At 41.8% G+C, this 567,013-nt stretch overlaps 7 protein-coding genes, 2 long non-coding RNA genes, 1 other non-coding gene and 5 pseudogenes across 38 annotated transcripts; 10 read left to right on the top strand and 5 right to left on the bottom strand.

Moving 5' to 3' along the window:
- The first annotated feature begins 25,059 nt into the window (after nucleotides 1-25,059).
- On the top strand, nucleotides 25,060-25,671 carry LOC118722755 (annotated as a pseudogene).
- A 12,744-nt stretch (nucleotides 25,672-38,415) lies between these two features.
- PLAC8 (placenta associated 8) lies at nucleotides 38,416-62,095 on the top strand. 2 transcript variants are annotated; one of them, XM_045571157.1, is made up of 6 exons: nucleotides 38,500-38,564; nucleotides 40,772-40,773; nucleotides 48,433-48,562; nucleotides 50,753-50,877; nucleotides 59,799-59,912; nucleotides 61,886-62,095. In XM_045571157.1, exons 3-5 carry the CDS (start codon nucleotides 48,463-48,465, stop codon nucleotides 59,901-59,903), a joined length of 330 nt encoding a protein of 109 aa, XP_045427113.1. In that variant the 5' UTR covers nucleotides 38,500-38,564; nucleotides 40,772-40,773; nucleotides 48,433-48,462; the 3' UTR covers nucleotides 59,904-59,912; nucleotides 61,886-62,095. The 2 variants fall into 2 exon arrangements, with proteins under 2 accessions (XP_036268332.1, XP_045427113.1); XM_036412439.2 differs by lacking the exon at nucleotides 40,772-40,773 and having other exon boundaries at nucleotides 38,416-38,564.
- Nucleotides 62,096-69,705: 7,610 nt separating this feature from the next.
- COPS4 (COP9 signalosome subunit 4) lies at nucleotides 69,706-102,774 on the bottom strand. 4 transcript variants are annotated; one of them, XR_006739655.1, is made up of 11 exons: nucleotides 102,519-102,774; nucleotides 91,633-91,712; nucleotides 89,547-89,698; nucleotides 88,650-88,753; nucleotides 83,083-83,236; nucleotides 82,777-82,927; nucleotides 76,762-76,932; nucleotides 75,952-76,067; nucleotides 73,947-74,031; nucleotides 73,630-73,761; nucleotides 70,165-70,225 (listed from the first exon to the last, which is right to left on the bottom strand). XR_006739655.1 is itself a non-coding variant. In XM_036412267.2 (10 exons), exons 1-10 carry the CDS (start codon nucleotides 102,590-102,592, stop codon nucleotides 70,092-70,094), a joined length of 1,221 nt encoding a protein of 406 aa, XP_036268160.1. In that variant the 5' UTR covers nucleotides 102,593-102,766; the 3' UTR covers nucleotides 69,706-70,091. The 4 variants fall into 4 exon arrangements, 3 of the variants coding, with proteins under 3 accessions (XP_036268160.1, XP_045427116.1, XP_036268179.1); XM_036412267.2 differs by lacking the exon at nucleotides 73,630-73,761 and having other exon boundaries at nucleotides 69,706-70,225; nucleotides 102,519-102,766; XM_045571160.1 differs by lacking the exons at nucleotides 73,630-73,761; nucleotides 76,762-76,932 and having other exon boundaries at nucleotides 69,706-70,225; nucleotides 102,519-102,771.
- Nucleotides 102,775-116,566: 13,792 nt separating this feature from the next.
- On the bottom strand, nucleotides 116,567-123,779 carry LOC118722790 (annotated as a pseudogene).
- On the top strand, nucleotides 123,592-180,714 carry LIN54 (lin-54 DREAM MuvB core complex component). 8 transcript variants are annotated; one of them, XM_036412042.2, is made up of 13 exons: nucleotides 123,592-123,750; nucleotides 138,444-139,159; nucleotides 143,144-143,267; nucleotides 150,588-150,730; nucleotides 159,753-159,969; nucleotides 164,345-164,409; nucleotides 165,202-165,399; nucleotides 167,198-167,289; nucleotides 169,264-169,335; nucleotides 170,137-170,239; nucleotides 170,392-170,529; nucleotides 177,301-177,503; nucleotides 179,913-180,714. In XM_036412042.2, exons 2-13 carry the CDS (start codon nucleotides 138,476-138,478, stop codon nucleotides 180,112-180,114), a joined length of 2,241 nt encoding a protein of 746 aa, XP_036267935.1. In that variant the 5' UTR covers nucleotides 123,592-123,750; nucleotides 138,444-138,475; the 3' UTR covers nucleotides 180,115-180,714. The 8 variants fall into 8 exon arrangements, with proteins under 8 accessions (XP_036267935.1, XP_036267960.1, XP_036267953.1 ...); XM_036412067.2 differs by having other exon boundaries at nucleotides 123,594-123,750; nucleotides 138,444-138,496; XM_045571215.1 differs by lacking the exon at nucleotides 123,592-123,750 and adding an exon at nucleotides 124,049-124,543 and having other exon boundaries at nucleotides 167,204-167,289.
- LOC118704632 lies at nucleotides 144,918-147,046 on the top strand. Its single transcript, XR_004983457.2, has 3 exons — nucleotides 144,918-145,770; nucleotides 145,803-145,806; nucleotides 146,179-147,046. It is a non-coding gene; the product is annotated as an uncharacterized LOC118704632 (long non-coding RNA).
- Nucleotides 180,715-185,267: 4,553 nt separating the features above from the next.
- THAP9 (THAP domain containing 9) lies at nucleotides 185,268-203,931 on the bottom strand. The gene is made up of 6 exons (XM_036412013.2): nucleotides 203,801-203,931; nucleotides 199,479-199,674; nucleotides 197,355-197,655; nucleotides 193,755-193,905; nucleotides 187,830-189,633; nucleotides 185,268-187,789 (listed from the first exon to the last, which is right to left on the bottom strand). The coding sequence occupies exons 1-6, from the start codon at nucleotides 203,878-203,880 to the stop codon at nucleotides 187,709-187,711; spliced, it is 2,613 nt and encodes an 870-aa protein (XP_036267906.1). The 5' UTR covers nucleotides 203,881-203,931; the 3' UTR covers nucleotides 185,268-187,708.
- Nucleotides 203,932-216,874: 12,943 nt separating this feature from the next.
- Nucleotides 216,875-216,975, bottom strand: LOC118710036 (annotated as a pseudogene).
- Nucleotides 216,976-218,015: 1,040 nt separating this feature from the next.
- SEC31A (SEC31 homolog A, COPII coat complex component) lies at nucleotides 218,016-292,613 on the top strand. 17 transcript variants are annotated; one of them, XM_036411770.2, is made up of 29 exons: nucleotides 218,016-218,043; nucleotides 229,027-229,109; nucleotides 229,749-229,872; nucleotides 231,720-231,918; nucleotides 234,632-234,727; nucleotides 236,737-236,877; nucleotides 238,713-238,855; nucleotides 244,577-244,676; nucleotides 247,652-247,813; nucleotides 248,008-248,160; nucleotides 251,184-251,411; nucleotides 252,102-252,176; nucleotides 253,907-253,945; nucleotides 254,540-254,617; nucleotides 257,416-257,491; nucleotides 257,930-258,108; nucleotides 259,630-259,756; nucleotides 261,320-261,465; nucleotides 262,686-262,859; nucleotides 269,120-269,293; nucleotides 271,879-271,971; nucleotides 272,688-272,814; nucleotides 275,518-275,856; nucleotides 279,987-280,025; nucleotides 281,752-281,810; nucleotides 283,426-283,689; nucleotides 286,170-286,289; nucleotides 290,858-290,929; nucleotides 292,046-292,613. In XM_036411770.2, exons 2-29 carry the CDS (start codon nucleotides 229,031-229,033, stop codon nucleotides 292,223-292,225), a joined length of 3,786 nt encoding a protein of 1,261 aa, XP_036267663.1. In that variant the 5' UTR covers nucleotides 218,016-218,043; nucleotides 229,027-229,030; the 3' UTR covers nucleotides 292,226-292,613. The 17 variants fall into 17 exon arrangements, with proteins under 17 accessions (XP_036267663.1, XP_045427142.1, XP_036267692.1 ...); XM_045571186.1 differs by lacking the exon at nucleotides 229,749-229,872 and having other exon boundaries at nucleotides 218,017-218,043; XM_036411799.2 differs by lacking the exon at nucleotides 218,016-218,043 and having other exon boundaries at nucleotides 229,031-229,109; nucleotides 275,518-275,811.
- On the bottom strand, nucleotides 266,651-266,758 carry LOC118709886. Its single transcript, XR_004985184.1, has one exon. It is a non-coding gene; the product is annotated as a U6 spliceosomal RNA (small nuclear RNA).
- Nucleotides 292,614-307,972: 15,359 nt separating the features above from the next.
- Nucleotides 307,973-435,993, top strand: SCD5 (stearoyl-CoA desaturase 5). Its single transcript, XM_036412381.2, has 5 exons — nucleotides 307,973-308,484; nucleotides 377,978-378,108; nucleotides 394,167-394,372; nucleotides 431,217-431,449; nucleotides 434,526-435,993. Exons 1-5 carry the CDS (start codon nucleotides 308,256-308,258, stop codon nucleotides 434,714-434,716), a joined length of 990 nt encoding a protein of 329 aa, XP_036268274.1. The 5' UTR covers nucleotides 307,973-308,255; the 3' UTR covers nucleotides 434,717-435,993.
- A 41,203-nt stretch (nucleotides 435,994-477,196) lies between these two features.
- LOC118704594 lies at nucleotides 477,197-477,904 on the top strand (annotated as a pseudogene).
- A 24,491-nt stretch (nucleotides 477,905-502,395) lies between these two features.
- LOC123652127 lies at nucleotides 502,396-518,719 on the top strand. The gene is made up of 3 exons (XR_006741249.1): nucleotides 502,396-502,407; nucleotides 507,840-507,850; nucleotides 518,602-518,719. It is a non-coding gene; the product is annotated as an uncharacterized LOC123652127 (long non-coding RNA).
- A 3,264-nt stretch (nucleotides 518,720-521,983) lies between these two features.
- On the top strand, nucleotides 521,984-523,060 carry LOC118704603 (annotated as a pseudogene).
- A 16,361-nt stretch (nucleotides 523,061-539,421) lies between these two features.
- On the top strand, nucleotides 539,422-559,606 carry TMEM150C (transmembrane protein 150C). 2 transcript variants are annotated; one of them, XM_036412410.2, is made up of 8 exons: nucleotides 539,422-539,544; nucleotides 541,473-541,526; nucleotides 541,641-541,673; nucleotides 542,096-542,163; nucleotides 551,251-551,378; nucleotides 554,310-554,487; nucleotides 557,421-557,650; nucleotides 557,932-559,606. In XM_036412410.2, exons 1-7 carry the CDS (start codon nucleotides 539,465-539,467, stop codon nucleotides 557,627-557,629), a joined length of 750 nt encoding a protein of 249 aa, XP_036268303.1. In that variant the 5' UTR covers nucleotides 539,422-539,464; the 3' UTR covers nucleotides 557,630-557,650; nucleotides 557,932-559,606. The 2 variants fall into 2 exon arrangements, with proteins under 2 accessions (XP_036268303.1, XP_036268295.1); XM_036412402.2 differs by having other exon boundaries at nucleotides 557,421-559,606.
- The last annotated feature ends 7,407 nt before the right edge of the window (nucleotides 559,607-567,013 follow it).

Here is a 567,013-nt window from a genome sequence, read left to right on the forward strand (position 1 = left end):
GGGGGAGGGGGTGTTGTAACTTAAGGTAGGAGGCACTACTCTTCTCTTGGGAGACTCGCTCAGTGAAGAAGCCCCAGTCCCATCTGCTGTGGCAGAGTCGTCCTGAGGTTGTGAACTGGACAGTTAGCCAGTGTAGGTTTATGGTGAGGGTAGAGGTAGGGTGGGAGCTGCTGGAGACCAAGATCAACAGTAATATAAATGTGAGGAGTCTGGCAGAAGGCTGACCTGGACTCCTTTTGATATTCATAGGGTGAATATTTACATTTTATTACCTACTGCTGACTCAGTGGCCTAAAGCAAACTCCCCCAAACCTGATAATCTTACTGCTTATTAAACATTACCATTGATATGTCTGTTTGCATTCCTATAAGTCAATTGTGTTTCTAATAAATAAAAGCAGCTGGGAAAGGAGACTCAGTGGAACTTGACTATTACAGTTAAGTTTTCCCTGGCTTCCCCCCATAATCAAATTAATGTTTGTCTTGTGTGTCAATTTGTGCGTCAACTCTTTCTCCAAGCCTTTGAACCCAAAAGCCACGCTGGCCATGGCTTTTCACAGGGAGCCACAGAAAACCTGGCTGGCGTCTGAAAATTGTGACACGTACTGCCTCTCCCTCTATCTGGCTTTCATCTGCCAAACTTGGGCTGTGTTGTGAAGATTAAACGAGTCTATCATATTAAATAAAAGCCTGTTATGGGCTGAATTGTATTGCCCCCAAATTCACATAGGAAGCCCTAATCCCCCAGTAACTCAGAATGTAACTACGTGGTGATAAGGTCTTTAAGGAGATCATTACGTTTAGATGTTATTAGAGTGAGCCCTAATCCATTATAACGGTGTCCTTAGGAAATCTGGACACACAAAGAGACACTACACAGTTGCACACACACAGAGAGAGAGAGAGAGAGAGAGAAAGAGAAAGGGGAGAGAGAGAGGACTGAATGCACAGGGAGAAGGCCATCTGAAGCCCAGGAGAGAGGCCACAAGAAACCAACCCTGCCAATACCTTGATCTCAGATTTCCGGCCTCAAGAACTGTGAGGAAATAAGCTTGGGTTGTTTAAGCCAGCGTTTTTCAACCGCTGTTCCGCGGCACACGAGATGTTGCCTGGTGTGCCGTAGGTGCAGACAAGACAAGAATTTTATAATTTTTCACTATTTTGTTTACTTAATATTTCATAATAAAGTAATTATAAAATACTTTCTTTGTGTTTATTTGATTCCTATTCAAGAGAATTACTTTATATATAGTCAATATAGGCACAGAGTTAAATTTTTTAACATTTTCTAATGGTGGTGTGCCTCGTGATTTTTTTCATGAAACAAGTGTGCCTTTGCCCAAAAAAGGTTGAAAAACACTGGTTTAAGCCACCCAGGCCATGGTGTTTTGTTACGGCAGCCCTCACAGGCTTAGTAAAATACAAAGACCTAGTATAGACCTGGCACACAAAAGACTACAAATGGAGTTCCCTAGGAAGTTCTCACTTTCCCACACCCATCCTACCTTTCTTTCCTAAAGTAACACGAGTCTCATCCCTTAAAGCAGACAGGCTGAACAAAACCCTCCTAAGATGTCCATGCCCTAATCCCCAGAACCAGTACCTACATCACCTTCTATGGTAAGAGCATTGCAGATGTGATTGAGAAGGATCTGAGGTAGGGACAGGAGTCTGCCTTATCCAGGGTGCAAAGGAATCACAGAGGTCTTTAAAAGAGGGAGGCAAGAAGATCAAAGTCACTGGGAGATGTGACAATGAAAGCAGGAAGTTAGAGTGATACAAGGAAGGGGTCATGAGCCAAGGAATGCAAGTCGCCTTTAGAAGCTGAGAAACTCGGCACATTTCCTCTCAGAGCCTCTAAGAGAACCAGTCCTGCTGACACCTTGACTTCAGCCCAGTGAAACTGAACTGGGACTTCTGACCTCCAGAATTTTATGGTCAGAAATGTCTTTTTTAAGTCACTAAATTTATGGCAATTTGTTATAGCAGAAACAAGTAAACTAACACAAAACTATTCAGGTTCTGATTGGCCTGTCCCCTGAACTGCCAGAGCGCTTGGCTGGTACCAGCTGAGGAGTTGCAAGTCCTGAAAACAGCTTGTTTGAATCTCTCCTTTACCACCTGTTACTTGGATGATCTTGGGCCAGTTACCTGGTTCAGTTTCTCAAATGAAGCTAAAAATAGTATCCTTCTCCTGGACTTAAAAATCATGTCTCCAGCTACTAGAATGAAGATTCTATAATAACTGGGACTTCATCTTATTCACTGAAATAACCCCAATACATCATACTGTAGGTACTCAATAAATATTTGTGATTTATCAGTGAGTTAACATTAAGTATTTTCCAGACTTGGTGTTAAGTTCAATAATCAGGAATTATTAATGTCATTCAACAACATATAAAGTTTCACAATGTGAGGTGCCATAATAAAAATATAGATGTTTTTTCATGTACATGTGATTAAAACCATGTAAAAATATGTATAATGAAGACCAAAGAAACAAAAATAGGAAGATAGGTCATGGGTACAAGGTTATTATAACATTGCTTTATAACAAAATGGGCAATGGTTCTAAATTTCATGTTTTAAGCTAATCTATGAATATAACCTTTACCTATTCCAGTGTTACTTTTACCTTTTAATATTTACATTTTAAAGAGACTTCAAGATAACTTTTTGTAGCCCCTATAAAAACAAAGGAAAGATGATTATTATTATTTAATAGGTTCTTTCCAAAATAAAGGAGTGAGTACTAAAGGAAGGCTTGTAGCTGCAGCTTCAGACTTCCATGTCTTCCTTTAAGTAACAATCCTTGCCCAATCCTTGTCTGAAAAAAATTACAGTCCTAAGAAAGAAAGCCAGCCCCAACAGAACACTGACATTGAGACATCCCTTTGGCTACCAGGAAGTCACACTATAAAACAGTCATATATCCATCTTCCTTTTAAACCAACAAATTTCTTAACCAATGATGTCCAAAAGCTTCTTGAAATGTTAGTTTCTTAACCAATGATGTCCAAAGCCCATCTGTAATATTGGGCAATGAGTTGCCACACCTTCTCATTATCAGAAATATAAGACCAGGAAGAGTAATGCCACCTTGTTTGTCCTCAGAAATAACTGATAAAGAGCATAAAATTAAAAGTTGCCCAGTTTTCTTTTCTTCTCTCTTTTAAAAGTAATACTAAATGCATTTTTTCTTAATGCAAAAGTGACATATGTACATTGTGGAAAGTCCAAAAATACAAAACACACACACACACACACACAGGGGAAAATAAAATTCATTTTAGCATCATTATCCAAAAAAGATATGCACTATTTGCGCACTGCTAATCATCTAGACTTTTTTAAAAATATATTTTATTGATTTTTTACAGAGAGGGAGAGAGAGAGAGAGTTAGAAACATCAATCAGCTGCCTCCTGCACAACTCTTACTGGGAATCTGCTCACAACCAAGGTACATGCCCTTGACCGGAATCAACCTGGGACCTTTGAGTCCACAGGCCAATGCTCTATCCACTGAGCCAAACCGGTTAGGGTGTCATCTAGACTTTTAATAGGCATATAAACATATCCTCCTATCTAATAAAGGAATAATATGCAAATTATTCCTTTATTAGATAGGAATAAAGGAATAATTTATTATTCCTTTATTCCACCACTCCATCACAAAGATGGTGGCTCCCATAGCCACAAGATGGCGATGCCTAGGTGCCACAGCCTCACTGGAGTCCCCTAGTCCTGGGAGGGGCTGCCGCTGAGACCAGGCAGCATGAGTGGCCTGGCGGGACACTTGCTTTGTTGCCATGGTGATGCCCCAGAGTCAGAGGGCCTCTCAGGGACAGGGGGCCCAGCCTGCAGCTGAGCACAGGCCCAGAGAGGAGCAGGCCCACCTCCCACAGAAGCAGTTTTACTCCCTTCTGACACCCACACTCACTTCTGCCTCCCGAGAAAGCAGCTTGACTACCATAGAAGCAGCGAGGCTCCCTGCAGCGTGCTGCAGTTCCTGGCCTACTACACACAATATCGTGGGATGGGCTACGAGCTTTTCTAAGCTCTAAATTCAGCCTTCATTATCTGCTCTGCAATAATAGCATTCCTTTGGCAATGACCATGATATTTGTTTGGCTAGTAGAGGGCACTGGAGGGAGCCTGCAGGAGCAAGGGGCTCCTCTTCCTGATTCATGAATGTTTCCCTTTGCTTCTTGCATCTACATGTGGCTGTTGGCAGCATTTGGTGGGGACATCCAGCCATGTTCCTCCCCAATTGCTGTAGGCCAAATTCACACATTGAAGTCCTAATCCTCAGTACCTTAGAATGTGAGTGTGTTTGGATATAGGGTCTTTAAATGGGTAATTAAAGTTAAAGGAGGCCATTAGGATAGGCTAATCAATCCAATATGACAGGTGTCCTTATAAGAAAAAAGAGATCACAGATGGGAAATCTTAAGAAGACACTAGAAGATGGTCATCTACAAGCCAAGGAGGAAGGTCTCAGAATAAATCAACCCTGACAACACCTTTTTTTTCTTAAATTCTAGCCTCAAGGACTATGAGGAAATACATATCTGTTGTTTAAGCTACCCAATCTATGGCACTTAGTTATGACAGCCCTAGGGAACGAATAAACCAGCTGTGCACATTATGGCAAGCTCACAGCCCCAGTGCAGCACAGTGAGCACCTTGCAGCAGCCTGGATGACCCCCGCCGTAAAACGGATTTTTGATGCCCAAAATCTCTTCACAGGCCATCACCAGCCTTCATTCTGCTCTCCAGAGGGGCTTGCCAGGCTTGCCCACATGTACTCCAGGGATGTTTCTTGCTAGCTCAGCGCCCGTCCCCAAGAAGGGTATTTCCTGCTTGTCTGGTAGCTATAGGCCAGCAACTTGGCCATCAACCGGCGGGCTATAACCATTCCTTCTCCGATAAGGTTTGAGTTCCAGCCTTATTGGAGAAGGAGTGGTTATAGCCCGCCGGGAGTCTCTCCCCTCTCCTTCCGAGTTTGTTTCTTTCTTGGGTACTTTTTTTCAGTCCTAAGTATTCTTTTTTTTTTTTTATTGCACCAGCATCATTTATTGAAGTCTCCCTCTCCCGCCCCCCCCCCCCTGAATTCCAGTGATGCTCTTATTATAAATCAAGAATGTATGTATTTGGATTTATTTTTGGACTTTCTATTGTGTACTATTGACTTGTTTATTTCTTGCTCCAGTGCCAAACTGATTTAATTACTCCTACTTAAAAAAAAAAAAATTTCAGGAGGAGGGAAGATGGCGGCGGAATAGACGGACGTGTCCTGAGCTTTGCCACGGGGCGGGTGAAGGGAGCAGCTGAAACGAGTGGAGTTCAGCCCAAATTTGGCGAGGAGACGCAGCTGGTGAGGTAGTTTGCACCCGGAAAGGGCAGAAGTCCCCGTGGCTGAGGTGTGGAAGAAGGTGGGGGCTTGTGGAATCGGGGAAGAGTGGGTGGTGATTGAGGGGAGGTGGTGGTGGGTCTGTTGTTGAGCCCTTCGTATTCTTTAGAGTTCTCTTTGCCCCTATTATACAGTTATATTTGACTATTCTTTATATTAAACTTTTCCTGTTCAAATTATGCTTGGACTCTCTCTGGTACAGTCAGACTGATGCAGAACTGGTTTGGGGAGCAACCCTAAGAGGTAGACTTGTAAAGATGAAATTTGGGGGTTGGTTTTGAATGCCCTTGGGTTTTTCGCACAGTGCTGTGCCCCTTGCCAATGAGAAAGGGGAGCTAGCAATCACCAGCACACTGGGACATCACCATCAGTCACCTGTGCTTGGCTGTAATGAGGTGTAAACTGAAGCAAATGTCTTAGGAGTCCAAGTGGTTTGTATTGACTTTATGGAAGTCAGTGATGACCATAAGGAATGTGGTGTGAGGCTGATTTTTCTGAGTGCCTTTGAGCACTTATAGAAAGAAAATGACAACCTCAAACCTTTTGACTCTCAGCTCAAGTCACAGCTGGAGAACCAAAGAATTCATGACAGCCCTAAGAGGATCTCCCCCCCCCCCCCAGAGGACTGATATTGCTGAAAATTAAACATAAAATTTGATTGAATGGGTTGCTGAATGAAAACAATGGCTGAATTTAGCTCCTGAGCCTCTCTTTCCTGAGGAAGCAGCCTGCAAACTAAATCAAGCAAACTAGCCTTCCTTTACGTCAAGCATGTCAAACTCAAAGTCTAACACAGACCAAATAAACGAGATTTAAGTTTATGTGGGCCACAAAAAAAAACAAACACTTCAATTTTCATAGAAACATAGGCTTATTTTGATAGAGACATCTATACCATTAAGAGGTAATATGCAAATTAGGCAGGGACTTCGTAATGGGTCATGGCCAGACAGGAGGAGGTTGCGTGCCCAGGAGAGGCCTGGAGATAGAGACTGAGGCAGGGGGGCCTGACTGAGCTTGTGTGGCCCTGGAGCAGACACCGGCAGGAGGGCTCGGGGGAACTCCAAGTCAGGAGCAGGTTGCAGCTCCCCACGGTGCCAGTTCGGACCCCTATGGCTCCGATGTTGGCCAATGCTGCACAAATCAGGCAGAGTCCTGGCCCACAGGGTGCCTCCTCACACAGTGGGAGGGGCTGTCTCCTTGCGTCATTTCAATCGCACACTGGGCCTCTCGTGCTGAATACAAAGGGCTGAAATAAATAAGTAATCATTAACATAAAATAATAGAACATTTTAATTAAAATTAATATTTTTCTTGAACATTAACTTATCAGACACTGAATAACTGTACAAATTAATAAGTGTAACACAAATACACCTATTTTTCTTGTTCTCCAAAAGTGAAATATTTCCTGTTGCGCACATCAAACAGGTCAGTACAAGACTAATGATGTGGCAATCAGCTGTTAAAATATTTGCTGCTAGTATTAGTGGAGAGAAGTAGTGTGCCTACACATAAGGTGAATAAAGGAAATTAATGCAACATGATTATAGTAATCAGTCGTTAGTGAACATTGTAGTTTGTTATTAATAACTAGTGGTCCAGTGCCCCTCAGCCCAGCCTGCACTCTCTCCAAAGTGGGATCCCTTGGGGGATGTCTGATTGCCGGTTTAGGCCCGATTCCTGTGGGACCGGGCCTAAACCTGCAGTCGGACATCCCTCTTGTAATCTGGGACCTGCTGGCTCCTAACCACTCACTTCCTGCCTGATCTCCCCTAACCACTCTGCCTGCCAGCCTGCTCACCCCCAACTGCCTCTTCACCATCCTTCTCACCTCCAACTGCCCCCCGCTTTGCTGGCCTGATTGCCCCCAACTGCCTTCCCCTGTCAGCCATCTTGTGGTGGCCGTCTTGTGTCCACATGGGGGCAGCCATCTTGAAAAGGGTCTTTTAGTTCTGGCCTGTTTGGTTCTGTGATTGGAGAGACAGTCCCCAGACTGAAGGGTCACAGGCTAGATTTTAGTGGAGGACACATGTCCAATTGAAGGCATGGTCCTTGGCCCAGTCAGCTGCATGTGGGAGGCAACCAATTGCTGTCTCTCTCACATCTATATTTCTCTCTCTGTCTCTCCCCCTCCCTTCCATGCTCTCTAAAAATCAATGGAAAAAATCCTCAGAAGAGGAGTAAGGAAAAAAGAAAGGGGTCTTTCATTCTGTTCAAGTCCTAATACAATCACCCCCTATATGACTAGACACATAACCAAGGATAAATCTCAGCACATTCCAACAGGTCAGGCACACACTGTGACCCAGGAAGACACAGTCTAAGAAAACTGCCACAATTTTCTAGTATGTGTCATCAGAAACCTGGGGTACATGTGCGACTTCATCCCTAAAGATATTAGAACACGAAGAGTGGAATGTAGCACTAGGTCAGACCAAATGCGTCGAGATGAGTGCTCTTCCTAGAGAGCTTTCTGGGCATCATGTGGAGGAGGAGATCCAAGGCTTAGAGAGAAAGGAACATTGGACTGGGCTGCTCATGGGTAACCTGTGTGTCCGCCTCCCAGCTAAATTCCAGGCAGAGGTCAGAAACCTCTCCTGTCCTGAAGATACCCGCCTTCCTGGAAAGCTGTGTTTTCTCTCTTTTACAGTATAAGTGTGACTGTGGGGGATGGGTCCATCAAGAGGAGCCTGCTGATTTCCGTGGGGATCATGGGACCCCAGAGTAGCAGAGGCTTCCTGGTGAGCTAAACTTGCCTCTAAAATATGATTGCATCCACCTGACTAACCCTTTTATGCACTTCCATTGACATTGTGCCAGGGGTGTAGACAACTGGTTGTCCACCAACAAATTCATTCTGTCCTTCCTAGGTGCCTGGGTCCACCACACAGACTCCCTAACAGAAAGGAGTGGTCACAGGGCAGTTTTGTCTGATGGAATGCAAGTAAAGGAATGTGTGCCTGGCCAGAGTGGAATATTCAGGTCTAGAAATCAGAAGAGGGAGATCTGCTTTGGAAACAAAGATTTGGGAACCATCCACTTATTGAGATAATCCTAGGAGAGAGTGTGGAGTAAGTACATTAAAAGGGCTAGGACAGAGCCTTAAAGAAAATGGCATTTATATATACAAAATAATATTGAGTGTAAACTGTCATTGAAAAAAAAACTTTTTTAAATTTTAAAGGAAAGAATTTATCTAGAAAAACAACAATTATCAATTAACTCAATTTAATATTAAATCAAGGTTTTAAGTTACATGAGGATGTTGGAAATTGTGTCCAAACTGACATACTGTAAAGCATAAATACTGCTGTGAAGGCATTTTCAGAAGCATCATAGCCTCTAATTTCATACTGCATCAACCAAGGACTCAGAACTTTACTTCTACAGTTTCTAGAAGAAAAAGAAAATTGGAGTAATCTAGGCATTTTATAATTTTTGTGGTATTTACTTAGAATTTGGAGGATCCAGCTCTAGCCAGTTTGGCTCAGTGGATAGAGCATCTGTGGACCGAAGATTCTGGGTTCGATTCCGGTCAAGAGCATGCACTTCAGTTGCAAGCTCCTCCCTGCCCAGACCTTGGTCAAGGGTCATGCAGAAGGCAATGAATCTATGTGTTTCTCTCACATTGATATTTCTCTCTGTCTTTCCCTCTTTCTTCTACTCTAAAAATCATTGTGGGGGGGTGGGGGGGGGGAATTCATAGGAAGGGGTGCATTGTGCAATGACCTGCACAATACCATCCTTGTATCTGCTTAATTAACCCAGACAGAAAAAGCAGCCTGTGCTTTAGAGGGTGGACACTGACCTACACCTGAATCAACCACACTCTTCAAATCAGGGCACAGTGAGGTAAGGACTCTCCTGACCTCAACACAGACTTGAAAAGATTAGGAAGATAGGAAGGACACTTCTGTGAATTCCTACTTGGTTCCTGTTTATTTTTCTTTTCCAGGAAAGTCCTCTCTTGCAAAATTCTAATGCTTTGGATAGATATTCAGAAATTCCCAGACCTCGTCCTTGAGAATATCTTTGACTTTCTCAACGGCAATTCGTATGGGAGGCTTGTGGTCTCACGGGGTGGAGTGAGGAGGCCTCCACACCACCACGCAGGACATTAGCCGTTATTCTTGCCATATCACACATTGCTTATCTTTGAAACTCGTTAAGTGAGGTCCCAGATCCTTTGCTACCTCAGCCATAATCCCCAGGGCAGGTTACACCTTATATTTCTCAACTCCAAGTGTCCTTGCACTCAGGGATCAGGATGGGAGATTTCTTCTAAATTTTTAGGAGACACTGTGGACAAAAGGGGCCACATGCTAACCTGACAAGCTCAGGGAAGGCCTGCATGGCAGACTTGCAAACTCAGAGACCTAAAGTAACCAAAAAGGATGGTCTGAGATTAAACTTTAACTAAAAGCACTTATGGTGGGTAGTCACCTCCTAAGCCAGTATCTTCCATGACAAGTTCAACCTTTACCTTACCTGAACCTATCTGTCTTTTTGCATCTATTAAAACATGCTTGCTGGGTGCCAGGACAGATACCACAAATTCCTTCACTGTTAATCATGTTGTTTCTAGGAATTTCCCCCTCCCGCTTTGCTTTCTCCACCCTCTCTAATCTCTAATCTATCATCAATGTATTTCATGTAACCCATCTATGATCTTTCCTTTGGTTGCAATGTATGAAAATAGATGAAAACTTGCCATTCTTTGGAGCATTCTCTCAATCCCTTAAGATTCTTCTTCCCTGCAATTATCGACAGTATGGCTCAAATAAACTCACAAAAATTTTTACAGGTTTGAATGTTTTTCACGTTAACAACACTCATAGCAAAACATGTCCACACTCAATTGTAACTGATTTAGTCAAGTAGTGTAAACAGATAGAACAAAGTGGGCTCTTCTTGAAATCTAGTAGATTTGAGGCAGCCGTCTTCCTTACACGATGTCTGTAGGCAAAGCTCTGAAATCACCCCTCAGCTGCTGGCTTTGGCACATCCACAGTTTTTTTTTTTTTAATAAATTACTGCCACTCCCTCCCCCTTATCAGTGGGGAAATGGTGACGGTTGTGGAATAGAAGCCATAGGCTGATGTCGTTCTATAGATGCTGAGCACATCAATTTTAAGGTCTATGGACTTTACACATCATGTTCCCAAAGGCCTCCTTCTTATCTCAGAGTGCTAGCCCAGCACTGAGGAATTCCACATTTACTCATTATTGATTGACTCAGGATCATTGGCTCTAACGGGCGAACTCTACTCCTTCCTTCTCTTAGTTATTTTCACATTATGCTGAGAAAACGAAGTGGGGTATGCAAACTGTATGATTCTATGTAATGAAGTTCTAGAATTGACAAAACTAGTCAAGAGATAGAAATCAAGTCTCCTGGGACTCACTGGGAGGACTGGCTGCAATGGGGCACAGGGAACTTTCAAGATTGTTGAATGTTCTGTATCTTGACAGGTAGAAACATTTTTCAAAGCTCATCAAACTGTTTTATTATATACCAGAAGCCTGGTGCATGAAATTTGTGCAGGGGGGTGGGGGGTTGTCCTTCAGCCCAGCCTGCACCCTCTCCAATCTGGGACCTCTCTCACAATCCAGGACTGCTGGCTCCCAACTGCTCACCTGCCTGCCTTCCTGATTGCCCCTAAGTGCTTCTGCCTGCCAGCCTGATCACTCCCTAACCACTGCCCTGCCAGCCTGATTGATGTCTAACTGCTCTCTTGCCAGCCTGTTTTCCCCCAACTTCCCTCCTCTGCTGGCCTGGTCACCTCTAACTGCCCTCCCCTGCAGGCTTTATTGGTCCCAACTGCCCTCCCTTGCAGGTCATCTTGTGTCCACATGGGGGCAGGATCTTTGACCACATGGGGGACAGCTATCTTGATCTTGTGTGTTGGAATGATGGTCAATCTGCATAATACTCTTTTATTAATAGGATAGAAGCTTGGTGCATGGGTGGGGGCCAGCTGATTTGCCCTGAAGGGTGTCCTGGATCAGGGTGGGGGTTCACTTGTATCTTCTACAATTGAAACTTTGTAGCCTGGAGCAAAGCCAAGCCCACTCACTCATTGGCAGCAGCCATTTCTGTTTGGATTTGTTTACCTTCTATAATTGAAACTTTGTAGCCTGGAGTGGAGGCCTAGGCTGGCCAGGGTATATAGAAAGCTTGGCTTCTTTCATTGCCAGGGAAACCCAAGCCTCCCTTTTGCTCTCTGTGGTGGCAGCCATCTTGGTTGGTATTAATTTGCATACTCGCTTTGATTGGCTGGTGGGCGTGGCTTGTGAGTGTAGCAGAATGATGGTTAATTTGCGTATTACTCTTTTATTAGGTAGGATAAACTAGAGGGCCATTACAAGAAATTTGTGCAAGGGGTTCCAAGCCCTCCTTGCCCATCAACCCCCAACCCCTCCATTCCACCCTACCTCTGCTTCATCTGGAGGATCATCTGGATGGTCATCTGGAAGGTCGTTTGGTCTAATTAGCATATTATGTTTTTATTATTATAGATTATATCTCAATAAATTTGATTTTGTTTTCTTAAATGCCTTTGAAATTTTTCATAAGTATCACATCATTCTAAGTATTAAACTTCCTGATAATCACCTTTCAAATCAGGGCCACACTTGAAATTTAATCCTCTTCCATCTTTTGTGCATGTCTTTGATATCTGAGTTTATTTGAATGTTTACTAGGCTGCCAAATGTGTCTCTTGAGATAGCTCCCTTTTACTCCTATCCAGCATCATCCTTGTCTGCAAGATCCAGAATTCATTTTGAAGCACTTTTTCCAAACACTTACCACTTTCTCTTTGGAGTCTCTGCCCAAGGAATCCTACCATTTATCAAAAATGCTACATCTGTCCTACCAAAGTCAAGGATATATACCTAATCACATCAAACTCTCCCTGGCTATCATGAACCCTAAGAAACTCATCATGTTTTCCCTACGAGCTCATGCCATGTTCACTTCTCTGACCAGTTCCTTCTTGTGTCCAGCACGTGGAGCTTACTTCCTCCACATTCTGAGAAAATGTCCACTTTTAAGAATTGCTGGGCCCTGCAGCATGGTATTTTTAGACAGAAATAAAAGTAGAGGTCAGTAATGGCCCCTTCACTTATTATATGAGACATCTAAAGTCTTAAAGGCTAAGGTGTTTGGAATCAATAGAAATACATATCTATATATAATCTATAATAAAAGGGTAATATGCTAGTTAGACCAGGTGTCATTCTGGACATCCTTCCTGATGAAGCTGGAGCAGAAGGAGAGAAACCAGCCCGGGTCCTGGGTGCCTTCCAGAAGCCGGAGGAGGGAAGCCTGGGTCCCGGGTGCTGAAGGGAAGCTGGTGCTGGCAGCCAGGGGAAGGAAGGCCTACTCTTGCACAAATTTTTGTGCATCAGGCCTCTAGTATGTATATATAATATTTATTTTATATTTATAGCATTTATAAAATATAAATATGTGTATTGTGGATGAAAAAGGCCATATGCTAACCTGACAAGCTCAGGGAAGACCTGCATGGTGGTCTTGCAAACTCAGAGACCTAAAGTAACCACAAAGGATGGTCTGAAATTAAAAGAAGTTATGGTGGGTAGTATGTCCTCACTGACAAGGTCAACCTTTACCTTAACTGTACTTATCTGTCTTTTTGCATCTATGAAAACATATCCTTGAAATGTCTGGGTAACTTGTAACTTCCCTTTTTCTGGACCCCTTGGGTTCCTTCATTGTTATAGTTATCAGGTTAATTGTTGACTGTTGGCTATCCTGCACCCACCTAAGTAGATATGTGCCTATCATTTTACTTCTTATCCAATCCCAGGAGTTTTCCCACTTTGCTTTCTCCCACCTCACTAGTCTATCACCAATGGATTTCATGTAACCCACCTATGTCCCTCCTTTGATTGCAATGTATAAAAAGAGGTGAAAACCTGCCATTCATTCTCTGGAGCACTATCCCGTTCCGCTGAGATACTGCTTCCCAGCAATTGTCAAAATTTTGGCCCAAATAAACTCACAAAAATCTTTTCAGATTTCAATGTTTTTATGTTAACAGTATATAATATAGACATATAGATAGATAATTCCTGGGAGATTTTTTTTTATTTTTTAATGTATAACAAAAAGATTTATTGAACTTGTATGCATGCATATAAACATAACCAATGGACACAAGACACTGTGGGGGTGGGGTGAGGTTATGTGCTGGGGGGTAGGAGAGACTGCTTCCATTTGTCTGCTTCTGTGAGTGTGAAGACCAGGAGATGGGATGTGGAAGAAACAGGCCCAACCTCTTGTGCCTTCTGACCTGGAGCCTGGACACAGGTAGAAAAGGCTAGTTCAGCCTCACCAGCTGGTGTTCCTTGTCTGGGGTAACCACGATTCCACGGCATGCATACGGGGCATGTTACAAAGGGAGGCAGCATCTGTCGCCAGCCACAGAGACGTAAGCACATGAGCATGTTGGTTTTATTTCCCAGATACTACAACAGGAACCCAACACCACTTTGTTCCTCTCTACTTCCCACACCTTCCCCAAATTCTCCATTCCCAGGTACACTCTTCAAAACCACAGCAGAAACTTTAACAAGTTATGTACTTGATTTTAAAAATGTGGTGTATTTCCTATTTTACTCTGCTAAGTTGTCTACAGATGTTTCAGTACTGGAATGGAAATTAAGCCACTCGGGCAACGGCGACATAAGACCTCTGTGTTATTTCTTACAACAACACATAAATCTGCAATGATCTCAAAAAAAAAAAGTGTAATTGAAAAAAATCAGGCTACTCAGAATGTACGGTGACTGGAAGAAAGAAATAACCCCCACTCCTCCACACAAAAAAAAGTCCCACCCTGAAAATCAACTTTTTGAGTTTGAGTTTGACCAACTTCCTCAGTCAAGCTCTACCTATATATAGATTCCATTTGGTGCCTCGAGGGAGGTCAAGCAACAGAAAACAAAACCTGTTTCTGCCTTCTCCTTCCCCTCACCAAAGTGACCGGTTCCTTAAAAGCATATGCATATGCCTGCAGTCCAAACAAAACTGCTGAGAACTGTTTGCTCCAGAGAGGGGAACAGGGCTGCACCCAGACAGAGAGGAAGATACACCCTTCACCACAGACCCTTTTGGAGTTCTGGGTTTTAAATTCCGTGTGCATATTACCTAGTCCAAGGATATCAGTCCCCAGATCTTACACATCCTTTGACGGTCTAGCCCAGTGGTTCTCAACCTTCCTAATGCCTCGACCCTTTAATACAGTTCCTCATGTTGTGGTGACCCCCAACCATAAAATTATTATCGTTGCCTCTTCATAACTGTAATTTTGCTACCGTTATGAATCGTAATGTTTTCCGATGGACTTAGGCAACCCACAGGTTGAGAACTGCTGCTGTGGAGCCTAAGACCATCGGAAAACACAGATATTTACATTATGATTCATTAACAGTAGCAAAATTACAGTTATGAAGTAGCAACAAAAATAATTTTATAGCTGGGGGTCACCACAACATGAGGAACTGCATTAAAGGGTCGAGGCATTAGGAAGGTTGAGAACCACTGGAACATCACCTTGACTGTGAGCATTTCCCAGTCAGAATTCACCCTCTCCTGTGTGTCCCACAGGCCAATGGTTCTCAGTTGAAAAACCTGAGAGCTTGTTTTAAAAATGCCCACGCTCAGGCCCTGGCCGGTGTTCTCAGTGGTTAGTGTCAGCCTCTGCACCTAAGGGTCCCAGGTTTGATTCCTGGCCAAGGCCACCCCATCTGTATGTCTCTCTCACGTGATGTTTCTCTCTCCCTCCCTGTCCCTCCCTCCCTTCCACTCTCTCTGAAAAACAATGGAAAAAATATCCTCTAGTGAGAATTAAAAAAAAAAAAAAAAAAACAAGCTCAGTCTTTCTCCCATTTCCTGACCAACAGATTGAAAATCTCAAAGGGAAGGGGGGTCAGGGTGGGGTGTTTGTTTGTTTGTTTGTTTAGAGTGGTTTAAAAAAAAAAACTTCTCAGGTAATGCTCAATTATACTCAGGATCCAAAACTTCTGCCCTGACACTTTACGGAGCCAATATTCAAGCACTTACCTTAAAAGTAAACACTGAATAATCTGTTACCAAAAAAAAATTTTTTTTTAAATACTTTCTCTCCTTTTATCTCATTTTGTCTTCAGAGCAATTCTGTGAGCTGGGCAGCGATGCCTGGAAGTGTTAGCTTGTACTTTTCAGTTCTGTATTTCTCAGTGTCTGACCATCTACCCTGAGAAGAAAACCAGATTTCACACCCACACCCATATCTCAGCACCACCCTTCACACACAGGTAGTGTTCCACTGCAGTTTATCAGCAAAGGGAACAGTGAGAAGTCCGGCAGGGAGTGTTTCTCAGAGGATGAATTCTGACTGGGAAATGCTCATAGACAAGGTGATGTTCCAGTGGTTCTCCAGAGCGTGTGGCAGCTCACCTTCCTGAAAGCGTCTTCAGATCATGAGGAGGAGTTTATCTCCCTATTTATAACTCTCAAAATCATCTCAGGTGCATGCTCACAATGCAGACTCCTGGGCCCTGGGATTACAGAACCAGGATTTCTCAGAATGACATTCAGGGATACCTCTTTTTGTATTTTTGAATGTGTATGTGGTAATAAAATGTACATAATATAAAAGTCACCTTCTTAACCATTAAAAAAATGTTTTTATTGATTTTAGAGAGGAAGAGAGAAAAAAATCATTGATTGGCTGCCCCCTGCACTCCCCACACTGGGGATTGAGCCAGCAACTGGGCATGTGCCCTGACTGGGAATCTAACTGTGACCTCCTGTTTCATAGATTGATGCTCAACCACTGAGCCACGCTGGCCAGGTGTCTTAGCCATTTTTAAGTGCTCAATTGAGTGTCATTAGTACATACACATTGTTCTGCACCCATCATCACCATTTCTTCAGAAGTTTTTAATCTTCTCAAACTAAAACTCTACCCATTAAGCAATAACTCCCCATTACCCTCTCCCAAGTCCCTGACAACCTGCATTTTACCTTCTTGTCTCTGGATTTGACCGCATGAGATACCTCACGTATATGGAATTATGCAGTGTTCATCTTTTTGTAACTGGCTTATGACACTTAGCACAATGTCTTTGAGGTTCATCCACACTGTATCATATGGCAGGATTTTCTTTTTAAGGTTGAATAATACTTCATTTTATGTATATGCCACATTTTGGTTATGCATTCATCCATTGAAGAACATCTAAGTTGCTGCCACTTCCTGACTATTGTGAATAATCTACATGGAAGTGCAAATAGCTTTTGAATCCCTCAATTTTTAAAAATATGTCTACCAAAAAGTAAGATTACTGGATCATTGGTAATTCTATTTTTTTTTTTTTTTTGAGAAACCTCCATAATCTTTTTCATGGTGGCAGAACCATTTGTCTTGCATTCACACCAACAATAAGTGGGGGTTCTGATTTCTCCATATCCTGTATCAGCACTTGGAATTTCCCTTTCTCTCTCTCTCACTCTCTCTCTTTCTTTCTTTCTCTTTTCCTTTCCTTTTGATAGTAGCCATCCTGGTAGATGTGAGATGATATCCCACTTGGCTTATATTTACATTTCCCTGATAATTAGTGATGTTGAGCATCTTTTTATATGCTTGTTGACTATTTTTATATCTTTGGAAAAATGTCTATTCAAATTCTTTGCCCATTTTTAATCAGGTAGTTTGGGGGGGGGGGTTGTTATTGAGTTGTAGGGGTTCCTTATACAATATACTCTAGATATTAGCCCCTTATCAGATTATGACCTGCAAATATTTTCTCTCAGTTTCATATGTATGTTTTCTTTCTTTTATGTTGGTTGATACATTTGCTGCACAGAAGTTTTAACCTTTGATATATTCACAACTATCTATTTTTACTTTTGTTGCCTATGCTTTTGACATTATAACAAGAAATCATTACCAAATACAATGTCATAGTGTTTGACATTATGTTTTCTTCTAAAAGTTTCAAATCTTACTTTAGGTCTTTAATCCATTTTGAATTAATTTTTGTATATGATGTAAGGTAAGGGTCTAACTTCATTTTTTTGCACGTGAATATCCAGTTTTCCAACATCATTTATTGAAGAGACTAACTTTTTCCCATTGTGGTGTCTTGGAACCCACATTGAAAATGATTTGACCGTATATGTTAGAGTTTATTATTGTGTTGTATACCCTATTCTATTGGTTTATATATCTGTCTCTATACTAATACCATATTGTTTTGATTACTATAGCTTTGTAATATGTTATTAAATCAGAAAGTGCAAGGCCTACAGCCTTGTTTTTCTTTTTCAAGATGGTTTTGGCTATTCAGGGTGCTTTGAGATTTCATATGAATTTTGGGATGAATTTTATATTTCTGAAAAACATGCCACTGGCATTTTGATAGTTTCTTGAGATGTAGTTAGTTTGTTGATTTGAGATCTTTCTTTGTTTTTAATATAGGTAATTTCCAATATAAAACTTCTGTCTGGGGTGTTTAGCTGCATCTCATAAGTGTTGCTATATTTAGATTTTGTTTTCCTTTGTCTCAAGGTATTTTCTTTTTTTTTTTAATATATATTTTATTGATCTTTGTACAGAGAGGAAGGGAGAGAGATAGTTAGAAACATCGATGAGAGAGAGAGTTATTGACCAGCTGCCTCTTGCACACCCCCAGCTGGGGATGTGCCTGCAACCAAGATACATGCCCTTGACCGGAATCGAACCCGGGACCTTTCAGTCCTCAAGCCGACGCTCTATCCATTGAGCCAAAACGGTTTTGGCTCTCAAGGTATTTTCTAATTTCCCTTGTGACTTACTCTTTGATCCATTGATTCAAGAGTTAACTTTCTAGGTTTTTGTTTTTGATTTTTTGTGGGTTTTTTTGGGAGGGGCGAGGTGGGGGGCAGATTCTATCTAACTGAGGCAAAAGACCAGATACAAAGCAGACAGGGCTCTCATGCACAGCACGGACTTTGAAGGCCCACATTATGAGATGCCCACAGTCTGGAGATGGATCATCAAAACACCAGCTGAGGAGACCAAGGGGCTTGTTGAGTGTTGCGATCACTATCTCTATTTGAGGCTCTGTGGGTATTTGTGATTCTGTCCAGGTATTTGTGGTTTTATCCACTGGTTTGTGGTGCAGTGACTATCCCCAGAACACAGTACAGCTATCTCTTATTCTCATGTTCAGAGAGAATAAGCCACAGGCAGAGAGACAGTCTGGAGAGAGGCCCACCAGACAATTCTCAAGCTTCAAATATTCTAATGGTGAGTGGTAAGTTGTCTATCTGGCCTCCATATTGCTTCCTCTACCTACTTCTTCTTTAGAAACCACTGCTCTCCATTCTCTTCCCTCATTAAAGGGAGAAGGAAAAGAGTGAACAATATACCATGTGCTTTATATGCATTATCCCATTGAATCCTCACTTAGTATTATGATCCTCATTTTATCGTTGACAGAACTGAGGCTCACAATGGCTAAGTAACTTGCTCAATAATTATTGAATAAGTAGACAGTAAGAGGAAGAGATTAGACTCAAAATAAATCTTTCTGGATCTAACACCCATTATAACTACTTCTCCCATTTATTCAACAAATACTATGTGCTCACATTATGGGAGGGGCTCAGGAAAAACAGCAACAACAAGATAGGGCTTCCTCACCCAGGGAAACCACTGCTAGTAGAGGAGATAGTTACCAAACTTGTAAACATAACAGATTTTTTTAAAGAAGTGCTACAGTGGTGTAAATACTATGAGAACACAAAGAAGCATGAATTCTAAGTTTAAGTAGGAAGACATCTCACATTTAAGGCAAAAAAAAAAAAAAAAAGGGAAGGACGTTTGGAAGTTGTGTGTCTGTGTGTGTGTGTGTGTGTGTGTGTGTGTGTGTTATTGATTTTAAGGAGAGAGGCAGGGAGAGGGAGAGACAGAGAGACAGAGATGTGAGAGAGAAACATCAATGAGTTGCCTTCCACACGTGCCTGAAGAGAGAAGCAGAGTCTGATCCATAGCTTCTGTGGCAGCTGTCAATCAGCACTTGCCTCTGTCTTTATTTTGGGGCCTGGTCAGCAGCCATGCCTTCATTTCTCCAGGCCTCCACTGGTGCTGCTGATCAGCTCCACCTTTCTGATCAGGCCCCATTGATAGACCTAGAGATGCTGACTGGCATAGAAAATGACCAATCAGTTCCGGGAGGAGAATCCAAGATGGCGGCATAGGTAACACCTAACTGCAGCCTCACACAACAATTTCAATAGAATACAACTAAAATACAAATTGGACATTACCCAGAACTACAGGAAAGTAGACTGACTGAAAATTCTACAATGAGAAGGAAAGAGAAAACCAGAAGGAAAGTCAGAGGAGCTGTAAAAGCCTAAGGTATGGAGACACGTTGCACACGTGGAGAGGATGGAACCAGAGAGGAGGGGGAGGCTGAGTGCCTGGCTGGCATTCCCTAGCGGGAAGGAGATAAAAGCTCCGGACTGTGCTGAACCCCAGATCCGACAGCACTGAACCTCAGTTCTAGGCCAGACACTGGGGACCCAGGCTCATACAGAGGGAGCCTGGGCTGTAAGGCAGAAACCCAGGGGAGCAGTGAAATGAAGTCCCGGAGGCACGCACATTACCGCTGGATTGCCCTGGCGGGAAGGAGACAAAAGCTCCAGACTGCTCTGAACCCCACTTCCAACTGAACTGAACCCCAGTTCTGGGCTCATTGGGTGAGAGCCTAGACTGTTTGGTAGCAGGCAAAACTCAAGGGCACCTTTCTCTCAGAGATGCTTGCAACGAGTACTGAAGGACCCTGAAGGACCCTGAGGAATACTGAGACTCAGGAGCCTCATAGGGTGGGGCTAACGGAAGCCAAGGCTGTAGGCTCCGCCTGAAACTCTGCCCCATCCAAGCTGAACACAGAGACTTTTAAGGCTACCAACTCAGGGAAGCTGCGAAAATGCCGAGACAAGGAAACAGATCACAAATGAAAGAAATGGAGGACAAAAAGCGACTGGATATAGAGTTCAAAACCACGCTTATAAGGTTTTTCAAGAATTTCCTAGAAAAGGCCGATAAGACCTATGAGGATATGAAAAGGGATCAACTAGAAATAATAAGGGATCAACAAGAAATAAGGAATCAACAAGAAATAAAGAATACATTGTCTGAAATAAAAAATATTATACAGAGTCCTAAAAACAGAATGGAAGATCACAAGAATCAAGTCAAAGATTTGGAACATAAAGAGCCAGAAAACACTCCTCTGCAGAAGCAAGAAGACAAGAGAATCCAGAAAGTTGAAGATAGTGTAAGAAACCTCTGGGACAACTTCAAGTGAACCATCAGAATTATGGGGGTCCCAGAAGATGAGAGAGAGCAAGATATCAAAAACATACTGAAAGAGCCGAAACCGGTTTGGCTCAGTGGTAGAGCATCCATCTGCGGACTGAAAGGTCCCAGGTTTGATTCCAGTCAAGGGCATGTACATTAATTGTGGGCACATCCCCAGTAGGGAGTGTGCAAGATGCAGCTGGTCGATGTTTCTCTCTCATCAACATTTCTAGCTCTCTATCCCTCTCTCCTCCTCTCTGTAAAAAATCAATAAAATATATATATTTTTTAAAATACTGAAAGAAATAGTGACAGAAAACTTCCCCCACCTGGTGAAAGAATTAGACTTACAAGTCCAGGAAGGGCACAGAACCCCAAACAAAAGGAATCCAAAGAGGACCACGCCAAGACACATCATAATTCAAATTCAAGAGCAAAAGACAAAGAGAGAATATTAAAAGCAGCAAGAGAAAAGCAGGTAGTTACCTATAAAGGAGCACTCATACGAATGTCAGCTGATTTCTCAACAGAAACCATGCAGGCCAGATGGGAATAGAAAAAATATTCAAGGTGATGAATAGCAAGAACCTACAGCCAAAAATACTCTACCCAGCAAAGCTATCACTCAGAATCGAAGGCCAGATAAAGAGCTTCACTAATAAAAAAAAGTTAAAGGAGTTCATCACCACCAAACCAGAATTATATGAATTGCTGAAGGAGGTTCTTTCGGAAGAGAAAGAAAATAAATATAAAAATTATGAACAACAAATACATAACTATCAACAAGTGACTCTAAAAACCAAGGGAATTAAAAAACCTGATGAACAATATTAACTGTTGAATATAATAGAATCAGAGGTATGGAAGGGGAGTGGACTGATGATTCTCAGGGAAAAGAGGAGTGGGGGGTGCGGGAAGAGACTGAACATAAACTGTGCACCTATGGATGAGGACATTAGAGGGTGGAGAAAGGGCAGAGGGTGGGGTAGGAACCTGGTAGAGGGGGAAAAAATGAGGAACTTTTGTAATAATATGAACAATAAAGGTTTAAAAAAAATGACCAATCAGAACCAAATTGGCTGGCAGAGGAGGGCAGTTGGGGGCCATTGGGCCAGGAGTGGGGGGCAGTTGGAGAAGGGCAGTTGGGGGTGATCAGGCCAGCTGGGGAACAGTTAGGTGTTTACCAGGCCAGCAGGGGAGCAGTTAGGGGGTGATCAGGCTGAGAGGCAGAAGCATTTAGGGGCAATCAGGCTGGCAGGTAGGCGAGCAGTTAGGAGCCAGCAGTCCCGGATTGTGAGAGGGATGTTTGACTGCAATGTTGTACATGGGATCAGGCCTAAATTGGCAATTGGACATCCCCCGAGAGGTCCCAAGCTGGGCTCAGGGACCCTCCCCTCCCAATGCACAAATTTTGTGCACCAGGCTTCTAGTACCATATATTTAACTTAATTTTCATCTATCTCCCCCACCAGGCCTTAAGCTCCATAAGGACAGGAATTTTTGCCTATTTTATTCACTTCTATATTCCCAGGAGCTATTACAGTGTATGGCACAGACTAGGCATTCAATAACTTTATGCAACACATCAATATATTAACAAAGGAATGAATGGTGATTCTTGTGGAAGAAACTGGTCCAAGATGCGACTGCTGTCCAACACAAGCTGGACCCTGGCCCAAAAGGTTGCTTACTGCAACCTCCCTCAGACTCTATCTGATCACTCTGCAGAATTCTTCAGCCCCTGCTGTAGAGCACAGAGATTCCTTTCATCTTGCAGCCCCCCAAGTCAAGCCTTGTGTGTACGTTTCCTTTAATATACTCTATTGGTCAACAGACTGGGAAGGTCAGCCTCTTTCGTTGGTCTCTCCCTGCCCTCTGCTTGCAGAGGGGGATCTTCAGTCCCAGGGCCTTTTCCCTAGGTCTGTGTGTACAAACAATGCTCCACGGACACTCTAACATCGCTGGCCCTATGAAATGTGCTTCAGAATTGTGGTGACAATGATTTCTGTATTGTCATACATATAATTAATAAGTCAACTATGTGCAATAAACAAACACTGCTGGGGACAGAAGACAGCACTATTTGAGACAAGTAGAGTCCCTTGTCTCCAAGGAGCTGTGGCTTGACCAGAAACGAAATTATCTGAAATTTGAACAACCCCAGAAAATCCAGTAAACATGGATTTGTGGTCTTAGACAATAATTTGCAGGAGAGTGACAAAAATGAAGTCTCGCTGCAACTCTTTAAAACCAAGGGACCAGCACAGTGATCTATTCAGTGTGTTGAGTCTGGCATATGCAAAAACTGAAGGACCTTGTTTCCTTTTTTTTTTTTTTTTTTTTCCTTTCTGCTTTAACAGAAGATAATTCTTTCAAGGGTCAGTGTTAACTTTTGCAATTGTGTCTTGTTAGCACTTTCCTGTCAACTTTTTCTGGTTGTGTCAATCTGGAGGAAGGGCCCAATGTAGAAGTCAGTTTTTCAAGAGTTGCATCAAGTCCAACAGCACTTTTTTCCTCACAAAGAGGCACTAACAGAACAGGAGATGGGTCAGGTGTGACTTCCTCTACCCAGGAGCTAATTCTAAATTTTACTCCAAATCGGGTGTATTTCTTTACAAGAGTGTGTTTTTCACAGGCTGTGAAACCACTGAAACTGGTTTAGCTAGTCTGGGCGGGGATGGGATTTTCTACCCACTATTCAATTAAACCCACCGGATAACTGAATCATCCCACAAAATGAAACAAGCCTGAATGTCTTTGGCCACAGCTAACAGCAATAAAGGGCAGGGCCCCAAAGCTTTATTTTCAGAAGGTAAATTCTTGTCTATGACACCATCACATCCATCTCCCCCCCTACCGGCCCCCTCCAACCCAACTCCAGTCTAGGCGGGGTTCCTTGTGTTTTGTTCTCCAAAAACAATCCTTTGCAATGCTTAGCATTTGTGGGTGTAATTAACTCTTTCGGCTCAGGAAGGGACAGGTCACATTCATTACAGTACCCCAGATGCCTGGCGCAGGTAAGTGACCCATAGATATATGTATTGATGACCAACTTGGGGGGGGGGGGGGGGGACGGGAAAGGGGGTCAAAAAGAGCATAGCATTTAACTGAGCCTTTATCTGAGCTCCATGCTGACTCTACCTCTTCTAGTTTTGTGACTCTGGAAAAGCCACCCAGACTTTCAGAGCTTCTATTTCCTCATCTGAAAAATAAGGATGATAATAATATTATCCTCCTCCTTCAGAGCATTTCCTAGGAGCAAATGTGATTATGGACTTGTAAGTGCTTAGTGAATAGTCAAAGCACATTAGCCAGAGTCAGTTACATGGTGAACATTTTTAAAGTGGATGCAATTAAAAAAAATTTTACGGTGGAAAATAAGATGAGTAACTTAAAAATGGAGAATATGATCACCTGTATCTTTGCCATCTGTACATCAATGATGACAGAGAATCATTAATCAGCTGCCTCCTGCATACCCCACTCTGGAGACGGAGCCCTCAACCCGAGCATGTGCCCTTATTGGAATCCAACTATGACTTCCTGGTTCATAGGTCTACTCTCAACCATTCAGCCACCCGGCCAGGGCTTGTCCAGACTATTTGACTGCAAGTTCCTTGAAATCCTGGGTCCTGGGTTATTCATTACTGAGTGCCAAACCCTAGGTCAGGGTTAGGCCTGGGCATATTCAAAATGTATTTACTGAGTGAATGACTACCTGACCACAATGATCTTCCCATTTCCTCCAGCTGCTGCACCCACTGTTTCCTCATGCGAAAGGCCTGTACTAATGCCTGGGAATCAAACTGCTTTACCTGAATCCAAACTCTGTCCCTCTTCCGGCGCTTGCTTATGAATCCACTCCTGAATTTTTTTCTTCTGGCATGGGGTCATATCTAATCACTAATTCTCTGGAGTAGCCAAATGACATCCTAATTTCTAAGGGTACTTATAGGTTCTGACTCTTCAGAGATGTATTAAGAACAATCGCCAGGGCAGAACTTCTAGGAAACTGACCCAATAAAAAAAGTTACCATCGCGTGGTGGCCAGAGCCTGAGAGGAGGGGAAATGGGGAGTTGTTGCTTAATGGGTATAAAGTTTTTGTTTTGCAAGATGAAAATGTAGTGGAGATTGGTTGCGTAAAATGTGAATATATTTAATACTTACTGTGCCCTTACAAATGGGTAACACAGCTTTTTCATCTCCTCAGTGCTGCTCTCTCTGTAGGGAGGGAGGAGAGCTCAGAGCTCAGAGCTCCTGCTCCTGTAAGCCAATGCCTCTATCACCTTCTTCTGCCACCACCAAGATCATCTACCGGGACCTCATCAGTCCTGATGGGACCTTCTCCGATATCTGCCAGACCTAGGTCATCAGAGACAAACTGTGCCTGGAGGTGGCCAAGAAGACGGTCAGTAGGACAGAGGGTAACATGGATGGCGTCATTGGTGGAAATGCCTCCACTGAAGGCCCCAAGGGTGAAGGTATCGAAAGCACAGTCGTCACTGGTGTTGACAGTGTCATGAACCATCATTTGCAGGAAACCAGCTTCACAAAAGAAGCCAACAGGCAGCACACCAAAGATGACACAAAATCAAAATGAAACATGAAGAACGGAGACAGCAAGAGCAAAGCTTCTCATGACAGGGGCTGCAAGACAAATCCAGCACCTCCTTGCTAATGTAGAAACCAGCAGTTCTGTTTTGGAGACCACATGAGTCCAGATGGCAGGGCCGCTCTGCTGGACCCCGTGAGGATGGTGTGATCCCGCAAATGATTCTCTTTAGGGATGGTTCAGAAATGGAAAAGTGTTAACAATCTCGCAATTTGACCTATCACCTGTCATTGTAACTGGCCGCTGTTTTTCATCCACACACCAGCTCAGGACAAATGGGACGATGGTATCTTGAACCCTTCGTTTATTTTTATCTTGATTTATTTGGAGCAGAGACATCGTTTTTAAGAAAAAACATGTCATGTAGGTTATCTAAAACTAAAGTGTATAAAAAATGGGTAAGACATTTTATGTGTATTTTACTACAAGTTAAAACCGTAATCATCAGACATCTCTACCATACACTGAAGAAAGAGGGCACATTCCTCACGGGATGAAGAAATTGCATTTTACTTTCTGACAGATTGATTGGAAGCTGAGAGGTGTTCTTATCACTTCCAGAATTCTTAAGCACTGATCTGTAGAAAACAGGAACTAAACACCAACCAAATATTTCACATTGCCAGACTGAAAAAGTGTGTGAAACCTATTGAATCCACAGAATACATGGACCAGAATAAACTCTGACATTTTCTACAGAAGCAAATCAAAGGACTTTTGGACTTCACTGCAGCACTTGGACTTTATTTTTTGTGGGTTTGTTTTGTTTTGTTTGTTTGCTTGTTTTCCAGTTTTATTTAGATATAACTGCCGTGTTTAAGGTACACAACCTGTTGATTTGATATGCTTACTATTGTAAAGTAGTTACCTCCTCCACCAACATTTCGTGAGAATATTTAGGATCCACTCTCTTAGCAACATCCTTGCTTGGCACAGTGCTTATTGGTTTACAACCACTTTCTTACACATCGAAACATGGTGATGCTCTGTAGTGGAAGGACAGGCATTAATAGCCCTTCATGTAATAAGGTTCAGAGGCAATCAATGGCCTACTCCCTGAACTGACCCCAGGCCTCTAAACCAAAGTCTTGGGAGCACCATTCTCTTTTCCTTGGTGACTCATTTCCTCACTTATAACCTCAATAGAAAGTTCTCAGACCCATCTCTCTGGGCCTACCTTCTCTTCAAATGCATGTTTCGCTTTAAAAAAAAAAATACATTTTTATTGTTTTCAGAGAGGAAGGGAGAGGGAGAGAGAGAGATAGAAACATCAATGATGAGAGAGAATCATTGATAGGCTGCCTCCTGCACGACCCCCACTAGGAATTGAGCCCAAAATCTGAGCATGTGCCTGGACCGGCAATCAAACCGTGACCTCCTGGTTCATAGGTCTACTCTCAACCACTAAGCCATGCCAGCCAGGCCTGCATGTCTCACTTTAGCTGCTGGATATTTCCACGTAGGCATCCCAATAATGTCACCTAAATAAAATAGCACTCTGCCCTAGCCGGTTGCTCGATGGTTAAAGCGTCAGCCTGTGGACTGAAGGGTATCAGGTTCAATTCCAGTCAAGGGCAAGTACCTCAAGTTGCAGTCTTGATCCCCAACTCAGTAGGGGCACATGCAGGAGGCAACCAATCCATGTGTCTCTGTCACATCAATGTTTCTCTCTTTCTGTCTCTCTCCCTCCCTTCCACTCTCTCTAAAAATCAACGGACAAAACATACCCAGGTGAGGATTAACAAAATGAAATAGCACTTTTTCAAACACTGGTTTTACTCTTAAAGTTTCTACATTAATCCTAATAATATTGTTCTGCCGAATCTTGGATTACGGTAACTTTAGGTCTGGGATTATCTGAGAAGGCAAATCTCCCCTCACTGTTTTTCTTTTTCATAGTTTTCTTAACCTAATACTGCACATTTATTTTTCCCAATGAACTGAATGATTATTTTGTCCAACTCCAAGGGAAAAAACACACAAAACATCTTGTTTTCATTCTAGTGGAAACTGCATAAAATCAATTTTAAGAGAATTAACTTTTTTGTGATTTAAATTTTCCTTCCAAAAATATGGAAAACATTTGCTATTGAAATTTTTTGTGTGTTTTAACAAGATAGCAAGAGATTTCTCCCTATATTTTATGCTATATTTAGTTAGACTTATTCTGAAGTAATTTATAGTTTTTATCACAATTGTACATGGAAAAATATGTTCTCACTTTTATTTTTAGTTGGCTTCTATTAGAACAGGAAAAAAGCTATTGGTTTCTGTATATTTATCTAGCATCTATCCACCTTATCACATTCTCTTAAGATAATATTTGCTATTGGTGTTTGGTAAATAGTCTTTTGCATATTTAAATAATTTGCTTCTATACTTAGAATTTTTATTAGGAATGAGTAACTGCTGAATTTTAGTACCATTTGGTGTATCAATGTATGGCTTATGTTAATGGATGTTGAACCACTCTTATAGTTTGGGAATAAACCTTGCTTATTTTTTTTAATTGTTTTGATATAATGAAGGTTTCTATAAGCTAATATTTTGTTTATAATTTTACTGTCTAAATCTTAAGTGAAATTAATCTACAATAATAATTGTAGTTAAAAAGTATGTATCATCTGAACAATTTTTTCTTTTTTTGCATTAAAATTACATTGGCTTAAAAACATGAATTTAAAAATTTTTTTCTATGGCTTGGAGTAGCTAACCCCACATTTCTAGCCAGCTCCAGATGTGGCTGATGCTGCTAGTCTGTGGACACACTGTGAGTAACCAGGCTTCAAATAACTTAGCATTGGGAATATCACCTTAGAGATAAACTAAAATTCAGCTCTGATCCATTAGGGTCTTCTCATTATTAACATCCAATCACCTTCATTGGTCTATTCATGTTTAATACCAATAGTTTGTAATTTGCCAGAAAATCATGCATGTCTTGTAGGTTTTCATATTCATTGCTGTAGGGTTGCCTTTAGTGATTCTTTTAAATCTTTTAATTTCTTATGTGCCTGGGGTTATGACTCTTTACTCATTCCTAATCTCTTATATTTTTTTCCCTCTTCAAACCCACAAATCGTTTATTTATTTTATATAAATATAGTTTATTAGTCTTTTCAGTAAACTTTTAGAGTTATTAGATTTTTATTTATTTATTCGTCTTACTATTTTTGTTCTTTCCGTTATTTTTTCTATATTATTACTTTCAACTTTTACCTTTATTGATTTCAATTTCCTAATTTCTTTTTTAAAGTGTTTTACAATGAGCGTTTAGTTCCTTTATTTTTTGGTTTTACTTTTAAAGTGTGAGTGTATTTTAGAGCTCTAAATATCCTTCTTAGTACTGCTTTCGAATCCTGTAGGTCTCAAAAGAAAGTGGTTTCCTTTTCATAGGTTTCTAGAGTGTTTTAAGTTCCCTTTTACAGCGTCTTTGATCCAAGATTAGAAATTGGTTTCTTAATTTGTAACTATTTGTGGGGTTTAAATCACCTTTAATCATGTATTTATAATTATTTATTTTCATGAAAAAATATTTTTATAGGTTATAAGAAGCCCTTATATGTAATACTATATCAATTATTGATAATTTCATTATGTTATTCAGTTCTCCTGAAGAATGTTTTGACTGGTATAACATTGTATTATTTTGTTGGTCTGAAAGATTTCCCCTCCAGTTTTATTGACATAGGGCAGCGTATCAGTTTAAGGCATACAGCACAATGAGTGACATTTTTGATTGGTAATTCTGGCTAATTGTGAGAAAGGTATTTTGAAATCTATCATTATAATTGATTATATATTGTTGTTGTTGTTGTTGTTAAACCTCACCCAAGGATATTTTTTTCATTGATTTTTAGAGAGTAAAAGGGAGGGAAGAAGGGAAGAGAGAAACATCGATGTGAGAGAGACCATGTTGATTGTTTGCCTCCCGCAAATGCTTGACCAGGGCTGGGACAAACCTGCAACCTGTGTATGTACCCTCACTGGGAATCAAACCTGAGACCTTTTGGTGCACAGGATGATACTCCAACCAACTGAGCCACACCGGCGAGGGCTAGGCTAGTAATTTAATCTGCCTCAGTTTTCCTACCTACCTTGTGAAAATCACAAGCGTCAAAAGTTAGAATAATAGTAAGCAAATATTGCCGAAACAGGTTTGGCTCAGTGGATAGAGCGTCGGCCTGCAGACTGGAAGGTACCCGGTTCGATTCCGGTCAAGGGCATGTACCTTGGTTGCGGGCACATCCCCAGTAGAGGGTGTGCAAGAGGCAGCTGATCAATGTCTCTCTCTCATCAATGTTTCTAACTCTCTATCCCTCTCTCGCTTCCTCTCTGTGAAAAATCAATAAAATATATTTAAAAACAAATAAAAAAATAGTAAGCAAATATGGGTGCTAACTACTGTTACTATTGGGTCGGCAACTAGGTTATTGCGGATTTTTAAAAGAAAATCAAAGACAATTTTTTCATGGAACTAAATAACTTTATTCTGTAATGTATTGCCCATTTTGATCAATGACCTTTTGCCATCTTTCAGGCAGCATCATAATCCCACGTTCAAAAAACTTCTGGTTTTTATTAGCAAAAAACTGAATCAGGTACGATTTGACATCATCATCATTATTGAAATTTTTACCATTCAAGGAGTTTTGTAAAGATCGAAACAAAAAGTAATCAGATGGTGCAAGGTCAGGACTATATGGTGGATGTGGCAAAACATCCCAACCAAGCTCCATTAATTTTTGCCGAGTGACCAAAGATGTGTGTGGCCTTGCATTGTCATGATGGAATATAACACCTTTTCGATTTGTCAATTCAAGCCGCTTTTCTTCAACTGCATTGTTTAATTTCGTTAGTTGTTCAATGTAGACATCAGAATTGATCGTTCGGTTTGGTGGTAAGAGTTCAAAGTGGACAATTCCTTTGTAATCCCACCAAACTGATAACAAAACCTTCTTTTGATGAATATCAGCTTTTGATGTTGTTTGTGTTGGTTCACCTGGCCTTCTCCATGATCTTTTCCGCTTGATATTGTTGTAAACAACCCATTTTTCATCGCCAGTTATCAGTCGTTTTAAAAATGGATCATTTTCATTACGTTTCTTTAGCAAATCGCAGCTGCTAATGCGTTGCGTTAACTGTGATTCTGTCAGTTCGTGAGGAACCCATGTATCGAGTTTTTGAACATAGCCAAGTTGTTTTAAGTGATTTTCAATGCATGTATGTGATACATGAAGCTTCTCTGCAATCTCACGTGTTGTACTGTGACAGTCCGAATTGATTATTGCTTTGATTAGGGCGTCATCAACTTCAACTGGACGACCAGAGCGTTTTTCATCTTTGAGTGAAAAATCACCAGAACGAAATTTGGCAAACCAATTTTGACACTGCCATTCTTTTAAGGCTTCGTCACCATAAACAGCACATAACTTTTTATGAGCTTGCGATGCGTTTTTCCCTTTGCGGAAATAAAAAAGCAAAATATGACGAAAATGTTCCTTTTGATTTTCCATTTTTCAACGAAAACCAAACGAAAACTAAAAAACAGATCAAAAAACTTTTTTTACTGATTAACAGCTGAATAGCCAACTATCAAATAACAAAATGTGTTTTACATTTGTACTACGTCTGCAAACCTAAAAATTCAACTGAAGCCATATATGTGTGAAACCCGCAATTACTTACTTGCCGACCCAATATTTTCTCTTGCCCCGGGATCTGGGAGGACAAGCCCGGGGCTGTTGGCAAACGCTGCAGGACAGGTGAAGACTGAGAAGGAACAACCTCCACCTGAAGGAGAGCGAAGCCAAAGGGAGACACCTGGGCCCGGATCAGAGGGCTGATCTCTGGAGCAAACTGGCCCTAACGCTGATTGCCCCCGGGATTTTTCAGACATTAGGCAATAAAACCCTTTTTTGCTTCATATTGACTTGAGTCAGAAAGAGTCTTAAATGATACGCAACGTTAAGCAATGTCCTGGGCTAGAACTTTGGGAGCCGTTTCAATTCTTCACTGTCAACAGCCTCTGTGGCAAGCTGCACATTCTGCTTCCTCAATTTCTTTTTACTTCTCTAACTCAGGGGAGAAAAAAGAAAATCAGCATTTGCTGAGTACTTGTCATGGACTGGTAGACTGTGTGAGGACCTGTTCACTTCTTGATCTTGACAACAATCCTGTGAGGAACCTGAAGTGACTTCTCAGGCCAAGGTCCCACAGTGAGTCAGTGGAAATGCCAATTCAAGAGGCCACGCTGTGTTGATAAACATTTGCTGAGTGTGGTGATAGATAGTGACGAGGCTCATTGGGGTGATCACTTGGTCATGTGTGTAAATGTCTCACCACTGTCCGGTACACCTGAAACAGGTGTAATATAGTATGTGAGCCACAATTAAAAATAAATAGATAAAGGTACACTTGATGAGTGACAAAAACAAAGCAACAAAAAAACATGTGTTAAGTGAATAACCTCAGGAAGGATTCCTACATAACTTGTTCCAGGAGGCACCCACTTGGCACAGGCTGGCGGCTACTTGGTCCTTTTTGAAAAGGGCAATGACCCTACCGCATTCTGGTCTGTGTCAAGAGTCACACATACCTGTCCTGGCTGCTCTTCTCTGGGAATTGGTCATCAACCACTGAATCTACCCATTTCTCAGTCCCAGAGCTTGCTGAGCCTGTTTGCAAAGAGAGGAGCAACACTAGGTAAGTTGTGCTGCTCCTTTAATCATAGAAAGACAAACAAATGACCTGGCGATTTCCTCAGCATGAATTCACACACATGAGCCTGCATGCCTGAGCACAGAATGCATCTGCCCATCTGTCTTCTAAAAAATGGAGTCCTTTCTGAACAGTCCTTAAAACAACTTCCATCACCATTGCTGGGGCCTCACATGGTCCATGAGGAAGCATATTGCTTGCCTTCCAGGTGTCCACTTTCTGTTCCTCAAGTCTGCTGAGCTCAGGTTAAGAAGCTGGCCTCCTTCTGGGAACTCCTCCCAGCCCTCCACTCACTGCCAGCACCTGCTTCTCCTCTGGGTCTCTGCTTTGAAGAGACCCTTCCTGCCCACCCTGTCTAAGGCCGGCACCTCTTACTCAGAATCTCCGGCCCTGGATGGTTTTCTTTGCAACCCTGAGAACAATGTGCAACTGTTTTATTCACTTGTATGTTAACTTGGGTTTTGCTTGTGTTTGTATGTTTTTTTCTTCTGTCTTTCTTCTTTATTAGAAGGAAACTGAACGGGCATTTTGACAGCAGGAAATCTGTTTGCTTCTGCTGTATCCCCAGGAGCTCACAGAAGCCTGATGTGTAGCAAGTGCTCAATGTGTATGGAATGTCTAAAAAAAATATGTATACACATACTGTGAATCATTATAAAGGTAATGTTTATTAAAATACATTTCAGGTGGAGAAATCAAGATGGTGGCATAGGTAAACACCTAACTGCTGCCTTGCACAACAGTATCAAAACTACAACTAAAAGACAAAACGGGAACCACAGGAACCACACGAAAGCTAGCTGAATGGAAATTTTACAACTAGAAGGAAAGAGGAAAGCACATTGAGACTCAGAGGGGCAGCAAAAGGCTGAGGTACAAAGATGTGCATGCGCAGAGAGGACAGGCGTCTCAGTGGCTGAGTACATGGCTGGCTTTCTAAAGAGGGAGGGAGATGGAAGCTCCTGACTGCATTGAACTCCAGTCCCAGGTGAGACTCTGGAAAACCAGACTCTTTGGGCAGGAATCTAGACTATCAGGTAAAGAGAAAGCACACTGAGACTCAGGGAAGCTGTGGAAGGCAGAGGTCCAGAGGCGAGCACACACTCAGAGAGGATTGGCTGCTGAGTGCATGGGCAGCTGAGTGCACAGCTGGCTTTCTAAACCGGGAGGGAGATGGAAGCTCCTGACTGTGCTGAACTCCAGTTCTGGGTGAGTTTCTGGGAAATCAGACTCATTCGGGGAGAAACTGGACTGTCTGGCAGCGGGTAAAACTAGAGGGCAGCTTTCTCTCAGAGGTGCTTGCAGCAATTATCGAGGAACACTGAGATCCAGGAGCCTCATAGGGCAGAGCTGACAGGAAGCCAAGGCTGTCTGCTCCATCCTGAGACTCCATCCCATTCAAAACGAGCACAGAGGCTTTTAAGAGTCTTCTCCCATAAGGGTGTCTCCAGCACCGAAGCTCTCCCAGCATAGATACAGCTGATTCTCACAGCCAATTGGCCTGGAGGTCAATTCCTCCCAGTGATACCAACAACAATCAAGACTTAACTACAAAAAAGCTATACACACAGTCCACAAAGGGGTGCACCAAAAGTGTCCACATCAGGTAATTGGGGGAGACTGGGACACTAAGCCATATAGGACACCTACCACACAAAGCTACTCTACCAACTCAGGGAAGCAGCAAAAATGCAGAGACAAAGAAACAGATCACAAATGGAAGAAATGGAGGAAAGCAAACTACTGGATACAAAATACAAAACCAATGTTATAAGGTTTTTCAAGAATTTCCTAGAAAAGGCCAATAAATTTAGCAAGACCCTGAGGATATTAAAAAGGACCAATAAGAAATTAAACATACACTGACTGAAATAAAAAATATTATAAACCTAATAGCAGATTAGAGGACCGCACAAATCAAGTCAAGGATTTGAAATACAAAGAAGCAAAAAATAATCAACTGGAAAAGAAAAAAGAATCAAAAAATTTGAAGATATTGTAAGGAGCCTCTGGGACAACCTCAAGAGTACCAACATCTGAATTATGGGGGTGCCAGAAGAAGAGAGAGAGCAAGATACTGAAAACCTATTTGAAGAAATAATGACAGAAAACTTCCCCCACCTTATGAAAGAAATAGACTTACAAGTCCAGGAAGCACACAGAACTTCAAACAAAAGGAGTCTAAAGAGGAACACTCCAAGACACATCATAATTAAATGCCAAGAGCAAAAGACAAAGAGAGAATCATAGAAGCCACAAAAGAAAAACAGTTAGTTACCTATAAGCGAGCACCCATAAGATTGTCAGCTGATTTATCAACAGAAACTATGCAGGACAGAAGGGAGTGGCAAGAAATTTTCTAAGTGATGCATAGCAAGAATCTACAACCAAGATTATTCTATACATTGATAGCAAAGCTATCATTCAGAATTGAAGGGCAGGTAAAGAACTTCACAGGCAAGAAAAAACTAAAGGAGTTCATCACCACCAAACCAGTATTATAGGAAATGCTGAAAGGTATTTTTTAAGAAGAGGAAGAAGAATAAAAAGGTAAAGATAAAAATTATGAACAACAAATACATGTCTATCAACAAGTGAATCTAAAAATCAAGTGAATAAAAAATCTGATGAACAGAATAAACTGGTGAATATAATAGAATCAGGGGCATAGAACAGGAGTGGACTAACAATTTTCAAGGGGAAAGAGGTGTGGGGGTGCTGGAAGAGACTGGACAAAAATCATACACCTATAGATGAGGACTGTAAGGACAGAGGGTGGGGTGGGAACTGGGTGGAGGGGAGCAATGGGGGGCAGGGGAAAGGAACAATTGTAATAATCTGAATAAAGATTTATTAAATTAAAAAAATACATTTCATTTTCAAAACTGAGTTACAGCTAGTAAAATCTGTATAAATTTTCTGGGACACCCTATGTTTGTTTAATGAATGAAAAAAGAAACAGACACTAGAACATAGGACCTGGAGGGCTGATTTTACCCCATCACAGATGACCAGGTGGGCCTTTTTTAAAACTACTTGATCGGTATAAATGCTTAAAAGCCCCAAACCCTGAATCCATCTCCTTTCCATACAATGCAATTGACCCCTGAATTACTTCTACATTCTTTTCCTGCTCTTGTGTGGCTGTCACAGACCATAATTCCAAAGACATTTCATGTTATCTCATGTGATCCTGAACTCTTATGCCTTTGTCTGGCTTGGCCCCAACTTTGAGGTCATGCTAGTGAAAAAGCCCTGCACTTCTTCCGAGGGCTCAGGGTCCCGCTGTGGAGCAAGGCGCCTGAGATGTATTATGGAGGAGAGGGAGACACAGGGGACTCTGGAAGGAAAAAAACCAGAGCCTTGTCCTGAGGAAGAGCAGGAATGCCAGGGGAGTATTGAAACACAGCTCTCCATTGAACATCTTCCGTGTATCCAGGCTCTCTCCCCTATTATCTCAATTAATGCTCACCACAGTCCGGTGGTGTTGATGACTTTATCACTATTTTGTTATTGAGAGTACAGTCAGGCACAGCATAATGATGTTTCAGCCAAGGACCCACCTGCATAAACCACAGTGATCCCATCTGTAATAATAAAAGTGTAATATGCTAATTAGACCAGACGACCTTCCCAAAGAAACCACTGAGGCTGGGTCTGAGGCAGAGGGGGCCGAGGGGGCAGCAGGGGACGAGCCTCTTGCACAAATGTCCTGCATCGAGCCTCTAGTAAGATAATAATAAAACTGAACACTTTCTCTATTTTTTTTAATTCTCACCATGGGTATTTTTCCCATTGATTTTTAGAGAGGGTGGAAGGGAAGGGTAGGGGGGAGAAGAGAAAGATAGATATTGATATGAAAGAGACACATGGATTGGTTGCTTTCTGCATGCATCCCAACTGGGGCCAGGGATCAAACCTGCAACCCAGGTTCATGACCTTGACTGGGAAGCGAATCTGTGATCGTTTGGTGCACAGGAAGATGCTCTATCCACTGAGGAACACCAGCCAGGACAGAACTGAACATTTTCTACAGCCTAGAGACATAGTAGCTGTCCTAAATTCACATTGCAATGCCTTACAATTGCCTACGGTATTCATGCAGTCACATGCTGTGCAGGTTTGTAGCCCAGGAACAATAGACTACCCCAGAGAGCCTAGATCTGCAGTGGGCTACACCACCTAGGTTTCTGTTTGTGCACTCTGTGATGTTTGCACAATGAAGAGATCACCTAATGGTGCATTTCTCAGAAGCTAGCCCCATTGTTAAGCAGCACATGAGTGTGATGGAAAACCATGAACTTCTGAGAAACATAGGCTTGGTGTCACATTATTAATTTCATTTAATGGCCAAATCTCAGCTGACGGACTGAGAAATGGGTAGAAGTAGTGGCTGGTGACCAATTCCCAGAGAAAAGTGTCCAGGACAGGTATGTGTGGCTCTTGACACAGACCAAATTATCTACATAGGGTCCTTGGGCAACTGGAGTTTCTATGAATATCAAGTGGTAAAGCTGTATCTTGATAGATTCACAAAATAAAATGATTTTGTGCTTGGCACATAATAGGCACTCAATAAGGCACAGCTTTTTTAAAGGAAGACATTTGCCCAAGATCCTTATAGTGTGGCCTAGAATTTGATGACCTCTTGCTCCGTAAGATCCCAAGCATATTCTATATATATATATATATATATATATATATATATATATATATATATATATAGATAGATAGATAGATAGATATAGATATTATTGATTTTTCACAGAGAGAGAAAGGGAAAGGGATAGAGTTAGAAACCGATCAGCTGCCTCCTATACAACCCCCACTGGTGATGTGCCCACAACCAACGTACATGCCCTTGACTGGAATCGAACCTGGGACCTTTCAGTCAGTAGGCCAACACTCTAGCCACTGAGCCAAACTGGTTTCTGCCCAAGCATATTTTCTATACAGGCTGCCCGTTCCACGTGTGAGCTCTTCAAAGATAGGGACCTTTGCTGCCTACCTCCTTGGTCTAGTGCCTAAACACATTAGTGAGTGGTTATTACTCACACACAGTCTCTTGAAATAAGACAGACAGCATTTATTATGCAGAAATAGAGAGTGTTCTGCTATGTGGTATGTGTGAATGTTAGTAGACTTTGAGATAAGCACCCAGGATCCCTTTCCACTACCTTCCACCTCCAGGAACAACACCCTCTGCACACAGGTCTGACCAGGGAGAAGATAAAACAAAGTTTCAGTCGATGTGAGTCATTCGGATCTTATGTTCAAACCCATGAAAGAAAACACAACTAGTAAGAATCACTCCAAGGAACGAAGGACATTTTAACCTCAGCTAAACTAACACATTGTTTTGTCCACACCAAAAACCATTAAGGTTTTTATATACAATAATACATGTCTATGTGCCTTCCTAATGATTCATTGAGTGATTCATTCCCTTTCCATCCCTCTGCCCAGTTCCTAAGAACTGCCGTTTCCTATTTCTCAGTTAAATCCATTCTCTCCTTTCCATCCCTGCCCCGCCCTCTTCACCCTGCCCTCTCTGTGGAGCTACCCCTGAGGGAGCTCCCTGATGTCAGTCTTGCCTTTGAGAATTCAGGCTCCACACTGGCACCAGACCGGCGGCTCCACCATGCTAGTGGCCATGTCCCTGTTCTGCCCCTAATCCTACAATGTCTTCCCTTGCTCATGCCATCAGCTTTGAACAAAAGTCCCAGTAACCTGGCAAGAGGAAGGTTGGATATCTCTTTAGCATTGTTGAGACCTAACTAAGACCAGCTGCCCAGTTCTTACTTTAAAATGTGTTTCAAGTCCTGGCCAGTGTGCTCAGTAGTTAGAGCATCAGCCCATGCACCAAAGGGTTGCAGGTTCAGTCCCTAGCCCCACTCTGGGTGCGTGCCGAAGGAAGGCAACCAATTGATGTGTCTCTCTCGCACTGATGTTTCTCTCTTGCTCTCTCTCCCTCTCCCTCCCTCTCTTTCACTCTCTCTAAAAATCAATGGGAAAAATATCCTCCAGTGAGGACTAACAAAAAACAAACAAACAAACAAAAAATGTTTCCAGAACCTTAAATACCTTAGGAAATAAATGAATTATAGAAATCCTAAGTAAATATACAAGCTTTGGGCCTTCACAAAATGTGTTTTTGCCCAATCCTGAATAAATCTTGCTGTCTTTGGGAGAGATGTTATCAAGCAAAGGTAACAAAAATAAATGCAATTAGACAAAATACAGTGTCAACATTCCTAAGTGCAGAAGCAATAGAGACTATTTTGGCAAGATTTCTTTCCTGCAGTCCCACCTCCTAACTGTCCCCACCCCTAACCCCACCCTTGGTGATTATAACTCCAGGCTGAAGCAGCAGAGCACTTAGTTCAGTGTTCCTGAGCCTCCCAGTGGTTGACCTGGCTGCTGCTCTCTACAGTTACCTTTGTGTGGTGAGTATTTTTGCAATACAGTGTGCCTTTTCCATTTTGCAAATCTTTTGTCTTTCTCTCCTATCCGCTTTCAAAATAAATACATATATATAATGTGTGTATGTGTGTGTGTGTGTGTGTGTGTGTGTGTGTGTATATATATATATATATATATATATATATATATATAAAAAATATAGAGCAAATAAAATATTACTATGTAACTATATTAAGCAAAAGGAGAATTGAATAGTAGGAGTTAACTCTAGGGTAACCTTAAAAACCCACATGTCTGCAGCATGAAATTGTCTTTTACATTCAGTTTGGCAGTAGTGATTCTTAAGTCTGTGAATATCGTGACCTCTTCTTTAAAATGTGCCATGAGCCGAAACCAGTTTGGCTCAGTGGATAGCATCAGCCTGGGGACTGAAAGGTCCCAGGTTCGATTCCAGTCAAGGGCATGTACCTTGGTTGCGGGCACATCCCCTGTGGGGGGTGTGCAAGAGGCAACTGATCAATGTTTCTCTCTCATCGATGTTTCTATCTTTCTATTTCTCTAACTCTCCCTTCTTCTCTGTAAAAAATCAATAAAATATATTTTAAAATGTGTCATGAGAAGACCCATTTTTTTAAGAAGAAAAAAAATGTTTTTAATCATTAAAGAAGAAATCATTGCATCACCATTAAGACTGAAGTGCTTAAAAGGAAGAAAAAAAAAGATTAAAAAAAAGATTAAAAAAAAAAAAAAGAAAGAAAAAAAAGACAGGAGTGCTTAAACACTATTATAAATTCATTCTAGGAAGTTTCTCTCTTTTTTCCCCACACTTCTGTTGTTGTTGTTTTTAATTTATCTTTATTGTTGAAAGTGTTACAGATGTCCCCTTTTCCCTCCCCGTGACCCCCTCTTCCCCACTCCTGTCCCATCCCCAGGCCTTCACCCCACTATTGTCTGTGTTCAATGTCATGCCTATATGCATGTAAGTTATTCAGTTGGTCTCTTCTCTTCCCCCACTCCCTTCCCTCGGAGAATCCTCAGTCTGTTCATGCTTCCTTGTCTCTGGATCTATTTTGTTTGTCAGATTATTTTTGTTCATTAAATTCCATATATAAGTGAGATCATGTGATTCTCGTCTTTCTCTGGCTTCTCTCTTATTTTATAACTAGAGGCCCAGTGCAAGGAATTTGTGCATAGGGCTGGAGGGTATCCCTTAGCCTCGCTTGTGCCCTCTCCAAACTGGGATCCCTCTCACAATCCAGGACTGCTGGCTCCTAATTGCTCACCTGCCTGCCTTCCTGATTGCCCCTATCCACTTCTGCCTGCCAATCTGATCATCCCCTAACCACTCTCCTGCCAGCCTGATTGATGCCTAATTGCTCCCCTGCCAGCCCGATTGCCCCTAACTGCCCTCCCTTGCCAGCCTGGTCGCCCCAACTGCCCTCCCTGCAGGTCTTGTCTCCCCCAACTGCTCTCCCCTGCTGGCCATCTTGTGGCAGCCATCTTGTGTCCACATGCGGACAGGATCTTGGACCACATGGGAGCAGCCATCTTGTGTGTTGGAGGGACAGCAATTTGCATATCACTCTTTTATTAGATAGGATAGGTTTCAAGATTTGCTGTTGAAATTGGTTTTGCTGAGGGTGGGGACGATTTCTGTTTCAGTCATTTTAAGGTTTATTATTGTTTTATTGTCAGAAGTTAATTCTAAATGTCTTTGTTTTTATATAACAAAAACAATGTTTTGAAATTGTCCTGATCTGGCCAAGTGTTATCTTTCCTGGAGTGTAGCCTGTTATTATCGGCAGTATTCCCAAGGCAGATATCATTGCTTTCACACATTGAGGGAATAATTAGCTTTTCTCACTTGCCTAGTTTAAAGAAAGGAGGGAGCCGAAACCGGTTTGGTTCAGTGGATAGAGCGTCGGCCTGCAAACGCAAGGGTCCCAGGTTCGATTCCGGTCAAGGGCATGTACCTTGGTTGCGGGTACATCCCCAGTAGGGGGTGTGCAAGAGGCAGCTAATCGATGTCTCTCATCGATGTTTCTAACTCTCTATCCCTCTCTCTTCCTCTCTGTAAAAAAAAATAATAATAAATAAATAAATAAATAAATAAATAAAAATAAAATAAAGAAAGGAGGGAAAGACGCTTCTTTTTTCTCCTTTTAACTTCCAGGTCCCTACGGCAAACACATTTGATAAAGACGGTATTTACCAGGGAGGTGAGGTTGAGTGGTGGTATCTCTAATATCTTGGATATCTAGTCTAGAGACTCCAAAATTATGTGTATGGGACTTACAGTTGCTTTATTCATACATTTGTTCATTTTTTCTTTGTGGTGGGTGTGTTTTTTTTAACACCTATTGAGCAGACACTGTGTTAGGATAGAATACTACCCTTTACCTCTGTGACACCATATGCCACAACTGCCTAACCCTCACAGCTTCCAACTACACAGTAACATTAGATCGGTGTTTCCCAAACTTCTCTCGTGATGAGAATCACCTGGTGGAGTTGTTAAAATACAGATTCCTGAATCCCAACTAAGAAGTGCTAAACTACAGTAGAATTTTGGGGATTCAGGAATCTGTAGTTTAACAACTCCACCAGGTGATTCTCATCACGAGAGAAGTTTGGGAAACACTGCAATAGATGAATGACCAGCACGCTTTGGAGCTCAGGTGAAAACAGCTGGCCTTTTACAATAACCAGGACCAGACTGGAATCTTTAGAGGCTTTACCTACATGTGGCTGCTACTGGTCCACATCTCTTCAGACATAAATAAGTCCAGTACCTCTATGCTTATTTCTCTCAAGGGTTACATTTATTTGGAGAGGGGAAGCTAAGTATTTGTCCAAATTTTTCTCTCTTTCATTTTACTTGATTGTGCCAGCTTCACAGTGCCCAAGGCTGTGCCTTATTTACCTCCTGAGAGATAACCAACCCTAAAAGCACTTGAATGTGTTAATGAAACGCAGAGGAAACCGGAGGCCTAGGCAGGCACTACATGGTTGGTCATCAGTTTTATTGAAAAATTAGCACTTCAACACTGCATTGAAACTCACTTGAGCTTTTACTTGGAGGAGTGAAAATGACACAAATGTGTATGAATTTACTGGCTGCCCCTCTTACTGCCAAGACCCTGATCTGGAAGAATACATCTGGAAGCTTTTAGGGAAAATAAATATTTTATAAGCAAGTGTCTTTAAAGGCTGCTGCCTGTTTCCTGAATTAAATTGGCCATTACTTAAGTGGTTTCTGGCCACCAGATAATTGTATTTTCATTGATGTTTTGAGATTCATCTATACCAACTAGAGCACTCACCAATGGTTTTGTTATCTTCTTATACAATATTGGATGGTATTTGTTCAAGTTATAGATCACAGTCAGTACTCAAATTCAATATTCTAGAAGTTTCAATCATTGATTTTATGGTTACAGACCAGACCTATCTTAACCCTCTTTACTCAATCATGAATACAATTTGGAGGACGTGAGTAGAGGAGATTCTTCCCCCCACACACAATAAAACAAACTTTAAAATCATTTAACAAACTTGACTGCTTATCAAAAATAATGATAATAAAAATCAAGCTCCTCTGAGATGTTTTGTACCAAAATAGAGGCAGCCATTAGCTGTATTGAATCACCAGGGAAGTGCTCATCCTGCATAATTCAAAGAATTGGCAATTCCATTCAAATTTGAGTTACAGATAATTTTAAATAACAGTGTTGTACTTCATAGGTCTTTGGGTTCATTTAGCCCAAATACTACATCTGAGACATCTGTAGGCCTGCTAGGCTGTTGATATGACCTGATATAAGCATGGGGTAAAACCAAGCCCGCTGCAAGTTCAGGAGTTGGTGATATGTTTTGGGGTTCTTCTCTGCTGAGCTCCTGGTGGAGACGAGTTTCAAGAAAGATAAGAAGAGAGAAACAGAATAAAGACAAGACTTGAGTCTGGGGAAATAATTGCTTAAATGAGGAATCTAATTTTAGGTGAGTGTTTTCAGGATACTTGCATATTAATTGGGACTTTTAAGGTAACTCAAAATATTCGTTCACTCAATCAATAGTATTTTAACTTAATTTTACAAATATAAATAAATTGTAGGAAGAATACAAATTAAACTTTCTTAGAAAGTAATACTCTCTCTCCTTTACACCAGCTCAAAGAGTCATGGTAGGGATAACAACTAATCAGATAATAATTCTGAGTTAAAGCACAAGGATTGGATACACTACTTTTTAAAAGAGATGAGTATTGTACTTGCATCCCAGTCTAACAAACAGCAAGAGAAGCAGCCTTCTCTGCACTGTAGGAGAAATGGTTTTACTGCCACATTTGGGAGTATCCTCATGAAAACTCTCACACCCAAAGTATTATTTTATTAGACTAAATGGAAGGATGTACATCACAAGTGTCAATAGTGGTTTGGTATGTATGTATGGTAGATTTAGTAGAGGTTTTTTTCTTCTGATATTTAGGGGGGAGGGAGAGGAATTTTAGATTGTCTTCATTAACCACGTTATTTTAACTAAATTTTTAAAATTATACATGTTTGGAGTGAAACTATCCTATATAATAAAAGCCTAATATGCTAAGTGTCCAGTCATTCAGTGACCAATTGTTCAAAACGATCAAAGCACAAAATGCTAATGATATGCTAAAGCTGCTCAAACACTCGCTTTGACGTGCACTGACCACCAAGGGGCAGACAGACAACCAGTTGGCCAGTCGCTATTATATACACTGGCCACCAGAGGGTAGATGCTCCGACTGGTAGGTTAGCTGGCTGCTGGGGTCTGGCTAATTGAGACTGGGTGAGACGGGGACAGACATGCCTTGGAGCCCTCGCACAGTCCCTCTCCAGCTCGATTGTGCATTGGTGAGGTCCCTTGGCCTGGCCTGCAACCTCTCACAATCCAGGACCCCTCATGGAATGTTGGAGAGCCAGTTTCAGCCCAATCCCGCAGGCCACTCCCCTCAGGAGGGCACCAGACATAGGGCTCATGGTTGGCAAGTGCTGGTGGTGCACAAGCCTCTCCTGATCGGGACTGATTGGGTGAAAGCTTGCGGCAGGCGCAGTTGGGCTGGGATAAGCGGGGGAGAGTCAGGTTGGAGCTGCAGGTGGCATTGGACTGCTGGTTTCTGCCCAGTCCCCACAGGCCACCCCGAGGAACCCCACCCATGCATGAATTCATGCACTGGGCCTCTAGTTTTTGTATAAAAGACTTAAACTCCAATACTCAAATCCTCACTTTGGTTAGATTTCCTTCAATACAGTGATTCTCTATCCTCCTTGCTCCTTGGCATCTCTGGGGGAACATTAAAAATACTAATTCCAAGGCCACTAATCCCCTCCAACCAGACCAATGGATCAGAATCCCAATGGAGCCAAGTGGTTGGTATTTTTAAAAGGTGAACTTATTATATTATCTAAGGTTTCATGTTGTAATTGTTTTATTTCTGCTAACCAGGAAGTTACATTTCTTAAAATTAGACTCCACTGGGTTTCACTGTATATTTTGTTATCATAGTGGGTGGGTTTGTCAACATCTGATATGAAAGGTTTTCAGGCTTTGTGATGTGGAACCTTGGGACTTTGATCCATCTCATGTAACTCATAAGTGCTGGCACAAATGTACTGCTTAAAAAACACTATCAGCTTGTTCTAAATGGATCACTTAATATCAATTGTAGCCTGTGTTTGGCTAATTTGTTTTTCTAAATGTTTCCACTGGTCCCCTGCTAATAAGGTTTCAGAGCTGGTTTTTGAGGACACAAAGGCTTTCCTACAGGCATGCCTTTAGCTGGTCTCCATGCTGAATTAGGACAGCCATTGATTCACTCACCTCCAGGCTATTAGGGTGGCCCTCTGTGTTGTCCTGGTTGCATCTTTTAATTTTTATAACAATGCACTTGCCTTATGTGCCTCTCCTTCTGCATACTTGCTCCTATGAATAATAAGCATCCCTAGTTGGGAATCTGAACTCAGGTTCTTGCCACAGACTTCTACTTCAGCTTCACGCTGTCCAATTCTGATCAAACCCCAGCTGGTGAAAACATTATTCATGGAGGGTTGTCAAAGATTATGCATCCATGTGTTTCTCGGAATAATCTAAATAATCTGATTTTAATTTCTAGTTGGTCCTTTTTCATATCCTAGAGGGTCTTGATAAATTTATCAACCTTTTCTAGAAAATTCTTGAAAACCTTATAACTGTGGTTTTGAACACTATTCAGTCATTTGCTTTCCTCTATTTCTTTCATTTGTGACCTGCCTCTTTTGTCTCCACATTTTGGCTGTTTCCCTGTGTTGATAGAGTGGCTTTGTGTGCTAGGTGTCCTATAGGGTCCAGTGGCTCAGCCTCCCCAATTACCTGAGGTAAACACTCTTGGTGCACCCCTTTGTGGGCTGTGTGCACAGTCTTATTGTAGTTAAGTCTTAATTGTTGTTGGTATCACTGGGAGGAATTGACCTTCAGGCCAATTGGCTTAAATAAGTTGGATATAACTTATTGGATTAAATAAGTTATAACACACATGTTAGTTTGCAAAATGACAGTGGTGTTCTAAGACAAAATGTCTGTAGACAGAAACCAGTAGAAAATATCTGCTATGTAGAGTATCCTATCTAATAAAAGAGTAATATGCAAATTGATTGTACCTCCACTACACCCAAAAGCCACGACCACCAGCCAATCAAGAGTGAGTATGCAAATTAGCCCAACCAAGATGGCTGCGGTCCCAGAGAGATCAGGAGACTTGGGTTTCCCTGGCAATGGAGTACACCAAGCTTTCCACCTGCCCTGGCCTGCCTTGACCTCCACTCAAGGCTACAAAGTTTCAATTATAGAAGATAAGTAAATCCCAGGTACCAGGGCCTCCGCTTGGGTCACTGGGGGACGTGCCAGCCTGCAAGCCATAGTAAGCCGCTCACCCAGGCCACTCCACACCCCTGGGGAACCTCCACCCTGATCCAGGACACCCTTCAGGGCAAACCAGCTGGACCCCACCCATGCACCAGGCCTCTATCTTATCTAATAAAAGAATAATATGCAAATTGAATGTCACTCCAACACACAAGATGGCTGACCTCATGTGGACATAAGATGGTCACCACAAGATGGCCATCAGGGGAGGGTAGTTGGGAGGGACCAGGCCTGCAAAGGAAGGCAGTTGGGGGTGATCAAGCCTGCAGAAGAGGACAGTTAGGGACAACCAAGTTGGCAGGAGAATGGTTAGGGGGTGATCAGGCTGGCAAGCAGAAGTGATTAAGGGCATTCAAGAAGGCAGGCAGGTGAGCGGTTGGGAGCCAGCAGTACTGGATTGTGAGATGTCGAATCTAAATGGGCAGTTGAACATCTCTCAGACAGTCCAAGATTGGAGAGGGTGCAAGCTGGGGTGAGGGACACCCCTCCTGTGCACGAATTTTATACTCTGGGCCTCTAGTTTTATTAATAAGACCCCATTACAACCAGAACTACAAAATACTACTATACAAACACTTAAAACTTTGTGCCTTACCCTGCAAAAGTTTAAATTCACTTGATTAGATAAGGCAATACTATCCATTCTCAGGACCTTTTTTAAAAAATATATTTTTATTGATTTTAGAGAGGAAAGAAGAGGGAGACAAATAGAGAAGCATCAATGATGAGAGAGAATCAGGAATAGGCTGCCTCCTACACATCCCACACTGGGGATCGAGCCTGCAAACTGGGCATGTGCCCTCAACCATAATCAAACCCAGGACCCTTCAGTCCACAGGCCAACACTCTCATCCACTGAGCCAAACTGGCGAGGGCCATTCTCAGGACTCTTAACCATCATCTCTCTGCTAATTCATTGTTTCCACAATACTGCCCGTGGACAGGAGTCCCTGGTCAGCCCTTTGCTGCTTTTTCCTGTTGGCTAATAGTCTCTGCTGTACCACCTAGCCATATGTTTTCCTGCATTATCAAAAAAGATATCAGCCGAGACCGGTTTGGCTCAATGGGTAGAGCGTCTGCTTGGGGACTGAAGGGTCCCGGGTTTGATTCCAGTCAAGGGCATGTACCTTGGTTGCGGGCATATCCCCAGTAGGGGGTGTGCAAGAGGCAGCTGATCGATGACTCTCTCCCATCGATGTTTCTAACTCTCTATCTCTCTCCCTTCCTCTCTGTACAAAATCAATAAAATAAAATAAAAACTGAATTAAAAAAAAAGATATCATTACCCTCCCAATTAAGCAAAGAGGAGAAAGATCTTTGGATTCTAGATAATTATCTATCTATACATTGCAGTTTCAAACATGATTTCTGGGGGCTTTGACTGTAATTATATAGCATTAAGCTGGCTAGTGTCCCCTTTGGGTCATAAAGCAAGTTCTTGATAGCAAGTATTAGAGACTTCTTTCTAGGGCAGTTCAAAGCCCTGGCTTTTGTTATTCGAGAGAAGTTTGGTCCCTTTTTTAAAGGACTCAGATTTGGTGGAGATCAGCTGATAACAGCCACAGATCTGAGTCGACAGAATCACCCTGGAAGAGGAGCAGGACATGGTGAAAAGCTAAGAAAATGCATTAGGAAGGGCCGAGAAAGAGTGAAATGACACATCATTGTAGCCCCCAGAGTGGCTGCATCAGAATAATCTCTTAAAAATTTTACACACCTAAGGTTCACCCCAGACTACTCAATCAGAAGCAAGAATCTGTCTTTTTAACCAAGCCCTAAGGATGAACCTAGTGTGCGGCCCGGATAGGGAAGTGTGTTGATAGAATTGTTGACTGGGGCTGTACCAGTGGAGGAAGACTGAAGGCAGCAAAGCCCAAGGACAATGGGGGACAATGGGGTTCCTTGCAACTAGTCAAGGGAAGTGTTGGAAGTGAGCAGGGACCAGGACTGCAGAGCACAGTACTGTGGTCAGATTTGACATGGTAAAGCAGCGACGTTGAACGTTGGTAATTGTGAAAACAAACACATGTTCTCTTTTGAGAGTACTGACTGAGCAGGAGCTTAGGAGACTTGCCCTGATCGCAGGGTGAAATATAAAAAGTATAAGCACCACTTTGTTTGAGAGACAGTGTTTCCTAGCGGTTTTGCAACCAGTGGGTTTTTCTTTCTTTCAGATTCCTACCTGACATCTTCACCAAAGGAAACTGAATGTTGTTTTTTTCTAAGTAACAGGGGTCTTCTATTAAAACTTAAGCTATCCGAAGATCACTAATAATCACACATGAAAGCTGACAATCGTTGGAAGCATCTGTTTTAATAACAACTTTATGGAAAAGCGAAGAACTCTATCTCAGAATCCTCTTAGGGAACAGCTGAGACCATGTAAAGACTGGTTATAATTGCTATTGAATAGAAACACTTCAGCCAAAGCCGGTGTGGCTCAGTGGATAGAGCGTCGGCCTGCAGACTGAAGGGTCCCGGGTTCAATTCCGGTCAAGGGCATGTACCTTGATTGCGGGCACATCCCCAGTAGGGGGCGTGAAAGAGGCAGCTGGTCGATGTATCTCCCTCATCGACGTTTCTAACTCTCTGTCCCTCTCAATTCCTCTCTGTGTAAAATCAATAAAATATATTAAAAAATAAAAAAAGATATACTTCAAATGTAAAATAGACATTGTTCAGGGTGGTTGCCTTGAAAAAAAGCAACAACAACAAAATAACCTTGCTGATCGGTGAAGGGCAAGGTGGGGGAGAAAACAACAGAAAACCTGAGGGAGAAGGAGCCTCCGTCCCCTTAACTTGATAGTTTTAACTTCTAGATAATCATAACAGCCTGCAAATGTCAGGCGCCGTCAGAAGGTGAGCCCCTTTCCACAGGGGAGATGTGATGAAAAGCCTTCTCGGCTGGTATCTATATTATATTGAACTAATACTTCTTTGGATTTGTTTTTACAGGCAGCGACCTTTTGAAGGGATCCTGAAAAAATGAACCCAGTTGTTACACAGCCAGGATACGGTGCGGGAGGTTCCACGGTCAGTGACTGGCAAACTGGCACCTTTGACTGCTGCAACGACATGGGGATTTGTAAGTGCACCCTGTCTTCGCTTTCCCCTGGACTGCCGGTAACAACGCAGGTTATTAGCATAACAAAGGAGTGGTTTGTTTATCCTATTGTTGAGTTCTATGTTTCACTCTCTAACTCAGATTTCGCCACCAGGTGTGTTGTGTTTGTCCCGTACATAATGAGCCTTCTTGATGTACTAATTTTAGGTGTTTAGCAAACACCTAAAAATCAGATTTCACACGAAAATCTAGCTTTTCGATCCAGATGTCCAGCTTCTCTTGAAAATTTGAAAAAATCTGGAAAGATGAGTTCCCATTCTCATGCGGCACAGTACTAGCCAAGCCCCTAAAAAAGGATTCTCACTCTGCAGTTCGCCATATTTATGCTCACTATCCACTGTTTTGGGGTTTTTCCAACCTATCTCACACATTTATTTTACCTGCCTCACCTTGAGTATGTGATCCTTGTTTAGATCAATCACCTTTTTTTAAATGTCTCACCTCTTTATGATCACCACGTTCTTTTTTAAAAATATATATTTTTATTGATTTCAGAGAGGAAGCGAGAGGGAGAGAGAGAATCATTGATTGACTGCCTCCTAAATGCCCCACACTGGGGATCGAACCTGCAACCTGGGCATTTGCCCTGACCGGGAATGGAACCGTGACCTCCTGGTTCATAGGTCGACACTCAGCTGCTGAGCCACATCGGCTGGGCTCACCATGTTCCTGACATGATTCTCCGGTTTTACTCTTCCTTTCCTGAGAAGCTGACTGGTTTCCGGCTTTCAGTGGTACTCTTGGGGCTGTCCCATTTCAGGAAGCAGTGCAGGTTTTTATTTTACTAACATAATTATTTTGCATTACTAACCACACTTTTGCATGAGAAAAAATTTCCTTATTTCAGAGTCTACCATCATATGAGCTGCAAATGCTTTGTGTGGAACATCTTTCCAGTGTCTTTGAGAAACAGCCTCCTTATTTTTAAATTATTTTTACTTTTATTTTTTGGTACATGCTGGAGGTACCAAGTTCATTAGAGATAGCCTTTTGTGTAAAACAATAAAAATAAATAAATAAATAAATAAATAAAGCAAGGACTTTCTTATCTCATTGGGGGTATAGCATTATCAAAACTCCACCTCAGACCTGGCTGGTTTGGCACAGTGGATAGAGCATAGGCCTTCGGACTGAAGGGTCTCGGGTTCAATTGTGGTCAAGGGCACATGCCCGGGTTGCAGGCTCAGTCCCCAGTGGGGGGTGTGCTGGAGGCAGTCGATCAATGATTCTCTCTCATCATTGATGTTTCTATTTCTCTCTCCTCTCCCTTCCTCTCTAAAACCAATAAAAATACACTGAGTGGTCAGATTATTATGACCTCTGAACGCATAATAATCTGGCCACTCAGTGTATATCCTATATAATAAAAGGCTAATATGCAAATTGTCCCCTCGACCAGGAGTTCAACCAGCAGATAGGCTGGCCAACTACCCATGTCCCCTCCCCCTGGCCAGGCTGGCCGGACCCCACCCATGCACGAATTCATATATATATACTGAATGGCCAGATTATTATGCTTTCAAAGATCATAATAATCTGGCCACTCAGTGTATATTAAAAAAAGAAGGGGGGGAAAAAGAAAACTCCACTTCAGAGCTTTCCAAAATAGACTTTTACTCAGAGTATGTTTGAGAACCGTGTCCTGTTTTTGCCATTCCCCTAGGCCCGCTTTTTGTCTTACACAGGTTCCTTAAAGTGACATTGCAGCCAGCTTTTTAAGCTTTCCGAGCTCCTATCCCTTAACTTCTGCTTGCTTCCGTCCTCATGTCGATACCAGGGCCCGGTTCTTTGCCCGCATGACCACCTAAAACCTAGTCCGTGTTGCTTTTCTCATTTTGGCACCAACAAACTTCCTACAAACAATCGTGGCCCGAACAACAACGAGGGCCGGGAAGAGAGATCCGTTTCACGCGCTCGGGTTGACAAGGCAGAAGCTTTTGCAATGAAACCTGGCCTGATGTTATGACATGCACATTTCCCCAACCCCCGGGCAGCCGGGCCCAGAGCAGTGCACACAGAGGCGGGAGGGACCGCACTGCTTGCTCGGAGGGTCAGAGGCCAGCTCCCCGGCGAGCACCCTTGGAGGGCAGTGTGCTTCCGTGGAGACCAGATGCCTTGGCCTCACTGCCTTGTGCCTTTCCTCCCACCCAGGCCTCTGCGGGACGTTCTTCCCGCTGTGCCTTTCGTGCCAGATTGCCTCGGACATGGACGAATGCTGCCTGTGCGGAGCGTCTGTGGCCATGAGGACCCTGTACCGAACGCGGTACGGCATCCCGGTGAGTGACCCTCCGTCCCCGAGAGGCGGGCAGCCCCCGCGCCCATGACCGCCCTCCTCACCTGCATGCCCGTTACCACCCTGCACGCTCAAGTGATATACGGGGACAGGGTGGCTATCTGTGCTTCGGGATATATCTATAATAAAATACTTTATTGATCCAATAGATGCTGGTGGTGAGTAGGTGAGGGCAGAGGCCGGCACGGGACCCTTAGCCTCTCCTGGCTGTGCCCAGAGTCACTCGAGCCCTGCAGCCTGCAGGGTGGGGGACAGTTTCCCACGGAGCCTTGGGTACAAATGAGAGTCCAGGGCATCCTCCCCATGCTGTCCCGCTGGCCTCATTGGTAACTCTGAAGCAATCATTCATTCATTAAAAAGGGACCATTGGCCCAGCCGGTTAGACCTTTGGACTGAAGGGTTCTATTCTGGTGAGGGTATGTACCTTGGTTGCAGGCACATCCCCAGTAGGAGGTGTGCAGGAGGCAGCTGATCAATGATTCTCTCTCATCGATGTTTCTAACTCTCTCTCTCCCTTCCTCTCTGTAAAAAATCAAATATATATATATATAATTTTTTTTTTAAGGAGCCACTGAGCACCTAGAATCTAGTAAAGTCATAGGCAGACGTTCATTATTCAATGGGAATTTACTGAATACATAGAACATGCCAATTACCATTGCAGATGCTAGAGACATGTCATTGAATAAAGGAAATCAAAATCCTTATCATCATGAAGTCTACATTCATTTATTTTTTTAAGCCCTTTCAACATAATTTTAGACTCAATGAAAAAGTTGCAAAAATGGTACAAAGACTTCCTGAATACCCTTTGCTCAGATCCCCCAAGTAGTAAAAATTTGCCACACTTGTTTTATTTTTCTCTTTACCTTATCTATTTTTTTCCCTGAATCATTTGAGGATATATTACAAACTTGTTGCACTATTACCTTTTTCAGCATATTTCTTAACAACAAGGACATTTTCTTATATAATCATAAAACAATTATCAAAATCAGGAATTTAACATTGATACAAGACTAGAAGCTAATCTGTGGATCTTATTTGAACTTTACCAATTATCCCAACACCATCCTTTAGACCAGTGGTTGGCAAATTCAGTATTCAACAGAGCCAAATATCAACAGTACAACGATTAAAATTTCTTTTGAGAGCCGAAAACCGACTTCTGCACGTGGGCCACGAAGTTTCAATCACACTGTCTGTGTGAGCCCCCACGTGGTATTTTGTGGAAGAGCCACACTCAAGGGGCCAAAGAGCCTCATGTGGCTGATGAGCCTCGGTTTGCCAACCACTGCTTTAGATGAAAATGAAAGCAATCTGGGATCACACATTGCATTCAGTTGTCACACCCCTCGTCTCATACAATAAGAAACAGTTTCTTAGTCTTTCTTTGTTCTTATTTGTTTATTTATTTATTTATTTTAAGGAACATACATCAATAGACTATCCCTCAGCTTGATTTGTCAAATGTTTCCAATGATTAGGTTGTACACTTTTGGCAGAAACTCCACAGAAGCTGTGCTGTGTTTGCCATACATTGTATCAGGAAGCACATGACATCCATTTACCCCATTATGTGTGATGTTAACTTTGATCACTTTGTTAAGATAGTGTCTTCCAGGAGCATCTACTATAAAGTTGCTATTTTCCTCTTTATAATGGATGGGGGGGCCCAGTGCATGAATTTGTGCACCTTGAAAGGAACTATGGGGGGAGAAACAAAGATGGCGTCATAGGTAAAAACCCTAAACTTGCTGCCTAGCACAACAATTTCAAAACTACAACTAAAAGACAAAACGGACATCATCCAGAACCACAGGAAGGCTGGCTGAGTGGAAATTCTACAACTAGAAGAAAAGAGAAAAGCACACTGAGACTTACAGGAGCTGCAGAAGGCAGAGGTACAGAGTTGTGTACATAGAGAGAGCTGGCAACTGAGTACGATGCTGGCTTTCTCAATTGGGAGGGAGACAAAAGCTCCTGACTGTTCTGAACTTCAGTTTCTGGCAAGACTCTGGGGACCCAGACTCATTGGGGAAGAAACTGGACTGTCTGGCAGCGGGCAAAACTTGAGGGCAGCTTTCTCTTAGAGGTGCTTGCAGCAATTGCCACAGAACACTGATACCTGGGGGCCTCTTAGGGCAGGGCAGAAGGGAAGCCATTGTGGTTTGCTGCACCCTGAGATCTGGCCCCATGAAGCCATTGTTGCTTGCTCCACCCTGAGACTCTGCCCCATTCAAACTGAGCACAGAGGCTTTTGCAAGTCTTGTCTCATAAGGGTATCTTCAACAGAAGTTCTTCCATCGTAGACACAGCTGATCCTCACAGCCAATTGGCTTGGAGGTCAATTCCTCCCAGTGATTCCAACAACAATTAAGGCTTAACTACAACAAGACTGTGCACACAGCCCACAAAAAGTGTCCACTTCAGGTAACAGGGGAGGCTGAGCCACTGAACCCTGTAGGACACCTATCACACAAAGCCACTCTATCAACACAGGGAAGCAGCCAAAATGCAGAGACAAAGAGGCAGGTCACAAATGAAGGAAATGGAGGGGAAAAAATGACTGCATAGAGTTCAAAACCACAGTTATAAGGTTTTCAAGAATTTTCTAGAAAAAGACCAATAAATTTAGCGAGACCCTCGAGGATATGAAAAAGGACCAACTAGAAATTAAGTATACACTAACTGAAATAAAAAATATTATACAGAGATCCAACAGCAGACTAGAGGATCGCAAGAATCAAGTCAAAGATTTGAAATACAAAGAAGCAAAAAACACCCAACTGGAAAAGAAAAAAGAAAAAAATTCAAAAATATGAAGAAAGCGTAAGGAGCCTCTGGGATAACTTCAAGCATACCAATATCCGAATTATGGTGGTGTCAGAAGAAGAAAGAGAGCAAGACACTGAAAACCTATTTGAAGAAATAATGACAGAAAACTTCCCCCACCTGGTGAAAGAAATAGACTTACAAGTCCAGGAAGCACACAGAACCCCAAACAAAAGGAATCCAAAGAGGACCACACCATAATTAAAATGCCAAGAGCAGCCAAGACCGGTTTGGCTTAATGGATAGAGCGTCGGCTTGGGGACTGAAGGGTCCCGGGTTCGATTCCAGTCAAGGGCATGTACCTTGGTTGTGGGCATAACCCCAGTAGGGGGTGTGCAAGAGGCAGCTGATCGATGACTCTCTCTCATCGATGTTTCTAACTCTCTATCTCTCTCCCTTCCTCTCTGTACAAAATCAATAAAATATTTTTTTTTTAAAAATAATTAAATAAATAAATAAATAAATAAATAAATAAATAAATAAATAAAATGCCAAGAGCAAAAGACAAAGAGAGAATCATAGAAGCCACAAAAGAAAAACAGTTACCTACAAGGGAGCACTCATACAATTGTCAGCTGATTTCTCAACAGAAACTATGCAGGCCAGACTGAAGTGGAAAGAAATATTCCAAGTGATGAATAGCAAGAACTTACAACCAAGATTTCTCTACCCAGCAAACCTATCATTCAGAATTGAAGGGCAGATACAGAGCTTCACAGACAAGAAAAACCTAAGGGGGTTCATCATCACCAAACCAGTATTATATGAAATGCTGAAAGGTATTCTTTAAGAAGAGGAAGAAGAAAAAGGAAAAGATAAAAAATATGAACAACTAATACATATCTATCAATAAGTGAAACTAAAAATCAAGTGAATAAAAAAATTGAGGAACAGAATAAACTGGTGAATATAGTAGAATCAGGGGCATAGAAAGGGAGTGGACTGAATTCTTGGGGGGAAAGAAGTGTGTGAGGTGTGGGAAGAGACTGGACAAAAATCATACACCTATGGATGAGGACAGTGGAGTAGGGGGCAGGTAAGGACAGAGGGTGGGGTGGGAACTGGATGGAGGGGAGCTATGGGGTGAAAAAAGATGAACAATTGTAATAATCTGAATAAAAATTTATTTAAAAAACAAAAAAGAAAAGAACTGTGGGCTGTGAGGCTGTGTTGGGCATAGGGGCAGATCTTAGCCCATCCTCTAAGCCCCACCCAGCCCCTCCTGCTGTGCCCTGGGTCTCCTCTCTGCCGGCAGCCTTGTTCCTGCTGCCGCTCCGATGCACTGATGGAGCCAGTTCCACTCGCACCCACTGATGGCACAAAGGATTGGGGCCAGCACCAGCAAGGGATTCAAGAGGCAGCTGCTGCCCCAATCACCCCTCAGGAGCAGGATGAGCTGGAGAAGCCATCAGGGGCAATTGGGGCTGGCAACTGCTTGTACCTGCTGACATACCAAGGGATCAGGACCAGCACCAGGTGCCGGCAGGGGGTGTGAATGCTGGGCAGGACCATGGCACATGGGAGCAAAGAATTTTCAGCAATCACCAGAGGCTCCCCCAATGACAGCAACTGGCATCCCACCTTGGTCTGGCGCCCCCACTCATCTGCTCCACTGTCCCACTGCAGCCAACACCCACCATAATCTGCACTCTGCCGCGTACTGCCGACACTCACCATGTTCTGTGAGTGGTCAGCGCACATCATAGAGACCATTATTTGGTTGTTCCGCTGTCTATTTGCATATTAAGGTTTGATAGATAGATAGATAGATAGATAGATAGATAGATAGATAGATAAGGATCTCATAGGGGAGATGTAAATATCCTGTTCTCCATCAAACTTTCACCCACTAGCTCTAACATGCATTGAAGTTTCTTGCCTGCATCAGTTATTACTGCGATGGCTGCCAATGGCAGATCTTGCACTCTAATGGGAAAAGACAGCTACAATATAACTCAGTAAAAGTAAAATATATAGAACGGTGATGTGTCACAGAGAAAAGTAAAGCAAGGAAGAGGAATGGAGTGTTGGGGTTTCTAATTTTAAATAGGGCTATCAGGAAAGACCTCAGTCAGAAAGGGAGGACCTAAAAGGTGATGCAGCTGAAAAGGGCCCAGGAAGAAAAGATAGATCCAAGCAAGGCCATGAAGTAGAATTTAGCTGGAATGTTCCATCCAGAAACAATTGGGGGGGGGGGGGGGGGGGAAGGAATTGAGTGTGTGGGGTGTGGCATAGAAGATGATGATGCCAGAGTATTAGCAAGGGCCTTGGAGGCTGTAAGAATGTTTACTCCGAGTGAACCGGGAACTCGCTGACGTGTTCTAAACAAAGATGGATATGATGGCTTCTTGTTCCTGGAAACTTATCATCTGCCCTCTCACTGCTCCCTTGTGAGGAGAGAAAGTTTTTAATCTCCCTAACCTTGGCTCCCTCACTGATAAAACAGCAAGAATGACGCCTCACTATGGTGGTATAGTAAAAGTTACCTAAGATAAGGCACGGAAAAGGCAGGTAATAGTGTTCAATAAATAACAGTTATCATTTCTGTTCTTATCTCAGAACATGACTCAGCTGATTTCCCAGGGCAGGGGTGGGTTCAGGCCTGGCTCCATTTCTCCTCTGTGCTTGCTCAGCACCTGACTCAGCACTCCCTGCAGCTCTCAGGTGTGCCACTCACAAAGCCGATAACACACAGGAGTCCTTACCTTTGTGACTGACCCGTGAACTTCCTGAAATTACGGGCAAAGTGTCATGAAATTGTAGTTATGTATATGGGCGTGAGCGGATTTCTCAAAGTGGTCCCTAACTCCAAAAGGTATGAGAGAAGGAGCACTTAGCTGGACTCTCTATGATAAAAGTTCTGGGTACAGCTCAGCAAATAGCTAATTTTTTGAGACTCTGGGGAATCATTTGGAGGCATCGGTTTTCTCATGTGTCATGAGGAAGTTGTGCAAGATGATTCTAAGGTCATTTTTAGGTCTAGGATTCTATGACAGAATTCTCGGCATACATTAAATAAATGTATTTATGGACTGTGTATTTTCCTCCTTGTAACAGACCTTTAAAATGGTAGTATGACCCGGCCAGCATGGCTCAGAAGTTGAGTAGTGATCTTTGAACCAGGAGGTCAGGGTTCACATTCCCAGTCAGGGCTCATGCTCTGTCAGGGCACAGACTCGGGTTGCAGGCGCGCTCCCCAGTAGGGGGTATGCAGGAGCAGCCAATCAATGATTCTTTCTCATCGTTGATGTTTCTATCTCTCTCTCCATTCCTCTCTGAAATCAATTTATATGTAGGTAATCGCAAGTAAATCCTAGGACTAATTTGTGTTTTCTGTTTTGTTTCCTTTTTACATCTATGCAAACTATCCTGGGGCTGCTACAGTGTAGCCTCTGACTGACTGGCCCCTCCCTTTATGGAGCAGCCAACACAGCATCCCTTAGGCCAGCGAGGGGCACAGCCTCTGCTGGCGAGAAGGAGAAAGGCCACAGCTGCCATCTGCTGGGATAGGATTTCGACATATAGTTGCTCATCTACTACTTAAAAGCTTTGTGTGGCACCAGGGCTAGGGTCTCCACTTTATAGATATGGAAACCAGGAGTGAGACAGGCTTAAGGTCACAGAACATGGAAATGCTGGTTGATTCTAACTCCAAATGTCTGGTTTCTCCCACTTGATCATCCTGCCTTCCTGCGTAAATGTGTGGTCAGCCATGTTCCACAAGCCATTCATTTATTCTCTCAGTCAGTGGATCTGTAAACAGTGCTGATAACAAGACCCTATTTAACCAGAGGAGTACTAGTCCCGATTAATCAAGCAGAGTGGTGAATGCAAAGTCTTTGTTTGTGGCACCCATTTCCCAAGAAGCTGTTCCCCTCCAGGCATTTGTATCCCTTATTAACTTCAACATGATGCCGATCTGTAGTTCATTTCCTCTTTCTTTGAAAAAGGAACATCTTTTCTTCTCTATAGACTCTATGTGTATATTATGAAACACACTTAGAATCAGGCTGTGTTTTCTCTAAGTTTCCCTAGGTATCTCAGCAAATAATAGTGGGATTTTTACTCCTAAAAACTACCTGAGCCTGACCAGTGTGGCTCTGTGGTTGAGCATTGACCCATGAACCAGGAGGTCATGGCTCGATTCCTGGTCAGGGCACATATCTGGGTTGCAGGCTCAATCCCCATTAGGTGGCATACAGGAAGTAGTCAATCAATGATCCTCTCTCATCGTTGATAATTCTTACTCTCTCTCCCTCTTCCTTACTCTCTCTGAAATCAATTGGAGGGATATATATATATATTTTTTTAACTATCTGAGGTAAATAGATAGAGCATATAGACACTGTCTCATTACTAAATGAGGATTTTTTTTTTTTTGCATAATGGTGGTTTAATGAATGTTTAAAAGATTTTTAAAAGTAAAAAGTAAACAATGAATTAAAGACTGAGAAGCACAAGTTCTATGAGGAAAGATTAAAGAAACTGTGGATTATTTATCAGAGAAAAAGAGAAGGCTACAAGTCTGAATTCTCTTCAGACTGAATATCCATTCCTCCCTCTGGCAAGGGGCACAACTTTAGATGAGTTTTAACTTTGCTACTCATTTGTCCCCTTTTCCCCCACATGCTTACTCTGGTAGATGAGAATCAAAATCACTGTAGCAATAGAAAATTTTTCATAAAAAATAGAGCACTTGCTCTGGCCAGTTTTTCTCAGTGGAGCATTGGCCTGAGGACCGAAGGGTCCTGGGTATGATTCCTGGTCCAGGGCACACACCTCAGTTGTGGGTACCATCCCCAGCCCTGGTCAGGGTGTGTGCAGGAGGCAACCAATGGATGTGTTTCTCTCACATCGACTGATGTGTTTTCTTCTCTTCCCCCGGCCCCCTTCCACTCTCTCTCTAAAAAAAAAATAAATAAATAAATAAAAATCATTGGAAAATATAGCCTTGGGTGAGGATTTTAAAAAAGAAGAAGAAGAAGAATAGAGCACTCATAATCTCAACATTTAGGAGCTCCTAACCCTTATAAACTCAATCTATCGATACCATAGCTCTCTCTTTCTTCCTCATATTCTCTCTTCTCACACTATAAATTGGGAATTGTATTCACTCAACACTTTTAAAAAAAAAAAAATTAGCGCTATCTGCCGAAGCCGGTTTGGCTCAGTGGTAGAGCGTCGGTCTGTGGACTGAAAGGTCCCGGGTTTGATTCCAGTTCAGGGGCATGTACGTTGGTTGTGGGCACATCCCCGGTGGGGGGTGTGCAAGAGGCAGCTGGTCGATGTTTCTCTCTCATCAATGTTTCTAGCTCTCTATCTCTCTCCCTTCCTCTCTGTAAAAAATCAATAAAATATATAAATAAAATAAAAAAGGCAGATGCCATTGCACAGCTGAGCACTTTTTAAAAAAAAAAAAATTAGCGCTATCAGAAAAGATGGAGCTCAGAATTATTTCAGTCCATCGAGTCACAGCAGCACAGAATCTGGTTGTCAGACTAGAGCCTCGTGGATCACCCGGTGCCTCCCGCACATATAATAGCAGCTTCCTCCAAGGGCTTCTCTGCCGGAGGGCCAGTGAGAGCCCACCGGACCCTTCCAGAGAGAGGGCTCTCAGAACTGTGAGCGTAGCCCATGCTGAGGCTTTTCCAGACATCACTGGTTCCCTTCTCTCTCCCCCACCCCCTATAACCATATGCCCCTCTCTCACTTCAGACTTTCTCCCTCACAGAACATGAGAGCAGCCAAGGAAAATGGCTGAGGGATGCAAGATGAGGCTGGGTCTGGCACTGCTCACCCGCTCTAGGAAAATTGGTGCATCACACCAACTTGCTTTAAAGGGAACCTTATTTCAGAAAGACCAAGCACTGCCACCAATTTGCTATGTGATCTTAGATGGTCTTCTAAGTTCTCTGGGTCATCAGAGACTTGGGGATAAGGTCACAGAATTCTGGTGACAAGGGACAAAAATATATGTTTTAAAGGGGTTGGGAAAGCTATGCAAATGCAGGAAATTGTGTGCCTGTGTTTGTGGACTCACGTGTCTGTTTTGTGTTTCCTTTAAAACAGGGATCCATTTGCAATGATTTCACGGTGCTGTTGTGCTTCCCTACTTGTGCCCTTTGCCAACTCAAGAGAGACATTGAAAAAAGAAAACATATGAATGCTTTCTAAAGAAGTTTGGTATGTTGGTGGGAATTCTTGGTTTATAAGTATCAACATAAAATTCCAAAGCCGTCTTTTATTTCCTTAGTACGGTCTCAGAGAGACATGAGATGCTCCTTAACCAATGGAGGGCCCATGGTCTTTAATTGCCAGCCCACGCCAATCAGCGGGCTATCCCTTTCCGGAGCCCGGATTGAGAGGACTCAGCCTAGCTGCGTAGGAGTTGTGTGACTTTAAAGCTGTCTGCCACCACAGGAGTGCCCATGAGATGGATCAAATAAACCCTAATCACCTTAGATACCCCATAACTTAAGGTAGCAGAGATATGTGCACAACCGGATAGTCACCTGTTTAAACCTGGATCTCAAATCCACGGCCACCAGCAGGAACCAACTGAGACGTGATGCTGTGTGACTGTGAAATGTGCCTACGTATGTGTTCCAGTCAGCACCAGTGTTAAAATAATAACTCATTCTTCAAAGCGGCGGGAAACCCTTTTAGTCTCTATAAAAGATGTGTGGACAATCCTCCGAGTTATCCAAAGTGCCTGATCGCATTTTTAGTCTTCCCACGTCTTCCTCTTCCTCTCAGGCATGGGGGCAATGGCCTATCCAGTCCTGTCTTTCGATTTCTTCCGCCAGTCCCCGTCACGTTTGCAATCAGAGTTTATCTTTCACCTGAAAATGGCTATTCTCTGTAAAAACCCTCCATCAGGGTGGCGCGTTCAGGTGTGTGATTGGCTGATGCTGACACCTACTTGTCTCTCTCTGAGCTCTTTTTGCCACCGCGGCACAAAGCAGTGCCTCTTCATGAGCCTTGCTTCGGTGTGTTTCATGTTTAGTGCCATTTGCCTTCTGATTGTTTTACGTGGCGTCCCTCAATGACCAAAATGCTCAACTCACTTTCAAGCAAAGTCAAGATGGAGAGTTTTCATATCATTATACCCTACCTACTCATAATTGACTGTTATCTCTCTTCCCAGGCAATGATGCTTTAAAAAAAAAAAAAAGTTTTTATTGATTTGCGAGAGATAGGAAGGTAGAGGGAAGAGAGAAACATCCATCTGCTGTCTCCTGCATGCCCCCTACTGGGGATGGAGTCCGAAACCCAGGCAGGTGCTCTGCCCAGGCATCCAAGCAGCGACCTCTCGGTGCATAGGATGATGCCCAACCCACTGAGCTACATCTGCCAGAGCAACAGTGATGCTTTTTTAAAGGCCTATGTTACCAACCTGACTCAGAATTTGATGCCAAAGAAGCCCTTGAGCCCTGACTGGTTTGGCTCAGTGGATGGAGCATCAGGCCATGGACTGAAAGGTCCCGGGTTCAATTCTGGTCAAGGGCATGTACCTTGGTTGCAGGCTCGATCCCCAGAAGGGGGCGTGCAGGAGGCAGCTGATTGATGTTTTCTCTCATTGATGTTTCTAACTCTCTATCCCTCTCCCTTCCTCTCTCTAAAAAAGCAATAAAAATATATTTTAAAAAAGAACACACACAAAAACACACACAAAGTAGCCTTTGAGGAATTAGAATGTGACAGTTGACTGGTCTAGTCATGATGAAAAAGATTGTTTTAGGTCTCTGCTCTTTAGATACTGTTACCTTCACATTGCTTGATGATTCATTGTCATTTGGTCACAGACTTTAACTGTGGCAGTCTACTCTCAACCACCTAGCAATAGTGCTTGACACATATTGTGAATGAAAAATGAACACAAGTTTCAGCCAAGAAAAAAAAAAAAAAAAAAAAATTGAAGCCCTAGCCTAGAAGGCTCATCTCAGTCTTAACTGCTGGCCATGATTCTTCCTAATAAACTGTATTGAACCAGGAGCCATTGTTTGATGTAGATTTTAAATATGTAGAAGTTTGGCAGTGCAGTAGGGTTGGAATAGAAGTTTTGATATTTGGAATAAAATTATCTAAAGAAAGATGGGACCAATAAACCCTAATTTTTCATTCATTTGTTCTCTCTCTCTCTCTCATTCATACAGGCAATATTTGCATTGTGGTGAAAGAAAATGCTAGAATGAAATGCTGCATTTATTAAGTGCTATCTAGCCTCAAATATTGGAAATTAATGCAATTAATCGTATGGTCTCAAATGACTTCAGAACATTTTTATTTCCAGTTAATTTTGAAAGATATATGTTTCCAGTGCTGTTCTATAAGATAACTGCCATTAAAAACATTGATTCCCTCAACAGTTCTTGTGTCTTTAAAAACGGCCTCATGGGTAATTACAATAAACTTTTTAAAAAATGAACCCAAGGTTGTCAAAGTTGAATGATAGGTAGGAGGGGATTCTTTATTCTACTTTTCTACCTTTAGATGTGTTTCCACACAAAGGTTTTTAAAATGTTGTCGAGTAAAAAGCTTTTATTATTTTGGATTTTCTCTCCCGTGGGGGCTGGGCGTTACCCTGTGTGGCCCTCTCCCTTTGGGAGCCTGAGCACTTCTTCGCGGTCTTTTAAAGTAAACCCACTCCAACAACGTGGAGTTTACTGTAGATTACATAAACAAAAGAGAGGATTTCTGTTTTAAATCACAAAACTCCTGACTGAAATTTCCATTGGGCATTTCTATCCTCCCGAAGTCATCTCCACACACCTCCTCCCCTCAGGCTAATGTGGCATCAGTAGCGATGATGGTCTACATATAAATCCCTAATATGCAAATAGACCAAAGTGGCGGAGGGGGGTGGGGGGGTGGGGGGGAACACAACCACAGAGATGTGCGCTGACCACCAGGGGGCGTGCGTGGAACATGACAGGCGTTGGCAGCAGGTGGCAGAGCACAGAACATGGTGGGCAGGATGGTGGAGAGGTGAGCAGGGGCACCAGGCCATGGTGGGGTGCCGGCTGCTGTTATCAGGGGAGCCTCTGGTGGTTACTCAAAATTATTTGCTCCTGCGGGCCGCAGTCATGCTGGGTGCTTGCACCTGCTGCCAGTGCCAGCCCTGCTCCCACCTGCTGCCAGTGCTGGAGCCGCAGCTCACACCAGCTGGCCCAGTGCTGGGTGGGGGTGGGTCTTGAGATCCCTAATCAAGCCCTGCCGAGTGAGGGGTGCAGCCTGAGGCCCCCTGTCAAGCCCCACAGGGTGGGAGTGCACGGCCTGAGGTCCCTCTCCCTGGCCAGGCACCATGCAGCCTCAGGTCCCTGCTGTTTGGTCCTGATGTGACGGTGATCTGGCTAATTTGCATATTCCTCTATTTATAGATATTAAAAACTGATTGCCATAATAAGTTTAGTTAGTATCTATCACTACATATAGTTACAATTTTTTTTTTCTTGTGATGAGAACTTATAAGATGTACTCTCTTGGCAATTTTTAAATATGCAATGCAATATTATTAACTACATTTACCATACTGTGTGTTTTATCCCCAGGAATTATTTATTTTATAACTGAAGGTGTTTATTTGTTTTTTACTGTCTTCACCCATTTCATGTACACACATCCCTCCCTCTGGCAACCACCAATCTGTTCTCTATCTATGAACGTGTGTGTGTGTGTGTGTGTGTGTGTGTGTGTGTGTATCCGTGTTTCTGTGTGGTTTTGTTTTTGTTTTAGATTTCATGAATAAGTGAGATCATTTGGTATTTGTCTTTCTCTGTTAGACTCATTTCACTTAGCATAATACCTTCCAGGTTCATCCATGTTGTTGCAAATGGCAGGATTTCCTTTTTTATGCCCGAATAATATTCCACTGTGTGTGTGTGTGTGTGTGTGTGTGTGTGTGTGTGTGTATATATATTTATATATATATATATATATATATATATATATATATATATATATATATATATTTATATATATATATATATATATAATGTTTTCTTCATCCATTCATCTATTGGTGGACACCTTGGTTGTTCACATAGTCTGACTATTGTACATAATGCAGCAATGAACACGGGGGTGGTTCACATACATTCCCAGTGCAGAGCAATTTAGTTTCACCTCAGATTTCTACACCCAAACCACAACCCCAAAGGCACAGGATGGCAGTGGAATTCGGTTATTAAACAAAATGTATTCTCCAGGTAGCTTATTAGGTGTCAGGGGAGGAGGGGAGAAGGGAGCTGGGTGAAAAAAGGTGAAGGGATTGAGAAAAAAAAAACAAAAAACAAAACAAAACACTTCATAGACAGACAACAGTATGGTAACTACCAGAGGGAAAGGAGATGGTGGGCAGGTAGGAGAGTGTAAAGGGGGGATGAATGGTGATGGAAGGAGGCTTGACTTGGGGTCGTGAACACACAGTACAATATACGGATGACACCACTTGGGTTCCAGGGTTTTAAACTCATAATTGTGGTGTTCCCTTCCTCTCAATAAATTTGGGCCATTTGATTAACACTTTTTAAAATAAAAAAATATATGTAAAGAGAGAGGACATATTTTATTTAATTGTACCCCTGAAACCTATATAATTTTATTAACCAATATCACCCCAGTAAATTTCTGTTAAAAAAATTACAACATACTTCATACATAAAAATTATGGTAAATAGGTGGTTTTTAAAACATCAGGCTGAGAACATCATTCTCCCACTATCCCCCCCTTCTTTGCCCCCCCCCCCCATATTTTAGAGTTACTCGTTTTCCTTTAACAAATATTTATGGGTATTCTCCACTCTTGATATCGTGCTTTATCTCGTGCATTCCAAATGCCTGTCTCCCTCACACCAGGCTGCTTCCCTCAGTGAAATCAAAACCCTCCTTAAATGCCCTGCACACCAGGGGGAAGTTAATAGAGCCGAGACACAGCAGCCCCTCTGGGAAGTTGGCTGCAGGAGAGGGGACACTGTGGGACAAGCATGTCAAACTCGTGGCCCACTGTAGAGGGCGCCTTGGAAGACATACTGTATTGAGTATTTAATTATTGTCAGCTGAGTCCAGTGGTGTTGTCAGAGCCATGTCTTGGAAATGCACCATGCCAGAGGCAGGCATGCGTCAGCCTGACCCTCAGCTCAGGAGCCAGGGGGTGGGTTTCATTATCAAAGTTCAGCCAGGTGCAAAGAACGGATGCAATTATCTGGGCTTAGCCAGGAGTGACTATTACAAAGAAGCCACAAGAATGAAAAATTACAGTTTGATCTTTAAGGATGACTATAGCTTGATCTTTATGATATCACATAGTTTCCTTTGTTTTAAACTCTAGTAAAACATTTGTTTTAAAATGGAATTATACTGTATAAAATAAACACGCTACACCGGCTCTGGGTCACTGTCTCTCCATCAGAGGGCTAGTTGTCCACCGGGTCCCAGCTTTCTCTCCTGTCTCTGTGTCCGTCTCTTCCATTTTCTCAATCTCCCGTCGCCCCTACTTAGGACTCCTGTCCGCTCTCTAGCTGCGCTGGACGCAGTAAAGAGAGAAATATTTATAGCAGGTTCTAAATCTGCTACTAGTATTTTATTCTATTTTTTTTATTGTGGTAAAATAAACATAGCATAAAAATAACCATTTTTAAGTGTACAATTCAGCGGGAATAAGTACATTCATATTGTGGTACAGTCATTGCCACCCTCCATCTCCAGGACTTTTCATCTTGTAAAACTGAAACTCTGAACTTATTAAACAGTAACTCCCATTCCCTGTCCCCCAGGCCCTGGCAACCCCTATTCTTTTTCTGTCTTTATGGCTTTGACTACTCTGAGTACTTCTTATAAGTGAAATCACACAGTAGTGTGTGTGTGTGTGTGTGTGTGTGTGTGTGTGTGTGATTGGCTTATTTCCCTTTCCATAAAGTCCTCAAGATTCATTTATGTTGTACATATATCAGAATTTTTCCTCTTAAAGGATAATATTCCCTGGTATGTGTGTGTGTGCAGCATATTTTGCTTATGCATTTGATGGACACTTGGTTGCTTCCACATTTCAGCTATTGTGAATAAAGCTGCTATGAATATGGGTGTCTAATATCTGTTTAAGACCCTGCTTTCAATTTTTTTTTTACTATCTATCCAAAAACAGAATTGCTGAACCATATAATAATTAATTCTGTGTTTAATTCTTTGAGGAAGTACCATGTTATTTTTGACAGAACCATGGCTGTACCATTTCAAAAACCCACCAACATATTCATAGAGTTCCAATTTCTTCACATATTCATCAACACTTAGTTTCTGTACTGTTTTGTATGGGGGTTTTGCATCTTAATGGGTGTGAGGGTGGGGGGAGCTGCAGGCCTATGATGGTGGGGCGGGCTGATCAGGGAGGGGAAGCAGGAGGTTGGCCGGCCAGCCCCACCCCCTGATCAGGCCAGTTTGCTGGCCACAGTGGGCATCATAGCGACCAGTCATTAGTCGTTCCAGTCGTTACGGATGCTGGCTTTTTTAATATATAGATTATTTATTTATTTGTTTAATTTAATTTAATTTTTTTGCCCAGGTCTCAGATAAGACTTTGGATTCCAGATTTGTGAGTTCTCATTGACAACTTTTTTGTTTTGTTTTGTTAATTATGTCTCTTGTATATATGTTTTAAATCCCACAGGATATTACTTAAAACTGTCGACATTTATTTAGTTTTATGTCTTTTACTTTGACACTCTTAGTCTTACTTTATTTACTTTCTTCATCTGGGATACTTTTCCCTTTGCCTGATGCACTTTTTCTTTTTGAGATTTTGTATAAATATATATTTTTAATTGAATTTTAACAGAGAGGACCTTGACTGGAATTGAATCTGCGACCATTCAGTCCGCAGGCCGATGCTCTATCCACTGAGCCAAACCGGTTAGGGTTGATGAACTTTTTTTTTTTAAAGACTTTCTTTTTCTTCTTTTTAATATATATATATATATATATATATATATATATATATATATATATATATTTTTTTTTTTTTTTTTTTTTTTTTTTTTTTTTACAGAGTGGAAGAGAGAGGGATAGAGAGTTATAAACATCGATGAGAGAGAAACATCAATCAGCTGCCTCTTGCACACAACCAATGCCTGCAACCAATGCACATGCCCTTGACCGGAATCGAACCTGCAACCTTTCAGTTCACAGGCCGATGCTCTATCCACTGAGCCAAACCGGTTTTGGCTGATGAACTTTTAATGTTTATTTTTGGTGTGGCGGGAGCTGGTGAGAAATCCTAATACCTCTTCGTGATCCAAAAACATCTCCGTTTTGTGTTCCCTTCAGAAGGGTCTCCTAGCCCAGTGCTTCTTGCTTCATTTGACGGTTATGTCTCCTACTGGCAACTTTTAAATTTTCCCCTTTAACGTCATTGTTCACCAGTTTGGCAGGGAAGCACCCAAGCCTGTGAATGGAAAGGATGTGCTGGGCTGGCTCCCAGTGGGCATAGGCTGGGTGGCAAGTTGACTCTTACTTTCTGCAGTAACAAGAACTGGCCAACAGACGGCAACAGCCTCTGCCACCTCCCAAGGCAGGCAGCTGGGCTGGGTGGAACCCACACCTGGTTCCCCTTCAGGAGGGTTAAGGGGGAGGCTGAAGGAGGGCTTTGGGGCCAGGTGGGCATCCAGCTGCCCGGGGAGGCCTGTTCTGCCTGCCACCCTGCAGACGGGTCCCCTCTGACGCCTGAGCCCTCCAGGAGCTGGAAGCCAGCACAGACTCTGTGCTCTCGGTACTTCCTCCTGGGAGAGGGAAGGGTGTGTTGGAGTGGAGGGGGAGGGAGGCGGGGCATGGGGGCGGAGTGCTCACATGGCTGCAGGCAGGTCCTGGGGAACTGGTGGCCGGCTGGGGCCCGGGCTCAGCAGGTCCCTGGGGCTGCAGCGGAGCTCTGAGGGTGCCTGTGCTGAATGAGGGCCCAGGGGGGTGAGAGATGCTGCCACGGAGGTGGGGTGGCATCGGGGACTTGGGCCCGGAGGCACCGGGCTGAGCCACGTCTCACGGAGCGAATGCAGGCAGGCTGCACGAATCCTTTTCATTTGGAGGGAAAGCAAAATCTGCCAGGAGAGGCAGGCGGCGGCGTAAGCCAGACGAGGGGCGGAAAATAATGGTCCTTTGTCATCTCCACCACAGACGCCAGGGGAGGCGGGATGTTCTGCACGCAAGGCCCTCGCCCCAATGCAGCGGAGCGCACATCGCCAAGGCTCCCAGCGGGGAGGGTCGCGGGGCGGAGAGAGCAGCTGTCCGGAGGCACTGGTGCCGCGACAGGACCCCTGGCTGCTGGGGGTGCAGGGGCGGGGTGAGGGGAAGGGTGAGGCCCATCAGAGCAAATGGCCACAGCGGGGAAGGGCTGCTTCCCCAGAGGTCGCAGGCCAAGGAGACAGAGGCGCTGGGCAGCCCACGCTTCCATTTTCAGCTCTGTCCTTTCACTGCTGTGTGCCCTCGCAGAAGCCCCTCGCCCCCTCTGTGCTGCAGTGGCTTCACCTGTGCAATGGGCACGGGGACAGCCGGAAGTGCCCACAGTGTGGGGTTCTGTGAGGGCGGAGGAAGGGGCACCTGCAGATGGAGGAGGAGTCACGTGAGGATGGAGAGGAGGCCATGTGAAGACGAGGGGAGACTGAAGGGATGGGGCCAGGAGCAAAGGAGCCACTAGAAGCTGCGGAGTCAGGAAAGACCCTGGCCTGGAGCCCTCCCAGGGAGCACAGCCCTAGACGCCCTCATTTCAGATTCTGGCCCCCAGATGGGGAGAGCACCTGTTCCTGCTGGTTTAGGCCAGTCTGTAGTCACCGGAGCAGCAGCCTCAGGAAACAGACCCCTCCTTTGGGGGCTCTGGGCGGGTTCTGGGAAGGGCTAAGCCCTGTGCTCCGTGGCAGAGGGGACAGCTCCCCCCACGCACACCCTCCCTAGACCTCTCACTGCAGCGCTCACAGGGAGATCCATCCCTGTGTCTCTGCCTCAGCCTGTCTCCTCTCCCTGGGGCTCCTCCGCAGACAGTGCAGTGCAGTGGGCACAGCAGGCGGGCTATTGGGTGGGAAGCTGCCTGGTGGGAAGCTGGAGGTCAGCACAGACTCTGTGCCCTCGGCATTTCCTCCTGGGAGAGGGACGGTGTGTTGGGATGTGTGTGTGGGAGGGGGGGGGGGGGTGGAGTGCCCACCTGGTGGCTGCACTCTTCTGCCTAAGGGGTCAACACCTGACACCTCCCAGACTGGTTTGAGGATGTCCAGTCACCAGAGGGGACCCGTCTGCAGGGTGGCAGGCAGAACAGGCCTCCCAGGGCAGCTGGAGGCCCACCTGGCCCCAAAGCCCTCCTTCAGCCTCCCCCTTACCCCTTCTGAAGGGGAACCAGGTATGGGTTCCACCCAGCCCAGCTGCCTGCCTTGGGAGGTGGCAGAGGCTGTCGCCCCCTGCTGGCCAGTTCCTGTTACTGCAGAAAGTAAGTCATCCCGGCTGGCCAGCCCGTGCCCACTGGGAGCCAGCCCAGCACATCCTTCCCATTCACAGGTCAGAACCAGGCCTAGGTGCTTCCCTCAGCTCTTCCCTGTGTGCTCCAGTATTTGATACAAAATACTGGATAATATTACACGTATTATCATAGGCTCTGTGACTGTGAATGGCTAGAGAACAAGCATTATGCATTTCTAGCATATGGTGTAATTGTCTGCCTAATTAAAAGGAAAAAGGAAGCCCTAGCCAGTGTTGCTCAGTGGTAAAGCATCGACCTACTGAAGGGTCTTAGGTTCGATTCCCAGTAAAGGGCACATTCCTGGATTGCAGGTTCATTCCCCAGCCCAGGTCAGGACTTATCCAGGAGGCAACTAATTGATGTGTCTCTCTCACATCAATGTTTCTCTCTCTTTCTTCCTCCCTCCCTCTCCCCAAAAATCGATGGAAAAATATCCCAGGTGAGAATTCACCAAACAAAAAATAAGAAAAAAAACACTGTTCACTCATTTAAAACAAAGTACTACCTTTATTTGGCTCACTTCTCCATTTATTAGAATAACCACATTTGGAGAGGCACAAAGCACTTGAGTTTTACATGACTACAAAGTTATCACAAATCCCAAACTTCTTAGCCACAGATATTTCACTTACTCTGTTTAAAGAAAACGCTTTCAAAACTTCTGAGTTAGCTTGATACACAGAAACCCTGAATATATGGGAACTACATATTTTTAAATGCTTGTACTTCCTGCTCTAATGTTTTCTTTAAATGGAATCCAGCATAAAAGGGATTGAAATACATAAGGTCATGATGCAAATGCTTTGAAGACAGTGAAATTAATCTGTGCAGCATGGGAAAAGGTATAGTGTGCACAGAAGTTCTGCAAGGAGTCACTGAGCCATCTGGGCTTCCATGGCTTGTGCTGTCCATTCCGGTGCTGTCTGGCTGATCTTCTCCAAAAGGTTATTCACTTGGAAACAAAGAGATTGGATCTGTTTGTCCCATGTTGGCAGGGCTTCTCGTGCTAAATAAAAAATAAATAATGTAAAAGTTGAAATTACTCTTTTGTATTCACAGCAAATGTAAGTTTTGAGAAATATAAAGAAGTATGAATTTTTAAAAGTTAACTCCAAAAGTCTTGTCTAATAAAATTAAGCTAATTAAGTAATAATTAAGAAAAGCACCTAAATCACTAGCACAAGGTATAAAATAAAACAAAAAGGCATGTACACACCGATTATTTGTGAAAATAAAAAATAAAACAATCAACCAAACAACCTCAACCACAACTACAATAAGACGGCTTCGCTGAAACGGTCTCATCTCCTTTGACTAACAAGACACTGCCATCTGCTGGGAAAAATACATCTATTTCAAGGTGACCCAAAAAATGTACACACACTTGAGCAGCTGACAGCTCAATTTTGAAAATGAAATGTATTTTAATAAACACTGTCTTTATAATTATTCAAAGTGTGTGTATACTATATATTCAAGGCTGTTTTTACTTGACTCTGATGAATAAATATTTCAATATTTAAACCCAAAATAAACATACTAACAAAAAAAAACAACAATTCATCAAGAATCCAGCAGGTTTTTTTCTATATGAGCAATATAAAGTTAGAAATGAAAAATAGGGGGAAGTGATACCATTTAAAGTAATACCAAACTTTACAAAAACTGAGCACAAAATTAATAAAGAAAAAAACTATAAATCTTCATAAAGAACATAAAATAGTGAGTTATCAGTCCTTTCCTATTAATATGTAAAAAAATTTTAATTACAAAGACAATCCCCATTTTCTTTGTTTTATTTTCTAAACAGCAAAATTAGAATTTTGAAAATAAAAAACAACTTGGTATACATTAATTTAAGTTGTCCTTTCACTTGGTGGCTGGTTGGAAGGACTGGATGCAACAGGAGTGATTATTTAAAAATGTTTAATGTCATTAGAAGACTGACTCCTCTAAAAAAAAAAAATGTTTAATGTAGGGGGGCGGGTATTTACAATACTGGGGGGAAAGCAACAAAAAGACCTTTATGATTGGGATTATAAAGAGAAAGCTAAAAAAAATCATGTAGGACTCTTTAGAGACTTTGTAGAACTTTGTTATATAAACAATGGGAAATCACTCATAAGCATGCCAAGGAAGAGACTAACATAATTTAATACTTTCTTTTGTTTGCATTTATTAATTGATTTTAGGGAAGGAGAGAGAGAAACATCGATCGGTTGCCTCCCAAACATCCTGACCAGAGACTAGGTATGTGGCCTAACCAGTAATCAAACCCGAGACCTTCCAGTGCACAGGACGACACTTCAACTAACGAAGTCACACTGGTCAGGACTGTTTGCATTTTTAAAAGATCACAATCACTTTGGCTATGTTAAGGCAGCTGGACTAGAAAGGAGCAATTATAGATATGAGAAAAATAAGTCAAAAGCTATTTCTCAAGGCCAGAAGAGGTTGTGGTGGTTCAGAATAAGCTGGTGACAATAAGAAATGAAGGAAAGCATGTGGATTCCAGATGTACCTAGGAGGTTAAATTGAAAGGATTCTGGACAGCAACGAAGAGGTAAGATCAAGAATAAAGGATGCTGGAGGCCCTGGCCAGGTAGCTTGGTTGGTTAAAGCATATATATAGTCTCAACACACCAAGGCTGTGGGTTTGATCCAAAGTCAGGACACATGTAAGTATCAACCAATAAATGCATAAGTAAGTAGAACAACAAATCAGTGTTTCCTTCTCTCTCTCTTCCTCTTTCTCTCCAAAAATCAATAAATTTAAATTTAAATTAAAAAAAGGAATGCTGGAGAAAGTGAACAATGTGGTTACTGGATGGCTTTAGGCAGAGAGGAGAGATAATGAATTCATTTTGGGATATGTTCATTTTGAGATGCCCATGATGAAATCCAGTGAGAAACACCTAATAATCAATTAGAACACTGCGTCTGGGACACAGAGATTTACCCCAGAAAAGTATATGCAAGTGTTGCCTGCATAGAAACGATAACGGTATCAATGCAAATAGATGAGATTGCCTAGGAAAACTTAGTAGGGTGAGAAGAAAAGGCCTAGACGTAAACCCACGCCATCCCAGTATTTAAATTTAAAGCACTAAATATTGAATCTACAAAGATGACTAGGAAGAATACCTGGAGAAGGAGAGAAAACAGAAGATGACAAAGTCAAGATGAAGGGGGTGGGGTAAGAGATAGAAAGAAGGAGTAAATGATCAATCCTATTCGATATTTTAAAAAGTCAAGAAGCTTGAGAAGTAATAGGATTTTTGTTAAAATGGAAGAGACCCAAGTATGCTTAAAGTTGATGGGAAGAAGCCAATAGAGAAAGGATGAAAGCAGAAAAAAACAATTGTGAAGCTCATGCTCCTAAAAATGCTGGGGAAGTGGGGGTAGTGGCAGAGGTCATGGAAGGGATCCAAAGCACAACTGGAAGAACTGGAGAGGGAGGTAGAAACCATCTCAGGTATAACATGGAAGAAGAAAAGAATTAGATCTCTATTTAATACTTACAAGTTTATGAATCTGATAAAGAAGATAATTTCACACAGATACCTTTTTTTTTCCCCTCTGTGAAATAGGAAACAAGGTTCTCTACTGAGATAGAAGGAGAAAAGCCAGAGATTTAAGAAAAATGAAATCTGAAATAATCACTGCAGAGTAGGAAAAAGAATAGACTAAAGAAATGTATCAAGAATCTCAGGTAGCCGAAACCGGTTTGGCTCAGTGGATAGAGCGTCGGTCTGCAGACTGAAGGGTCCCGGGTTCGATTTCCGGCATGTACATTGGTTGCGGGCACATCCTCGGTAGGGGGTGTGCAAGAGGCAGCTGGTCGATGTTTCTCTCTCATTGACGTTTCTAGCTATCTCTCTCCCTTCCTCTCTGTAAAAAATCAATAAAATATATATTTAAAAAAAAAAAATCTCAGGTAGTGTTGAGGACCCATGACCTTGAACTTGCAGTTGTGTTCAATCTGTCTGGAGCTCTGACTCTTCTCCAACATTAGTTAGCTACTCAAGTATAGGTATGAGAAAAATGGAATGGGTTCATTCAAGATGAAGTTTTGCTGGACAGCTGGAACAAAGGTTAACAGACAAGTGTTCTAGGGTATCTGTAAAAGAGTAACGGATGGGAAGAGCAGTAAAGACAAAAAAGGGCTGGGCTGACTGGAAAAGGAAGTCAACAGATGAGAGGCTTCAATGCAGGCAAGGAAGAGTTGAAATGAAATAACTGACACAGACCACGAGAAAGAGAGGAAAATTATTATGGTCTGAGTGGGATATTTCAAACTAAAATTTTACAAGTGAACTGGTTCTGGGCACAGCAAAGTCCACAGTGTAAATGGTGTAGGAACTGGGCTGAGGAGGTATAGAAAATGAGAAAGTCAAGAGATCTACTTACCTGCCTGCCTCCATTAGTCTAATGAATAGGAAATGCAGCTGTCATCTCTACATGCCTGCTACATGGTATGCATTCAATAAATGTTTGAAGAGTAAATGAACGAACTGATGACAATTCCAGTTTCAAATTTTTCTACAGCATAGAAAATGCTGCATTAATGTAAGTTCACAAAAAATATATCTTAAATTATTTCTCTGAGAAAGACTATTCCAGTAGTAAGTCTACATCAAAAGAAATTGCTCAACATGTTTTAATCATAAATATATAATACCTCACAGACATTTCATTATGACAGAAAAACCAACAAAATTTCTTACTTTCAAAATGAACTATTCCATCAATCTGATCAATAAATCCATTCATACGTCCTTCTGTTATCATTTGTGAGGCTATCTTTTCTGCCTGTTTAAACAAAAATAATTATCAGACACTTTAATTATATCTAACACATTCACATATGCTGAGACAATTGAAAACTCTTGGTTTAGCTACCCATCACTAAGCTTACAAATGTGTTTATCTGCCATTCATTACAAGAGTAAATCTGATAAAGCCTCCTATTATACCACACCAATTCCTTCTGGGTACATCCATTGTTTTAAGTTAACTGGGATCTATTTTGCTTGTGAGATTTTAGACAAGAATTTTTTATTTTGGGACAAAAATTTTTATCTCTGCTTAAGACAAACTAACTATTTTGTTTTTCCACTGAGATCCACACCTCAAAAAAAGCCATCTTAGCCCTACCTGGTTTGGCTCAGTGGATAGAGTGTTGGCCTACGAACTGACAGGTCCAGGGTTCAATTCCAGGAAAGTGCACATGCCCAGGTTGCAGGCTAGATGATCTCCAGTAGAGGGCTACCAGGAGGCAGCCGTTCAATGATTCTCATCATTGATGTTTCTTTCCTCTCTCTCTCTCTCCCTCTCTCCCTCTCCCCACCTTTCTCTGAAATAAATAAAAATGTTTTTAAAAACACATGACTTTTTCTCACTTTATTTCATTTCATTTTTCAGTGTTCACACCCCAAAAATTTCTAAGAACCTAATATTTTTGAAGAAAATTGAAAGGTTAAAAGGATGTTCAAATTTAAAAGAGAACTGAAAGGATTTAAAAACAATTACAGGGAACAAAAGTTCTCTACCTAGTGCCTGAAGACATGCTTCATATTTACTATGAGTGAGTAAATTGGGTTATAAATCTGACCACCTTCACAAACCAATCAATCTGTTTAGAAGTGACTGGCATTTATTATTAAAAATATATTCATTTTCCTTAGTCTGTTCATAAAGGGATCATAACTCAAAGCCTAAGAATAAACATCTGTTTTTTTTATTTTTATTGATTTCAGAGAGGAAGGGAGAAGGAAAGACAGAAACATCAATGATGAGAATCACTGATTGGCTTCCTCCTGTACACCCCCCACCGGGCATCGAGCCCGTAACTAGGGCATGTGTCCTGACTGGGAATCGAACTGTGACCTCCTGGCTCATAGGTCAATGTTCAACCACTGAGCACACTGGCCAGGCAAAAGAACTTTTTAATGGTAATTGAGCATTGGTTCCCACATTATTCCACTTCTTTTATTGCATATTGAATGTGAACATGTAAAGGAATTGTGTTAAAAATCCTAACTTAAAATTGCACTAACACAGAAAAGATGTGACATATAAGTACATGACTTTAAGTTTTATAAGTTAGATAAAGATAAGGTTAATTGTTTGCTTTTACTATTACTTAAAATTAAGAGAATGTTTGTAAATGATTCCTGAAATGTCCTCTAAATAGAATTGGTACTTTGTTGGGATTTATACATAGCCACTAAACCCTTATCATGACAAAGAATGAAATTAATTCCCTAATAACTCAGTTAACTTCTTAAGTTAAATGAAGCACAGAAATTATAATAGAATAGTCTGGTATACTCTCTCAAAGAGAATAAATATTTAACATTTGAGTCAATCCAGGGCAGAAAATAGAAGTAATAAGGCCTCTATCAAAATCTTAAGTTAGTCAGAAATCAGAAACCGCTATGAAATGGATGTTAACAGACTCTAATATTCCCATAAACCTGGAAACCCTTTAAGATTTTCATTCTAGGTCACTTTATCATAAAACACAAACAAAAACAAAAAAAAACAAAGACAATTCCATTACAGTACTATTCTAAAATTCAAATAATTTATTTCCAGTTATCTGAGGCTTTTTATGTGTATTTTTATCACAGTTGCCAATGTTTTTATCAATTATGTATTTTATTTTCTCATTACACCAATAGTCTAGTCTCCTAATTTCTCTTTTATGTATTAGAAACAAGAACATACCTTAGCTGCAGGGATCTCTAAAAGAGCTCCAAGTTCTTCAAAGGTAATATTATTATATAATTTGCTTGCAGACAACAAATTGTGTTCAATAACAGCTCTGTCCAAGATGCTAGAACCTTAAATATAAATAAGACAGTTATAAGTTTGAAACTGGTTTTTAAAAGATGTATCCTCGCCAAAACCAGTTTGGCTCAGTGGATAGAGCGTCGGCTTGCGGACTGAAAGGTCCCAGGTTCGATCCTGGTTAAGGGCATGTCCTTGGTTGCGGGCACATCCCCAGTACGGGGTGTGCAGGAGGCAGCTGATCGATGTTTCTCTCTCATCGATGTTTCTAACTCTCTATTTCTCTCCCTTCCTCTCTGTAAAAAAAATCAATAAATATATTAAAAAAAAAAAAAGATGTATCCTTTTTTCCTGAAAATGTATAAGCATGTAATAACTCATAATCATTGTCTTTATTCCCATCAAAACTTTAAAAGTATAAGGAGGCCATGTGCAAGCCAAGGAGAGAGGCCTCAGAAGAAACCAACCCTACTGACACCTTGGTTTCCAACCTCTAAATTCCATAACTGTGAGAAATAAACTTCTGTTGCTTAAGCAAAAAAAAAAAAAAACTTTAAAAGTAACCCAAATGCCTTATTTAATACAGCTTGAATATACAATACTAAACCAAAGTCAATGTTTTTTTTTTAATCAAGTGATATATAATAATGTTACAGGAAGATATCAAGATGCTTCAAATTCAATATACTTTCCACTAGCATGTACCTAAATATTCACTACCACATAGTTATAAAACATGATCATTACCATCAGCTGTAGTTGCTTTTTGGTGAGGCATTAGCATGGCAGCAAATTCTTGCAGTTGATTTCCTCTGATGATCCTGTCCAGGTACATTTTCTCTAGGATACCATAAGCAGCGAGTTGCTGGCACCTTTCATCCTTAAAGAGAGTAGCTAGCATTCGAGAACGCTGTTGTCCTGAGGAAAACAAATGTGCATCAAACATTCTCAAAACCTATTTCATCAATGAAAAACAATCTTTCTTATGGCCCCATTTTTGCCTACTAAAATTTTCAGTCAATTGTCATTATTTGCAATAGTTATCTATCTATCTATCTATCTATCTATCTATCTATCTATCTATCTATATAAAAGCCTAATATGTAAAGTACCCCCTCAGGAGTTCAACCGGGAGTTCGATCACTCGCTATAATGTGTGCTGACCACCAGATTCTTTCCAAAAATCGGGACTTTTTTAAAATGCCGAGGGATGCGGGACAAATTGTTAAAAATTGGGACTGTCCCACCACAAGCGGGACATCTGGTCACCTTACTAAGAAAGGCCCCAGCCAGCAGCTGGAAGCTGGGAAGGCAGCCACTAGGGATCCTACCTGTGTATGAATTTCGTGCACTGAGCCTCTAGTGTTTTATAAAGTTGATGCCAACAGTAAATTAGTGAATACTCAACTGCTGTTCCTAGGAGAAACACAGGAATGTTGTGAGCCTCTAGTCACAACATTTTTGTCAGCTAATCAATATGTAACCTTTGCTTTATGTATGTCTCTGTTTAAAGGCACCTAATCTATAATAATAAAAGTATAATATGCTAATTAGGCCACATAGCCGAACGACCTTCCGGAAAACCTTCTGGATGAAGCCAGAGCTGCGAGGGTCACAGCAAGCTGCTGCAGCTGCAAGGGCTGAGCCCCTTGCACAAATTTCATGCATCAGGCCTCTAATTTACTATACATTGTTGATTCATTAACACTGAAGTCACGGCCTACACTAAAACTCTTGCCTGAATAAAGCTTAGCTAATACACGTATTTTCTCTATCAGGCACATCACAGACTTCCTTCACTTAAGAACACAAGACAGTACTTCAGCACTAGCTTAGGGCCCATTTCAAACATTAAAAACACCATCAAAAGAACAAAAACGTGAAAAATATGATAGCAACAGGCCACAAAAAAAGAACTTGTTTACAGCATGAGAGCAGAAACAAAGCAGAGCACTGCCTTAGTTAACTCCATCTGGAAACTTATTTTGAGAGACTCAAATCATTTGCTGTTCTGCACAAGTCTGCAAATGACAGTGAAAGCACCAGGAGTATTGACTTTGGAGTGACAAATTTTAGCAAGTAGGCAAACGCACAAATATGGAATAACGAGAAATGGTATATTCATTTGTGAAGAGTAGGATATACACCAAAATGCAACAAGTGGTTCAAGTTATACCTTATTGTTATTTTCTTCTTGCTTATTTATATTTCTACAATGAACATGCATTCCTTTGGTAATAATAAATTTTATAAAAGATGAACAAATATTTCTCTGATGGGAAATTTATACTTTCAAGAATCTTTAAATGGTAAAAATTATACGACAACTGATATTAAAAATTGAACTAATGGAAAGGATAGTATGAACAAACTTTTTCTTTTTAAATGTATTTTTAGCTCTGTATACTAACGAGCCTACCCACAATGACACCCAGTAGCAAAAAGCATACCTAGCACCCTGAATTTGGTATCTCCATAAAAAGAAAGTAGGGAATCCTTGAAAAGTAGATGATTTCAAGTACGGAAAGGAAAAAGACAAGATAAGTCTAAGGCATCTTTTTATGCTGCAATGCAGACAAGTATTTTAAAGATTAATGGGGCCATGTCCAAAAGACATGATTTGGTTATACTTGGGATAACTGAACATCAACAAAATAACTATAATAATAACACACTAAATAAATAAAAAACAAAGTCAGAAACACAAGAATATTATAGCAGTACTATTCCTAATAGCCAATAAGAAACTACCGAAAGCCCCGACCAGTGTACTCAGTGGTTAGAGCACTGGCCTGAGAACACAAGGGACATCAGCTTGATTCCCGGGCAAAGGCACATATCTGGGCTGCAGGTTTGATCCCTGGGCCTATCAGGAGCATGTGGGAAGCAACCAATCAATGTGTTTCTCTCACATCCATGTTTTTCTCTCCCCTCCCCCCCCCTCCATTCCCTCACTTCCACTCTCTCTAACAAAATCAATGGGGAAAAAAATTCTCTGGTGAGGATTAACAACAAAACTCCCTAATAGGAGCCAAAACCAGTTTGGCTCAGTGGATAGAGCATCAGCCTGCAGATTGAAAGGTCCCAAGTTCAATTCCAGTCAAGGGCATGTACCTTGGTTGCGGGCACATCCCCGGTAGGGGGTGTGCAGGAGGCAGCTGGTCAATGTTTCTCTCTCATCAATGTTTCTAGCTCTCTATCCCTCTCTCTTCCTCTCTGTAAAAAATCAATAAAATATAGTTTTAAAAAATATAACTACCTAATAGGATAAAAAAAATTGTGGTAATCACATAATGGAATACTACATGAAAATGAAGAAACTATATGTAACAATATGGATAAATTTTATAAAGTTAAGCAAATGAAGCAGATAAAGCTAAAATATACTAATGATTACTCTTGGGGTTGGGGTGCAGCTAATAACTAGGAGAAAACATGACAGGCTTTTAGGATGATGGCAAAATTTTGCTTCTTGTTCTAGATATTGATTACATGATGATATTCATTTGGGACAATTCATCAGGCTGTACAATTTTTATATGTGCATTCTTCTGTGTGTATATTATACACACACAAAAATAAGCAGAAAAAAAGTCCATAGTGATACTAAAAATAAAAAGAAGGGAAATAAAGAGCAAAGTTTTTATATAGCAGTAGCTAATAAATGCAGAACAGAATTAGCAAAAATTACCATTTTCACTTTATATTATAAAATATAATGAATGGCTGGGACCGGTTTGACTCAGTGGATAGAGCGTCGGCCTGCAGACTGAAAGGTCCTGGGTTTGATTCCGGTCGAGGGCATGTACCTAGGTTGCGGGCACATCCCCAGTAGGGGGTGTGCAAGAGGCAGCTAATCGATGATTCTCTCTCATCGACGTTTCTAACTCTCTATCCCTCTCTCTTCCTCTCTGTGAAAAATCAATAAAATACATATATTAAAAATATATATATAATGAATGGTCCAGAAAAAATTATTAATAGATAATAAATTATCAAAAGTTAGGAAAGAGGATTTTTGTAGTGTCAAAGCAGCACTCAGAAATTATTTATAAAATACAAAAGGAACAAAATAACTTTAAAATGGAACTTCTACCTTAACCAAATGACCAAACCCAGCATCACTAACTGTGGGACAAGCTGTTGTTATATGTTCTCTGATGTGATACAACTGCAAGGACAAAGCTTCACTGAGGTATTCTTAATAGAAAATTTTTAACCTGAATCTAATCTGACCTTTGGCTAACTTCTACTTTACAGGAAATAATTGGGATTAAGGAATAAATAACCAAAATATACAAAAACAAATCTAGAGTGAAGAACATTCCACACAACTTCAAAGAGTCAGTGTTATTTTTAAGTGAGAAAATTATACAATGTTATATGTTAATTATATCTCAAGAAACTTCAGTTAGGGGCGAGGAATGTATTCTAAAGCGAAAATGTCTGAAGACTAAAAAGACAACCACCAAATGCCACACGTGAACTTGTTCCTTGTTCAGCGGAAAAAGGCAGATATAAAAGATATTCCTGCCGAAACCGGTTTTGCTCAGTGGATAGAGCGTCGTCCTGCAGACTGGAAGGTCCCAGGTTCGATTCCAGTCAAGGGCATGTACATTGGTTGCAGGCACATCCCTGATGGGGGATGTGCAGGAGGCAGCTGGTCGATGTTTCTCAACGTTTCTAGCTCTCTATCCCTCTCCCTTCCTCTCTGGAAAATCAATAAAATATTAAAAAAAAAAAAAAAAAAAAAAAAAAAAAAAAAGATATTCCTGAGACAACTTGGCCAAATGCTAAATTCTACAAGTGGACTCACTGTTAATTTTTTAAGGGATGATGTTGGTATTACAGTTATGTAGAAAAATGTTCTTATTCTTAGGTGATGCATGATGATATATATAAGGAGGTAGTGTCATGATGGCCTGTAAGTTACTTTGAAGAGAGAATATACTGCTAGATAATAAAACATGTTATGAAGCTATAATAATTCAAAGACCAGGGTACCAGTATATTCACAGACAGGCTAATTAATGAAACAATACTATATCCAGAAATCTACTATAATGTGCTTTAAATCAATAGGGTGAAAAAGATGAATTGTTTAATAAAGGCTGCTAGGTCAAACGACTAGTCATTTAAGAAAAAAACATTAATTTCTCTATCTCATTCCTTACATTAATAAAAATCAAATGAATTGGGACTTACAGGTAAATTTAAGTACAAAGTAGACTAAAGTAATCTACATTAGTAGTTACCATTTGAGAGGGGGAGTTGGAGGTAGTGACAGGAGAAGGCATGAAAGTCACAGCACAAATCAAGGCAGTGACATGGGTGCCAAACTGTATTGTCCCATGCACTCAACAGTCAAAATAAAAATATAGTTTTGCCGAAACTCAGTGGCAGAGTGTCAGTCTGCAGACTGAAAGGTCCCGGGTTCGATTCCGGTCAAGGGCATGTACCTTGCTTGCGGGCACATCCCCAGTGGGGGGTGTGCAAGAGGCAGCTGGTCGATGTTTCTCTCTCATTGATGTTTCTAGCTCTCTGTCCCTCTCAATTACTCTCTGTTTAAAATCAATAAAATACATTTTTTTAAATGTTCTTGCAACAGTAAAAAATTATTTTTACTAATTCTTGATACCTGAAACCACATCTTTTAAATATTTTATGTGATGAAATGGAAAATGCACCAAAGCACTTCTGCTGCAAAGCAGGTCCAATAGTTGTCCCCCAGGAAACACTGCATGCTGAACTAGCTTCTTGTTTCTTTTTTCATGAAACATCATTTACATAAAATAATGTCTGATAAGTTGCAGTTTTTCAGACGTGGGTATTTGGCAGGCATTTTCTTAAAAATGAACAAAGTGGCCTTGGCTGGTGGGGCTCAATTAGTTGAGCGTCCTTCTGTGCACCAAGGGGTAGCCGGTTCAATTCCCAGTTAGGACACATGCCCAGGTTGTGGACTCAATTCCCAGCAGCAGCCAATCAATGTTTCTCTCTCTTCCTCCCCCTACCCTTCTCTCTATAAAATCAATGAAAACATATATTTTTTAAAAAGAACAAAGTGAGCCTATCACTATCAATCAACAGTATTTTTGGCCCTTGATAAAATTCGAGTTTTCAACAACTAAAAAAAACCACAGGAATTTTGGAACACGTCCATCTGCCACAATAAGCTTGACAGCTTTCCAACAATTAAAGAATTTTCTGATGAGATCAGTGGTAATATATTTAATAAATATTCTAAAATTATTTAGAAAAGCCATGTCTTAGAGTTCTCAGCATTTCCTCTCAATGCCCTTTCTGCTTTATAAGTTGAGTGATTTATATGATAAAATTTAGTAAAAAGTAAAAAAATATTTATTTATATTTATTGAAAAAGATAAATGCCAAGTCTAAAACTGAGGCTTGATGGTTAAAAAAAATCCCTAAAGCAATACATTAATTATCATATCAACAATCTCTAGAATTTAATGTTTATCTCCTGTGTAATTCTCACTTAATTTTATATCCGTTTTTCGGTGATATTTTAGAAGAATTAAATTTCGTAACTATTCCTTATACCTGTGGGTAATAGACTGATACATCCATAATTTAAAACTTTTAAGTTCGAAATCCATTTTATTGCTGTTTCTGTTTAAATGTTTAAACTAAATATCCCATAACTGTATTAATAAGACATCCCTTTGCTAAATCCTTTAGTAGTAATGAACCTAAAATATTAAGCAAATTGACTGTTCATTAACACATAAATGACATGTTTACCTGCTGATGCTAAGATGGTACAATGCAAGGCATGTTTTAAGGCTTCTAGTCTTTCACTTTCGTGCACTATTGTCTTGTAGGAGAGCTCATTGTATCTTTGTGCAGCTTCAATGAATTTTCTTCTATAATCAAGAACACGTGCATAGCATACCTATAGGAGAGAAATGTTTCAATTAAGGGGGGATATTTTAAAAGCAAAAAATAAAAAGAGAGAGAATTTTTACTAAGTAATAATATTTATGGTGTTCTGGAAAAAAAATAACAGGATTCTCCAATATAAAATTCTAAACAAGCTCAACTGCTTACTTTGTAATGTATCTGTAACTGTTCATTGGTTGATTCATTCTGAAGCAACGATGCTCGATTTATGTAAGCCTCTGCCTGGACTGGATCATCATCCTCTAAGTACAGCCTCGCAATCTTCAGGTAGGTCTCCAATTTATAATCCACATTGTACTGTCTAGAATACAACAGAAAAACACGAATGACTATTTTATCAAAAAAATTATTAGAAGTGGTAGATAATGTTTTTCCTTTTTTATTGTGTTAATATGATGGAATCAAGCTTTTTGCTGCACTATATTATCGAAAAGCTAAGAAATATTTCCAAAATAAGTTTTAATGAATTTTTATTACTTTCATCATCGTTGTTCATATTACAGTTTAGCTTCTTCTAATTCTCAGATAATCTTATGTCAAAGACCTATCATACACTACTGGTAGGACTATAAATAAGTCCTGGAGAAAAAACTGGCAATATGCTCTCCAACCATCATTTGAATCCTTTAAATTGTGTATACTCCTTACTCATTATACAGGGTGGGGCAAAAGTAGGTTTATAGTTGTGAGTACATTAAACACAGTATATTCTTGTATTATTATTTATTAATTATTGTGTTACTTTTCCATATGAACTGTAAACCTCTTTTGCCACACCCTGTATTTTACCTCTAGGAAATAAATCCCAAGAAAATAATCATGGACATGCATATAAATCTATGTATAAAGATATTTATTTGTGACCTAGCTGGTTTGGCTCAGTGGATAGAGTGTCGACCTACAGACTGAAGGGTCCAGGGTTTGATTCTGGTCAAGGGCATTTACCTTGGTTGCGGGCACATCCCCAGTTAGGGGTTGTGCAGGAGGAAGCTGACTGATTTTTCTCTCTCATCAATGTTTCTAACTATCCCTCTCCCTTCCTCTCTGTAAAAAGTCAATTAAAAAAATATATATTAAAAAGATATTCATTTGTAAAATTATCCATAAATATCTGTAAGGGGGGGATGGAAATCACTAATAATATTTATGGTATTCAATTGAGTTGAATACTGGTAAAATACTATACAATTATTACAATAATTATGTGTTAATAGCCATCCTATATTTTAGCTAAGTTAAAAAAAAACTAGGTAAAACAAGATAATAATAGCAATTATCTCTAGGTGGTAAGATTACAAGTGGTTTTCCTTTCTTCTTTATCACAGTGGTCACATTTTATGCAGGAAATACATAACTTAAGACCCTGTATAATCCAAAAATCATGTAATTCAAGATTAATCCTCACAGAAAAATTAATCCTATTTACCAGCAAAAGTGATGCCTCTATATAGCAACAGAGTTTACAATTGACTTTGCCCCAGATTTGAAATTAATTCTTTACTTAATAAACAAATTCAACTGTTAATCACTTTTACTTTATTTTAACTTATTTAGAAAAGAATGAAATTTTAATTTCTTTGGTATCTTCTCAGTGTTATAGCACTATCAAAATGATAATTACCACCACTGCAAAGAATATCTAATTTAATATTTATTTCAATGACCAAAGAAAATAAATCAACTGCTCTATGCTAAGAAGAAAATGTTCAAGACAGAATAAGATCAGCCGGGACCGGTTTGGCTCAATGGATAGAGCGTCGGCTTGGGGACTGAAGGGCCCCGGGTTCAATTCCGGTCAACGGCATGTACCTTGGTTGCGGGCATATCCCCAGTAGGGGGTGTGCAAGAGGCAGCTGATCGATGACTCTCTCTCATTGATGTTTCGAACTCTCTATCTCTCTCCCTTCCACTCTGTACAAAAATCAATAAAATATATTTAAAAAAAAAAAAGACAGAATAAGATCAAAGCAATTAAGGCCCACCCTTTCAAAATATCAAAGAAAAAAAGAATTAACAAGAGGCGTTAGAAAGTAAAAGTAAAAGCCTCTTGTTATGAAAGCCTCTTGTTATGAAAGCCTACATATGAAAGCCTTTGCATGTATTAGCTGCTTTTTCAAAGAGCATCACTGCCTAATTTAATAAATGTACTAAAGGCAATAAGCCTAAAGTAGTATCTGCCTTATCCATCACAAATATTAATGAAGACAAAATACAGACTCCCTCATTCACTTGGCAAAAGAGAAGCAGCTAAATATATTTTTATATTTGCTTACTGAAAGGGGAAGTGTGTCTAATAATACAATCAAGAGTCTCACACCTTTCAATCTTTTTGGACAATATACTTTGGATGAATATTTCATGAATACACATAAAAAGGCAAGATTGGTTGAATAAGATTTATAAATGGTCTTAATTTTTTTCTCATTGTTTTTCCATCTCTAGTATCTTTCTCTAATATCCCAGACCCAACAATTCATTGAACCCATTATGACCTCCAAACCCGTGATCCTATTACACTGCTGTCTTCTTCCCCTAAAAGGTCTCATTTATCTCCTTACCTAGCTTAACTCTTTTAATCAATCATAATCATTGAATTACATTTGCACTCATCTCCCTTGTCTCTCTCATGCTGTCACACTTGTTGGACAAAATCAAACTCCAGTTAAACCTAATAGTTCGCCCACTCCTTTCCTGCAACTGCAAAACAGAACTCTAACGAAGAAAAGTATTTAACCAACCTGACTGATCTCATTTTGATCACTACAACCTTCAAATGAGCCCTTAATGCTGCCAAGTATTCTATACATTCTTAGTCCAGTCACTGCCCCTCTCCTAGAGAATATTTTTTTATATCCGTCTCTCCTCATCCTTACAACTCCCATCCCAAGCCACACTTCCAGCTGATGACTCTGATTCCAACTTCAATAAGAATACTGAAACAATCAGAATAGCTGCACAAACTTACCACTACTTCATTACTATCTGCACCACACACTGTGTTCCTGGCTATTACTATTCTGCACACCATGGAACCAATGGCAACATCTGCAGACATTTTTTATTGTCAAAACTGGGAGTAGTGGTGCTATTGGCATCTAGTGAATAGAGGCCCCTTATGCTGCTAAACATTTTGTAATACACAGGACAGCCTACCCAAGAGTCATCCTATCTAAAATGTCAACAGTGCCGCCCAACCGGTGTAGCTCAGGGGTTGAGCATCAACCTATGAACCAGAAGATGACGGTTCAATTCCTGGTCAGGGCACATGCCCAGGTTACAGGCTCGATCCTCAGTGGGGGACATGCAGGAGGCAGCCAACCGATGATTTTCTCTCATAGATTTTTCTATCTCTCTCTCCCTCTTCCTTCCTCTCTCTGAAATAAATTATATATACATATCTCAATGCACAAAATTCATGCAAGAGTAGGCCTTAGTTTCCCCCAGCTGCTGGCACCAGTTTCCCTCTGGCACCTGGGACCCGGCTTCATCCGGAAGGACATCCGGTCTAATTAGCATATTATGCTTTTATTATTATAGATATACAGTATATATGTGTGTGTGTGTGTGTGTGTATATATAATGCCAACAGTGCCAAGGATCAGAAACAGTGCCAAGATGAACTATTTATGCTCCTAAATATAGCCTATCCCTCCACTAGATTCCTTCCCCTCTTGTCTACTCCTGCAGGAATCCTCTCCACTACTCTCCTATATCAAACTTTTGCTTTCCATAGGATTATAAAAGCAAAAATAATCTCTTCTCTGTTATCATCTTCTACCCTATTTCTCTGCTCCCTTTGTGAAAACTTCCCCACATAGTTGCCCATGACAACTGCTCACCATCTCAAATTTCTCTCTTCCCATTCTCTCTCTCTCTCTCTCTCTCTCTCTCTCTCTCTCTCTCTCTCTTTCTCTCTCTCTCTCTCTCTCTTTTTCTCATATGTGTTTTCTTTTAAACAACTTCAGTCAGGCTTTCACACTCACCAATTCACCAAACAACTTTTGTCAGGATCACCAATGGCCTCCATGTTACCCACTCCTGTAGGTAACCCTCAGTCATCTTACTTGACCTATCAGGACCACAGCTGATCACTTGTTTCTTCTCAATACATTTTCCTCCTTTAACTTCTAGGACACTACACACCCCATTCGGGTTTTCTTTTTACCTCAACGGACAATCTTCATTTGCTGTATCTTCCTCCTACTCCTGACCTCTTAATGCTCCTGGCCTCAGTAACTCAGACCTCTTCTCTATCTATAGTCCCTCCCTTGGAAATCTCATCCAACCTAATGGCTTTAAATTCCATCTATCTATCAGTGATTCACAAATATATATCTCCAGTCCAGACCTCTCTTAAACTCCAAATCAATATTCTTTTTTTTTAAATATATATCTTATTGATTTACAGAGAGGAAGGGAGATAGAAAGCTAGAAACGTCGATGAGAGAGAAACATCGACCAGCTGCCTCTTGCATACACCCCACCGGGGATGTGCCCGCAACCAGTGTACATGCCCTTGACCGGAATCGAACCCGGGACCCTTCAGTCCGCAGACCAACGCTCTACCGCTGAGCCAAACCGGTTTCGGCTGATTCCTTCTCTTACACTCCATATCCAGCTCTACCTTAAAAACATACCCAGAATCCAACATTTGTCACAATCTCCATTTCATCTGCAGTAGTGCATAAGGTCTCCTAACTAATGGCCCTACTTCCCTCATTGCATGCCTACAGTTTATTCTCAACTCAGTAATCAGAATGAATCTTACAAAGTCAGATCATGTCAGTCTTCTGTGAAATATGTTCCAATGGTTCCCCCTCATTTCACTTAAAAATACAACCTTTTTCTTACAACGGCTTACAAGACCCCACATAATCTAGTCCTTAGTGCACTCTGATCTCATCCTCTTCCACTCTCCCTTTTGCTCACTCCATTCCACCCATAATGGTCTCCTTGCTCTTCTTCTTCTTCTTTTTAAAAAAAATATATTTTATTGATTTTTTTACAGAGAGGAAGGGAGAGGGATATAAAGTTAGAACATTGATGAGAGAGAAACATTGATCAGCCACAACCAAGGTACATTCCCTTGACCGGAATCGAATGTGGGACCCTTCAGCCCACAAGACCATGCTCTATCCACTGAGCCAAACCGGTCAGGGCTCCTTGCTCTTCTTAAAAAACTCCAAGCATGCTCCCATTTTAGGGCCTTTGCACTAGCCATCCTCTCTAAGAGGATCTACTAATGCTCTTCCCTCAGAGTGCTCATAGCCACGCACTTACCTCCTTCAGAAGTCTGAGAAGGTGGTATCAGGATCACCCTACCACTGCAATCACCCTACCATTCCAATCACCCTACTACTTCAATCAACCTATTTACTGATGATGTGCCTGCAACCAAGGTACATGTCCTTGACCGGAATCGAACCTGGGACCTTGCAGTCTGCAGGCTGACGCTCTATCCACTGAGCCAAACTGGTTCTGGCTCAATCAACCTATTTAATAATACAACCTTACTTTACTTTTCTCCATAGGCCTTATCACTTTCTAATATACTACAAAATTTGTTTATTAACTTGTTTATCATCTGCTTCCAACACTAGAATGTGAGGAAAAACATAAGCAAACAATTATACATATACTTCATATGTTATGTGTATGTGTATATATACATATATGGATACATATTTCCATCCAATATCTACTATTTATTATACTTTTGTCCTGTTTCCAAAGGAATTCCCACCAACACTTGGGCTGCATTTCTCCAATCTTCTTCTTTCTCATATATGGATGCAAGATGCTGTCTTATGGAAGCAACCTGAAATAGTAGGTACACATGTTATATCAATTATTATTATTTAACTAATTAAAATAAATAAATAACTGTATTGTCACAATTGTCTCATTCAACATAGCAAGCTGGCAAGTATAATTATTAAAAATTTACCTAAACCACCCAAATTTTTCTATGAATTTTGTATTGATAGAATAACAAAACAGTAAACTGAAATAGTACATTATTATAATGTGGATTATGGCAATAATGTAGTTTAAATATGAAATTTTGTTTTTATGTTACTGCACAGATAATGCTGGAATTTTCCTATATTTTCAGCATAATTAACAATTTAACTGATTTTTAAAAACTGCCTAAAGAGTAATATTTGGTGCATAAAATAAAATTGTAATAAATAAGCAAATGTCAGCTGGAGTTACAATGTCCTAATATTTATTTTATTATATATAGTAAAATGCTGTTTAGTGCAATTTTTAATTTTTTTATTATATTTTATTGATTTTGTACAGAGAGGAAGGGAGAGAGATAGAGAGTTAGAAACATCGATGAGAGAGAGTCATCGATCAGCTGCCTCTTGCACACCCCCTACTGGGGATATGCCCGCAACCAAGGTACATGCCCTTGACCGGAATCGAACCCGGGTCCCTTCAGTCCCCAAACCGACGCTCTATCCATTAAGCCAAACCGGTCTCGGCTGTTTAGTGCAATTTTAAAAAAATGAAAATGAATGATAATCTCCTTAAAAATGTAATAATATCTCTCAAAATAATTACTACTATCTCAAGTTCATATATCACTGCAATAAATTTTTTACCTGCTCCTCAAATGAAATGACTCTAGGCTGGATCTTTTCCAAGGTGAAATGATAGATTTCTTTGGCTGTGCTATCAGGCAAGTTAGGGAGATGTGTGCAGAAATCAGTCAGCAACTGCCGAGAGATCACAAGGCTGACATTCTCATTTACCACTTGTCAAAAAAATAAGAAATAAAAAAGCATGAGTAATTTATAAAATTTTTATTAAGCAATCTTTACCTAAAATTAATACTAAAAACTGTATGTATTAGTGCAACCTGCAATGCATTATTCCTATTTTTCACACCCCTATCATCCTATATTACAGATTAAACTTTCCTTATACTGAATTATTAGATTACATAATGACTTCAACAAAATAGTAAAACTACCATAACTTCTCTAAGAAATACAAATGGTTGACAAAAATTTTTAATAGCTGAGCATTTTATGTTATTCCTTTCTCTTCTTTATTTTTATACAAAGCAAAGGCACAGAAATACCCCTATTTTTATTTATGTCCTTATATCCCACCTCGCTACAAAAAGGAGTTAAAGAAGAAAACAGTGAAATAATTTTCATGAAATTTAATAAATAGTTACAGTGAATACCACTTATATTTTCCAATAAAAGCAACAAATAAGAACTTAGGTTAGCACAGGAAACAGGTCTAAGCCATCAATTGACATCCCCTGAGGGCTCCCAGACTGCACACAGGCCAGGCTGAGGGATCTCCACCACCACACCCCAAGTGCACAAATTTTGTGTACCAGGCCTCTAGTACATTACAATGTTAATCAGTTTATGATATATTATTTGGAATTCATTATTAAATACTGGTTGTAACTGAGAAAACAGTTTCATTACAAGTGCCATTAGACACAAAGCTGTTTAAAAGAAATTACTATACAAACTAGCACTTATCAGGGAAATACAAGTAAATAAGGACAATAAATCAGAAAAATTAGTTTCTAGTCTGGGCTCTACCACTAACTGAATGTGCCTGGGGGGTAAAAGTGACTTAATCTTGACTTTTTTTTTTTTTTTAACAATATATTATACAAGAATATATCTATACTCTACAGTCACAGTTATTAAAAGGAACTGGTGTGGTAGATATTATATGTGAAAACACACTGTAAACTGTAAAGTACTACCAAGCATTGCTGATATTGTTAATGCAGTATCAATCTGAGCCTGAATTCTGAGTAATTTTCAAGATAACTGAAGTCAGGGAGGTGGGGAGAGTGCCTTGAAATATGAAAATTTCTAGTTCCTATTCAAAAGGAATGATCTGACATTAATAACAGCTCATTCATACACAGCACTTTTTATATGCCAGGTATTATTCCAAGCACTTTATTATGTATAACTCACTTAATCTCCCAACAATTCTATAGGGTACATATCATATCCTTACTGTATAGACGAGGTAAAGAAGGCACAAAGAGGTTAAAGAAGAAGACACAACTAATAAAACAGTAGACTAGGATTTGAATGCAGTCTACTTTCTTTGTCACTATGCTACATTGTCTCTTATCAATTTCTATTAGCAACTATACAAAATTTTAATCGGGAATATAACTCTGGAGACAATTCATTTAAATAAATCAAGTTGCGCCGAAACCAGTTTGGCTCAGTGGTAGAGCGCCGGTCTGCGGACTGAAAGGTCCCAGGTTCAATTCCGGTCAAGGGCATGTACATTGGTTGCAGCACCTCCTCGGTGGGAGGTGTGCAAGAGGCAGCTGGTCGATGTTTCTATCTCATCAACATTTCTAGCTCTCTATCTCTCTCCCTTCCTCTCTGTAAAATATCAATAAAATATATTTTAAAAATAAGTAAATAAATCAAGTTGTAAGTAGTTTAAATTCTAAAATAAATCCATCAATTTCAATGTTGTGGGTATGCCAAACACAGTTTATTATTGCATTATTTATTAATTATTGTATTATTTTCCATATGAACTGTAAACTTACTTCGTCCCTCCCTGTATGTCATTTAATCTCATAAAAATTATAGTGATAATTTGATATGAGACAAGACTGAGGCAAACTTTAAAGTCCTACTCAGTAATACAAAGCAAATATGGAATTTTCATTACACTTACTTGCTTCCACAAAAGCTTTCAAAGCTTCTAGTTGTTCTGCCCCAGATAACTGAATGGCTTTTTCCAGGATCTGACGATACCTAAAATAATACCAAAAAAAAAAAAAAATGTTCAGAGGCCACTATATATTGGTGTCTTTCCTAGTGCTTTCTTTTCTGGTATTCTTTATAGTACACCACAGATGTATGTATGTGTGTGTGTGTGTGTGTGTGTGTATATATATATATATATATATATATTTTTTTTTTATAAATATATATAAATATATATATATATATTTAAATTTTTGTATATAAATATATTTTTTAATTGATTTTTTACAGAGAGGAAGAGAGAGGGATAGAGTGTTAGAAACATCAATGAGAGAGAATCATCAATCAGCTGCCTTCTGAACACTCCCTACTGGGGATGTGCCTGCAACCAAGGTACATGCCCTTGACCGGAATCGAATCTGGGGTCTTTCAGTTCACAGACCGTCGCTTTATCCACTGAGCCAAACCGGTTTCGGCAAGATGTCCTTTTTTAAAAAAGATTTTTAGTCCATCACAAGAAAGAGTGAATCTATAATAACAAGTTACTGGATCTAAGGTGCCACTTTTGCTTAAAAGTTGTAGTTTTGGATTTAAACCAAAAAGTCAAATTTCCTTTCAAATGCCTTCAATGATAAGCCATGATTTCCTTCAATTATATAATACACGAGAACATTATTCAAGGTGACCCAGACCCTTTCCTCTTGTGGACCTAATTAATCCAGGGTCACCAACACTAGAATAATATCGACTAGACAATTAAACCAAATATTAGAGGTTGAATGTCTTAGTGAGAGGCACCTGATTAATGTATCTCTCTCACATTGATATTTCTCCATCTCTCTCCCTTCTTCCCTAAGATCAAAATTTTTTTTTTTTTACATAATTCTTTAGCCCTGGCCAGTTTGGCACAGTGGATAGAGCATCGGCCTGCGGACTGAAGGGTCCCGGGTTCAATTCCAGTCAAGGGCAGATGCCTAGGTTTTGGATTCGATCTCCAGTGGAGGACCTGGAGGAGGCAGCTGATCAGTGATTCTCTCTCATGATTGATGTTTCTATCTTTCTCTCCCTCTCCCCTCCTCTCTGAAATCAATAAAAATATATATATATTTTTTTTAAAAAATAAATAATTCTTTGTTGTTGAAAGTATTTCATGTCCCTTTTTTCCCCCATTGAACCCCCTCTAGACACACACACCCTGCCCTGCCCCAGGCCTTCAGCACACTACTGTCTGTGTCCATGGGTTATGCATACAAGGTCTTTAGTTAATTACCTCCCACCCACCCTCCCCTGCCTTCCCTCTGAGATTCCTCACTCTGTTCCATGTTTCTATGTTTCTGGATCCACTCCATTCATCAGCTTATTTTATTATTACTTATATTCTGCATATGAGTGCGATTTAAGATCAATTTTAATAAAAAATATTTTAGGGAGAATCCAAGATGGCTGCACAGGTAAACACCTAGCCGCAGCCGCACACAACAATTTCAATAAAATACAACTAAAATATAAAATGGACATTACCCAGAACTACAGGAAAGTTGACTGACTAGAAATTCTACAACGAGAAGCAAGGAGAAAACCAGAAGGAAGTGCAGAGGAGCTGTAAAAGCCTGAGGTACGGGTCACGCGGCGCGCAGAGAGGACGGAGCTGGAGAGGAGGGAGGCCGAGTGCCTGGCTGGCGTTCCCTGGCGGGAAGGAGATAAAACTCCGACTGTGCTGGGCCCCAGTTCTGACTGCTCTGAACCCCAGTTCTAGGCCAGACCCCGGGGCCCCAGGCTTATCCATAGGGAGCTGGGCTATAAGGTGGAACCCCGGGGGAGTGGCGAAAGGAGGTCACGGCAGCGCGCACATTGCGCGCAGAGAAGGGACGGCCGGCTGTGCCGCGGGATTGCCCTGGCCAGAAGGAGACTGGGGCTCCAGTCTGCTCTGAACGCCACCTCCAACTCCACTTCCAACAGAACTGAACCCCAATACCGGGCTCATTGGGGGAGAGCATAGACTGTTAGGCAGCAGGCGAAAATCGAGGGCACCTATCTCTCAGAGGTGCTTTGCAGTGAGTACTGAAGGACCCTGAGAGGCAGGAGCCACATAGGGCGGGGCTGACAGAAGCCAAGGCTGTAGGCTCCACCCTGAAATCCCGTCCCATCTGTAACTGCGAAATGCGACAACGAAATAGATCACAAACGAAAGAAATGGAGGACAAAAAGCAACTGGATATAGAGTTCAAATCTACGCTTATAAGGTTTTTCAAGAATTTCCTAGAAAAGATTGATAAGACCTATGAGGATATGAAAAGAGATCAACTAGAATTAATAAGGAGTCAACAAGAAATGATAAGGGATCAACAAGAAATAAAGAATACATTGTCTGAAATAAAAAATATTATACAGAGTCCTAAAAACAGAATGGAAGATCGCAAGAATCAAGTCAAAGATTTAGAACATAATGAACCAGAAGACACTCCTCCACAGAAGCTAGAAGGCAAGAGAATCCAGAAAATTGAAGATAATGTAAGAAACCTCTGGGACAACTTCAAGTGAACCAACATCAGAATTATGGGGGTCCCAGAAGATGAGAGAGAGCAAGATATCAAAAACATACTGAAAGAAATAGTGACAGAAAACTTCCCCCACCTGGTGAAAGAATTAGACTTACAAGTCCAGGAAGTGCACAGAACTCCAAACAAAAGAAATCCAAAGAGGACCACACCAAGACACATCATAATTAAAATTCCAAGAGCAAAAGACAAAGAGAGAATATTAAAAGCAGCAAGAGCAAAGAAGGTAGTTACCTATAAAGGAACACCTATACGATTGTCAGCTGACTTCTCAACAAACCATGCAGGCCAGACGGGAATGGCAAGAAATATTCAAGGTGATGAATAGTAAGAACCTACAGCCAAATATAATCTATCCAGCAAAGCTATCACTCAGAATTGAAGGTCAGATAAAGAGCTTCACTAATAAAAAAAAGCTAAAGGAGTTCATTAACAGCAAACCAGAATTATATGAATTGCTGAAGGGGGTTCTTTCAGAAGAGAAAGTAAATAAAGATAAAAATTATGAACAACAAATATGTAACTATCAACAAGTGAATCTAAAAACCAAGGAAATTAAAAAAAATCTGATGAACAATATTAACTGTTGAATATAATAGAATCAGAGGTATGGAAGGGGAGTGAACTGACGATTCTTGGTGAAAAGGGGACAGGGGGATGTGGGAAGAGACTGAACATAAACTGTGCACCTATGGATGAGGACAATGGGGAGTGGGGAAAGGGCAGAGGGTGGGGTGGGAACCTGGTGGAGGAGAACAATGGTGGGGGGGGGAGGAACATTTGTAATAATATGAACAATAAAAACTTATTTAAAAAAATAAATAAAATAAAAAATAAAAAATATTTTAATATTATGGAGGAAGTATATTTCATTAAGGCATCTTGCATCTGTCCTATCAACAATTTTTACTGAGCATTTATTATTTTATAAATTATGTATATGAACTAAATAAAGATAAGTCAATTCATGATTTTTTGGCACTTGAATCTAAAAGTAAATAAAACATACACATGAAAATATACCACAGTCACTACTTAAGACCAAAATGAATGAAGTAGCCATGTATTAATAGATCTTTCATTTATAGTAATGGTGAACTAAATGATTAGACCAAACCTACCTCAAAAAATAAGAAGCTGAAAGAAATAAAAATTAACAGCATAAAATCCTAACAAAAAGAGAAAACAGGTAAGACTAGGAGCATAAAGAGATAAATAATAGCTTCTGCCTGAAAGCATTTGCAGTCTCTGGAAAGACAGCTGAGAGGTAGAGTGGCACTTCTGACGGGGAGGGGATGGGTTCTGCTTTGGGACATTATGCCATCTGCTGGAAAAACTGAGAAGCAGGATCTCAGTTCCTAGCCGGCCAAAGGAAGGGACACTAGCACTTTAGAAATAAAGGTACAAAATCTTTTCCAAGGATATCCAAGGAAAAGCAAAAAATTCTGAAGCTAAGGCTAGCACCCTCAAATGTCTGGAAGAAGGAAATGAAAATACTCTCTGAAAGGTAACTTCCTAGAACACCTGTTTTTAAAAAATACATTTAAAATCATTTACCCAATAAATGAATATTACAAGGCACATGACAATATGAGCTAGAATCAACAAAAGCAACAGACAATAACAACCAACAAGGGACTCTAGATACTGGAGTAATCAAAGACTATAATAAAACCATGTTTATGGAGATAAAGATAAGCTTTAAGTTTCAGCAAGAAACTAGGAATCATGAAAAGTGTTATTTGAAAAAAAAAAAACTACCAAAAACTATAGAACTACAAAAATACTATAACCAGCTCTGGCCAGGTAGGTTTGAACATTATCCCAATATTCCAAGTTGGGTTCCATCCTTGCTCAGGGCACATACAAGAATCAACAAATGGCCAAAACCGGTTTGGCTCAATGGATAGAGCGTCGGCTTGGGGACTGAAGGGTCCCAGGTTCGATTCCGGTCAAGGGCATGTACCTTGGTTGCAGGCATATCCCCAGTGGGGGGTGTGCAAGAGGCAGCTGATCGATGACTCTCTCTCATCGATGTTTCTAACTCTCTATCTCTCTCCCTTCCTCTCTGTACAAAATCAATAAAAAAATATATCGATATATTAAAAAAAAAAAAAAAAAAGAATCAACAAATGGCTGAAATCGGTTTGGCTCAGTGGATAGAGCATCGGTCTGTGGACTGAAAGGTCCCAGGTTCGATTCCGGTCAAAGTTGCACTGTAAGTAAAGTTGGATATGGAAATAACACTGGTTGCGGGCACATCCCCAGTAGGGGGTGTGCAGAAGGCAGCTGGTCGATGGTTCTCTCTCATCAATGTTTCTATCTCTCTGTCCCTCTCCCTTCCTCTCTGTAAAAAATCAATAAAATATATTTTAAAAAGAATCAATCAATGAATACATAAATAAGTGGAACAATAAATCGATGATCTCTCCTCCTCCTCTCTCTCAAGTCAGTCAATAAGCTAAAATATATATATTAAAAATATACTATAACCAAACTTAAAAACTCAATGGAGTTCTTAATGGCACATCTGAAGAACTGATAAACTTAGAGGCAGGTCAGAATAAAGCATTGAAATGGTAAGTACAGAAGTCAGGATAGGAGATACACAGAGGTCACAGTAACAGGACCTAAGAGGGGTTTCAGTGGCATCTTAGAGGGGAAAATAGAATGAAACAGAGGCAACATTTAAAGAGATATAGCTGAAATTTTCTCAGGACAATGAAAGAATACAATCTATTGATTCAAAAAATAAAACGAAGCTCCACAGGTTAATGTGGAAGAGCATTTACAGAAAGAGGCCACAGTTCTTTTACTGGCTATATCTATGTGACTTTATAGCTTTCACATCAAGAAGTGGTTTATTTCCCCACCCTTTGATCTGGGCTTCTTTTGACCAATAGAATGCAGTAGAAGCGAAGTGCCTGTTCTGAAACTAGACCTCAAGAGGCCTTATATGTTTTTCTCTCTTGGAACCCTGCTGCTGCAACGTGAACAAGGCCAGGCTAACCTATTGAATAATGAAATATGTAACTCAATCACCTCCACTTGCCCCAGCCAACACACAGAAGCAGAGCTGTCTGCCTCACCTGCAGCTGACACAGGCACGGGTGGGAGCCCGTGTGTAGCTGAGAACCACCACCCAGCTGGGCCCAGCCCAAACTGCCAACCAAAAGAATTATGAGCTAAATCAATGATTGTTGTTTTAAGCCACCAAGTTTTCCAGAGGTTTTATTTCACAGCAAAACCGAACTTGCACAGACATACAAAAACAAATCCACACACACGTCATAATGAAGCTATCGAAAATTAAAGATAAAAATCTTAAAAACAGATTAAGCGTTAATATATTTTTTTAGGATAGAGAATTTCCTAATAAGGTTGATCTTTAAGCCTTCTAAATATTTCAACTTTAGTGTAAGGGGGAAATAAATGGAGGAAAGACAGGCATTCTAGGCAAAAAAATAAATTTTTAAAAAATCACTATCTGAAATGTAGTCCAGCTTGGTGAAAACAGTACAGGGCCAAAAAAGGAAGCTGTGTTTAGAATTAAGGGTTATGAACCAAGCAGGCTATATTCTGGCTTTGCTACTAGCTACATGGCCTTGGAGCAAGGTATTTCACCTCTGTACTTCAGTTTTCTCATGTGTAATATAATATTATTTTTTAAGGATTATCGAAAATGTAAGTAAAGTTGCACTTGGCACAGAGTAGACATTAAATGCCAGGCAGGGAACTTCACTCTTGAGATGGGAACCACTAAACTGTTGGATATGGAAATAACAAAAGGCCAAGAATCTGGGTTACAAGGGGCCTTTAAGGTTATATAGCCTATGGGGGTTGAAGTAGGGGGTGGTGGTAGTGGGGGGGGGGGGGGTGGTGACCTCCATTGTTGGACAGTTCTAGTCCATTCTAATTCAAAGTTTACCTCTGTAAGGGAGGGCAGTTGTGGGCAATCAGGCTGGCAGAGGTGGACAGTTGGGGGGGACCAGGCCTGCAGGGGAAGGCAGTTGGGGGCGATCAGGCTGACAGAAGAGGGCAGTTTGAGGCGACCAGGATGGCAGGGGAGGGCAGTTAGGGGCAATCGGGACAGCAGGGGAGCAGTTAGATGTCAATCAGGCCAGCAGGGGAGCGGTTAGAGAGCGATCACGCTGACAGGCAGAAGCAGTTAGGGGCAATCAGGCAGGCAGGCAAGTGGTTAGGAGCCAGCATTCCTGAATTGTGAGAGAGATGTCCAACTGCCAGTTTAGGCCCAATCCCAGTCAGACATCCCCCAGGATCCCAGATCGGAGAGGGTACAGGTGGGTTGAAAGACCCGCCCACCGTGCACAAATTTCTTGCACCACGCCTCTAGTAATAAAAGAAAAATAAACAAAAGCAGTGCACAAAATTTGCAAAAATGTTTTTCATATGGCTAAATATGTCAATTTTACAACTGCTGTGTTCATTCATAGTTATAGAAAAGCATTTTAATTGAAGTTTTGACAACAAAAGAATAGGTTTAAAATGTGATTTTTAGAATAGGCAAACTTGGATTCAGGTTTAAGCTCTGCACCTTTCTAGCTTTTATTGAATCAATCACTATTATTGAATGACTACTTGGTTATAGATAGCCTTTTAATCAGTGAGAATACACAGTATCAATACTTTAGAGACATTTTCTCCATCATTCCTTAATATGAAATCCTTTTGTTACTAGCTCCTAATGTAAAACCCAAAACTACTGATATATTTCAAGAGTGTTTCTCTTATAAAGCATGTAGCTGGAGAAACTGTTTGTTTTTATTATGAAAACTAGAGGCCCAGTGCACGAAATTTGTAAGGGGACAGGGAGGTGTTCTTCAGCCCAGCCTGCACCCTCTCCAACCTGGGACCCCTCTCACAATCCAGGGCTGCAGGCTCCCAACTGCTCACATGCCTGCCTGTCTGATTGCCCCTAACCATTTCTGCCTGCCAGCCTGATCACCCCCTAACCAATCCCCTGCCAGCTGATAGACGCCTAACTGCTCCCCAGCCAGCCCGATTGCCCCTAAATGCCCTCCCCTGCTGGCCTGATCACCCACAACTACCCTTCCCTGCTGGCCATCTTGTATCTACATGGGGGTAGCCAACTTTGACCACATGGGGGGTGGCCATCTTGTGTGTTGGGAGTGATGATTAATTTGCATATTACCTCTTTATTGTATAGGATAAATAGCCTGACACATTCTTGCTTGGATAGGACCAGATATGTACTGCAGGCAAGGCCAACAATTTCTTCAAAAAGCCCTGGCTCTGCATACAGTGATAAGAATCAAGGGTATTGAGTGCCTCCTGCATATAGCAAGTAGGTATTAGCACCTACTCTTTATTGTGTGTATTGAAAGCCTCTTGTATAAAAGGGATGGTATAAGTGTCTGCTGTTTATGGGAAGCAAAAATTTAGAACCTCTATATAGTAGGTATGCACAATCTATATACAAACAGGTATCAAGCACCTATTGTGTGTAGCAAGTGAAGAGCACCTACTGTATACATAAAACAGGTATGAGACATGCATGTAAACTGCCAGCATATATGGAGCATTTCCTGTATGTAGAAATCATGTATTGAGCACCTGTAGTATACAGCAACTTACCCAGGATACCTGCTTGTTCACAGAGTGCCAACTGTATAACATATAATAGGCATGTGTAGAGTGCCTGTTGTATATAGCAACTAAGTCCAAGCACCTGTCACTCATAAATATGCTAAGTACCTACTAAAAAAAAAAAAGCACTGACTATAAGTTATCAAGCATATTATTTCAATTCTACTTCACAATGAACCATGGTCTGTTACAGTATTTGCCTCCAATGAATTATGCCTCCCTCTGACCATGCACCTTTGCAATGTAACTTGCCCACTCCTTCTATAAATCGGGGCTGGTCTTGAGACTTACTCTGATCAATACTTGAGAACTGTTGTTGTGAGACTTTCAAGAATAGCTGTAAGAGGTTTTTCAGCTTCCACTCTGACCCTCTTCGTCCTGTAAGGAAGCCTCGACTAAACCATTGAATGAGAGAGCATGTAGAGAAAGAGACCCAGCCAACAGCCAGAGATGTATGGGTGTCCATTTTAGTCCACCAGCCCCAGCTAAGCTGCTATCTAACTGCTATCTAACCCAGAGAATCCTGAATAATAATAGCTGTTTTACACCACTAAGTTTTGGTTTGTTACACAACAATAAATAACTGAAGCACACAATAATATAGGTACTATTGTTTATCTGCAATTCATAACTAGGAAAGTAAATGTTTGTTTCAGATACCTGCAAATACATGAAACTATATCTCTTCTGATAACTAATATACTTATTTTTATCAACAAAACATAAGGAAAATCAAGCATGGGGGGGAAATACAAAGTAGTTTACTTTCATCCAAACATATAAAAAAAATACATGCAAAAAAGCATTGAGCCATGAAGACATATTCAGCTTAGGTATTTCCAACTCACAGAATATATCAATATGGAATGAATAGCTTTAATAATAATAATAGTAACAAAATAATCGTACGGCAGTTTCTAAGTGTCAGGGATATACACACACACATACTCATTCTGACTCACTCAAGAATAAGTCCTCTAGCTCTAGCTGGTTCGGCTCAGTGGTTAGGCTCTAACCGTTAGAGCCTATGGACTGAAGGGCTTCAGGTATGATTCCAGTCTAGGGCATATACCTTGGTTGCGGGCACATCCCCAGTAGGGGGTGTGCAGGAGGCAGCTGATGGATGTTTCTCTCTCATCGATGTTTCTTTCTATCCCTCTTCCTTCCTGATTGTAAAATTCAATAAAATATATATATATATTTTTAAAAGTAATAAGTCCTCTAATCCAGCGTTTTTCAACCGCTGTTCCGCCGCGAGATGTTGCCTGGTGTGCCGTAGGTGCAGACAAGACAAGAATTTTATAATTTTTCACTATTTTGTTTACTTAATATTTCATAATAAAGTAATTATAAAATACTTTCTTTGTGTTTATTTGATTCCTATTCAAGAGAATTACTTTATATATAGTCAATATAGGCACAGAGTTAAATTTTTTAACATTTTCTAATGGTGGTGTGCCTCGTGATTTTTTTCATGAAACAAGTGTGCCTTTGCCCAAAAAAGGTTGAAGAACACTGCTCTAATCATTTCCATTTACCTGAGGGGAAAAATTGCCACTGGAAGTAAAGCCCAAGATACACAGCAAAATTTCTCAGTGATAAAAGTAGATTACATTTACCACCAAAGAAAAGGCAGCACAGCCTATCTAAAACAGGGTCTCAACGTCCAGGTAAAAGCAGGTGTATCCCATTAACATAGATCTACAGCTGTCAGAATGTAAATTTGGGAATCAATTTGAGAAGCATACTGTAAACAGAACGCATGTGAATTATAAAAGAACAGCCTGTGAAATGTACAGAGAGAAACGGACAAAAGATAGACCTACCCATGATCAGCAGTGCTGGCAGGCACAACGTGTCACAGTTTTAACTTGGAGTGAACCTGAGCCCTCTCCAATAGACATTAGGACAAAATTGCCAAACAATCCAGGCTCTTGAAAACATCACTAACTCTCTACCACATCCTGATCCATGTCATGAGGACATCATCATCGCTCCTCGGCCTTTGGGGTAAGATCAAACGTAGGCATGAGGACATCAGCCCCTGTGCCCTGCTTCAGAGCTAGTGGCAGACAGAGAGGACCCAAAGAGCATGGTCCAGGAGGTTTTGGGACGACACGATAGCGGCCATACCTCCTCAAGGGACCCACAGAGCATGGTCCAGGAGGTTTTGGGACGACACGATAGCGGCCATACCTCCTCAAGCCCCAACCACCTAAAGAAACCATCTCCCTGGGGGGGTGGGGGGGGACACGACTCTGCATCGAGGTCCCAAAATATAAATTCACCACAATTAAAAAAGAAAGAAAGAAAAGGTCCAAAGAGAGGTCAGAATTCGGTGTGAGGGACCAGCCAGCTATGGGACGAGGCACCAGGGAAGGCTGACAAGGCCGAGGGAGCAGTGGTCCCTCAGTCCGCCTTTCCAGAAAGTTGTGAGACAGGAAAGATGAAGGCTTAGCGAGTGGACAGTCACCCCAGGCCTCTGGCCCCACGGGCTCCCGGCTTCCCGCTGCCTGCAGCCTTTGCCTCCACAGCCTACCCCAGGCCCGCCCCCTGGATCCTCAGGCCGGCGGCTACCACACACACATCCGATAGCCGCCGTCGCCCCAAGGAGAACCAGTCTGTAGCCTCCCCTCCTTCTCCCCCCATGGCGCTCGGAAATACTCACTTGCCCGCCAGGTCTTTATGAGAGCCACTCGAGTTCATGAGCTGGGCCAAATCCTGTCGCACGGCCGCCGCCATCTTTCTCTCAGCTCAGCTGGGGCTGCGGGGCCTCACCACCAGAAAGGAAACGAGTAGAGTCCTCCAGAGCTCGGCCAGAGGGAACCCGAGATGCCATCGAGTGGCACCTGTGTGGGCCTAGAGGGCCGCACGCGCGAGCCTACGCTAGGCCCGCCCCCACGGGTGAATGACGGGAAGCTCCACTCCGCTAGTCTGAGGCCCGCCCTGGCCTCTCGCGGGGCTCAAAACTCGCAGCCTCCCACTTCGGATTGGTGGATGAACTCCGAGTGTGGTTTGTGCAACTCCAGTAAGTTCCGGGTAGCAAAACGATCGCCTTTTCATTAAGTTCCGTGTCTCATGCCTATGGTTGATCGTTGTTTTTTTTTTGTTAAGAGAGCTCTTAAACTACCTGTAGTAAAGCATCAGTTGTTTTTATTGCCAATTCACTGCAGACAGGTACTTTTGTAAAACGCAATTTAAAATGTCCACATTCCTCCTCGTACTCTGTACTCTTTTTGAAGGTTAATCATACATCCCAGTTTGTCCAGGTTATTGCCATTTTCCATCTGTTGTCCTGGAGTAATTATTAATTATAAGCCCTTTCACTCTAGAAACTGTACCATTTGGAAGACAAAGTATACAGTCATCCTACCTTTATATGTAATTGTATTTATTACTCATATAGCCTTACAGAATATATTAATGAACATAAATGTACATTTTTGCCAAAACCGGTTTGGCTCAATGGATAGAGCATCGGCTTGGGGACTGAAAGGTCCCGAGTTCGATTCCGGTCAAGGGCATGTACCTTGGTTGCGGGCATATCCCCAGTAAGGGGTGTGCAAGAGGCAGCTGATCGATGATTCTCTCTCTCATTGATGTTTCTAACTATCTCTCTCCCTTCCTCTCTGTACAAAAATCAATGAAATATATATTTTTTTAAAAAAAGAAATGTAGCCAAAATCGGTTTGGCTCAGTGGTAGAGCGTTGGTCTGCGGACTGAAAGGTCCCAGGTTCGATTCCGGTCAAGGGCATGTACATTGGTTGCGGGCACATCCCCAGTAGAGGGTGTGCAAGAGGCAGCTGGTTGATGTTTCTCTCTCATTAACGTTTCTAACTCTCTCTCCCTCTCCTTTCCTCTCTGTAAAAAATCAATAAAATATATGTTTTTAAAAAGAAATGTGCATTTTTATTATTTTTTAAAATATATTTTATTGATTTTTTACAGAGAGGAAGAGAGAGGGAGAGTTAGAAATATCGATGAGAGATTTGCTGCCTCTTGCACACCCCCTACTGGGCATGTGCCCGCAACCAAAGCATGCCCTTGACCGGAATTGAACCTGGGACCTTTCAGTTCACAGGCTGACGCTCTATCCACTGAGCCAAACCGGTTTCGGCAACATTTTTATTATTTCTTGCTTTCACAAGATAACAGCATATTATTTTTCTGCTCTTGATTTCTTTTTTCATTTTTTTCTGGAAATCTTTCCATGTAAGTTCAGTGAGCTCCTTCATTTTGTTTTAGATCTGGAGAGCATTACATAAAATGAGGGAATGCCATAGTTTATTTAATCCTTATAGCTAGACACTTAAGTTGTTTGTAATCAACCAATGCTGCAATGAATAACTTTGTACATACATCATTTGATATGTGTATAGGTAGGATACATTCCAAGAAGAATGTCAAAGCGGAGATTTACTTACAATTTTTATAGATATTGCCAAATTGAACTTTATATGGACGATTTTGCCTTTCTACCAGAAATATGTAGGAGTGGAATTTTCTACAGCTTTGCCTACAAAAGATGTCAGACTTTTGAATTTTTACATCTTGATATGTGAAAAATAGCACGTTCCCTCTCTTAACAAGGTGAAAGAAAAGAAGACCAGGATAAGGAAATCTTTAAGAAAGTGTTATGGAGATTGCCCACATCAATTTAGATCTCACTCCATTGGCAAGAATTTTGACAAACAATCATGCCTAGCAACAGTGAGACTGGAAATTTTGTTTTCTAATTGGGCAAATTTATGCCCAGGAAAAGGGAAAGTATGTTTTAGAGGGATCATCAGTAGTGTCTACCAGACTGTCCCTCTCACCTAACTGTGTGTGTGTGTGTGTGTGTGTGTGTGTGTGTTTGTACCCTTCTTCTTACAGAATACTTCCAACCCTAAAGAATAGAGTTTAATTTCCTATTTAATTTTTTAAAAATGTTTATTGATTGATGAAAGAGAGAGAGAGAGAGAGAGAGAAAAATCTATTTGTTGTTCCACTTACTTATGTATTCATTGGTTGATACATGTATCTACCCTGACTGGGGATGGAACCCATAACCATGGCATATTGAGATGATGCTCTAAGCTGAGATACCCAAACAGAGCTCCCATTTAGTTTCTGGGTCAATTCAAAATCCAGAATGTCTGATGATACACAATGTTCTCAGTCTGGTCAGATTGTGGATTTTCATGGTCCAAAGACACATAAACTATAAAACAAATTATCTGGCTTGTGCCCATACATGTAATACAAGACAGCAGTGGAGCCAAAACCAGTTTGGCTCAGTGGATAGAGCATCAGCCTTCGGATTGAGAGGTCCCAGGTTCGATTCTAGTCAAGGGCATGTACATTGGTTGCAGGCACATCCCTGATTGGGGGTGTGAAGGAGGCAGCTGGCCGATGTTCCTCTCTCATCGATGTTTCTAGCTCTCTATCCCTCTTCTTTCCTCTCTGTAAAAAATCAATAAAATATATGTAAAAAACAAACAAACAAACAGCAGTGGAGCAGGAAGAGGATAACCACAGTTAAACCTCTGAAAAAGAATGGGAAACACAACAATTACTTGTCCATAGTAATGGTGGAATCCTGGATAGGAATTATGAACACCCACCACCCTGTTAGTGGAGAAAGTTCCTTGATTAAACTCTAATTCTGTTCTTTCAGAGGCTCTCCATTGTGTATTACATTCTGTGGGCCAACTTTGTTCTCTGAATACAGATTAACTGGATGTTGGAGGATATTCCCTCATTGAGGGAATGCCTTAGGGCTTGAACAGTTGGAGGTCAGGTTTTTCAGTGTTTTTACTTTTTAAAATATAATTTCAGCCCTGGATGGCTAGCTCAGTTAGTTAGAGCATTGTCCCCATATGCTAAGGTTGCAGACTTGATCCCTACCCAGGGCACATACAAGACTCAACTAATGAATGCCTGAATAAATAGAACAGCAGCCCAGCCAGCATAGCTCAGTGGTTGAGCATCAACCCAGGAACCAAGAAGCCACTGGTTCAATTCCCTGTTAGGGTACATGCCCAGGTTGCAGGCTTGATCCCCTGTGGGTGATGTGCAATAGTGTGCAAGAGGCAGTCGATGATGTTTCTCTCTCATAATTTATCTCTCTCTATCCCCCCTCCATTCCTTTCTAAACAAATCCCCAGTTGGGCATGTGCAAGAGGCAGGCAATCAATGATTCTCATGATTGATGTTTTTATCTCTCTCTGAAATCAATAAAAATGTATTAAACATATATTTATATGTGTGTGTGTGTGTATATACACAATTTCACTGAATATCCAGTAATCACACCTAAAATTATTTCTAAAAGTAGTTGTGAAACCCGCTCTATTTCCTGCTTCTACTCTCAACTTTTTTTTTGTAGTTTTTAACCCATTCTTTACATCTTCTTTTTTAAATATATTTTATTGATTTTTTTTTTTTTACATAGAGGAAAGGAGAAGGATAGAGAGCTAGAAACATCAATGAGAGAAAAACATCAATCAGTTGCTTCCTGCACACCCCCTCCTGGGGATGTGCCCATAACCAAGGTACATGCCCTTGACTGGAATCGAACCTGGAACCTTTCAGTCCACAGGCCGACACTTTATCCATTAAGCCAAAACAGTTAGGGCTTAACACCTTCTTTTTAACAATGGTAGCTTTGAAATAACCTGAAACAATAGGCTTAAATAGATGATAAACTCTATTACTCTTATCTTTGTTTTCTGGTGTGTGTGTGTGTGTGTGTGTGTGTGTGTGTGTGTGTGTGTGTGTGTTCCAGAAAGTCTTAATGAGTATGAGGAGAGGAATCTCTTAACTAAGTCATTTCTTCTGATAGTTGGGTATACATAAGCAGTTGGCTTTTTCAACTTAATAAAGCCCCAGTATTTCTGCATATTCTACCCCTTATTACTGTGACTTCAAACTTGACTTGTAATACCTTGCTGGAAAAAAGGGGAGTAGCCACAAATTGGCTCTTTCCACATACCTCCACTAGAGCTGTAAGCTAGGGAGGGAGGATGTCTGCCTCCCTAGTTATTGTAGGCATCAATTTAACTTAATTTTTTTTTACATGACAAGGCCTCTGCTTTCCAGACTGCTCATTATCCCTGGAGAATGCTACCATTTTTAGGTTTTGCTTATAGGCGTGAAGAAAAATAAACGTGCATGGCACTGGAAACTTAGTCTCCTCTTCTCTTCAATTGCTTAGCAAGAAGTTAGCTAAGCACATCTGAATTAACTCAAGGGAAGTGCACAAATCCTACTTCTTTTTCACCATGCAAAACCTTGGGTCCCACCAAAACCAGTTTGACTCAGTGGATAAAGCGTGGGCCTGCAGACTATAAGGTCCCAGGTTAGATTCTGGTCAAGGGCATGTACCTTGGTTGCGGGCACATCCCCAGTAGGGGGTGTGCAAGAGGCAGCTGATTGATGTTTCTCTATCATTGATGTTTCTAACTCTCTATCCCTCTCTCTTCCTCTCTGTAAAAAATCAATAAAATATATTTAAAAAAAAAAAAAAAAAAACAACAACCTGGGGTCCCAGCCCTAACCTACTGAGTCAAAATTGTTAACAAAATCCCTCTAGTAATTCTTTCACATGAAAGTTTGAGTAGCCCTGCTGTAGCATATGTCAACACCACTGATACAGGAACTCTTCTCACTAAACTAGGGGTGTCAAACTCAATCAGAGAAGGGGCCAAAATCTAAAATCCAGCCTAAATCACGGGCCGAATGGTTTACTGAACAGTCATAAACTGTCATTGTGATGGAAACGCAGCAGAGTGCAGTGATGACAGCGCGGTGCGGGCCACATTGCAAGGCCTGGCGGGACGGATTTGGCCCGCGGGCCTTGTGTTTGACACATGTGCACTAAACTCTTGTCAAATAAGGCCATTTCCCCACCCGGGGCACCCTGTTTTTACATATTCAACTAATTGGTCTCTACGCCCTCAATTTCCCTACAAATATGCAAAGATATTCATCCTGGGGACCTTTTCCTGGTGCATCTTCCACTCTATGTCCCATGTGTCCAGCTCACATATGCCTCAATAGAAAAGGAAAATAAAAGAGCAAAGATTATTGTATATTTTCTGCTGTTTTCTGAATACTAATCCTTACTGTATATTTATTCCATATGCTGCTGGTGCTGTGTGACAAAATTGTTCTAAAGTGATCATGTATATTTCCTAGCCTAGACCCAGAATCAGCCACCTTTTAAAAAAAGTCCTTGTTCCTTTTAGGAATTGATATTTACAGATCATCTGAGTGCTAGGGATTCTCATGGCTACTGTATTGTTCATTTGGAGAACTCTCTTTTTTTTTAAATATGTTTTTATTGATTTCATAGAGGAAGGGAAAGGAAGAGAAACAGAAACATCAATAATGAGAGGGAATCATTGATGGGCTTCCTCCTGCACATCCCCCACTGGGGACCGAGCCCACAATCTGGGCATATATCCCCACCCCAGGCACCCCGTTCGATCCCTTGACCAGGATTGAACCCGGGACCCTTGAGTCCGCAGGCCAACACTATATCCACTGAGCCAAACCAGCCAGAGCTGGGGAACTCTTCATAGAACTGAACTAGGAAATATCTATATATTTGAAAGATAAAATAATTCATGAGTTCATACTAATACTTCTAAATCCAATGTAGGTGCTTTTACTTAACCTCTTCTTTTTTTTAAATATATATTTTATTGATTTTTTACAGAGAGGAGGAGGGAGCGATAGAGAGCTAGAAACGTCGATGAGAGAGAAACATTGATCAGCTGCCTCTTGCACACCCCCTACTGGGGATGTGCCCGCAACCAATGTACATACCCTTGACCGGAATGGAACCTGGGACTTTTCAGTCCACAGACCGACGCTCTACCACTGAGCCAAACCGGTTTTGGCTACTTAACCTCTTCTATATTAGCTCTGTCCACATCCAGAATTAGTATATTCCATAATTATTCATTTTATTCATCCCATGTTTATACACACAACAACCTCAGTATACAAAACTAATACTACCACCCCAATATTATGGCTGAGAAGAGTTCACTATTTTCCTGCTATTCTTCTCCCCATTTCCTCTCATTTTTCAATTGTACTGTATCTACATTATGAGCGCATATAGCCATTACAAGCAGTACTTTCTTCATTTTAATCCTCATTTAATCTTCTTAAAATGTATTTTTTTTTTTTATTTCAGAGAGAAAGGGAGGAGAGAGAGATACAAACATCAATGATGTCGGAGAATCACTGATCAGCTGCCTCCTGCACAAAAGCTAGGCATGTGTCTGGGAATAGAACTGTGATGTCCTGGTTCATAGGTCAACGCTAAACCACTGAGCCATGCCCAGCTGGCATTTAATTTTAGTTCTATGAGTATTACATATTTAATGCTCACCATCAGCCCTTATATTGATATCTCTCTAGCTACCTTTACTATCTGAAGCTAGTTCTTCAGTTTTTAATATTCACTATCCCATACTTTCTATACTAATATATGAGAACAGGTTTTCATGCATTTCCTCCTTTCTAGACACTTTAGTTTCTTATTGCCTTTTCTTTAAAAAATCACAGTTTGGCCAAAACCGGTTTGGCTCAGTGGTAGAGCGTCGGTCTATGTGGACTGAAAGGTCCCATGTTCGATTCCAGTCAAGGGCATGTACCTTGGTTGCGGGCACATCCCTGGTAGGGGTGTGCAAGAGGCAGCTGGTCGATGTTTCTCTCTCATCGACGTTTCTAGCTCTCCATCTCTCTCCCTTCCTCTCTGTAAAATATCAATAAAATATATATTTTTAAAAATCACAGTTTTTTTTTAATTTGTCACCATTAAATGTCTCAATTTTAAACAGATTATTGGACTGGGGTCTCATATCCATCAGCTCGTTCAACTTTAGTTCCTTTCTCATCTCTAGAAGCTTTTCCAGAACTTCTACCTTCAGCATGAAGCTTCATGAGTTTTCCCATTTCAAACTTGGGCTTCTTCATCATTTTGACTATTCTAAAAAAGACATTATGGAGCAAGAATTAGATTGGCAAGCTTTTCAATGTCTTTTCCAATACTACCTGGAATCAACTTACTGGAACTTCTGTCAAGGTATTTGTCTGAGGTTATGATTTCCATCATCTTCTTCCAGACTTGGCAGACCTGTTGGTGCTGAGCATAAGAGGTCTTTCGAATCTGATTGTCTCCATTTTTTGTTTGTTTGTTTTTAGTAAATCCAACACAAAGTAGATGAAGCAAATAACCATTGGTAGTCCTGACACCAACATGAGTTTCAATCGTGGTCTGTCGTATTTTGTTGTTGTTGATAATCCTCTCCTGAAGATATTTTTTTCCATTACTTTTTCAGGGAGGGAGGGAAGGAGGGGGGAGAAAAAGAAAGGCGGGGGGGAGAGAAACATCAGTGTGAGACACTTGGACTGGTTGCCTCCTCCTGAATATGCCCTGAACAGGGCAGGGAGCAAATCTGCATCTACATGCCCTTAACCAGAAATCAAACCCAGTACTTTTAGGTGTATGGGCTAATACTTTAACCACTGAGCTACACTGGCCAGGGCTAGCTTGAATTTTCTAAATGCAACTTTATCATTCTGCAGATCAGCTGGCTTACTTTGAAAACCCAGCCTTTGAGACCATCAAATATGATTTTGGTTCCTTGAGTTCTCATAATGAGTGTTTTTCCAATATTTGTTATATTTAACATAGCTGGTGCTTTCACATCATGAAAATCTTTCTTAGAAAATGGATCAACTGCTTTCTTCTTGGTTCTATTTTTTTCACTCGCCATGGCTGCTCAAAGAGCAAAAAGGCCCCCATTGCCTCTTTAATAAAATACTCGTAATATTTTTACTTCTATACCCTTCACTCCTAGTTGAGACTTTTGGAACATATTTAATTCTACTCCTTATATTCCACATAATTCCTAGGTTTTACTAAGAAAAGTTGGTACTTTTGTTCCATTTCAGCAAGTGTTTGGTTTTTCTAAATGTCCCTCCTACTGTCTGACCGGTTGCTATGGCCACGAGGGGGCAGATGCTCAACGCAGGAGCTGCCAGGCTGTAGTGACTTGACAGAGGCAGCGATTCTCGATTTGATTTTCAGGTGATGCTCCCAGAAACCAGAGAGGAGGGAGCCTGATTCCTCATGGGGCCGCATGATTCCACCTTTGGCTGTGAGTTATGTTGTTGCTGGGGCACTGTCGGTCCCGAACCTGGTTTACTACACACTTGCATTTGCATTCCACACCTTGTAAAACAGCAGATTTGCAGAATGCCCTCCCACACTCTGGGACCCTTCGGGGATATCTGAGAGCCAGTTTCAGACTGATCCCCACATGTCAGCGACCCAGCTCACTCTGCAAATGTTGGGGAGGAACTACTGGAGGTTGGCTCCAGGGCGTGTCTGGCCCATCTTGCCCAAACCCATCCTGCTGGCCACCTTTTAATTAATATATTTTCAATGTGCACAAATCCGTGCACTGGGTCACTAGAATTACTATATAATTACAAGAAATTACCACAAATTCCCCTTCTCTTCATTGTCTCTGCCTTTTTTTTTTTTAATATATTTTATTGATTTTTTTACAGAGAGGAAGGGAGAGAGATAGAGAGCTAGAAACATTGATGAGAGAGAAACATCGACCAGCTGCCTCTTGCACATCCCCTACCGGGGATGTACCTGCAACCAAGTTACATGCCCTTGACCAGAATCGAACCTGGGACCTTTCAGTCCACAGACCGACGCTCTACCACTGAGCCAAACCGGTTCTGGCTGTCTCTGCCTTTTTAAAAATATATATTTGTATTGATTTCAGAAAGGAAGGGAGAGGAGAGATAGAAACATCAATGATGAGAGAGGATCACTGATTGGCTGTCTCCTGCCCCCCCACCCCCACTACTGAGGATTGAGTCCACACCCAGGCATGTTCCTGACTGTGAATCAAACTGAGACCTCCTGGTTCCTGGGTCCACGCTCAACCACTGAGCCATGCCAGCTGGGCCACTGTCCCTGTCTTGACATGAGGTCTCTATTCTGGTTTGTTTGTTTGGTAGTGTTCACTTGTGATTCCTCAGATGCTGTGCATGGGTTACATATTTATGAACCTGTATATATTCACAGATATCTTTCTATTGTCCTGACATGAATGAGATTTTGGCTGAGCTGCTATCCTTTTCCCTCAGTGACCTGTAACTGTCTTCTAGCTTCTAGAATTTCAGAGGGAAAATCTAAACTCTAGTGATCTCTCCCCTCCCTCCTTCTTAACTTCTCTTTGAAAGACTGAATATGCAAAAACATACTTAAAAATAAAGCTCTGAGCCAAAACCGGTTTGGCTCAGTGTCTTCCTGCGGACTGAGAGGTCTCAGGTTCGATTCCGGTTAAGGGCACGTACCTTGGTTGCGGGTACATCCCCAGTAGTGGGTGTGCAAGAGACAGCTGATCGATGTTTCTCTCTCATCGATGTTTCTAACTCTTTATCCCTTTCTTTCCCTTCGTCTCTGTAAAAAAATCAATAAAATTTTTTTAAAAATAAAAATAAAGCTCTGATCCATAACATGCAGCAACCATCAGGAAGCCTAACAACAATTCCTGTAGCAATCAACTCCCAAAAGGCCACCAATTGATCTTGGCACATTCTTGAAATTTCCCTCCACTTTGAACTTACAATCAATCGGAGAAAGCCAAATATGCTCCCCTATCCAATCACATAGTTTACCCCATCTTAAGTTGGGCTGCGTGATAGCTTCCCCAGGCCAACAGCCCCTATCAGGGCAAACCTGAATTCCCTTTTCTATAAAAGATATGAAACTTTTCCAGTCCAGGCGTGCCTTTGGTGATGCTAGCCAAGTCTTTTGTTATAGAAAACTCATACAGCCCAGCTGGTGTGGCTCAGAGGTTGAGCATCAACCTATTAATCAGGAGATCACAGTTCCATTCCCTGGTTAGGACACATGCTGGGGTTGTGGGCTCCATCCCCAGTAGGGGTGTGCAGGAGGCAGTGTCTCTTTCACCATAGATGTTTCTCTCTCTCTCTCCCTCTCCCTCTTCCTCTTCCTCTCCTTTGCTCTCTCCCTCTCTCTCACTCTCTCCCTTTCCCTTAATCTCTGAAAGCAAGATATGTGTGTGTGTGTGTGTGTGTGTGTGTGTGTGTGTGTGTGTGTGTACTGTATTCCAAATAGCGGGACAACTGGTGGAACAACCAGTAGCTATGACATGTACTGACCACCAGGGGAGCAGACACTCAATGCAAGAGCTGCCCCCAGCCCACAGGTCCCAGGCCAAGTTGCCTCCAGTGGCAGTGGTGGCAGGGCAATGGGGGAGGGCCGGGGAGCAGTGGAGGGTGGAGCCAGTGAGCGGGCAGTGCCAGGTTGGCCAAGGTGAGTGCCAGCAACGGGCCCCCCAGATCACCTTGCCAGTCACCCCACAGATTGGCCTTGATTGCTAACCAGGCCTAGGGACCCTACCCATGCACAAATTTTGTGCACCAACCACGCCTCTAATTTTTAAAGAAATCTCTTACAAGTAGCCTTTCCTTAGCTGGTGTAGAAATGCTTATTTCTACACCTTTCCCTGCCCTTTTTCCTGTCCCTTCCCCTCGTCCTCCTTCTGCTTCCTGTCCTCCTTGTTCTTGTTTTTCTTCTTTTTGAAAGTTGTGTGTTCCCTTATCAAGTAACTTGTTTTTTCCACTTGGAAGTTTTCAATATCTTCTCTTTGTAGGAATTTTCCTCAGGTATGCTCAGGCATGTCTTTTCTCACTGATCTTCCCTGAGACTCAGTGACCCCTTTCATCTGTAATTACAAGTCTATCTTTAGGTCAGGAAAATTTTCCATTACTATTTGTTTAATTGTTACATCTCTTTAAACTATTTCTTTCTCTCCTTCTGGAACTCCAAATAGTCATATGTCAGGTTTCTTTATATTTTTTGCTCTGTGCTTTGACATACCTTTTACACTTCTCAGGCCACTTAGCAAGATTCAATCATTCTCCTTCAATATATCTTCAATGTTGTGTTTTCAAAACCATGGTTTTCATGCATTTACTTGTGTAAAAATGTTATAGCTGTCTTATTTATAACTAGAGGCCCGGTGCATGAAATTCTTGCAGGTGTGGGGGTGAAGTCCCTCCGCCTGGCCTACACCGTCTCCAATCTGGGACCTCTTGGGGGATGTCCACCTGCTGGTTGGGGCTATCTATACTAATAAAAGGGTAATATGCTAATTAGACCGGGTCAACTGGACATCTTCTGGACGTCTGACTTCCTTCCTGACAAAACCACGATGGCAGGGGCCAAGGCAGAGGCAGTTAGGGGCAATCAGGCCAGCAGGTGAACAGTTAGGGGGAGGCCAGGCCATCAGTGGGGCAGTTAGGGGGCAGCCAGGCCAGCAGGTGGTCAGTTAGGGGGCAACCAGGCCTACGGGATGGTGCCTAACTTGGCAGTCGGACATCCCTCTTGCAATCCAGGACTGCTGGCTCCTAACCGCTCTCTTGCCTGCCTGCCTGATCACCCCTAACCACTCTGACTGCTTACTTGATCGCCCCTAACTGCCCCCATGCTGCCCTGGCCTGGACCCCCACCACCTCGGCTTTGTCCAGAAGGAAGTCAAACATCCGGAAGATGTTTAGTTGACCCAGTCTAATTAGCATATTACCCTTTTATTATTGTAGTACAGAGTGAAAACAAGTCCCAAGTGAAAACAACCCAAATGTTCATTATCAGGAAAGTGGATAAACAAGGTGTGGTATATTCATTCAATAGAATACTACTTAGCATTTAAAACAAACAAACACAAACAAAAAACAACTACAGATACATGTGGTAAAGAACATAGTTCAGCTGAGTACACTTAAAGATCTAATTTGCTTTATTAGGTGATTCATGAATCAGGCAGCATCCCATCTAGCAACAGGAGAGTGCTCCAGGAGTTGTGCAAAAATGGGAAGATTTTATAGATAGAAAAAGCGTGGGATAAGAAAGTTAAAAGAACCCAGTTTGGTTCAGTGGATAGAGCGTCAGCCTTTGGACTGAAAGGTCCCAGGTTTGATTCCAGTCAAGGGCATGTACCTTGGTTGCAGGCACATCTCCAGTAGGGAGTGTGCAGGAGGCAGCTGATGGATGTTTCTCTCTCATCGATGTTTTTAACTCTCTATCCCTCTCCCTTCTTTTCTGTAAATACTACATATATATATATATATATATATATATATATATATATATATATATATATATATATAATATATTTAAATATATATATATATATATTTAAAAATAAAGTTAACAGAGTGAATTATTTAAGCAAGGATTATTTAATTATTTAAGAAAAGATCACCTTCACTTAGGGAAAGTCTTATCAAGTAGATTATCTCATGCCCTGCTGTTGCACCCCAAATCTGCATATAGTAATCTTACTCTCTCACCCTGAGGAATAAACTCACACACATGACTTTGTGAAGCAGTTTCATCAATTTCATATCTGGATGTCTAAATCAAACTTCTCTACTATTGTTAAGAAAAAAAAAAGAGGTATTGCTCAGTGGTTGAGAGCAAACCAATGAACCAGGAGGTTACAGTTTGATTCCCAATCAGGGCGCATGCCTGGGTTATGGGCTTGATCCCCAGTAGGTAGCTGATCAGTGATTCTCTCTCATCATTGATGTTTCTCTCTCTCTCTCTCTCTCTCTCTCTCTCTCTCTCTCTCTCTCTCTCTCTCTTCCTCACCTTCCTCTCTGAAATCTATCTATCTATCTATCTATCTATCAATCATCTATCGAGTAGATTGCCTCATTAGTGCTGACTAGGGAATTTTAGACTGATTGGTTTAAAATTCCACTCCTGGGAGAGGGTGAAACTTCAGTTTGATTAGATAATAAGTTTTTGTAGGGCTTAGTACAAATGACTCCATTTTGGATTTTTTTTCAAGCTATATCCAGCTTTATTAAAGACACTTATCATAAACAATCATAGTGTATCAGGCAGGACATAAGCAGACAATTATTAACAGTATACAACAACTTTCAAACTCCCTTATTCAATAGGTTGTCAAAATCAGAAAGCCACTATAAAACCCAATGAAGTCTTTATCTGATGCTTTGAACAGAGATAGTTTAGAGGGAGGGTTGACATTTCACATTAAGCATGTTGTTTAACAATTTTCCACAAGCTAACCCTGACTTTCAGGAAGTGAAATGAAAATGGCAGTATTCAGTCTATAGATCTAAAACCTAAAAAAGGAACTGCTCCTCTTTTTGAGGGATGCCATCTCAGTGATGACACTGGAAAGTCCAGTTGCCCAAACATACTAGTCACCTATTTTTGGAGGGTCAAGTCCCAGGTCTCTGAGCTTAAGGGAGTCAAGTCTATGCTTAAGTAGAGAGGGAGAAAAGGACATAAAAACGAATCTCAGTTTCCCCATACCACAAGGTGTTTGTGCTAAGATGGTTAATGCATGTCAACATCAAGGGATTTCCTCCTCCCAGGAACTAGGGGGAAATCTCTCAAAATTAGAGGAGAAAGGTTTGTGTTTTTTTCCTATGTTAGTCCAGCTTTGAAAACATTCTATTAGTAGTATATGTCTTCCCCCCGCACCCCCCCCCAAGAAAAACAACAACAATGGAGTGTTCTGTATGCTAACAACATAGATTTTAAAAAAATAAAACTTGATTTAAAACAATAGTTTTTCAAACTGTGCATTCACCAGACATACACAGTTATCTAAAATGCAAATGCTTCACTTGGCCTCTCCAGCACCTTCAGCTTTCTGTGCCCGGTGTGTCTTGGTATCTCCATTTTCTGCAGGGTTATTTCCATCCTTGCCAGCATCAGCTTTCCTCCTTTTCCCTTTGAGTACCTTTTCTCCCTTCTTTGTAAGGGCTTTTTGAGGCTTGGGCTCTGGCTTTGGAAGAACAGGTGTAGTCAACAACCTGGTGGATCTTCTGTGGCTTGTCCTTCACCTTGCTTTATCTCCTTAGCATCCCCTTCTGCCTTTCCCTTGGGCAAGATGGCAGTGGGGTGGGACGGATAGGCTGGACAAAGGGATGCAGCAGCGCGTGGGCTTTAGTCAATCCAAGGGACGTTCTTGACTCTTCTTCACACTGCTCAGGTTGTTGTTGTTGTTTATATATATATATATATATATATATATATATATATATATATATATATATATGTGTGTGTGTGTGTGTGTGTGTGTATATATATATTATTGATTTTTTACAGAGAGGAAAGGAGAGAGATAGAGAGTTAGAAACATCGATGAGAGAGAATCATCGACCAGCTGCCTCCTGCACACTCCCTACTGGGGATGTGCCCGCAACCCAATGTACATGCCCTTGACTGGAATCGAACCTGGGACCTTTTGGTATCTTTCAGACCGCAGACCGACGCTCTATCCACTGAGCCAAACCGGTTTCGGCCACACTGCTCAGGTTTGTTGTTTCTTCTGAATACATGTAACAACATGAATGATTCTCAAAAACAACACACAGTGAAAGAAACCAGACATGAAAAAATACATGCCAAAAAAAGTACATGCAGTCACCATGCCTGCTTAGGTATTGAGGATGTGGTCCAAGACCCCCAGTGGATGCCTGAAACAAAGTACTGAACCCTATATGTACCGTATTTTTCGGACCATAAGACGCACTTTTTTCCCCCCAGAAGTGGGGGGGAAAAGTCCCTGCGTCTTATGGTCCAAATATAGCCTACACATATACTTTAAAAAAAAAGTTTTTTTGCTTGCCCGGCTCTGTGTGGTCTCTGTGTGCTTGCCCGGCTCTAAAATGGTTCTAAATGCTGCTGTTTACTTTACAGGGTTGATTACATGTGTTTATGACTGTGATGTTGGGTTTTAATGCACATAAAATATTTTAGGACACTATTTGTTTCAGAATCTTTTTTTCTTCATTTCCCTTCTCTAAAAACTGGTGCGTCTTATGGTCCGGTGCGTCTTATGGTCCGAAAAATACGGTACTTTTTTCCCCCCTCATACATACATACTTATCAAAAAGTTTAATTTATAAATTAGGCACTGTAAGAGATGAACAATGGCTAATAATAAAATACAATAATATACTGTAATAAAAGTTATAAGTATGTGGTCTCTCTCTTCTCAAAATATGTTATTGTACTGGGCTCACCTTTTTACTGAAAGAAGGACTTTACAGCTCCTCTTTGACACATCTGAATTGCCAGCATCACTACTCTTGTGCTTTGGGGCCATTGTTAATTAAAATAAGAGTTACTTGAACACAGCACTGTGGTACTATCTCAGTCAATCTGGTAACCCAGACATCTGCTAAGTGGCTAATGTGTATATACAGCATGGATAAGCTGGATAAGGGATGATTCACATCCAGGACAGAATGGAGCAGATGACAGTACAAGATTTCATCTGATAGTCAAAACGATATGCAATTTATGAATTGTTTATCTCTGGAATCTTCCAGTTGGTATTCTTGAACATACGTATGGTTTGCCATAGCTTGATTGTCTGAAGTTATAATTATCTGCTATTCCCAAATAAACTCATTTTGCTGGTAAAATGATGGCTATTTTATTTTTAAGGTTGACATTATAGCTCCATCTACATGTTCTAAATCAGACAAAACTAATCCACAGTGATTAAGAAACAGAAATTGTCTGGGGAGGGGGAAATGGGAAAGGGTGGGGATTTACTGGGAATAAGTAGGAGGTGATAGAAATGTTCTATATATTGGTAGGAGTGTGCGTATATGCATTGTATGATTTACCAAAGCTTACCAAGTTGTACACTTAAGATCGTGCATTTCATTGAATGTAAAAACCTCCATTTAAAAAGGGAACTTTTGTTGTATAATCTTGTGTGTATGTATTGAATTTAGTCTTCTGAAGTGCTTTTATTTATGTACTAGAGGCCCAGTACATAAAATTTCATGCACTGGAGGGGGTTCCCTCAGCCTGGCCTGCTCCCTCTCATAGTCTGAGAGCCTTCAGGGGCAGGGGGCAACACCCCATCACACCTCTGCTGCTGCTGCTGTCACTGCCAGCAGTGCAAGCCCTGGCCAGCCCTGGTTACCTGAACCTCAGGCAGCCCTGGGCAGCTTGGGGGCTGAGAGGACTGGGAGACTCTGGAGGCAGGCACCTGGGGCTGAGGGGACTGAGTGCTGCCATCTTGTGACTGTGGGTGCCGCCATCTTTGAGGGTGTGACAGTCAATTAGCATATTTCCTCCTTATTGGCTTTGGGTGCCACCATCTTTGTGATGGTGTGAGGATCAATTAGCATATTCCTCTTTATTAGATAGGATTTATATACTCATTTATGGTTTAAGTTGTCTTCTGTAGCCGTTTCAAAGGCTAATGTTTACCCAGTGTCAAAGGAAGAGAAGCTTCAACACAATTGATCTGCTCCTCCAAAGTCCCATAAGTGTCAGGATGACCAGCAGATCCTCTTCAGAACAATCCCCAGTCAGGTCCTATCTCTCCTCTTGGAGGTCCATGGGTCTTTTCAAGCTATACTCTCTCCATTATCCAGTGTGTTCCGATCTGTTTCCTTTCTACATTTAGACTCACTATAACCTTAAGCTTCATTCATGCCATCTATTGTCCACTGTGTCTGCCTGCTGTTTCCCACATAGTCATGTTTTAAGTGGGGTCATATAGCTGAATTGGAAGAAGCGAGAAAGGGGGAAGAGATGTGATAACCTGATTCATTTTTGTTGACTATCTGGTACCTAGACCAGTGTGTTTTTTATTTAGTAAGTGCTCAAAAATATTTGTTAAATTGAGTAAAGAACGTAGGAGACCTAGAAAATTCCAGCATCGTTGAATGTTAAGTTGTGTCGGGTAGAGGGCCCCCTGGGAAGACACATGGACATTCTTTAGATTGTTGTTGGCTGGGCCTGGGGCATTGGCCACAGAAAAGGGAGATCCCCAATGCATCAGGCCCCGCAGTGTCCATCTCCCTTCTCTGGGGATGACACTAAAATCAAGGAGTACACAAATGTAAAGATTGATTAGAAACTATTATTAGTAAGTGGAGAATATGCTACCAACTGTGGCAATAGCCAGAAGCAGATAGTGAAGCTTGGATCGTAAAGCAAGAAAGAACTCTAAGAGATAGAAAGACAAGTAGGAAGGGTTGGGATAAGAGACTTAGAAGAAGGATTGTCCTGGATAAAAATTGATGAGACTTGTGGTCTAATAATAGAGACCCTCTGATTCTCTTAATAAAAATAACACCTGGAAAAGTTCTAGCTTCTGCCTTGGTGCAGAAAGCTGGAGAAAGCATTACTCTTATCACCACAACATAAACTCAGTAATCTACAAAATTATCACTTTTACCAAGCCAATCAGAGAGCCGAGGTCACAGGGCAACAACTGGCCTGAGAGATAAGGAAAGCCTGGTGCTTCTAAACACAGAAGAGATGCAGAACACTGGGTCACCAGTGGCAGACCATGGGAAGGAAGATGGTGCAGCACTCAAACAGGAAAAAGAGTTCTGTTACATTTTTTAAAAATATATTTTATTGATTTTGTACAGAGAGGAAGGGAGAGAGATAGAGAGCCAGAAACATCGATGAGAGAGAGTCATCGATCAGCTGCCTCTTGCACACCCCCTACTGGGGATATGCCCGCAACCAAGGTACATGCCCTTGACTGGAATCGAACCCGGGACCCTTCAGTCCCCAAGCTGACGCTCTATCCATTGAGCCAAACCGGTCCCGGCTCTATTACATTTTTAAATGAATTGCTAAAGACTGAGTGTGGGCTGGCATGGGAACCCCATCGGAGTTACAATCATAAGGGGAGTTCATATCCACTCCCAGGCTTTTCTCCAGGGATCTCCACTGGACACCCAGGACAAAGATTGGGGGCAGGATGGCAAAGACTGTGAGGTGGTACAGGCTTAAAGGAGAGGAGTGGCTGCCACTGCAGGAAAGGCAATATGAAGCCCAGAGCCTTCTCCTTTAAGGAACATAAGACTCAAACTGATGGGGGAAGGCAGCAAACCTGTTGTTCCTCAAGGGACAGATGGGGCCCTTTGCTGCTGGAGTTATAGGGGAAAAAAGAGGGGGGAAATCCCCTCTATTCCTGGGAGAGGACTAGAAACTGTCCTGAGCCTAGACTATGGGAGGGTCAGAATCACCAAGACCCAGGGACCCAAAGCCTGTGTAAGTATGAACAGGATGGGAGAGAAGCTGTCTTCCTTACCCTCACCCCCACAATCAGTCTACCAAGCCCTAAGTAACAAGAAATTTACTGCTGGGAAAAGGGCATGAACTTGCAGGTGTGGGGAATGTCTGGCCCTGAGGGCTGTATAAAGTTTGAAAAATCACTTGTCTGACCCTGTCAAGGCATTAGGGGTGTTTATTAAATATCTGACCAAATATATTGATAGCAGGCTAAATATTTTTATTCCACCCCCACAGCAGGATAATTTTTAAATTGATAATTTTCTATGGCCTGCAAACTTACACTAATAAAAGAGAAATATGCAAATTGACCATACTTCCATGACACTCACCAGCCAATCAGGCATGAGTATGCAAATTAACCTAACAAAGGTGGCAGGTTAATTTGCATATGCAGGCACAGAGTGAAAACTAAAAGTTCTGGCCCGAGCAAAGACTGAAGACTGAAGAGGCTTGGCTTCTCCACTGCGGCCAGAGCGAAAGCCTGGGTCACAGATGCTGGAGGAAAACCGATGCCAATAACCAGGGTAAAGAAGGCCTATTACATGCATCTTCATGTAACCGGCCTCTAATGATGTTATAAATATCTAAATGGATCTTGGCAGAAAAAAGGTTTCCCACCCCTGGCTTAGAGTGACCCTCTCTGAGTGGAAGGAGCACAGAAGGCCTAAAGCTGACTTATGACAAATGGACTCATGAACAAAGGAACTTCTAAATAACCTTTTGTTAACCTACTTTAAGAAAAATTTATCGACGATAGTATACTTTGTACTTAGCAGTATGCCTGACGCATAATAGGTATCCAGTAATACAGTTTGTTTTGTCAGGTCCCTGACTTTAATGTGAATGCTTTTGCCATTTCACTCTATTGTATGAAGCTACTGGTTTTTTCTGATTGCTATTTTGATCCAATTAAGAAAATGTGTTCATTTCTCATTTACTAAAAATTTTTAAAATTCAGAAATGGCTGTTGAATGTTATTCATTGCAACTCTAGAGAATATCATTTGGCTTTTCTCCTTTAATTTGAAAAAGTACCTGAGTAGATTTCTTAATGTTAAACCACCATTCTTGGAATAAACTATACTTTGTCACAGTGTGAATTCTTTTTGTTACCACATTACTGGCTTTGTTATCTTAATACTCAATTTTGTCTTTGGAACAAAGTCAATGAGAACATAAGAATTTCCCCCCCACACACCTTTTTGGGAACTGTTTGCCTTGGATTTTATTGTAGTATCAGAGTTTTGCTAGCCTTTGTGAATAAACTGGGAAATTCTCTGCTTTGGGGAGATTCTTCGTTTCCCTAGAATTCACCTGGGTTTGGTTACCCCATCTCACTTCCTTCTTCCTTCCAGAAGTGCCCCACAGTACCGCTAATAATTTAACCAGGAGGATGTTTTCTCATTCTAGCCTTCAAGGCTCCTGGAAAAGGGGGCTCACCTACTGCTCCTCAACAAAACCAGTTTTCCCACTGTCCTTGCACAGGCCACACACCTTACCACTTCCAAGCCTTTGCTAATTTCATGTCACTTGCCTCGCTAAATCCTAACCACTGAATTTGAGGTGGGAGATATAAGGTGGTGTTGATTATGGCAACATAGAACAAACATCTGAGGCAGAGACTGTGTAGCTGCTTGACACCCTTCTCTTTATTTAACCCTCAGGATCCTGAGAGGCTTTATTTTGTAGATGGGAAAAGAAACTTGATAAATGTTATACCCTAATAAGTGGAGATGCCAGAATTTAAAACCCGGACTTCTAGATTGCAGTGAATACAGCTTCTCTCCTCTTCCACTGTTCAGGGGCTACAGTCTCTCATGTTGACCTGCATGTCCTCCATGTCCCATTAGCAATTGTAGACTGTACCACACTATGTTACATTAAACTCATTTGTAATTTCTATTGTTTCTTCTGAGTCGTTCTTGTCTCACAGGGAGCAGTTATTAACTGAATGACCTCTCAGTGCCTGTTTATCCAACTCCAGATGTAGGCACTTTTTTTTTTTACTTTATAATAAAAGAGAGTGTGGGGGGGGAATAAAAGGAAACGGTGACTAAATACAAAAAAAAATGTCTATTGTGTTAGTCTTAGCTGTATACTGCAAAAACTCCCTTTCAACATAAGTTTCACTCTGCGTAGTCTCCAGGGGCTCTTTGGCTACCCCTACAAAATTAGTGCTTAAATATCGACGAGAGTTGCCATAAGTGAGTATGGATCACCTCCCCACCAAGCACATCCAGCAGCGGCAAGATGACGGACATCGCACCTACAGACAACAAGCACTCCCTAACAAGGATGAGAGATGAGTGAGGCAGGCCCTCCCAGCTCCGGGCGCGATCCCGCCCCACCCCTCCCATCTCAGCCGGATGGAACATTCCGTGCGAAAGCTTTGACAGCGCGCGCCCCCGTGACCCCCCCCCGGAGTCACGTGGCAGTGGAGCGTGCTGACGGCGCCTGCGGGATGACGCGCGCTCGGGTTGCCAGGGGGCGGGGCCTGCGCCGCGGAAGGGGCGGGGCAGACAGCCCGCGGGGAGGCGGGGCGGGAGGGGCGGAGGGCGGGCGGAGAGGGGCGCGCGGGCGGGGAGGGCCCGGCGTATTATGGGATGCGGCGGTGGAATGGCGCTGGGCGCGTGATTTTGAACAAACCCGGGTCTGTGTCTCGGAGGCGCCGCCGCCGCCGCGGCAGCTGGGAGCCCAGGGAGCGCGGCGCGAGGAGAAGGCGGCGGCGCCGCCGGCTTTGGTGAGTGTCAGACCCGGGGGAGGAGGCATCTGGGCGGGCGGGCGGGAAGGGGCGCCGGCCCCCGCTGCTGCGGGTGGTGGCGCGGCCGAAGGGCGCCTGACCGCTCCCTCCGGGAGTCGGGGCTGATGGTGGGTGGGTGGTGGCGGAGAGCGGGAACCTGCAGGCTGGGGGTGGGGGGGCAGGGGGGTCGCGGTGCCCCACCCCCGGGCCGCAGTGGGCGGGAGGATCCTCCCGGGCTCGGCCCCTTCCCGCCCGCACCCGGGAGGGCGGCTGTCACCCGGCCTCCCGCCCACCCTTCCTGGCGGGTCCGGAGGAAGGGCTCGGGCGGCTGTTGACAGCACCCTGCGCGGCCCGGGACGCCGGCCGTGCGGGCCCCGGCTCTCCGGGAACCGGTTTTGCTGCTGTGTCATTTGGTACCGGCGGCCCCTCCTCTCCCCGCCGCCCGCCGCCCCGCTCTGCCTGCGCCCCTTTGTACGGTGCCTTCGTGTGTGTGTCCGTTTCCCTCGCGAAGCCCACCAGCCAAATGTCACAATGTCCCCGCGGTGCACGGGGGACGGGAGCGGGCCGGGGCTGAGCTTGGCCCGGCAACGGTAAACACCGGGCAGGCTGCGGGTGGACGCGGCGGCGGCGGGGAGATGGAAGTTCAAAGATGAAGGCGCCGGGGAGACCCGGTACTTTCGAGCCGGTGGCGGGCCGGGCGTAAGGACGGCGACCGCCGGGCGGGGTTAGTACATAACCCGGGGGAGGAAGCCTGAATCTGCGGACTTTTATATGGACTTGTCACTCAAGCAAGGTAAGGCAAGGAAATGGCTTTTTTCAGCTTCTATCTCACTCTTCTTAGAGTAACTCTTAAAAAAAAAAAAAAGACAGGAGAGGGACCCTATTCGAAACCTTGACATTCACTTTGCTCGTTTCAGACGGGTCTTGTAGAGCTTGTGCTGTATTTGACAGGTATGGAATCCGGCTTTTGAATGGGTGGGTTAGCATATCTTTCTGAAATTGACAATGGTAGCCAATTTAGGATTTTTCTGTGTTTTGGTTTTTTTTTTGTTTTTTTGTTTTTTTAATCCGGTCTCCTTTAGAAGCCTCGCAGCTTATGTTTCCTTGTTACTTCTTTGATGATGAAAAGAAACCTATGTCAGCCCTGACTGGGCAGCTCAGTTGGGTAGAGTGTCGTACTGATACACCAAGGTTGCGGGTTCGATCCCGGGTTAGGGCACCTATAAGAAGCAACCAATGAATGCATCCATAAGTGGAACAACACACTTCTCTCTCTCTGTCAAAAAAACCCCACGCAAAACAAAACCTGTGCTCTCTTTTAGTTATTTATTAAACTGCACGATAAGAGCTGGTGGGGGTAGATAGGTAACTCTGGGGTCTTGCTGTAAAGCAAGCTGTTCATTCTCACTGTTTTGCCACGAACAAGGTCAGTACGTTTTAAACGTAGTTGCACGTTGGCATCTTAAGCCTGTGACAAGCTGGAAGTTACGGTGTCCAAGGGCAGAAACGATCCGATGGCATTAAGTGGGGAGGAAAACAGTTCGGAACTTTGTTTTGACCACACCGAGGATCAATGGCTGTAATTTACAAATGTGTCAGAGGTGGAGATAGTTCCTTCTGCCCAAGTAGTGCTGACGGTGGAGGAAAATGTCGGAGACCGTGAGTGACATGAAAGGTCTGGATCTTGTTTTTCGTGGCCTGAGATGGGCACCGTGAATAATAAAATACATGCCACCGCCTCGAATTGCTCTTTCGAAAAGTGAACGAATCGGGGGTTCTTTATTGTCCTTATGTCGTCTTCCCCCATGGCTTCTGCTCTTCAAAATAAAAATATGCCGGACCGGGGGACCCCCGCAGGTGGCGCGGCTGCGGGCCGCAGGATCACCATCTTCCCCGGCGGGGCTTGTGCCTCCGGCGCCCCCGGTGCCGCGGGAGGCCGGCGGCCGGGAGCCTCTCCCGGATCCGTGGGTGTGCGCCGCCCGGGAGGGAGGGAGGGCGGGCGGGCGGGCGGGCGGGCGGGCGGGAGGGAGGAGGAGGAGGAGGAAGGGGGAGGTTACCGGCGGCGGCCGGGCTGGGGCTGTCGGGGAAGCTGCTGAGCTGTGATGGTGATGACGAGGTGAAAATGGCGGATCTTTCGAAATACAATCCCGGCCCCTGACATACCAGAGGCGGCGGCAGCGGCGGCGGCGCCGCCCGGGCTCCCTCTCCGGCCCCGGGGCCCCCGCCGCGCTGCACTTGGGGCGTCCGGGGAGAGCCAGCCTCTGGCCGGAGCCACCGAGCACGGGCAAAGCCAGCACCGCCCGGGCACCGAACCGCCCGGGACCTTCTGGAGCCCCCGCCTCGGAGCCGGACTGACGGAGAAGGCGGCAGCTGCTGGAGGTAGAGAAGGGGGTACCCCAGGGCTCCTCTGTCTTGAGATTCTTTATTTTGGGGGTGGGGTGGGGGGTAAGGGTCGGGGTAGGATGGTGCTGTGGATCAAGGAATGCCTAGAACTGAGTGCAAAGAATCAGTAGCCTCGTAATGACATCAACATTTATTCTTTGAGCATTAAGAGGGCTCGAGTTTGCTCTGATACCTAAGGCTGCTGCTGAGGCCTAGAGGAACCGCTAGCACTTACCACTATTTTCTGGTTTAATATTCAAAATATCCACTCTGGTGGGTACTGGTGTGATGATGGCCAGCAGTTTATGGGGTTGTATGTTTCTTTAGGGAGGCAGAGCATTGGCATTTTATTCTGCATTTAAGCTCTTGATTTAGATCATAGCCTATAACTTGTTTGGGTGTGGATGCCCACATTTTTTGAGCATATGGACCAGTTTTGTAAGAATTTAAAATGTTGCCTTTTTCTTTTATGGCTCTGTCATCTGTAGAGTTGACCCCTTTGGCCCTGCCATTGGCAAATAACAATTGAGATACTGTCATGTATGCTTTATAGTTTTTGTTTTTCTTTGTGACTCCTCCCCCACCCCACCCCCCACCCCCTAATCCATTTTGTCAATTCAGAGAGTAAAGTTATGAAAGATTTTGCAGTAGATTTTATAATTCAAGTGAATCACAGCTCTGGGAGCTCAATTTTGGTTCACAAATTTTGCCTTCATTGCTAAGGAAGTTGTGATAGCTTGATGCATGCATCTGATGTGAGTCATTAAGTTGATAAAGATGAATTGAGAATTTTTATATTCTAAAATTCTGGACACCTTTGTTTAAAGAGCTGGAGAACTGGACTGATTGACTTTATAACATCTATGATTTAATTTTGTTAGATTATCTAAAGATCCCCATTTGTTTTAGATTGTGCTGTAGATCCCCAACGGGTCTGTCTCCTTGCACACAACAGTAGTGTTACTGAAAAGTTACATATGAGTCAAAATTTTATATGTTAATTTCAAGCCCTGTTTTTTTCCAGCTTTTGTAGTAAAGGATTGGGTCAGTGACAATGAGTATATGAGAGGAAACAGAGTTGAATAATAAGTACTTAAGAAATGCCTACTGGTAATTTTATGATTACAGTAATTTTCCTTATCCAAGTTTCCTACAAAGAGATGATGTCATGGTATTTAATAAGTATCATACATATATTTTATTCAGAGGTAAAATATTTTGTGTGTATCTTGGACATTTGGCTTTTGTTCATAAGAAGGCTGAGAGACCAAAAAATTTTTTAGGAGACCGAGAGGTACTCAGAAGATTTATCTAATGAATTTTAAAAAAACATTTGTCTGATGTTCTTATATCTAGTGGGAATTTGATTCTGTGGTTTTTGCTTTTTTCTTGTTATAGATTTTATCTTGCAATTATTTGGTCCATGCCAACCTAGCTGCTAAGTTAGTAGTAAGAGTAAGAATATTTATTTATTTATTTATTATATACTTTTTAATCCTCACCTGAAGACATTTCCCCTTCCCCCAGTTGATTTCTAGAGAGAATGGAGGAGGAGGGGGGAGAAACATTGATATGAGAGAGACACATCAATTGCTTGACTCCCACTCATATCCCTACTGGATCTGGGGAACCTGCAACAGAGGTGCATGCCCTTGACCAGGAATTGAACCTGAGACCCTTTGGTCTTCAGGCCAACACTGAGCAAAACCAGCTGGGCAAGACTAAGAATTTTAAAAATAATTAAAGATGGAGATGAAAATGTCTTTTTCATTGGTTTCCTTATTTTTTTCAAAGGGCTGTTATTTGTGATTCTCCGTAATTATCTTTAAAGACCAGTTTTTAGATTATTGTGGTTAGAACAATTATCTATTAATAATTAGAATTGTGGCCGAAACCGGTTTGGCTCAATGGATAGAGCGTCGGCTTGGGGACTGGAAGGTCCCAGGTTCGATTCCGGTCAAGGGCATGTACCTTGGTTGCGGGCATATCCCCAGTAGGGGGTGTGCAAGAGGCAGCTGATCGATGACTCTCTCTCATCGATGTTTCTAACTCTCTATCTCTCTCCCTTCCTCTCTGTACAAAATCAATAAAATATATTTAAAAAAAAAATAATTAGAATTGTGTTAGAAAGAAAAACTGGAAAAGTTATGCTACTGTAGATAGTCCAGTGTCTTTATGGGGGGAGAGGAGCATTATACATTTCCATTACTTTTTCCAGATATTAGTATTGGTTATCTGTTATCTATTGTGCTTCACATATTGTGCTAGGGATAGGAGATACCTCAATATCATTGTCTCAGGGAATGGTTAATTTAGGAACCAGAGGAAGGTTGGAAGGGTTGAATAGGGCCTTAATGTATGCAGAAGGCTTTGAAAATTACAGGATTTTTTTAAACAAGAGAGTGACAGCCACAGAGATCTGGTAGTTTTTATGTGGGATGTGTTATAGATTAGGGGAGATGATGGTAAAGATACATTGTAGGCTAAAAGCTTTGGAGATGTGGAAATTCTTGGTTGTGGGAAGGAGACATTGTGATAAATGACTGATTCTATAGAGAGACACCAAAGATGAAGGCCTTAAACCCTGCTGTTTGATAGAATATTGAATGCCATAAAAAAGAAATCAGGCCGAGGCCGGTTTGGCTCAATGGATAGAGCGTCGGCTTGGGGACTGAGGGATCCCAGGTTCGATTCTGGTCAAGGGCATGTACCTTGGTTGCGGGCATATCTCCAGTAGGGGTTGTGCAAGAGGCAGCTGATCGATGACTCTCTCTCATTGATGTTTCTAACTCTCTCTCTCCCTTCCTCTCTGTACAAAATCAATAAAATATATTTTAAAAAAAAAGAAAGAAAAAAAAGAAATCAGAAGAAGCTAATTTAGATGGAGGAAAATAATTTTCATTTGAATTATAGTGTACCACGTAACTGTCTTCACAGTTTACCCTGCAAGTAAACGAGCTTAGAAATTATTGCTTAGGTTTATACATTAAACTGCTGAGAGAACCAGGATTTGGAAATGGGTATTTCTGATTTGAATCTCTGTGTTTTTCCCACACTATGTTAGTCTTAAGCATGAAAAGGGGGGAAAACATTGTGAATCCCCAATGTTGGCCTAAATAATTTTATTTGATTAAAATATTTAATTTTATATGTATATAGATGTAAATTCTTTAGGCTTACTGCTTGTATGCAAGTAACAAAAGTAAATTTATAAATGAAATATAAGCCAAACTATAAAACCAGTAAAACAAATTAAATGTAGGGTGATGATGTTATTTTGCTGAAACAAAAATCTTTATTTGCATAGGAATATACTATTTATTGTCTGCCTTGGTAAGATGTGGAGTTTTCTATATACTATATATCCTATTATAACTTAATTTCTCTACCACTTTTCTGTACTTGAATGCTCATGGGTTAGGTGGTTTGCCTTTCACTTGGCGTAAATGTATCATTTATCTTGTAAGACTGTTCTGTGTCTTTTTCTTTAGCTCACCCTAATTCTAGTACCATTGGTTGTGGATATGAGGTTGTTATCCAGGTGATCTAGAATATATATTTTTTTAAAGTATCAAAATGAAAATATAAACTTTAAAAATCTTCATCAGGACTCATGGTTTATAGTCTGCTACTCCCAATTAAGTTTAAAAAATATTGTTGTGTTTCTAGTTTTTGAATGTTGATGTTTGCTTTTAGAAATGAAAGCTAAAATTCAAATTTTATAATGAATCAGTGCTTATGGTAATCTCTAAGTACAAAAGTATAATTATTAAACATGTAGGTATTTCTGTCTAAACATCTGCAAATTACTCGCTCATCTGTAATGCCCTGAGAAGTTATCACTTCATATTATTATGTGCAAGAATGAAACAGTTTTCACCCAGGTTGTCCTCCACCTATAATTAAGAAAAGAACAGGTTTCAACATTGATAATATTCTATATAAAATTCTTTTTTTAATTTTTTAATTTATTTTTTTATTAAATTATTATTTGTGTACATATCTTACCATTGCCCCCTCTCCCATACATGCCCTCCCTTCCCAGAGTTTTGTGTCCATTGGTTGTACTTATATGCATGTATACAAGTCCTTCTGTTGATCTCTTATCTCCCCCAATCTCCCTACTCTCCCCGCTAAAATTCTTTAAAAATATAAAAATATAGAACATTTGTCATTTCTATGTAATGTTATTTTTCATTTTATATTTAACTCATTTGTTTTCATTGTCATTATTCTAAGTCAGACCTCCATTTATCTCTGTCTTGAACTAATTATTGTAATTGCCTTCTAACTGGTCTTCCTGCATCCAGCCCAATAAAATACTGAGATGAAGTTAGTCCTCCCAAAGTACAACTGTGACCATGCTGTTCTTCTATTGATTTCTAAACTCTGTCAGGGCAAGGTCTTTGGTAAATTTCCCATAATGCCTCCACAAAGTTGAGAAGCAATTAGTATTTGTTAATTAAATGACTGATAAAAATCACAAGCTAGTTAAAAGCAAAGAAAACCTTGTAGATTTTCAGATGGAATATAGCTGCAAAGAATACTGGTTAAAAGCTAAATCTGAGTATTTAGAAACTTATTTGTAAAGAAGTTATGACAATATGTTTATTAAGTGTTGTAAAGACTCAGCATTAGATAAACCTATGTTATTCAAATAGACAAATCAAAGTTATCTTTCAGAGCCTAATGTAAATAATGCTAGAGTTTTAGATACTATCCCTTCTCCATGATTAATTTATTCATCCTTCAGATTTGTATTGAGAAGTTATCATTTGCCAGCTCTGTTCTGGGCACTGGGGAAAGGAGATACAGTGGTGATAAAGACAGACAAGTCCCTGTCCTCATGGAGCTTGCATTCTAAAAATGGGGGAGGAAGAATCAGACTATAAACAAAGCTACTTTTAGATTGTGATAGGTGCTATGATGGAAATACCTAAGTAAGGCTATGGCATGCCTTAGGGCAGTGGACATGAGAGTGGTGGAACTAATTTAGATAGATTTTTAAAATGTAATACAAGTTAGACAAATTTATAAATCATTATATTCTGAAATGAGTCCATCTTTAAGTCTCAGGCTTAAATTATTCAACCATGTTCAACTGTGAGGGGGGAACTTCAGTGTACTGACTTTCAAATTGTACTTTGCCTTTAGAACTTTATGAGCAAAAATATTGGAGGCATGGGGAATGCATTGTATATTCTGCATTCTTTTCCTACCTTACCTTCACAAATAAGCCCTTGTACAGCCGAAGTGAATCAGAGCCCCTCAGTCCTGTTGGCTTGTGATGATTTTCTTTTTTTTTGTTGAGTGGTCCTCTACACAGTGATGATGAGGTTGCATGTCCTATTACATATCTTCCATTCCTAAGGGATAAAATTAGAGTGATGATTCATGTAACTAGATGGCCATACCCTTTCCTGCCATGCCCACAAGCTCCTTTTGAGAGTTCTTTTAGCATAAGCTGTTCGGCCTGTGACCCTGAAACAGATATGGATTCTAAATCATAAAGCAGTTATCATAGTCTGCTCAGTGGCTATGAGGTGGCTAGGACTCTGCACAGCCCCATACTACATAAAGACTGGCTAAACCAATCAGACCTTTCTTGTTGGAAGTTTGAACTTTATTCTTAGTTGAAAAGGAGACTTCTAGCCCTGTAACTCTTAGTTTCTTTAAACAGGACAAGTAAAAAAACATGTCTTCTTAATGACAGAGCTTCATAATATACAAAGTAAAAATGCACAGAAGAGAAATAGACAAATCCACAATCATATTTGGGGGTTTCAACAGCCTTTTCTTTTCTTTCTTTTTTTTTATATATATATTTTATTGATTTTTTTTTACAGAGGAAGGGAGAGAGATAGAGAGCTAGAAACGTCGATGAGAGAGAAACATCGACCAGCTGCCTCTTGCACACCCCCTACTGGGGATGTGCCCGCAACCAAGGTTCATGCCCTTGATCAGAATTGAACCCGGGACCTTTCAGTCCGCGGACTGACACTCTACCACTGAGCCAAACAGGTTTCGGCTCAACAGCCTTTCAAAGTAATTGGCAGAAGAGGAAAACTGAGAATATAGAAGATCTGAACAACACTATGAACCAACTTGACCTAATTGACATTTATAAAATGCTATCCTCAGTAACGACAGAACACACATTCTTTTCAGATGTACATGCAGTGTTCACCAATATAGACCATATACTGAGTCATAAAACATCTTTAATTTCAAATGATGGAAATTTATAGAGTATTGACTCTCTGACAATAATAGGAATAAGTTAGAAATCAATAATATGATAGCAAATCAACAAATATTTGGAAATTAAATAGTCCTTTTTTTTTTTTTTTTTTTTTTTTTTTTTTGTACTTCAGAGAGGAAGGGAGAGGGAGAGAGAGAGATAGAAACATCAATGAGAGAGAATCATTGATTAGCTTCCTCCTGCACATCCCCTATTGGGGAATTGAGCCTGCAATCCAGGCATGTGCCCTTGACCAGAATCGAACCCGGGACCCTTCAGTCCCCAGGTCGATGCTCTATCCACTGAGCCAAAAGGGCTAGGGCTATCTAGCCCTAGCTATTTTTATTTTCCCAGTGTTAAAGATGAAATCATAGGAATATTAGAAAACATTTGAAGTGAATGATAATGAAAACATTAAACTATTAGCAGCTAAAGAAGCACTGGGGGAAATTTTTAATGTTAAGTGCTTATTTGAGAAAAGAAGAAAGGGTTGACAAAGTTTTCCTATAAAGGACCAGATAGAAAATATTTTAGGCTCTGTAAAAAAATTACATATAGCCCTGCCAGGTATCTCAGTTGTTTAGAGTGCCATCACAATATGCCAAGATTGAGGGTTCGATCCTTGGTCAAGGGACATACAAGAATCAACCAATGAATGCATATATGTATGAACTATATATAATTTTAAAATGTCAAAATCATTCTTTGTTGGAGAGTAGTACATAAACAGACCATGGGTCTGGTTTGGTCTATTGTCAGTAGTTTGCTAAACCCTGGTTTATACTTCAGTTTAAGCTTCTAAAGAACAAATTAAACCTAAAGTAAATAGAAGGAAGGAGACAAAGATAAGTCAATTAAACAAATAATGGACAATTGAGACTATCAATGACACCAAAAAGCTTATTTCAAAAGATCAATAAATTGCTAAATCTCCAGCCAGAAGGATAAAAAAAAAAGACAAATTGCCAAAATGAGAATGGAGAGTTGACATTTTTTAACAAACATTAAAATAATAATATGTATAGCCGAAGCCGGTTTGGCTCAGTGGCAGAGCATCGGTCTGCGGACTGAAGGGTCTCAGGTTCGATTCCGGTCTAGGGCATGTACATTGGTTGCGGGCACATCCCCGATAAGGGGTGTGCAAGAGGCAGCTGGTCGATGTTTCTCTCTCATCACGTTTCTAGCTATCTCTCCCCCTTCCTCTCTGTAAAGAATCGATAAAATATATTAAAAAAATAATATTATGTATAAATTTATGCTAATAAGTTCAACAACTTAGAGGAAATGAAAATTTTACTTGAAGGACACAAACTTTCAAATATCAAGTTACTCCAGAAGAAAGAGAAAACTTGAATAACCTTACACTTATTGAAGAAATTGAATTTATAGTTAAAAACTTTCCCACAAAGAAAAATTTATGTTTAGAAAGCTTTATTGGTGAATTTTAGCACATTTCAGGAAGACTTGTTCTGAAAATTGAAGAGGAGACAACATGTCCTAGCTCATTTTATTAGGGTAGCATTATCCCCAGATAGTCACTACAATAAAAAAAAAAAACTTAACAATATCCCCCATGAGTGTAAACAGAAATGGTTAATAAAATATTAGCAAATAGAAGTCAGTAATATCTTCAGATGGGATACAAGCCCCCTGACAGCACCGTATCTTCACGTCTACTCTGTGGCACTTGGGCAGTGAAGGAACTGATACACACATGGTGCTAATGTTCGTTGCTGTGCTGTGAGTAGTAAGTCCTGCGTATCTGACCTAAGGACTGCTGTGTGGTCTGCCAGTATCCAAGAACAGTAATGGGCTACTTTGGTAGCTTGCTTGGAGGGTCAAAAATTTCAAATTCCTCACAGTTCTTGACAGTTTTGATCTTGAGGATGAAGTGCTGACAGACATGGCTTTCTGAAAGAGAAAAGATGAGGGCTGTGTTAGAGGGTAGGACAAGACTCTGGATATTGGATTTTTTTTTAAGACTAATTCTCTCTTTTAATATATTTTATTGATTTTTTACAGAGAGGAAGAGAGAGGGATAGAGAGTTAGAAACATCGATGAGAGAGAATGTTGCCTCTTGCACACAAGCTGCCTCTTACACACCCCCTACTGGGGATGTGCCCTCAACCAAGGTACATGCCCTTGACCTAAATCGAACCTGGGATCCTTCAGTACACAGGCTGATGCTCTATCCACTGAGCCAAACCAGTTTCGGCTGGATATTGAATATTCTTACCCAAGTGGTGGGGAAGGGTGACAGGGGCAGGGAAGAATAAGAGTCCTCCAGTGTTCTCCCTCTTAATGAACATTTAGGGGCTGAGCTGAGAGATGGCCCTAATGGTGCTTTGGCTGTTGTACACTCATTTCCATGGCTTCAGTTGAAAGACAATGTGGCTGCAGAGGCTGAATTGAGTCCCCAAAGGTGAGAAAATTGTGTGGGAAATGAGAATAGAGAGCTTTGGGTGAGTTGAAAATATTAAGTGTTTGTTTAGTTGAGCTGCAAATGTGGGTGCTTGAAACTTTTAAATTAAATGCACTATCAGACAACTATCTCCCCTTATGGCCTGCCCTTCTCTCTTCTCACACCTGGAGTTCAGGTGTTTTAAAAAGAAGGATGTATAGGGGTTGGGTTGAGGTCTCCCAGTTCTTAAAGGGAAATCAAAAGCCAAACCCACATGTCTAAATAGGCTGGGGGAATTTTAGGCAGAGGAGAGAGTTAAACTTTTATGGCTCTATCAGATATTGGCACTCAAGTCATCATCCTACTTTATTCTGTGGGAGGATAGGGTGTTCAGATGCAACTGATGGGGTTTGGGCAAGGTTTGTAGTAATAGAGGAAAGGCAATGTAACATTTTTTGGGGTGGGGCTTTGTTGCATACTTTGTGGTTTCCATTGCTAAGATATAATTGGTATTGATTTTATTTTTGTATTTAAAAATGTATTTTTATTGATTTCAGTGAGAAAGGGAGAAAGAGAGAGAGATAGAAACATCAATGATGAGAGAGAATCATTGATTGGTTGCCTCCTGCACAGCCCCACATTGAGCCAGGAACCGTGACCTCTTGGTTCATAGGTTGATGATTAACCACTGAACCACACTAGCCAGGCTTACATGCCTGTATTGTAAATGCCCGTAAGTGCTTTTACAATACAGGCATCCTCTTGATTAGGAAGAGCCATATGTAGAAAAGTGCTAGTGCTTTGGAGTCCCAAAACCCTGGTGATTCTTTTGAACTACAAGTTATTGTGACTGATGATTTTACAGTATATATAAAGAACTCATCTAACTAAAAAAAGAAGCCTAAAAAACAATAGTATTTTAAGAATGGCAAAAGATTTTTACAGGAGCCTAAAAAACAATAGTATTTTAAGAATGGCAAAAGATTTTTATAGGCAATTTTCAAAAGAAAAGATACCAATAGGTAATACTCATATGAAAATACTATACTCAACATCATTAGTCATCTGGGAATTAAATTAAAACCACAAAGAAATATCACTTCATACCGACTAGAATGGCTAACATTATAAAGACTGACTACCAATTGTTGGTGACGATATGGAACAGCTGGAACTTGTACATTTCTGGTGGGTGTATAAAATGGTACAACCAAATTGGAAAATTGGCAGTTTCCTGCAAAGTTTAAAATAAACTTACCTTATGATCTGGCAAGTTAATTTCTAGGTATTATTCAAAATAAAAGAAAATATACATACATAAAAAATTTGATCTTGAGTGTTCATAGCAGAATTATTCATAAGAGTCTCAAACTGGAAACAATCCTAATGTCCATCAGTTTGTGAATGGATAGACAAATCATGGTAGATTCTTACAAGGGAATATTATTCAACAGTAAAAATGGACAGAACAAAGTACAAGAGTAAAGATAAATCCCAACATGCTAAGAGGGAAGAGCTCATACCATATGAGTACATAACAGGTGATTCCATTTATGTGCACTTCTAGAATGGACAAAAAAGCAGAACTAATCTACAGTGGCAGAATAGATCAGTGATTGTATAGGATGATTGACTGTAAAGGAGTAGACTTATTTTTTGCCCATTAAAAATACCAATGGTAAAACTTCAAGGCAATATAATTTTGTGATTAAAATTATGAACTTTGTTATCATAAAACATATCCTGAGTTTGAGTCCTGGCTCTTCCATTTACTAGCTTATGTGACTTTGGATAAATTATTTAACCTAAGTTTCTTCATCTGCAAAATGGGGGTGTTATTGTTACCATCTCAGAGTTGTTATGAGGATAAATCAAATGCCCTCATTATTGTTTGATAGTAAGTGCTCAATAAAGATGACTAATTTGGGCAGTATTAATATTTATCAATGTTAATAATTATAACTTGTAACTCATGCCTGTTACTCTTAATCTTGGAATGGGTATTGCATTTTTATATTTTAAAAAAAGGAAGAATTATTTATTAGATTCCTATGAATCTTTGATATTTACGAGCAATAACTTGTTGCTATTTAGTCAGTCATAAACATGATGTACTTTCTTTAAATGAAGATAAGTGATTCTTTTTTAAAAATATATATTTTATTGATTTTTCACAGAGAGGAAGAGAGAGGGATAGAGAGAGAGAAACATCGATCAGCTGCCTCTTGCACACCCCCCACCGGGGATGTGCCCACAACCAAGGCACATGCCCTTGACCGGAATCGAACCTGGGACCCCTCAGTCCACAGGCCGATTGCTCCATCCATTGAACCAAACTAGTTTCGGCAACCAAGTACACGCCCTTGACCGGAATCGAACCCAGGACCTTTCAGTCCGCAGGCCGATGCTCTATCCACTGAGCCAAACCGGTTTCAGCAATAACTGATTCTTTTATTGGGAGTTTTGCACTACCTTTGACTAAAAGCATAACAGTTCTGATTTGTGCATAACCTGCTTTAGTATTATTATTAACATTTTGTTTCTTTAGAGGGACTGGCTGTATAATTCTCAAATGATGCCATTTTTGATATTTTAAATGGCTGAGATTTGAGAATCTTTTTTCCAAATAAGGTTTTCTTTCATATATATATATATATATATATATATATATATATATATATATAATCTTTTTTCCAAATAAGGTTTTCTTTCATATATATATATATGAAAGAAAACCTTATTTTTACAGAGAGGAATATATATATTCCTCTCTGTAAAAAATCAATTTTTATATATATATATAAAAATTGATTTTTTACAGAGAGGAATAGAGAATTAGAAACATCGATGAGAGAGAAACATCTATCAACTGCCTCCTGCACACGCCCCACTGGGGATGTGCCCACAACCAAGGCACATGCCCTTGACCGGAATCGAACCTGGGACCCCTCAGTCCACAGGCCGATTGCTCCATCCATTGAACCAAACTAGTTTCGGCCCAAATAAGGTTTTCTTTGGTATGAAGCTAATTAATTGATCAAACTTGGGCCAAATAAGCCTTTTGATCTTTAGTTGCTGAGATGGATTACTCTAAAAACTCTTTTAACATTAATTTGAGTACTTAATGGAATTTTAGAAATGGTATAAATGCCATAATTTTAGGATCTAGCTCACTGGAGATTTGAAGATATGTTTCCAATATCTGTTTACATTTTAAAATCTTTATTTCTTTGTGTGCTTCAGCAGTTTTTAAGTCTGACAATAGGAAAAAAATGGGAAGAAATAAGATGATCATCGGACATGTCAAAGATTTAAAGTTTTATGAGTAGTCATTGGAAAGGAGTTTCCTATAATTATGTGACTTAGTGTTGCCTAAATGCAGTATACTTTTTTTTTTTGCAGTATACTTTTGAATTGCAACATGGTGAATGAGAATGTTGGCTTCTAGTTTTGTGTCTCATATGAATTATATTTCAGATATTTGAAAGCTGAGGATATGTTAAAATGGTTTAACTCAAATCCACATCAGGAATATCCTTTATTAAATTATACACCAATAAAAAATGTCATTTAAAATTTTGTTACTTGTATTTTTCTCAAATAATTTTGTTCTTGTCTAAAAACTATTTTGAACGCTAGTAATTTTTATTTTTCAACTTTTATTGCAGAGCCTGATCATCTTTCTAGCAGGAGAACGATCATGGAGGTGGTGCCAGCTGAGGTGAATAGCTTGCTTCCAGAGGAGATAATGGACACTGGTATAACTTTAGTGGATGATGATAGTATTGAGGCTGTTATTGTTTCATCCCCAATTCCCATGGAGACAGAACTGGAAGAAATTGTCAACATAAATTCTACTGGTGACTCTACAGCCACGCCCATTTCCACGGAACCAATCACAGTGTACAGTAACCACACTAACCAAGTTGCAGTGAATACCACAATTACTAAAGCAGATTCTAATACCACAGTGAAACCAGCTTTTCCAAGTGGCCTTCAAAAACTTGGTGCTCAGACTCCTGTGACTATATCTGCCAATCAGATTATTTTAAACAAAGTATCACAGACATCTGATCTTAAACTTGGCAATCAGACCCTTAAACCAGATGGACAGAAGTTAATTTTAACAACTTTGGGCAAGTCTGGTTCACCAATTGTTTTAGCACTACCCCATAGCCAACTACCCCAGGCTCAGAAAGTTACAACTCAGGCCCAGTCAGGAGATGCTAAGTTACCACCGCAGCAAATTAAAGTAGTTACCATTGGAGGGAGGCCAGAGGTGAAACCTGTCATTGGTGTCTCAGCATTGACCCCAGGAAATCAACTGATTAATACTACAACTCAGCCCTCTGTGTTACAGACCCAACAGTTAAAAACAGTACAGGTAAAAAAGGGGGCTTATGAATTAAAATGCATGTTAAAAATTAAGTTGATGGTAGTTGTGTTTGTAGGGTAATTAAATGCTTAGCTGTTACTGAATTCTTTGGAATGTTGTGTTTGGTAATTGTGTGTGGGTATTGCGGTGTTTTTTTTGTTGTTTTTTTTTTTCCTGGTTAAGTTTGGTATGTCTAATCCTTTGGATATTTTTGCTAGAGAACTTAGAGTAAACAATTTTGGTTAAATTCCAGATGAGTGTACTTATAGCTTTTACTCATTTTTAAATGCATTTATTCTTTGTAATAGTTTGATTATAAGGATGTTCTGCTAGTATAAAGATGCCACAATTGCTGAAAGACTGCAAAAAATCATTCAGATACGATTTTTTTCAGTTAACCGATGGTCAAAGTCTAGGAAAACTTGCTGCTCTAAGAAACCCTTGGAGCCAGAAATAGTACATTCTGGCCAATGTGTGCCTTTCTTTGGTGTTTACTGTCCGTTTTCATCACTCATGTTTACAGTTTGGAAAAGGTAGTGCCATACGATGGAAGTAACACATAGGCTTTAGAGTTGGACCAACTAGATTTAAGTTACCTCTCTGCTTCCCTAACATCTGGGGAACTTTGGATAAGTTATCGATACTTATCGTCTCTGAGTTTTTTGCTTTAGCTGGAAGATGGTTATTTGAACATGATGAAAGTACTTGTAGTTCTCAAAACTTTGAGGATCCTTCAAAATGGCACTTATTATCAGTAGTAAAAGGACCTTAACAGAGAAGGTTAACAGCACATTTGTTAAATGGCTTCCCATTTTTCATGCCCAAGTAGGCCTGTTTTGGTCACCACTACTCTTAGAAATGCAAAGATCCACTTAAGTCCAGGGAACACAAATAAATTCCCTATTTGAAAGAATTGCCTTTTACAAAAAAGAAGGCAGGAGTTAGAGAACTAAAGCAGGTGTATAAAGAAATATGAAGGTTTGGGGAGCTATCTACTCTCAGCTGATATTAGAAATAATGTTTGGTTATTATGTCATGGGCTTTTTATTTAAGAATTACTTTGTAAGATTTCTCAAAGCTTGTAATTTGCCCATGTCCCTTCTAGCACTTTGGAATATTGTGTTCTTTTCTTTTTTGTTCATTGTCATCTCACCTATCTCTGACTTCTTTTACTTATTTTGATGATCTCTTAAATGAGTTATTACCATCTAGCATCTTGTCCTAACTTTTTAAAAAATCAGTTTTGAAACTTGTTTTTTATTGGGGATGTGGCTCATAATCATTTCACAAGAAACTGATAATGTAAAAGTAGAATGCATTTTTTTTCATTTATAAGAGCAATGTATACAGACTGTTTTAATGACCAATTTACTTGTATTCACTAGTTTTTTACTATAATCACCTAAGTACTGACAATAAAAACAAAGACTGGGAACTAATTTTTACAACTTCTTTTATTGTTGTTACTTTTATAAACCATGATTCTGTTTATGAAAAAGAACTTTGGTTTAAAAAACACACACACCATAATATAATAACAAAAACAAAAGAAACTCTGTTTAGGATATTACTCTACTTGTCCAGTAATTTTTAGGCAACCCAAGTCCTTCTAACTCAAAAGTAACCTACAAAGCTCTGAAACACATAAAAAACAAGTAAGCTACACATCTATATGTTTCCTTCTTAGGCACCAAAATATTTGGTTTATTATTACATGGTGTATATGATTCTTTGTTTTTTCCCCAGAGAGTCCTCAGCGTTGTCTTAAGTTTAATGAGTATTGAAACTGTTAGGGTATGGACAGCAGGTAGGGTGGAAGAAGGAGACCCATCTTGAAAAATGAAGGGAAGAGGTGACAGTTGAGGCCAGAGGCAGTAACTAAGAGGTATAGTCACACTTAATTACAGATATATAAACACTTTCCCATGTTTCATATGCATAGTATAATAAGAGAAATAAATAGCTAGCAGTATGAAACAGCATTATTCCAAACTGGTTTCTATACCTATACACACAGTGCCAAAAATTACCTACATATATTATTTGATTAGATATTTGGCTATTTTATTTGTAAATTTCCTTTTTGATTCATTTTTGTCTTAATCTGCTGATTGGATACATTTGATATAAATGATCCTTTATGTTGTTGTTTTTTTTACTTAATAAAGTAATTTTGTTCTGAGGTAGTTTATAGAATTCATAATATAAAAATTATGGTTCCTTAACTGAACTGGAAATCATTATTTTTCAGCAAAGCTCCATTAAAAAACATAACTAGAGGGCAGGTTGAGATTGTTCATTTGATAAATTATTGTGCTTTTGGTTGTGTTGTTTAGTGTTGTTTTTTTATTGGTAAATATTCATATAGTCAGATGATTGTGAAAATCAGTTAAAAATATGTAAATACTTTTAAGTTCCTAATCTTTATAGATAAGATTATTTTGAGACATAGATTTTAAAAATATCAATACTTCTACCTCTTGAGATTATTAATACTAAGTCAATAGATGACATATTCTGACTTACTTTAGAGTTTTAAGCTTGTAAACACATTTGAGGAAAATATCTCCTGTATGTCTCCCAAATTGAATCAGTGTTTTTTAAAGTACAATTATGAATTTATTTGAGTATATTAGAGTTTTGCAAGTTGGGTATTTTTTTTAATATATATCTTATTGATTTTTTACAGAGAGGAAGGGAGAGAGATAGTTAGAAACATTGATGAGAGAGAAACATCAATCAGCTGCCTCTTGCACACCTCCCACCAGGGTTGTGCCCGCAGCCAAGGTACATGCCCTTGACCAGAATTTAATCTGGGACCCTTCAGGCCGCAGGCTGACGCTCTATTCACTGCGCCAAACCGGTTAGGGCAAGTTGGGTATTTTTTAATGTAGTGATTGATCCCATGTTTTTAAAAAAAGTGATTTATATTTCATTTTGTCAGTAATATGTTCTCAATGTAAGAAAGTAATATATGCTAAGTGTAACAAAAGGTTTTAGTTTAATTTATAGTTTGATCACAAGCTGGTATTTAGTTCAGCTTCTGGTATATTTCTATCATTCAAGTTGGTCATGTTTATTCATTTTGAGTCATTATTTCCAATAATAAAAAATACAAGACCTCAATTTTCATATCTGCCCAAAGATAAAATTAATATTTAATTTTCTTCCTGCTCTAAAAGTTTTATTAGATCTAAGTTTCTGCTTTTAACTTTTAGAAGAAACTATGTCTTTGCATATATTGATAATTTCAATATAAAAGCATTGGTAATTCTACCTTGTTTGACTTGTGAAGAATTTTAGTTCAGGTTAACAGTGTGCCAATATATAACCTAAGATCAAAGATGACTAAAATGGTCTCTCTTCAAGAAACAGTATCTTAGTAAATAATATTTGAGTGGTTTTGCCTTTACAATAGTCTTTGTTTTGCCCAAGATGTCTCTTTGTATCCGAGGGCATTAACTTATTCAGTTCTTCATTTATCTACTCCTGATATATAGATCTAAAGCTGAACATCTAATCATAAGCACATCTTTAATGTGTATTTATATTTTGTTTCCAGGGGTCAATATTTATAGGTGGTTTCATCATTTACACTATTCTCTCTTACTTTGCTCTATCTTTTTATTATTGAATAATTTGTTCTTTTGAAAAGAATATTGTTATGTCATAGGTTTTTTTTTTATTAAATGTTAAGTAAACTTATTAAACATTATTTTAAAATATTAATTTGTTTTTCATTATATATCTATATCCCAGAGACTGAAATAAGGATTTACAATGAAATGCAAATGTATTACTATATTTTTGCCTAAGAGTGTTGTAATAATGTTTAATTAATGGCTACATTATAAGTTTTTTAACATTAATTCGTAGATATATTTTGTTAAATGAACTGGCTTCATGTATACTTCTGAATACCAATCTTTTAATTGTGATTGCAAAGGTGTTTTATAGAAACAAATGGTCTTCATAGTTATTTATATATTTCAGATTGCTAAGAAGCCTCGAACACCAACCTCTGGTCCAGTAATCACGAAGCTGATCTTTGCAAAACCAATTAATAGTAAAGCAGTTACAGGACAGACAACTCAAGTATCACCACCAGTCATTGCAGGTTATATTTCTTTATAGTTTATTAAGCTATATATTTATATTTTATGTTTATAAAAGGCTGTTCTGCCACCTTGAAATGTATTAGTGAAATAACATTTTATAAACCAAACTTGTTAATAAGAAATGTTTCACTTATTAAATGTATGCTTCAGCAAAATGCCTTATCTCAAAATCAGTCTATTATTTTTGTTTCTTTAGTTTGGGGTAGAATTTTACTATGAAAGTAATACAAAGACTTAAACTCTAATAATATTAGTTATTAGTGTTTATCATGTGCCCTGCACTATTCTTAGCTTTTTACATATAGTGACTTCTATAATCCTCTGGCAAGTCTGTGAGGTAGATACTAATACCAGCCCCATTTTGCCTGTGTGGAAATGGAGGTACTCATCTAGTAATTGGCCACCTGGAGTTTGAACCTAAGCAGTTTGTCTCTAGAGCACATGTGCTAAGTCTGACAGTTTTAAATTAATACACATGGGAGTATAGTATTTTATGGTTTCTGTTTGAATTTTTAGTTTCAGTATTTTCATATGCTCTACATGCAGTTTTCTATGGATAGAAAATTGTCACAATGATGCAGTTACTTTAGTGATAACAGAAGTTTATATTTTGCCAGCAAATTCCATAATGTGACCCAGTTCTCTTTTATTATATACTTTAAAATTTGTCATCAGTCCAACTGGCATGGCTCAGTGGTTGAGCATCAACCTGGGAACCAGGAGGTTATGGTTTGATTTCTAGTCAGGGCGAATGCCTAGGTTGCGGGCTCAATCCCCATTATGGTGCATGCAGGATGTAGCTGATCAATGATTCTCATCATTGATGTTTCTATCTATCTCCCTCCCTCTCTTTTACTCTCTGAAATCAGTAAAAATATATATATTTTTAAAATTGTCATCAATAACTAAAACCTCAGAAATCTTTTTTCTTTTTTTTCCCCCCCTTGATTTTATAGAGAGAGGAGAGAGAAACATAGATTTGTTGTTCCACTTATTTATGCATTCTTTGGCTGCTTCTTGTATGTGGCCTGACCAAGGATCGGACCCACAATCTTGAAGTATTGGGACAATGTGCTTTAACCAACTGGGCTACCTGGCCAGGGCTAACCTCTTTCTCGATTTTATTATTTCATTCTCTTTATTCTAGATTACCTTCCTTTGTACTCCCAGTCTGGCAGTTCTTTGACTTTGAAATCTCTGATCCATTAACCCTCCCACTTCCTTATTAATAATCAGCCCATTCCTGTCCTCACAGTCTTCCTTATTCAATATGGAGTCCATGCAAACACCATTAATTATCTTTTCCTTGTCTCTTTCTATAATAGCTTGGTTAAGTCCATCTTTCTTCTTAACTCCTTGCTTGGCAAGCAGCTCAGTATTTCTAGAAAAAATCCACAAAGCCATGGTGACTAGTCTTTAATTCAGAGTTAAACTGACATGACGATTTTCACCAATTTAGAGCTCATTTCTAATTTTCATTGTGCTTTAAGGAAGCACCTCTGGATGGTAGACTTTGACTAGAGAAGTTCAAATGCTAATTACCCATTCTTGTATGAATAAATTATAAATTTTATAATAAAAATTTTTATTTATTAATTTTGGAGGGAGAGGAAAGAGAGAGAGAGAGAGAGAGAGAGAGAGAGACATCATTTGTTGTTCCACTTATTTATGCATTCTTTGTTTGATTCTTATATGTAACTTGACCAGGGATCAAACCTGAAACTTGAGAGCATGACACTCCAACTGAGCTACCTGGCCAAGGTTCCTTTGTGTATTCTTGATGAGTGTGCTTTAAATTTTAACTAACCATGGGTGGGAGAAGGAGTATAAATAGAAAGCACCTATTACTACTGTCTTTGGTAAGTTTACAGACAGTGTAACAGTAGGCAGCTCTGAAGTCAGTGGCCATGATTTGCCATTTTTTTGAAGTTTGGAATTATATGTAAGAAGGCTTCTCATTTTAGCAAATGAGAGAAGGCATAGAAAGATTGTGATATGAAGACAGTGTTGGGTGAATGAATGTTTTCTTTCTCTTTTGTCCTTATTAGAGATTTGTGGTAGATATAGGAGGCTGGTGATTCGAGGACTGCATTGAAAGCAGGTATAGCCCCAGAGGAAAGATTGGAAAAGGATTGGGATTTGGAGCTGGTTTAGGAAGTGGGCTTCAGTTGGCTGAAAGTGAACAAGGCTTAGATGTATTGTGAAAAAAGGGACCTCCAGATCCCTCGGAGGTTTTTCATAGGTGGAATTGGTTAACCAGGAGAGGAATGTCTCAATACAATGTTCTTTACTGTTTTGAAATTTGAGAGAATCCCTTAAATTTTTAAAATTACGTGGGAAAATTGTATACCAAACAAGTGTGGTGTCTGCAGAAGTGTCTGAATGTATTTTTAGTTAATGTCCTGGTTTCACCTCTTACATTTGACTATAACATGACTATGTCATTGCTGGGTCTTTGGGTCATATGTTGCACACCGACTATAGCTTCATCTTTAATTATAAGTTTATTAGAGTCCCGTTGCATGGAGAGAGAGATTTGTGCAGTAGGCCTTCCTTCCCTTGGCTTCCAGCACCAGTTTTCCTCCCGCACCCAGGACCCAGGCCTTTGCTCCAGCCAAAGTCTGCCATCTTTGTCTTTGCTGCTTCTCTGAAGACTTGGGCCAGAGTCTGCCATCTTGGTTTTTGCTGCAGTGCAGTCTTCGTCTTTGCTGCACTGGAGTGCTGCTCCTGTAGATCCCTTCCCCCGGCCCTCCCTCTCATAGTAGGTCTCCTGCCCTGCCTGGCCACTCTGCACTTGGAGCAGCTGGGTGGCCGCCATCTTTATTCTCCTAATTTGCATATTACCTCCTGATTGTCTGGCGGTGTAGTGGAGTGATGGTCAATTTGCATGTTTCTCTTTTATTAGTGTAGATTAGCCCTACCAAAATTGAGGTAGACTTCTATTAAATTTCACTAGAATTGTTGATGTTTAAGTTCAGTTTGGAGGGATAATTTCTGCTGTTAACTAGTTCTTTATAGCCTTTTAAATTAATGAAAACCAAATTTTAAACCATCAAAGTATCTCTCCTGTTGCATTGTCTTATTCAAGGAGACCTATCTTTATTTTGTAGTTAATGATCTTTCAAAGTACATTTAGATGTGGGTTTTTATTTTTATTTTAATGACTTTTGAGCTTCTCATTGAAGATAGATATCTTTTTCTGTCAGTCAAGATAAACCTATGTTTGTAAATATGTGATTTTTCCGAAATGGAAATCTGATCTTGTCACACCCTTGCTTAGAATTTTTTTGGCTGTATCCATTTCTGGGCTTCAATCAATTAGGATTAAGTTCAAATGCCTGTGCTTTCTTAGCATTAAAAACATTTACAGTATGATCTCATACATACCTTTTTCATTTTATCTCTTGTCAGCTCCACCTACTGATTTAACTTATTTTAAGAGATTACCAAGTGAACTGTTCCTTTTACCTGAAACATGTGCACTGTTCCTTTTACCTGAAAAATCTTTCTTTGCTGTCCTCATGGCTAACTCATCCTTTTTACCTTTGGATTACCTCCTGTCTTGGAAGCTTTTGACCTTAGTCAAATACTCTTACTCTGACCATCTTCTATATATTCCCATAAAACTTAATATACCTACCAAATACTTTAGACTTCTTTTAAATTTCACACTAGTTTTTTAGAATATCTTTTAGTCATATTGTATTGTAATACTTGTCTTTCTTGTTTGTCTCCCTATTCTTTATTTTTCTTTTTGTTAATTCTTACTTGAGGATATTTTCCCATTGATTTTATTAGAGGGAGGAGAGAGAGAGAGGAACATTGATGAGAGAGAGACACATCGATTGGTTGCCTCCTGCATGCCTCCGGTCTGGGGCTGGGGAATGAACCTGCAACCCAGATACATGTCCTTGAGTAGAAATTGAACCCATGACCCCTGGATCCCCAGTCAGATGTTCTAACCACTGAACCATGATGGCCAGGATTCATTTTTCTTAATGGTAATTTTTTTTTGTTTGCCATCTAGTTTTTTAAAATTAATTCACTTTTTTAAAGTTGTGATAAAATATATATAGTATAAAGTTGACCATTTTAATAGTTTTAAGTGTATAATCCAGTGGCATTTAATATATTCACATCATTGTGCAATCATCACTACTGTCCCATCTCTAGAAATCTTTTCATTTTGCAAAATGAAATCTCTGTACCTATTTATAATAATAAAAGCGTAATATGCTAATTAGACCAGATGTCTTTTGGGCGATCTTCCGGAAGAAGCCAGGGCTGCAAGAGAAGCCCAGGTCCTGGGTAATAGAGGGAAGCCAGTGCCAGCAGCTGGGGGAAAGAAGGACTATTATTGCACAAAGAATTTCATGCATCGGGCCTTTAGTCCTGTACAATAAAAGCCTAATATGCTAAGTATCTGGTCGACCAGTTGGCCGTTCAACCAAAGTGTAATCTATCTATCTATCTATCTATCTATATATATATATATATAAAAGGCTAATATGCAAAGTGTCCTCTTGAGTGTTTGATTGCTCACTATGACGTGTGCTGACCATCAGGGTGCAGCACGGAACAAAGGAAGGGAGGCCCCAATCGGCCCTGATTGCTGGCCAGTTCTAGGGACCTTACCCATGCACAAATTTCGTGCACTGGGCCTCTAGTATGCTAATAATATGCTAAGGCCACTCAACCACTTGCTATGATGTACACTGACCACCAGGGGGCAGACAATTGGTCAACCAGTCGGTATGATGTGCACTGACCACCAAGGGGCAGACTCACTGACTGGTAGGTTAGCTTGCTTTTGGGATCTGGCCAATAGGGACTGAATGAAATGGGCCGGACACACCCTGGAGCCCTCCCGTGGTCTCTCCCCTCTGGCCAACCTCCCATGTCCCTCCCTGGCTTTGATTGTGCACCCGTGGGGTCCCTCGGTCTGCCCTGCGCCCTCTCGAAATCCGGGACCCATGGGGCATGTTGGAGAGCCAGTTTTGGCCTGATCCCACAGGCCAGACCACGGGTCCCCACTGATGCACGAATTCATTCACTGGGCCTCTAGTTACATAATAACTCCCCATTCCTATATCTTCTCAGCCCCAGCAGAGACTTTCTGTTTCTCTCACTTTGACTTTGTTCTTTTATGACTGGCTCATGGTCCATCTGTATGATAGCAGGTATGTATGTAGCATATTGATGGTAGTTCTTTTATCTCTGTCCTTCTAGTACCTAGCAATTTTTGGCCTAAAGATGTATTTCAGTGAATGATTAAGTGAATATGTACATCATGGAAGCAGTGCATTGGTATGAAACGAGCTATTGGGAGACTTGTGTTCTAGTCATGGCTCTTCCATTGATTTTTCTCTTTTATGGGTAAATACAGTATCTGTTCATCTTATGTTAAATGATGATACCAACCACTGCATAAGACTTTTGAGATGGTTAAGTGAGATACAGAGGTCCTTATTATCAGAGCTCCCAAGGTACAAGGTTGCTACAGTGTGGCAAACGTCAACAATGTGAAAATATTCACTAATGAATTAATCTCTGATAGAATTAGTCCTCGCTCAGATATGTTAGCTCTCTATCTCAAACTGCCCATCTCTAGCTTTCTGGAATATGTCTTTTGATTCAGGTGGACAACACCTGACGATTATAAATGCTTTGCATACTGACTCAGGGTGAAATTATACAACTTGCATATTTGCTTGATTTTGTCTATACAGCTAAGGATAAAAAGGGATTTGGAGATTAGATAATCAGAAGTGCTATCTCAATGAAAAACAAGCAGGCCCCTCAGTTGATTTGATTAACCAGCATCTGCTTGAAACACTTTCAGTGACTAAAAACTCATGTGTTGAAACAGTCATTTCAATTGGAAAATTTTGTTAGAAGTTTTTTCTTAGTGTTAAGCTGAATATTTTTATTTCTATGCATTAGTGCTGTGCAGCTGATGGTTCTAATCCTTCAACTTGACAGCTGGATCAGTCAAGATAATCTTGGTTTTCCTGCCATAATAAATAATCTCTAAATTCAGAAGTTTTTAAATAAATCCCAGTTTTTATTTCTCTGTTTACACTTTATGACTTTCTGCATGTCCATTGTGGATTTAGAGAGGGGGATTCTTCTCATGAATCTCTCAAGGACCCAGGCTGACAGGGGAGCCATCACCTCAAATGTGGCAGAAAAAAAGAGCTTTGAAAGGTCTCCACAGGAAGTAAGTGTTCTTGCAAAGAGATGACACTCCTTACTTCTACTCATATTTCATTGGCCAGGACTAGTCCCATGGTCCATATCTAACCACAGGGAATGGGGAAGGATAGAAAGTGCAGCTCTACCAAGTCCCCAGAATACTTGATGAATGGCACTAATGACTTATCACAGTCTCATTTTATATTGTAGATCTTCACCTGAGAATATGAGAGAGAGAGAGAGAGAGAGAGAGAGAGAGAGAGAGAGAGAACACGAGAACACACCACTTGGTTGCCCCCTGTACATGCCCTGATTGGGGATCAAACTTGCAGCCTTTTGGTATACTGGATGATGCTCCAACCAACTTAGTCACTTGGCCAGGGCATTATACAGTCTTTTAAGAATTTGGAGATATATCATGTCTTTGTATTCCTTTCTTGCCTATGATAAGAATTTTAGTATTTCAACTCATCATGATATGATTTCTAATTCCCTAAGCTCTCTAGACACACTACAGTTTGTTTTGTGTGTGCGTGTGTATATTGTTGCTGAAGGGTATTGTTCAGAAGTGAACACAGTATTTCTGTATTCTTTTTGGAATCTGGCCAGGAAGATTTTTTTTTTCCTTTTGGCAGTCTAAAATCAGACAGTATTAAACCATACAGTGTTAAGTTAGTTCAGTAACTATGTTCTGTAGATGTGGACTTAATTGTATCCTGTGGTTTAAGATAGCTGTAGTATAGTAGGAAACAGATTGGAATTTTAAGACTTCAAATACTGACTTTTAGGATCTGTGTCACACAAGGCATGTTGCTTAGTTGTCCTGAGTCTATTTTCTGATAATATTTATCAAGGTTGATGAGAATGTGAGCAGAGGTGTTTTTATGGACTTTATTTAAAGTGATATTAAGATACTAAGTGTTGCTAAGAAACACTCCTTTACTTCTTTCCTCTTAGGTTTATCATAATTCATTAGGAACTCGCTTGAATGTTGAAGTTCATATGTGAATACATATGAAATAGTAAACATATATTACAGTCGTTGTGAGGGTAGATCATCGTCACAAACATTTTTATATTATTATTATAAAAAGTCAAACTGATGTGCTGCCTCTCATTTGCAGGTAGGGTTCTTTCACAGTCTACTCCTGGGACTCCATCAAAGACCATAACAATATCTGAAAGTGGTGTTATTGGATCAACTTTGAATTCTACAACACAGACACCAAATAAAATAGCCATCTCACCTTTGAAATCGCCAAATAAGGTAAAAAAAAAAAAAAAATTAACCACAAATGCCAAGTATTGTGGCCAACGCTTTTATTTTTTATTTATTTATTTTTTTAAATATATATTTTATTGATTTTGTACAGGGAAGAAGTGAGAGAGATAGAGAGTTAGAAACATCGATGAGAGAGAGTCATCGATCAGCTGCCTCTTGCATACCCCCTACTGGGGATATGCCCGCAACCAAGGTACATGCCCTTGACCGGAATCAAACCCGGGTCCCTTCAGTCCCCAAGCCGACGCTCTATCCATTGAGCCAAACCGGTCTCGGCCGCTTTTATTTTTTATAGTCACTTCAGATACCTTTGGTTTTAATATATTCCCAGGCAACTGAATAGACATTCAGTTAAATACTGGGTTAATTTAGTAATCAAGGATATATGACATAAAACACGTATTCTAAACACATAGTAACCTAGTAATCTTTTTATATGCTAAGATTTTCATGGCCTATAAATATGGGTACAACAAAGCTCTTTTAATTGTGGTACATTATGTGTTTAGCTCTTTAGTTAATATTTGTGCAAATTACTATCTTTGGGTAAGTCACATGTATGTATAATGATATATAAATCTAAAATGTTTAATATAACTTTTTAAAAATATATTTATTTTTATTAATTTCAGAGAGGAAGGGAGAAGGAGATAGAGATAGACATCAGTGATAAGAGAGAATCATTGATCGGCTGCCTCCTGCATGCCCCCTGCTGGGGATTGAGCCGGCAACCCAGGCATGTGGAATCGAACCTGGGACCCTCTCAATCTGCAGACTAATACTCTATCCACTGAGCCAAGCCGGCTAGGGCAATATAATTCCTTTTGATAAAATACTCTGCATCTTCTGCTTAAGCTGTTTTATGGAGAGCTGAACTTTTGATGAGTAACAGAGTACACAGAGTACTAGAAATGACCATCAAATGCTGGAACCATATCAAAGTTTTGAAGCTTATGTGCAGTTCATTCAGAGCATTTGAAAGCTTTTCATAATTTGTTTTATATTAAGGTGGCAGAGCACCTATCATTTTACTCTTAGATCAAGTAAGCAATCTTAGCTCACTTTATAATCTTAAATTATACAGATTTCATTATACCAGCATGACATTTTGAAAAGATAAATTTTAAAGGACAAATTCAGTTGGAAACCCAAACATTATTATTCTGTAAGGTACCACCCTTGTGTTTCTGAAAACATACTACACTTTCTATCTGCCTTTTTCCTTAATTTGTTACTGTTTATAAATAGAACAAAAGTTAACAGTTGCCTTACATTTTTTAAAAAGTCTAGCTCCTGGTTTCTTGACTGTAATATATAAATATGATGTTTCTTACAGTTTATTAAAATGGAATTCTACCTGCATAATAATATAGATAATTATTTACTTAAATGGAATTAATTCAACAGATATTTGAATAACTCTGTGTGCATAGTGATAGGAACTGGGGATAGAAACATGAATCAGGTAAGTTTTTAATTATAAGTAATTCAATAGGAAAATTATATTTAAACATTAAGAATTGCTCTGCAGAATCATTAACTTTCACGGGTGTATTGATGAACTCTATTGTGTGTGTCAGGGAAGGTTTGTACAAAGGAGGCTATTCTTGAAAGGTATTAACCTTAAAGGTGGCTTGGATCTTAGTTATAGGTGAGCAGAGGAGGTCTTATGGATTGAGGTAATACATAAAAATCTAAAAGTGTGGCCCTTTCAGGGAGCCGAGATGCTTTGGTATTGTGAGAATGGAGGGTGCTAAAGTTAATAGAAAGTCATTACCTTCAGGGGAGTTTAGATATTGTTATTTTTAAAAATATATTTTATTGATTTTTTACAGAGAGGAAGGAGAGGGACAGAGAGTTAGAAACATCAATGAGAGAGAACATCTATCATCTGCCTCCTGCACACCTCCTACTGGGGTATGCCCGCATCCAAGGTACATGCCCTTGATCGGAATGCAGCCTGGAACCTTTTAGTCCACAGGCCGATGCTCTATCCACTGAGCCAAACTGGCTAGGGCTATTTTATTATTCTTAGAGACTTTCTGTGCTTCCCATTGTTGCTAGGATAGTGGTTCTCAGCCTTATCTGCAAATTGGAAATCAGTGCCTGGTTCTTATCTCTAGAGACTTTGTTTTAATTGGTCCAAAGTTTGGCCTGGAACCAGAATTTTTGAAAGCTCTCTAAGTGATCCTAAACTACTCCTTTAGGATAATATGAGGCTTACATTTTATTTATTTATTTATTTATTTATTTATTTATTTATTTATTATTTATTTTTCTTAAATATATTTTATTGATTTTTTACAGAGAGGAAGGGAAAGAGATAGAGAGTTAGAAACGTTGATGAGAGAGAATCATCAACCAGCTGCCTCCTGCACACCCCCCACTGGGGATGTGTCCGCAACCAAGGTACATGCCCTTGACCGGAATCGAACCTGGAACCTTTCAGTCCGCAGTCCGACGCTCTATCCACTGAGCCAAACCGGTTTTGGCGAGGCTTACATTTTGAAAAAGATGAATCTTAAAATGTAATGAAAGATAGTATAGAGGAAGGTAAGCCTAGATCCTACGAGAGATACCAATTATGTTAGCAATTCTCAACCTTGGCTGCATTTTGAAGGACCTGGAGACCACTTGAAAAAACTAATGGCTGGACCCCATTTAAATCAGAGTGTCTAGGCTGGGACCTAGGAATTAAACTTAATATTTTAAAATTCTAAAGTTGAGGAAAGAGTAGAGAATCACTAAGTTAAATTATTATAGTACTTCAGATATGAGCTGGACTAGTAAATAAGGGGCTAGGGAGGAAAAGATGTGTTGAAAGAGGTTCAAGGCATAATGACTGGATGTTAGGGTCTTATTCCAACATTCCTGACTTGAATAACAGAGTAGATGGTAGTATTGGACTAATATGCCTGATATATGGGCTGTGCCTGATAGCATAAAAATTGGAACTATTTTTCTCATCCTTTATTATTATTATTATTTTTTTAAAATATATTTTAACTAGAGGGCCAATTCATGAAATTTGTGTAAGAGTAGGCCTCACAGCTGTGGTGGCTGCCTGGATCCCTCACAGCCACAGCCTCGGCTTCATCCGAAAGGATGTCTGGTCTAATTAGCATATTATGCTTTTATTATTATAGATTTATTTCAGAGAGGGAGGGAGAGGGAGAGAAAGATAGAAATGTCATTGATCGACTGCCTTTTGCACGCTCCACACTGGGGATGGAGCCCACCATCCTTGATTCCAAGTCAAGGGCATATGCCTGTGTTGTAGGCTCGATCCCCAGTGGGAGGTATTCAGGAGGCAGCTGATGGATGTTGTCCTCTCACAGTGATATTTCTCTCCCCCTTTCCCTTTCTCTCTCTCTAAAAATCAATGAAGTGTTCTAATTTTTTTTTTTTCTCTTTTGTACTCAGTTCTGAAGGCAAGAACTTTGGTGATCTGGTGTTAATATTGGTACCCTAAAACCTGGATTCACTAAGAATGAGAGAACTCATGGATAGGGGCAGTAGGGTGATTGGGAGGGTCTATAATTGGTTGGTGGAGGTGGAGGAGAGTATAGGGGGGGATAAATGGTAATGCAAAAAAAAGAGAGGAAAAAAAACAACTAAATAGATGTTTGATAAGTCACATGAGAAGATCACTACTGATCAGAGTATAAATTAGTATAAAAATTTATTGGTTCTGTTTTTAGTTCTGTGGAGTTTGCTAGTGGACCCATTGAAGGACTTTTTCACCTCTGGTAATTGTATTTATTTTATTTTCATTTGAATCTTTATATCTTATAGTTTCTATCTCTTGATGTTATCTTCTTTCTCACTAGGTTTTTTAATATTTTAAAGTCCTTACCTGATGGTTGCAACATCTAGTTCATTTCTGAATCTTGCCTTTCATTTTATTATTAGAATAACTATCTGGTGTCTTTTGTTATTGTTGTTTTTTAAAATATGTCTTTATTTATTTCAGAGAGAGAAAGGGAGAGGGAGAGAGAAACATCAATAATGAGAATCATCAATCAGCTGTCTACCTCACACACCCTACTGGGGATCCAGCCAAAACCCTAACATGTGCTCTGACCAGGAATCAAATTGTGACTTCCTGGTTCATGGTCGAAGTTCAACCACTGAGCCACACCAGCAGGCTGGGTGTTGGTTTGTATTTTAATTTTTGCAATTTTACGCTTATACACATCTGGGATGGGCAAACCATATTCTATTCATAAAGTAGGTGACTTAGCAAAAAGAGAGAAGCTGGGCTGTTGATTTATATAAAATCTGATCTAAAGGCATCAGGATAGTTGAATTTTTGGATAACTGAAGTTCAGGAAAAGTAAAGGTTACTTAGGATGGTGAACACAAAATACAATATATACAAATGATGTATTATAGAATTGTACATTGAAACCCAAATGATTATATTAACCAATATCACCCCAATAAAGTCAGTAAAAAAAGTTCCTAATTATTAGAGGGGGGAAATAAAAGAAAGGTAAAGATTCACAGAGCTTGGGTTCTGGATAATTAGATAAAAGAAGCAATGGTCAGAAATCGTGAAACACTTTTTTCTCATAAATTTGGTCTTGAGAGTTAGTAAATATTCCTGAAATGTAAGGCCTGTCAACACTTTATGTGATGTTGATGGCTACTTTTTCTTTTCCAACTTAATGTATTTCTTTTTTTTAATTTTATTTTTCAATTATGGTTTATATTCAACATTTTATATTAGTTTCAGATGTAATTTTTTCTTTAATGTTTTAATAATGAATACATCTTCCAAATGTCCTACTCATTACTTTTGAGAGTCTATGCAAGTTATCCTGGACATTCTTGAATTCACTTCATGTACACCTTTTTCAGTTTTGCTTTCCGACCCAGGGAAGTGAGTACTCCTTTTTTGGGTGGGTGGGGGTGTGTGTGGGAAGGCTTTTATTTGGCAAGCAAATCTTTCTTGTTTGCCCTGTCTGTGGTAAGTAGTTGAATCACCACATAGTTATTTAGCATGCAGAATGTACTCAACTCCCATGTGAGGAATTTCAGAGCATAAGCTATGTACAGATGATTTAAGAAAAATTCCTTACTTTTCTAATTTCTATAACTTTTTGAACTTTTACTACTTCTAGGTCTTCTAGCTTGAGTAGAATTCTATGTTGCTTTTGTAATTAAATGCTCGATTCAACATGTTACTATAGTTGCTTTATCATTTATCTGTCCATTCTTCTATCCATTAATGTGTTTTAAAAATGTGTTTCAAAGTTAGTTGCACAAATTCATTATACTTCTCCCCAAATTTTTCATCTAGCATACCATTAGCAGGAATTCACTGTTTGGAGTTTTTTCTTTTGAGGTAAATTTATGTATACATATTGCAATATCTAAATCCTAAAAGTATCATTGGATGAATTCAGATAAAATGCGGACATCTATGATATTCAATGATAAAAAACCTTATGCCCTGGCCAGGGTACTCAATGGTTAGAGTGTGGCCCATTGGCCCACACACAGAAGAGTAGTGGGTTAAATTCCTGGTCAAGGGCACGTATCCAGGTTCGGCAACTTTGTCTTTTTTTTCTTGCAGAAATTTTGTGCACATAAAATTACTCAAAATATTGCATGGTATCTTTATGAATTTTGAAATTTTGAGCTATGCTTAGATAAGGTTTTTTTTTTTAATCCAATATTTTATTTTAAAGTATTCATCCAAAATCATTATTTGGTGTCCTAACCAGGTTGTTCAATTGGTTACAGTGTCATCCCTTGCACCAAGAGGTTACCAGTTCTGTTCCAAGTCAGGCGCATTGCAGGCTCAGTCTCCAGTAGGATGTGCAGGCGGCAGCCAATCGATGTTTCTTTCTCCCTTTCCCTTTCTCTTTCTCTTAAAAAAAAAAAAAAAAATCAATAAAAATATTTTTAAAATAAGAGAAAATTTATCAGTTTTAAAATAAATAAAAATTAAAAATGTTTTAAAAAATGTTATGGATACTTCTATTCAATTTACTAATTGATTGAAAAATACTTTCATGTTTCTTAGAGGCAGTTGTGTAACTAGTTATTTACAATTCTTGATGCTATTAACTTTCATAATGTTACAAATAGCATCTCACATTAATTGAGCATTGTAATATATGATGAATTCTTATTTGTACCTTATATAATTTAATTTATTTAACCATTACAACAATCCTATGAAAAAGTACCATTTTTACATTTTCAGATGAGAAAACTTAGACACAGAATAGTTTAATTAGTTGCACAAGGTTACACACTTAGGAAATGAAACCTAGATTGAAAACCAGGAACTCTGGATTTTTTATTTTGGCTTTACAGAACTAGCTTGTTGCAGATTCATTCCACCAAGAACAACTACAAATCAAAATAAAATATATTAAAAAAAAAAAATCTGTCATATGAGACTGACCAAGGGAGCCATGAAATCAGAAGCCATCACCCTGAAGTAAAGGGAAACCTAGGGAAATCTGCCTTAGGTGTGCCCTGACCAGACAGTGAACATCCAACCTCTCAGTGCATCGGACAACGGTCAGCTAACTGAGCCACAGGCAGACCAGGCAACCAGACCAAATTATTCAAAACCAAGAGATCTGGGTGATGGAATTATCAGACTCACACTGTAAAAATAACAGATAAATATGTTCAGAAATTTTTTTTAAAAGATGAAAACCTTCAGCAGAGAATTAAAAACAATGAAAAGGAATCATAAATATTTTTATGATGAATGGTGAACATTTTCAAACTTAAAATTTTCATTCTTTAAAAAAAATATATATATATAATATATGGTATTGATTTTTTACAGAGAGGAAGGGAGAGGAGGGATAAAGAGTTAGAAACATCGATGGGAGAGAAACATCGATCAGCCTGCACATACTGGGGATGTGTCCACAACCAATGTGCATGCCCTTGACTGGAATCGGACCTGGGACCTTTTAGTCCATAGGCTGACTCTCTATCCACTTGAGCCAAACTGGTTAGGGCAAAATTTTCACTCTTAATGGAGATTTAAGAATTTAACAGATGAGTTTATCAGCAAATTAGATAACAGATTATACTTTTTTTTTCTTTTTCTTTTTTTTTTTGAGAAAGTAAGTGGAGAGAATTTCCCATCAGCTGACTTGTACTTAAGGAAAGGACAGAAAGGGTAAATTTGTGGGGTATATATAAATGTCTTGTGGAATTTAAGTTATATATAGAATTAAAATACTTAAAAGCACAAAGATGGGGCAAGAATAAATGGTGTTAGTGTTATACAGTTCTTTCATTGTCTGGATGATGTGTAAAGTACTTACTTAATTCCTATAGGGTAATCTCTGGAATAACCACTAAAAGAATAGTGACATAATACTATCTAATAAAGAGGTAATATGCAAATTGACCATCATTCCCAACATAAGATGGTGCCACAAGGTGGCAAGGAGAGGAGGGCAGTTGGCGATCGGGCCAGCAGGGGAGGGAGTTAGGGGTGACCAGGCCTGCAGGGGAGGGCAGTTGGAGGGGACAAGGTCTGCAGGGGAGAGCAGTTGGGGGCAATCAGCCCAGCAGAGGAGGGCAGTTAGGGGGGGATCAGGTCTGCAAGGGAGGGCAGGGGGGTAAACAGGTCTGCAAGGTAGGGCAGTTAGGGGCAATTGGGCTAGCAGTGGAGGACAATCAGGGGTGACCAGGCTGGCAAGGGAGGAAAGTTATGGGCAATCGGGCTGGCAGTGGAGTGGTTAGGGGGTGATCAGGCTGGCAGGCAGAAGCAGTTAGGGCAATCAGGCAGGCAGGCAGGCAGGTGAGTGGTTGGGAGCCAGCAGTCCGGATTGTGAGAGGGATGTCCAACGACCAGTTTAGGCCCAAACCCTGTAAACCAGCAGTAGGCCATCCTTTGAGGGGTCCCAGATTGGAGAGGGTCCAGGCCGGGCTGAGGAACACGGACCCCCCCCCCCCCTTGTGCATGAGTTTCATGCACTGGGCCACTAGTTCTTTATAAAATAATTCTACAGCCAAAACCATTTGGCTCAGCGGTAGAGCATCCCTCTGCAGACTGAAAGGTCCCAGGTTCGATTACAGTCAGGAGCATGTACATTGGTCGCGGGTACATTTCCAGTAGGGGTTGTGCAAGAGGCAGCTGGTCGACGTTTCTCTCTCATCGACGTTTTTAGCTTTCTATCCCTTTCTCCTCCTCTCTGTGAAAAATCAATAAAATATATTTTTAAAAAATAATTCTACAGAAGTAGTTGGAGAATCTTGTCAGTACCTTTGCTTTGTATGACAATCTGTTATACATTGACTAAACAACATAGATTGGAGAAACTTAAAAGACATTAGTTTTCTTCTGCCTCTAATGTTTCGCTTAGGTTTTTAGGAAGTCACATTACTTTTTGTCAAACTGAAGGAGGAAATTAAAAATGTTGACTCAAATCTGAACCACCCAAAATTAGTTTCCCTAGACAACCAAAGTTGGTGTAATTCTAGACTAAATTTAGGGTCCTACCCATATGTTAGTGGATGCATTTGTATCTGTGGAACGCTCTATGCCTTTCAAAAATGACTAGACTTAAAGAGGGCTTTTCTTTTGGATTTCTTTTTCCTTTAGAACATGGGAAAATGAAATTTGTCATAGTTAATTTGGTGGGTAGTGTTATCCTTTTTTCTCTGTGTTGAATATGGAGCTTGATTCTTGGAGTTTTAAAATAATCTTATACAATTTACCTGATGTGAACAAAATTATATAAGTTTTTGTAATTTAAGTAATAACTTTTTCATAGCAAGTCATCCAACTTGGATTTTCAAGGGACGAAACTATCAGAGATGGAAGACAAAACTCACTAATTGTAGTTTCACTTCTGTATTCATTACTGTTCTTTTCGTTTCTCTTTGAACAGGTTGTCCTTTCAACAGTGTTTGATGAACTACAGGAACATGCTTTTACTTGATGATTGTCTTAAATGAAAAGATGTAGGAAAGTTAAATACCAGATTAATGATAACCATGTTGTATTGTTTAATAGGCAGTGAAATCAGCTGTGCAGACCATCACTGTTGGAGGTGTGGGCACATCACAGTTTAAGACAATTATTCCTCTGGCAACTGCTCCAAATGTCCAGCAGATCCAAGTGCCTGGAAGCAAGTTTCACTATGTCCGACTTGTTACTGCCACAACGGCCAGTAGCTCAACCCAGCCAGTTAGTCAGAATCCCAGTACAAACACTCAGCCTCTTCAGCAAGGTTAGTAATCGTTTTTTAAAATAGTAATTAATGCTAATGCTTTGAACATTATTAAAAAAACATCAGTCATTTTCTTGTTGGTCTGATAAATTATGGCATTTCAGCTGACAGTTTGAATTAAGAAGCAGTGAAATAGAATCAGTTGTATATGACTATAGAGTATTTCATTCTGCTAGAAGTTGGTACACAGTGTGCTATGGTACCAGATAATCATAATTACTCATCAGTTTGCAGTTGACCATTTTATTGTTAGTTTAAAAGCCTACCATGTATGCCAGTTAGATAAATTTAGATGGAACCAAATTATTTATCTTATTTCTAAACTATGGAGATGCTTGATACAGTTTGGGTCAGTTGAAATGATCAGTAGGCAAGGTATAAATGATAAGTAAAAATGTATGTCACTTTCATTCTTATTTTGAGTCTGTAATTGCTAATAAAAAGTAATTAAAATATGTTGATATTTTGCTCAGTTGTATTTTTTTCTGGAGGGTATTCTTGTTTATAGTCCTTCCATTTTCTGTTTGTTTTTAATCTTTTCTGCCACCCGAAATACAGACCCACACTCAACCTTTCTCCATATTTAACTACTCAAAAATTGAATGGTTTGAAAGGATTAGGACAGTTTATAGCTCAATATGTCTTTCCAAGGGCTTGATTTCCTAAGAGTGATTTATTTATGCAAAAGAGAATTGGGCTCAACTTGTACATTTTCCCACTAAAGCCATACAAAAACCAGTATTCAAAGGCTGCATACTATTAATTGCTGGCTGGATGGCAGACAGCACTGTAGAAAGACCAAAAGAGTGCTTGTTCAACCTTTTTAGGATATAATCTCCTACCACCTTGGTGAAGGAGGAAATCAGTTTAAGAAATTAAAGAACTTGCTGGTATGGTTTCTGAAGTTTGCAAGGGGCTTTTCTAAAAGATTGTTCAGAATTCCCGTTAAAAACAAAAAGATTATGTCAGCTTCTGTGAAAACTGCAGTAGAAACAAGACTGTTCTAAAGTGAAAGAGAAGGAGAGATGGGGTCTGCTCACTTAGGTATAGAACATTGATATGACCCCCCTCCCTAGGTAATTTAGAAGTGTTCTGTTTTCTTCATTCCCCAGCTTTCTGTTAAAATGGCAGAATGCAGATGCCAAGCTAATGGAACCCTAGAGATTCCAAAGTTTCTAGTTCTGTGTGTGCTCAAGCGCAGGGACAATTATCCTTCCTTTGTTCTTCAAATAATCATTAGAGTTTGAGGACCAACCACACACCTCTTCCTCATTATTTCACAGACCACTAGGAACTTCTTGCGTTCTTTGTTGTTGGACTCGCTTCAGGATTGCTGCTCTGTGTACAAGTGATACAGGGAGCCCACTCTTCTGTGTCTAAGCATGAATTCAGGCTTTTAATTCCTTATAGTATTGCTGAGACCAGTCAACAGTGGTTATTACAATTTTACTAAAAGATAAAGTAACTGAGGATAATCAAACAGAATAGGAAACTTTCAAATCAGTATCAGATGTCACTGCTTCTATAATTCATGGTCATACACTCTTTGTATAGCAACTTAATTGAGATACTAGAAGCCTGATGCACGAAATTCTTCATGTAAGAGTATGCCTGCCTTCCCTGAGCTGCTGGTCTTAGCTTCATCTGGAAGGTTGTCCAGTCTAATTAGTATATTAATGCTTTTATTATTATAGATAATTCATATGTATTTTAAAATTCATCCTTGCTAAGCATACCATCTAGTGGCTTTTTGTATATTCAGAGATATGCAGTCATCATCACTAACTGTCCTCCTTTCCCCTTCTTCCTGGTTTGCTACCTTGCTGCAGGGGCCTGCTCCCTCCCTTTTAGGTCTGAGTTCTCTAATGTTCTTCCAGGACTCTCCACTTTTCCTCTTCAGCCATCAATTCTCCCAACCTTTGTATCAAAGGAAGTCTTTTTTTTCTTTTTTCTTTCTTTCTTTTTTTCTTTTTTTTCTTTTACAGTTCAGAGCATTTTAGATCCCATTATCTCAACTTTCCTTTCAGACCAGGATAGATCATTTGCATAAGTAAAAACGGCTATCTTTCTAAATCCCTTTTTTAGACTATGGAAGTGGTGATAATAGCACACATTGTATTTCTTTAAGCCCAGCGCCAGTCCTGTACATAATAGGTGTACTGCCAGGCCTGAATTTTACCATAGCATTTCTCTATGTCAGGCTTCATTTTCCCTTTAAATCAGCTCATCCTTGTATTTTTAGTTTTAATAGCTGTCATTTTCCCAGTCACTTGAAAGCTTAGCAAAGACTTTTCTTCCCTTATACCTGCAATTCTACCATCCAAATGGTGGATAATTCATGCTCCTTTCACCTCTGTCATGTCTCTGCAGCTGTTCTCTTCTTTCCATTTCCAGCACTGTCACCCCAGATTAGACCCTCATTTGTTGCATTCTTTTTTAATTTTTCTTGTTTTTGTGTGTGTGTGTTTTTGTTTTTGTTTTTTTGCAATTCCATTCTGTTTTACGCATTGCTTTCAAATGCAGTTTCTTTTTGTGCTATTCCAAATAGTATTTCTGTAGTACTTCAGAATTCTTAGAAATTTCTCATTGCCTACTAAATTAAAAACAGACTTCTACCTTAACATTCAAGATCTTCAAAACCTGCAATCTGCCTTTTTGCTTGTGCTTGCCTACTTTAACCCTCGGTTCCAACCAAACTGGTCTATTCACCAATATTTTTGTGAAATGCTTTGCAGCTTCCCAGCATCGAGCTCCACTTCTCATGCTTCTGCCCCTGCATGGAATGTCCTCCTCCAGGCTGTGTGCCTTCTCTGCAATCTGTCCACTGGTCTGGACCTGTCTCAGGACACTGTGTCCTCAGTGCATTCTTTCCATACTCCCATCCTCTACCAATCACATGTATGTTCTGTCTCATTTGAATTCCTACAGCACTTCCTTTTTTAACAGGATTTGTTTTATTTGGGTATTGTCTAATCTGCTCTACTTAATGTAATATCTTTGAGCAGGTGTCTTGTACTTTAGTTTTCCTGGGATGCTATCCACAATGCCATTTATATAGTAGTAATGTTTGTAGTAATAACAACAAGGCATCTAACATTTATTAAGCACTTAACTATTTGTTGGACAATATTTTCATAAATTTTTATGAGTTAACATATTTAACCTTATACCTTTTAAAGGAGTTAACTATCTCCATATTGCAGATGGAGATGCAGACAAAGAGAGTTTAAGTAGTTGGAAAGAAGCAGAATTGGGATTTGAATCTCCAGGGTCAGATAATTTATGAGCCCACACATATTCTTTTTTTAAAAAAAACTATATATTTTTTTATTTTATTTTTTTATAATATATTTTTAATTAAATTATTATTTTTGTACATATACCAATGCTCCCCCTCCCATACATACCCTCCCTCCCCAAAGTTTCGTGTCCATTGGTTGTACTTATATGCATGTATACAAGTCCTTTGGTTGATCTCTTATCTCCCCCAGATCTCCCCAACCTCCCCACTGTAATTTGACAGTCTGCTTGTTGCTTTACTGTCTCTATATCTATCTTTTGGTTCTTCAGTTTATAATGTTCTTTATCATCCATAGATAAGTGAGGTCATGTGGTGTCTCTCTTTCATTGACTGGCTTGTTTCACTCAGCATGATGTTCTCCAATTCCATCCAGGTTGCTGCAAACGATGAGAATTTTTTTTTTTATGGCTGCGTAATATTCCATTGTGTAAATGTACCATAGTTTTTGGATCCAATCATCTGCTGATGGGCACCTAGGCTGTTTCCAAATCCTAGCTATTGTAAATTGTGCTGCTATGAACATAGGGGTGATTGGAATTGAACCTGGGACCCTTCAGTCCCTAGGCCAGATGCTCTATCCACTGAGCCAAACCAGCTAGGTTGCCCACACATACTATATTCTTAACCTTACTGTCTTCTAGTAGGTACTTTGTAAATAATGACTTATACAAGAATGATATTTTCTTTGGTTTGAATATAAACACAGCAATTAGAAATAGTACAGAATAGCATTGTTACCCAAGCTCCTGAATTGCAGCTATTTATGCAACATTTTATCTGACTGTATTTAGTAGTGAATGTATACATCATCTGCATACACATTGAAGTATTTTTAGAAGACTGTTTTAAATGAGAAACATTCTCTTATAAAGTGACTATAGCTACCAGGTAGATGGGTTAAGGAATTTTGATAAAAGTTTCTTGGTAGATGGTTTAGGATTGCTCCAAATTAGAAGCAGGTTGGAATTCTTTAAGCTCTTTCATGAGGCTATCTTGAGAGAGCTAAGTACCTTAAATGTTTTAAATATTATTGTATGGAAGTAAATTGTCCCCTTTTTCCCCTTTTTAAAAAAGCAAAGCCTGTGGTTAGCACCACTCCAGTGCGGATGTCGGTTCCACTTACACAGACTGTCAAACAAGTGAGTATCACATAACTTCTTTTCTCTGTATTTCCCAAACAGACAATTTACTTTTATAATTGAAAGTTAAGATATTTTTTAAAAAATAAGCTTTTGCCAGTTTTATTAAAGAAAAATTTTGCCTGACTTACTTTTCACCAGTCTATTCTGGCATGCTTCTAATGATAGCAGAATCACCTGGATCAGTGATAGCAGTGTGCATAGTCTTCACATGCTGTGCCCAACTCAGTCACTGCCACTGTAGTAAGGATACCAGGCTTGGCCAACATGGCGTAGTGCTCTATTTCAAATTTCCTAAGGCTGGACAGTTGCTGGCGAGGGTGACCAGTTTTACTTTGCTTGTCTGATCGTTTTTAGAGGCTACTTGTACCCCAGCACGTACTTCCCAGTTTCCATTACAAGTTATAGCCTAGAGTTGATTGATTCCAGCCACTTTAAAAATATATACATAGATATTTTATTGATTTCAAAGAGTAAGGGAGAGGGAGAAAGAGAAATATCACTGATGAAAAAGAATCATTGATCAGCTGCCTCCTGCATTCCCCCCACCAGTGATCGAGGCCACAATTTGGGCATGTGCCCTGACTAGGAATTAAACCTTAACCTCCTGATTCATAGGTCGACACTCAATCTTCAAGTCACACTGGCTGGGCAGCTTTTTAATCTTCTTTGTTGCTACCATCTTCCTGCCTTACCCGTGGGAGAAAGTTAAGATTTAAGTATAAGAGATGTATACTGAATTGGAAAATTATAAAATTTATCTTTGTAATTACGTGATCTTTCTTTTTTTAGGTTGTTCCAAAACCAATTAATCCAGCTTCACAAATCGTTACTACTAGCCAGCCACAGCAACGGCTCATCATGCCTGCCACCCCACTGCCACAGATCCAGCCAAACCTCACTAACCTGCCACCAGGAACAGTGCTGGCACCGGCTCCAGGGACAGGGAATGTGGGTTATGCAGTGCTTCCAGCTCAGTATGTCACTCAGGTATGAGGCAAAAATGAAGTCATTGCATTTCCTAAAGGATATTAGGTTTAAGATATTTAGCATTGTCACATTCTGAAAATGACTCAAACCATCTTAGTATTAAGATAGCTCTTTCCAAAATCTTGAAATGTTAATGAAAACTTCTGAGTTTATTTTTGTGTATTTTTAGCACTGAGAAATATAAAGCACAAGTCAAATATATAGGTCAGACAATTTGGAGCTGAGAGTAGGTTGATGAGAAGGTCATCTATACTAATAAAAGGGTAATATGCTAATTAGACTGGGTCAACGGGACATCTAACTTCCTTCCAGACAAAGCCATGGTGGCAGAGGCTGAGACAAAGGTAGTTAGGGCAACCAGGCTGGCAGAGGAGCAGTTAAGTGGTGGCCAGGTTGTCAGGGGAGCAGTTAGGGGACACCCAGGCCTGCAGCGGGGCAGTTAGGAGGCAGCCAGACTGGCAGGGTGGCAGTTAGGGAGTGATCAAGCTGGCAAGCAGAGGCAGTTAGGGGCGATCAGGCAGGCAGGTGAGTGGTTAGGAGTCAGTGGTTCCAGATTGCAAGAGGGATGTCCGACTGCCAGGTTAGGCTCCATCCTGTAGTGGTAGTCAGACATCCCCTCGGGAGTCACGGATTGGAGAGGATGCAGGCCGGGCTGAGGGACACTAATTTTGTGTACCGGGCCTCTAGCACAGATAAAAGAGAAAAGATGAAGTTAAAAATTATCAGAGTCCGAATAAATTCAGAAAGGACTGTGACCCTAATAAAGTTCTTCTTCACCTATGAATATAATGTCACTGATTTATTCTTGGAAAATAGATTGTTAGATGGGTTTCGAGGTGACATGTCTTGAGTGATCTGTCCAGACTCATTTGGTCAATCTTTAATTCAAAGGCAAAGATTTACCCAGTTGGCTGGCTTGGATTAGGAGTACTGCTTCTAGGAAGCAGAAGTTTTCTTTTTTCAGGTCAGAGTCAATCAGATTTGCTCGGTCGGTATTGTTCAGTGGTTGAGCATTGACCCATGAACCAAGAGGTCACTGGTTCCTCATGCCAGGACACATGCCCAGGTTTTGGGCTTAATCCTCAGAAGGGGCTGTACAGGAGGCAGCCAGTCGATGTTTCTCTCTCGTCAGAGTCTCTCTCTATTCCTCTCCCTTCCTCTCTAAAATCAATAAAAACAATTTAAGAAGTTAAGAGTCAATCAAATTAGTACCATGTTCTAAGCTACTGAATTATTGATTTATTTAGCTTGTAAGAGGAGAAACAGAAACCTATCTGTACTTTAATGAAATGTTCTTTGGAGTATGGTATGTGGCTGCTAATTTTAAAATACCATTAATGTTCAATATTTTTATCATTAGCATATCTTTTATGTTTGAAATCAGTGTAAAATAGAAACTTAATTATTGTGCATGTATCTTCTCATTTTCTGTAACTTGCAATGTGATGAATGATCATTATAGAAAGTTTTATTTATAAGTAGATACATTGTATTTTTTTAGCCATTACACTAGATTACAGTACTTTTAGGGAATTTTCTAATTCTAATAAGATACTCCTCTATGAAAAATTTATTATATTTTTACCATGTTGTACTTTCAAATGTTCACTTTGTTTTTACCTCTAATATTAGTTTGGATCTTTAGAAAAGCTGCCTTGAGGTAGTATGTTTGCTTGAGATTTTTCATTCTACTTTTTCTTTTTTAATAAATGAATTTGTGCTCCTCACTGATAATTATACCTGTGAATATTGTCCATTTTTGTAAATATGGTCTAAAATTATCTTTCTTTATATGTAGCTACAGCAGTCTTCGTACGTGTCTATAGCAAGCAACTCTAACTTTACTGGTACATCAGGTGTCCAGACCCAGGCAAGGCTTCCATTCAATGGGTGAGTGTTTGGAAAATATGTAAGTTAAATTGTTAGATCAGGTTAAATGCAGCATTAAATATATATATTTCAGAATACATTTATTTTATTTTCCCCCCCTTAAAGCTATGTGAGATAGTCAAAAGAACTCCCATGTATCTTATTTGAGGGCCATCCCTTGAGATGCCTATTCTAATTTTGTCATAGCCAATTCTGTATCAGTACCAACCCAAGGGTTCCTCCTCTCCCCCAGAGGCCCTCCACCTCCACCATCATTCCCACACATTGTCTTGCCACCAAGTATGAATAATGGTATTTTTATTTCTCCCCTACAAACGAAGCTTTCTTCTCAGGATGAGTTTCCAGCTGAGTCTGGAGGCCTCTGGAGTTTTCCCAGACATGATGTCAAGGAGGTGAAGGGGGGGTCTTGGTGATATGTGGGTAGACTTAACTAAATTTTAAGAATCATGTATTTAAAAAATTTTTTTTTATTGATTAAGGTATCACATATTTGTCCTCAACCCCCCCATTGCAACCCCCAACCCCTCCTCACTCAAGCCCCTACCCCCCTGTTGTCCTTGACCACTGGTTAGGCTCATATGTATGCACAAAAGTCCTTTGGTTGATCTCTCCCTTTTATCCCCACCCTCCCTCTGAGGTCCAACAGTCTGACCCATGGCTCCTTATATCTGGGTCTGTTCTTGTTCATTTGTCTATGTTGTTCATCATTTCCCTTAGATGAGTGAAATCATGTCCTACTGGAAATATACTTATAAGAATTGAAAATAAGACAAGCAGTAATGGTTATGCTGAAAGGCAAATGAATCAGTCTGTAATGAGTTTCTTTCTGGGCCAAGGAATAATGTATTTTATTTTTATGTATTAAATATATTAGTAGCTCATCAAAAGAGAGGGGGGGGGGAAGAAACCCCAACTTTCTCTTTCTTGGATATACTAATTTTTCTACATGCTTTATTCTTTCTTTGTCCTCCCTCTTTTCTCCTTTTCCCACCCTGAATATATTTTTTAAAGGATATTGGTTTTTAAATTGTTATGTTGGGTCCTTGCTTTTTTTTAATATATTTTTTTAAATCTGTTGTTTGTTGCCTTTGCAGTGTTGAGCGGGACTAGTCTACCTCTCCCTCCCCTCCAAATTCCAGCCCCACACGCTCTTCTACTCACTACCTTTTGTAATTAAGTCTGAAAAGTTTTGGAATGACTTAAACTTTAGTTCTCTGAAGGAAGAGTATTTGTTGTAGAATGTTCTGTAGAAGTTATTACTAATGTCCTTTTTTTTTTTTTTTTTTTTTTTTTTTTTTTTTTTTTTAGGATTTTTTATTGACTTTGAGAGAGAGAGGAAGGAAGAGACAGAGAGAGAAATACCAATGTGAGAGTGCACACCCCTCTCCCCCCGCTCCCCTCTGGGATCGAGCCTGAAACGGGCATGTGCCCTGATCAGGAATAAAACTGACAACATTTTGGTGCATGGGGATGATGCTAAACCAACTGAGCCACACCAGTCAGTTAATATCTCCCACCCCACCCCACCTCATATCTTGACTCTCTGCCTGTTTTCATTTTACAAGTTGCTTTTTAACTTAATGTGAATGGAACATCATAGCAAACTTTTATTAAAGACTAGAGCCCTGGTGCATGAAACTCATACACGGGTAGGATCCATAGGCCTGGCTGGCAATCAGGGCCTATCGGGGGCCTTTCAGCTGCCTGCCAGACCTTCCTTCCCCGGCTGCCAGTTGGGGCCTTTTTTCATTCTGCACTGCCCCTTGGTGGTTAGTGCTCATTATAGCAAGCATTTGAACTCCCAATCTCCCAAACTCCCAAGGGGACAATTTGCATGTTAGGCTTTTTATATATATGTAGATTTATACATTTGTTAAAGCTTTGTCTTAGGCGGAATTTACAGGTCGGGGACTTTACTAATTTTAATACTTTTAACTGATTAAAACGTATATCTTTTTTTGTGTGTCTTTATAGTATAATCCCATCAGAGTCTGCAAGTCGACCCAGAAAGCCCTGTAATTGTACAAAATCGCTGTGTTTGAAATTGTAAGTCTTTTTTGCTACTGTTTCCTCATTTGATATACCCAAAAATGCTTTTAAAAATAAATGTAGTTAACTAAAATTTCTTTGTAGACCAATTCCATAAGTCTAAGTAATTTAAAGAAACAAATAAGTGTGAATGTTTGAGAGTATGATAGTGTGAAAATACTGTTTCATTCATTCAGAAAAAAATAATTGTAGGGTCTTGACCATAGATGAGGCACAGGAGTAGGAGTTAGGGAAATAGCATCAGGAGAGAGACATATTCTCTGCCCTCATTAATAATAAATTTGATCTTATTTATGACCTTGGTCATTTGGTCTCGTAAATGAGGTGATACTCTGAGTAGTTTTAAAATTAATGGATGATTAATTTGCCTATTAGTACTGAACTAAGAGATTTGACATGAAACAATTATATGAAAAGCATTGGTCATGTGGGAGTTAGAATCCAAAGAGCAAAGCAGTAGTTCAAGCAAGCAGGTTCCACTAACAATATAATTCTTATTTCTCCTTTTTTGTGATTTTTGAAATAACTTACTTAGGGGGCATACAAAATCATGTAGCTGTAGTGTTGACAGCTGTTATTACTGAAACTAAGCTTCTAAAGTAAAATTCTAGGAGCCAGTGATTTTAATTTTGAGCTTTATCATGTAGTTGATAATATATGTTAACACCTAGGTAGCTGTGACTACATTTCTAAAATGTTTTTTCATGTATATAATGCTATTAAATCAGATAATTCATAGTTTCGTTTATTTTAACAATGACTTTTTAAATATAACTTACACCAACTTTTATATTGCAGATATTGTGATTGCTTTGCAAATGGTGAATTTTGCAACAACTGCAATTGTACTAATTGTTATAATAATTTGGAACATGAAAATGAAAGACAAAAGGCAATAAAGGTGATTATTTTTTATTTCATTTAACAAAAATTTATTTTTCACCTGTTTTATGTGGAACTCTGTTTTACAAGGAAAATTAATTCCCCTTTGCAGTATTTAAATTTTAATTTCCTGTGATTTAACATCAGTCGGTATGTGCTCTGTTTTGATAGGCATGCCTTGACAGAAATCCAGAAGCTTTTAAGCCTAAAATAGGAAAAGGAAAGGAGGGAGAATCAGATCGACGTCACAGCAAAGGATGTAATTGCAAACGCTCAGGATGTCTTAAAAACTACTGTGAATGCTATGAGGTGAGATGCTGGCTGGGGAAAATAATGTAGCCATCTTTTGAAAAATCACATTAGAAAGAGCATACTATAAAACTTCAATGGAAAATTGAGAGATTACTTTGCTATTGCAATTTGAAAATATGCAGAGTTGGCCCAAAGGCCCTCATTTGAGGAAGAACTTCTGGCCTCCCAAGCAAGGCTGAGAGAGCAAAACAGGCCTACCTCGTTTTATTGCACCTAGCTTTACTGTGCTTCACAGATGTTGAGGGTTTTGTGGTGTGTTTTTTTGTTTTTGTTTTTGTTTTTTACAAATTAAAGGCAAAACAGTCCACAAGAAAAAGATTATAACTGGCTTGCAGTGGTCTGGAACCAAATTTGCAATATCTGTAAGGTATGCCTGTGCCTTAGTTTTGTCATCACAGCTTGGGATCTCATTAGCTGCTTTACCAGTTGATAACTTCTTGATCACTATACACGAAAGTATGCAAGTCAGAGCACCAGTTTATTGATTGTCAATAAAAATAACATCAGAGTGGATTGGAAACTCTATAGTGGTTCTCAGCTGAAGGTCAGTACTACCTAGTCTGTCCCCGTGGGCTTTTTGGAATATATATAGGTACAAAATAGCCTGCATTTCAGGGTATAGTCCTGAAAATAAAGATTTATTTTGACCAAGTGTCAATAGTGCACTGTTGAAGAACACTACTCTATTGAAAAGTAAATTACGTTAAGAAGTTTGCTTTGTTAACATAAAAACAGGAAAGGAGGAATGTAAAATAGGTCATTGTGAAGTGATTGCATCTGTTTTTACTGGCTGTTTTTATTTATGAATCAGGAATCTTTTTTTTTTTTTTTATCCTCAACCAAGGATATGTTTTTATTGACTTTTATAGAAAGAGGAAGGGAGGCCGGGACCGGTTTGGCTCAGTGGATAGAGCGTCGGCCTGCGGACTGAAGGGTCCTGGGTTCGATTCCAGGCAAGGGCATGTACCTGGTTGCGGGCACATCCCTGGTGGGGGGTGTGCAAGAGGCAGCTGATCGATGATTCTCTCTCATCGATGTTTCTAGCTCTCTATCCTGCTCTCTTCCTCTCTGTAAAAAATTAATAAAATATGTTTAAAAAAAAAAAAAGAGGAAGGGAGGAAGGAAGGGAGAGATGAGAGGGAGGGGAAACGTCCATCCATTACCTCCCACATATTCCCCAATGGGATGGAGCCACCATTTTTAGGTGCATGGGAAGACACTCCAACCAAATGAGCCACCCAGCCAGGACCCAGGCATCTTTTCTGAAGAATGTAATTGAAACTCTTCTTTGATAGATGCCATGTAAACCATCCTCCTGCTTCAAAGAAAGTACCATATAGTTTATTATTTTTCTTTTCAAAGGTTTAATACAAGAATCAAATCATGCCAAGATTAGTTTCTCTTTCCCTTCTTCCCTCCATTCTTTTCTCCCTCCCTCCCTTTATTTATTTATTTTTTTTCTTTGTTAGAGAGAGTGAGAAACATCAATATGAAAGAGAAACATTGATTGGTTGCCTCCTGTTTGTGCCTCCACTGGGGATCGAACCAGCAGCTTAGGTATATGCCCTGCCCAAGAATTGATCCTGCAAACTTTTGGTGTCTTAGACGATGCTCCAACCAACCCAGCCATCTGGCCAGGTCTGTAATTGGTTTCTTGGTGCACCTGAAACTCTTTAATAGGAATCTTTGGATACACACACACACACTCACACACACATACACACATATTTTACTGTTTTTTAAAGAGAGGAAAGGAAAGGGACAGAGAGTTAGAAACATCGATGAGAGAGAAACATTGATCAGCTGCCTCCTGCACAACCCCACTGGGGATGTGTGCCTGCAACCAACGTACATGCCCTTGACTGGAATCGAACCTGGGATCCTTCAGTCCACAGGCCGATGCTTTGAGCTAAACCGGTTTCAGCACATCTGGTATATTTTTATACTTTCAAATTTCACTATATTTTTAGTTTTGACAGAAGGCCTTGCACTTGGTCAGGTAATACCACCAAGATTGCACTCTCCCCTAATAATGTCTGCTATATTCCAAGAGTATGCAAGATTTGTGTACTGCTCTGGACAGTGTGGTTCACTTGGTGAGCACTGTCCCATGCAACCAAAGGTCACTGGTTTGACTTCTGATCAGGGCACATGCCTGGGTTTTGGGCTTGATCTATAATAGGGGGTGTGCAGGAGGCAGACAATTGATGATTCTCTCTCATCATTGATATCTATCTCCTCAACTTCCTCTTTCTCTAAAAATCAATTTAAAAAACATAGATTTTTTAAAAAAAGGTTTGTGTACTGAATTCCTCATTTATGCATTGCGTAGGTCAAAAATATCACTCAGGAAATATAGGAAAGTAAATTTTGTTAGTCCTAAAACCAGTGTGAGTGAAAATAGCATATAATCAAGATTGTTTTTTAAAGTCTCTTAAAATCTTGAGTCCAACAAGCCAGATTTTCATTTGGTGTTGGAAGAGATTGACTTTTTAAATTTTATTTTATGTTTTTATTGATATTAGAGAGAAACATCAATGATGAGAGAGAATCATTGATTCGCTGCCTCCTACTGTGGATCAAGTCTACAACACAGGCATTGTGTCCTGACTGGGAATTGAACTGTGACCTCCTGGTTCATGGTTCAAAGTTTAGCCACTGGGCCACACTGGCTGGGCTTGACTCTATTATTTGTTGTTTGAACACCCGATCAAATAGGCTTCTGCTAGTAAACCATATCACATAAAAATTATCTTGAATATGTAAAATTGTAAGCCATAAAACCAAGTCCACAAAAAGAGAGAAAATGGAAATTGATGTAAAGCTAGGTCAGAAAGACAAAGAAACCCTTTTGTTGGTGTGTCAGTGAACAATCAATACATGCTATTTGGAAAGATATGAACTAATCATTTAATTGAATTGTTTAGCAAATCTGTAAATCAATCAAAGTAGAAAAGGCAATAGACTGGTTGAAATATGTTAGAAGAGAGAAAGCTTCCCTATCCTATATACTGATAGCGTAATATGCTAAGTGTCCGACTGTTCGTTCCACCATTCCACCAGTTGCTATGATTCCACCAGGGGGCAGATGCTCTGACCTGTAGGTTAGCTTGTTGCTGGGGTTGGTCGATCAGGACTGGGTGAGATGGACCACACACGCCCTGGAGCCCTCTCACAGTCTCTCCCCGGCTGGTTGGCCGGTCCCCATTGGCCCCAATTGGGACTAGGAGAGACAGTCCCAATTGGCCCTATTTGCCAGCCAGGCCAAGGGAATTCACCAGTGCATGAATTTGTGCACCGGGCCTCTAGTCTATTACAGTGAAACTTGAGGCCTGGTGCACAAAATTCGTGCGTGGGGGAGGGTCCGTTAGCCCGGCCTGCACCCTCTCCAATCGAACTCCTCAGGCATCCCTCTCGCAATCCAGGTCTCCTGGCTCCTAATCGCTCACTTGCCTGATGGCCTGATCGTCCCTAACTGTCCCCCCTGCCAGCCTGATCGCCCTTAGCTGCTCTCCCCTGCTGTCATGATCACCCTAACTGCCCTCCCCTGCCTACCTAATCACTCCTAACTGCCCTTCCCTGCTGGCCTGATTGCCCCTAACCACTTCTGCCTCAGCCCCTGCCTCTGTGCTTTGTCCCAAAGGAAGGCAGGACTGGAAGATGTATAGTTTCCCAGCCTAATTAGCATATTACTCTTTTATTAGTATAGATCCTTGACATTCAGGACATTAATTTTTTGTCCTGAATGACTAAGAAATAGAAAAACTTGGAATCCATTAAACTTTGACTAGCAGTGGCTGACACTATGAATTAGCTGCGATGTCTGACAGTTTGTGTTGAATTATTAGACTTTTGAATTGAATTGTTTTCTTTTGGTCTAGTTGGTCTGCATCTAGATATCATTTATATTCCTTTCACAGAACTTGTTGATAGAATGATTGACTGTCCACATTACTTAAATGGTTGTACCTTTTCTTGTGACCTTTTTATTCTATCTTCTCTCTTTAACCCAAAATAAGTTGAATTAACAAAGCCAGATGGCTGCCTTATCAGTCTAATTTCTCCCTCCTGAATTTCTGTTAAGTATTAGTACCTTTCTTAAGGTTCTTAAAACGAAAACCCAATCCAAATGTACCTTATTGGTATGTCTATGCCCCTATCCCTACAGAGATTTTATTTCTTCATCATTAGATACTCCATCCCAAACTGGCCCATAGTAACCCAATTAACTCAAAATTTATATCAATTTTTTTTCCTTTGGTAAATGGAATTTATTAGTGTTTTGTAAGAAAGAAGCAGGATAAATGTTCATAGTATGATCTGTTTATCATGCTATGTATTATGGAGAAAATTTGATATTTAAATTGACATGGGTTCACTGAAGAAAATGCAGCCAATAAGATACTTAAATTTACTAGGAGTCTGCAAAATGTAAATTAAAGAACAGTAAGATTTCATTTTATTTTCCTCCAATCAGATTGGTAAATATTAAAAGGAGCAATAATATACGTTGTTGAAGGGAATGTAAGAAAGTATTTTTTTATACATTTGTGATGAGGTATGGTATCATAGCTTTTTGAAAGAACAATCTGTCCACATCTATTAAAATTAAAATATATATACCCTTTTACCAGTGAGCCCAAGTCTAGAAATCTATCCATCAACATAAGAAACATTCAAACGCCCTCATAGGTTTGGCTCAGTGAATAAAGCCTCAGCCTGCAGGCTCAAGGGTACCAGGTTCGATTCTGGTCAAGGGCATGTACCTTGGTTGTGGGCACATACTCTTTAGAGAGTGTGCAGGAGGCAGCTGATCGATGTTTCTCTCTCAGCAGTGTTTCTAACTCTCTATCCCTCTCCCTTCCTCTCTGTAAAAAAATCAGTAAAATATATTTTAAGAAACATTCAAACCTCTGAAGAATTTTTGTGAGTTTATTCAAGTCAAACTGTCAACTATGCCGGGGAGCAAAATCTCAACAGATTGAGATTTAATGCTTCAGAGAATGGCAGGTTTTTGTTTGTTTTTTACCTTATTTTATACAATTAAAAGAGAAGATGTAAGTGAAATTCATTGGTGATAAATTAGGGAGGCCAGAGAAAGCAAAACTGGGGAAACCTCTGGGATTGGATAGAAAGTAAAATGATAGACATAGTCCAGCTGCGGTGGCTCAATGGTTGAACATTGACCTATGGGAGCCAGGAGATCACAGTTTGATTCCTGGTCAGGGCACATGCCTGGGTTGTGGGCTCGAAAGCCAGCAGGGAGTGTGCAGGAGGCAACCAATCAGTGATTCTCTCTCATCATTGATATTTCTAACTATATATATTTTAAAAGTGATAGATGTATACATCTTTTACATAGGAGGATACAGGATAGTTAATAGTCAGCAGTTAACACGATAAAAATGAGAGGATTTGTAGTCTCTGCTCTGGTGCATAGATTGTGCTCTAAAGGGTCCAGAAAAAAAAGGCAAGTTACCCTGACTTTCCAAAGATATGTTATGATGCAAAAACGAGTAAAGCTCAGTTGAGGTAAAGATTGACTTTTGTCAGGCAAGATTCTAGCCTAGGACATGATTACCTGCCATATAAACTGCTTTTTGTTAAAAATTTTTTCATTTCAGCCAGACCAGTGTGACTTAGTGGTTGAATATTTACCTGTGAATCAGGAGGTCACAGTTTGATTCCTCATAAGGGCACATGCCTGGGTTGTGGGCTCCATCCCCAGGGAGGGTGTGCAGGAGACAGATTTTCATCATTGATATTTCTCTCTCTTCCTCTTCCTTCCTCTCTGAAATCAATAAAAGAGATAATTTTTTTTTTAAGTTTTCATTTCAGACCATTCTATGGCCTTCCCTGAGCTTGTCACATTAGCATGTGGCCTCTTTTCAGTCCATGTATTTTATTGTCCATCAAACTAAAAAATGAAAAATACTTTAGGATTTGTGAGGTAGTATATGTACATAAGATCTATGTTTTTTCATAAATATACATGTATTTTATATACTTTTTATGAATTAATATGGGCTATTAAGGGAGTTCAGGGATGGAGATATTCATAATAAAAACAGCAACTATGAAATCCTTTTCATGTGATATTGTGTGTTTGCATAAATGGGAGGTCACTAACATGTTAATGATTACTTGATGGAGGCGGTTCGATTCTGGATGACCCTTTAATATTATAATGAATCATTCATATTCTTTATAAAGAACATGTTTTTCATACCAGGAGGAAAATCTGTGGGGGGGGAAGGGATGGGAAATGAACTTAAACACAAACATTGCATAGTCACTCTCAGATTTAAGAATACACATGAGCCGAAGCCGGTTTGGCTCAGAGTGGAGCCAAACCGGCTTCGGCTCACAGACCGACGCTCTATCATTTAGGGAAATGGTAGAGCGTCCGTCTGTGGACTGAAAGGTCCCAGGTTCGATTTCGGTCAAGGGCATGTACATTGGTTGCGGGCACATCCCCGGTAGATGGTGTGCAAGAGGCAGCTGGTCGGTGTTTCTCTCTCATCGATGTTTCTAGCTCTCTATCTCTCTCCCTTCCTCTGTGTAAAAAATCAATAAAATATATTAAAAAAAAAGAAAAAAAAAAGAATACACATGAGTAGTTAGCCCTTTTGGTGTTTGTCAGCAAGAGATGTTTCCATTTTATCTTTATGCCAGTTGACCAGTTAGTTATCTGTTGATTTTATCAGGGAGTCTATAGTAACTTATTTTGGTTTTGATATGGGAGCTTTTCTTTTGTATATCTTCTAGGCAAAAATAATGTGTTCCTCAATATGCAAATGCATCGGCTGTAAGAATTTCGAAGAAAGCCCAGAAAGAAAGACATTGATGCACCTGGCAGATGCAGCTGAAGTGAGGGTGCAGCAGCAAACAGCGGCGAAGACCAAGTTATCCTCTCAGATTTCAGACTTGCTTACTAGGCCAACACCAGCTTTGAGTAGCGGAGGAGGAAAGTAAGTTAATAGTTTAATCTCTTTATAATGTGACATGAATATTCATTTTTGTTTAAGTTTCTCCTTTTGGACAAAATTGAGTTCATACTTGGTTGTTGCAAATCTGATTTTTACATTTTCTTGCTATCTTTTACTTATTGTAAAGGAATTTAAAGGCAACAGAAAAACTGCTATAGACACATTGCACAGTTCTAAAATGCAGTAATGCTTTAGTTCACTTGGCTTTAACTTCATTGGTTTTCTCCCTACTAAGATAAGTGATTATATAATTTGACAAACCTCTAAGAAAATCAGAGTTTTCATAACTCTAACTGGTTGTGTAATTTTCTATATTTTTGCACTTTCTTACTGTCATCGTAGAAAATGTCCAGACCTGTAAGAATTTTTAGGAGTTTATTTGAGCCAAACTAAGGAAAATTACTGGGAAGCAAAGTCTCAATGGATTGAGAAAATGCTTCAGAGATTGGTAGTTTTACGCCTTATTTTATGTATTACAATCAAAGGAGAAGGCATAAGGGAGTTATGAAATTCATTGGTGATAGATTAGGGAAATGGGAAAAAGTAAAGTAGGGAAATCTCTGGGATTGGATTAAAGATAAAACAAATTACCCTGACATTCCAAAGGTTATCATTAATGCAAAAAGACAATAGAATGGCTCAGTTAAGGTCAAGATTGATCTTTGTCAAGAAAGATACCGGCCCAGGACTACCCTCCATTGACTAGCTCTTAGAAAGTTTTAATTTCAAGTCATCCTATGAGGTTACGTTAGTTTGTGAGGCCGTCATGCAGGTCTCCCCTGAGCTGGCCAGGTTTAGTTTCATCCACATTACCTTCTCTTGCTTTTTCTTTTCTGTGCCCTCTTGGCGCCAAACACTATATTACTGTAGCTCCTTATTTCATTAGACTGCCAAGCTCTGGCGTAGAAAAGCTGGAGCTTCATTTCAAGTCAGGGCGACCTGAATTTAAATATCTGTGCTCTGTAGTAGTGTGTGAATTCAACAAGAACTTCATCTCTGAGCCTGTTTTCTTAGCCTTCAAATCACCCTCATGACAGACTATGAGGAGAAAAGCATCTCTGTTGCAGTGTTTGGCAGGGTCTGATTCTACAAGTTTACTGACTTAGATTTATATTAGTTTGTTAGAAGTTAATTTGAGGAATTATTAAATACAGTGACCCTTGCAAATGGTATATAATTTAAAAAATGTCTAAGTTGAAATAGGATCTGATACTTACAAAAGTAAGACTTTTTTTATACAACACATTTCAGCTATTCTAAAGAACTTTTACAACTGTAATAATCAGCAAATGGTTCTTCACAGAATAAAGTGGAAATGGGTTGACATCTCAATAAGGGATCCTTTCTGGTCATCTTCCAATAACCCTTCAGAATCTATCTCCATATGGAGATAAAAGATATTGCTACACTCAAATATTTATAATTAATTTTTCAATCCATTGCCATGAAGAAATATTTACTTTAAGAAGTGTAAAAGAATACAAAATAATATACTGTAATCAAGTCTATGTAAAAACAACTATTAAAAAATATTATACCAACATGTAACATTTGCCTTTGAATGGCAAAAGTTTGAATTTTTCTTTCCTTTTATTTTTCTAATTTCCAAATATGATCTGAGCACTATAATTACACAGTATTACTAGTTATACAATATTGTAATATTAACATAATATTTTCTAATGTTTTGTCTCCTGAAGGCTTTTAACACTTGACTACATATCGTAAGCCTCAGGATGGATTGCTCTAATTCAGAACTCAGTAGTTCAGATCTTTATGAATAAAACTCCATGTATGAGCAGCATTTGTTTTCCCTTTGTTTTGTTTATTGTGATAGAACGATGCAAAATTTTGGGGTGCTTGGTTTTTAAAAGAAATAAATATGTGGAAATATGCAAAAGTACTTTTAGTGTTTTCCAGGAGATAGTGCTTTCGATTCCCAATAACTCATCTTTTCATTCAGCAAATATTTTTGAAGTGTCTCTGTGCCAGACACTTCTATACAGTAAAGAAACAGCAGTAAATAAAACAAAGACTACACTCATGGACTTTACATTTATGAATCAGGAGGACTTTTGTTATATAATAGAAATACCAAGTCAGCATGTAGAATTACATCTTTTAGTTAAGTAGATAACTTTGTCTAGGTAATAAGACATATTTTATGTAAAATGTTACATTTTCCGAACACTGTTTTTCAAATATGCTCAATCATAAAACCAGGCCTAACTGTTTATAGCTCTTTAAGATGTGCTGTGCTCATTGCGTAAATGTGATACTGAGTATGTTGGTGAATCATGAAAATGTCAACAGATTTCCATATGAAACAGCGCCACCCATTTTTGAAGTTATTCAGCACCCCATCATCTCTCTTTCTCTACATCATTTCAGATTGCCATTTACATTTGTAACTAAGGAAGTAGCTGAAGCCACGTGTAATTGCCTTCTTGCCCAGGCTGAGCAGGCAGACAAGAAGGGAAAATCAAAGGCAGCAGCTGAACGGATGATACTTGAAGAATTCGGACGATGTTTGATGAGCGTTATCAACTCTGCAGGAAAAGCAAAAAGTGACCCTTGTGCTATGAATTGCTAACTCTTGTGCAAAAGACTGATAAATAGAACTGTACAGAAAATTGAAGGTGCAGGGACACTGGATTTTCTGGAAGATGGTTTAACAATTATTGCATTGTTAATTCAGTCCTTATGAGACCTGAAATTATAATATTGAGAAGAAATTTTTAAATGAGGAAATTAGTACATTTTAAATCTTAGTTAAATCTGCTTATGCCTTCTAAATTGAATTTTTCTTTATTGTATTATATAGATTTTTAATTTGCTTGTGTTTCTTAAGAATTAGATGTTCTAGCCTGACTCTATTGACAAAGAACATTTATAAATTACTATAATTTATAATGTATGGCGTTGTATGACTTTGTTCAGTAGAAAAAGCCAAAGCAGCATTGGTATTTCCCAGTCATTCTCTGGTACTAGACTATCAGCAGATAGAACGTCTACATAAACAAGTTCTTATGAAACATATTTCAATGATGTTTTAAAAAGTACTATATTTTTAAAGAAAAATCAACTTTTTAGGATGGATTCTGGAATAATATCCTATTGTCATTTTGGGAATGTCAGAAGGGGAAGTAATCCATAGGCACACTTTTAAAATAAAGTTATTTTGTTTTTTTAAGACATTAAGGGATAATAGATTAATTCTCAAAGGATGGGCAATGTGTTTTTATAATAAGAAGTGACTAAGAAGTGCTCTGGGATGTTTTTTTCATTTTCTTTCAAGGAAGTGGTATGTATTTGAAATAAATTATCAAGGTGATTACTGGGTACCATTAACATGAAAGGCTCCTATACATAGAAGCTAAGCATTAGGTAGTGGTAAAATAGAACTTTATATAATAATCAGGTATAAAAGTTGAATTTGATGGAGAAATAAAGAATATTGAAGTTCTAAGAAATGAATGTAGGGAAGGATTTTTCATCTGTATAAGCAGTTCTCTTTATAGACTTTTGATTTAAGAGGTTTCAAACCAGTATGAGAGTTAATTTACTGAAATGGGACTCCTAACAAAGCTTTCAAAATTGTAGTAGGTATTTTTTTATAAGGGAAGCTTAATATGGCATTATTTTTAGCCAGTGATTTGTACACTGAAGGTATGTTTTCATATAATTACTAAAGTAACCTAAATTACTTTCAGAATTCAACAGCTTTATGAATTTAAGAGCCTGTTATAACAGGCCTCTGATTTTATGACAAGAAAAACCATGTTGGAATTCAGGCATTTGTTAGGTACCTTAATCCTCAATAATTACTAGTATGTGATTACATTTCCTACAGGAAATCTATAGTTGTATATATTAATTGTGTATATATGTTCATATGAACACACAAGATATAGGCAATAGAAATTAAGTAATCCAAGAGTCCGTTATTCATTGAAGTATATATTTAAATTTGGATTTATAAAATTATAGTGCAGTAAACTTTAAATGTAGATAATGCAAACATTCTTAGCACCTCTATCTAGTATGTTTAATTAAAATTTGTATAAATGTAAATTAGTGTAAGGATAAAATATCTAATCAAGTTATTTTTCAAAAGATTACAATACCTTTTTGGTCTAAACATAAACTTTGTTCATTTTTGTACATATTCTGTGTTCAATTCTAATTGCACCTTTGTGATGTGTATTTATATACAGTGTGCAGAAAATGTTTGTGAAATTTGGGTTACAATTATAGATTATGTATGATGATATTGCTTGAGAATGTTTTGCTTGTAAAAATTTGAAGGTGCAATCAAATACTACTAGTTTTACTGATCTTCAAGAAGCTAAAATATTAAGCCTTTTTCCTTTGTGTGTAGTACTTACTAAACAACTTTTTGTATTTAGGCATTTGCATCAAATTGCTGAATAAGATTAATATCCACATTAATTCAACAATTTTAAAATACTGTTTGGGGAGGTTTGGGTATATAATTTTTTAGCTCTATTTACATCCCAAAGTAGAAAGAATTAAATTTATATTTACTAGAGCTATTCAAAGAGTACACTTTTCTATATTGTAAAAACATGACAGCAAAGTAAATCATACAAAAAATAAACATTTATACTATTCTGTAAAAAAAAGATTTTGCACTTTTTCTTTAATAACACCACTTTTAACCATTTAACATGCAAACCTTTTAAACATACCTGACTTCAGGTAAATTTAACATTACTTTTGAAAGCACAACTAAAAACCAAAACTATCATTTTGCCCAATTATCATTAACATAAATAGCTTTGAAATGAGACATTCTTTTTTCTCTCGGTTTATTGTTAACCTCACCAGAGGACATTTTCCCATTGTTTTTTAGAGACAGTGGAGAATGTGGGAGAGACAGGGAGACACAACACATCAATTGGTTGTCTCCCTCACAGATGGACCAGGGAGGGGGATGGAGGTATGTGCCCTTGACTGAAATTGAACCTACAACCCTTCAGTCGGAGCAGGGCTGATGCTCTAACCAGAGCCAAATCGGTGAGGGCATTTTTTTAAAGGGCAGAAACTCAATCTTACTCCTTTCCTTCTTAAGTTTGATATTCCTATGGTAAGCACCTTCCTACAAGAATGAAAAGCAACTTGCAGGTCTGGTCTTTGGACTATATGGGAACCCAGAACCTTGTTACTGGTAATAAAATAGAGCAACCACTTGTGGGAAGACTACTGCCTTAGCATCCCCATCATTTGATACGGATAACTGACTTTCGCTCAATTCTAATGTAAAAGGTAAATAAAAATACCTTTAGAAGCCTTCTATTTTATAGTTTGGTAGCTAAGAGAATGCTTATGTAAATACAGGTTTAAACCAGGACCTCCTGCCATACCTATGATCATATTGCATCCCTTCAGCATTTCATATAGGAATTTTGTTGCATCAACCCAGAGAAAAGCCAATCACTAGAAAAACCTTGAGTATTATAGTTATTTTCTATTATGTAGTTTTATGTAAATTACTTAAAATTTTTTTTGTTGTTAGGGTGAATTTCCTTCTTTTGTTGTTGATTTCACAGGGGGAGAGGGATAGAAATATCAATGAGAATCACTGATTGGCTGCCTCCAGTATGCCCTCACTGGGGATCAAGCCTGTAACCCAGGCAGGTGTCCTGATTGGGAATGAACCTGACCTCCTGGTTCATGGGTCAATGCTCAACTACTGAACAACACTGGCCAAGACAAGTATTTTAAGTTATAAGGTTTAAAAAACTTTAAAAATTGTTAGTTTTATCAAAGCATTACATTTAAGGCACTTTAGTTTTTATCAAAAACAATAAAATTCATATATTCAGGATAATGCTTATTATAAGGTCACAGACTTTAATAACTAATTTATTATATTAGCAAATATAATCTGGAAACATATAAACATACATCATGACCAGGTTGGTTTTATCCCAGGAATAAAAAGGATGGCCTCCCCCTCGCCAAATCAATGTTAGGTAACTTTAAAAAAAGTCAATGTTCTATATCTACATGCAAAAGCTATGAGATTATCTCAAAAGTTGCAGAAAACGACCTTTTGAGTATACTGAATTGTATGCTTTAAAAGGATGACTATTATGGTATGTAAATTACATCTCAATATTTTTTTTCTCAAAAAAATTTCATGTCAAAATTCTATTTATTTATGGTTATAAAAACACAACTTTCAGCAAATGGGGAATATCAGGGAGCCTAAACCTGGTAAAAATTTTTTCACAAAAAGGCCTACAGGTAATATATAAATGGTGAAAACAATGTTTCCCCCCTAACATTGGGAACAAGGCACTCCTATTCCACATTGTCTTAGAGGTCACTGAACAATAAGGGGGAAGGCCACAGATTGAAAATGAATAAGATAATACCTATTTGTGGATGATGTGAACACCAATATAGGAAAGTCAATCTTTTTTTAAAAAGCACCAGGACTAACAAGGTCAGTATGCTTAAGTGTATTTGTATACAGTAGCAATCAACATTTAAAAACAGATTTTAAAATGACCATTTATAGCAGCACCACAAAACATGAAATGTAACAAAAAATATGTGCAAAGTCTGTATGTGAAATGTAGGAAACACTGATTTCTAATAATAAAATGCCTTAAAAAAAGAGATACCATGTTTATGGATTGGAACATTCATTATTAAATTTCTCCCTAAATTAATCTATGGATTCAACATATCTTGTCAAAATCTTAGAAGGAATTTTTGTAAAATTCAACTAGTTGACTATAAAATTTACATAGACAGGTACAACTAGTACCATTGGTACTGGGATATCCATATGTGAACATCCAAACAATTTATATGACACACCAAAATTAGCTTAAAATGGATTATAATCTAAATGTAAACCCTAAAACTACAAAATGTCTAGAAAACAGGGGGAAAAAAGTGACCTTGAGTTAGATTTCTTAGATATGAAACTAAGAAAAAAATCAATAAATTGGACTTAACGAAATTAATGTCTGATCTTCAAAGCACATGTTAGAAAAGCCCTAGACTAGGAAAAAATATTTGCAAAACATAGCTGATAGTAGACTAATGTGCAGAATATGTAATTAATGCTCAATTAGAAAACAACCTTCTCAAATGTAGGCAAAAGATTTGAACATTTCACCTAAAATGTGAATGGGCCCAATCAGCATGGCTTAGTGGTTGAGCATCAACCTATGAATCAGGTCATGGTTTGATTCTGTCATGGCACATGCCTGGGTTGCAAAGTCAATCCCCAGTAGGGGGCGTGCAGGAGGCAGACAATGGATGATTGTCTCTCATCACTGATGTTTCTCTCTCCCTTTCCCTTCTCAAATCAATAAATATATTTTTTAAAATAAAATTACGTGGATGGCAAATAAACCTACAAAAAGATGCTCATCATTACCTATTAAGAAATTTAACTACAATGAAATATGCATGCCCAATTTCAATGGCTAATTCAAACAAAACCAAATACCAGGGCAGAAGCAGAGCAACAGGAAGTTTCATACATTACTGGTTGAAATGCAAAGCGGTATAGTCATGTGGCAAAAAAAGTTCTAGGAGATCGTTATCAAGTAAAATATACATTTACCATGTGACCTACTGTATGAATACGGCACATTTTTATCATTCATTAGTGGGTCTTTTTCACTTTTTAGCTATTATGTTGCTATGACATTTGTGTACAAGTTTTCGCACTGACATGTTTCTATTTCTCTTGGGTATATGCCTGTCAGTAGAACTGCTGGGTCATTTGGTAACTCTCTTTAACCCTTTGAAGAACCACCAGGCTGGTTTCCAGGATTTCCATTCTCATCACCAATGTATAAGGATTCCAACTTCTCCACATTCTTGTTAACACATCTTTTTTACTATAGCCATCCCTAGTGGGTATAAAGTGATATCTCATTGTGGTTTTGATTTGCATTTCCCAGATGGCTAAAGTCCAACATATATTCTGGTGTTTACAGGCCCTTTGTAGATCTCCTTTGAAGAATGTCTACTCATAGTCTTTACCCATTCTAAAAATCAGGTTGTCCTTTATTATGGAGTTATGCAAGTTATTTGTATATTCTATCCTCTACCAAGTAATTTGTAAAAATTTCCTCCCATTCTGTGAGTTGTCTTACTTTATAGATGTTGTCCTCTGAAGCACAAGTTTTTAATTTTGATGTCCAACTTATTTTTTGTTGATGGTGCTTTTGGTGTCATATCTAAGACACTATCACAATATAAGTTCCCAACTCTTTTCTTCCAGTTTTATAGCTTTACCTCTTACATTTAGATTTTTTATCTATTTAAAGTTAATACTTTTGCATGATGATATATAATTGTTCCAGTACTATTTGTTGAAAAGAATACATTTCTGAAGAGAATGTTAGTTTTCTCCAAAGAAAAAAAGGACAAAGGTGCTGAGTAAAATTTATAAACTAACCCTAGTAATCAAACATGACTATTTAAAAAATTCCATATCACACTTTCCTTAGAGCAAAAAAAATTAACTGTGCTAAAGGCAGTGATGGAAATATTATCTTCAATGTTTTTCCAATTTATCCAGCACTTAAAGTAAGGCAAACCACTAATTTCTAAAATAAGAATATATTAGTACATTAGTCAAAGTAACTAAGACACTACAGATATGAACTAGTTTTTAGTAAAGATCAGATAAAAAACTTAATTCAGTTATAAAACTTATTGAGTTATTAAAGGTGGATTTATAAAGGTGGTGACTTACAGGTTTCCTTTAAATAAGATTTATCCTGGTGAATCTAAACTAATTCTATGGCAAACGAAACAAAAATCACAATGTTCAGACTTCTCAGCAAGCAATAGTTCTTAATATAAATTGCAGTGCAACTCTGATTACATTTCAAAACTTAAGCCTTTGAGGTAGAATATAAAAAAATATTAAAATATACTATTTAGGATAAATTTCAATTAATAAAACTAAATTTTTAGCCAGTAAATAACCTTTGCAATTTTTAGTTTTCTTATTAACTGTACTTTTTAACATTCATTCAATAACAGTATTTTACATACACAGGTAAATAATATGCTTGCTTCTTTTATACATTAAAATACTCCCACTTATGAAAGTACATATACCTACATGTTTTTCTATCTTTTCAACTTTAGGTGTGAGAAAATTGGCCTTATTATATTTACATCTTTGACAGTATTTGTTATTCCTAAATTTCTGTAAAACTTGACAATTTTTTTCATACCTATAATCTCAATTGACCATCTTTCCCCCAAATTATTATATGCTATAAAATTCCATTATTGATTCAACACTGAAATGTTTCACTATTTTAGCTCCCTGTAAATACAAGTAGGCTTCAGAAAAGCACAATTTAACATCAAAATTTCTCATTTGCTGAGGAGCATTGGACTCTTTCAATAAGAGTCAAGTAATTACCTACTCTATTATTCAAAAGTACTATTTCAAAGTCCAGAGACAATAAATTGTGAAAATTACATCACCTGTGTACGTCCCTAAAACTATAATCCCCAGCTTCACTGCAGCACAGGGAACTATTTCATGGCTCAGGTGCTTACTGTCCATCTGATAAAGCATACATATTTCTACTTTAGGATACCCTGGCAAAGGGACTTTGTGGTACCTGATATTTTAATTTAGCCAAAATCTAAAAACACACATTTTCACATGTAAATAAAATTATACTCAAGGTATTCTATCAACCAAAGCTTTTAAGGAATGTAGTCTAGTTGTAAAAGGAGTCAATGTGTTGCTGACTCCTAGTTGTTATTTTCTCGTTTTTAAAGTAGATTGAACAAATTAAAATTATGTCCAGTCACATTATTCAGTCTAACGTAAATCCAAAGCCAGTACTTATTGTCTAGTCCGCTCTTACTGCTTTGTTCAGGTTGGTAACGTTAAAATGCCGCAAACATACCAAAGTTCAAGCAGATTTTATGAAATATGCAAGTTGTAAATTCTAAGAGTACAAACCTGTCCACTGTGCAGAATGATCAATTTAGAAAATATGGTAGGTTGAACTTGAAAATAAATGACCAACTATTCTTAATATAAATTTAAATATATTTTGGGTCTCTCATTTGAATGGATATCCATGGTTACTTAGCAGATGCCTGAATTTATTGGTATTAGCAAAACTTATATATTTGCAACCCTCTAAAGATGATCAGTGCTTCCTTGACATTTTCATTTCAAGTCTTTCTGGCTGATGTTTTATAGGAAAATGAGCTCTATCTTTAGCTCTCAACTTTAAGAAGCAGATATAATTCCCTCTGTTTAGCTCTCAACTTTAAGAAGCAGATTATTATATCCTTTAGTAACTTTACAAAGTGATTGGTGGCACACACTTCTCCATCAAAGAGATGCTCATCTAAATCTACAAAAAGATAACTATGTCCAGAAAGCTCACATAATATTTCCTGTTGAAGACATAATTCCCTCTGCTTAGGAAGTTGTTCATAAACTGCCATTTTTGAATGGGTTCTTACAACCTGCTCACAAATGTTTATGACTCGACATAAACTTTTTGAAGGAATATGCAAACCATTCTTCTTTTTAACACACAGCAGTGACCCAATTTTAGAGACTTTGAGATCCGATGCATACAGTGCACTGACACAGTCCTCACAAGTTAAAAGAGTTGATAATGTATCTGCAACATAACCAGCACAATAGGTGAGATTTCGCCTATAATCTGATAGGTCTAGTAATGCCTCACTTAGTGAACAATTAGACCAATCTAGGCAAATATCCTCATTGTGAAAAGGAGTCTTTATAATGTTAACACCATAATGACGTTGAACTGTACACAGGTTTAAGTCTGTCCTTCGAGTAATTGATATGTCGAGGATGCTCAGGTCACTTAGAAAAACTTCACCTTGTAATCTGTATCTGGTTTCCAAATTATGGTAAGCTTTCTCGAATGCCACGCAGGTAGGGTTAGAATTGGTTGCTAGTATTTTTCTAAGCATCTTTAGAAATAATTCCAGATGGTCTTGGCTGAATTTGTAAGTAAGAAGATATGGAAAAGGCCATACCTTTGGGAAAACATAATTTTGATAGAGCCATTTTAAGCTCTCAGCATTAAGCAAAAATCCCAAGAATCCTAGTTTTCGCTTACCTTTAATTATTTGATTATTGCTAGTATCAGATAAAGTAACGAAAATAGTCTTGGCTTCAGTTAATACCTGATTAATTTTATTAAAAGTTGCAAGCATTAGAGGTCCTTTAAGTCCCTTTCCATAATAGTTTCTACTATTAAAAATTTCAAAGAGATTGTTAATTAAGCGTACAAAGTGGATGGTACCAATACAATTTTTAAAAGGTGGCAGGCTTAATGACAGCAAACATTCTAACGCACTGGCCACACTCTCGGTGAAGAGTTGGGCAGCTGAATTCACTTTTAGTACATGGTTTTTCAAATTTGCAAGTTTTCTTGGGATTCTTTCCATGCTTGATAATTCCTGCTCCTCTAGTGCTACTAAGTCCACAAGATGCTGCCAATGTGCTGTGCCATTACTAAACTGAATGCTCTGAAAACTCTGAAATGCATTTCTTATTAATCCAAGCAAGTGGCAAGAATCAAAGAAGTATGCAATCTGTTGACTAGAAGATGAAGGATGTTGGAATGTGTACTTCATGTTGTCTTCATCAAGGTGTATCCCCAATGCTTTTGCCATCTGAACACTCTGAGCTGTAGCATCAGACGTAACAGCCACAACTGTGACCCCTATGTCACTCAGTTTGCCAATAGTAAGACGAAGCAGCTGAGCTTGCAAATATCCAGACGCTTTGTTTACAAAAAAATAACCAAGAGGTGTTTTCCAATGACCACAAATACCCACTGCCATCAACAAAACAGTTTCTGAGGCGAGTGGCATTTCATCAGCATCCAGTGTGCCGAGACCGAAGTCCATAAACCCTTGCAAATGTTGACTGCTGGGATCCCACTGCACCTGCTGCTTGAGAGAGACACCTTTTATTATCAGTGAACAATACCGATACAGCCGGTCTCCGTTCTCTACTCTTTGTTGAAGAAAAGAAAAAACGTTGCTGTTGAAACCTGGGCTGGGTTTGCATTTGGATAACCATCTGGAAAATATAAAAATTGAAAAATAAGAGACACAAATGAACAAACGAAAAAAATTTAAAAAGAGAGAAAATGCTGCCCGGTAGGTGAGGCTCTGGTTAAGCGTTATTGACCCGTGGACCAAGAGGACAGTTTGATTCCTGTTTAGGGCACATGCCCAGGTTGTGGGCTCAATCCCCATTGGGGGTGTGCAGAAGGCAGCTGATGGATATTTCTCTCTCAATCTTTCTATCTGTCTCTTCCTCTCCCTTGCTCTCTCTCTAAAATAAATAAAAAGCATAGTTCTTTTTTAAAGAAGAGAAAGAAAATGTCTTAAATGGTACTGAAGCAGCCTTAAATCTCTAAATAAAGTCAAGTAGCCAAATTCTCAAGTAAACAGAATTACCATAAAATAGTAAGATAATAAACTTAGAAACAGAGTAGTATTTTAAGATGCAAACATACCACAAAATAATTTTTAATTTCTGATTTACTTCTTTTAAAAGTATATAAATCAATTACTCAGTTTGTTCTAATTGATGTATTTAGAATTCAGATCATAAACCAGTCTGACCTGTAAATTCACTGAAATGAGAAAACTGTTGAAGGGGAAGGAAACTTTGGGGACGTTTAGTACATCAACCTAATTTTATAGTTAGGAATCTGGGACAGAGGGAAAGGTTAAGCCTCTTGACCTATATTGTGCTGCTAGTTATGCACAAGTGTGAAACCCAGCTTTGTTGTTGCCTTCTTCAGTTTTTCTCATTGCTCCTGATAGCTTCAAAAGTATACTCTTAGGGGCAACTAAGGGAGTCTCCATTGTAAATATCCAATAGCTGGAGAATGCCTGAGTTACTAGAATACAATTCCCTGACACTATTCAGCTATTAAAGATCACAACTAGCCCTGGCTGGTTTGGTTCGGTGGATAGAGCATCGGCTGGGGACTGAAGGGTCTCGGGTTCGATTCCAGTTAAGGGCACATGCCTGGGTGGCGGGCTCAATCCCCAGTGGGGGGCCTGCAGGAGGCAGCCGAAAGGTGATTCTCTGTCATCACTAATGTTTCTATTTCTCTCCCTCTTCCTTCCTCCCTAAAATCAATAAAAATATATTTAAAAAAAAAAAAAAAAAGATCACAACTATGTAAAAAACTAGTAATCTAAGTCCAGAAAAAAGCCTGTTAGAAAATTCCCTGAATGGGTCTACGGCCATACCACCCTGAACGCGCCCGATCTCGTCTGATCTCGGAAGCTAAGCAGGGTCGGGCCTGGTTAGTACTTGGATGGGAGAAAATTCCCTGAATGGTAATAATAATAATTGCTTAAATATAATGTAGAGGAACAATTAATGAGTTTTCCTTCCTTTCTTTAACTTCTATATGTTTTAGTAGTAGTATTTTAATAGTGTATATGGAGAAAAATTCTCATTCATTTTTTAAGAGGGGATATAATGTACAGTCTGGTGACTATAGTAAATAATACTGTATTGTAAATTTGAAATTGCAAAGAAAGTACATCTTAAAAGTTCTCATTACTACCCGACCAGTTTGGTTAAGTGGTTGGAGCACTGGCCCATGGACCAAAGAGTTACAGGTTCCATTCCTGGTCAAGGGTGTGCACCTGGGTTTTGGGTTCCATCCCCAGCGCTGGTTGGGGAACATGCAGGAGGTAAACAATCAATGTGTCTCTCTCACATCGATGTTTTTCTCTTCCCTTCCCACCCTGCACTCTCCTCTAAAAATTAATGGAGAAACTATCCTCAGGTGAGGATTAACAAAAAAAAAAAAAAAAAGAAAAGAAAAAGTTCTCACTGTAAGAAAAAAAATGATATGTGTGTGATGGATGTTAACTATAATAGACTTATTGTGGTGATCAATTTAAAATATATACAAATATTGAATAAATGTACACCTGAAAGTAACAGAATTTTATGTCAATCATATCTCAATTTATAAAAAAAGATGTTTTCCCCAAAATGGGGGGGGGGGGGGGGGGGAGGTCACGATAATTGAAGCTCTTTCTCCCACCAGGCCTCAATGAGGGGGTTTAACTACATGGTATCTAAGAGTTTCTTCAACTCAGAGATCCTGTGACTCTATTTTCAAGTTGGAGCAACAAGAAATCAAGAGGACCTTCCACAAGAGATAGATGGCTCCTGTCATTCCTGAATGGTCTCTGCCCCAACTCCAATTAAAAGGAGTGGTTTTTATTATTATTTTTTTTAAATATATTTTTATTGATTTTTTCTCAGAGAGGAAGAGAGAGGGATAGAGAGTTAGAAACATTGAAGAGAGAGACATTGATCAGCTGCCTCTTGCACACCCCCTACTGGGGATGTGCCTGCAACCAAGGTACATGCCCTTCACCGGAATCGAACCTGGGACCTTTCAGTCCACAGGCTGACGCTCTATCCACTGAGCCAAACCGGTTTCGGCAGGAGTGCTGGTTTTTAGATAGCAACTTGAGATACACTGTATTTCTTTCTCATAGCTATTCAAAATCCTAATTACCATCTAGGCATTCTTTCAATTGCACAAATATTAATTAAGGGACCATTGTGTTCCAAGCACTGCTCAGGATTAGGGTGTTTGGGTATAACAAAGAACCAGATGTAGGCCTCGTACTTGGGCAACTCATAGTATAGTGTGGAATACAGTGTTATTGTACTTAAGATTCAGTTCCAGATAGTGTGTGCAAGAAAGGTGCCTAATCCAGAATTGGGAGAATGATAGGCCAGGCTTCTGAAAGGATGCAATACCTAGTCTGAGTCTGAGTGAGAATCAATCATCATACAGAAAAAGTGGGCATTTCAGGCAGATGGAATAGTTAAGTCCCTAAGAAGCAAGAAATGCCTTACAACTGGAGCAAGAGGACAGAGTGGAAGGTAAGAGAGAAGCTGCAGGGGCAGGAGGAGCCATATCACATGAAGCTCAGTAAGGAAGGAATTGGCCACAGGAAGGAATTGGCCTTTGGACTATGGGAAGTGGGAGGCTTATGCAACAGGGAAGTAACTGGTATGGGTTGAATTGTGCCCCTCAAAAATGTTATATTATAATCCTAATCCCCAGTACCTCAGAATGTGACCTAATTTGGAGATAGGGTCTTTATATCGGTACTCAAGCTAAAATAAGGTCACTCTAACATGACTGTGTCCTCATAAAAAGAGGGAACTTAGACCAAGAAACACATAATGGAAGATGAGATGAAGAAACAGAAGACTACCATCCACAAGTCAAGGAGAGAGGCATGGAATAGACCCTTTCCTCACAGCCTTTAGTAGGAACTAACCCTGCAGACACCTTGATTTTGGACTTCTAGCCTCCAGAACTCTAAGACAATAAATTTCTGTTTAAGCCAAGTAAATAAATAAAAGTAAAGAGAAATCAGTAAAACCAGTGACAAAAACAGTGCAAATTGAATATTAAATTTATAAGATATAATATAGTCATTGTGTTATTTGCTTTACACTAAGGAAATTACAAACATATCTTTGTGTTTTGATCACAAATCCAAAAAATTATCACAATCTGGGCTTTGGACAACCTTCATTGGCATCAAACTACCAATGAAGGTTTTCCAGAACTTTAAAAAATTCAGATTTTTTAAAATGTATAATTTTTATTGATTTCAGAGAGGAAGGGAGAGGGAGAGATGGAAACATTAATGATGAGAAAGAATCATTGTTTGGCTGACACCTACACGCCCCTTACTGGGGATCGAGCCCGAAACCTGGGCACGTGCCCTTGACTGGAATCTAACCTGGGACCCTTCAGTCTGCAGGCTGATGCTTTATCCACTAAGCCAACCCAGCTAGGGCAAAATTCAGATTTTTATTTTTGCTTCAAACCAACGGTATCATTCTAGAACCCTTCTAGATTTTCTAAGATAGTCACATATTAAGACTACTGAAGTGTATTACAAATTCCAAAACTTCAAGATTTGAATTGTATCACTCAGAATGTCTCTATCATTTAGCAGATGCAAAAGATGTCAGACTATATGTCTTCATTTTGTTGGTGAAAACATTGATCGTGCTAATATGTAAACACCAAATATGAAGTTTTTAAAAAGAGAAATGGACTAATAAAGGAGAATGTAAATTCTAACAGCCTTAATCTCTAAAATGCAATCAAGTAATTCACTTACGTTCTCAGGATGGAAGAATGAGGCAGTTTAAGAATCTTTCTTACATAATCATAGGCTTTGCTACTGCACAAATAGAGTGTACATGCAAATTGCTTCATTTCTGTAGAGTACTCAGATGTTTCACTCCAGTTGTACAATTCCCACTTAAAATCTGTTAAAATAAATTTATTCTTTTGTGATGAAAAATGTATACAGTAACATTTTCAGGTATAGAGCATAAAATTTTCATTTAAAATGCACTGGGAACCAAAATTTAAATACAATCACATCTTAACTGATTTTGTTCAGAGATTAATATCCTATCTTTGAGCCTGTTGTCCAACTAATCTTGAATCATTTCACTGGAAAGAGGGAAGAAAAAAGTTTCCACTTGAATCACTGTATGTAACTTCACTGACAGCCTAAGTGGAGATTTTTAGAGATACAGGAAAGAAAATAAAATAACTGGATAAAATTAAGGAGAATCCAAGATGGCTGCACAGGTAAACACCTAGCCGCAGCCGCACACAACAATTTCAATAAAATACAACTAAAATATAAAATGGACATTACCCAGAACTACAGGAAAGTCGACTGACTGGAAATTCTACAACGAGAAGCAAGGAGAAAACCAGAAGGAAGCGCAGAGGAGCTGTAAAAGCCTAAGGTACGGAGACACACGGCGCGCGCGGAGGGGACGGGGCCGGAGAGGAAGGAGGCTGAGTGCCTGGCTGGTGTTCCCTAGCAGGAAGGAGATAAAAGCTCCGACTGTGCTGGGCCCCAGTTCTGACTCCTCTGAACCTCAGTTCTTGGCGAGACCCCAGGGACCCAGGCTCAAACAGTGGGAGCTGGACTGTAAGGCAGAATCCCATGGGAGCGGCGAAAGGAGATCCCGGAGGCTCGCACATTGAGTGCAGAGAAGGGACGGTTGGCTGTGCTGCGGGATTGCCCTGGCGGAAAGGAGACAGGGGCTCCAGACTGCTCTGAACGCCACCTTCAACTCCACTGAACCCCAATACCAGGCTCATTGGGGGAGAGCCTAGACTGTTTGGTAGCAGGCGAAAATCGAGGGCACCTTCTCTCAGAGGCACTTGCAGCGAGTACCGAAGGACCCTGAGACTCAGGAGCCGCATAGGGCAGGGCTGATGGAAGCCAAAGCTGTAGGCTCCACCCTGAAACCCCGCCCCATCAGGGAAGCTGCGAAAATGCCGAGACGAAATAGATCACAAACCAAAGAAATGGAGGACAAAAAGCAACTGGATATAGAGTTCAAATCTACGCTTATAAGGTTTTTCAAGAATTTCCTAGAAAAGATCGATAAGACCTATGAGGTTTTTCAAGAATTTCCTAGAAAAGATTGATAAGACCTAGTTGATCCCTTTTCATATGAGGCTATGAAAAGGGATCAAGGAGAATTAATAAGGAATCAACAAGAAATGATAAGGGATCAACAAGAAATAAAGAATACATTGTCTGAAATAAAAAATATTATACAGAGTCCTAAAAACAGAATGGAAGATAGCAAGAATCAAGTCAAAGATTTGGAACATAAAGAGCCAGAAGACACTCCTCCGCAGAAGCTAGAAGGCAAGATAATCCAGATAATTGAAGATAATGTAAGAAACCTCTGGGACAACTTCAAGCGAACCAACATCAGAATTATGGGGGTCCCAGAAGATGAGAGAAAGCAAGATAACGAAAACATACTGAAAGAAATAGTGACAGAAAACTTCCCCCACCTGGTGAAAGAATTAGACTTACAAGTCCAGGAAGCACACAGAACTCCAAACAAAAGGAATCCAAAGAGGACCACACCAAGACAGATCATAATTAAAATTCCAAGAGCAAAAGACAAAGAGAGAATATTAAAAGCAGCAAGAGCAAAGCAGGTAGTTACCTATAAAGGAGCACCTATACAATTGTCAGCTGACTTCTCAACAGAAACCATGCAGGTCAGACAGGAATGGCAAGAAATATTCAAGGTGATGAATAGTAAGAACCTATAGCCAAAGATAATCTATCCAGCAAAGCTATCACTCAGAATCGAAGGTCAGATAAAGAGCTTCACTAATAAAAAAAAGTTAAAGGAGTTCATCACCGCCAAACCAGAATTATATGAATTGCTGAAGGGGGTTCTTTCGGAAGAGAAAGTAAATAAAGATAAAAATTATGAACAACAAATATGTAACTATCAACAAGTGAATCTAAAAACCAAGGAAATTAAAACAAAAATCTGATGAACAATATTAACTGTTGAATATAATAGAATCAGAGGTATGGAAGGGGAGTGAACTGATGATTCTTGGGGAAAAGGGGAGAGGGGGGTGTGGGAAGAGACTGAACATAAACTGTGCACCTATGGATGAGGACAATGGGGGGTGGGGAAAGGGCAGAGGGTGGGGTGGGAACCTGGTGGAGGAGAGCAATAGAGGGAGGAGGGGGAAAAAGGAACATTTGTAATAATATGAATAAAAATTTATTTAAAAAAAAAATTAAGCCTCTTGATTATGAGATTATTTTGTTTTATTTGTTCCCTGGTTACATTTATATCAGGGCAAAAATTAGTCAAGAGAAACATTTCTGGGGAATGCTTGGATTGAACAGACAATCTTTCCTACCACTGAGAAAAAACAAAACAAGCACCCATGTTCCTGGTGGGACATCCATTAATTATCTCTATTCATCACTTGGAAAAACACAAAATATTCTCCGCTAGAGATTCCTACCCTTCTAGAAGCAGGACATGCTCCTTATTCACCAGAATGCAAATCCAAATTATCTGCTTCTCTCACCAAAGATTAAGTTGGCAATTCTTATTTCGCCCCTCTTTAAACATCCTGGTTTACAAAGACCACGTAGCTTTTTAAATGGACACATATATTTATTCTATGAAATATTTTAGAAAATATTTGGAGATTCATACAATTTTCAAACTCAAAGGTATTCTGCAAACTCAAAGGATTTTGGTGTGGCTAAGTTGTTGACCATCAACCTATGAACCAGGAGGTGGCGGTTCCATTCCTGGTCAGAGCACACGCCGTTTCTGGGGTCATAGCCCAGGTTGGGGAAGGGGAGTGGGTGTGGGGTGCAGGACGCAGCTGATAAGATGACTCACTCTCATCATTGATGTTTCTGTCTTTCTCTTCCTCTCCCTTCCTCTCTGAAATCAATAAAAATATCTTTTAAAAAAAATGAAGAATTTGAGATAGGGGAACAAAGGGAGAAAAATGAAGGGCATCTGTAATACTCTCAACAAAAATAAATTTTAAAAAAGAATTTGAGATAACACGGGTAAATATTTTATAAAAAGTGAAAAGTATACTATATATCTGGTATAAACCGTCTGATCTCAACTCTGGGTAATAGGATTATCTGTTATTTTTATCATTTATATACTTCTTTACTATTCTTATAATAAACATATTACTTTTAAAATTGGAAAGCCATAAAAAGATTTTGGTGATTTCCTTTCATTCTTCTTGCTTATGCTACGGAGATTTTTCACTTCTCATCCAAAAAGTATGTTTTCACAAGCAATAGCAAAGTAAATACAGGTACTTAAGATATTTCAGAAAACTTAAGAGCTACTTTGTAAATATTACAGGTCATTGGAGAGCATACCTGAAAATTGTGCTCGTAGCAGACACTCTGTTTCTTCAGAAAGTAGTCTCTCTTCTACCAGCGTATCAATTAATTGTAAACCCTCTCTCTTCTTCATCGTGCTGTGGTTTTTGGCAGGAACAGGTCTTTTTTTGGACAATGGTAGCATCTGTTGCACTTCAGCCAGGTCCTCTTCTGCTGTCAAAGATCTCTTTAAACTGTAGTTATGGTCCTCGGTAGCAACCTCTTCAGAATCATCAGGAAGAGGCTCTTTTGGGATTTTCTGTCTTGCTTTACCGTTTTGTTGCACATCTTGAAGATCCTATGACAAAAAAAAAGATTATTTTACAATAGAAATTATAACACAGAAGATTATCTATAATAATACCACTGAATACAAAGCACTCACTTGGTTGCTGTGGAATCAGTTATAAAAGAGAGGCAATAATCTCTGATTTTTTAAAAATGTAGTCTGTAGGACAATGTAAACAGGATTTTTTTTTTTTTTTTGCATCTATACAGAAATAGTAATATGGTGCTGAAAGTTTCTGAAATGATTAAAGTAACTAGAGAAAGGTGGTAATTTGTGCATATATATGAGTTTTGAGTGGTTCTTTGACGGAGCAATAATATGGCTTAATGGAGGGACAAGGAAGTTACTTGTGTAAAAAGGAAGGCATAGTGGACAGAGCCTGAGCGTTAGAATTACTAGTAAGACTAACCAGTGTTCAATTCCCGGCTCCCTCACTTGTTAGGTGTCACCTCATCTCTACAATCCTGAATCTCCTCATTTGTTTTGTGGGCACAAGAATTTATGTAAATCTCCTAGTATAATACCTATCTATTGTAGATCTTAATAAATAGTAACTATTATTGATTTTACACAAAAACATGAAAGCAAGTCAATTTGCTGTGGGTACAGTGTTTCCCAAAGTGTGGTATGCGTACCCCCAGGGGTACGCGTTGCACCAGAGTTTGGTGGGGTTATGCACTGCACCGTGCTCAGGTATGCCAAATTCTACGTTCTCATGAGTACGAGGGGTACTCAGCGTTTTGAAAATTATAGAAGGGGTACACATATATCAAAAGTTTGGGAAACACTGGGTTAGTATATGTGGTTCAAAACAGTAGTTCAAAGCAATTAGAAATACACAAATCAGTTAAATAGGAAGCTTTGGAACTTATGAGTTTGGATTTAACACCATCTAAGGGAATAAGAAAAAACACCACCAAAATAAGTAGACTCCATTGAATAAGAGGAAGGTAAGGATAGTAGTAGCAGGCTAAAACAGATGACTATGCGGTCTGTACAGTGACTAAACCATGTACAAGAGTGTGGCTAACGGGTCAAAGGATAAAATAAAAACCATCAACCCAGCCAGTGTACTCAGGGGTTGAGCATAGACTTTTGAACCAGTACTGGTGATTGACTCATAGAAAGTCTTCTATTTCTGTATATTCCTCTATGTCAACACTAATAATTAGGTACATCTTTCATCAAAATCAGGAACTTTCTTGGGAGGAGCCAAAAAAGGGGCGTAATTTCAAAGTATTATGAAAACTGTCACATATGGGCCCAGCTGGCATGGCTCAATGGTTGAGCGTCTCCCTATGAACCAGGAGGTCACAGTTAGATTCCAGGTTGGAGTGCATGCCTAGGCTGCTGGCTCAATCCCTGGTGTGGGACATGCATGAGGCAGCCGATCAATGATTCTCTCTCATCATTGATGTTTCTATATCTTCCTCTCCTTCTCTGAAAAAAACAAAACAAAACAAAAAACAAAACAAACAAAAAAACAACAACCACCCTGTCACATATTTAAAAGCCTGAATTCTAAGTCCAGGCTTTTTTATGCCCCCAAGTTGATTTTTGTAATCAGTTTAGTAACCTCTATGTATATCTACACATATTACCTGCGTTTACATACCTTACTTTTTATCAAGCTCCAAAAGCAGTATTACTAATATTATAGATTTAAATGTAAGCAAAACTAATTTTCTAAGCATTTAAAATTTATTGGATTTATTTTAAGATGTAGGGTGTTTTGTCTTTTTAATCTTTGCAGATTTTAGCTATAATGTAAGCTATCTTCATTTTTATAGCCTCAGTAAAATTTAGTTTTGTTTACACCTAGATTTAAGTACCTTGTATAGAGAAACAGAAGGCACAGCTTCTTTTTTCAGCATTCTTCTTAAGCCATATGACTCAAAGTCACTTTCAAGAAAATGTTTGGAACATAGTATAGCACATGGTCCTGGGATCCAAATCTTTTTGCTTCTGGGATCCATGCGATTAACAGCCTTGATCCATTTTGAGCGCAGTATGGTATCACTTGGAAATCTATAGCAATCATATTAAAGTTCTATTAACATGAAAATGTTATAGTAATGATACAGCAGATATAAACCCATTTATTATTTAACTGCTTTATTTCAACATTAAGTCCAGTTAAAGTTTAATTTACTTAATCTGATTTCATTTTTCAAAATTATTTCATATTTCCGAATCCAGAAATTCAATAGTGATCCTGTCTGCTCCAATTTGTATGGGGGCAATTCTTATATTAAATATCCTACCACATTTTGCCTTTACTGCCTACACTGAACAGAATCAGTTCATATTTAATGTGTTTTCCTTTTCTGGCAATTTTCCCCCCGTGACGATTTTAAACCAGGTCCACAAATTCTTTAGTACTCTTCCTTCCAAGAGGTGAAGCCTAATTACGCTCCCGTTGAGTGTGGGCTAGAGTTAGTGATTTGCTTCTAAGGAATGCAAAAAGAGAAGTTACAGTGGGCAATGAAATACTACCTAATAGCGAAACCGGTTTGGCTCAGTGGATAGAGGGTCGGCCTGCAGACTGAAAGGTCCCAGGTTTGATTCCGGTCAAGGGCATGTACCTTGGTTGCAGGCACATCCCCAGTAGGGGGTGTGCAAGAGGCAGCTGATTGATGATTCTCTCTCATCGATGTTTCTAACTCTCTTTCCCTCTCTCTTCCTCTCTGTAAAAAGTCAATAAAAATATATTTAAAAAGAAATACTACTTAATAAAATAACATGCAAATTAACCATCACTGCTACACCCACAAGCCACACCCACCAGCCAATCAGAGTGAGTATGCAAATTAACCCCAACCAAGATAGCTGCAGCCACAGAGCAGGAGAGGCTTAGGTTTCCCAGGCAATAAAGGAAGCCAAGCTTCTGCAGCCCTGGGGGGCCTAGGCCTCCACTCCAGGGTACAAAGTTTCAATTACAGAAGGTAAATAAATTCCAGATACCAGGGCCTCAGCTTGGGTCGCTGGGGGGCATGGCAGGCTTGCAAACCACCACAGGCCCCTCACCCAGGCCACCTCACACCCCAAGGGAACACCCATCCTGATCCTGGATACCCTTCATGGCAAAGCAGCTGGCCCCCACCCATGTATCATGCCTCTATCTTATCTAATAAAAGATTAATATATAGATTGACCATCACTCCAACACATAAGATGGCTGCCCCCATGTAGTCAAAGATCCTGCCCCCATGTGGACACAAGAGGGCCACCACAAGATGGCCAGCAGGAGAGGGCAGTTGGCAGGGACCAGGTCTGCAAGGGAGGGCAGTTGAAGGCGATTAACCCTGCAGAGGAGGGCAGTGAGGGGTGACCAGGCTGGCAGAGGAGGGCGTTGGGGGCAAACAGACTGGCAGGGGAGCAATTAGATATCAATCAGGCTGGCATGGTGGCATGGGTGCGGTTAGGGGGTGATCAGGCTGACAGGCAGAAGCAGTTAGGGGCAATCAGGAAGGCAGGCAGGTGAGCAGTTGGGAGCCAGCAGTCCTGGATTGTGAGAGGGATGTCCAACTGCAGTCGAACATCCCTCAAGGGGTCCCAGATTGGAGAGGGGGCAGGCCTCCTCTCCAAGTTATCTGCCATGTCATAAGCAGCCCTATGAGCTCCACTTGGCAAGAAACCCAGGCCTGCCGAAACCGGTTTGGCTCAGTGGATAGAGCGTGTGCCTGTAGACTGAAAGGTCCTGGGTTCGATTCTGGTCAAAGGCATGTGCCTTGGTTGCAGGCACATTCCCAGTAGGGGGTGTGCAAGAGGCAGCTGATCAATGATTCTCTCATTGATGTTTCTAACTCTATCCCTCTCTCTTCCTCTCTGTAAAAATATCAATAAAATATTAAAAAAAGAAAAAGAAAGAAAAAAAGAAACCCAGGCCTCCAGCCAAAGAACCTATGAGTGAGCCTTGTTGAAAAAAGCCCATTCAGCCTCAGTCAAGCCTTATTCAGTCTTTCCTTTTTATATTTTCATTAATTTCAGAGAGGGAAAGGGATAGAAACAACAGTGATGAGAATCATCAGTCAGCTGCCTCCTGCACACCCCTCATTAAGAATCTAGCCTACAGTGGACAGAGCGTTGGCCTGCGGACCGAAAGGTCCCAAGTTTGATTCCGGTCAAGGGCATGTACCTTGGTTGTGGGCACATCCCCAGTGGGGGTGTGAAGGAGGCAGCTGATCGATATTTCTCTCTCATCAATGTTTCTAGCTTTCTATCCCTCTCCCTTCCTCTCTGTAAAAAAAAAATCAATAAAATATATTTAAAAAAAAGAATCTAGCCTGAAACCCCTGCATGTGCCCTAACCAGAAACAGAACCTCCATTTCCAGGTTCATGGATCAATGCTCAACCACTGGGCCACACTGCCTGGCAAGCCTTCAATCTTATGATACCCTGTAACACCCAGCTAATCCATTCCTGAACTTGCCCTCCTCCGTCCCTACATTTCTGCCCTACTCCAGGCATTCACCCAGTGACTGTGTCCATAGATAATGCATATATGTATATAAGATTTTTTTTTCCTGAATATATTTTATTGATTTTTCACAGAGGGGAAGGGAGAGAGATAGAGAGCTAGAAACGTCGATGAGAGAGAAACATCGACCAGCTGCCTCTTGCACACCCCCTACCGGGGATGTGCCCGCAACCAACATAATGCCCCTGACCGGAATCGAACCTGGGACCTTTCAGTCCTCAGACCTACGCTCTACCACTGAGCCAAACCGGTTTTGGCTGTATATAAGATTTTTGATTAATCTCTTCCTACCCCACTCAAATTTCTCAGTCTGTTCCATCCTTCTAATTTTATTTTATTCATCAGTTTTTTTGTTCATTAGATTCCTTGTTCATTTACTTTTAGATATAAATTTAATAGATATGTACTTATTCCCTTTTTATTGTTCATTTATCTCCCCCCCCATCCCCTTCCTTCCTCCTCTTAAAGAACACCCTTAGACTGGCAGGTGTGTCTCGGTGGTTGTGCGACCCATAAATATGAGGTTCCAGTTGGATTTCCAGTCAGGGCACATGCCCAGGTTGCAAGCTAGATCCCCGCGAGGGTGGAGGGGTGGGGGTAGGGGGAAACATGCAGGAGGAAGCTGATCAATGATTCACTCATCATTGATATTTCTCTCTCTCCCTTTCTGAAATCAATAAAAATATGTATTTAAAAAAAATGCTTTGTCAATGGCTTAATTCTACATCTCACATTATCTTAATAGGTTAATCCTCACTGGAGGATATTGTTTACTGATTTTTAGAGAGGAGGGGGGAGGGACATAGATGTAGGGGGAGAAGTAGAAAGGGGGGAGAGATACAGAGAAAGAAACATCCATCAAAACTTCCGTCTGTTGATTGCCTTCCCCTTGCGCCCCAATTGGGGGTCCAATCGCAAGTTGGGTAAGTGCCCTGACCGGATGGATGGAGTCACCACCTTTTTTGGTGAACCAGACCACGCTCCAAATCACTGAGCCACCCCGCCAGGATGAGTTCACCTCTTTTTAAAGTACACATCTGTCTCTGAGGACGTTTTACCCACATTTCTATTTCCCAATGTGCCTTGAACATTGATTGTCATCCTGGGCCATAGATGTGCGTTCAATTTAGACTGGTCTGAAGACCTGCCCTCCTCCCGGGCCAAAGGAAACGTCCTTGCCATGACCAGACTCCCCCGGCCTGGTGGCGCCCGGGGACCGCTACGGACCCACTTTTCATGACCGGCCCAGCCGGTGAAAACGGACCCGGGCTCCGGCCCGGGAGCAGCCCACACTCTGAATGGGGGAGCGCACGCCTCCCACAGCTCTTTCAAATTCCCCGCCTTTCCCGCCTCCTCGCGTTCAGGAAGACGGGAAGGAAGCACAATGCCTTTCAAGCAACGGTCGCGAAAAGCCATAGACATGCAGTAGGCAGAGGAAGTATCAGCAATTTGGAGGTAATCACTGAGCGGGTGGCGGAAAAAACAAACGATTTTAAGCCTCCCAGTTCCCGGTTTCCTTCCCCCTAGCCTAGTCCCACGTTTCTCAGGTCAAGCACGTCACGTGGACGGCGCCACACTCAGCCCCACCTCCTTACCCCCCTCTCACCCCCTCCCCGGCCTGCGCCCGGCCGCAGGGCCAGAAGCTAGGACCGCGCCAGGCTGCGCTCACGCACTGATGGAAAGAGTAGCCGTGCTCGCGGCTCTGCAGGGTGTCCCGGGTGCTGCAACCCACAGCGGAGCAACTTCGGGTCATCTTCTCGCAACGTGGGGGTCCCACTTCCGGAGCCCCCCCGGAACCGCGTGAGTCACGACTTAGCTCCACCCCCTTGAGGGTCTGCGCGACCTTTATTGGTCAGGAAGGCGGGCTTTTTCCGGCGCAAGACTGTTATCCCTCCTTCCTGTGGGCGCTAGACGCCGTGACCAATCACAGCGTATGTGGTGTCTCGGCAGCCAATCGGAAAGGTCAAGGGCACGAAGACGAGCACTTGGTCGCCCCGCCCTCTTCGGGTCGAGGGTGGTCAGGGCGTTTTGGTGTAAGCGGCCTGTTTTTCTGTTGTCCTTACCCGCTGTGGTTCAATCCGGTGCCATCGCGCTTTTGGTGAGGCTCCCCCCAGCGTTAGGGAGAATCCAGGGGCGCTGGGTCTCCAGCTGAAAAGAAATGGAAGATATGATGGGAAGGAGGGAGAGGAATAAACGCGTGTGCCCTAGAAATACTGAAGACAAATTGGGCCAAAAATAAGTTATTTAGAAAAGCATTTATTATTATTACTACTATTATTTCTTTTTCTTCTCTTTTGCGATGTAACTGGTTGCTTCCCTGAGGCGGAGATATTGCAGGAGCTGTTGCTGGGTTTGGGCGTCGGTATGTTACCCCGGAGGATCTGGAATGATTTGTGAGAAGGCGTCGACTTTGAATTCAACGGACGCTTTTCTGCAACACCCTTTGAAACAATGCGGGAATTAAAGAAATTAGGTAAGTGTTTTTTTCAGTAGTACTAGGAGAGGCAGTGAAATGATTTTGTTGGAGGTGTGGGGACATATCCATGAGCTTTCAGGAGTGAGAAGATCTCAGGACGATGTCTGTTTACGGTATGGGATTTCAATCTTTATATAAGAAACAAAATGGGACCAGTTAGGGTATGGTTTGAGTCTTTGAAAAGATCTTAGCGTATGAAGTAGTTTTCTTTTTCTCCCGCTTACTAGAAATGTTTGTAACTTCTTCATTTCCTTCTCTAGCGCGAAAGAATGATGACATTCCCAAGAAAGATTGCTTTTTCCCTGTTTACTTTGTCCAGATTCCAGACAAAAAGGCTCAGCTCAAGGTATTATGTATTCACAGCTATATCTACATAAACACTATTTATGTTTATATCCTATTTGAGTGAAATCAACAGCTGTTGCTTACATAGCTTTCTTAAAAGTCACATTTGGGCTGAAACCGGTTTGGCTCAGTAGATAGAGTGTAGGCCTGCGGACTGAAAGGTCCCAGGTTCGATTTTGGTCAAGGGCATGTACCTTGGTTGCGGTCACGTCCCCAGTAGGGGGTGTGCAAGAGGCAGCTGATTGATGATTCTCTCTCATCGATGTTTCTAACTCTCTATCCCTCTCTCTTCCCCTCTGTAAAAAATTCGTAAAATATCGATTTTTATTTTTAAAAGGTTATAAAAAGTCACATTTGGGGAAAATTGATCCTTGGGGAATGAGCTTGCTTGGCTATGAGAATGTGCAAAGGGTAGGACCTGGATTTAAATCACATTTGGTAGTTTAGACTGTTAGAAACTTTTCACCAGTTAAAACCTGAATGAGGCTAAGTAGAAATAAAAAACAGTTTACAGTTGTTTTTAAGGGAAAAGTTGGTTGCCTTATTATCTTTTGAAACAGTTATATTGAGATATGTAATTCATATACCATACAATTAACCCACAAAAAATGTACAATTCAGTGTGTTTTAGTACTGGTATATTTATGAGTTGTGCAACCATCACCACATTTGGAAACATTTTCATCACCACTCCCTCCCCAAATTCATTCTCTTTAACAGTCCTTACATTTTCTCTCCCCTGGTAACTATTACTCTTTTTGTCTGTGTAGATTTGCCTATTCTGGGCACTTCATATAAATGGAATCAAACTAATATATGGTCCTTGTGACTTCTGGCTTCTTCCAGATGTTTAAGGTTCATCCATATTGTATTACATATAGGTACTTCAGACTGGGCACGTGCCCTGCAACCAAGATTTTTTATTGCCAAAGATCTTCTGTTGTATTTGCCACACTTATTTATCCATCCATCAGTTGGTGGACATTTAGGTTGTTTACACGGGGGGTGGGGGGGCTATTATGAATAATGCTGCTGTGAACTTTAGCATACAAGTAAGTTTGTGTGTAGACCTGTTTTTCTCTTGAGTCTATACCTAAGGATGGAATTGCTGAGTCATACACTTAACTTTTTTTTTTCTTCTTTCTTTCTTTCTTTCTTTCTTTCTTTCTTTCTTTCTTCTTCTTTTTTTTTTTTTTTTAATGTTTTTATTGATTTTAGAAAGAGGAAGGGAGAAAGAGAAACATAGTTTGCCTCCTGCATGCTCCCTTTGGGGTATTGAGGCCAAAAACTGGGCATATGCCCTGCAACCTTTTGGTGCATGGGTTGACACCAACTGAGCCACACCAGCCAGGGTGAAGTATGCTAACTCTTATGTTGAGCCTCTTGAGGAAAAACCAAACTGTATGTTGAGCCTCTTGAGGAAAAACCAAACTGTTTTATGAAAGGGCCTGCACTATTTTGCATTAGCAATGGGTGAGGGTTCAAGTTGCTCCACATTTTAATAGGAGTGAAGTGGTACCTCATAGTGGTGGTAGTCCAGCTTGTAAGGACTCAAAGTTTGTAAAGAATCTGCTAGAAGGTGCTTCTTGAGTACAGAGACTATTTCCAAGGTGGATTTGTCTTTTCAGTCCCTGGAACACATTTAATGTCATATGTGTTCCTGAAAAACCCTTACGTTCAGAAAAGTGCATTTGAAAGCAGTAAGGCTTGTGGGAAAAAATAGGGTTGATTACTCAAAACCTGTGCAATTTGATAGTCTTGAAAATAAGCAGTGATTAGCTGGGAGGAAATACTGTTATGCCCTCCCACCCATTAACAGTTACAGGTAACTGTATATGGAGACTGTCATAGGGTATAGTAAAAGAACAAGGCTGGTGGGTGCTAGATTTTACAGATGGAAGGGGAGCTCTAGGCAAATGGGCTGCTGTTAAAATGGGGTCAGAAGTAGTGTAACCTGCTGAGAACCCAGGGGGAGGGACCCCTAGATAAAGGTACTCAGTTTTCTTTTTTTTATTTATTTCATTTTTCTTAAGATAGAGTTGAAAGTACCCGTGCTGCCACCAACTGGTTGGCTCAGTGATTGTCAACCCATGAATCAGAAGGTCAAAGTTCACTCAGTATTGGTGCTGCCATTTCAGCCTCAGTTCAGGAAAAAAATAAGACTTTTTTTCTGCTTAATTGGATTCCAGACATTAGGTTCTCCTAGGAAAGATGGAACAAGGTGGCTCTCACATTCTGATGCATTCTTCTTCTTTCAAATGATTTACTGAAAACTGCTAGATTGCAGAACAGATTTACTTAAATGTTGTAAATTGCTTAAATGCAAATAACCAACTCCGTACAAACTACAAGGGGTCACTGCCACAGGTATTATTGGTGTACTTCTGGATAGAGAAGTGTGTACACTCTTAAATGGATTTTTTTTAGTTGAGTTGCGTTAATTTATCTTCACATTTATCACTTTTACATGCTTTTTGTTGCCTTTTTTTTTTTTTTTAACTTAAAAACTTTTTATTGATTTCAGAGGAAGAGTGAGGAGAGAGAAACATCAATGATGAGAAAGAATCATTGATCAGGGGAATTGAATTGTGACCTCCTGGTTCATTGAGCCATGCCAGCCAGGCTTGTTGCTATTTTTTACTGTTTTACTGGTAACATTAGGTTCTCATTTTGATCGTTTGATTATGTTTGCTTCCTTCAATAACTTCATATCCGGTGATTAAACCTTTTCACTGCTGTTCACATAATGAACCGCTGTGATTATTGAAAATGTTAATGAGGATATGTAAACTGTATTAAAGATATTATTTGAAAAAGGCATTCGCTGTTACACAAAGTAATTTAAAAGAAAACATCTCTTTTCAGGAAGTCCATACGTGGAGATGTTGGAAAAAGCTTCCTGGGTCTTGGAAGATGACTTGAAATATGCAGGGGAAGTAGTGTACCTTTGTGTCTTACATAGTAAGTATTCCCGTGAGTTAGAAAGGGAGGATTGTCCAAGTTAAAAATGGATTTATAAAGACTTGGGTGAAATCTAATTTCCTGTTTTATGGTATAGATCCTCATTAATTGGTCACCTGGGAAAAAATAACAGCTAATTCTAATTGAACAAGTATTGTGCTAAGCGTTTTTATTTCACTCAGAGGTACAATGATTGCTTTTGAGCAGTATTTTTCACAATAACCCTTTGAGAGCAAGTAGATTTTTTGCTTTCTAGGACTGGTATCTTTCCTCATGAAACACCTACCCTTTTATTAGATTCTTAATTAGTTCTACTACAACCTTTATTTTGTTGTCCTGTAAATAAAGTACTATATTTCTAGTAACTGAATTATATTTTTCCTGGGTTTTTTATTCTTTTAGTTCTTTGGGGGTTTTTTTGTGTGTGTGTTTGTGGTTTTTTGTTTGTTTGTTTGTTTGTTTTTGCTTCAAAAAACCTTGGGATATTGAAATTAGTATTGCTGATAAAATATAAAGACAATTCTGAATCTAGTTCTTCCCCTAAAATGTCAGATTTTTTCAGCTAATTCAGAAGTTGTACATTTTAATTTTTTTTATATTAATTGTGACCCTCTGCATTACTTATGTATTGTTTTGTAACAAATTACCCAAAACTTAGTAGTATAAAATAACAAACACTTATGATGGAGGGAGCGGGGACATCAGCTTCCAAACTCTTTGATTTGGCATGCCTAAGTTTCTTCATGGCTGGCTGCTGATTGAAGATTTCAGTTACTTTTCATTATATGAATCTCTTCTTAGGCTGCCTGAGTTGTCCTTACACATGACAGCTTCCCCCAGAGGGAATGATACAAGAGAGAAAGGCCAAGGTGGAAGCTTATCTTTCAAAAGTTAATCTTGAAACTGATATAACGTCACTTCTGTCTTTTCTATTGGTCAACCCAGCTGGCATGGCTCAGTGGTTGAGCATTGACCTATGAACCAGGAGGTCACAATTCAATTCCTGGTCAGGGCACATGTCCAAGTTCTGGGCTTGATCCCGGGTTGGGTATGCAAGAGGCAGCCAATCAATGATTATCTCTCAACATTGGTGTTTCTATCTCTCTCTTCCTCCCCCTTCTCTGAATCAACAAAAATATTTTTTTGCTCTGGCCATTTTAGCTCAGTGGATAGAAATCTGCCTGCAAACGGAAGAGTCCCAGGTTCAATTCCAGTCAAGGATGTGTACCTTGGTTGCAGGCTCCTCCTGGACCTGGGCCTAGATAGGAGCTCATGGAGAAGATAACCACTTGATGTGTTTTTCTCACATTGATAGTCCTCTCTGTCTTTCCCTTTCCCACTCTGAAAACCAATGGAAAAATATCCTAGGGTAAGGATTAAAATTTTAAGAGAGAGCACTGTTTGGATACATATTTTCATATGTCTAATTATTTGACTTGAGGGTCAAATATGAAATCTCTTAATTCAATAATTAAGAGTAAAATAAAAAGCTTTAAAAAGTACTGGTATAGGTTGATGCCTAACCACTGAGCAACACCAGCCAGACATGTGCTCTCTTATTTAAGATGCACATTTTCTTTATGCTATGTATATAAACTACTTAAGTGATGTTACACTCCTTTGGAAAGTTTCTAGAAAGTTCATAAGAAAGTTTATTTTATAGTCAGAAAAAGCTCTATTTTGATCATATGTGGGTTTTTTTTTAACCTGTTGCCCCTTTCCTAATTACGTCCAGATGGAGGTAGAGAAGTGTTTGGAACTAGACTGTAAGTAGAAACTGAATATCCCTACCCGTAATATTTTGCTTAGGGTGTAGACTGACTTGGAAAGGTAGAAATTTCTGTTTTAGAGTTTTTCAAGGAATATAGTCCAATTACTTATAGGCATTTACACAAATATTTAATTCTAGAGGCCCCATGCATGAAGATTCTTGCAAGAATGGGCCTTCCTTCCCCTGGCTGCTGGCACCTCCTTCCCTCTGGCCAGAGCCGCCTTTCCCCCTTCCCATGCTGCCCAGAGGCCCGTAGTGGCTGGGGTGGTGCAGAACGCAAGTGTCCTGGCCTGTCCTGGCTGCTTGACTTCTGTGTATGCAAATTAGCCTGCCATCTTCATTGGGTTAATTTGCATATGCCTGGTTGGCTGGTGGGCATCACGAAGGTACTGTCAATTTGCACCTTACTCTTATTAGTGTAGATAAGGTGGGGTAAAGATACGATTGTGCATTGGCAGTATTAGAGCAAGTTTTGTTTGGTTATTTTTTTAAAGTGAAAGTGAGTTTATCAGTGAAACACACAGACACAGTAGGCAAAGTTTGCCTTTTTCTCCCAAAGCTTGATTTTTATCCAGTATAGTAAGTATACTTTTACTTCCCTTTCTACTGCTGCCTCCCCTCCCCCCCAAGTGCTTCTGTCCCTCCCCCTCCCCCTTTTTTTAAATAATAAGTTTTTATAGATTTTTTTTTTTCTTTTTAGAGAGAGGGAAGCATAGACCATCTGCCTTCTGTATGTGCCCTGACCAGGAATTGAACTGGTGACTTTCTGATGCTCTGGACTATGCCCAACCAACTGAGCTGCACCAGCCAGGGCTCTGCCCCTCTGTATGAGTCAAATACAGACCTTGCTAAGCAATCAGATTGTTCGGAAGAATTCTCTTAGTGCCTGAGATTTGTAATAATTTCAGTCTTTTCCCATTATTACTGCTTAAAAGTTCTTTGTTAGGAGAGATAGTCCTCCTCTTGTAAAGTTTTTAAATTTGTGGTTTTTGGAAATCTTGTCTAATAACAAAAGCATTACATACAAATAGTTTTGAAATATATTAAGAGATGATTACCCTTTCTGTACCAGATCTGATGGTGAGAAGAATACTAAGTTTGCATAAGGTAATCTGAACAAAGTAGATAAATGATGTATTAACATTATCTTTGTTACAGGTTTTTTCCATTTGTAAAATTGGAGGTTTTACCTGATCTGCATGAGAGAATTGAAATGCATAGAAATTTGCATGCATTATGTGGTTTTTTTTAAAGGGCTAAGCAATACAAACCTTCTGACTAAAGCATAAGTTGAAAATAAGAAAGTATATATGTCCAATGATTAAACTTTTTTCACTGCTGTTCACATCATGATTTATTGTGATTAATATATATAAATGAGGACATAATAGAAAAAGAAAATTATGAGGCTTATAGATACATAGTTTTGTACATTGATTTACCTGTAATGTTTTTTCTTTCAGGAATAAAATTGAAGGGTATTTTTCATAGAAAACATTTGTCAGATTTATCTGATCATTGAAGATTTATATAATAAGGTAAGGTTTATAAATTAGTTTTGATAAAACAAAAAACTGACATTAGAGCATAATTTGGATATTGTACTCAATTAAATTTTCTCCTTATTTCAGCTTTCAAAGATAATATAAATATGATTTCAAAAAAATATAACTTTCTGAAACAGTAGCTTAGATTAAGAATAGGCCATGGGAGAAGGAGGAGCGAGCCGTTTTTAACTTTAATAGTCATCTTTTCTTAAAAATAATGACAATCCTTCCAACCCCTGAAATTCTTAGAGATCATATGTTTTGGGGTTTAAATTTGCTGAACTACTGGATATTTTATAAGTACTCTTGATAAGCCAGTGGGTGATCATTGTCTAACTTAAGCTTTGTTCAATAATAATAGATGGGCAGGTAGTTTGAAGCTGGGAATCTCAAATCTAATACCAGGTTAATTTGTAATTAAGTAGGCATGTTGTCTAAGACATTCAAAGGGAAAATTATTGTGGATACTCAGTGTTTTTGTCTTCCTTTTTCCTTAGAATCCCTTTGTCGTTGCTGTTCATATTTTCCCCTTTTGATCATAAATCAAAGGAAAAGATGCATTGATGATTAACCTTTTGGTTGAACAGTGTGATTGTTACCGGACAGAACTGGACCTTGAGTGGGTCTGCTTCAAGCCAGCCTGTATTATGTAGGCTCTTGACTGTGCAAGAAAGGCCTCACAATACGAGTCCGAGTGATTTTGAGAGTATAGTACATTTATTAAAGCTAGGGACAGTGAAACAAGGAAGAGCTTAGGATATAAGAAACAATAGGGAAGAGCCTAGGCAGGGCTGCTTTGACTTTCTAGAAATATTATAGGAAAGAAATGAACCTAGACAGAGCTATTATACTTTGACTCACTGAGAAGTCAAAGAAAAGGGGGCCTTGGAGGCAGATTTAGGGGTTTGCTGGGGATGAGCCACTATTGTCCATTGCTCCCCTGGGTGCAAGTCTTAAGAGTTTAGGAAATGCACACCTGAAATGGAAGAAAGGTGTGGGCATGCTCAGAAGAGAGAATATGCGTGCCTCTTTTCCTTTTGCTTCAGTGTTGATTTAAGTTAATTTTCTGTCTTAAAAGTGGACGTAAATTTTGTTCATGGCCCTTAATGAAAAGATTTATAAAATAAATGCATTCAGAAACAAAACTAAAATGATATTAATAGGATGATGATACCGTTTTATAGGAATAAGCATGGGTACTAGTTGCTATGGAATAAGTTGTAAACACATAAGATCTTGTGCCTTGTGATGATTGTAAAGTTTTGCAATCTGGACAACAGTAAATTTTTTTTTTTTTTTTTTTTGCAAATCTCAAGATTATTTAAATGAGGAGAGGGGCCTAAGTTGTCAAAAGAATATCTCTGGATTCTGCAAATCCTAATTTGAAGAATTTTGTATTACAATACATTATCTCCAAACATTCTTCTAGCATCAGTCAGTAATCCAGAGTCTTGGAACTACTATTTCATCTCAGATGAGGCTTAGCTCGTAGTTAACTAAATTGGATTAAAATTTGACTGTGCACTGCCCTGATCGGTTTGGCTCAATGGATATAGTATTAGCCTGCGGACTCGAGTCCCAGGTTCTATTCCGGTCAGGGGTACATCCCCAGTGGGGAGGGTGCAGGATGCAGCTGATCGATGTTTCTCTGTCATCACTGTTTCTGACTCTATCCCTTTCCCTTCCTCTCTGTAAAAAATCAATAAAATATATTTTTTATATATATATATATATATATATATAAAATATATTTTATTGATTTTTATATATATATAAAAATATATTTTATTGATTTTTTACAGAGAGGAAGAGAGAGGATAGAGAGTTAGAAACATCGATGAGAAACATCAGCTGCCTCCTACACACCCCATACTGGGGATGTGCTCACAACCAAGGTACATGCCCTTGACCGGAATTGAACCTGGGACCTTTCAGTCCGCAGGTCGACACTATCCACTGAGCCAAACCGGTTTCGGCAATAAAATATATTTTAAAAAATTTAAAAACTAAAAATTGTACACTAATCTAAGTTTTTCTTTTTAGATACAGGTAGTCCTTACTTTGCACTGATCCAACATGCATTTTTCAAGTTTAAATAAACAACATCAGTTCCCGACAACATGGTTGAAGTTTCATTAACTGTGAATTATTGCATAACTTTAATGGTATCTCTTATTCCATAAATAATTATGCAAGTAAAAATGTGCATCATGATCAGTAACCAGTTGCATCACTTCTTCAAAAGTCTGTTGGGATTGATTGGTCATTGAACATCTATTAGTTCACACACAGATAGTAAAGAATAATTGTGTTGCCTTGTTGTCTTCCAGTGATAAACAAACCTATGTGACATTTTATAAAAATGGATAATCAAAAGAGCGAATTGGTCAACAAAGATGTCAGCAGTGAAGAAACAAAAAGTGGTAACACTGGAAGTGAAATTGGATGTGGTTAGATTTGAAAATGGTGATAGACAAGATGAGATTTAGGCCTACGTGAAGCTATAGTTCATATTTTAAAACCTGGTGAATATAAAAATCAAGGTAAAGTTGCATCAACTTTTTTTTTTTTTTTTAAGTTTTACTAGGAACAGAATACTTATGGTTGAAATGGAGCATTTACTTCTACTTTAGATTGAAGACTGTAATTAACAAAACACACTCGGTTTCACTGGCATTCATGCCAAAATATCAAAGTGCTACATCGAAGTAAATGATAATTATAAGGAGAAAAGAACATTTTATTGCCAGTAAAGGCTGGTTTCATTGCTTCAGAAGTCTGCATGAATTCATTAACCTTAAATTATCTGTTGAAACTGCAAACTCAGGGAAGGATGCTACTATGAAATTTGCATCCAAATTCCAAGAATCACAGGTAATCCTGGCTTTGCACAGAAGTGCAACACTACTGTGCAAAAGAAATGCAGGATTTGGATGGGATGTAAAAGGAATTCTAGAAGATATAGATGACCATGGGAAGTTGGCACTGCCTCCATTCAAGTAGTAGTTCTGGATATGCAGTCAGAGGAACTGAATGAAATCAAACACGGTTGTAAGTGAGGAAAGTGATGTCATAAAGGATGAATGTGACTCAGAGGATGTGATGCAGATGATAACTTCACGTTAAAGGAACTCAGGTTTTGCTGCCATTGAAAGCACAAAGGATAAATTTTCAGAAGCTAAACCAAATTTAGAAAAGAGTATGACAATTTGCCAGGGTATAGATACGAGCTCATAAAGAAATAAAACTCTACCCCATTTGTGTAGCTCAGTTTGGACCCAGGAATCAAGAGGTGCCCTGTTCAATTCCTCAAGAGGGCACACGCTCAGGTTAATCCCCAGCAGGGGACCTGCAAGAGGCAGCCAATCAATGTTGATATTTCTGTCTCATTGATGTTTCTATTTCCCTTCTCTAAAATCAATAAAAACTTTTTTTTTTTAAAGAAAACAGTATAATTTTCAATGTGTGTATTTTTAATTTTTTACTTTTTTTGCATTTATAACCAATGCTGAGAAGATTTTGTTGGACAAATTTTTAAGCTCAGAATAATCACATATTAAGATTGTTTTATACAGTTGTAGCTTGCCTAGTGCAAGTGAAAACTACCTGCATTTAAAATAAGCTAGGGAGGCCGGAGTTTGGCATCTTGTGTTGCACTCACACTTGGGTAAGGGGGCATGCATCCTAAAATAAATTAATCAGAATGACACCTTTTCAGGTTACCTTTAAAAAAAAATAAAATATATATATATATAAAAAATTGATTTTTTTTACAGAGAGGAAGGGAGAGTTAGAAACATCAATGAGAGAGAAACATCAACCAACTGCCTCCTCCACACCCTCTACTGGGGATGTGCCCGCAACCAAGGTACATGCCCTTGACTGGAATCGAACCTGGGACCCTTGAGTCCCCAGGCTGATGTTATATCCACTGAGCTAAACCGGTTAGGGCTCAGGTTACCTTTGAAATTAAAGGAACTCTGTTTCCAGAAGTTTTTGCAATATGTGAAAGCTGTGAGGCTTTGGGAAACTGGAATCCTCAAAATGCTGTGGCTCTTCCAGAGAAGGTAGATGGAAGCATGTTTTAATAAAGCAACCATTGAACTCAGTAGAGGAGTATCAGTTCAGTATCACTACTTCAGAGGTGTTCCTTCAGCTTTAGCAGCAGAGAGAAGAGGTTGAGATCACTCAGACATGCTCCAATTTCCTCATCCATCCTCAGTGGCATAGGAACTTTAGTTAAGCCACTTTACCACTGGAAAGACTGAACTACACCAAGTGCAGCAGTGCTAGGACTGGATCCAGGGAGGTGACTGGTGAGCTGGCAGGCGGACCAGGCCTGGACCCAGACCCGGACATCCTAACACATCCACCACCCTGGCCTGCCAGTCTGTTTCCCTCTACACATGCCTGCTGAGGGACCTGCCACCGGAATCAGGCCTGCAAGGATTGTATTAAGTGATACCAAAGAACATAACCACTGCTTGAATCATTGAGTTTTGGGAAAGTTGTTTTAATGAACCGTTTTATCATACCAGTGCACATTTCCAGATAGAATAGTGAATTCAATGTTTTCTATTGCCTCAAATGATGTCCCATTTTGAAGTCAGGAATTATTATTGGCACCTCTTAGGTAAACTAGTCCTTGCAGCTAGAAATGAAAATGGAAGGCTTTTTAGAGCACTGGAAATTGGCTACTATAGCTCAAGTAATTTGGAGTTGCACAGAAATAAACTTGTTTAAGTTGAACCACAACTATAAGACATTAAAGTACAGTGAGTACAAAAATGCGATTACTATCTAGTACTTAAATAGGAGTGTTTGCCATATGGACAAAAAAAGGTGGGGGTTCTATGGACAATAACTTCACAGGGTAATCTAATAAATTCCTAACTAGCAGTTGGCCAGTAGTCATGCTTCAGGCATTTATCTTCTTCAATAAAGGTTTGTCATTATCTTGCCGAAACCGGTTTGGCTCAATGGATAGAGCCTTGGCTTGGGGACTGAAGGGTCCCGGGTTCGATTCTGGTCAAGAGCATGTACCTTGGTTGCGGGCATATTCCCAGTGGGGGGTGTGCAAGAGGCAGCTGATCGATGACACTCATCGATGTTTCTAACTATCTTCCTCCCTCTCTGTACAAAATCAATAAAAAATATATTTAAAAAAAGGTTTCATTATCTTAAGCCCTGTCCATTGTTTGTGTGCCTCTAAGTCATTGTTTCCCAACTGTTTTTTGGCTATGTCCTACCTAAGCATCTAAAATCCTGATTCCCCCTTTCCCTCCCCCGGCATAATTCTTATTCAAAAACAACTATTCACATGGAGGAAACCTGGTCTAAACAAACTTCCAAAGAACATGGCATTCATGAAAGAAAAAATATCAAAGAGCAGTTGAAGTACTAAGGAAACAAATCACTAAGAAATTGTTGAAAAAAGTGATATGAAAAAATAGCAAATAAAGCTTCAAAACAGAACTGAAATACATAAATATGACACATATATGCTATATATGAGGCCCCTAGAACGATAAGAAATGCAAAAAATTCACTGTTAATAACATTCTCCATAAAAATCAAATTGCCCCCTATGGGACTTGGGCCCCACTTGAACCACTGATCTACATTAACACACATTTATTTTTATTTTTAAAATATGAAATGCTTCATCAGTTTGCATGTCATCCTTGGGCAGGGGCCATGCTAATCTCTGTATTACAATTTTTTTGTATGTGCAATGGAAGCAAGCACAAGTTAACACACCTTTAAAATAAGCCTTAACCAAACAACTGTAAAACTTATTCTCTGGAGCATTTGAGATCTTGCTCCCTGGCATATATGTCCTCAGTTTGGCTCAAATAAACTCATTAAAATTCTCTGCATGTCTGGACGTTTCTGACATCAAAAGCTGTATTTTACTTTTTGTTTTCAAGAAAGAAACATTTCCAATGAAAGCAACTTAAGACCTTGACTGATCTGTAATAGTAAGAGAATAGAAATTGGGCGACCTGGTTGAATCTAGGCTCCAGTACTTTAGCAAGTGATTTTCCTCTCTCTGGCTTTACTTTCTCACAGGAAAAGAATTTCCCCCTAAGCTAGAAACATCCAGGGAACACAATCAGATGCCAGGTTCTCACTAGGAGCAAATGCCAATAGGTTTGGAATCTACCATAGGATACTAACTGGAATGCCTTACCCACAATATATCTTTGGAGTAACAAATCAATTATCTCAACAGCCTTTGGTTAAAGTTCTTAAAACGCAATACTGTAGAACCAAGTAAGCAATTTTATGAACCCAGTCACAAATTCCTGTTACTGCAATATGGCCCTTGCAGCCCGATTTTCACGTGGTTTGCCTGACATTTCAGGGTTAGTGCTACGTGGCGTTCCTGCGAGCCGCGGCCGCTGTTCCGCCAGACAGCCACACCCATCAGGACTCCCAGTCCGCACATTCGGAGCCACCGCATCGCGCCGTGCGCGCGCCCCTCGGAAAGGGACCCCAGCCTCACGGGCGCGCGCGAGACGCCGGGGGGAGAACTCCGCTCGCTCCGAAGAGCACGGCCCGGGCAGCCGCCGTTCCCGGAAGTGCCGCTGCGGGCTGCGCGCAGGGGTGGGCGGGGCCAGGCGCCGCTCCCGGAAGCTCGCTGGCCTGCTGGGCGGGGCTGCGGCTGCCACGTTGAAGCGGAACGTGGAGGTGTCCCAAGGCCGGGAGGAGGGGCGGCGGCGGCTGCTGGGAGAGTCTGACGGGCGCCGCGCTCACGCAGGAACCGGCCGTCTAGAGTCCCCGCCAGAACCGGCCGTCTAGAGTCCCCGCCAGGTGCGTCTCTCCTCTTCCCTCCGGGCCTTCCCGCCGGCTCTCAGGCCTCGAGGTAAAGCACCGGCCAGAGCTGGGACCCGGCCTGGGTCTCCGCCGGTCCGCGCCAGCCTGCGGCCCGGCCTCCGGTGGCCGCGCGTCCCCGGTCTGCTGGCGGCCCGGCGGCCCGGCTGCTGTGGGAGTCGCGCCGGTTCACATCCGCCGTTTTCGCCGCGGAGCAGGGGTTCCCCTGAGGCCGGCGACGGGGTGTCTTGCCGCCGCCGCCGCCGCCGCCGCCGCCGGGAGCCGGGGTCTGAGGTCAGGGACCTGCCGACCCTGTCTGTGCACAAAGAGGTGCGGTCCGCCGGGCGAGGCAGGACACCAGCCTCCGCGTTACTTTGGGTGACTTTGGTGAGGCTAGGATTTTTTGTTTGTATTTTAATTGTTGCCAGATTGAAAGGTTCGTAGGTTTCAATTGAAAAGACTACTGTCATTTAGCCAGGATTGGGCTCTTTTATGGGCAATGGTCGCCAGCCGTAGCCTGTACATCGAAAGAAGTGTTGTATGTTTTGGAGTGTTTTTTTCTTTTTCTTTTTCTTTTTTGGCTAATAAATTATACGATGTTAAAGTACAGGGCAGGTGTAAAATAAATCAAAATATTGTCCGCCTTTGTGGGCATTATAAACTTTTCTGATTGCTCAAGGAACTAATTTTATGCAGGTCTCTCTGAGTTAAAATTTTTCTTCTCCTCCTAAACTGCCTTCTCTGAGTGTAGAAAACTGAAATGTGATTGTCTTTGTCGGCAACTGTAACTATTTCATTGCTAATTAGAGCTTCGTCCCTGTATCATACTACCCAACGTTGTCTGTACTTACACAGTTGCTCTAGAGTTGACTAAAAAAAAAAAAAGTTTGCTCACCTTTTATTAGGGATTCTTCTGTGCTCCTTGAATCTCATTGTCACTCAATTACAGCTCTGGGAAAGGTTTGTAGACTATAAGAGTTTACGTGAGCCTTATAATGGATTTAGTTGTACTGTTTAATTTCATATAAGCAGGGTCTTTTCTGAAAATATTAACACAAGACTATAAAGAAATCTGTAAACTGTAAAGAGCAGTGATTCTTACCTTTTGGGATTTTACTCTTTTTAAAAAATATATATATTTATTGATTTCAGAGAGGAAGGGAGAGGGATAGAGAGATAGAAACATAGTGATGAGAGAGAGTCATTGATCGGCTGCCTCCTGCACGTCCCCTCTGGGGTTCCAGCCCACAACTCCGGCTTGTGTCAAACCCGGGACCCTTCAGTCGGCAGGCTGACGCTCTATCCACTGAGCCAAACCGGCTAGGGTGAATTCCACTCCTTTTTGAGGAGCTGATGGACGCACTGGATTATCCTTCTAGAAAAATGCACACATGCATAGAATTTTCTTAAAAACTCCTATTATCGGATGATATTAAATTATTTTTCCTTTGTTTTAAAGAAATGTTGTCACTCTTAGGTAGCTTAATTTCAGCTCAACAAGTTTTTATTTGTTAGACTCCAGATAAATATGATACTATTTATAATAGTTCAGTAATCAGTGCACAGATGCTTCTTTGGTTTTGGTTGCGTGAGAGGAGTCTACAACATTGATAATACTAAATAAACCCTACCAATCAAATGTGCCTATCCATAATGATATATTTTGCCTACAGAAGATGGGTGTTTTTACTAAAGGCAGTGCTGCCTAGGAATTGTATTCCTGGTTTGGGAGTAAAAGTTTCCAGTTCTGTTACCTTCTCTTTTTACTTTCTGAGGTATGGGTCAGCTCTCTATGTAGCATTGTAAGATTGGTCTTTTTTTCTTCTTCGAATAGTACTGCTGGGTTTTAGTATTGTTTCACAAAATTATTATTTAGAAAATGAACAGAAAGAGAAAAGTTTCTTTTTAATGGCATGCAGTTATTGTGGAAAGTTGAATAAAAAAGAGTTCTAGTCTGGAACATAAATTTTCTCTTTTTGTTGTTAACTCATTCCTGCCCGAGGATATCTTTTCCATTGATTTTTTTTTAATCCTTTTTTTTCTTTTTCCATTGATTTTTTTTTTTTTTTTTTTTTTGAGAGAGTGAAAGATGGGAGAGATAGCGAAAGAAAAACATCCAAGTGAGAGAAACACATTGATTGGTTGGCTCCTGCATGTGTCCTGACCAGGGGATGGAGCCTGCAACCAAGGCATGTGACCTTGACTGGGATTGAATCTGGGACCTTTTATTCTGAGAGCCAACTATCTACTGATTCAAACTGACCAGGGTGGAACATAAATTTTATTCTGTAGATATATTAATGAAGATTCACTGGGTTAAGTATTTTAAATTGTTTACTTTTGTAATAGCTCACACACTAGTTTCAGCATTCTGTAATACCTCATTTAATTCTCTCAACCCTATGGAATCAATATGTGTCTGACACTTACTTTACCAAGTTGGTAGCCAACACACACATAGGTAAAGTTACAGGCCTAAAGTCGGAGGTAGGACATGGTGGAGCTGAGATTTAAAATGAGGATAGTGGCTCCGGGCTGTATACTCTTACTGCTGTGCTATATGATATTATCTTATAGATGGCATCTATGAACAAGCCACTATCCTCACAACTTTCTTTTGATGTTTTTAGAATGGTTTTGTTCCATGTAAAATAGTCTTGAATGAATAATTCTGCATAGTGTGAATTCTAATCCTATCTACAATAATAAAAGTGGATAACCTTCTGGACAAAAGCCAGGGCTGTGAGGGAAGCCCCAGTCCCAGGTGCCAGAGGGAAGCCAGTGCCAGCAGCTGGGGGGAGGAAGGTCCCTACTCTTGCACGAATTTCATTCTTTGGGCCTCTAGTCCTCTATAATAAAAGCCTAATATGCTAATTGACCGAATTGCAGAAAGAGGCAGAATGACTGGTTGCTATGACACACACTGACCACCAGGGGGCAGACGTTCAACGCAGGAGCCGCCCACAGGCCCCAGCCAAGCCAAGGCAGATGCCAGTGTGGGGGCGGCCCTGATCGCTGGCCAGGCCCAGGGACCCTACCCGTGCACAGATTTCTTGCACCAGGTCCCTAGTCACATACAATATCGAAGGAAAACAAGAAAACTACACAAAGCTTTTAAAGCTTTGGAAAGTACACGTTTTAATCTGAGCCTTCTTTATATTTTCAAGAATATTAGTTACAGCCTGGTCAGTGTGGCCCAGTGGTTGAGTGTGTTTCCATGAACCAGGTCACAGGTTTGATTCCCAGTTAAGGCACATGTCCTGGTTGTGGACTCAATCCCCAGTAGGAGGCATTCAGGAGGCAGCTGATCAATGATTCTTATTGATGTTTCTATCTCCCCTTTACTCTTCTGAAATAAATAAAAGTAAAAAAGCAAAAAAAAAAAAATTATTAGTTTTAATTAATGATTTTTTTTTTTTTTAAGAAAGTATTTTTAAAAAAATATTTTTCATTGACTTTTTTTACAGAGAGGAAAGGAGAGGGATAGAGAGTTAGAAACATCAATCAGCTGCATCCTGCACACCTCCTACTGGGGATGTGACTCAACCAAGGTATATGCCCTTGACCAGAATCAAACCTGGGATTTTTCAGTCCATAGGCCCACGCTCTAACCACTGAGCAAAACCAGTTAGTGCAATGAATGATCAATTTTAAGAGAAAGAAATAGACATGCATTCAGTTGAAGCTGTATTTCAATAGCAATTTTAGTAGTTTTATTAAAAATTGATTTTAGAGAGAGGAAAAGAGAAAAATCAATACGAGAGAAACATTGATCCACCAGCTCCTGGTCTTGCCCTGGCCAGAGATTGAACCTGCTACTTAGGTAAAGTGCCCTGACCTGGTTTCTGCCACCTTTTGATGTAGGGACCATGCACCAACCAATTGAGCCACTTAGTAGTTTTGAGAATAATTACAATAGATAGGTTATGGTACTATTGTTTAGTTTGATTCAAACCACATAATGTAGTTCTACAGTCTACACCATTTTGTAGTAGAGTGCTTTTGTTCCCCTCAGGTAGTATTGAAGCATTGTGTTCAGTACACGTTAATAAGTGGAACTGCTTCTGATGGAACATTGAATAGTACTAAGACAAAAAAGTAGACTTTTATAAATCCTTTGAATTCCCACTTAACATTTTATGTTCTTTCGAATTTATCTCTTTCTCTTCCAGTAAATGTTACACATTAACTAGTGTTCATGAATTAGGTAGCCTTTGTTTTACCTTTGCTCTTAGAGAAACTGTATTTCTATTCAGTTGGGTTTTTAGAGAAGTATATACATATATATACATTTCATATTTATCCATTTTGTTTTCACTTTTAGAAATTATTTACAGGCATTTTATAAAACCCATTTTTCCATACTTTTCTCTATTTTTTACATAAGAAAAGGTCTTTTAAACAGTTAAGAATTTAAAAATTAAGTGTTTTACCTGAAATTGAGCTTTTTAGCTTATCAGTCTATTTGAATTTTCCTAAATATGAACATTTAAAACTTGAAATCAAGCAAAATTTCTGTATACCTACCCTGTGCTGAGTAATTTTGGTCCAAAAAGGGTAAAAATTGTAACACTTGATTTAAAAAAGACATCATTTGTCTAATTAGTGAGACAAGATGACATATACAACTATTAGTAAAATGGCAGTGAGAAACATGTGAACAGTATCTACTAATAAAATGTTATAAAGTTTTGTTAAGGTTGAATAAGAAACTTTATTATAAAATGTTTAAAGTGTGATACAGACAAATATAAACAGTTAAGAGTGGATTGGATCATTAAGGCAGTTTTCATGAAGGAGCTGGGACTTGAGCTTAACAATTGGCTGAGAGGAAGAAGATGGCATTTCATATAAAGAAAATAGGTTTCCTTTTTACTTCTTAGAAAATTTGGATTTTTTTTTCTTCACAATAATCTTAGGAAACTAGTATAGTTTTCTTGAATAATTTTATGAAAGTAATAATTTTAAAAACTAGTTAGCATATTAAAACATTTATTAACCTATGTGCAAGGCATTGGCACTCTATAAAATACATTACTTCAATTAAACCTTACAATATCCCATTGAGATAGTCACTCTCATCTCCATTTTACATATGTGAGACTGGGGCTCGGAGAGGTTAAATAAAGTATCCAAAGTATACGTAGCAGAGCCAATATTCAAATAGAGGATTGAGTTTATAGGCCTTTCTTTTAACCACAGGAGTATTCAACCTCCTTATCCACTTTTGTCTAACTAACTTAGCACAGATGCTAAACTATGTTTCTTCTCTTAATTTTATCATGTATCATAGTTTCTATGCCATTGTTTCTCCTAAATGTTAATATTTCTCCTATGATTAAAATTGAATATCTGAACTTGTTGAAGTAACAAGTAAGAACTTGGACTCTGGAATTAAACGTCTGAGTTTAAATCATAGCTCTGCTTCTTGCTAGCATGTACAAATTAACCTTTCTGTGCCTTAATTTTATCATCTGTAAAATGCTCTTCGAATATAAACAACTTGAACCTGTAAGACATAAGGCATATTGCTAGTCTAAGGTCCTCTTAATGAAACTAATAGAGGATGAACTTCATCCTTTACAGATTATTAAGAAAACTGGCCAAAGTACTGTTGGAGGGCATTGAGTATATATAACTATAGTCCTGAGACTAAAAAGTGGGAATAAAGAAGAAAGAATAAAATGTGTGTGTTAAATATCTGACAATGTAGGAATTGGTTATAAAATTTTAAAAAAATTAAAAGAACTGTGACGTAGTAACAAAATTGGAAGTAGATTAAGTTAGTGGATTGCCTCATTTGTAATGACTGGGAGTCAAAGGATATCATTAAAGCTGACAAATCAAAAGTATAAGTATATTTAACAGTTCAAAGGTAAACAATGAGGAAGATAATACTATTGACTTTAACTGTAGTGCAAGAGGGGCAGTAATTTTATACAAGCTAATTTCTGTAGTGCTCATAGTAACTTTATAGACAATTAAGGATATTAAATAAAAATATTTAAATAAAAGATCTTTTAAACAGCAAAGAATTTAAAAATTAAATGTTTTACCTGAAATTGGGCTTTCTAGCTCATCAGTCTATTTGAGGGGGGCAATGTGGGAAAAATGGGGGGCATCTGTAATACTCTCAACAATAAAGATAAATAAAAACAAAAAAGAAAGAAAAGCATCTGACAAGATTCAATACCCAGTCTTTGTAAATAGAATTCAATAAAATAGTAATCAATGGCTATTTCCTTACATTATATACACTTATATATATATATACACATTTGTATGTATATGTCAAATCCCAAAATCTTGCTCAGAGGTGATACAGGAGGTTTTCACACTTAAAAAAAAAAAAAAAAAAAAAAAAGAAGACAAGAAATCTCACTGTTATCACTACTGTTTATTTTGGTACTACAGATACTAGCCATCTTGGACAAGAGAAAGAAATTCGAGGAATAATGGTTTGAAACAGAGGTAACTGTCACTATTGGTGCATGATATGAGTACATATGTGGAAAACCCAACGGAATCTACTGAAAAACTACTCCAGAAAAAGAATTCAATAAGATAGCAGGATACAAAATTAATACAAACAAATCTTTAGCCACAGACAATAGTGCAGTGAGAGCGTAGGCAGGATGGGTTCGGGGTAGACAGGGTCAGTAGGGGACATCTGTAATGCTTTCAACAATAAAGATACATTTAAGAAAAAAAATCATTAGCCTTCATGTAAGATGATAGACAGTATAACGAAAGGATGGGGGGAGAAAAGAGGGGCACATTTACAAATAAACCAAAAAATGAAATAGGAAAAAGCCCAATATGCCAAAGAAAATATAAAACAATGCTGAAAGATTAAAAAAAAAAAAATTACTTAAATCAAGGCACCGTGTTCCCACAATGGCCTGTGTGGCCGAGTTGGTTTGGTCCCTTGCACCCAGAGAGGTTGCTAGTTTGAATCCCAGTTGTGCCTGAGTTATGGCCTGGATTCCCATAGTGGGTGTGCAGGAGGCAGCCCTTGGATGTTCCGGGCTTTTACTTTGACATTTCTTTCTCCCCTCGCTGCTTCTCTCTCTAAAAATAAATATTTTTTAAAAAGACACCCTATTATTAATAGGAAGATTCAAACATCTTGTTAATTTCCATAAATTAATTTATTAAATTTGAAGCAGGTTCAGTAAAATTACTATTTTTTTTCTCTGAAATTGACAAGAGCTACAATATTTATGTAGTAAGAGAGTAACAAGGAGGATAGAGGAAAGCATTGGGTTGGAGTTATTGAAATCTTACTCATAAAAAGTCTCAATATTTAAAACAATGGAGTGACTAATGTGTAAATAAACAAATGGACCTATGGAATGGAAATCCAGAAATAAACCTAAGTATATACAGGAACGTAAAGCCTAACCTACATTCTAATACCTACAAGGAATATAAACCTAAATAGTAAATTCAGAAATAAACGTAAATACAGAAATTTGGTACATGATAAACGTGATATATAAAATTAGGTAGCCCTAGCCGGTTTTGCTCAATGGATGGAGCCTTGGTCTGTGGACTGAAAGGTCCCAGGTTCAATCCTCGGCTACAGGCTCCTCCCCGCCCAGGCCCTTGATGAAGCACCTGCAGGAGGCAACCAGTCAATGTGTTTCTCTCGCATCCATGTTTCTCTCTGTCTTTCCCTCTTTCTTTCACTCTCCCTAAAAACAAACAAATAAAAAAAAATCAATGGAAAAATATCCTCGGATGAGGATTAACAGAAAAAAAAATTAAAAATTAAATACAGTTAGTAGGTAAAAGGTGTTTCAATAAATGGTTTTGGAGTGATAAGGGAAAAAAAAACCACTTTGAACATACATTGTATGCCAGTATATACTCTGAGTCAAAATTTAAATGTAAAGAATAAGCCATAAATGGGTTTGCTAGAAGAAGAATATGGGTGAGTTTCTTCATAATCTTGACATGAAATGGTCTTTCTAACTAATCAAAATTCAGAAACCATTTTAAAAGTGACAGATTTAACTATAAAAAATAATTATGGTACATCCATACAATGGAATATTTTTCAGTTAAAATAGTGAACTGTCAAGTCACAAAAATTAAAAGAAGTGAACTGTCAAGTCACAAAAAAGACATGGAGGAACCTTAAATGCCTATTGCTAAAATATTTTATGATTGTAACTAGATTACATTTCAGAAAAGGCAAAACTATGGAGACAGTAAAAAGATGAGTGTTTTCCAGGAGGGAGGGAGAAAGAGCATAGCGAATTTTTAGAGCAGAGAAACTATAATATAATATAACAGTAGGTAGGTATGTGTGATGATACATTAAACCCCTGGAATGTATTATATAATACCAAGAGTGAACCCTAATGGTAACTATGGACTTCGGGATATGTGTCTATGTTGAGTCATTGCCTGAAACAAATGTAACACTATAGTGCAGGATTTTGATAATGGGAGAGGCTGTAGTTGGGAGAGTAGGGGAGAAAGGTATTTGGGAATATCATATACTTTTACTCAAATTTCCTGTGAACCTAAAACTGTTCTAATAAATAAAATCCATTTTTGAAATCTTGTGAAAGGTAAAAATATATACATATAAGCAAAGTCAAAAGGTAAAGTCTGACAACTTAATAGAAAAATACACAAATGATGCAAATAGAAAAGGAAATATGGGTGACCCATGACCACAGAAAAAAAGATGTTCAACATTATTTATATTATGAGAAATGCACATTGTAACTATACACAGCTAACATATTCCACTGATCAATCCTGTTGTTAAAAATCTAAGGTGTTACCTCCAAACAAGTATAACTCTGGTAAGGCAGTAGGGCAGCAGCTACTCATATATTAATATTATTACTCTTGGGAATGTGAAAAGGTACAGTTGCCATGGAGGGCAACATGGCACTATCCATCATAATTTAAATTTCATTTGTTCTTTAATCTAGCAGTTTTACTTCTGGAAAATATAGCTGTCCTTGCCCATGAATGAAAAAATATGTACAATGGGCATTTATTGCAGCATGTTTTACAAAAAATGGCAAAAGAATAGAAACAACTCAGGTGTTCATCAGTAGCAGACCAAGTAATTAAATTTTGGTACATCTTTATATTAGAATAATGTGCCATATGATGCATTTTTTTTTATAATAACAGATTTTTTTTAAAGCTTGGAGTAACCAGTATTTAAAATTTTTCTATTTTATTATTTATTTTGAAATTAAACATCCTTATTTGCAGTTGTCACTGGGGCTGAGTCTTGCTGCTTACTTATTAGCTGGCCTGTTTTCCCAGCTACATGGATAGGCGCAAGGCCTTGATGACACCTTGCAGGGCTGAGAAGTGCTTGGCTTGGAAGGCCAGGGCAGACTCTGCCTTGTTCATCTCCAGGTTGTAGTCTTTTTTTTTTTTTTTTTTTTTTTTTTTTTTTTTTTAATATGAGGAAGGGAGAAGGAGAGAAAGAAACAATGCTGAGAGAGAATCATTGATCGGCTGCCTCCTGCACACCCCTACTGGGGATCAAGCCCATAACCCAGGCACGTGCCCTTGGTCAGAATCAAGCCTGGAACACTTAAGTACGCAGGCTGACGCTCTATCCACTTAGCCAAGCCAGCTAGGGCTTTAGGTTGTAGTCTTGCTGCTTGGTCATTTCAGAGAGCTTAAGCCAGCCTGGCCTGTGCTGAATAATCTTCTCTTTATATTATATTATATATATATATAATTTTATTTTATTTTATTTTTGAGAGAGGGAGAGACAGAAACATCAATGATAAGAGAGAATCATTGATCGGTTGCCTCCTGCACCTCCCTTCCCCCCCATTGGGGATCAAATATCGATGAGAGATAGAAATATCAATAGAGCCAAAACCAGTTTGGCTCAGTGGATAGAGCATCGGCCTGTGGACTGAAAGGTCCCAGGTTCGATTCCGGTCAAGGGCGTGTACCTTGGTTGCGGGCACATTCCCAGTAGGGGGTGTGCAAGAGGCAGCTGATGGATGATTCTCTCTCATCAATGTTTCTAACTCTATCCCTCTCTCTTCCTCTCTGTGAAAAATCAATAAAATATATATTAAAAAAAGAAATATCGATAAGAGAGAAATATTGATCTCTGCCTCCGGCACACCACCTACTAGGGATTGAGCCTACAAGCAACCTGGGCATGTGCCCTGACCAGGAATCAAAACCAGTGACCCTCATGGTGCATGGGACTACGCTTAACAACCTGAGAGCCCCACTGGCCAGGGCTGTTGGTGTATTTAAAGTATATCTATAGGAACTTATTCCTGGTGAGATTATGGCAATATATAGGTTGGTGCTGACTAGAAAAAGCTGCTTTATCTTTAAATCTATGGGTTTACTATATTCTTTGTAGTCTTTTAACTTAAAATTAATTTTAAAAACTGCTCTTATTGAAGGATCCTGTTCCAGAAAGTTGCACCTTATTTTTTATGTGTCTTCTTATTCCTCATACACTGCCACCTATCCTTGTCTGAGCAACCCAGGTGCCCTCATTCATGAATCAAACACAAAACCCTTTGGTGCTCAGGCTGATGCTCTAACCATTGAGTAACACCAGCCAGGGCTTGTCTTAAAATAAGTGTTTCTTCTTTCTAATATTGAACATTCCCAGCAAATGAAGCCTAATTTTAATTTATTGGCTTTAGGGGTTTACTAATGATGTAGTGGTTGGTCCACTGTATTTCTGTGTTCCATGTTACATATTCAATATATATCTATGTAAAATATCCTCTTGCCCTAGCTGGTTTGGCTCAGTAGATAGAGCATTGACCTGCTGGACTGAAGGATCCTGGGTTCTAGTCCGGCCAAGAGCACACGCCCAGGTTGTGGGCACGATCCCCAGTAGGGGGTGTGCAGGAGGCAGTCGGTCAGTGATTCTCTCTCACACTGATGTTTCTAACTCTCCCTCTCCCTTCCTCTCTGAAATCAATAAAAATTATTTTTTTAAATTCTCTTTAGCAGGATGAAGTTAAAGGAAGTAGATCGTACTGCCATGCAGGCATGGAGCCCTGCCCAGAATCATCCCATTTACCTAGCTACAGGTGAGTTCAACAGAAACAAGATAGTACAAGTTACCTAATCTCTTCCACATCTGATTTATTCATATCTGTTCTTCAAGATTCAGATCAAGCTTCATCCCTAGAAAGCCTCTTCTTTCTGGCAAGATACCTCCCTCTTTCCTGGAGTTCTATGACTTTTCTCCATGTTCCCATGGCACCTGTACATCATAGCATTAATCATGATATATTTATAGTGTCATCCCCATTTTACAAAAATTATGTTTTATCTTCATTCCTGCAGTACTAAACACAATAGATATGTTTTTTTAAAAACCTGTTAAATATCAATTTAAATGAATAATTTTGATGCTAGCTTTTTTATATAAAAAGAGTTGGAGTTACATCATTTGTGACTATAAACAGATATAGTGAATCATAGTGGTGTTTTTACAGAGAGCTTTTAAAATTATCTGCACTACTCTTACAAATGTCATCTCCGAACCCTATGTTAGCATTCCATTGCTGTAATAATTTAAACATCTGCTCAATGGCATATTTCAGTTACTATTACAATATTCATGACTGAGATAATTGAAAAACATGCCTTTAATTTCTATTTTGTATGGTTTGCTGAGACTCTTATTTTTGCATGCATAGTTACCATAAATGTATTTTCTATAGGAACATCTGCTCAGCAATTGGATGCAACATTTAGTACCAATGCTTCCCTTGAGATATTTGAATTCGATCTTTCTGATTTATCCTTGGATATGAAATCTTGTGCCACCTTTTCTTCTTCTCACAGGTATGAGATTCAACCTTAAATTGATGATTATATTTAATTTTATATTGTGAATAATGTCTAGTTTGTCTATAAATGTATCATTATTAGAAATTGCAATGAATACTACCAATAATGACATGAGATACTTGGTGAAAAAAATACATAGTGAGTTTCTGTTGAATTAGAGTTAATATTTATTAACTTTATTTTTAAAATGTATTTTTATTGATTTCAGAAAGCAAGGGAGAAGGAGAAAGAGAAAGAAAAACATCAATGATGATAGAAAATCATTGATCTGCTGCCTCCTGCACACCCCCTACTGGGGATCAAGCCCACAACCTGGCATGTGCCCTGACTGGGAATTGAACCGATGACCTCTTGGTTCCTGGGTTGATGCTCAACCACTAAGCCACATGTCTATTGACTTTTTATTGCGGACTGTTATGTGTAGGATAGGAAGGAAATGATATAGTTTGTAATTTTTCTTCATAATATAGTAGAGTTACTTTCTTTTATTTCCTTTTTCTTACCTGTTTACAAAAAAAAAGGAAGGTATGATTAGAAAATAAAGTAGTTGGATGAATATTAAGATGTAAATAGTAATTATCTCTGATTAGTAGGTTATTTTAATTTTTTTCTTGTATTTACCTATATTTGAAAATATATTTCACAGAGAATTTTATTAATGTGATTTCTGATACAGTAGGTATTTGGATCACCTTTCCAAGTATTTATGACCTATTGAAAGTACACTTTTATTTAAGCAGCAAAATTGCTTTATTGTCTTGTTAACTTTTGTCAGATTTTGATGAAGAGATTGTACTTTAGCTAACAGAATACAGATCATGGGAATCCTCAATCTTCAGAGCCTTCACCCTCTAATGGGAACTCCAGATATTTTTTACCGTGCCAGTTTTCTCCTCTTTTTTCTACTTTTTAAAAAAATATATATTTTTATTGATTTCAGAGAGGGAGAGAGAGAGATAGAAACATTAGTGCTGAGAGAGAATCATTGATCGGCTGTCTCCCATACACCCCACACTGGGGATCGAGCCCATAACCTGGGCATGCGCCCTTGACTAGAGTCAAACCCCGGACCCTTCAGTTTGCAGACTGACCTCTATCCACTTGACCCAAACTGGCTAGGGCTACTCACCACCATCTTATCATGTCTCATCGTACATCTTCATGACACCTTTATATTTCATTTTCATGCCACACCATAATCTTTTATTCTCCACAACTAGGAGTCATAACAAACATCATTTTAATGTCACTTTTTTACTGTCAGAAAACATATTTTTCTTAGAAAATTTTAGATGATTCCCTTAACACCTTTACTATTTAACAGACCATTTATTGGTGAGTACTTCTATAGTCAAGCAGAATTAAGGGAAGTGGTAGCTCTTATTTTTCAGATGAACCAAAAACAGTTTAGGATGGTCAAGTAACTTGCCTAGGCCTCAAAGTTTCTAAATGGTAAAACTATTTGTAAGCCCATATCTTTAGCACACAAATCATGCAGCTTTGTCACACTATAATATTACCTCTAAAAAAGAATATTTTTACTCTTTTAAATTACAAAATTAAATATGCACATGCGTATAAATAACTAAAATTCTATTTCACCAAGTCATTTATGGTTACCAGGAATAGAGGATAAACAGTATTTTTGCGTATTTATGATGATAAGGAATTAAATGTATACTTTCAAAGTATTTTCTACATTTATTTGACTTAAAAAATTAGTGTTTTTTTTTTAATTGAATTAATTGGGGTGATGTTGGTTAATAAAATTATACAGGTTTCAGGTATACAATTCTACATAGTATATCATCTAAGTTGTTTTTATTCGTTTTCTCTTAAAGATACCACAAGTTGATTTGGGGGCCTCATAAGTTGGATTCCAAAGGAAATGTCTCTGGAGTTCTGATTGCAGGTGGTGAAAATGGAAATATTATTCTTTATGATCCTTCTAAAATTATAGCTGGAGACAAGGAAGTTGTGATTGCCCAAAATGATAAGCATACTGGCCCAGTGAGAGCCTTGGATGTGAACATTTTCCAGGTTAGACTTTTGACATTCATTCATGATCCTTGAGATATGTGCTGCTTATTTGAGACAAGCATATGAATCTACTATGCTTGGAATCAAAAGCTAAAAATGTGTGCATGAGGAGTGCGTATATTTGTTTGAAGAATAAAGAGTTCAGAATATGTAATACTAACTGCATGGAGGGGATCTGGCTGATGGGTTTAATTCAGAGAAGTCTGGAGATATCATAACATCTGATGGAACATTTTTTAGAAACCTTGCCTTTTAAAGGTTTATGCTATTCCAACATTGGGTTGGTCTGCAGTGTCTGGGTTAATCCACAGTTTTATTAATTGAGAAATTTTGTCTTTATGATAAAGAGATTAGTACTCTATCAGATAATTAGAAATATATACAAATATAGTACAAATTTAATTAATAGATAATAGTCAAATGTTACCATTTTAAACTTTACTAAATATTAATTATATAAATGTGTAGGTTAATAAAGATTTTTTTAAGGTTATTTATTAATTTTAGAGGGAGAGAAAGAGAAATATAGATTTGTTGTTCCACTATTTATGCATTCATTGGTTGCTTCTTGTATATGCCCTGACTGGAAATCAAACCTGCAACCTTGGTGTTTTGGGACTACACTCTAACCAGCTGAGCTACCTGGCCAGGACCAAAGATCTTTAAAAAAATAATAAGTCAATATATATATTTATATTTTAAATATATATATATATACATATATATATTTTCTTTTTAATTGATTTCAGAGAGGAAGGGAGAGGGAGAGAGAAACATCAGAGGGAAAGAGAATCATTGATTTGCCGCCTCCTGTACGCCCCATGCTGGGGATCAAACCCAAAACCCAGGCATGTGCCCGACTGGGAATCAAACTGTGACCTCCTGGTTCATAGGTCCATACTCAACCACTGAGCCATGACAGGTGGGCAGTTAATAAAGATCTTGAGTTAACAGAATACTAGAGTACAACAACCAAAAAATGCATATTATCTTAAAGTTTAAAGTAGTTATTTTTCTTATATTATAAATAGACTAGATGCCCAGTGCCTGATGGAAATCGTGGGAGGAGGCACCCTGCTGGGGCCAGGACCCTGGTCTGACCGTGCAGCACCAGCTGCCGTGTGGTGTCCACTGGGGTGGAGGCAGGTGCTCTTGTGCATTGTGTCTCCTCTCTGGCCCTCCCCCTGCCCCGGCCTCTCCCTGGGTTGTGTCTCCACTTTGCCCTCCCCCCCCCCCCCACCCCCAACCCCAGCCTCCCCATGGCACTGGGGCTGGGGCCGGCACAATCGCCTCCCACTCATCTGTACATGCAGCTCCTCCTGAGCTGTTGTGATGCAGCCTCCTCCTGAGCAGTCTTGAAGCCCGGCTAATTAGCATATTTCCTGTTTATTTATAGATAGATATAGATATAGATAGATATTTAAGATATAGAACTATAAAACCCAAACTTCTTAATTTCTACCATTTATGGAGTTTATTCTTTAAATTAGAAAGCTAGTTCCTTTGTTAATTGGATTAAACAGTTGCTGAGTTTTGGTTACTTTGTATTATAGGTAGCTATTACCATAAAATTCCTCTGTTTTTAGTTATATTTCTGTTGATTAGAGAAGAATTTATGCAAGTGAATAATAAAGGATGAAGGTTAATACATGAAATTCATTATCTTGCTATACTTCATATTACAGTTTTAGGGGCTTTTGACTGTAAAGGTATGCAGTGTAAATATTCTAGAAACATTGCTACTCAGAATAAGATTGAGTATAAATGAAGTAGAATTACGTGAGGGATTTAAGACAAGAATTTAACTACCCCTACCTTGGTTTGGCTCAGAAGCTGGGTTTGAAGTATACTGAGATAGACGCCATTATTTTAGAATTCAGTTATTTTCCTGAAAGCAGTAATTGGTGACCTGTTTTTATTACCCACTGTTGGATTCCCTTCCAGAGATATAAGTCCACAAATTATAACCCCCATGTAGTTTCATGATTTTTAAAATATATATATATAATTTTTTTTTTTTTCAGAGAGGGAGGGAGAGAGAAACATCTATGAGAATCATGGATCGGCTGCCTCCTGCACGCCCCTTAGTGGGGATCGAGCCCACAACCCAGGCATGTGCCCTTGACCGGAATCGAACTCAGGAACCTTCTGTCCGCAGGCTGAAGCTCTATCCACTGAGCAAAACCGGCCAGGGCAGTTACACGATTGTTTAAGAATTTACCTATGTAATTATTTTTTATACATATATTTATTGACTTCAGAGAGGAAGGGAGAGGGAGAAATATAGACACATCAACAAAGAAAGAGAATCATTGATCACCTGTCTCCTGCACATCCACTACTGGGGATCGAGCTTGCAACCTGGGCATATGCCCTTGTCCAGAATTGGACCAGGGACCTTTCAGTCCACAGGCTAATGCTCTATCCACTGAGCCAAACCAGCTAGGGCTCCATGTAATTATTTTTAATGTCTTGTATTAAAATGTCAATACACATATTATCATTTTAAGTTAAATAGAATTTTATATATTTATCTAAAAACTAATTTTAGATTGTTATGCATGGTATTTAGGAAATCATAAGTTTTGCTTCTTGAATTCAGTAGAAAAATTATATAACCTAAAATGGAGATCTTTCTACCTATGAACTGAGTTAATCTACGTTCTCTTAATATGTAAAGTGCTATTTAGTTATTAATTGTTTCTTATTGCAGACTAACCTGGTAGCTTCTGGTGCTAATGAATCTGAAATTTACATTTGGGATCTAAATAATTTTGCAACTCCAATGACACCAGGAGCCAAAACACAGGTAATACATTGATTTTGATAAAACCAACCAAAATCAGTTCTATATTTAATTTATTTGTGTGTTTCCCACAGAAAATGTATTTGTTTAAAAATTAATGTTTAGATATCATTGATTTTTCTTTAGTGTAGTGAAGTAAAGTATTAATGAATGTTTTTTCAAAGTATCAGTGAGTCTCTACAGCAAATATTTACTCAGTGCCTGCCATCTGCCAGCAACTGTTTGATTTTTAGAAATTGACAAGTCCATAATAAATTTTTTAGATACTGTATCTTATAAGGTGTAGTATTTTATGTCATATAGTGTTTTAACATTTCTAACCTTAGAATAAAAATCATAGATTCGAAAGCAAACTTTTTTTTTTTTTAAAGAAACACCTAACCCCTTTCCTATTTCTTTCTTTTTCTTTCTTTCTTTCTTTTTTTTTTTTTTTTAACAGTGCAAGTGTTAGTGATTCAATGACCAGAGAATGGAGAAGCTGGAGCATAGCTCACAGATTAGCTTCTCGTCCACTTGGGGTTGAGAAGTTGTAGATAGATATAGGAGGGTAGAAATGAAGAGATGATCTAGGCAGATAAGGGAGAGCTTTATGCAAATGGTGAGTGGAATAGTCATGGTTTTCTGGGGAAAGGGGCGGGGAATTTTTTGGAATTTGGGTTCTACCTTTTTGTCCTTTTATGGTTCCTTTTGATCATTGCCAAGGTGATTGTCAACTGTGATGGCCTTGGTGGGTGTTTCATTTAGTATGGAGATTAGATTATAATGAGGTTTGAGGTACCCTGGAGGTTACTTAGGAGGCTATCTTAGTCTTAGCTGATACTTTCTTGAGAAAGAACTATTAACTGCATCCCTTCTGTTCTCAAAGATAAATAGTGTCGAAGGGGTTTACCAGGTCACAGAGGCCTACTGTAGTGTAACAAATTCCCCCTTTCTTATTTTCACTCATTCTTGAGGGATGCTGAGGGACAAAGGTCCACTATCTGTAACTGCTTTGAGGGTTTTATAATGGGGCCCATTAGAGGAGTGAAACTCTTGCTTGGCTAATCTTAAGTAAGTCTGATTGTCTCCTGGCTGTAGTTCTAACCATTCATACTCTTGGGTAATTATTATTTGAAGTTTAATTGATTCAGGTCTTCTGAAAACAAAAGAAACTAGACATGAAGGTATTAGTTATCTTGTTGGCATTCCTGCTGAGTAGTAGCTTGAAGTCTAATAAAGGCTTATAGAAGTGTTGAATTCTAGAGAGAAGAATCTCAGATTCTAGGCCAGTGATCTGTTTTACATTGGTGTGATGAATCCAAGGCATTATTCCCTGTACTATGTATTTTTAGTAAGTTGAGAAAATAGCCCTCCTGCTATCTGAGTTTCTTTTTTTTAAGTTTCTTTTTAAAATAATTGATTTGAGAGAGGAAGGAGAGAGAGACACACACAGACAGAGCAAGGAAGGTGAGAGAGAAATATCCATTGGTTGTCTCCTGTACTCACCCTGACGGGGAAGCGAACCTGCCACCTTTTGGCACATGGGATGATATTCTAACCAGCTGAACCACCTGGCCAGGGCACCTCTTTGAGGTTTTTATAATGTATAGACTACTCAATTTGAGTAGCCTTATAATGGTACCTAATATTTTGGCATTCTGAGAGAAGGTAGCATAAGGATAGCCTATGGTCTACCATTTATAAAGAAATTTTTCTCATCGTCTAGGCTGTAACTTTTTCTCTACCTAGTTGTTATATTGACCTATGTCTGCTTTGTGGTCCATCATCTAACTCATGGCACTTGCAAAATAACAAAACAGTGCTTGATTTATAGTAGGAGCTTAGTAAATGCCTGGTGGATGAGACAATATTAAACTATATTGTATATATTGAGAACTTAGGAATGTAAAGCAAATTTGTGGAATGAAAAGTTCAGATTTTTAAGTTATCTGTTTTTTAAAAAGAAGGATCAGAATTCGGAATTAAATTTTATTATAGTTGAGAAATGATTTTTAATAATTTATTCCTTTTAGCCCCTAGAAGATATCAGCTGCATTGCATGGAATAGACAAGTCCAGCATATTTTAGCATCAGCCAGTCCCAGTGGCCGGGCCACTGTCTGGGATCTTAGAAAAAATGAACCTATCATCAAAGTCAGTGATCATAATAACAGGGTAAGAATATGATTGATTTGTAATGAATATGTTGTATTTCTTTTATAGGTATTCCTATATCATTTGTCAGATTTGGCAGTAAATCACATTTCAATAAAGTCAAATCCTGTATTTTCATGGACCAGTCATGTGGGAATGAGAGGATTTTTTCTTAGGGAAAATAAAGTTCTCGGTAAACCATGTTGGATATTATTAATGATAAAGAGAGAGATTGGGGGCTTGTTCTATGATATTCTTCGTGTTTTGCTTTGCTAGCTGTTTGAAAGCAATACAGCAACTTTTTAATTCATTTTTACCTTTTTCTAAAGTGTAATGATTTTCCCTACAATTAATTTTATGACTGTGAACTTGTAGTTTCTAAACTTCTGGCTTCATCTCTTCTATTAGGTACTGCTAAAATGAACTAATATTCTTCCACTTGCCCATTAAATGCTGCTATATAACACATTAAATTTTTGACCTTACAAATTTCTTAATATGATGTTATCATGTGCTGTAAGATAATTTAGATACCATTAGGGCCTTATTTTGTTAGTTATTAATCACATTATATGTTTGACATTTTCAAAAAACAACTTTGCGTAATCAGAGAATACATATAAAATTTTTTAACAACAAAAAGCTATTTAGAAGAGGGGTTTGTTTTTTCTTCAGGGGTTTGTTTTTTCCCCAACGAATCAGGAGTTTTAAAACAAGTTTAATTGAAATAAAGCATACAGTAAACATTTCAGTCATCTTCTGAAATACTTACTAGGATCCCCAAACTTTCAAGTAATTCTCAATAATTCTGTTAATTTATCCCCATGTGAAAATTTGGTAGTTGTTGCTTAGACATTCTGTCTTGATTTTTCTGATAAAATAGAAGGTGTGGATTTTTGTTATTAAAATACTAGAGGCCCAGTACATGAAATTCATGCACAGGTAGAGTCCCTAGGCCTGGCCAGTGATCAGGGCTGGTCAGGGCCTTCCTAAGTTCTGTGCTGCCTCCTGGTGGTCAGAGCAGATCATAGCAAGCTGGTCTCCCGATCGAACTCCGGAACAGACACTTTGCATATTAGCCTTTCATATATATATGTAGATTTTTTCCCTCTTTTTATTTTTCTGAAAGTGTTAAAATGTAAATCTGTATAAAATTCCCTTCTGACCTGGCCCAGAATGGCTCAGTGGTTGAGCATCAACCTAAGAACCGGGAGGTCAAGGTCTGATTTCTGGTCAGGACACATGTTTCAGGGCTTGATCCCCAGTGTGGGGGGTGCAGGATGCAGCAAATTAATGATTCTCTCTCATCATTGATATTTCTCTCTCTGAAATCAATAAAAACATATTTAAATAACCAACAAAACAAAACAAACTTCCTCCTAGTTACATTTTTGGCAGCAAAGCAGGTTCTGGCCCAGAGTGGCTTTATGTATCAAATAGTTGGATAAACTGAAAACATTTAAATTTTTTACTTTTAAGACTACTGTTCAACATTGTTTAATAAAATTTAATACTTTTTAGATCTTGGGAGGTCTGTTTACCTTGTTATTGAATTTATTAGGGTGACATTAGTTAATAAAATTATATAGGTTTCAAGTGTACAGTTGTATAATACATCATCTGTATGTTGTATTGTGTGTTCACCACCCCATAGCAAATCTTTTTTCCATCCCCATTTATCCCTCATATATCCTCTTCTTCCTCCCCCCAGATATTTTGTGTATTTTTTTTAAATAGACTAAGCCTGAGCTGATATTTTCTACTGTTTGTTTCAACAAAGGCATATTCCTTAAGTTCATTTTGGCTTTTCATAAAATAATATGATTGATAAAAATGTTAGCCTTAACTATCTGCAGATGCATTGCTCTGGGTTGGCGTGGCATCCTGAAGTTGCTACTCAAATGGTCCTTGCATCTGAAGATGATAGGTTACCAGTGGTCCAGGTGTGGGATCTTCGCTTTGCCTCCACTCCACTCCGTGTCCTGGAAAACCATGCCAGGTATCATGCTGCTCTTTCAACGAACATAATTGTTTATTTTTTAAGAACATGTTTACTTACTACTTTGATGTATCAGATAATTTTTATTAAACCAGAGAATCTACTTTGTCTCTATTTTTGTAAAAGTTAGTGTAAATAACTGGTTTGTTTTTATTTTAAGCAGTAGTTATCTAATTTTCTGTACCCCAGAGTGGTAGCTAAATCTTATCATAAGAACACAAAAATGTGTAGAGGATTTTTCCACTACTTATTTCAAGTAATAATTAATAGATCAAAATTCCAGTAGATCACAACACTTTGGGACAGCTCTTGACTTTATACAATTTGCTCTTCCTTAAGGCCATCATACTTATGAAGAGTCTTGCATAACATTCAATGCCAAGTTAAATTGAAAAGTTTATCTCTTTTTATTTTAATTTAAAAGGAAACACTTTTGAGTAAGTATGTGGTTCATTTTACTTTCAGGTATTTTGTTTTTTATTAACCCTCACCCAAAGATACTTTTCCATTGATTTTTAGGGAGAATGGAAGAGTGAGGGAAACACATTGATTGGTTGCCCCCTGCATGCGCCCCAACCAGGGCCTGGGCTGGGGAGGAGCCTGCAACCAAGGTACATGCCCTTGTCCAGAATTGAACCTGGGACCCTTTGGTCCACAGGCCAATGCTCTATCCATTGAGTCAAACCAGCTAGTTCTTGCTTTCAGCTTTAATAAATGTGTGGATGTGCTAAAAAGATTGAGAATTTTCTCGTGTTAGTTTATTTTTTAAAATACATTTTTTTAATTTTATTTATTTAATTTATGTATTTTAAATATATTTTATTGACTTTTTACAAAGAGGAAGGGTAAGGGATAGAGTTAGAAACATCAATGAGAGAGAAACATCGATCAGCTGCCTCTTGCACACCCCTACTGGGGATGTTCCCACAACCAAGTTACATGCCCTTGACTGGAATCGAACCTGGGACCTTTCAGTCCTTAAGCCGACGCTCTATCCACTGAGCCAAACCGGTTTCAGCCATTTTTTTTTTTTTTAATTTTATTGTTTTTGTACAGAGAGGAAGGGAGAGAGATAGAGAGCTAGAAACATCGATGAGAGAGAGTCATTGATCAGCTGCCTCTTGCACACCCCCTACTTGGAATATGCCCGCAACCAAGGTACATGCCCTTGACCGGAATCGAACCCGGGTCCCTTCAGTCCCCAAGTCGACGCTCTATCCATTGAGCCAAACTGGTATCGGCGGTTTTAGCCATTTTTATTTATTTTAGAGAGAAGATGGGAGAAGGAGAGAGATAGGAACATCAATAAGAGCACATGTGTCAAACACAAGGCCCGTGGGCCAAATCTGTCCCGCCAGGCCTTGCAATGTGGCCCGCACCGCGCTGTCATCACTGCACTCTGCTGCGTTTCCATCACAATGACAGTTTATGACTGTTCAGTAAACCATTCGGCCCGCAATTTAGGCTGGATTTTAGATTTTGGCCCCTTCTCTGATTGAGTTTGACACCCCGAAATAAGAGAAATATCAGTCAGCTGCCTCTTACATCCCCTCTCCCCCCCCACTGGGGATCAAGACCTTGGCATATGCCCTGACCGGGAATCAAACTGTCACCTCCTGGTTCATAGGTTGATGCTCAACCACTGAGCCACACCAGCTGGGCTCTCATGTTAGTTTTAGTAACATTAAATTTAATTAGTAATTTGGAAATTTCCGATCATTGATATTTAGGTAGCCAGGGAGTTTATGTGTATTTGTTCAGTGCAATCGGGGGCTTCCTTTCCCCTCCTGCCAGCCAGGCACTCTGCCGCTCTTCCTCTCTGCGTGCGCATCTTTGTGGCTCTGCTGATCCGTGAGCCTCTTTCCTTTTTTCTAGTTATAAATTTCCCATTCAGCCCGCTTTCCTCTGGTTTTGGTTGATGTTCGTTCCTTTAGTTGTTGTTTTGAAATTGTTGTGTGAGGTGGTAGTTTAGGTGCTTACCTAGGCTGCCATCTTGGTTTCTCTAATTTGTTCAATGTTTTCAAACAGAAACAAATCCCTTTTAATGTTACATAATTTTCTAAGTACTTTTGGGTGTTTTTTCTTCTTTCCTGTTTAGGGATATATGAACTAAAACTTTAAATCCCTTTTCCCCTTTTGTAGTGAATTTGCATACTAAGAAGTCTTAAAGTTTTTGCCTTCTCCTTGAGCTCCTTCCAAATGAGAAAAGAACCCCATCAAAATATAATCCTATTCAAATGTTATAATTCAGTTGGCATTTTATTAAAAAACTAAAAGCCCAGTGTACGAATTCATGCACAGGTGGGGTCCCTCGGCTTGGCTGGCAATCGGGTCTATTGGGGGGCCAGCTTGCTGGAGGAGGGACCACAGGAGGTTGACCAGCCAGCTACTCCCCCATCAGGGCCAATCGGGGTTCTGGCTGGCCATGGGAGGTTGGCTGGCTGTGGGAGTGCACTGATCACCAGTGGCAGCTCCTGCGTTGAGCATCTGCCTCCTGGTGGTTAGTGCACGTCATAGCAGCCGATCAATAGGTCATTTGACGGTGCAGTCGTTTGGTCACTTAGGCTTTTACACACACACACACACACTAGAGGCCTGGTGTATGAAATTTATGCATGGGGACAAGGGGATGTCCCTTGGCCTATCCTAGGGGTGTCAAACTCAATCAGAGAAGGGGCCAAAATCTAAAATCCAGCCTAAATCGCGGGCCCAATTGGTTTACTGAACAGTCATAAACTGTCATTGTGATGGAACGCAGCGGAGTGCAGTGATGACAGCGCGGTGCGGGCCACATTGCAAGGCCTGGCGGGCTGGATTTGGCTCATGGGCCTTGTGTTTGACACATGTGGCCTGTACCCTCTCCAATCTGGGACCCCTCAAGGGATGTCCAACTGCTGGTTTGGATATGTCCTGTGGGATTGGACCTAAACCGCAGTCAGAAATCCCTCTTGCAATCCAGAATCTCTGGTTTCTAACAGCTTGCCTACCTGCCTGCCTGATCGCCCCTACCTTGCCCCCCTGCTGGCCTGATTACCCCTCACTTGCTCCCCTGCTGGCTTGATTGATCCTCACTTGCTCCCCTGCTGGCCTGCTCGCTCCTACCTTGCCCCCCTGCTGGCCTGACCACCCCTAACTTGCTCTACAACCTGATCGCCCCAGTCTAAGCCACAGTCTGGCCTCCCTCTGCGGAGGGGGCACGTGGCGAATCGGGAAGGCACCACCCCCATTATCCAGCTGCTGCTGCCACTGCCAGCCTGAGTCTGGGCCCTTCGCAGCTGCTCCTTGGCCCTTTGCAGCTGCCCACGGCTGCCTTATCCTCAGTCCTCACAGCTTTTGCAGCTTCCTCCAGAAGGACTTCCGGAAGATCGTCCAGAAGGCATCTGCCCTAATTAGCATATTATCCTTTTATTGTATAGATGAATGGTTTTGAAAAGTTTTAATATTTTTCTCATGTAGATGTTTTTAAAAAAATTCATGTAACACATACTTACTGAACACATACTCTGTACCAACTATTGTGCTAGGATTTGGTAATATAATAAACAAAAATACATCCTCAGGGAGCTTACATTGTAGTGGGAAGACAACTAACACTTATATGACATGTAAAGTAGGCAAGCACTTTAAATATTAGCTTGATTAAACCTCATAACAAATCTATGGTATAAGTGCTATTAGCCCCTTTTACAGATTGGAAAATGAAGCTCAGCAGGTTTAAATTTGACCTGAATCACATAATTCAAATACTGACTTCGAGTCCAAACATTCTGATCTCACAGAACATGCTCTTTTTTAAAAATATTATTTTATCGATTTTAGAGAGAGGGAGAGAGAGAAACATCGATATGAGAAACATCAAATGGTTGCCTCCTGTATGCACCCTGACCAGGAATCGAACCCACAACATAGTTATGTGCCCTGACCTGGAATTGAACTGGCGACCTTTTGATGCACGGGATGATGCCCAACCAACTGAGCCACACCAGCCAGGGCATCAGAGTTCATACTCTTAACACTACATTATACTGACTTATTATAGGAATGGTCAGAATTTAGCAAAGCATAAATCCGTACCGGGTGCCAGGAGAAAATTAATCTAATTCTTATTTTTTTCTCTAATAAATGCAACAGTTTGGTTAGATGATTTTTGGGGTTATTTCCAATCTACCATTCTGTGATTTAAAAAAATTTTTTTAAACTTAAATGTTCTTTAAAATGTGACATTAAATACATGGATTTTTTAAAAAGGCATTCTTGACATGCCTTGAAATTCTTAACATGTCTGATTGAATTATAAAGGGGGAAAGCAGTTACAAAATACATTGAAATTTGAATATGAACTATATTATTTTAAAGTATTACATATAAATAAGTATTTTCAGTATGTATTTATATTGTAATCATATAGGAGAATGTTCTTATCCCAGGAGATAAGTGTAAGGATAAGATGTCATGATATTGGCAATTAACCTCAAATAATCAGAGAGAGAAAGACATTAAGTAAATGTGGCCACATCGGTGAATCTAGGTGTGAAGTATTAAGGTGTACATCACACTGTCCTTATAATTTTTATAAAGATTTTAACTTAAAAAAAATAAACTATTGAAAAAAAAAAGTCATAAACAATTTGGATCCTTTTCCTGAACCATACTTCCCTGATTCTGAGATGACTTAAATTGTAAGAAATATAAAATTAAAAACATCTTTTTTGGGAAAGAAATCACCTCATTGGCTTAGCTACTGAGATGTTTTCAGGAGAATTGAGGGATATTAATTTGTATGGTTTTTGTTTTGAGAAATATGCAGATATACTTCTAGTTTTTAGTATTTTTCTAGTATCTAATTTTTTTTAGTATCTGGTTATTTAAATTTTAGTTTCTAGTATTTTCTTCATGGTATGATAATGTTTACTTTCCTTCCATCTCTAAACAAAAAAGGCTTGAGTATAGAAAAGACAGACTTTTAGTAGTTTTACTTTTGTTATACTTAGGATAAAAATAAAATGTTATAACAAAAAAAATGTAGAATTAGATCTTTGGCATTTGGATCTCTAATACTTTTTATGAGACAAATTTTTAAATCTTTTAGTAAGAAATATTTCCTATGCTAGAACTTAGGAAACAAAAGCTAGAAAATGTAGACAAAAAGCTATAAAATGATAACAAAAGCTAGAAAAAGTAGACAAAAAGCTAGAAACAAAAGCTAGAAAATGTAGGCAAAAAGAAGAAAATGTGAAATAGTCATATTTCCTACCTACTTGTAAGTAAAACATTTTAGTGTGCATAATCTGTATTTATTTACATATATGTAACTTTGATGTGTAAATATTTAATGTGATTACATGTTATATGAATTTATGTGCATAGCCAACCTTTTTTCATTAATTATGAACATCATTTAATAGTAATAAATAGATTTCTACAACAGAATTTTTAACTACACATTTTCTCATCTAAAGATGATCTGTAATTTATTATTACACAGTTCATGTTGAGCATTTGTTTTTATTTTTTTGCTATTATTCTCTGTACATTGTATTACTAGTATATATCTTTGTGATAACCAAAGAGCATATGCATCACTAAATTGCTTTCCAGATAGATTATATGAAATTATATTTTTGTTAGCGGTGTGTAGCTTTAAAGCTTACACAGAAATAATTTGGAGATTTGGTTTTTTCAAGATTAAAAATTTTTTCATTTCTTTGTGTTTTTTATAAGGGGAATTTTGGCAATTGCTTGGAGCATGGCAGATCCTGAATTGTTACTGAGCTGTGGAAAAGATGCTAAAATTCTCTGCTCCAACCCAAACACAGGAGAGGTATGGGGAGGAAACATTTCATGGAATTATAGCTATCATAATATTTTATTTCAACCTGAATAAGAATTTTTTATATGGCTTCTTTTAATGTGTTATTATGATTAAGGGCATGTGAAAGTAGATGGAGGTATGTGTGAAATGTTAATCTATTGGAAATTTGTATCAGGAACATTTAGCTCACTTATGTCATCTGGGAAAATTAGTCATTGAAATAGTATATTTAAAACTATTGAGGGGAGCTCTGGGGGCAAAAAGAGGGACCTCTATAATAATCTCAACAATAAAGACTAATTTAAAAAAAAGAAACTAGTAATCATATCCTACCCCCTATTTACAATAATAGGTGTAAATAGACTCAGAAATACTTGGACTGACTGACTTAACATGAGGTTTCTGTAAATTAGTGCCTTCAAAGTAGGAGAGTTCAAGGATTGGGTCTTTTTCCTGTTCTACCATTCCTGAAGATTCTCTTTGACTTCTGGAAATCAGTAGAAATGGATTTTGATTCTTTTTTGTGAATTATACAGCAAGAATATAATACTTTGTAATATAAATTTATCATATGTTTTACCTATAGAAATTTAGATGTAGGACATATCTTATTAAATGTAAATACTGTATAAATATAATTTTATTTGCTTTATATATTAAAATTTTCTTTTTAACTATTATTTTTATTATTTCTAATAATTGAATGGTTTTCCTTTCTTTCAGTGTTGGACAAGAGACTGAAAATTTTAATTATAGCTTTTATAAACTTTTACTTTTTAAAAATTAAGATAGATTATTGCAAGTTTTTTTAGTTACCCGGATGGAATACTAATAAAAATAAAAAGTATCTTCAATAGTTTTTAATCTATAATCAAGTACTTCTGTTGCTTGATTTGTGATTAGTTTTCAGATGGAGTGATGTCTGTAATAATGTAGAAACATTAAAGTTAGGAGAGACAAGAGAAAAATTAAAATAGTAAGTTTCACCTTATCCTATATAATAAAAGAGAAACATATAAATTGACCATACCGCTACTATGCTCACTAGCCAATCAGGAGTGGGATGCAAATTAACCCAACAAAGATGGCTGGTTAATTTGCATACACAGACGCTGAGCGGAGAGCAGAGGGGGAGAGCCAGCAGAGAGTGGAGCGGCTCGGGGGAACTTGGCTCTCCAAGCTGCCAGACCAATAGCAGAGAGGGAGACCTGGCCGTTTGGAGGACTTGGCAGAGTGGGAGGCTGTGGGACGGAGACAGAGCAGGAAGGGAAAACCCAGAGTGCGGGGAACACCAGGAATTCTGGGAGTACCGTGTTTCCCCGAAAATAAGACACAGCGCATGGAAAAATAAGACATCCCCTGAAAATAACATGTGGCGCATCTTTGGGAGCAAAAATTAATATAAGACACTGTCTTATTTTTGGGGAAACAGGGTAGTAGTTCGTAGTTCTGGTGGCAGCCCCAGCACTGGAAGCCCAGATCATGGGGAGCACCAGGAATGTTGGAAATTGTAGTTCTGGTGGCAGATGGATTGCCTTGACACTAGAGCAAAGTGAGCCTGGAGCAAGTTACTGTTACGGTGGGGGACAGAGGGAAAGCAGAGGTAAGAGACATAAGTAAAATCAGAGTATCTGGGAAAAATTAAAGGGAAGATAACCTAAAAATGTCGCTATTATTCTATGAGCAACAAACCAAACTAGGTTGAGGTCTCAGACAATTTGCTCATATGATTGCAAAGACAGACAGAAATGCCCAGATTGCTGAGGGACTCCCCACCCTGTGCACGAATCTTTGTGCACCAGGCCCCTAGTATTATATAATTTGTACACCAAATAATAAAAATCTTGCTTTTTACACCGTGCCTTCCCAGTTGAGTTCAAAATTCATAGAAATTATTGTTCTAATTTTTTCAATTATGTAAATTGATAAAATGAAATTTTTACATATGATTAGTTTGTATACTTATCAGACTTTGAAGTGATAAACTTTTCATGCATTCTGAAACTAAAACAGTGTAGTAAATTTTTTTTAGTTAAAGGCAAATTAAAAATACACAGATCATTGAAATATGATAAAACTGAATCTTATCAATCAATTTAAGCATGAAAGACAAGTAGACTAAAATACCTTTTCACTTAATTTTGTTTTCTTATAAAATAAAACGTTTTAAATGTTACATAAGCCAAAGTAAAGCTAATTTTATTTTTTTCTTTTGAAAGATTCATAGTAGCCGAAACCAGTTTGGCTCAGTGAAAGATTCATAGTATACCTATTCTTTGTAGTAAAATACACATAGCACTTATCATTTTAGCCATTTTTAGGTATACAGTTCAGTTTACATTGTTGAACCACTATCACCACCATCCATATCCAGAACTTTTCATCTTCTCAGATTGATACTCTGTACCCTTTAAACAATAACTCCTCACTCCCTTTCTTAATGCCACAAAACCAATGCTCTTTGAAGAGCATCAATTACTATCACACTAATTTTGAGTTAGCAACAGTTATTGCATTGTAAAGGTTTTATATCAGACATTTTAAAAATAATTCAATATTCTTTTCCTTCTGAAAAACTGTTTATGCTGAATTCTGTTTTGATTTTACTGTAATAAGAATGATGTGTACTTGTTTTCTCGCTTTGACCGAAAGCCAAATTTGCAGTGAATTCTTCCTTCTCAATATTAATTTTTAAATTTTGGTCTTCAAATAGTCTAAAGATGCATCTACTAATATTTCAATAAAAACTTCAGTTTTTAAGATGTGCTTATTCCAAATCTGGTCGAAATTTTGAGTAGCATTCCTCTTTTATCATAACAGGCTATCATAATGAACTTCCTTCTACTTTAAAGAAATTCTTATACTTTTTTTTTTTTTTTTTAAAGACACTTTCTAAAACAATTATTTAAGCTGTACTTGTTGATCATATTAATTCAGGTGTTTTGGCTGTAAAGTGACTATACCATTTTCTGAGTTTTGTCTAGGTCTTATATGAACTACCCACCAACACACAGTGGTGCTTTGATATTCAGTGGTGTCCCAGAAATCCTGCTGTCTTGTCAGCTGCTTCCTTTGATGGGCGTATCAGTGTGTACTCTATCATGGGAGGGAGTACAGATGGTTTGAGGCAGAAACAAGCTGACAAGGTAATAGGAAATGTTGAAGTTTTTTATCATCTTATTGTGTAATTAGTTTTAAAATGATGTTACTGGTAAACAATACTGATTAATTGGATAACTGTAATAAAAGAATTCTTGGATATAACTTGAAAACATGTACAAGTTAGAAATACTCACATTATTATTATTATTAATTTAATTTTTTTTTTTTTTTTTTTTAGCTTTCATCATCTTTTGGAAATCTTGATCCCTTTGGCACAGGACAGCCCCTTCCTCCATTACAAATTCCTCAGCAGGCTGCTCAGCATAGTATAGTGTTGCCTTTGAAGAAGCCACCCAAATGGATCCGAAGGCCTATTGGTGCTTCCTTTTCAGTAGGTGGATTTGTTTTTTTGGTCTATAATCACAAAGGACTTATCATAGAAAAGTGTTATTGTGGAATCACTCTGCTGGAAGAAGATTGAGTTTGAAATGTGTCTGTGACTTTTTTCTTCATTTAAAATGGCTTCTCGGGAAAAGTAGGATCTACTCCTTTTTCTTTCCTTTTCTTTTCTCTTCTTCCTTTTTTCTTTTTAAGATTTTTATTGATTTTAGAGGGGATGGGAGAGGGAGTGAGAGATAAAAACAACATTGATGAAAGAATCATTGATAACTGCCTCCTGCATGCCCCCTGCTGGGGATTGAACCAGCAACCTGGCCATGAGTCCTGACTGATAAACTATGAGCTCTTGGTTCGTAGGTCCATGCTCAACTACTGAGCCAAATTGCTTAGGGCTATTTTGACCATTTAAAAACATAACAGTGGCATTAACCACATTCACATTGTTGTACAACAACAATCTATCTCTTCCTTCACCTTTTTAAACTTGTCTTCTTTCTATATCTCCTCTTTCATTCCTTTTGTGGGTTTTTTTTTTAGGAGATTTTTTGTAGGAGGTTGTGTTCTTTCTTCTCTTCTTCTCTTGGAGCTTAGTGGAGAGAGAGAGAGAGAGAGAGAGAGAGAGAGGGAGGGAGGGAGGGAGGGAGGGAGGGAGAGAGAGAGAGAGAGAGAGAGAGGGAGAGAGGGAGAGAGGGGGAGAGAGAGAGAGAGAGAGGGAGAGAGAGAGAGGGAGAGAGGGAGAGAGAGAGAAAGGGAGGGAGACACTTGTTGTTCACTTATTGATGCATTCATTCTTTAATTCTTGTATGTGCCCTGACTAGGGATCGACTCCAGGTGTATCAAGATGATGCTCTAAACAACTGATCTACCCAGCCAGGGCTATACTTTCTATTTTTAACCTTTCCAAATTTTTTTTTTCAGATTTTATAAATTATATTACTAAGATTTAAAAAAATATTTTTATTATCTTCAGTAGTGATATTTAAGTTTTCTGTATTTGTTTTTGGATGATTTAAAAAGCTGATGGCTAGCAAAGAGCATTTATATTCTTATAATGTAGCATTATAATGATAATACATAGAACCAATTAAATAAATAAACCTAATTGTCCTGTTAAATTCAGTTTAGGTCTTGTTTTAGGGTGCAGTTTCCTCAAACTTCCCTAAAATTTGAGAAAACCCAGTGCTTCTTGGCCTTCTGTGAAGTTCCATATCATGGTCTTATCTGTGCTTATATCTATTTTTATTTTCATATTACCGTATTTTTCGGACCATAAGACGCACTTTTTTCCCTCCAGAAGTGGGGGGGAAAAGTCCCTGCGTCTTATGGTCCAAATATAGCCTACACATATACTTTAAAAAAAAAAGTTTTTTTACTTGCCCGGCTCTGTGTGGTCTCTGTGTGCTTGCCCGGCTCTAAAATGGTTCTAAATGCTGCTGTTTACTTTACAGGGTTGATTACATGTGTTTATGACTGTGATGTTGGGTTTTAATGCATATAAAATATTTTAGGACACTATTTGTTTCAGAATCTTTTTTTCTTCATTTCCCTTCTCTAAAAACTGGTGCGTCTTATGGTCCGGAGCGTCTTATGGTCCGAAAAATACGGTAGTTTCTTAAGGATAGTGGCTTATGTTTTATGTCTTGGTATTTCCTATTATGCCTGACATAACAAACACTTTTAATATATTACATATTTAATAAGATAAGTTGTGTAGTCCTGGCTGGTGTGGCTCAGTTCTCTGGAGCATCATCTGTATACCAAATAGTGGCGGGTTCCATTCCCTGTCAGGGTACATATCCAGGTTTCTGTTCGATCCCTGGTTGGGCTGCATGTGGGAGGCAGCCAGTCAATGTTTTTCTCTCACATTAACTACTCCCGTTATATTCTCTTTATTTTTCTCTCTCTCTAAAATAAATAAAATATTTTTTAAAAGAAAAGATTAGTTGGTGTAAAGATCATAATCCTTGTATAAAAATTACTGAGTATAAAGAACCAAATTTGTTCCTGTATTTTCTTCTTTACCTACGTTTATTTTTTATGAATACGTTAACTAGATATTAACTATCTACTTGCTATATACAAGGCAGATATTGGGTAATTTAGGTAATTAAAGAATACAGTAGACACAGAGCCTTCCTTGTAAATATAGAGAAGACACAACTTTGCATTTATCCTCCTAGGTTTTTTGGCCTGGCTTAAGAATTAAATTGACATAGGATAGAATAAAAGAAAAGCATACTGATTTTTACGTGTGCATAGAAGTTCCATAGGAAAATGAAGACTCAAAAAAGTGGCAAAGCTTGAGTACTTATATACTGGGTTGAATAGATGGCAGTTGTAAAAAAGTAAAAATATAGAAAGAGACTAAAGGGAAATAACTTATTTAACAACTATTTGTACAGATTTCTCTCAGCCTTAATTTTCATCTCTGGTTTTAAGAATGTTTCTTTACTCTTAGTATAGGGAGAGCAGTTCTCATATGGGAGTTTCATCTTCTACTTTCAGAAAAGGTCCGAGTGCCTTGTTCCTGCTCGTTTTCAAGTAGTCATTAGCTTAAATTTATCATTATGTCAAATGGAATATTTTACAAGAGTGGTCTATTCTGCCATCCTCTAAAACTTTAGAACAGCATCTGAGGCAAATACATATAACTAATAGTTGAATCAAAAGAGATATATAATAGGCTGAAGACATCTGGGATTGAAGAAGTGACATTGCTTGGATCTTGAAGGAAAGTAACATTGAGCACGTGGAAGTTAATAAAATCAAGTAGGTGAGAAACTGTGGGGCACAGTAAGTAGTCATTTTTATCTAGAAGGTGGGTTTTGTGAAGAGGAATAATAATTGAAGACAGAGTCAAATTTATGGGTATGGAAGAGTGTGTCAACTAACTTTATCCAAAGGAATATGTATGCATTTATTTAGGTCACAGTTCTGTTAGCATGTTTATAATACCATGTTTTCTGGCCACATCTTTGTGATTCAAACTGATTTTGTTTATTTTCTCTTTTATAGTTTGGAGGCAAACTGGTTACCTTTGAGAATGTCAAAGTACAGTCTCAGCAGGGAGCTGAGCTGCAGCCGCACGTGTTCATTAGTCAGGTTGTAACTGAAAAGGAATTCCTCAGCCGATCAGACCAACTTCAGCAAGTTGTGCAATCACAAGGCTTTGTCAATTATTGTCAGAAAAAAATTGATGCTTCTCAGTCGGATTTTGAAAAAAATGTGTGGTCCTTTTTGAAGGTAAAGTTGGAATTAAAACAATCTTATTTCATTACTTGCAAATTTAACTACTCCCATTATATTCTAAATCTGTCTTCCTATTAAAGAAACAATTAGAAGAATGTGATGAAATTAAGGAATCCTTATGAAGAGGACATGACCTAACTTTTTATGTCAAGAGTTCTTCCTTCTCTTTTTCCCCTTCTCTTTTTTGAAAGGCCTAATATGAAGTACTTTTTTTAATAAGTAAAAAACAATATAATAGATGAACATAAGTGAGAAAGACGTAATATTCATGAAACCTGTTTTAAAATTAGAACATAGAACTTAGTGTACTAAAAAACATAAGTATAATAAAGAAAAAACATTTATTTTTTGTGATCCAGTTAAGGAAAATAGGAAAAGACAGAAGAGATATAGGGGAGAGAGGTTGGAGGAATTTCTCATCCTTTTTACTGAGTTGCATTTATGACAGTAGAATAACAGATATAATTTTCTGGTTGATCATTTACCTCCACTGGAATGTCTATTCTTGGTAATGAATTTTCCAAAGAAAAGAGATCTTGAATCAAGATGTTAAATTCTAAAATTATAATTTATCTTTATATTTTTAATAATTCATGAAATTTAATAATAATGAAACTTGATCAATTAATTAAAAATTAGGCCTTTATAAGCAGTCTTTGTTTCAAGTATATGTCTTTTTTAAAGGTAAACTTTGAAGATGATTCTCGTGGAAAATACCTTCAACTTCTAGGATACAGTAAAGAAGACCTAGGAAAAAAGGTAAACTTCTGGAAAAGTGAAAAGTTTGTTCTTACACAAGTAAAATATTTATGTAGAATGGGTTTTTAAAAAATAAAGTTCTAGATTGGACAGTGTAGCCCCCGGGGGTACATGTGAGAGGCAGCCCACTGATGATGCTCTTTCATTGATGTTTCTATTACTCTGTCCTTCTCCCTTTCTCTCTTTCTAAAAATCAGTAAAAGCATTAAAAATAACGTTCTGCACAGACAATCTCATTCAATAAACATTTATAAGAATTTGTTTTTGCTTGCCTAAGTTTTGCGTACTATTGTTAAATGTGGAATTCCACACTATACCTGGATTTTGAAGCTACCAGAACCACCTGCAATTTAAAGAGCTGTGTCAGGAAGGATTGGGCTTTGAATGATAAGAGGTGTGAACCGCCCGCTGGTTTGGCTCAGTGGATAGAACTTCAACCTGTGGGCTGAAGGGTCCCAGGTTTGATTCTGGTCAAGGGCACATGCCCAGGGTACAGGCTCTATCCCCCTGGGGGCATGCAGGAGGCAGCCGATCAATGATCGTCATCATTGATGTTTCCATCTCTCTCCCCCTCTCCCTTCCTCTCTGAAGTCAATAAAAGATATTTTTTAAAGAGGCTGTGAACCTCAAGCACTGGAAATAACACAGATTTTTAGGAGGGTGTGTAACAGGTGACTTGGAGGGAGGGGGAGAGAGGGAAATCGTTAGAGATCTCCCCACATTCACTACAATTGAAGTGGTGAAAAATAGGGTACTATTTCAAGCTATCACAATTTTCCACTCTAATTGTTCATGCCTTTAGCCCACAATTTCCAAACTGTGTGTTGAGTTGTTTCAGCTAACAAGCAATAAGTAAATATTCTAGGACAAGGGTGATTTATTGCACTCAAACTGAATAAACAAAAAGTCCAAGAGATTTGCTTAATACTTTAATTTTTTGAAGATTACCTTTTAAAAAGGAAGTTGTATTCCAGTTTTACAGTTTTCTTCTCTAAGAGTGGCTTAATTATTATTCCACAATGTTGGCATGAACAGGAGTAGAATCACTCTGACTTTGGAAACCTTGAAGGACATATTATAGATTCTTTGTGTAATTTATATTAACCTTTGTCATTCTTTGAAAATGATTAAAGTTTTCTGTAGCATTGCAGGGTTGTCACATACGTGGTACAGGTTGGATACTGCATGCTAGGGGGTCACATCACAGCCTCACTGGCTTTGTGTCTTTGATCAGTCCTTTAGATTTTTTATATTAATTTTATTATTAGTCTACTCTTCTTCATGCTTTAACTTCTTTAGGTTTTTAAGATATTGATATGAAAATGTTACTGCACACCAGATAGCAAAAACTAAGGAAATAGAATGTGATTGTCAAAATACTGCTTATAGCAGTTCTTTCCAGAGTGAGTACCTGAAGAAATACTTTTAAAAATATTTTAAAAAGTTAGAGTTATTTTATTTAAAACAAAGTAGAAGAAAAGAAAACATGCTTATTTTGAAGTTAGCTTTGTCATTGAGTGAGGTGATGCGTGAGCAGTGGAACTCCTTGTGATTAAAACTAGAACCATTGAGAATCGGTTCTGCAGAATTTTATTCTTTTTTTACACATGCTGTTCCTGAACTGAACTTTTGTGGATTTTTTCCAATGAGAATGGAGTAAAAGGTGAACGTTTGCTATGTACCTTAAAATAGAATTCCATTTAGTAGGTGAGTTGTTGTTTTTATTTCAGATTGCTTTGGCCTTGAACAAAGTGGATGGACCCAATGTGGTAAGAAGGCCTTTAAAAATAGCTACCTTCTAAAATGTTGGTCTAGGACATGACAAAGAAGGAAATGTAATTTTAGAAATTTGTCTGTTTTATTGCTTTATGTTGTGAAAATAAATGCTGATTGTAGATATTTTAATAAGTGAATAAATTCTCATGTTAACATAATGTAAATTTAGCTGGTAGAGCATTTCTTATTTAGCTGGTAGAGCAATCCTTATTTACTAGTAGGTGGTAGAGCATTCCTTATTTACTAGTAGCTGGTAGAACATTACTTATTTATCTGGTAGATCATTCCTTGCTCTTGACAGTATAAATTTCACAAAAGAGGAAAAACAAAATGACTACTCACATACTTAAGGTTAAGTTCTTTGATGCTGAGGGGGCATTTAGTAGGAAAGAAAGGGAAGGTCTCAGCTGTAATGGCTTTTTGCTTTTCCTCTAATGGTGTTTCTCAAATAAATTTACTTAGAATTGTTTCTTATGATTAAACTAGCTCTGAATGTTGTTTATTGGGTCGTTTGTCTTCCTTGTTCACTAATAACCTTTTAATGCTACATTCTTCAACTTCCTCTGCAATTGTTTTGTGTACTTAAGGCTCTTAAAGACTCTGACCAAGTAGCACAGAGTGATGGGGAGGAGAGCCCCGCTGCTGAAGAGCAGCTCTTGGGAGAGGTACTTATTATTTTTTTCATTTTTAGTTACATTGGAAAAATATGTGCTATTTGTTTATCTCACATTTAAATATGGACATTTTTATTAACTACTTTTTCCAAAGAAAAATGGAATAAATTGTTTCCTTAGAAATGTTTAAGGTAGGAGTCTGTTTACTAATTTGAAGGAAGTATCATCTTTAAAATCATTAGTTCTCTGACCTGGTTTCTGAATTATATGGTTCAAAATGAACAGTTGATGTGAGGTTGACTTAATTTGGTCATGTGGATATGATGTCAACCTGAGAAGATATTTTATTCAGAAAATTTCAGAGCATTGTATGTAAAGTTGATGTTTTTTCTTGGCATATTAATATTTAGGACCCACTCCAGTGACATAAACTTCTGAATTAGTCTCTTGAACTTTGAGTTCAAGTAAAGAGTATTTCATTAAATAAACTGTCATGATTTACTGTAAATGTATTCTGGATTGTAGGTGACAATTTTTACAGTAGTTTAAAAGAGTCCTTGAACACAAGAGTTGTACCATTAATTTTTTTCCTTTTAATTTTTTGTTTTTTTAAACTAATAAATAATGCTATAATTACTTTTAAATTATATTTCATCGTGGATCACTAACAAGTTCTTTTTTCTCATCTTTGACTTTTTCATTGTTTCTTGTATAAGGGGCTATCCTGACTATGGAATGTTTCTTACTAACTTTTACTGAGTTATAAACGTAATTCATCAATAAATTTAAACTACTACAATATGATTATAAAAAACATTTTTCTTAGAAGTAATAGCATTTATTTAACTTGAGAATAAAGGATCATGGTTAAAATCTTACAAAAATTTTGAACTAATTTTGGGAATACCTCGACAAAATTGTAGGGTACATTAAAGAAATGTTCTTCCATTTATATATAACTAGATTAACTATCTATTATTACATAGAAGATCATTTGGAGATATACTCATGAATTAATAGGTGAGAATAATACTATGCATTTAATAAAACAGTAGTCACCAGTGTATATTTTTGAGAGTATTTGAAAAATTTGTAGAAAGATAAAATCTTCCCTTTTATTTTGATGATGCTATTTATCAAACATAGTAGATTACACATTGAAGATACTCAACATGTAATAAATGGTACATTTTTTGTCTTATATATATTTCAGAAGTTCATAAATAAAGGTTTAAGAATTTTTTTAGAATTTTTTTGAAAGATTGTGAGTTAAAATAAAAAAATACTGTTTTGGTGTGTTTGTTAGTGAACATAATCAGATCAATATCTGATTTATTTCTTAATGTGAATAATAAGTTCTGATTATTTTATTTGAGTTGAAATGTTTCTCTTTAATTGGGCAAAGAATTAAGGTTATAGTTATTCCCCTATAATAGTCCATATTAACTAATTAAGCATTATTTACATATGCTGTGCTCTGCACTAAAATTACCCAATCCAAAAATGTCCCTGACTTTGAATATTAGGTGCTTTTACATTCAGTTGTACAGATCTGACAAGCACAGAAGATATGTCTTCTATCTCATCTGTGCTTTTCTTTAATATATTCTGTCATCTCTGATATATTTTATTTTTTTGTCTTCTATTGAATTTTTATATATAGAAGAGAAGGCATTTAAACTTTGTGCTCACCCCGCTCTCCAGTCCTGCCAAAGCCCTAGCTGGTTTGGCTCAGTGGTTTGAGTGTTGGCCTGCAGTCTGAAGGGTCCCAGATTCATTTCAGGTCAAGGGCACATGCCTTTGTTACAGGCTTGATCCTCAGTGTGGGGCGTGCAGAAGGCAGCTGATCCATGACTTTCTGTCATCATTAATGTTTCTGTCTCTCCCTTTCCCTCTCCCTCTCTGAAATTAATAAAAATATATTTAAAAATAAAAAAGTATTTGCCAGCAATATGCCTCCATTATATACTTTTCTCCTAAAGAAAAAATTTTTGAATTTATATTTACTCAGTCTTACACATATCTCAGAAGTTTATAGCAGTGTATATATTTTTACCAGACTAATATGTTCTGGGAATGACTAATTGAAGAGAACGCAAAATCTATTCATAATCTGTTTATATTGCATTTATGTAAGGACAGCAGAGGATTTTTTCCCCCATGACTTATTCAATAAAAACAAAAAGACCCTATAGCTAAAACTAGTAGACAGAAAATTTTAGATGTGTAGAAGCAGGTTTATTTTGAAATCTAAGTTAGTCTGATTAAAAACATTATTTTGTAGCCAAAACCGGTTTGGCTCAGTGGATAGAGCGTTGGTCTGCGGACCGAAAGGTCCCAGGTTCGATTCCGGCAAGGGCATGTACCTTGGTTGCGGGTACATCTCCAGTAGGGGGTGTGCAGGAGGCACCTGGTCTATGTTTCTCTCTCAACGATGTTTCTAGCTCTCTATCCCTCTCCCTTCCTCTCTATAAAAAAAAAAAATCAATAAAATATATTTTAAAAAAACAAACACGTTATTTTGTATATTTTAAGCTATTCTTTGCCAAGGCACCTAAGAAAACAAAAACTCAGCTTCAGTTACTTTTGAGCTACCAACAATGGATCTGTATACTTCAGTTTATTTAACATTACTTCTGATGATCTTGGGTTTTTATTTGTGATTGTACAATAGTAGTTAATTCATAGGAAAGTCATAGATATTAAGTGTATACTTGGATCTGAGTACTTTTCTTAAATAACTTGGCATGTCATCCAATCAGTAGGTGAATAATCGTATAAATTTTGTTTTGCCGGAAAATTGTTTTACAATTTCATTCTCGTAAATTGCTGCCCTTTTATCTCTTTAGCACATTAAAGAGGAAAAACAAGAATCTGAATTTCTACCTTCAGTTGGAGGACCATTTAACATCTCCATCAGTGGGGGTAAGTACCATTGGTTTTAACTTCTGATTTTTTTTTTTTTAACCATTTGAAAGCAAATAGTTCCTAAGCTTAAGTTAGAAATGTTTTGTCGCAGGTGATGGAGGGTTGAAAAAAAGAACCCAGGTATCATTTATATGTGTAATTATGCCTTAGAAATGGTAGCATGTTCTTGACACCTATGTGATAGAAACTATAGAATGATATTTATTACTCCAGGTTAGGAAATCTGGAAAATGTGTTATCTTAACTGATTTAACTTACATGCTCTTGGTATATTTCCATAGATCACAACCACTTGTGTTAGAAATTACCAGTAATATTCAGAAATTAGCATTTTTTTCTTTTGTGTGTGTGTGCATGTAGAGGTTGTTACGTGTAGTATTTTTCCTTGTAACAAAGATATTTATTTAATTTGGATGTTTTATTTCTTTATTGCAGATATTGATGGTTTAATTACTCAGGCTTTGCTGACTGGTAACTTTGAGAGTGCTGTTGACCTTTGTTTACATGATAACCGCATGGCTGATGCCATAATATTGGCGATAGCAGGTGGACAAGAACTCTTGGCTCGAACCCAGAAAAAATACTTTGCAAAATCCCAAAGCAAAATTACCAGGGTATGTTATTTTAAAAATATATAAACAGTAACTTTTATCTGATTATAAAAGCAATAGACTCTTATATAGATCATCAATTTTCAACCTTTTTCATCTCATGGCACACATAAACTACTAAAATTCTGTGCACACCAAAAAAGATATTTTTTGCTGCTCTGACCCAAAAGGGTATAATTTTGATTCACTCACACCAGAAGGCTATTGTTGTTTTGGCTGTGGTCCTTTTTTATTTAACAGTCTAAGGGAAAAGAAGTCAATGCCCCTGAATAGTCAGGTATTGCATGTTTTAAAAATTCTTGTGGCACATTCATATACCTGCCATGCTATACCAGTTGAAAATTGCTATTATAGATAATTGAAATGCAGAAAACAGTAAAAAACAAAAGTCCCTTCCATAATTTATGGACCCAGGAATAGTTATTGTTGATAGTCTGGTGTATTTTTTTTTTTGTTCTTTGCATATATAATTTTTAAAATGAGTAATACTTTTCATATTTTTTATTGTATAAAATTTTCAAAAGAAACATAGCAGATTTTAAATACAAAAATTTAGCACCTTCTAATTCTCCCATCAGATTCATTCCTCTTAATCTCAATTTGGTTGCAGTTTTTTATACGTCTTCCTATATATTTTAGAACTAAAAAAAAACAACAAAAAAAACAGAATCAGGATCATATATGTATATTTATGTGTTGTTTTGCTTATAGATATTGTCACTTACATTGTAAACATTTTCTCATATCATTAAAGATTCTTAAAAAAAATTTAATTGTTCTATAATATTCTATAGCAGTGATATATGATTTCCCTTATTTTGGGAATGTTTAGGTAGTTTATAACATTTTCCTAATATAGATAAGTTAGTGATAAATATCCTTGTTATGCCTATAATCTATAAGGATTTCTAATTATTTAATGAAGCTATATGTAGTCCTAGCAAAGGAATTTCTGGTGCAGAGGGTCTAAACATTTTTAAGCCTCTGTTAATGTTACTAAATTTCTTTTAATAAAAGTTGTCCTTTAAAGGTTGCCATCCATCTCCTCAGCCTTGTCTCAGGTCACTTTCTCCCCTTTTATCTTTCAGCCACACTGGCTACCTTTCAGTTCCTCATATTCTCCACGTGCCTTTCTCTCTCAGGACTTTGCACCTAGTGTTCCCTTGGCCCTAAGTGTTGTTTTCCTACTTGATGAAGTTAATTCAAATGTCCATATGCTCAGAAAGTTTTTCTTGATCCATTAGACCAGATCATGTCTTCCTGCCTGTTAAATGTTTGGATAACACTCTATACTTTTCTTCTCAGAATTTAATCCAGTATGTTTGTATGATTTTTTTTAGAAGAAAAATAGTACTATATTCTATGTCAGTTGGTTCAAGGATATATTTTCCTTTGCTGCTGCTTTATTTAACATGAAATACTATACATAATAATAGTTTTTGAAAGGTATGATTGGTTACTCAGAGCTAATTGTTACTAATATACCAAATGTTTTTAATTTTCCCCTTGTTTTCCTTTTCCAAGCTAATTACTGCAGTGGTGATGAAGAACTGGAAAGAAATTGTTGAGTCTTGTGACCTTAAGAATTGGAGAGAGGCTTTAGCTGCAGTATTGACTTACGCTAAACCTGATGAGTTTTCAGCCCTTTGTGGTAAGAAAGTGAGCTTTATATTGTATTTATGGCATGGTTTATTATAAATAAAATTGACAAATGTTATTAGAAATTTTTATAAACCTACCAGTCACAGTGAGAAAACAGTTCTGCTCAAGTCAGTTTGGCTCAGGGGATAGAGCATTGATTGGCCTGTGGATTGAAGGGTCCTGGGTTCGATTCCGGTCAGGGGCATATGCTGGGGTTGTGGGCTTGATCTCCGGGGTGGGTGTGATTTAACATCCAAGTTAAATCAATGAAAATATATTTTAAAAAAGAAAGAAAAGAAAAAAAGGAGTTCTTATTTGAATGTTTCAGAATTGTTAGCTATATTACATTTCCATATTTAATCGTTTTTAAAAAATATATTTTTATTTATTTCAGAGAGGGAGAGGGAGAGAGAGATAGAAACATCAATGATTTGAGAAAAATCATTGATTGGCTGCCTCCTGCACACCCCACAATGGGGATTGAGCTCCCAACCTGGGTATGTGCCCCGACCAGGAATCCAACTGTGACTTCCTGGTTCATTGGTCGATTCTCAACCACTGGGCCACACGAGTTGGGCACTAGTCATCATCATTATTACTATTATTCTAAAATATATTTTTATTGATTTCAGAGAGGAAGAGAGACAGAGATAGAAACATCAATGATGAGAGAGACTCATTGATCGGCTGCCTCAGCCACTGGGATCAAGCCTGAAACCCGGGCATGTGCCCTGATGGGGAATTGAACCCTGACCTTTTGCTTTATAGATGGGTACTCAACCACTGAGCCACACTGGCTGGGCCTAGTCATTATTTTTAATAATATTGTTTAATGATTTTGGTTTCAGACAGACATGTCTTAGAATCTTGCCTTTGCTGCTTATTAGTTGTACAAACTAGTCAAAATTACTTTCTAAGCTTTATTCTACTCATACGTAAAATGGCATATAATCAGCTTACTTAATATTATCTTGATAAAATTAATAATTATAACATTTGAGTAGAAATTACTGTTGAGCACCATGACTAAACTGGTGGCTAAGGAATAATATTATTTGTAAGAACAGAAATTTCAGGCTGCTTAGTATAAGAAGGAACAGCATTTTGCTACCTGGAAAGTATTATAAGATTATGAACATTATAAGAGATTAATTTTATTATTACAAGTAATTCATAGTAATCATAGCTGTCATTGATGTTTATTTCAAATATGCCATATTTTTTACTGCTGCTTACAAAAGCGTCTGATGTGATAAAATGGAGTAAAATGTGATAAAAATGCAATTTTTCTGTACAAATATTGTTTTCATTTATTTTTTTCTAATGTACATCTGTTCAATAAGTAGGCATGGAATCTTAAGAAGTTGTTCATTATACAGAGTTTGTCACACACTTTCTCATTCCTTTGACAAATATTTACTGAGCATTTATATAATAGTTATTTTGTTTCTACCTACTACTTACTGGCTGTGAAGTTTAATCCTTATTTCTGGAAATGATATTGGGCTGCTCATGATCTCATATACAGATTGCCTTGGGTATAATCGTATTTTGTTTTCCTCTTGATCTATAGATCTTTTGGGAACCAGGCTTGAAAGTGAAGGTGATAGCCTCCTGCAGACTCAGGCATGTCTCTGCTATATTTGTGCAGGGAATGTAGAGAAATTAGTTGCATGCTGGACTAAAGCTCAGGATGGAAGCAACCCTTTGTCCCTTCAGGTTAGTATCTTTGAAACTAAACTAAAAGGATGCTTCCTTTTCAGTTGTCCTTCACCCTACATATAGTTTAGAAATTGATTTGCTCCAGAAGTTCATTGCTTTCACCCTTATTTATATTTTAGTTCTTTTTCTGGATAGTTATGTGTATTTATTGCTGTATTTAGAGGGGCAGAGTTTGAGATGATGGGATAAGTTAAATGGGGTTGCAACTATTTGTGAGGTCAAGGTTGTTAAGGTGGCTTATTGGGGGAAGTAGGTGCAAAAACATGAAAACAACCCTTTACCTCTTTTCCTCATGCTCCTCTCTCTGCCTCTAGTGAAACTGTCTGCTTTAGGCAAAGAAAGAAGCAATGTGGGGTATCACCAGTACCAATAGAGAATCTTCATGGTTAAGGGGAAATGAAAGAGGTCAGTGTAATCCTGTGTAACATTAATACATGGACAGGGAAAAAGTAAAAAATTATTCTCAGGCACTGACTAATTATATATTTCAGTTTTGTCCCTAAGCATTTAATCAGCAGAGTCTCTTGATATTTCAGTCTAATATATATATATATCTCCCCCATGGAAAGATGTTTTTTCAGTAGTGTTGTTGTTTTAAAGATCACTCTGTTGAAACTGAAAATCTGGTAAGAAATCAAGGTTTTCCTCCTATGTGCTTCTGAGAGAAAACACTTTTGGATTTATGAAGGGCAGATAGGTAGGATATTCTTGTGCTTTATATCTGAAGTCTAGCTCCCATTTTTAAAAAATTGTTATTATCGAAGAATAACATGAGAAATTTTGGGTTAATATATTATAGTAAACCCATTTGAAGGTCATATTATAATAATACTGTTTTTATAATATATGTAAAATGAAGTGTTCTCTCATAGTTTCTCTTATACCTGCTGGAATCCAAGTTTCTGTCTTTGGACATCTAACTCTCACTTTCACTTTGGATATTTGGCTATTTTAGCTTATGAGTATCTGGCAGTTTAAGGATGTTTAGGAGAAGGTGGTAACCTATCCCCTATTCTTGAGTAGGAGACCTTCTTCCTCCTTACTTTTTCAGTTCCCTAAATGGTGGTTAGTTATCCCAGGCCTTTCTAAGAGAGATGATAGGTACTGTGCTTTTAGTTGGTTTTAGAAATCTTAGTAACTCTTTTCACTGTTTCTTCTCATACACATCTTGGAATCTTCGTCTTTCTTCTATACTCTCCTTCCTTTTTCTCATTTAGGATCTGATTGAGAAAGTTGTCATCCTACGGAAGGCTGTACAACGCACACAAGCCATGGACACTAATACTGTAGGAGTTCTTTTGGCTGAGAAGATGAGTCAGTATGCCAATTTGTTAGCAGCCCAGGGCAGTATTGCTGCAGCCTTGGCTTTTCTTCCTGAGAGCACCAACCAGGTAATTCGAATTGATTATTTTTCTCCTAATGTACGAGTATGATGAGTCCAGTACAATAGCACTCAGAATTAAACATACAAGTGGGTAGAATGTTTGGAAGGATTCAATTTCTGTCACATGACTGTAGGTGAATGTTATTGTATGACAGTTTTGTGTGTTTTTTTAATATATTTTTATTGATTTCAGAGAGGAAGGGAGAAAGAGAGAGAGAGAAACATCAATGATGAGAGATAATCATTGATCAGCTGCCTCCTACATGCCCCACACTGGGGTTACAGCCCACAAACAAGGCATGTGCTCTTGACTGGAATTCAACCTGGGACTCTTCAGTCCACAGGTCAACACTCTATCCACTGAGCCAAACAGCTACGGCTGTGTGACAGTTTTTCAAGGATCATTTTAGGTATACACAAGCTGTGTCAGATAGGATGCTCTTATAGTATAATAGAGCCCTTTGTATGGAGGGTGATAGTATTTGAGGAAAATAAATGGGAAAAGGACCAACTTTTTGTTTCTTAAGCCAAATGCTAAGTCTGTCCACAAGTATCTTTCTAGGAATTTTCCATATTGAAAAGCTATACCTGTTAATACTTAGACTAGTGGGCTGTAACTTAAAAATTCCCACAATGTCCATCCCAGATATTAGTCAAGAAGTTCATTCGATGTGCCATTTCAGTCTGATACCATTTCTGGGCAAGTATGTTTTTAAGTATTCAAGACAGGAGAACTATATTACATTCCTAATTTATTTTCCTTAGTTGGTGTGTAATAACACTCAGATTTTTCATTGTATTGGTTTTAATTCAATTCAGTTAGTAATTGAGGATCCAGTGATGAGCAAAAGTACCAAGATCCTTTTCCTGGGGGAGTTTTCAAACTCAAAATGACTGTGGATAAATGAACACGAAATTCCAAAAGTGCAGAGTGCTGTGGTAGAGGTAGTGCTGTGGGAACACACAAGAAAGAAACCTAAAATCCATAATGGGGCATGGGTGAGAATCAGGATGGGATTTGAGGAAAGTATTTTGGTTTTGTAATTTATAAGCATTTAGAAAAATATGTTTTTATTAATTTCAGAGAAGGGAGAGGAAGAGAGATATAGAAACATCAATGATAAGGAAGAATCATTGATTGGCTGCCTCCTGCATGCTCCCTATTGGACCAGGAATTGAACCATGACCTCCTGGTTCATAGGTTGATGTTCAACCATTGAGTCACACCAGCTGGGCTGAGGAAAGTTTTTATAACCACAATGTGTGTGTGCACCTTATTTTTGAGTTTTGCAGATATTTTTTCTCTATACTTTTTTTTTTTTTTTTTTTTTTTTTTTTTACTGTGTATGAATTAGTCTGTGGTTTTTAATATTATTTTTTAAATCTTTATTGTTGAAAGTATAACATGTCCCCTACCCTCCACCCCCCATTGACCCCTTCTAGCCCACCCCAGGCCTTCACCACCCTAATGTTTGTGTCCATAGGTTAATCATGTATGCATATAAGTTCTTTGATTGATTTCTTCTCACCCTCCCCTGTCTTTTTATTGTAATCTTTATTCTGTTTTAATGAATTTTTTTTTTTAGTTAAAATTGTTTTTAGTATTTTGTCTGTGTTAGGGAATTATCAATAAACTAGAGGCCCATGCACAAAATTTGTGCACTGGGATGGGTCAGGGTCTCCCTCAGCCTGGCATGTATCCCCTTGCACTCTAGGAGCCCACTGGGGGAATATCCTTGAGGGAGCAGGACTAAGCCATCAGTTGGATATCCTTAGCACTGCTGAGGAGGAAGTAGAGGCTCCTGCGACTGCTACTGCACTCTGGCTGAGCAGTGCTCCCCCTGTGGGTGGGCACTGATCATTGAGCATCTGCTTCCTGATGGTCAGTGCATGTCATTGCGACTGTAGTTCTGCCGTTTGGTCTATTTGGATATATAGGACTAGAGGCCCGGTGCATGAAAATTCTTGCACTGGAGGGGGGTTTCCTCAGCCCAACTTGCCCCCTTTCACAGTCCTGGAGCCCTCGGGCGGAAGGCAATCTGGTGATCAGTGGAAGGTGATGCCCCCATCACACCTCTGCAGCTGCCACTGCCAGCAGCGCAAGCCTCGACCGGCCCAGGTTACCTGAGCCTGGGTGGCCCTGGGAGGCTGGACCGCCGCCATCTGAGGCTTGCCTGCGCCTGGGGCCGACCCTGGGCAGCTGGGGGGCTGAAGGGAATGGGGGACTCTGGAGGCAGGTGTGTGGAGCAGTAGGACCTGTCTGGGGGTAGGCGTGGCCCTGCTGTGCACCTGCCACCCAGGCACGGCTGAGGGGACTGGGTGTCGCCATCTTTTGGCTGTGAATGCTGCCATCTTTGAGGGCATGGCGGTCAATTAGCATATTCCCTCTAGGTGCCACCATCTTTATGAAGGCATGATGATCAATTAGCATATTTCTTCTTTATTAGATGGGATTTCATTGAGTAAAAACACTTAACATCTGGGTTCCAGGACTGTGGTGGTATGATTCTGCAGTTGTTTTTTTATTTTTTAATATATTTTATTGATATTTTACAGAGAGGAAGGGAGAGGGAGAGAGAGTTAGAAATATGGATGAGAGAGAAACATCAATCATCTGCCTCCTGCTTACCCCCTACTGGAGATGTGCCAACAACTAAGGTACATGCCTTTGACCGGAATCGAACCTGGGACCCTTGAGTCCACAGGCCGACACTCTATCCACTGAGCCTAACAGGTTAGGGCTGCAGTTGGTTTTATATACACTTACATGTAGAATACAGCTCATGTTTTCTAAATTTTTAATAAACATATTAGGTAGAATAGAAACTTAATCTTTATGATGATTTCAGAGAGGAAGGGAGAGGGAGAGAACGATAGAAATATCAGTGATGAGAGAACTAGAAATTGAGCCTGCAACCTGGGCATGTGCCCCTGACCAGAATTGAACTTGGGACCTTTCAGGCTGCTAGTTGATGCTCTAACCCAGCGTTTTTCAACCGCTGTGTGCCGCGAGATGTTGCCTGGTGTGCCGTAGGTGCAGACAAGACAAGAATTTTATAATTTTTCACTATTTTGTTTACTTAATATTTCATAATAAAGTAATTATAAAATACTTTCTTTGTGTTTATTTGATTCCTATTCAAGAGAATTACTTTATATATAGTCAATATAGGCACAGAGTTAAATTTTTTAACATTTTCTAATGGTGGTGTGCCTTGTGATTTTTTTCATGAAACAAGTGTGCCTTTGCCCAAAAAAGGTTGAAAAACACTGCTGTAACCACTGAGCAAATCAGCAAGGGCTTGATGAATTTGACTTAAAAGTTTTATATGACTTTTTACTTAATACAGTCTCATTTAAAAAAAAAATATCATTTAGAGGGGAAGAAGGTGATAGGGTGCAGGGGGAGGGAGAGAAAGAAACATAAACATTGATTAGTTGCCTCCTACATGCACCCAACTGGCGTCTCCTGCATGTGCCCTGACCAGGTGGGGGATTGAACCCACAACCTAGGTATGTGCTCTGACTAGGAATCGAACCTGCAACCCTTCAGTGTACAGGCTATGTTCCAATCAACTGAGCCACACCAGTTGGATAGGTCTCATTTTTATGTTATTGGAAGGCAGCTATGCTCACCACTATACCACCAACGCAGCTTTCATTTTTATGTTATTGAGCTAGAAGATGCTTTTATTTTAAGATTAACTTAATCTAATCTAAGATCTTTACATCTTCTAGCCTTAGAATTAAACTGTTTATTTTTAATACTGTTTATAATCACATACATTTTCTTTCTTTTTTAATGTGGAACGCTTCATGAATTTATGTGTCATCCTTGCACAGTGGGCCGTGCTAATCTTCTCTGTATCATTCCAATTTTAGTATATGTGCTGCCAAAGTGAGCACCACATACATTTTCTATACAGTAGGTCCTCAGATTACGTCGGAGATCTGTTCCTGTGGTGCGACGTAATGCTATTTTCATTGTAAGTCGGAACCTACCTATATAAGCAGCTATGTCACTCACATGGAGCACGGACACAGCAGTAATGAAGCGAAACAGTAAAAATATTTAAAAGAAAGATAATTCCTGACCTTGTGGTAAATAAATAATAAAAAACATAAAGCACATATGTACATATGTTGAAATGACAGAACTTTTTTTTTTTTTAAATGGAAGATGGCGATGTGACCACAAAACAATATATATCAAGTCCGACATAACCCAAGGACTGCCTGTACATTATTCTTTATGGCTTTCTTTGGACTTGTTAAAGAATGTTTTTTTATATAAATATAATCTTAATGTTTCTTCCTCCTATGTATCTCATACCCTTAGTATTTTCTGGGGAATATGTCCTGAGATTTTTTTGATATCATCATAGTATGCAGTTACCCTCCATAAAAGACAATAAAGAATAACTAAAATGTCTCAATGACATGAACTTATAGAAATCTATAATTTTAAAGATATTGAAATGAATTCTTGCTGAAACAGTTTAACATTCCCTTTTTGTTGTTAATATAGAACATATGTATAGTCAGCTCATACTGTAGATCTGCATAATTATAGATCTGTAGAAGTTTCTTTGAGTTTGACATCTTATTTCAAACGTATTTTTTTAAATATATTTTTATTGATTACAGAGAGGGAGAGAGAGAAAGAAATATCAATGATGAGAGTCACTGATTGGCTGCCTCCTGCATGCCCTCCACCCCCACTAGGGATTGAGCTTGCAACCCAGGCATGTGTCCTTGATTGGAATCGAACCAAGGATCCTTTAGTTCACAAGCCAACACTCTATCCACTGAGCCAGGGCTCAAATATCTTTTTAAATTAACTTTTATCTCTTTCTTAGAGCATCATTTTCTTTCATCACCATCTTTAGCAGTTGATTCTCTTTGGGACCTTTTTTCCCTACAAAGAAACAAAGTTATATTTTTTAACAACTTTTGTGATTTGTGAGCATTAATCATCTATAAGAAAAGGACAGAAGAGCAGTGATGAGAAGTGACATTGATCTTGCATGCCACCATGTGGTCAGCATAATTCAAATCACTGCGTCAGTTACATTACAAGTTACACTATGTATAATGGACCTTTGGTGTCAAGTCTTGAGTATTAGAATGATGTCAAAACCTAATGTGCCAAGGTCTATCTGTGTGTATATATATAAAAGCTATATATAAAAGCTTAAACGACCATTATGACCAAATGACCAGAATGACTGAAACGACCGATTGACTAGTTGCTATGATGCCCACTGACCACCAAGAGGCACATGCTTAATTCAGGGCAGCTCCCAGTCTGGCCAGCCCCCCTATCAGTCCCGATTGGGGGACTGCTGGCCAACCTCCTGTGGCCCTGCCCACCCACCCTCCTGGCTCCCTCATGGGCCTCGATTGCTGACCAGGTTGAGGGATCCCACTTGTGTATGAATTTGTGCACCATGCCTCTAGCTATAAAATATACAGCGTATGAACAGATATATGAATAATCAAGCTTGCAGTCAAACCTCATCTCTAGCAATTCAGTTCTCAGCCAAGTTATTCATGGAAAAAATGTCTTGGTTGTTGAACAAAACTTTGGATCTCCATTCTACAACTCATTCATGTTGATATCTGTATGATCAGTCATGAGTTTCTCAGGGAACAAACAGAGGAGAGAATGTGCAATTATGAGTCAGTTTACTGTTAAACTTTCATTATTAATATCTCAGGAAATTGTGCTATGAATATTTTTATTTTTGTTGCTGCTGGGGTTATTTTTCTTTTTAAATTTTATCCCACTCTTTGCTTGTCCCTTTCCCTCAACCCAGACCATCAACCTCCTTCACCCTTGCCCTGGCCTGCTGGCCTGCTCTGCCCCTCCTGCCATGGGACAAGGTGAAAGGCTGAAAAGGACAGGCCAGACAGTATCCGAGGTCAGCATTGGGGATCAGGTGACCCTGCCAGGAGGTCTGTTGCTGCTTGTTATTATTTAATACCTATAATAAGTCACCCTGAGTCCTAACAAGGTTAGTGATAGCAACAGAGTGAAAAGGAAAATTGTGAGAACAAAGTAGAGGTCTGGAGCAGATTAATTCAATTTACATTACTTCTAGTGGGAAAAGAATGAATCAGTTTTTGAACAGTTCACTTCTACAAATTGCTTTTCAAACAAGGTTGAGAACCAAGGACCACTGTACTTGAAAAAAATCAACATACTGTCATATATTAGGGTGAACTCTAACAATTTGCATTGTTTTCTTCCATTGCTTCTTATAGCCAAATATTGTGCAGCTTCGTGACAGACTTTGCAGAGCACAAGGAGAGCCTGTACCAGGACAGGAATCACCTCAAGTACCTTATGAGAGACAGCATCTGCCCAAGGGCAGGCCTGGACCAACTGCTGACCACACACAGATTCCAAGAGTTCCAACTCAACAATATTATCCCCATGTGAGTGAAATAGTCCAGATGAAGTAGGAACATTTATGTATTTCTGTTCAAATTGGTGGTTTTAGCTTGTTGGGTTAAGAGACCTTATATGCTATGATAAAACTAGACAACATATTGTTTTAATAGTACATTTTATATTCTTCAAATATTTAAGATGTCCTTTTATTTATTTATTTTAGCATGTTTTGTTTTTTTTAATTAGCCTTTAATCTAGTCCAATGGACTATATTTCAGATATACATTTAAGTTCTCTAGGGATATTTCTTTTTTTTCATCACTCAAACTTTCCTTACACATGTACATTTATTCTTAAAAGTAAAGTGGTGGCAACAATTTTGTGGTTAATTTTAGAAAATAGTCTTTTTTGAGTGTTCTTTTCTGAATCATTAGTGTAGGTTTACTGTGTCTTCTGTATCAGCATAATGAGTATTGAGAATACACACTTTTTGGGGGGACAACTTGGATATTACATAAAAGTGAGTAACCAAAGGTTCATGAAGTTGTAGTTCACCGTGGATGTGAAAATGATTAAATATTTGTATTAATGAATTAAATTAAAATTGCCAAAAGTTTAGTGGCATAAAATGTGTCCCTTATTGTCTTTTACTATTTCATGTAGAGACTTATATTTCTAGACCATCAAATAACCTTAGTGTTCTTAAAGGAAAGGTATATTTTCATAAGTAATAAATGCTCTTGATTAAAAACAAAGTTAACAGGTAGATGGCCTTTTTTTTTTTTTTTTTTTTTTTTTTTACTATGCCATTTTAAAATAGAACAGATTGCTAATAGAATTGACAGAGTCTTTTCTTTTTTTATTTTTAAAAATATAATTTTATTGATTTCAGAGAGGAAGAGGGGGAAGAGAGAAAAAGAGAGTGATAGAAACATCAGTGATGAGGGAGAATCATTGATTGACTGCCTCCTGCATGCCCTCCACTGGGAATCAAGCCTGAAACCTGGGCATGTGCCCTGACCTGGTATCAAACTGTGATCTCTTGGTTTATGGGTCAAAGTTCAACCACTGAGCCACACTGGTTGAGCGGCAGGGTCTTTCTTACATTTCATTGTAGCAAAGTAAATATAAAAATCATGAAAATTTAAAAGAAATCAAATCTTGCTATTTGGTCTATTATACTTTTTTTGGTGAATATGTAAATCAAGATAGATTACATTTGGTAACTAGAGTACTCTCTGTTTTAACAGTTTTGTTGTTTATTCATTTGACATATTTATTGAGAGCCTACTGTGAGCACCTGTCCTTATTCTACCTGTTAGAGGTATATTGGTAAATAAAACAGGTTTAATTCTTCACTTTTGTGGAGATTAAGACTAACTTGGAAAGTCTATGACAACGGTAAGGCAAATCAGGTGATTGCTGGGAAAACTGTGAGGTGGAGAGATCAAGTAATGAACCAGAGTTTTAAGACATAATTTTTCACTATTGTGTGGCTAATTAATTGGCAGTTTGGACTAGAACTTCTAAGCAATGTGAGTTGGATCACACTGTCTCTCAGATCCTGAAGTCGTAAGACATCCTGTACATGGGGAGAAGAGAGTATTTACTCTTTATGTCCTTGGACTTATCTGTCTTTCTAGGAAAACACAAAAACATCAGGACTTTTGTTTTGCTTTGATTTAGCAGTCTTATACTTTTAAGAAAAGAAAGACAAGTTCAACCATAAACTAAGCAGTAATTTCCTTGACTAAAGCTTATGCTATGCTGAATGAGGACAGTGGCTTAAAGTTTTAAGGAATGTTTACTGGCCGGAGTAAAGGGTTGAAAGGGAGACCAGATTCTTAGGAGTTCTACTCCCACTTCCACCAGCACACCCCTGCTATTAGTTATTTATGTACTGGAGTATCTCCAAAGATTTACTTACACAAAAGATTTTGATGGCTCAAAAAAGTACTGAAAACCTCTGGACTCTGGGGTAAGCAACATGGAATAGTGAAGCAGACACTAGTTTGGGAATTAGGAGACCTTGAATCAGTCCTAACTCCTTCACCAGTGAGTCGTATGGCCCTCCATTTCTCTGAGCTTTGATTTTCTTGATGGTAAAGGGTGGGGATTAAACCAAATATTCTTTAATATTCTCTGTATGTTCCTAAGCCTCATATGGGACTAATTTTGTTTTTGTGGCTCTAATGAAATCTAGAAAAGGGAATTTACAGCTGAACTAATAATAGTAGCATGAATGCTATTAATGCTTCAAAATAAGTTTTTTTATTCAGTTATCTTTTTTCTCAGAATGTCTTCTTTCTATCCCTACTTACAGGACCTAGCTTTTCCCCTCTTATTCTTGACACTTGAATGGCATTGTTCTTTGTGCTTTGATTTTGGTTTCCATATTGATTTTTCCACTGCTTCCCTCCCCTTGTTTTATTGTGAATGTGTGTTTTTCTTTTGGAATCCCAGCTACCTTGAAAGCAGTTGCCTGACTAATAATGCTGTCTTGCCACTCTTAATGTTTTGCTTTGCATATGGCTGTTAATGCCTTTTGGGTTTTGTGTTTTTTTTTTTCTTCTTTTAACATTTTCATTTTTTTTATTTTCTGTGATTGGTGTTTCTTTGTTCAATTCAGGTTAGAATTGCCCCTACTGTCACTACCTGGAGTAACAAAACTCCTACCGCCCTTCCCAGACATCTACCTGCTGCCTCTCTCTCTGACACACAGGTATATCCTTCATTATTCCTCTTAGAGCAGAATTCTGCTCACCTAAATATATATAGTTATATATTCTATTCACCTAAATATATATATAGTTATATATTCTCTACCCCCCTTTCTCAAGTTTCCCTCTCCCTTCAACTGCTTATTGCATTTGAATGCTTTTATGATGCAAGAAGCAGTTTTAGCATAATTAATTTATTTTCTTATTCCTCTTTCCTCCTTTGCAATTCTAAATTGCCTTGAGTGAGAAAAACATCAATCAACTTTCTAACAATGGTTTAAATCTAATTTCACTGAAGATTTTCACTTTCCTTTTCTCTTTCTTTCTACCTTTTTTTTGAGCATTGCAGAAATTGAAGAAAAGCAGCCTTCCCTTGTGGCATTTATACTTACATTTTCAAAGTATGGAATAGTGTGGATGGAATATGTAGAGATGGAAAATCCTGGAAACTCATAAATATCAGTGACACTATTTTATGAGGCTATTAGTATCTGTAATCATTCATTGCAATTATTACTTTGAACCTGTCTGATCTTTAAACTACTCAGAATGTGTTGCTCAGAAAATGTGCTCTGAAGAAGGTAGAATGTGCAAAATGAATTTTTCTTACACAATAAAGAATTTTTTAATAGAATTCCATTTCGGAGATTATAAATCCATCGGGTAAGATTCTTGGTTCCAAATGTAATCCTTATTTTACCATATTCTCATTTCTTAGGGAGAAAATCCTCCACCTCCAGGTTTCATAATGCATGGAAATGTTAACCCAAATGTTGCCTCAGCTCAGCTTTCCACATCTCCGGGCCATATGCACACCCAGGTACCATCTTATCCACAGCCACAGCGTAAGTAGTGACCCTGAGTCCTTTCACAGTAGCATGTCTTATCTAATATAGTAACTATTTACTTTGAGGCTCCAAAGCCATGATCAAGTCAATTTTAACAAAGAAAGAAAGAACCAATGTATGTAGGGCCCAAGTCCAAGCTGTAGAGAAACATGGTTTTCTCTAGGAAGCATCCTGAATCAACATGCTAGCAAATAGCTCCTGTCAGTCTTTTCAGAATACTTGGCTCCTGTTCCTGAGCCTTTATTAACACCTGCTAAAGAGGGTCAATTATCCCATGATCTAGTACAAAAAAAAATAGACTTTTAGAAATTATTTGGTACATATTCTTTTCTTTCAGGGAAGATGACACAAACCATTGTTGGAAAAATGGTTCCAAGGGACATTTGTTGTAGTTTTTCACTTTATTTTTTTAAGAAATAGGCTTTATTTTTTTTTAGAGCAATTTTAAGTTTACAGCAAAATTGAACGGAAAGTACAGAAGGTTCCAAATATACCACCTGCCCACCACCACTGAAACTTCCCACACTGTTGGCATCCTGCACCATAGCAGTACATCTATTACAGTCATTGAGCCTACACTGACATATCTTTATCATCCAAAATATTTTAGGGTAAAAAACCCTCACCTGAGGGTATGATTAGAGAGAGGAAGGGAGAAAGAGAAACATCAGGGTGAGAGAGAAACATCGATTGGTTGCCTCCTGTACACATCCCGACTAAGGATCATACACAACCTAGATATGTGATCTGACTGGGAATCAAACCCTCAGCCTTTTGGTGTACGGGATGATTCTTCAACCAACCAAGCCACCTGGCCATGGTCCTTCTGTAAATTTTGACAAATGTATAATAATGACGCATATTCACCATTGGCTAACCACCCCCCAGGAAAATATTTGTCTTTGGAAAGTAATATACCACCACTATTTTAAAATTTAAATAAGCAGAAAATAGAAGTCTGAGAGGGGAAAATTATCCTATATCATAAAAGGCTAATATGCAAATTGTCCCCTTGACTGGGAGTGTGATAAGGGGGTGGGCCTGGCCAGCCATCCACCTGCAGCCACTCCCCCCAGCCAGCCCCACTCCTAATTGCCTCTCCCACCCTGCCCCTATTGGAGGCAGCCTGCCAACCGCCCATAGCCTCTTTCCACAGCCAGCCTTGACCTCAATCAGCCCGCCCACCCTGATTGGGGGTGGGGCAGCCCACCAGTTACCCTCGGCCCCTCCCCCTTGCCTGCCCAATTGGCTGGATTCCACCCGTGCATGAATTTATGCGCTGGGCCTCTAGTGACTAAATAACTATTGCAAAAACAAAAGGGCATTACCTACGAGCTACTCTTTATTTTATTTTTTTAATATATATTTTATTGATTTTTTACAGAGAGGAAGAGAGAGGGATAGAGAGTTAGAAACATTGATGAGAGAGAATCATCAATCAGCTGCCTCTTGCACACCCCCTACTGGAGATGTGCCCGCAATCAAGGTACATGCCTTTGACCGGAATCGAACCTGGGACCTTTCAGTCCGCAGGCTGACGCTCTATCCACTGAGCCAAACCGGCTTCGGCCTACGAGCTACTCTTAATGAGCACATTCTGTGCTAATGTGAATGTTCTTAACATGGATACAACTTTTTACTCAGTGTGAAAGTGCTATCTTCAGAACCAGGTATGGTTCTACTGGATTCACTCTATACAGGTTCATATCTACCTTGGTCACACAGAATGTGATGAAATTAAGATCCCTTATTTGAGTTCAGTTCACTGCATAAAAATATCAGTTGGCTGCCTGATTACTTACTAGCAAACTATGTACAGTATATGGAATATTATGTAGTAACTAGAGGCCTGGTGCATGAAATTCGTGCACTCTCGCAGTCCTGGAGCCCTTGGGAGATGTCCAACTGAGGGCATCTCCGCAAGGAGTGGACCTAAGCTGTCAGTCAGACATCTTTAGTGCTGCTGCAGAAGTGGGAGAGGCTCCTGCCACTGCTGGTGTACTCGCCAGCCATGAGCCCAGCTTCTGGCTAAGCGGCACTCCTCCTGTGGGAGTGCACTGACCACCAGGGGTCAGCTACTGCATTGAACGTCTGCCCCCTAGTGGTCAGTATGCATCATTGCGACCGGTCGTTCTGCTGTTCAGTCGATTTGCATATTAGCCTTTTATTGTATAGGATGATAAGTAATTTCTCTTTGGATGTATAATTCCTCCATGGTTCCATCTGGTGGCTAGTAGGTGTCACTGCAATCTTTTCACAGGAACAGGAAGTCTCAGTAAAGAGTTTAGTCTTTTTAAAAATTTATTTTGAGTTTTAAATTTACTTTTAAGTTACAGTTGATATATAATATTATATTAGTTCCAGCATAGTGACTAGACATTTATATATCTTATGAAATGATCCCCCTAGAAAGTCTAGTATAGAAAAGGATCTGTCTTGCAGTTCTTGGTTCTGATGTTTCAAAGATTTTCATAATCCACACCAACCTGAAGGTAGCAGGTTTCAGATATGGGATCCAATGACTTTGTATATTTAGGCCATCTAAGTTACCAAACCTAATATAAGTGTTCATGTTTGGCTGTAACTTGTTAAAAGAAGAAGAATAAAAACAGTTTTCATAGAATGAGAAAATTTTGGTTTTCTGTTGCTCTGAATAAACTTGTGACTAATGAAAATTTTTATTTCTTCTCCTTGGTATAGCTTATCAACCAGTCCAGCAGTATTCCTTCGGAACAGGGGGGTCAGCAACGTATCGACCTCAGCAGCCTGCTGCTGCTTCTGCTTCAAACGCTTACCCTAACACCCCTTACATACCTTCTGCTCCTTCCTATTCTGGGCAGTCTCAGCTGTATGCAGCACAGCACCAGGCCTCTCCACCTACCTCCAGTCCTACTGCTTCTTTTCCCCCGCCCCCTTCCTCTGGAGCATCCTTCCAGCATGGCGGACCAGGAGCTCCACCATCTGCAGCTTATGCACTACCTCCTGGAACAACAGGTACACTGCCTGCTGCCAGTGAGCTGCCTGCGTCCCAAAGAACAGGTCTGAGCTTGAAAGGGATTTGGTTTGGCTCCCTCCTTTATTTTTTCATGCACACATGGGTGGATGGAGGGGAATTATTTCTGTTTGTATACTGGACAATGTGAGATGTTAAATAAGCTTTTCTAAAACTATTTCAAAACTATTTCAAAAAGTGATCTTCTCCCATAATGAATAGTTACTGGAGGAGGAAAGCTTTAGAACTTCAAAAGGATAAGAGTATATAATTTACATTGAATTCAAAGTCAGTGTAAGAAATTTTTTGTCAAAATAAATGGTGATTGGAATCATATTTAATACATACTATTTTTTTTTTTTTACTAGAGCAAAGCTATGCTCTATGTTCTTATGAGAATTTTTCAATTTTTAAAATTATTTGTGCCTTAAATTCACTCATGGAGATTAAACAGTACAGAGTCTTAGTGAGGTTGTATAAATTTTATTTTATTTTTTATTTTTAATATTTTTTATTGATTTTTTACAGAGAGGAAGAGAGGGGGATAGAGAGTTAGAAAACTCGATGAGAGAGAAACATCGATCAGCTGCCTCTTGCACACCCCTTACTGGGGATCAAACCTGCAATCACGGGCATGTGCCCTGACTGGGAATTGATCCATCAACCTCTTGTTGCATGGGTCTATGATCAACCACTGAGTAATACCAGTGGGTCAATCAGTATTATTTAAATAGACGAGGAAATCTGAGTTTTCTAGAAGTTGTAATATGGTCTCATAGTTATACTGTAATAGTCTCCAAGTTGAGATACAAACCGAGGTCTCTTAATCTTCAAAGCCACGTTCATTATTTTTTACTATATTATCTAGTCCTAATGTGATAGAAATAGCTATGAGGACTGGAATTAGAAAAACCATGTTGCAACATGTTTCAGGCATTTATTACTTCATTATCTAAGTTAAATATTTGCATGGTTATCTTTTTCTTCTTAAGCAAAAGTGCATTTGGCTATGAGATAAAGTCTTTGCTTATGTACAAAGTAACAGAATGTTCTAACCTGGCTGAAAAGCAGAGTGACTTTTAGGAGGAAGAAGCCAAACAAACTTTTTCAGTATCCAGCATGTACCAAGTTAGCTGCTTTGTTACCTCTTGCATGTTAATAGTCCCTTCTATTTTAATTAACAGTTATAGCTTTATCATATTTTATTTTTTTATTTCCTAAAATTTTTGCTTAGGTTATATAAGTGATTGTGACTGAAAATTTTATCTTTGTTATCATGTGTCTTAAATCATATTATGGTTCCCTGTAGGATTTAGGAATTCTGCTTTTCCATTGGATGATTTTAAAAAAATATATTTTATTAATTTTTTGCAGAGAGGAAGGGAGAGGGATAGAGAGCTAGAAACATTGATGAGAGGGAAACATTGACCAGCTGCCTCCTGCACACCCCCTACTGGGGATGTGCCTGCAACCAAGGTACATGCCCTTGACCAGAATCAAACCTGGGACCCTTCAGTCCGCAGACTGACGCTCTCTCTACTGAGCCAAACTGGTTTCGGCTCCATTGGATGATTTTTGACAGATACTAGGATTTTCAAACCCTTTGACTATTAGTGAATCACGAAGTAATGTGCCTACACTCACAGAAACTAATGTTGTAGTCATCACAAAATTCATTCAGTAAATTATTTTTAAAAATACATTTTTATTGATTTTTTTTTTTTTTTTTTTTTTTTTTTTTTTTTTTTTAGAGAGAGAGGAAGGAAGGGACAGAGAGAAACATTGATGGTGAGAGAGAAACTTTATTCATGAGTTGCCTTCTGCACTGCCCCTACTGGGGATCAAGCCAGCAACCTGGGCATGTAACCTGACTAGGAATTGAACCATCAATTTTTGGTGCATGGGATGATGCCCAACCAACTGAGCAACACCAGCCAGGGCTTATTCAGTAAATTCTTTTTTTAATTTAATATATTTTATTGATTTTTTTACCAGAGGATAGGAGAGGGAAAGAGAGTTAGAAACATTGATGAGAGAGAAACATTGATCAGCTGCCTCCTGCACACTCCCTACTGGGGATGTGCCTGCAACCAAGGTACATGCTCTTGACCGGAATCGAACCTGGGACCTTTCGGTCCCATGCTCTATCCACTGAGCATTATTTAGTAAATTCTTAATGAGTGTCTATTCAGTCTGTAATCAATAGTTATTCCAAATGGAGGTTAGGAAGCAGAAAAACGACAGTGCATTTCTAGTGTACAGCACATAGCTTTGTTATAAGTTGGAACATAAAATTTGTACATGGGCCAAATTTTGCAAAGCCTTAAATGCCTAGGCAAGACTTTTACACTCATACTAGAGGCCAAGTGCACGGATTTGTGCACTGATTGGCTCTCTCAGCCTTGCCTGTGCCCTCTCTCAATCGGGATGCCCAACCAACTTTGGGGGATGTTGGACTGCCAGTTTCGGCCTCATCCCTACAGGCCAGGCTGAGGGACCCCACTGGTGCATGATTCCGTGCATGGAACATCTGCCCCCTGGTAGTCAGTGGGTGTCATAGCTACCAGTTGACTGGTTGCTTAGGCTCTATATATATATATATATATATATATATATATATATATATATATTTTTTTTTTTTTTTTTTTTTTTTTTTTTTTTTTTTGCAGAGAGGAAGAGAGAGGGATAGAGAGTTAGAAAGATCAATCAGCTATCTCCTACACAACCCCTACTGGGGATGTGCCCGCAACCAAGGTACATGCCCTTGACCGGAATTGAACCTGGGACCTTTCGGTCTGCAGGCCGACGCTCTATCCACTGAGCCAAACCGGTTTCAGCTTAGGCTTTTATATATATAGCTGATAAGAAGAAAAGTTCCAGTGAAGGAGTTTGAACTGTCAAAATGGTACTTGAGGGGGGCTAATCTGGAGGTGGTCCTACAAAATAGATTGTGGGCAGCATGGCAGAATCAGAGGCAAGGAAAACAGTCCAAGGAAAAGTCATGTCATGTTTAAAGAGTATGAAAGAGATTTATCCCCATTCTGTGATTTTTTGAAAGAATAAAGATTATCTCTTTACAGTTTTATAAAAGAATCATGTTCCAGCCCTAACCAGTTTGGCTCAGTGGATAGAGCATCAACCTGTGGACTAAGGGTCCCGGGTTCAATTCTGGTCAAGGGCATGTACCTTGGTTGCAGCCACATCCCCAGGAGGGGGTGTGCAAGAGGCAGCTGATTGATTTTTTTCTCTCATCGATGTTTCTAACTCTATCCCTTTCCCTTTCTCTCTGTAAAAAAAATCAATAATATATATATATATATATATATATATATATATACACACATACATACATATATATACATACACACACACACACACAAATGTTAAATTAAAAAAAAAAGAATCATGTTTCAGATTAGACAATACTGTGTTGATTTTTTTAAATATTGACTAAAAGTATCATTGTACACATTCATAATGAATCTCCATAATACTGTCTTCTATAGCTATTCATGTTCTTCATGTAGCTTGCTTTACCTATTAAAGTATATCTCTATAACATAGAAGTCTATTTAATTGTGTTTTTAAAAAATCATATTTAAATAGTTTGAAGACATAAAAGCAAAAATATTGAAAGAGATTAAAATTATAGCTGAGACAAAACTGTGTTAAATTGATAAAAAATTTGAATAAAGATTATCTGTGCTGGAATAAAACATGCCTAATATATTTCATGGTTTGAGGTTAGGAGGATTCAGTTAGGCATATATCTGGGGGTGTGGGGGGAATTAGTAGATACATTGATTATAATATATTAGGGAGAACTCTTCTCCCCAGTAATATTTCTGAGCTTCATTGCTCAAATCATAGAAAAATAATTGATGCAAACAGGGGAAATTTATTTTAAATAAGAAGGAATAAAATTTTCTCTTAAAAGAGACAGTATAGTAAGAGGAAAAAGTGCTATTTAGGAATTGATTAGATATGACATAAATTATTTCCTTTATCTAAAAACTGACATTTCACATGACTGAATTAAAAAGTTTTATTCTCTTATAAAGTTAGTTTGTTCTTTCTGGTAGCTGAGGGAGAGAAAAGAAACAATTATAAAATGAAAAAAAGAGTTTAGAATGTCTTTGATAATACTGTTTAAGTGACTTTTACATTTTGTCTACAGAAAATCAGTCTATGCAAGACCAGGCAAATATGTTGGAAGGTGACTTGGTTATAAAATATACTTTGGAAATCTCTGAATCATTGAATTGGAATTATTAGACATCCACAATAATGCATGTGATCTTCAAAGCTGATGATATCCTAAATCTGATCAGTATCATTTAAAAAATTTGGCTTCTTAATCAGGTCTTGGAACTGATTGAATTAACATAATGACACAAATTGCTTTACATCATAAGTCATCTTTTGATATAGACATGAAGACAACAACAATACCAGGATTGTTTTAGATATGATTAAGATTAGATGGTGATGGGAGAGATTTGAATGATTAATCTATGTATGACCAAAACTTTAAGAATTTGTTAAGCAGATAGTAGCATGTGGTTTAATAGTTTGTGATTAGTTCGAGAGTTTTGAAGCTCATTTTGCATTCTGTCTCTTGTGAACTTATAGAAAATTTATTCTGTCTTTAAAATCAAGGCAGATGAATACATGCTGGGTAGAAGATCTTTTTTTAAAAAAAAAAAAGCTTGTGGCATTGTGTATTAATCACAGATTATTTGGTTTGCTAAGCAATTTTGTGGTTTAATGTCAAGGATATCAATAAAACAAGTTAGAATTCTGAAAGTAATTTATTAAAAGAGTAATTTTTGTCTTTACATATACATACATACAAAACTGGATGAACTGTAACATGATTATATTGTGATTTGGAAATTACTCTGTTTTATTTCTAGTTTGTTTTATTCCTCTTTTCTTTAAAGATACTAGCATTTAGGATGGTGAATGAATTCTGCTATTTATATCCATTTCTCATTTTAAGATGACAGATGTGTTGGTTTTGTTTTTTGGTTTTTTTCCACTTTTTCTGTCACTAGTTTTTTTGACTGGTGTGTTTTTAAAAATGTAAATTTTTATTGACTTCAGAGAGGAAGTGAGAGGGAGAGAGATAGACACATCAGTGCTGAGAAAGAATCATTGATTGGCTGCCTCCTTCACAACCCCCACTGAGGATTGAGCCCATAACCTGGCATGTGCCCTGACCGGGAATTGAATTGTGAACTCCTGGTTCATAGGTCGACACTCAACCACGAGCCATACCAGCCTGGCTACAGGTGTTTTTTTTGTTTGTTTTTGTTTTTAAAGAGGAAATTTATTAAAGTTGACAGTAGTTTAATTTTATATTTGCTTCCAGCCTGGAATTTGGGTGGTAGCATTAAAAGAATTATTATCTCAGATATTTGAATGTCCTTTTCTACTTAGTAAGTAATCCTAAGGCAAAGATAAAAAGTACTGCTGTTGCATAGTTGAGCTCTCTTTAAAAAAAAAAACAGTGTTTCTACCATGTGGATCATCTACTAATATTGAATTGCTCTTTTGGGAAATAGGAGATTAGTACTTTTATTCTTTTTTTGTATATTGAATATCAAGATATTAAAGCAGACTGTAGTCATTTATTTTTTCTTTATCGAGAATTGTTAACAGATCTTGGTTATACACCAATATAGATGTAAATACTTCACTGTTTAGCATAGCTCTTTCATTTTAGTGGCAGGGTATCTTGTCTATTAAGCCAGTGCCTTGTGATTTTTAGAGGTAATGAGTTTGAGAATCCAGGGTTACACAGTGATCCTCAGCTGATAAAACTTTTGTGACAGTTATTTTAGGATTAGGCAGAATTTGAATGTATTCTGTAATGGATACAATCTAGTTTTCTTCTTTTCAGGTTTCTAAAGGAAAATGTCCTCTGTTATCTGTTATAGGTCCTCAGAATGGTTGGAATGATCCTCCAGCTTTGAACAGAGTACCCAAGAAGAAGAAGGTACTAGAAAAAGTTATCTGTCCAGTTGCCTACAGATGGTCTGTTAATCATATAGCCACACAGAGCACACCACACTTCACTGATCCTTTTAAAGGCAAAGCTTACTGATTGATACATTTAAAGTGTATTTCAGCTTACATGTTTGAATTGGTAAGGAAAGGGAAGACAGCAGGAAACAGTATAGTGCTATGAATAAACCTCTTTGAGGAGGCAAAATATAAATTACCAACAGATCTCTTTCAACGAGTAAGAAACAAAATTTCAGGCTTCTCAAATTTTTTTAGGAGATACTTTGGTTTTAGGGCTTCAAAAGTAATCATGGACTTGGTAAATATTTTGTCTGTCACATGCAATATGAATGAAGAAATATCCTTATAGCTGAGCATTGTTTAGATATCAGACACTATTGAGCTTTTAGAGCACAAGATATTTTTCTTCTTTCTCCCCAAGCCATTTTCTTCTTTTTCCTCCTAGTGATCTCTTTCCCCCAATCCTATCTAATAAAGAGGTTAATATGCAAATTGACCATCACTTCAACATACAAGATGTGGTCAAAGGAGGCTGCCCCCATGTGGACACAAGATGGCCAGCAGGGGGTGGGGCAGTTGGGTGCGACTAGGCCTGCAGGGAGGGCAGTGGGGGTGACTAAGCTGGCAAGGGAGGGCAATTAGGGGCAATCGGACTGGCAGGGGAGCAGTTAGGCATTACCAGGCTGGCAGGGGACTGGTTCAGGGGCAATCAGGCAGGCAGGCAGCTGAGTGGTTGGGAGCCAGCAGTCCTGGATTGTGAGAGGGATCCCATATTGAAGAGGGTGCAGGCTGGGCTAAGGAGCATCCCCCTTCACCTCCTTCACAAATTTTGTGCACTGGGCCTCTAGTACAGTAATAAGAGGCCATAACATAAAATTGGGAGGCAATAAATCAGCAAGAAAACCCAAAATTTAGTTATAATCAGAAACTTAATCTACTCTGTGTGTGATTATGACAGGCAATATCCACTTACTGATGATGGCAATAGTTATTTATTCCCATCCAAGGATAATTTTCCATTTATTTTTAGAGAGAGTGGAAGGGAGGGAGGGACACACACAGAGAGAGAAACGTCAATATGAGAGAGACATCAATTGGTTGCCTCTCACACGCGCCGTGATCAGGGACAGGAATCAAACCTGCAACTGAGGTATGTGCCCTTGACCGGAGCTGAACCACGGACCCTTTAGTCCTCAGGTTGACGCTCTATCTACTGAGTCAAACTGATTAGGGCTACATTGCAGTCATATTAAACACAAACATATTTGGCATATCTGAATCTAGTATTATTAGATAAAATTCTCCAGACTTTGACATCCTCTTTAAAAAACACCATGGTTTTGGTTCTTCACTATGGGAGTAAATATGGGATCAAATGGGGAAACTGAGGTCTAGGTTTGAGCTCTTCAACCCTCTTAGCTGATTATCTCTACTTTTGTTTTACTCTATTGCATAAAATTTTGTTTGGAAATATTCTATTTAAATGTTTTTAAATCATGGAATAGTGTAACTGCCTTATTTAAATTTGAGGAAATGTTGCTATCACTTTTTTTTTATTCTTGTCTTCTATTATGATCTTTTAAAAGATGCCAGAAAACTTTATGCCTCCTGTTCCCATCACATCACCAATCATGAACCCCATGGGTGACCCCCAGTCACAGATGCTGCAACAACCTTCAGCTCCAGGTCCACTGTCAAACCAAGCTTCATTCTCCCAGCCACATCTTCCAGGTGGCCAGCCCTCCTTCCAGGGCTTACAGCAACCCCTTGGTCAACCAGGCATGCCACCATCTTTCTCAAAGCCCAATATTGAAGGTGCCCCAGGAGGTCCTATTGGAAATACCATCCAGGTAACAGTAAAAATCTCTGGAAGTGGAACAGGAGAGGGTTCTATTTCAGTAAACTTTTTTTTAATGTGTTAACTTTTATGGCTATATCTTTATTAATGAGCATGCAAATTTGGTTTCAATTTAGACAAACTGAATTAAAAATAGTAATACTTTTTAAAAGATTAGTTATGTATGTATATTATTTTTCAATTACATGGCCATATACAAACTTTCTAGAAGAGGCTTGTATATTTGCTAGTGTGTTTCCAGTAATTTAGTAATTTCAGTATATCTAATTATCGATAGTAGGCACAATTTCAGTTTAATCCATATTTGCCTTCAAAGTGGTTAAGCAGAATCTGTTTTCAAAGGTGTATCCCTTTAAATTGTAAAATAAAAATGTAATGAGTTATATCTTTTCTTATGTATGTATAAGAACTAATTATATAGAGCCTTATTTTGAATGGAGATCTAAATTTATATTTGCTTTTCACATACAAACTGCTGGTTGGCAGGATTTTATTTATTTTTATTTTTAGTAATCCTCACTTCAGGATATTATTCCATTTATTTATTTGTTTGTTTGTTTGTTTATTTATTTATTCTTTGCCCCTTTTCCCCCCCATTGATTTTTAGAGAGAGTGGAAGGGAGAGGAAGAAAGAGAGAAATATTGATGTGAAAGAGCCTCATCGATAGGTTGCCTCCCACATGCACCCTGACCAGGTCCAGGGAACCTGCAACCTTGACAGAAATCGAACCTGGGACCCTTCAGTCCACAGGTCAACGCTTTATCCATTGGGTAAAACCAGCTAGGATGATAGAGTTTTAGATGTTGAAAATTATTACATTTACATGTAACTGATTTAGACATACAAAGAAACTTTTTGATCTGTTCATGAAAAGTAAAGAGCCTGGGCCAAAGTTTAACATAAGATGAACAAATTCCTGCCCAAGTATAAAACTAGTGCTTCTGTTTTTGTCTTTGACTCATTGAAGTCAAATTTATAACGATTGTATCTCTATCGTACAAATATGCTTTTTTATTAAGAGAGTTCTGCCTAAGAAACTTCTAAATATTAAAAGTTGCATTATAAAAACCAGTATTTTGATGGAGGTAAGAGGACTTGCTTTTTTCCACAAGAACATAAGTTATAAATATGTGTTGTTAATTTTTTTTTTTTTTTTTTTTTATGATTACAAGTCTATGTTAGTTTGGGAAACTACTCAGCCACTCACTTTTGTTTAGATGTGAGTGCTCATGCTGCACTCATCTAGACTAGAACTTTAGTTACCATTGAAAGGGAGAGCTGTTAATATTCTTTTTCTTCTATCATAACCTCTTTTTCAAATATATCCCAAATCTCTCTCAACTACCTTCTTCTCAACATTTCCAGTTTGATCCATGCTACCTTTACCTCCAGTCTTAAACAATGCAGGAGCCTCAAATTGGTCCGCCAGCCTTTACTTTACCCAACTCTAATCTGGTCTTATCTCCTGTTTGCTTAAAACATTACAGCTTCCCATTGTTCTCAGGATAAAACCCAAAATATTGCACTTGTCTGTAAGGACTCAGTTCATACCACGCCTCCTGCTTCTCTGCTCTAGCAACACTGGTCTCCTTGTAGTCCCCTTGTGTCATGATCCTGCCTTTGTACATGTTCTTCCTCAGTCTGGAAACACTCCTTTCCCCACCCTCACCCATATAACTGCTTTCCTCCTGCTTATCCTTCTAATCCCTGAAGAGGGCCTTCCCTTAATTATTGTATAATAAATTTCAGTTATATTGTCTGTTGGCTTACTGCAGTTGCTATTTTACATGTAGTACTTATGACATTTTTAAACTTTCTCTTTCATTAGCCTGTAAACTCCCGAGGGCTGAGATCATTTCTGTATTGGCTCATTAATACATAACTAGTGCCTGGGCCATAATTGCCTAGTATTTTTTGAATGAATGAACTAATATATCAAAAATTTTAAAACTTATACATTCCTTCTTTGTTTGTCCATTTTTATACACAGTAACATCACGGTCTTTTCTATCCTAACCTTTGGCTTAATCTTACAGTTGGTTAGTAGCCCAATTACAACCTCTAAAAGTAAACCAAAGAATAGAAAAATGCCAGGATAAACAAAAATGAATAAATAGCTGCTCTAATTGGCCAGCTTTTTAAATGCCTTGTTCTTTTTATTTCTTACTGGCACAGCTCCACTTCTCATTGGTTAATATACAATAGTGATCAATATGTGTTCTAAAATTAATTACATACTTTATATCCAATCCTGTTTTTAAGAATCAAAGCTGTAGAAGGAGTAGCTGTGTCTTCTGTATATCTGATTTTCATTTCTACTCATCTCAGTGATTTCATATATTAAATTTCATTTAGTTTTGAATAGCCTGTCTATAAGATAGTTGGTTTCTCTGTATCGCAGAGTTTCAGGGCTTTGTGTATACAGGTAATTTCTGGTCATTTCTACTCATTTTGTGATGTATTTCTTTCAGCATGTGCAGGCTTTACCCACAGAAAAAATTACCAAGAAACCTATTCCAGATGAGCACCTCATTCTAAAGACCACATTTGAGGATCTTATTCAGCGCTGCCTCTCTTCAGCCACAGATCCTGTATGTATTTTTTCTCATATTTTGCCTAATTAAAATAAGCCTTTATTACATTTTTCTATAATTAGTGCTTAACATCTTACAAGATATATTTTAAAAGTTTCTACAAAAAAATAATAAAACTAGTAGCACTTATCATAGCTTGATATATATATATATATATATATATATATATATATATACCAAGCTATATGATATATATGTATATATCAAGCTATATGTGTGTATATATATCAAGCTATGTATATGTATATATATACACACATATGTGTGTGTGTGTGTGTGTGTGTATACACACACACATATGTATCAATGTATTTAAATACTTTTTTTATATATTTATTTAATCCCCCATGGTGGGTAGAGTTATCAACTTCATTCTATAGGTGAGGAGATTAAGGCAGAAAAGCAGTAAGTAACAACCAAGGTCCGAGCCAACATTCAAACCAAAGCTGGCTCCAGAAGTTATGCTCTCAACCACTGTGTGTACTGCTTCTCATCAGCAAACCTCATGCTTGGCACATCAATAGAACAGAGTAGTGGTATGCAGGAAATTCAGACATGGATCTCTTTCCCAGTTTACATCGAAGATTTTAAAAGTAGGTAATCTTATATATAACTGCAAAGATCTTAAAAAATAGTTAAATGTTGTAGATATTGGAGTCATATTCATAGTTAAAGCCAACTCATTTTATATATTTCATTTACTTAAAGGATGCCTGTGGATTGGCAACAACAAAAACTCCACAATGCCAGTTTTGTTTTACATGAAATTTCATTTTCTGCCAACAAACATTGAATAGACTTACTTAGCCACTGGCCACTTGTCTGCTTGAAAAACAGCTTCTGGAATTTGTTGTTTCATCAACATTGAGTATTAATGTGTGCAGCCTTCTGCTGGTCTTTTGGAAAGCTATTCCCTGAACTCAAAGTGTTAGGAAAGCAGAGGCAGGGAAGGTTTAATGTAAACCTAGTGTCTGACTTTTTTTTTAAGTTCTTACCTGAGGATATACTTTCAGTAATTCTAGAGAGAGGAGGGGAAAGGAAGAGAGAGAGAGAGAGACAAAAACCACGTTGATGTGTTGCCTCCCATTCTTTCCCTAATAGGATCAAACCTTGCAACCTACTTATGTGCCTTCACTGAGAATTGAACCAGTTACCCTTCAGTGCACTGGATGACCTCTAACCAACTGACTAAGCTAGTACAGAGAGGCAGGTGAGGCTGATAGCCAGGTAAACACTATCCGCTATGCACACCTGTAAATAACAGGCCACAGTCATTCAAAAACAGAAGCTTCCCTATAAAATATGTGGGAAAACTCCAGTCCTCCTTCAGGCATGAATTAGTATAGAGAGGTTGGGAGGACACAGAGTTCATGGCCCAGCTCAGTAACTTCTTCTAGTTCACCATGCCATCTTCCTTCTGGGTCCACAGAAGCCTTAGGCAGAAGAGAACCAAAAATGACAAACTATTCCAGTAATTTTTGTAACTATGTAATAGTTGGGGAGAAGTTCTACTATCCTCACTTGCCCAGCTACCCATGCTTCTTCCCCCTTGGGCTATGTGAGATTAACTTTGAACAGGGACTAGAAAGGTTCTCCTCCACACAAGTCCATTTCAATCAATAGTTGGAACCATTTTTGAAAATTGGATTTTAGAGAGGATAGAAGGGGGAGAGAGAAAGAGAAGGAAACATGGATGTGAGACACATTGATCAGTTACCTCTCCAACATGCCCCAACTGGAGATCAATCTTGCAACCAAGGTATTTGCCCTGATTCAGAATTGAAACCGTGACCTTCTAATGCATGGGACAGTGCTCCAACCAGCTGAGCCACACTGGCCAAGGGTAGTTGGGACCATTTTTATAGTATGGCTTTATTCCTATTTTCACTTTAATTATGTCCAAACAACACAAAAGAATTTTGCAGCACAACTTAGTTTGTGATGTTATTCTCAGTGGTTTCATCTCTTCCTGTCTCCTCTTCTGACATGCTGACATTCCTTCCTCACATATAACGAGAACATCTCAACATCAGGGACTCTGCTTGTTCCTCCTTCTGCCAGGACCTCTTCCCCCACAAAACTGCATGGCTCACTCCTCACTTGTTCTAGGCTCTGCTCCAATGACCCATTAGCCATCAGCCTTTCTTTACCACCCGACTCCAACACCTCCAGCCCCCTCACCCTGTTAACTTTTCTTTACGGCACTCATCACCATCTGGCATAGAACATATTGTTTATTTAGTATATTTTCCTACCCAAAAGAATATGAGCTCCCTGAGACATAAGTCTGTGTCCCAGCATGGCACATAGTAGGCACTCAGTAAATTTTGAAGAACAGTGTCAGGTCTACCAGGTGTACTGGTTAATAATGCAGATTTTGTAATCAGAGAAAACAAGATAATTTCAAGAGAAACATCAAAAGTGCCTTATTCAAAATAATGTTCATCACTAGCTACACGTTTCCCCCAACTTTAGGTAATTTGTGGATACTGTCCCAATAGAACTTTTCTTTTTTTGAGGCAAACCATTCAGAGACCTAATTTTCCACTTCATAAGTTTTGAAATGCTGCTCAGAAAGTGTATGTGCCATCAATTGGAACAAGTGGTAACATGAAGGAGCAAGGTCTGATGAATACGGCGGGTGGGTTAATACTTCCCAGGAAAGATCTTTTAACACGTCTTTAACTGGTTTTGAAGTGTGTGATGGTAAGTTATCATGAAGCAAAATTACTTTGCCGTGTCTTCTGGCCCATTCTTGTCATTTGTTTCACGATCAAAATGTGGTTCAACTTGATTATTTGTTGTTGGTAGCAATCAGTATTAACGGTTTCACCTGGTTTTAGAAGCTTAGCATACACCACACCTTCCTGATCCCACCAAATGCAGAGCATTGTCTTCTTTCCAAAGCTATTTGGCCTTGCCGTTGATGTTGATGGTTGACCTGGATCAACCCATGATTTTGTGCATTTAGGATTCTCAAAATAAATCTACTTTTCATTGCCAGTCACAATTCGATACAAAAAATACTTTTCGTGCAGTTGAAGCAACATTTTACTGATGACTTTTTGGTTTTCCATTTGTCTTTTGTTCAGTTGATGTGGCACCCATTTTCCTTCCTTTAAAATCTTTCCCATTGCTTGTAAAAGATCAGAAATTGTTTGCTGAACAACGTTTAATCTTTCTGCAAGTTGTTTTTGAGTTTGACATGCATCTTCATCCAATAATGCTTATAATTGTTGGTCTTTCAACTTTTTTGGTTGACCTGGACATTCTTCGTCTTTCACATTAAAATCATCACTTTTAAAGCATTTCAACCAGCATTCACAGGTATCTTGAGATGGAGCATGTTCACCATAAGCTTCCTGAAGTATACAATAACTTTCAGTAATACTTTTCTTCAAAATAAAGTAATGAATTAAAACTTCCCGCAAATGCTCTTTTTTGGGCATGAAATTTGACACTTTTAAGCATAAAAATACTATGTTAACACCTTCAGCAAATTTGACATATGATGTTTTGAAACTAGCTGTCCATACAACAAAATAGCATACATATCAAATTGCATATATATCAACATATGTGTAACTTGATCTATTGAAAAAATTCCGCATTATTAACTGGTACACCTGGTAAAGTTGTTGCATAATATAGATTATTAAAATAATTTAATTTTGTCCTTCATTTTGATTGTTTTTTTATATATAAATATATTTTATTGATTTCAGAGAGGAAAGGAGAGGGAAAGAGAGTTAGAAACATCAATGATAAGAGAGCATCATTGATTGACTGCCTCCTGTATGCACCCTACTGAGAATCTACCCACAATCTAGGCATGTGCTCTTGGCTGGAATGGAACTGGGGACCCTTCAGTCCACAGGCTGATGCTCTATCCACTGAGCCAAATTGGCTATGGCCATTTTGATTTTAGAGTAGTTTTCTCTCACTGTACTTATAATAATAGGATGGGGTGGGGGAATCACCTTAAGAACTAATTTTACTATGATACTTCCCTCTTTGTAGCCTTAAGTTACCAGATGATAATTTTCTTTTTTCTTTTTTTTAATTGATGTTCTAAAGGCTCAGAAAGAGGCAGGATTACCAAATAACTAAGTGTATACCTAATATTTTTGGAAAGTTAAAAGAAGATCTTAGTTCACTTATATGTTTTCTTTCTAGCACCCATAATTTATAACTGTACTTAGACATCCTTTTCTGTAGTACACTGACCCATTACTACCTTCAGATGGCCCTGTCTCTTGCTTGTGGATATAGTGCACCTGTACATGCACACACCTTGTCCAGTGAGCTTGCAGTCCACCTGAAATCCAACAGTACTCTGTGCACTGGAGGGAAGAGGCTCATCCTCTCATCGTCCTTCCATTAGGGGATTACTGACCTTTGTTCTAATAACCTGGTCAAGTTTGTCAGCATAGTTGCCTCCCTTTCTTTATAAAATGAAGCTATTCAACATCATGAAAGTAAGATTTAGTGAAATGAGATAGGACAGTTTTTTTGGATAAAAGTTAATGTTCAAATATAACGTATCTGTTTTTCTTCTCCTGCAGCAAACCAAAAGGAAGCTAGATGATGCCAACAAACGCTTGGAGTTTCTGTATGATAAACTTAGGGAACAGACAGTAAGTTTGTGGGGGGAAAGAAGGATTTATGATAGTCATTTATTCCCAGTAGCTAAAATAAGCATCTGATCAGCACTTGCTGTAGTGTGCTTGGGGACAAACTGTCTTTTTAAGATAATTGGCCTTCTGTTTGTTTTATATGTCCCTTGAACAAAGAAATCAGAGTGGGAAGATACTTAGTTTTTCAGAGACCAAACCTGATCCTTTTCTTCTAGCACACCTATTACACAAAGGTGAAGTCACACATAGCTACAGAGGAGCAGGTTAATGTACTATAACTATGAAGATAACCAACAATAGGAAAAAAGGCAGTCTTTCTGGTCTCTTGTCCCCACCTCTCCATTCCTTTTTATAATAGCTTGGCTTTATTAATGAAAGCACTAGGTCAGAAAAATAATAACTCTGGGACTTCTTTATATTTTTACATTTCAGCATAATCATTTATCTCATGAGAACCAAATTAAAGAAAGTTGCTATAAACAGTGGTAGTTGTGTGGTTGATCCTTGGACTGATCCAAAATAAAGTTTTCCCTCAAAAGTATGGACTTGTAAACCAAGTAATGAAAAAAAAAAAACTGTCGGTTTTATGCTTTTAAGAGATGACAGGATTCTGAAAAGCAATTAAGAGTAGATAAATTTAGTACCTCATGAGGAATTTTGCCCTACTACATGAAATAGGTCAGAAGTTCAGGATCTCTAGTGTAGACAAGATTTAGGAATAAAATGGATCTTTAAGATATCATGATTAAGATTTTTTTTTTTAAGGTGTGAGTCTATTTCTAAAATAATTAAGGAATCAAAACTCTTAAGAAGAGAGAGACCTTAGCATTTCAGCATGGGGAGAAAATCTGGCATTTCTTATAACAAATGTCTGGCTTATCATACATGTTTAATTCATAAATTAATTATTTCCTTACATACCATTTTTTCATGGTTCTGTTTTATAACTTAAGTATTGCTTGCTCTAAAAAACTTTCTAGAAGTGCTAAATGGTTTATATATTTTTATAATGTTTATATTAAGTTCCTTTTAATATCATGGTTTAATGTCTGTAGAGGCTTTCATGGGAATTCTCCCCTAATTTAATTACTTCTCTTGGTTCCATCTTTATTTCAGCTTTCACCCACAATCATCAATGGCTTACACAACATTGCAAGGAGCATTGAAACACGGAACTACTCCGAAGGCTTAACCATCCACACCCATATAGTCAGCACCAGCAACTTCAGCGAGACCTCTGCTTTCATGCCAGTTCTCAAAGTTGTCCTCACCCAGGCCAATAAACTGGGTGTCTAAAAAGACAGCTTCACTCCCAGCCAATATTGCCATTTTCCAAAGAAACATGTTTTAAAATGATAAAATATGGACCAATCCTCATTAGCATGTTTCTATAGCATTTACACTATTTCTGTAGAGATTCTCACCTTAAAACTGCTCCAGACCCCGGTGCTTTGTTTTGTTTTAGTCTTTTATTGCACATAATGATTTTCTTATGCAAATAGCGTATTTCTTGAATTACACATAGTATGTTTTCCTGATGTATTCTGATAAAATGTGGTTTTAAAACCCTTAGTGTATTTTTGGAAAAGGAGCATCTGGTTATGTATAAAGCAGAGCTAAAGCTAAGTTCTTTCATGTCCTCTCTACTTCCTCTGTGTCAATCAGATTAAAGTGTGTAATCTTATTTTAAATGTTAGTAGTCTTTTTTTTAAACAGCAGCTCAGTTTGCTTTAATCATTTTTGTGTGTGTCTGGTTTCATTCTGGCCCTGAACAAATAATTAAATTTAGACCCTGTTACATAGATTTTATTTTAGCAAATATTAATGAAAAGTGGGATCACTAGTTAGTATCTATTAGGAAACGACTGAGCATTTTCACTCTATAGAATGCATTGAGCTTTATTAATAAACTAGAGGCCCAGTACATGAAATTTGTGCACTGGCGGGAGCGGGGTGGGGGGTTCCCTCAGCCTGGCCTGTGTCCCTCGAGGGATGATCTGCTGGCTTAGGGGGATTGGGCCTAAGCCGCTTGCAATGTGGGATCCTTTGCTCCTTACCGTCTGCCCACTCGCTCCTTACTGCTCAGCTTACTGCTTCTTAGCAGCAGGCTCCTTACCACTCAGCTCGCTATTCCTTAGCGCTGCCGCAGTGGTAGGACAGGCTCCTGCCACCACCACTGAGCTCGCTAGCCATGAGCCCATCTTCTGGCTGAGCCACACTGCCCCTGTGGGAGTGCACTGACCACCAGGGGCAGTTTCTACTTTGAGCATCTGCCCCATGGTGATCAGTGCACATCATAGCAACCAATCGTTCTGGTTGGTCCACCATAACGATGGCTTAGGCTTTTATTTATATAGACAAGCGGCCCAGTGCACAAAAATTCATGCACTGGGGGTGGTCCCTCAGCCCAGTCTGCCCCCTCTCACAGTCTGGGAGCCCCCACAGGATTCCTACTGATGTCCTACCTAGGGAGCCGGCCTAAGCTGCAGTCTGGCCTCCCTCTGCTGGAGGCAACTATGCTGATCAGGGGAAGGCGTCATCCCCATCACCCTGCTGCTGCTGCCATTGCCAGCCACCATAGCTGCCAAGGTATTCTCATCAACACGAGTCCAGTCCCTTTACATGAAAAAATAACAACTTTCTTTAGACATTTCCAACATGCCTCTTTCATAGGATATGCCCTTTTTTAAAAAATAAATCGTTATTGTTCAGATTATTACATATGTTCCTCTTTTTCTCTCCATAGTTCCCCCTCCACTTGATTCCCCACCCCACCCCATGCCCTTATCCCCTGCCACTGTCTTCATATGTGTAATATTTTTGTCCAGTCTCTTCCCAAACCCCTCAGACACCCTTTCCCCTGAGAATTGTCAGTCCACTCCCTTTTTATGCCTCTGACTCTATTATATTCACCAGTTTATTCTGTTCATCAGATTTTTCATTCACTTGATTTTTAGATTCACTTGTTGATAGACATGTATTTGTTGTTCGTAATTTTTATCTTTACTTTTTTCTTCCACTTAAAGAATACCCTTCATTATTTCATATAATACTGGTTTGTTATTGATGAACTCCTTTAGTGTTTTTTTTTCTTGTCTGTGAAGCTCTTTATCTGACCTTCAATTCTAAATGATAGCTTTGCTGGGTAGAGTAATCTTGGTTGTAGGTTCTTGCTGTTCATCACTTTGAATATTTCTTGCCACTCCCTTCTGGCCTGCATAGTTTCTGTTGAGGAATCAGCTGACAGTTGTATGGGTACTTGTTTATAAGTAACTAACTGTTTTTCTCTTGCTGCTTTCAAGATTCTCTCTTTGTCTTTTGCCCTTGGCATTTTATCTTTTTTTTTTAATATATTTTATTGATTTTACACAGAAAGGAATTGAGAGGGATAGAGAGTTAGAAACGTTGATGAGAGAGAAACATCGACCAGCTGCCTCCTGCACACCCCCCACTGTTGATGTGCCTGCAACCAATGTACATGCCCTTGACCGGAATCGAACCCAGGACCCTTCAGCGCCCTTGGCATTTTAACCCTTTGCACTCCGAACCATTCTGGACATTGGCTACCAGCTACTCGACACTACTTTGCGGCGGGTGCGTTGAATTAACCCAATTCCCCGTAATCACTAATAAACTGCAATGTCCCCTGAGAGGGGACATCCGAGTGATATGCTAGAATTCCGATGTCCCCTGAGAGGGGACAGCGGAGTGCAAAGGGTTAATTATGATGTGTCTTGGTGTGGTCCTCTTTGGATTCCTATTGTTTGGGGTTATGTGAGCTTCCTGGACTTGTAAATCTATTTCTTTCACCAGGTAGGGAAAGTTTTCTGTCATTATTTCTTCTAATAGGTTTTTAATATTTTGCTCGCTCTCTTCTTCTAGAACCCCGATAATTCAGATGTTGGTACACTTAAAGTTATCCCATAGGCTCCTTATACTATCTTCATATTTTTGGATTTTTTCTTTTTGTTTTCCTGGTTGGGTGTTTTTTGCTTCCTCATGTTTCAAATCTTTGGTTTGATTCTTAGGGACCTTTGATCTACTGTTGAATTTCTGTATATCTTTATTTCAGACAGTATATGCTTAATTTCTGACTCATCCTTTTCCTTTTTTTTTTTTTTTTTTCATTCTCATTAAGATCTTTAAAGGTCTCACTAAGTTCCTCAGAGGTTTTTTAGCAGATTCTTTAGTAACCTTATAAATGTGGTTTTAAACTGTGTCCAGTCTTCTGCATTCCTCCATTTCTTTCATTTGTGATCTGCCTCTTTGTCTCAGCACTTTAGCTGCTTCCATGAGTTGATGGAGTGGCTTTGTGTGCAAGGTGTCCTTTGGTCCCAGTGGCTCAGCCTTCCCAGTTATCTGAGGTGGACACTCTTTGTGCACCCCTTTGTGGGCTGTGTGCACAGTCTTGTAGTTAAGCCTTGATTGTTGTTGGTATCACTGGGCGGAGTTGACCTCTAGGCCAATTGGCTGTGGGGATCAGCTGTGTCTATACTGGGAAAGCTTCTGTGCTCAGTTTGGATGGGGCGGGATCTCAGGGTGAAGCAGGCAGCCCTGGTTCCTCATTAGTCCCACCCTAAGAGGCTTGGGTCTCGGTGTCCTGCGGCAATGGCTGCATGCACCTCTGAGAGAAAGCTGTCTCGAGGTTTGCCCACTGCCAGACAGTCCAGTTTCTCCCTGAATGAGTGTGGATACCCAAAGTCTCGCCCGGAATGGGAGTGCAGTGCAGTTGGGAGGTCCTGTTTCCCTTCGGAACGAGCAAGACAGCCGTGTATCCAGCCGCCTGGTCCTTCCTCTCGGGCGTGCACATCTCTGTGCCCTCCACCACTCCTGAGTCTCGGTGTCCTTTTCTTTTTCCTTCTAGTTGTAGAACTTCATTCAGCCAGCTTTCCAGTGGTTGTGGGTGATGTCTGCTTTATCTTTTAGTTGTAGTTTTGAAATTGTTGTGTGAGGCAACAATATAGGTGTTCACCTATGCCGCCATCTTGGTTTCTTTCCTGACTTTTATTTTTTTTTTTTCTATCCTCACCTGAAGAAACGTTTCCATTGATTTTTTAGAAAGTGTGGAAGAGAGAGGGAAAGACAGAGAGAAACATCAGTGTGAGAAGGACACTTCGATTGGTTGCCTCCTGCATGAGCCCTGACCTGGGCCCTGATCAGGGAGGAGCCTGCAACCTAGGCACATGCCCTTGACCAGAATCAAACCTGGACTCTGTAGTTGGCAGGCTCTATCCACTGAGCCAAACCGGTAGGGCAGGATAAGACATTTCTTAGCTCCTCTAGCGGCAGACCTTCGTTTTTTCCTCCAGGAGTGAGGTGGAAAAACCCTAGATCACTTTCCTGGATTCTTATTACCCCAGTTACCAAGAACAGAGTGGCGTACAGGGATCTTAACCAATCAGTGATCAGAAAAGGTATTTTCTCTGAAGCTCACGCACAGAGGCGGGACCACCAGCGCGCTGTGGCTGGCAGGCCCTCTTCTCTGGGCCTGCACCATCCATGGCTTGCCTCACCGCGCACACAGTCCTCGCCCACCCACCTGCGTGCAGAACCTCCTCAGCATTTGTGACACTATGGCGTCTCGAACAATTTGCATATTACCTCTTTATATATACACTGAGTGTGTAGATTATTATGACCACTTGACATTTGTAGGCAAATTAGTTGTACACTGCATCGTAAGGGATATGGAAGCAGAAGGCCTGTTCGAACACCATTGCTGTTTGCAGTTACCAAAATAAAACATCTCCAATTTGCACAGGAACACAAGGATTGGACAATTGAACATTGGGAAAAAAAAATGTGGTCTGATGAATCACATTTCTAGTTGCATCATGCAGATGGCAGAATGAGAATTTGGTGGAAACAGCATGAAAGCATGCACCCCAGATGCATGAATACAATGCTTCAAGCTGGTGAGGGCATCGTTATGGTTTGGGGCATGTTTTCCTGGCATGATTTGGGCTCTTTAATTCATGTGGAACAATGTCTGAATAGCACAACATATCTAAGTATCGTTGCTGATCAAGTTCATCCTATCATGTTGATGGTGTATCCCAATGGAAATGGCTTCTTCCAACAAGACAAGGCACCATGCCTCGGTGCTTATATTGTGCAGGAATTGTTTCAAGAACATGAGGGAGACTTTACCTTGCTTAGGTGGCCCCCACCATCACCACATCTCAATCAAATTGAGCATTTGTAGGATGACGTTAAAAGAACCATCAGGCATCTGGTTTTACAACCATCAAATCTCACAGAACTGGACAGTGCTATTCATCAGGCATGGTGTCAGATTCCTCACATCACCTTTCAACATCTTGTGGAGTCAATGCCAAGAAGAATTGCTGCAGTATTGAAGGCAAAAGATGGTCCAACGAAGTACTGATGAGGTGGTCATAATAATCTGGCCACTCAGTGTATATAGACTAGATGCCTGATGCACAAAATTCATGCAAGAGTAGGCCTTCACAGCCCCAGCTTCGTCTGGAAGGTTGTCTAGATGGTCGTTCCCCTGTTTGGCTGTTTGGTTGATTTGCATATTATGCTTTTATTATTATAGATGTTTTCAGTATTCTGTTTGAATTTTAAGATTGAAGTGTCTATTTATATTTAAAATTTGTTCATCCAATTTTTAAAAAGTACTGATAACTTTGAGATTTAAGTCCAGAAAGAAAACTTTAATTTCTGTCAGCCTCTTAATAGGCTGTCCTGAGTCTCCTGGGAGTTTGGTAGTCTGAGTTACTCCTGTAACTCACTCAAGTGGCAACGTGATCTTCTGGACCTGATCCACAGGTGTGGTGTCAGCCTGAGACCCTCTGAATAGCAGGCTGGCCTCTAGTAATTTCTTTCACTTCCTTTATAGCTAGGATTTATGGTAGGCTGCATGACATGACAGTGGCATAATTAGCAGCATTTTCCAAACAAAAACACCAAATTCCCCAAAGAGCAGGGGGCAGTGGAGCCCTGGCTAATCCCAAAGAGTTTCCGAGTATGAGTGAAAAACTTTGCAACTGACATCTGAGCAGCTGTTATCTCCTTTTTCAATGCAGCACTATGTTATTTTTCTACTGTGGAGACATTCCTCCACATGCTTATAACCTTGGAGAAGTTTCATATAAATGGATGGAGGTAAGAAGAGCTGAAGTCTAAATATTGTTTTGTCTCTAAAAGATGAAGATAATAGGGAATTGTGGAAAGAGTATTTTGTTTTCCTAAAGAGAAGTAAAACTGTCATAACATTTTTTAAATAGAGAAAAAAATCCATATAAATGAGTGTTTTCAACTCCTAAGGCAGTACAGTGTAACCTGTACAACACAACTCTTCTTGTCTAAAGCTGTGCCTATGTAAAGATCTGGTGGTGATACAATCAATTGCTGTTTGGGAAAATTATAGCTCTACTCTTACCATTAGTTCATGTAGCCATTCTTTCTGAATCCCAAGTTTGTTCAGTTGTGCTTATGTTTTGTGCTTTTAATTTTTTTAACCTACTTAATTTTAAAATAAGGAAAGGGGGGTGGGAGGGAGGCTGGTAAATGGGGCTGAGTATTGGCCAGGAGATGTCGCACAGCAGTGGGGGTGTTATATTGTACCCGAACCTCCACTCTTCACAGGCCCTTTGAGCTGGATGGGATGGATACCCCAACTGAGAATCTTTATGTGTAAAGAGATACATAAAGCTGATAGAGGTAGTTCATTTGACTAGTGTGATATGAGGATAAACTTGAAAATAACTGCTCTGACTGCTGGGAGTCCAATGAGCCTACATATTCCTTTGAATTCAGAAAATCCCCATGTATCCTGGGGGACAGAAGGATGCAGTGGAATTCCTGGCAACCATAGTCCCCTGGCTGTCACCTGCCTGAAGGATAAAGGGAGGCCTATGACCAGGTGACACTTTTCTGAACAACCACTTGTTTCCTGAACCACATTTGGATTTGCCTAAGAATGGCTTCAAGGCTGCCTGTGGACTCCTCTGCCACCGTGGAGGCTTCGTTTGGAATTGTCATGAGGATTCAGCGAATAGTGTGTCCACATCCATGTGCACATCTATATGCATGTGTGCTCCCCATTCTCATTCTGTCCTTCCACTCTGTGGTGGCAGTGTTCCGAAATTTTACCAGTATGCACAGAAACACTTAACTCTGATCTTAGGGATAAATGCCCCAAGTCTTTCAACCAAACTAGATTCCAAGAAAAAGCAATCTAATCAGCTTTATATTTTCTCTGTTTCTGGTACACTGCTGTCTTACCTACATTTCTGTAGCATCTGTTCTGCTCAGGGCTTTGGTAGCCATACAAGTCTCAGGCTCAGATTACATAGTGGGCATATAAGCCTGAATGAAGTTGAACCATATTCTTTAATTTCCAGGTTTTTGCCTTTCTCCCCCCTACCCCCCTCCTCTCGGAGGTATAAGATGTGTGGGGTTTGTTTGTTTTCTTGTGTGTTGTTTTTGTTGAGTGTTTGTTTTTTTTTGGGGGGGGGGAGAATATGTGGTTTTAAGTGGTTGGAGTAGTTCTTAAAAAGGTAATAAAATCAAATAAAAGGAAATATACTTTGGTTTAACTGGCGTATGTTTTTTGCATTCTGGATTTATGTTTCCAGAGGACTGTTAATGTATTTATTTAGCAAACAATGTTATGTCTGAAAACCCTAGAATGACTGTACAGACATCATTACTCAATAATGCCTGCATTCTTTACTTTAATGGAGCTGCACTCCCTGTTGAATCTGAATTTGATTTTTGGCTGACACTCCATAAGCCCATGAGTCTATTGTTCACCAGGTAGGCCTGTCTCTGCTCTTGTTACTGCTACCTTACAATTTCCCAATCCACAACCTTTTGTGTATCAGTGGGCTCACACTCTGCAAATAGGAGAAGGTGGTGTTATCAGAAACCTTGTGAAATAAAAGAAACCTTCCTGTTTCAAAAAGATACATGAGCTTACTCTGGCCAGTGTGATTAAGTGGTTACAGTACCAGCCTGTGCACTGAAGGGTTGCAGATTTAATTCCTGGTCGAGGGCACATACTTGGATTGCTGTTTCCATCCCTAGCCCTGGTCGGGCATGTGTGGGAGTTAACCACATCAATGTTTCTCTCCCTCCCTCTTGTGCGCGCGCTCTCTCTCTCTCTCTCTCTCTCTCTCTCTCTCTCTCTCTCTCTCTCTCTCTCTCTCTCTCTCTCTCTCTCTCTCCTCCCTCCTCTCTCTTCCTCTCTCTTCCCCTCCCTTCCCCTTCCACCCCCTCCCCACTGCCTCTTCCTTCCCTTCCACTCTCTAAAAATCAATGGAAAAAATATCTTCAGGTGAGGATTAACAAATAAAAAAAAGATGCATGAGCTTGTTGGCTTTTTAGTTCTTTTATTTTAAATTTTTTTTTAGATATATATATATTTTATTGATTTTTTTACAGAGAGGGAGGGAGACAGATAGAGAGCTAGAAAAGTTGATGAGAGAGAAGCATTGACCAGCTGCCTCTTGCACACCCCCTACAGGGGATGTGCCCTCAACCAATGTACATGCCCTTGACTGGAATCGAACCTGGGACCCTTCAGTCCGCAGACGGATGCTCTACCGCTGAGCCAAACCGGCTTCGGCGGCTTTTTAGTTCTTACATATGAAGTTAAACCTAAGGAAACCAGTGTCTCAGTCACCTACCATGATCTCTTTTATACCTATAAAGGCTATGACATTTCCCAGCTCTATAGAGTAGCATCCTAGAATTGTTATTAAATTCCTTCCTTTACCCTAGTAAATATAAAGTGCTTTACGCAGTTCAGTAGAGACTTCATATCTAAACAGATGTGTTTCCAGGTAGGCAATGTAAAATGGATTCAAATTTGGATAGAAGAGGAAAGTAATAGGAGTAATAAGAGGAAAGTAAAAGTAATAAAAGTAATTATCTAATAAAAGAGTAATATGCAAATTGACCATCACTCCAACACACAAGATGGATGCCCCCATGTGGACACAAGATGGCTGCCATAAGATGGCCAGCAAGGGAGGCCAGTCGGAAGGGATCAGGTCTGCAAGGAAGGGCAGGTGGGGGTGATCAGGCCAGCAGTGGAGGGGGGAGGGGGGGATGTTGGGAGGGACCAGGCCTGCAAGGGAGGGCAGTTGGGGGTGATCAAGCCTGTAGGGGAGGACAGTTAGAGGTGACCAGGCTGGCAGGGAAGCAGTTAGGCATCAATCAGGCTGGCAGGAAAGTGGTTAGGGATTGATCAGGCTGGCAGGCAGAAGCGGTTAGGGGCAATCAGGAAGGCAGGCAGGCGAGCAGTTGGGAGCCAGCAATCCTGTATTGTGAGAGGGATGTCCGGCTGCCCATTTAGGCCCAATCGGACCCTCGAGGGGTCTCAGATTGGAGAGGGTGCAGGCTGGGCTGAGGGACAACCTTCCCTCTCCCCCCTTCCCCCAGTGCACGAATTTCGTGCACCAGGCCTCTAGTAATATATAATTTAAGGGAGCCTTGAAGGGACCATGGCTGGTGTGGCTCAGTGCCTGAGTATCATGGTTTGATTCCTGGTCAGGGCACATGCTCAGGTTGTGGCTTTGATCCCCAGTAGGAGGAGGAGGCAGTGGATTGATGATTGTCTCTCATCATGATGTTTCTATCTATATCCCTCTCCCTTCCTCTCTGAAACCAATTTAAAAAACAAACAAACAAAAAAAAACACTACATATTAAAAAAAAAAAACAACAACAACAACAACAAAAAAAAAACAGTAACTTTGATTTGGTTAATGATGAAATAATTTTTCATCTTGTACTTTGTCCCATAAAGGAACTTTCCACACCAGGGTGACCAGAATGTGTGATGGAATTGAATAATTAAAACATTTCAGTAAGAAAGGAGGAAAGCAACCATCTCCTAAAAGTGAACTAAAAGTAATGTCCTTTCCCTCTGGATATATCTCCAAATACCAGATGACCTTCTCTGGCCATCTTTTTTGCCTTAAGGAGTCTTGGGGAGAGAACAAATCAGTTTTAACAGGCTGAAGTCCGGTCCACAAAGAGTAGTGCTTGGACACACTGAAGAGATCTAACGTTTCCTGGAGCTGGGCACTGAGCTAGGTCCTTAGCTCGCTCATTCAGTCCTCACATCAATCCAGGGAGCTAAGCTCTTAATTACAGTTGCTGGCACAGCTGATGAGCAATAGACTCTGGATTCAAACCCACAGTCTGCCTACGGAGCACATCGTTTTTTGCACAAACTCTGATTTTTCCAAAGGCCAACATAACTGTGACTGTAGCAAAAACCTGAGTTTTGCTTTCTGACTGCTTTTCTAACCCCTTACTATTAGCCTGCAAAGACCTGGCATTTCCCATAAAAGGGGAACGTGTTTATTATAAATTAGAGGCACCCAGTGCACAAAATTCATGCACTGGTAGGGTCCTTAGTGGTTGCTGGCTGCCGGCCAGGGTCTACCTTCATTCTGCACCAATCCCCTGGTGGTCAGCGCAAGTCATAGCAAGCGATCGAATTCCTGAGGGGACACTTTGCATATTAGGCTTTTATGTATATATAGGTGGGTATATTTTTTGAGCATTGCCTGTTCGTTACCTTTTAAGCAGGTTCTTTTTATGCAGTAGGAAAGATAGCCTCTGGCAGTCCAAAGCTTCCATCTCTGTGGCCTATGATATACAAAGAAAAGAGAAAACCTCTCACAATATGCAGATACTGCTCACAAAGACAACTCCGACTGTTTCTGTTTGCATCTTGTGCCTACTCCCTGATGGAGTTCTGTGCCCAGAGATGTAGGGTACCAGGACTGGCTTCCCAGCCGTTGTGCCCACCCTACCTGGTGAGAAAATAGTGATTTTAAGCCTCAGCAGAACCACATGGAGCGTTCCCCCAAAGGACAGGGTGCAGTTTAGAGAAGAGGGGAGAAGAGGGGCCAACACAGCTCAGTCTCTCCTGTAGATCACAGTAGGGGAGTGACAGTGCCAGGCAGGGCTCGGGACTGGAGGGAAGCCTTGATGTTAACAGGAAAGTGCTAATAGGAAGCCCATTTTATCCCAAAGGCTGTAAATTACATCATCATGAGGGGCACCTGTCAGTTAAGGAGCTGGGTTTTAGTGTCTTCACTGCCACGTACTGTTAGTCAAATCATGTCACTCCTTCTGCCTCCATTTTCCCATCTGAAAAATGAGAAGGTAAAAAACACACACAACAGTGAGAGGTTAGGACTAGATGGCCTCTAATCTCATTTCCCGCTCTGGAAGCTTGTGACCCATAGACCTGTCCCATAGATCTTTGTATGTTACCTACATGTCCTCAGAAGGAATTGAAAACAAAGTTGGATAAGCACCAAACCCTTGAAGAAAGATGAAAGAATTCAGGCCTATTAATATTTGGGTATCTTTTGTAGAGTTAAATTCATTTCTAATCTAGAGAAAAGTCGGTGCAGCATTTTCTTTGATTACAAAATGAGTAGGCAGGCATCAAAGAAACAGTTTGTAATGTCAGGACTTAGAACCAATGTATTTGCTTGGCCTTGAGGTCCTTAAGTAGTGGTTCCCTCCGTAATCATACATATTTTTACGAAATTAACCTTTCCTTTGATACACCTGTTCCCCACATCAAGAACAGACTACATTTGATTATATGGGGTACTCAAATGGACTGGTTTCTCCTCCTGTGCTTCAAATCTAGGTCACCCTTTTGACATTCCTGAACTCTATTTACAAATGCCCCCTCCCTGCTAGAGAGCAACAGGGGCCTTTGCCTTTTAAGAGCAGCCTGTGGTAATTGACACAGCGGGAAGAGAAAGAGGTCACTGAGACAGAAACAATAACCACCGCTAATGCTGAGAAAGAAATAGGAGCTTCTCTACATTTATCTGCCCTTGGAAACCGAAATAACTCTTTACAAGAAAATGGGTGGGTGTTGCTGGGGGAGGGGAACTGGAGAGCTGGAAGAGATGTGGGTGAAAACCTTGTCAATACTCCCTTTCTTCTGTCACAATAATAGGGATTGTTCATTTATTCCAGAGAGCTGGGAATTGGGAGCAGGGAGAGAGAGAGAGTGGGGAAGAGTTTGGTTTGTAGACCTTGTTCTGGATAGACAGATGTTGGTCAAAGAGAGATGAGGTCTAGGTATTAAAAATGTTCACTTGCCATGACTGGGCCTTGAACCCAAGGTTAGTGATTCCTCCATAGTATTCTCTAGCATTTGTGTCATACTCTTCTTAAAGTGATTAAAAAATAATAATATATATATATATATATATATATATATATATATATATATATATATATATTATTGATTTCTCACAGAGAGTAAGGGAAAGGAATAGAGAGCTAGAAACATCGAGCAGCTGCCTCTTGCACAACCCCTCCTAGGGATGTGCCCACAACCAATGCACATGCCCCTGACCGGAATCAAACCTGGGACCCTTCAGTCCACAGACTGACGCTCTATCCACTGAGCCAAACCGGTTTCGGCTAATTTTTTAAATTTTGATCTGCCTCCCCTACTGGACCTCGAGTCTCATGAGCAGTCATATACTCCTGTGCGTGGAGCTGAGCTCATGCTTGGCTTCTAGAGGAGGCACAATACAGAGATAGTACATTTTCAAACTGAAGATACCCTGGACAGCAAAGGGCAGCATATCACTGGCGGGAAAGACAGGTTTTCACTGGCTACAGTACTTCAGGAGGTTTTTCATTACATAGACCCTCTTAACTATGAATTAGAAAACAGAGGCCTGCTAATCTGGCCATCCCTCATGTCCAGTGTCCTGCCAAATTGGAGCACTGTATTAAAGAGTGGTCAGGAAATGTGGGAAGGGCCTTAAGCAATAAGGCTCGGGTTTTTATTAAAACCCCTATCTTCACACCCAAAGCCCAAGAAGCATTCACTTTAGAAGAACTGGCCACTCCTTGCCCACTGCTATAAAATATTTTTTTAAAAATATATATTTTATTGATTTTTTACAGAGAGGAAGAGAGAGGGATAGAGAGTTAGAAACATTGATGAGAAAAAAACATCGATCAGCTGCCTCCTGCACACCCCCTACTGGGGATGTGCCCTTGACCAGAATCGAACCCGGGACCTTTCAGTCCGCAGGCCGATGCTCTAAACCACATGTGTCAAACACAAGGCCCGTGGGCCAAATCCATCCCGCCAGGCCTTGCAATGTGGCCCGCACCTCGCTGTCATCACTGCACTCCACTGCGTTTCCATCACAATGACAGTTTATGACTGTTCAATAAACCATTCAGCCCGCAATTTAGGCTGGATTTTAGATTTTGGCCCCTTCTCTGATTGAGTTCGACACCCCTACTCTAAACACTGAGCAAAACCGGTTTTGGCTGCTATAAAATTTTGATGGGAGATTTTTCCAATCTGTTTAGTACAGAAAAGGGGAAGCCAACTCTCCTGTGCCTGAAGGAAGTTGAAAAGATGAATGTTCTACTAAACGATGGTGTTGCTATATCTCAATCTTAGAGGCTAACTTCCCAACTATATGCGCCCCTGCAATCTAACGTAAGGCCTATAAGTGGTTTTCTTACCCCCCAGAGCACAAAGATTGCTTATGTTTAAAATTGCCCTGGCTGCACATCATCCAAGAGGCATCCTCCCTCTCCCCTTAACTACGTAAGAGCCTCAGAGCACATCCCTTCCTTTGCCAGAGGAGCTCATAGCAGAGCAGGTGATTTTATCTCACAGTTCCCAGGTGCTGCTAGAATTCGTTCTTTCAATCCCTCCAGCCCACCCAGGTATGCTTGTTTTTCCATTCTGGGACTTCCGGGTGTACCCTGGCTTCCTGGTCAGGTTTCATAACTGCACTGAGTCTCTCTCTCTAGGATGATTTAAAAAAGCAATTAAATACCCACATTATTCAGCAGCTGCTAGGGACCAAACCGTGTAGCAAGCTCTATTCCCATAAGACTAGCAGCATCACTGCAAATTGCACAGAGAGGAATTCCCAGCACAGATCTGTCTTAATTCCTAGATGACACGGGATGAAACTGAAGATAAAAAAGATGTTACTGACTCCAAATCACAGAGACTTGTTAAATTGTAGTGGCAGGGCCACATTCAAACCCAAGTTTTTGTATACCAAAACTGTAGCTTCTGTAGCCAAAATCTAAATTTTCTTAAGAAAAGCACAGATGTGAGGATCCTTACAAATCTCCGACTTTAAGAATAGATCTTTTCTTTCTCTTTACTTTCTCGCTAGAGCCTGTATTTTCTTTTTCTTTTAAATATTTTATTGATTTTTACATCCTTGTATCTCCAGTGTCCACTAGTAGTTCTGGCTCATAGCAGGTGCCCAATAAGCCAAACAAACGATTGAATGGTTATTGAGGATAGGGTGAGTCATTACAATGACTCCTAGAGAGACTTTTGACCACTCCAGGAAAAAGGATACTCTGAGCTGGCGAGCCACAGGGAATATGTGGGGAGCAGTGGGAGCATGAGAAGAAAACGTGGTTCATTATAAAGCCCTGTGTCATGTCTTATTGTCGCACTAGTCCTTACACAGAGCCGACATTTACATTTATCTGGTCCTCGGGCAGGTTTCCTTTCATTCTATAATTTCAGCTCCATCTGAAGCACCACCATCACTCTTGATTAAGTGGACACAATTCCACAGAAACATACCTGGCTTCAGTTTTAAATTAGACATTATTTTACTTGGGTAATTGAACCCATTCAAATCTGTTAACAGTAGGATGCTTATGGCCCTTTTGTGCAGTCATTTCCTCTCCCCCTTCCTGGAATCCTGGAAAGGATTCCTAACAGTGGGTAATTGATGATAATAATAATAATAATAATAATAACAAAATTAGCTTTGTTTATCAACATAATGGCCCTCTTCACGTTCACATTTATAGAACTGCCAAGCTGAAAGGAAGAATACTGATTAGCTCTGCTTCCCCTAGAGTAGGGGTATCGAACTCAATCAGAGAAGGGGCCAAAATCTAAAATCCAGCCTAAATCGCGGGCCGAATGGTTTACTGAACAGTCATAAACTGTCATTGTGATGGAAACGCAGCGGAGTGCAGTGATGACAGCGCGGTGCGGGCCACATTGCAAGGCCTGGCGGGCGGGACGGATTTGGCCCGCGGGCCTTGTGTTTGACACATGTGCCCTAGAGAGTCAAGTTGGGTCAGGGCAAGTCAGAACTAGGACTCACAGACCCTGGCTTCCAGTGATGAGCCCCTTTCCTGCTGCTGCCTGCCTGCACTCCAGCGCACCCCTCTCTGCTTCTCTGTGCAATCAGGGCTCTCTCTGGACAGCTCTAAATCATCTGCATTAGGAGGAGAGGAATGAGCAGGCACGACCTGGGTGATTCCCCCCCACCCCCGCCCCCGGCCCCGCCCTAAAGCCCTATTCTCAATGGTGCTGACTTTAAGGTACTGTTCCGTTAACCGAGGGCCCACGAGCACGGCGCCCCGCTGAAAATGTGCCATACACAGAGTTGCGCAGCTGACGGGCCTGCGTGGCGGGCAGGGAAGGCGCTGTTGGTTACTAGCCCGCCCCCGAATAAGTGAGGTATCCTCTGAAAGGCACTCAGGGAGCACCTACTGTGTGCCTAATGAAGAGCTGAGCGGCTGCCTTCTACCCCTTCACAGGCCCCAAGAGCCCTGCGAACCGGCGGACACCGGGGGATGGGGGGGAGTTCTGATGCTCATCTCGGGTCTGGCCTTGAACTTGTGTCCAGGTATTTTAAATTCTTCAACAAGGTGCCCTGAGTCCTCAGAAGTAAAAATAAAATAATAATAATAATAATAATAATAATAATAGGCTTTTCAAAACGGAAAGGTAATTTTCTTGTGAGCCGCTCAACAGGCTCCCTGTTCTGGGAGCCTCAAACCTCCTTAACCCCGACCCCTCCCCAAACCCCCCAATCCCCGGGGTCCAGGCTGCGGACCGCCGGCCCAGCGGAGCAGGGCGCTGGGGCCGAGGGGCGCCTGTCTCTTTAAGAGCCCCAGAGGCGGCGGTGATTGGCTGTCGCTATGCAGGGCTCTCCTCCCGCTCCCTCCGAGAGCCGCCTCCCCCGCCGCCCTCCGCGCGCCCCCTCCCGCCCCTGCGCGCCCCTCGGCCGCGCAGCCGAGTTCAGCCCCGGCGGCCGCAGCATGGCTGAGGCACCGGCAACAGATGCCGGGCTTTCAGGTTCGCATCCTTAGGCCCCGCTGAGCGCCCCAAGGAGAGAGAGAAGGACCCGGAGAAGGACCGTCCGGGAAGGCGGGGACGGAGGTGTGGAGATCCCCCCCCCAATAAGGCAGGAGCCCCCGCCCCCCACCGGAGCGATCCCCGCCCTCAGAGCTCCGCCGCCTGCAGCCCCGTCGCCGGCGCCCACCTCTCTCCAGCCATGCCGGGCCGGGCCGCCGATCGGGGCCAGGTCCCCTTGTGCAGCGCCGCCGCCGCGGAGGAGGAGAGCCGCGCGGGGGCCGAGGGCTCGGCGGGCGGCGGCGGCGGCGGCGCTCCGGAGCGGCAGACCATCGTGTGGCGGAACGTCGTCCTGATGAGCCTGCTCCACCTGGCCGCCGCGTACTCCCTGGTGCTGATCCCCAAAGCCCAGCCGCTCACCCTGCTCTGGGGTAAGTCCCGCGGACGCCCCCGCTCCCCGCTCCCCGCGGGCGGCGGTGGCGAGGCCGCGCCGGGGCGCGCGGGGGCGCGGGTCCGCTGCTGCCCGGGGTGCGGAGCCCTCTCCGCTCTCCTTCGCCGGCCCTGGGCGCCCCGGGCCCCGGGGCCTGCAGTTGCCCGTCCCGGTCCTTCTGCTCAGGTATTTCCAACTTCTGCCTCCCCGGCGGTCCTCCCGAGTGGGCGCATCGCTCCGCTCCCCGCAGGAGAGCGCGAGGGGCCCGGAGAGGCGCGCGCGGGGAGACGGGGCACCCGCCGAACTCCGCTCTGAGCACTGGACGGAGGACAGGCGGCCCGGAGGTGTCCTCCGAGCGGGTCCCAGGGGCTCTCCTATCTGCCGCCTTCCGGCTCCTCCGTGTCCTGCGCTGGCCGCGGACCTCGGGGCCGAGTTACGGATAAGAAAGAAAGTGGAGGAGGGGTGGTGGTGGAGAGATCTGACCCAGGGACAGTCTCGATTGCGCGCAAGAGATGGATGAAACCAGCCTTCCTCCTCGCCTCTGCAAGGTCGGCCCCTCTTCCCTGCCTCCTCCGTGATGATCTTCTCTGCCCATCGCACTTCTGCGGCCCCAGAAGTTTCTTGGTGAACACAGGGAGCTCACGTGGAGAGAGCCCTGCTCCCAGGACTAAGCTCGGATGGTGGCCACGCGGAGACCCCTCCAGGCCCGGAACCCCTCGGATCCGTGCGGGCAGGTCTATTCGCACACCTGTGGCTCTCCCGCCGCCTCCTTCTTAGCACCTGCCGGCTGCAGCGGCGAGGGAGCACAGGAGTTCAAACTCCCCCCCTCCCCCCACACACACACAACTCCTCTCCCTTCTCTGGGCCCCAGGTGCTCTGCCTGCCCTATGTGATTCCAGGCGCTGACTATGAATCACCTGAAAGACCCCCAGCACCGACCGGTGTGGGCCATCCCTCGCCAGTAGTCGGGGACTAAGTGCGCAGGTACTGACTTCCTGGGCCGAGAACACAGACCAAGTACTCCAAGGAGTGCTTCCAGCTTCGTTTTTTTGAGATCATCAAGGAACAGGGGCAGGAGAAATAACAACCTACTTTTATTTCCAGAGGGGAAGAGGAAGGAAGAAATAAGACCTCTTTCTGCAAAGCTGCTTATTTGACACAGTGCCAGCTTCAGTGCTAGGTGGATAATGATTTCCTTGAAATCCTGTAGACCCTGGGTACTAGGGGGTATGGCTGAGAGGGGATGCAGAGTCGAAAAATGGTGAGAGGGGTGTGTGTTTTGGGGAATCATGAAGACTTTTAAAGTCCCCTGAAAGCTTTGGGCAACCCCCTGCTCAGCCCTCCTCACTTCTGTGTCCTTTTCACCAGGGTCTTTGTTTTGCTTTGGTTTGATTTTGGTCTGTCTTCCATCTTCTCTCCAAATGACTAAACTGTAAGATGTCCAGCCATGAATTCGGGAACACACTTCTACCTGCCAGCCAAAGCCCTCAGTGCCCCAGAGCCCCCATGGTGCCCTCCCCTCCCCCTCCAGGGGCAGCACTGTTGGACTTCAGAGGCCCATTTGCCTGGAGGAGAGGTTGGGGCTTAGCCTAATAGCTGATATGTCAGAGAGAGCTCGGGGCAACGTGAGCACTTAAAATATTACCTTACATGCCTGGGGCTCCACGCTGTGCAGCCCCTGAACCCCGGTGACTCTGGCATTCCACCAGGAGCCACAGGCTAAGGCCTGTTCTTCACGCTTGCTAAGTTCTCTCTGCCCTGTCCAGGCCGCGCTCTGCGGTGAAGGCAGAATCTTTGTTTTGAAAGACCTTGGCCAGAGGACACCACCCCTTGGCCCCAAATTCCTCCAGGTTCCTGGGAGAAGTAAACACACTGAATCTGGTTTCCTCCTTGTGGGGATGTAGCCAAAGCCCATCCTTGTACCTCCCTGCATAGTCTTTAGCCACTTTTCATCAGTTCCATTTTCTCCCCCCCCCCCCCCTCTCTCTCTCTCTCTCTCTCTCTCTCTCTTTTAATGTTTTTATATTGATTTCAGAGAGAGGAAGGGAGAGGGAGAGAGAGAGAGAGAGAAACATCAGTGATGAGAGCGACTCATTGATCAGCTGCCTCTTGCTTGCTCCCCACTGGGGATCGAGCCTGCAACCCAAGCTGGTGCCCTGATGGGGAATCAAATGGTGACCTCCTGGTTCATAGGTTGATGCTCCACCACTGAGCCACACCGTCCTGGCTCCATTCTCTTGATTTGATTTTCTCCCTCCCTGGGCTTCAGTGCATCCTTAAGAAAAGAAAGAAAAAGAGCAGGCAATGGTGGGTGCCATAGTTCTTAGTTTCAAAATTGTGACTTAGGAACATTCCAAACAAAGGAATCTTATATCTGATGGGTGTCTCGTGAGAGAAGAAATGAGGGACAAAGACGTGCTAAGATCGGCTGTGCTGTGGCTGGGGTATTAGGGCAACTGGAAGGCCAGAGCCACCATCCACTCAAGCTTATTTTCAGAGTAAGCTCTGTTTCCTTGACCCACAAACTCTCCCTAACCCCTGCCCCCACACTGCACTCTCTTTTACCCCCTCCTTACTGGCTTTATCTAGTTTTTGGGCTGAATTCATGCACCCCAGTAGGGCTGTTGATCCACGTCAGGGACCTAAGTTGAGGAAACAGGCTGGGCCCGTCCACTGCTTGCCGCCTCCCCAGCCCAGGTGAGGTTGCCCTGGCAACAGGAGGCATCCATGCAGGGCATCCAGCAGAGGACGTTAGGTGCTCAGTGTGTGGAGAGTAATCTGCGTGGTGGTAAAATGTCATCCATGAGAGATCCATCAGGTTGTTCAGTCCAACCTCCTCCCGTGCCTAACCCCCACCTTTCCATGGCTGTTCCTGGGGCTAGAGCAAGTTACTTTCCTTATGGCCACGGTGTTCTGAGTGGGCAAGCTTAGAACAGAATGCTCCTGGTGCCCACAGGTCGTGAAGGGCGAGTTTATGAGCTTCAAGAACAGATCGCAAACTTCCGTTGGAGGAAAATTTTAACCTGAAGGCTTGAGCTCACAAGAGTGCCTGCTTTGAGGGTTTTGGCCCCAGGAGCAGCTGGTACTGGGCCCTGAGTCCCAAGAGGAGCAGAATCGGGGGAGTAAGGAGCAGCAGTCACGGTATCAAAACAGACTTCCTGGGACTCCTTCCCAGGGAGGTTCGTCCCGACTTGTGTCTAGGTCTTCTGGTTCTTGGTTTCCAGAAATGGCAGGGGCTTTTCTGCTTTCTCTGGAAATGTCACCCAAGTCCTGATGACGGTGTATAGGCTGTGTCTCATGGTGACCTCATGGGTTTTGTCCCTTCAAAGGACAGTACCAGGCATGCACAACAGTGATTTGCCCTCTTCTTTCATGCTGCCCAGGGCAAACTCGGCCATTATTAGGCCAATATAGGATTCTCTGTCATCCCTGGTGTTGGAGCAGCTGGCCAATCCTGAGTGGGACTCAGCCTGTGGGGTGGAAGCTAGAGGCAGCAGGGATTAACAAAGCAGTCTGGGGCCAGGGAGGTCAGGAGAGGCTGGGTTTGGAAAGTGCTGGCCCATCCGCCAAATTCTGGCCAATAGTGCAAGTTGCCCAAAGTTGAACTGTCTTTTGTCAGGCATTGGGTAACCTGCACCCGTCACCCAGATGTCTGCTGGGTTGTGCTACTTTTCCTGCCAAGTCCCTAAGGTTGTTGAGGAGACCAAGTGTGCTGCGCCCAAGGGTTTGGCCAGCCTGAGAGGGGTCGACGAAGGATGGAGAAAAAAGACAAGAGAAAAAGCTGGGTCTAGGTGGATCTTCTGTGCCTGGCTGAGGCCTCAGAACAGATCCAGACTGCAAAGCTGATGCTTTATTGATAGTCAGGGACAAACAAGGTGATTTACAATGTTCTTGTAAGTTTTACTTGTTTTGGCAGCACTTGCTGCCCCTTCCACAGCCCACTAGCTACCCAGGAAAGATCTGGGGAGCAGTCACAAGATCAAGCTTAATTATGCTTAGAGGACTGTGCCCTCCAAGCTGGGACTTGTTTGCGACTTTGCCAGCAGGTCAGTCTGAGGCTTAACCCTTTAACTGCTTACTACAACCAAGAATGTGTGGTCTTTGCAGTGACGTGTCATGTTTCTATGGAAGTGCCCTGGGACTGTGGCATCAGAGGGTGTGAGTTCCAAGCCCAGCCCCCCCAAATTCAGCCTTCAGCAGAAAACTCTTCCCCCTGAGCCTCAGCGCCCCCGACTGCACTGTGAGGGCAATAATAGTACAGCCAGCAGCTGGAGGGAAATGAAGGAATCCAGGACAGCAGTTGGTCAGGATGCCGGATAGAGTCTTTGTTAGCTGTCGCGTCTCAGTCCCAGGTGCCCTCGGTGCTCCTTTCCTGCCTTCTCGCATCTATCTCATCATCCTTTGAAGGCTGATGTTTGTTCCAGGTTGCTCCCTGGTCATCAGAAAGCCCTGGCCAGGGCTAACAGTAGTTTGTCTCTGGTTTATTTCTCCTGGAAATGGATTGGTGGCCACAACAGCAGCTGTCCTCCCTCATAAATGCCTGTTGTTTGTTCATTTTGTGTGTGAACATGCAGCCACATTCATTCATCCACAATCCATTCATTTCTCCCATTTCAATTCACTCATTTCTCCCATTTCAATTCATTCATTTCTCCCATTTCATTCATTTATTTCTCCCAATTTCTCCCATTTCAATGATTGTCAAAAGTGGCCGCAAAGCAGTTTCACTTGGGGAGCCTTTAACATTTTAGGAAGCCTTGGTCCCATCGGGAGGTACTGAATTGGAGTCTCTAGGAGTGATGCTCTGGCTTTAAAAAAAAAATTTTTTTTTTAAGCCATTAAAGTATTTCTGATGCACAGCTGGGTAAGAATCGTGATTTAATGTTTTTGTTCAGTAATACTTATTACTCACCCATTACCTGCTGGGCACTGGCACCGTCCCTGACTCCGTGGCACTCGGGCCAGTTAGAGAGACAGACAGATGCACAGGTGGAACCTGCCAAGGCCGCATTAGTTACAGAGCACCGGCTCAGGGAGCTGGGAGGAGAGGGAGGTGGCCATTGAGCTCGGCAGGAGGCCCTTGGCTGGGAGAAATGGCCTGTAGCCACAGGGAACAGCGTGGGCAGAGCTCCCATGGGGAGAGAGACAGACTGGGAGGTTCGCGGACTGATGGCTGGGCAAGTCTGCGGTGACCAGGGCCAGGACGATTCGGTGGGGCCAGCAGGACAGGGAGGGGATCTGGCTGTGGACAGGCTGCCCTTCAACCCCTGCCTGACTCTCGCCTCCTCCCCTTTGCCCTCCCCCTCACCAACGATTTCTGCTGTGATAGAATGGCCTGGAGCCAGATTAAGTGAGCCTGGAGTTTTTCAGGGAAGACCTTGTGGCAAATACATTGGAGCTGGGCCCCTCAGGCTGGCTGCAGCTGAGGTGAGGGTAGGAATACTGTGTGAGCAGGGCATTTGGTGCCACAGACTCAGGTTCTGTTCCAGGCCTGAAATAGTAAAATGCCCCAAAGGGTATAACAGTACCCAAATACACACTCAGAGTGCCCCCCTTCTGGTCCCCTTCTTCCTCTGTTCTTGTCTCTTCCCTGTGTTTCTAAAAGGTGAGTGTGTGTGTGTGTGTGTGTGTGTGTGTGTGTGGTGTGTGTGGTGTGTGTGTGGTGTGTGGTGTGTGTGTGTGGTTTGTGTGTGTGGTGTGTGGGGTGTGTGTATGTGGTGTGTTGTGTGTGGTGTGTGTGTGTGTGTGTAGGGGTGGGGGTGCTCTCACTTCATTTCCTTCCTTGAACCTGAGTTTGAGCAGCTGGTTCTCACTAACGCACATTTCAGGGATGGTCAGTTCTGCTCCCCATTTCTACAGTTGTTGGGGTCACTGCAGGGCCTGGTGCTTAGTTGGAGGGCTCTGAGGGTCATGCAGGCAGTGGTCTGGGGACCAGCAGCATCAGCACCCTCTGGGAGATCTTTAGAAGTAAAGACTCTCAAACCCCATCCCGGACCTTCTGAATCAGAACCTGCGTTTAGTAAGCTCTCCAGATGCTCCCAGCCTGCTGCCCAGCCACAGGCTGACCATTCAGAGAGGCTGGGATTAAGTGTGATTGGTCAACCTGTCCTGTTTCCTTTCATGGCCACCTCCCCTCCAGCTCCCCTCCGGTTCCCTCCAACCCTCTGCCTCCTTGTAGTGTGTTTAGAACAAGCCGGGATCTACTTCTTTTGCCAACCAAAGGCTGTGGCTAAAATCTTTCAGCCGGAGCAGCCATGTTTAATTCATGGGCTAGAAAATTAATTTTGTTCTCATAAATAGAGCTGGGGGAAATAACGGAGGCTCTGTGCATGGCCCTGGGGAATTCAGCCTGTTTAAACGATGAACTGGTGAAGGGGGGGGGGGGCCTGGGGGAGGGCCGCCTTCCACAGAATTGTGAACCCAGTTGTGTCAGTTAGGACGCTTTAGGCTGCATATAGCCCAAAGCTCACCTTCTGATGGCTTAATCGATAGGGAAATTTCCTGATGTCCCTGATAAGAAGTCCTGAGGCTGGCCACTCCTGGGATGACTCAACAATGTCTTTAGAGAGGAGCAGGTATCATGTCTGCCATGGTGCCCTTGCTGAATTTCGTGTCTCCATAGTTATCCAATGGCTGCCAGAGTTCCAGTAGCTCATGGAGTCACTGCAGCGTCACACAGAAGGAGGGAGAGGCTGCCCTTTAGTCTCATTTTGTCAGGGAGAAAAATCTTCCCTGGTTGCCTCCCAGCTGATGTCTCCTCAAGTCTTACCTGCAGGATTGTGTCCCAAGTCCCTTGTTAACCAACCATTGGCAAGGGATCCAGCCCGGTCTGGGCTGGCCAGTGAGTTACATTGGGTTGGGTGATGGTGGTGAGGAGCCAAACAAAACCCAGGCTTTGCTCCAGGAAGAGGAGGGCAGCCAACACCTCTGCTCCATGACCTTCTCATGACCTTCACTCTTTGGTGTCACCTCCATTCCCTGGAAGGAGGTTTCATATATATATATATATATATGGCACCTGAGGTTATTTTCCCCATTGATTCTTAGAGAGAATGGAAGGGAGGAAAGGAGACAGAAAGAAAGAGAAACATCCACATGAGAGAGAGACACTAACTGGTTGCCTTTCCCCACACACTCCAACTGGGACCAGTGATTGAAACTGCAACCCAGGTATGTGCCCTTGACCAGGAATTGAACCCGAAACTCTTCAGTGTGTGGGCTGATGCTCAAACCTGGCCAGGGCTCTGCTTTCATATCTTAGTGTCCTCTTCCCCTGTTTTCTACCCCCTAAGCTTGTCTCCGATCCCGCTGTCATTATAGGGAGTTGTCAGTGTCTGCCTTTTCCACAAAACTCTTGAGCTGTTTGATGGCATTTCTGCCTCCCTAGGACCCAGCTCACAGCCTCTGCTCAATATACATAGTGTTGGGTGAATGAATGAAGGAATAAACGAATGAATGAATTTAACAACTGTGTGGCCTTTCTTCCTAAGGCAGCAATTTTCAAACCAGTGTGCTGCAAGAATTCTTAAAACATGTATTCCTGATTATTTAGTCAGGAACACTGACCTCTTTTCTCTTAGATTGTCAAGTAGAAAAATGACAACAGCCAACACTATAGCCGTCTGGTGTGAATGAATCAAAATTATACTTTTTTTTTGGTCAGATCAGCAAGATATTTTTGGGTGTGCTGCAGAATTTTAGTAATTAGTTTGTGTGTGCCATGAGATGACAAAGGTTGAAAAATCGCTGTCCCAAGGGAAGTTTGCATATTATCTCTCTCTTTTAAAAAAAATATATTTTATTGATTTTTTTTACAGAGAGGAAGAGAGAGACAGAGAGTTAGAAACATGCTGAAACCGGTTTGGCTCAGTGGATAGAGCGTCGGCCTGCGGACTCAAGGGTCCTGGATTCGATTCCGGTCAAGGGCATGTACCTTGGTTGCGGGCACATCCCCGGTAGGGGGTGTGCAAGAGGCAGCTGATCGATGTTTCTCTCTCATCGATGTTTCTAGCTCTCTATCCCTCTCTCTGCCTCTCTGTAAAAAATCAATAAAATATATTAAAAAAAAAAAAAAAAAGAAAGAAAGAAACACCGATGAGAGAGAATCATTGACACACTTCCTCCTGTATACTACCTCCTACTGGGGATGTGCCCGCAACCAAGGTACATGTCCTTGACCGGAATCAAACCGGGGGCCTTTCAGTCCACAGGACAACGCTCTATCCACTGAGCCAAACCGGTTTCGGCTGCATATTATCTCTTTATGGCAAAAATGTTGTGTTTTGTTTTTTTCCTGTGGTAGAGAACTTTCCATGTAACGTTGGGGGAAAGATTGGGGAGTGGGAGGCCTCTGTCAGTGCCCCAGAAACTGGCATGTCCTTCTGCACCTGTGTCCTCCCGGTGTGTCACCCTCTCCTCAAGCGCTCCCTGCTGCTCTCCCGGCTTTTCTTGGGCTGTGGTGGGCTGGAGAAGCTGTTCTGGGCACAGAGAATGGGAAAACGAGTGACTTAGGATGCGTTCTCTCCCAAGGTTTTCCCTGATGACACCGTTTTCCCAAACTCATTTCTTGGTGGCTCATTTTCTTCATCTTCCAGGTGACACAGAGCCTCAGTGATGAAGTCACAGCCAGATTTCTGTTCGCTTGCCTCAAATTCCACTTTGTGGGGCATTTAAACGTCTCACATAACTCACCCAGCAGGTACTTTCTATTTGCACAAACAACCTAGGAAGAAACACTTTACTTAGGAAGTTGCTACCCATGTGATCAGGGAAACAAAACAATAGCCTTTGGCTAGAGCATTCGGAAAACTGGATGTTAACGTGCAGAAGGGGGAAAATGTTCTGATACAGTAGGACTGTAGTGGAGCCATTTGTGGAAAACCTTCAAGTACTTAGTAAGGTCTGCGTTTAGCGCTGCCCCTGTGGGTGGTGGCTGGGTGGCTTTACCAGGAGCTGGTCATCACTCTCCATGTTTGAAGGTGACATTGATGTGGTGATTTCCTGAGAGTGAAATTTCCTTGAAATGATGTGTGTGTGTGTGTGTGTGTGTGTGTGTGTGTGTGTAGGAGGGGAATCTATACCAACGGACTTGGAAATGAAGCTAGACAAGAAGGGAGTTTAGAACTCAGTTTTAAATTTATTTTCATCCTATATCACTACCTGTTATATGAATATCATCATATAACATCACTTACAATTTGACTGTTGGTTTTAGCCTGATTCCCTGGAGAGCCTATGGCTTACAAATGCAACCTGGGACCCAGTGAGCAAGGTCATCTCCAATGGCGTCCTCCTCCTCATCATCATCGAAAAGCATTCATTAAGCCAACAATTAGTTACTGATGGTCCTGAGCCAGGCTCTGTGTAAAAACACCCGAGACCCAGTCTGCGATGTGCCCTCATACCGTCACCAACTGTGTTCTCGTGGCATGGGTAGATAAGGGAAACGACACTTCTTCAAAAGTTCCATGCATGAAATTAGAAATGGATTTCTAAAATTTAACTGTTTCGTGGAGTGGTTTTTCAATCCATTCCTCTAAGAAATAAGCTTCATAGAAGCTTCTGCAAGGTGGTTATAATGAAGCTCGTCTCTATTCTCAGCCTGTGACTCAGTTGAGTGTCCCCGAAAGCATTTGTTTTGCCCCGGAGTCTCTGTAAGCAGCGGGAGATATTTATTAGCCAGTGTGAATAATGCCCTCATATGCTTCCCCCTTTCACCCCACTGATCAAATCCGTTGTGTTGGGATCAGTAGCTCTTGAAAAGTGGGTGAGTCGTGAACATTTTTGAGCGATATTCAAATTACTCCATCTTGGAGAGGAATAAGTCACTGTCCTCTGAGTATGGTATAGACTGGATGTGAACTTCACCTTGGCATGGCTCCCGTGAGGGTTGGATAAACCACAAGTTATTAGAGCTGATATTCCTTCATGCGCCACTGTTGCTCTGTCAGTTGTTAAAATAGCTGGCGCCTTTGAAAATACTCCTGGAATTCCCAACACCCAGGAGCTAACGAGTCAATCAGTTGCAAGGCTTACATCTTCATTGGTTTTGAATTGTATTAATTGGCTGGTGCCCTGTGGGTTGTCAGATATTTTTAATATCCCCTCTGCGTATGCTTCCTCTTGCTATCACTTGAGCCGTATAATCTTTTGGCTTCTCTCAACAATTCTATTCTAATTGAATGAGACTTTTTTTTTTTTTTTTTTTTTTTTTTTTTAAGCAATCTACCATTCTGGCTTAAATTTATATTCTCAAAAACAAGCAATGAAAGGTACTAGAGTCTAATCTAAATTCTGAGGTTTTAGGTAACTCATCTGTCCTAATAAAAACTCCTTTTGTGATAGAGGCAGTGTGTGCCTGAAAGGTGGTTTTAACGTTCTGATTTATAATTGCCTTTATATGAGATTTCCCCCTGAAAGAATTGGTATTAATTTTTTCACCAGAAAAAAAAAGAGACTGTAAAAATAAGGTTGTAGTTATTTCCTTTTTAAAAATTTTAAATTTTTATTTAAAAAAAATATATATTTTATTTTATTTTTTTTGGTTTTTTTTTTTTTTACAGAGAGGAAGGGAGAGGGATAGAGAACTAGAAACATCGATGAGAGAGAAACATCAACCAGTTGCCTTCTGCACACCCCTCCACCGGGGATGTGTCCGCAACCAATGTACATGCTCTTGACCGGAATCGAACCTGGGACCCTTCAGTCCGCAGACCAACGCTCTATCCACTGAGCCAAACCGGTTTTGGCTGTAGTTATTTCCTTTTGGTATTAGCTGAGAGGACAGATGTGGAGCAGGGCACCACACATTCAGGTGGCTCTCTTAGCTCCGTGGTCGGCAAACTCATTAGTCAACAGAGCCAAATATCAGCAGTACAACGACTGAAATTTCTTTTGAGAGCCAATTTTTTTAAACTTAAATATATAGGTAGGTACATTGTTATTAACTTAATTAGGGTACGCCTAAGCTGGCCTTTGCTAACAACACAAGGTGCCGAAGAGCCACATGTGGCTCTCGAGCAGTGGTTTGCCGACCACTGTCTTAGCTCCAACTCCCTGGCCTGTAATGCTGTGAATGGTGTCTAGGCTCTCAGGGTCGGCGCCACCCAACCCACACCTGAGGCTTGGGACAGGAAGTTGTTCCAGTGGTAGGAAATTCCAAACACACCAAAGTAAAGATTGTAGTGCGTACTCGCCTACACTCTCTACTCGCCTGGAGTTTTCTTGTTTGTAACTTTTTACTTTGATATATAATTTTAGAAACATAGGACAGTTGTAAGAATAGTATAGGGAATTCCTATATCCTCTTCCCAGACTAAACAATTTACATCTTGTCCCATTTGTTTTGTTGTATTCTCTACGTGTATGTATACACACGTGTGTATTAGTTTTTTTCTGAGCTCACTTGAGAATAAGTTGGAGACACCACGGCCTTTTATCTCTAAATATTTCAAGATGTATTTCCTAAGAATAAGAATAGAATCACGCAGAGTTATCAAAACCAGGGATTTAATCTTGATATTATTCTCTGTTCCACAGTGGATAGTCGCTGAACAAGCGGCTGCTGCAGGTCCTTCTCGTTTCCTTCTCACACAGGCTGATACCTGAGGGAGGTGAGGGGAGAAGGACCTGGAGTGCTTTGGGGTGGGCTGGAGTGAGCTTGTCTTCTGGGGGGAGGGGGAGGAGGGGGGACAGAGGTGCTTGTATCCCCCCTTAGATGCCTAGAGAAAACGGAAGAGGTGAAAGACAAAAACTAAACTCTGGAGAAAGCCTTGTGAGCCCTAGGCAGAAACCTTCCCCCAGCGGAGAGGACCCTGAGACCTCCTTTCCCAGGACCGTGAGGACCCACTGCACTGGGTGCAGCAGCCGCTTGTTCAGCGCCAGGTGTCCTGGTTAAGTCCTTTATAGCATTTTCCTTTAGATTAGGCTGAAGCACATCCCAGACAATTGCATCAGTGAGTACCCACGCATGGAGTGTCAGCTGGGATAATTCTGGCTCCATCCTCCACAGGGAGACCTCAGGACCCACCTTCGCCCTACCTCCCGCCTTCAGCTCTTCAAGCTAAACCGCCATGAGGGGCTGTTTTCAAAGGTGAAAGGGCTCAAACCTGAGAACGCAACTCAGATGGCACAGGCGAAGAGCAGGTCAGCGCCTCTCGGTGCGGCCTGCAGACCGTCTGCACTGGGCCATCGGTTGCTCCTGGAGGGGGCCCCACCCAGACCCACAGACCGAGAACTCTGAGAGCGGGACCCGGGAATCTGCACTTAGCAGGCCCCGCAGGTGGCGCTCGTACCCTGTGGCTTGGAGGCGCTAGTCCTGTCCCTGGGGCAGGTGCCCTGGGAGTGAGGCTGTGTCCCCAGCAGCCTAACACTGCGTCCCCCTGCCCGTGGCTCACATTTGTTGCGTGGCTCTGTTACATTATATAATTGTGTGGCCTGCAATCCCACCAGCCCCAGATAGATGCCTTAGTGTCTGTAGAGGCAGCTCTCCTGCCTGTGACTTAGCTGAGGGAACTCCCTTTAGTAGGAACCCACCAGTTTGTGTGAATTGCTTTCTGCACGCGTTTCCTTCTCACACAGGCTGATACCTGAGGGAGGTGAGGGGAGGAGGACCTGGAATGCTTTGGGGTGGGCTGGAGTGAGCTTGTCTTCTGGGGGCAGGGGTGGAGGTGGGGAGAGGTGCTTGTATCCCCCCTTAGATGCCTTGAGAAAACGGAAGAGGTGAAAGAAGACAAAAACTAAACTCTGGAGAAAGCCCTAGGCAGAAACCTTCCCCCAGGGGAGAGGACCCTGAGACCTCCTTTCCCAGGACCGTGAGGACTGACTGGGTGCAGCAGCTGCTTATTCAGCGCCAGCAGGACCCCCCCCCCCCCCCCCCCCCAGGAAGGACCAGCCCAACGGGGAGGAGGAGTGACCATTATTCTCACTCCCCAACAGGTAGCACCTTGGTGCTGTCCGTCTGCTGTCTAGATGTGCTGGGCCCTTTAGATCTGTTTTCTCTAAACATGGAGGGTGATGACGTCCTGCCTAAGGCCCCTTTCATCGCTGAGGGGAGTGGCATGAGCTGAAGAGCAGACCCGCTCTCATCCTCATGGCCCTGCTGCGGGCGTGGCAGGAGGCATGCAGCTCTGCTGCGGACCAGGCAGGTGTTAGGGGGCACCCTGGACGGGCTCCTGAGCCCTGGGAGACAGAGGGCCCTTGTGAATGTGTCTGACCCCCCACCGCCTGGCTCTGGGCGCTAACTGTGTCTCCCAGGGGCTGCGGAGGGCTGATCCTCGCTGCACCCTGTCAACGTGGCCATGTGACACAGGCGGTCTCTGCCTGAGGGGTGACCACCCGCACCTCAGACAGGACTGTCGGAGGATATTTCAGTTCTTCCCGCTATTTGTTTCTTGAAAAGGAGACACACTTTCTTTTTTAAAATATATATTTTATCGATTTTTTTTTACAGAGAGGAAGAGAGAGGGGGATAGAGAGTTAGAAACATCAATGAGAGAGAATCATCCATCAGCTGCCTCCTGCACACCCCCTGCTGGGGATGTGCCCGCAACCAAGGGAATTGAACCTGGGACCTTTCAGTCCACAGGCCGGCACTCTATCCACTGAGCCAAACCGCTTTCGGGGAGACATGCTTTCTGAGTTCTTTTTCCTTTTAGCTCTGGTGGTTGTCAAGCCAGAGCTTGGCTTGCTTAGATCTAGGGCTCCTTCAGCCTTCTTGGGGGGAGCCCTGCTGGGCTTCCTTCCCTCAGCCTCCATAGAGTGTAGAGAGGAAGGGGCAGGGCAGAGAGCTTTCCAGGCCCAGCCCTCACAGGAAAGAAGAAATGCAAAGCACCGAAAGCTGAGCTCCCCTGCCCGGGGTCCAGACTGCCCTGAGAAGCAGAGGCCCCCCAGCTGGTCTCGCAGGCCCCGGGGCTGCCAGGGCCTTCTTCCAGGGGCTTCTTCTGTCTAAGGGCTGGAGGGACAGTTTGCACTCAGATCCTTTTTGCTGATTAGCTCAAGTGCTAGTCTCCCACGTCTCTCCCTGGCCAGGCCATTCCCTAGTGGGTCTTAATTGGGTTTATGAAAAATATATATTTTGAAGCACAGAAGCAGTCCCCCAGGCACCACGGTGCTGGGTGTCGGTGCTGAACAGGCACCTGGTGTTTGGATCTCTGCGCGGGCTCGGGAGCAGGGAGAGCATTTCTGGGATGTGCTGTCCCCAGCCGGTTGGAGACAGGCTGGCTGAAGACTTGGTTGTCTAATTAAATTCCACTTTCCATACATTCAGGGGCATGTGCCCAATGTGGGCCAGGTGCTGGGAGCACACGGGTGAGCAAGCTATTATTCCTACCAGAAGATGGCCAGTTATAATCCAGTGTGATGAATGCTGGGGCCGGAGGAGGCCTGAGGGGCAGGGTGGCTAGAGGCGGGGGCACTGGGATTCTTTTAATTCTATATAACAGTAACCCTTTGGAGCGGTGACAGAGCCCTGTGTCTTAGCTGCCGTTGTGAACAAAACTTTGAGAACAGAATTATTTCCTAACTAATTTAGAGGGGAAACTTGACCCAGCAAATTCATTTGGTGGCCAAATGTGACCTCACCTACTTCTGTTTATTCTGAATATCCTTATGAATGTGTGTGATTGGCGATGGACCCACCCCCTGACCAGTTTGGCTCAGTGGAGGTGTTTTTCGCTGCAGGACCCCAGAGCCAGAGACACCTGAGCTTCCACAGCACCAGCCTGTCCGGAATCCATCCAGAATTCAGGCAGCACCCAGCCAGGTCGGAGGGTGGGAGGGCCTGGCGGTGGGGGCCAAGGGAACCATGTGGGAGGAAAGATGGACAGTTATAGCCCGTGATCCGGGACGGCCGCATATTCTTCCTGACTGGTGTGTGCCAGTGCATTCCCAGCAATCAGTTTACTGCTGTTGCTGGCAGCAGGCAGAAGCAGTGACTTGGTGTTCCATCTCTTCTGTGCACCCGCCCCGGGCTGAGCCGAGGTGTTAATTAGCAGAGAAGTGGCAGTGGCAGGCTGTAGGAGGGAGGGAGGGAGAGACTTGACAGAGGGAGGGAAGGAGCCAAGGGGCTGAGCTCCTTGCCTTAGAGGTTTTGGGATGTGCCAGAGGAGTCAGCAGCAGCTCCAGAGGGGCCCGAGGGGCATCCAGGGCAGCTGAGCAAGGCCAAGAGTAGTTAGAGCCTAAGGGTTTAGGGGCGGCTCCAGCCCTGCCCTGGGGGCCACTGTTAAAGCTTTACTGATGGTTGAAGGGCACACTCCTCTCTTCTCAAAACTGATATTTTTCCTTTTAATTGGAATCCTGAGAAGACAGAGTGGGTGGAGAAGTGGGCAGGGTGAGAGAGAAGCTTGTGTTCTAGTTAAGTTTCCTCTGGCAATGTGTTTCTTCACCTGCTGGGAGAAGCAGAATGGAGGGAGTCCTGAGACCTAGGACTGCTTTCTTTTTCCCCCTGAGTAATTGTACTTTACATCTTATAAGTTAAGTAATACTTGTTCATTGTACATATTCTGGAAAAACAAACATGCAAACGAAAACCAATTACCGTATTTTTCGGGCCATAAGACGCACTTTTTTCCCCCCAGAAGTGGGGGGAAAAAGTCCCTGTGTCTTATGGTCCAAAGATAGTCTACACATATACTTTAAAAAAAAAGTTTTTTTACTTGCCCGGCTCTGTGTGGTCTCTGTGTGCTTGCCCGGCTCTAAAATGGTTCTAAATGCTGCTGTTTACTTTACAGGGTTGATTACATGTGTTTATGACTGTGATGTTGGGTTTTAATGCACATAAAATATTTTAGGACACTATTTGTTTCAGAATCTTTTTTTCTTCATTTCCCTTCTCTAAAAACTGGTGCGTCTTATGGTCCGGAGCGTCTTATGGTCCGAAAAATACGGTACCTGCATTTCCCCATTTGAGAGATACCTATTTTAGCATATATCCTCCTAGACTTTTTTCCTCTATGCATAACTGTACTCTCACTCTCTGAAATTATAGTATTATCCTGTTAGCTCTTTTTGTTTGTTGGCACATTATAGACATCTTTCCATGCCCATAAATGTGGATTGTGGATTTTTTTTTTAATGACAGGGTAGTCTTCCAAAGTTTAGATATACTTACCCTCCTATTATTGGACATTTAGGTGGTTCTTTTGTTGTAGTTGTTGCTCTTATCAACAATGCTACCTCCTACTGGATTCATCTTCATGCACACTCTTAATTATTTCCTCAGAATCAAGTTTCCACAGGATACGTTTCCGTGTGCATTGTAAAGGTTTTAGACCAGTGGTTCACAACTGGAAGGGGCATTTGGCAGTTTCTGGAGACATTCCTAGATGTCTAGCTGGAGGGGAGGCTGCTATTAGTATCAAGTGTACGGAAACCAAGGCACCCTAAATGTTCCACAATTACAGCACAGCCCTAAACCAAAGAATTACCAAGTCTAAAACGTTACTTAGCGCCAAGGTTGAGAAACTCTTCTTAGACACATAGATTTGCCCCCTGGCTTTATTGAGATATAATTGGCACATAACGTGGTGTAAGTTTATGGTGTATAATGTGTTGATTTTATACACATTGCAAAATGATTACTATCAATAGCTAACACCTCCATCCTATCACATAGTTATCATTTCTTTGTGTGGTGAGAACATTTAAGATCTACTCTGTTAATAACTTTCAAGTATCCTATGTAATAAAAGGCTAATATGCAAATTGACCAAATGGTGGAATGACCGGTCGCTATGATGTGCACTGACCACCAGGGGCATACACTCAATGCAGGAGCTGCCCCCTGGTGGTCAGTGTGCTCCCACAGGGGTAGTGCCACTCAGCCAGAAGCCCTGACCTGGATATATCTCCAAGGGCTCCCAGACTGTGAGAGGGCACAGGTAGGGTTGAGGGACCCCTCTGAGTGCACAAATTTTGTGCATTGGGCCTCTAGTCTATAATAATAGTAGTAAAAGTGTACTATGCTAATCAGACTGGTTGTCCTTCCAGATGATCTTCCAGACAAAGCCGGGGCTGCAAGGGAAGTCCAGGTCCTGGGTGTCAGAGGGAAGCCCTGGTCTGGGTACCATAGGGAAGCCGGTGCCGGCAGCTGGGGGAAGGAAAGTCCACTCTTGTATGGATTTCGTGCATCGGGCCTCTAGTATGCTATAATAGTATTAACTCTAATCATCGTGCTGCATATTAGATCCACAGAATTTGTTAATCTTACTAATCTTATAACTGAAAGTTTTATACCCTTTGATCAATACTCTTCATTTCCTCTGCCCTTCAGCCCCAGGTAACTCCCAGTCTATTTTGTGTGAGTTTGGCTTTTTAAGATTTCACATGTAAGTGAGGTCATGCAGTATTTGTCTTTCTCTCTCTGACTTACTTTACTAGTGCTTAGCACAGTGCCCTCAAGTTTCAACTAAGTTGTGACCAACAGCAAGGCTTCCTTCCTCCTTTTTTTTTTTTTTTTTTTTTTATTAATATATTTTACAGAGAGGAAAGGAGAGAGACAGAGAGTTAGAAACATCAATGAGAGAGAGTCACCAATCAGCTGCCTCTTGCACGTCCACCACTGGGGATGTGCCCACAACCAAGGTACGTGCCCTTGACCAGAATCGAACCCGGGACCCTTCAGTCCGCAGGCTGACGCTCTATCCATTGAGCCAAACCGGTTTCGGCAAGGCTTCCTTCTTTCTCATGGCTGGATAATACTCAATCACACACACATGTATTTTCATTCTTGGTAAGATTTGTGAAGCTTGGAGTGCCTCTGAGGAAACGAGGCAGAGGTATTCAGTGTAGTTGGCACTCAACCCAAACTAACTCAAACCCATCCTGTCTTCCACTTGCAGAAGGACTCGTGTGCCCAAGCCTTTTTGGGGGAGGGAGATGGCTAATGTGAGCCACTTGGAACCTGTCCTTATATCCAGGAGAGAAAGAAGGGTAGGATTTCCAGGGAGGAGGTGCAGAGGAAACAGAGGCAGGAAGAGAAGGAATGGGGAGAGGGGTAGTGCAGGTCTGGACAATGCAATCCTTGTTGCAATGAAAAGAGGGTTGTATATATTCTTTAGGGACCTGAAGGCCAGTTCCGGGCACCGATGACCCAGACAGGGAGCGCACATGCCGTTGGAGAGTGCAGGAGGAGGCATGGGCCAGAGAGCTTCTATCGTCTCCCGTGAAGCTGGCACAGGGAGTGTGAGGTCCTGGGTCCTGGGGTGCTGGCCAGGGCCTACCCATCAGGAATAGGAAGCATCAGCACTTCCTGTGCCATGTATTAGAATGCTGTGAGATCCAAAATGTTATTCCATCCATGAAGTCTTCTCCTGAGGAGACTCACTGAAACTGGCTACTTCATTTACTTACCATTGGAATGTATTATAGCCATTTATTCACAACACGCATATTTACCAAGCACCTACTAATGCCAAGCACCAGGAGTGGCAATGAGTAAAATAGATGCTCATGGAACTCAGAATCAACAGTGCATCAAGCAGTGTAAGTGCTATGAAGAGTGACATACAGAGTACTTGTAGCACAGAGTAGGAACACCCCAACTAATGGGGTGGGGGACCAGGAGTTGATGTCAAACAATTTCTCATAGGAAAGGATGTGTAAGTCAAGAACTGAAGTATTAATACATGCCCTGGCTTGTGTTCCTCAATGGTTAGAGCGTCTGCTCGTCCAATGAAGGGTCATGGGTTCAATTTCTGGTCAAGGGCATGTATGTGGATTGCAGGTTTGTTCCCCAGTCCCAATTGGGGCATGTGTGGGAGGCAATCAATAGATGTGTCTCTCTCACATCTATGTTTCTCTCACTCTCCTCTCCTTTCCTCCCTGCCACTCTCTCTAAAAAAATAAATAAAAAAGAACTGAAAGACAGTTGAAGTTCACTCAAATGGTTTTTCTGGAAGACTTTGAAAATATAAAATGTTCTGCTCTCCCCCAAGGCCATTTCAGTATCCATGAAAAGAAGGCAGTTGGACTAAATATGCCTTTAAAAATTAAGATCCCTTTATTATTGTGAATATTTCCATCATATAGGAAGGGACTGGAATAACATAGCAAACATCATTATTGCAACCATTTGTCCCCTCAGGTTAGTATCTTTGAAACAAAGGATGCTTCCTTTTCAGTTGTCCTTCACCCTACATATAGTTGAGAAATTGATTTGCTCCAGAAGTTCATTGCTTTCACCCTTATTTATATTTTAGTTCTTTTTCTGGATAGTTATGTGTATTTATTGCTGTATTTAGAGGGGCAGAGTTTGAGATGATGGGATAAGTTAAATGGGGTTGCAACTATTTGTGAGGTCAAGGTTGTTAAGGTGGCTTATTGGGGGAAGTAGGTGGCAAAAGCATGAAAACAGCCCTTGCTTTACCTCTTTTCCTCATGCTCCTCTCTCTGCCTCTAGTGAAACTGTCTGCTTTAGGCAAAGAAAGAAGCAATGTGGGGTAACAAATGGGAGGTATCACCAGTACCAGTAGAGAATCTTCTGCTTGGCTTGCAGATGGCCACCTGTTTCGCTTATCTTTTCATGGTCTGTGTACACCCACCCCTGATACCTCTCTGTGTGTCTTATATGGAAACTGGCCAGATTGTATTAGGACCCACTGTAACAGCCTCATTCAACTCAGCCACCACTTTAAAGGCCCTGCCTCCAAATACAGTCATAGTTTGAAGTCTTTGGGGTTAGGGCTTCAACATAGGACTTTGTTGGGGAGACACACACTTTAACCCAGAATAGCTAGGTGCATTGTTTAGCACCACTGTCCTCCCAAGAATGTGTCTTTGGGCTTCCATGGAGCAGTATAATTGTCTGAAGGAGATGGTGCTTTCCCTGGCCATATGCAGACTGTAAGGCAAGAGGCAGGGCCGAGGTTGTGGGGCCGCGGCTCACCTCTGAGAGCTGCAGGGGAAGATGGAATGGGGAGGAAGGGAATCGTAGCTACCCCAGAATCCTGTGCTGCCTCTACGGTTTCTGTTGAAGTTTCTGACAACAAATTGTGCCTCTTGCTAGATCTTTTTTTGTTAACTGAAGTGTCACTATATACAGGGTGGAGCAAAACTAGGTTTACAGGCGTTCATATGGAAAATAATGCAATAACAATAACACAAGAACAAACTCTGACCTCACAACTGGAAACGGACATTTGCCCCACCCCGAGTTAATGAAAGGAAAACTTCATGTAAACTGCCGAAACTGGTTTGGCTCAGTGGATAGAGCATCAGCCTGAGGACTGAAAGGTCCCAGGTTTGATTCCAGTCAAGGGCATGTATAATACCTTGGTTGCGAGCACATCCCCAGTAGGGGGCATGCAAGAGGCAATTGATAGATGGTTCTCTCTCATCGATGTTTCTAGCTCTCTATCTCTCTTCCTCTCTGTAAAAAAAAAAAAAAAAAAAAATCAATAAAAATATATTAAAGAAAAAAGAAAGAAAACTTTATGTAAACAGTGTGGTTTATTCTGCCAGCAGGAGAAGAACCAGCTGAAAACGCTGACCCTTCCAGAAGCCCACCAACTCGCCCTGCCCACGGGCTGCCTCTTGTTGCCATGGTGATGCTGGTTTCCAGCTCCTGGGGAGGTGCTGGCTATGGCTACACTGGTTGAATGTTAGGAGACTGTGGCGCTGCTGGTCCATCATTTGAGCCCTAAGGTGTGAGGTTCGAGAAGAAAAAGGAGGCTGCTGAACGGTCCCGTGGGGGTGGGGGGAGAGAAGGTTTTAGGGGCCCTGAGCTACATGATCTGTAACAAAGTTAGAGCAAGTCTATAGAGCAATTTAAAAACAGATGGGCTTGCTGAAATCACCCTGTGTTTCCATGGCAACACCTCGGCTGACTCTGTGAGTTGCTATGAAGGGTTGTCCCCTCTGTAGGGACAGAATCTCCGTGTCAACGAGAGGGAGAGGATCCAGTACAGAATCAATCAGGCCAACCTTGGAAGGAAGAGGACAGCCTTTGGAATAGGTATTAGGTCCTTAGGAGAAGATTCTCCTGAAAGTCAGACCTCACCCCACGAGGGGAGATGTCAAAAGTCGCCTGTCTTGTGATTTTAGGGAAGGGTGGGGGCACCTTCCTTCTTGCCGCTGGGCTTTGATAGCCAGAGGCCGTTTGCTAACCTGTAATCCATTCATTGGGTAAAATATTTATAGAGCACCTCTCACCGAATTCTGCCAGGAGCATCCATCCAGCTGGTGAAATGGGTGTCAGCCACAATGAAGGTCAATTGCTTACATTTCTGTCAGAGATCTGTAGCAATAGAGGCTCCCATTGCAAATGGTCCAAATGGCCAGGGGCTTCTTTTCATTCACATTTCGGTTGTGTGTGCATGTGTGCTTAGGGCCCTGTGTAAGGCGTTGAGGTTCTGCTCTCGGAGGCATACAGTCTGGAAGGAGCGGTAAGCATTGGCATTGCAAGAATAAGTGCTAATACAAATGGATGGTGCAGGCAATAAGCTCCATACGAATTCAAAGGGGCAGCCTTGCTGAAACCGGTTTGGCTCAGTGGATAGAGTGTCGGTCCGCGGACTGAAGGGTTCCAGGTTCGATTCTGGTCAAGGGCATGTACCTTGGTTGCGGGCACATCCCTGGTGGGGGGGTGTGCAGGAGGCAACTGATCTATGATTCTCTCTCATTGATGTTTCTAACTTTCTGTCCCTCTCTCTTCCTCTCTGTAAAAAATCAGTAAGATATATTAAAAAACAAAAACAAAAACAAAGGGGCAGACTTTCTTCCAGGGCTGGGGTGACCAGGGAGAGGATGGTGGAGGGGGTGGGACTTGAACTGGGCGTGAATGAGGGCCAGACTTGGGGAACAGGGAGGATCTTGAAAACCAATAATGGAGGAAGTGGCCGAAGTACCAAGACAGGAGTGAGTGTGGAAGTTGCTCAGGGGGGAGGAGTAGACTTACTTGAGAAGAAGGGTTAATGACATGGAGAGTGGAAAATAAAATTGACTAGGGAGAGTCAGGGGCTCATGTTATGAGGACTTGGCAGGGCATGCAGGGAGTTTAGCCTTTGTCATGTAGGCAGTGAAGGACTGCCAAAGTTTTAGAGCAAGAGAGCGGCCATTTGTTTATGTTTTTGTTTTGCAAAGTAATGCTGTAGGATTCTTAATCTGGCAGCCTTGTACGGATGGTTTGAAGGAGGGAAGAAAGAGCCGGGAAGACTGTATGGGGTTAGGGTGGAGGTTGAGGGAATGGAAAGAAAAGGATGAGTGGATGGAATGGATGGAATGGATGGATGGACCTTAGAGATACTAAGAAGCACAGACTGTAACTGATTGAACCTAACAGAGGCGGCAAGGGAGAGTGTAGGGTTTGAACTTGGGTCGGGAGGAAAGGAGTTTATTTATACCTTTAAGAGAAATGATGCTTACCAAGCCCTATGTTGCCCGTAAGGAGCTCACAGCCTAGTAGGAGAAGACGGGTGGTTGCAGATGCTGGGACAGAAGCATGTATAAAGTACAGTCGGGCTCACGGGAAGGAGGGGCCAGTTCAGGGGACGGGGCAAGAGAGGTTGCATCTTTATGAGATCACCTTGAGCTGACTGTTGAAAAGGGGCTTGTTTGAGAAGGTAAGGGTTATATGACTTCAGAGTTCAGTTTGAGGTACCTCAAATGGAAAAGCATCTATTTATTCGACTCATTCCTATGGAAGGACCCCTGTCCTAGGGCTGGAACTGAACAGAAATGCTCTTGAGGAACTGCCTGTCTAGTGTGTGTGTGTGTGTGTGTGTGTGTGTGTGTGTGTGTGTGTGTGTATTTGCTGGCAGGGGGGTGGGGGGAGGAGAAGGGAGATAGCATTCATTCCAGCATTCAAATATATGTGTTGAGACCCCCCCCCCCCCCCCCCACTACTCACCAGATGCTACCCTTGGAATGCAGGAGTGAACAGAATGGACAAAATTCCCTCCTCACGGAAGCAGAATTGGGCTAAGTAGGAAAAGACAGTGTAAGAAAGATGCTGGGGGTAGGGTTGTAGAAAAAAGAGAAGCGAGTTCTGACTGGGCCCCCCTGGGAGGCTTGCGCTGTCAGGAAGCACAGGTGACTGACTGATGAGGCGACTGACTGGCAGTCCCACTAGACAGCAGAGGGAGGTGTCAGTGGGGAGCTGGGCGCAGGGTCAGGTCAGACTGCATAGTGAGCCCAGACTTCAGCATGTGCCTCATGATCACAAGGGGATGTGCTCGTGTCTCGCCAGGCAGGCACCTCTGCAGCGGTGACAGCTGCCGACCCTGTGTGGTTTATGCTCACCAGGACTCCCTCTCCGTGGAGCCAGCCTGTCAGCCTCCTTTTCTGGGCTCTCCTTTGCTGGCTTTTGTCACTGCGTTTGCTCGAATGCTGATGGAGCCAGTTCGTCCCAACGAGCAGTGGTTCATTTGCTGCTCCAGGCCTTTCTTCTCAGGACCCGTGTCCCAGCCAGCAACACCCACATCCCGCCACACTGACCCAACGCTTGCTTACTGGTGACACAGAGTCTCTGGTTGTCATAGCTTGATTTTTTTAAAAAAAATATATATTTTGTTTATTTTTTACAGAGAGAAAGAGAGAGGAATAGAGAGTTAGAAACACTGATGAGAGAGAAACATCAATCAGTGCCTCCTGAACACTTGCTACTGGGTATGTGCCTGCAACCAAGGGACATGCCCTTGACTGGAATCGAACCTGGGGCTCTTGAATCCGCAGGCTGATGCTTTATCCACTGAGCCAAACCGGTCAGGGCTGTCATAGGTTGATTTGCATCCCCCACGGATTCACATGTTGAAGTCCTAACCCTCAACATGTCACCGAGCTGCACCTCTCTGAGTGAGTGAGCCTACCTCCACTTCTGCCTCCAGTGCTCATGACCATGCAGACGGTGGTGCCCTTGGCCATGGATTCTGGACCGGAGCGAAGAAAGATGTTGGCTCTGCGTTATAGGGTGTAGTGCGAGGTGGCTGTGGAACCCGATTGGAGGAATCCAGCTCAGGCCCGTGTTCTCCCAGAACCTCCTGTCCCTGAGCCTCGGGCGGCTGCACCTGCACTGAATCATGACACTGCTTTACCTGTAGATAGCAGGTGGATAAAAAAAAGAAAAAGAAAAAAAAAATGGTTGATAGTGCATGTCTAAAATCACTCACCATATGAAGTGACTCCTTTCCTTTTCCAGTTCACTGACTGGATGGCAGATTAAAATGTGAAAGTTTGAAAAATAAACCACACAGCAACAACACAAAGATACATAGCTGTGCCAACCTCCAGTGTCTCAGGCATAGAATTAAATTTCACGTGGCATTACCACATTTGAAGACTTGTCATCATCAGGCTGGCCAGACAAATATGATTTACAGTGTTTAGTCTTTGAGAAATGAGTAGGAGAAATAAAATAGCAGTTGAGATAGCACATTAAAGAAAAAAACCCATATCTGACGGAGTTAAGAAGTCCTTGATCACACTGTTTATATTGCCTCCTCTTTTGTCTGTTGGACTGAGGGATCCCGATGTGTGGGACAGGATTCCCCACTGAAATCTGGAAACTCAACACCCACTTTCTCTTTTCCTGGGCCTTTCATCTGCCCCCCCACCTCTACCCACATTTTTCTTATTAGCTGTAGGGTTCTGTCTGCCTATGGGCTAATTTCGAGATCTGAAGGCAAAGCTAAGATCAGGTTTGAACCCCTCCTCCCCGCGTCTGTCTTGAGTGCTCCTACCCTCCAGCACCTCATTGGAGCCCCTGTCTCTGTCCATGGTAGAGGTTTGGTGTCTTCCTGCAGCTGCTGCTCTGGGCATAGCCTTCTGGGGGGGCCTCCGCTCACTTTTGTGTCCTGTGCTCTGGGGCTTGTCATTCCTGTCAACATCAGCAGTGAAATATAGGTCAGCCTCACAGGTGCCAGTGTTAACAGTAAAACCTTCCTCCCCCAGGCTTGGCAGGTTTGCAGATTGGCATGGGCTCTCCCCTTCCACCAACCCCACGTCCTAAATTGCTTCCCGGAGTTTGTTGCTGCCACTCTCCCGCGGAAGAGGGAACCCGAAAACGGGAGAGGACTGAGATGATCTCTCTTGGCAGACTCCCTTCCAAAACGTGCCGGTTTCCCGAAAGGAAATTGTAAATAGATGCACCGAGCAGGTGTCCCTCCAGCTGTGGGGTGAGGAGTGCCGGCTTCAGGGAGCTTCAGTCCCGTTTTCTACAAAAGTGGGTCTGGCACGGAGCCTGGGGATGCCCCCCTCCCTTTGGGGAGCATCCGGCGTGCCTCTCCGGGGGCAGCCACGGGCTCCGGCAGTGCCGTTCCCCCACGTTTTGATGAAAAGACCCGCAGTCTCATCTTTCTCCGTCCTGATCCTTGCCTATGAGCTATCTTGGAAGATTCAGCTTCTCTGTGACATCCAAATTCAGGAGGTGAAAAGCAGAGCCTTTTCATCACCACACATTTCTTTCCTCCTGCACCCTCCTCCTCGTTTCCCCTCGTCCTTCTCTTTCTCCTGTTATTCTGACCTTCCCACGCATGTCCTTTTGCCTCCATTCCATCTTGCACTTCTTAACTCCTGCATAAGTAGGAGATAAGTTATCCATCCCATAAAAGCCCCTGGGAGTTCAAGTCTTTGAAAAGATTCCTCACCCCACCCTCATTCTCAGGTCTCATTTTTCAGGCTGGCCCCTGCTTGACAGGAGCTGCATTGTGTGTGAGAGGACCCGAGGGAGCCAGGAAACTGACATTTGTCCGTTTCATAAGACATCTCTGCAAAGCCCCGGCCAATCTCGAAACCCACTGGTGCCTTCCTCTAACAGCTGGCAGCAGCGCTGCTGTTTGTTGTTGTTGCTGCTGCTGCTGGCAGCCCCAGGCCAGCCTCCCACGTAAGCATTTTCCCAGGGTTCAATGACTCTGTCTTGTCTTTGAGTCCTCCTGAGTTGGATTTTCTCGGAGGTTTCTTTCTGGGTGGGTGTGCGCCGGCTGCTGTTCCTCTAAACAGGGTGGGGAGAGGGAGAGGAAGACAGCTGAGAAGGGGACTGCAAATACATTTGGCGGGGCCCTAATCAGTTTGGCTCAGTGGCTAGAACGTCGGCTTGCAGACTGGAGGGTCCCAGGTCGATTCTGGTCAAGGGCATGTACCTTGGTTGCAGGCACATCCCCAGTAGGGAGCGTGCAGGAGGCAGCTGATTGACGTTTCTTTCTCATGGATGTTTCTTACTCTCCCTCTCCTCTCTGTAAAAAATCAATGAAATATACTTAAAAAATACATTTGGCAGGTCAAACAGAAATGGTTACGAAGTTCTCTAAAGCTATACTCCAGGCCAAATGAAGTGATTTCTTGGAGAGTGAAGGAGGGGTCAGAAAAAGGTGAGAGACGGGTGACCCTCTGTGAACAGAGCCTTCTCCGCCTGCCACTCTGCCCAGGAAGAGCCAGGCTCCTGAGGAGCAGGAAACAGACATTCCCTCCGCTGGAGCCCATCCTCTTGGGGATCCCCAGGGCACTTAGCTCTGTGGGGTCACCCCTACCCCTGGCCTGCTCTGCGACTCTGGATAAGTCACGTGGCCGCTCTGCAATCCTATGCCTTCGTCTGTGAAAGGAGAGTCGGACAGGAGCAGTGCTACTCAACTCTGGCTGCCGGACAGAGCCACTGGGGCCTGGGACCCTGCCAGCAGCCAGAGCTTCCTGATGGCTCTGCTCACAGGTGAGGGAGGCCCGGCTTGGGTAGCTTTTAAAGCTCCCTGGATGAGCCCCCTATGCCAGTGGTCGGCAAACTCATCAGTCAACAGAGCCAAATATCAACAGTACAATGATTGGAATTTCTTTTGAGAGCCAACACTTTTTAAACTTCTTCTAACGCCACTTCTTCAAAACAGACTCGCCCAGGCCATGGTATTTTGTGGAAGAGTCACACTCAAGAGGCCAAAGAGCTGCATGTGGCTCACAAGCCGTAGTTTGACGACCACGGCCCTATGCAAACAGGGCTGAGAAGCGCTGCCTAGACCAGGATGCTCACACTGGAGCATTCACATGAATCACGTGGGACCTCGTTTAACTCGGATCCAATTCCACCCGTCCCAGTGGGGCGGAGGTTCTGTCCCTCCAGCAGGCTCCTGGTGCTGGTGTTCCGACCTCACTCTGAGCAGCAGCCGCCTGGATGGTTGTTGCAGTCCTGACAGTATATATGGTTCCTTATTTATTTACTTATTTTTGGTAGGAAGAGGGGGAGGAATAAGTAAAAAAAAATAAAATTATATATCGTATTTTCCGGCCTATAAGACGACCCCCTAATTTTACAGTTAAAGCATAGGTTTAGGCCTATATTCGCTGTATAAGATTACCCCCCACTTCCGAGGCAACACCAGTTCTTTTTTTTTAATAGGCCACCTCTCTGACTCTGGCCAATCTGAGCAGGCTTTTTTTCGTTTCAAAAGTCGTCTTACACGCCGGAAAATACGGTGTGTGTGTGTGTGTGTGTGTGTGTGTGTATTTAAAATATATTTTTTTGTTGATTTCAGAGAGCAAGGGAGAGGGAGAGAGAGAAGCATCAGTGATGAGAGAGAATCATTAATTAGTTGCCTCTGGCATACCCCCTACTGGGGATCAAGTCTGCATGTTCCCTGACTGGGAATCGAACCATGACCTCCTGGTTCATAGGCTGATGCTCAGCCAATTGAGGCTGGGCCAAAGAGACATAGTTAGGTGGTAGTGTGGATGAACTCCCTTTCATCATTTGGGAAATGTGATCCAGTTGTTGGTGGGTAGGGTTCACTTTGCATCTGTTTTCAACATTGAAGTAGGTTTATTTAGCACGGACAAAGAATACGTGTGTGTGTGTGTGTGTGTGTGTGTGTGTGTGTGTGAGAGAGAGAGAGAGAGAGAGGGAGGGAGGCGGTAGGACTATGAAGGAGAATGTGTAAATGTATGGGCGCTCATATAGTGAATATTCTATACTGAGTGGCCAGATTATTATGATCTCTGAACACATAATCTGGCCCCTCAGTGTGTGTGTGTGTGTGTGTGTGTGTGTGTGTCTATATATGAAGCCTGGTGCATGAATTTGTGCATGGGTAGAGTCTGGCTAGTCTGGTCAGGGGGAGGGGACATGGGTGGTTGGCCAGCCTGCCTGCTGGTCAAACTCTTGATTGAGGGGACAATTTGCATATTAGCCTTTTATTATATAGGATATACACAGAGTGGCCAGATTATTATGCATTCAGAGGTCATCATAATCTGGCCACTCAGTGAATGTTAAATGAATCTTAGGTTTGGGGAGATCAAAGAGTGACGAATGTCTAGGCTTCTCCAGGCCCAATTCTGGTGAGGAGATGGGAAGAGGGCCACATTTTACTGAGCAGGAATTGAAGGTGAAAATCTTGTTCCCAGAGCAGCTCCAAGGCTGGAAGATTTCATGTCCTCGGTGCCATCCTTTCCTGTGCTAAGCAGCCATCTGCTCCAATTATTCTTGAATTATAGTGACAGCTTTTGGTTTACCCAGGGCTTCGAATCATCTGAACTTAAGAGCAGAAGTAAAACGATGCCTTTCTTGGTCAGAGCATTTCAGCTGGCTGCTTTTAAAAGGCTCTCTCCTTCCCCCCTCGCCCCACCCCAGCCTTGTTGTGAGCCACAGACACTGTCGTCATCGTGTCTGCCTGATTGCTGCACGATTACATGTGAATGTTAAAGTCAAGGTCAGCCGCAGAGAGATGCTACCTACGTCTTACTGCCTTTTCTCATCTTTGTAGAATGACAGATTCCCATACGTGAAAAAATTCTTCTGCTTTAAAATGACATTTAATTAAAATTAAACACTTCATGCCTTGTGATAGTGATTCTTCTGCTCACATAATCATGGGGATTTCTTTTGCTTTAGAATAGGTTTCCAACAGAGCAGGATTTCTTGCTAAAACCCACAATCCAGGACTTAGTCACTGTCCTATTTTCAGGGATTTTTGCTGATTTGTGGTTAAGGGGAGAAAAATGGTTTTCTAAAAACATTTTCTAATCTAGAGAAAATATATTTCCCTCTCTCCATGGTTTTAATCCCCTTCCCTCCATCAGTAAAGGTTCATTGTAGTTTCAATGAGCCTCTGGCCATAGTTCCATGAGCCCCGTGCTCTGTCCAACTGAGCAGGCTCCTGCTGTTTGCTGTGACCTTAAAATTTGGAGTTTGCAATGGTGCTCCTGTATTACATGATTTTTCAAATTGCAGGCTGCAACTCATGTTTTATATAGGTTATAGAAGCAATAGATTGCAAATAGCATACAAGAAATGAAATAGAAGAGCATAAAAAAATCAAAACACGTCACACAAATAAGAGCTGATAGTATTCAGTGAAACCTTGTGTGTGTACTATGTACAAATGCCCTTTTTACTATGGATCATGGAAAAGAAAATTTGAAATACTTTAGAATGTATACTCCCAGGTCAAGGAGGCAAAGACACTGCATCTTGTATTCCAACTTTAGTTGATTTAATTGATTCAGAGGTGGTGTCTAGACTCTGAGAAGAAAGTGCTGGCTTGAATTAGCACTTGTTTGTTTTTTTGGTTAATCCTCACCCAAGAATATTTTTTCCATTGACTTTTTTTTTTAATATTTAGTAAATTTACTCAAGTGAAGCTTAAATGACATAGAACTGAAAATACTAGCAATCTATAATCAATAGAACATGAATATAAATTAGCCAACTCTATGAACATTTCCAGCTAAGCATGCATACAAATACATATTCACCTCTTTTTTTTATATATTGATATATATATAGGAATAACATATACATACTTGACAGGATGACTCTAGCAAAAACATTTCAGAGATATTAAGAAACATTCTCAAATTTTAAAGATGTGGAATAGGTTTTAACAACATTGCACATGAATGGAAACCCCTGATTAATTCCATAACTTTCATGCCAGAAGCATGGTTGGTTTTACTTATTTTAAAAATAGGTCTTGGTATCATATACATTGGTTTATTAATAGTTAAGGCCTTTTGTTTACACAGTATCTTAGTGTGGACAAAGAACTTTTAGTATTGATTATTTGCTATGATGTTTTAAACTTTCAGAGTCTTTCAACATAAGAAAATAGTTTGCACACATTTGAGGTTTTTTTTTTTTGTTTTTTTTTTTTATAAAGCATAGTCTTTAAAAAAAGTACTGATGATTGGTCTTCGCTTTTCCTAATAATAAGTTTTGTCTTATTTTTTTCCACATAGTATAGAGTATATTCTTATGAGGGATTGCCTTACGCTCCAGTAGTTCTTCAACAATGTTGCCAAGTAACCATATAAATCCCAAAAGCAGCAAAGGTGAGCAATCTTCATTGTGCACTTTCACCTTATTGAAGTTGAAACTGCTCCTTTTGGATATTTTTTTACTTCGACGTGAAGTAGATTTTAGGGTTTTGTTAGTGGTTTCATATGTGGCTTTAAAAGAAAAGGTTTTGATTTCTCCCACAGTTCACAGTTCTCCAATGAGAGTTGTTTGGAGATCATATAGACAGGAATGTTTTGAATAACTAAATGCTCTTTAGTAGGTTGAGTGCCTTTCAATGCAACTGTAATAAGTAAGCATCTACATCCTTAGCTGTATTACCAGTATATCCTGGAACCAAAGTAAGATGGTTTTCTTTTCTTTTTTAAAAAAAAAATATATTCCCATTGATTTCTGAGAGGAAGGGAGAGGGAGAGAGAGACAGAAACATCAATGATGGGAGAGAATCATTGATTGGTTGCCTCCTGCACAGCCCCCGCTGGGGATCAAGCCCACAACCCAGGCATATGCCCTTGCCTGGAGTCGAGCCCAGGACCCTGCAATCCTCAGGCCGACACTGTCCACTGAGCCAGACCTCCTAGGGCTAAGATGGTTTTCTTGTTCTCACAATCCTCTTAATTGTTGTTTTAAAATCTGAGTATTTCCATCATTTATAATTTCTATTTTGGGTGATCGTTCTGACCACCACCTTTCTATGACTGAAGCCAGTTTAAACCAACTATTATATATTCTTCAAATATGCTTTTAAGTAGTGACTTTATAAGAGGCAAGAAGTCTACACAGTCACTCTACTACGAGTGAGTTATATTGTTTTTCTTCCTGTAACCTATTGCTAAGCACCGGAAGGCACCACTCCAAGGTCTTCTATCCTCACCAAATAAGTGACAAGTTCACTTATACGTCTCTTTTTCCAGAAGTTAAAGTTACATTCAATCTCAAACTGCTGCTGAACAAAACTTGTGCCGTTGTTTCATGATCCTCAGAAACCTCAGTGAAAACCCATGGTACTGTGATGATGCGCTTTGTGTCTGTGAAGAACTGGGATCACAGGAGTTGAGCCAATATGTTAGACTATCACGGTGTAATTTTTCAGGCGGGTGGCCTGCGCAGGCCAGTTCATATTCTTCATTCTTCCAGGGGACTGTTTCTTTTTAAAGCAAGAATTTGGAAGAGGATAATGAACGTTCTTTCTGTGGTAGATCACCTTACCTGGTTTATCTGGGCTTTTCACAACATGTCCAACTGTTCTATTATTACTTATGTAAGCAGCCAGCTGTTTTGGAGATTTCTTAACCTCCTTCATGTTCTTATTAGTGAAATTAGAAGTCCTTTTTCTAGGATGATCAATGGAATAATCCTCAATATTATTATAAAAGTTTTTTGTTTTTTTTTACATTTTGGGCACCACCATTGACTTTTTTTTCTTTATTGATTAAGGTATTACATATGTGTCCTTGTCTCCCCAATTGCACCCCAAAACCCCCTCACATGCCCTCACCCCCCCTGGTGTCTACATCCATTGGTTATGCTTATGCAGGCATACAAGTCCTTTGGTTGATCTTTCTCCCTTACCCCTGCCCTCCCCTACCTTCTCTCTGAGGTTTGACAGTCTGATCGATGCTTCTCTGTCTTTGAATCTGTTTTTGTTCATCAGTTTATGTTCATTATATTCCACAAATGAATGATATTTATCTTTCTCTGGCTGGCTTATTTCGATTAGCATAAAGCTCTCCAGTTCCATCCATGCTGTTGCAAATGGTGAGAATTCCTTCACAGGGAACTCATACAACTTAACAAAAGAAAGATAAACAACCCAATTAAAAAATGGGCAATGGACCTAAATAGATACTTTTTGGAAGAGGACATAAAGAAGGCCAAGAGACATATGAAAACATGCTCAAAGTCACTAATTATCCAAAAGATGCAAATCAAAACTACAATGCCGTACCATCTCACACCTGTCAGAATGGCTATCAGCAACAAATCAACGAACGACAAGTGCTGGCGAGGATGCAAAGAAAAAGGAACTCTTTTGCATTCCTGGTGGGAATGCAGATTGGTGCAGCCACTGTTGAGAACAGTATAGAGTTTCCTCAAAAAACTAAAAATGGAACTCCCATTTGGCCCAGTAATCCCACTTCTAGGAATATATCCTAAGAAACTAGAAACACCAATCAGCCAAGGCCGATTTGGCTCAATGGATAGAGCATCGGCTTGGGGACTGAAAGGTCCTGGGTTCGATTCCGGTCAAGGGCATGTACCTTGGTTGCGGGCATATCCCCAGTAGGGGGTGTGCAAGAGGCAGCTGATCGATGACTCTCACCGATGTTTCTAACTATCTCTCTCCCTTCCTCTCTGTACAAAATCAATAAAATATATTTAAAAAAAAATAGAAACATCAATCAGAAAAGATATATGCACCCCTATGTTCATAGCAGCACAATTTACCATAACTAAGATTTGGAAGCAGCCTAAGTGCCCATCAGCAGATGAGTGGATTAAAAGACAGTGGCACATCTACACAATGGAATACTATGCTGCTGTAAAAAGGAAAGTATCCATTGACTTTCTTAAGGAGAGTAGAAGGGAAGTAGAGAAGGGCCAAGAAAAAGGGAAACATTGATGTGTCTCACACTGATTGGTTGCCTCTCACATGCACCCTGACTGGGGCCAGGGATTGAACCTGCAACCCAGGTATGTGCCCTTGATTGGGAATCCAACACTTGACCTTTTGGGCTGAGCTGTAACCATGGAGTAACACCGGTCAAGGTGGATCAGCAATATTTAAATGTACTTTCAGCAGGGCACGGCTCACAGTCTTATATATTTGCCATCCCTGTGGAAAGAAAGTTCCTGGCAAGCAATAAAAGTAGCTGCCAGCAGGTAAATTGCAGAGCCAGGTTATAACTGGATGAGCTAACAGGCAAGGCTTTTCCGGCTCTGACGACCCACAGGAGGGGGGAGGTGTGTATGTATATATATGGGTGTGTGTATATAAGTGTGTATATATATATATATATATATATATATATATATACACACACACACACACACACACACACACACACACATAGATATACAATATTTTTCATAGTTTTTCTATTAACAAGGAACCTTGATGATAAAAAGCATAAATAGTTGTTAGTATTTGCTAATGAGAGCTTTTAAAGCATTTTAACCTATGAAATGGTTTTTGAAAGATATTTGTTAGGCTCGTCTATCTGATTTTCTTTTGGAAAGTAAAAAGAGGAGTGGGGGGTTCGGGAGGAGACTGAACATAAACTGTGCACCTACTTGGTTAACCCCTGTGCTTTGAGACAGACTTTGCTAACTTGAGAGTTGCATTATAGGGAAGTTACCTCCCTGGCAGTGTTCCTGGGATCTGGTTTTTCTCAGTTCTATGAAAGAAGGTATTTCAATAACACCACCAGCAGTCCCACTGTGAATGTAGGATGCAAGTATTTGGTCTTCAAGCTTCTGTCTCCTGCACACATTCGTTCATCTGTTCATGCACTTAATCCACACATATTTATTGTGGGCTTACTATATGCTTTTTCATACAGCTCTTTGCTCTGCACTTACTAGTAAGATACAATGGGAAACAAAACAGACCTGGCCCCTGTTCTCATGAAGTGAGAAGACTGGTGGGAAGACACATAGTGATAAAGATGAATGTGGAAGTGTGATGGGAGGAAGGAAGACAGACCTAAGAGCACAGGACAGACTGGAGCCTGCCCGCTGTGAATGTCGTATTGCCATTGGGACCCCTGGGGAAGACACCTTCTCTGCTATTTGCTGCAGAGCTTTCGAGGCGCTTTGTACCCCAAAGCCCTTGGCAAACAACTGCACTTGAGCCTTAAACATGAGTGTAATACCGCTTGTAAAGTGGGCTGCTGGACCTTCCCTCCCCACCGACCCCCAGACCTTTTACCTGCTTCCTCTTCTTCACTGCAGGACTTTCTCTGGAAACAGACATAATTAACTGCCCTCTGATCCCACACCTTTTTGTTACAAGCTGGTTTCTGGCGGCAGGCAGGAGTAAGGCTGTATTTTGGAGACTCAAAAAGCTCTTCACGACTTCCTCGGACCTTTAAGAATGTTTTTCTGGAATTTTATTAGCCTTGACGAGCACTCTTACCCAATGTCCCCATCAACTTCTTGTTCTTCACAAAGTGTGCTTATTTGCTTCTAATTTCAAATTTCTTTTTATCCTCTCTGTGTATGTGAACCATTATTTTTTTTTAAATCCTCACCCGAGGATATATTTTTATCCTCTCTCATCATTTATTGGGGAGAGAGAGAGAGAGAGAGAGAGAGAGAGAGAGAGAGAGAGAGAGAGAAAGAAACATCAATGTGAGAGAGAACATCAGTTGGTTGCCTCCTGTACACACCCTGATCAGGGATCAAACCCACAACCATTTGGGACTGTGCTCCAAACAACAGAGCCGTATGGCCAGGGGAGCCGGTAATTTTTAAGCAGATGTTCCTCCCATGTTGCTCCCTCAGACTACTGGGTGCCTCTTCCTTCCCTCTAGTCTGTGCACTCACCTGCTGTTAAACACAGGGCATGAGGAGGTGGGTCTCAGAGGCATCCCTGTGGGAGACCTTGGATGCAGTGCCCCGGCCCCTTCCAACAGCGTCTCACGCAGCCCAGGCTCCCAGCCACCTTAGTGATAATAGCAGTGAAAGCAAATACTCGTGTGAGCTAAATGCCCCCATTTATGCACTATTTTATATAATCTTCACTGTGAGTATATGAGGCAAAGCCTATTATTATTTCCACTTACACATGAGGAAACCAAGGCTTAGGGCAGTTAAGTAACTTGCCACAGTTACACAGCTAATATGTGTAGAACTGGGAATCGAACCCAGGAAGTCTGATTCCAGAGGCCTTACTCTTAGCCACTATACTTATATTGCCTTCCAAAGTAAATATAAAATATGCTTAGGGATATAAAACAGCACATTAGACCGTTCATTAATGACCGCTAGAGCATATCCTAATATCACAGCTGTCCTTTAATTGTTGGAGGACCTGACAGTGGAATTAGAGTGAAATTGTACGCCGTTGGCATTTGGGTCTATTTCTCTGAGTCTAGCATCACGGTGTGGCGTCTGCACAGCATGATGGATGTGTTTTTGTAAAACGAAGACACTGAGCAGTTTCTAAGAAAGACACATTCTCATTGGCACAGCTTGTATTGTTATTTACTTTTCTGTTTATGTACATGTTTTGTTTCCTTAAATAGACTAAGCTTATGGAGAACAATGTCCTTCAGTGACTCACATATTGTAGTGAAGAATGCTTATTGATGACAGTGGTGACGAAACAGAAGCTACTGCTGTCTCCTCCCTCTGGCCCGTCTTACCCAAGGGTGCTGTGCACTGAATGTGTGACCAGCTCTCCACAACTCAGCTCAGCTCTGCAGTCCAGTGACAGCTTTAGCATATCGAAATCTCTTTGCTTCTTCACATTTGGTTTTCCTCTTCCAGTAACCTCTGTAAACTCACTTGCACTGTTTCTTGGGCCTCAGAGTTAGTTGTCTGGCATCTATAATCATAAAAACATAATATGCAAATTGACTGAACAGCAGAACGACCATCTGGATGGCCTTTCAGATGACCACCCTATGACCCCCATTGGCACCAGCCCACCCAAAGCGGTTGTGATGCATTTGGTCAGGGACCTGGCCATTGCCCCATGATATCCCTATAGAGGGAGGCCCAGGCCACTGGCTGGTGGGGTGATCTATCAGTTGGGGGGAGGCCTCCATGATCACCCCAAAGTGGGAGGCCCAGGCTCCCGACTGGTGGGCAGGGGTGTGATTGTGGGGTGTGATTGGTCATCCCAAATAGGGAGGCCCAGGTTACCCTGTGGCTGTGCTGGTGGGTGGGAGGGGTCTTCCTCTTGGGGGGCAGCCATCGAGGAGCCCCAGCCAGGTGGGCAGGGCCTACCTCTTTGGCGCTATCCACTGCGGATCTCCCAGACTGTGAGAGGGCACAGGTTGGGCTGAGGGAACCTGCTCCCCATGAGTGCAGAATTTCATGCGCCAGGCCTCTAGTTTTCAATAATGGCATTCATAGATTCTACATCCAAACATCTTCAGATTTAATAACATGTTTTTAAATTCCCCTTTGCTCAAATAGGAAAGATGCTTTGCAATATTTTGCCCATGTACTTCAGGAACTGCAGCAGATGTGTTCAATCTCAGCTAGGCAGATGTTAAAAATAAAGGCAGTTGCCTATTGATTATTTCAAGTTAAATTTAAAATCCTTGCCTGGCAAAGTAGAAATAAACACAGCTGAATTTGATATCTTCATCTAGCTGACATACACACACACACACACACACACACACATCAAAAAAACAAACAAGCCGAAACCAGTTTGGCTCAATGGAAGAGCGTCGGCTTGGGGACTGAAGGGTCCCGGGTTCGATTCTGGTCAAGGGCATGTACCTTAGTTGCAGGCATATCCCCAGTAGGGGGTGTGCAAGAGGCAGCTGATCGATGACTCACTCTCATCGATGTTTCTAACTCTATCTCTCCCTTCCTCTCTGTATAAAAATCAATAAAATACATTAAAAACAAACAAACAAAAAAACAAAAAACAAAACAAAAACAAAGCATAAAAGCCCAGCCAGTGTGGCTCAGTGGTTGAGCATCAACCTATGAACCAGGAGGTTAACAGTTCGATTCCCAGTGAGGGCAAATGCTGTGATTGCAGGCTCAATCCCCAGTAGGGGGCGTGAAGGAGGCAGCTGATCAATGAATGGCTCATCATTGATGTTTCGATCTCTCCTCCCTTTCTCTCACTGAAATAAATAAAAACATATTTAAAACACACACACACACACACACACACACACAAACCCCAAGGGTGGAAATAAGGTTCATTTTTATGTCTTCTTACCCCACTCCCTCCACCGCATCCTGTGCTTGCTGATGTGGGCCTGGTCAATTCTTCCACAGGCTGGTGTTTTCCTTCTGGTTTCTGGACAATGGATGTTCCTTCTCCTTATCTTTTCTCTTCCCCCAGTTTGACTCTATCTAAATTCTGGTGCCCATTTAAGACTTGGAAATTAAATCCTTTTAGGTTAAAAATGAGCTGCTGGAGAAACTGATTAAATTCTTCTTAGCCCTAAATCCTTTGCTCTTCCGTGGGAATCCTTCGCACAGTAATGTGAGCAAAAGGTTCCATTCCAATCCCCAAGTAATTTATTTTTTCCTCAGCCGCACTCTTCCTGCCTCCCACGGTGTAGTGAGTGTGTCCTTCAGAAGTCGAACACTGCAGTGGCCTCAGACCTCAGCTCTTCTTTCCTTTCTTCCTGCTCCCATTGGCCTGAACCAAAACCTTTCAGCTGGGTGCAGTTTCCTCGTTTGACCGCTCTGCCTTCAGCGGTGCCTTGCTTTCTCCCTGTGCCAGTGGCAGGAATGAGGGGCACGGGAAATGCCGTTATAAGAGCGAGGAGTCCAAAGACAGTTGGCCAAACGGCACACCGTTAGCTGGTCCAGTCCACTGATTACCCATATGTAACGTTTGCAGTTATGGGCAGCCTCGCAAAGACTGGCATCACAATAACGGTAGTTGGCATCTGTTTGAACAGTTCCTGTGTGCCAACTGCGATGTTAAGCCCTTGAATAAACATCTCATTTGATTTTCACAAAATCCTGTGGGGAAGCTACCATTGTCACCGCCATTTTGTGGAAGAGGAAATGAAGTGAGGCTTGGAGAAGTTCTGTAGCTTATAAGTGTGTGTGACAGCTGGAATTGAGGACCAGTGCGCCTAGTTCTAAAACCCGTGTAGCCGCGTGTAAAGGAAAGGCATGAGCTCTGGACGCAGGAAGTCCGCCTTTGAGTCTGGCTCCACCATTTCCTAGCAGTCTCAGCCAGGTGTTTTTTTTGTTTTGTTTTTTTTAACCTTTTTAAGGGCCAGCTTCCTTACATCTGTAAGTAATACTGTATACCTTTCAAAGTCATTGTGAAAAGTACGATCAATGGTTATGAAGTGCTTAGCCCCGCGCCTGGCACATATATTCTCACTTCTGCTTGAATATCACTCACTCTCCCCCATTTGCTCTGATGTCTTCTCCAAAGGTCTATTTTTTGCTTGAAAATATATTTTAGTCTTTCACCTTCTATCGATATTTGTCCAGATTTCTGTGGATCATGGAAAAATGCACAAAAGAAGGGGTTGTGGTATAGGGTGGAGTAATCAATTGGTACGGCTGCTACTATAAAAAATTGAGATGAGAACCCAACTCACAGAAGAAAGGAAATTTAAGTTCAAGTTTAAATTTAAACTTGACAATCCATTCCAGTGAGTCAAAGTACGTCACTGTGGCTCAAGATGAAAGTCAAAAAGAAAGAAAAAAAGCCAAGTGCACCTCAGAGAATTCTCTCCAGAAAAAGATATTTATGGCATCTCATCTCAACAAAAGCACTTTCATCTTAATTCACTAAAAAGCACTCCTCAGCTGAAGTGAGCTCTAGCCTGGTCAGCTGGGATGTCCTATTGAATAGATTCCTCTGGTTTTCATTTGCCTGCAATCTGATACTGCTTCCATCAATTCTAGCCAAATACAATGGAAACCACTCAGTCCACAGTTTCTCTCATATCCTGCTCAGCGTGTCTGACTCCAGTTGTCATAGGAACTCGATTCCGGTATCTCGGGTTGTGGGCCATAGTTTCACAAAGCAATTCTTACTAATAATGAAAACTTATGTAGCACTTACTGTATAGGCAGGCACGGTTCTGTGCCATTTATAGGTATCAAACCATTTAATTTTGATGACAGCCTCTGGAGGTAGGCAATATCATCAATCCCATTTTGCAAACAAAGAAACTGAAGCCCAGACTCAATCCCTTGCCCAGGGTTCTGTGGCTGGTATTTGATCCTTCAGGGCCTGCACTTAGGGTCTGTCCTCTTCCCCACCCCTCTTACCAGCCTCAGTTTCATGCAGTGCTCTCTGATGCGTTCTGTTCTGCTCTGTATTTTAGTTTTAAGTGGTGTCTGAGTGTGACTTGCTAAATGATTTAACAACTCTAATGGGCACATGAAGTTTTGAAACCACTGGCTACACCCTCTCTGTTGTGTGATGGACACCTCAGGCTGCCTCCGCCTGGCGCCTGTAACATTCCATTTGCGTCGCCCCTATCTCTGATGCCATGCTCACCCAGCAGCCCAGTGCTTAGGATTTGGCCCCTGTTGGAAAAGAATGCATTGGTTACGTGCACTTCGAGTATCCCCCTGAATTAGTAAGCTGTCTCTCTGGTTTAGACTGGGAGTCTGGACCGGAGAATCTGCCTCCAGGAAATGAGTCCCTGAGAAAATGGAGTCATTAGATGAGACAAAATCTTCAAGGGCCACTCTGTGATGTCCTTTGTAGGGCAGCCTGCAAGATGCCTTACTGGGATGGTGATGGCAACACTGAGGAATGCCAGTGGGAGCATGATTTAAACTCCCATGGCAACTAGCATCTTGTGCCCCACAGCCAGAAACAGAGCTCAACACCCTGGCTATTCATCCAATATACAGGGGTGGGCAAAAGTAGGTTTGAGGTGGTTCATAATAAATAATAATCCTATCTAATAAAAGAGTAATATTCAAATTGACCATCACTCCAACACACAAGATGGCTGCCCCATGTGGACACAGATGGCCAGCAGGGGAGGGCAGTTGGAGGGACCAGGCCTGCGAGGGAGGGCAGTTGTGGGCAATCAGGCCAGCAGGGAGTGCAGTTGGGAGGGAGCAGGCCTTGCAAGGGAGGGCAGTTGTGGGCAATCAGGCCAGCAGGGAGTGCAGTTGGGAGGGACCAGGCCTTGCAAGGGAGGGCAGTTGGGGGTAATCAAGCCTGCAGGGAGGGCAGTTAGCGGTGATAGGGCCTGTAGGGAAGGGCATTTGGGAGGGACCCAGGCCTGAAGGGGAGAGCAGTTGTGGGGGACAAACAGGTCTGCAGGGGAGGGCAGTTGGGGACAAACAGGCTGGCAAAGGAACAGGTAGACATCAATCAAGCTGTCAGGGGAGCGGTTAGGGGGTGATCAGGCTGGTAGGCAGAAGTGGTTAGGGGCAGTCAGGAAGACAGGCAGGTGAGCAGTTGGGAGCCAACAGTCCTGGATTGTGAGAGGGATGTCAGACTGCCCGTTTAGGCCCAATCCTGAATTTCGTGCACCGGGCCTCTAATAATACCATAATAAACTCTGGCTCACATACACGCCACAATAAACCTACTTTTACCCATTCTCATTGACTCACATTTTCTCACAGAGAAGACACTGATGTTGCTTTTCCACCTCAGCTTTATTACGCTTCATGAATAAATGCAACACCTGCAAGTAATTGATTGAACTTCAATGCCTTTCCCTCTCAGTGCAGCCAGCCTCTCTCCCAGGCCGGTATCCGGTGGGGCCATGTCTTCATGCATTATGCATCTCTGTGATTATGCATTAAACCCTTGAGAACTAGCAAGTGATACCGAAATTCTTCAAGCATGTTTGGTTATGCTAAATAATTGATCGCATCTATTATTTATAAAAGCTTACTTGCTGAAAGTTCAGACCCAGGTTCCGCCATCCCATCTTCTCTATTAGATCTCAACTTCCCCATATGAAGTCCAAAAACTCACCTAACCGATCTCAGTCTTCAAAAGCTCCTGGGCAGGTGTGCCGCTGAAGTCCTGCATTCCAGACAAGCGAGACTGGCTTTGAGCCAAGAGACACCTGGACTGACCTCCTCCCGCGGTCCTGGGGCTAACGCTTGCCAGAGCTTTAAGCACCTGGGGAAACCAATTTCCAAGTTTTATCGACTCGGTAGCTGCCGTGTCCTGAATGATGAGTAGCTAGGGATCTTCTGGACCTGGATCAATGTCATCATGTGATATGTTCTAAGCCCACCTAGTGTGTCAGAGTGGGAAGGGGATGTGAACAAAGAGAAATATGCGTGGCCATCTGGAGAAAAAGACAGCACAATGAGGACTTTTTTTGGTCTTTTGAGAAGTGTATCCCAGAGAAATGGTGAATAGACCAAGTCAGTGTAACTATCCTGTCCAACAAACAATTAATTAGTGATACATCAAAATAATACTTCTCCCTGTTGTCCTTTTAACCTTTATTTTAATAGCGGAAGGTTGATGTGAAAACTCAGCCTGTGATTTTTTCCTCCCCATCTCACGTTCAGGCCCTGACTTTCCTTCTCCTTCGGAAAGTCATCTCCTGTCACGTCCTCATGTCATTCGAAGTTGTACTGTGTCACAACTTGGAAATTAGAATGACCACCCCAAGATGAGAAATCAAACCTTTGAGCATGGTTTAATGTCAACCCTCCCCGTTTCAAGCCTGCCCCAGGCGAGGGGTCTACCCTGGGAAAAGTCGGTGGGCAGATGGTGGCTTCTCTGTGGTCTCTGCCTTACGGATTTTTCTTGCCGGCAATTCTGTTTGCTAGCTATTGTAAGTTCCTGGACCTCCAGGACTGGGTGACAGGAAATTAGGAATAAGGCTTCCCACTCTCTGAGAGTGGCCCCCTTTCCTTGTGGGGCATTGTGGAAAGTTCTTCAGAAAACCCCATTGTCATCTCCTTCTTACAGTTCTCTGGGCGTAAGAACATGCATCTTTATTCCAGGAGGTCTCTTTGGATTTCTTTCTACGACCTTAGTAATCCAGGGTCCACCTCTAGCTTCTTTAAAAAAAAATTTTTTTTTAAATTTCTTTATTGATTTAGATATCGCATATTTGTCCTCAACCCCCCATTTCAATCCTCTACCCCTCCCCACTCATGTCCCCACCCCCTATTGTCCCTGATCACTGGTTAGGCTCATATGTGTGCACACAAGTCCTTTGGTTGATTTCTCCCTTTTATCCCCACGCTCCCTTTGAGGTCCAACAGTCTGACCCATGGCTCCTTTTTCCTGGGTCTCACCTCTAGCTTCTTACTGCTGGGGTCTCTCTGCCCCTCTAGGTGTGCTATGAGACAGGACTCACGCTGACCCCATACTAGCAGTCTCCTTTGAGTGACTGTATTTGGACCACAGGACACACTTTCCCCTAAAACCCCCACACACCAGTGCCTGCAAGCCCCTTCCTCCTGTCACAGCCATTCTAGGAGTTGGGGTGCAAATCTGGACCCATGAAGTTAGCTGTTTTCCAACTGTTTTTAAAAATTCTCCAAACGGCCTGCTTGAACCTGCTTCCTTGTGTTGAAGGGAAGAAGATGCAGCAGTAGCCCCTTTCCCTGGGGGTCGGAAGGGGGACTCTCACAGCTCACTAAGAGTGCTCCCAAAGAGCCCTCTACCTATGCCCCCACACCCTCCACCCTGATTCCTTTCCCATCTTCCTGGGTGGGGTGCCCAAGCGCGGGGGAGCCAGTCTTGGTCACTTGCTTTGTGAATTCTGTAGCAGGGGGTTTGTTTCCATCATGTGGGGCTCTGATATCCATCACGTGGTGCCTCAGTGAAATAGAGGCAGAAAAAAAAATCCCATTCTAGTATCTTATCCCAACACAACAGAGATGAGGTAAAAGGCGTGCATTTCAGTTATCTACTGCTGTCCAACACCCCAAAACTGAGTGTCTTAAAATACCACCAATACATCATTGCTCATGGTTCTGCAGCTGGCAGGCGCCCCCCCCCCCCCCCCCCCCCTTTCACCGGAGCTGGCTCCTGCAGCTGCATGCGGCGTCCCTCACACGGCTGGCAGTGGCGCGGACTGTTGGCTGGGCGCCTCGCGTCTCATTTCCATAGCTCTCATTCCCTGGGAGGCTGACCCAGCTTCCTTTCATGGCGATCCAGACAGCGTTTCAGAGACCAAAGCAGAAGCTATAAAGCCTCTTGAGGCCCAGGCTCTGGAAACCACACAGCCTCACTTGCATACATTCTGTTGGCGAAAGCAACATGACAAGACCAGCCTGGCGTGGGGGGGGGGGGGGGGCGGCGGGGGGAAGAGCCCCCCTGAGCACGGATAGTCTTGCTCTCCCAGTTCCCTACGGAGAATTCTGCTTGGGCCAGCTCTGGTTCTAGACCCTCTCTGGCCCGAGTGGCGTGAGGAGAGGAATTAAGTGAGTCTCTGTTGGTTTGATTGGCTTACAGGTGGAAAGGCAGTAGGGAAGGGAAAAGAAAAGCTCCAGAGGTGAGAGGAGGGGGGAGGAAAGGCAGAGCCAACCGAGGCTGGCTTTGGAAAAGCATCCTTTGGAATGGAGCACAGGCTGGGACCTGGGTTTGGAGGAAAGACCAGCCGGTTTTCCATTCATGAAGGTCTGACAGGTCAATGTCTGTGTGAACTGGGGGGTGGGACCTTTGGGAGCTTATTATTAATATTAAAATGGGCTCCGTCGTAGACGAGAGTCCCCTTGAGGCCTGGTGTCACTATAGATGTTACCCTGATAGGACTCCTCAGTGCCCACGCCCAGGGCTGATGGCCTGTTCTTCCTCCAGTCCCCCCGGACACACATCCCACTCCCATCCCTTCTCTCCCCGACTGTGCTCCCAGGGAAGGGGAGCAGCCCAAGGAGAGGTGCGGGGTCCTGGCCAAACAGCCGCTGCTTCACGTGTGAGTTTTCAGGAAGAGGTGAGTGGGGAGAGCCAGGGAACCCGGGCCGTTGTTACTCTGTGGCTCGGCTCTGCTCTGCTGTCGGCAGCAGATTCACGGCTCAGGGGTTTTCCTTTTTAAACCATTTCTAAAGCCTTTAGAAATGATTTGAAATGGGGCTTTAAAAGTGTGAATGCTTTATGTGAGGCCTGTGTCTCCCATCAGGGCCCTCGGGGAAGGCCGTGGAGGCTGGTGGCCTGGAAGGGCAGGTCGTATTGCTGTATTCAGCTGGCAGAGGTGAGCGGCTCAGACAGCGGTGTTGAAGCTGAGTAGCACCCTTAGGGGGCGAGCTCAGAGACTTGACTTGGCTCACATTTTAAACAAACACACGAAAGCTATAGAATTTATTTTTCACTTTCAGAGAATAGGTATATGCTTGCCTGCAAGAGACTATTCCATGCTAAAATAAATAAATAAATAAAAGCACTTTTAAAATTGTGCTTATTTTTATTAACCATTCTGTAATCCTTTTGTTCTCGTCAGAAACCCTTATCCAGTTCTGGTCAGGGGTTAGAGCGTCAGCTCCTGTAAGGATCAAGGGCTTGATTCCTGGTCAAGGGCACGGGCCTGGGTTGCAGGTTCGATCCTTGGCTTTGGTCGGGGCACATGGGAGAGGCAACCAATAGATGATTTTCTCTTTCTCTCTTGCCCCCTTCTGCTCCCCGCTTCCTCCCTTCACTCTCCCTGGAAAATGAATGGAAAAAATATTCTCAGATATTTTTGTGAGGATTAACAACAATAAAGAATAAAGGGAAATTTTATTCAAAACAAAACAAGAAAACCGTGTTCATCCGAATTCTAAGCACTTTTCTTTCAGGAAACATTCAGCCGTATACACTGCAGAGCAGGCCTGGCTAGGATGGAGCATGCGCGAATCACTTCCCCCTTTCCCTCAGCCCCCTCAGCTGGGCTGCAGCAGCAGGACCAGCAGGCGGTGCTGAGCTAGTGACCACAACACCACTGCGGAGAGGCTGCCGGTAGGGGGCGTTGTGTCCACACCTTCGGGCACCCACCGTTATGTTGACACTCCCGGGCTTCACAAATTGATAGAAATTTGAAGCTGGAGGGGATGTTAGAAACCATATCATCCACTGGTTTCCTTTTGCCCCCGAGGAACCTGTGTCCAGAGAGGGAAGTTCGTGGTGGAAATGAGGCTGAAACACAGGCCTCTTGACTTCCCTCCCACTCTCCTCCCTCTCCCCTCACTCCTACTCCTGTATTGGGATTTCAGATATCTTACCAGTGCATGTGAAACGATTAGGAAAGAACAGAAGATGATAAGGTGCCCACTGATGTTTGCCTGGGAAATCACATTTTGGGGCTTTTTGCATTTGGCCTCAGAGGAACAGTCGGCTCCTAACTAGTAGGGAAGAGGGGGGTGGGGAGAACTAGATAAGGAAGGTGAAGGGATTAGCTAAAGAACATACATGCATTTCCCATGGACACGGACAATAGTTGGTTGAAGGCCAAGGGAGGGGGCTGGAGGTAGGTGGAGGTGGGAAAGGGGGGGCAAAAGGCGGGAATTTGCAACAATGTCAACATTAAAAATTTTTAATTAAAAATTATAGTTAGGCCGAAACCGGTTTGGCTCAGTGGATAGAGCGTCGGCCTGCGGACTGAAAGGTCGCAGGTTCGATTCTAGTCAAAGGCATGTACTTTGGTTGTGGGTACATCCCCAGTGGGGGGTGTGCAAGAGGCAGCTGGTCAATGTTTCTCTCTCATCGATGTTTCTAACTCTCTATCCCTCTCTCTTCTTCTCTGTAAAAAATCAATAAAATATATATTTTAAAAATGATTAAAGTTAAAAACAGCACACTTGTGGGGGGAGTTACAATTTATTACAGATCATCAGTACGAAGAGAGACAATATGTTAGTGCCAGTCCTCAGTTCTGTTGTTACTTGCTGGGTGATCTTGGCTGAGTTTCTAAACTTCACTGCCTCTCCTGTAAAACGGGGTAATAGTGTGGGTGACTAATGAGATGAGACATATTAAGTGCTCACTTTAGGTTTTTGCATATTCTAAGGCCTCAATGAGTGCCGACAAAAACAGCAACAATAATAACAATAGCAGTTATTTGGCATCTGTAACTTGCAACTTCAATGTAGTTGTGTGTAGTGCCAGGGAAACATGCCCCTTCTCTTCTCCAATTGGATGTGAGCTCTTCAGAGTAGCTTTCCTGCCATCGATCAGTACCCTCTTCAGAACCAAAGTTGAGCTAGCTAGGGTTAGGGAATAGGGCATGAGTGTGGAGGGGTGGATGGGGTGAGTGAGTGGCTACGTAATCTACGCTTGTGAGTAAGAGAGAATTGAGTGAGGGATCCTTCTCATAGGTAAAAAAAATAAAGGCTAAGTGTGGATGACAACTTAAAAAAAATTTTTTTTTGCTATTTAAAAAAATGTATATTTTTATTTCAGAGAGGAAGGGAGAGAGAGAGAAAAAGAGAGAGAGAGAGAAAGAGAGAGAGAGAGAGAAAGAGAGAGAGAGAGAAGCATCAGTGATGAGAATCATTGATTGGTTGCCTCCTGCACACCCCCCACTGGGGATGGAGTCCGCAATGCATACATGTGCCCTGACTGGGAATCAAACTGTGACCTCCTGGTTCATAGATTGCCACTCAAACACTAAGCCATGCCAGTTGGGCATGGCCATTTTTATCAAGTAATCTGTGCAATGTTTAGCATTTCTCATACAGTTCTTAGTTTTTGCTGTTGCTGTTTTACCCGTTTGGGTGAGGCTTGTATTCGTTCTGTAACATGTTTCAAATACTTAAGTTTTTATTGAGTTATAATCCTATATAATAAAAGCTGAGCATGCAGAAGCATCGATTAGACTATCAAACCTCAGAAGGATGGTAGGAGAGGATCCGGGTATGGAGGAGAGATCAACCAAAAAACTTGTTTGCCTGCATATAAGTCTAACCATTGGACACAGACACCAGGGGGGTGAGGACATGAATGGAGGGGGGGGGCAATCCGGGGATAAGGATACATATATAATCCTATATAATAAAAGCTTAATATGTAAATTAACCGTCACTCTATTAGCCCGTTATACCATTGATAACCTCTGGACTTTGGTTCCTTCCTCTCTTTTCAGAGTCCGATCCAAGAGTTGTAAAATGCTTTGAAGTCACACTATGTAAATGCTGTCTGAAAAGAAAAGCACAGTATAAATCAGAGATGGCCAAGAAGGCAAGCATGAAAATTGTGCCCTAATTTTTTTCCCCGTAGCACACCATACAACATTGATTAATTGCTGGGCATATTTGACAAATCTGGAATGGAGTTCATTGGAGATCCGGGGACCTTAAAAATGAGGCTGCCTTCAGGAAAATGTATGAGGGGATTACTGTGTGCAGCCAGCAGTAAACTGAGCACCAGGAACCCGACTGAATTGATGAGGGGGACCTGTGTCAACTGAGCAAAACTTACTTGAGTCAAAGTGACGTACGGAGGAAATCATTGGTGGTACATAGAATGGAGGAAAGACATGAACACCCAGAATCTCTGGGGAATGGGACCAAGTCCAAGGCCAATGCTGTTTCCGCTGCAATCATGGTCAAAAACATCAGAACATGTCGTTCACACAAGGGGCCACACAAATAGAAAACAAACCCTTGAGAAAGGATTTGGCCTCCCCGGTAATGACAGGAACTTAAAAGCGCAGAATCATGCAGTGCCAAGGAAGCTGGTAAAAGTAAGTTCTAATTGCAAAACCAAAATCTGGCAGGGCTTTGGAGAAAGCTGTGTTCTCATACTGACATCAGTTAGTTTCAGTATTTCTGGAAAGCAGCATGGAAAAGTGTAACGAGTCATGCTGCAGCACATCCTCTGGCCTGCACAGCATATGTTTGAGACCAAATTCTGAAAAAGTAACTCCAAAGAACAATATGATGGGGGTGGGAGGATGGAGAGGAAAAAGAAGAAAAATATCTAAAAATGTTTAAATAAAAACATACGTCCTGACTTGTTTAGCTCAGTAGATAGAGCGTCGGCTGCGGACTGCAAGGTCCCAGGTTTGATTCTGGTCAAGGGCATGTGCCTTGGTTGCGGGCACATCCCCAGTGGGAGATGTGCAGGAGGCAGCTGATCAATGTTTTTCTCTCATCGATGTTTCTAACTCTCTATCCCTCTCTCTTCCTCTCTGTAAAAAATAAATAAAATACACTTTAAAAATAAATAAAAACATACTGTGAGTGTAAATGAAATATAATATTATTAAGGATGATAAATGTGTGTATTATGAAAACAAATAGAAATGTTGATATAAAACAATGCTAAGTCAAAAATAGCTGGGTTCAAATTTTGTGAATATTGACTATTGGTATGCTTTGTTTTGTGGTTTTTTTTTTAAACCCTAAGCAAAACTGAGATTATTCAGTTTTGTTTTATGGCAGGGCAAAAAATGAATTAGATTTTCTGTTGCTTTGGCATTTGTGTTTCTCTCTTATTACAAAATTGTTTAAAAACACAGTTTTAACGGCTACGCTCAATATTGTAACTTATCAAGCAACACCTCCATCATGTAGTTTCTGACAGCTGCGCAGATGTTAAAACATGGTCTGCATGAGCTTGGAAGCAGCGTCTCAGAGCTGCACACACCTCTGATTATCCGAGCGGGAACCTGGGATTGCCAGGAGCCTTGAGGCGTTGTGGGAGGAAAGCACGCCAGGGGAGCTATCTGGTTGGCTCATGTGATGCAAGAGGCTTATCTTGCTCCTTCTTGTCCCACAAGCGTGGATCCTCTGATAGTTATTTTGCTATCCTATCCACCTCTCACAGCAGCAGGAATCCTAATAAAATGTGGTTACACATTTCACCCACGTGGCCAGACGTTCTTAAGGGTTTAGGCACAGGCTTTATTTTATTGAACAGCGGTCATTTTTCTTTTCACCTTTGCACCTGTGTAAGCAGCAAAGACACAGAATTTTGCTTCAACAGGCAGTTCAACCTGTGTGTTGGGCCTGGGTCAACACCATTTGATTTCATTGGAAGATTAAACTTGTGCCCGAGACCCAGACTCCCCACCCCAGGGCCACACAGAATGTTTCACGAGCATGCGCTGGTCAGCAGGGGAGAGAGTGGGCAGGGACTTCGCCCAAGTTTCACCTGAGAAGTTAGTACAGAATTCTCAGGGGGGTGGGGGGGCTTCCAAATTCCTTCTCCCCTCTCCCATATGTTTCTTTCTTTCCCCCCCTCCACACATTAGAGGCTTTCAAGCTTATAGGTAATGTTTCTTTGAGCGTATGCTGTGCATCAGGCGTGCTTACATGTATTACCCTATTTACTCTTTACAGCCACCCTGCGAGGTAGATGGTACAATAATTATCCCCACTTGATGTTGAGGAAACAGGCACAGGAAGCCGAGTGGCTTGTCCAAGCTCATGACGTGATAGAACCAACCTCAAACCCAAGCAGGCGGCCCAAGGCATCGGTTCTCGGCCGCTGAGCTACCCTCCCTCATGGCTGTGAACCAGAGGTAGCGTGCACGTGCTCTGGGAAGAGAAGCTCAAAGTCTGAGTGAGGAGTGGGTGAAGGGGCATGTGTGTGCTAGTGTGTGTGTGTGCTAGTGTGTGTGTGTGTGTGTGTGTGTGTGTGTGTGTGTGTGTGTGTGAGAGAGAGAGAGAGAGAGATCTATTGTTCTGTCATTTACTCTGTGATTACACCAGTTTGCTTACCGGCTCCATTTCTCAGTTCCTTTGTTTCTAAAATTGCAAGCACATTAATAGGACTTAGCTCCCCAGAGGGTTGTTGTGATGATTAAATGTGCTAATAAAGTCCTTAGAACAACGGCTGGCTCATGGTTATGTTACGCCAGCCATTATCACCATCACCATCATTCATGCCGGCATTTGGGGAGCCCTGCTCCCCTCTATCCCCTGGACTGGTGATGAAAATAGCTTTTCCAGCAAGTTCCCAGGAGCCACAGCTTGAGATCCACCGCAGAAGAGAGTCCAGAAGCTCCCCTTTCCTAGTAGCTTGGGTTCCATTTCTTCCCCTGAGCTCTGTCCTATAATATTTGCACGTCCTGTCTTTACCTAGACCGAGGGAACCCAGCTTGCAGGGCTATCCTCAGAGAAAGGCATGCCCTCTCAGAGCCTCGCCAGGAGCCTGGGTTTCAGCAGGGTCGGACAGGGACGTCTCAGCCAGAGGAGGAGAGGCTGGACTAGCGCGTGCTGCCTGCAGGGCAGGCTCCGAAAGCCACCTGGGAGAGTGGCTTCCTGAAGAAGAACAGCTGATGATTTGGGGAAGTCATAGGAGGGGAGAGAGAAGAATCTTATTCTCGGGAGAAAATGTCCTTGGAGCAGAGATGGAGGTGATGAAAGAGAGGAGACGAGAGAGGGGCCCTAATTAGAGCGTCCATGATAGGAATTGTGGGGTTTGAATAAGATTCGGGACTTTTTTAAAACACCGAGGGGCGTGGAACAAATTGTTAAAAATCGGGACTGTCCCGCCAAAAGCGGGACATCTGGTCACCTTAGGTTTTTATTATAGGAAGCAAAAGCTGGATGCTGCACGTTTGCAAGTTGGTCTGATACAAGGAGATGACAGCTTACCTTTATTCAAAGTAAAGGGTTATCTTGTACAAGGAGAACTAAGTGGGAATTGTAGTCATTTTCCTACGTCTGAGGAGGGAAGGGACTGAGGAGTAAATGGGGCTGTTTGGGGTCCTTATATTTGTGTGGCTGTGGGGGGGGGGTCTGAATTCTCCCCAGCTCACTCTCTGTCTTAGCGGGGAGAGCGTGACGGGGCTCCCCGTCCAGGACTCCAAACCCCAAACCCTCCTGGGAGCCTCACCCCCTTCTGGTAACTGGAGAGGCTTCTTGCCCAGTGCAGACAAGCTCTGACAATAGGGTTCCACTTCCAGGCTGCAAGAGCAGAGCTGGCGTGTGACTCCAAACCAGGTTCACGTGCCCCCGGGATTCATTCTGTCAAAGCTCTTCGTTGCTACAACTGTGCCTGCCGCTGTTTCTGGGGGTCCCAGAGCCCCAGGCACTGTCACGAGGTGGCTCACATACAGTCTCAGTGCACGGAGGCAGGAAGGCTTTGAGAACGTTACCTCTGCGGGGAGGGAGAAGGCATGAGCTGGTGTTCTTGCCAGGTGGCCTGCTGTGCACTCACAGTCCCTGAGGCTCTCAGAGCTGTCCTGGGCAGCAGGCTGCACCTGTGTCAGCCAGGCCTTGGCCCAGCAGCTGCTCCTGCACCTTGGATTCCTGACAAAGGCAAAATAATTGCTGCTTCCAGCTACCGCCAGCTGGCTGCAGGGAGAAGTCACCGGAGAATTGGGCTACATCCTCCATCTCCAGCTTCTGCTCTCAAGAGTGGCAGTCTTAGCTGGTCCTCTTCCTATCAGTCACAGAGCTGAACATCAAAAAGCCCTAAAACATCCTAAGGGGGTGGAGCATCCAGTCTGGTAGGAAGCTGATGGGCCTGGGGGCCTCCACGCACCCCAAGAAGGAAGGCTGGGCTTGTTTTGAGGAACCTTCTCTCAGAGAAGCAATATTTCAAGAGAGTAAGTTCTTTGTGTTCAAGAAGATGGTAGATACTTGAAACTCTTTCTCTTAAACACATCCCTTCCACTTTCCCCCCTTTCATTCATTCCAAGAATGTTTCCTGTTCCATCGACCAGCCTTTCTTTCCTCAGACTTGTGGGGTGCAGAGCTGCATGCTGGTGCTCTTGGAGATGGGGTGGGATCCAGAGCAGACCACTGCTCTCGGGGAGCTCACTGTTGTGCTTGTCAGACGAGGTATAAATACCAGAAAGGATAACTGGCTGAGATTCCCTGTAATCCTAACGTGGTGCTCCACAGCCACCCCCCCCACCTCCGGCTCCGGCCCCGCCTCCCTGCTCCCCAGCCCTCTTGGCTCCCGGCTCCCAGGGTGCAGCTTCTCCTCTCTTCTGGGGAACCCTGCCTCCCTCTTCCAGCCTCAGGTGAACCCTCTGCCTTCTGAGCAACAGCCTACTCGTCTTCCCAGATTTGGCAGTTCACCAAAAGCTTTGGGATAGAGCCCCCTGGGTGACTTGGATGCTTTCATTTAGGTGGTGGGGTGTCAGCTTCGGGGGGCCTCACTTAAGAGGGGGACTGGTGAGGTTTGCTTAGAAAAGAGCCATCCGTGGTTACCTTGGCCACACACAACATCTGGCGCTTCTCCAAGCACCTCCGTGCCTTTCTCCCTGCCCTCTGCCTGGGAAACTCCAGTTCCTTCTCCACAGCCCGGGTCAGAAACCACATCCCCTGTGCAGCCTTCCTGCGCCTCCAGGCAGGCACCGTCACCGCTGCCCGCGGCTCTCCATCTCCCTTGTGATTTGGTGTCTCAATCCTGCGGCCCTGAGGCTCTCACCTTTAGAGATACACCCCCCCCCCCCGCCCCCAACCCAAAATTTCTTCTCAGGGTCCCCTTGGAGAGCCTCGTACTTGTGTTTGTTGGGAAATAACTGGCTTTATTTTGACTAAAAGACTGTTTCTCAGAGAAGCCAGTCTTGGCTTGTGACGTGCCCTTGAGCAGTGACCTTCCTGGGCAGTGGGGGTGGGAATGGCCCTTCCTCAGGAAGCGGAGGCTTCTGCTCTCCCACGAGCTGGAGAAGTGTCAGAGACGTGGAAATGTGCTGTAAAGGGGGATAATGAGCCGTGGTGCTCCACCTTGCCTACACTCTCTAATCACCTGAGAGCTTTAAAGCACCCCCCCCCCCCAGAGGTCTCCCCCAGAGGTCTGCTTTCACTGCTCTGCCTGCAGCCTGGGCTCCGGCTGCTGAAACTTCCGGGGTGGCATGCCTCTCAGAACCACCCACTGGAGGGAGGAGACCCTTACTTGGTAACTCTGGGGACACTCGATGCCAGGGAAGAGTTGTGAGGACTCAAGTATGTTCATTAAGAAGGGGCGGAGGGGGGAGATACGTAGGCAAAAACAAGGCCTGCACAGGTACACTAAGGTAGATGACTCTTAAATGCCTAAACTTGACCTTAGGGGGAAGACAGGAAAGAGGCAGAGTTGATGAGGGAGACAGAAGCCTTCCTCATGGAAAAGTTCCCCAGGCTAAAGAGGGGAGGGGAGAGAAGCCGGGCCTTCCCACACCCAAGGAGACACCAGGTGCGAAGGGCTTTACCTGTGACGTCAGGATAGTTTGGACTCGCTGTCTGCGAGGAGTCCCAGGGGCAGGTGGGAAAGACCGTTACTTCTCAAAAGAACCTCAAAGAAACCAAAACCCGGAGCATCCCCTCCCCTGGGAGATGAGAGGAAGGATGTTTCCAGAGGCGGGGGTTGCGTGGGTGGGCCTTAACTCCTGACTTGGGGAGACCATAACCCAGGGATGGGGCCAGTACACTTACAATGGGTGAGGCCGAGTGCCTCTCTGAGCATTGAAATACTTTCAACTCAGCAGCTGGCGGGCAAGGGTGCCCGCTTAGCTCTGTGTGGATGGCCTCCCTGCGTGCCCCATTCCAGGGACGATGCAGGCTGGGCCCTCAGCGGTTGGGCAGTGCCGCGGCCGGGGCCTTGTCCGGTATCTGTCACTGTTGTACCCCAATCCCCACGCCCCATAGTCTGCTTCAGGTTCCACTGGAATCACCGAGGGTTTGGGGTTCAGAATTTGATGGGTCTGTCTGATGGGTGTGCCTCACTAGGATGTAAACCCGAGAGCCTCCAGGTGTGAGACGGGGTGGCCCTAACGCACTGTATTTCACCCGGTGATGATGGTACAGATACACAGGCCCCGTCTATCAGAGGCGGGACAGCCCACCCTGCCAGACGAGCCAGGCGGCAGTGATGGGTGCCCTCCGGAACTCTGACAATGCAGAGGAAAAAGAGCTCTCGTCCCCTTATCTTGACAAACCAAGATAGGTTTTCCTTCCTGGAGAAAGGAACCGAATGAAGAGGGTTGTATGTGTGTGTGACAGGAACGGGCCAAGAGGCAAAGGCTTCCTCCAGCCCAGCGCCTGTCAAACTGCAGATCGCAACCCGTTAGTGAGTGTGCAACGCTGTGGTTTGGATCATGACCAACATTTGAAAAATAATAAAGTAGAACAAAAATATCAGAGCATTGCGCATAGTAAGGAGTTAGGACCGTGTTATGAAAATGTTATTTGTTACAGTCGTGTTCTAGGTTGCAGTGTGAAATATATTCTGCAAATCTCTATTAAAAAAACAACAGCCAAAACCGGCGGACTGAAAGGTCCTGGGTTCGATTCCGGTCAAGGGCATGTACCTTAGTTGCGGGCATCCCTGGTAGGGGGTGTGCAAGAGGCAGCTGATCGATATTTCTTTCTCATCGATGTTTCTAACTCTATCCCTCTCTTCCTCTCTGAAAAAGATCAATAATATATATATATATATATATATATATATATATATATATTAAAAAAACCCAGCAACAACAGTTGCCTCCTTAACAAACAGGGTAAAAGTAGTCTTTTCAATTGCCGGGTCCAGGTCGCTCGTTTGCCCAGGTGGGGAAATCCTGTCAGTCTCAAGGTCATTTTTCAGTAACTGGGCCGGTGGCAGACGGTAGTTGCGTGTGCCTCTCTAGGAGCCTCGGGAAGGATGCTCTGTTCTCAACTCACACAGCGCGTCCAGGGACTCGGCTCAGAGACCCTCCCGGTGCCTTTTCCTCCCTTCTCTTCTGTGACTCACCTTGTCACTCGTATTGCTATTCCCCTTAGTCACACCTTCTTCCCAGGCTTTGTTCTCATAAGGAATCATGTCTTAAAATTTTCACGGATGAACTAAAGCATCACAGAAACAAATGGAAAAAAATACATCCGTGCCATCCAAAGCTGTCATTTTCGTGTGTGGTGTGTGTGTGTGTGTGTGTGTGTGTGTGTGTGAACAAGACAAAAGGGTGCCATCGAGGTCCTGGGAGTAGTTGACAGTAAAGTGAAAAGAAAACCGGGTATGGGTTTCACCTTCAGAAAGTTCATATTGGCTGACGGGAGTGGCAGCTTTCTTGGGGGTTGAAATGAATTCAGTGTTTTATTCTAAACATCAAAAGCCTTTGCCGTTGAGCCCCTTCCACTTGGAGGCAAGCCTCACATCATCCCCACTGCATGGGAAATGGGAAGACTGATTTGTTTCTAAAGCTCAGGGAAGTTGTTTTTTTGTTTTTTTTTTTTTTTTAAGCAAGAAACTATTCTAAGGTCTTGACACAGGTTACAAGAAAAGTTTGCTGTGATTGTGAAACTATTCTGGCTGAGTTTTTCTTTTTTCTTGTCTGTGGCCTTCAAGAAACCCCACTTGAATTCTTCCCAATTAGTATTATCCTAAACATGAGCGCACAATCTGAGATGTAAACAAAATCTGCCCACAGTTTCCTCTGCACGGGGGAGGGTGAAAATTCCCTCTCAGTTATTATCTGTTAGCTCGTTAGAAAAGAAACGCCGCGGATGGTTTCTCTCCGAGGCAGCACAGCCCCCTGCAGCCTGGACGGGCTGGGGCCAGAATGTCTGGCTTCTTATCGTCCTGCGGCCACCCACAGTCACCGCAACGGCTGTCAGGAGTGAGGTCCGCCACAGTCCTCGTCTTTCATGCTAAAAACCATCCTTCCATTTGACAGGTGAAGAAACTGACTCAGGGAAACCGCATGTGTATCGTTTTTATTTTTTTTGTGTCTGATCTCCTCTTAACCACTTATTTTGGGGCTGATTTATTGGTAGGCAGGAAAGAAAACTCTGCATGTATTTAATTTTAATCACTTTTATTTGTTGTAAAATATATTTTATTGAGGGAGAGAGATAGAGACATAGATGATGAGAGAGAATCATCGATTGGCTGCCTCCTGCATGCCCTGCACTGGGGATCGAGCCTGAAACTCGGGCATGTGCCCTGAGTAGGAATCGAACTGTGTCTTTCTGGTTCATAGGTTGATGTTCAACCACTGAGCCATGCTGGCCAGGATAATCACTTTATTCTAAAAATATATATTTTTAAATTGATTTTGAGAGAGAGAGAGAGGGAGAGGGAGAGGGAGAGGGAGAGAGAAGGGAGGAGAGGAGAGAGAGAAACATTGTTGTGAGGGTGAAAATGGATAGGGTGTCTCCTGCATGCCCTCTCCTAGGGATCAAGCCCGGACCCTGGCCTGTGCCCTGACTAGGAATCGAACACTGGTAACCTTTCCGTTCACGGACGACAGCCAACCAACTGAGCCTCCAGGCCAGGGCTTGAGTCACTGCAGAGTCATAAAGCCAGTGCAAAGCAGGGTGTAGCTTTCTTTTCTCATGCTGGCCCTCTGCATTCCGATTCCGAAGTTTCCTGGGTGTCTTCGTGTGCGATGCAAAAGAAGAAAGATGAAATTTAATGTTTGTGTATTGCTCTCAGTGACATTATTTTTATAAATGTCATTACCTGCATCTCTACTATGAGATTCAACAGTTATTAACATCTTACTATATTTGCTTTACCTGTATAACTTTTTCTTAGTCATTTAAAAATAAGTGGCCGATATTGTGGTCATTTTTCCCTAAATAATTCCATGCATCCCCTAAAAATAAAGACATTATCCTGACAATAATCTAATGTCTAGTTTATATTCAAAGTTTCTTCCATTCTCAAAATATCTTTTACACATGATTTTTTTGGGGGGGCATGAGGATTTAATCAGGCTTATTGCATTGTTTGATTATTTGTTCTCACTGTCTTGAGCACAGACCCTCACCTTTGACATTGACTTTTTGAAGAAATCAGGACAGTTTTCTGTAGAATGTCTCACATTTTGGATTGTCTGATTGTTTCTTTTTTCCACTATTTCCTATAAACTGGGAGTTAGGTCTAAAAGCTTATTCAAAATAAAGGATATTTGGCAAGAAAGCCTCAGATGTACTTTATTTTTGTCATATCAAAAGGCAACTACTGCCCTTGCCGGTGTGCTCAGTGGTTAGCACACTGTGTACCAAAAGGGTCAAGGGTTCAATTCCTAGTCAACGGTACATACCTGGGTTGCAGGTTTGATCCCAGCCCAGTCAGAGTGTGTAGGAGGTAACCCATCGATGTATCTCTCTCTCTATCTCTTCCTCTCTCGTTTTCCTCTTCCTTTTTCTCCCTCCCTTCCACTCTTTCTAAAATCAACGGAAAAATATCCTCGGGTGAGGATTAACAACAACAAATAAAGCAACTACTACTATCCAGTTCCTCCACTCACTATTCCTAATGCCGAGTTTCACCTCTTGGTTAAGGGCTGGATCACTCCATTGTAAATTCTGTGTTTTCCTTCACAGTTCGTAAGCAACTGGGGGGAAGGGAGTGATGCTTTGACACCATGGGGATATCCTGCTTCCCAGCGATCTTTTGATCTGATGACTTTAGCATGTGTTAGTTTGCTGGGATTGCAGTAACAATGCACCACGGCCTTCAGCAACCCAGCGTTTTTGCATTTCAGTTTTAGAGACTGGAAGCCTGAAATGAAGGTGTCTGCAGGGCTGGCTCCTCTCGGGGGAGGTTCTGTTCCAAGGCCTCTCTCCGTGGCTTGCAGGTGGCTGTCTTTCTGTGTCATAATCTCCTCTAGGTGTGCCTGGGCCACCATTTCCTCTCCCTGTGGGATTAGGACCTTCCTGTTAACTTCAGCCTGTCTTCACATAAGATGTCATTCTGGCCCTGACTGGTTTGGCTCAGTGGATAGAGCGTCGGCCAACTGAAGGGTTCCAGGTTCAATTCCAGGCAAGAGCATGCACCTTGGTTGCGGCCAATCCCCAGAAGGGGGTGTGCAGGAGGCAGCTGATCGATGTTTCTAACACTCTATCCATCTCCCTTCTTCTCTGTAAAAAATCAATAAAATATATATATATTTTAAAAATATGACATTCTGCAGCCCGGGGATTAGGATTTCAACATGTGGATTTTGGGGGACACAATTCAACCTGTAACAACATCCATCCTGACTCTTGCCATAACCATTTATTTATGGGGGTCTCGGGATGGGTTCTCACGGAAACGATTCTGAGATGCAGATCTGTGTGCCGGGGTATCAGGAACCATGCTTGTGACACCTGGGAGAGACTAAGAGCAGCAGGTGGGGCGGAGAGAGAAGCCGAACTGCAATGCAGTTGTAACGAAGGCCTCGGCCTACGCTGCAGGCAGCTCTGGCACGAGATGATCCTGCAAAGATGTTGCAAATTGAGGCAGCGGACCAGGCCTTTGTACTCTTCATCAAATAAGCATTGGGTGCAGGGCGCCCCATGGAGGGGCAAAACCGTGGGCAGGGCAGCTTCCTTCCATGGAGGGCAAGGCCTGGGGAGACTCAGATGTGAGCTGTTCGGTACCAGCAGTGCCAGCGGTTGGGGAAATGAGTGCGTGGTTCTAAAGGGAGGTTTGGGGCAGGTGTCTGGATGTCTAAAGATTACAGAAGGGTGATTTCCCCCCAAATCTACATTTATTAGCTGACACTCTGCCAAAAAGAGAAAAAGCTTTCCCTCATCAACTGGAAACGAATTATAGTTCTTTCTAAAAAACAAGGTGGATGCACGATGGTTTTTTTATCCACTCATCTACTGATGGGCACGCTGCAGTGAACACAGGGGTGCATACGTTCTTTCTGATTGGTGTTTCGGTTTTCTTAGGACAAATTCCTAGGAATGGAACCACTGGGTCAAATGGCAGTTCCATATTTCATTTTTTGAAGAAACACCATGCTGTTCTCCACAGTGCTTGCACCAGTCTGCAGTCCCACCAGCAGTGCATGAGGGTTCCCTTTTCTCCACATCCTCGCCAGCACTTGTCGTTTGTTGATTTGTTGATGATAGCCATTCTGACAGGTGTGAGGTGAGAACTCATTGTGGTTTTATTTTGGATTTCTCTGATGCTTAGCGATGTTGAGCATCTTTTCATGTTGTTTGGCCTTCTGTATGTCCTCTGTGGAGAAGTGTCTTTCCAAGTCCTCTGCCCAATTTTTAGTTGGATTGTTTGTTTTTATCTGGTGTTGAGTTTTATAAATTCTTACCTTACCTTTTGTGATAGCACGGATGGGCCTGGATTATATTATGCTAAGTGAAATAAGCCAGTCAGAGAAAGACAGTTACCATATGATCACTGACATGTGGAATCTGATGAACAAAAAACCTCTAATGAACAAACTAGAAACAGACTCATAGATACAGAGAACAGACCGTCAGCTTCCAGAGGGGAGGAGGGTCTGGGGAATGGGTGAAAAAGGTGAAAGGATTAAGCAGGAAAAAACAACAAATCAAACTCATAGGCACAGACAATAGTATGGCGATGGCGATTGATTCCCAGAGGGAAAGCAGGGAGGGGAGGAGGGGGTGGCTTTGGAGGGAAAAGGGGATAAATAGTGATGGAGGGAGGCTTGACTTGGGGTGGTGAACACACAATACAATATCCCAGTGATTTTCAACCTTTCTCATCTTATGGCACACATATACTACTAAAATTCTGTGGTACACGAAAAATACATTTGTTTTTGCTGATCTGACAAAAAAAAAGAGGGAGGGGAGCATGTTTTTGATTCATTCACACCAGAAGGCTATCATTGTGTTTGGCTGTTGTCTTTTTTTTATTTGACAATCTAAGGGAAAAGAGGTCAGTGCACCTAACTAAATAGTCAGGCACCGCATGCTTTAAAATTTCTTGCAGCCCACCAGTTGAAAATCACTGCACTATGCAGGTGATGCATTATAGAATCATACACCTGAAACCTATATAATTTTTTAAACCAATGTCACCCCAAATAAATTTAATTTATAAAAAAGACAGGGTGAATGCTTAAATTTTTTTCCTCGACCAATTTCTCAAGGTCACATATACTTTTGCTATTGAGGGCCTTTTGCACCATAAAAAACATTAGAAATCATATTTTACAGCTGTGTTGGTATAAATGTAACCTGGGCTGGATGTATTATTATCTGTTTATTATCATATTCATTTGCTTTTCGTCTGAAGATAGCATACTGGGGGCTCTCAGTGCTGTGTCTGCTGTACCTGTGCCACTAGCTCCAGATCAGGAGCCCACCAGGTAGCAAATGAACAGGATTGATTCCAAGTGTGTGAGTGTGTGTGAGTGTGTGTGTGTGTGTGTGTGTGTGTGAGAGAGAGAGAGAGAGAGAGAGTGTGTGTGAGTGTGAGAGAGTGTGTGTGTGTGTGTGAGAGAGAGAGAGTGTGTGTGTGAGTGTGTGTGAGTGTGAGAGAGTGTGTGTGTGTGTGTGAGAGAGGGAGTGTGTGAGTGTGTGTGTGTGTGTGTGTGTGTGTGTGAGAGAGAGAGAGAAAGAGAGAGTGTGTGTGTGTTTGTGTGAGAGAGAGTGTGAGTGTGTGTGTGTGTGTGTGAGTGTGAGTGTGTGTGTGTGTGTGTGTGTGTACAGGGGTTGAATGTGTTGACCATCTAACGGGAAGGGACATTTAGGTCCAGTAGAACATTTCCCTGCAGGAAAGGGAGGTGGCTGGGTGTTGCCAGATATTTTCACGAGAAACCAGAAATAGAGACTTTAAAATTTGAAATCATCTATTTTTAATTGTTGGCTCAGTTTTGTTTGTTTTTTTAAAAAAACACCTGTGAGCTGATTACAGCCTAAAGGCTGCCAGTCTGAGGAGCTGGAGGCTGTGAGGGTCCTCGGGGAGGACCGTTCATACTCAGTACCTTGCAGAAAGCCTGGCATGTGGAATGTGCTCGGACATACTTACAGAGAAACCAATGAAGGAATAATGACATTTCACTAAGGCAACTCACTAAAAGCAGGTTGGATTTTATGCATCAAAACCAGTGAAGACCAGAAAGCTTAGGCTCCAGAGTGTGCTGCAAAGAAAACAAAACTGCCCTGGGCTTCTCACAGCAGCTTAGAGACGTGGCAGGAATAGAGATGTGTGATGAGAACCCTGGAAGCCCCTTTGTGAACTAGGTCAGGCCGCCTCAGGAGGCTTTCATTAATCAGAGACTCACAGGGAGTTCACGATGGAGTGCAGTATTGTTGTGGGGAAAAAACAACAACCACACAATCTTACAGAGACTGCGATTTGTCATTTTTCCCTTTGGGGGACCCAAATATTCCCCACTGGGGAACATTTTTCATCTCTGCCTTGTACTGGTTGCTAGATGGCAGAAGTTTGGTCAGAATCCACTGAGTCCATGTTGAGGCCCGGGGAGGACCCTGTCAGGGCAGGTGAGACGGGGAGGAGGGTAAGAGTCTTGAAGAGAAACGGAGAGAGAACAGGGCCTCCTAGAGGCTTTCTCTCAAATTTTCACTATAATCCCCAGCTCTTTTGTCTCAGACATAAAAGCAACAGCGGTGCCTCAGACTTTTCCTTAAAATGAGCCTTCAGGGCTCAGCGCTTAGCCCTCTGAGGATCTGGGTATCTCCACCCAGTCTTCATGCTTCCCTGCTGCTGGGGGCCTGCTGACTCCGCGTAACCTCTGGGCCCTGCGCTTCAGCCACTAGCTGTCTTAATTCCATAGAGAAATTGCTCCTTACGGGGTGGGGGGGATAATGACATCACCCATAATTACCCAGATATTTCAGATGATGATGCTAGAACTTACTCTTTTTTTCTCCCATTTTCCCCAGACTGACCAGTTTGGGTGCTGTTATAATCGTAACCTACCTTCAGAGGGACCAACATTGTTGATATTATAATTTACCACTTATGGTCACTAATGAGCACATAGTGGTTGCAGTATAAAATATATGTGCACACTCTTATGTTTATTGTCATATTCATTTGCTCATGTGCACACTCTTTCTCTTACACACACACACTCATATGTGCACACTCTTTCTCTTACACACACACACACTTGTTGCCCAAGAGAAAAAAAATCAAAACTGAACAGTTAATGGAAAAGCAACTTGGCATACCCATAGTGCAGTAAATTATTATCTTTGTTCTCAGTTATGCCTAAATCTAATTTTGACTGTTGTGTTTTGATTTTGATTGTTTGAGCGAAAAGAGATGGATGATGGAGGTTATCCTGAACCATAGACTCAGAGAATGTTTGCTCTTCCCAAATTCACCTCAGAGAACCTGGGAGGGCGAGGGTTCAGCGTAAGGAAAGGAGTCATTGTTTACACCTGGGGCATCCTTTGCCCTGAAGGCCCTGCTCCCTGGCCATCCCGCCTCAGCCTGGCAGAAGTTGCCTAGTGATCAGAATTATGAAGTTTTCAGAAATGTTTAGTATTTGCTAAATATCTTATGTACCTTTTAATTGTCTCACAACAACTGTTTGAGGTTTACTTGTTTCACAGATAAATGAGACTAAGAAAGAGTAAAATACCCCCTCCCCCCCCACCAGCTAGGCAATGGCAGGTGCCTTGTGCGCCCCCCACTTGTCTGTACAAGGAGCCTGCATTCTGATTTTTTTTATTGTTTTTTTTTTTTTTCATTTTTAGTAAATAAAATGTTAAATGATTGGCAGCTCCAGATATATGGCTCTTGTTACATGTGTGGCCACTCTGAGTAGATGACAGAACAACATTAGTCTACAGCATTTTATTTTTTAAAAAGCTTTTTATTGATTTTAGAGAGAGAGGAAAAGAGAGGGAGAGAGAAACATGGGTATGAGAGAGAAACATCATTCAGCTGCCTCCCGCCAAGTACCCCGACTGGGGATGGAGCCCACAACCTGGGCATGTGCCCTGACCAAGAATCGAACCGGCGACTTTTCCATGCAGGGACAACGCTCAGCCAACTGAGCCACACTGGCCATTGCAATAGCAGAGCAGGTAACAAGTTATGTATAATTTTGTGTTTCTTAGTTGGCTTACAGCTTCTATGACAATTAGAATGAAAGGTCTGCTATGACTTTCATTCTAATTGTCATAGAAGCTGTAAGCCAACCAGGAAAAGTAGCATTTACCCAGGACTTTAGAGCAAGCTAAGTGGACCTAACTGAAGGCAGAGAGAGGAAATGCAAGAAATGTATCTTCTCTCTCTCTCTCGTTCCTTTTTCGCCAAATCTTCCTGGACGATTAGGGCAGCTGCTTAAAGATTCACGCCGAGGGAGCAGAGAAAATGTCTTCCTGCAGCCCGAGTGCAGCTCGGTGGAAGGCAGTTTAGCAGGAGGAGGTGGGGCTCGCACAGCGGGGCTGTTGGTGGTTGGACGCATAATAGAATTTAGGCTTTATTAGTAAAGAGAAGCCCTGTGCAACCAGTAAATAGAAATCATGGGAAAATGTTCTATTTTCAAGAGAATTGTTGAAATAGTAGGAGGAAGTTGCCTCAGAATCTCAGACTTTTTATACCCAAGCCTTTATTTTATTTTTTAATATTTTTAAAAATCGATTTCAGAGTGGGAGGGAGAGGAAGAGAGAGAGAGACAGAAACATCAATGATGACAGAGAATCATTGAGCGATTGCCTCCTGCACGCCCTACACTCGGGATGGAGCCTGAAACGCGGGCATGTGCCCTAACTGGGAATTGAGCTGTTACCTCCTGTTCATATGTCAACGTTCAACCACTGAGCCACGCCGGCCAGTTACACCCAGACCTTTAAAGGGAAGATGTAAGGTCTAACTGAAATTCTTTAAAACACTGCTTCATGAGATGAGAGGCCATAAAGGGTCTTACCCTGCCACTGGCAGCCCCTTATTGGGCCTTGGCATAACTATGGGTATGCCAAGTTACCTTTTCCATTATCTATTCAGTTTTTATTTTTTTCTCTTGGGCAACAAGTGTGTGTGTGTGTGTGTGTGTGTGTGTGTGTGAGAGAGAGAGAGAGAGAGAGAAAGAGAGAGAGAGAGAGAGAGATAGAAAGATGTGTGTGCACATATATTTTATACTGCAATAGCTATGTGCTCATTAGTGACCATAAGTGGCAAATTATAATATCAAAAATGTTGGTCCCTCTGAAGGTAGGTTACGATTATAACAGCACCCAAAATTTGGGGGAAATGGGAGAAAAAAAGAGTAAGTTCTAGCATCGTCATCTGAAATATCTGGGTAATTATAGGTGATGTCATCATCCCCTCCTCTTCCCCCCTCCCCCCCATCGAGCAGTTTCACTATGGAATTAAGACAGCTAGTGGCTGAAACGCAGGGCCCATAAGGCCTTCTCTCTCGGAGGTGGCTGGTCAGCTGAGCACGCTGGGACCCTGGACCGGCAGCAGCAGCACCGCCTGTGAACTTGTTAGGATCAGAATTCCTAGGCCCCTCCCAGTCCAGAAGGGTCTGAAGAAGCGAGCACTGGTGCAGTCACACCAGGAGAATGAACAGGGGAGCTCTCAAGAAGAACTTTCCAGAGACCTTAGAGCAGGATTCTCTGCTGCGGCACTGCTGAGGTTTTGTGCACGATCATTTTTTGCTGTAGAATTGGCCTCGGGCATTGTAGGATGCTCAGCGGCATCACCGGCCTTTGCCCACCAGATGCTAGCAGCATCCTTCAGGTTTTGGTTGGTGATCATTGACATTGCTGAAGACTTGGCTAAATGTTCCCGGAACGGGGAAGGAGGCAAAGTCACCACGCTTCGGAGAGCCCCGGGCTTAGAGTGATGCAAGAGCCTTTGTCTTCAGAGGGGGTGACCAGGAGGGATGTTTTACAGAGGCAGCGGGGCGGCATTCGTAATGGGATAATAATAGGCAGTGCTCACTGCTCACCAGGCATGGCCTGTGTTTTGCCTACCCCTCTTAATCTTTACAACAAATCTATGCCTGTTGTAAAGCAAGTGCCATCTCCCTCACTTTATGGATGAAGAAACCAAGGTTTAGAAATTAAGTCTTGCTGAGAAGTAATATGCCAGGGGTTCATTCCCAGGTCCTTTTTACTATTATGTTATACTAGAGGCCCGGTGCATGAAATTTGGGGCGGGGGGGGGGGGGGGGGGAGGTTGTCCCTCACCTAAGCCTGCACCCTCTCCAATATGGGACCCCTTGAGGGATGTCCAACTGCCTGTTTAGGCCCCATTCTGATAGGATTGTTGGCTCCCAATTGCTTGCCTACCTGCCTTCCTGATTGCCCCTAACCACTTCTGCCTGCCAGCCTGATCACCCCCTAACCACTCTCCTGCTAGCCTGCTTGATGCCTAATTGCTCCCCTGCCAGCCTGTTTGCCCCTAATTGCCCCCCTCTGCTGGCCTGGTCACCCCTAACTGCCCTCCCCTGAAGGCCTGGTCCCTCCCAACTGCCATCCCCTGCCGGCCATCTTATGGTGGCCATCTTGTGTTCACATGGGGGCAAGATCTTTGACCACATGGGGGCAGCCATCTTGTGTGTTGGAGTGATGGTCAATTTGCATATTACTCTTTTATTAGATAGGATTGCCAGTCACATACCTATATGGATGGATGTATCTCTACCTATGGGTTTGTTGGCCTGTCCCTTTCTATCTTCCAAATCTGGGAAGGACTGGAGAGGGCCAGAACCAAACTGTGACTTCAAAACATTTGAGCTGGTACAAAAGCAAGTACCCAAACAAGTGTCTTCTGCCATTGCAGCCCCCTCTTCCCTTCCTTCCCTGTTCCCAGGAGCCTTCGGCCTCTGCCTGCGACCCCACCTCTGCCCTCCCCTCAGTGGAAGACAGTTGTGTGTGCTGATCGTGTCCTCTCGCAGGTTTAACGGCCAGAGCTCCGCTGCACACCCGCAGGGCTCCTGGACATCAAAGGCTCTGCTCCTCAGGGCCTGGCGGGAGCTCGCATCACCAAAGGGAGCTAGCTGCTGGGAAAGCAGCGCTGACGGGCCCAGACTTCACGGGAAAGGACAGCCCCATCTTCTGATCCCCAGCCCACGGGTGCCAGGAGCTCTGTACAGATTGGCATCCTGGTGGCTTTGTTAGTGCTGGTAGTGGAAGTGGGGTCCTTGTGGGGCCACAGGAAAGCCTTCCGGGAGATCCACGCATGGGAGATGGAGGCGTGGTAAGATTTATTGGTGGCACCGGATGCAAAATCAAAGGAGTGCCCCTGGGCTTGCAAAGTCTCATCTCCTTCATCCGACCCTGAAAAAGTCCACTCTTTTCTTGCCTTCATCACACCCAGACCCAGAAACAGGGCCCGTGTCCGGAGATGCCGTGCCCTATTAAAGCTTCGTCCTTTGGTGCCCACACAACCTGCCATGGGCCCACGGCGGCTGCTAGACCCGCCTGATTGCTATGAAGAGTATCTCAAATCTTCCCGTTCTTGCACTAGCCTGGCCTACTCTGGCCAATGACCTGTCCTCAGGTGTGACTAACAGACAAGTACCTTCCCTCTGTCACCCAGACTTCACTGGGGTTGAGTCTATTCTCCCCCATCCAGTCCCTTCCTGTGGCTACCTGGGGAGTGTTCACCATCATCAGTCAGAGGCCAACTGTACTTGCCCATTATTCTGCAACTTTGTGAGTCTGGTTTCTATTGACCTAGCTCCTTTATCTGTGAGCTGGTAGCATTGCTAATTACACCTTCTTTTTTTCAGAGTTGTGTCTGAATACTTTACTACCTCAGAGCCAGCTAGCTAGCAAAAACTAGTTTAGATGCTAACCTCCACAAAGATCATATTGAAATAGAAGAGAGGTTAGGAACTTCTCAAATTAGCCTTATCAAAATTGTTAATGGAACAGCCCATAAATTCTCATATCTAACCCAGGGTTTTTGTAGTTTATTCTCATTTTGGCTATGACTAGAAGGTTGCATGTGTTCTTCCTTAGAGTCCTGCAGAATTTTAGTATCAGACATCCAGTGCCAGCTAGCTTAAGTAAGAGAAGGGACTTTGTTGTTCACATAACGAGGAGAACTACTGGGGAGGCTCACAGGATCAAAAGAACTATAGAGCCCCAGGGCCTGCAACCAATGACTCCATTCAGGCTCTCTCTGACGCTCTTGTTGACATCTCATCGTCTCTGTGTCTGTCTTTTTTGGCCTCATTCTTTACTTTTGCAATCTTGCCTCCATATGTGACTTTTAGTTTTTCAGCCAGAAGAGAAAGAAGGGTTGGGTTAGGTCTTTAGTCCCAATGCCAGGAAGATGGGATAATATGGTAGGCCAGGCCTGGGCCACATGGCTGTATTCCTGTTGTCAGAAGGACCACAAAAAAACTACTGCTCAGTTCAGGCCTTGACTCAAACCCATTGTCAGAGCCCCCTACCCCAGGCATAGACAGACCAACCTTGTAAGTGATCCCTGAAATATTCAAAATCCCCCAAAAGGAGAAGACAGTGCCATAGACTATGGTAAGGCCCTGCCTGGGAACTGTGGCTTGGGGGAATTCTGTTTTGGGTTTTCACGGAGTCTCAGAATTCATTTCATTGCACCCAAGGTCCACTATCTTATCTACTGGTAAAATAGTCACACTGAATGTTTCCAGTATTGATTGTACTTTCTCCCTAACTACTTGACGGTGAAAAAAAAAATATTGATGGGGATGTGAAGGCCAGGAAGGACTGGAAAATAGCTGGGGGGGAGAAGGGGGAGGACACCACCCCCCCCCCCCCCCCCCCCCCCCCGCAGGGAGGAATGTGCCTGGGGGTAGGGCAGGCAGGGGAAGGTCTATGGGGGGAAAAAGGAGACATATGTACTACTATTTCTAATTCTTTAAACAATAAAGGAAAGAAAATAGCTCTCCATTTCATGGATTTATGACCAAGATTAAACTATATTAACAAAAGAGGCCAGAGCCTGGTCAGCATGGCTCAGTCGTTGAGCATCGACTTATGAACCAGGAGCCCATAGTTCGATTCCTGGTACGATTCCTGGCACATGCCTGGATTGCGGGCTCAATCTCCAGTGGGAGGCGTGCAGGAGGCAGCGATCAATGATTCTCTCTCATCATTGATGTTTCGCTCTCTTTTTCCCCTTCTTCTTTTATAGCTATAAAGCACCTCTGTTATTGAAATTTTTTCCCCAACATAAATATTTTTAAAAGAGGCCAGAACTTTTTATTTACTACTTCTCTCTATGACTTATGGGCATATTGTTGATTTTTGTTTTTAACTTTTCAAGTAAGGAATATTTGACACGTTTATGAAACCCACATGTATTCAGGGACTCATTAATCTTAGTGCCAGGGGTAAGGCTTGTTTTTAGGCCCATGGGATCTTGGATCTTGATCTTGGATTGAGATCAAGATCAGTCAGACTCGACTTTTAGAAGTAATGTTGTGCTCCCTTTAAATATGTATAAGGATACTGAAGTAACCCTGGTAATTATTTGAAGAAAGTACTACAGTGGGGGTCTGGGGCCATTCACAGTTGCTTGGGAATGCACTCACAGCCAATCACTTGTTCTTTGGCAGTTCTTTATGGGGGGCCCTGACTGTGCTAAGTGCTAGAAACAATTGTGTAGGGTAATACGCCTGATCTTACCGCCTTAGAGCCTGGTTTAGGGTTTTGCCCAGGTAAGGAAATGGCCCACTTTTAAATTTGAATTGGGATCCAGTATTAAAGACGACAGTGCAGAGAAGTGAAGATAAAACCTACTTGATATCTCCCAGAAGCAAAGGGGCAGGTAGAGGGTGGGAACTTGATTCTTGGATCAGAAGAACTTGGGTTTGACTCATAGCAAAGACACCCCTTAGATTTGTGACATTGGGAAATGAGTTCACTTCTTTAAGCCTCTGTTTTCTCATCTGTAAAATGGGACTGATAATAATACAAACCCAAAGGGATTGTTTGATATGTTTTAATAAGATAATCCAAGGAAGACATTTAGCATTGTATGGGCACATTGCTTGAAAAATCACTGTGATAATTGTAATAACCTTAGGAATCATGATTTTTTGATCCCTGTGTGTCCTCTTTCCATCGTGCACTTACAACCTCTCCCAAATCTCCATACACAGAGCAAACCACCACTACCAGCTGGGGCGGGGGGGGGGGGGGGTGGTGAGTGGGGGAGGCATGAGGTCTTCAGCAGAGACTTTAGAATCAGGGTGACTTGGGGTTACATGCAGGATTAAACTCTCAGAGATCCAGTTCCTCAACTGTAAAGTGAGAGTAACACAGGTTGGGAAGGTTAGCGATAATAATGAGCTCCACTACAGGTTGGCTTTTTAAAAACTTCTTATCTGGCCATCTTTGTGAGCCCAGGCCATGGTGGTGGTTTAAGCGAGGATCTCTAGAAGACAAATCTTAGCTGTCCCTGATGTCAGGGTTTTCCTTCTAGCCCTGAGCCAGACTTCATTGCTTTTCGTCTGGCCTGCATGGTTTCCTTCAAGCCAAGGTCGTTGGAGGCATGATAATGGGCACTGACACTTGGAAATAGCTATTCAGATAACTCCTCCTGGCATGATTGCCAATGAAGAGGCAATTTCAGCCCCACAAAGAGTGGATGTGTAAGACTGAACCACAAATGCACACCAATATGGTTGTGATTTTTCATCAAGACTGGCAAGAGAAATTAGCAAATAAAAGATTTGTTTGAACCGAAACCGGTTTGGCTCAGTGGATAGAGCATCGGCCTGCGGACTGAAAGGTTTCTGGTTCAATTTAGGTCAAGAGCATGTACCTTGGTTTCGGGCACATCCCCAGTAGGGGGTGTGCAAGAGGTAGCTGATCGATGTTTCTAACTCTCTATCCCTCTCTCTTCCTCCTCTCTGTAAAAAATCAATAAAAATATATTTTTAAAAAAAGATTTGTTTGAGATAGAAAAATGATGTGCAAAGGTCAAAGTTTCTTGAGGAAGGTCTCTTCCTTTCTGTCTGGTACTGGAAAGCTACAAATCAATAAAATGTCTGCGTTTCCTCAAGTTATTCATTCTTTGCATCGGAGATTCTTCCCCTGATACCACTGCACTCGAGTCCCTGTTGAGGAGAAAAAAAGCATGGGGAGGTTTAAAAGCTCTGTGCCATCTGCTGACATTCTCCCTGCTTGTGCCTTGCAGCCTACTTCTGCTTCCTCCTGACGGCTCTGGGTGTGACCGCTGGTGCCCATCGCTTGTGGAGCCACAGGTCCTACAAGGCCAAGCTGCCTCTGAGAATATTCCTGGCTGCCGCCAACTCCATGGCTTTCCAGGTAGGGATGGCGTGCATGTTCCTCCACACACATTCTAGACCCACCGCTCTGGGCCCAAGCCCTCCCTGCCTCTCCCAAGTTTTCTCTCCTTGGAGCTTTACATGCTGTAAAATGTCACCTGGGGACTTCGTGGCTCAAGACCTCAAGACGTCAATTCCCAAAACTGTGCTGACCCACAGAGGAGGAAGGAGATGCCTCCCTCCAGAGTCCCAGCCCTCCATATGCCCCGAAACCCTCTGTTTTTGTCCAGCTCGAATGAGAGCCAAGTTCCGTGCTGAGTATGCTATGTACGTACAGCATTTGATCCTCCCTGTGACCCCCTTGCATTAGATGTTGTGTGTTCTTGTTTTATAGAGGAGGAAACTAAGGCTTAATGAAGTTAAAGAATGAATGTCAGAGGGAAAGTGGGGGAGGGAGGGTTGGTGGGAAGTAATCAACCAAAGACCTTGTATGCCTATATGCAAAACCCATTGACACAGACTATAGGGTGCTGAAGGCCTGGGGTGTAGGGTGGGGGGCGGGGGGCAAGCTGGAGAGGGTCAATGGGGGGAAAAGGGGACATACTATATAGTATGTAATACTTTCAACAATAAAGAATTATTTTAAAAAAACAAACAAACACGAAAAGAACATAGCCAAATTATATGACTAAAAAATCTAGAGAACATCTAGAGAAAGCAAATTTGGGTCTGATACAAAGCCATTACTCCTACAAAACCTATTTTCGAGGTCACCCTCTAAGTTTGTAGTGGAATGCCTATTCAATATGGAGTCGGAAGACTCGGGATTTGAGTGTCCTGGTTGCTAGTTGTGTATCACTTACTCATCTCCAGTTTCTTCATCTGTAAAAACATGAATGTGACTTCACTCCCAGAGCTGCTATGAAACCATTGAAAATTTCAAGGAGCTATAAAAATGTAAGAGAGCTGGGATTGGGCCCTCATTCTCAGGTCTATTCCAGTCCTAGGCTGTTTCCCACCGGTGGGTCCCTTTCTGAGCTGCTGGGAGTTTGGATTGATCATAAATCTGTTTTCCAATTCCTCATCTGATCCAGGAAGGGTGAGCGGAAACAACTTGTTTTCGAAGTCCATACTCTATATGAGTGCAGGTGGTTCCAGACCCATTGAATTGTCACCCATTGGGAAGAAAGGGCAATTCCCAAAACTGCGTTGGAATCCAAGGAAGCAAGTGACCCAGAAACCTCTCTGTGACTTCAGACATGGAAGTCGCATGGCCATCTCTGTGATGTGCCTCCCATCCCTTTAAGACAGCATTTCTCTGTGTTGCTCTTGTGTCTAAGGATTTGAATCTCTATTCAGGCTTCCCTCCCACAGTTGGAGCATTCATAACGCAAATAGGATCTAACACAATAGATGGCTTAGGGAGCACAGTTCGAATTCTGAATGCCTCCTGGTTATAATTCAAGCACAGTCGGGAATTAGAACCACGGTTCTAGGGTAGCAGCTGTTGGGCACAGAGGAGTGGTCGGCAGCTCCTTTGTTTTGTGTTTTGTTCACCTCTGGCATGGTGGACTGCGCTGCACTTTATTTTGACTTCAACCGTCTTAGTTCAGGCTGGTGCTGTTTTTTTGTTTGTTTGTTTGTTTTTTATCATAACAGTGAATTATAATCATAATAATTTGGAAACTCATTGACTCAGGTCTTAGATGCTACTGAGGACTTAGCTCAGTAATTTTCATTTGTTTTGGTTTAGCAGTTTATTATTTTTAGCCTCCAATTACACACTCATATAGTTATAAAGCACCTCTATTATTGAAATTGTTTCCCAACATAAATAACTTGAAGTTGAGAGCTTAAACCTCTTTCTCATGGAAACTATTTGTTTATAACTCAGTTTTTTAGAACCCAAGTTTCCTTAGTAAAACATCCCATAATGGAACAGCACACGGTGATTTTAAATCCACTTTGGGGAGAAAGTTCATTGTAAGCCCAGGTCCTGGAATAAATTCTTGGCTCTGCCATTTGCTACCTGTGGGCCTTTGTACAGGTCTCTGTTTCTTTAAATGCCTGACACTTGGAAATATGCTCTTCAGGGTAAAAATACCCACCTCACAGAGTTGTTGGGATGATGAAATAATGAACAAAAAGTGCCCACATTATAGCAGCACTCGCAGAATATCCTTTCCCCTCTTCTTCATTAGAATGGCACACCATCTCATTCATTTCTGTATTTTAGTGCCTATCAAATGGAAAACACTCAATGATTATTAAATGAATTAATAGTTTTTAAAAAAATATTTTTAGAAATCATCAAATTGGAACTATGCCTACATGCCTACATTTGTGGTGGATTTTTTTTTTTCATTTGACAAATATTTATTGAGCCCCTGCTATGTGGCAGGCACCGAGCTAAGCCTCAGTGAGCTCAATGATTAGCAAACACACAGTCCTTGCCTCCATGAAGCCTTCTATCTAGCGGGATATTAGCATTTCCATAGTTTCCCAGAGGAAATGTCAGTGCTCCTCAGGTCTGGGGTTTTATAACAATGTCACTTAGACCTAAGTGAGAGGTGTTTATAAGATCAGCAAAGGGCCAGCTCCCATACAATGCATAACTGTATCAGAGGAAAAGAATACAGTCGATCCAGACCACTTAACCATAGGAACAGAACCACCTGGGAAAGTAAAAAAATGTGTCATGATCTGCTAGTCCAGGCCCGTGGTCGGCAAACCACTCCTCGCGAGCCACATGCGGCTCTTTGGCCCCTTGAGTGTGGCTTTTCCAGAAAATACCACGTGAGGGCATGTATGTACAGTGCAATTGAAACTTCGTGGCCCAGGCGCAGAAGTCGGCTTTCGGCCTGGGTGAGTCTATTTTGAAGAAGTGGTTCTAACGCAGAGCCACACTCAAGGGGCCAAAGAGCCGCATGTGGCTTGCGAGCCGTGGTTTGCCAACCGCTGGTCTAGGGTATTGACCTATAGCCCTGACTTAGTGCAGAGTCATTGATTTAGTTTCCCTTCGATGTCCCCCTGGATTTTTGAAGGTAGTTTCAAGGGCCCTCTTCTGCTTTCTTCCATCAAAATGGTCGTGCCGTTGGCCAGAATGGACAAATGCCACGGCCATCTCTGAGGATCAGCAGGGCTCTTTCTAGATGCTACACACAAGATCTTGATCGTCAGAAACAATCTTCTTAAATTTGGGACTTAGACGTTTGAAATTCCCTCCTCTCTTTCTTTCGTACAGAATGTATGTATTGGGCAGAGGGCTCTAGTGAGAAAGGTGGAGGTACTTTTAGTCTGAAAAGATGTCTTTCTACTGTTGTCTTTGGGTTTTCCTAGAGCCTTTTTCTTAAATAGAGATCAAGACCTTCCGTTCTTTCATTTGAAACCCTGTTATCATACAGCAGCCCCGTTGACATGGAGGTAAGGGTAAGCCTTCTGTAGCCCTGTGTTTGGGTTTCAGTCATGGTGGTGAGTCGTGGAGTTTAGTATTTCCCTCCCCACAGGCCAGCCAGGCTTTGGTAAAACCCAGCTGATTGGGCTCTGGTAAAACAGTTTCTCCTGAGAACAGACCTCAATAAGGAAAACAGAGAGCTCTGTGCAGAGCTGACATTTCAAAGCGGTTACTCTTCTCCTTTTCCTGCTAGAAGAGCAAGGGAATTTTTCCAGCTATTCATGGTGAGAACCTGGTAGGGCCCCTGGAGGTAAAATTCATGAACATGTGGAGCCCCTTAGGATTGAGCCCTCTAGGAGTTTTAAATTATCAAGCTTGTCCACAATAAGCCTCCAGTAATTCATTCATTACACTTTAAAGTATTCCTACCCGGTCTGGCATTTGCTCCTGGCCCTCTGATTCCCTGTAGCTGCCTGTTTGTCTCTCTAGTTTTGGGGCCAGCAGTTTATCTGTGATCTCAGTTCTCTGAAGGATCTAAGAAGAATTGTTGATTTCAAGTTTGTTTGGCTTTTTTATTTTTTCTTGTTGCAAGGATGGGAATGACTACTTCTGCTCTCTGCACGTCAGACCGGAAAGTGGACATTACAGTGTGATTTGTGAATATGCCAACACAATCACATGGTCCTGGGCCATGAACTTGGGCAGTTATAGAACAACAGAAACAGCACATTTTGAGTGCTAACCACTTGCCAACATTTCATTAAGTACATTAGCCATCTGACAATACCCCTACAAAGTAGATGCTGTTATTGTCCTCATTTGAGAGGAGATAAATGGAGAAAGAAAGAGGCCATGCGACTTGACCAAGGACGTACAGATTTGATGACAGAAGTTCAAGTGCAGAAGGCTTGACTCCAGAGGTCACATCTCACTGCTGCTCTAGGGCCTCTCCCAGGGCCCAGGGGTACCTGTATCCCTTCATTTTACAGATACACCTGGGCTAAGCATTGTTCCCTGCAGTGGAGAACAAGACGGATGAGGTGCCTGTCCTCAGAACGTGAATCTTACAGTGGGAGAGAGAGCAAATAAGTAAGCAGAAGAATAGGAAGAATTTCAGGATGGCAGTGTGACCAAGAGTGACAGGGAGGCAGCTTCTTTAGAGAGGATGGTCCTAGAAGACCTCGCAGAGGAGGTGACATGAGAGCTGAGACCTGAGGGAGAGACCGGGTATGGGGAGAGCATTCCAGACAGAAGGAGGAGCCAGAGCAAAGTGGGAACAAGCATGGTGCGTCCATTGAAGAGGAGCATGGCCAGCATGGCTGGTTCACGTGAGGGCAGGAGATGTCTTAGAAGAGTCAGAGAGTTGGGAGGGGCCACCCCAGTGCAGGGCTCTGTTGGGCATAGCGAGGAGTTTGGGTATTGCTCTAAAAGCCACGGAGAAGCACTGCAAGATCTTAGGGGTGTGACACAGCCTAAGGCATCTCAATGACACAATGAGGACTCAGACCACGGTCACGACAGCCCACAGACTTCTGTGCCAGATCAGGACCATAGACCGGCCCCCATCCTGGGTCTCTGGGGGTGTGCACATCGAGGAGGGAAACTTGGCCACAAGGCGAGGCTCTGGAGGATGGCCAGTGTTTGCAGCAGTGGGAGCCATTGATTCAGAGAACAAAACACTGAATAGGACACTGCTGCCGGCTTGAGAATCCTGAGCCTTATGTGGCTCTCTGTGCAGGTTCTAACGCTCCCTGCAGATATCCGGTTTCAGCATTTAAAAAAAAAAAATTACTTTTTTGACTAAGGTATCACATATTTGTCCTCATCCCCCATTTCCATCCCAAACCCCTCCCCATGCATGCCCTCACCTCCCCGTTGTCCGTGACCACTGGTTAGGCTCATATGCATGCACACAAGTCCTTTGGTTGATCTCTCCCTTATATCCCCACCCTCCCCTACCTTCCCTCTGAGGTCCGACTAGTCTGATCAGTGCTGTTCTTGTTCATCAGTCTATGTTGTGCATTTCCCCTAGATGAGTGAGCTCGTGTGATATTAGAAATACACTTATAAGTACCGAAAATGAGACAAGCAATAATGGTTATGCTGAGAGGCAAATGAATCAGTCTATAGTGAGTTTCTTTCTGGGCCAAAAGTTCTTTTGAGACCCAATTTCTATGTCAAACAGTTCCTTATGTGTACATGTCAGCAATGTGCGGCCTTTCCTAACCACAAGCCCAAGCTTCGGATGCACAGCCTTTCCTGGTCAGAAACAGCCCTACCTTCCTCTTCTCAGGCTGGGTGCATGTTGTCGGTTCCTCCTCCCGTGTAAACAGGCAGCAGCAGAAGTGGTCCTGACCCCGAGGCCCCGAGAAGCCTTCCCAGTGGTTCTGGAAGGTCGCCGGCATGCCTGCCTCAGTGTCTCCTCCCACAACTTTTTGCCTCCTGGCACATTTGGAAGTCACGTGGAAAACAAATCGCTTGGCTGTAACTGAGCAACTCCTGTGCTCATGGTGATGGTGATTTGTGGAGTCAGTAAAGCATTGTTGTTGTACACACGCTTCTTTGTAGCTCCAGTATTGGCGGAGACTCTGACAGATGACAAGGTGGAGTTGGGAGGTGGGAGGTGTGTGTGTCAGAGAGAAAGAGAGAGAGGAAGGTGTGTGTGTCAGAGAGAGAGAGAGAGAGAGAGAGAGAGAGAGATGCATATGTCCTGCCCAGGGATCAAACCCAAAAACCTGGGTACGTGCCTGACTGGGAATCGGCCAGGGCTAGAGAGTATTTTTGTAAACAAATAGCTACAAGATTTGATATGTTGATCCGACTCTACATCTATATTGAAAGAAAGGTACACTTGTTTAAGATGAATTCCACATGCAGTCCTGTTGATCTGAAAGCTATTCTGAAACACATTTTCAAGGTAAAAGCTTCATAAAGAAGATCTTTCGAACTAAGCGCTCAGGCGGGACACCTCTTTAACCCTGCCTCTCCCCTGCTCATCGCTTTCTTTTCTAGAACCACTGGAGGCTGGAGCTGGGGGACCTTAGCTGTCAAGTCTCATCTCTTTTCTAACACCTGAAGCACCTAAGGCCCAAGTGCCTGTGCTTGTTTTGTTTGTTTTCTCACATTGTCTCCATAAACGTTTACTGTGCTGAAGGAGCCTGGGTTGCAATACAATTCCCTGTCCGGCTCTCTCTCCCTGTACCTGCCACCAGCCATTTGGGCTGAGAGGGCAGTTGTCACTGCTGATTCTCTTCCATTGCTCTCCTGCCACACGCTCTTATGTTGCTGCTTTCTAGCTTTTCCAGCCCACTGGTTACTTGGCATTCTGGATGATTTCTCTCCCAGTTGCCATTTTTTGTATTTTTCCTAAATCAAACCTCATTGTGATAATTTCTACTAATATTTCTAACCTCTGTGTTATTTCTCTGTTCTCAAAGATGTCTGTAGTACCTATTAATTTGGTGCCAGTCAACAATATTAACAAAATGTGTATGCCCTGTTCCCAGTCGTTAATGAAGATGCTTCATAAAACTATTAGATTTAGCAGATACATTGGAGCCTCCTTAGTACCTCTCTCCCTTCATTAGCTATTGAGCTGCTTTTCCTCTCTGGTCCTTGTTTATCAGAGTTCAGGCTTTTCCATCGTCCTGTCTGGTTCCTTGTAGCACCAACCAGAGGTCTTGTCACAGGAATGTTTCAGGAATGCTATTTGGCATGCCTTTATTAAGCTCTAAAGATTCAAGAGCTATAGGAATCATTGAATACACCCATTTTCATTAAAGGTAAATTTTGCAAAACTGTCAAAAAAAGGAGGAATTTTCTACCCTTGCTTTTAAAAACGTTTTAAAAAGACAGACACACCTGATTATTTTCGCCCCCTATTTGACTCTACTATAGCTTTTGTGTTTGTCTGCTGGTTCGTTCTCTTTGAATGTAAAGGTGCATAAGCCACTTGTGAGGAATATAAACGATGGATAAGAAATGACCCTAGTGCCTGGCTGGCATGGCTCAGTGGTTGGGTGTCGACCTATGAGCCAAAAGGCCACTGTTTGATTCCAATAGGGGCACATGCCTGGGTTTGGGGCTTGGTCCCCAGGAGGGGGCGTGTGGGAGGCAGCTGATTGATGATTCTCTCTCATCATTGATGTTTTCATCTCTCTCTCCCTCTCCCTCTCTCTCTGAAATCAATAAAAATTTATTTTTTTTAAAAATGGCTGTAGTCACGAGGAGCCATTACAATCTGATAGAACTGGGCATTATAAGGAGGGACCTTCATAAGAGTGTGAAGTTAAATTGCTCAAAACTTTCATACCGGCTCTTGTGCTGCAGAGATATGTACATGGACATTAGGATAAAGCCTACAGGAAGAGTTTTTAGCTCTTGAAAGGTGGAAAGAATTTATTTGCATAGACAAGGAAGAAAGGAGAAGGTAAGGGGAACACTTGAACACAGGTGGGTAGAGAGGAATAATCCCTGCGCCAGAGTGAAATGGTCTGACAGAAGGAGGGGACTGATGGGGTGCGGTGTGGCACATCCAGGTACCTGCACTGCTCTCACTACATGTCCCTCACACATTTCAAAATCAGTGTGCCCGAAGCCAAAGTTGTGACTCTCCCCTGTCCCCCGACACTACTTCTCTTCTTCCTTTCCCCACCAGAAATCTGGGTGTCATTCATGGTTTCTCCATTTCCTTAATCATCCCTCATCCAACCTTTTACTAATCTTTCTTTGACTTTATGACGTTATATTTTTATAATGTAAAGACCAGTTATTTTGTATTTAGAATGCTCCTCATTTTTTTGATTTGCTCACATTTCCTCATAACTACACAGATTGTGCAGTTTGGGCAGAACTGTTACCTCAATGATCATGTGTCCTGAGAAACAAACAAGAGGCCATGACATCACTTTGTCATATTTTTGGCGGTATGAACTTGGATCACTTGTTTAAAGTGATGTCTACCCGGTTTCTCAATGTAAGATGACTATTTTCCCTTTTGTAAATAGTGAATAGCTTATGCTGAGATACTGTGAGCCTATGTAAACATTTTTTCTTCATCAACCTTTCACCCAGTATCTTGGCATACATTTGTGAGTCTTGCTTGAATCAGTTATTGCCATGACACTTGAAGAATGATGATTTTTCTAACTCCTTAATTCCCTCTAAATTTCTTGGTTGGCATTTCACATATGTATGTATACATGTATACATTTAGTATGGGCTCATAGATTCTTATTTGTTAAGTAGATTTTAGTCTTTAATTATTATTCATCTTAACGACCCAAATTATTAGTCAAATGACCCTATTTGTTCAATGGAAGGCAATATAAATGGATTCCTATGTGTTGTTTTTTTTTGTTTTGTTTTGTTTTGTTGCACATTGCTATCATTTTTAGAGCAATTCTTTATTTTCTGGTACAACAAATTATATCAAATTCCTGTGGTGATTTTCCTGCCCTAGTCCTGGCACCCTTTAATGGGGAATGGTATTTAAAAACCAAAATCCGGGAGCAAGGTGCATCCATTACTATTGGGTTGTCATAGTTTTCTAGGTTCTTTCTTCCCTGAAAATTTGACTCCCTGAGTGAAGGAGACGTAGCTCAGGAGACTAGAACAATGGTCAATATCACTGACCAAAAAAAAAACACCTTTAAAACCCAAATTAGAAAGGTTCACAGAAGGCCGCCAACTTGTCTACCAAGAGGACTGACTCCCAAGCCATTTTAAAAATGTGTTTTTTTAACGTTTAAAAGTCTTATTAAAAAACATTCTCATTGTAAAAAATTTAATAAAAAAATATTTAAAAAAGAAAATATGAAACACTCCTTTCATTCTTTGCCGTTTGTAAGTGTTGTCAGCACATACTCTCTAAACCACTGAAGTTGGCTGTTGAGCACATATCCAGCTTCTGAAACCTTCCAGGCCGAGGGCCATGTGAGGGTTGGGTGCAGGTGGGGACTGTCCTCCGCGGTTAGGGTTGGCCAGGTGGTGCAGACTGCTGCCAGCCCTTTTTGGGGACTTTCTGGGTTCTTCTTACAGATGGTCAGGGTTATCCGGGGGGGAAATCAGTGCTGACCCAGTATTGACAATGGGGAAAGCACCAAATGTTCTCTGTTTTAATAGTACAATGTTGGCATCTGAACCGGAGGAGGCTGTATTCAGACCTCAGAGACTGAGATAAAGTCACTTTCAAATGAGCCTTATGGTCCCTGGAGAGGAGCGGCGGCAACGTCTTCCCCTCTCTGACCCCTTTGAGGGAATGACCATTATCCCAGATGTCTTCCACTCACAGGACACACACGTTCTACTCTCAGACCTGCCTGTTCAAGCTGACTTGTCTGTTGTTGGTGCTCCTAGTGTCTTTTTCACTATTCATTGGAAACAAGATGTATTATGAGAACAAATGATACTCTTTAAAGATTTGTTTTAATTGAATTTATTTGGGTTACATTGGCTAATCAAATTATATAGGTTTCAGGTACACAATTCTATAACCCATCACCTGTATATTGTACTGTGTTCACCACCCAAAGTCAAGTCTCCATTGAATAGAGGAAGCTAAATACTGTTTACATTTTGCTTTAATCTTGCTAACTAGTGGAAATTAATTATGTGGGCTTTGTTTATTTTTAAAAATATATTTTTAATTGATTTTAGAGAGGAAGTGAGAGGGAAAGAGAGATAGAAACATCCATGATGAGAGAGAATCATTGATCCGCTGCCTCTTGCACTCCCTGCACTAGGGATTGAGCCCACAACCTGGGCATGTGCCCCTGACCAGGATCGAAGCCAGGACCCTTCAGCCTGCAAGCTGATGCTCTACCCACTGAGCCAAACCGGGTAGGGCTATGTGAGTTTTAAAAGACAGTTTCCTCTGTGGCCATTTAGAGGACTAGACTCTGAACACAGAAGGAGATTGGGGAAAAGTACTGACTGAGAGGGTGGCTTCATAATCTGCTTCGGTGGAGCTTTTGAGATTGATTACCTTTGCTCAAGCCTCAGATAATACGCAAAGGCTGTGCTTATGGAGAAAAACCACCCCATGATCAATTTCAATTTCTACAGCCTCAGCAGGTTCCCTGTTTTGAGATATTATATCGGACGGAGAGTGAAGTAATAAAGATTCAAAATACAGGGCGGGTTTAAGCAAGGGCACTATACTTAAAGTCATACAGTTGTGGTGTGATTAGTTGATTAGTGTTAATGTTGATGTACAGATGGATTACTGGATTACTGAATGAATCTTATTTTTTCATAGAGTTTTTCCTAATATGGGGCTGATGGCAGGAGCTGGGTTGCTTTGATTCAGGAAACTTAAAAATAATTATTTCCCCATTTTACAAAAGAAATACTATTTTTATAAAAATTTAGAAAATACAGACAAACTAAAATAAAAAATTAAAAATCATCCACCATCCCACTTTCTAGAACCATTCTAAACAAGGTTGACTTACAAACTTCCTTTATTCTTCCTATGCCCAAATATACATTTTTATTCAAAATGGGTCTATTCCATACCTATTATTTTGAAAACTACTTTTCACTTAAATTTTCCGTCATCTCTCTGGGTCAATAATATAATACCTTTTTATTTTTGTAAATTCACTTTTAATACAAAACCAACAGATGCTCTTGTTAAAAGTGTCATAGTATAAAATCAAATGTAAAAATATTTCTCCTCATCTCCTATATCCCAGTCTCACTCCCTGAGGTAACACTAGGACCTTTTTCTTAATATTTTCCTCCAGAAGTTTTCTATGTACACACACACACACACATACACACCCACACCCACACACACACACACACACACACACACACACACATGAATAATATTGAATTAAAAAATGTATTTCAAGGTACTCGATCATAATCTCTTATGTGGAAATTCAGGGCTTTCCTATGTTTTCACAGCAGTGAGCATCTTTGTGTTTAAATCTTTGTACATAGCCTGATTATTTCCTTAAGATAAAGAAAACAAATTGTTAGATTTTACAAATGCACAATTTTAACACTTTTGGTATGTGCAGCCCATTTGCCATTCACCTGGTTTGTGCCAATTTCACACTCTCATCAGTAAGCAACACTGAATTTTTAAAACTTAAAATTTTTAGTTTATTTTGGGCACAGTGCACAAATTCATGCCCAGTGGGGTCCCTTGGCCTGGCCTGCAGGATCAGGTTGAAATCAGCTCTTTGACATCTCCTGAGGAATCCTGGATTGGTGAGAGGGTGCAGGCCAGGCCAAGGGATACCAGCAGCGCACGATTGGGGCCAGGGAGAGACACATGAGGTTGGCCAGCTGGGGAGAGACCATGGGAGGGCTCCACTGCATGTCTGGCTGGTCCCATTCAGTCCCGACTGGCTGGACCCCAGCAGCAAGCTAACCTACTGGTCAGAGCGTCTGCCTCAGAGTGGTCAGTACATGTCATAGTGAGTGGTTGAGCGGCCTTAGCATATCATTAGCATTTTACACTTTGATTGGTTGAACGGAGGACTGGTAGACTAGACACTTAGCATATTGGGCTTTTATTATATAGGCTTTTAAAAAAAAAACTTTAAAAAGTATAGCACATACATAGAAAAGCATATAAGTTATGAGCTAGAACTTCACTGTCCAATATGGTAGTCACTAGCCACATGTAGCTGGCTACTGAGCACTTTGAACTCTGGCTAGTCCGAATTGAGGTGTGCCAGAAGTATAAAAGGCACACCCAATTTTGAAGAATTGGTACAGGAAAAAAAGTAAAAAATCTCATTAATAACATGCTAATCATGTATTGGAATGGCATTTAAAATATGTTAAATAAAATATGTTATTAAAATTAATTTTGTTTCTTTTCATTTTTTTAATGTTGCTACTAGAAAAAAACCTTAATTCCATATATGGTTTGTATTATATTTCTCTCGGACAGCACAAAGTAGGACATGGTGTGGCCCCTCATGTAATAAAACCTACCACCTGAGCTGTGCACTGCTAACCTGCTCTCTTCTTCTTCCTCTTCCTCTCCCCCACCTGCCGGTGCCTCAGTTATACTCAGGGCTCGTAGACCTAGGGTAGCTTCGTTCTCCACCCCAGTTCTTTGTCAGGAATGATCAGTAAACATGTGGTAAATGTCTACTTTGGAAGGTAATGGGGTTATGTATTAAGACTGTGATCTACCAGAACCCACCGTTAGGTATAAATTCTAATTTGCAAACGGAACCACTTGTTGATTTGTTAGACTATGTATGTCTTTAGGTTTCAGAAGTTGCTGCCGAGCTCAATGTCATGGCCGCTGTCAAAACGTGCACACAGGGCATGAATAGACGGGGTCCACGTGCTTGAGTGTCAGCTCACTGATGCCTCACCATCTCTCTGTGCCTCATTTGTGTGTGTGTGTGTGTGTGTGAAGCGGAGATGATGGGGCCGTACACATAGTTCCAGACAAGAGTAATTAGCACTCTGCAAACACTGGGAGGAAGAGAGATGGCCAGGATATTGCCATGGCGATGGCGGGGTGTTTCCTCTCACTCCCACCTCCTGAAGTTTGCTTAGCCATCTCTCCCTCCTCACCAGCCCTCAGCTTTCCCTTCTGCACAGATTGACTCTACCAGACACACCCGAGGGATACACAGCTTTTCATCAAACCCAGATGCTGCTCACAGATTGGCTCCCACTCCACATCAGTCCAGGAGAGAAGCGAAGTGCAGATGAGTGGGAAGAAAAGGCCCCTGAGTGAACATACGAATTCTGTTCTCTTTCTGCCCTGTTGTTGGCTGACATCTTGTTCTTGGAGTCACTTTTTCACCGGAGTCAGCTTTAGCGTTAAAAACAAAACAATAACAAAGGATTAAAAACCCACACATCTTAAGAGTATTTTTGGCCCGATTGTGTGTTTGATTATCTGGGATGTGGCCAACCCCGGGCTTTGTTCCAATGTTACAGTCAAAGTGGCTTCTGGCAGGAAGGTATCCAGGTAGGAGGAATTAAAATAAATATCTCTGTTCCAGTTTGTTCTCATCATCATTCTTTTGTCATCGTATTATGCTTAATTTTGTGAGAATAATGTTTCTAGCGCTTTGGAACTCACCACGTAAAGTTTTTTAAAAATTGCACTGTGATAGCTTAAAGAATCAGCATAACCTTTTAACAAAAAAAATGAGAGATTTGCCGAAACCGGTTTGGCTCAGTGGATAGAGCGTTGGCCTGCGGAATGAAAGGTCCCAGGTTCGATTCTGGTCAAGGGCATGCACCTTGGTTGTGGGCACATCCCCAGTAGGGGGTGTGCAAGAGGCAGCTGATCAATGATTCTTTCTCATAGATGTTTCTAACTCTCTCTATCTCTCTTCTTCTCTGTAAAAAATCAATAAAAATATATTTTTTAAAAATGAGAGATTTTTGAAAAAGATACCCCCCCTCCTTGCCATTGAATTTGGAGAATAAGGGATATATATCATTGAAAGGGACATGAACAAAGAACTATTTTGTTCCATTACTGTTGGCACTTAGTAGATGAACGTGAGTAAATGTCTTCTAAGCCCTAATTTTGCCATCTGAACTGGGAAGAGAGGGCTCCTCTTCCTTCCTATGTCCGGATGGGCACTGCAATAAAAGCAGTAAAGGAATGCGAAAGGAATAAATTATTCTGGGCTGCAGTAGTCTTTTTTTAAAAAATATATATTTTATTGATTTTGTACAGAGAAGAAGGGAGAGAGATAGAGAGTTAGAAACATTGATGAGAGAGAGTCATTGATCAGCTGCCTCTTGCACACCCCCTATTGGGAATATGCCCGCAACCAGGGTATATGCCCTTGACCAGAATCGAACCCGGGACCTTTCAGTCCCCAAGCCGACGCTCTATCCATTAAGCCAAACCGGTCCCGGCAGCTGCAGTAGTCTTGACTGACATTTGAAATTTCTTCCCAACTACACATTCTGAGATTATTAATAATAAATGCATTCACTCTTTCCAATACATTCTGTTTAAATATATGTAAAATCCAAAGACCTCTTTTTCGATCACAATTAACTAAGTTGTAAATTTTTCCTTATACAAGGAAAAACTGCTAAGCACCCATTTCCTCTCTTTATATTTAAGCTGAGCACATACTTCTTAAGGTCTTTCTACCTCTCCTTTGGGTAAAGTTGGCTATACCCCAGGGTTAAGCAAACGTTAAAAGTTTTCAATGGCGCTACAGGATGCACCAGGTTGAGTAGCCTTTTAGTAGCACTAGGTGAGTCAGAGAAACCAAAAACTCAATGAACCGCATTTGGATTAAAATATTTGTTAGAACTTTTAGAATAAAATAGTACCCTTTCTTCTCATCAGCAGGATGACGCCAATATCTGTGAAATAGCAGATTCTTAATGAAAGCATGACAAAGTTCTGAATAGCATGGTATCAAACATTATTGCCTTATTTTTAAAATATATTTTATTAATTTTTTACAGAGAGGAAGAGAGAGGGATAGAGAGTTAGAAACATCGATGAGAGAGAAACATCAATCAGCTGCCTCCTGTATCCCCCACACTGGGGATGTACCTACAACCAAGGTACATGCCCTTGACCAGAATAGAACCTGGGACCTTTCAGTCCACAAGCTGATGTTCTATCCACTGAGCCAAACCGGTTTCAGCTATTGCCTTATATTTGTATTTTTCAAAAAAGAGCTTATACACTATATAAAGTTTTATATATATATTTTTTTCAGGTTAATTTTCCTATTAAAAGAATCACTTTCAACCTAATTTGCCTCCTCAAAGATTTAAAAACATTATCAGATAAAAGCAAAACTGAGCACACATTAGAAGTCTATAGACTTCACTGGCCCATGGCTATAGATAAGGTGTCATTACCAATACTGCCCTAAATGCCTTTGGTTTTGCCCCTGATCGCTCACACAGGACCTCCAGCCCCCTGTCTCATATCTCCCATCACAAGAGGGTCAACAGGGTGTGTCCCCATGTGTGCCTGCGCCTCACCCTGAGAGCTTGGCAGAATCTGCTGGACTCTGATGTTTCTCCTTTCGTGGGCCGCAGCGTCTCTTGGTATCCAGCCCACCCCTTGGGCACTGCTGCTTCTTCACGGTGGGGATGGCCACATACACCAGATCCCTCAGGAAAGTCACCTCCCTGCCTTTCTGTGACACACTGCTAGAGCAGTCCGTAAGCGATGTTATGTGTGCCTTGGTATTTTTCAGCGACTTGGTGAAGCACCTCTTTGGGTGTTTACTCGCTGGCTTCCTGCTCTCCATTAAGTTGGCTGTCAAGGCCATTAAAGAATGGGTGTGAGAGCAGAGAGTTCTGGGCCAAGAACCAACCCCTTTTCATACTCAACCTCCGACAACCAAGTCTTCATCCTGAGACTTCATCCTGTCTCTCTGTTCTTCATGAATGATCTCTCAGGAGACTTCGATAGCCTGCTCCAGAACTTTCTTTCAGGGTTCTCCACTAGTTCACCCAATATGTCTGAGCCATCTGCAGCAGGCACACACACCCCAAACACAAGCTAAGATCCCTCTTAGAGTGAGTGAGGACTTACTCTTGTTCTTACGGAAGCCACCCCAGAAAAACCGCAGGGCTTGACCGTGAGGCTGCGGATAAGAGCAAGTGGAAGTCCGTGGTGAGGATGGGGAGGCGTGGGGCCGGGGGAGGTTGGGATGCTTTTGAGAAGGTGCCAGGGAGCACTGTCGCTTTACTCAGGGTCTGTGTTCTCCCTGCAGAACGACATCTTCGAGTGGTCCAGGGACCACCGCGTCCACCACAAGTACTCGGAGACGGACGCCGACCCGCACAACGCCCGCCGGGGCTTCTTCTTTTCCCACATTGGGTGGCTGTTCGTCCGGAAGCACCGCGACGTCATCGAGAAGGGGAGGACCCTGGATGTCACCGACCTGCTGGCGGATCCCGTGGTCCGGTTCCAGAGAAAGTGAGTGACGGACACCACAGGGCTGCCCCTCGGGGGACGGGACCAAGAGACCGGGTACAATGGACGCAATTATATCCTCTGGTTGTTTTCCTCAAGGCACCTTCTCTGATGATTCCATTCTGTCTTGTTAGGATTTATCTGTTTAGTTGTTTCCTTCTGCTCGTTAAGGTTTCTCGGCTCACACATTTGTTTTTAATTTTAATTTAATTTGAAATGGATTTCCCTTAGGCCCAGTCTCCCTTCCTCCAGACCAATCTGCCTGGCTCACTTCATGGACTGTGTGTATAGTTCCCCTTGCTTCCTTCACATTTCCCTGAAGTGGCAGGGAGGGGGGCAGACGCTGTGCTTGAGGGATAAGCCTGACTCCAGCAGGACTGGACTCGCCCCGGGCATCCTGCTCTGTTCTCCTAGAAGGCTCCTGTAGTGAAGTCTCCGCTCCCCTCCCTTCTAGAAATGTTACACCACCCGGTTCTGTGCACAGGAAATGTGACTGTGTAATAGAGAGCCTCCAAGCGCTGTGTGCGCTAATGGTGTCGGCAGGGCGTAACCCGTCCTTTGCAAGGTGAATCTTCTTTCAACAAGAGCATGGAGACAGGTTGCCTGTATTGTTCTGGCAAAGAGAGAGCAGCAATTATCCACTTGTAAAGTGGGAAGCTGGCCTGGAATGTATCGGTGCTGGTCTGGGGCTGCGAAGTTGGCCATGAGAGCATCTATAAATAAGCCTGTTGCCACCAGGGCATTGGATTTTTGTCTTATATTCAAAGCTGAGCATATTGTCCCAAAGAAGGACAATTTATGGCTCCCCTCTCATTAGCACCCTGAGATAATATAGTGAACAAGTGGCTACCAGAGACCATACCACTGACAAGAGTTATTTGAAGACTTACCTGAATAGACTCTCCTAAAGGTGGGAATAGCAGCTGTTGTGCCTTTGTGGACACAGATCATTGCGTGAAATGAAGTGTGGCTTAGAATTGTGCTCGGTTCCCCCTCAGCCGCTGCTGTCTCATTGAAGGGGGCAGTAGAGCACAGGGAGGAAATGTCAGACCATGGAGACAGACTACCAGGGTCAACTCAGCAGCTTCCCTTCATACCAGCAAAAGAACCGACCAATCTCAGGCTCAGTTTTGGCTAGAAGATGGCAGTAACATGAGTACCCATGCCTTACAATGTTTATGAGGACAAATGAGAAAAAAAAAAAAAAAAGTATGGGCAATGTCTGGCATGTAGGAAGAGCTCAGATCAGTGACTATTACACAGGCAGTTAGTCGCTGCTCCAGAGGATTCCATATGCTTCCATCCCCTGCTTTGATTGTATCACAGGGTCTTCTCTCTGCTCCTCTATGCAGCTCATTCAAGCGGACACATCCAGTGTCAATAGCCAAAAGTTTCCTAGCAGAAAAGAACAAGATGTTTTTAATTAACAATGAAGTGATTTTTTGTTTTGATTTTTCACCATGAGAAAAATCTGAAAAAATTCGGAAACACAGAAAGAAAACCATCCATAGTTCTAACACATAAACAGAGTCATTCTTAATATTCTGTAGCACATCTTTCTATATTGTATGCATCTCTTTAGTGTGTTTCCCATGATGGCAGCCACACGGCAGAGGTCATGTATGTCTCCCCTTTAACTTCAGGCTACATGGTGGGCACATTGTCAGAAGCTGCATGTGTTCACCAGTTTACTTAGTGTCATAGTTTACTTAACCATCACTCTTTGACTGGACATGTGTGTCATTCCCAATCTTGTGATATAAACGATGTTGCTATACAATTAGTAATGCTTTGGGACAATCAGACCTTAGATTAATTTGAAGAGCTCAGAAGAGAAGGTATAGGACCTTCTATTTTACTAATGAGAACTGAGATAAGTATAGTAGTCTGTGTGTCTCTGACCATAAAAATGGAAGATTTCTTTCCATTTTTCCCCTGAAAAAACACACACAAAACAGTGGTACTGTCATCTTACTCAGTAGGTGTGTACTCCAAATGCAGGCAGGAGAACAAAGGCTATTCCAGCATGTTCCATGAATAGTTATCTCAGAACATCGCTCACTAGTCCAGTGACCAAGGGGTGGTAGCTATCAGAAACCATCCCCCATTTCATCATTTCAGATGCTGTGTCATTGAGTTCCTGCTAGAAATGGGTGCTGAGGATACAACTTCAAATAAGGAAGTCCAGAGCACCATGGGAACGCAGAGAAGAGTCTCCAGCCCACACTGCAGGCTGGGGAGAGGGAGGGAAGGCCTACGGAATGGACTAGCTTCTAAGCCAAGACCTGACAGATAAGAAGAAATTAGATGAGGATGGGGGAAAGGATATTTAATATGCCTGTCATTTCATAGCACTGTGTAGCACCATGGCACCTTAGACCGAGGCGGTATCTTATAAACCACTTTTCCTATAGGGAAACTAACCAACAACATATAGATAGAAAGCTGGGGACATAATCTTCATCTCCCTGAGCTGCTATAACAAAAATAACATAAACTAGGTGGCTTAGAAGACTGAACATTTGATTCTCATGTTTAGTTCTGGAGGCTGGTGAGTCCAAGATCAAAGTATCATTAGATTCTGTGCCTGGTGAGAGCGCTTTTCCTGGCTCATAGGCAATTAATTGTCTCCTCGTTGTGTCTTCCCCTGACAGAAGGGGAAAAGGAGCTCTCTGGGGTCTCTTTGTGTGTGGTTGGTTTTTGTTTTGTTTTGTTTCCCCACTGTTCCCCACTGGGATCTCTTTTTTAAGGACACAAAACCCATTTATGATGCCTCCACCTTCTTAATCTAATCACCTCTCAACAGCCCCACTTCTTTTTTTTTTTTAATTTATTTTATTGACTTTTCACCGAAATGGAGAGGGATGGATAGCTAGAAACATCGATGAGAGAAAAGCATTGACCAGCTGCCTCCTGCATGCCCCCTATTGGGGATGTGCCTGCAACCAATGTGCATGCAGAATCGAACCTGGGACCTTTCAGTCCGCAGACTGACACTCTATCCACTGAGCCAAACTGGTTTCAGCAACAGATCCATTTCTTAATACCATTGCATTGGTGATTAAGTTTCAGTATATGAACTTTTGAGGGAACACAAGCATTCAATCTGTATCAAGATTAATTCGCTCAGTGGTCTTTTAATTCCGTCTTGCTGTTTGAAGGGCCATGCCAGCTCTCTGAAGTATGGGTGAGAACTCATTTCCTTTGGTAATTATCCAGTCTCAAGGACATAGAGATCGGAAATGCAAAATAAGGCTGAGAATTACTGAACTAAAGGAAAATAGCTCAGATGAAAGCCCAGAGAAAGTGCAACGGTTTGGGTATTTTCATGTCTGTGAGGCTAGCTTCACTGGCCTGTCAGGCAGGCCACTGAGAGGAGGCAGATTCCTCGAGGAATGAGTCCTTGTGCTCAGTGTGTGAACTGGAGGTTGGAGCCCGTCGTCGGTGGCACTGCCACATCTTTGCTCCCGTAGGCTGAGTCCAGGGCTTCCTAAGTAGCAGAGAAAGGTGCCCAGCCTGTTCGGGGCCCGTCCTGGGTCATTTCAGAGGCACACCTTACAGCGTTCCCACCTGCTCCCATATGGTTCTCTGAGGGCGGCAGTCTCTGTTCCAATATCGGTAGCCAGGGTTTGAAACTGATTCCAGTCCCTTCCCAGATGCAGTGTTTGTGCAAACAGATCCAGATAAATGCCATTTAGTTCCCTCAAGTAGGTAGATGTGCAAATGACAGAGACCAAGGATTTAGAGACTCCTCCTTCATTCAGTACACTAGCACCAATATTGCAGTTGATTGATAAACTTGTGCTTAGCCATCCAGCTCTCCAAAGAAAAGCTTGCCAGGAACCAGTCTTAATCAACTTTTCATTATACACTTTCATAAAGAGAGAAGGTAGTAGTGGCATTAAGGATGAGAGGAAAACAACACAGTTCAAGCCAGAGTTCCAGACTTTTCCTCTAAAACGGGGTTCTCAACCTTTCTAATGCCGCGACCCTTTAATACAGTTCCTCATGCTGTGGTGACCCCCAACCATAAAATTATTTTCATTGCTACTTCATCGCTGTTATTTTGCTACTGCTATGAATTGTAATGTAAATATCTGTGTTTTCCCGATGGTCTTAGGCGACCCTGCTAGTGGTTCTCAACCTGTGGGTTGCAAAATTACAGTTATGAACTAACGAAATTACAGTTATGTAGCAACGAAAATAATTTTATGGCTGGGGGTCACCACAACATGAGGAAGGAACTATATTAAAGGGTCGAGGCATTAGAAAGGTTGAGAACCACTGCTCTAAAAGGCCATTTTTACCAAGGTTCTTATAACAAGTAGTTAACTGGATTACTTCAAGTTTTGTTCTGCTGTCGAGTTATGAATGATGAAAAGACAAGGATTAGGAGGCAAGAACGAGATCTCCTGGCAACTGGGACCCCTGTGGGTCCTGTGCCTTCAGGGGCCACACTTCTCACAAGGTGAGGAGATCACAGGCCTGGAGCCTCCTGCCACCTCTAGACAATGCCTTGGGTTCCCAGGATCCTGGAGCTCCTTGCCCAAATGTCTTTGCATTCAGTACCAGAGCCTCCCCCAACCTCTCCCAGGCTTTTCCTCCGGGTGGAAAGCATGGGTACCCTAGGCCTGAAGAGTGTCAAGGAGCAGTGTTAGCCTGGGGATGAGCTTGGAAGGGTGAGCTCGGATGTCCTCGCAGAGTGGACAGAACCAGGGACAGGCAGGGAAGGGGAGCCACAGGCGAGGCGTCCACATCTTGACTCTTGGCCCTGCCAATGTTGGGGGTGAGCCTAGAAGGGAGCTACTCCAGAGGCTGGCAGTGGGTCTACCCATTAGTAATTTTGTTGGCTCAGATAAGATGGGCATATGTTTCTCTCCAATCCAAAAGAATTGTGGGGACCCAGGGCGGAGCAGTAGCACACAGTCAGGAGAGAACAGTAGTCTTTTGTCTTTCTGCTCCACCATCCTTAGGCTGTGGCTTTTGTTCTTTCATTTCATTGTTCAAGGTTAGCGCTCCAAACAGAGGAAAGAGGGGGTGGGGGGGATGAGGGTGAGGTGACACCACACAGTTAAGTCAGTCACCTCTAAGGAGCTTTCCCAGAAGACACATAGCCTATCCACTTCCCCCTGGTTGACTTTATCTGCACTGAAGGGAAGCTGGGAAGTGTAGCCTCTTGATTAAGTTGCACTCTTGAGTAAAATCCTGGTTTTGTTTGTACGGAAGGAAGGGTGAATCAGTATGGGTTCAGCAATTAGCAGTCTCTGCCACAGTTCTTTAATTGTTCTGCCTTTAGCAAAATGGTTGGCCGTTACCTGTTTCTCAGTCCAGAGCACTTTTGGGAAGCACGGGAGTAGCCTGTCTGCCTTCCTCAGTAAGTAGAATCTGGAATCTCACATCCTCTTTCTGAGATGACAGAATGAGGATAAGATTTAGATTATGTTTCTCCTAATGCTTTGCTTACCCCATTGATTTCCATCTTAGATTAAAAAAAATTCCTTTAGAAGTAGCATGCAGACACTCCCATAAGTCATTAAAGAGGGTGCTAGTCTAGTGCTGACACGTGAAAACGAGGTCCTTGACCATCACTGTGGTGATGGGATAAACGAAGACAAAATGAATGGAATTATTCAGAAGAGTGAAAAGCTTCTGTTTTAGTGTCCTGGGAAGAGATGAAAATAAGTAAATCTTGCCACTCTAGGAAGGGACTCGAATGGCTGGAATCTTTTTGAGGCCTGTTTCATGGTTTCATCTCAATTTGTCCCCTCATCTGTTATTATTTTTATTTATTTATTTATTTAGAATGAACATGGCATCTCTCAGTGATTTCTTCCTTTTTATAACTTTACTAGAGGCTTGGTGCACAAAATGTGAGGGGGGGGGCCAGGGGGGTCCCCTCAGCCCAGCCTGCACCCTCTCCAATAGGGGACCCCTTAGAGGATATCCGACTGCTGGTTCGGGCTTGGGGATCAGGCCTAAACTGGCAGTTAGATATCCCTCTCACAATCCTGGACCACTGGCTCCTAACCGCTCACCTACCTGCCTGTCTGCCTGATTGCACCTAACTGCCCCCCCCCCCCCACCTGCCAGCCTGATCACCCCTAACTGCCTCTGCCTGCTGGCCTGATCACCCCCAACTGTCCCTACCCCTCCCCCCTCCCCTTGGTCTGGTTACCACCAACTGCCCCCCCCCCTGCTGGCCTGGTTGCCCCATGCAGCCTGTTGCTCAGTCGTTTGGTCACCCCTCACTAACCCCACTGCTGGCCGGGTTGCTCCAAGCAGCCTGATGGGTTGTCTGTTCAGTTGAGCTGGTCCCTTAGCTTTTTATATAGATACATTCCTGTCTGTTTGAGACCTGGATGTATTTCTCTGTTGGGGACCATCATATAGCCAGGGCTGAGCAGTCAAATAAGTCTACAATCGACTCATTTTCATTTCTCTGCACACTACCACCAGCCTTGTCTTCCACTTGGGAGATCCCATAGGGAGCGGATGAGTCGCCGGCGTTTTACAACCTGCCTGATTTCATCTCCCTGAACCCAACCCCTTTCCTTAGTCTTCCATGTTGAGCTCTTGCGGGTTTCTGTGTTTTGAGTCCATTTCCTTGGGGCCCTACCAGACGAATTGCTAAGTTAATGGAACAATTCATGTCTAAATATTGGTGACTTCGAATGGGTGAGCCCATTATAGCATTGGTAGGCTAGATACATTATAGAAAACTCATAGAAACAATCACTAAAGGAGAGGCCCTGGATGATGAGATATGCAACCATCCAAACATGTGGGTGAGATGTGGGACAGACCCAGAGGCAGGGCCTTTTAAGCATGACTCTCTGTGACTCCCTTGCTCATTCGTTAATCCTTGGTCAGTGCCTATTTGACTCGGGTCCTTGACAGCCCAGCAACAGCAAAACCAAACTGGCCCCAAAGTGAGTGTCACTCAGCCATGATGTCAGAGAGCCCAGCTCTCTGGTACCCTCTCTGCCTGCTCACACCTGAGTGATGGAAGCCATGCGGCACACAGCCTTTCTCAAGAGATCCAGCTTCCTTCTCTTCTCTGCAGGTATCACTTTTCATCCACCACCTGTGTTTGGAGCACTCACTAGACACCAGGCATGTGTGTAAGAGAACCAGATTCTGGGGACACTGGAGCTCCTCCATTCGGGTTTGAGGGTGCCAAGAGGAAACCCCCCTCCCTCCCCCATGCACCTGTTCCCTGCCTTTGCTGTGCCCCATTCCATCTCTCCTGTTACTCAGTCCCTGTCTCATGAACCTGTTTTAGGTTCACTCCTTCTTGTCTATTTGCCTCCTTCTGTCCCCACAGTCTTTGTCTCTTCACCTTCCAGAGGGCTTTGTTCCTCCCTTTGTGCCCTTCTCTGTGCATGGAGACATTTTCTCTCCTCTGGCACATGTGTTCTCAATGCCAGCACGTTCCTCCTCTCGCCCAGCTTTATTAGAGAACAATAAGCCATTTAGTTTATTTCTGAGGCAGACTCTTTTTTTTTTTTTTTTTTTGGCGGGGAGAAGAGGACTTTTTGTCTTCTGGTATTCTCCCCTCACTTCATTGTCTTGCTCTGATGGACTCTTTTCATACGTTCCTTGTTCCTTGTGTATGTGAATATTCCCTCTCCGTGAATCTTCTCTTCCATGTTTGAGGGGAGCTCTACATTTGGCGAACAGCTTGGGTCCCGGAATGTTTTTCTCCCACTCTACCCTCACCTCAAACTGTTGCACCTCATCCTGACTCCATAAAATTTTTGAAAGTGAACTATGTTTTTCTTTGATTAATGTCCCCTGCATCGAGCTGTTGCTGTCAGAGATTAAAATTGTGAATCTCTTAAGTTCCAAGGACATGATAAAACGAAAGCGGTGTGAGCTGTGTTTAATCAGATCCTTTTGTTGAAAGTCAGTGGAAGATGGAAGAGGTAAGACATCCTTTACCTGCTCTTCTTAACCTTTGGCCTTTCTAAACAGACTCTGACTGCTCCAGCCAAACAGCTGAATTATACTCTGGAATATAGGACAGAGGAGATTCCACATTGCGGTTGCAGCACCATCGAACAAATTTCCTCATTTTAGTGGTTAAAAATATGGACAGGGGAGAAACCATGGCGGCACGAAATTCAACAGCTTGTTTTGACTTTTAAAAACTTTCCAAGTCAAAATGTCATTGGTTTGCCTCTGTAAGAGGTACTTTTCCTAGGAGGATTGAGCGAAAATCTGCCTTTATCTGTGTGTATGTGTAAAATATGCCAACTGCATTAGCAGTCATTTTTCTTTCCCCACATAGACCATCTGCTTCGATGTGCGAAATTCCCCTGGCAGGATGAGGAGACAGTTTCTCAGATGTCTGGAACCTCGATATTTCACTCCCTAGCATATTAGACATGCTAATCAGCAGGTGCCAATGAATGCTGGACCTGCTGTCTGTAAAGTGTTGCCTTAGATTCATTGTTGATGGCAATAAAGACATCTTCATGCATCTCTCGATGCACTTCAGTAGCCAATGATAGCTGCCATTTATTAACTGCTCACTATGTACTTACATTGCGTCTTGACACGTGCTCTCTCTGATCCTTTCAATAACTCTGTCATGTGGATGGTGGTACCTGGATTTTGGAGGTGAATCTAAATATTCCTTTTCCTCATGACCTCAATTAACCATGTCAAAAAACAATAGCATGTGTTTGCACTAAATTATTCTTTCTGTAGTAAAATATTCCATTATTACCCAGAAGGGGTAAAATCTTAGCTGGTTTTAATGTAAAATTTAAACATATTGGAGTTTATAAAATACATTTTGGTACAAGTATGTATCATTATCACTAATATTTGGATAGTTCCAATTCCTGGCTATCTTTGTGTGCCATGTAGAGCTCCTTATCTTTTCTTGGAATAAACAGTCCTTCAAGTCATGTACATGGCCCTGGCACCAAGGCTTCAGCTAGTAGAGAGTATCAGCAACCCTTATAAGAGGCCTCTGCTTAATCCTTATTTATTCTCTAAAAAGTTAGATCTATTTTCCTTGGTTTTTGCATCAGAGAAAAGAGCCACCTTTTGCCTTTTTATTGTCTCTTCTTTACCATAGTAGGGAAAAAAGAGAGAGAGAGAGAGAGAGAGAGAGAGAAAGAGAGAGAGAGAGAGAGAGGGAGAGAGAGAGAGAGAGAAAGTTTTTCTTAACAGAAAATTTATTTTTTTAGGTATTATTTTTTTCAATAATCACCTTGTAAAATTTATCTTGAAATCTGTGCATTATCTTTAAAAATATCTGAACAAAACATAAGAATAAAATTCTATTTTTCAGTACAAATGTTATAAGGTCATTACAGAAATTGTAGAAAATGCAAATAAGCTTTTAAAGGATAAAATAAAATAATTTGCAATTCTTCCACTTAGGAAAAAGGCAGTTAAAATTTTGCTGTATATACTGCTAAGTTTTTTTTTTTTTTAAGAATTTTTATTGATTTTTTACAGAAAGGAAGAGAGAGGGACAGAGAGTTAGAAACATCAATGAGAGAGAATCATCGATCAGCTGCTTCTTGCACACCCCCTACTGGGGATGTGCTCGCAACCAAGGTACATGCCCTTGACCGGAATCGAACCTGGGATATTTCAGTGTGCAGGCTGATGCTCTATCCACTGAGCCAAAGCGATCTTGGCAGTTTTTATTTATTTATTTATTTTTAATGAATCATGCTATGCATTCTTTCATCAGTTTTTAAGATTTTTATTGATTTGAGAGAGAGAGAGACATATTGATAGATTTGTTGTTTCACTCACCCATGGTTGCCCTCCCCTTCCCCCACATGTGCCCTGACTGAGGACCAAACCCACAATCCTGGTGCACTGGGACGATGTTCCAACCAACTGAGCTGCCTGGCCAGGGCACTATGCTTTCTTAAAAAAAAAAAAAAGAAAAGAAAATCATACTCTTTATACTATTTTAAAGTGATCAAAGTAAGAAAATATTTATTTAATATATACATCTATATTTCATTTCTAGCCTATTTTGTGTGTATTCAAGGATCCTAATTTCCATTTGCTATGGAAGAATTTCCTTTAAAAATTTCTTGTAGCACAGATTTACTGGCAATAAATTCTCAACTTTGTTTATCTAAAGGTCTTTGTTTACCTTCATTTTTGAAAGGTATTTTTACTGAACATAACATTCTGGATTGGCAGGGTTTTTTCTTTCAGTAATATAAGAAGTCAATCCCTTGACTGATGCCTTGTATACTTTCTAATAAGTGCTCTGTGATTCTTCTTATTATTCTTTTGCATGTGATGCTTGTTTTTTTCTCACTGCCTTCAAGATTTTCTTCTTAAGTAACAACTGACACCACAGAAATACTAAGAATTGCAAGAAATATACCAACAAATTGGAAATCTGGAAAAAATGGATAGATTACTTGAAATATATAATCTTCCAAAACTAAATCAGGAAGAATCAGCGAATGTGATTAGATCACTATTAGTGAAATTTAAGCTCTGTTTGGGATGTGGGATGAAGGGATTGAGCAAAAAAGAAAAAAAAGAATTTATGGACAGGACAACAGTGTGGTGATTGCAGGGGAGAGGAGGTAGTAGAAGAGGGTAGATGGGAGATAAATGGTGATGGAAATATAAATAAAAAAATAAAATGTAAAAAAATATATATTTTCTTCTTAATCTTTGGTTTCAGCAGTTTGACTTTGATTTGTCTAAGTTTGTTTGGGTTTTTGTTGTTGTTGGATGGGAGTTATTTCCACTTGAGATTTTTTGGGCTTGTTGGGTCTGTGATTTGTTGGATCTTTCATTAATTTTTGAAAATTCTTGGTCATTGACTTTTCAAATTATTTTTGGTTTCACTTTCTTACTCTTCTTCTTCTGGGACTTTAGTGATACATACACCATTTGATATTATTCCACAGTTCTTGGAAATGCTCTTCTATTTCATTCACTCCCTTTTCTCTCTACATTTCAGTTTGAATAATTCTTATTGATATGTCTTCAAATTCACAAATTCTTTTTCTAACTATGTCTGGTTTGCCAATGAGCAAATCAAAGGGATTCTTCATCTCTGATAGTATTTTTTTTTTTTTTTGTACAGCTTTTGCATTTAACACTTTCATACTTTTTATCTCTCTCCTGGCATAGCAGCACATTTGTTCATGCATATTGTCCACTTTTCCTACTAGATCCCTTTAACATAGGGGTGTCGAACTCAATCAGAGAAGGGGCCAAAATCTAAAATCCAGCCTGAATCTCGGGCCGAATGGTTTACTGAACAGTCATAAACTGTCATTGTGATGGAAACGCAGCAGAGTGCAGTGATGACAGCGAGGTGCGGGCCACATTGCAAGGCCTGGGGGGACGGATTTGGCCCGCGGGCCTTGTGTTTGACACATGTGCTTTAACATATCAATTCTAGTTATTTTAAAGTCCCTATTAGTTGCAACATCTGGGTCATCTTTGAGTCTGGTTCTATTAATTACTTTATCTTTTTGTAGACAGCGCCTGGGAAGGCACATGGGCATTCTTTAATTATTGTCAGCTGAAACCAAGGTGACAGGCAAAGCCACACCTTGGGAACACGCTTTGCCAAAAGGCTAGAGTGTTATCAGCTTGACCTTCATTTCAGCCCAGGTATCCGGGAATGTGTTTTGATATGTAAATCCAGTCAAGCACAAGGAATGCTCGGGCCTGCTCTAGAATGCAAATAATCGCCTTGTCTTAACTTTTGGTGAAACCTCCTGATATTTGGTGATATAAAATAAACACACTGTATCAGCTTTGGGTCACTGTCTCTCCAGCAGAAGAGGGCAGCGGTCCCACCCAGTTCTCAGCTTTTTCTGTCCATTTTGTGTTTTGTCTCTTTCTTTCTTTTATTTCTCAATCCCCAGCTCCTCTACTCAGGAACTGGACCCATTCTCTAGCCTTGCCAGACATGGAAAAGAGATAAATATTTTTACATCCCTTTTGATAACGTTTTTTTCTCTTGCATTTGCTAGATATGTCTAGAAAAGCAGGAGACTAAGGTAAAAATGATTAATGCTTGAGAATGGGCATACCTATTCTTTCAGATCATTAGCAGGTATGTGGAGGTTGAGTCAGTGAATCAGGAGGCAGCTGGGTTTGGGTATTATTGTTGCTATGGTTGCTGTTAGTGCACCGCAGATGTCAGTGCATGGCTGCTGTTATTGTGTGCTCAAGTCTGAGGTACAAGAGGGGATTTCTAAGTATTAATGCTTTACCCTCAGCTTTTAGCTGTCCTTGTACACCTTTACCAAAGAACACCTCTCTCTCTCTCTCTCTTTCTCTTTCTCTCTCTGTCTCTCTGTCTCTCTCTCTCTCTCTCTCTCTCTCTCTCTCTCTCTCTCTCTCCTCTTGCTTTCCCTTATCCCAAGGTGGTTGGGGATGGGGGTGGGGCTTCTATTACTTGTTTCTCTGTACGTGGCTTGTTGTAAAGGTTTGGCGGCTTCTTTGTTGTCCTGATCCTGTATCAATCTTAGCAAACCCTATGTGCCTGAACTTTGGGGTGAAGGCTTTCTAAGCATTTTTGCCAGCCCCCCAGCAGTAGGAGACCTCTGCTTTGGAATCGTGCAGGATCCTGGACACAAGCCAGGGACCATAAGGCTTTACTTCCACCTCTCTTTAAGCCGCAATGGTTCTTTGACTAAGTCTGGAGTACAAGAGTTCCCTATCTCTCCCGCAGTGACAAGTAGGTTTTTACCTCTATTCTTCTCCAGGAAGCAATGGACTTTCTTCTGTTCCTAGAGGCCAAAGAGTTTTCTGCCCCCCTCCAGCAGCTTAGGACTTTTACTTTTCAAGAGAAGACTCTAGGGAAGAGGGCAAGCCTTTCTGCTTGCCTCCCAACTAGTCACCTCCTGCATGTCTATGAAGTGTAGGGAAGCTCTCTCTAGGCTCCTACTTTGCCTTTAACCTTTCTTGTAAAATCCCAGTGGAGGTCTGTAGAAAAGAGGTGGAGGGTGCATGTATAGGGCTCTAAGTCATTCCATACTAACACATTAGCCAACACTTGACTTTTGAAGATTCATTAAATTTTTTGCTGATTTCTTCTTATCTACTTCTATGGCAGCCACTTCTTTCTTTTGTGCTCTGCCAAAAGTTTGTGGATGGGCTTATGACCACTCTTTGAAATCAATTTACTTAGTTGTAACCTCAACTCTCTGATGACTCAAGAAAAGTTATTATTTGATACTAGAGGCCCAGCGCACAAATTTGTGCAGGGGGGTCCCTCCACCTGGCCTGTGGGATCGGTCCAAAATCGTCTCTCTGACATCCCTTGAGGGGTCCTGGATTGTGAGAGGGTGTAGGCCAGGCCAAGGGACCCCACCAATGCATGATTAGGGCCAGGGTGTCCAGCCCATCTCACTCAGTCCCGATTGGCTGGACCCCAGGAGCATGCTAACCTACTAGAGCCCTGACCATCAGGAATGCCCCCTGATGGTCAGGGCATGTCATAGTGATTGGTTGAATGGCCTTAGCATATCTTTAGCATATTTTGCTTTGATTGGTTGAGTGGATGACCAGATGACTGGACACTTAGCATATTAGGCTTTTATTATATAGGGTATTACTCAGCTTTTTCTCATGGTTCTTATGGGAACAACATTCTCTTATGACTTTTTACAACCTGTGTAGAAACAGAACTCTTCATCTTATTTTATATTCTGCCGTTTTCACCTAACAGAATATTGTGAAATCTTTAAAGTTTTAATGCTTGCTTAATATTTCATTCTGAGGATGTATCATAATTATTTCTAATGAACATGGAAGGATTTTCACCCTCTTAAAAATCATTATAATAATGTTGTGTTGAACAACTTTGTGCATAAGTCTTTGATCACAGCTATTGTATTTTTCTTTGGCTAAAGTGAGTGTTGCTGAGTCAAATGATTTGTAAAAACTCTCAACTTTTAATACTTAACCTCATAATGAATTTGCAGATCTTTGATTACCAGGAAAGCTAAATATGTGTTCAGATGTTTTGGGCATTTGCCTTTTTATTTTTACTTAAAAATACTTTTATTTTTAAATTGTGAAATATTTCACATATAAATAATATATACATGCAGTTGGGAAAAAGTAATAAAACAATTATCCATATATGCCCATTACCCACCGGGAGAGATAGAATATTACCTGTGACTTAAAGGTTCTTTTTGGGGAGGTAGGGAGACAGGTCACACAGGCTTTTATCTGTTTTTATTTTTTAACTTTATTTTTATTGTTGACACTATTACAGATGCCCCCATTTCCTCCTCCTTTCCCCATCCCCACCCAGCTCCTGCCCCCCTCTTCCCTTTGTCAACATACTGTTGTCTGTGTCAATGGGTTATGCAAATATGTCCGTTGGCATATTCCTTCACCTTTTTAATCCAGTACTCGCCTCCTCCATCCCCTCTGACAGCTGTCAGTCTGTTCTGTGTATCATGCCTCCGATTCTATTTTGTTCATCCGTTTACTTTGATTCCACATATAAGTGAGATTGTATGGTGCTTGTCTTTGTCTTGCTGGCTTATTTCACCTAGCTTAATCCATACTCAGAAAACTATAGGACATTGAAGAAAGAAATTGAGGAGGATGCCCTAGCTGCTTTAGCTCATGGTTAGAATGCCAGCCCATGAGGTCGTACTTTGGTTGCTGACTTGATCCCTAGCCCTAGCCAGGGCACTTGCAGGAGGCAACCAATCGATATGTCTCTCTCACATCGATGCTTCTCTCTCTGTGTCTCTCTTCCTCTCTTCCACTCGCTCTAAAAATCAATGGAAAGAAATTATTCTCAGATGAGGATTAACAAAACAAAACAAAACAAAAAGAAATTGAGGAAGATACAAATAAGTAGAAGCATATACCCTGTTTCTATATTGGAAGAATTAACATCATTAAAATATTCATACTACCCAAAGCAATCTATAGATTCATTGCAATTTCTATTAAAATACCAGTGGCATATTTCATAGATCTAAAACAAATATTCTAAAAATGTATATGGAAACAAACAACAAAAAAGACCTTGAATAGATGCAACAATCTTGAGAAAGAATGAAGTTAGAGGGATCATGATACCTGATATCAAACTATACTACAAAGCCATCAAAAGAGCTTGGTACTGGCATTAGAACAATCAGATAGGTCAATGGAATAGAAATCAGCCCATGTCCTTATGGTCAATTGATATTTGATAAAGGAGGCAAGAGCATAGAATGGAGTAAAGACACTCTCTTCAATAAATGGTGTTGGGAAAATTGGACAGGTACATGGAAAAAAAAAATGAAACTAGACCACCAACTTACACCATTTGCCTTTTAAAGGAGACATGCAATTATTGTCTGTACAACTCTAAATTTACCATTGGACAAGGACAAAGATACTATCTCTTCATCTTCCTCTTCCTTTTATGTTGAAGAGAAAGATCTGACAACGTGAGATGACAAATCCCACTTCCCTACCTGGGATCCTCCTGCAACTCATAGAACAGCAGGAAGGTAGAACAGTCATGAACCTGATGTATAAACAGGCAGAGTGAGACATGGGGCTTGTTACCTATTTGTTGTTCTTACTCTCCCCAGTGCTCTGAGCTGGGATATATTATCAATACTTCATAGGTAATGATGGTCATTTTAGCGCTGCTATGCTTCTCCAGCTACTACGCTAGCTATTCTCTAGCTTTATCCAACTACTACTAAGCTAGAAAGAGAGTAATACAGGGTTTGTTCAAACAAGAGGCATCTGAAGCCACAAATGTATATACTTAAAGTAAGAAGTAGACTAATTGACTAGAAACAGATCCATTACTTACTACCCAACATGTAGTTCTTTTCATGAAATGGTTTGTGAGGCAGCTTTAGTATGAAAATTTTGAATGAGGCTGAGTCCCTTTTTAAAATGGAAAGACTGTGATTCATACATATTTGTGAAATTCAAGTACAGATTCTCGCTTACTGATGCAGACTGCCGATGGCAGAGTATGACGGAGACCCCTTGTCAGTTGACAGCTGAAGTGAAAATATTGTCTTCAGCAATGAATTTGTTGATAGCTGTTGGATAATGTTTCATTATCCAAAATGAATATTTAAATTAGTCATGGGGAGGTTGTCATATCAGTGCTACCAGGGAGCTTTTATTTGACATAATTTATTCAAATTCCTCAGTCCCCACCTCACCATGTTACATCCTATTGAATGTATCATAGTTAGATTAAGGTGAGAGAGATGAGGTTTTGTATTGGCACAATTTACACAAGAGTGCTGGGGAAATTAAACCCTTGCTGGACTAACCCGGGAGAATTCCCAGCCATTTTCTCTATTCTTTATTGGATAGAAAGTCCAGAGACAAGGAAGGATCTGCAACCAAGAGTCTGCACTGCAGGATGCTTTGTGAATTGCAGTAAGGATGCACATTGAAAAGTAACCCTTCCTGGAACACACTGTTTGGCTGTGTTATGTTCTCTCTGGAACCACTCTGCAAAGTGCCCCATGCCCCTTCTATGTCTCTGGGGTATTTTGAAGGTTAGAAGAGAGACACAATAGTGGGACTTGATATATAGCACATCATAGAGGCATTATATTGTATATATTTTACAGTAGCCACACCACCACCCCCATCCGTAGTTTCACTTTCTGTGGTTTTAGTTATCCAGAATACTGTGGGTAGCTACTGCTAACACAGTGCTTATGTTCAAGTAACCCTTACTTTAGTGTTATAATTGTTCTATTTTATTATTAGATATTGCTGTTAATCTCTTACTGAGCTTAATTTATAAATTAGACTTCTTTATTAGATATGTATGTATAGCTAAAAAAAATATATAGTATATATAGGATTCAGTACTGTTCATGGTTTTGAGCATCCATTGGTGGTTTTGGAACTTATCCCCTGCTGATAAGGGATGACTACTGTATATATTATATAAATTGATGATATTATATAAGATAACAGGCATGCATTCAGAAACCAAGCCATTTTTTTTAACTGTGTGAACAATAGGCAGAATTATAATCCATGTTGACATTGGGTTATTTATTCAGTCAGTCAGTCAGTACAAGGAGGCAGCTATGGAGAGGTAAAATATAGTCTTAGAATTGAAAGGTCTTGCTTTTGTTACTCTTGGAGATTCCATTTCCCCACCCATAAAGTGGTGATAGGTACCTTACAAAATTATTGGGTGAAAAAATTAGTTAATTGATGTGAAAGTGACCATCAGAGAGGAGTTGGGCAATAAACATTTGTGTAATCAACCACACACACAGCTCTAAGGACCTTAAGATCTAAAAGCTTGTTTATATGTTCATTTCTTTTGTCATAACTCCAATGTGACTGAGTGCAGCCACCAGTATCCAGATGCATTTCCATAAATAAAAACCTAAGTGGGTCCTTCAAAGCTTTAAAACCCGAGTGGCATTCTATTGAACGTCATTTGGACCTCTTACATCTGTCTACAGTACCTTTATTTGCTACTTCCATAGACATTTGATGTTTTTCTGATTTGGACAGGCCCTGAATTCAGCAGCTTTTTTTTTTTTTTTTTTTAATATATTTTATTGATTTACAGAGAAGAAGCAAGAAGGACAGAAAGCTAGAAACATCGAGCAGCTGCCTCCTGCACACCCCCCACTGGGGATGTGCCCGCAACCAAGGTACATGCCCTTGACTGGAATCGAACCTGGGACCTTTCAGTCCGCCAGCTGACACTCTATCCATTGAGCCAAACCGGTTTTGGCAAATCCAGCAGCTTTGAACTTAGAACCATCTTTGCCTTACAGCAGACTCACCATAGTTCTTCATCCTGCTAAGTTTAAGTTCAGTCACAGGTTCCTTCACCAGAATTAACAGAGGTTAAGCCAAGGGACGTTCTTCATTGCTGCTAACATTTAGCCATAAGCTCAAGAAGCTGTCATTTTCATTTCACCAATTCGCTGTTCCTTCCTTTTTGATCATTATTCGATCTTTGGCCTTCAGAATTCTTCCTGCTGTGCTGGGAACTCCCTGCAACATTTGGCTTTCTCTGGCCACTTTCAGGTTGGAAAAATTATTTCTGCTTTCATCGCCTCATAATCATGTCCTTTTGTGAAGGTTAGATGCGAGGTGGGACATGTCACCAGCATCTGACATATCCCACCTCCATTACTATGGACAACTATGAGGTTACATTGCCTCACATATAAAGAGGCAAAACTCTTAGTGCAGCGTTTTAAAGGTACTCACTCCCTACACTTTACAAATTGATGATGTGACTGATATTCATAAAATATTATACCTTAGAACTGAGCACAAGGACAGTTCACATCCCTGACTAAGGAGCCATGTGTGGCAGGCTGATTGCTTCTGGCTGCTGATACCATCTGCTGCTGGAGGGCAGGGCCAATGCCCTTGCCCACCCCGGCTTTGTTCATACCTACAAACTTTTTTAAATGAAAGATTTATAAATAGAGGCATTTCTGCAATGAGGGGTGTGGAAGATACAAAGGGATGAAAAGAGATAGTTCTTGCTTTTATTAATTTTTATAATGTAATTGGGAAGAGAAGATACAATAATAAAATGTCCAGAGACCTCCAAGTCCATATATAAAAGTAACACTGTGATAGATGATTATATTAAAAACTGCGTAGTTCCTGCCGGAACTGGTTTGGCTCAGTGGATAGAGCATCGGCCTGAGGGCTGGAAGGTGCCGGGATCGATTCTGGTCAAGGTATGTGCTTTGGTTGCGGGCACATCTCCGGTGGGGGCTGTGCAGGAGGCAGCTGATGGATGTTTCCCTTTCATCTATGTTTCTAACTCTCTATCCCTCTCCCTTCTTCTCTGTAAAAAAATCAATAAAATATATTAAAAAACAAAAACAAAAACAAAAAACTGGGTAGTTCCTGATAAAGGAGAGAAGGATAGAACAGATCCTGGAAGTCGGCATGGAAGTGATGGTTCTTTGTAGGTGGCGGGGCAGAGGGGGGCAGGGGGAAAGCCTTCTGATACTGTCATTCTAGAACAGAGTCAATCCCTTTGTTACGACTTACGTTTCTAGTTGTCTGAATATAGATCTTGCATGTTTCTTCTGTGATTTATTCCTAGACATTCCATGATTTTTGTTGTTGCTATGTTATATTAAGTTGTTGAATTTTTATCCCAGTGAGAGGGACAGGGAGTGGATGCCCAGACCCTTGTCTCCCCTGCCTGGATGTCCCAGGTGAACAGCAGGACCTGTCAGGCTGCCCAGGCACGCACATATGCAGTTGTGAACCACCCCTGGAGAGGTTGTCATCCAGGTTGTTGCCCGAAGGCATGCTGGCAGGAAGCAGAGGGCCTCCAGCCCGGAACCACCACGGAGATAGCTGACTTAATGAGCTTTCAGAATTAAAAATGCACCTTCTCCCTTCCTTGTGTTTCTGAAAGCAATGCTTCTATGAATTTAGAACATTTTTAAAGGTGAATGAATGGGAGCATCGACTAATGCTCTCTTCCTGAGGAAAGGACCTTATTGCAAAGAGTGTCCTAAGATTCAAGTCCTTTGTCTAAAATACTGAAATGACAAAGATTAAAAGGGATGAATTCCTAGCGAAAGAGAGAACAACAAAACCACTGTTAGCCCACTGGTTGAGGAAATCCTTGTCAGAAATCTTAGGCTGAGGTAACGTGATTTGTCACAACACGCTCACTGACTCAGCGGAAGTGTGCTCTCTCTCCGGACGCCGGCTTTCTCTTACAAACCTGCTCTTACCTTGTCTTTCATTTTATTTACTTGTTTTTTCAAATATATTTTATTGATTTTTTACAGAGAGGAAGAGAGGGATAGAGAGTTAGAAACATCGATGAGAGAGAATCATTGATAGCTGCCTCCTACACATCCCCCACTGGGGATGTGCTCCCAACCAAGGTATGTGCCCTTGACCGGAATCAAACCCGGGATCTTTCAGTCCGCAGGCCGATGTTCTATCCACTGAGCCAAACCGGTTTTGGCTTGTCTTTCATTTTAAAGTAGAGAAAAACAATTACTCAGATATCCTAACTATCAAGAGATTTAGGAAAAACCATTTATCAATATATATATATATATTTTAATTATTTTTCCCCCCCAAGATAAACAGGCTTTCCAATCCTACCCAACTAAGGAGCTGGATTTTGGGGATAAGGCAAAGTTTTATTGATAAACCATCAGAGAGCCAATATTTATTCCAGTGGATTGAGAGAGCAGCAATCAGCTGTGACTGTAATAACCAACACTTCAGGCAAGAGCGAGTTGTTACAAGTCTCAGAACCCCAGGTGGTGGGGAGGGGATTTCGGGAAGGCCAAGTGTTCCCAGAGAGAAAGGAGAATAGAAATTAGGGAGGATCGAATGCAGGTACTCAGGCAGAGGACTTTAAAACGGTGATGGCCCACTTTAATATGCAAACATAATTTCTCGTGTGCTCCTTGTGTCTTTGCTCATTATTATCTCTACTACAGAAAAGGAGAAGTGGGTGGGAACTAAGGCTTAAGCCATTCCAACTGAGCATTGAAATTTGGGGTCCAAGTTGTCTTGGAAGAAAGGATGGTTAGCTTGCGGTGTGAGGTCCTTCTCTTCTAATTGTCGTCAGCATCTGACATGTCCCACCTCTGTTCCTGTGGACAACTAGGAGGTTGTATTGCCCAGCATATAAATAGGCAGCACTTTACTTTTAGTGATTTCCCCTTAGGTTTTCATTCAGAATCCTTTTGACCTTGAAAATATGAAATTCTGCCCTAACCGGTTTGGCTCAGTGGATAGATCTTTAGCCTCTGAACTGAAAGGTCCCAGGTTCGATTCTGGTCAAGGGCATGTACCTTGGTTGCAGGCACATCCCCAGTGGGAGGTGTGCAGGAGGCAGCTGATCAATGTTTCTCTCTCATCGATGTTTCTGGCTCTCTATCCCTCTTCCTTCCTCTCTGTAAAAAAGCAACAAAATATTTTTTTAAAAAAAGAAAGAAAATATGAAATTCTAATAAGCTCAGTTACCTCATTTCAAGCCTACATCTAACCCTACAGTAACAATAATAGCTTTCAGTTGTTATTTTTATTGTTCCTATAATACTTTCTTCATATGATTTGAGTGTATTAAGTACCTCGATGCACCACATTTGTTCTCTGTGCATATAATTGATACCTCTCCTATCTTCACCTGTGATGGAATATGAGCTCTGAAAAGTTGACTCAGTAACATTTTATAAATGGCAGAGCTGGAATTTAAGCAAACTCTGTCCTAATCCATAACACCTGTCTAATCCATAGCACTGGCCCTTTCTACTAAGCTGTGCTGTAATCATATTCATAAAGAATATTATCTTTGCTCTTCCTCCATACCATCCTACTGCCTACTCACCTTGCTTGTATGTTTTGTATGTATTGCTGCTATTCAGAGTAAGAACTGATGCTTCCCTGTGAGCCAGGGTGGCCTCCTGTTTAAACCTTTCCGTGGCTTCTCTCTACGACCTGGCATGCTCACCGTACCTCCTGGTACTCCCGTCCGGACTTCACTCTCTAGTCGTGCTACTCCCCTCACCCCAGTTCTCTGGCCTAGATCCTGGCTGCTCAGAGTGTGGTTCCGAGACCAGCAGCAGCAGTACCACCCGAGACTTGTTAGAAATGCAGGACTCAAGCCCCCTCACATCAAGTGATTCACATGCACAGTGATTGCTGGGAAGCACCGACCCACAATGTTCTTGTCATGTTTTTCACCTACACACCTCTTACTCATTCTTCAGCGCCTCCAGAAGCTGACATCAGCAGTTCAAGAACTGGTGCCTCTGGGTATCTGCGGGCATGGAGGCCTTATATGCAGTATAAAGAGCATATAAGCTTTTGCTTTTACGAGGTCTGTGAGGCCCTCCCTTTCCCATCTGCATGTCTGTGTGAGGCAGATTTTCCTCATAGTCCAACCAAAACAAGAGAGATTGCAACAGACCGGCTGCAGAAGCAGATGTGCCAATCCAGCTGCCTCCGTTAAGCCAGACAGAGATTTGCAATTATGAGAAATGATGCCATTCTTCACACAAAGCTTTTGTTGTTTTGTTTTGGAAAATTTAGTTATTTTCATTCAAGGATGTTATTTATGTTAACATGCAATAGACTCAATTACTTTAATGAATCAATCAATTTAATATTTATTTTATGATTAACAAATACATTTCTATGTCATATACCTTATATGTAATATATTATTATGAACATGCATTAACATTTAATATTTAATGAGTTAATAAAACATTTCTCAGCTTTAATTTCCTTTACAGTAAATATTAATGGATATGATCTGCTGGAGGCTAATTCCAGCATGTCATAATAAGTGCAGGAAGTCCTCGAAAGATTGAAGGGCTTTGGTATTCAGAAGGGCTGAATCATATTGCCTGCTGGAATAGCGGAAAGCATTTCCCCAAACCTAAAAAAGATGCATATATTATTGCCTGTTGCCAGACAGCTGAGGGCATTTCAATCTACATGTTATTACCTGCCGCTGGCCAAACAGAAGGCAGTTCCTCCAACCTGACAATGCCTACTGTATACCAGACCTTAACCTTTGGTGTGTATATCTGCTCTGCTTTAGGGCAATTTGTGTTAATAAAGAGTCCTGGGTCCAGAGATTCAGAGAACTTGGTTACTGAAGCTAGGTCTCCTCTGGCTCCCCAAAATGCCTTCCAAATTTGTACTTCATGTCTAGTCTCTTTATTAATTTACATGCAGCCCTTCTCCAGATTCCGGAGTCGTCCTAGATGCTGGATAACATCCCAGCAATAATCCCTATATAAACAAAAACTCTTTGGCGTTCTCAATATTTCAAAATATTTAAAAATGTAAAAGTATCCCATGACCAAAGAGTCTAAAGTCCATTGCCCTGGGTGGGGAGCTAAATGCCTCTCCTCAGCGGGTCTACAGAATCATGGACATCCCTCGTCTTCATGCTTATCATGTTATATAAAAGCTAGGGGACTGGTGCATGAAATTTATGCACTCAGGATGGGGAAGAAGGGGTCCCTCAGCCCAGCCTGCACCCTCTCGCAGTCCGGAATCCCGCAGGGGACGTTTGACTGATGACTTAGGCCCGCTTCCTAAAGTCAGGCCTCCTTAGTGCTGCCATGGAGGTGGGAGATGCTCTTACCAGTGTGAGACCGGCTTCTGGCTGAGCAGTGCTCCACCTGCGGGAGCACATTGACCACCAGGGGGCAGCTTGTGTGTTGAGAGTCTGTCCCCCTGGTGGTCAGTGTGCAGCATACCAACCAGTTGTTCTTAAGTTCAGTCGATTTGCCTATTAGTGTTTTATTACATAAGATGATTCACTTGCATGTCTTTCTCATTAGACCATAAGCTCCTTGAGGGCTGTGACTGTGTCCTACTCATCTTTCTGTTGATTGAGACTAAGGAAACTTAGCACCTTGCAAACTGCTTCTGGAACCTAGGAGGAGTGTGTTTGCGGTAGAGAGTTTATAGAGAACACTAGACAACCTCTAGCTGAGAACCAGTGTTAGGGGTGATCATTTGTGGATTGAGCTCTAGCCCTCAGTTGCCGGAATAGGTTGCACACAGACACCATCGGCGCTGGTGGAGTTCCACTCCCTCAAAGTACCTTTCAGCAGCCTGGAGCCTCACCTCCTGGGGTAAGTTGGCGAAGTCCCAGGAGCTCACTGCCCATTCCTGCAGTCTTATCACAACAACAGCAATCTTCTTCAGTCCTCGTGGGGCCTCTGACCCTCAAAAGGATGGTGAGAGGATTGCAAAAACAGACAGGGTGCAAAAAGAGACCCCTTTGTCTGCTGCGACCCAACCTTGGCCAACCCCAGTGCGAGAGGAGGAGGAGGAAGGCGATGGGTCTTCCATCAAATAGGATCCTGCGTCGGACCACAGTTCTACCACAGCTTGCAATTGTGGACAAAAGCAGTAATGAAACCCGCCCACGAACTGGATGGAGCCCTGCCTGCTGCCCCTGAGGACACCCCGCTCAGCCCCGTGCATGGAAGACACTCTGCAGAGGAAGGCACTGCGGGAGCGGCAGCTCCCTGCAGGATCCGGCAGCAGAATTCCGTCCCGTGGCGGGCCCAGGATGGAGCAAAGCCTTCAGTGGTGTCACGCTGAGCCACACACGCTGCGGAGAGGTACCTGTATAGGATTTCTAGCCAACCCACACATTTCAACCACTTGTTTTACCAGTGAAAATTCACTCCCCTTACCCTACGTACAAACTCTTAGTGCTGATTAGAGTTAAAAATAGTCGAAGCCTGTATGAGACCTCTGGTTTATGCACTATTGGAATTTGTTAAGTGCTAACTAAGCGAGCCTGAAGTGTGGATTCCTGATGAGGGTACTTTAGGTGTTAATGAACTGCCCTGGGGTGAAGAATCACACACACACACACACACACACACACACACACACGCACTCACACCCCTACACCACACGGTTTATGCTGAAGTATCCTCGAGTAAATTTCTGGCAGTATAACAATATCATTAAGTTCAAAAACACACAGTGTAATGAAAATTAAATATTCCCCCTCCTATCCGAAACTCAGCTATTCCCCAGTAATTTCTCTTCACTGGGAATCGTTATTGTAGTGTCAGAGTCACATCACTTCACGGGATCCTCCAAACTCCAAAGTGCACGCTCCACCCCCTACCTACGCAAAAAGAGGTTTGGGAAGAAATATCATAATCCTAATAATTTTGCATTTTTAATGTGGACACCGGAGACCCCCCTCAGTGCTCACCCAGGGCCCGTGAGTTCTTCGTTTGCACACACATGAAACAGGCTGTCTGCTTTTCGGTCCCCGCATAGATGAGGAGAAACGAGGTAGAAGGAGGCAGAGAAGCTGCTGCAAGTGAGAACACGGACAGATGGAAGTGACAGCTTATCAGCACACCTGAAAAGAAGGGAAGAGTCAGTAAGATTTATACGTAAACGTGAGGGGGATCATTTTGCACTGTACACCGGTGTCACATTCTAACAATGTATACCTGTTATGCTATAGACCAATTTTTACCTTAAATTTTAAAAAGTAAATATTAGAGTTTAGTCAGGACCTAGAGCTCTTCCCACTTCGACAGACACTGAGGGCAAAACACAGGAGTGCCCACGGAGGTGTCCAAACTCACGCTCACTGCTTCCTTCAGACACCCGCCAGGCACCGCTGCAGACTGTCCGGGCCTCCTTTGTCCTGGGATTTGGGCCACTTGTTCTGTGATCTCTCTGTGCACTCCAACTGTCTTTGGGTAGGTTTACTTATTTTTATTTTTTATTGATTTTTAGAGAGAGAGAGGAAGGGAGATAGATAGAAACATCAATGAGAGAAACATCATCCATTGGTTGTCTCCTGCATGCCCCTGATGGGGGATTGACTCTGTAACCAGGGCATGAACCTGGCCGGGAATCGATCCGGTGACCTGCACTGTGTGTGCCTCCAGCCCTGGGGCATCTCTATGAACACTGGAGCCTGTGACACCTCTCAGTACCCAGGGTTTGGGGGTGGCAATGAAGGGGAGAGCCGGTAGCTGCATCTCCCATCCTCCTCCTGGAGAGAATGTTCCGAAGCGTAATTGTTCAGGTGCCTCCTGGAAGGTGGTGCCTCTGGACTGAGTGTCCAGCAGCGGCCAGCTCAGTAGGACACTCTCCTGTTGGCCCTCACACCTTCCCTGCCTCCCGTATTCTGTTTCCCCGGGTGGCGCTGCTTTTATAAAATGGCAGCACATAAGCTTTTTCCCTAAGCCCTGCCTTCTGAGGAACCCAGCCCACCACCCATCCCCATCAGGGTTTGTTCCATGAACTCTTAACTAAGAAGACAGAAACATGAGCAATCATTTCCACGTACAATTTTTTTTCTACGTTGGCATCATCAAACATGTATGCCCTCGCTAGCAGTAAAGCTCAGCCATCTAAAATGCTTGTCTGCAGCACACTTGTGCTGAAGGCATGCTGAATAATGCAGTAACCACCGTCGAGAGGAGACTTATCAGGTAGGCTCTCCGGGGGAAATCAATGTTGAGATGAGTTTTGGAGGCCGGGAGAGCTTTGGAGGGTGGTGCAGCCTGAACCCCTGCACTTGAGAGCACGTGTTGTGCACAGGGGTCATGCCTTTCACATGCAAGAGAAGAAACCCTGTTATGTCGACCTGTCCGTTTTCGCCCTCAGCAAGAAAAATGTTCCCCCTGCCTGATCAGTTCAGCCAGAGCAGTTGATATTGATCAAGAAGGTGCTTTAAGTGACCTCATTGGCTCCTTTCCTACACAGAGAGTGTTGATCAGAGTTTGGGAATTAAACCTGCTCTCCTGCATGGGATGGAGGCTTATACTCCGTTGGTTGGTGAATGTCCTTTCAGCACAAGATCCACATACATGTAAGCGAGAGTGACCCGGGGTGTGTGTGAGTCGGCACACATGTCCACACACATGCCTGTCTAGTATCACTGTAATTCCTTTAAAAACGTTACTGCCAAAAGAGGGTGGGCGATGTTAGTTTTAAAATGACCCACTCTTTAAATTGAATTCTTTTTTTTTTTTAACTTAAATCTTAGGCCAGATCCTAAACGGAGAAAATCAAAGTTAAACAACAACATCCAAGAAAATGTTAGTTACCTTTTAAATGTATTGGGCTTTCATTCCTTTGGGAATGGAATAGCTCTTTGAGAATTTAACGGAAGCTATGGACTTGGAACTCCAGAAAAATGGGAATACACTAAAGAGTTTGCATACAATTACGTGGGTCTCAGATTTTTAAAAAACTGTTTTCTCCTGCAATATTTAGTTTATTTCGGATAGCAAGGATGCCAGTGGAAAGCAGTTTTAAGAGTGAAAGAAATTGGGAATGCAGCAACTTTCTTTTCAAATTTATTTTATAAATGATTTTGATTGTTATCATTCAGAGCAGTCAATAACTTAATCAGGCAGAGAGGGGTAACAGAGCGGGGAGGGGTGTCAGATGGAGGAAGGACAGAGATAGAGACAAAGATAGACAATCCTAGTGGGAGACCCAGGATGACATCAGCCTTATCAACTTTAGTCTCTGTTGAGAGGCTCTAAGCATCAGTTACGAGGGTTAACTGACCTAAATGTTTCTGCCAAAGACAGATGGATCCTCACCCTCAGTTCCTTCTGTGCATGCCAACAATTCCGCTGCTTGCTGTGCACCTACTGTGCTAGCCAGCAGTTTGTGTTCAAGGAACTGTAAGTTGGATCAAGACAAAAACCCGCCCTCGAAGAACTTGCCATCCACTTACTCTGAGGGAATCAAAGCTTTCAGAGTAAAACGACCTTTTAACCTTTCTTATCCGGGCTCAGTGATCAGCATGCCTAGGTATTTTCTATAAGCACTTTACTGTTAAGGAGGTAGGAATAATGTTCTTTGTGTTGAAATTCTGAAATGACTGCGTTTACCTTTGAATTGCCGCTTAGTGAATCAATGCACAAAGGCAATTTAAATGCAAGTGGATGGATGCCGCCAACCTGCACATGCAGACCTTGAAAGCAAATAAAGTTGAAGTCGGAGAGAAAACTAAAATATGTCTTTTTCCCCCACTGCATTGCAAGCTTCCGAAGGAGGTGCTTTTGTGGAGTAGCCGTTTGCTGTCTGCTTCCTCTGTGGGCGAGGAGAAACATCCAGAAGCTGAGGATTCCGCATCTCGATGGTCCCGTTAAAAGATTTTCTTCTGTGGGAATGCTTATTACAAAGTAGCACAGGGGAGGTTATGTCAAGACTAATCCAGGGTCCAAGACAAATCTGGAGTAATTAAGAGTTTCAGAAAATACTTCAAACGCAGCAGTCGTGAGCATTTTCGCGTAAAGACACCACCACACCGGAGAGGTCAGCCAAGAGCACAGCAGCAAAGCCCGCTTTCAGCTTAAGCCGTTCAAAGCGTTTGGACGAGTTTCTGAAAACTCAGAGGAGTTACCCCCTCAATGGGCTGTCTTCATGTCTGCAGCCAAATAAGTCACATGCTCCACCACCTTGGGGCAGTACCAGGAGGGACCGAGGAACCAGCAAAGAATATTCCCTGCATTTACAAGTGGCCCGGATGTTATCATCTGTCCTCTAAATAAATGTTTATAGTAAGCATCCAGATGATTTTGCCCGGTCCACTCCAAGATGGGGGGGTGGGGGAGGATGAATCGTAGGGAAAATTAATTTCTGGCCAGACTTTAAATGATATCACAAAACCAAACATGTTTAATCAAGATGCCGGTGACAGCTCATCGCTCCTTATTGCTGTACCTTTGTGCGGCTGTAATTTCTCTTGCCCATTGTGGTGTTTGTTTCTTTTCACATTTTCTCGGGCTGCCTCCCCACCCCCCTTGGAAATCAGCAGGTCATTTCTCCTTCCTTCACGCTCTGATAGGTTTCACTCTTTTTTTTTTTTTTTTTTTTAATATATTATATTGATTTTGTACAGAGAGGAAGGGAGATAGAGAGTTAGAAACATCAATGAGAGTCATCGATCAGCTGCCTCTTGCTCACCCCCTACTGGGGATATGCCCGCAACCAAGGTACATGCCCCTGACCAGAATCGAACCCAGGGCCTTTCAGTCCCCAAGCCGACGCTCTATCCATTGAGCCAAACCGGTCCCGGCAAGGTTTCACTCTTAACACACACACACTACCAGCTCTGGACTGCTGTGCTTAGGGTTAGTCAAGCAACAGGAAATGCCCACAGATAGAGAACAGCAATTTCTTTTTCATCTAAAGAAGAAACTAGAGTTTTAGGATGCCTATCACACTCAGCCCCTTAAAAAAGAAAAAAAGTGAAGTCTCCAATTTTTTCTTCTCCATAGAGCAAATATTTGGTCTCCAGGCTATTTTGAATGTTTCAGTTCTCATGGTCATGACCCGGTTTATAGAAATGAGGATATTCCTCAAATCATTGACGTTGAAAGGTTTGAGCCATGTCTATAATCGTGTCCTATGGCCAAAGCTACTTGGATTGGGGCGGTGTGGTCTGTGGCATTTGAATGGATGTAAATGGACTCGGTCTTAAGCTCAATGCTGAAAGACACTCGGATGTGGTGTTGTGATGTTGGTGTGACGAGGTGGTGGGTATGGACAGGATTCCCCGGGTTGCGGACCTGTTCGTACAAGCAGTCACCTGAAGCTACGGAAAGCTGCTTTCAAGTCACCGATAGCGTGAGCATGGGTGCGTTGGCTTTTGTGTTCTGGGCTTAATGTGGCCCTCTGGTTTCACATCTGTCAGGAGAGCTCCTCCTCCTTGGTCACTCTGGGATTCATGCCCTCTTGTCTCTGGTCCTTACGCCTTTCCGTGTGTCCCTGAAGGACTGGAGGAGTCTTCTCTGCACCCAGAGTGTGCGTGTTCCCAGAGAGACAGAGGAAGCCACTCACATTCCAGACCAAGACTGAACCTGTTAGAGTGGCCATTCATCTTCAATATTTGCCAACATTTTAACTGTATTTGGCATCCGAGAATGACCTAGGTCGTGTTCGGAAATCATCCTTTGAAACTAGAGGTGGGAAGCCTCACAGGGCTTCCTGGTGAGCAAGAAGGTCTTTCGGGAAGTTGTTGGCTTCGCATCGCAGTCCTGCACTGGCATCAGTCCAAGAGATAGCGTCTAAGAAAGAGCCAAGAAGGAGGCTGTGCACTTACTGCATGGTTTGTGTTTTATTTAAATCTTGGCTTTTTTCTTCTTCTTCTTTATATTCTTTTCTCTACGGAAGTCACTGCAGTGTTTTTATTTTCCTGAGAAGCTGAGAATCCTTAATCTTTTTTTTTTTTTTTAATGAAGTCTTATTTATTTAATCATTTCACAACTATTTAGGAGTGCCTACTGTGTGCTAGACGCTGGAGAGTCTGGCTTTCCTGGACTCACCTGGCCTCGCAGTATATATGTGTCCTAGGTCAGGTTACCCCAGAAGCTGGCTCTGAGATGGATGTTACTATGTAGAAACTTGACCCGGAAGAAGAACAGAAATAGGATTGGGCAAGGGAAGAAGCTGGTCTGTGACCAGTCTGATTGGAGGCCCCATCCAGTCCTCCAGTGGACACTGATGACTGTTCAGAGCCATGGAGAGTTGGAACAATCGGACTAGGTCTAGGCAAAGGACTACTCCCCTTATTGGTCAGTTAGGAGAGGGAGTGACCTCTAGCAGAGGCAGCACTGCCTGTGCCTGGAAGGCAGCTCCTCCAGTACTGAGCGGTCTGCAGGGCACATCATAGTACTAGGATTACATTTTACTAGGACACATTACATTATACTAGGACACTTTCGATTTGTTCACAGAAGACCTTGCCTCAACTGGCTTGTCTCAGAGCAAGTCATTAGGGACAAAGCAAGTTTAGAATTGGTTAGTTCAGCACCTCCACGGCGTATTCAAAGACCTTTCCATCCTTCGGCTCTGTGAGCCTACGGGGTCGGCTTTGTGTCTTGGCTTTTTTCTCGTCGCAGTCACACAGAGGGCCGTGGCAGGTCTGGTTGTCACTGTGAAAAAGGAGACGCTATCTCTACCATGGGCTCTTTCTAGTGTTGAGGAAACTATTCCCTCATCTTTCTCTTTTGATTGTGGTGGAATATATACAATATAATATTTATAATTTTAACCATTCACAAATATACAAGTCTGTGGCATTAAGCACATTCACGATGTTTTATAACCATCACCACCATCTGTACCCAAAACGCTGTCATCATTCCCAACAAAACCTCTGTATCCATTTAGCAATAACTTCCCTTTCCCTTTCCTTCTAGCTCCTAATAACCATGATTCTACTTTCTGTGTCTATGAATTGGCCTATTGTAGGTGCCTCATGTAAGTGGAATCCTAACAATATTTGTCCTTCTGTGTCTGGTTTATTTCACTAAGCTTTCAAGTTACCTATGTTGTGGCATACATCGAAACTTCATCCTTTTTTATAGCTGAATAATATTCCATGGGGTGAATAATATCCCATTCCATTCTGGGGAGAAGATTGCATGAGGGCAGTTCTCAGGGGATGCACCTCAGAATTGGGCTCCCTCCCCTCTGGTTCTGGGTGCATCACCCGAGAACTGCAGCCGCCAAGTCACTGCAACGTGGGAGCTACTGCGTTGAGTGACTGCCCCCCTGGTGGTCATTGTGCGTCATAGCTACCGGTCAGATGGTCAAATGGTCGCTTAGGCTTTTGTACAGAGAGATGTTTCTGTGAACATTGGTGTGGTGTACAAATATCTGTTCAAATCTCTGCTTTCCATTCTTTGAATACCCAGAGGTGGGTTTGCTGAAACATGTGGTAATTTGGTGTTTATCCTTTCCAGAGAATGCCACACTGTTTTCTGCAGCTGCCGAACCATTTTACATTCTCACCAGCCATGCATGGAGGTTCCAATGTCTCTACATCTTCACCAACGTTTCTTTCCCTTTTTAAAAATTGTAGCCATCCTTTCTCTCATATCTTTCTGGCCACTGTGACCAATTCCTAAATTAATTATTGGTAACGTGAATGAGATCACCACAATTGTCTCGAGTCAATTAGGACTCATCCCCTGTGTAGTGCCCATTTCCCTGAAGGGCATGTTAGGAGGAGGACAGGTGGATTTCTGAACAAAATCAGTTTATTCCAGCAAGAAAGAAAGGATGTGGGTGGATTATAGAGAGTCTACCATTAATGTGTGCAATGGAAAAGTGTTAAAAATGTCAGTGCTCAGCCGAAACCGGTTTGGCTCAGTGGACTGAAACCGGTTTGGCCTGCGGACTGCAAGGTCCTAGGTTTAATTCCAGTCAAGGGCATATACATTAGTTGCAGGCACATCCCCAGTAGGGGGTGTGCAGGAGGCAGCTGATCGATGATTCTCTCTCATCGATGTTTCTAACTCTCTACCTCTCTCTCTTCTTCTCTGTAAAAAAAATCAATAAAATATATATATTTTTAAAATGTCAGTGCTCAGACCAGACATCCTGATTCGGTTGGATTCCGTTGGTCTGCATTGAGTTCCCATCCTCGGTCATTTTTAAATGTTTGCCCAGTTGATTCTAACGTGCGGTCAGGGTTGACATCCATGATGGAGCAGGTGAGATGGCCCCACGCCAGCAAATATGAATCCCGAGAGCTAAGCAGTATAATAAGTTGCAGGAATAGTGTGCGGGGCACCTGGCCTGGTCCAAGGAGACCAAGGAAGTGCTCCGAGAGTAGGTGATGTTACTGACATTTGGAAGAGGCAGGTCCGCCAGGCTGGGGAGGTGTCACAGACGCAGGGGATCCTGACCCAGGGTCTTTGTACGTGTGGTGTGCCCTTTGCTTAGAATCCTCTACCCCATTTACCCATAGGGTTAACTTCTCACTCCCCTCAAATCTCTCCTCAAAAGCTAGACACCCTCCCCTCACTTATTAGTCTCCTCTGCTTTATTTTTATCTTTAGCATTTACCACGAACATGCTCCATATATTGTTCATTTTATTAGCTGTTTTCCCTACTAGAAAATATGTATAAAAACAACTTCCCTACTAGAATACCCTCACTCCGTAAAGGCAGGGATTCTTGTCTGTTTTGTTTATTTTATATCCCCAGTAGGACAGTACCTGACACATAGTAGGCACTCAATACATTTATTAGTACTGCATTTTACAGTAGAGAAATCTGAGGCTCAGTGAGATTATATAATTTACTCAGCATCACAACAACTTGGAAGTGGCAGAGTTGGGTAGTTAAATACAGGGTGGGGCAAAAGTAGGCTTACTTTGTGAGTATATGAAAGAGTTAATTCTTGTATTATTACTTATTAATTCCTAGAGGCCTGGTGCATGGGGGATGTCCCTTAGCCCAGCTTGCACCCTCTCCAATCCAGGACCGCTGGCTCCTAACCGCTCACCTGCCTGCCTGCCTGATCGCCCCTAACCCCTCTTTCTCGGCCCCTACCACTGTGGCTTTGTCTGGAAGGACGTCCGGAAGATGTCCGGTCTATCTGGTCTAATTAGCATATTACCCTTTTATTAGTATAGATTGTATTATTTTTTCCTTAACTGTAAACTTACTTTTACCCGACCCCATATTCTATGGCACTTTATGACATAAAAGTACCATGTAGCAAAAGAACAGAGCAATATCACTCGCCCCTCTCCAGCCTCCCTCCCTCCCTCCCTCCCTCCCTCCCTCCCATCCTTCCTCATTTTAAAGATTTTTTTTTTTTAATGGGGAAGGATGCGGTGCTGGAGGCTCTGTGGCATTGCCCTGTGGACCCTTGACAAGGGCGTTCCGCTCTGAGTGTTTTTAGGCGAGGAAGGTGGGAAGCCGTCTCAGCGCTTGTTTTGAGGCAGGAAGGCCGGTGTTACGTGCGGAGCAGCTGCTCGAGGGGAACGCGGGCAGCAGGAAGGAAGGAACGCTGCGTGTGTTTGAAATAATTGGGGAGGGTTTTTACAGCTGCCACTGGCAATCCCACCCAGACTCGCCCAAGCATTCCTTCCTGTTCCATCCGTTAGTGAACACACAGAGAGGAATCCTCGCAGAAGACAGGAAGAGCAATCAGAGAGCAGCCCTATAAGTAGATCCGAGAAAGCCTTGTTAGGAGGAGGGCAGTGATTCGTAAAGAGCCTCCTTTTTTGAGGAAGAGGAAATGTGGTGGACGCGGCTGTGCCAGGAGGTGAAGCCCAGGACTTTTTCTCTCCAGCTTGGGAAGCCACGCTGCTGGCGCCCTCCCTGTTTCTGGAAGCAGAGCCCAGCAGCAGGTGGCTTTCTTAAACAGCGCAGAGGGAGGAGGCAGGCCAGGGCATAAGCGGAGGGGCATTCCATAGGGCCAGGCAGAGCCAGGGCCTGGCGCCTCCCGGAGCCGAGGGGGCCCCGGACACACTTAGGCTGGTGCCCAGCACAGAGCCAGTCCTCAGTACGTTTTCTTTCTTCCCTTGTTTTCAAGAACAAAATGAGCAGCTGAGACAGTGGCTCGGGACAGGCCTAGGAGAGGCTCTTTTCAAAGGTCCTGGGTGGGAACCCAGAGAGCAGAGGAAGTGACAGAGCCACTCAAGCTGCAAGATGCCTTCTGTTGGCAACGTGCAGCTGCTTGCTCTCCTCCTCAGAGGTGCAAACAAGGTGCTGCTGCAGCAGCCGTCCTGGGCTCTGGGCATGTCTTCCATGTTCCCTTCGGAGCACCTGCCTGTGCACATGTCACCACCAGTCCCAGCCCTGACAGGCGCCTGCACGCTTCACCCAGACCCCCTCTTAGCTTTGCCCTCCCCCTCCAGCTGCTATCCTTTCTGGGAATGGCCCTCGCCCCTCCCACGGGCACCCTGGACAGATGGCTGCAGGAGGCAGGACACCTTTCAGTTTGAAACAGCTCTCAAGCGTCGTGCAGCCCCAGAGACCCCACTGGCTCTGGTGAAACTCACTGTGGGTGAGCGTCTCCCAACCATGCCTTCCACCCTTCCCCACAGGTGTCTCTGGAGAGCGCCCCCCAAAAGCCTCTGCCTGTGACTCCGGGGAGCCCACTCCAAGGCCCCCAGCCCTCCCTTGTTAGTTGTCTTTGCCTCTCCAACCACAGCCACTCATCGGACCTCCCAGAGAAATCTTTCTAGCCCAATGACTAGAACACAGGTGCTGATGGGTTAATATGTTTGTCCAGTAAAAAGTTGTTATGGAAGCCGGTACTTATGTGAAGCTGGCAAGCTATTGTACAAAGCACGCTTGCATATATGATTTCATTTCCAAAGCAGAATAGCACGATGATCTCCCACATGATTCTGTCTGGATTTGAATCTTGGTCCTACTACTTACTAGTCTTGTGACCTTGGGCCAGATAACCTTTCTTCGCTCCACTTCTCATCTGTAAGATGGCATAGTGATGGTCCACTCCTCCGAAGGTTTTTGTTAGAATGAAATGAGTCCGGCTGAAGCCGGTTTGGCTCAATGGATAGAGCGTCGGCTTGGGGACTGAAGGGTCCCGGGTTCAATTCCGGTCAAGGACATGTACCTTGGTTGCGGGCATATCCCCAGTAGTGGGTGTGCAAGAGGCAGCTGATTGATGACTCTCTCTCATCGATGTTTCTAACTCTCTATCTCTCTCCCTTCCTCTCTGTACAAAATCAATAAAATATATATTTTAAAAAAAAGAATGAAAGGAGTCCGTACTCGTAAGGTCTCAGAGTAGTCATGATACACAGAAGCACACAGTGAATGTTAGTTATTAGTGTTTGATCCTCATAAGAACTCCATGAGATATGATTAGTAACTGGGTTAGGCATCTCTTGTACTCCGCCTTGGACTCTCCCAGCCCACCTTTTCACCCTAGTCCTTGCTGAAGCCACCTGCTGCCACAGTTACATCCAATAGCACTTTGCTCAGCTGTCCTCCTCCTCCTCCTCCTCCTCCTCCTCCTCCTCCTCCTCCTCCTCCTTCTCCTCCTCCTCCTCCTCCTTCTCCTCCTTTTCTTCCTCCTCTTCCTCATCCTTATCCTCCTTCTCCTCCATTTCCTCCACTTTCTTCCCGCCTCCCCCTCCTGCTTTTCTTTCGGAGTGGCTTAAAATTTTATTGGAATGGAAAAAAATTATATGAACGATAATCTGCATATTTTGTTCTTATTTATTCTCCACATGCATCTACTGTGATAAATTTTAGCCAACAGCTACTCCTTCAATGCACAGACTCTGAGGAGGGAAGAAAACCTCAAACCAGAAACCTTACCAAAAAGCTCTCCTTTTCCTTCTGGTCTTGGGGGAAGAGCTTCTAACTTGTTAACAGTTAATAAAGGTTAGCCTTCCATGAAAATTCAAGAGGTGTGATACATATGCGTTTCAACAGAGGCTTGGAAGTTTGATTAGCCAATGGGAGGCCAGGGAGGAAATCATTACGAACACGTGACACTTTCCTGCCACAGCCCCTCTCCTGTCCCCACACAGAGCTGGTCCTGTGTGGCCAGAGCACGATGCACAGTGGTTCCACTTGACGGAATCCTGGACCAGGGACTGTGCTGAATTTGTCTTTATTTCACCAGCACTTGGGCCTGGCATATAGTAAGGTGCTCAGTAAACGTTTGCTGGTTACACAGGTTCAGAAGTCAAACTATTGATGGTTTCTTTTTAATGATTGCTTTTTATGTGCCCATGCCTGTTCCTATTTAGTGTTTTGTTTTGTTGTGTGTGTGTGTGTGTGTGTGTGTGTGTGTGTGTGTGTGTTTAATGCTGGTTTGAAATGTGAAGTTGAATGGACAGAGAACATTCTGGGGAGAGGGTTGTCTTTGTTTTTTACCAAGCTAATTTAGCACAGAATCATGTGTCTGAGAATTATTCCAGATATACTGAATACTTCTTGAAATTATTCTAGAAAACCTAATTATTGGTGAAAGAAATAGCTAGGAGCCAACACTGGTTTGGCTGAGTGGATAGAGCGTCAGCCTGTGGACTGAAAGGTCCCAGGTTCGATTCCAGTCAAGGGCATGTACCTTGGTTGCGGGCATATCCCCAGTAGGGGGTGTGCAGGAGGCAGCTGGTCGATGTCTCTTTCTCATCGATGTTTCTAACTCTCTATCCCTCTACCTTCCTCTCTGTAAAAAAATAAGTAAAAATATATATTTTTTTTAAAAAGAAGAAGAAATAGCTAGGAGAAATAGTCAAACTGGTGGCTTATCGGACAAAGGCAGCCCTAAGACAAATGGGTTTTGCCAGCACAATGTTTATCATTTTACATTGACATTCCCTTGAAATATGCTACAGCCCCTGCCACTCCCTATAGCATCCTACCTGTCCTCATTCTCAAATCTGTGTTACCTGTGTGGCCCTTGTAGGTATATGGGTCTGTGGTCCCTGTACAGAGTGACACACAACAGGGTATTCCTTATATAGAAAGAGTGGAAGGTGCTGACCAGCACAATTCCCGACGAGTCCCATAGCCTGCTCAGCCTCTCCCACCGCCGTTGGCAGGTGCCCACCGACAGCCTAATGCTGTGCCTTCCAGGTACTACAAGATCTCCGTGGTGCTCATGTGCTTCGTGGTCCCCACCCTGGTGCCCTGGTACCTCTGGGGAGAGAGCCTGTGGAACTCCTACTTCCTGGCCTCCATCCTCCGCTATGCCATCTCACTCAACGTCACCTGGCTGGTCAACAGCGCGGCCCACATGTACGGGACCCGGCCCTACGACAAGCACATCAGCCCGCGGCAGAACCCGCTGGTCACCCTGGGCGCCATTGGTGAGCGGGGGCGAGAGCCCGCGGGGAGAAGGGCAGCTCCGTTTCCTTGGCTTCTCCTGGTTTTGTGGAATCTGTAAAGAGAGGCAGTGCAGTGGGATGGAATGAACTTGGGCCTTGGTGTTAGAATTCTGGCTCGTGGACAAGTTACCTAAGCTCTGATTTACGGTCTTCTGACCTGTGAAGTGGGAATAGCAATGCCTTCTCTTCTATACAGGGATGTCGCAAGGATTAAGTAAGATACTTTTGTTAATGTAAATTGCCTGGTACAGTACCTGGCACAGAGCAGTGGTCAATCATTAGCAGCGATTTGTTTTGCCGTGGGAATTTACTTACAGGAGGGTAGCCATTTGGCTGATCATAAGAAAACAGGCTTCAAGTAAGGAGATGGGAAGAAATGAGACTGTGGCATCTTATGGCACCACAGAACGGTTAAGAGTGAGGCTTCGGGATTCCGACACGTTTGGCAGAGCCCTGGTTCCTTCACACTCTGTCTGGGCAGGTTGTCCGGCTCCTCCACACCTCATGTTCTCATCTGTGCAGCAGGAACAGTAGTAGCCCTTACCTCCTCCGGGGGGTGTCGGAGGGCTAGATGAGTTTATACATAGTGTTTGCAGCAGCACTGAGCACAAAATACACCTCTCGTGGTGTTGTTTTTATGTCTAACCATATGGTCTTGAGCAACTGACTTGTCCCTTCTGTGCATTTACATCCTCATTTGAAAACGGGGATGATCACCGCTCGGAAGTGTGAGGATTGCGGGGGTTCGTTCTCATGAGAGCGCTTAGCACCGTGGCTGGCACATGGCGAGGGGTTAGCAAGCGTAGCTCTGGCTCTAGGGAAGCAGCCGGGCCTCTTGGTGAGCTGAGCCTGAGCACCGAGCTCACGCCCAGGAGGAGAAGTCCCTGCTTTGAACGGGGGTGGTCTCCGCATCACCCGGCAGTGACTGTCCGCCACCGCTTTGCTAGGGTTTTCCATTTAAGACCCCAGGGGTCTTCTGTGGACAAGAGCATAGCTAAGGTGGAATGACGCCAGACTGAGCGATGGGATGACGGGTAAGCAGAGAGAAGAGGGCTTGGAAAACAGGAGGCAGAGTTTCCGGTCCCTCCTATTGCTCTCTCCTCCTGTCACCCTTCACCTTCCGGCAGGGCTCTAACGAGGGGAGCCACGTCCAGCGTTGACCCTGAGCGTGGACATGGGTGGGGGCCAGAGAGATTGTTACCATTTTACATAGAGAAGGAGTTCTGAGAAGCCCAAAGGGTGTGGCCACAGCAGACACTGTGAGGAGCTGGGTATTGGTTTTAAGTTTACCCAGATCCACCCAGGGCTCCCAGGCCTAGGAAGGCTCTTGGTACACCCAGCTGTACAGACCACTGACTATTTCTGAAAATAAGGGGACGGAGGGCTTCTCTAGACCAGGGGAAAAAAAACTAAAAATGACAAAGATGGAGGGGCAGAGTAGAAAAGACCTAAATGAAGAAAGTTGCAGACCACAGATCTGTCCATCTGCTGTACTCACTGGAGAACAGAATCCTTCAAATGTGGTCAACAGAAGAATTATATGATGACCTGTAGCCACTTACGTAGTTCTTTAAATAGTAAGAAACAGTGACTGTATAATCCAGCAACTCTATTCCTCAGTTTATATACCTAAGAGGAGTGGAAAGATATGTGCACACAAAAATTTGCATATGAATGCTAGTAACAACTCTATTCATAATAGTTAAAAAAATGGAGATAATCCAAATGTCCATCAACTGATGAATGGATAAAAAAAACTGCATAAATATAGTGACACAATGAATGGTATATCCATATAAAAAGAAATGAAATGCTAATACCTGCCACCCCTTGAAAACATTATGCTAAGTGAGAGAAACCAGTCTCAGGGGATTACATAGTATGATTTCATTTATATGAAATGTTCAGAATAAGCAAATCTATAGAGATTGTATCAGTCAGGGTTCTCCAGAGAAACAGAAACTCTCAATATCGTTGTTTTTAAAAAATCAAGTGAAAGAAGTTCTGAAAGAAACCCCCCCCCCCTCCTCCTGAAAATGCGTTAACAAAAAGGAGGAAAAGGTCTTCACTGGGAGGGATAGACCAGTAGACAGACAGAGTTCATATAGGTAACGATCTAACCCTTGATTTATACTTACCTATTGGAACGATTCTCATTTATTTCTCCCAAGCTCTCCCAAAGACTCACTCTAATTACTCCAGTCCTCAGAGGCTGTTTTCCTTCTTATGAACATATGTCAAAATGATGGTCTGTTACCAGCCTCTCAGCACTTAGCTTAAGAAGTACAGCTCTGATGCAGGTCCGACCATCTCTTGTCCACCAACCAGATCTGAAATATCATGGCTGACATGTACACATAAGAAACCCTTTGACATTGAAATTGGGACTCAAATAACTGTTGGCCCAGAAGGGAACTCACTACAGACTGATTCATTTGCCTCTCAGCATAAACATTATGGCTTGTCTCAGTTTCGGTTCTCACAAGGGTATTTCTTGGATCACATGACCTCACACATCTAGGGGAAATAATGAACAACATAAACTGATGAACAAAAACAGACCCAGAGAAAGAGAAACAGCGATCAGACTCTTAAACCTCAGAGGGAAAGTAGAGGAGGGTGGAAATAAGGGGAAGAGATCAACCAAAGGACTTGTGTGCATGCATATGGGCCTAACTAGTGGCCATGGACAACAGGGGGTGGGGGCATATGTGGGGAGGGGTTTGGGATGGGAATGGGGGGATGAGGACAATTATGTGATACCATAATCAATAATAATAATAATAAAAAGTACAGCTCTGAAGTCATGGTAGCATGTCTCCATTTTTAGAGGAAATTACCTAGTGACCTTATGCTGATAACTTTGTTGTTATTTTGTTTACATGGAGTTGTTCTAGCCAGCTACGTAAAGCTTCTTAAGGGCAGGAACCAAGTCTTTTGCTCTCTCAAGAGCCTGACTCAGTGCCTGGCACATGGTAGGTCCTCAGTGGGTGAGTGGTTAAACTATCGCTGCAGAGAGGCAGTGAGTGATTTATGTCAATGCTCGTTTCTCTCCCAGGTGAAGGCTTCCACAACTACCATCACACCTTTCCCTTTGACTACTCTACGAGTGAATTCGGCTTAAACTTCAACCCCACCACCTGGTTCATCGACACCATGTGCTGGCTGGGGCTGGCCACCGACCGCAAACGGGCGACCAAGCCCATGATCGAGGCCCGGAAAGCCAGGACTGGCGATGGCAGCGCTTGAACCCGGAGCTGCCGTCCACCCCGCCCGCCGCTGACGCCCTCGGCTCATGCCTTCTGTTTCTGTAGTTCTCTTGCTCATTGATTCATGGGAGGGGGCGGGGAGTAGAATCCATGTGGCTGGGAGATGTTTCATTTGTCTCAAAGTCAGGATACAACTTTCCATGAAAAAAAAAAAAATGTGTAAGTCAGTGTCACGATGATTTAATCTTAGATCTTGGACCTGTGCTTTAATCGCTGTAGCTCCATGTCAAGCATACATGGTCCTGTGCTAGCGCCTGATGTTAACCCTGACAGGATGAAGGAATTGAATATTCTGCCTGCGTGATTCAGGAGAGCGTTTTCTTTTCTGCCAACGACCCCAGCCTTTATTATTTTTACACACACTATCGGAAGGAACAGAGAAGCAAGGTGGCAGACAAAGCAGGGGGTCTAAGTAGTGACTAAAGAACGTTTCTGTTCTGTAGTTATTGTGTGTTTTTGTTGTTTAACTTCGGGAATTGAACACTTGGCCACACGAAGTGGCTCTCTCATTACGTTTGCCCTCTTGACGGCTTGTTCACGCCCCACTGTCCCTGCTCTCCGAGGTCTGCTCGTGGCCCAGCTAACTGCGTCCCTAGCTGTAGGCCCAGCCTGTCCCATAAATCAGTGGCTGGTGGGACGTTTGATTTTGCTGTCTTTGCTATCGTCATCTTAAAAGTATATAACTCAGATGTGCCAGACCCCAAACGAAGCTCAAATGAGGCTCTCATTTCAATGTTTAGACACCTAATTTATATTCCAGTTTATCCAAGCCACTGATGCATGTACTTTGGCTGCTTCTGCGAAAGAAGCGTATTAATTTTCCACCCCAGGCCACCGGATATTACCAACGGACCGTTATGTAGAACTCGGTGTCTACCCACGTCCCACCTGCATGCGGCCTTCGTTGGTTTTGCAGCAAAATATAAAGTGATCGTTATGTATCTTCTGGATTTAAAATTTCTCTGTGCGTGTTGAGCTGCCTTGTAAAGAGCATGCTGAATTAATGGGACAGTGTGCCCTTTGTGTTAGATGTTAGAGCAAAAGAGAGGCTTGTAGTGCTGGCCCTTCGATTCAGAGCCCTTCAAAGACAGATCACTTTTAGGGATGATGTAGGATTTAAAATTAAAATTTCAAAGTTTTGGAAAAGAAGCGATGCCACAACGAAGTTCTCCATCCGGCAGGTGTTTCACAGTGTTATTTTGCCATTAAAAAAATGTACGAACTATGAGTGATTTACAATAAACGACTGTGGACTTGGTGTTCTTGACCAGACACTTACGTGTGGTTCAGAGAATGTTCTCTCGAGGGTGTCCAGCGCTACGTGCGGTTCACATTTGATTTGGGCTCTGGGCTAACAACAGCCCCTAAGACAGGGCCTCTCCTGCTCCATCGGCCGTACGCACAGCCAGAGGGAAAGCCAGCAGGTTACGCTTGGAGTCGTTATTTAAAATCTTCTCACGAAAGGGCATTCCCCAAGTAGTCCACATAAATCCAGAACCTCACTCCTCTGACCTGGGTGCCAGGTCTTTATATTTGTAGCAGCAGCATGAATCAGATAAGAAAGGGGATGATTTTGGTGGAAAAGTGGACCAATATTAGGTCACTTTACAGTTCCCCCTATGACTCTTACCTGTGGGTCTCAGCAGCATCGAAGGAAAGGAAGCAGCCCCAGGAGGCATCAGCAAAGCCCATCCGAGGTGGTCCTAGAGAGGTTGGTACCTGTGTTGAAAGGTTCCGTTTAAAGTGGGCATGCCCTGGTTTCTGTCTCCGGTGTCATTTCAAGGGCCCACACCCTGCATCCAGGAGAGCGAGCTGAGGGAGAGCTGTTCCCGCAGCTCATCCCACATGAGTCATGCCAGCCACACTGGTGAGCCTATCTATATATTTTATTGATTTTTTACAGAGGGATCGAGAGTTAGAAACATCAATGAGAGAGAATCGTCGATCAGCTGCCTCTTGCACGCCCCCCACTGGGGATGTGCCCGCAACCAAGTTACATGCCCTTGACGGGAATCGAACCCGGGACCTCTCAGTCCTCAGGTCGATGCTCTATCCACTGAGCCAAACCAGTTTTGGCAAAATCAGTTTTTCTGGATCCACTTCTCTGACTCCTGATCAAAATTGCTGTCACCTCGGCTGTGCTTCTAGGCTCAGGTGCTTTTGGCGGGACAGTCCCGATTTTTAACTATTTGTCCCGCGTCCCATGGTGTTTTTAAAAAAAGTCCCGATTTTTTTTTTTTTTTTTTTTACCAAAATTGTTTTTTTAAAACCACGCGGGACAAATTGTTAAAAATCAGTCTGGCCACCTTATTCCAGGCCGAACCACAGGAAAGTGCCATTTGCTAATCTGAGCCTCCATATCCTCACCCACGAAATAGCAGGAACGCTGATGCACATAACGCTGATAGACCTGGAGGCCTCGAACCCAGGGCCTGGGCCTCGGAGCTGTGCAGGAGATGGCAGCTGCATGTGAAGAATGTGCCGGACACAAGACAGAAATGGATGTAGTCACAGAACCGCAGACAAGTCAGGAGGACCAGCTCCTGATTCTTATTTTGCTACTTCTTAAAAAATACATTTTATTGATTTTTTTACAGAGAGGAAGAGAGAGGGACAGAGAGTTTAAGAAACATCGATGAGAGAGAATCATCAATCAGCTGCCTCTTGCACACCCCCTACTGGGGATGTGCCCGCAACTGGAATTGAAGGTACATGCCCTTGACTGGAATTGAACCTGGGACCTTTCAGTCCGCAGGCTGACGCTCTATCCACTGAGCCAAACCGGTTTTGGCCTCATTTTGCTACTTAATTAGCCGGATGGTGGAGGGTAGCAGGCTTTGCCCAAAAGATGCCTCTTGGACATAGGATTGTTTTGCGTGAAAGGCGCTTGAAAAACAGCACGTGCAGGAAGGGCACTCTGACTCCCGCTTCCTTGAAAGCAGGAAATGGAGCTCCCAGGTGAAAACTGTTCTCTGTCGGAGAGAAAACACACATTCTCATGAGAAAGAAAGGGCTGAGAAACTCAGCGAACACACCCTGTTCAATGACCTCAGCTTCCTGTAGCGCCTCTCCCCTCCCCCTTATGTTTTAGTTTCTGGCTCCCATAGGTGTAATAACAAAACGTGCATGCTGCTGAAACCGGTGTGGCCCAGTGGATAGAGCGTCAGCCTGTGGACTGAAAGGTCCCAGGTTTGATTCCGGTCAAGGGCATGTACCTTGGTTGCGTGCACATCCCCGGTAGGGGGTGTGCAAGAGGCAGCTAATCGATGTCTCTCTCTCATCCATGTTTTTTTTTTCTTTTTTTTTCTTTTTTTTTTTAATATATTTTTTATTGATTTTGTACAGAGAGGAAGGGAGAGAGATAGAGAGAAACATCGATGAGAGAGAGTCATCGATCAGCTGCCTCTGTCACACCCCCTACTGGGAATATGCCCACAACCAAGGTACATGCCCTTGACCAGAATCAAACCCGGGACCTTTCAGTTCCCAAGCTGATGCTCTATCCATTGGGCCAAACCGGTTTCGGCTCTCATCTATGTTTCTAACTATCTCTCTTCCTCTCTGTAAAAAAATCAATAAAATATATTAAAAACAAACAAAACAAAAAAACCCAACAAAACACACACACACACACACACACACACACACAAACAAAAAACATGCATGCTTCTCTCCTGCTCATCTCTCTTAGGTCAACTTAATTGTGGGCCCAGCCAGAGACTGGGGGAGGGAGAAGGAATGTCTTGCTTCTCCTACAATGGCCCTCACCTCTCAGAGCTTCAGCTCACCTTCCGTAAAGGAACGTAAGGGACTGGGTTATCCTGTCTGCTCTGCCCTTTTAGTGCCATGCCCTCTGTGTGAAGAAGCCCCCGCAGGCAGGCAGGGCCTTTGTCCTGTGCAGCTCCGGACAGTCTGGCCTGTCCCTCTGAACGCCTGGCCTCCCTTCCGTGCCTTCCACCTCCGACAGAGGACATGTCTGGCCTCAAGGTCCTTTAGGCTTCCGTCAGCTCATTTTTCTTGTCATCAGGAGCTGATGGAAGGCTTGTGAAGGGAAGAGGGGGAAGCTCCCGGGGAGGAATGGGCGGTGGGGGTTGTCTGCGAGGCTCGTGTCTCATGTCCGCCCTCTCCCTGGTCCCAGAGGAACCTGAACGTCAGTCTGTGCTCAGTGGCTCCTCGTGTGAAAAACAAGGAAGGGAAGAAACGACCTAACCTTTATGGTCCTTTTAAAACATTTCCCCATTTTCAGTTCAGGGTGTGAGTCTAAATTCCCTCCTGGCCCTGCCTCGACGTCAAGGAAGTGCCATAAAAGACTGCTCTGCTGCTCTCTCCGTGGGCGGCGGGGCTCATGGCCTCCTGCCCCACCCGGGAATGTCCCCGGCTCCTAAATTTGCACCATCGGAAGCGAGAGGAAGGAAAGTGTGGGGCGACACACCTCTCGGGCAGCACGCCTCTGTCCAGGCAGCCGCCACGGCTCTGTGACAGCCTGTTTCTTTCCCTCCGCGGTGCCTGTGCCCCCGGATCTAGAAGACCAGCCAACACCATGCTGCCTGACCTCTCCCAGAATCCAAAAGGAAAAAAGCGCTGCTAGCACCCAAGCTGGCCTGCCCTGGAAGGCTTTGTCGGAGGAACTGCCTTCCCTGTGGTGTTTACAGAGAAAGGGCCCTTCCCTACAGTACTCACTGAGAAAGTATTCTTATTGTGCTCACGGAGAAAGTACACTTCCTCACAATACTTGTTGAGAAAGTACCTTCCCCACAGCACTTATGGAGTAAGTACCCTTCCCTATAGTACTTGCTGAGAGAGTACCCTTCCCTGTAGTACTTGCTAAGAAAGTACCCTTCCCTATAGTACTTGCTGAGAAAGTACACTTCTCTCTTGTTCTTGCTGAGAAAGTACCTTCCCCACAGCACTTATTGAGAACGTATACTTTCTTATTTACCAAAAAAATACCCCTCCTGACAGATAGTTACTATGAAAAAAGGTGCCTTTGCCTTGACCACCTGTCTAAACCCTGTAACTGAGGATTTACTAAATCAGTGCTCCCCCTCCCACTTGTTTCCAACCCTCTGCCAAGTTCCCTTTCATGTCATTGAGAGGAATCTCTGAAGATGTTTTTTTCTGAAAGATGTAGGAACTCAGTCAGACCCCTTATCCCCTGTGCTGTGGTGGACAAAGTAGCTGGGTCCCGCTGCCTAGAGCATGGCGTGGTGGTTATATTTTTATTCCACATAAGCCTGAGCTCACAGCGCATGGATTCCAAACACAGGAGCCGCATGGAGAGACTGCTCCTTATCCTGGGCTGTCCGACAACACTGTGAGGGTCAGGGAGGAAGCCAGGGACCCCTATCAGGTATGCATTGTGATTGCTGTCATCATTGGTGCAGGGTGGATGACTTGGGTTGCCAGCAGGAAGATCCAGTGTCTGAAAGATCAAGCGGTCAGTGTCTGAACGATTTTCCAGCTCCAGGAAATAGGCTTCTCGTGGCGGAGGCGGGTGGAGAGGGAACACCCACTCCATTTGCTTCCTGGCCCTGAGATTCCTGCCCGTGAACACAGGAAGGACTCTGCTAGAGCCGACTGGGCTCCCGTCACTCCCTTCAGTGAACAAAATGGCACTTAGGCTCCGGGCACCACAAAGTGCTTGTTCCAGAGGTACCACCAGGAGCACACCTATCTGCACTGTTCTCTACACTCTGGGCTGAGCTGTTGGTAACACACAGCGTCCAAATGCGTCCAGTCAGCTTGTCAGAATGTGCACAAACAATGAAAACGGACCTCAAAGAGGATACTATGGCCCGGATGGTTTTGAAACACTGTTTTAAAAGTGAAGACCTTGATTTTGCCTCTATGTGGGACATTCTTAAGCAATGATATATTGGACCCATTTTAAACACCTTTTTATTCCATTTGAAGCCAGGGATCCAGATCAGTTTTAAGTCCCTGAAGTGGATGGGCCATTTTGATTGTGGTTTTGTTTAAACAAATGATTGCGTAGGTCCCTTTTTTAGATAAACAACAACAACAAATAAACAAACTATAGGAATCACTAGCAGGCAAGCTTGAAAAAGGATAGATTCCACTTTACCCAAAGATGTGGCTGGAAGTCACCCTGGTTGTGCATCCCTCTGAGGCCCAAGGCCAAAAAACAGACCTCTTTTGATATCCATGTAAGCGCTGTAGTTGGAGAGAGAATCATGAGGCTGGTTGATTGGTATTTATGGACTCTCATTGCAAAGGCTAGGCATTTCTAAGCTATCTCATTTTTTTGTTTTAGTTTTGCTTTATATTATTTTGCTTTTAAAAATTATATATATATTTTATTGATTTTTTTACAGAAAGGAAGGGAGAGGGATAGAGAGTTAGAAACATCAATGAGAGAGAGTCATCGATCAGCTGCCTCTTGCACATCACCACTGGGAATGTGCCCGCAACCAAGGTACATCCCCTTGACCGGAATCAAACCCAGGACCCTTCAGTCCGCAGGCTGACGCTCTATCCACTGAGCCAAACCGGTTTTGACTATATTATTTTGCTTTTTAAGTTTCCAGCTAAGAGATATCCTTAAAATGAGCATTGCTGTGTGCAGGAAATTACAGCATTGTGATAGTTGGAAGCAATAATATGCTTCAAAATAAAGTCACTAACCATCAAATGCCATTGAAGTTCCACACACCATTAGAACGAGGCTGTGTATGCACGAAGCTCAGAGAGACCACTTTACACCTTCCCAATAAACTTGTCTTGGAGAATCTGGTGGATACAATATATTTTGTTGTAATATTCAATCTGTTGTTTTCCTACTTGCTTTCAATTCAGCATCACCACATAAGAAAGAAAAAGTAGAACAGCTTGTAGTGGCATAAAAATATAATTACTCTTTTGAAAGTATGCATATTTATCTTTTTTTCTTCTTTTTTTGCTACTCCCATTTCACTTCTTTTTCGAGTTCTAAAGAAACGAATGCTCCTTGCTGGTAATATATAGCACTTATGTGTTACTTCTAAGTGAGAACATCCTTTTTACTATTTCTAGGCCACTGATTGTAGTGCATTTTAAAATTTTTTCCTTTGCATCAAAAAGGAAATCAAATGAAAGCACATCGGGCTTGAAAGGCCACTGGTGGTATCACAGAACCTTAGCCAACCCATCTGCAAATGACAGCTCGGATCATAGAGTTTGCTCAGCACACCACCTTTAGAAAAAAATAATAACCAAAAAAAGGGGGTGCAAAGAGAAAAAATTCTTCATTAGAAAGCTATTTTCCCAAACTCCACATAGCTTTGACCACATTTGGCTCAATTTTCTGAATCTATTACAACTACAGCTATAAAGTGATAGGCAAAGAAGTCACAACTGCCATTTAAAAGCCAGGCGGACCTTGCTGGTCTTAATCGCCAGTGTTTCCCCAGCCCTGCAGAACAGGGCCTGAGAGGTGCAAGGTGCTTGGTGAATGTTACTACCCTGTTTCCCCGAAAATAAGACAGTGTCTTATATTAATTTTTTTTCTCCCAAAGATGCACTAGGTCTTATTTTCAGGGAATGTCTTATCTTTTCATGTGCTAGGTCTTATTTTCGGAGGATGTCTTATTTTCGGGGAAACACGGTAGATGGATGGATGGATGAATGGATGGGTGGATGGGACAGATGGATGCAAGGTCCTACAATGCAGCAAGAAACTCTAGCATTTCTGTGTCTCATCTTTGTAACCCTTCCCTTCGTTGGCCCTGTTACAGGTGAAACCCCAGGCGGGCAGACCCACGTCTGCCTTGGGCACAGGTGTATCTCAGTTCCCAGCAGAAATTTTTTTTTGTGCTAATTTTTGCTAAGCTGTCACTGCTTTTGAATATGAGTAGGCTCTACTTTCAGAAACAGTTGACCCAGAAACCCAAACGTAATGAAAGTAAATAAGTTAAAAGACAATTCTTAAATTTACAGAAACGTTTATTACAGGTTTGCTTTCATAATCAGGCCTTGCAAACATGGCTCATCTTACAAAAATCTTCACCCCCGTGTAAGAAGCACAACGTGGTGGGAGACGCAAGCTACACCCAAACCTGTGAGGACGGTCCAATCAAGAGCTTCGCTGAGATGGCCAGCGTTAGGCGCCCTCCGAGAGGCCACCACCCAACCACCAGAGTAAGACTGTGCTAAGAGGTAAAACTCACAAAGACTGCTTTCTGGGTTTGAATTTTGTTCCCCCAAAGCCACTGAAGTCCTAACCTCCGGGGCCTTGGAATGTGACTGTATTTAAAGACATAGTCTTTAAAGGGGTAATTAAATGAAGCATCATTTCAGATGAGTCTTTCTCTGCGTATTTCATTATGTTTAATCTCTCCAGATGGGATGCAGTGATTCCGCCAAGAAGGCCACCTAATGAGCCAACATCACATCAACTTCCGAATGGAAAGAGCACTAGATAATGTTTTGCCTTTGTTTTTAACCATCAACAGGAATTTACTTAGCTCCTGCTGTGGGGAAGACACAGGACGAAGCAGAGCGGTGAGATAGATGGGAGGGTGTTGTTCCTGACTCTTAAGAAGGAAATGAATTCACCTGGAAGGAAAGGAATCAAACCTTCCCCATCGCCCACCCCATTGTCCAAATACGATCACATCATTGGGACATTTTTCACAATTGCTTTTCTCAGTTTGGTAGAAATGTAAGTGGCTAAGTAAGCTCCGAGTCTTCCCTTAAGGTTTTGGCCCAGGATATGCAGGGTGTCCCCCCCGCAAAAATGTATGTACAGTTTAATAGCTGATAGCTCGATTTTGAAAATGCAATGCATTTTAATAAACGCTGCCTTTTTAGTTATTCAAAGCATGTGTATACATTTTGGGGGAGACACCCTATATTAAGGAGGGGGTGGGAGAGGGAGGTGATCCGTGTTGTAGACACAAAGTTACATTCTTTCACTTACAATGAGCCAAGCGTCATCAAACAATTAAATACATTCGTTCCCTTTCATAGAAGCTCAAATCAAATGTCTCACTTAAATTGAACTACGTGAGGAGAGAACCCAGCTCCCGGGGACCTGTTTGGAACACAATTGGCTGAGGCCTGTTGGTATCATTAAAAAATTATCTTAACTGCTCACTGCCAAAAGTAATTTGCCTTGCATTGTCCACTCCTCGGAAGTAGGACTAATGTTTCCTGCTGCTGTGAAGGTCTGTGAAATAACATCACAAGATAAATGCCTTCAGGCGGCTGGAGACGGGGAGCTGATAACGGAGAGGGCCCTCTGTGGGAAGTGATAAGGAAGACTTATGGGCCAGCTGTAGGCCAGTCTGCGAGCACTAAGACCTTCGAAAGATGGTCAGCTCTGGGGAATGTGGACTGCAGAGGAAGGCTTTTAAGTATTCTAGAGAGTGTCAGTACTTTAGATTCTGGTACCTTCATTGTCTCTCACACTCAGCTGTAAACCTAGGAAAGTAGAACAGGGTGCGGGGTATGTTTGCATGTGTGGTGTGTGGTCTTCTCTTCTCCCTCCTCTCCCCTCTCCTCCTATCATCATCTAAGTCCTCTAAGTCTGTCCCTCCTTCCCTCTCTCCGTCCCTCCCTCCCTCCCTTCCACTCTATCTAAAAATCAATGGAGAGAATGTCCTCCATTGGGGATTAATGAAATAAAATATGCCCTGCCCGGCCGGCATGGCTAACTGGTTGAGTGTCAACCTATGAGCTAGGAGGTCACGGTTGGATTCCCAGTTAGAGCACATGCCCAGGTTTCAGGCTCGATCCCCAGTAGGGGGCGTGCAGGAGGCAATTGATCAATGATTCTCTTTCATTGATGTTCTCTCTCTCTCTCTCTCTCTCTCTCTCTCTCTCTCTCTCTCTCTCTCTCTCTCTCTCCCTTTCTCTCTGAAACAAAAAAAATTTTTTTTTTTAATTCTAAAAATAAAATAAAGAATGAAGTCTTTCCCTGTTGATTCCTCCTTCCTCCCCCTTTTAACTTCCACAGGCATTGTCCCCCATAAATCAATCATATCCCTGACTGAGCCCTGGCATCTGGTCCTGGAGAACCCAGCAACACCTGCCTCTTTATAACTCTCCCCCAAGGGGTCCTACTGGGCCCGTCAGGACTCCTTGAGTGATGAGGGGCTTTCCACAGGTTCACGCTCTGATGGGGAAGACAAGCCCCTGAGACTGGCTGCCTTGCCCGTCACTGTGGACAAAGAGAAGCCAAACTCCGAGACCCAACCCCGTCCTCCCAGCCCCCCCCCCCCCACCAGTGTTTCTTCACCATCCACATCCGCACTCCTACCCTGGCTTGTCCAGGCTTGTGCTTGGGGCCTGGGATGCCAGGGAAAGCTGGGGAGACCAGGAGAACCTGCTGGGCTGAGGGGAGCAACAGTGACAACAGGAATGAGCGCAAGGTCTCTGGCCTTTCTCCATAGAATCTTTGAAAAGTGCATCGAATCCTAATCAATTGGAAGAAAACGTACCCAGTGGTCGAAGCATGAGGCAAAATAGCCTCAGAAAGGTCCAGTCTATTGGTTACCGCTGGAACCCAAACTTGTTACTAACTGGGAGCTGAGCCAGCTAGCCTTTCTGGGCCTGGTCTTCGTTGTAAAGAAGAGAAGATTTGAAAGTAGGGTTTTTAGGGGGGCTGGTTGAAAAAGGTGAAGGTCTTAAGAAGTACAAGTTGGTAGTTACAAAATAGTCATGGGAATGTAAAGTGCAGCCTAACAAACATGGTCAATAATCTATCTATCTATCTATCTATCTATCTATCTATCTATCTATCTATAAAACCCTAATACGCAAATAAACCAAACAGTGGAACAAAGGAACAACCAGTCACTATGACGTGTGCTGACCACCAGGGGGCATGTGCAGAACATGGCAGGCATTGGCAGAGTGGGATGGTGGAGCAGGTGAGCAGGGGCACCAGACCAAGGCGGGGTGACAATAGCTGTCATTAGGGCGAGCCTCTGGTGGTGACCGAAAATTCTTTGCTCCCGCGCACCATGGTCCCGCCGACACTTGCACCTGCTGCTGGCAGCCAGCGCCAGACCCACTGCTTGCACCCACTGCTGGCACCCAACACTGGTCCTGATTGTTTGGCGCCATCAGTGGGTGCGAACGGGGCTGGCACCATTAGCGCATAGGAGCGGTGGTGGCAGCAGCGGGGCTGCTGGCAAACAGGAGACCAGGGGTCATGGCGGGAGGGGCTGGGTGAGGGTATGGAGGATGGGCTGAGACCTGCCCCTGTGCCCACCACTGCCTCGTGGCCCACAGTTCCTTTCAAGGCGCATGAATTCATGCACTGGGCCCCTAGTGTTGTAATAACTACATATGGCACCAGGCAGGTACTAGAATTATTGGTAGGACCACTTTGTAAAGTTTATGATGGTTGAACCACTATGCTGAAATTAGGACAAAATAATATTGAATGTAAACTATAACTGAAGAAATTAAATTTTAAAAAAGAAGAAGTTGACAACAAAAAAGAGGTGGGGTTCTCTGCAAGCAGGATGACTCTGAATCACTTAGGTTGGGCTGTGAGACATCAAATGCGCTTTGGGGATGAATCTAGTTAGTAAACCTTGGTCCTATTTTTGCAACACTCCACATATATATTTTTTAATTCTGTCAAGATGGGATGAGTGCCACAAAATCCTAAACAAAAATTAACTTAGTTGTAAAAAAGGAGTATGTCAGAGAGAGTCTGAACATTCAGCCTACATTTTCTAGGGCAGTTCTAATTTCAAGGATTCTGTCCGGTTAAAAATACACTTATGATCAGACCATATATCTTCTCTAAGGTTCATACAATTTGGTCCTATTGTTCAGGCAGCATTTTCGGGAGAGGGGAAGAGATGGAGAAAGGGGAAATATGAACTTAAAAAAAGTGGTAAGATCCAGTCCTAGCATATCAATTACTGGTTCTTTCATGTAATAACAAAGCCCACTCCTAGATCTTTAGATTTGTGATTCTTTCTTTCTTTTTTTTTTTTTTTTTTGGGGGGGGGGGGTTGAGGGCTAGGAAAATGCCAAGTGAGAGAGAAAAACTCCTAGTCCCCAGACAGCAGGGTGAAAACCCCAGTCGCAGGCAGCTTAGCAATGCTGAGGTCCTTCGCCTGGGAGCTTGCTCACCCTCCACCCATCCTCCCCCACTCCGCTCCCGCTTAGATTAGGCTGTCACATGTACTTGTACTGGAGCAGCAAAAACATTGTGGCCAGGAGTCATTCTTGCTTCCTTGCACAAATTCGTCCCCGAACAGCAGCAAACATTTAGGGTCTTTTCAGGTTCCATGTGCGACTCAAATGGCCCTCCCACCCTCCCAGCCCATTCCCCTTCCATGGGTCCTGGGACTGACAGCACAGAAGACTCTCAATGGTCGAAACGCTGGTGCAAGCCATTCTCTCCAAGCTATTCTCTGTAATCCTGGGACCCCTCCCCAAGAGCAACCCTCCACCTTTCCCCTCATCCTGACCCCTCAGACCCTTCCCTTCACCTGGTAGAGCTCCCCTGTGCATTTCGATTATTTTCAAAAACTCCCATTGGAAACAAACTCTCCCATTGCAGCCTTCTCCTGCACAAGCTGCTCCTCTCCGTTACCGCACAGTCATTGGGGTCGCCTCCTACTGATATTTCAGTTCCGTCCCTTCTCCACTCTCATGCAAAAGCCTCTGCTCTGATCCTCCTCCTGCCACGTGCACACATTCACATCAGCACCACCTCCGCCTCTTTCATAGCCTCCTCGTCGTTCCCCCTAAACATGAAGCACTTTGCCTTCTTGCTCATGACGTACTTTCTATGCCAACTTCCAGAAGTTGTAATGTCTGTGTGAACAACTTAGACGAATTAGCTGGAATCAATTTGGCTGAACATAAAATACCCAGGTAAGTGGCTGAAACAATACCGTCCCCTCACGCAAAACAAATGTAAAAGCTACGCCAATCAGAATGGCAAGAATGGCGAGTCCTGTTAATGGGAAAGCCTTCTGTCTTTCTGTCCCACCTTCCTAACCTTGGTGTTCATCCTTAACATGGCCTCATAGTCCAAACTGGCCGAAGGCTGAGAGAAGAAGTGAAGAAAATAAACGGCAAACGGTGCACCTCCCAGGTGATGGCTCAATTCAAAATTTCCCCAGATACTTCACCCAGTGACTTCAACTCACACCCCAACTGCAAACAAAGCTGAGAATTGTGGCCTTTTCGCTGGTCCCATTGTTGCTCTGAGTAGACTCAAGGTTTTATTAGTATTGGAAAGGCAACTAACATTCTTGGCTTGTAGTTTCTGCCCAATATCATGACCCCTTTATTTCTACTCAACTTCAATGACCTATTCCCTTAGCCATTCTCCGAACTTTGTTACTCCAACCCCTTCACTTCCTGATCTATTAAGTTCCAGCATCCTACTCTCTGACCCTCACCACATACCTTGTAATTCATGTGCTCTCACATCTCTTCTCTCATCACATGGGGATATCAAATCTAGTCCCTTGATCCTTCTTCTCTTCCCCACACTTATAAAATGTTATATCAGTTTAGGTCCTCAAAGAGCCCAACAGCAGAATAGAATAATTGTATGTACAAGAGGTATGGGGAGGGAGATGTCTGTGAAGATAATGGGGAGGATCAGGAGTAATCAGGGAGAGCCTCTGAAGCATGACGCAGGTCTGACACCTATGAAAGGAGAGAGGGAAGAGGCTTGAGGAGGAAGAGCCTCTGACTGCAGCGGCGTTCTGAGAAAATCCTGGTCAGGTCATCGGAAAGTCCCCGAGCCAAAACGGTCCCTTAGAGGGCTCCGGTGTTTGGCAGAAACAGTCCAGATCCAGTGTTCCCTCTGGGCTCTGGTTCCTGCCCTTTTGACCACCCACACATTTATCTTCATCCTACAATTCCTATGCCTCTCCTAAAATCCCAGCAGGGGCTCCCTCCACTTCCTTTCTGTGTCCTTCATTGCTTGCTTTCTATTTCCTCCAGGTCCTGGCCTCATTCCACCCTGCCAGCAAGAGGCAAAGGTGGGGGGCGGGGGGGGGGCGGTGGCGGGCAACATGGGGAAGGAAGGGAAAGCTTCATGATGTAGGCATGCCAAATAGCTTGACCGTTATCCTGTGACAGGGAGGTGTGGGCCACGAAAAGGAACTAACCAGGAAATGACAGACATTTGGGTCACACTGGGGCAGCATGAAGAGAAAATTTCATAGAGTCAAGGCCTGGAGCAGACCTGTTAACAGATCCGTCAGGGGGCTAGGAAAATGAGAAAGATTGTAAAGAGATCTGAAAACCTAAGTTAAAACATGAAGTCGGCACCTAGCCGGTGTGGTTGAGCTTCAACCTATGAACCTGGAGGTCAGGGTTCAATTCCCCGTCAGGGACATGCCCAGGTTGCAGGCTTGATCCCCAGTAGGGGGCATGCAAGAGGCAGCCAATCAATGATTCTCTCCCTTCATTAATGATTAATGTTTCTATCTCTCCTTTCCCTTCCTCTCTGAAATACATATATATATATATATATATATATATATATATATATATATGCCAGGTTATTATGACCACCTGATGTTTGTAGGCAAATTAGCCATACACTGCATTGTATGGGATATGGAAGTCCAAGGCCTGTTCAAACACCTTTGCTGTCTGCAGTTACCAAGATAAAATGTCTCCAATTTGCACAGGAGCACAAGGATTGGACAGTTGAGCATTAGGAAAAAGTCATGTGGTCCAATGAATCACGTTTCCAGGTGCATCATGCAGATGGCAGGGTGAGAATTTGGAGGAAACAGCATGAACGCATGCACCCCACATGCAGGAGTACAACCCTTCAAGCTGGTGGGGACGGTGTCATGGTTTGGGGCATGTTTTCCTGGCATGATTTGGGCGCTTTGATTCGTGTGGAACAAAGTCTGAATAGCACAACATACCTAAGTATTGTTGCTGATCAAGTTCATCTTATCATGTTGATGGCGTATCCCAATGGAGATGGCTCCTTCCGACAAGACAAGGCACCATGCCACGGTGCTTATATTGTGCAGGAGAGGTTTCAGGAACATGAGGGAGACTTTGCCTTGCTTAGGTAGCCCCCACCATCACCAGATCTCAATCCAATTGAGCATTTGTGGGACGAAGTTAAAAGAGCCACCAGACAGCTGGTTCCACAACCATCCAATCTCACAGAACTGGACAGTGCTATTCATCAGGCATGGCATCAGATTCCTCACATCACCTTTCCACATCTCATGGAGTCAATGCCAAGAAGAATCACGACAGTATTGAAGGCCAAAGGTGGCCCATCGAAGTACCGACAGGGTGGTCATAATAATCTGGCCCCTCAGTGTAGTTGGCAATAAGGTGTGTAATAAACATCCTGAACTCCAGGCTCAGCTTTTGCAGAGCTCTCCCTGCTTCCCTCTGCAGCTCACACCCAACCTTTCCCAAACGGAGAATTTTAACTCACTTCTAATGTTCTCTGCTGCTCGGGCATCAAAGTCAACTCCTCCCCACCACATGCCTCTGGGATGATCAGTTGGAGTCTACAATTCTACCAGATGAACATCTCTGCAGTGTGCTCCGCAGCCCCCATACTGCAATATCCTTAGAACAGGCCTGCCTGGCCACCGCCGCCCACTGCCCGCTGGTCTCCCTGCCTCCACTCTTCCACCTCCAATTCACCCTCATGTTGCTGTCGGTGACTTACAGGCACACATGATACGTACTGCGGTTTCAGTCCCAGACCCCAACAATAAAGCAAATTCCCCAGTAAAGCACGTCACACGATTTTTTTGTTTGTTTGTTTCCCAGTGCACATAAAAGTTAGGTTTATGCTATACTGTAGTCTATTAAGGGTGCAATAGCATTATCTCAAGAAAAAAGAACAATGTACATACCTTAATTTAAAAATATTTTTTATTGCTAAAAAATACTAACCATCTTCTGAGCCTTCAGTGAGTCGTGTTGTTAAAAATGCAGTATCTGCCGAAGCCAGTTTGGCTCAGTGGTAGAGCATTGGTCTGCGGACTGAAAGGTCCCAGGTTCGAGTCCAGTCAAGGGCATGTACATTGGTTGCGGGCACATCCCCAATAAGGGTTGTGCAAGAGGCAGCTGGTCGATGATTTCTCTCATCGATGTTTCTAGCTCTCTATCTCTCTCCCTTCCTCTCTGTAAAAAATAAATAAAATATATTTTAAAAAAAAGAAAGAAAGAAAATGCAGTATCTGCTTGTACACTTGAAACCTATATAGTTTTATTAGCCAAAGTCACCCTGATAAATTCAATAAAAATTTTTGAATGCAGCATCTGTGGAGCAAAATAAAGCAAAGTGCAGTAAAACAAGGCTTGTTGTATGTCTTTCCTCTGGTTACCATCTTCCAGGGGCTTTCATTTGCTACAAGAAAAAAAAACAAACACTTCATATGCCTTTTATTATTGCATATGAGACCTCCCACCATCTGGCTACAGTATAGCTCTCCAGTTTCTAGCCCACCCCTCGTTGTCTGCAATGCTGCACTCTGATAACAGAAAACCGTGCTGTTCCTCACACACACAGTGCCATTTCATACCTCCCTTCTCCTCATATACCCAGCTGTCCATCTATAGCATCCCTGTCTTCCTTGCAAACCTAGCAAACTCTTATTCATTCTTAAGAACCTGCCATTGTCAGATTCTCTCCAAAGTCTTTCCAGGACTTCTGCCTATTTTGCCTTATACTTTATAATCCTTGCCAACTAGTGTGTATGCTATGAAGACAGGGATCATGAGCATTTAGTTTCAAACATGATACCACCAAGACTTAGCCTAATTCCTGGTACATAATACATTCTCAATAAATACTTATTGAGAATAAATATTTTTTGTGGGTTTTTGAGGGCAGGGACTGTTTCATATTTATCTTTTTTTCCATATATATTTTATTGATTTTTTTTTATAGAGAGGAAGAGAGAGGGATAGAGAGCTAGAAACATCAATGAGAGAGAAACATCAATCAGCTGCCTCTTGCACACCTCCTATTGGGGATGTGCCCGCAACCAATGTACATGCCCTTGACTGGAATCGAACCCGGGACCTTTCAGTCTGCAAGCTGATGCGCTATCCACTGAGCCAAACCAATTTCAGCCTTATTTATCTTTGTATTCTCCCCAGTAGTTCTCAGGTAGATCCACAAAGTTGCTGAGCTAGGAAACTTGATCTACTAATTTCTTACTGTATTGGGAAGAGATTATTTTTCCAAGTTCCTCATTTCTTTAAAATGCCTAATATAAAACCTGTCATACAATACATGTTTAATAAATGTCTGCTTAATTAATTGGGAATGAACCTTTCGCTCTGTAGGTGACACATGAGTAGTAAGGCACTGGAAAAAGGAAAATGGAAAGACCTAAACCACTTCCGTGCCTCTGGTTGATTTATCTGCCTGTGCATTCTCTGTGGGCTTAACCCGATGTTATCTTTCCTGTGAGCTCATTGTGCTGCTCTCAGGGCTAATTGTAACCAACTGCACATCACACAAGTGCATCTATCCGATCACAGTGCCTCTTTCTTCAGGTGCCGATTTTCAGAGTCAAGGGCTTTGGGTACCAATGAAAAGAAGCTGCAGGAAATGGTACAGGTCCAGGCAGACAAAGACTTAGATCTTTGCTGAAGAGAGAAATGCAAAACATTGTCTAGAAAACAATCAAGACTTCAGTGGTGAAGAGTAAACAGGGGCCACTGTCAGGTGTCCTCCCCCCTGAACATAGAGAGAAGGACCACTTTTAAAAAGAAAACTACAGAAATGCCTCCTGTCAATTTGGAACTGAAACTTTGTTAAAATGCCATGGTATCGCCTCAGGTGACTTGAAGCTGTATCTGTGTGTAAAGATGCCATGGGCTCTGTAAGGCATTAATATACAGTACGTGAAGACAGGAAAGGGGGAAGTTCCCCAAAGGGATGATGGACAGCGTAAACCACAGGGTCTGCCCTGGATCCTGTATTGTCTGCGGGCACCACAATTAAACTGTGCAGCCCCAGGGGGGCAGGACATGATGGACAGGGGCGATCCATCTGTCCGAGCCTAAGTCACGGGGCCTCTAGTTCCCCTTGCTCTGATTCATGCTCAGTACATGCTTTTCCTACTATAATCTGATTTCTCCTATAGGATGAGAACCCACTGAGTATTATAGTCCAGGTACTGATTGTCTTTCTCCTTGTAATTAATACCCTGGCCTTTTGATTTGCTCCTTAGTTTCTTATGAGTTAGGGCGTCTTCAAACTACGGCCCGCGGGCCACATGTGGCCCGCAGAGGAGTCTGATCCGGCCCGCCAGGTTTTTTGGGCAGTGAGCGCAGCTGAGGTGTTACAGTAGGAATTAGTAGTTCATATAGTCCGGCCCTCCAGCTCTCTGAGGGACCGTGATCTGGCCCCCACTTTAAAAAGTTTGAGGACGCCTGATAGGCTATAGTGAGTGGGTCTTTCATCAGGGATTACTGACAGAGTCATCTTTCTGAGTCTAAAGAGCTGAGGACGAGACCTCTAAATGGTGATGTCAAAATACAAACAATAGTGGCCTCTTGTTGGCCAGGTGCGCCATCAGCCTTTCCTTGTGACACCCTGCTGTCTTGATAAAGGTCTTTTCAAGCTGTCCCACAACACTATTTATGTGGATGGCTGAGTAAATATCTACCAGCAAAGGGGAGGAAATTATATATATATATACACTGAGTGGCCAGATTATTATGATCTCTGAACACATAATAACCTGGCCACTCATATATATATCCAAAGAAATGTAACTTTGGGATGCTGGGTCATCCATCTGCTAAACCACACATTGAAGCTGCACTTCTGTTACAGAGGCCTCCTCAAAGTCAATGCTGGATGGAGAGCGCATGAATGAATGAACTAGTGAATGATAAATAAACATTAGCCCTCTAATTAGCTCTCTAATTTTGACTTGAAACTTAGTATAATAGCTCACAGGTAATAGTACAAATTTACTGAGGTCTTGCTATGATCTGAATAGTTGTGTTCCCCACAAATACATGTTTGAAATCCTGAGTCCTCCCCCCGCTGATGATGGCATTTGGAGGTAGGACCTTTGGGAGATGGTTACGTCATCAGGGAGGAGCCCTCCTGGATGGATTCCCCGTCCCTTCCATCATCTTGAGTCACAGAGAGTTGGCACCAGCTATGAACCAAGGAAGATGGCCCATCACCCAGCCATGCTGGTCCCCTGATCTTGAACTTCCAGCTCCAGAATGGTGGGAAATAAATGTCTGTTGTTTATAAGTTTCCCAGTCTGCGGTATTTTGTAATAGCAGTCAGAATGGACTAAAATAGCTAGGAAATACGATCTGTTAATTTCTTACTGTATTGGAAACAAATTTATTTTTCTAAGTTCTTCGTTTCATTTAGAAGATGACTTTAGGGAATAGCTAAATTCATAATGGAGCCAAATTATAGAGTATTATGGATTTTCCCTAAACAAAACAAAGAGAAATTATTTGCCTAAAAACCCTAACCTTAGAAGACAATGGCTTAAGCAAAGGAAAATCTAAAAGCTGTGCTAAAAGAAACATTTAATGATTCATACCTAAGAAAGTGAAGATTCTCTTAATCAACAAGTCTTATATTGATATTAGTAGGGAAATAACGACTATGAATAATATTTAGGCCATGATTTTCATCTTTGAGGAATTGAAAATCTAGGTAGTTTTCATGACTCATAGTTCTATTAGGACTTCATTTTTAAATCCAGATAGAAAAGTCTTTGAGAGTGATGACTTATACACAATATTAGTCAATTGTTGGGTGAGAGATCAATTAAAATCCAACTGGTGAACAAAATGACAGTACGATTTTTTTCCATGCCTCATCACAAGATGTAAAAATATTTCCCTGAGTCACCAAGTGACCATCAATATTAATTGAGATAAAACTATAATAAGCTGCAGACAAAAGTCGCCACCACACTCTGCGCTCCCACAGCTGGGATGTTGGAATGAACCTGGCAGAGTCTGGCATCCAGGTTTCCTTGACAACTGCTCCCACAGAGCCAGTGTTCAAAGACAGGCTCCAGCAAAGCACTGAGGAAGACTCATGGGTGATCAGGCTCCCGTATCTAATTCGGCAATGTGATTTGATGACATTGTGTGAACTATTCCCAAATTTAAATGGAAATGTGGGTGGGTGCGTGTTTTAAATCTCACTTCTGTTCTTCCACTGTTGTTTTATCCTGGAATTCCCCCTTCTTTCTTAGTCCCAAAATGAGAAGGACTGCAACCACAGTTAAATTACTACCTTGTGAAATCTAACCTAGAAAATAATTATTTCTCATTTACAAACAACAGCATCGCCCCCTCCTCCCCGCAAGGGGCAGCAGGAAGTCAGGCAAAAGTGAGTGGCAAGTCCAAGGGGAGGTGGCTCTGAGGAATTTCACCGCTACTCCCAGCATCTCCGTGTGTGCGCGGTTGTGGTGGACGCTTCAGAAATCCTGGTGTACCTCCAAACTCCAGGAAATGAGTTGCTAGGCCAATTTTTCACAAAAAGGGAAGCACACTCCGAGGAAAGCAAGGTGACAGTTCTACTCAGTCAGCCTCTTTCTCATTTGCTTTGTAGAGCAGACATCTCAGCAAGCAGTTCCAGCTGCTGAGAAAACCTTGTGTGCAAACAGCAGGAACTTTGGAAAGGGGCGGGACAGAGACTCAGTGAATGGCAATGAGGATAAACAACACAAAGAAACCCAATAGTTGGAACAAAAGAAACCTTTGAGGTGGTATAATGGTATCACTAAGCCAATTCTGATCATTCAAGTAAGAGGCCAGGAATGCAATCCCTCCAACCCTGAGGAGTAAATACATAAAATAAGAAGCCAGCCGAAACTAGTTTGGCTCAGTGGATAGAGTGTTGGTCTGAGGACTGAAAGGTCTCAGGTTCGATTCCGGTCAAGGGCATGTACATTGGTTCTGGGCACATCCCCAGCAGGGGGTGTGCAGGAGGCAGCTGGTCGATGTTTCTCTCTCATCGATGTTTCTAGCTCTCTATCCTTCTCCCTTCCTCTCTGTAAAAAATCAATAAAATATATTAGAAGAAGAAGAAGAAGAACAAACAGCAGCAGCCAGAGGGAAAGCAAACCACAATAAAGACTTAAATGAACAGAAGTACCCTAAGAAATGGACTTTTTCCTTCTCTTGTTTTCTTGGTGATACTTTCGATATCTTTCTCCACGAGTGCAATTATCTCAGCAGAGAGAAGAAAGAAATGAAATTGCCGCGTACGCACATCACAGTGGATGAGGGCAGACACAGGAATGGAGGGCTGAAGGACAGTTGCTAGGTGCAGGCTTTGCCAGCCTCCTGTGAGGCCTGTAATAGAGACAATCCAATGGGCTCTTCGAACACAGAGCCCAAAAAAATCACTTGGAACGATCTCATTTTAGATAAAACAAATAACCTTTCTTCCTCAACAACAGGAAATCTACAAGAAGTCACAGTCCCGTCACGTGGGAAGGCAAAGCGGAAATGTCTTGAGTTGTGCGATTTGACCTTGTCACTTCTCCAATGTGTTTTCAGAGGCCAGAGATGTGTCTGCGCAATGCCCAGGGTCAGCCTGGCTGTTTACCCATCACGTCATCACCATCTCAGCCAGAAGCTCTGACTCTGCCCGAATGTGAGGATGGTGTCTGATCACAGAGTTACGCTCACAACCCTGGCCTTCGAACAGAGGGAGTCTCAGCCCTGAGGTGTTTCTTGCAGTTTGGTCATTTCATGAAATGATCGATTTCCTCCAAAGAGAAATGATTTGAATTAACTTTTGCTTTAAAAATGTTAAGCAAACACATTAGGTCATTGTTTGTGAAGGTATGGAGCAAAGCTCTGCCTGAATTGTCGGGGGAAGTGTTAATTAATACAATTTTCTGCGACAAAATCTGGTTACGTGTATCCACATTCCAAAGGAAGCAATCAGACAAAACCAATCTAGAATCTGACTGACCATTTCTCATCCCCCACGGCCACCTCCCTGGTCCAGGCCCCATCATCTCTGGTCTGCTTTTCTGCAGAAGCTTCCAGATTGACCACTGTGCTTCCTCCTGACCCTTCAGTCTATATTCAAAAAGCAGTTAGAGCATACCACACCTCCTGTCACACCCTGCAATGACTTCCCATCTCATCAGGAAAAAGCCTTACAACAGCCTCACACGGCCTGTCTTCCTCCTGTATCCTACCCCAAGTCCGTCACACTTCATCTTTAGCTTTTCTTCTCTCCGTTGCCAGATTCCCCCCAGGGCTGATCCTGAACTCGCCAGCATGCTTCTGCCTCTGGGCCTTTGTACTTGCTGTTCCCTTATCTTGGGGACAGCCTCCACACTCTCTTCACCAAAAGCAAGTTTTTCCTCAAAAGCCACCTTCTCCCTGAGGCTCTCTTTGTCCCTCTATTTAACACGGCAATGTTTGGTAGCTTCCCATTCCTCTTTGCGGTTGAACTTTTCTCTGTAGCATTTCTAGATTTATCACTTTCTGATACCCTGTATAATGATATTTTAAATTTTTATTTAAACATCCTCATAAGTCTGAAATATCTGGGGAGTATGCAAGCAGCTGATCTCTGAGTTATATAAATGAATAAAATAATTCACAAATGTCATTAAGATCAATGTTCTTTCTTTTAGTTTCCACTTCCCTCTATAAATAGCTATAATTCATATTTACAAATGTCATGACTAATATCTCCAGAAAGAAAAAACAATTAGCCACTATGAAAGATAATATTTTTTAAATACTTTTTTTTTTTTTAATTGACTTCAGAGAGGGAGAGAGAGATAGAAATATCAATGATGAGAGAGAATGACTGATCAGCTGCCTCCTGCACACCCCCTACTGGGGATCGAGTTCACAACCTGGACCTGTGCCCCATCCCGGAATTGAACTGTGGCCTCTGGTTCATAGATCGATACTCAACCACTGAGCCACACTGGCTGGGCAAGATAATCCTTCTTTAGGTCAAGGCCTTCTTGTGTCTTACTGGTGGGTACCAAATCTTAGTGTGAGATGGACACTGGATCTTCCTATACAAAATGAGATACAAGAAATGTAATTCTTAAGTGCAAATTAAACACACTATAATTAAGACAGGCAAGACATCTTTTCAAAATCCTGTTTAATGAATGTTACTATTGTCTTTCCTGGATAACTAAATAGTACAGCTTCAGCCATGGTGTTAACCCCATTCTGTTCCTTTTGCAGTATTATGACTTACGTATTCTTGTTTGTCTCTTTCTTTTTCTTTTTTTCTCTTTTTCTTTTTTTTTTAAATATATTTTATTTATTTTTTTACAGTGAGGAAGGGAGAGAGATAGAGAGCTAGAAACGTCGATGAGAGAGAAACATCGACCAGCTGCCTCTTGCACACCCCCTACCAAGGGATGTGCCCCCAACCAAGGTACATGCCCTTGACCGGAATCAAACCTGGGACCTTTCAGTTCGCAGACCGACGATCTATCCACTGAGCCAAACCGGTTTCGGCTTGTTTGTCTCTTTCATTAACTATAAAGGTCTCAAGCTCAAAGGGTATGTGTGTGTGAAGGGGACTGAGTCTTCCATTTCCCTTGGGCTGTGCAGCAGTCAGGAATTCGGTCCACAATTACTTCCAGATGCCTCCCTGTGTGTTGATCCTGGGGACACGCATTGGGCAAGCTGGAGAAGGACCTCCAGCAGAAAGGAGAAGACAGAGGTTGGACTGGAGCCAGGTGAGTTTCGAAAGAGAGCAGAGAGAGTCTGTGGTGTGTGACTTAACCTTGCAGACGGTCCCTGCGGTGGGGGCAGGGGCAGAGGGGTCGAGAAAAAGCTTTGTGAGAAATGGGGCTTAATGCCAAAGGTTCTTGGCAAAGGCCGTGGAGGAGAGAGGACGCTTCTGGCAGAGGGAACAGCGTCTGCAGAGAAAGCCCCCAAGTGTCACTAGAATGAATTGTTCCAGAAACAGAAAGAAAACCCTTAAGACTAGGAAGGTGGCCACCGTCTTGCAGTCCAGGTGAGGACAGTTAAACCTGGCCCTAAGGGGAGAGGAAGGCAGGGGATGGTCGTAAATCGGGGCTCACTTGGATCTGTGCCCCGTGCTCAGTTGATCTCTGTGGCCTTTTGATTTTCGGACCACCTCCTTGCCTAACTGTGCTGTTATGTAAGAACCATTCCAGACTTGTTTTCCAGGGCTGTAAGGGACTCATTAAATTCGTGTTACTCTCTATCATACTTACTTGTAGGATATAAAGTAGATGCTAAATAACACTTAACAAATCTAATCAGTAATTACTGAGGGTGAACAAGGTTATGTCACTTGCAGTATCTACACTCTTCCATATTCTCCTGCCAGACTCAATGCCAGAAGGTTGTACAGTATGTAGAAGAATATGATTCTGAAACTCAGGCTATCTAATTTCTTTGCACCTTGGTTTCCTCATTTGTAAATGGGGATAATAATAGGGTCTCCCATCCAAACTGGATATTTTGGAAAGAGGGGGCACTAGCCAAATCAATGTGTGTAAAACACTTAGAATAATGATTGGCACATAGTAAGGTTGGTTATTAACATTATTGAAGTACTTTCATTTATTCCTAAGACTAGAGCCACCAACTGATTTTAAATGCCAACATGGTTAAAAGAAAGAATTGAAAAATATTTAAAACCCATGGTACTGTGTGGAAGACTTGCAAGTATTGTAACTTGAAGCAGATTATCTTTTGACAGAAAACTAAGCCAAGAAATAATTTTTGAAAACTAAAAGCAAACCATAGCTATGCTTAGAAAGACAAATATTTTTGGTGGGAAATATTGGTTAAATACAACGTAAATTCTTTTTAATTTTTTTGTATTCTACATTCAATAGTATTGTGTATTAGTGTGAGGTGTCAGCTTAGTAGTTAACTAATCATACACTTTTCCAAAGTGTTCCCCCCAATATTTCCAGTACTCACTAGGCATCATACATAGTTACTATGGTATTATTGGCTACATTTCCTAAACTGTACCTTACATTCCCATCACTTCTCAATCCCTGCACCTTTTTCATCCAGTCCCTCAACTCCCTCCCTACCCACCCTGGCAATCATCAGTCTGTTCAGTGTATCAATGATTCTGTTTCAATTTTGTTTGTTCTTTTATATTGTTCTTTAGATTTCATATGTAAATGAAATCATATAGTATTTGACCTTCTCTGAGTGACTTATTTCACTTAGCATAATACCCTCTAGGTCCATCCATGCTGTCACAAATGATAACATTTTATTCTTTCCCCTGTGGATACAATATATGTGTGTCTTTCTATCACTTTCTCAAAATTAAGATGGTTGGATAAATGCGTGTGTATTGATTTCCCATGGCTGCCATAGCCAAGTACTACTGCTGGGTGTCTTAAAACAACAGAGCTTTATTCTCTCACAGTTCTGGGGCATAGAATCCTGAACTCAAGATATCGGCAGGGCCATGCTCTCTCACTCAAGATTCTGGAGGAGGAGTCTTCTTTTCCTCTTCTAGCTTCTAGCTTCTGGTGTTGTCAGCAGTCCTGCATACCTTGGCTTGTGGTGGCATCACTCCGATCTCTGCCCGTCTTCTTCATGTGGCCTTTCACGCGAGTGTGCCTCTCTATGTTTACATGCCTTTCTTATTAGAACCAGTCACTGGATTTAGGGCCCAACTTAGACCGGCATGACCTCAGTTAACTAATTACATCTGCAAATACCCTATTCCCAAAGAAAGCCACATAAGGCTCTAGGTGAACCTGGATGATGGGGGCCACCATTTAACCCAGAACACCACGTAATGAGAATATCACTTACAGCGTAAGACACAGTATTGCTTCTCCATCTCGTGGTTATCCAAAGTGGAATATGTGGCTCTCTCTTACCAAGGACCACAGCAAGCCCACTCTAGCTTTCTTCTACCCCCCCCCCCCCCAGGAATGCCTGCTTACTTACTGCGATGGGAGTGGGGTGTTTCTGACATCACCAAGGACACAGGGAAGAACATCCAATCTCCCTGGAATCGTGGGGCTTATGGCCTGGGTGTAGCCACTTCACAGTGTTAAGCTTGACCGAAGAGCTAGCCACCGGATGAACTATTCCGTACTGTCAGCGTTTACACGTACCTCCCAGGGGACACACCTGCCCCTGACACGCTGCCCTAGCATCGGCGCCTTTGCACGTTCACGGGCCCAGCATCACTGGCACGTGCGGCCTCAGGATGCAGCCGACTCCCAGTTCCATCTCTTTCCACCCTGAGTCATTTTATTTCCAAAGACCCTTTGCCTCGTCCTGACCATCAGCCTCAGTTTGGGCCTCCATATCCACCCCAAGCGCGTTGTCTAACTGGGCGTTTCAGGGACAAGTTAGTGGCGTCTCGGTCACTTTCCCCGGGGAAGGCCTCTCTCGGGGCCGCTCATGCGAATGAGAGCACTCGGTCCACTGAAGGATGCCCACGAAGAAGCACTGGGAAAGCTGCTTGGCTCAGCCCCGGGAACACACTGTCCTTCCCCCAGGCAGCAGGGGCCTGGCCGCCTCGTACATTTCAGAACAAGTTAACGACAGTTAGGCAATTCTTCCCATAAAACAGAAAGTGGGTGTCCAGAGGCTGGTGGTCTTCCCCTACAGACCCAGAGGTCTCTGGCATTATTTGTTTGTTTCTTTGTTTGTTTGTTTGTTTCCTCTGCACCATTTAAAAGCCACCCCTTTGCCCCGCCCCCAGCCTGTGCTGCCTTTGAAACTTAGCATTGTGTCAATATATGCATACTGTCCCATCACAGGTCTGCCCTATATCTTATTTCATTGTCCCTGAATTTTGGTACATTCAGGTGGTTTACCATCATGAATTAACTGGGATAAATATCCCCATTCACTTAGCAAATGTTTATTACGGACCTACTAGGTGCCAGTCAAGGTTTTAGGTCCAACGTGTCTAAAGCCTTGCTCTCTGAGAGCTTACATTTTAGTGACAGAGAAGGAGGAGAGGAAACACGCGAAGGTAAAAGAGAATGCCCCGTGACTACAAGGAAGAAAAGCGGAGCAAAGTGATGGAGTAACAGGGTTACTATTCCGCGTGGATGAGAGGGAGAGCCGGAAGGAAAGGCTGGGGTGTGGTACTGCCTGCCCAGTCTGGTAACTGGAGAAGGTCGTTATAAAGCACAGCAGCACTCACAGGAAGTGCTGCCATTTTCTTCTTGTTGTCTGCTGGCTAACTGCTGTATATCGCATACAAATACCAATACAATGGCGATCTTGCCATGAAGTGCAATTACCACTTAAACCAACCTAAGTGCAATTTGCACAAGCAAATCATGAATAAACTGGATTGAAAAATGAATACCTCCTCAAAAAACACACAGTTAATATTATATTGACTCATGAAATACGTATGTTACCAAACCTTAAGGACCACTTGAAAACTATAAACAGTGGACAGAGTCACTTTCCGTTGCGATATGGCTGGACCCACTTGTAACATGTCCTTTTGTCTTCCGAGGTTTGACAGTTTCCTGCCCCTCAATAGTCTTGTCAACAACATCGGTACCAAATGAAGACGAGCAGAACTACTCAGGCTCTGAAAGCAAGTGTTTCACAGCCTATCATTACAATTTACTTACTAAAAGGACCCAGTTTGCCTTTAAAACACTGTCCTGAATTTCAAAACTTACTTTTGTGACACCAAGAACCAAGCTCTTCACTATTTTATACCTTAGTTTTATCATGCTACTGCATCTTACATAGCCAGGTATTCTGCACTTAGTTTGTAAAGTGTGTGTGTGTGTGTGTGTGTGTGTGTGTGTGTGTGTGTGTGTTCTGGTTATCAGTCTAGTGCTGTGGAACAAACAACCCCAAAACTTGGTGTTTTAAAACTGAAAATATTTTAGTATGCTTCCTCCCTGTGGGGCAGGAATTGGACAAGTTTTCACTGGGAAATTCTTGTGACCTATGGCACAACAAACAAACCGCTAAGTGATACCAAGCTGGTCACTGGGCTGGGCTGGTGGGTCCAGGATGGCTTTATTCACAAGCTCGGCTCCTTGGTGGGGGTGACTGGAAAGCTGGACCCCTTCTTTCTCCATGTAGTGGCAAGGCCCCTCCTCATGCTCTCTCCAGCAGCACAGTCAGGCTTCTTACAGGCAGCCCAGGGCTCCAGGCACATGTCCCAAGAGACAGGGGCTAGAAACGGCCAATTTCATAAGGCCAAGGCTACCAAACTAGCACAGGGTCACCTCCACTGTTGGTCAAAATAGTCACAGAGCACACTCACCAAATTAGGGAAGGTGACATACATTCCCACCTCTCAAATAGGAGAATTTGTAGCCATATTTAATCTGCTATATTATATATACACTGAGTGGCCAGATTATTATGATCTCTGAACACATAATAATCTGACCACTCAGTGTGTGTGTGTGTGTGTGTGTGTGTGTGTATTAGAGGCATTCAGAGATCATAATAATCTGATATATATATATCATAATAATCTGATATATATATATATATATATATATATATATACACACACAGAGACTGTTAAAGCTGGATATATATATATATACATATATATATATAATCTCCAGCTTCAACAGTTTCCATTAATGGCCAATTTATTTCATCTCTCCTCCCCATCCACTTCTTCTAGCCCTATATTATGCTAAATCAAACCTCAGGCATCATATTAATTCACCCATTAATACTAAGTTTTAAAGTGCTATGATGAACAGAGGGTAGCACCACTTTTAGAGGGAAAATCTGTTCAATTCAGGAGCTTTTATTAACACCAAGCTGCTTCCTCCTCTTAGCAATGCCTTCCTTCCAAGAAATCTTAAAGCATTTGAAAAGCAGAACGATCACTTCCCTATATAGCTTCCAGGGAAACACCAATTGGGCCAGAAGCCAGGAGACTGGGTGTTAGTACCCCAGCCCTGACCAGCTACAGAATAAGAAGAATGGTAATAGTTAGCTTTTATGGAGCCCTCCCATACTCTCCACATTCATCATTCCAATCCTATTACTACTCCAATCCTATTACTACTCCCGTTTTACAGGGGTGGTGAGCAAAGGTAAGCCACTTGCCAGGACCAAAGAATGGCAGAGGCGGGATCTTATCCAAGTCACTTCAAGGCTCGGTTTCTTCCTCTTTCCCATGGAGTCCCTCACCCCAGTTCAACCTCGTTCACTATGGAATGTGTATTAAAGGCTCAACAACCCCCTTGGAAATATTTCAAATACTAATAATAAAAGCTGTTAAATTGGGTAATCCACTTTTATGCTTCAAAAAACCAAGAAACATAAAGTGAAGAATCTGGCTCCCAAGCCTGTTTCCGTTTATCTCACTCCCCTATCCACTTTCTCTGTACTAGTAGCCATCTAATTATTATTTATTTATGCAAATACAGCAAATGTGAGTAAGTGCATTTCTCTGTTCCCCCTTCTTACGCAAAAAAGCACCTTTATATGTCCAGTCACTACGGAAGGTATTCCCGTGGCCGCGAGTAGGTAGCGTCCCAGGCCTTCTCGTTAGCTGCCCAGTACTTCATTGTAGACGCACCATCATTTACTTAGCAAGTTTCCTACTGGTGGACATTGCATTTCCCCCGAGCGTTAGCTGTGACAGGCGGTCAAGTACAGATTGTTAGTTCTGTGCACTATTATGAGAGGACCTCTTAATGCCCTGTTTTGTCCAACGCTGTCAACCCCTTACCCACTCTTGATATTTGTTATGGGAAGAGGTTCATCAGGCTTAATTTAAAGAACCTATACCTTCTTTTGAAGTCTTTTACTAGGGAAACCCCAGGGACCTCAAAATCAGAGCCCACAAATGTATCATGGTCACTTTTTACCAGTCTTGCCTGGGTTTGCCTCTTTTAAAACTCTGCCTATACAACTAGAGCCTTGAGAACAGAGAGATCCAAAGTCGGATAGCTTAGAAGTGCTTTTAGGAAAAGATACCCTGGGATATCTGTTTCCTTTATTACAGTTTGTACAATTATAAATCCACACACTCTACAGCTATCCATGACCCCTGACTAAAAAGAGGAGGTAGGAAGCAAAAAGGAAGGCATCTCCTGACGTCAGCTGAGAAATTCTCCTTGTTTCCTTCTCTATTTCTCTCCCAAATGAGGAAGCGATTCTAGAGCTGACTGGAAGGAGATTACACACCTGTTGTGGCCTAAGTGGGTACTATATCAAAGCCGTCCCCCAACTTCTGTATCTCTCCGCTCTTTGTCACTGCCTGAGGAGCTTCACGTTTACTTCTCTTAGTTGCTGCCTAAAATTCCACCCATTACCAATTCATTTGTGCTAGAAGTGTCTATTTAAAGTAAGTGTCTTCAGTCATCATGCCTTAAAGTAAATTGGTTTAGTCCATTACCCTATCCTAACACCCAGCATGGATCAGCCACGCTGACAGAATGTGCTGTGGGGTGGGGGTGGGGAGGAGGGAATGCTCATGCTATTGTTGGGACAGGGGCTGGGGAGAAAGGAGTGGGAAAGCTGCAAGGGGGGGGGGAGGGGGACTCCGATGCCACAAGTGGAGAGCTGTTCCCATCTCATCAATAGAAGAAAGGAAGCAGGGGGCAGAGACGCGCACAGGGGAACTGGGTGGGCGTCAGAGGGGACATGTCCTCTTGGTAATTTTACCCAAGAGTAGCCTTGCTTATTTGTGCATGCTTGCCAAGAATGTCTCCATTGCTTAACTCTGGATCTCGCCTCTGTATTGTTTGTCCAGGTTTGCTATTCCCACTGTAAATTGGGATCTGGAGACGGCAGAACAAGGTATAATTAGAAAGTAGACCCTAGCATACTACGTACTTGGATGGTTAGCAGTACCCTCAGTGACACTCTCCTATTGGCGCTGTGGTTGAACCACAGGAATAGTTTGTTTCATGGTCTGGGTTTCAAAATTCTCAAACATCATTACGCCCACACCAAGAACACGAAGAAACCACTTAGTCCGGAGCAAAGATTTTTAAGGAAGGATGGAGTGGGGGGAGACAAGCAATACACTTAACATTTTTCAAAGAACGAAGTTAATCATTTCTAAAGTGATTCAGCAGAATGGAGCCTCGACTTCAGGCACATCTCACTTTCCCATCCTCTCCTCTGCGAAGACTCCCCAAGTGGCTGAAGTTTGTAACACAAGGTGCCAAGCTGCCCTATAAATGGCAAAGCAGAGCAGCGCAACATCTGTGTTTTGACAGGTCAGCTTCTAGGAATCAGGGGGAAACCATCATGTAACACCACGCGCAATGAACACTGTGTAAGCCTGACAGACATTAAGCAACAGTGACCTGGTTCCCAAACTTTCCCTGCTCCTGCCAGGGGTTCCTTTGACATCAGCACAGATTCTCTGGGTCGCCTTCTGGTTTTTACTCCACTCCATTGAAGAGTTTCTCCTCTTTCTGGTCATATCAATACTTTCTCCCTACACATCATCAATGGTATTTCTCCAACAATATCCCACGCATGGTACCTCTTTCGTATGCACCACTGCCTCCAAGACCTTTTGGCTGAGCTGTGGGTGCTAAGTGCTTGGAGAATATTTTAAGAGTGCTGATCGCCTGTGGAGAGCACAGGCCAACACTTCAGGCCACTCCTGGGGAGGATCTCCTTGGTAAACCTGATACAGACATACCATGCTTTACTATGCTTCACGTTATTGCTCTTCACTGATGTTGCGTTATTTGAAGTGACTGACTGATGGAGTTGACTCAGCAGAGGAGAGGGTAGTAAAAGAATCACAGCACATTCAGACAGAGAGGCCTGAAAGAGTGCATGTCACATTATCTAGAAGAAGAGACAAGACATACTCAGACATACGTATGGTGGGGGAAAGTACGTGCTAAATATTTTGGGGTTGCAGAGGAAGGCACAATCACTTTCTGCTGGGTTAGCAAAGATGCAGTGTAAGAATTGGAATCCATTTAATCATTAGAGAAGAGGAAAGAAAAGGGGTACTTATTCCAGGCAGAAGAAAAAATATATATTTATATTAGAGGCCCGGTGCATGAAAATTAATGCACTGGAGGGGGCAGGCTGGGCTGAGGGACTGCCCTCTCCAGTGCATTAATTTTCATGCAATAAAATCATAGTCCAGGAGCCCTCAGGGGTGGGAGGTTAACCAGCGATCAGGAGAAGGTGATGCCCCATCACACCTTTGCTGCTGCCACTGCCTGCAGCGCAAGCCTTGACTGGTCCTGGTTACCTGAGCCTCGGACGGCCCTGGGCAGCTGGGCAGCTGCCATCCAAGGTTTGCCTGCACCTCAGGCTTGCTCTGGAAAGCTGGGGGGCTGAGGGCAGGTCTAGCTGCATGGCACACCTGCTCCCCACTCCCAACCCCATAGGGCTGAAAGGACTGGGGGACTCCGGCAGGGCTGAGGGGACCGGGTGCCACCATGTTGTGGGTGCCACTATATTTGTGATGGTGTGACAGTCAATTTGCATATTCCCTCTTTAATAGATAAGATTGAGAAGATCCATGTGTGTTTAGGAATCTAGTAGTAAAGCGATTCAAAATAGCTAAAGTGTGGAGGAGTAGAAAAGGAGCTTGGAAGGTTGGTTCTAGTTTCTACTGGCCTTTCATGATAGGACATAGACTTTGGACTTTATTTGGTAGGTAATAGGGAAACAGGTTTGTGAACAGGGAGTTTCATCATGCAAATGGTGCTCTAAGATGCTAACCCTGGTGGCTGTGGAAAGAATGGTTAGCTAGGAGGCTGCCGAAATAATTTAGGATGAGTTGATCATGCCCTAAAGTACACTGATATCAGAGGGAATGGAAAGGACCAATGTGCAAAACATAAATAAGGTTTGTAAATTGACAGCAACTCTTTTAAAAAAATTTAAACATGCACATGCACACAATCACTGTGCTTATAAATGGGCTGCATTTACATATGTACAGAGTATAACACATCACATATGCTGGCTGTAATTTTCTCAACTAATAGAGAGGTGAATTTATTCCACACATTATGCAAAACAAATAAAATAATACAGACAGGCAAAAAGGCTTTGCATCACTCCTTGAAAGCATGGTGTGTGTGCACACACACATGTTCACGTGTGAACTTGGAATGCAGTGTGCAGCTAAAAGCCTAGGCTATCGATGGAGCTCTGAAATTGTGCTCAGGAGTCAGACTCTTCCCCTTAACTCTGCTCTTACTGCAGTTGGAATTGGTGATGAATACAAAGGATTGTTGCTGAAGCAGATGGGAGTTTATAGAGTTTTTTTCATTTCAAGAACAGGACAGTGAAGTTTAAATTTTTATCATTCAAGAACAGGACAGTGAAGTTTAAATTTTTCCTTAACAAATAGGATGAGCTAAGGCAATTATGTAATAGGCGGAGATTCCACTTACAACCCTCCTTTTATCATCCAATCAAATCTACTAATTCAATCTCTTGATTATATTTGAAATCTGCACCCTATTCTAGTCTAATAGCTCAGTGTCACCCAAAAATTCAGCTCAAAATCACTTCCTGCCTGGCTGGTGTGGCTCAGTAGTTGGGTGTCAATCCATGCACCAAGAAGTCACCAGTTCAATTCCTGACCAGGGCCCACACTCAGTTTTCAGGCTTGATTCTCAGTAGGGGACGTGCAGGTGGCAACCAATCAATGTTGATGCTTCTCTCTCATCAATGTTTTTATCTCTCCCCCTCCTCTCTCTAAAATAAATAAAAACATATTTTTAAAAACCACCACTTCCTGACCATGGTATGCTTAGTCATAGTTCAGTCTCCTGCTTTCCCACCAAGGGGATTTGTCAGTCAATGTGTCTGTCTCCGTGATGCCCCTTGCCAGCAAGTGTGTCCCCAGGGCACTGCCTGAGTAAACAGAGAGCAACCTTTGTGACCCTGCCCCTGACCACATTTGGATCTGATGCAGGCCTCACCTTATCATGATCTCCTTCTCAGGAATTGGGAACTGGGACTGGGACTGTAATTAGCTGTAAGTGTTGGGTCTGAAGATTGTGTATATTCTTGGCACCCACCGTTTGAAGGAAGCCATAGTGAACCATAAGAAACAGAGCAATGAACTTAGTCTGGAGAGAAAGAGGACTAGGTGTGCCAAGGGAAGAGGAGGCTACAGGCCCCCCCATTACTCCAGGAGGTATGAGAGATAGATAGATGATAAATAGATAGATAATAGATAGATAGATAGATGGATAGATAGATAGATAGAAAGACAGATAGATAGATAGATTGATAGATAATAGATAGATAATGATGATGAAGATAGATAGATGATAGATAGATAGATGATAGATAGATAGATAGATAGATAGATAGATAGATAGATAGATAGATAGATGATAGACTACAAGCTACTCTGGTTTCTAATGTATTTCAGATCTAAGAACTAGGATTCCTGGACCTTGAGGGGCCAAGATGCACTTCCTCCTTGGGTTCCTCAGCATTTCCCTGCATCTTTGTAGTGAGTCCCCCTTTAATTTCAGCCAGTTTGAAGTCATTCCCATTCTATGCTGCAAACATGCCTTAATTAACCGTTCCACAGCACCTACTTGGTGCTCTCACTGAGCACTTACCATATTCTACTGTAGCTGTTAGTTTGCTGTTTCCCTTCCTAGTTGGGCATCGGACTCCCTTGAGGACAAGAACTTTGTCCTGTTCATCCTTCGTATTCTCAGCACTTAGGAGAGTGACTGGCTTATAGCAGATAGGCAGTCAATTTTTAGAAAGTACTGTATGAGCTAGGGTCAACCCTTTCACAAATTGTATTGATTCTGCCTTTATTGTAACTCACTTTTTCCACTAGGTTTTGACAGCACAGGTGTTCCACACAAGCAGCTGCTTCTGGGCTGCCCTGGGAGGCTCAGGGTGCGGACCGGGAGCTGGGAATATTAGGCTCCTGGGCTGGAAGGAACCTTTCACAGAACACTGTTCTACAGAAACCTAGTTCTGCAGTGAAAGATGGGCCACTCTCTTTTATTTAAAAACATTATTTAATTTCACACACACACACACACACAAATATTGTGACATTACTAATTAAAAACTAAACATTTTTTAAAAATCATCTAGTATGTCATTATTGCAATAAAATAGGCTGTTTTCATATGTCCACCTCCCCTGCTGGTTCGTTTGTATGCGTTACATAACATTGTAGTCATCATTCAGATAAAATGTTTCTTTTTCACTTAACAATGCCTCATAATTATTTTTCCAAGTTGCTACAGAGACTTTCTAAGCTTTAATGGTTCCATAATATTTTAATAGTTAGATATGCATTAAATCACTTAAATTCTGCTGCTGTGGACATTCACATTGTTTCTCTTTTATTCTTTTCCTTCCTTTCCTTCCTTCCTTCCTTCCTTCCTTCCTTTTTTCCTTCCTTTTTTCCTTCCTTCCTTCCTTCCTTTCTTCCTACCTTCCTTCCTTCTTTCTTTCTTTCCTCCCTCCCTCCCTCCTTCACTCTCTCCTCCCCTCCCTCTCTTTATGCTATTATAAGTATAGTTGCGTTGGACATATGTATGTAAATTCTTTTCTTCTTTTAGTTTGATTCTTTTAGGATAATTCTGTCCAAGCCCAGTTACTGGAATAAGGCTCTGCTTTTATTCGCTAGCAAACATTTACTGAGCATCTACTGCTTCAGCTGCTAAATGCTAGAGACATAATGATGACGATGATGTCCTGACCCTCAAAGAGTTCTCTACCTGGTGATGGAGAGAGACATTAACAGAAACATCAGAATATACCGCCATAGAATGCTATCTATCTATATCTATATCTATATCTATATCTATATCTATATCTATATCTATATCTATATCTATATCTATATCTATATCTATATCTATATATATAAAAGGCTAATATATAAAGTGTTCCCTCAGAATTTGTACCAGAAGACCGGGAGTTTGATTACTTGCAATGATATGTGCTGACCACAAGGGGCAATGCAGAATGAAGGAAGGCCTTGGCCAGCACCCAGAAGGCCCTGATCAGCCCCGATCGCCGACCAGGCCTAGGGACCCTATCTGTACACAGATTTCGTGCACGGGGCCTCTAGTAACATAAATAAGGACACATTGCTGTGGAAGCCCAGACTGACTGTTTGGGGTGGGGTGAAGGTGCTTGACTTGTCATATTTCTTTCTAAAAGATGCACATGTTCCCTGCTCCCAGCAGTGCATGAGAATACCTTGGATCTCTCTAGCACCAAGGTCATTCCTAAAGACATGTAAAGAAGGGAATTTGCAGCTCCCCTAACAGTAATAATGATACTTTATTAAATTCTTATCATGTTCCAGTGCTGTAGGTATCTAATATAACACATGGATCTAATGTGATTCCTTCAACAACCACATAATTATTATTATTGCCCCATTTTACAGAATAGGAAATAGAGGCTCAAAGATGTGAAGTAACTTGCCAGAGTCATACAGCTAGAAAGTCATGGAGCCAGACTATGAATTTACCCAGCTTAGATACGGAATCACACTCTCCTGTGGATAATGCAACATCGTGGCCCTAAACTAAAATCCGCCTTTCACCGGGAATGCAGCACCGTTGGGCTCTATTCTCTGTAACTGCAAGGCCTGCTTTCCAGCAAGGAGCTTACTGGGAAGCCTTGTGTTGTTCCTGAAGCATCGAGGACCTGGCTTTAAGTCTGTTCTCTTTCTTGTCTTCAACCCACACTATCAGGTCCCCTTCCCAACTCTCATTCGTTTATGGTTAAAGGTGCCAGTTCATATTCAGATAATCCTATGAGCCTATGCATATTCGGATAATCATTTGGAAGCCCATTCTGATGCACACTGCTATTAGAGTATCTAATGCTGTGGCAGAGAAGACTATATTCTTTAACATTTCTATTTCCAGTCTAAAAAGATTTCTACCAGTAAATCTTTTCTCATATCACTGAAGTATGTAATTGTGTACGTAAATATACGTCTATGTCAACTTACCCACATACAAATAAGGGTTCTCATAAGTGGAATGATTAGAAACGAACTTGCATCTAAATCGGGAAGAAAAAAAAAAAGTTGCCTTTGGTTGGGCTCCCAAGACACAGCCCTAAAGACAGCGGTTCCAGACCCAGACCCAGCGTTAGGAGGCTGGGAGGGAATGGAGCAGGGGAACAGGGAGTGGGAGGCAAGCTGGGCAAAGGCTCGTTTGAGGCGAAGTGTCCGCCTCGGCCTGTCCCCAGGGGAGCTCTGGTTGTGAATTACTCCAGTTTGTCTCAGTGAAAGCCAGGGAGTTGAACCTGCACAGTGAATCCCTGGCTTTGGGCCACTTTACGGGGATGTAAACGAGTGCACTTTGGGCTCTCCCGCCCGAGGCAGGGCAGGCCCAGTGACCCCTGGACGCCCTCTGAGGAAGATCACCATTGTGAGATGCTGGAAGAGGTGGGGGATGGGTACCCAGCACCAGTAAACGGCATCCATGCTTGGAGCAGGGTCTGCTCCCAAAGTCCCCTGCCCAGCGGTCAGAGCAGAGGCTCCGGAATCTGGCTGTGACTCGGACTTCGCTGTGCTAGGCATGGAGCCTGCCCTCACCGGCCTCGGTTTTCCTTCCCTTTGTAATGGGAACAATCTCTTCTGGGGAAGGTGTAAAGATTTAAGGTATTTCACTTTAAGGACTGTTTTGATGACTATGATGATAAACAGGTGCTCAATAAATGGCAGCTATAGGTTCTAATTTGATGTAAAGATGATTTTTTAAATGTACTCAGCCCAGCTGTATCATATACATGAAAAATCTTTCCTCATATCACAAAATATGTATCAGTTATATAGAAAGATGATATATTCTCCTATCAATCACTGCACCTGTGTAAACAACTCTTCCCTCGGAGAGCCATCAGTCTGGAAGTCAGAAATAAGCTTCTTTTAAGCACTCAAACAGGAATAAATTTCTTGCTCACCAGTGCTTTTTATGTGTAACTTTTTGTAAGGAAAATCTTTAAACATATACAGTAAGAGAGAAGAGAGCATAATGAACCCCTGGAGAATATATATCAAAGCACCCTCAATTCTCCCAGTTAGTAGAACTGGGCACCTTACCATGACTAACTGTTTAGATTTATTGAAGGGTGAAGTAGTCGTAATCAATTTTAGTTGAACAATGGAGAGTTTTAGCTGAAATAGCTCAAATGCTGCCTTTATTTCTTAAGAACGTGATCTAGAATGTTAGATTTGGAAGGGAGCTTAAACGCTATTGACTTGAGTGGAAGTAGGCAAAGGGGGATGAATGGGGACATCTGTAATAGTGTCAACAATAAAAATAAAGTTTTAAAAAAGCTATTTATTTGGACCCTCTCATCTCCTGGATGAGAAAAATCAACTCAGAGATGTTTAAAAATTAACCAAAGGCACACAGCTGGCCAGGAGAACAGAAGAGAGCAGAATTGGGTCTCCTAGGTTTTTTTTAGTTTTTTTTTAAGGATTATTTTAGGCTGATTATTATTTATTATTATTATCATTTTTAATCCTCACTGGAGGATATTTTTTTCCATTGCTTTTTAGAGGGGGGGGGGAGAAAGAGAGAGAGAGAGAGAGAGAGAGAGAGAGAGAGAGAGAGAGAGAGAGAAACATCAATGTGAGAGACACATCGATTGGTTGCCTCCCGCACGCATACCAATTGGGGCCTGGGATCAAACCTGCATCCCAGATATGTGCCCTTGATTAGGAATTGAATCTGAGACTTCCAGTGCATGGGCCAACAGTCTAACCACTGGGCAATGCCAAGGGCAGGTCTCCTAGTCTTGCAGGCTCTTTCCACTACCCCATGCTGTTGGCTATCCTTTCCCCTTCGTTTTGCTGTTACCCCAGTGTGGGGTCCATTTCCAGCTGAGTACCTACATGCTGTGAAAAGCTGTTGGGAATAGTTTCAGCTCCCCCCTAAACATAAAACCCTGTTCTATGAAATGTCAAAAAAGCAACAATCTATACAGATGGAAAAATTTAAATGGGGATTGACTGCAGATTGGCACAAGGAACCTTTTTGAGGTGATGGAAGTGTTCTAAAATTAGATTGTAGTGGTTGATTGCACAGCTCTGTAAATTTGCTAAAACAGTACGCTTAAATGGGTGAATTTTGTGATGCCTGAATTAAGTTATATCTCAATAAAGTTGTTTTAAAAGATGATTGCACACAGATATTTAATTATCTCATAACAAGACATCTGAAGTTGGTTCCAAATTTGCTCCAGCAGCTCCACAATATCATCAGACTCCTGTTCTCACTGTGTTTCCAGTCTGTCGCTCTGAGCCCGGTGGCCTTCGGGCCTCACGCTCGTCTTCTCAGTCTCAGCATGGCTGTTGCAGCTCCTGGGTCAGGTCCACATACACAACAAGTAGGAAAATGGTGTCAGTGAGTTCTTAGCTCCTGCCAGTCTCCTTTAGAAGAGAAAGTCCACCTGCTGACTTTTTCTAGTCTCTCGTGGAACAGAACCAGGCCACATGCCACCCCTATATGCAAAAAGGTGAAAATGGGAGCAAATGGCAAATGGGAGTGGAGATAGTGCTAGGACTGGCTGCGTTGCTCTCCAGAAATGAAGTAAGTTTCTGTTGGCATGAAAAAGAGGAGGGAGGCCGAAACCGGTTTGGCTCAGTGGTAGAGCGTCGGTCTGCGGACTGAAAGGTCCCAGGTTCGATTCCGGTCAGGGGCATGTACATTGGTTGTGGGTACATCTCCGGTGGGGGGTGTGCAGGAGGCAGCTGGTCGATGTTTCTCTCTCATCGACGTTTCTAGCTCTCTATCTCTTTCCCTTCCTCTCTGTAAAAAATCAATAAAATATGTTTTAAAAAAAAGAAAAGAAAAGAAAAAGAGGAGGGAGAGCAGAGATGGATATTGAGTAAGCAGCTAAAGGTGCCTTCCACAAACAGGAAATTCAAAATGTACTAAATGTGTTATTGTTTGTTTAGAGATTTTATAGCATAACTAGAGGCCTAGTGCATGAAATTCATGCATGAAAGCGGGGGGCGGGGGATGTTCCAGGACAGCTCAACATGTACCCTCTCTAATATGGGATCCCTTGGGGGAATGTCCGACTGCTGGCTCCCAACCGCTCACCTGCCTGCCTGCCTGATGCCCCTAACTGCTCTCCCCTGACAGCCTGATCCCCTTAACTGACACCCCAGCCAGCCTGATTGCCCTAACTGCTCTCACCTGCTGGCTTGATCAGCCCTAACTACCTCTGCCTTGGCCCCACCCACCACAATGGCTTTGTCTGGAAAGACATCTGGTCTAATTAGCACATTACCCTTTTGAGCTGGCTGGTCTGCTCGGAAGGGGGTCCCAGATCAGGGAGGGATCCCCTTGGGGTCAGGGCTGGCCCAGGCGAGGTGCCTGGGGTGATTTGCAGGCCGGCCATGCTGCCATTTGGTTGGAGAGGCGGCTCTGTTTGGAGTGGGGCCAGCCTGGTTAAGGGGCTGAGGGCCGTTTGGGGGCTGTTGGAGGGCCAGCCAGGCCCCCGGCTTTCTCTAGGAGGATGCCCAGAAGGTCTCCTGATCTAATCAGCATATTACTCTTTCATTAGTGTAGATGGTTAAGAGCGCAGGCTGGGGGGAGAGAATGCTGGGATTCAACCCCAGCCCCACTCAGCTCACCATGTAACCGTAAGGGAGTTCCTTAACCACTCTACGTCTCTGTTTCCTTCACCGTAAACTGGGGATAATAATGACACCTACTTCATGGAGTTAGGTGAGAACTAAACGTGTTAACACATTAAAGTGTTTAGAATGATGCCTGGCATATAGTAAGCACGGGGTGAGTGATGTTATGATACATGGGTGTGATTACATGTAATTGTGTTATATTGGTACCTCCTTTATTCATTTTCATCCTTTTAATCAATAAATATTTAATATGTACAAGGCAGTGAGCTGGACATTTGGATAAAACTATGAGCAATCTAGCCTGCCTCCTGATCCTGCTGAGCTTGAATTCTGCTGGGAGAAAGCAACAATAAATAAGTCAACAGATATATAAATGAGATAATTACAGATCATGGTAAGTACTGTGAAGGAAATTAGCAGGGTGATGAGATAGAGAATAAAAGCAGCAACTGTTTTAGAACAGGCAGGAAACAATTAAGCTGAGACTTGGCCAAAGAAACAGAGCAATCATACGAATAGCAGAGGAAAGAACTTTCCAAGTTCGTGCAAAAGCCTTACAAGGAAGGAGAAGGACTTTGGTCTCTTCTAGCCTGTGGGTGCAGAAGGCCAAGATCCCCGAGACAAGCTGAGCGGGGGATGGAAGCTGGGTGTGGAACCTGGGTAAGGCTGAGGTGGTGTCCAAACCCCAGGCCACAGTGTGCCTTGTAGGCAGTGGGAAGGTGATAGGGTTTTATTCTTAGTTCATTGAGAAGCCACTGAAGAAGGAAATGGTCTGTAAAGAGTATTTATTGTAACCACTCCGGCTGCTGTTGGATTGAGGGAGACAGGAGTGGGTATAGGGAGACCAGTTGTAAATAATGATAGGTTGAATGACAGTAGTGCAAGGGAAATGGAGGAGTCCAGGGAATGTGCGCGCGAGCACACGTGTGTGTGTGTGTGTGTGTGTGTGTGTGTGTGTGTGTGTGTGTGTGTATGTGTGTGTGTGTGAGTGTGTGTGTGTGTGTGTGTGTGTGTGTGTGTGTGTGTGTGTGTGTGTGTGAGTGTGTGTGTGTGTGTGTGTGTGTGTGTGTGTAATAAGAACCATTCGTTCCACCATGAGGCTCAATGGGGGAATTCAAACTGCTCCGAGTCTTCTCACGTTGGTCAGGGGCACCAGCTGCCCTTTCATTCCACCATTACTTTTCGAAGTATGTGGAGTCCCACCTCGGTCAAGCACTGTTGTCCACATGAGGAGGTCATCGGAAAGGCAAGCGTCACTGGCCGAAGAATGGACAGGCATGTGGCGATCGCTGTCAGTGATGGACCTCAGGTACTGGGCACAGACTTGAAGGCCTCCTGGTGTTGATGAGAAATGAGTCTTCCTCTGGAAGAAGCTTGGAGTTTCTCAGACTTAAAATCTTCTGTCCTCATTGTCTTGCCCCCTCCTCCTCTTTTCCATCCCCACAGTAGTGAGGGGAGACTGACTCTATAAATATTCACCTGAATCCCCTGTTTTATAGGTAGACTTAATAACAGGATTTGCAATCTCGGTGTTCTTTTTGTTTGTTTCTGAAATGGGTGACTCTTGTCTATGTGTCTAGGGCAGTGTTTTTCAACCTTTTTTGGGCAAAGGCACACTTGTTTCATGAAAAAAATCACGAGGCACACCACCATTAGAAAATGTTAATAAATTTAACTCTGTGCCTATATTGACTATATAAAAAGTAATTCTCTTGAATAGGAATCAAATAAACACAAACAAAGTATTTTATAATTACTTTATTATGAAATATTAAGTAAACAAAATAGTGAAAAATTATAAAATTCTTGTCTTGTCTGCACCTATGGCACACCAGGCAACATCTCTAGTGTGCCGCGGAACAGCGGTTGAAAAACGCTGGTCTAGGGTGATGACAAGTCCTCAGGAGCAAATGAGAGAGAATTCCATAAGATGGGGAAGGTTGGGCTCTTCCTTCTGTCTGGCTGCAGCCATCAGGTAAACCAAGATGGGCGCTTACAAGTACATCCAGGAGCTATGGAGGAAGAAGCAGTCGGATGTAATGCACTTCCTTCTCTGGGTGTGCTGCTGGCATCACTGCCAGCTCTCTGTGCTGCACAGGGCCTCCACCAACACACCCCTCTCCCACCCATCCCCCCACCCCCCAGCCAGACAAAGCACGTAGACTAGGCTACAAGGCCAAGCAAGATTATGTCATATATCGCATTTATGTGCACCATGTGGCTGCAAACACCCTGTTCTTAAGGGTGCAACCTATGGCAACCTGTCCATCACGCTGTTAACCAGCTAAAGTTTGCTCGAAGTCTTCAGTCTATGGCTGGATGTGAGCTGGATGCCACTGTGGGGCTCTGAGAGTCCTGAATTCTTACTGGGTTGGTGAAGATTCCACGTACAAATGCTTTGAGGTTATTCTCATTGGTCCATCCCATGAGGCTCTCAGAAGAAATCCTGACATCCAGCGGACCACCAAAGCAGTCCACAGGCACCGGGAGATGCGAGGGCTGACATCTGCGGGCCGCAAGAGCCGTGGCCTTGGGAAGGGCCACAAGTTCCATCACACCATTGGTGGTTCTCGCCCTGCAGCTTGGAGAAGGTGCAATACTCTCCAGCTCCACTGTTACCGCTAATGTAAGTAATGTTTGTAAAATTCTTACCTGATAAATAATTTAGGACAGTCAAAAAAAAAATGGAGAGGTTACATTAATTAATACTTTCTAATATTAAGTAGATAGATAGGTAGATATAGATATTTTATGAATATGGGTAGAGCTGCTGTTATAGAACAAGGCCTCGGTTTTACTGCTCTAGTCTGCCAACGTTGGGAATGGCCAGGGGGTAGGATTGTTCCCACACTCCCGGGTGGGTGATTTGGGCAGAGTTCCACAGGATGCAATAGCCACCAAATTGCAGTCTAAAAAAGAGCCGACCAGGCCCACCCCTCTGTCAAAATGACAGTGACTAGTGGTCTGCAGCCATGACGTCCCTCCCCTTTCCCTGTTAGAAGCCTGAATCCATCAGCCAAAGCTGCTCTTAATATTATTTCTGATCAGGTTTCATCTATGAGAACCTGGTCATGGGGAAGGACAAGGGATCCCATGGTGACCTGGCTCGAATCCACTCTGCGTGGGTGACTCTGCATCTAAAACCGTAGTCCATAGAGCTAGATCACCTTACATCCAAGGCTTCACTTTTGTAGCTGACACCCAGAGAATCTGGCTGGCTCAAGGTGACACAACCAGCGGGTGGTCCAAAAACCATCTTGGACAAACGCAGTTGCCGGACAGCAGGTTGTTGGGTGGAATGTAATTGAATTGGCTTGGCTTGACTACCGCAGGGACCTCCTCCTCCCCAATATGTGGGGGCCTGGCATGCCTATTTATAACGCAGAACGGCCTCTTGTAAAGCTGTGCTTGTGGAGTCCTGACCTTAAATGTGGCCTCGCTCACTCACCATTGTGGGGAGAGCAAACTGAGCCAGTGAAAGCAACGTAGAGTGCTTTCAAACAAGGATGGCTCTGTTACTTTCAAATAGTGTATCTATAGTGACAAACGCTGTTAACAAAGGACAGCCACGGAGAGGTCCAGTCAGCACCCCCAGAGAGAGGACGGGGCCAGCCTGCCTCTTCAAGGCTCAGAGCTCTGCGAGCTGGAAAGGGCTGCCCGAGGGGAGGTTGGAGGTGTCACTGTGGAGAGAGGGGCTGTAGAGGACAGGGGCAGAGACCGCCAGGCGGTAGTGCTGGTTGCTTACCTTTCCACTGGTGCATTTGAAGAAGCAAAAGGTGAGGGAGATAATTAAGTGTGCATATGTAGTGTGGAGCTATACATAAAAATTTGATACACGCATGCAGTGGCAGCTGTGACCTGAGGCTGCAGGGCCTGGCTCTCAGGACCTGTTCTTTAATTTTTTTTTAAATCCTCACCGGAAAATATTTTTCCCATTGATTTCTAGAAAGAGTAGAAGGGAGGGAGGAATGGGCGAAAGAGAGGAAGAGAAACATCAATGTGAGAGAGAGAGATTGCTTGGTTGCTTCCCACGTACCCCTACTTTGGCTAGGGAACCTGCAACCAAGTACCCTTGACAGAGAATCAAACCCACAATCCTTTGGTCGTCCTTGGGCTGATGCTCTAACCACTGAACAACCATCCAGGACAGGGATCTGTTCTTTAGAAATGAACAACCCAAGGTTTGTTAGTAATTACCTTCTGTCAAGGGGCAATGTGGTTCAAATGAAGGTGGAGGCAGTCTTTAGGAGAAAGGGCAGGATAAGATGTTGGAAAAGGAAACAAATAGCCTGGAAGTAAAAATAGGTTTTTGTTAGCAAGGAGGCAGCCTCAGCTTTTTGAGTGCTTTTGCAACACCATAAGCAAAAAAATTAAGAGCCTGTTTTGTGTGTCAGGAACTGTGCTAAGATACTGCGATATCTAAGGTGACCGGGTTACTAAGGTGAACAAAGCAGCCGGGCAAGAGACCAGGGTTTTTGAAGAGAGAGGACCAAGAGCAAGATACTAAGGACCACATCCCCGTCCAGGGTATTCCTGTGAAGGAATATATGAGGAAGTGGACAGAGAGGAAGAAGGGAATCCAGCCTGGCCTGTGTGGCTCAGTGCTTGAGCATCAACCTATGAACCAGGAGGTCATGGTTCCATTCCCAGTCAGAACACATGCCCGGGTTGTGGGTTTGATCCCCGGTGGGGAGCATGCAGGAGGCAGTCGATCAATGATGCTTTGATCTATCTCTCTCCCTCTCCCTTCATGTCTGAAATCAATTAAAAAAAATTTTTTTTTTCAAGAAGGAAATCCAGGAGGTTGTGATGACATCCCACAAAGGAAAGGGTCCTTGAGTTTCCAGGAAGACGGAAGGGTGGAGTAGGATTCCATACAGCAGTCAGTGGAACTTGGTGCTGGAAGGTCATTCCTTGTGGATCTCCAAGGGAGCATTTTGGACAGAGTAAGTGTAGAATCCAGATTGCTGGGGCTGAAAGTAAATCAAAGGCCAGAAAAAAGAGGAGGTGGCAAGTGAAAACTATGTTTTTGATAAATTTCTCACTAAAGAGAAGGAAAGTAATGAAATAGGAAATTGCCCGAGAAAGCAGGAGCTCTGAAAGATGTTTTTAGGATGAAATATGCCCATGTTTGTAGGCTAAGGGGAAGAGACACGTGGCAAGGAGAGATTGCTCTTAAGAGGAAGCGTCTTGGGAGAGGACCAAGGGAAGAATAACAACCGGTAGAATTAGAGGCTTAGAAATAAAATGAGGACCTTCATCTTATAAGAGAGTGGGGTTGGAGGAGAGGAAGAGACAGCAATAGCGATAACAATAGAGACAGAGACAGAGATAGTGATGGAGATAGAGAGGATCTAAATTACAAAAGATTAAAAAAAAAGATATTTGGGCAGAGAGAAGTTGAGCTTCTGTCCAGGGATGATATTTAAAACTAGAGGCCCAGCGCATGAAATTCGTGCACTGAGGGGCGGAGGGTCCCTCATCCGACCTGTGCCCTCTCACAGTCTGGGAGCCCTGCGATTGATCACCCCAAAGAGTTAGGCCCTGTCCACCCAGCCAGGGCTCTGTAATGGATTGCTCCCCCAGAGGGAGGCCCCACCCACCTGCTGCAGCACCACCATGGAGTAGCCTGGGCCTCCCTCTTTAGGGGCAATTGTGGAGCCCCCTGATTGATCAATCACCCTGCCAGACACCGGCCTGGGCTTCCCCCTGCAGGGCAATCATGGGGCACTGGCCAGGCCCCTAAACAATTGCATCCCACCCGCCTTGGCTGGCCTGGCACCAGTGAGTGTCATAGCATGGTCGTCCAAAAGGTCATCTGGAAGGACGTCCGGAAGGTGGTCTGGCTGTCTGGTCTAATTAGCATATCATACATTTATTATTATAGATACTTAACAACTACCACAGGGTAGGCATCAGAGGCTGGACAGCTGATGAGGCAGACAGCAGAGTGGAGCAGCAAGATTGTAGGGCTGAAGCAACATCTCCTAGCTAGAGCTTTAAAAGACTGAGTGAGAATGATCCAAATTCCTCAAAACCGACATTTATAACAAAAAGAATGTGATACTATAAAATTATTCATCTTCTGCTCTCTGATTAGAAGTTTGTTGTTTTTTTTATCAAGTAAAAATGGATGCCTTCCATAAACTTACTGCATGTTGGCAAAAGGTCCAAAGAGAGGGAATTGATTGAAATCAAAACTGTGCACACTCCCTTGGCTGACTCTCTTGCACCAAAGAACAATCTCGTGGTTCAACTAGGGGACTGGGGTTCCATGAATTTCAGAACACAGAATCTGGCGATTATTTGAGGCTCTCCGTCTGAGCACCAGTCACAGACCTCTTTGCAACTCTGCTCTCCTATGGCGGGGAGGAGAGAGCGCTGATCACACCTAGCACTCAAGAGAATATAAGAAAGTGCTTGGGGATGCCCATTGCATAATATGGAAACTGTCACCAAGGTGACTGTAGCAACTTCAGCCCGGTGTTGACCAAAGCACAGTACTCTGGCACCAGCTGTGCTGGCTGAGGGATAAGGGCCAGCAGAGCAGATTCTGAAGGATTATAGGCCCTCGATCTAGAACATGCGATATGTGGCTGTAGTCTTTTCAAAAACAGAATTTTCTGACTGAAAGAGACCTTTTGTCCAATCCCAGACCTTTAGTGGGGAGGAAGCTGTAACAGCTAACTATTTAATTGAAGGTTAAACCAACACTTAGATTCATGTGGATCTTTTAATTTTTATGTTTTTACATGAATAGTAATCTTTAGCATTTATAAGTATCACACTTTATGCCAAGCATTCCAAATATTATCATAGTTAATGAACTCAAACACTCTATAAAGTTGTTTTCTATTCTTCAGTTACATCCCCTGTAATATAGGGATCATACTATCACCTTCGCTGCAGGGTCCCTTTGGATCTTTTAAATCAGAGCCCTTACTTCCAACTTTCTTATTGGAAAGCTTAAGTTATAGCTTACATACACATGCAGGGGGTTCTTGATACATATCACTCACTTGTAAATCAGGTCTGATGACAGAATGAGACCCCTCAGAAGTTTTAAGATATAACATGGAATGCATTACGTTGGAATGGAGAGCTGATCTATTGACCCAGCGGGACTCATGGCATAATCAGAACACAGCTTTCTTCCCTGCTCTCATGCCTGTTCAAGCCTGCTCTGAGGGGCCAGTTGTCTTCTGGCCCTTGGATGGATTAATTCATAAGTCCTGTAACTTTTTTTAGGTCACCCTTAAATAATAAAAAGGCCTCTAGCTACTGTTAGTAAACACACGTGTGCACACACACACACACACACACACACACAAAACAAAACAAAAACAAAACAAACAAACAACAACAAAAAAAACAGTGTTATATAAGTATAGTTAATTTGTCTGGAGCAGTGTAAAAATGCAAAACTCCATACTTCGGAGGCAAGGGGGAGTCATGGCACGCTTCCTCTGATCTCTCCCAGCCTGAGCCTCTCCCACCTCGCACTCTCACTAGGCTGCCCAACGCCTCCAGGACTAAACGGGGGAGACAGGGCCAGAAAGGCCTGGGGGCTCCAGCTGCCATCGCTCCCTCTGGCCATGGCAGGTATTTCCAGTGACACTTTCTCTCCTGGGCACTTCTATGGGTTTGTCAGAACCACCCATTTCCCTGACACAGGCAAGTTGGTGTTTTGCCTCTGACTAGTTGCCTTAGATTCTGTCCCTCCCCTCCCCCGCCCCCGGGGCTCTGGGCACCTGGAGGCAAACCTCTGGCTTCTTTCTGCTTGGCTTTCCAAGCCGTCGTGTCGGGGAGGATCAAAGTCAAGCCCACGCTGTCTCAGTCCCTTGGGCTTGTCGTCCGTGGGAGTAAACTACTTCCTCACCCTCCTTCCTACCCTGTGTCCGGGACACTTTTGCCAACGCTGGCCCTTCAGATTGCTCAGGCATGAGGCAGGCGCCAGTCCATGGTGTTCCCCCAACAGCAAGGGACACATGCTGAGCCCTCTGAGCGGTCTGCCCCAAGAGCCTCTCGCCAGACCTAAGGTGAGAGCAAAGCCCCCTTCGCCCTCTGTGTCACCACGGGAGGGGGCAGGGGACAGGGGAGGGGCCTCTTAGGACCCACAGCTCCTCTACAGGAGCTCTTCTCTAATCACAGCAGTCTCCTCAGCCTCCACTTCAGCTCTCTCACACCTCATGGCAAGGGCGAGGTTAAGGGAACGCTCCTTTGCGAGCCCTGCACCTTGTTTGGAATGACGTTCGGTGGATAGAGCGTCAGCCTGCAGACTGAAGGGTCCCAGGTTTGATTCCGGTCAAGGGCATGCACCTTGGTTGCGGGCAACGTCCCCAGTAGGGGGTGTGTAGGAGGCAACTGATTGATGTTTCTCTCTCTCGCTCTCTCTCTCTCTCTCTCTCTCTCTCTCTCTTTCTCTCTCTCCCCCTCCCTCCCTCATCGATGTTTTTAACTCTCTCCCTCTCCCTTCCTCTCTGTAAAAAAATCAATAAAATGTATTTTTAGCTGAAACCGGTTTGGTTCAGTGGATAGAGCATCAGCCTGCAGACTGAAGGGTCCCCGGTTCGATTCCAGTCAGGGGCATGTACACTGATTGCGGCCACATCCCCGGTGGGGGGTGTGCAGGAGGCAGCTGGTCAATGTTTCTCTCTCATCAATGTTTCTAGCTCTCTATCTCTCTCCCTTCCTCTCTGTGAAAAATCAATAAAATATATATATATATATATATATATATATATATATATATATATATATATATATATACACACACACACACAATACCGTTTCCCCGAAAATAAGACAGTGTCTTATATTAATTTTTTCTCCAAAAGTTGCGCTAGGTCTTATTTTCAGAGGATGTCTTATTTTCGGGGAAACACGGTAGTTCCCACTGAACATCCGGTTACCAAATGTATTCTCATTCTCTACCCCCACAAGGTTTTCTTTAACAGGTAGGTGTTGGTAAAGATCAAATGCCACGTCAACAAACTTTGTATGGTTTTGTTGCTTATCCGAGGAGACTTGAATTATCGGTGGTCAGGGAGAAGGGTTGGCTGTAACTTTGGTATACAGAGATTTTTTATGATAACTAGGTTCATTACAATTTGACCAGGGGCAGGATCTCCCAGAATCCTGGCAGTAGTATTTTATGAGTTGTGCTTCTCAAGTCGGTTTTTCCAACTGAATAAGGAAAGTGATTTGAATCATCATCAAGAACAAATGGGCTGCCCAAGAGAAAGGAAATGAATGAAAATATAGAATTTTCTTGAAATTCTAATTGTCTGTAGTGATTTCCATTAGATAAGTTCACTTACACCAAGGAAACTATCACCCGACTCAGATGGATGGCGCCTGTGCTATTCCCCAGAGTTGAACCAGCACAGTTGGTAGAGCAACATGGCGTCAAAATCATGGTCCCATGGCACGATTATGTCCCTGCATATGGATCTCCATCCAGGGAATTTGTGACTGGCATCTATCTTCAGGCCTTGAGCCCTGTTTTTTCTGTAGTTGGCCCTTTCCTCAAAGCCTGAAGCATTTTGGAACACTGTCAACAATATATCATTCAAGAATACAGGATAGCCCAGCTAATGTGGCTCAGTGGTTATGCAGTAACCCAGGAACCAAGCAGTCGCCTATTTGATTCCCAGTCAGGGCACATGCCAGGGTTTTGGGATTGATCCCCAGTAGGGAGCATACAGGAGGCAGCCAATTGATGACGTTCCTCTCTCATCAATGTTTCTATCTTTCTATCTCTGTTCCTTCCTCTCTCTCTCTAAATATAAATTAAAAGCATTAGAAAAAAAGAATACAAGATGAATCTTTATACACATTTTTTTAAAAACAGACATCCAGCACTGGGATAGTATTTCAATTCTACACCCATACATGATTTAAAATATCTAAGGTCACGGTCATATATGGTGGACAAATGTTCATGGGTGGGATGCCAAGACCAATAAAAGATAAAAGCACCGTTAAATTTATGTTTTGTTTGTCCTCTGTTCTCTTGAAGCTTCACCAAGATTCTCATGACATTAACAGAATCCGAGGATAGCAACCAACTCTCCTTCATGCCAGCATTTTATGTAATATTTCGGCTGTCAATATCACAGTCAGGAATGTGATTTATTTCACTCCAGGTTTATTTAGATAGACGCTTTGGAGATGAAGGTGGCAGTGACATAGTGCTGCTGCCAAATGGTGCTGGGCTTGCTCTGCTCACACATTCAAGTTGGTTTCTTACACAAAAGTGAGCCTGGCTCTAAGTGAAAATGAAAATGTTCCAATAAATCAAACATAGCGCAAGGATCCTCCGTGCTTCCATGGAGAAAAGGGAAAAGAAGGGCATTTCACCAATCAGAGATCCTGTTCCCAAGAAAGGCCGTGTCTTCTCAGCCATGGGCATGTCAGAATCACCTGTGGCTCTTCTTAAAAATGCTATACCCCCTCTACTCCAGGTTGGGACTCAGGGGGTCTGAGGAGGACCCAGATCTTTGCATTGTTTTAAAGCACCATCCCACCAGGTGATTCTGATGTGAAGACAGTTGAGAGGGATCCACACAGAAGTTTTAAAAGAATGGACTGGAAGGTCTGGCTGGAGGGCTCCTTCAGTCAGGGCAGAGTGGTGGAAATGGGGGGAGGGAGTGTCACATCAGAGCTGGGGCTCATGCATAGATAGGATTCAAGCAATTCTTTGAGAAAGTCACGGATCGCTTTGAGAGTCTGATGGAAGCTATAGTCACTCAGAAAAATCCACATAGGCTACCCCCACAAAATTTAACACATACTTTCAGGGGATTCTAGATTAGAATTAAGTTGTTTTTTTTTGTTGTTGTTGTTGTTGTTGTTGTTGTTTTGCTATTTTAACCGAAGGGGTAACAGTCCCATTTGTTAAGGTAAGGAAAACAGGAGAGGCCAGGTCCCTGGCCTCAAGAGGCACACAGTCCAGGACCAGGAGAAGACAATAACAAATCAATAGATAACCAATGAAAACAACAATTACAAGAGTGTGGGGGAGGGGAGAGTTCTCGAACGTTAAATTGGAGAATTCGAACCATGCGCTTTGGGAGGAAACAGATACACGAGATACAGAGGCCTCAAAAAGAATGGAGATCAGTCTGTCTAAGGCAGGATGGTAAAGGACCTACCGTGTGTGGGAGCCCCGTTAAAGGGTGAGCGTGTGATAAACATAGCACGGATCCAGCTGCTGCTAGAGGTCACTGTCAGGGTGCCACTGGGAGACCGGGGTCTGGGGTGGGGGAAGCTGTTAAAATGCTGACGAATGCAGTTTGGTAACAGACTCAGGGAGCTTCTGGGGAGGTGGGGGTGGAGAGGGGAGCAAGCTGGCGCGGCGAGGGCGGCCCGGATCCGCTATCCATCCTCAGGGTCAGAAGTTGGCCGGGTGTTTGTTGTTTGCAACGAAACAAAACCGCGGGAGAGCGCCGAGCGGTGGAGAACTCCCTCCAGCCAGCGGGCATTCATTAAAATGGGTTTTTAGCTGCTTTGTGCAAAAGCCCTAGGTGCGCGGCCAGAAGGTTACGACAGGTCGGGAGTAAATAACCGGCAGGAGGATCCCTGAGAGCCCGTCCTGCCTTTTGTTGGGAGCGGAGCGCCGGCGAGCGCGTCCACAGAGGCTTTGGTTGGGGAGAAGCGGCTCCGGCCCCGGTAACTGTCAGGGACCCAGGGGGGGCGGTGACAGCGGAGGCCGGGGGGCCGTTCCCGCTGGCAGGGACCCCAGGATGTGAGCCGGGGGCGGGCCGCGGCTGGGCGGGCGGGCAGGTCCCACCCCTTCCTTACAGGAGCGCCCTCCGCGCCGCCACTGCAGCCGCCGCCGCCGCCGCAGGTCCCGGCCCCGCCGCCCGGAGCGCGGAGCCCGGAGCCGGGAGCGCAAAGCCCGGAGCCCGGAGCCCGGAGCGCGGAGCCCGGAGCCGGGAGCACGGAGCCCGGAGCACGGAGCCCGCAGCCCGGAGCGCGGAGCCCGGAGCCGGGAGCGCGGAGCCCGCCGTCCGGAGCGCGGAGCCCGGAGCCGGGAGCGCGGAGCCCGCCGCCCGGAGCGCGGAGCCCGGAGCCGGGAGCGCAAAGCCCGGAGCCCGGAGCGCGGAGCCCGGAGCCGGGAGCGCGGAGCCCGCAGCCCGGAGCGCGGAGCCCGGAGCCGGGAGCGCGGAGCCCGCAGCCCGGAGCGCGGAGCCCGGAGCCGGGAGCGCGGAGCCCGCCGCCCGGAGCAGGTAGGCGCATCGCTCGCTGCGCCCCGTCCTCCGCCCGGGCCGCGAGCAACCGGGGGCGCTGGGCCCGGCTCCGCTCCCAGCCCTGCAGGGGCGGCAGAGCCCGGGATTCAGGCGGCGGGCGCTGCTCCGGGGCTCAGCCGGCGGGGTCCTCCCGGTGGCGGGGCCCGGCTCGCCCCGTCCCCGCCTCTGAGCGCCCCGGGCGCGGGGCCGCCGGCCCGACCCCCACGAGCGCGCGGCCGGAGGCGGCGCAGGTGCGGGCGGCGCCGGGTCCCGGTCCCGCCGCCGCCGCCGCCGCAGAGCCCTGCGCCGGTCCTGGCCCTTGACAGGTGTCCTCGCTCCCGCCCCGGCAGGCGGATACCCAGGCCTTTTGTGGTCGGGGGGCTCCGGTGGGAAGGGACCCCAAGTGTGGCCTCCAGCCTCCCTGTACCGTTAGCCGAGTCCGGCCGGCGCGGCGGGCGGGCAGCGGGGAGGAGGCAGCCCGTTCCCCCAGCGCCGCCCTCTGCCCCGAACGCGCGGCCGGGCCGGTGCCTTCCTGGGCGCACACACTCGGGTAAGCAATGGGGTTTCCGCTCCTCTGGGTGACAGGCTGTTCGGGGCATCCGCTACCATAAAAAATAGTGGTTAGGTTGGGTGATGGTGAGAGCCCTTGTTTAGAGGTTTTCTCCCTCTTTATAGATAAATCAAATAGGCTCAGAGGGCGAGGGAGCTTTCCCATTTTTAATTCATATTCATTTTTTTCTCAGCTCATCCCTCTCCTCCGTCCACCCTGCTTATAATGCACTTAGTTATATCTCAAACATTTTCTGGTTTTGGTGGGGAGGTTTATTCCTGCCAGACCTTCTCTCACAGATAAGCCGGGATTGTGGCTGCGAATCTGAGAACAGCCCAGTAAGAATGGAAGCCCTCTCTCTCTCCTTGAAGGAACCCATTCCGACTTCCTCCATGTGAGGTCCTGTTTGGGAACCAAACCTAATAAATTATGTGCTTTGTTTTTTTTGGTGTTTTGTTTTTTTTTTTTAAGTTCTTGGATCTGTCTTACACCTCACTTTTCACATCTAATATATCTTGGGGGAATTTTCCGTGTTAATGCTTAAAGAGTTCTCTCTTTAGGGGGCTGCTTATTATTCAGTTGGTAGTAAATTATTATCAGTGCTTCAAAACAAAATTATTGGACCTATTATCATGACAAAGCCCAAGCGGTGATGTGAGTTTCTGCTCCGTTTCTCTGCTTGAATCAAAGGCAGGTTTTTAACACTACAGGGCTGTAACTCCATTCTAGGCTGCAGCTCATCAAAACGATAGGAGAATGTGGAGGTATACCTTCCATGGTAGCAGTTGATAAATTGACCTACTTGACATTTCCAAAGAAAATTGCTAGGCTCATATATGTAATATTTGCAGATCAAAGAATCTTAGTCTCCGCTCTCATGCATTAAATTAAATCCCAAACTTTTTCTTCTGTATGTCCTAGAGATCCCATGTTTCCAGGATTAAGGGTAGCTGTCATTTCTTAACAAGCTAGAAATGTAAATGTAACCTTCAAGGCATAGCATAGGAATTGTAACGATGTGTCCTTTATTTATGCACATTGAGTAAATGTCTTGCAAGTGCCTCAAGTTGGAAGCTCAAAAACTGGGCATGGTAAATGAAAGGATGAAGAAGTTCTGTTAACAATAATGACTAGATGGCAGATGTTATACCATTAAGCAAACAAAGTATTTGGAAATGCATGTTTATTATAATCTGCCACCAAAGGCAATCTGTTTGGATTATTTAAATCAACATTAAAATGTCTGTGACAATTGCTTAATTCATGCATTTCACATCAAATGCTTTTCACAGGTTACTTTGCAGAGATTTGCTCTGTGGCATATACACTGAGTGGCCAGATTATTATGGTCTTTGAACACATAATAATCTGGCCACTCCGTGTGTGTGTGTGTGTGTGTGTGTGTGTGTGTATTAGAGGCTCAGTGCATGAATTTGTGCATGGGTGGGGGTCTGGCCAGCCTGGCCAGGGGGAGGGGACATGGGCAGTTGGCCAGCCTCTCTGCTGGTCTAACTCCTGGTTGAGGGGACAATTTGCATATTAGCTTTTTATTATAGAGGATATACACTAAGTGGCCAGATTATTATGCATTCAGAGATCATAATAATCTGGTCACTAGTGTATGAGTGTGTGTGTGTGTGCATATATATATATATATATATATATGTATTGATATATATATATATATATTTATTTATTTTTTTTTCATGAACATAATAATGCCTCATGTTTAGGCTTTGTTATAGAACAGCAGTTTTCAACCGGTGTGCATCATGGGATGCCTGACTAGTCAGGGGCACTGGCCTTTTTTCCCTTAGATTGTCAAATTTAAAAAATGACAGCAGCCAGCACAACAATAACTATCTGGTGTGAATGAATCAACATTATGCCTTTTTTTGTCAGATTGGCAAAAAATAGCTTTTTTGGTGTGCTGCAGAATTTGAGTAATTAGTTTGCGTCTGCCATAAGATGGAAAGGGTTGAAAATCGCTGTTAGAGAGCGATCACCCTCATGCCTGCAATGACTTAGCCAGGCTTTTGTTGTTGTTGTGCTCACCTTGCCTCTCTGAGATCTCTCTGCTTCCTGTTCTTGCCTGTCCTCCTGCTTGGTTTCCCTGTGACCGAGGCGCACACCGCAGGACGGTGGCCAGATCGGCAGGGCACCCGAGGGAAACTATTATAGCTCTGCAATTTCGGCCGCTTGGTTTCTCTATGGTGTAATCTGGCCAGTTGGGATCAGTTCAGTAACCAATCAAGCAAGATGGACACAGACATGAGAATGTATTTCCTCTCAGTCTTCCCCTCCAGGAGAAGGATCTATCAGGCTCGGGATCCATACTACAGCGTGGATTAGGTTCTGTGCAGCTCAGATGAGACGTGTACTGAAGTTCTCAAAATGTGATACAAAGGCCAGGGGTTGTTGAATCTAAGTTCCTGAAAAGATTAGGGACACATCAGATGTGTGAGAGAGATTTTCCTCATTCTCGGGGAAACAGGAGTGGGTCCCTTCTTATTTTAACTACTAGGGGACTGGTACATGAAATTTGTGCACTGGGAGGGGGCCGTGGACCTGGGCCACAAGCGGCTGCGCTGCCCTGTAGCCACTTGTGCGTGGTGCCCCTGGCCACTTGGCGCCAGCACCTGTAAGCCACTCCTGGCCTGGGGCCCCACCCACTCAGGGCCTACACGTGGGCCTATAGGCATGAGGCGGCCTGGGTCCTGAGGATGTTCCCAGGACCCAGGCCACACGGCGGCACCTTGGCATGCAAATTATCCTTTATCAGGTTAATTTGAATACTCACTCCTGATTGGCTGGTGGGTGTTGCGGAAGTATGATCAACGTGCATCTTTCTCTTTATTAGTGTAGATAAACTTTTATTTCTGGAGCTGATGGTACCGTGTATTTTTATGGTTTTGTTTTGTGTGTGTGTGTGTGTGTGTGTGTGTGTTTGGTTGTGGTTTTTTTTGTTTGTTTGTTTTGTTTTTTTTATAAATTGCTCTAAGCACTTTCAAACTAAGTTAGTGGAACTTTAACAAGTTATTGTGATCATCCAGTAATCATTTCCTGGCATGTTTGGCAGTGGAAAGTCAGTGCAAAGAGATTTTAAGCAGGCTGGTTGGAATGATATTTTAAGATCATAATGGAACCTTTGGCAGCCACCTTTAAATTCAACTCCACAGCAGTGGCCCATGTGGTTCAGTTGGTTGGCCATCATCCCATGCACCGAAAAGTTGCTGGTTCGATTCCTGATCGGGGCATATGCCCAGATTGCAGGCTTGATCCCCAGTAGGGGGTGTGCTCGCACTTCCATGTTTCTCTCTCTTCCCCCATGTCTCTCTAAAAATCAATTTTAAAATCTTTAAAAAATAAATAATTCAATTCCACATTATTCAAAGTCAAGGTAGTTCTGCTGGATAGGGCTTGGAAGTCTTTTACCGACTGAGAAGTGAACAGTTTTCTTTTTAGCATCTGTAAAAGTGTTTTCTCTTGGTCAGTGCTGTCCAATAAAACTTTCTGCAGTGATGGAAATATTCTATAATCTGCCCAGCATGGTAGCCAAGAGTCACATGTGACTGACTACTAAGAATCTGAAAAATTTCTAGTGCAATTGAAGAACTAAATTTTCATTTTTTTAAATATGTATCTTATTTATTTTTTACAGAGAGGAAGAGAGAGGGATAGAGTCAGAAACATCGTCGAGAGAGAATCATCGATCGGCTGCTTCTTGCACACCCCCTGCTGGGGATGTGCCCGCAACCAAGGTACATTCCTTTGACCAGAATTGAACCCGGGATCTTTCAGTCTGTAGAGTGACGCTCTATCCACTGAGCCAAACCGGTTTCGGCTGAATTTTCATTTTTATTTAATTTTAATTAACTTAAATAGCTACTGGGGCTATTGGCTACCATACTAGACAGTGAAGCTCTAAATTCTCTTCACCCATCTCCTGTAGAGACATCAAGTGATGGTAATGCTCCTTTAGCTAGAAGCAAGTGGAAATTGACAGTGATAGAACAAAGAATGAGGCAGATTTGACTCCGTAATTCTGTTTTTACAAAAAAAAAACACCTATATTTGCTCTAGAGAACATGTTTAATCCTTACGTTCAACTGTAAAAATAAAACTCCCCTTTTAAATTCCATGTCTGATGGCCACAAAAATAAGCATCACCCAGAATCGTTTAGTTGCTTGCCCCCATGTGTCTGTGTTCTTGAAGTTTTTGAATTTGCTCTCTTGCACGTTATAGAATTGTTTATTCTACGAGTTGGTTTCTGCACTCTAAAATTTTCAAGGGGAGGGAGGTTTGGAAAGAGGTAGGAATTGATGGTGATTTGCACTTCCCACCCCCTGCAGTTTCAGAGACACTAGGACAAGTCTGACAAGTGAGTTCGCAGGGAGGGGCCAGGGCTCTGTGTGTGTGTGTGTGTGTGTGTGTGTGTGTGTGTGTCCCTGGGCCCTTCTTGTCTAGTTTCTTTCCCTTCAGCTTCAAGCCCAGCTCTTCTCCTTCAGCCCAGCCCCTGGGGCTGAACAAATCCTCTTTAAAAATAACCTCCCATTATTTTTGGTAAAACCGTTAAAATGGGATTTTATTTAACATCTACCATATTTCCATTTTTAGACTAATTTGTGGTGATGAAAGCCATCGTTTGAGAGTGACACATTTTTAATTGGACTTTTTCACAAGGCACTGCCTCTCCTATTTATTGTAAATGGCTGACCATCCCTTCACCGAGGACACCTCTCCTCCGGCCAGAGCTCACGGCCCTGGGGATCCCCCTTCAAGAGGAGGGACTCCTCCTCCATCAGTTTCTTAGAAATTTTTCCAACGTGTGTGTGCATACTAACTAGAACATAAATTAGATTTACCTCTGAATTGTCTCTGCCCTGAAGGTGTTAACATGTTCCAAATTAGTGTCCATCCCACAAAGGGATAGAGGTGCTTGAATAAATTTAGGAAATGCTCCATATAGTAATCCGTGTGTGTGTGTGTGTGTGTGTGTGTGTGTGTGTGTGTGTTTATACTGCACAACAGCACGGTAAGATGAGATATATAGACTTTTTAATCTTTTTATTGCTAATTCTTTTTTAAAAAATTTATACAATGCTTATAATCGTTTTCAAATTACAGGTCTTGTGTCATGAAACCAATTCAACAGGCTAGGATCAGCATTTTTAAAATTAAATTTATTGGGGTGGCATTAATAAAATTAAATAAGTTTCAAATGTATAATTCCATGACACAGGATCTATATAGTGCATTGTGTGTTCACCACCAAAGTCAGATCCATCACCACATATCTGGCCCCTTTACCCTTTACTGTTTCCCCACGCCTCCTTCCCTCTGGTGACCGCCATCCTGTTGTCGGTGTCTATGGGTTTTTTCTTTGTTTTTCTTGTTTGTCCATTTATTGCTTTCAGTTTTATACCCCACCTATGAGTGAAATTGTATGGTTCTTGACTTTTCTGTCTGACTTGTTTCACTTAGCATGATCATCTCAAGTTCCGTCCATGTTATTGCAAATGGTGGTATTTCATCTTTTCATACGTCTGGGTAGTATTCCATTGTACACTAGCCTATGTTCCACAAACGGCAACAGATATATATATGAAAAAGTGTTTGACTTCACTAGCTACTAGAAAAATGCAAATCGAAACTACAATGAGATACCACCTCCTACCTGTTAGAATGGCTGTCATCAAAAGACAAGTAATAACAAGTGCTGGAGAGGCTGTGGATAAAAAAGAACCCTCACTCACTGCTGGTGGGAATGTAAACTGGCACAGCCGCTATGGAAAACAGTATGGAGGTTCCTCAACAAATTAGGAATAGAGTTACCCCTCTTGTGAGCATCTGCCTGAAAAATTTGAGAACAATTTTTCACAGACATGTGCACTCCTGTGTTTATTGCATCATTGTATTATTAGCTAGATATATTTACATCTAGCTAACTTATAGTATTATTGACTATTACCAGTGGCTAAGACATGAAAACAGCTGAAGTGTCCTTACATAGTAAGCACTATATAAGCATGGTCATTATTTGTATTAGTACCTAGTATATATATACTGGATCATGATATAAAACACTATCTCTGAAACTAGGCTTAGGGAAGTACTGATCTAAGATATATGTGGTAGGTAATAACAACATGTACCATTATTGAGTCCTTACCAAAGGCTCTGTGCTAAATGCTTTACAAGTATTATCTTATTTCTCACAGTCCCTTAATGTAGGCACTGCCATAATCCCACAGTTCCTATATCTCAGGAAGTCATAGAGGCGGAATCTGAACCCTGGGCAGTCTGGTGACAGCCCAGAGTTCAGCCACGTCACCTCCTGTATTGCAATGCTACGTCGATACATAGATGGACACCTGCAGACCGGTGAGACGCCAGCGTGGTGCAGCATTGCACAAGTGCAGAAATGAGCCGGCAACGCTTGTTTTCTGTATAAGGCGAGACTTGATGAGTGCGAGGGGCATCACTGCACGTTTAGGCTGAAAGAGACCGTGGCCTCTGAACAGGCAGCCTGCTGCCCAAAGAAACTGAATGTTCCAGAAGATTATATCTCCAGAGTTCAGTCTTTCCCTCCTAACCACTTCCTAACTTCTTCATACTGGTTTGTAGCAAACAGTGACATATGGTCTAGATAGGTATGTCCATCCCATCCATAAATCCCCCACTTTTTACTACATTCTGAGTTATTTGTGGTATTGTGTTTTATTTTTCCCCCCAAAACCACTGCTTGCCTGGAAATGCTTCATCCTATCTAATAAAAGGGTAATATGCAAATTGACCATCACTCCAACACACAAGATAGCTGCCCCCATGTGGTCAAAGATGGCTGCCCCATGTGGACACAAGATGGCCACCACAAGATGGCCAGCAGGGAAGGACAGTTGTGGATGATCAGGTCAGCAGGAGAGGGCAGTTGGGAGGGACCAAGCCTGAAGAGGAGAGCAGTTGGGGGGGACCAGGCCTGCAGGGGAAGGCAGTTGGGGGGACCCAGGCCTATAGGGGAGAGCAGTTAGGGGTGACCAGGCTGGCAGGGGAAGGCAGTTAGGGGCAATCGGGCTGGCAGGGGAGCAGTTAGGCGTTGATCAGGATAGCAGGGAAGTGGTTAAGGAGTGATCAGGCTGGCAGGCAGAAGTGGTTAGGGGCAATCAGGCAGGCAGGCAGGCAGGCAGGCAGGCAAGCTGTTGGGATCCAGCAGTCCTGGATTGTGAGAGGGATGTCTGACTGTCCGTTTTATGGGCAGTCAGACATCCCTTGAGAGGTCCCAGTGCATGAAATTCATATAGTATTATATTAGTTTTAGGTATACATCATAATGATTTTGTATTTAAATATATTGTAAAATGGTCACCACAATAAGTCTAGCTAACATCCCTCACCACAAATTACAGTATTTTTTTCTTGTGATGAGAACTTTTAAGATCTACTTTCTTAGCAACTTTAAAATATACAATGCAGTGTTATTAACCATCACCATACCAATGTATATCTTTTGACTTAATTTTTAATATAATAAATGGAAAGCAATGTTGTTTTAAGAATGTAATACTTCTTCTAGGCATCTACCTGAAAACTTGAAAACATTTACTTGCAAAGATCTATGCACCCCTCGTTCATTGCAGCATTATTCACAATTGCCAAGACTTGGAGACACCTAAAGTGTCCTTCGATGGAGGACTGAATAAAGAAGATGCAGCACATCATACTACTCCGCTCTATGAAAAGATGAAATACTACCATTTGGGACACCATAGAGGGAGCCTGAGAATATTGTGCTAAGGGCAATAAGTCAAAAAGCTAAGAACCATATGATTTCACTCATATGTGGGGTGTAAAACTGAAACAGTCACAGACAACAGTGTGGTGGTTACTGGAGGGAAGCGGGCAGAGAGGTAGTGAAGGGTTAAGGAGGCCCAGTGTATTCTTACAGACGATGATTGGGTTTTGGGTGGTGGGCATACAGTGCAATGTACAGATCATGTGTCATAGGAACGTGCACCTGAAGCCGAGATGACCCTGTGAACCAGTGTCACCCCAATAACTTCAATAATAAATAAAAAATAAAATAAATAAATAAAAGAATTTCGTATAAAAGGAGGCTGGAAATCCTTTTCCCCCCCAGTGCAATATAGAAAGTAAAACTAATTTTATTTTGGAAGTAGGTTTCAGTTTTCCTCACAGGTTGACCTAAATATAAGCAATTGCGGGTCCAAAGACTTTGCGAGAGCTTGTCATCATGGCTCTCTTCTTCTTTAAGAAGTGCGGTCCGTGTCTAAACAAGCTATAACTCCGTAAGCTATTCAGACTTTTGTTCTTCTCTCTCCAGGGACAGTGATCCAGGCTGTCTGTAGCATGCAGAGTGTCTTTGGAAAAATGTTGAAAGTCGTGTAATACTTTTAGGCAAGTGTAGACAAAGCTTAAAGAGTAATTGTGATTAACTATGGCCATAGAGGAAATTGGCCTGTAGTTTAAATGGTGTTAATTTTTATAATGATTTATGGTTCTCAATTGAATGTAAACATAAATGTCTCCAAAAACAGCATAGCCTTACTATTCATTAAACGTTTCGTTTATTAACAAAGCAGACTCCTTCCTAGAGTTTTTACACTGACGATGTGATTTAACTGCCAGAGAAATATTTTTAAATGGAAATAAGTGGAAGTTTTAAAGTATAAAATGACTATACATGGCAAAAATGGTGTTATATATTTTTCTAATTAGGTTGCTTAACTAAATAATCTTTCCAATTATGTTTCCTTCAATTGATTCATGAATGAAGAGATATTAAGAAATGTTGATACCATTGTAAAGCAGTCAAAATAGAAATATAATTTTTATTGAAGCTGGAGTGTATAAATAGAATTAGAATTCGGTCAAGTAATTGTCCTGGGATTTCTAATGGAAATATATTTCCTAGAATGTCTAAATTCTACTTTTCATTCACCCCTATGTTCATAGCATCACAATTACAATAGCTAAGATCTGGAAACAGCCTAAGTATATGAGAGGATAAAAAAGCTGTGGTACAATTACCCCATGGAATACTATGCAGCAGTAAAAAGTAGGATCTCTTACCCTTTGAGATAGGAGGGACTTGGGAGAGTATTATGCTAAGCAAAATAAACCAAGAAGAGAAAGACATGTATCACGTGATCTTACTCATATGAGGAATCTAATGAATAAAATAAACTGATGAACAAAATAGATTCAGAGACAGAGCATGGAACAGACTCTGGAATCTCAGAGGGAAGGTGGGGGTGGGTGGGAAGAGATCAACCCATGAACTTGAGTGCATATATATGGCATAACCCATGGACACAAATAATAGGGTGGTGGAGGCCAGGGCAGATTATATAAGGGATCAATGGGAGAGAAAAGGGGACATATGTAATACTTTCAACAATGAAAGATTTTTAAAAACCTGAAAGAGTATTTGCATAGAAGCACTAGTAACTAAAATACACCTACATGCAGTATCTGGAATACTAACTTAGAGGTGACAGTTGGTCTTCCTTGCAGTGTGATTTTCCCACATAGTCTAGACTTAAAGAGTGTGTCAGTTTGAATGTTTTCCCCAGTGTTGTCAATGAAAGCACAATGTTCATATTTATCTCCCTGTAATTTTAGCAGCGATTGGAATTTTTTTTTTTGACAAAGCCGATTATCTTTTCTGACATTTTGATTAGTGTTTTTCCATTATAATTTGAGCTTATATGTGGCATAAAAATTGATTTGTATGAAAAGGAGTGGGTTGCCCTTTGATTGAATACATCATAATGATTTGATGTACCAAAATTTTGATTGAATTTGTATGATATAAAAATAAAGGCGTACATTTTCCATGAATTGATTTGGCAAAAGGATACCACTGTGATCAAATAGTGGCACATTGTGCTCTTTTAAGATCAGGCCATCGAACCAAGGGAATGTACACTTACAGAGTCAGACATTTGGCAGCTCTGTAAGTGAACTATTAGCTATTGGACAATATTTATGAAATCCCTAGCATGGCCCCTAGCCATAGTAACTTCCTTTTTTTTACTGTTATTTTTCCACTGTTTTTTTTGTTGTTGTTGTTGCCTTTTCCTTATTTATAACACAGGTTTTAACTTATTCTATCACATGGAAAATTAAAAAGGATTGTTCTGGATAATTGCTTCCCTATTGAGCATCTGCAGGCATCCTCAAACTTTTTAAAGTGGGGGCCAGATCACGGTCCCTCAGAGAGCTGGAGGGCCGGACTATATGAACTACTAATTCCTACTGTAACACCTCGGCTGCGCTCACTGCCCAAAAAACCTGGCGGGCCGGATCAGACTCCTCTGCGGGCCGCATGTGGCCCGCGGGCCGTAGTTTGAAGACCCCTGAAAGGCATCGAAGGCTAGCAAAAGCCTTTGGAAGTCACATCGTTTATTTCTTAGAACCAAGGCATGACCGCAGTTATTACAGAGACTCTTAGTATTCTCCTTTTAGTCTATGAGTATTTTACACTAGTTCTTGACATATTGTTTGTCCAAGCTGACTTAACAATATTCTGAAGTTAAACCTAGGCCACATGTGTCAAACACAAGGCCCGCGGGCCAAATCCGTCCCACCAGGCCTTGCAATGTGGCCAGCACCGCGCTGTCATCACTGCACTCCGCTGCGTTTCCATCACAATGACAGTTTATGACTGTTCAGTAAACCATTCGGCCCGCGATTTAGGCTGGATTTTAGATTTTGGCCCCTTCTCTAATTGAGTTCGACACCCCTAACCTAGGCTAAGGTGAAAAGATTCTTTCCAAAAAGTCAGGGACTTTTTTAAAACGCCCCGGGACGCGGGACAAATTGTTAAAAATTGGGACTGTCCCGCCAAAAGCGGGACATCTAGTCACCTTAACCTAGGCTCACTTCAGTTTCATATATCTCCTGGTTTTCTTGTTTGTGGCATATTTACCTTGTCTTTCCAGTTATATCGTTGTTGGTTTGAGTGTAGAAATTATGTATTTTTTTGTATCCCACGGGGTTATCTGAAGACAGGGGTTGGCAAACTAATTTGTAAGTAAAATTTTGTTGGCACACAGCTATGGCCAATTGGTTACCTATCACCTGTGGCTGCTTCTGCACTACCACCAAAGTTGAGTAGTTGAAACAGCACATCTGACCATAAAGCTGAAAATCTCTGTTCCCTGGCCCTTCACAGGCAAAGTTTGCTGACTCCTGTTCATATGATACTCTTCCTGTGTGGTTCTTGAAAAAAATGTGGAAAAGATGGCCTATTCCCAATTATATCTAGCTAATTCCTTTTTTAGGGACAGATTGCACGTCTGAATGAACGATTGAATGACAAATATCTTCTTTTTTCCTATTGTTGCACAGCCCATTGGCTGTAGAAGTACCATCAGCATAGGCTTAGGTCTCATATAGACCTGGGTTACTATCTGTGTAACCTTGAATATGTTATTTCATCCCTTTTGAGCTATTGTTTCGTCATGTACCCCATGCATTTGACAGGTCTTACAGAGAGGCACTCCCTGCTTTTTTGTTCTGGCCTGTGTTTTCAAGGATGTTTGTAGTGAACAGTCTTGGATGACAGTGTTGCCTTCAGCAGCAGAGGGTGGGTGTGCTTCTATCCGGTAGATTTGTGCTTCCCCGGGTCGGCGTTCCTATCCAGTAGGCTGCTCTCTGCATGTACAGGTGTCACATGGTCTTCTTTGTGACACCCTGTGGGCATTGGGGCGGGGGAACGGCAAGAAAATGCTGATATGAATATGTTACTACGGTTGCTGCAAGTAATAAAGTCCTTTGTCTCTGACCCAGGACTTTCATGTCTTCTGCTAGCATCCATGAAACTGAAGCAGGCTAACTTGTGCAAGTAGCATAAAATTAGCACTTTCATAATTCTTGGATACCTATTGTGTGGGGTTATTATGAGACTTGAATAAGGTAATGAATATAAAGCATTTATCATAGCCTGGCATCTAGTAAGTGCCCCCAAAATGTTGGCTGTTAATTATTACCTAGCCAGCTATTAACCCAGCAGTATGAAGCTGAGTGCCAGTTTTATGTGGAAATGTATCTTCAGACAGTGGTTTTTCAAACTGTAGCTCACCATTGCTGTTGAAACAGTTATGTAGATTTATTTATTTCAGTGAAACAGGAAACAAAATATAATGGAATAATAAAGAAAAAATCAAGTGCAAATATGTAATAAGGATAAATATCCTAATATATAAAAAGCCAGGGGCCATCACAACCAAAACAACCAGACAAACAACCGAACAGCAGGCTGCTTGGGGTGACCAGGTAGGCATAGGGTTTAGTGAGGGACAGCCAAATGACCGAACAGGAGGCGGTATAGGGTGACCAGGCCAGCAGGGCGGTTAGTGAGGAATGACCAAATGACTGAACAGCAGGCTGCTTGGGGATACCAGGCCAGCAGGGGGGGCTGTTGGGAGCAACTAGGTCAGTGGGGGGGGGGCATTTGGGGGCAACCAGGCTGTCTTGGGGGAATTTAGGGGTGACCAGGCCAGCAGAGGGGGTTAGTTTGGGGCAACCAGGCAGGCAGGCAGGCAGGTGAGCAGTTAGGAGCCAGCAGTACTGGATTGTGAGAGGGATGTCCGACTGCCAATTTAGGCCCCACCTCTGGGATCTCAAGGGTCTCAGACTGGAGAGGTTGCAGGTTGGGTTGAGGGGACCCCCCCCCCCTTTGTGCATGAATTTCATGCACTGGACCTCTAGTTGATATATAAAACTTGTAGCATTATGGAACAGACTGACAGAAGGAATTGGGGGAAGAGGGATAGGAAGAGATTAACAAAAAACTTATATGCATATATGCAAAAACCATGGTCACAGACAATAGCATGGGGAAGGTCTGGGGTAGAATAGGAGATAGGTAGAGCAGGGCTAAGAGGGGAAAAAGGGGACATATGTAATACTTTGAACAATAAAGATAAATTTTAAAAAACTTTTCGTTTCAGTCATATATATTTGTATACTGGATTGTGATATAAAACATTTTTTTTATTATTGGTCACAGTAAAAAATAGTTGGAAAGCCACTCCACCCTAATACATACATGGAACTATTACAAAAACACTTTTGTTCCTTCCTTTGTTCTCATTCCCACAAAGGGGTGTAAAGAGCCACCCTCACTCATCAGGGTGTGACTTCCAAGAAGAAATGACCAGAGATTCAGTTTACCCTCTCCATACCTTATGGCTCCTTTTGTCCATGATTAGCAGAAAATGAATATAAGCAGTTTATTTTCTGAGGAAATATTTTTATATTAACACTATCCAATAGAACTTTCTATGGTGATGAAAATATTCTATTTCTGCCCTCTCCAACACAGTAGGCACTAGCTATCGAACACTTGAATGTACTACTAAGGAACTGAATTTTTAATATAAGTTTTTTAAAAATTTGAATAAATTTAAACTAAAACACCCTTTGTGGCGATTGGACAGCACAGTTTTATTTTATTTTTTCTTTATTGATTAAGGTATTATAATACATATGTGTCCTTATCCCTCCATTACTTCCCCCACCCCCTTCACTTATGCTCTCACCCCCTGGTGTCTGTGTCCATTGGTTAGGCTTATATGCATGCATACAAGTCCTTCATTTGATCTCTCCCCCTCACCCCCACTCTCCCCTACCTTCTCTCTGAAGGACAGCACAGTTTAAAATTGAACAAAAAGTGTTGATTTTCTCCAATACAGTTAATTGTATGGTTTGGCTTTTGGAACTGTCTTAAAGAACAAGTTCCTTACTCAGGATTGTTCCAACAACCATTGACCCTCGTGCATGGCCGGCTTTGGCAGACACTGGGGTATAGAAGTGTTTGATGAGATGCTACCTTGGATGGTACCACAAACTAGGAGAAAATGGCAAGGAGCCAAGGTGCAAAGGTTCTCAACCCTGGCTGTGCAGTAGAATCACCTGAAGTGCTGTAAAAATCCAAGCTGCACTCTAGCCCAATAAAGCCAGACATTTCTAAAAGCTCCCCGGGAGTTCTGTCATGCTCTGAAAGTTGGACAGCATCTCTGGTGGGGAAGGCTGCCCATGCGCTTCACTGTTCCACCATGGCATCCAGCATGCCTACTGTAAGGTGGGCAGGGAATGGGCACATGAAACACAGTGGACCCCCCCCCCCCAATGTGTTTTAAACTTACCTTTGGTGCTGGGTGCTAGGCTGTTTTCTCACCCAGTTGCCTTGGCAACAGGGGCTCCCTTCCTCAGAAGGGCCGAAGTGCAAATTTCTGAATAGCGCACTGAGCTTCAAAGGAGGGAAAATACAGGCTCTTATTGACCATCTCGCGTAACTGTCACACTTACTGCTAAGTGATTTCCACTTACATATTCCACAAACGTTTTTGGAGTCCCCATTGTGTATTTCAGATACGCTGTTCTTGCTCAGTCTAGTTGGGGGGGCGGGCGGGGTGGAGGCTGACATGTATTAAATAGTTAGTCTGTTGACTTAAGAACGTCCAAACCTGTAGATAATTTTGTGTTTATTTGAGCCAAACTGACTACCTATAGTGGGAAGCAAAATCTCAAATGTCCTGAAGAATAAGTTTTGCAGCTTCTTTTATGCATTTGAAATTAAGGAGGGAACATAAGGAAGATTACACGAGGGAGAGAAGCAAAGCAGGGACTGGGCTATAGGATAGTTAACAATACTATGTGCTTTCTTGGGGTTGCTTATTTCAATGGTGTATTAACCTAGATGCACAGAAACAATGGACAGGGCTTGCTTAAGGCAAAGATAAGCCTTTTCCTAAAAAGTATATGCTGGGGACATGGCTACTCAGCATGACCTGCCCAGTTAGGAATTGATCATCAGGTCACCCTGTGAGGTTACTTTCCATAGAACCCTTTTTGTTCACCCACAATACAGTAGGGCAGTATTTCCCAAACTTTTGATATAAGTGTACCCCTTCTATAATTTTCATAACGCTGAGTACCCCTCGTACTCATGAGAACGTAGAATTAGGCACAGCTAAGCACGGTGCAGTGCATATCCCCACCAAACTCTGGTGCAACACATACCCCCACCAAACTCTTCCCATACCCCTGGGGGTACGCGTACCACACTTTGAGAAACACTGCAGTAGGGTAAGCATAATAATAGAGGAATCATAGGGTGCCTTGAGAGTACCTACGAGGGGGCAGCTGTCCTGGGTAGGGAGAGACTTCAGGAGTGGCTTCCCAGAAGTGGTGACACCCAAGCTGATCTTATAGGATCAGAAGGCGTAGTCACGTGAAGAGTAGATACAACATGGGAGGAGGCCCTGGCTGACATTTTCTGACCAAGACCAACACCCAAACATGGCTCCCTCTTGGGGAAGATCCTATCTGCTATTTTACTGAACCTCAGGGATATCCTTATCCTAACTGACCCTTAGCATTTATGCATTCACTCATGATTCATTCCACAACTGTGCTTTACATGATCTAGATGCTGGTTCATAGAGCAATGAACAAGACAGATGGTGCTTCTGCCCTCAGGGAGGTTTATAATCTATATTCTAGATCAGAAACAAACAAGGAACTAGTATAGCATCTGGCTAATGTGCTGTAGAAAAAAATAAATCATGGTAAAGAATGTGGAGGTACCAGAGAAAGTGCTCTGAGAACTTGAGAAGTCTCCTTGTTGTCTGTTGCAAACTTAATAGTGATTCTTAGCACTTTCCTGAGGCTGGCCCTGGACCTGCAGTCATTTTCTTTCTATTGTTCATGCCTGGTCTTTCAACTGTGTCCATAACCCCTCATCCTTCTACTCCTACAGGACCATAGCTTGTGCCAGCATAACCTCTCACATGTATCTTGCTACTCCCATATTAATACTTGTATTTTCATTCCTTAACTTTTTCACTTCCAGTCCTCTGTTGATTTCCCCACATTCTTTTTCTCTTCACCCTGCGGAATCCATGGTTAAAGTTCTCAGCCTTTTGGCTGATTGCTCTCTCAACCTTGTCTATGGATCACTGCAAGAAAGGCTTCTCGTCCCCATCTTTGAGGCTAAATGTGGTAAACTGCCTGTCACCCTTTCTCATCCCTACTCTTCATCCAGCTCCAACTCACTTCGTCCATTTCTTGGGAACTGAAGAACTGGCTCCATGTCTTCCCATACCTCCCTTTTCTCTCCGACTCTTGTAGTAACCCTTGGAGATGGCACCATCCTAGGTGATCCCTCCATGAATCTGGTCTCAAAATCCATTGGACCTTTTTACTTAACGAGCTGTGCATCCTTCCAACTCATTCATCCCAACTCCCCCTGTACTAATCTCTGCTGCTGCGCTTGTGTCCTCATTATCTATGAGCTACCTGGGGATAGGGGCTGTGCATCCATCTTTGTGTTTGCAGTGCTTAGAGCAGAACCTAGCAGAACCATCTGGGCAGCTTGGGGAGCCACTGGTCATTCAGAGTGGCTGGGTCACTGGATGCCCAGAAATGAGGCTGGAAAAGCAGGTGGAAGATTTGCCCCACACCTTTCTTTCCACTAGACCCTGCTGCCTGTTGTAGGAACCGTGTAAAGATTTTAAAAATACTTTACCTTTTATTGAAAATAAATTCGATATTAAAATTATCAAAAACATGATATTTCTATCTTAATGATGCTGACGAACTTTGGTCACGTGGACCATGCCTGGTCTCCTGTTTTGTTGGGCTTATAAGGCATGTTTGGTAAATACCTGTTAACCTGGTTAAGACCCCTCGTAGCACTGTATGCTCAAACCTCTTTCTTAAACTCAGCTACTTCGACAGGTTGGGATAGGATTTATTTAGAGGCACTGGAGACCTTTATCACCCTTCACATCAAATGATAGAGACTGGCTGCCTACACTACATGTATGATTGATCTGGTCAGGACTTTATGAGAAATGAAAAAAAGTAAAAAGATCTACTACTGACAAGGCTTTGAGTGCTGTGTTGAAGCACCTCGTGGGTAAAGACAGCTAATGCATACTTCTTGCCCTTGATGTTGCCAGCTACACCTTGGACGGAGAGGGGCTTAATGACATATTGTGAATAGTGGTAGTTCACAGTGGAAAACTGTAAGGTGCTGTACAGTTTGGTAAAACAGATCTCATAGGCTGGTACAGTCAGGTAGTATGAGACAATTCTCTGACATAAAAGGAGGATTCTAGGCCTCCTGTAGGCAACATTAAAAGGTCAGATGGGAAAATGAAAAATAGTTTTAATTATTGTGGAACTGAATTGGTTAGGGCCATCTTCAGCTTCTGAGCCCACAAGGATTTATCTTGGTTTTCCTTGAGAAAAGTGGCCCAATCTGAGTGATTCACCCACAGCAACTGCCATTTTTAGAAAAAATTATTAATGGTAAGACATTTAATGTTTGAAATGATGCGTTTTTACAACTGTTGAACCAACATGTAGTCTGTTGGCTTAGATAGCTTGTGGCATTTGCCTCAGAATCACAATGACTTAACTGAATGTTCCTTCTTACCAAGATCAGAATCTTATTGTAGAAGTTTGGCTAGACTAGATGGTCCTGTTTATGATATTGTTTTGTTTTGGTTTGGTTTGGTTTTTCCCAGTAGGCCAAAAAGGAAGTAACAAGATCACTTGGAATAAACATTAGACCTGAAGATGTAACGTCAGCATTTAACTCCTGGCCTAATCACACTCTATACCCACTGTGTGCATGGAGAACTTATTTAATACTAGAGACCTGATGCCTGAAATCCATGCATGGGGAAGGGGGGATGTCCCTCAGCCCAGCCTGCACCCTCTCCAATCTGGGGTGCCTCGAGGGATGTCGCTGACACCCCTCTCACAATCCAGGACTGCTGGCTCTCAGCTGCTCATCTGCCTGCCTGCCTGATCACCCCCTAACCTAGGGGTGTCGAACTCAATCAGAGAAGGGGCCAAAATCTAAAATCCAGCCTAAATCGCGGGCCCAATGGTTTACTGAACAGTCATAAACTGTCATTGTGATGGAAACGCAGCGGAGTGCAGTGATGACAGCGCGGTGCGGGCCACATTGCAAGGCCTGGCGGGACGGATTTGGCCCGAGGGCCTTGTGTTTGACACATGTGCCCTAACTACTCACCTGCCAGAACGATTGACACCTAATTGATCCCCTACTGGAGCGATTCCCCCTAACTGCCCTCCCCTGCTGGCCCAGTCACCCCTAACTGCCCTACCTTGCCAGCCTGGTTGCCCCTAACTGTCCTCTCCTGCAGGCCTGGTCACCCCCAACTGCCCTCCTCTGCCAACCTGCCTCCCCCAAACTGCCCTCCCCTGCAGGCCTGGCCCCCCCCCCCCCAACTGCCCTCCCCTATAGGCCTGGTCCCTCCAACTGCCCTTCCCTGCAGTCCTGTTTCCCCTTAACTGCCCTCCCCTGCAGTCCTGGGCCCCTCCCAACTGCCCCTCTTCCCCCCCATCAGCCTGATCGCCCCCAACTGCCCCCCCTTGCTGGCCTACTTGCCCCCAACTGTCCCCCCCGCCAGCCTGATAGCCTCCAACTACCCCCCCTGATTACCCCTAACCACCTCTGCCTCAGCCCCACCTCCATGACTTTGTCCAGAAGGACATCCTTTAGCTCTCCCAGTCTAATTAGCTTATTACCCTTTTATTAGTATAGATATGTATCCATTATTTATATAGCACATGAAAGGTCTTTCACAGTGCTAGTCACATAAAGGTGATACTTATTTGATGAGGTCTTGCCATGTACTGGATATATTTTGAAATACTTTCAATTTTGGGTCATTCCCTATATTAACCAGTGGTAATTCCATTCTGTTTCACGTTTTCTAAAGCCCAGTCAGGGTGGCTTTCACCTGCATCCTTTTTGGTTTTTGTTTTTGTTAGTACTCACACAAGGATATTTTTCCATTGGTTTTTTAGGGAGACTGGAAGAGAGAGGGAAAGACAGAGAGAAACATCGATGTGAGAGAAACACATCAACTGGTTGTCTCCTGCAACCAGGCCGGAGAGGAGCCTGCAACCAAGGTATGTGCCCTTGACCTGAGTCAATCCCAGGACCCTTGGGTCCACAGGCCGGCACTCTATCCACTGAGCCAAACTGGCTGGGGCTCACCTGCACCCTTTTAATGATGCCCATGATCACCTTGATGCAAAGTGTAAATTCAAACAAGAGTTGACCTTGGGCTGCCCTGGCCTGGAACTGCCACTTGCTCTCTTTCTCCCCTGTTTGCTCTGTTGAAATAACTCGGGTCAATTCCCAGGCTTTACAGATTTTTAAGCTTATGTTAAATATAATAATAATGATTTCATATGTGGAAACACTGCAGTAGTTTCCACACTGGTTTCCCTGCCTCCTGCCTCTTGGCCTCTTGAGTGCACAGAGCTGTCTGCTCATCTCCTCAGCATTTTGCTTTTATAAGGTCTCCCTGACCCAGGCGCACTCCTGAAATAGTATCTTATTTATAGGACCAAATCCAGGCTACTGCTGTTGGCATTCAAGGCCGTGCATGATGAGAACCCATGCTTTTCTTCCACTCACCTTCTTGTCTTCTTACCTTCATTTTCATGGTTTCCACACTGAAATGCCCTCCCTGGCCCATTCTATTTATTGGCATTTGCCCACAGCTATAAGGACCACCTTTTTTGTAAACCCTACCTCTTTGTGAACATTGATTGGCTTCTTCTGATACTTTTGCATGTGCTTCTATTTAGAGCTTTTTTAGGTGTCATTTTTTAAATTAGTATGTTCTCGGATTGTTAACTTGGTCATATTAATGTTGTTCTAAGCTTACTTCTTAGGCATTCAGGAAAATTATACTGGTTTTATATGTGTCACTGAAAAAGCAAATAACATTGTCTTCTTGGCAGCTGTCATTTCACCCCACTGCACATAAACAAAGCCCTGGAGACCATATGTGGTAAAACAAAATAATGCTGTAGAGCAAGGCAGGGCTGCTATTGCTATTACGGGACTCGTGTTTATTTTTGACTTTTATAATACTAAGACTCTGACTGCTTCAGTATATCAACATTTCTTCACCACTAAACCATGGATCGACTATAGAATTGAGAGCCAGACCCTGAAATCATTGGAGTAGATCGTGGGAAATTAATAAACGTTGTGGACAGGCTGGTTTTTACTTTATTTTTGTCTCCTTACTGATTTAGTCAAATTTGGACGTGTCACTTTACCTCCCTCTACTAATTTAGTACATCTTCTAAAACACTAAGATTTTATTAAATGTAAGATAGACTGAAATACAATTTTATTGCGAGAGCACAAACGTATCACCCGTATGATGAGAGCCAACATCGTCTTCTTGTCCTTTCTTCTTCCTTCTTTTTCTCCTCTTTCACATCCAGGGGCATCCAGAATGTGGGAAGCGTTATGTTAGGATCTAGGTGGACTTGTAGGTGATTAAAGCATTTCCTTCTCTCTCTGACCATCACACAAGATTGAATTAAAACAGGGTAAAGAGTTTACATAAGTAAACTAGGAAGATAAAGAAAAAGAAAGATAAACTTGGAAAAATATTATAACTTACAGTAAACCATAATACGTTTCTAGTATGTGTCAAGCTCCGTGCTAGGTAATAGTCACGTGACTGTATATTCACAACAAATATTTCAGGTAGATTTACTAATCTATTTTGCAAAAAATGAATTGGAATACATTGGGAAAGAGGCAGAGCTGGAATTCATTGGTATAATTATTATACCAATCTGTCCTTATGCCAGTATAAAAATAAAGTTTAATCTATAATAATGAAAGTGTAATATGCTAATTATACTGGACATCCTTCTGGACCACACTGGGGCTGTGAGGGAAGCTGGTGCTGGCAGCTGGCGAAGGAAGGCCTACTCTTGCACGAATTTCATGCCTTGGGCCTCTAGTATGTAAATAAAAGGTTTTGATGGATACTTTTAAATAACCACAGAACTTTGAAGGAGTTTGCTTGTCCCTAAGGGAAATTAGTCAGGGTAAAAAGTAATAAGGTACAAAAAAAAAAATGCACAAGGGAAAATATGCTTATTAAGAAAATAAATGCCCATCAGTTTTGAAGACTCCCAAGTAATGAATGCTAATCTCTTATTAACTGCTAAAAGAACAGATAGAGCCAATGAATAACTTACGTTGTGAAATTCCAAATAAAACCAACTTTCTTCAGAATTATTAAGTAGATTGTAAAGAGGGACTTAGACACATATTTTTATATGTAGTTATGTGTTTCCAACAGTTATTCCAGATGAATGCTAGAAACATTGTCAAATCCTAAATTAATCCCCGTAAGGTTTTTGTTTTTTTTTTTTATCTCTAAATTAATTTGGCAAGAGTGGCTTTCTTCACAATATTCTAATTACCCTAATTCTAATTAACTTGAATATTGATTCAAGTTTTTGTGTGTCTCAGAGCTTTGTGTGTTTTTTTTTCCATGTACATTTCATATTACAGATAGTTCTAGATATTTTGTGGGTTTTGTTGCTTCTGTAAATCTCATGTTTCCATTTTTCTGCATAATTAAAAACTGAATTTTTATTTTTTAATCCAACCCCTTATGTGAACATTCATTCACTTCAATGATATTTTAATCAATTCTCTGGTCTTATGGTGGCAGATAGTAATTTTTTTTCTGTATTTCTTATAGGTAGTCCCCTTATTTCTGTTTTTTTGTCTTATTGAATTGGAAAAACTACCAGTACCGTGTTAATCATGGTAATAGTGTTTATTCATTCATCCTAGTTTTGTTTAATAGGAAAGCTGTCTTTTCACACTAAAAAAATGATATTGACTTATGGTTTGTGGAGACACTCAATATAGAATCCTTCCATTCCTAGTTTGTCCAGATATTTTGTAAGGGATGAGCACTGAATTTTATGTAGTGTCTTTTCAGCATCCTCTTACAGTTTCTTTTAATTTTACTTATTAATGTGTTACATTACATTCCAACTAATACTTTTATATTTCCTGGGATAAACACTCCTATGTCATTTTTCTTTACTACACTGTGGACTTTATGTGCTATTTTCTACTTGAAGTTTTTTACTCGTGTTATTCATCAGGGCAATAAGTACCTGTGTTATATATAGTTGCATTTGGGATCACATTGTACCTATATTTATGTGCCAAACTTTCTATTTTCTATACAGTAAACATTTTCCTATGGCATTAGCTTCAAAACACATTTTAATGGTTGCACAGTACATTATGTATGCACACTTTGCCTGTCTTCGCTCTCTCCCCTCCCACCTACTGGGTCCAGCCACTGCCTGGGTGCCTCTCATGCGGGCCCTGCCTGCTGAGAGTGCCTCCCTCTTAAAGGACCTGAGCCTGTGATCAATCTCTTACTTTCATGTCTCTTGATGGTATTACCGTGTTTCCCAGAAAATAAGACATCCTCCGAAAATAAGACATCCTCCGAAAATAAGACCTAGCGCATGGAAAGATAAGACATCCCCTGAAAATAAGACCTAGTGCAACTTTGGGAGAAAAAATATAAGACACTGTCTTATTTTCGGGGAAACAGCGTATTACTTGTCTGCACCAGGCTGATCTTTAAAAAAAAAAAAAAAAAAAAAGACTCGTTTTCAATAGCTATTATTCCTTACAGCACAGTTGGCGAGGAGGCAGGGATGATCTGAGTCAGGACGGAAAACCCCATGGAGATGCCCTAGGATTGCTCACCACTCAGCCAGGTCTGGGTGGCTCTGGCTGGTCGAGGGGCACGTGCGCTGCCCTGTGTTGCCCCTTTGGGTGCACCCACACTCTCCATCCTAAAGTGAGGGTCCTGCCCCAACCCCAACCCAGCACCCCAGATCCCGAAACAGAGCCACTGGGCACAGTCCAAGCGCGGACTTCCTAAGCACCCGGGAAAACAGGCTGGTGACTCCACACACCCCACCACCACCACCGCACAGCTCGATGCGTCTTTGAGTGACACTCGTGAAGGGCAAGTCCTGCTGCCTCCCGCTCGGTGACGGGCCACCCCTCCTCAGAGCCCACGGCGGGCTGCACTGTACAGTACGTGCTGCGGGTTGGCTCCCTGGCTGGCTGCATCCCTTGCTGCTGACCGGCTCCTGGCCCTCACCCCATGGATAGCAAGGATCCTGTTCCCCCAGACTGGTGGCTCAGTGTAAAAAAAAAGGGGCGGGGGAGGTGGAGAATGAAGAGGGAAGTAGCATTTTTTAAAAAATATTTTATTGATTTTTTACAGAAAGGGAGATGGATAGAGAGTTAGAAACATCAACCAGCTGCCTCCTGCACATACTGGGGATGTGCCCATAACCAAGGTAATGCCCTTGACTGGAATCGAACCTGGGACCCTTCAGTCCTCAAGCAGAGGCTCCATCCACTGAGCCAAACCAGTGAGGGCAGGAAGTAGCATTTTGATCCTGCTCCCTAATATGCCCGCAGCGGTTTCTTGGCCCATCTTTTTAGCGCTGCTTCCTATTGGCATGCTAAGAGTCTCCTTAGCATGAACAAAACAAAGAATTTAAAAGAGAGTTGAGGCCACAATTGCTCTCCTACTTGCAGATCCTAGTCTCTCTAAGGTTGACTGGGACGCCCTAGAGAGGACCCCCCCACACACACACACACACACAGGGGTCACTGGGCCACCTGGAACGTGTCAGGTAGGCCGCCAAAGACAGAGGGGGAATTCAGCTGCCTAAAGGTACAGAGCACTCTGATTGTGTTTAACAACACGGGGTGGGCTGATTATCCTGTGGTTGGTGAGGTGTTGTCCCAGAGAGAGGCTACGGCCTTTTCCCCTTCCTCTTATCAACCAGAGACAGAAACTAAAGTGCCCGCTTTGAGGTGGTCAAAGCCTAAAACAGGAAAAATGAAAGAAAAGGGGGGAAACAGCAGGGAAAGGAGGCACTGCCACTTGGGCAGCTACTAGCCCGAAGTCCTCTTCTAGGACCTGGGAGTGAGAGTGTCTCTCGTTCATGTCTCTCTGTGTATTAGTCCTTGTTCTCACCAGACAGACTGTCCAAAACAAAGTATTATTATTGTTTTAAAATATATTTTATTGATTTTTAACAGAGAGAAAGAGAGCTAGAAACGTCGATGAGAGAGAAACATCGGCCAGCTGCCTCTTGCTCACCCCCTATGGGGGATGTGCCCGCAACCAAGGTACATGCCCTTGACCAGAATCGAATCTGGGACCTTTCAGTCCGCAGGCCAACGCTCTACCACTGAGCCAAACCGGCTTTGGCTAAAACATATTATTTTTTTAAAAAATATATTTTATTGATTTTTTACAGAGAGGAGGAGAGAGGGATAGAGAGCTAGAAAATGTCGATGAGAGAGAAACATCGGCCAGCTGCCTCTTGCTCACCCCCTACGGGGGATGTGCCCGCAACCAAGGTACATGCCCTTGACCGGAATCGAACCTGGGACCTTTCAGTCCGCAGACCGACGCTCTACCACTGAGCCAAAACGGCTTTGGCTAAAACAGATTATTTTTAAGTAACAGAATTATTCCTTACAACACATTTGCCTGTGGCCTCCCCAACCAAACTGCTTCGATCACATATCTTTCCAAACCAACCCTCCAAACTGGGTGAAGAGAGAGGCCGTGGTTTTCTGGTAATGCAAACAGACACACAAAACCGATTTTACTTCTGTCACTGAACGTGGGATTTTTGTCCTGGGACTGTTCCATTCTGGTGATCAGCTTGTTGGTCTTTTCCAAGGACCACGTTATTTTTGTTACTGAAGTTTAGGATGTGTCTTATACTTTATGATATCCTCTGACCTATGTCAGGGCAGCCACCTTCTTAGCTCTGATTCCAGATGACCTTGGAGTCTTACTGAAGTTTTATGAAACCTACATAAAGCTGTGGTTGCCAACATTTAGTGTGTATTTATTACAGTCACTTGGGGAGCTTGTTAAGAAGACAGTTTTCTTGAAAACCTACCCTTCCCCCGCGTGTGATGCTGTGAAGTCGGGGCTCACCCGGGAATCTGCATTTTAATCAGCATCCCAGGGATTTTAAGGCAGTCATCCCTAGACCCCATTGAGAGATTCACGCTGTGAGTAATTTGCCCGGAATGACAGCTTATTACTGTCTCTCCATTCACGTAGGCCTTCTTTTTATCTCCTAGCAGAGTTTCCCCTCCAGATGTTACCTCTTGCACATTGTGAATGCTTTTTATTTCTATTATATCGTAATTGTTATTGCTCGTACACGGGAAAGCTATTGATTTTCAGATGCTTGTTTTGTATCCAGCCACTTGCTGAGTTCCCTTGTTAAATCTAATAGTTTTTCAGTTAAACCTTTCCCCAGGGTGAGGTGGGGGGGAGCCTGATAAGCCAGCCCAGCCAAGGGAACGCTGGATTTTTGCCTCCTCCTCTACATTCCACCTCGTACACTTTTATATGCAGTGTATGTGTTGCTGCATTGTTCAAGACATTGCTAAATAAACACTCCTAGGATCCCCCTTTCATTTGTTCCTGTTTTTAAAGGGAATGCCTTTATTAAGCTTTCATTGGTAAAGAATGGTTGAGGCTATTGATTTTACATAAACCCTTTAAAAATTATGTTAAGAAAATAGTTTTCTATTCCTACCCCTTTTTAAAAAAATATATTTTACTGATTACTGAAGAGAGAGGGATAGAAAGTTAGAAACATCAATGAGAGAGAATCATTGGTCAGCCTCTTGTACACCCCCTACTGGGGATGTGCCCGCAACCAAAGTACATGTCCTTGACTGGAATTGAACCCGGGACCTTTTAGTCTGCAGGCCGACGCTCTATCCACTGAGCCAAACTGGTTTCGGCTCTATTCCTACTCTTAAAGCTGCTTTGAAAAAAATAAATAAATAAGGAACGGATATGGGACCTGTAGGGGGGAAATTCTTTTCCCTTCTCCCCTCCTATGTTCTCCACTGGGGGCCTGTAAGCTGGACTGACAGGAGACAGATGAACGAGAGAAAACTAACAAGTTTATTAGCATGTGCATCCCACTTACACATGCGAGCATCCAGAGATGAGTAACTCAAAGAGGTGGTTAGAATTTGGGGTCTAATCCAATGTTGTATGTCAATGATACCTCAATTTTAAAAAGAAAGAATTTGGAGTCTATATGCCTACCTTCCCAGGGGAAGGGAAGAAGCAGATGACTTCTTGGAAAGATGAATGGGCCCTTGGAAATTAGAGAGGAGGTAGTGTGTGTGGCCATGTCTGCCTGGGTGGATGCTGCCTTTCCTCCTCTGAGAAGAGTTTGATTAGATTTGCTCTGAGGAGGGGATTTATGACATTTGAGTTTTTGAGGGGAAGCTCTTCTTTTAGGCAGATAAGGGATTTCAGAACTCCAGTGCCTTCACCTCAAAACCATTCTTATGTCAAAGAGGCGTATTTGAGGGTCATATCCTTATCCACTTCAAATCTTACTCAGTGGCTTTGCAGTGTCTATTGAAGTGATAATACTTTCCTATTTTAAAATAAAAAAGTGTATATTGATAAAATTCCAAACTCATCCTTGCCTTTCTGAAATAACTTATATGTACTTGGTTATGGATTTTTCTTTTCATGTATTATGTTTTATTCCCTATGATAGCAATCCCTCTTCAACTGTGAGAGGTTTACTTCTACAATAAAAAGTTGCTTTTACCTGCCAAAACTAACAAGTGTCAAGACCAAGGTTTTTTGGTGTTTTGTTTGTTTTTTAAGATGTTAATTGACTTTGAGAGAGAGAGGAAGGGGGCGGGAGAAATATTGATGTGGAAGCATACCATGCATCAGCTGCCTCCTGCGCACCCCCCTATAGGGGATTGTGCCCACAACCTGGAAATCAAACCAGCAACCTCCTGGTTCCTGGGTTAATGCTCAGCCACTGAATCACACCGGCAGGGCCTCATTGTAGTTTTGATTTGCATTTCCCTGATAGCTAGTTACATTGAACATCTTTTCATATATCTGTTGGCCATTTGTATGTCTTCTTGGGAGAGGTGTCTGTTCAGGACCTCTGCACGTTTTTTAATTGGATAGCTTGTTTGGTGTCAAGTTGTATGAGTTCATTATATATTTTGGATATTAACCCCTTGTCAGAGCTGTTGTGTGGGAATATCATCTCCTATTTAGTTGGTTGCCTTTTGTTTTGTTAGCAGTTTCTTTTACTGTGCAGAGCTTTTTAGCTTGCTATAGCCCCATTCATTTATTATTACTGCCCTTGCCTTTGAGATCAAATTCATAAAATATTCTCTAAGGCCAAAGTCCAAAAGTTTAGTACCTATGTTTTTTTTTTCTTTGTAATTTATTTTGTCAGATCTTATATTTAGGTCTTTGATCCAATTTGAATTAATTTTTAAAATATATATATTATTGATTTTTTACAGAGAAGAAGGGAGAGGGATAGAGAGTTAGAAACATTGATGAGAGAGAAACATCGACCAGCTGCCTCCTGCACACCCCCCACTGAGGATGAGCCCACAACCAATGTACACGCCCTTGACCAGAATCGAACCTGGGACCTTTAAGTCCGCAGAACGATGCTCCATCCACTGAGCCAAACCGGTTTCGGCTGAATTAATTTTTATACTTGAGGACAAACTGTAGTCTAGTTTCATTTTTTTGCATGTGCCTTTCTAGTATTCTTAGTACCATTTATTGAAGAGGCTTTCTTTTCTCCATTGTATATTTTAGCTTCTTTGTCAAAAATTATTTGCCCTTGTTTCCATCTCCTGCGCCATCAAGGGGTGTGCAGGAGGCAACCAATAGATGTGTGTCTCTCACATTGATGTTTCTCTTTCCCTTTCTCTCACCTCCCAACCTTCCACTCTCTACAAAGCTATGGGGAAAAATATCCTCAGGTGAAGATTAACAACAACAACAACAAATATATATTTGCCCATATATATGAGATTTTATTTCTGGGCTCTCAATTATATTCCATTGGTCTGTGTGTCTGTTTTTCTGTCAATACTATGCTGTTTTGATTATTACAGCTCTGTAGTATAATTTGAAGTCAGATAGTGTGATACCTCTGGCTTTGTTCTTTTTTCTCAGGATTGCTTTGGCTTTTCAGTGTCTTTTGTAGTTCCATAAAAACCCAAATGACATTGGGATTTTGAAGGGATTGCATTAAATCTATGTATTGCTTTTCAAATGTATTAACATTCAATTGCTTATAATATTATGATTTTTTTTTTAATCTCTATTTTCTAGAACTTTCTTTTGGATTATTTTTTAATTCCTATGATTTAAATATCAAAAGTTATAAAAATTATTTATTGAAATTTATATCTCCTGTTTTTTCTCATCTGCCAAATTCTTACTTCTCCCAACAAGTATCTACTATTTGTTTCAGTAAGATGTGTGTGTGTGCATTAGTCATATACCAGTATATTGTTTTATGTGTGTATCTCTCTAAATGTACACATACATATGTATATACATATACCAATTAGTGTAAATACATATTATAGATATTTTCTAACTATTTTTGTATATTTTTATTTTTAAAATATTTGAATGGAAAATTTTCTGTAGTAGAAGTGGTTTGAAAACCAGCTCTTAAATTTCTTTATGTTAATTTCTTTTTAAAAATTCATTGACTGTTACTTTTAACTTGCTTATTTCTTCCCTCTTTGTTTCTTTACATTTTGTCTTTTTTCCCCTTAAATTCATGAATAGAATGCTGGTTTTTCTTCCTTCCTTTCTTTATTTATAATGAAAAAAATTAAGATTACCAATTTATAGCTTAGGCTACACTTTCCTACATATTTGACAAATCCAGAAAGATTATATCAGTGTGCACTATGACTTGCACTGAATTATGTCATTTTTAGTAAATATTTTGCTGACTTGATAAACAAACATAGTTGTTGCTTTATTCATATTCTTTTAAAGATACTCCACTGGCTTCTTATCATCAGCTGGTACAAATTTATGCTCAATTTGTTGTCATCTCTAACCAAAAAGGTCTTTCGTTCATCCTCACTCTTCTTCGAACTATTGCTCCATCTGTCTGTTTACAGCCAAAGCTCTTGAAATAGTACCTCCCATTCCGTCTCAACCCAAGTGAACCCTTGGTTCTGACCCAGGACTTTATGAAAACCAGTGTTCATACCAGCAAAGATAATGACCTCTGAGTTGCCAGATGCAATGATCTCATGTCATTTCTGGTCTTTGTTGAGTTCTCAGAGCACTTGATGTTGTTGACATCTCTTTCATTTTGAAACTTTTCCTTTTCTTGGCTTTCATGACAATATTCTTTCCTCTTATTACTCAGCCTCCATGACCACTTTTTCAACCTCCCTCTCTCCCATGCCCCCTAAATATGAGTAGTCTCTTGGCTTCATCCTTTCTCTATCTCTATCTCTATCTCTATCTATCTCTATCTCTATCTCTATCTCTATCTCTATCTCTCTATCTCTCTATCTCTCTATCTCTTTGTCTCTCTCTTTGCTTCCTTTCACAGAAGAAATGGAGATGACCAGGAATGAACTGCCTGAGACTTTCACTCTCCTGACTTTGCTTCTTCCCTCCTGACTCAGTTCTGGTCTGTCCCCATGCATTCCAGTTCACGCTTTTGAGTTCTGTGTGGGTGTGGATCCAGTTTTCCCTTGGTCGCCCTTTTGCTCTATCATTCCCTTCCTACATGTTTGTCCACCAGAGTTCAAGCTCCAGCATAAAAGTGAGACAACACCTTTGCACAGATACTTCAACAGTCTACAACTACATAAGTTCAAATCCCTTAACCATTCATACATGCATATATCTATATACCTATACCATTTGTGGTTCCACTTCTCTCTTTGAACCCTGAGTGATAGGTATGAATAGGTGAAAGCTTGAATCCAATGAAAACACTGCTTTGGGATGGTAAGATCTCATTCTGATGATTTATTCATACCTAGAAACCAGGTTTGAGGAAGAAAAATAACGGGTAAGTAGGGAGTGAAATGGGTCATGGGAGCAGAAAAATAAAAGTAATTTGTGATAATGTAACATATGCCAGGCACTGGAAATACAAAGATCAATAATAAGCCTAGGCCTTCTACTCTATGGGGGAGGAAGGACTCTAAAGAGCAACTATAATAGAATAAGTGCTATATAATTGGCATGAATAAAGTACTATGGGAAAACAGAGGAGGAAGTCATTAATTTTGTCTGAGGGGATTGGAGAGGGCTCTGCAGATGAGGTAACATTGACGCTGGGCCATGAAGGAGGAATAGGAAATTCACTCGTGCAGGCATTCTCAAACTTTGGCAGGCATACCTCACCCGGAGAGCTTATTAAACACAGATTGCTGGGCCCTGTCTCTGTGTTTCTGATTCAGTAGGCCTGAGAATTTGTATTCCTAATAAGTGATGCTGAAGCTACTGGCCTGGGGACCACTCTCTGAGAACCACAGCTCTAGTGAAGAAAAGAGAGGCTGGAGATGGTCAATACTCTAGACACAGTTGGGCCCAAGTGAGAGAGGCATAAAAAATCATTTACAACTGATTTCCCCTTTCCTACAACCCTCCTTCTTGTTCTCCTTTCTCTCTATTTCTACTTCCTTTGCCCTCTTTGCTCACCATCTTGAACGAATCAAGTTTTATGGTGGTGTTGGCTGGCAATGGAATTGGTTTCAGAAAGACGGATAAGAATTCTGTAGGGGATGCCCAGCCAGTGTAGTTCAGTGGCTGACCATTGAGCCAGGAACTAAGAGGCTACCGGTTCAATTCCCAATCAGGGCACATGCCTGGGTTGTGGGCTCACTCCCATGTGGGGAGTGTGCAGGAGACAGCTAATGTACCTTATTGATGTTTATATCTATCCCTCTCCCTTCCTCCCTCTCTTAAAAAAAAATCAATAAAATATATATTTTTTAAAAACAATTCTGTGTGGGAGACTAGGACATCCCAGGTGAGACAAAATGATGATTCTCAATAGAAGACCCCCTTCATCAGAATAATTATGTTGAGTATATTGTCTGTAGTGATTTTAGAATGATTATTTGTAATAATTGGGAGCAAAGCCATCTATATTTAATTAATTAGAACATCATCCATCCGTTATAATTAGTTGGGGTGTTTTTTTTTATAAGTAATGAGTGTAATAAAGAATAATAAGAGTTTAGTAGAGTGTAGTGAGCAAGAGCTTGGGCTCAACTACTTACTAGCTGAGTGACCCTGAGCAAGATATTAAACTTCTGTAAGCCTTTGTATCTCATTTATAAATTGGCAATAATAGTCTTTATCTCATAGAATTGTTGTAAGGACTTAATAAGAGAATTCATGTAAAGTACTTGGCAGACTATTAGGCACATAGCATATTAACTGCTGCCAATAGCTCATCATCGTTATTGTTGTTACTGGTATTGTTGTTTCCCTAGGAAATACTCTCCAGACAGATTGATTTCTAAGGCTCAATAATCCCTTGCCCTCCAAATAAGTAGCAGGTCAATTTGTCATATAGGATCCAGCTTTGATTGCCGGAAGAACTTTGCTCTGCTTGTTTTTATGCTTTCTTTGGATTAAAACGTAGTTCCCATGTCTTCTCAGCCCCAACTCCAAGTGCATTCCTGCACTTTCCTGTAAAAGCCTCCCCAATGGACACAGACAACAAGGGAGTGAGGGCATGAGTGGGGGGGGGGGGGGACTTTGAGGAGGGGTTAATGGGTGTATAAGGACACATATGTAATACCTTAATTTTTTTTTAAGTTCTTTCGTTTGTCTAAGAAATGGGCTCTGCAGCTTTTTTCCACTGCCTGCTCTACTGGACCCGCAGCAAAGATGGTTTTAAAGCCCAGGTGCCATGGCTGGAGCCCCAGCTACCTGACCCACTCAGGTCCCAGCAGGAAGGAATGGGATGAGGTTAAGGTGGACGTATGGCTTTCTTGTAGCAGAGTTTAAGGGCTTCTTTTATGGGGCCATGAAAAGACAGATGGATGTCCACCCACAGCCGCTTTGTAACCATAATCAGAAGCTGTTAAGCATTTTACTGCCCGAGAAAAAGGACTGGATGAATATCTCTTTATGTTTGTTAAACAATTAAGAACCAAGAATAGAATGTTATCCTCTCATTAAAGAGCCCTTCTAATCTCTTTCTTTATCCTGATTATCATTGGGTTTTCATGAATCTGTCTCCTGTAAATCTTCAGTCTCATTTTCTCTCTCCATCTTTAATGGAGTTTTCTGGTTTGTGGCCACTTTAACTGAAGAAAAATAACTGACGTAAAATTTGGAAATAATACAGTCTCTTCTGGTTTTATGACCCAATTTCAGTATTGATTGGATCGCCAGAATGTATGTTCATTGACATACCCCTCTTTTAAAACAAAATCCATGCATCCTATCAATGCAATCATTTTTTCTCCATTACCAAACCCAAACTGACATTACTCCAAATACAAAAATTTCCTCATCCAAGTAAATGGAAGGGGTTCTATTGACTGATAGGTGTGTACTGCGAGCCCCACCTCAACTGTTTTTAAGAATTAAATGTATCAAGAATTCTTTCTGTTTTCATCTTGCACCTCCATAATATTTCTTGAGTTCATCTGTTTTAGGATGTCCCTATTCTTTGGTTCAGGATACAAGTGTCTCCAGGGACATTGCCTGGCTTCCTTCCCTCCTCCCCCTCCCCTCGCCAATACCCCTGCCACACTGAAATCCTCTCCACTGGTAAATAGGTTCACCATCCAATCATGCTTCCATGGCTTTGTTCAGGCTGTCCCTCTGCCCAGAATGCCCCTTTGCCTTTGTCTGGCTGGTAAATTCCTTTAGGAGCATGTTAAATGCCACCTCCTCTAGAAATCTCTGCTCAGCTTCCCTGGGAGGGGTTATGCATGCATTGCTTCGGCCTGGAGAGAGCTTGTTTGTATTGTGAAGGTTATTACATTGGCATTGGTAATTATTTCATTGTGTCACTCTCCTCCTCAGACACCTAAGGCCAGAATCCTTGTCTCTTTATAACTGTACCTTCCCCACTACCCAGTACAGTACCTGACCAGGGAAGGCACTTGGTCCATACTTGTTGAGTGAATGTAAGTACAGTTTTTTAGTGGGTATATAAATAAGGAAAAACATAATAATGAAGACAATTACTTGGATATTTTTCTGGAACACTAGAGAAAGCTGTAAGTAACTTGTGTGCAATTTAAAAGAAATGGCCTATTCATTCACAGCAAAAGAGTGAAATGCAGAGCTCCCTGGACACACTTCTCTTTTTTAGAAATGTACGGTGTGTACCTAAATGAATGTCTTTGGAGGAGGAAAAAAATAGATTTTAGTTTTTCTCTGTGTGTGTGTGTGTGTGTGTGTGTGTGTGTGTGTGTGTGTTTAAATCAAAGGAGAAAATGGTACTTCTGAGATAACTTTATCTTCTGCAACCTAATTTTGAATTATGGTTATGTTTTAGCTGTGTTTTGATAAAGTAGGTAACCCACTCTTTCTTTTCATTCTTTGAACATTATGTATTTTTCTCAGGGTCATACAATTGTCTATCTGATGCCTCTCAGAACAGTACACATTTTCATTTCACTTATTAAGGTGCCAAACTTTTTTTTTGTGTGTGTGTGTGTGTGTGTGCCTCAAAGAAACCTAGAAGCATCTCTCTATCTTTGTAAATCTGTCATTGGACTCATCAGGAAATAAAATCGAGGATACTACTGACCCGTAGCTGATTTCCGGAATGTGTTCTGTGATGTTTCACTGGAGCTTACTCCCATTGCGTCAGCCAGTTCAAGGATCCCTAACATTGTGATCTCTCTGCATTGTTTGGCCTTGGTCAGTTGTGGATTTTGGTGAGATAGCAAGAACAGGCCACACCAGGCTAGCTCACAAGTCCCAGTCAGAGAACTCCTCTGGAAGAGAAGTGTGTTCAGAGCATGGATGGGGATGGCAGTGTCCGGAAGAGATAATCCAGGAACAGACTCAATGCATCCTTGGTCCCTGCAGCCTTTGGAGAGCCACCTTTGGGCACAGTGGGGGCCAGCACACTGGGCTGTGTAGGAGTCCAGTTACGTGCCCGTCTCTGCTGAGACTTGCGACACGTGCCAGCCCTCTTAGCGGCAGACCTGGCCGTTGTTCAGCTGCATTACATGATGCTACTGCTTAACTAGAGCCACCTTTACTGATTTTCCTAATTTTGTTCCCAATTGTGCAGGCACATCCTTATTTATATCCTGTAGCCTTCTGAGTGCCTACAGTGAACACCTAGTGACATCATCTGTGGGGATGAAGGATGGAGGAAGATAGAGAAGATGGACAGATAGTAGGTCTGTTCCAGGTGGGAGTTTGTAGGGAACTGTAGGAAATGAGGAACTGCCTTAGGTCACCTTTCACCAACTGTGTGGAAGGCTGTGAACTACAATTATGAGTCCCCGATTTCGGTGGCTTTCACTTCGGCATTGTGATGGTTCTGAGTGTTGGGGGGAGTTCGGGTTCTGAGGTGGTGATTAATTCTTCTAGACATGGGGAGGATTCAGTGACATACGATCTTCTCCAGCACAAAGCAACCTCTGGCCTGGAATATTTCCTGTGTTTCATTTGTCCTTCCAAAGAAGTCATGAGCATAATGTCTAAGAGACCAGAGGGTCTTTGTACAAGATCCTACCCAGGTTCCTCACTGAATCCCTAAGCAGTCACCATAAGCTAGAATAAATCTGCAGTCTTTTTCGGGCCCACAAACGGGATGGGCATCAGTGACAGGAAGACAGCCGTTTATGCTCGCTGCACAGACTGCCTGCTTCCGGGCCTTGCAGTTTTGATTTTCTCTGCCCCCAGCCCAGAGCCCTCTGCCACAACCATGCTCCGCCAGATCCTCGGTCAGGCCAGGAGGCATCCACGCTCCATCCCCTTATTGTATTTCTCGGAGCCCAAGGTTCTGGGACAGCGCTGTATGCTGGTATCTTGTGCCTGGCCTTATTCAATCCAGATGTTTGCTAGGACAGAAAAACTAACCCAGAACCTTGGAACAAATTGGTTCCCAATGATCAATCCAACTTCCACTCAGTGAATGTAGTTTACAGCCAACTGAAAAAGAAGATCCGGATTTTTAAATGAAATGTTTACTGTAAAGCTGTGTCGGCTCTGGCTGGTGTGGCTCAGTTGGGTGTCAGAAGATTGCTGGTTTGATTCCCGGAAAGGGGTGTGCAGGAGGCAGCCGACAGATGCTTCACTTTTGCATCGATGTTTTTCTCCCTCTGTCTCTAAATATCAATAAAAATATTTAAGAAAGAAATAAAATAAAGCTCCTTAAAATGAAGGTCTTCCAGAAGCTGTCTGCCAAATTTTCCACTTACTCAGAAAATATTTCCCCTCCCAGTGTATAAAATCATGTCGGTGTGTTGTGTTGGGATTTACACTGATTAGTGTATATCTGAAACTATAAAGACAATGAATGATAATAGGCATGCAGTTATTCAGCACATGCCATATGCCAGTGGTTCTCAACCTTTCTAATGCCGCGACCCTTTAATACAGTTCCTCATGTTGTGGTGACCCCCCTTCATAACTGTAATTTTGCTACTGTTAATGAATCGTAATGTAAATATCTGTGTTTTCCGACCCACAGGTTAAGAATCACCTAAGACCATCGGAAAACACAGATATTTACATTAAGATCCATAGCAGTAGCAAAATTACAGTTATGAAGTAGCAACGAAAATAATTTTATGGTTGGGGGTCACCACAACACGAGGAACTGTATTAAAGGGTCACGGCATTAGAAAGGCTGAGAACCACTGCCATATGCTTATCAAAGAGCCTTTTGTGTTAACTCACTTAATCATCATGGAAGCCTTATGAAGTACATACTGTGATCATCTCTGAGTTATAGATGAGAAAACTAAGGCTTGGAGAGTTTAAGCAATTTGCACAACAGTGTCCAGCAACTAAGTGGCAGAGCCTGGATTTGAAACCAGAGACTCTGAATTCAGGACTTGTGCTCGTGAATCCACGATAACAGAGTGAAAAATATTACTGTTTTGGCCATCACCTCTGCTATCACACATCCACTGAGCAGCTGCCAGTTTGTTGGATGAGGAGATCTAAGTTCAGTGTGTGGTGTGTGATGTGCATTAGCCTGGCATTTCATAGCCACATAGGACTCTACCTGAATTTCCTTCTCAGATCCCCATCTTTTGAACTTAGTAGATTTATCTGTCAGTTGGGGATTTCTTGTTTGTTCTAGTTGGTTTCAGGTTTGGTTGTTTCTCTTCATGGAACCAGGCTGGAGGTGTTGGTGTCAGAGTCTAGCAAGAGACAGCCAGCATCATGATGAGTCACTGTTTGTTTTGGCACTTAATGCTGGGACTGTGGGCCAAAAAAGGACTCTGGGGGTGTGTTTTCAAAGCTGAGGACAAGGGACTTCCAGGCACAAGGGTTTCATTTTCGGTGAGCTCCTGGTCTGACTGCTTTATAGGTTTTTTATGTATTTGTTTCTTACCTTTGGGATAGGAAATCACATGAAATAATTGCATATACCAAAGGGTCTAGAAAAGATTCTTTTCTTTAGAACTGCTGAATCAGGCATGTTGGGAATAATGATGTCGTTGTCATCTATAAAATAAATTCAGTCCACTACCCAGCTTTTATATACCTCCCAGGATGGTGTGAGTTGTGTGTGTGTGTGTGTGTGTGTGTGTGTGTGCGCGCGTGTGTATGTGTGTGTGTGTTTGGGGGGAGGGGAGATTGCTATGAGTATTCGTTTGATTTCAGATCTGTAAAAATACAACTAGCTCCTTAGGGGAAAGCTGTGTGTATAGTTATAAAACCTTTGTAAAAATTATATGTAGAAATTTCATATGTCAAAGATTGGTTGCTGCTAAGTGAGGAAACCATTTCCTGGCCTTAATACTTCCACGCACTTGGAAAAACCTCCACATCACTTGGCACTTTTGGGTATTATCTGATTCTGTAAATTATTGTCACCTATAAATTCAGAGAATAGACTGGTGGTTGCCAGATGGGAGAGGGTTTGGCGCCTGGGTGGAAAAGGTGAAGGGATTAAGAAGTACAAGTTGGTATTTACAAAATAGTAAAGGGCAGCATAGGGAATGTAGTCCGTAGTATTGTAGTAACTGCGTATGGTGCCAGGTGTTTCTAGACTTCTGGGGGTAGGAGGTGGGGATCACTTCATAAATTATATAAATGTCTAACCACTACGCTGTACACCTGAAACTGTCATAAAATACTATTAAATGTCAACTGTAATTGACTTTTTTTTAAATCCTTTTACCTCTCAAGTAGCTCATGAACAGCAACTTTGCATTTTTATAGGGACTAATGTGAAGTGTCAGATCAGATGTTTGGGCTGTAGCTAATAGAGTATCTGAATCTATTATCTAGAGTAAACATTTAAGCAACTATGTGGCTTAAAGATGCAGTTTATTTTCTCCCTCATGGAGCATCCAGGTGGGGGACCCATGTTAGTGGAGGAGGAGGGGTTCCTGACAGCCAGCCCGTGCTCAGTACAGCTTCTTCCTTCTGGTCACTGACGTTTCAGCCCATAGGAACTTTGTGTTTGAGAGGTGTGTGTACCAGACCAGTGGCACATGTCTCTTCAGCTCACATTCCACTGGCAGGAACTTATGGCTACTTCACAGTGCAGAGGAGGCTGGGCAACCAAATCTCTATTATACCGTATTTTCCGGTGTATAAGACGACCCCCTAATTTTACAGTTAAGACATAGGTTTAGGCCTATATTCGCTGTATAAGACTACCCCCCACTTCCGAGGCAACACCAGTTCTTTTTTTAATAGACCGCCTCTCTAACTCAGCCAATCCAAGCAGGCTTTTTATGCATGCAAATTATACATGCTCTGTACCCGAAGCTACACTGTGTTCTAGTAAAAAGCCTGCTCAGATTGGCCAGAGTCAGAGAGGTGGTCTATTAAAAAAAGAACTGGTGTTGCCTCATAAGTGGGGGGTAATCTTATACAGCGAATATAGGCCTAAACCTATGTTTTAACTGTAAAATTAGGGGGTCATCTTATATGCCGGAAAATACGGTACTTCTTTCTTTTTAAAAATATTTTTTAATTGATTTCAGAGATGAAGGAAGAGGGGGAGAAAGATAGAAACATCAATGATGAGAGAGAATCATTGGTCAGCTGCCTCTGCACGCCACCTACTGGGGATTGAGCCCACAACCAAGCATGTGCCCTGACCAGAAATCAAACCAGCAACCTCCTGGTTCATAGGTAGATGCTCAACCATTGAGCTCTGCCAGCCAAGCTAACTATCAGACTTCTAACACAATGGAAGAATGGAGAATGGATTTTCATAGACCGGTCAGTCTTGCCACAGTCAGTCCTTCTGGCTACCAAGAGTTAGTGAACACCCTCTTTCCAACACATGAAACACACTTCATCCCAAGGGAGTCAGCTCTTTCCTCCTCCTCTGCCATTCTCAGTATGTTGGCTTTGGGTCCTTATGTTTGCTGTCTTATGGTTATATGATAGCTGTCATAATAGTAGGTACAATATTTTCACAGCAGCATCCCCTCCACCAGGTTCCTACCCCACCCTCTGCCCTTTCCCCACCCTGCATTGTCCTCATCCATAGGTGCACAGTTTATGTTCAGTCTCTTCCCACACACCCCCACTCCCCTTTTCCCCGAGAATCGTCAGTCCACTCCCCTTCCATACCTCTATTTCTATTATATTCACCAGTTAATATTGTTAATCAGGTTTTTAATTCCCTTGGTTTTTAATATCACTTGTTGATAGTTATGTATTTGTTGTTCATAATTTTTATCTCTTTATCTTTATCTTCTTCCTCTTCCTAAAGAACCCCCTTCAGCAATTCATATAATTCTGGTTTGACGGTAATGAACTCCTTTAGCTTTTTTTTATTTGTGAAGCTCTTTATCTGGCAGCAGCATCCCAAATAGGAAAGGAGGAGAGTGGGAAGAAAATAGGTTTTTCATAATCAGAGCTACTCAAAAGATTTCCCCTTGCAAATCATAGGCCAGGTGCAAAGGAGTCTGGAAAGAGTCTCAACAAAGGAAAATGAGATAGTTATGACTATCTTAGACCAGCTATGACATATACCCTGGGGCTAAAAACATAGCTGTCCTGAATAAAACTAGTTTCTGTTAGCTAAGAAGAGGAAAAAATGTCTGTTGGATTGGCAATTATATTTGCCACATAGGGGAATATTTTTTTTATTATTGTTTAAAGTATTACAAATAGTAATATATTTGTCTCCTTTTCCCCCCAATTGATCTCCCCAAGCCTCTCCTACTCCCCCCGCCCCCGCATATGCCCTCACCCCCCTCCCATGTCTTGCGTCCATTGGTTATGCTCATATGGATGCATACAAGTCCTTCGGTTGATCTCTTACTTCTCCCCTCCAACCCTCTCCAGCCTTCCCGCTGTAGTTTGACAGTCTGTTCCATGCTTCTCTGCCTCTGCATCTATTTTTGTTCATCAGTTTATGTTTTTTATTATCCATAAATGAGTGAGATCATGTGGTATTTTTCTTTCACTGACTGGCTTATTTCACTTAGCATAATGATTTCCATGTCCATCCATGCTGTTGAAAATGGTAAGAATCCCTTCTTTTTTACCGAGGGTAGTAAAAGTATCCATTGTGTAGATGTACCATAGTTTTTTAATCCACTCATCTGATGATGGGCATTTAGGTTGTTTTCAAAGCTTAGCTATTGTAAATTGTGCTGCTATAAACATAGGTTGCATATGTCCTTTCTGATTCATGTTTCTCTTTTCTTGGGATATATTCCTAGAAGTGGTATTACTGGGTCAAATGGGAGTTCCATTTTTAATTTTCTGAGGAAATGCCACACTGTTTTCCACAGTGGCTGCACCAGTCTGCATTATGGGAATTTTTTAAAATATTATTGAAGATATAAATAGATTCTGAGGAGGATCTTGGCATAGAAATTCTTTTTTTTTTAATATATTTTATTGATTTTTTACAGAGAGGAAGAGAAAAGAATAGAGAGTTAGAAACATTGACCAGAGGCCTCCTGCACACCCCGTACTGGGGATGTGTCCACAACCAAGGTACATGCCCTTGACTGGAATCGAACCTGGGACCCTTCAGTCCACAGACCGACGCTCTAGCCACTGAGCCAAACTGGTTTCGGCATTGGCATAGAAATTCTAAGAAGATGGTTATAAAATTCAAGTACTGGTAGAAGGGAATTCCTTCTGGGATTACTCCAGGAATGGTGTGAGGACAGTGTATTCCAAAATAATCCTTTGGGCCACTAGTTTGAAAGTATCCCTCCAAATCATCTGTCAATTGAATGAAGGTGATTTTATAAATCAAGAAAGCATTGGGGAGCCTGCCAGGTGTAGCTCAGCAGTTGAGCGTTGACCCAGGAACCAAGAGGTCACTAGTTCAATTCCCAGTTAGGCATATGCCTAACTTGCAGGCCCGATCCACGGGGGGGGGGGGGGGGGGGGGGGGGGGCAAGCAGGAGGCAGCCAATTAATGATTCTCATCATTGATGTTCCTATCTCTCCCTCCCTCTCCCTTCCTCTTTAAAATCAATAAAAATATATTTTTTAGAAAAGGAAGCATTGGGGTTGAAACCAGTTTGGCTCAGTGGATAGAGCGTCGACCTGGGGACTGAAGGGTCCCAGGATTGATTCTGGTCAAAGGCATGTACCTTGGTTGTGGGCACATCCCCAGTGGGGGCTGTGCAGGAGGCAGCTGATCGATGATTCTCTCTCATCGATGTTTCTAACTCTCTATCCCTCTCTCTTCCTCTCTGTAAAAAAATCAATAAAATATACATATATATTTTTTTTTTTTAAAGGAAGCATTGGGGAAAACCCAGTCACCATTGGTTCTACTTAGATACCATCATATTCTTTTGGAAATGGTAATAATTTTACAGAAATCCTTTATTAATTTATTGTTTCTTGCCAGTGTTCATGAAAATTATTTTGGAGCAAAATTTACTTCATAGATTAAATAATATTATTTCTACCTGTCTGGTTAGAGGAGGTCATATAGGCTTAGGGTGACACCAGGTAATTCATTATCATGCTTCCCAAACTTGGGGTTCAATGAAAGCAAAATCTTAACTGCCAGCATAATGAGCTGGTTGGATTGCAGATCTCTTGTTTTGTAGCTGAGAACCTATTAACATTTTAGGAACAAAACACATAGTCCTCTCATTACTACTTATAATTGTAAATGAATTACAAAATAATATGAGCCCTTCACACTTATTTGCCCATGACACACATGGAAAATAAATAAAGATTCCCAGAAAGTTGTTTACAGACACTGTGACAATCCTAACCATGAGTGCGTGACTCATTAATCTTTCCTGCTCTATTCCAGCTGGCTCTGCCAACAGAATAAAAAAGTGCTGTGGTAGAGAGCTCATTTTCTTACAAGTTACAAAATGAAGACCCCAAACATCCCTTGCAGGGGTATATAGTTAACATTTATTGCAAAGGCGCCAAATGCTAGGTACTATCAGCCCTGTCAATGTATTATTAACCTCCTAAAAATCCTATGAGGTAGGTACTGTTATTTTTTTCAATTTACTGATGAGGAAACTGAGGCACAGAGAGGACTTAACCCAGGTAACTAATGAGTGGCAGAGCTGGCATTCAAGCCCTGGTCATCTGGCTCCAGAGTCAGTGAACAGTTGCCGCCTCTCACCATCACCTGAGGGAGTACAAACTCCTAATTCCCAGCAAGCAAATTCTTTCCAGCCTCAGAAAATATTCTTAACTTTTGTGGCGTTTCAGTTATTATTATAAGTGGTTTTTCACTAATAAAGTTTGAAAGCTGTACATGAAGATGATCAATAGGCTTTACTTTCCCATTCATAAATTGGAGTTTTATCATTACCTGACAGAATAGAAAGTTTGTCTTTAAGGATTATCATTGGTAACAGTATGCTGTTATCCTTTGACTTCAGTAGCTTTGTTAGCTTATACTGTAAGAACCATTTGTTTGTAAGCTGGTGATAAAATTAGGAATAATAATATGACCTGAACTATATCATGAACCGCTTTTTCAAATCAATTACAGTAACTGGAGTCTGAGGTGTTGAGCTAATGTGGGCTTGTAGTAATACTTTTTTGCTTCCATGAGATTGTAAGTTTTATTTTATTTTTTTTAAATATATTTTATTGACATTTTTTACAGAGTGGAAGAGAGAGGGATAGAGTTAGAAACATCGATGAGAGAGAGATAGAGTTAGAAACATCGATGAGAGAGAATCATCGATCAGCTGCCTCTTGCACATCCCCCACTGGGGATGTGCCCGCAACTAAGGTACATGCCCTTGACCGGAATCGAACCTGGGACCCTTTAGTTCGTAGGCCAATGTTCTATCCACTGAGCCAAACCGGTTTTGGCGAGATTGTAAGTTTTAAATGGCCAGGTATTCCCTTGGGCTTTTGCAGCTAGAAGACTCCCAGGGGAGCAAACTGTCAGAGGAGGGATCCACCACAAGCCTCTGATACAGTTCATTTTGTCTCCGAAGAAGAAGGAGAGCCTCGAGGGTGCAGTCACAGAGGGAGCAGGGAGCAGACTGGCATTTTCAGCCTCTGCCTCTGTGCTGAAGAGTTCACGCTGTGCAGTCACACTCCTGACAGATTGGGTGTCAGAGAGTGAAATCACTCGAACTTTGATATCTATTGGACTAAAAGAATGCACAATAGGAATATACAAGGAGTTAGCAGTGTTGGCTCTCTGGGAGGATTTGACCATCTGGGGAGCAGCTTTGGAAATCATTTGCATAAATGATACCATTTGGAGGAGAGTCTTCCAAACTGCATCTACATGCCAGAATCCTTTCAAGAAGGTTTTTGCAAATCTGGCTCTTGTCCTCCTTTTGTCAGGAACCCATTAGGTGACATTGTTCCAGATGTAGCCTGCCATTTGGGATGCGGGAACAATTATCTGAAGTATTTTACCGTGAGATATTATTGGGAGATTAACATCAGTGGAATAAGTATTACACAGAAGTATAACTCAGAATGAAAAGATAAAACTATCCTAAAAGTGTGGCGTGTTTTTCCCTTCTGCCCGTCTTTCCTTACAAAAGGAAGGGAAGATGTGCTGTTAGCCGGTAGGTACCGTGCTGATGTTGCTCAGGGAAAGAGTGGGACTTGTTCTTGCTGGGAAACGTAGGTAAAGTTTGGGTGACACTTTCTTTTCTTTTCTTTTTTTTAAAATATATTTTATTGATTTTGTACAGAGAGGAAGGGAGAGAGATAGAGAATTAGAAACATTGATGAGAGAGAGTCATCGATCAGTTGCCTCCAGCACACCCCCTACTGGGGATATGCTCACAACCAAGGTACATGCCCTTGACGGGAATCGAACCTGGGACCTTTCAGTCTCCAAGCCGACACTCTATCCATTGAGCCAAACCAGTTTCAGCGAGGGTGACACTTTCTAATGTGACTGGAATTTTATTTTAATGGTGCCTGGAAGGATGGAGGAGAAGGAACCATTTCTCAGTTTCAAGTTTTAATTCTCAGATAACACGGAGGCAGTGAAGAGAGTTAAATAAATAGATCTATTAGTTTGTTCCTTGCAGAGGTACTCCAAGCAAATATCTCAACTTGTCAAGCCAGACAACTCAGAGTCTTATGAAACCAAACCTAATCAAACGGGCATCCTGACCCCTCCATCAGGGTCATTTCTCTACTGCGGGTTCCTCGGTCACATTATCAGATGAGTGTGGGCAAAAGAAGGATATGTAGATTGTTTTAGACAAAAAAAAAGTATATGTAACAGAGTCCCCTTATTTGGTTAACCCAATCCTGCTAGGGAAGGAGAAAGAAGTTAAAAAGACCAATTTATGTCAGATGGGGCATTGGCAGGTTAACAAACCAGAAACTGGCCCTGAAAGAAGTTTTTACTTGGATCTTCTGGTCTTCATGATAACTCTTAGGTAGGTGGGAGGAGAAGGTAGGGAAGGGAGCTCTTCTCCCCATCTACACACACACACACACACACACACACACACACACACACACACACTCACTCACTCACTGTTCTGTTCTTAGGCTCATAATGGTCAGATGCCAAAAGAACCTGGCATGCTAGGATATATTATGGCTAAAGCATCTATTCTTCATTATAAGAATATTTCTTTACTACTACAGAAGATTGACTTGGTGTCACATATTTCCTGATCCTTGTGAAAATGAGTTTTACATTGTCTAGGTCTAACCCAATTCAAAAAGATAATAGAGACCTATAGTTTAAAAAGACATAACCAGATCATAAATTCAAATGTAAAATGTAATGCTGTAATTCTTTTAGAAAGACTATAGGAGAAAACCTTCAAGATCAAGGTCGAGGCAAAGACTATCTTAGGCTTGACATAAGAAAACACACACACAATTTATGAAAGAAAAAATGGTAAGTTGCATCTTATCAAAATTAAAAAGCTTTTGCTCTGCAAAAGAACCTGTTAAGTGCCAAGATCATTCAATGGGGTAAAGATAGTCTTTTAAACAAATGGTTCTGCAAATTAACATGCCAGAAAAGCTACTTTGTACTATATAAAAAATTTAACTCAAGCCAAAACTGTTTTTGGCTCAGTGGTAGAGCATCGGTCTACGGACTGAAAGGTCCTGGGTTCGATTCCTATCAAGGGCATGTACCTTGGTTGCGGGCACATCCCCGGTGGGGGGGGGGTGCAAGAGGCAGCTGGCTGATGTTTCTCTCTCATTGACATTTCTAGGTCTCTATCTTCCTCTCTGTAAAAAATCAATAAAATATATATATATTTTTTAAATTAACTCAAAATGGATCAAAGACCTAAATGGGAGGAGTAAAAACTGTAAGTCTCATGCCATTGGATTTGGCAGTGATATTTTTGGGTAGAACACCAAAAACATGAGAAACAAAAAAAAATAGATAAATTGGCTTTCATTAAAATTTTTATGCATCATAGGACACACTCAGCAGAATAAAAAGGCAACTCACCTAAAGGGAGAAAATTTTGTATATCATGAATGTGATAAGGGATTTATATTCAGAATATATAAAGAACTCCTACTCCTACAACAAAAAACAACCCAATTTTAAAATATGCAGAAGACATGAGTAGACATATCTCCAAAGATGATATAAGTTTGGAATAATGGTGGCCAAATAGGCAGACATGCCCTGCGCCTTGTCCCAGAGCAGATAGAAGGAACAACTAAATTAGAGAACATCCGCTCAGAATTGGCAAATCAGACACAGCTGGTGAGACAGTTATTTCAATATTATTTTGTATTAGTTTCAGTTGTACAGCACAATGGTTAGATAATCATATACTTTACAAAGTGTCCCTCCAGATACCCCTAGTACCCACCTGCACCTGTAGGGTCCCCTAGGCCTAACCTGCCATCAGGGCCATGTCTGCCGCCCTGCAAGCCTCGCACACTGGAGGATGCTGCCGCAGCCTGCGATGCTCCAGAAGTCCCGTGTGCTGCAGCCGGGCCATGGGACCCAGGAGTCCCTTCCCCCCTCCTCCATCTCCAGCCCTTCCATCCCCCACCTCCCACCCCCGCCGTGGCCACCCGCCAAACCCATCAATGCACCCCTTGGTGAGCCCAGTAGTTGGTCTTGACACTGTGATGGCATCACAATCACAGGCCTGTTATGATACAGATTATTGCATCCCCTAAGCTGTGCTTTACATCTCCATTACATACCTTCTTTATTTGCAATAGACAGAAAGTTAAAGCAACCAGGTATGCTGTCATCGGTGAATAAACAAACTGGGTACATCCATAGCATGAAATACTACCAAAGAATAAAAGACACCAGACCACTGATGAGCACACGCCTTACATGAATCTCCAAGGAATTCTCAGGTGAAGGCTCAGTGGAAAAAGTCAATCCCGAAGGTTACGTGCTCTGTGATTCCATTCGTATAACACTCGTGAAATGATAAAAATTATAGAAGTGGAGAAAGGATTAGTGGCTGTCAGAGGGTAGGAAGGAGGGTTTGGGGGAAGGAAGTAGTATGGTCATATAACAACACACGGGAACTTCTGCGCCCCTTCTAGGAACACTTGTATGTTCTGTGCTCGACTGTTGGTGATCACACAAATGTGTGCACATGGTAAAATTTGTATAAAACTAAATACACACAGGAAGGAGTGCATGGAAAACTGATGAAATCAAATGATGTATCAATGTCAATATCTTGGTTGTTCATGTTGTGCTATGGTTATACAGATGTTACTATTGGGGAGAGAGAGTGAAGGATATACAGGATTTCTCTCTACTATGTCTCATACGTGAACTTACGATTATTTCCAAAATTAAAAAAAGGAAGGTGCATAACCAATGTAAAAGTCCTGAAGAAGACCCCAAGTAGTGGTAGCTAATAATACAACTATCCATAGACTTACTCTTTTCACCTCTCAAGGCATCCCTTTGAATTAAAATAAATAAATAAATAAATAAATAAATAAATAAATAAATAAATAAAGGACAATTTCAGCTATCCTTAGACAGGGGTATAATATGATTTTTCCAGAATTTGGGGATGAGGTTGATGTATGAGAATGAAACTAACAATAATAAAATAATTAAGGAGAGTAGTCATTAAATGCTTTCACAAAAAAATGAGAAAAGCAATGCATAGTGGAAAGTACCCATAGAGAAGAATCTGAGGAAGGTAGGTCTTCATATGTGTGCAGTTAAAGGTATTCACTCATTTTTGGGGAGAGCCATCTGAAGAAAGAAACTTCCTACCAGGAAGGGTGTCTGCATCCTGGAAAAGCAGGAGCCCAGAGAAGAAAGTGTCCGTCTGTCCTGAGCCCTGCTTTGGAGGGAGAGGACCTCGTCCTAACATTGTCCTTAGAGTTAGTGGTGGCAGAGCTGCCACTTATGGAACTTGTGTTAATAGTATGTATGCAGTCTTACCTTAATAATAATTAATTATTGATATTTAATAATAATGATTAATTAATTATTATTAATGATGTTCATCATTAATCTCAGACAACACACTGAAGCTTACAGGTATCTCCCATTTACCCCCTTCCATTCCCCTCCTAATACAACTATTTTTATGTAACAGTCTATGCAATAAGTAAAGGCAAAGTGGCAGTTATCTCCATAATTAAGCTTAAGAAATGAAATAACTTGTTAGAGATCAGACAGCTAAAGCTCTGCAGGACTGGGTTTTGATCCTGCGCATTGCCATCCCATTCCCATTACACCATGCTGCTTCCTCTAAAGTAAATTAGCGCATAAAGCTATTGTAACTTGATGTCATGGTCTTAGAATTATCTCAACTCTCTTCACTATTATAGGGGTGTCGAACTCAATCAGAGAAGGGGCCAAAATCTAAAATCCAGCCTAAATCGCGGGCCGAATGGTTTACTGAACAGTCATAAACTGTCATTGTGATGGAAACGCAGCGGAGTGCAGTGATGACAGCGCGGTGCGGGCCACATTGCAAGGCCTGGCGGGACGGATTTGGCCCGCGGGCCTTGTGTTTGACACATGAGCTCTATTAGGTCTAGTAATAATTAATGTCGTTTTCTAATACTTTTTTAAATCTAATTTATTTAAACAATACAACAAAATTTAATCAACAATATAGTTGCTGTTGTTTTCTACTACTTGTGCCCAACACTCAGGAAGCATTTTAATCCCTCTGTTGTAAAATTCTTGTGATTTTGATGCAAAAAATTCGGTCAATGCATTTTTGAGGCATTCTTCATTATTAAATTTTTTTCCAAGAAGAAAGTTTTGCAAAGAACAAAACAAATGGTAATCGGAAGGGGTAATATCAGGAGAATATGCAGGTTGAGGGAGAACTTCCCATTCCAACTGGCGCAGTTTTTCAGCAGTGATTCTTGCAGTATGCAGTCGTGCGTTATCGTAGTGAAGAATTACGCCCTTCCGATTAATCAGCGCGGGTTGGGTTCTTTTTCTCTTAAAGCTTGGGCTAACCTTTCCAATTGGGCACTATACACTGCACTTGTAATGGTTTGGTTAGATGGTAAAAGTTCATAATGAAGAATTCCTTTAAAATTCCACCAAACACACAACATCACTTTTTTCGCATGCAAGTCAGGTTTTGGCTTGGGCTGCGGAGCCTCATTTTTGTCCAACCATTGAGGCCGCTTTTTCAAATTAACATACAGCACCCATTGTTCATCTCCGGTAACAATTTGCTCTAAAAACGGCAAACGGTTTTGACGAGAGAGGAGCGAAATGCAAATTGTGACTCTTTGATTACGGTTGTTGTCGGTCAACTCATGAGGAACCCATTTTCCAAACTTTTGGACTTTGCCAAGTGCACGCAATTGATTGGAAATTGTATTTTGTGAACAATTTAAAGTTGTCGCAAGCTCTTGTTGGGTAATTTGAGGATTTTGCACCAAAAGAGCTTGAAGAGCTTCTTGATCAAAATTGGACACACGGCCTCGACCACTCTTGTCATCTAACGAAAAATTTCCCTCGCGAAATTTCTCAAACCAATGCTGGCATTTTCTGGCGCTAACTGCATCTTGACCAAGAGCACTACAGATGTTTTTTGCAGCCTCACTTGCTTTTCTTCCTAATTGGAACTCGTAAAGCATGCAGTGCCGAATATGCTCTTCATCCGCCATCTTCTTAGCCCTAGTTTTGCAACAAAAACCAAACCAAACACAAACTTTTTCAAGCAAAACTTGTTAATTGCACTTCACACGTTCTGTAGATACCACGTGTTTGAAAGTTATGTCAATACAAGTCAACGCCAAGCAAGATTTTAAACGAATGTTTAAAAACGACATTAATTATTACTAGACCCGATATTTTCCTGATTCCAAATTCTGATTTCCCATATAGACGCTCCTAAAAGAGGAGCCAATGTATCTGTCCATTTGGCAGTTGTGTTTCTCGGTGTACATAAATAAGTTGGCATTGCTGTTTATTCACCAGTCTGTTTTTAAAATGGTTTATAGGCATGAGTTCTTCTGGGGCTGATCACTTTGGGCATATGGGGCACTCTGTTATGCAAAGATATGCTACTGAACTTGGCTTAGCCTACAAGCACATCACCCTGTGAGGCCTCCGTCTGTCTCCCTCTCTTTGATTTCAACAGTCTTCATGCAGTGAGTAGGGAAATGGTGTTACAGATTTAAGTAACTTGCTCAGGTGCATTGAGTCAGTTACGGGCAAAGCTAAGGTTGAGACCTTGGTGTCCTAACTCTTATTCCAATGTAACTATTTCAGCTGTGCTCATCCTGTTGGAGCAGCCTATTTCAGGGGCAGGTCCAGAATAATTTGGTTTACATGCTCAGTCAACAGCTTTCTATACTTCCTCTACAACTTAGCTAACTGATGGGACTATTTTAGCATAATGATTTCTGGACATAAATAAATGGACACTCACTCAACTAAATTCTGTATGCTTAGAATAGTTATCATTTGTCCACACTACATACTCTGAGTAATCATAATTCATACACTAGTTTTTATATATTGTATTCATTAGATCTCACTTAAATATTTCCAACACTCTAAATTATAGTACCTGGCACAAGTAGGTGGCATTCTTGTGAATTGCAATGAATTAGATAATATTAAACTAGAGGCCCAGTGCACAAAATCTGTGCATGGAAGGGGGGTTTCTCAGCCCAGTCTGCACCCTCTCACAATCCAAGACCACTGATTCCTAACTGCTTGCCTGCCTGCCTAATCACCCCTAACCACCTCTGCCTCGGCCCCTGCACACAGTACCCAGGCTTTCTTCCCTCTTGCCATATGCAGGCACCCAAGACCTGGGCTTCTCTCCCTCTGGCGGCCACAGGCACCTGGCACTGAGGCCAGCTTTGCCCAGGCAGGTACCCAGAACCCCGGGCCGGCTTTTCCCAGGTCAGCCACAACTGCAAGCACCCAGGACCCCAGGTGGCTTCCCCCAAGCCCCAGCTTTAAAAACACTTGCAATCAATCTATACTAATAAAAGGGCAATATGCTAATTAGACCAGATAGACTGGATGTCCTTCCTGACAAAACCTGGGTTCTGGGTACCTGCCTGGGCAAAGCCGGCCTCAGTGCCAGACCTTCCTGGCACCTTAGGCTCCATACTAACAGGGGGGTCATGTTCTCTCTCTGTTCTCAACACTTGAAATATCAGCATTATGGAAGTAGATACCATGGAAATGACCAGAAATGTTGACAGAACTGGTTCAAACCCCAGTAAACGACTTTCCCCAGTTAATTATAAAACCCAAAACAATGAGCAGCAATTTCTCCCTAGAGGTTCTATGTAATCCCATATCCTTCTGCCTGTCAGGTCACCTGTGGAAATCACGAGGGAATTTTATTTTCCAGGAACCAGTATTTTTTGCCTTAAGATTGTTGGCATCCAGTGTCTCAAATAGATTTTTCTCTTATGGTTTTGGGCAAAGAAGTAAAGTGATAGCTGTTTCTTTCTGTTCTCTATCAATCATTTTTCATAGGCACCTCTGAAGCTCTGCTTTCCACTTTATTTTGGTGGGAGGGGGTTTATTTATATATTTTTGCTTTAAAATATAACATCCAAAATGCCTAGCATATGGCTTTCCCCTTCACCCCATCCCCCATTGTGTTTGTAGGAACTAATTTAAAGTTACACACAACATATTTTCCAAGTCATTCATTTGAGTGTCTACTGAGATTGTTGTTCAATAACTTTGTGAGAAAAATTCAGATTTGCATTTGTCATTTCCTCCCAAGTTGCTAATTTATTTTATAACCATTTGTTTCTAATATTCTTATTAGCTAAGCTATAAACGTATGTACATGCTGGACCCATAGATCCATAAATGTTAATAGCACTAAAAGTGTGTTTGAGTTTGTCTTTGTACCTAGTCCTAACACAAAACCTTCTCCTCCAAGTCCTAACCAAAACCCTTTTGTTGTTTCTTAAATAATGTCATAATTAGAAATTTTCTACTAGTTCTCAACGAAGATTCTGGAATATCTGAGCTAATGCAGGATAACAATCATCCATGTTACCTGTGCAAGGATTTCTCATGTAGGTGGTTGTAATGTAGAACCATCTATAACTATAAAAGCATAATATGCTAATTAGACCAGAGAGCCAAACAACCTTCCGACATCATTCCAGATGACTTTCTGGATGAAGCCGGCAGTGGGGGCCAAGGCAGAGGCAATTAGAGGCAATCAGGCAGGCAGACCAGCAGGTAGGAGCGATCAGGAAGGCAGGAAGAGTGGTTAGGGGCAATCAGGCAGGCAGGCAAGCAGTTAGGGGCATCAGGCAGGCAGAAGCAGTTAGGGACAATCAGGCAGTCAGGCGAATGGTTAGGGGTGATCAGGCAGGCAGGCAAGTGAGCAAGCAGGAGCGAGTGGTCCCAAATTATGAGAGGGTGCAGGCTGGGCTGAGGGACTCCTACCACACCCCTTCTGTCCCCCCTCCGCCCCCCCCATGCATGAATTTTGTGCACTGGGCCTCTAGTGGTTTCATAAAATGCACTCTTTTTCAATGAAAGTAAACTTCCTATCTGTCCTGAGTCAGATACATTTTGTCTTTGTTACTAATACCTGTTCATTCTCTTTCAGTGGAACAGGAATGGATGGGAAGAAATGCAGCGTATGGATGTTTTTACCTCTTGTATTTACTTTATTTACTTCGGCTGGATTGTGGATAGTGTAAGTATCCTCTTATTTATTATTTAAGAACTGAGGTGCAATGTAGATAACAATGTGATTTTGATAGCCTATGGCATATCTAGAGGAATCCTATCTAATAAAAGAATAATATGCAAATTGGCCATCACTCCAAAACACAAGATAGCTTCCCCCATGTGGTCAAAGATGGTTGCCCCCATGTGGAAACAAGATGGCTGCCACAAGATGGCCAGCAGAGGAGGGCAGTTGGGAGGGACCAGGCCTGCAAGGGAGGGCAGTTGGGGGCGATCAACCCTGAAGGGGAGGGCAGTTAGGGGTAACCAGGCCAGCAGAGGAGGGAAGTTGGGGGCAACTGGGCCTGCAGGGGAGAGCAGTTGGTGGGGACCAAGCCTGCAGGGGAGGGCAGTTGGGGGCAATAAGGCTGGCAGGGGAGCTGTTAGGCATCAATCAGGCTGGCAGGAGAGTGGTTAGGGGGTGATCAGGCTGGCAGGCAGAAGCAGTGGTTTTTGTGTGACTGGGTCTGATATGTTTATACAATGAGTATCATTACATTGGAAGTCCTGTCTTATCACAAAATGTTCCCATTCTTGCTTATTTCAATTACTGTTCACTTGTAGAAGGTTATTTTAGTTCCTTGCAGTCGTTAAGAAAGGTGAAGTGAGAAATTAGAAAATTTGAATTCGAATTTTAGTTTGCCCAAAGATGTAAGGTCTCATTTCTTCCATTTCCAGTTTTCACCTTATAATTATTTCCATTAATTTGGGGGATGTTTTGAAAATTAAATTAATATTATTAAGAATGATATTTCGACACCAATGGATGAAATAAATGCTTGCCTGAAATACTCTACTTTGTGGCAACATGTAAAGACGTTAAAATTAACTACAAATATGTGTGTCCAGCTGCAAAATGATCAATCAGCTGAGATATTCTCACATTAATTGCTGGAAATTGGGAACAGAAAGGTGCCAGTTGATCTGACCTCAGGACAAATTTCATTGCCTCATAACTTATGCAATTTAGTGATGTCAAAAGAAGAATTGGTTGAAAAAGTACTTCCCAATATTCAAACCAATTATAAAAATCACAATTGGCTGAGCGAACAAGCTATTCTTACAGCCAATAACAAAGACATCTATGAACTTAACAATATTATTCAGTCTAACATTCAAACCGAGGCAGTCACATACAAGACCGTCTCAGTCTGCCAGGGATGCCACCGCATGTACTGCAATTGAAAATTGGCATGTTAATTATCATGTTGAGAAATATCAACCAGCCAAAGCTTTGCAATGCATGCAGCTGGCAGTAAAAAAATTAATAACCAATGTCGTAGAAACAAAAATTTTGACAGGATCTTTCAAAGGTGAAGATGTCCTCATTCTCATTCCTATGATTATAACGGGTATGTCATTTCAATTTAAGAGATTGGCAATTCCCAATTCGATTGGCGTTTGCAATAACCATCAACAAAGCTCAGGGCCAATCTTTAGTATTGTGCCGTTTAGATCTAGACACGGATTGCTTCTTACATGGACAATTATATGTTGCATGTCCTAGAGTCGGCAAACCAAACAATCTCTATATCTGCACAGACAAGGGAACAACAACAAAAATATTGCATACCCACAAGCATTGTGAAATTAAACATATTAGAAACATGTGTTTTCTCTTTTCTTTCTTTTCTGTTTAACAAGACTGAGCCACAGCAATGCGTGGCCGAGTACAGCTAGCAAAAAAATAAAAATAAAAGTGGGGGGAAAAAATGACATTTGAACTTCAAAGAACTATATGATCTAAAGGTAAAAAGCATTAGAGTAAAAGAGCATTTTCCTAGGTAGGGAAAAATGAATAGGATTTAATGTGATTAGTCTTAATAAAACTGGAAACAAATGATTCTTGTTTTATAAATTTTTTTAGTTTTATAAACATTTATTTTTCTTTCATAGATACTTTATAGCTGTGGAAGATGACAAAATTTTCCCATTAAATTCAGCTGAAAGGTAGGTTTATCTCTGGGTGATTCATTTTTCACCAATAGACCTAACAGTTGGTGAGGTTAAACTGTGCACAGATGACTGTACTTAACCTGAACCTCTATGTTTTCTGTTTTCCAGGAAACCTGGTGTGAAGCATGCACCATATATAAGGTAACTTGATAATTCTCTTCTCATCTATGAAAAGGTTACAGGGGCAGTGGCTTAATTTGGGCTACTTACCAAAGTAGCATAGAATGGGTGGCTTATAAGTCACATATTTATTTCACACACTAATAGTCTGGAGGCTAGAAGTTCAAGGTCAGGGTGCCAGCATGAGAGCCCTCTTCTGGGTTACAGACTAGCATCTTCTCACTGGATCCTCACAGGATGGAGAGAGGACAAGCAAGGTCCCTTTTGTAAGGGCACTACTCCCATTCATGAGGACTCCACCCTCATGACCTAATGACCCCCAAAGGTCCTACCTCCTAATGCTATTTTATTGGGAATTAGGATTTCAGCACACAAATTTTAGTCCTTTGTAGGTTATAGACTTTAGCACAGTAATAATAATAAAAAATTTCATATTTTTCAAGTATTGCAGGTGACCAACCTCCTGCAAGCTGTGTGTTTAGTCAAGTCATGAACATGGCAGCATTCCTAGGTAAGAAGATAATAAAGGATTCTTTTTGTGCTTTGGTATATTTCTAATTTATCTTCAGTTCTCCAAGGCCCATATCAAAAGCATGGCAGGCTTAGTTGATAATTTGGGATCATAGTTTGGGGAAGCTTTTTGTATTGAGAGTATTTTTTTCTCATAAATCCTTTTATACTCACCCTGTTTATCTTTCATTTTCTCGTTTCTTCATCATCTTTATCATTTCAGTGTATTCTTGAGTTTATTTCTTTTGCTGCATGAAATAATATATTTCACATTACATAAAATCTTGCATGAAAATGTAATATTGTGCAATATGTTTGCTTTAAAAAGAATGCCTTATTTATTTCTTCACCGGCAAAAATGAAAAATGCCTAGGCTCTGTGATAAATATTGATGTGTGCAGATACTGTTTTTTTAAAGATGATACTCTCCACTGTGTCTGTCCTATATACATATCAAGCTGGCAAATGGATACGTAGTTTAAAAAAAAAAAGAAGAAGAAAGGAGGAGGAGGAGGAGGAGGAGGAGGAGGAGGAGGAGGAGAAGGAGAAGGAGGAGGGGAAGGAGGAGGAAGAAGAGGCCTGGACCAGGAAGCCAAGGTTCAATTTCTGGTCAGGGCCTGGGTTTTGGGCTTAATCCCCAGTAGAGAGCATGCAGGAGGCAGCCATTCAATGTTTCTATCTCCCTTTCTCTCTCTGAAATTAATAAAAACATATTTAAAAATAAGGAAGGAAGGAAGGAAGGAAGGAAGGAAGGAAGGAAGGAAGGAAGGAAGGAAGGAAGGAAGGAAGCCAAAACCAGTTTGGCTCAGTGGATAGAGTGTCAGCCTGCAGACTGAAGGGTCCCGGGTTCGATTCCGGTCAAGGGCATGTACCTTGGTTGCAGGCACAACCCCAGTAGGGGGTGTGCAGGAGGCAGCTGATTGATGACTCTCTCTCATCGATGTTTCTAACTCTCTATCTCCCTTCCTCTCTGTAAAAAATCAGTAAAATATATTTTAAAAAAAGAAAGATAACTTTTATACTCATGTCTGTCCCCAAATCCTCACTTTTCCTTTAGGACCCAAGACACTCATTTAATACCTGTCTCCTTTGTTCTGTGAGAGCTTCTATGTCCTGGTGGTCCTCTGGGGATCGTGGGAACCAGCCACGCTCCCTGTTCTTTTCCAGCCGGCCTTACATGCCATCTCCTCACGGCCAGGCCTTCCCAGTGTCTTTTAAGGGTCAACCAACTGTCCTCATTAGCCTGCTGTGGGGGACAGGCCAGGGACAACTAAATATTTCAGCAGTGGTTTTCTGGAAAAGGTCCTTTTGGAAGGTGAGATTTTTCACTCCTTGTGAGAGATAAAGGTGATATTGTTACTGAGGAAGTATTCAGCCTTTTTAGCATCTGTCTTTCTAAGAGGTGACCTGTTATTTCATTTAAGTACAATCCACCACCACCACCACCACCACCACCTCTCCTGCCTGCCCTACCCTGCCCAAATTATTCTACTCACCTTTTTTAGCTTATAATTTGGCTTCTATTTTTATTTATATTAAATTTATTAGGGGGACATTGGTTAATGTGATCATACAGGTTTCAGGTGTAGGTTTCCACATTACAAGATTTGCACTGTGTGCTCACATCCAAAGACAATTCTTCTCCCTTCACCTTATATTAAGACTTCTTACATCCCCTACCCCTTCCCTCTGGCAAACATATGTAAAATCATATGGGACTTAGCTCAATTCACTCTTAACATGTTCTTATTTTTCTACATATATATTAGTTGATTTCAGAGATGAAGAGAGAGGGGGAGAGGAGAGATAGAAACATCAATGATGAGAATCATTGATTGGCTGCCTCCTGCACCCCCAACCCTGGGGATCAAGCCCACAACCCCGGCAAGTGCCCTGACCGGAAATCGAACCGTGACCTCCTGGTTCATAGGTCAATGCTCAACCACTGAGCCATGCTGGCTGGGCTTAATGTGTTCTTTTGTAATGTTTGCTAATACCTGTAGGCCTTATCGGAAAATCAAGGGAGAGGGTTGGTCCAACATGAAACCCAGGCAGAACGTTAGCTCAGAGGGTTCAAAACGTGAGAAACATGGAGCACGTGCCCGTGAGGCCCAAGAGGCCTCTCTTGAACTTGTCTACAGTTCAATTGCCCCTGGAGCCAACCGTGCCCTGGGCAGCTTCCCAAAGCACGTCCCAATCCCTGCACAGGCAGCGTCTGAGGCAGGGGCTGCTCCGCCAGCTCTGAGGAGCAGGTGAGACATAGCCTGACACCAGGTTGCTGAATCTTTTTTTTGTGTGTGTGTGGTATATCTTTTTTTTTTTTTTAATAAGTTTTTATTGTTCATATTATTACAAATGTTCCTTTTTTTCCACCCCCCACCATTGCTCTCCTCCACCAGGTTCCCACCCCACCCTCTGCCCTTTCCCCTCTCCCCATTGTCCTCATCCATAGGTGCACAGTTTATGTTCAGTCTCTTCCCACGCCCTCCTCTCCCCTTTTCCCCAAGAATCGTCAGTTCACTCCCCTTCCATACCTCTGATTCTATTATATTCAACAGTTAATATTGTTCCTCAGATTTTTTAAATTTCCTTGGTTTTTAGATTCACTTGTTGATAGTTACGTATTTGTTGTTCATAATTTTTATCTTTGTTTACTTTCTCTTCTGAAAGAACCCCCTTCAGCAATTCATATAATTCTGGTTTGGCGGTGATGAACTCCTTTAGTTTTTTTTTATTAGTGAAGCTCTTTATCTGGCCTTCGATTCTGAGTGATAGCTTTGCTGGGTAGATTATTTTTGGCTGTAGGTTCTCGCTATTCATCACCTTGAATATTTCTTGCCATTCCCTTCTGGCCTGCATGGTTTCTGTTGAGAAGTCAGCTGACAATCGTATAGGTGCTCCTTTATAGGTTACTACCTTCTTTGCTCTTGCTTCTGTTAATATTCTCTTTGTCTTTTGCTCTTGGAATTTTAATAATGATGTGTCTCGGTGTGGTCCTCTTTGGATTCCTTTTGTTTGGAGTTCTATGCGCTTCCTGGACTTGTAAGTCTAATTCTTTCACCAGGTGGGGGAAGTTTTCTGTCACTATTTCTTTCAGTATGTTTTCGATATCTTGCTCTCTCTCATCTTCTGGGACCCCCATAATTCTGATGTTGGTTCGCTTGAAGTTGTCCCAGAGGTTTCTTACATTATCTTCAATTTTCTGGATTCTCTTGCCTTCTAGCTTCTGTGGAGGAGTGTCTTCTGGCTTTTTATGTTCCACCTCTTTGACTTGATTCTTGCGATCTTCCCTTCTGTTTTTAGGACTCTGTAAAATATTTTTTATTTCAGACAATGTATTCTTTATTTCTTGTTGATCCCTTATCATTTCTTGTTGACTCCTTATTAATTCTAGTTGATCTCTTTTCTTATCCATCTTTTCTAGGAAATTCTTGAAAAACCTTATAAGCGTAGATTTGAACTCTATATCCAGACGCTTTTTGTCCTCCATTTCTTTCGTTTGTGATCTATTTTGTTGTCTCATTTCGCAGTTACAGATGGGACGGGGTTTCAGGGTGGAGCCTGCAGCTTTGGCTTCCGTCAGCCCCGCCCTATGCGGGTCCTTCTGTGCTCGCTGCTGCCGGTGCCTCTGAGAGAAAGGTGCCCTTGATTTTCGCCTGCTGCCGAACAGTCTATGCTCTCCCCCAATGAGCCCGGTATTGGGGTTCAGTTCAGTTGGAAGTGGAGTTGGAGGTGGCGTTTAAAGCAGTCTGGAGCCCCAGTCTCCTTCCCGTCAGGGCAATCCCGCGGCACAGCAGACCTTCCCTTCTCTGCGCGCAGTGTGCGTGCCTCCGGGACCTCCTTTCGCCTCTCCCTGGGGTTCCGCCTTACAGCCCGGCTCCCTATGGCTGAGCCTGAGTCCCTGGGGTCTGGCCTAGAACTGGGGTTCAGAGCAGTCGGGGGCCCAGCACAGTCGGAGTTTTATCTCCTTTCCGCTAGGGAACGCCCGCCAGGCACTCGGCCTCCCTCCTCTCTGCCTGCTGCGTCTCCGTACCTTGGGCTTTTCCAGCTCCTCCGCGCTTCCTTCTGGTTTTCTCCTTGCTTCTCGCTGTAGAATTTCCAGTCAGTCAACCTTCCTGTAGTTCTGGGCAATGTCCGTTTTATATTTTAGTTGTATTTTATTGAAATTGTTGTGTGCGGCTGCGGCTAGGTGTTCACCTGGGCGCAGCCATCTTGGATCTCCCAGGTTGCTGAATCTTTAATGAAGCTCCTGGGCCCGTTCTTGTCCCTCAGGTTTTGTGTTCAGTCCCTTCACTCAGAGTTGCCAGGAGCTTTGTACTTGCACTTTTTTCCTACTCTTGACACCACTCTTCTGAAGAGATCTAATCAGCTTAGGCGGACCAAGGCACACAGGACTGCTAAGGAGATACTTGCATTTAATAGAGCACAGGGGCCCGAGAGTGCATCTTCCATCGCAGTGTGAGGGACCGTCCCCAGCCCCTCTGCAGACACACCATGTAGGCCTGCAGGTGGGTACCTGCTCCTACGAGCATCCCCACAGGCGCAATAATAACAATAATTAATGGCCGTCATTTGGATTCCAGGCACAGTGCTGCGAGCTTTGCAAACACTACCTCATCCAATCACGATACAGAGGAGGGTGCCCTTATAGAAAAAGCTGTCACATCCGTCTGTCCTCCGTGGGGCTTTAAAGAAACAAATGAGCATGTTAGAACTCATACACTGTTTCCTTCATATCCTTAATAAAAAAAAAAAATCAGTTACTTCCCAGTAGTCCTTAGTGTATCATCTAAAAAATAGCAGTTTTCACAGCTCACAAATGTGTCCCGTTATAAAGCCATGATTAACTAGTTATAAAAGCATTTCCAAAAACAAAGCCATGAAAACAAGCTCCTCTCTTCCAGGCGACACTTGTCACCACCCGTCCTCTCCCACTCCACCAAGGAGCAATGAAGTGTTTATTCGCTTTCCTGCTCTAAAGTATTGCAGCATCCGGTGTCTATTCTTTATTATCTCTCATCATTTTTAGGGCCATCTGGTAGACATAAGACTGATTAAGATTAGTGTTCAGCCCTAGCTGGTTTGGCTCAGTAGCTAGAATGTCGGCCTGTGGACTGAATGGTCCCAGGTTCAATTCCGGCCAAGGGCACATGCTCCATCTCCCTCTCCCCCTCCCCCCCCAGTAAGGGGCATGGTGGGGGGTGGGCGGCCAATTGATTCTCTTTCATTGATGTTTCTATCTTTCTATCCCTCTCCCTTCCTCTCTGAAATCAATAAAAAAAATAATTTTAAAAAGACTTTTTAAAATAAATAAATAAGTGCTCCCTTAAAAAAAAAAAATAAGATTAGTCTTCAGTGGGAGTAAACCAACAATTATTTATTTATCAATGCTGGGGATGAAAGTTCATTTACTGATGATTCTTGCTTGGAACTGCGGGCACATCCATCTCCCCAGGCTTACCTGTTCAACCTCAGACTATTACCTTAGATGACATACATGACTTTAAGGAACAACCTGCACTGCCTGTAAGTCACTGGTTTTGCCAGCTGTACCCTATATAATAAAAGGCTAATATGCAAATCGACCAAACGATGGAATGACTGGTCACTATGACGCTCACTGACCACCAGGGGGCAGACACTCAATGCAGGAGCTGCCCCCTGGTGGTCAATGTGCTCCCACGACCAGAGCACCACTCAGCCAGAAGCCTGGCTCATGGCTGGCAAGCACAGCAGCAGTGGCAGGAGCCTCTCCCACCTCCGCAGCAGCACTAAAGATGTCCAACTGACAGCTTAGGCCCGCTCCCCCTGTGAATCCAGGGATCCCAGGATCCCAGAATATGAGGCGGCACAAGCTGGGCTGAGGGACCTCCCTCCCCGAGCGCATGAATTTCGTGCACCGAGCCTCTAGTAGATTATAATTTACAATCTACAAATGAGCTGGTATAGCATTGATTAAAACTACCAAATATCTTTTATCTTTTTGATGGATTAATCAAAAATCAAATACTCCATTATTTTTTTTTTACTGGCTTAGTTATGCTCTTTGTCCTCAGCCAACACTTTATTTCTCTTGGGGAAGGGGGGATACCTAAGACAAAGTTCTTTTCTTTGCCGTGTTTTGTTGTTGTTGTTGTTGTTGTTGTTGTTGTTGTTAATCCTCACCTGAGGATATTTTTCCTTTGACTTTTAGAGAGAATGGAAGGGGGGAGAGAGAGAAAAGAAAGGAGTATTGATGTGAGAGACACATTAATTGGTTGTCTCCCACATGCACCCCAACCAAGGCCAGGGATTCAGCCTGCAACCTAGGTGTGTGCCCTTTACCTGAATTGAACCCAAAACTCTTCAGTCCATGGGCTATCTACTAAGGCGAACCAGCTAAGGCTAAGACAAATTTCTTGACGGGAATATTATTTTCTTCCCTGGAGAGGTTTGCAGGATAAAGCTAATCACTGAATGACTTCAGTCACCTAAAAGCAACCACTCTCCCTCCTTCAGCCAAAGCATATTGATTGCTGAATTCTACTGCAGTCATAAAGAGGAGTCATTGATGCATAAACAATAAAACTAAGCCAAGCAAAAGGAACCTGGCCAGGTACCAGTTTAGCACAGCAGTGAAGAGCTGTTATTTTAAATTGAATTTTAAGAACCCAATCAGCTCAAATTAAAAAAAAAAATTAGTAAAGAAAATAATGTAAAAAATATTTGTGTCCTTCTACACTAGAGAAATTAAATGGGGGACACCTATCGAGTAAAGGACTATTCTTAACACCAAAAACAACAGGAGGGTGGGCTTTTAAAATCTTCTCTAAAATTGTTGATAAAATCTAAAATGTTTACTGAAACTTAAAATTGGTGAGCATATATCAAGATGGCTCTGAATTTGCCCAAATGCCCTTCATCAAGAAGGTATAAAGAAACCACTGCTTGGTTGGAAATGAACTTTATAACAGAGATGGGTCAGAGTCGGCTTTCCTTTAAGCCTAAGTATTCCCATCACCCTAAAATTCAACTAGAGTCTCTTTTAAAAGGAAATTATACCCAGTCTGAGAGGATTAACAATGGAATCGATAGGTTAAAAGGGCGAAGTGTGGGTTGAGAATGCAATTCTGGAAGTTCAGAGTGTTGGGTTGAGTTTGTCTTCAAGTAGGTTTCTGTTTCCTGCTTAATGTCATCGTCTGTTCATGATAAAAATGACCTTTATCATCCCTACGGGAAGGCCAGCAATGCTGGGACCAAGAGACAGGATACATGTCCCAATTTTATTGGAGAGAAATGGGCAAAGCAGAGAATGGCCCTCGACTCTTCTTCTGGACACAGTGGAACAGACTGTCTGGAAGGGTCGATGTCTGTAGCAGTTTAGTGCTTAGGCCCAAGTTCCAGCCCGATCCTCTTCCAAACTACCTGGCAACCAGAGAGCTCGCAGAGCGATACTTCCCACCAGTCATCACCAGGAGAAATGAAATGTGCTAGCTTGGTATTTTGTCCTATGCCCTGACCAGTCTCCACACGTGATTACTTAGCACATGTCTCCCATGGTGCCCTGTGTTTGGGTTTCTGGATTGATTCTTCTTTGTCTGATGGCCACTTTGTGTCAGAGTGCTTATGTTGAATTTCTTCTCTCCCCATTTCCTCCTCCTATTCCCATCCTAAAAAGCAGTAAGTTGCACTATTTGTTTTTTATCCTCTAGGGTAGTTATTGTCATTATTAATAGACTTCTGCCCAGCCAGTGTGGCTCAGTGGTTGACTGTCAACCTATGAACCAGGAGGTCACAGTTCAATTCCTGGTTGGGGCACATGCCTAGGTTGCAAGCTCGATCCCCAGTAGGTGGTGTGCAGGAGGCAGCCAATCAATGATTCTTTCTCATCATTGATATTTCTACCTCTCTCTCCCTCTCCCTTCCTCTCTGAAATACATAAAAAATATATATTTTTTTAAAAATGGACTTCTAATATAATATAACTCCTCACTAGGTTCCTCAAACAAGGAGGTTGGAAATTTATTAATATTATAATCAATAGGGGCATTAGCTAAAACATGAATATACTAAGAACTAAATCAGAAGAGAAATTTGAGATTGCACAAGTTTTGATTTATTTCTATTTTGTTTCCCAAATCCAATACTGTCCAAGTTGTAGACCACTCTTTGATCAGAGGTACTTGAGAGTGAATGCCAACACACTGAGCTTAACTTTGTAGCTTGAAACTATGAAATTTAGCATCCTTGGAAATGCAAATTTATGGATGTGTTTTCTTTCTTAATGGCTACTAATAATGGCCTGTGATTGCTGTAAAACCTTTAGCATGTAATTACCTACTTAATTGCTGTGTAAATAGGGTAATTCTTAAATTTCTAATTGTCTTCCCTGCTAAACCTTAATGTCAAAAGAAATTGTTTTAGGACATTATAAGTGCATTTCCTTTTATGTAGATTCTAGAGGCCCGGTGCATGGATCAGTGAACTTCCGCAGCCTGGCCTTATTCACCAGCTCGTTGGGCTCCAGCCCACTGTCCGCATCAATCCTGCACAGCACGGAATAGTGTGGGAAACGGCAAGCAGCTGGGGAGGAGCTGAACCCAGGCTGGCTGCCACGCCATTCCCACTCATCCCGGCCCACTGCCACTCAGGTGTGCAGGGAAAGTGTCCACAGAAGAGGCTTGCGGAGCTCAGCTGCGCTGGCCAGCCATGAGCCAGCATCTGGCACCTGTTAGCTGAGGAGTGCTCCTGCTGTGGGAGCACACTGACCACCAGGGGGCAGCTCCTGCATTGAGTGTCTTCCCCCTGGTGGTCAGTGCATGTCATAGCTACTGGACGGTCGCCTGGTTGCTTAGGCTTTTATATGTATAGATAATTTACATTAATTGCAAGTGTCTTTTTTATCATTCGTAACTAATCTCTCTCAGCTTTTTGTATAAATATGGAAGTACTAGTGGCCCAGTGCATGAAAATTTTTTTAAAAATTGCCATCTCAGAGGTTTAAAAACGCACTGTGGTGAAAAGTTTAACTTTGCTTTGGAACTCTGCCTCATCGTCTTGAGTGTCTGACTTCAGTTTTCCTACGTTAACACTTTCTTTTATTCCCTAGCTCTTGTGGTAGCTGTTCTGCGCTTCATACAACTGAAACCAAAGGTTTTAAACCCGTGGCTGAATATTAGTGGATTGGTGGCCCTGTGTCTGTCTTCCTTTGGAATGACCTTACTTGGTAATTTTCAGGTACTTCATTTGGCCTTTTTCACCTCCATCTCACACTTGTCCTATGTGATCATCACAGCCGCTGAGGGGCATTCACTATGTGGCCCATATTATTCTGCACGAATCTTTCCAAACATTACTAATAGTGGTTCCTAGCATGCACAGGTTCTCTGGCAGTCAGCCTGTGTGGTCTCTCAGCCTGGCCTGCCTAACTCTGCATCCACACTGGAAGGTGCTCACTGTTCGTTGGAAATACAGCACAGCTGCTGGGAAAAGCAACTACAAAAACCGCTGTACATTTTCTACAAAAGATTTCCAAGTGCTTTATACTTTCTTTCATCACAAATTGTATCCTAATGTACCTTTCTATAAGACTAATAGGATCACTGCCTTTCTATGATTAAACACTGAGCACCCTTTTAGGATGAAAGCTTGCATTTCAGATGAGCAAGCTCAAGTTGAAAACCCAGGATTTCTCTAGAACACCTACGACTTGTATAAAGAGACACTAACCCCTCTTTCCAGAAATTTGGAAGCCCAAGGTCATCACATTTAAGAATAATTTCTCTCGCCAATGCCATCACCCAACCCTTGATCTGCATGACTTCCTTTGTAAATCAGACAAGGAGACTGCTGCGGTGTTGTGATAGTTGTCTGATTTCCCTGCCTCCCTCCCTCCCAGCGCCCTCCCGCCTGCGCTGTATACTGCTGCTAGACACTTACCGCTTGTCGTCAAACACCTGATGCTGGACACATCTCCCCTTTCTGTTGAGTGAAGTCCAAATGGCATAGACATCCAAGAAAACATGGCAGTAAATTCTCAGAATGTCTCTTGTCCTGACCCTCAGTCCTGATGATTCATTAAACGGGGACTTTTTGACAGATAGGCAAGTCCACCAATTCCTCTAACTATGCTAGGTCTCATCCCCTGACAAGCTGGACAACAAGAAGCTATATCCATAGGACAATGAATTATCAGGAGATTTTGGAGAGTTTATCCTATCCAACTCCAAAATGTTAGGGCACAGGGCATTTTTATCGAGATTTTGTCTGGGCTGCAGGTGCTGGCATGTTGAAAAGGGCCCAATCATTTATCTCAACCAGGACTTGGATGGAAGTTAATGAGTAGACGTTTTGCTTTTTACTAAAGTCCTAGGAGAAACCCAGAGATGAGGTTGTGTTGGCCAAAGCCATGCATGATGATGCTACATATGAAAAACACTTTCTAGAATATAGGATACACAGGAAACAAATAACAAATGAGTAGCCCATGGAAAAACCAGGTGGCTAGTATGTGGGATGGGAAACAGACTTCAATCTCCACTTTTTATAATTTTTTAATGTTTGAAACATGTAACTATAGTATCTATTTTTTTTAAATTAGGTTGAAATAATAAATGGAGTTTAAAAAACCAATTTCCTAGAAGTAAAAATGGACTTGAGGAATCATTTTTTAAAATAAGTTTTAAAAATATGTCTTTTTAACTATGAGAGAAAAAAGTGGCCTCTTCCAAAGAAGAGGGTAAAATCATACAGAAAAAAAAGAAAAATTTATAAAAGGAAAGTAATATTGATTGGATAACAGCAATGTCAAATACTAAAACATCTGAAAGCAATGGTAAATCAAAGAAAGATTTTCACCATGTATTAAACATTTTTTTCAAACTTAAAAAAACTTTTTTATTTTCGATGGGGCAGGGGAAGAGAAGGGGAGAGGGAGAGAGAAACATTGATTGTTGTTCCACTTATTCATGCATTCATTGGTTGCCTCTTGTATGTGCCCTGACCAGGAATCGAACCCATAACCTTGAAGCAGGATGATGCTCTAACCAGTTGAGCTATTGGCCAGGGCTTTCACCATGTTTTAAAAACCACCTCTTCAGCCGAAACCGGTTTGGCTCAGTGGTAGAGTGTCGGTCTGCAGACTGAAAGGTCCCAGGTTCGATTCCGGTCAAGGGCATGTACATTGGTTGCAGGTACATCCCCAGTAGGGGGTGTGCAAGAGGCAGCTGGTTGATGTTACTCTCTCATCGACGTTTCTGGCTCTCTAGCTCTCTCCCTTCTTCTCTGTAAAAAGATCAATAAAATATATATTTTTTAAAAAAACACCTCTTCAGAATAGATTTTATTTTCCTAAATATGTATTTTAAAATATATGTAATTACTAAAGGTGCTTTAAGTGACAGATGACTGTTTCAAATCAGTGGATGATGATTTAGGGAGTTTACATCTCTAATACCCAATGGAAATAACTCAAATGAGTCTCCTTTAACCCATTAGCTCTGTAAATGCCGTGGCCACGAATCTTCAAACACTGTTGTCCTTTAATGGGTCTACAGATATGGCAAAAGCTCAGAAGCAGTTTTATTAGAACAGGAAAACAAAACAAACCCCATTAACAGGGAAGTGTTCACTCTATATGGACAGGCCAGTTTTGCAGGAGTAATGCACAGCCTGGGTGTTACTAGTAGTCTATGCCAGTGCAAGAGTGACCTCTTCAGCATGGGCTCCCCTCAATCAGTAAACACACAGACAGATCCCAGGTCTTATTTCTTAGTCCAAAAAAAGAAGTTTGGGGTGTGTGTTTGTAGAAACTTTGACATTTCTCTATTTTGGGGGTATAACTTTTCTGCCTTTTTCTTTTACTTTTTTACAAAGCTTTTCTGGAAAATAAATTCAAGAACTAGATTAGCACTGCCTTGTATGTTTTTTTCAAACAAAAGTTTTGAGGTTCGTAGATACTATTTATTTTTTTCTTCCCCTCAGAGTTCGAACCAACTGAGAACTGACCCGAGGAGCCAGTGGAGATGAAGGACTCTAATCTTTTCTAAAAGTCATCATTTCATTGTTGGCCTGTCACTATTTCCCTCACCCCACCCCCCAACTTATTCCATTGGCTTCTATGGTGTTTCTGAATGGGCCTCCACACGTTCTTATCTGTTCATCCCTTAGCTCACGAATGACGAAGAAATCCATAACGTTGGCACCTCCTTGACCTTTGGATTTGGCACGTTGACATGCTGGATCCAGGCTGCATTGACACTCAAAGTCAACATCAAGAACGAAGGACGCAAAGTTGGAATCCCACGAGTTATCCTATCAGCATTGATCACTCTCTGTGTGGTCCTCTGTATCCTTTGAATGTGAAAAGTCTCTTTGCCTCTGAGATTAAAATACAGATAACTGAGAAAATTGCCATCCCGGGGTTGGTTAGGATATAGATAAATCATTTCAGAATCTTATAGCGGATAAAACAGAAAAGAAAATGGGTTTTAAAAAAAACTCTCATGCCAAAGAGGAGAACGGAAAATAAAAATAAGTTCTGCCATTTCAAGATTGTTTCACTCTGTGGACATGGTGTCATGCACTCTGCTAATTACTAATGAAGTAAGTTTTCCTTTGTGAGAAATATAGAATGATTAACTAAAAGAGAATTGTGATTTTTCCCCCCTCTATCTTGAAAAAATTTCATTTAATTTAACATAAAATAATAGAACATTTTAATAAAAATGAGTATTTTTTTTCTTGAACATTAACTTACCAGACACTGAATAATTACATAAATTAATAAGCATCACGCAAATAAACCTATTTTCTTGTTCTCCAAAAGCAAAATATTTCCTGTTGCGCACACCAAACAAGTCAGTACAAGACTAATTATGTGACGATTGGCTGCAAAAATATTCACTGCTATTATTAGTGAGAGAAATGGTGCGCCTGCACATGAGGGAAATGAATGCAACACGATTATAGTAATCAGTCATTCGTGAATGTTGTAGTTCGTTATTAATAACTAGAGGGGGTCCCTCAGCCCAGCCTGCACCTTCTCACAGTCCAGGACTCCTCAGGTAGGGTCCCTAGGCCTGGCCTGAGATCAGGGCCCATCGGGCCTTTCCTTCCCCGGTCTGCAGGCAGCTGGTCCCACCCCCACTGCTGCCACTGCTTGCCATCTGTGCAGTACTGCCCCCTGCCACCAGTGGCCTCCCTCTGCAGGTGACAGGCTCGGGTGCAATGGCTTACCTGGCCTAGGCTTTCCTCTTTCTTTGTTGGGGGCGGGGCCAGCCCATTGAGGGGCCGTATGCCTACCTGATCTCCCCTAACCACCTGCCTGCTTACCTGATCACTCTTAACCATTCTGCCTGCCTGCCTGATTGCCCCTTACCTCTTGCTTGGCGGTGGGGCCAGCACTAGGCCTCAACGTTGGTCAGCCTCCAGTCGTTACTGGTTGTTACGACCCAGGGTTTTTATATATTGGGGTTATGTATAACAGGATATTGTAAAAATTAAGTTACAAATTTTTTGTTAAAACGTTTCTTACATACCATTATATTGACCGGGTTGCAAAAATATTAGTTGTGGACCGCGGGCTTCGAGTTTGACATCCTCAATCTTCATAGGTAAGACTAGTGAAGCACCGAGGTCAATTTACCCAGGATCACACAGTATGTGGTGATCTTGATTTAAAGTCAGGCTTAGTTCAATACATGACCTCACCTCAGAGAACGTAGCTTTAAAATATAAAAAGATGTAGTGTTTAGTGATGCTCTTTAGGTAGTAGAGTATTTGAAGTCTTTTATTTCTTCTTCCTTCACAAATCACCATTAAGTCCTTTATTGTTTGGTTGGTTTTTCTTTTGAAGTTCTGCTGTTGCATTAGAGAACATTTAAGGATTTGAAAATCAAGCCAAAAAACTTTATTGTTAGCAACCTAATAGAATATTTTTTGAGTGAAAAGGTCAGAACTCTGCCAGTATGAGATTTGAAGATTCTTCCTTCTCCATTAACCAAAGTAATACTACTGCTTTGGCAATATTTTGAACCCTTAATCAGAAGAGTATGTACAGACTTTAAATTATTCTGAGTGTATGAGCTTATTCCAAGTGATTCTGATCCATGTTATTTCTGAACAAGTGGAGCCATTTCTTGGTTCCCAGGTGAATGGATCCAGGTCTAATCTGGAGAGCAAAGCTTGGCTGAAACTTTCCCAAGATCTTAAGTCTAAGTTCTTAGTATAGAACTAATTCTAAGGGGGTATTACTGATTTTTCTAAATAGTTATTTAGAGGTTCACTTGACCTCTCTGCCTCTCACTAAGTCTTTCTCAACACACATAGTACTCCATGTATATTCAGGCACAGGAACCTTACCTGTGTGTTTTTTAAATTATTTTCACTTAGGTACAATTTTAAATGTGACACCATGAATGAATGAAACTAACCTATACAGTATTGTCTGAAATACGATAGTGAAAACTAGACAGGAAAGGAAGAGGGACCACTCAGACATTATTAGTACTGCAGAGAAAATGCAGCTTGTATGGAGGTAATTAGCCATTTGATATGTTCAAAATGGTTTCTGCAGATAGAACGATGACGATGCATCCACAGTCATTTGCAGTGATTTTTAAAAAAATAACTTTATTTTTCTGGCCAACTACTTATTTTGGTATTGTGACTCTTGCTAATCTCACAGTTTGTTAGGCAGCCATGGAGTATAGTGGTTGAATGCAAGGCCTGGGGGTCAGAGTGCTTGTGTTTGAATCCTGAGTCCACCGGTTACATCCTGTGTGACCTTGGGCAAATTACCCATTTGGCTTCAGTTTCCCTATTTCTTACTAATTTTTAGTTTCCCTATTTTTAAAAAAATATGATTTTATTGATCTTAGAGAGCAAGGGAAAGAGAGAAACATTGATATGAGAAACATCAATTGGCTGCCTCCCCTATGCGCTTGGGCATGTGCTCTGATAGGGAATCGAACCGGCAACCTTCCGGTGCACAGAACAACGCTCAACCCCCTGAGGCACACCAATGAACTAATGATGTCAATGGGGTTGTTAGGAGGATTGTAAGTTAGATTTCCCATAAAAGCACCTAGAAGCATTTCTGCACAAAGTTAAGCGCTCAATAATGTGATCAAACATTGTTCCTGTAGATGTCCGTGTCAGGTGCTCTGTCAAGCTAACTCTTGCTGGTGAGGGGCAGAGCCAAGCCTTTCCTGTAACATGTAAAAGAGCCTGGTGTTCACGTGGCTGATAGAAGTACTTTCCTTGACTGTCCCTCCCCAGACTTCATCCTCATGGCCCAGGGCATCCACATGTACGCAGCCCGGGTCCAGTGGGGCCTGGTCATGTGCTTCCTGTCCTACTTTGGCACCTTCGCCGTGGAGTTCCGGCATTACCGTTACGAGATTGTTTGTTCTGAGTACCAGGAGAATTTCCTGAGCTTCTCAGAAAGCCTGTCCGAAGCTTCTGAATATCAAACTGACCAGGTGTAACCCATCAGTTTTTCCTTGCTGGTGAGCTGGGTGTGACAGTGGAAGAGGGGCCTGGAGGGCACACCCACTGGACTTGACACATCACCTCATGACACAGTTTACACACACACACACACACACACACACACACACACGAGTTCATGGCCACATTTGCCAAATGAGCTTTTCGGGGCGAGTTATTTTCTGTAACAAAAAAAGCACAAGCCCTTTACATGTCAAAACACACGCTGCCACACTGAAAATATATGCACGACAGAGCAAGAAGTTTGCGTATGATCACCGATATTCTCCCTCTCCCCCAGTACTCCCGGCTCTTCACCCTCCTCATGTTTCACACATTGCGATCACCCTACCGTAGGGTAGAGCAGGCCAAATGTATCATGGGAATAATGCCAACTCCCCAAGTTGCCTTCAGCTCCCAAGGGCTTGGGACCAGCGCCTGAGGGGGTTCTGAACCTGGCACTGACGCTCTTGAATGCACAGTGTGTCGTCTCATTGGATGGAGGCTGTACAGAGAATGACTCTGGGTAACCTGTGAGGCTATAACTTCGCCACAAAAACCCATCCCTGTTCAATGGGTGGCTGTGAGGATTCAGCAAAAGAGGAATTCGCTACAAACTGTGAGGGTGAAGCCCACCATCGTAATTCGGACGTTACTGTGACCAAGAAACATTTCCAAATGTGAACGTGTGCGGTCTGCTCGGCATGGAACAGGATGGGCCGATGAGGGTGTGCTTTCCTTGTTGCTTCTAGAGTATGCTGTCTGTCATTTTTGTTTTCTAGTTCATGGCTTGCCTTCTTTTTTTAAAAATAACTACCAAGGGTCTCTGGAGGTTTCATGGACAAAGACGTAGGCCAGAAGCAAGAGATGAGCTTGTTTTGGTTTCAATCATGATAAAAGGAAAAAAACCCAAGGAGGTGACCTGCAGGCTTCATGTGCTGCTTTCATGTTTGAAGCTAAGAATGTGTTCACAGAAAAGCACAAAGAAGCGTGTGGAGGTCATGAGAGAGCTCCTGCTGGCCATTCATGAAAGACGGGAGTTTCCCAGCATCTTGTTGTAAGTCCAAGTCAGGGGAGCGCTGCTTCCTATGTGCTAGGAGTCAGATTTTGTATTGGGGGTGGTGGGGAAGGGCTTTTATAAGAAGCCAATTAAAAGATTATCTCTCCCTCCTCCCCCCTACAAATTGGCACAGCTGTCCCCTGATGCCTGACAGGTAGCCCCACCTGCTAAGAGTGTGGAACTCAAACTGTAGGCCTGGTCTTTTGAGGCTGTGTTTCATAGAAAAGAATAGAATTGGACATAGACCACGTTGACAGACCCTCCCTTCTTGTTTCAAGAAATCCCCAAATTTACTTTATAGGGGCTTGGGATTTCGTGGAATACAATGTGAAAACTTTTTTTTTTTTTTAATTCAACCTAAACTCAGCTTTTTGAGGAGCGGGGGGTGTCAATGACTTTTCATCTCTGTGTATATCTCCACCTCCTACACAGTGCCTGGCACACAATAGGTGCTCACCAAATGTCTGTGGAACAGAATTATGGGTCATTTAAGAGTGGGGAAAAGAAGTATCAGAGAAAGAGGAGCGAGAGAATGGAGGATGATTATTTCTAGGAAGACGCGAATGATAGGAGTGAGAATACTTGTGAGGAAAATAATCAAGCAGAGAATATTCTATTACAACGGTATCTTACTGTAAATAGTCCAAGGTGACATTTATCATTCTAAAATACTGCTTTTGGTGTGTTGTTGTTGTTGTTGTTGTTGTTTTCATTTTTATATTTTAAAATTTTTATCAGAGAACAAAGGTTTATGAACTTCTCTGTTACTCTATACAACCCAAATTAAACAGCTTTTGTTGATGAACTGTACACTTTCTTATGAACATATCTTCTATAGCACATTTTAGCGGAATCAAGCAATGACTGACATTATTTGTTGGGATCTGACCACTAAATAAAATTTTTATGCGAATTGCCATTTGTCTCTTACACTATCTCTAATATTGAAGCACATGTAAACCCAATAAGACAGTATGTGGAAATGAACTTCCGTGTTATATTGGTAACACCTTTTCAGGGTGTTTTCCAACAGCAACAACCAATCCTCTGATTTTCTGGACACCAACTGGATGTCCTGTAATTCACTTCACTTCTGACACTAACCCCCAAGGTCCCTGTTAGACCCCATGGTTTAAGACATTCACAAGGCTGCCCTCACTTCAGATGCCAGCTGCTAGTACTGGGTCCCAGGTTACCCCTTCTCCCATCCAACTTGGTTATAAAGTTGGGTAGTTTCCACCACTCCCTTCACTTAAGTTAGATAATTTTTTGCTAGAATGGTTCACAGAACTCAAGAAAATACTTAACTTCCATTGGGCCCGGAAAGGGGAAGGAGGGATTTGGGGGCATGCCAACCTCCCAGCATTTCTAAATGCTCACCAACCCAAAAGCTTTCCGAATCTCAGAGTTCAATTTCATAGATGTCAGTGTTCCTGGAGGCTGGTCCGGAGATCTAATCGCTCAGGCTTTCAGTTTACCAGCTCCATCCTAAGGCTAACTCGGAGCCCCATCCTAAGAGGCCTCCCTCATTAGCATAAACTCAAGGGCTCATTATGAATAACAATAACACATCCTATCAGGAAATTCCATGGGTCTTAGCAGCTCTGCAGCAGGAACTGAGGACAAAGACCAAATATATTTTTGAATTATACCACACACATAAACAAAGATAAAAATTACCTCCGGGGAGTTAAGAGCCTCGGCTTTCTTCCAAAAAGCAGAGAGAGGACGAGGGACTCTGCCTTTGGAATGAGTAGTCCTGGAGGATCTAACCCAGTTGGCCTCCAGAGAACAGAGTTTGAAATACATTAGACTATGCTTTTGGTAGTCTCGCTAAGCCTCCTAAAGGAAAAACGTTCTCCTTCTGGTTAAGAGAGAAATATATTTTTTTAATGTTAACATTTTAAAGGTTCAATCGTTTTTTATTTAATGGAGACCTGACGAAGAGGTAAAGTTTTATTACCTGTGTTATTGATTGAATTTTCTTTGCTCCTGGGATGGGAAAGTAAAACCTTTATATCCTGAAGTGAGTCATCTATTGGTTGTAATGGAGCTGGAACACCACTGTTCATCTTATTTTTGTCCTTGGGCACTGTGTCAGAATAGTTGAGTTTTGCCATCCCAAGATAAAGCTAACAAAATTAAAAGTTCATTTCTCATACTAGAAGTCTACCCAGGGTTTGCAGGGGGCTCCGCTCATGGCGACAGCTCAGGCCCTGGCTGACAGAGGCTTCATTTCACACTCGCTTCCGTAATTGCTGACAGCCTAGGAAATGTGGCAGGCTGCCCACCTGTTCTTAAAGGTTTTGCTGGGAAATGGCACATCACTTAGCTCACATTTCATTGGCCAGGGCAGATCACATGGCCGTATCTGTGGCCCTCCTGCCACCTGCCCAGAACAGGAGAAATATCTGTGAACAGCCGAGTGACCACCACAGGCTTCACAGTGCGTTTTTCAGGCTTCATGGGTCATTGCCATTCTTTGAAGATCAGTAAAGAACCCATCGTCATGAAGAAACTGAGGAAGGTAGCTATCTGTGGGGTTGGGATTGAGCACCAAATGACAAGTATGAAAAGCCACCCAATAGTAATTAAATTAGAGAAATGTAATTCTACTCAGTCTAAGGACTCCTGGCCACATCTAAAAGGTGTTATATTCTTCCAAGCAGTGGGAACCAACAGTTGGGGAGGAAGAGAATTCCACATGTGAAATGTTTATTTTCACAATCCTCAGCACCACATGAGTTCAGATGTCCTATTAAAACACTCCTCAAAGTTGGGGTTCCAAGAAATAGAAAATATCCAAAATTGAAGTCCAAAAAAGGGAGTTGGGGAGAAAAGGCGAGGTGAGTGGTTCCCAACATGGGGCACATGCCCCACATGGGGACAATGTGATTTTGAAGGGGGGCAATTCGAGAATGAGTTATTAACTGAATTTTTTGCATTTCTTATGGTTTTGGGGGACTCAGATACAGTAGGGAAAAATATTGTGACATATTATGCATTTCAGCTCTCTATTTTGTTTTTGAAACTTTACTTGCTATTTTTTCATATCACTTCATATTCTTTTTTTTTTCAACAATTTCTTAGTAATTTCTTCCTCAGTATTTCAACTCTTTCATTCTTTTATTTCTCTTTCATGGATGCCATGCTCTTTGGAAGCTTGTTCTTTAGAAGGTTCTTTAGACCAAGTTAATGGCCTCTTAGGCTTCCTCCACGAGAATAGGAGTTCAATTTTTGAATAATAAGAATTATATGTCACAGGACCCGGGGTGCATCAGGATTTTAGAGATGTTTAGGTGGGGAATGGCCAAAAAAAGGTAGGGAACCATTGGGCTAGGTCCATCGCTGGAAAAGCAAAGATCTTTTTATCAGCATAGACATGCTTTTATTTCTTCCATCTTTAAAAAAGAAAAAGTCTCTATTTTCTGTCTCCCAGCTCTCTCTCCTAATTCTCTCTTGACCACACTCCAATCATGCTCTTGCTCCTACCACTTAACTGGAACTGCTTTACTCAAGTTCTCCAAAGACCTTGTAATGTTATATGCAGTGGTTAGTTCTTTGTGCCATCTCCACTTGAAGGGTATCTCAAGTTTAACAAATCCTGATCTTAGACCTTTAAAATATTTCTTCCCAGCCCTGAACGGTTTGGCTCAATGGATAGAGCATCAGCCTGCAGACTGAAGGGTCCTAGATTCGATTGCAGTCAAGGGCATATACCTTGGTTATAGGGACATCCTCAGTAGAACTTGTGTAGGAGATAGCTGATCAATGTTTCTCTCTCATCAATGTTTCTAACTCTCTATCCCTTTCCCTTTTTCTCTATAAAAAAAAATCAATAAAATATATTTTAAAAAATATTTCTTTCCAGAGTCTTCCCATCTAAGTTAAGGAGCACTCATTTCTATCAGTTGCTCAGACTAAAACTGTGAGAAATAATCCTTCTCTCTCTTTTATTTTTTATTTCCCACACATCCCACATTTGTCAGCAAATGTAGTTTGTGCTATTTTTTTTAATATATATTTTATTGATATTAATTTTTTACAGAGAGGAAGAGAAAGGGATAGAAAGTTAGAAACATCGATGAGAGAGAATCATCGATCAGTTGCCTCTTGCACACCCCCTACTGGGGATGTGCCCACAACCAAGGTACATGCCCTTGACTGGAATCAAACCTGAGACCTTTCAGTCCGCAGGCTGACGCTCTATCCACTGAGTCAAACCGGTTTCGGCTGCGCTATCTTAAATTATACCTAGCCTCAAGTAGGTTGCTCAGTTGGTTGAAACTTCGTCCTATGCACCAAAGAGGGCTTGATTCCTGGTCAGGGCACATACTTTGGTTGCAGTTCGGGAACGTATATGGGAGGCAACCAATTAATGCTTCTCTCTCACATCAATGTTTCTCTCCTTTCCTCTCTCTCTAAAATCAATAAAAGATTTTGAAAATTATATTAAAATTTTTCTACTGCTACCATCTTATCCAAATCACTTCCATCTCCTGGACTTTTACAATAGCCCACAAATACTGGTCTGCTTCCATTATTGGCTCCCTTCACTGCCCTCAACACAGCAGTGAAAACTATCTTGTTAAGCCGAAACCGGTTAAAAAAAACACGATCTTGTTAAAAGCTAAATTAGATCATCCCTCTGCTTAAAACCTTCCAATGGCTACTCTTAAACTCAGATGAAGAAAAAGGAACCCTCATGCACTGCTGGTGGGAATGCATACTGGTGCAACCACTATGGAAAACAGTATGGAGTTTCCTCAAAGAACTGAAAATGGAACTCCCATTTGACCCAGTAATCCCACTCCTAGGAATATATCCTAAGAAACCAGAAACACCAATAAGAAAGGATATATTCGGGACCAGTTTGGCTCAATGGATAGAGCGTCGGCTTGGGGACTGAAGGGCCCCGGGTTCGATTCCGGTCAAGGGCATGTACCTTGGTTGCGGGCATATCCCCAGTGGGGGGTGTGCAAGAGGCAGCTGATCGATGACTCTCTCTCATTGATGTTTCTAACTCTCTATCTCTCTCCCTTCCTCTCTGTACAAAAATCAATAAAAATATATTAAAAAAAAAAAAAAGGATATATGCACCCCTATGTTCATAGCAGCACAATTTAGAATAGCTAGGATTTGGAAACAGCCTAGGTGCCCATCAGCAGATGATTGGATCAAAAACTATGGTACATCTACACAATGGAATATTATGCTGCCATAAAAAAGAAGGAATTCTCATCATTTGCAGCAACCTGGATGGAATTGGAGAATATCATGCTGAGTGAAATAAGCCAGTCAATGAAAGAGAAACACCACATGACCTCACTCATTTATGGATAATAAAGAACATTATAAACTGATGAACCAAAAGATAGATGTAGAGACGGTAAAGCAACAAGCAGACTGTCAAATTACAGCGGGGAGGTTAGGGAGATCTGGGGAAGATAAAAGAGATCAACCGAAGAACTTGTATACATGCATATAAGTACAACCAATGGACACAAAACTCTGGGGAGGGAGGGCATGTATGGGGGGGGGGGGCAATGGTATATGTACACAGATAATAATAAAAAAATAATAAAAATAAATAACAACAAAAAGTAGCTGAGCTGACACTGTAACTTAAACTCACATTTTTAAATTTAACTCATCAAAAACTCTTGCTACAGTAAATGCTGTTTAGGTCAGGATAAATAAAAAGATGAAATCAGTTGAATAAACATTGCTGTAAAAAGCAGAACTAGATTTATTCAACAGTCAGTATTAAGATAACATCTAATGCCTGTAGATTTTTGTAAACCAAATTTAGATTTAGAGTCAGGATAGTTAAGAGGAAATGGAGGACAAGGGCTATGACTAAACACAGAACAGTCAATTCATGAACTCGAAGTACTCCAGAGACTAGGCAGTGATTTGCTGTTTGCATTGCCCTAGTAGGGGGCAGACAGCTTTCTCAAAATACAGTGGACTTTCACATCTTATCTATAAATATTATCATCACTTGCCGTTGGAAAGCTTGAAGTACTACCCTTTTCTAGTATGACATCTAGAAACACTAACCCCGTTATTGGTAGTCATTTTGTATTCCATGGCCTTTATTTTGTAGCTAGTAATGAACTCCTGAGTTTCAAGCACAGACAATTAGGAATGGGAAGAAAAGCACGAATTTGTGAGGCAAGGGGTGTCCATAGAGGATGAAGGGAGGGAAAATCAGATGCTCTGTCTAAGGCTTTAAGCCTCGATGACTGGGAAGATGGGGAATCTTGCAAAGTCTAGGAAGACAGATGTCACTTTTGGAAGGACAGAGAATGAGACAATCTGTTGCTCCTAATTGCAGACTCTGGCACAGGCCTTTTGAAAGCCTAGCTGTGCTGAGAGGGATTAAAGGGTCGAGCCACTGCTTGGTAGCATTTGATTCACTTGGTGACTGTTCCGGTTGCTGTGGCTGCCTAACAAAACAAAATGTAGCGGCATAGAACTATTATATTTACTGTGTGCACAGATCCTATGGGTCGGGAATTCAGACAGTTTATTTCTGCTCCTTGATGTCTGAGGTCTCAGGCGTAAGATTTGAGGGCTGGAGGCTGGAAGTATCTGAAGGCAAGTTTATTCACAGGTCTGGAGATTGAGGCTGCCGGTCAGTGTGGGGTCTCGGTTCCTCTCCACCTGGGCTAATTTGTGCTCTTACGGCATGGCAGATGGCTTTCCAGAGCGAGTGTCTAACCCTCCGCTCCTGAAAGAGGAACACAGATGCCATATCCTTTCCTAACGGCGCCTGGAAAGTCACAAACCTTCACCTCTGTTGTCCTCCTTTAGTTGGAACAGTCCTAAGCTCCCACCCAGAACCTCAGCGTAAGGCTTTATTTGGCAATGGAATCATCACAGATGTAACTCGTTCAGATGAGGGCATGCAGGAGGAGATAAGACCCTAATACAATACTACCAGCGTGCTCCTAAGATGACAGACATGTGAAAACACACATGCAGGGAAGATGCACATGAAGACGGAGGCAGAAACTGGAGTAATGCCTCCACCAGCCAAGTAACGCTAAGGAGGCAGCTGTCACCAGAAGCCAGGAGGCTTGGGAAAGATTCCCCTCCAGGACCTCCAAAGGAACCAGCTCTGTTGATGCCTGGATTTCAGACCTTTGGCATCCAGAACTATGAGAGAATAAACTTCCATTGCTATGAGCTATCCGGTTTGTGGTACTCTATAGCTGTAGGAAACCAATACAATAGGGAAATATTAAAAGAAAGTATAAATGTGCCAAAACCGGTTTGGCTCAGTGGATAGAGCGTTGGTCTGTGGACTGAAAGGTCCCGGGTTTGATTCCGGTCAAGGGCATGTACCTTGGTTGCAGGCACATCTCCAGTAGGGGGTGTGCAGGAGGCAGCTGATTGATGATTCTCTCTCATCGATGTTTCTAACTCTCTATCCCTCTTCCCTTCCTCTCTGTAAAAAATCAATAAATTTTTTTAAAAAAAGAAAGTATAAATGTACTTGTTTGCAACTCCTTTTGTTTCTTCCATCTGAATTAAAAGACAATTGCATAAAACAATAACTATTAATCTATGTTGATGGGCACACATGTATAAAGACAAAAAAACATAAGCAGGGGAGCAAAGTTTTATATCCTATTAAGATTAAGGCAGTATTAATTAGAACTAGTCTGTAAGAAATTAATATGTTAATTATAATCCCCAGAGAAACCACCACATATAATAAAAATGTATAGTGAAATAAGCAACAAAAAAATTAAAATAATATGCAAGAAATGTCTTAACACAAAGGAAGGCAGTAATGGGAGACTGGATAACAAAAAAATATATAAAGAAATATAGAAATAGGTTTAAAGTACATAATACACAGTGTTGACTATATTCACTATGCTGTGCATGAGATCTCCAGAACTTATCCATCTTCTAATTGCAAGCTGTACCTGACAGCAAATGACAGGACAGCAGTCCTTGTAGCCCATCGGCTGGGGCTAAATCCCTCCCATTGACGTATATACCAACAGCAATCAAGTTTAAACTACAAGTAGAGTGTACACGGCCTACACAGGGGGTTGCATCTGGAGTGCGCAGCTCGGATGAAAGGGAAGGCTGTGCCACTGGACCCTATAGGACACCCACTACATAAGGCCAGTCTTCCAAGCCTGGGAGTCGCAGCAGCTCTACCTCATACATAGAAACAAACACAGAGAGACTGCCAAAATGAAGAGACTAAGAAACATGTCCCAAATGAAAGAACAGAACAAAATTCCAGAAAAAGGAGACAAGCAATCTACCTGATGCAGAGTTCAAAACATTGGTTATA

The sequence above is a fragment of the Pipistrellus kuhlii genome, unplaced genomic scaffold, assembly GCF_014108245.1.
Source record: "Pipistrellus kuhlii isolate mPipKuh1 unplaced genomic scaffold, mPipKuh1.p scaffold_m20_p_1, whole genome shotgun sequence".
Taxonomy (NCBI): Eukaryota; Metazoa; Chordata; class Mammalia; order Chiroptera; family Vespertilionidae; genus Pipistrellus; species Pipistrellus kuhlii.

Coding starts and splice junctions, on each gene's coding strand:
- PLAC8 (XM_036412439.2), top strand. CDS start 48,463: ATGAACCCAGTTGTTACACAGCCAGGATACGGTGCGGGAGGTTCCACG. Junction 48,563..50,752: donor CTGCAACGACATGGGGATTT/GTAAGTGCACCC, acceptor CCTCCCACCCAG/GCCTCTGCGGGACGTTCTTC. Junction 50,878..59,798: donor GAACGCGGTACGGCATCCCG/GTGAGTGACCCT, acceptor CCTTTAAAACAG/GGATCCATTTGCAATGATTT.
- COPS4 (XM_036412267.2), bottom strand. CDS start 102,592: ATGGCGGCGGCCGTGCGACAGGATTTGGCCCAGCTCATGAACTCGAGT. Junction 76,068..76,761: donor AAAAGCAACTACAGCTGATG/GTAATGATCATG, acceptor TTTATATTTAAG/GTTCTAGCATCTTGGACAGA. Junction 74,032..75,951: donor TAGAGATCCCTGCAGCTAAG/GTATGTTCTTGT, acceptor TTGTTTAAACAG/GCAGAAAAGATAGCCTCACA.
- LIN54 (XM_036412032.2), top strand. CDS start 124,522: ATGGACTTGTCACTCAAGCAAG. Junction 159,970..164,344: donor CACTCAGCCTCTTCAGCAAG/GTTAGTAATCGT, acceptor TTTTTAAAAAAG/CAAAGCCTGTGGTTAGCACC. Junction 169,336..170,136: donor AAATCGCTGTGTTTGAAATT/GTAAGTCTTTTT, acceptor TTTATATTGCAG/ATATTGTGATTGCTTTGCAA.
- THAP9 (XM_036412013.2), bottom strand. CDS start 203,880: ATGACCCGAAGTTGCTCCGCTGTGGGTTGCAGCACCCGGGACACCCTG. Junction 197,656..199,478: donor CTTCTGTTTCTCTATACAAG/GTACTTAAATCT, acceptor TTTTTGTCATAG/GATCTTCAAGATGTGCAACA. Junction 189,634..193,754: donor CATTCTTCCATCCTGAGAAC/GTAAGTGAATTA, acceptor TATATTTTCCAG/ATGGTTATCCAAATGCAAAC.
- SEC31A (XM_036411770.2), top strand. CDS start 229,031: ATGAAGTTAAAGGAAGTAGATCGTACTGCCATGCAGGCATGGAGCCCT. Junction 262,860..269,119: donor TTCCTGAGAGCACCAACCAG/GTAATTCGAATT, acceptor TGCTTCTTATAG/CCAAATATTGTGCAGCTTCG. Junction 286,290..290,857: donor TCTCTTCAGCCACAGATCCT/GTATGTATTTTT, acceptor CTTCTCCTGCAG/CAAACCAAAAGGAAGCTAGA.
- SCD5 (XM_036412381.2), top strand. CDS start 308,256: ATGCCGGGCCGGGCCGCCGATCGGGGCCAGGTCCCCTTGTGCAGCGCC. Junction 378,109..394,166: donor CCAACTCCATGGCTTTCCAG/GTAGGGATGGCG, acceptor TTCTCCCTGCAG/AACGACATCTTCGAGTGGTC. Junction 431,450..434,525: donor GGTCACCCTGGGCGCCATTG/GTGAGCGGGGGC, acceptor TTTCTCTCCCAG/GTGAAGGCTTCCACAACTAC.
- TMEM150C (XM_036412402.2), top strand. CDS start 539,465: ATGGATGGGAAGAAATGCAGCGTATGGATGTTTTTACCTCTTGTATTT. Junction 542,164..551,250: donor GAACATGGCAGCATTCCTAG/GTAAGAAGATAA, acceptor TTTATTCCCTAG/CTCTTGTGGTAGCTGTTCTG. Junction 554,488..557,420: donor CACTCTCTGTGTGGTCCTCT/GTATCCTTTGAA, acceptor GTCCCTCCCCAG/ACTTCATCCTCATGGCCCAG.